Source organism: Zalophus californianus, chromosome 6, assembly GCF_009762305.2.
Source record: "Zalophus californianus isolate mZalCal1 chromosome 6, mZalCal1.pri.v2, whole genome shotgun sequence".
Lineage (NCBI taxonomy): Eukaryota > Metazoa > Chordata > Mammalia > Carnivora > Otariidae > Zalophus > Zalophus californianus.
The window spans coordinates 35,919,167-36,424,847 of NC_045600.1; the positions used below are offsets into that span (position 1 = coordinate 35,919,167).

The window sequence follows — 505,681 nt, forward strand, 5'->3', positions numbered from 1 at the left end:
TTCTCCTTCTTCTCCTTCTTCTCTCCTTCTTCTTCTTCTCCTTCTCCTTCTTCTTCTTCTTCTTCTTCTTCTTCTTTTTAAGAGAGAAGAGGGGTACTTGGCCAGCTGTCAGTAGAGAATGTGACTATTGATCTCCGGGTTTTGAGTTCAAGCCCCACACTAGGCATGCAGCTTATTTAATTAAAAAAGAAAAAAGAAGTTACCATGAACATTTCATGATGAAGGTAAGAACATGTTTTGATTGACTTTTGAATAGGATTTTTATTACCTTGTGTTACTCCAGGAACTAATTGATAATTGTTGAGTAGTTTGTTGGTCCTCCTCTTAATAGAGGATCACAGGATACAGTACAGCATGGTCCACTGGAATCCTTTCTACCTTTGTGATTTATGGAAAAAAATATGCAAGTAGGGCCTGAAGTTATGTGTGATACTGAAGAGAAGGTAGAGGGTAATAGGGCTGTGAGAGCTGAGAGTTGAGGTGGTGTTTAGAGAATGAATTATTGGAGTTTTCTATTTCTGGTGTGGAGCAATGCCTGCTGATGACCAAACCCTGGGTTGTTTCTGGATCTGTGTGTGAGAGGTTGAAGTGGGATAGAGACAGTCATTGCTGGGAAACTGGCCCTCAAAAATAGATAAAGTTCCTGATTTGCAGCATTTGTTGACTTTTGTTGTGTAAATACTGTCACCTCTGCTGATTTCAAGTTACCAACATGTTATTGAGTGGGGAACTAGAAAGAGATAGGAACAAATCAGCTCTCAGGAGCTGGAATGAACTGGCTTCAACAACACATGAATTTAGGTGAAGATCACTGGAATTAAATAGGCATACTAATCACAAAGCTAAAATGTTGGATGGGCCATCTACTGTGGCTGTTGAAATCTAGGATTATGGCATGAATTTGATTTAGAAGAGTGATGAGGGAGCAGAAGGCTGGCTGAAGACAAAGCAAAAGCTGACACCCTACAGCCTCCCCCAGCCCCCCCCCCCACTCCTGGGTGGGACAGTGGTGTGACGTTCTTCCAGAAATCTCCTAAGTATCTTAATGTTAATACCTTGCTAGAGGGGAAAAACAACCTTAACTTGACAATGGCAAGGCCTCCAGTATCTTGTAGGTCCTCCTTAGCATATGAAAGTTCTCTTGAAACCTCCCTTTTCCTTACCTCCCCTAACCCCATAGTCTATAATCAGCCACCCCACACAACCCCAGTGCAGCCGCTCTTTCTGCCCAGGGGTCCTGTCCCGGGGCTTTAATAAAATCACCTTTTTGCACCAAAGACGTCTCAAGAATTCTTTCTTGGCCGTCAGCTTCAAACCCTAATAATGTCCTTCCCACATCAAAGAGGAATGTGAACAAAGTTCCTAAATCTTAATTGAGTGAATAAGAGTTGGAGATTGGTCAGTTGGTAAGAATTCCATAAGAAGTGTAGGTTTTATAGAAGCCTGGGGTTGGAGGGGCAGGGAGCAATATTGTCAAGGAAGTAGTGGAAATGTTTTTCAAATACCTTCAATTAACTTTACTAGCTGGTTTGTGTAATCTGTATGTAAAGCTCTGCCTGATCCAAATTGTGTGTTATAAAGAAATAATTAGGAATCAAAAGTAGTTGGAAGTAATTCCAATCAAGCAACAAAGAAATCCAATATTCATAATTCACATTAACACCTTCCATTTTTTTTTCACTATCTCACATTGTAAAACCTCTCCCTCCTGTTAAAAGAAAAAATTCCATAATTTACTGATCTAGTAGGTTTTTAGTCACCAATTCATGAATTGGGCAGTATCCAATCTAGCAGAAAAGTTCACCAAGGAGTTGTACAAAATGAAAGACTTAATAGGCACAAGGAAGCAAGCTCAGGGAAGTCATACAAGGTAAAAGCAGATTGGTTATTGCAAGGTTACTTTCCTTATATGGAGCAAAGTAATGGTTCAGAGCCAAGTCAGGTAACTTATGTTGAACAGGGAACTGCAGATTAGTTGCCTAGGCCTTCCTTTTCTGGGAGAACCAAGCACAGATATTTAGTTCAGGGGTGCCTGGATGGCTCAGTCGGCTAAGCGTTCAACTCCTGATCTCAGGACCAACATGTGGGGCTCAACGCAGGGCTCAATGTGGGGCTTGAACTCAGGACCTTGAGACCAAGACCTGAGTTGAGATCAAGAGTCAAGACACCTAACTGACTAAGGCACCCAGGCACCCTACCACAAACTCTTTTGTTGAAAAATCTAAATAATAAAAGACCTAAATAACAAAAGATTGATACTTTGAAGAAGAAACTTTTACTATATTATCTAAGAGTTGACAGAGGAGTAAGGAATAGATTCAAAATGAAGGGAAAATCTGAGCAGGCATTCTAGGGGAAAGCCATTTTTAAGCTACTTTGCTCTGAGGGCATTTGCTTAGTCTAGACAAAGAGACCTTTGATTGCCCTATGGGATAAAGGTAACAGAAAAGAGGGCCCAGACCCTTTAAACGATGGAGTTTTTGCCAAAAGATCCTCCCCAAATTCATCTTGGTTGACCCAGAAGTAGAACAGTACTTAATCTAGGGATGCAATGGAGCCCAGGTTTTAATGAAGTGCTAGGGAATCCAACAGGGTCTGGCAAGAGTGGGAGAAAGTGGAAGCAAAAGGGGAGTGAGAGAAGAGTAGACTTTTTGAGATGTTTGCCTTGAGCAGGGTAGGTTTGGTCAGGATGTTCTGTTCTGGGAAGCTTTCTTGCCTGGTCCAGTGGCTAGAGAAAGCAAGCTTTTTTCTTGGAGCCTTTTGGTTGTGCCCACTGGTGTTTTTGGATTGGGGACCTCTCCTGTGCCCAGGCCTGGATATACTGGAGTCAAACAAAATCCCAGGGAACTCAATGCCTAAGGTCGCTAGCCAGATTGTCTTTAGTTCAGCTTTTGGTCTTCTGTCAGTTGCTTTATGGATTTTGTCCAGGTATATTTGTTTGTTTCATAATTAACAGGAGGAATAGGGCAGCATGTGCTTATTTCATCTTGTCAGGACTAGAAACGATTCAATAAGTTTTATATTGACTCCATATTCTATATTACAATTTTGTAAGTTGTCCCAGTAATGTTTTCTATAGCATTATTTTGTTTCTCATATCCAGTCCAGCATCACGAATTCCATTTAGTTTCCATCTATAATAATTTCTCAGCCTTTAGCTTTTTTGTTTTTTGGGTTTTTTTAGATTTTATTTATTTATTTGACAGAGAGAGACAGCGAGAGAGGGAACACAAGCAGGGGGAGTGAGAGAGGGAATAGCAGGCTTCCCACTGAGCAGGGAGCCCAACTCAGGACTCCATCCCAGGACCCTGGGAGCGTGACCTGAGCCGAAGGCAGACGCTTAACGACGGAGCCACCCAGGCGCCCCTCAGGTTATAAATTTTTTGAGTGGAATACAACATGAATGATGTTTTGTCCTTCCCAGGTTATCATATCCAGGGGCACATGATATCTGTTTGCCTTATTGATTGATTAATTGATTGTAGACTCCACACACAACATGGGGCTTGAACTTAACAACCTCAAGATCAAGAGTCACATGCTCTTCTGACTGAGCAACTGAACCAACCAGGTGCCCCTGTTTGCCCCTTACTTTGATCACTTGCTTAAGGTGTTCTTATATTCCTCCAGTGTATAGTTATTGTTTTTCCTTTTGCAATTAATGAGTATATTGTTGGGGTGCCTGGGGGGCTCAGTCGGAAGAGCATGCGACTCTTGATCTTGGGGTTATGAGTTCGAGCTCCATGTTGGGGATAGAGATTACTTAAAATAAATAAATAAAAGCATTTAAAAAAGTATATTATGAAGAGAAACTTTGATGCTGGGTAAATACTCTGTTTCTTATCAAACTTGGCCCATACCCCATGCATCCATAGATGATTCTTGCCTGAATCAAATTTTATTATGATGGTTGTGAAATAGGGATTTCCTAACTCCATCATTACCTCTATATACTGGCCATCTACCACAAGAAAGAACTTTTCCCTTTTTGAAATCAACTTTAGAAATTATCCCTTGACTTCCAGCTATGGCAGAAGATCTAGGTAACTCACACTAGTCCTTCATCTCTTTTCCCCCATCTTTCCAATAAAGTTATATTATTCTTAGTTCCTCCATTAGCTATTGTTGTGACTTAAATTAATATACTGACACTTTTTCTTCTCTCAACTATCTCCGATATCTCTTGATCTTTGGGGTAGTGAAATGAGGGTCTTGTTGTCCTTGACTTGTCCTTTCGTTCCCTTCCCCTATTCTACCTCCTGACTTTTGTCATGTACACTTTCACACTACTAGGCTGTTATTTACGTGATGTTTTATAACCACTGTTAACTTACTATGAGCTTATTCAGTTTCGCATCAACTTTCCACTTCATGGCTTCCTCATTCATTGATGATCCTTACCTGAATTCATTATTTCATGAGAAGAGGCAAAATATTGATTTTTTAAAATTGTAGTATTTGTTGGGGTGCCTGGGTGGCTCAGTTGGTTAAGCATCCACCTTTGGCTCAGGTCATGATCTCAGGGTCCTGGGATCGAGTTCCACATCGGGCTCCCTGCTCAGGGGGGGGGGTCTGCTTTTGTTTTGCTATTCTCTCTCTCTCAAATAAATAAATAAAATCTTTTTAAAAATAAATGTTTAAATGTTTCAAATTATAGTATTTGTTCTGCATTTACTAGCTGCCAGACTCTATTTTTCTAACATTCTAATTGTTCTAAAATACAGCTTCAGTGTTTTCACTCATGCTTCTAATGGCTCCCCATTGCCTCACAAATTAAGTTCCAATGCTTCAGTGGTATATCCAGGCCTTTCTGATTATGTTTCCCAACCTTATTTATCTCCCTTATTCCTCTAGATAATCTATGATCCTGGAAAGAGTTCTTGTGTTCCTTGAAAGTTCTCCCTCACCCCTGCTTCTCCATCTTTGTTCTTGCCTTTCCTTCTATCTAGATTGTTCTCAGTCCTGTGGAAATTTTACCTGAAGCCCTTACAGTGGCCTCAGAGTGGCCTCAGTACATACTAGGGTTCCTATTTCCTGGGACCTCATCTCCAATTGCTTTCTCTCTCTTTCTCAGTCTGGTCATACAGTTCCTCAAAGACACCACTCACACTTCCACCTCAGGCCTTTGCATTTGCCGTTCCCCCTTCCTCTGGGGGACACCTGCATCCCCCTCCCTCCTTCCAGACACCTGCGTGGCTCACTGTCATCAGCTCTTTCAAGTATTTGCTCAAATGTCACTTTCTTGGTGAGGCCTTTTCTGACCACTCTCTTTGAAATTGCAGCACCTCCCTCACTCTCCCTGTACTCATTCTCCCCTTCCCTGTTTTATTTTTCTCCATAGTACTTATCTCTGTCAAATGTTATATTGTGTCATTTATTGATTTCATATATTTTCTGTTCCATCCTTACCCTCTGCTAAATAGAAATTCTATAAGGACAGAGATTTTATCTATTTTGTTCACTGCTGAATCCTTACAGCTAGAATGATGTTTGAAATTTAGCAGACATTCAATAAATATGTTTAAAATATTGAAATAAATTTGTGGAATGAATGAATGAATGATCAAACCTGTATTGTGGTGAATTTGTTTGTTGCTGAATGAATGAATCCTCATTTTAAAAGCCATCTTAAATATGCACATTTCCACTTTTTGGAAATTTTGGGGGCACTAACTTTTATGTCTTCCTTGCCAATCTATATTCATTTTATTTCCTTTTCTTGCCTTATTGCACTGGCTAAATCCTTCAGCACTGTGTTGATAAGAATGATGAGCACAGGGGCACCTGGGTGGCTCAGTTGGTAAAGCATCTGCCTTCGGCTCAGTTCATGATCCTGGGGTCCTGGGATCAAGCCCCATGTCAGGCTCCCTGCTAAGTGGGGAGTCTGCTTCTCCCTCTCCCTCTGCCTCATGAATGAGGTTAGTACCCTGATAAAAGAGGCTGTAGAAGGATCCATTGCCCCCTTCCACCATGTGAGGATCCAGCCAGGATTTCCCAGCCTCTACAACTGTAAGAAATAAATTTATGTTGGTACCCAGTCTGTGGTATTTTGTAATAGCAACTCAAATGAACTGAGACAATAATAATCCCTTAATATTTTTTTAGATGTTGCATTTCTGTTCCAAGTCTGGGATATTTGGGGGCATCAAAGAAAACCCAGGCAACTAACCACCATATTGTTGCTCAGGTCCCTGGCTGGTCTGCTTTCTTCTCTCCACCTTTCAGAGTCGTCTTATATTTGTTTTATATATAGTGTCCAGTGTTTTTAGTTGTACTGAAGTAGCAGGAGGAATAGGGAAAAGTATAGCTACTCTATGTTGCCAGAGTGCAAGTACCCATCTTCAGTTTTTGATGTAAGTGTGTGGCTGATGTCTTGCTAAGGTATTGTGGCCAAATCATTTTTTTTTTTTTTTTTGACAAGATAAAATGTTCCTTTTACTGTAAGATCATTGTTGCCAGTTTGGTAAATCTTAATTACAGTGGCCTGAGGTGCTTGGTGAATACAACCTCTGAATATACGTAAATATTTTAAGTTTCGACTTAGAGCAGACTACTTCTATTATAGCCACAGATTTACTCTAATTTCATTTGCGAGTAGATATTTGTACATAAAAGTTTATTTGACAAATAAAATACAGTAGTTTAATTCTTCAAAGGCAGTTTACAGCCCGATGTGTTTTGGGATAATTATAGATGTTTAAAACCTGTATTTGATTTCACGGACAAATGAATAAGTAGAAGAGAAACATTGCCAGTAGGGAGTATAAATGTACATTCGAATAACTTTAATGATTAAATTATGCCTTCAACTCTTACTGACAAGAATGTCAAATCCATTTCTCCTAGTTAAATTGATCGGCCCAGTAATCGGAAATAAATGGTCTGAGATTGTGAGTTTACATTTTAAAATCCTTTCAATTTAGGCAGAGGGAGTGTCCCCATCACACACATGCACACACTTTTTCCATGGAAAATGTATGGCTATTCCACCTAAGAAAAATTCCATGTTCTAATGTTGTTAACAAATTTCCCTCCATTGTTCACATAGCTTTATAGAGTAAACAATGCATTGCCCTGCACCAAGGATTGGTATGTGTTTCACAGCACAGATGTGAGACCTCTTGACGTTGCCCATGTTAATCATTGACTGGATCATCATGCCATGGTGAGCAGAGGGTGGAAAGCTAGGGAAGAAAGGTAGGCTTTTAAAATGTGAAGCAAAATCATTCTGGGATTTTACTGGGAATCACACGTTAAGTTTTGAAATGTCAAGAGGCCCAAATATCAATTTAAGTTAGAGTTTTATAAAGTAATGTTAAGTTCTCCTCTTAACGCATTTTCATCTGATTTTCTTTCATATCCCTCAACACCCTTTAAGCCAGTAGAGCTTCACGATTATTTAAAAATCAATCCCTAAGTCAATATCTTTTCTCTGTAATTTTAGTATCCTCCAATCTCCTAAGCACAGCTGCAAGTTGAAATGATTTTGGAGAACTGTGAACAAAAATCTAATAAAAAAAAATGGCTTCATTTTGCAGGGAAGTGTGTATTAGGTAATTGACAGAATGACCAGGAACATGGATGTAGGAGTAGGTCAGACAGATTGAATTGTTAAGTATTTTGAATGCACTGTAAATGAGATTTTGAAATCAATATGCCATTTTTGTTGCATCTAATAAGAACTTTTAAGGGTAAAGGCAAGGTGGAAAGATGTAATACTGCTTTGGTTTAGCCACTAAAGCAAATGGAAGGCCTGTATGTAAAAGTTCCCCAGGATCTCTTGAAAAAGGCAAACTACACTCTTATATAATCTTCCCTTTAGAAAACATGTTTATAATTATATATGAAATCATTGTACATTATATACTATTGCAATACACATGGTGCTAATTTTCATCTCGGAACACCTTCCCGATGTTTTTTGTTGTTTTAGGGTTACAGTGGGTTTTCTGTAACAGTGCTTTTTGTTTTTAAAGTTTATTTTTTTAGGGGCACCTGGGTGGCTCAGTTGGTTAAGGCTCCGACTCTTGATTTCCACTCAGGTCGTGATCTTAGGGTCCTGGGGTTGAGTACCCGCTGTGGAATCCGTGTGCTCAGTGCAGAGTCTGCTTGAGATTCTTTCTCTCTCCCTCTACTTCTGCACCTCCTGCTGCTCGAGTGCACATGCACACACACACTCTCTCTCTCTCAAATAAACATAAACTTTTTTTAAAAAAATTATTTTTTAGTAATCTCTATACCCAACGTGTGGTTCAAACTTATAACCCCAAATCGAGTCACATGGTTTTCCAACTGAGCCAGCCAGGTGTCCCCCATAACAGGTCTTGGCTAGACACAAACCTACCGAGGTTTCTCCACCCCTTATTATAGTGCATTCAAATACAGGAATTCGAAACAACCCTAAGTAGATCTCAAGGAACTGGTATCCTAAGTGTTACAGGTACAATTGGTTTCTTACCTACAGCCATTTCTCCCTTTTTTTTTTTTTTTTGCTGCTAGAGCTCCATGTTTGTTTGGGTTCTGCTCTTTCTTTGCAGTCCTGTGCTTAGAGAAGAGATAAATCCTGGTAAGTACAAGCTAGATAAGGCCCTTTCCCTTAGCCAGTGATTGGCCTAGAGGTGTGACTATCAACCAGTTTGGCCAAGGAGACATGAGAAATATGCTGGAGGAACTTCTGGGAAGGTTTTCCTTGCTTTCAAAAAAGACCCAGGACGGAGGTAATCCTCTTTTTTTCCTTGCTTTCAAAAAAGACCCAGGACGGAGGTAATCCTCTTTTCTTCTGCACAATGTGGCTGAATGTGACCCTGGTACTACTCTAGCTGTCTAGACTCTAGAAGGAAGTGGGTCACACCATGGACAGCAGAGCAGAAGATGGAAAGGACAGACTTAATGACAATATTGAGTCTTCTGAATTTGGAATGAAATTTGGAGCTGCCCTACACCCAGACTTGTTGATGTTATGTGTCCTTCTGTGTAGGCCCCTTGAGTCAAGACTTTTTATTACTTTTAACTGAAAAGGTCCTGTTGAAATAGTATTATATCACAGCACCCTTGGCTTGTGTAACATCTTCCACTTAGATAACATACTTTTTTTTTTTTTTTTTAAAAGGTTTTATTTATTTATTTGAGAGAGAGAATGAGAGAGAGAGAGCACATGAGAGGGGGGAAGGTCAGAGGGAGAAGCAGACTCTCCGCCGAGCAGGGAGCCCGATGTGGGACTTGATCCCGGGACTCCAGGATCATGACCTGAGCCGAAGGCAGTCGCTTAACCAGCTGAGCCACCCAGGCGCCCTAGATAACATACTTTTAAGCAGTGATGAGTATTAGCTAATCTTTGCATTCTGTAGGGAGTTTAGAAATGCCAGATTATTCTACTTTTATTCATTGTGGTGAAAGAAAAAAGAATTTGACAATAATAACTACCATTTACTGAATATCTACTGTATATGAGGCACTGTGCCAAATGCTTTAGGTATATTATCTCATTTAATTCTCACAAAATGCCTAGGTTATTATTGCCACCATTTTTTTTTACAAGTAAGGAAACTGAAGCTCAGGAATTTTAAACCACTTGTGCAATATGAAATACTAGTAAGAGGTAGAAAGGGATTGAACAGAAGTCTCTTTTTAATAAAACTTACGCTCCTAACTTGTCTGATTCCCTTTTATTAGGTATTATGTACTAGTCATTAAGGATGATAAAAAAAAAAGATAAAGTCAAAATTGCTTTGTAGCTTTGGAAAATTATTAGGACTTTCTACTCAGGGGGAAAAAAGTGAATGCTGAAAGACTATCAAAAGCAGGCTTCTAAGGGTGCAATTGCTGTTGCTTCCAAATGGTGAGAGGGAGAGGTGATAGAGATGGAGTCACAGAGGGTGATGGTTAAGGAGCCCAGGCACCGAGCCAGCCTGCTCGGACTGCATCCCTAAGTGCTTCCACAATGCATGGGCCATCAGGTTGGAGAACTGGGATTCTGCGGAATCGTGCTGTTGTTGCGGGTGAGCTTTCTAAGGATAGAAAGTGAGAACGAGGTGCCTGGCTGGCTCAGTCAGTGGAGCATGCAACTCTTGATCTTGGGGTTGTAGGTTCGAGCCCCACGAACATTAAAAAAATAAAATCTTTAAAAAAAAAGTGAGAGGGGAGAATCATGTAGAGGGAGGCATCTAAACTGAATTTTCTCCTCAAAATATAGCAAAGGGAGTTACAGGTTGGTGGGGGCGGGAGGGGTACGGAAGAGGTCCATAATTTAACATAATATTCTGGTTTTAGATGAAACTAAGGCCATGGCAGCTTTATGGTAGTAAAGTATAGGCCCCAGGGACAATCTAGCCAAGATTTCCATTCAGAATTCTTTCTAAGAGAGAAATAGACTCTCTCAGCCCATGAATTCCATGAAATAACCTGATTAACTCTCTCATCAGTGTCTTTCAGGATGGCAATGTCAAGCACCCTAGATCCATTCAAATTTCTGTTCAAGGTTCTGAAACAAATACTGGACCATGATATACCAGAAATAGCTGAACATCCATGTATGTTTCTTAATGTTGCCCGTTTCCATCTCTATCTCCACAAAATATACTGGGAATGGAGGTAGACTTGCAGATTCTAGCAATAGTACCAAAAGGCCAGAAGGATCTGAAATCCCAGAAAGGAGCTGGAAGTAAATGAAATAAACTGGTCAGAGACAGAAGTGGTCCACAGCCCCCATTGTCTTCCCCAGGTAGAGGTCAGATGTAGCTTATTCCCAGAAGATGAAATTCTTCCTATGTCTGAGAGTTCCAGTGCTCTTCCTGACTACCTGTCTTGTGGATTTCAGGCTTGCCTAGCCAGCCCCCATGATCACATAAGCCAATTCCTTGCAACAAATCTCTTTTTGGTTCTGATTCTCTGCTTGAACCCTAGTTGATTCACAGTGATGGAGAGAAAGGAGAAGCTAGAAAAAAAAATGTTATGCCTGGAGAAATAAAGATAAGAATGACAGCAGATTTCTCATCAAAATACAAAATTGAGAAGATAGTTGTACAGCATCCTTAAAGTAACAACAAAATATTGTCAACGTAAAAATTACAAATATTACAAAGTACAAATATCTTTCAAAAACAAAGGTAAAACAAATATGTTCCAGACATACAAAAGTTAAAAGAATTAATCCCTAGCAGATCTGCACTATAAAAAAATACAAATAGTTTTTAAAAATAGACTTTAATTTTCAGAGTAGTTTTAAGTTTATAGGAAAATTGCACAGGAAGTAGAGTTACCTTATATCTCCTCCCCAGCCCCACAGTTTCTCCTATTACTAACATTTTGTGTCAGTGTGGTATATTCATTATTATAAACCTATATTGACACATTTTTTACTAATGTCCATAGTTAGGGTTTACCCTTCATGTTGTACTGTTCTATGGATCTTGACAAATGCACATTCATGTATCCCCGATTACAATATTACACAGAATGGTTTCACTGCCCTAAAAATGCTCGGTGCTCCCTCTCCTCTCCCTGAACCCCTGACAACCACTGATCTTTATACCGTCTCCATAGTTTTCCCTTTTCCAGAATGTTGTGTGGTTGTAAGCACATAGTATGTAGACTTTACAGACTGCTTTCTTTCACTTAGAAATACACATTTAAGTTTCTTCCATATCTTTTTTGTGGCTAAATAGTTCATTTCTTTGGTCTTTTTTCTTTTAAATGGTAATTTTTTTTAAAGATTTTATTTTTAAGTAATCTCTACACCCTACACAACATGGGGCTTGAATTCAGAAGCCTGAGATCAAGAGTCACATGCTCTATCAACTGAGCCAGCCAGGCGTCCCTCATTTTTTTGAAATTTGTTTTTCAGGCAGAAGGAAAATTATACCAGATGGAAATCTATATCTATGCTGGAAACCATATCTACACCAGAAATGCTAACTATATGGGTACATATCCATGATTTTTAAATATAAATTTCTTCAAAAGATAACTGGCCTTTTAAACAAACAAAACATAGTATGGAGTTTATGACATAAAATTAAAAATCCCAAAGAACATAGAAGAAAAGGAAAAAACTCCCAAAGAATTCATGGGGCAAATAGAAAACAAACAGCAACTCATTCTAGGATGAGAGCATTACCTTGATATCAAAACAAAGATATTCCAAGAAAAGAAAACCACAGATCAGTTGCCAAGTTTAGCAAATCAAATCTAATGGTATGTAGGAGCACTTGGGTGGTACAGTGGGTTGAGCATCCAACTCAGAGTTTCGGCTCAGGTTGGAATCTCAGGGTTGTGAGATTGAGTCCCATGTGGGGCTCCCTGCTCAGTGCGGAGTCTGCTTGGGTTTCTCTCTCCCTCCCCCTCTGCCCCTCCTGCCCCCACTCTCTCTCTCAAATAAATAAATCTTAAAAAAAAAATTTAACAGTATATAAAAAGGATAATACATTATGACCAACTGGGTTTTATCCTAGGAATGTAAGAGTTCACTTATAAAAACAATCAATAAACTCCTGAAACCAATATTGTACTGTATGTTAACAAAAATTTAAATAAAGATTAAAAAAATATTCACCATATTAACAAATAAGAGGTAAGAACCAAATGATGATCTCAGGAGATGCTGTTTTAGTCCTTTCTTTCTACTGTAACAAAATACTACAGGCTGGGTGGCTTATAAACAACGGAAATTTATTTCTCACAGTTCTGGAGCTCAGAAGTCCAAGCTCAAATGCCGGTAGATTTAGTGTGTTGTCTGGTGCGAACCAACTTCCTGATTCATAGCTGTACCTTCTCTCTGTGTCCTCCTGCGGTAGAGGGGGCCAGGAATATCTCTACAGCCTCTTTCATAAGGGCACTGATCCCATTCATGAGGATTCCCCCCTCATGACTGACCACCTCGCACCAGCCCCACCTACTAATACCATAATTTGGGGGGTTTATGATTTCTTTTTTTGTTTTTTTAAGATTTTATTTATTTGAGAGAGAGGGAGAGTGAGCAAACAAGCAACATATGCAGGGGGAGGGGCATACAGAGAAGGAGAAGCAGACTCCCTGCTGAGCTGGGAGCCTGACTCTGGGCTCAATCCAAGGACCCTGGGGTCACAACCTGAGACGAAGGCAGACGACTGAGCCACCCAGGTGCCCCGTGGGCGTTAAGATTTCAACATATGAATTATGAAGGGGGGAGCACAAACATTCAGATCACAGTTGACACAAAAAAGCATTTGACAAAATCCAATGTCCATCCTGGTAGAAATTCTAAACAAACTAGGAATAGAATGTCCTTTATTTGTCTTTTTCTATACCTCACGTCCTTGAAATAAAATCTGTGTCGGAATGCCATGAAGTTTTGCGTTGTTGCTGGTGGCAGGGATGAACATTACTTTGAAGGCAGGACCAAGTTAAACAGAAGCACTTGGGTAAGAAGAAAAGACTAGTTAGTCTAGCTAATTCTCCTCAGAGAGCCAAAATGCAGTAGTTTCTTGCTTAATTAAGTATCATTTTCCTGTAGTCCCATTTTCTTGGTTCTCTTCGTGTTCTATTTCATGGTTCCAGAGCTATTCAGGAATTAGCACAGTATTTGTAACAGCTGTACCTAAGAGCTGAGGTATATTGTGCACTATTAAACCCTTCATAGTAACTCTTAAATTTGTATACAGGTAGATCTAGATATAACATGCATGCTTTTTTTTTTTTAAGATTTTATTTATTTATTTGACAGAGAGAGAGCACAAGTAGGCAGAGCGGCAGGCTGAGGGAGAGGGAGAAGCAGGCTCCCTGCTGAGCAGGGAGCCCGATGCGGGGCTCAATCCCAGGACCCTGAGATCATGACCTGAGCTGAAGGCAGATGCTTAACTGACTGAACCACCCAGGTGCCCCATGTAATTTGTAATTTTTCCATTTTAATACTATAAATTATTCTTTGGGGGTAAATATATATTCAAACTTTGTTACTTTGGAATTACAATTTGAAAAACAATTACACTTTATTTTTTATTCTTTAGTTAATGGAACATAAATTATATAAAAGTTCAATTACAAAAAATAATTGGTGAATTTCTGAAACAAAGGCAAGAGATATAACTGTTATGGTCTCATTATTTGTGTGTCCTCAAAATTCATATTTGAAACCTAATGCCCAAGGTGATGGTATTAGGAGATGGGGCTTTTGGGGGTCTTTGGGATTAGGTCATGAGGGTGGAGCCTCATGGGGTTAGTGCCCTTATAATAAAGACCTCAGCGAGATCCCTCCTGTATTCCACGCAGGAAGTAGGCAGTTTGCGATCCAGAAGAAGGCGTTCACCGGAACCTAACCATGCTGGCACCTTGGTCTTGGATTCCCAGCTTCCAGAACGGTGAGAATAAATTTCTGTTATTTATAAGCCCACCCCAGTCTGTGGTATTTTGTTGCAGCAGTCTAAATGGACTAAAACAGTAACTTTCAGGATGTAATTGTGAATTATGTATGTTTTCATGTTAGTACTCATTCAAATGTTATAATTCATCCAAACAGTGTTGTCTTATCAACAAAAGCCAGACATGCATGACAATGATTAAATTCAGTCATCTTTGGTATTTTGCCAACTTCCAGTCCTAGCAAACCATAGCTTTATATACACTTTTCCATTTGAGTCATTTCAAAGGTATATTTGCAAAATATATTTGTACAATAAATACATTTTGTTTCACAATTTGTTGGCTTATTTATTGTTTCAAAATTTAAATGTATAACATGTAAGCCTTTATTTGTACCCTTCCCCGAGGCCCCCAAAATGTTAGGGCCTGAAGGAGGGACTCTCTCAGGTCTTGCTCTGGTAGTCTGCTGTGGAAAGTCACCTGAGTATGAGCCCTCCCTGGCTAATTTCTTCTCCTTCCTTTCATCTCTCTTGTGGAAAACTGGGCACAGGGTGAAAAGAATCTCCTGGAGATCAGTTTACACACTTTCCCTTTCCAGTAGAGAATCAAAATGGGTGAGGAGCCCCTCATGTGACAGAAGAGGCATCCGTGAAGACCATACTTTACTCAACAACCTGTGAAAAGACTGGTTGCCTTCCTAGCCCCACTCAGTCCTCAGTGCTGGAGGATGCCTGAAATGCCACCCTTAGAACTTTAAGATCTCAATCCTTCTCTGTCTTAGTGCCCTGTATTTCAGGAGATTTGATTTTGGGAAAGGAGCAGAGAAGACCTGCATCTCCAGTGCAGCTGGGCAGAAGAACCACAAAGCACAGGGAAGCTGAGATAGAGATCAGGGGAAGTGGGAAGGAGATGAGGGGAGTGGAGAGATGAGGGGAGGTGGGAAGGAGATGGGGTGAGATTAAATGGAGATGAGAGGAAGTGGGAAGGAGATGAGGGGATGCAGGATGCAGTTGGGAGAGGCAATGAGAAGGAGAAAGTCTAACTGCTCTTTCTGCCATTTTGCCTAGGGCTGCTGGAAGGAAGGGGAACATTTCTTTTCTTTTTCTTTCTTTCTTTCTTTCTTTCTTTCTTTCTTTCTTTCTTTCTTTCTTTCTTTCTTCTTTCTTTCATTTATTTTTAATTTTTATTTAAATTCTAATTAGTTAGCATTCAGTGCAATATTTGTTGCAAGACTAGAATTCAGTGATTCGTCACTTACATACAACACCCAGTGCTCATCAGGAGTGCCCTCCTCAGTACTCATCACCCATCTAGCCCATTCCCCCCACCTCCCTCCATCAGCCCTCAATTGTTCCCTATCATTGAGTCTCTTATGCTTTGCCTCCCTCTCTGTTTTCGTCTTATTTTATTTTCCTTTCCCTTCCCCAATGTTCATCTGTTTTCTTCTTAAATTCTGCATATGAATGAAATCATATGGTATTTGTCTTTCCCTGGCTGACTTATCTCACTCAGCATAACACACTCTAGGTCCATCCATGTTGTTGCAAATGGCAAGATCTCATTCTTTTTATGGCTGGGTAATATTCCACTGTAGATATACTACTACGACGACAACTACGACTTCTTCTTTTCTTCCTCCTCCTCCTTTTTCTTCTTCTTCTTTTTAAGATTCTATTTACTTATTTGAGAGGGAGAAAGCAAGTGAGAGCAGAAGAGCAGGGGGAGGGAGAAGCAGTCTCCCCGCTGAGCAGGGAGCCCAATGCGGGACTTGATCCCGGGACTCCAGGATCATGACCTGAGCCGAAGGCAGCCACTTAACCAACTGAGCCATCCAGGCGCCCCTACACCACATCTTCTTGATCCATTCATCTGTCAATGGACATTTGGGCTCTTTCCATAGTTTGGCTATTGTTGATAATCCTGCTATAAATATTATCGGGGTGCATGTACCCCTTCAAATCTGTCTTTTTGTATCCTTTCAGTAAATACATAGTCGTGCAATTGCAGGATTGTAGGGTAATTCTATTTGTAACTTTTTGAAGAACCTCCATACTGTTCTCCAGAGTGGCTGCACCAGTTTGCATTCCCACCAACAGTGCAACAGGGTTCGGAAGGGGAATATTTTAGAAGTCAGGTCTGGCAGTGAGAGAGAGTGAGGATTTGGTTGAACAGCTCAGAGGGGACCCTGTGTACACTGATACTTGAAAACGTGAGTTGTGGAATGAGACAGTTGGACTCAAATCCATCTGATATGTTTGAGCTATTTGACCTTGAGCAGGCTATTAACCTACATGAGTCTCAGTCTTCTCATCTGTAAACTTTAGCTGCATGCTTGGACCTAGTTTATAGGATTATTGCAGGGACTAGTGAGGTGTCATTCAGTAAGTCCTTGCTAGTGTGCCTAGCATGCTGTAAGTAAATTACAGTTATTGGATAATTTACTCTCCTCTGCAGACCAAGAACAAGTAATCTGAATAGATCCCATAAATTGTCTTTAACCTAGACTCAGCCAAGTCTATTTCTGTTCTTACACTGAGGCATTCTGACCCTGGAAAACAGGTCTTTGAAGCAGGAAAGTTACTAAAAGGGGGTCTGGCTCTACCTTTGTCTAGTCTAGACTTCCTGCAATCTTGCCCCCACATTGCCACTGGGATGATCCTTTATTTTATTATTATTATTAAAAAAGATTTATTTATTTATTTTAGAGAGCAAGCGAGAGGGCACGTGCAAGTGGGGGGAGGGGCAGAGGGAGAGACTCCTCAAGCCAACTCCCGGCTGAGCTTGATCCCAAGACTTGTAAGATCACGACCTGAGCCAAAACCAAGAGATGGAAGCTTAACTGAGCCAACCCAGGCACCCCTGGGATGATCCTTTAAAATGTGAATCTACTTGTTACTTTCACGTTAAAGTCCTTGAATGGCTTGTTGCCTGCAGAATAAGGCGAGAGCTCTTTAGCTTGGCAGAGAAGGTCCTCCTTGACTTGGCCTCTAATGAACTGTTCTGCTTCCACGTCCTCTCCCCATCCAATCAGAGCTAAACGCCTCTTCCTGCGCTTGCTAGCACACTGCATGCTTCTATGCACGGTTATTGTATGTGTATGTGAATATCCTCCCAAGTAACTAACACAGGACCTGCCTCCTTCATTTCTGCTTTGCTAATTTCCAATGTTTATTTTTGATTAGGAAATACCTTCACGTGGTTCACAACTAAAAATAGATGAAAGGACTACAACGAAAACTCTCTTTTACCTCTATTTTATTTTTTCTAGAGAATATCTCTTCTTTTCCTTCTAGGAGGAAACCAATTGGTGTTAATAGTTTTTTTGTGTATATTTCTGGAGATAATTTATGTGAGTTGGTGTGTGTGTATTCTTTCTCCTTCCTTTCGAACAAATGATATATTTTATATATATATATATTTTTTAAGATTTTATTTTAGAGAGAGAGAGTGTTCAGGGGGAGAAGCAGAGAGAGAGAGAGAATGCTCGAGCAGACTCCTCGCTGAGCATGGAGCATGGCATGGGGCTTGATCCCAGGACCCTGAGATCATGACCTGAGCTGAAGTCAAGAGTTGAATGCTTAATCCACCGAGTCACCCAGATGCCTCTAAACAAATGACATTATTCATACCATCCTATACTATGATTTTTTCCCTTTATATATCTTGGCAATCTTTCAATGAGTTTTCTCGTTCTTTGCCTTTGCATGGTGTCATTCATAGCTTTATACCTCAACATCTGACACATAGTTAAATAAATGATAAATAATGAATGAAATATTGAGTGAATAAAAACAAAAGGACATTTTTGTGCTGCTCTTGGAAGTTAGCTGAATAAGTTACTATATATTGTTTCAACACGTGTTACATATATCACAAATAGAGATAAATTATACACAGCCTTCTGATTCAACAACAAATAGAAATCTTACTTGTCTTATTCTTTACCATCCATTAGAGGGAGACATGACCTTGTTGTGTAAAGCCAATGCTCAAAGCCTCTAACTGGAAAATCTGAACCAACTCCATAGCAGGTGGTCCTTTGTAGAATTTGAGCCCTTAATAAATCTGTCTAGGATGGGAGGTGCTAGGGATGATAAAGGATGTTAATTGCAGGAGGAGAAAATGTCTGGACCCAAGCACCTGGACCAGTAGTAAGGACACAGGTGAACTTCGCTCAGTTACTAACAACAACAAGACTAATCACTTTTGCTAGGTGTTGTGTTAGTAAACCAGTTCTTTAAAAAAAGAAGTCCTGTTCTGTGTGTAGTACTTACGGATTCCCTAAAGAAAAAGACAATACAGTATTCAGAGTGAGCGATGAACCAAAACCCCGAGAATAGCTGAGAAGAGTTCACATCAATCAACGTCCTGTGCTCTGAAGGAAACAGCAGCACCCTTAGCTAGGCTCCTTTCTGGCCAAGAGAAATCCAGGCTTACCAGGACAGATTTCAAGCTGTGATTGGTTTAACAATTGAATTGCAAATTCCTTGAGTATTTAACTCTCCTGAGTATTTAGCTCTCCTGAGCCAGTGTGAACAGGTTTTGACACACTGCTGAGCTTTTGTTGGGTCTTAGTTACCTTTCCTGGAAAATGGGGATGATAAATCACCCATTACACAGATCCCATTATATAGTGGACATCTAAGCAGCTTGAACATTTTATTGTTTTTATTATTTTTATTTTTTAAAAGATTTTATTTATTCATTTGAGAGAGAGAGAGAGAGACAGACAGACAGACAGAGCATAGCAGGGAGAGAGGCAGAGGGAGAGGGAGAAGCAGGCTCCTCACTGAGCCAGGAGCCCGATGTGGGGCTTGATCCCAGGACCCTGGGATCATGACGTGAGCCAAAGGCAGACGCTTAACCATCTGAGCCACCCAGGCGCCCCTAGTTTGAACATTTTTAAAGCAATGTTTTCCCAACTTCCCTGATCATAAAATCCACCCAGTGAGTTGTGGAAAGTGTGCATTTCCAGGACCTGTCCCAGAGCTCCTGGTTCCGAGCCTGCTGGGGAAGAGGGGCCTGGGAATCCATATTTTAAACAAGTGACTCAGGCGACTCATGATCCAGGAATGTGGAAAAACTCTTGCTTTAAAGCAGCCTTACATTGGGTTATATGTCAGTGGGTCTTCTTCAACTTACTTCACAAGTGGGCCTGCCTGAAGAGATGTATGCAGAAGTCTGTGACTGGCTCCTGAAAGGACATTTAATTCTGTACTACCTCCCCCACCCTGGGAGCCCAAACCTCTCTAACCCCCACACCTGCTCTTGCCTCCTCCTTGGCCAAGTCTTCCCCATACCCGTGAAGCCCTTTGTTCCAAGGACTGCTGGAGTTTTTAAGGCCATCCTGTATTGAGAATGTGCCAGGTGTCAGGCAGGTTACAGCTCATCCTCACCACCATCTCATGCAGTGCATTCTTGTGTTCTTCTTACTTTACTGAAGATCGAAGGGGCCAGAAAAGGGTTCAAGGGCGTACATCTGCTAAGTGCCTGGGCTCCCATCCTGCTCTGGTGCCTGTGTGTTCTCCGTCCTGTGCCCCAAGCAGCTTCCAGTAGCCAGAGTGGAAGAATGAGGGATGCCGTGGGGAGGACACAATTCTGGGCCTGGGCACCTGCAGAATTCAGAGGAGCCCCCCTGGGAGATCAGCACCTTCCGTGTCTGAAATTCAGTCAGCTCAGGAAACAAGCTCTGGGGTTCATTTCTCTCAAAGAGGAACCCAAACATGCGGGGAATCCTCTGAATGTCCACAAACCTCCCCTTGTCCCCCATTCATTTGCCTCTGATCATTTGTAACAGGCACTGCAGGGTGTTTCTTGGGCATTGGTCTCCTCCCCTCCACTAGAATATAAAGCCTTCAGGAGATCAGACTGGGTGTTGCCGTGAAACAGATCTGGTGGGAACCCTTTGCTCTTCTTGCTGGGTGATACTGGGCAAATTAAACTTTCTGAGCCTCAGTCTTCTCATTTGCTAGGTGGGAACATAAATAGTGCCTCCCTTGTGAGATTGTTTTGAGGATTCCATGAAATGGAGCAGATGAAGTGTTTACAAGCAGTTGCTGAATGAATGTTATCTCCTCCTCATCTAGAACAAATACCTTCATGTTCTCCTGGGTCTTAGGTAAGCACTTTGGGCTTTACTGTTTTTCAGCATCAAGAGGGCATTCTCACAAAGAGATAAATGCAGGAGGGCAAGAAGCAGTCCCAAAGAAGAGTGTTTTATGAAAGAATAAATTAATATTGAGCATCAGAATAACTTTAAAGTAAAAATAACTAAAGAAGTTGTCAATGAGGGGGCCTGGGTAGCTCAGTCAGTTAAGTGTCTGACTCTTGATTTCGGCTCAGGTCATGATTTCAGGGTCATGAGATTGAGCCCTGAGTCGGGCTCGCATTGAATGTGGAGCCTGCTTAAGATTCTCTCTCTCCTTCTCCCCCTGCCCTCCCCCCAACTCGCACATGCACTCTCGCAAAAAAAAAAAAAAACAAAAAAACAACTTGTCAATGATTTTCTCCCTTGAATGGTGTTTCGTACTGAGATAAAGTGGGAAGGGCTGGGGGGAAGGGGTGGGGTCAGGTGACACAAGCCCGAGGCTAGTAGCCTTAGCAGCCTGCCCAGGCTAGGGACGCAGGAAATGAATTTCCCTCAAGGAGGCAGATAGGGTTCTACGAAACAAGTCAGATGACTAGGGTTCCTATAAGTGCAAATCTAGCGAATTCACTGAAGTTTCCTTACGTGCAAAGTGGGTATAAAATTACTGTCATAGAGTTGGCGTGACATGGCCATGTGTGTGCTGTGTTAATTGTAAAAGCCAATGTCACCCTAGGAGAGCAGGTCTCTTAGTAAGTTGTGGCTGGTGGATGGGAGCAGGCCAAGGAAGCATCTGGCTTGAACGTGGGCAGAACCAGTAAGAACAGATTAGTGAGCAATCTGCCTGGAAAGACGGGAAAAAAAATGTAGAGATGTTAAATGAAGAGAAAAAAGGGGAGACCACAGGGATCCTAGTACACTGGACAACATTGGCGACCCCTCAGAAGATATATAAACTGCTTGGAGAAGTTTATTTCCTGGCTGTAATTCCCAGGAAAAGGGGAGACTGAATCATGGAGAAGACCATTCCTCTCTCTGGTTGGACTCAGCAGATCAAGCAATGACATATGTGAACACTCTCTGTACACAAAGGATGGGGTCTACATTTTTACAAAAGCCATTAATGCGATGTGCATCAATAGAGTATTATTTGACAATAAGAGACATTTCTAGTAACTTTCCATGATATGAACAAAGAATTTGAAAATGTCAAATACATTTATGAGAAGTAGAAAAAAAACTTCAATTTTTTTGAATTCTAAACTCTGTGGAAGCAGACGGTCTTATTAGAATCTATGGCCTCTTGAGCCATTTCTGTCTATATACCCTTTTTTTTTTTTTGACCTCCTATCTGGGACGATTACGCTGTCTGACCTGTTATTAATATTATTTTATTCTGTGCCAGAAGAGGTAGAGAAGCTGCACTTCCAGAATTGCATTGGAGTCATTTGTGAAATTGCGTATTACAATTTGCATCCATTTCTAACAGTTCTTTAACATTTTCTTTCTCAACGGGGTGTTCACATTCCTGCCAGTGACCTCCAGGGGCAAGTTTCTTTGCTAGCTCAAGAGAGAATTGCTTCAATCACAGCTGGGGCTCAGGATAGGAACATATATTCTTCATGTTGTTTGATTTCAAATGGATAGAAATTAGAAACAAATTTATGCAGGAGATTTGTGTGGAATTTAAACACCTTCAAGGAGCAGTAGATACAACAAAAACTTATTTTACCTGTTTGTTTGCAAATGTCAAATACCAAGACGGAGACAGATGAGGGTGAGTTATAAGGAGTTGGCTATACATGCTGGCTGCCCAAGTGGTTCATTTCAACTGCAGGTCAGAGTAACCCTGTCCTGTGGTCTGGGCACTTAGATACCAGGTTAGGGCTACCTTGCTGCTTATGTCCTTGGCAGCCTTACCAAGGGCTCCAGTCAAACTCATGTCAGTAAAGAATATAGTTATTTAAATATGCACACAGAGGTCATGCCTAGACAAGAACTTGACAAGATTTCATTCAGCAATATCCAGGCTCTACAGGACAAATATGCCTCAGTTTCCACAACAAGTAAGAACAAAATCACAGTTATAACAGAGGAGAAAGCAAGGGATTCACAGGTAGGCAGAAAACTTGGCCACATGCACATGGGTGACCTTGCAAAAGAAACGTCATTTCTCTGAGGCTCTGTTTCCCTATCTGTACAGCAGGGACAGCCAAAGGGAAGTTCTGAGGATTAAATAAAATAAAAATGAGCCAACCTTGGGCAAGCCTGCCTCCCGTAGTACCTGGGCTGGAAAGGTACATAAATGTTATGTTCATTTTTATTTCCACAGAAGACATGATCCTAAAAAGCTCTATCTACCCAAATCCAATTTTCAAATATCAAATTTTATTTTATAAACCCTGATTCGTGAGCAGCTGAAATAACCTGACCTACCGCGTTAGTAATCCCACCTTTCTAATTCATCACCTCCAAATAAAGGTGCCACTGGAGGTGCAACAAGGCTTTCCCTTCTCTCTTAGTAATTCCTTAAGTTTAAGGTTACATCTCCCAAATCCTCTTAAAATAGACCAATTTATTCTCACACGTCACGAAGAAAGAGCCTGATCCTATTATCCTCTGGAGCGGGTGAGAACATCCCAGGACTTAACATCCTCCCAGTGGGCCTCAGGCTCAGAGGGGAAAGAGCGACAATCCAAAGTCATCATCCTGCAGCATGCCACAATTTGTAGGAATCCTCCCCTCCACATCAGCTTTTGCTTTCTTGCCTTCAACAAGCTTTTGTTTGTTTTGCCTCTTAATGGGATCTTTACCATTGAACATCTCTCCCCTTTCCCTCTGACCTTTCCAAGTTGAAGCCTTCAGCAGGTGTTTGTTGAACATCTGGGTTGAATGAGGTGGGTGCTGTGGGTATGATGCTACAGTGGGGGAAGCCAGAGATACAAGATGCGCGCTGTACAGTCACAGCGCAGGCAGTGTGGACGGGGTTGAGTGCTGTGGGGGAGGCAGTGTGCATATTCCTCTTGGAAGGCTCACTCTTCCCTTAAGCTCTCGGCTTTGGGCTGGGTAAGACTTCACCAGAGAGAAAAGGGGCAGGATGAAAAGATAAGGAAGGTGCACCCGGATGGAGAGGCTTTCTTTTCTCCTACAGCAAAAATGTACCTGTTCTATGCCAACCTCCTTTGCTTTCTTTCCCAGGTGACATTTAGCTCAGCTCGTAAGCTCATCTCATTAGTGTAATCATAAATGCTAGTAAATTAATATTACCCATCATATATAACATGATCGGATGTTAACAATCCAATGCTTTAACCCCTAAGGATGACTGCATGGTGAGGACTTTAGTCCCTGTTATTAAATATTTTGGGAAGAGGGAGGCCTTTCAACGTCATACTATGTAGGTGCTTCCTTAGGGAGGTCATGAGCGAGAAAATGAGATGGGGATCTTCTAACAGAGGCATGGTCCTTTTTTTTTTTTTAAAGACTTTTTATTTATTTATTTTGACACAGAGAACGAGAGAGCACAAGCAGGGGGAGGGACAGAGGCCGAGGGAGAAGCAGACTCCCCGCGGAGCAGGGAGCCCGATGTATGACTCGATCCCAGGACCCTGGGATCACGACCTGAGCTGAAGGCAGACACTTAACCGACTGAGCCACCCAGGTGTCCCAGAGGCATGGTCCTTAACCCTAGATTTCAGGGTGCTTTTCAGTGTAGTCATCGGTATTAACTGTCTCAAGAATCCCTTCTTAGTTTGGGAATATTACTCTCCCTACTCATTGCATTAAACCCCGCAAGGCTTCCATCCCTGAGGTACCATTATTTTTCTCAGTCCCCAGGATGAGTCAGAAGGAAATGCACTCACTCCCATTCATTCTCTTTGCTTAATATTTCTGGCAATGAGGTTTCCTTGTGTAACAAACCACTTCTGTGGGTGTTTGAGGGTCTTTAAAAAGAGAACATGCCGTTCCCATGAGTGGACTGCCTTCTGAAGGAAGCGTCACAGCAAACACAGAGCTCTAGCTCTGGGGTGAGCAGACGCTTATCTCTCAGGTGGCGGGAGGCTTTGAGGTGGGGCCTGTCTGCGGGACATCTAGTGTCCTGACATTCAAGCCATCTTCATGTCCAACTGACTGCCGTCATGGAATGGAAGAGAACAGGGTCCTGGGCTCTCACCTGGGCTCTAGTCTTTCTCAGCCACAGACTGGCCATTTTCTCAACTGTAAAATGGGGATACTTAGTAACAGAATTTCCCTCCTAGGCCTATTGTATTGAAAATGAGATAACCTGCGGCAAAGTAGGGCATGGCTAAATACCTGACCAGTGGTAGCTGTCAACGAAAGCTTTGCTGCCATGGCCCCTCCCCATGCGTGGCTTTAGGTAGCTGTGCGAGCCTCAGTTTCCTCCTCTGAGAAGGGGGTCAATAGTACCTAGGTCACAAAGCTCCCACGTAGATTAAATGAGATGCGGTGCAAGCCACTTAGCACCCTCTCTGGCACAATGTTGACACTTGATAGGTGTCAGCTTTCTTCACCCTCACATTATCTTTGCCTAGTGGCTCAAGACTGAAGTTCCTTCGCAATAATTTCCTTTCCAGATGTATCTTGTTAACAAGTAAGTACTTCCAAATGGAACTAATTTTTTATTTTTTTTTAAGATTTTATTTATTTATTTGAGAGCGAGAGAATGAGAGACAGCATGAGAGGGAAGAGGGTCAGAGGGAGATGCAGACTCCCTGCTGAGCTGGGAGCCCGATGTGGGACTCGATCCCGGGACTCCAGGATCATGACCTGAGCCGAAGGCAGTCGCTTAACCAACTGAGCCACCCAGGCGCCCATGGAACTAATTTTTTAAAACCATTACTTAAAATTTTCTTCAGTCAAAGGAGGAAGGTGCCTATGGGTACTGGGTACACGCAGGGACACCCAGGAGAGGGGACAAGGAAAGCTGAGATTGGCAGAGAGAAGCATCTTGTCTTCTAGAGTCCTACACAGATGAATCTGGTCAGTTCCACACCCTCCTGTTCAAACTAACTTCTCCACCTCAAGGATCAGGGAGAATTACAACTTGAGAGAATCCAGGAGCCCTTGCTTGAATGAAAATGGAAGGTGGTGGCAGAGTAGAGATTTTTCCTAACCACCGTTTATAAAGTGGGTGGCTCTCCATGTTTGGAGCCTGCCTTCACTCCTTGTGGACCTCACGCTTATAAACCCAGAGCACACTAGAGTCGGTCCAGGCCATTTTTGGCTAAAGCCCAACGCTTGAGGCTGGCATTATAAGTTTCCCTCCAAGTGCCCTTTGGTCCTCTTTTATCAGAGACCTGGAGTCACAACCGGATCAAGAACCATGTCCCTTATGCCGTGTGTACGGATAGTGTGATGATTAATTAGACACAAATGTGGCACTGGGGTCCCAGAATGGCCTATGGGACATCTGTAACTTGCCTTTCGATTTTCGCCACCAGTGGCTGCCCCAAAGTCGGGTGTATCTCAATGACTATCCTAAGGTCCCTAGTCCTCACACTGTGGGCTGCTGCAGGGTGGGTGAGGAGAACCTGGGGACTCCGCAGACCTGGGGAACTGGGGCTGCCACCAGGGGACGCTCGCCTGCGCGGAGCTCCACGGGGGGGCGCTGCTGAGGGAAGAGGGGCGCAGCCGCCGCGGGGACCGATTTCCGCCCCCCAGGAGCTTCTTTGCGGTAAGTGAGTTTGAGGAGGTTCCTGGGATCTTTGCTCTAACGCGAAAGGCCTTCCGAGCCGGCCGCGGAGAACCCGAACCCACCATCTCCTGCCACGGCCCTCCCTCCAGGGGCACGAACCCGCGCTCGCTACCCGGGATTGGGAAAATCCAAAGCCTCTCTAGTTTCACCACTAGATTCTAAGAGTCAGATTTCTGTATTTCAATGACACCGAAGCATCCAGCCCCTGTCAGACCCACGTGGGTCAGAGTCTAGGGACGTGATCTCAGAGTGTGGTCCCCAGCCGGGCAGCATCAGTTTCAGCTTCGCCCTGAACCTGGTTTGAAATGCACATTCTCAGGCCCCGCCCCAGACCTCCTCAATTCAAGACGGCTGGAAGGGCGCCCTGTGTGCTTTGCTCCCCCTGAGGGTGTCTGTGAAGCGCCCTTTCCCCGAGGCTTCTCCCTTCGCCCAGGTGAGTGTGGATGGCGAGGCAGGGGAGTCCGCGTCCTCCCGAGGTTTCCGTGCAGCAGGCTCGGTGGTCACGTGGGCTCTTGGAGTCGGCCCACCCCCCCGGGTCTTTAAAAGGAAGGAGAGGCACCTCGTTAAGTCGTTTGCGATCTTTGCAGTGTGTCTGGCTGATGGACCTGTTGAAACCCAGTTCGCGCCCCTGCAGCTAGGCAGCCTGGAGCGCCGAGGCTGCGAGAACCGGTGTGGAAACTTGCAGTGGGTGGAGAGGCGGCGGCGGGAGAGGGACCACCCCGGGCTGCGAGAGGCAGCCCGCGCTGTGGGTGAAGGCTGGCCACCGAGGTGTGGGCTGCGCGAGGTGGGCTCACTCTCCGCAGCTGGGGGCCGCGAGCCAGGGGCCCGGAGCAACTACTTCGGGAAAAGCACGGGTCCGCCTTTTAGAGACCAACAGGCCGGGGTTCACCTGTAAGGTAAGTGCCCCTCGGCTCAAGGTGTGATTTGTCTGCTTTTCTGTTTGAAATCCTAGAGTGGGAAACCAGTAATGTTGAGAACAATAAAAGACCCCTGCCCCCTTCGCCCGCCTCCGCCCTAAACCACTTGTCTTGAAAACTACAGGAAGCCGAAATTTCATGCTCTTAAGTATTTTCATTCCAGACGCTGACAGGTTAATTTATTTAATTAGTTTGTGCCTGTAAACTCCGGACTGATACGTGTCCTTTTGAAAGAAAAAACTCTGGATGTTTTTCTATGGCTTTCCCGACAGAGGGTGAAATGATGACAGTGGGAAAGTTGCACAAGGACTTTATGCTTGAGTTTTGCGGGCCTGGGAGGGTGTCCGTGGATCAAGCAGGTGACTAGTGTTTTACATGTATTAACTGGCATTCCTCAGTGATATCAAAAACAGATTTGCTTCTGTCCTGGGCGAACTGAGCAAGATTAAAATGCAGTCTGTTTTATTTGCAGAAGAGGAACCCAGGGGCTGCTCTCCTACCCCTTTGCCTTACCATTTGTGCCTCATTCAAATTGGAAGCATAAAATTAAGTGAAGCGGATATTATTTTTGTAAAAAACAAAACTTTGGATTTGAGTGGGGTTTTTTTTTTTTGGAAAACCAGGTTGACTCAATTTTAAAAAAGCAACTTTGTCCTTTGGTGTAGCACGCAACACTTTGGAGGAAAGATTTTGCCTTATTTTGTTAGATTTTTTTTTATTTTGTTAGATTTTTAGTGTTTACATGGGCATTCCATTGGGAATTTTTATTTTTAAGTTTCTGAACTCACTCACAGTGGCTATTGTCCTTTGTGGGGAAAGATGTTTGTTACTTAAGTGAACATGTGAAAAGAAAGGTTTGTGCTGTGAGTATTGTAAAAAGGACACGTGCTGTGACTATGACACTTATTCTTTGCCTTTTATTTTTTCTGCAGAAAAATCTATTTCTGCATATATTCAAGAAGAGGGGAAATGTAAGGGTCTGTTCATCAATAGGTGTTAAAGGATAATCTTAGGATCCATTTTACATCCAAGATTTTTTTTTTCCAGTGGCATTACTGAAACATTCTTATTTCAAAAGCAGCCAGTCTCCTGTAACAAGACTTGAAAGTCTCTGAAATCAATTAAAAATACTCATTTGGAATACATATCATAGTGGTTCTGAGGGACTCAAATGAATCTAATGAACTTTTATATTCCTCTTTATTAATGATAGGGAAGAGGTAAAATTTAGTAGGAAATTCAACCCTTAAAAGCATAATTAACATTTAATAGATACTGATATATCCATTCTTAAGGGTAAAACAATGCAGTTTTCTATAAATATATATTCAGGTAATGATGCAAAATACATCTTGTGATAATTTTAGTTCATGTTGTGAGCCATTTTACATAATACTTATATGTAATATATAAAATACTGAAGGCTGAACTTGAATCATTTACTGGTAAGTTTTTTAGTAATTATATCTAGAACACTTGAGAACTGTATACTTGAGTGTTAGACATCATAATTCAGAGCCTAGCACATGGATTTAGACATAATAGCCTTTTTAGAAAGGTAGGCTCCTGGCGTATAATTTATGTACAGTAAAACCTAGCCTCTTTAGGGGTACCCTCTATGAATTCTGACAGTTGCAACATTTATGTAATGCACTCAAGACCTAGAACCGTGCCCTCACTCCCAAAAGTCCCCTTTGTGCTTCTGTAGTCAACCCTCTCCACCCATCCCCAACCCCTGGAAATCACTGAGCTGTTCACGGATTTTACCATTCTGCTCTTCAGTGTGTTTTTACCTAGAAATAATTATCTTCCTTTGCTTTTCGAAAAAGAGAATCTCAGTCCTCCCCTATCCCGCCCCCCCCTTTTTTGTTGGGATGAGTCAGGTTGTGGTATTTTTGTTTTAATCCTATATACTTTGGAATAAATTGAGGCAAAGAGAAGGTATTTTGCAAATGGGACTAAGTGTTAAGTTCCCATTGAGCTAATAGATTTCATTCTTAGCACATTTAGATTCCACTGTGGGATAAGCCTTTGGTTATGGTGTGCATCATTAGTTATCCCAAACTGAATACAGGATTATTTAAAAAACATTGGTTATTTATGTAATAATAGAATGTATTGTATTTTTATAATCTGGGCATTTAAATTATTTATAATTTATTATACTTTTATTGTACTTGAGATTAAGAAAGTTACCTGAAATTACATATTATTAAATAGTGAGAAGCCAAAAGAGTGATTGAAAATGACACTCTCGGCGTGCTTGGGTGGCTCGGTCGGTTAAGCGTCTGTCTTAGGCTCAGGGGATCGAGCCCCATGTCGGGCTCCCTGCTCAGCGGGGCGTCTGCTTCTCCCTCTCCCTCTGCCTGCAGCTCTGCCTACTTGTGCTCTCTATCTCTCTGTCAAATAAATAAAATATTTTAAAAGATGACAATCTGGAGACATTTGAAAATCTAATATAGAGTGATGTGACGTAAGTTAAAATACTTTCCTTGTTAGGAGTTGAGGTCTGTGCCCAGTTTATGTGTTGATGTCAGAGTTTTTTCATTTCTGTGTTCATGCTTTGAAATCTAGATTTTCTTACAGGACATAGATGCAAAATCTTTTGTAAGCTAATACTCTTTACTGTTTAATACATTATTCAATTCAGTGGACAGTTAGGAGCCTGTTATTGTTAAGCACTCCTAGTAAAGATCTGTCAGATGATACCTTTTCCTTTCTCCTTTGTGCTATGAAAACAAGAGCTTGTATTTTATATATGTAGCTTACCTTTCCGAGAACTCCCGTGGCAGGAACTAGGAGAGGCAGCGTGGCCTGCTGGGGAAGCCCCAGCAAACTGGGTGGTTGGCAGTCCTGGCTGGAGCTGTTACAGCTCTTCGTAATTAAGGGCTTTTAGCTGAGAATCTGTGTATGCGTGTACTTGACAGAGGGAAGGGGAGTGAGGGTCACTGGAAAGCAGATTATCGGACTGTTTCCTCAAAGCAGGACTGCGACATTTTGTGGTTAAATGTTTGTGTTCAAATGTCAAACCCAGGACTGGAAGAGGGGATGAGTCCCTTCCTCCGTTTAACTTATGCATTGGTCATGTCCTCTTGAACCTCTTCACGCATAACTCTCCCCACCCTGGCCCAAATGTATATTTGAAAATTGTTTCATTTCCTAAGAGCGGTTGGAATTGGGAAGGGGCGGAGACTTGCTGAAGAGGGCAGACTGATGGGCGGGCGCTCTCTCTCTACTGCGCCTTAGTGTTGATGACCCTGTGGCTGAGGCTCTGGCCTCTTCCCCGTCAAGCTGCAAAGTTCTATTTCCTGTCCAGCTCGATAAGGTCCAGTGGACTATGAGGGGAATTAGGTTTTTCTCATTTTGGAAGATACCTGTACCTGTTCTTAAGAGTTGCATGTGAATCAATTATCAATGGTCAGTTCTGTGGTGATTTTGGAGTGTTTTTTCTAACGAATATTAAGTTGATCAAGAGCTGTGTTTTGCTGTAGAAAATTTAAGGCCGATGATTGGTAGACAGCCACTGACACAAGGGTGTTTGACACTTAAAGATTTTTTAACTTTTCCATGAAATTCCTTGTAGTGTTCTGCATCGTAAGTGTGCATTTATGACTTCTGTGGGGCACACAAATGAGGGGTGTTGGAACTGAATGCTTGGGGAAGTGTGATGGACAGACTAGAGAACACAGCACAAGGACAATGGGGCGTATTGGGCTCCATACCAGCAGCCCAGCTATTTGGACCGGTGTCCTGAATTGTTAAGCAGAAGTTAAGAAAGTACAACGAGGCAACAATCTTCAGAGTGGTCATCAGGGCATTTTACTTGTCTAGAAGTTCTGCCCAACACAACAGACGTATCCAGTGGCATGCTAATGGATGGACTTCATCTTTCTGGATGTATAATAATACCTCACAGGATGCTTTCATGTACATCATTTCACTTTATCCTCTGGGTGCTGTGAAAACATGCAGCCCGTATTAGGTCCCCATTTCTACTGAAGAAGCCATGGAAGCTCAGGGAGTTGATGTGATTTGTGTGAGATCCCCTGGCTTTCAGGCAGAGCCAGGACGAGGACCCTGTGTACTGTTCTGTCCACTGGACGGAGAGTATATGTAATACCAGGCCTGGTGGTGACTGCCTTTGTCTTGTTTAACTAGATTTGATCAGTACTTTGATAAAATCCTTCCACTCTTCCTGGAATGTCTTCCTACCATTTCTAGAGCCCAACTTTTTCTTCTCCCAAGGAATCGCTGTCAATATTTGGGATTTTAAAATCTTTTTTTCTGTTTAAGTTCCATAATGTGTTCCCAGTATGTTAGAACATGATGTATAATCCCATGTGTACAGAAAGCTTTCCTGCTGAACACAGACGTGACTGCAAGGGCTCACCAACGGTGCTGTGTGTGTGCTGGAGGAGTGGGCCAAAGAAGTCTTTGGACAGAAGACGAGGGCTGTTCATCACGAAGGGTATGGGCCAACTATCTTGGACTATGATGACTAGTTAAAGAAAATTGACATGCAAAGAAATGTTTAATTCTTAGAATCAGGATGTCTCGGTACATGTTCTTTTGTTGGCCAGATGAAGTTCCCTGCCTGCCAGGCCCAGCAATTAAGCTGTTTAGAAACTATTTTTCCCTTTGACACCAGGTATTGTGCTCACTGAGTCAGTGCTTGCTTGTTCAAGGGAATGTGTTGGGAAAATCCTGCCCTACAATGTTGAAGAAATTTGATTTTGGGGGATTCTTCCTTCAACCATTTTATCTCTCTGGTTTAGCTCAGACTACTCACATAACCACCACAGGTTGTTTATTCAATTTCTTAGACCTCCGGAGAAGACTTATGCTTCTTGTTTGCTTGTCTCTGGGTTCTCCTGCCATGATTTAAGTTCCTCACCCCTTGTTGTGTCTTTGCTTCAGAAGAAAAACCGTTTGCGTTGGCTACCAAGTTACTGATAATCCAAGGTTCCACTGACAAATGGTTGTCACTTGAATCTGGATACATCTGAAAGATCTCCAACCAAAGGGCAACACAAGCTTTTAATCATTGTCCAGCCACCAGTTCTCTCTCATGAATTATTATCGTGCTAGGGATGTGCGAATTCTAGAGAAATTGATTGGGGTATATATGTGCAATCCATTTTCCTAAGCAAAGTCACCGTGGCACCTGATTGATTGCCTGGACAAATCCTGGCATTTGCCATTTGGTGGTGTGTGTCTGACAGGTCATTTCAGCATTTCTGGGCTGAGAATGAACATTTCAGTTGTAGGTGAAAATGAGTAATGGAATTGATTCTGTGCTCCTGAGAGAGATGTCATATTCATTTTAAATTGTGTGTTCACTTTCTACCTGGATAATAGGAAATGTTATTTCAAGTTCATGAATTTCCATGTTGCTATTCATCACTTTATATCAGTAGAAGCTTTCTGTTTTTAAGAGGCCTACTGAAAGTAAAAGATAGCAGTGGTTTTCTGATCAGTTGGTGTGTTGGCTTTGCTGAATTACTTATGTTAAAATGCTACATATATTTCTTTGGGGCAATGTAAAGTTGAGACAACATGAAATTCAGTAAAAACTTGACGGACCAAAATGTTCAGAGATTTTTTGTTTTGTTTTGTTTAAACCATTCAACTTAATTTATTTTTGGGTATTAACCTGAAGTCTTGTTCAAATTGTTACTCTTAAATTCACTGCTTTCCTGAATATAATGTGTATACTCATCACAGTGATCACACTAACTTTTGGATATACTTTTATTTATTAAATTGGGTAGGCCATCTTGTTTTTTATACTTTTTTTTTTAAGATCAAGAAATACAAAGTGTATTACCTCCAGGTTATATTTTACTATACATAAATACAATTTATTAAGCATGTTACCTTGAGTATTTTCCTCTCAATTGTTATGCTGTGTACTGTTTTTTGATGCTGTGTTCTTCTCCAGCTACCATTCCCACTCCTGTCCTTCATGGTCAATCAGTGTTGACTATAAGTGGTAGGATGTCTGTATTAGTTCCTTAGCATTTTACCTGGTGTGTCCTGCCTCCTTTACCTGGCACAGCAGCTCTCTGAAGGCAGAGTGCATGTCTTGGGACTCCTTTAGATCTCCTGTCTCCACATAGTTTCAGTTGTATTGTTAAAGTGCTTGAAATGTCTTTCGATTAAATATCTGGCCACATAAGATATGCTCAGATCATATAGCAAAAATAATGCACGAAAATACAGTCACTAAAGTACAATATCAAAAACATAAGCACAATGAGCAAGCCTATGTGTAGGTGGATTGAAATAGGAGAGGTGTTTTCAGGACAGAGTGAGGGATAGATGCCTCCTCACAGTACTGACGGGCCTGGAGTTGCCATTTCAAGGTTACCAGTGACCTAGTTACCAACACCTGTGTTTCTTCTATATTCAACCACTTGCTCCAACCTAGGTCATTTCACGGATCTGTAAATGTTTTCAAGCATTTCTGTTTAAAACCCTTTCTTGATTAACAAAATGTGGTGCATAAAAACAATGGAATATCATTCAGCCTTAAAAAGGAAGGAAATTCTGACACATGAGACAATGTGGATGAACGTTGAGGACATTGTGCTAAGTGAAATAAGCCGAACACAGAAGGACAGATGCTGCGTGATTCCGCTTCTCTGCGGTACTTAGTCAAATCCATAAGAGACAGAAAGTAGAATGGTGGGTTGCCAAGGGCTGGGGGAGGGGGTGGGTCAGGGAGCTGTTGTTTAACAGGTGGGGAGTCTTAGTTTTGCAAGATGGAAAGAGTTCTGGAGGTGAGTGGCACAATGGTATGAATATATTTAACACTACTGAACTGTACATTTAGAAATGGTTAACATTGTAAGCTTGATGTGTAATTTACCACAACTTAAAAAAAAGTTTGGAAAATGCTAGTTTTGACAATAGCATTATATATGCTTTATCCTGCATATTTTCTATTAAGAATCAGGGATTGTATATGTTGATTAGGAATCTGAGTAATAGAAATGTGAAATTCTGTCATGATTAATAAATTCATATTGATATATATGAAATGTATAATGTAGATGCATTATATGTATATATAATACATGTATGTATATACATGTATTATATATACATGTATTATATATAATACACAATATGTATATATAATACATTATATATAATATATATACATGTTATACATGTATAATATGTGTATATAATACATATAATGCATCTACATATTATACATGTATATATATGAATGATATATAAAAACTTTTTTGATGCTGTGTTCTTCTCCAGCTACCATTCCCACTCCTGTCCTTCATGGTCAATCAGTGTTGACTATAAGTGGTAGGATGTCTGTATTAGTTCCTTAGCATTTTACCTGGTGTGTCCTGCCTCCTTTACCTGGCACAGTAGCTCTCTGAAGGCAGAGTGCATGTCTTGGGACTCCTTTAGATCTCCTGTCTCCACATAGTACCATACCTACTGAAGATGCTCCCATCTTTGACTAACACCCTTGATTGGGTGAAATCTTATAAACACATTTCCTCATTCTTTCATTATAACAAATAATTATTGAGTTGTAGTAGAAGATGAATAAAAATAGTGTGTGCCTTCTAGGAGCTTAAAATCTAATCATCCTTCTATCCTTTTACAAGAATGACTCAATGGAATTCTATTCTAGTAAGGAGGATTAAGTTTGTAAGTAATTATAGGGATGCTAAGGCATAAAACACCAACCACTTCACGATGCACTTTGTATATTCCTTATGGACATGGCAGGTCTTCTGTAGGAAAATAGCAGATTAGAGTGGGATGATGGGTTGGGGCAGCAGAGTGGAATGCCTTGGATGTTAGAAGAGTGTGACTTATTACATAGGCTGGTGGGACCTAGAGGGGTGATCAGAGCTGGGTTTTAAGAATGTTAGTCTGGGGGCGCCTGAGTGGCTCAGTCGTTAAGTGTCTGCCTTCGGCTTAGGTCATGATCCCAGGGTCCTGGGATCGAGCCCTGCATCAGGCTCCCTGCTCAGTGGGAAGCTTGCTTTTCCCTCTCCCACTTCCCCTGCTTGTGTTCCTGCTCTCGCTATCTCTCTCTGTCAAATAAATAAATAAAATCTTAAAAAAAAAAAAAAAAAAGGAATGTTAGTCTGGGGGCACCTGGGGTGGTGCAGTTGTTAAAGCTTCTGTCTCTTGGTTTCAGCTCAGGTCGTGATCTCAGGATCATGGGCTCAAGCCCTGTGTTGGGCTCTGCATCAGACTCCATGCTCAGTGTGGCGTCTACTTGGGCTTCTCTCTCCCTCTGCACCTCCCCACCCCCACCTCACGTGCATGCCACGTGCGCCTCTCTCTCTCTCAAATAAGTAAATCTTAAAAAAAAAAATGTTAGTCTGGCAGCTCTATAGACCCAGAGAAGGAGCTCACCAGAGACAAGGAGTGGTAAGGGGCCTATTACAGATGCACAGATAAGAAGTAATGAGAGCTTGCTCAGATGGTGGCAAAAGACAGACCACGGGGAAAATGCACTATGGAGAAAAAAAAAAGTGTACTCTGGTGATTTAAGGTAATTGGATGCAGCAGAGAAGTCAAAGCTAAGTGTATTGCACTTTGTCATTAACAAATAGGAAATTAGGATTGGTTTTGAGGAGGAAAATGATTAATTTTACCTTGGATTTGTATTATCTACTGCTGTGTAGCAAATCATAGAACTGAGCAGCTTAAATAACAAACAATATCTCACACACATTTTCTGAGGGTCAGGAATCCAGGAGTAGCTTAGCTGGAAGGTTCCAGCTTAGCTCCTCTCATGAGGTTGCAGTTAAGATGTCCAGGGCTGCAGTCATCTGAAGGCTTGACTGGGGCTGGAGGATCCGTTTCCAAAATATCTCACAGAGCTGTTGGCTGGAGGCTCTAGTTCTTTGCTGGCTATTGGCAGGAGGCCTCCATAAGGCTGCTTGAGTCCTCACAATGTGGCAGCTAATTTCCCCTGGAGTGAGTGACCCAAGGGAGCAAGCCAGGAAGAGACTGCAGTGCCTTTTATGACCTAGTCATGGAAGCCATATACCATCCCTTCTGCCATAATTTATTCATTAAAAATAAGTCATAAATCTAGCACATATGCAAGGGGAGGTTAGACTCCACCTTTTGAAGGGAGGAATGTTGAAAAATTTGTGGACATATTTTAAAATCACCGTAGGTATATTGTTTTGAGGACAAATTGAAATGAGCATTCAAATGAAAATGTCAGGAGAAAGTAATCAGGAGCATTTAGAGAGCCAAGTTGCCTACATGTAGAAGTAGGTGAAAATATCAAAGATGGAGAACTTCTCAAGGTAATGATCTTTCTCAACCAGTCTAGTCATTAATGGGCATTCTTCCGTTTTCCAGATTATATTATCCAGTTATTCTTTTTTTTTTGAAGGTTTACATTTATAATTTCTTGTATTTTGTGTCTTTCCTACAAAGCTTCTTTTTTTTTTTAAAGATTTTATTTATTTATTTGAGAGAGAGAGAATGAGAGACAGAGAGCATGAGAGGGAAGAGGGTCAGAGGGAGAAACAGACCCCCCGCTGAGCAGGGAGCCCGATGTGGGACTCGATCCCGGGACTCCAGGATCATGACCTGAGCCGAAGGCAGTCGCTTAACCAACTGAGCCACCCAGGCGCCCCTACAAAGCTTCTTATGAAAAATGTTAAACTTGCAGAAGAGTTGAAAGACTGGTATAATGAATGTCTGTTATGTCCACATCTAGATTCAGTAATTGTTAACATTTTTATTTGTTCTAACTATCCAGTTTATCCATCCAAGTATTTTTTTCCTGAACTATTTATTGGATGGCATTCTTTTGTAAAGAAGTTTGCCCTCAGCCATGGCATAAACTACAGAATCTCTCAAAAAGGCAGGATACAGACTTAATTCTTTTCCCTTAATTACTAATTTTCAGAGTGAGGAACTGATGTAACAATCACTTGCAATGGGAGCCAATGATTCTTTTTTCTTTCCTCTCTTCTTTTCTTTTCTTTTTTCTCTTCCTTCCTTCTTTCCTTTCTTTCTCACTATGGACTCATAGTCCAAAGGTAACACATATAAAATCTCTATATAATGCCAGATATGCATTGTGCCATTTTGTACTCCCACCAACATCAGAGAAAGTCTGTTTTTCCACAGCCTCACAAAGGAAGTCTCTTGTCAAACATTTGAATTTTTGCCAAATGTGAGAAAATGGTATCTTGGTGTAGTTTTAATTTTTGTGAATGAGGTTGATCATCTTTGTGTTTTAAGAGCCATTTGCCTTCCTTTTTCTGTGTTCTATGTCTTTTGCCTATTTAAAGAATTAAAAGAATTTTTTAAAAGATTTTATTTTATTCATTTGTCAGGGAGAAAGAGAGAGCACAAGCCGGTGGGGAGGCAGGGAGCAGCAGGCAGAGGGAGATGCAGACTCCCTGCTGAGCAAGGAGCCCGATGTGGGACTCAGTCCCAGGACCCTGGGATCATGACCTGAGCCAAAGGCAGACACCTAACCGACTGAGCCACCCAGGTGTCCCTATCTAAATAATTTTTTATCTTTTTTTCATTTTAAGAGTTCTAAATACTAGGACAATTAGCCCTTGCTTCTCGTAGAAGTTGGGAGTGTTTTTTCCCCCCAATTTGTCATTAGTCTTTTTTGACTTTGCTTATGGTGTTTTTATGATGTGCAAAGATTTCCTTTTCTGTTCTGAATTTATTGCATGTGGATTTTAAGCTATAGTTAGGAAGGTTTTTCCCACACCCATGTTATAAAGAAGTTTATCTGAGTTTGCTTCTAGGATTTGTGCAAAGCCCGCTCTCTCCCTCAACCTCCTCCCCCTTTTCCCTCCCTCTCCTTCCTCCTTCCATTTCTCTTTTAACATTTGGATCTCTGAACCCTTTGGAGTTTATTCTGGCATAGGTTCTTTTTCCAGTGGCCATTCTACTGTCCAGTGTTTTCTCCGTGATTTGAGATATCACCTTTATCATACACCAAATTTCAAAAAACTTCTGAGTTCTTGAATTTTCTATTTTGGGATTTTCTGTTATGTAGCAGTCTGGGTCCAATCAGGAGATGGAAACTACACAGTCGGTTCAACAGGGGAGTTTTAATATAAAGAATAACCATGGGGGCGCCTGGGTGGCTCAGTTGGTTAAGCATCTGCCTTCAGCTCAAGTCCTGCAGCCGGCTCCCTGCTCAGTGGGGAGCCTGCTTCTCCTCCTCCCCCTGCTCGTGCTTTCTCCCTCTCTCTCTCCCTCAAATAAAATCTTAAAAAAAAAAAAAAAAAAAAAACTATGATAAGAGATTAAGTATAATATATAAGTAAACTAGGGCTGAGGGGGAGAGCATCCAAGGAAGGACAAATTTGGAAGGGGTTCAGACCTCCCTGGGAAAGGTGGATGGGCCACTAACTAGCAAAGATTTTGCTGGTTTAGCCAGGCCAGAGCTGCTCTAGGGTGGCAGGCAACAGGACTGCCTCCGGGGTGCAGCGGCGGACCAGGCGATCAGCAACTGGTGGCATGGTTGTGCCCTGGGAGTCCAGGTGCCTGCGGGGTGAGGGGAGGTGGGGGACAGAAGGCCTTCACAGTGTGCAGGTAGCGCAAGGTGAGGAGTACAAGGAACGACTTCTTTGTGACTCGTCGGGCCACAGTTCGGACAGGTGGCCGTGGAAAGGTTATCCCCGCACCGACGCTGCAAGGTTGCAGACGGACCCCATTCTGGACCCGTGGCGGGGCCAGACTCCCTGGCTGTTCTCACCCCACACACTGCGGACCTCTGCGGGCGCCAGAAATTACAGTGGCCTCTTTCTCCTTTGGTGTCCCTGCAGCGCCCCCTACCGAGAACGCTTAGCATTGTGCTCACTTTAACTAGGTAGAGCCAAGCCAGCGTTTACCAAATAGGCTATATATTGAAGGGTGCGAGAAGCAATAAATTGTTAAGTGACACGTTGGCCTTGTGTTTTATTACTGGTGACTCGTCGTGTATTTGAATATCTGTTAATGCTGTCCCTGCTCACTGACCTACTCTTTCAAGGTTTCTTTGGTTATTCTTGTTTACTTTTCCATAAGAACTTTAAACTTATCTAGTTCCGGAAGAAAAAAAGCCTTGGCATTTTAAGATCATCCTGCATTTTTTAATTTCTAAAAGTATACTAAATCCTTGTGGTTAAAAAAACAATTCTTGTAGCTAACAACAAAAGCAATAAAGAAGTGAATAAAGTAGCAAATGAGAGTTCCATGCCTCCCATTCACACTCCCTGAGGTTAATATTTTTGAGTCAGGATGTGTTTCTAAGCTGTGTGTGTGTGTGTAAGTAATAAATATGTTTGGACATTTTGAATAGTTAGGCCTGTAGCTCTAACTTAGGAATGTCTTTTGTTTTTCTCTACAGCCATCATACCTGCCCATGAGTCTTTGAGAACATTATAATGTCCCTTTGTGCCTCTTCTCACAAAGAGTTTCCTCAGCTGTTACCTGTTCAAGACATGGATATCAAAAACTCACCATCTAGCCTTAGCTCTCCGGCTTCCTACAACTGCAGTCAATCTGTCCTACCCGTGGAGCACGGCCCTATATATATACCTTCCTCCTATGTAGAGAGCCACCATGAATATTCCGCCATGACGTTCTATAACCCTGCTGTGATGAATTACAGTATTCCCAGCAGTGCCAATAACTCAGAAGGTGGACCCGGTCGACAGAACACAAGCCCAAATGTGTTGTGGCCAACTCCTGGACACCTCTCTCCCTTAGCGATCCATTGCCAGTCGTCACTTCTGTATGCAGAACCTCAAAAGAGTCCTTGGTGTGAAGCAAGATCACTAGAACCCACCTTACCTGTAAACAGGTAAATTCAGTCTTCATTCTGAATTCTACTTCAGAGGTGTTATTCAAATCACTATGATTTAGTGAGAAGAAAGATATGCATTATTCGCGGTCTTTATTCATCACATAGATTACTTAGAGCACCTAACACATATGATATTCTGAATTCTAGAATATCTATTCTGATATTTTAATCCTCGTTAAAAAGTAAGCTTTTAGGTCTGGGTTGTGGGGAGAATTCACTATCATGACTGTTGTTTTTAGACATTAAATATTGAAATTAAATCACTTTTCTCTTGATGAAGTGATGTGGGTTTGAAAAAGAAATTTTTACTTTCAGGTTAGATCCTTCTTGTAGTGAAATCACAATTTAGCATTCATGACACACTGTGTCCAGGATAAAAGCAACTGTGGCAGTATTAATACTTACATGAAATACACTGGACATATAAAGCCTGAAAAGACAGACAGTAATTGGTATAAGCTTTTTAGCAGTGAACTAAAATACATTTGTTAAAGATTGATGGGAAACTTAATTGTAGACTTTAGTTGAAATTTCTTGAAGCTCAAAAGAGTATTTGTACTCTTCAAAAGCAAGGTAACATGATGGTTATTTCCATTTAATTTGTAATGTGTTTAATGATAATTATAGCTATGGAGGGAAGAGGTTGTGTAGGGAGAAAGATGAGGAGATAAATTTCTAGAACCGCCAAAGTATTAAGTCATTGTGTATTGGATATTGAAATTTGTTTGCTTTCAAATGCTGTCGTAACTCTTTGAGAAAGCCATATTACACAGTAATTTATTTTTTCTTTTTAAAAACTTTGTTGGTAAAAGACTATAAATATTGTATATAACTTTTTTACAGTACTGTTTTTCACTCAGCCTTCAAGGAAAGACCTTTTGTTTCTGAGCATGAGCTCTAATCAGAGTTCTGCTAATATTAGGGTAAATAACCCATAGTATCATTATCTTCATTTAAAACCATACCTCTAACATTTCCTTTCCAAAAAAAACATGGCCTAGCAAAATTAGGAACTAACCGCATGTGCTTTTGTGTCTGCCAATGCTGTCTTCATGGGCTGTCCCTTCCTCTATGGGAGCTGTTGTCCCTCTCTCCAGCACTGAGTAGCTGCTTCCATCAAAACCTTCTCTAAGGACAGGCATGTGTCCACTTTCTTCCCCTCTCTTCTCCTTTCTCTTTTTCTTCTCTCTGCCCTTCCCTGCCCTTCTCTACCCTTCCCTACTCTTCCCTGCTCTTTCTCTATCTCTCTAAACCAGAGTATCGTATTCACTTCAATATAACTTAAAGTCCATTTGTAACTCCTATTAAAGTTATTTTCATTCTAGACCTTCATCTTACATTGCAGAATGAAAGATTTTGTTCCCCATTTAAATGGGAACTCTGAAGGGCTATTTAGCAACACTTGGAATGACTGATACTTGAAAATGTTAGGTAAATTTAGGCCCATCCATACAGTGTCGAATTCTAGCAACCAAGGAAGACTACTGTACACCTTGCTCATGGTTCAGACCTGCAGGTAAGACTTACTCTGGTCACTTATTACACTCAGAGATGTGCAACCTGATGGCTACAGCTGGCCATCTGTAGTTACTAGTGCTCATCAGTGCTGCATGGATGGGCATAGACTTGCAGAACCACTTTCAAACATCAGTCATTCCCAATAGTGTGACTCTTCATAGATCTGATATCAGCAACAAAGGTTGTGCTTGATCAGATTTCCTGGAATATATTTATCATGAGCCCTGGAGGGCAAAGAGGTAAATTATGCAGTGTTCATGCTATTTTTTTTTCTAGAAAGTCCATCTTTTCTCTTAATGCTGTCTTACAATGAATGTTTTCTTTGCCCCCAGAGAGACACTGAAAAGGAAAGTTAGTGGGAGCAGTTGTGCCAGCCCTGTTACTAGTCCAAGTTCAAAGAGGGATGCTCACTTCTGTGCGGTCTGCAGCGATTATGCATCTGGATATCACTATGGAGTCTGGTCTTGTGAAGGATGTAAGGCCTTTTTTAAAAGAAGCATTCAAGGTACAAGAGTATTGTTAGCTGCTTCTTTAACTTTACACTTTTGCTTTCAAAATAATTTTTGCAGATGACCTGGCAGAAGTTTCACCATTGGCCTGTTTGGTACACAAAGTACTTGATGAGCAGTTCAGAGGATCATGTGTGCTTGGGGAGGGGGTGGATGGTGGAATGGATTGTTTCAAGTGTGAAGCACCTTATCTTTAATTGTGGATCTCTACCCCAGAGCCCCAGAACTTGAATGGATCTCTTTCCACCATCACCCATCACCATCTTCTTGGGAAAAGACACCTAGTTACAACTCTTGTATATCTCTTTACTGGTTTTTGATTTGTGGTTACCATTAGGTTTGTATATAACATCTTATGCATATAGTAATTTACGTTAAGTTGATGGTCTCTTAAATTTGAACCCATTCTTTACTTCTCTCCCCTACTCCTCTCCACTGCTGTACTTTAAATATATGGTGTCATACTTTACATCCTTTTATTTTATGAATCCCTTGACTGATTTTTATAGATACATTTAATTTTACTTTCATGCTTACTACCTTTCTTACTCCTGCTTATGCTTTTACCACTCAGAGGGTCCCCTTTAACATTTCTTGTAGGGCTGGTTTAGTGGTCATAAATTCCTGTAACTTTTGTTTGTGTGGGAAACTCTTTATCTTTCTATTCTGAATGATAGCCTTGCTGGATAGAGTATTCTTGGCTGTAGGTATTTTTCTTTCAGCTCTTGGAGTTTATTATGCCACTCTCTTCTGGCCTGCAAAGTTTCTGCTGGAAGATCAGTTGACAGCCTTATGGGGGTTCCCTTGTATGTAACTCCTTTTCTATTGCTGCTTTAAAATTCTTTATCATTACTTTTTGCCATTTTAATTATTATGTGTCTTGGTGTGGACCTGCTTGGGTTGATTTTGTTGAGGGCTCTCTGTGCCTCCTGGATCTGCATTTCTATTTCCTTCCCCACATTCAGGAAATTTTCAGCTATTATCTCTTCAAACACATTTTCTGCCCCATTTTCCCTCTCTTCTCCTTCTGGGGCCCCTATAATGCAAATGTTATGCTTGATGGTGTTACTTAGTTCCCTAAGTCTGTTTTCATTTTTTTTTTTCCCCCTCTCTCCTGTTCAGCTTGATTGCTCTCCATTACTCTGTCCTCCAGGTTGCTGATCTGTTCTTCTGTTTCTTCTAGTGTACTATTTATTCCATCTAGTGCATTTTTACCTTTAGTTACTGAGTTGTTCATCTCTGATTCATTCTTTTTTATGTTTTATATTTCTTTGTTAGGAGTTTCACTGAGGTCCTCCACTCTTTTCTCCAATCCAGTGAGTATCTTTATGACTGTTGCTTTAAATTCTCTATCAGGTGGGGCACTTGGGTGGCTCAGTGCATTAAGCATCTGCCTTCGGTCTAGATCATGATCCTGCAGTCCTGGGATCGAGCCCTGCATCGGGCTCTCTGCTTAGCGGGGAGACTGCTTTGCCCTCTGACCCTCTTATGCTCTCTCTCTCTCTCTCTCTCTCTCACTCTCAGGTAATTAAATAAAATCTTTAAAAATAAATAAGTGACATGCCTGATAGAGAATTTCTTATCTGTTTCATTTAGGTCTCTTGCTATGCTTTTGTTCTGTTCTTTCATTTGGAACATGTTCCTCTGACTCCTCATTTTGTCTAGCTCTGTGTCTTTTCTTTCTTTCTTTTTTAAGATTTTATTTATTTATTTGAGAGAGAGAGAGAGAGAAACAGCATGAGAGGGGAGAGGGGTCAGAGGGAGAAGCAGGCTCCCCACTGAGCCAGGAGCCCGATGTGGGACTCAATCCCAGGACTCCAGGATCATGTGAGCCAAAGGCAGTCACTTAACCAATTGAGCCACCCAGGCACCCTCTGTGTCTGTTTCTATGTGTTAGGAAAGTAAGCTCTGTCTCCTGATTTTGTAAGTAGTGGCCTTATGAAGAAGAGGTTCTCTAGTGCCCTGCAGTGCAGTGTCCCCTGTTCACCAGACCTGGCGCTTCAGGGGTGTCACCTTATATGTGTTGTATGCACCCTACACTATGGTGGCTGAGCTGCTTTTGCCTTAGGCCATTTGTCTGCAATGGCTCTCTTTGTCTGTTGTGGGCAGGATTTTGTCCCTGCATTGTTAATAGGCAAATCTGGGGCCGCCTTGGGCTTGAGTTGAATTAGATCAGCGAGCTAAACAGACCTGGGGGATGCGAGGCAGGGAAAGGGCACACACCAGCTCCTTTGTTCCTGGAGAAGTCTGCCAATGATTCCTGTCCCTCCAGCACATACTCTGAGATTAGTGAACAAATTTCCCTCCCATATACCCCAGGCATTTTTCAAACTGCTGCTTCTATGCTGTTATCTCCATGGAGCTGTTTGTTGTACTCTCTTTAAGGGCAGAGACTGTTTCTTCTTGCCTTCCTAGCTCTCTCAGAGCCAAGCCTGCTGATTTTTAAAGTTCCACCTGTTCGGCCCTGTTCATTATAAGAACTCATAAAATTATCCCCCTCTGGTTTTCAAAGCCAAATGTTATGGGAATTCATCTTACCTGTGTGAGTTCCCCATACTTGGGGTACTTGGTGTGATAGTCTATTCCTCTTCCCTCTCCAAGCCTGCAGGTCCCTCCCTCCCGTGGACGGTCCCATAGGTCTGTCTGCATAGGCAGCTCCCAACTACCTTTTCACCCTTCCTACCCTCTTCAGTGTGGCCTCTTCTCTACATTTATCTGTGGAGAGTCTGTTCTGCAAGTCTTTGGGTCATTTTCTGGGTTATTTACACTAATGGGGTGTTATCTAGTTGTATCCATGGGATGAGGTGAGCTTAAGATCTTCCTATTCTGCCATCTTCCTCAGAAGTCCCTAGTTACAACCCTTGTGAAGATAAAGCTTGGGGAAAATGTGCTCGTTAGGAATTACAAAGATTGTTTCTTCCTTTGACTTATGTTTAATATTTGGCATGCATAAGAGTCATGATGGTGGGATGGCTCCTGATAGAATCTAGAGGGTGGTGAAGGGTAGAAAGTTAGTAGTTAAGAGTTACCTTCCTGCAGATCCCCTGAAATTCACCCTGTATGGAGGACCACCTATTTTTCCTGGATCTTCCACTTAGTAGCTCTATGACTTTACTTCCTAGCCTGTTTCCTCTTCAGTGAAATGGAGATACAGAATTGTTCTAAAGATGAAATGGGGGCACCTGGGTGGTTCAGTTGGCTTAGTGTCAGACTCTTGATTTTGGCTCAGGTCATGATCTCAGGGTCATGGGTTTGAGCCCTGTGTCAGGCTCCATGCTCAGTGGGGAGTCTGCTTGAGATTCTCTTTCTGCCTCTCCCTGTGCCCCTCCTCCAACTCCCACACACTCTCTCTCAATAAATAGGTAAATAAATAAAATCTTTAAAAAAATAAAAATAAAAAAATGAAGTTGGCTATGTGAAAATATTCAGTCATTTATAAACATCATGCAAATTTAAAGATATTCTAGTTTTTCTTTTAACTCTTCTGTATTGAGATATCAACATCTTTTCCTTTGTATTTTTCTTCTAATATTTAAACCCACATTCTCTAAAATCTTCATAGTTGGGTGAATCAGGGCCCTCTGTCATTTCCAAACTTAATTTTATTGAAAAAAAAATCACAGATAAAGGAGGCCTATGTCATCAAATATTATCAAAACATAAGTTGTATTATTTGCTTATTTGTAATTTATATGTAAAACTTTTCATTCTGTATTTAACATATTTAGTGCTTTAATATTTTTCTTATGATAATTATAAGGCCAGGCCTACTTCCTTGCTATTATATAGCAAGAAAAATTCAGATTTCTAAAATTTAGAACTGAACTCTTGACATGACAATTCTCTATCTTGTTGAGATTCCAGAATTTTATTCCTTAAGGAAATCTTGACCCAATACAACTAACTATATCCTTTGAAAAGGATCCTTTTTATCTGCTGTTGGGGAAAAAAATCTCTTCCTAAAATATCTTTGAACTCTTAGACTATGGCTGATTACAATGACAAGGGAGTTTCCTCTGCTTTCCGCATGTCATTCCTTCCTAATGCATGAGCCAAGAAACTATTGGGAAAGGGGAAAGAAAGGTCACATTCTAAGTGTGCAGAAGGGAAAGAGTGAGTGCTTTTACAATTGCTTACTATGTAAATGATTGTTTCTTTGGACTCTTCATATTTTTGGCATCCTCTGATATAAAATATGTTGCAGTAACTGAAAATGGCCACCCAATTCTTTCTGCATATTGAATGAAGTAAGAATGAAATGTATTTATCATATTATCATTATTCATAATAAAAACTCTCAACAAAGGAGGTTTAGACAGAGGATATCTCAACATAATAAAAACCATATATGAAAAACCCAAAGCTAACATCGTACTCAGTGGTGAAAAACTGAGAGCTTTTCCTTGAAGATCAGGAACAAGACAAGGATGTCCACTCTCACCACTTTTATTCAACATAGTGCTGGAAGTTCTAGCCACAGCAATCACACAAGACAACAAATAAAAGGCATCCAAATTTTGTAAGGAAAAAGTAAAACTTTTCACTATTTGTGGATGACATATTATATGTAGAAAACCATAAAGATTCCACCAAAAACCAGTAGAACTGAAAAGTGAATTAAAGTTTCAGGATACAAAATTAATGTATGGAAATCTGTTGCATTTCTATACACTAATAATGAAGTAGCAGAAAGAAATGAAGAAAACCATCCCATTTACAATTGCACCAAAAATAATAAAATACCAAGGAATAAACTTAACCAAGGAGGTGAAAGACCTGTACTCTGAAAACTATAATACACTGATGAAAGAAACTGAAGATGACATAAGCAAATGGAAAGATATCCCATGCTCATGGATTGAAAGAACAAATATTGATAGTGTCCATACTACCCAAAGTAATCCATGGATTCAGTGGATTCCCTATCAAAATACCAACAGCATCTTTCACAGAGCTAGAACAAATAATACTGAAATTGGTATGAAAGACCCTGAGTAACGAAAGCAATCTTGAGAAAGACTAAAACTGGAGGTATCATAATTCCAGATTTCAAGATATACTACCTACCTATAGTAATCAAAACAGTATGGTACTGGCACAAAAATAGATGCAAAGACTGATGGAACAGAGTAGAGAGCCCAGAAATAAACCATGATTATATGGTCAATGAATCATCAACAGAAGAGGCAAGAATGTGCAATGGGGAAAAATAGCCTCCTCAATAAATGGTGCTGGGAAAACTGGGCAGCTACATGCAAAGGATGAAACTAGACCATTTTCTTATACCATATACAAAGATAAAGTAAAAATGGATTTAAGACCTAAAATGTGATACATAAAACTCCTAGAAGAAAGTATAGGCAGTAATATCTCTGACAACAGCCTTAGCAACATTTTTCTAGGTATGTCTCCTGAGGCAAGGGAAACAAAAGCAAAAATAAACTGTTGGGACTACACCCAAATACTAAGCTTTTGCCCAGTGAAGGAAACCATCAACAAAACAAAAAGTCAATCTGCTGAATGGGAGAAGGTATTTTCAATGATATATCCATTAAGGGGTTATTATCCAAAATCTATAAAGAACTTCTATAACTCAACACCAAAAATTAATAGTAATTCAATTAGAAAATGGGCAGAGGACCTGAATAGACATTTTTCCAAAGAAGGCATACAGATGGTCAACAGACACGTAAAAAGATGCTCAATATCACTAATCATCAGGGAAATGCAAATCAAAACCACTGTGAGATATCACCTCACACCAGTCAGAATGGCTAAAATAAAACCCACAAGAAATAACAAGTGTTGGTGAGGTTGTGGAGAAAGGGAACTCTCATGTACTATTGGTGGGAATGTAAATTGGTGCAGCCGCTGTGGAAAACAGTATGGAGGTTCCTCGAAACATTAAAAATAGGATTGTCATATGATCTAATAATTCCACTCCTGGATATTTATCCAGAGAGAACAAAACACTCATTCAAAAAGAGATGTGCACTCCTGTGTTTATTGCAGCATTATTTACAATAGCCAAGATATGGTAACAATCTGGGTGTCCATCAATAGATGAATGGATAAAGAAGTTACACATACAATGGAATATTACTCAGCCATAAAAAGGATGAGATCTTGCCATTTGCAGCAACATGGATGGACTTAGAAGGTATAATCCTAAGTGAACTAAGACATAGAAAGACAAATACCATGTGATTTCTTTTTTTTTTTTTTTTTAAGATTTTTATTTATTTGTCAGAGAGCAAGAGAGAGTGTGTGAGCACCAGCAGGGAGAGCAGGAGGCATAGGGAGAAGCAGGTTCCCTGCTGAGCAAGGACCCTGATGCGGGGACTCGATCCCAAGACCCTGGATCATGACCTGAGCTGAAGGCAAATGCTTAACCAACTGAGCCACCCAGGCATCCCAATACCATGTGATTTCACTTACATATAGAATCTAAAAATAAAGCAAATGAGCAAAGAAACAACCCCTCCCCCCCCCAACAGACTTTCAAATACAGAGAACAAACTGGTGGTTACCAGAGGGGGGTGTAGTGGGGGATGGGTGAAAAAAGGGGATTAAGAGGTACAAACGTCCAATTATAAAATAAGTCATAGAGATAAAAAGTACAGCATATGGAATGTAATCAATAATATCGTAAAAACGTCATAAGGTGACAGATGAGGAATACACTTACATGGTGTGCACTGAGTAATGTATACAATTGTTCAATCAACATGTTATACACCTGAGCTTTTGTTACCCAGACTTGCCTATGGTTTTACCACAGCTTGTTTGTCCTGGATTGTAATTCTCTTTTATTCCCAAATAAACCCATCTTCTGGTTAAAAAAAAAAAAAAGTTATACACCTGAAGCTAATATAACATTGTATGTTAATTATACTTCAATAAAACTAAAAAGGAAAAAATTAAATGTTTTTCTTAGTCAATTTTCTCCACATTGCTTTATTAAATCTATTCATTTTCATTAACTTTTTTTAAAATAGGGGAGCTTATTTTTTTAGTTGAATTTGAGCTATAATTTACATATAGTAAAATTCCTCTATTTTAATTGTATAGTTTTATGAATTTTGATAATGCATGTAGCCATTTACCACCATAATTAAGATCTGGACTGTTAGCATCAGCCCAAAAGTTCCTGCAGGCTCATTGCAGCCAGTTTCCCCCCAACCTCCCAAGGCCTGGGTAGCCGTTGATCTATTTTCTTTCCCTATAGTTTTGCCTTTTGCTAGAATATCATAGAATTGAATCAAAGTATGTAACCATCTGTGTGTCGCTTCTTTTACTTATGATGCTTTTAAGATTTATCTATGTTGTTGTATGTACCAGTGGTTCATTCCGTTTTGTTACTGGGTATTATTCCAATATATAGACATACCATAGTTTATTCATTTGGAGTGTTTCCAGCTTTGTGCTATTTTGAATAAAACTTCTGTGAACATTCATGCATATCTCTCTCCGTAGACCTATATTTTTGTTTCTCTTGGGGAAATACCTAGGAGTAAAATTGCTGGTTGTAGGATAAGCATATGTTTAATTTTTTAAGAAACCAGCAAACTGTTTCCAAAGTAGTTGAACCATGTTGTATTCTCAACAATAACATATGAGACTTCCAGTTGCTCTGCATCCTTGTAAAAATCCTTGATATTGTCAGCCTTTTTAATTTTAAATATTCTATTGGGTATATAATTGTGTCTCATTGTGGTTTTAATTTGAGTTTCCCTGATTACTGATCTTTTTGAGCATCTTTTCATGTGTTCATTAACTTTTTTCTATGATATATATTAAATTCTTATATATATTGTTTTATTCTGTTCTGTTCACCTAGTTCTTCATTCTTTTTTTTTTTTTTTTTTAATTTTATTTATTTGAGAACAGAGAGCTGGAGCCAGGGGAGGGGCAAGCAGATACCCTGCTCAGTGGGGAGCCCGATCCCAGGACCCTAAGATCATGACCTGGGCCTAAGGCACTGAGCCACCCAGGCACCCCCTAGCCACACTTTACATACTTGGTTGTCAAGGGACATTTCTATCACTGCAGGAAGTTCTGACAGTGCTGTGCATGATCTGACAGGTGGGGAATTCAGTACTTCGCAAATCAGAAACACAACAGTAGTAGAGCCGAGAGGTCTCACATTTATTACTGAACCAACCTACTGGTGCAGAGGCATAGTCAGAGCGAAAAATCATTTCCATGATAAGACAAGTCTATGGCCAGGTAGGAAGGATGTTTACAGAATGATAGAACACATGATCTTCACACAGCTTAATTAAATATGTATGCTAATTAGGTGTCTCATCTCATGACGTGTGATGCCTTACAGACCCAGCTTGGTTCTTCTCCAGTGCCTCCTTTTGGAGTTGTACCTGATCTTATTACCGGTTTTCATCCGAATCCACTGGGGAATGGGACGATTCTGCTTTTGTTTCTTGGCCAGGAATCGCTTGATTCTGAAAGTCTTGTGAGAAGACATGGCGAGAAGCAGTCAGCCACGCAGAGCAGGATGGCGGCAAAAAAGAGAGAGGCTACTTCTTCATTCTTATAAGTACAACATTATATTTTAACTAGTACAGTTTTATTTTTTACTTTTACTAAATTTTGTAATGCATTTAAATACACACCAATATAAATACCTCCTATTTTAAAAGTATCCTGGCTATTTTCTTTGGTTTATTTATTCATAGGAACATTAGAGTACTTTTATTAAGTGGCCTCCTATCAATGTTAAAAAAAGTAGAGATTTTGTTAAGCCTAAGAATTATTTTGTTTTTGTTTTTGTTTTTAAGATTTTATTTATTTATTTGACAGAGAGAGGGAGAGCGAGAGCAGGAACACAAGCAGGGGGAGTGGGAGAGGGAGAAGCAGGCTCCCCGCTGAGCAGGGAGCCCGATGCGGGCCCGATCCCAGGACTCTGGGATTATGACCTGAACCGAAGGTAGCCGCTTAACCGACTGAGCCACCCAGGCGCCCCCCTAAGAATTATTTTGGAAGGAATCTTTGTAATAGTCTTCACATCAAGAACACGTTATGTCTCCAGTTATTTAGGCATTTCCTATCTCATACAGCTTTGTTAGTTTTTTAAAAATATATATATCTGGGGCGCCTGGCTGGCCCAGTCGTTAAGCATCTGCCTTCCGCTCGGGTCATGATCCCAGGGTCCTGGGATCGAGCCCCACATCAGGCTCCCTGCTCCGCGGGAAGCCTGCTTCTCCCTCTCCCACTCCCCCCTGCTTGTGTTCCCTCTCTCTCTCTGTCTCTCTCTCTAAAATAAATAAAATCTTTAAAAAAATTATTATATATACCTGGTACATTTCTCAGGGGTATTTCTGTAAATTTCATTATTTTGGGCTATTTATTTTATATCCATATATAACAGTACTACTATTTACTTTCATACTGGTAATCATAATAACCTTTTATCATTGTCCTTTGAAAGTTAAAATCTATTTGAGTGCTACTTACGGATCTTTAACGCTTTGCTTTTTACGGCTTTAGAGGCTGAGCTTTAAATGGGAAGCTCTGACAGTTGGTAGGTTACGTAGAAGATTCTTTTTTTCGTTTTTTGTTTTTTTAAAGATTTATTTATTTGACAGAGCACAAACAGGGGGAGCGGCAGGCAGAGGGAGAAGCAGGCTCCCCACTGAGCAGGGAGTCCGATGCAGGACTCTATCCCAGGGTCCTGGGATCATGACCCGAGCCGAAGTCAGATGCTTAACCAACTGAGCCACCCAGGCATCCCTACATAGAAGATTCTTACCTTGGAGGCACATATTCCTTTACTTGTGACTTATTTGGCCTTGAAGTCATGAAGGATGTCCTGAGGGAACAAAACGCAAGGTCATTGACTGCTGTTGAGGGAGAAGCATGCCAGGGAGGGTGCGGGTGATAAACCTTGCTCTATTTTTGAAGTGACAAGACTGGAAGGCTGAACTGAGCTGAAACTCAGATCTTCTGATCCCAAGTCCAGAGCTATCTCTCCCCACCATGTGGTTGGATATAAATGACAACAGGTGTTCAGACAGACTCACTCAATTTGTAGAGAGTACAGAGATAATCTGTTATGTCTTAGATTATAAAAAGCACATTTTCCTGTAAAGCTTTATATCTTAAAGAATTAGCTGCATATTTTGCTTTTAATTTTGCTTTGAACATTTCTGAGTTCTATTAGTATGGAATAGTGTGCTTCTCAACTGTTGCATGGAACAAGAAAACCATTTTATTTATTTTTTTTAGGGGGAGGGGGCAGAGAAAGAGGGAGAGAGAGAATCCCCAAGCAGACTCCGCACTGAGTACAGAGCCCGACATGGGGCTCAGTCTCACAAACCTGAGATCATGACCTGAACTGAAATCAAGAGTCAGATGCTTAACTGATTGAGCCACCTTGGTACTCCAAGAAAACCATTTTAATATGTGAGGTAGTTTGAGGAGGACTTTTTTTCTTTTTTTGTCAGAAGTGAATTCAATTACCCTGACCTTCTTGCATAAGACATTTTCTAGGCTATTTTTTATTTAGTGTGTTCATATTATTGTGCTTTCTGATTTTTTTTTAAGTAAAATGACCTTTTAAAATAAACTCAGAAAAAAAAAATGAACCTCTTGTCCCTTACTGTTATAAACCTCTTTATAAAACCAAAAAGGATGACATTCATGTATTGTCCTTTGAATTTTTAGAAGGTCCTTAAAAGATTGCTACTGCGACGGAAAGTTCTGTGGGGTTACATTTTACCTTCTAGCCATAAAGCATTATGTTTCTAGAGGACAATTGAAGGTTTCTGATTGGAAATATATCTTGGCTTCTAAAATATAATTTATTTTTGAATATTATAAGTGAGAATAAAAGCAGTAACAAGATAATCATCTATTCTTTAAAAAAAAAGTTATACCTTATATTACCCCCTACTCTTTTTAAAATTTTTATTTATTTATTTTTATTATTATGTTAATTACCATACATTACATCATTAGCTTTTGATGTAGTGTTCCATGATTCATTGTTTGTGCATAACACCCAGTGCTCCACGCAGAACGTGCCCTCCTTAATACCCATCATCAGGCTAACCCATCTCCCCACTCCCCTCCTCTCTAGAACCCTCAGTTTGTTTTTCAGAGTCCATAGTCTCTCATGGTTCGTCTCCCCTTCCGATTCCCCCCCCTTCATTCTTCCCCTCCTGCTATCTTCTTTTTTTAACATATAATGTATTATTTGTTTCAGAGGCACAGGTCTGTGTTCAACAGTCTTACACAATTCACAGCGCTCACCATAGCACATACCCTCCCCAATGTCTATCACCCAGGCAGCCCATGCCTCCCACCCCCCACCACTCTAGCAACCCTCAGTTTGTTTCCTGAGATTAAGAATTCCTCATATTTTACCCCCCTTCTCTTGAGTGTGTGTGGAACCTGTAAATATGAGGGTTGCTTCAGTGGTTGGGTTATCTCATATGGCAAGTGGTATTGGGAGAGTCTTGTGATTATGCTATACTTATGTAAGACTCCATCAGAGTGGAGTGAAGACAGACTAGAAATCAGAGAAACGCCCCTCCTGGCCTGGAGAAAGCAAGCATCATGCTGTGAACTGCTTTTGGGTGGGGAACTGGTTCTCTACGAGTAGATAGCAGTACCTGGCTGATGGCCAGCAAGAAAATGGGAACCTTGGTCCGACAGCTGCAAGGAGCTGATTCTGCAAACCTCTTGTATGAGGTTGGAAGAAGACCCTGAACTTCAGATGAAACCACAGCCCAGCCAACACCTTGATTGCAGCCTTTTGAAACCCTGAGTAGAGTAAGCTGTGCCTAGATTCTTTTTTTTAATATAAGATTTTATTTATTTGTCAGAGAGAGCACAAGCAGGGGGAGCTGTAGAGGAAGAGGGAGAAGCAGACTCTCTGCTGAGCAAGGAGCCCGATGCGGGACTTGATCCCAGGGCCCCAGGGATCGTGACCTGAGCCGAAGGCAGATGCTTAACTGACTGAGCCACCCAGGCATCCCTGTGCCTGGATTCTTGACTCATGGAAATGAGATAATAAATTTGTTTGGTTTTAAGCTTATAAGTTTGTAGATATTTGTTATGCAGCATGGAAAACTAAAACCATGACCTTAAGGAGATTATTGAACTGAGCTAACATGTTTTCTTTGAAAAAAAATGGGAATCCTAGCTCTTTATAGGGAAGTTATAGGATTACATGAAATGATAAAGGTTCTGGAAATCAGTAGGTAGTCAGAAATGTTGGCATGCCAGGTTTCCTGTACATGGCTGGTATGAGGGTCACTTGAGAATGGTTTTTGCATTTCTGGGGAAAGCTGTCCTCCTATTTCCAGAACTGTGCAGTTTGTACCTTTGCTGCTACCCCAGGCCAGCTCAGGGAATGGTGGCAAAGTCACAAACAACTGAATTTGTGTTTGGTTGAACAAGTGTTACTGGAATCTACCTAAAATGGGAGAGAATTATAAAACTTGATTTTGGTCCAATCGTGGAACCATGTTTTTTGGTCCGGTGGTCGGGGAGGGTGGCTCTACTTCTCAAGGCTCGGCTCTGAGCTCTGGGTTGAGTTCTGGTCTGCGCCATGTGTTTCCACATTCTCTTTGGGCCAGCGACTACCTGAGGCATTTTTTTTTCCCTCTTGGGAGCTCAAGAGGCCAAGCCAGACTGTTGGAATATCCCATCTACTAACATAGCACTAGCTAAAGCAAGTTTCATGGCCAACCTCAACATCAGTCGGTGGGCAAGCACACTCTGCCCACTCGAGTGCACTTCGAGGACATAGGGCTGAGGGAGGCAGTGGGGTAATGGAGAACAATAATCACCACCAGCCTCAAGTGGCAGTTCTTTTGGTTCTTCAGGTTGCTCATTTCTTGGTCCTCTTATTGATTAGTTTCATTCTCTTATTTGACTATGAATTCCTGTAAAAATATCATGTCAAGTTCCAAAGAGGGATGTACATGAAAGAATATAAGCAGTTGAATTTGGTGACCTGATACACAAGTCCTATTCTTGAGGAGATTCTGTGATTTGCAGCACCAATTTCAGGCGACTGTCTCACTTTCCATGTCCAAAGGAGAATGTTTCTAATGTATGTCTTGAGAATTCGAAGAACATGTGGAGAATAGCCTATTAGTCAAAGAGTAAGATATGGAAATATTCCTAGGTTTTCTTGACTCACCAACAAAGCACTGAGGAGGCCGAACTTTGACCTTTGTACCCGTACCTGTCATTAAGAAGATGTTGCCTCCCTCTCAGCTGAGTAGCATTATCAGTGTTGTTGACCGGGAAGATATTTAATCAAAATATTGTAATAATAGCCTGCCTTTTTTTTTTTTCCCCTCTGCTCTAGGACATAATGATTACATTTGCCCAGCTACAAATCAGTGTACGATAGATAAGAATCGGCGCAAAAGCTGCCAGGCCTGCCGACTTCGGAAGTGCTATGAAGTGGGGATGGTGAAGTGTGGTGAGTTTTCGCTTCCGCTTTCATCATGTGTGGGCCATGCTGACAGCTCTGTCAGGACAGGCGGAGGGACTGTGGACAGGTAGCCTATGTGCGAGGAGATTTAGGACTTGGTCATTATCCTCAAGTATGTGTATTCTGTTCCATTGGAGGGGGCATTGACTTATTCCCTGTAGCTGCGGAGGACAGAGCTGAGGTGAACAGGTTACGGGAGGCATATCTTGGCCCAATATAGGGAAGATCTTTCTACGATTCAAGTAGTCTGACAACACAATAGGCTGCTGCGTGAATTTGAGAACTCTAGCCACTGAAGTACGCAACTGGGTTGGATGACCATCTGCCTGAGGCCTTGAGAAGTCTAAGCATAAAGTTCTGGTAAATGTTCACAGTGAAAGCTGTGGCAAGAAAGTAGACTATCTGGTGGGTTACTTGGATAGCTATCGGAAAGACTCATGCCTATCCATCCTCCATTAGCTTTCTAGAGAAGATCTGTAGAGTCAGAAACATGATGGAACTATGGAAAGCACATAGAACATAGATTCTGTGTTACAATGGTATGTCTTCATATTATACATATGTGTGTGTATCCACACATAGGTGCATACACCCATGAAAAACAAAGAAAAATGGGCACATTAGAATAACAGCTGACAAGAATGCCTACATCCTGCTCTCCCCACCTGGCTAACTTTTGACTCATTCGTCTGTACGCAGTTGCCGGTTTGTGCGCACTCACATCAGCTCTGCATGTACTTTTCCCGTTACTCTGCTATAGTCAATATTTTGCCTGTGGTTAGTTGTAATTTATCTCTTTGTAACTATTTGAAAAATTTAAAACAAGAGTCTCTTTTCTCTCGGACAGTCTCTTAGGAGCTCTGCCTTTTGAACATTCTCTCTCTCTTTTTTAAATATTTTATTTATTTATTTGACAGAGACACAGTGAGAGAGGGAACACAAGCAGGGGGGGTGGGAGAGGGAGAAGCAGGCCTCCCGCTGAGCGGGGCTCGATCCCAGGACCCTGGAATCATGACCTGAGCCGAAGGCAGACACTGAACCACTGAGCCACCCAGGTGCCCCTCTCTGTCCTTTGTAAAAAATGTATATAATAGATAAGACATCTCATCCAGCTATATCATAGTATAACAGAAGTCCTCTAGAATCACTGATGTTTTCTGTTTTCTTTGTAAAATACCCTGCCAATGCCCATGACCTCCCAGTGTGTACTGGTAACTCTCTAAAACATTTGAGCATTTCTGCTCCCCCCCCACTTCAGTTATACACTTATCAGTAACCAGTGGGCTTCTTCCAAAACCTCTACTCATTGTAACTGTCAAATTATATAATTTAATTAGAATTTATGCAAGCATATGAAATATGAGTAGGGAAAGACAATCATTTCTGTGAAAGCTTTGGATAAAACTGTACAGGAGGGGCACCTGGCTGGCTCAGTCGACTCTTCATCTTGGGGTTGTGAGTTAAGCCCCATATTGGGTGTAGTGCTTGCATTAACTGTAAAGGACTGGTAGCTATGGAATCAGATATGAGGGAGATGGGGGGGAGGGGTCATAAACCTAGAAAAATTCTGAATTTGGATTGCTTTATGAGTGCCTAAGCTCTTGCTTTGTTTTAAGGAAGCTGAAATTGAAAATTCAGAGACAGTGTATCACGGACGTGGCCTATGTAGAAAAGTCACTTGTGATTTAATTGGTGGAGGTACTGAAAGAGAAAGCCTTGGCCCTTTGACAAAAGATTGCAAATCAGTGTTTCATATTTTAAGTTAATATTTTAAGGTGAGTGTATTTTTTAAAAAGTGATTTACGATTTAGTCTTAGGATAAGAACGCTGTTATTGTTGGGACCAGGGCAGGAGCACCTGCATAACCCGCCTGCAGGGGGCGGTGTGTGTGGCGGGAAGAACAAGAGGACTGGACTCCCAAAGACTGACGCTCGTTTTTTTGTCTCATTACTTCCTGCGAACCGTGACTATGCTCAAACTTAACCTTCCTGGCCCTCGGTTTTCTTTCTTTATTTTTGTTAAGTTTTTTTTGTTTGTTCGTTTGTTTGTTGACACACAGAGACAGCGAGAGAGGGAACACAAGCAGGGGGAGTGGGAGAGGGAGAGGCAGGCTTCCCGCTGAGCAGGGAACCCGATGCGGGGCTGGATCCCAGGACCCTGGGACCCTGACCTGAGCCGAAGGCAGACGCTTAACGACTGAGCCCCCCAGGCGTCCCACGACCCTAAGATCTTGACTTGAGCCAAAATCAAGAGTCAGATGCTTAACTGACTGAGCCACCCAGGCGCCCCTGACCCTTGGTTTTCTTATCTCTGAAAAGAAGGTATCTGTTTCATGGGGTTTTGTGAGGAATGCATGTGAAAAAAACACGTAAAAACCTAGCACAGTGTTTGGCACTAAATTTTAGTTTTCCTTCCTTTCTCTCTCCCTCTTTGAAAAGCTCATATAAATTATGAGGAGTTTTAATGCAATACAGTCTTGTCCAGGCAGAGTATAGAGATGTAGTTAAAAACAATCTTTCGTGACACTCACTCAGAAAGATATCTGCGCCCCCATGTTCATAGCAGCATTATTTATAGTAGCCAAGGCATGGGAACAACCTAAGTGTCCATTGACAGGTGAATGGATAAAGAAGTTGGTGTGTGTGTGTGTGTGTGTGTGTGTGTGTGTGTGTAAAATTGGAACGTTATCCAGCCATTAAAAAAAACACACAAGAAATCCTTTCGTCTATGACAACATGGATGGACCCTGAGGGTATTATGCTAAGTGAAGTAAGTCAGAGAAAGACACATACTATATGATCTCACTTACATTTGGAATCTAAAAAAAAAAAAAACAAAAACCCAAACTCCTAGAAAAAGATATCAGATTTGTGGTTACCAGAGGCAGGGTGTGGGGGGAGAGGGAATTGGGGAAAAGTGGTCAAGGGTACAAACTTCCAGTTATGAGATAAGTAAGTACTAGCAATGGAACGTACAGCATGATGACTGTAATTAACACTGCTGTGTATGTATGAAAGCTATTAAGAGTAAATCCTAAGAGTTCTGAAAGAAAAAATTTTTTTCTTTCTTTCTTTCTTTCTTTCTTTCTTTCTTTCTTTCTTTCTTTCTTTCTTTCTTTCTTTTTTCTTTCTTTCTTTTTTCTTTCTTCCTTTCTTTCTTTCTCTTTCTTTCTCTTTTTCTTCCTTCCTTCCTTCCTTCCCTTTCTTTCTTTCTTTCTTTTGCTTTCTTTCTTTCTTTCTTCTTTCCTTTCTTTCTCTTTCTTTCTTTCTTTCTTTCTTTCTTTCTTTCTTTCTTTCTTTCTTTCTTTCTTTCTTTATTTCTTTCTTTCTTTCTTTCTTTCTTTCTTTCTTTCTTTCTTTCTTTCTCTTTCTCTCTCTCTCTTTCTTTCCTTCCTTCCTTCCTTCCTTCCTTTTCTTCCTTCCCTTCCTTCCTTCCTTCCTCTCTTTATCTGTGTGAGATGATGGATGCTAACTGAACTTACTGTAGTAATCACTTCACGGTATACATAAACCAAACCATTATGCTCTACACCTTAAACTTACACAGTGATATATGGCAATTATTTCTCAATAAAACTGGAAAAAAATATTTCATGGAAAAGAGAACAAGAGAAAGGGTCATTGAATTTGGCCAAAAAGAAATTGGGTAGGGCTGTCTAAGAAAAAAATATTTTATTATCTTTGGAGATTGCAAAAGGAATGAGATGGGTTGATATGCAAACATTTGGGTATTTAGCCCTTTACTGATCAAGAGAAAGACCGTTAGGAGTGAATTTTCTTTCTTTCTTTCTTTTTTAAGATTTTTATTTATTTATTTATTTGACAGAGAGAGAGAGACAGCAAGAGAGGGAACACAAGCAGGGGAAGTGGGAGAGGGAGAAGCAGGCTTCCTGCAGAGCAGGGAGCCCAAAGTGGGGCTCGATCCCAGGACCCTGGGATCATGACCTGAGCTGAAGGCAGACGCTTAACGACTGAGCCACCCAGGTGCCCCAGGAGTGAATTTTCTTAATTATGCCTCCCTCCTTTCCCAGCACTCTCCTTGTCTGCCCTCTCAATAAACCCTCCATCCATCTTCTTCCTTCTCTCCAGTCTTGGAAGATTAGGAACCTATCTGCCTCCTGGATCCTCCTACACCATTTCACTCCCCTCTTTAGAGATTATGTCTCTTCTGTTATCACCTTTTTCTTCTGCACCAATCTTGTCTTTCTATGGAAATATTAATATGGTGGTTTAAATGGTGGGAAGATACCCACCCAGACTAACTTGAGGGTAAGTCTTCATTATAAGGATATGCTGAAACATAAATAGCCAGGAAAACAATCAGAATAGCCACATGTTTGGTCTGTTTTTCTGTGTTGGAAGAATAAATCCACATCTTTCAGATGCCATCTCTTGATTCATCTGCCATATATACACATGAAAGGGACTTGATAGGGAGGTGGTATAAAGTAGTAAAAGCACCAGCTGTGGATTCAGACAACTGCTTGAGTTTATATGCTGCCTTCACTATTTTCTAGCTTTGCTACCCCTGGACAGGTTATTTGAGCGCTCTTGAGCCTGTATCATGGAGATGATAATAGCACCTGTCCTCTAGGGCAGTTTTCAGAATGAAATAATCTAAATACAATACACAGTGTTTGACATGTAGAAGCTTCTCCAGTTATCATTTACCATTATGACCATTGTTTTTGTCATTGTCATCACCATTATCATCATCCTCTTTTCTCAGGGGCTGTTTACCACTTTCTAATATGGAGCACTCCTGTTTGGTAGAGTTCCTCATCAGGCTTGCTCAGAGGCACACCCGGTGGACTGTAGAGATTGCAGTGGGAAAGCCATGACACTAGAAATGTCCTTGGTAGAAAACAGTGAGTTCCCTGCCAAGGGCTTTATGTTATTGATCTTAGAATCCCTAGGACTCAGGGCCCAGTATATAGGGCTTTGTAAGTGAAAGTTGGTCAAACAAGTTTGCATGGATTCAAAACCTTTCTCTTTGTATGTAAACATGTTTTGGAAACGCTTTTTCCTCGTATACTCTACAAAAAGGAGATGTGTGATCAGAAAGGTGCTTTCTTAAACCAAACATTTGATTCCATTTGACCTTGGGGGTATAACTGATCTTAAATAATATCTATAGCTCTCTATCTGATTACTAATAAAGGTTATTGTATTTTAGGCTTTTAGTTCTTTTAGTAAACAGTTTGATTCAATAATCTCTAGATAGATAGAGCCCTTCCTTCTACTTTGATAAGACAAGGATGGGAAGAAATTCAGATAAATTTTCTTGGGAGCAAGTAATTTAAATGTAATCAGACTTCCTAACTAATATTTCTTTTTTAAAATGTGGACAACTGAATTTAGTGAACAAACATAATGGTGGGACTATAGAAAGTAGGCATTTTCCATATATAACTTTGAGGTTTTTTTGGGGGGATGCATATAAAAGTTTTACCCATGCTAATGACATCCTGACTTATGTCTTTCTTAATTTTCATTTTGTATTTTTGTCTTTAGCCAAGGGATTTTTAGAAGTATTTTTGTGCTAAACTTTATAAGGGTTTGGAAGTTATATATTTTTGTTATTTTTTGTGATCAAAGAATATGATCTATATGATATCAATTTTTGTTAAAATTTTATTCATAAACTAGTATGTGATAATTTTTGCAAATTCCCTGAGTTTTTATAGCTCAAGCTTGTGAATTGTACAATTCCAATGTTCTGTATTCTGCCTTTTCCCCCAGTTGTTTGCTCTGTCAGTTGCTGAGAAAGATATATTGAAATATGCATTATAGCAGCACCTGGGTGGCTCAGGTGTTAAGCATCTGCCTTTGGCTCAGGTCGTGATCCCAGGGTCCTGGGATCGAGCCCTGCATCAGGCTCCCTGCTCAGCGGGAAGCCTGCTTCTCCCTCTCCCAGTCCCCCTGCTTGTGTTCCCTCTCTCGCTATGTCTCTCTCTGTCAAATAAATAAATAAAATCTTTTAAAAAATATGCATTATAATAATGTATTTGTCAATTTATCTTTTTCTTTTAGTCACTTTTTGCTGTTATGTTTGTAGGTTGTGTTTTCTTTTGTTGTTTTGAGTTTATGGGTTTAGAATTATCTTCCTTTTATAATCTGATGAGGTCTTAATGATTTATGCCTTTTAAAGTTTATATTGTCTGATATTGGTAGCATAACTGATTTATTTGGTTAATTTTTGCCTGTTAATCTTTTTCTATCCCTTTATTTTCAGTTTTCTATGTGTTAGATGAATCCCTTACAACTAGTCAATGTCTAGATAAAAAAATGTGATCTTAGAGTTGCTCTTAATTGATAAATCTAGTCTTTATGTTTATTGTGATCACTGATATCTGAATTCATTTCTGTCATCTTATTTTAGGATTTTAACAATTTCATCATATATTTTCTTTTTTCCTTTTTGGAATTGATCCCATTTTCTTGTTTTATTTTACCTCTTCTGCTAGTTTGGAAGTCATACATTCTGTTTCAATTCTTTTAGTGACAGTTCTATTTTAGCACACATTCTTGATTAATTTGAGAATTCATGCCACTCTAATAGATATTTCTCTTTCCAAATAAAGAATCTTAGAAAGTTCCAGCCAAAATTATTCCCCTCTCATCTTGTTATTATCCAGTATTTGGTTCTACTTTATTTCTGTACCTCCAAAAATTAATTATTATTTTATTCATTCTGTGTTTATTAGGTTTCCTCTCATGTTTACCAATTTATTTTCTTGCCTATTGCATCTTGAATTTCATTGCTTCTCTTGGGTTCATTTTTCTCTATTCCAGATAACACAGTAGTTATTTCAAAAGGGCTGTGAGTGATACATCTTTTTAATCTTTGCTTAACTTTAATTTATCCTCACTCTTGAATGATAGTTTAGCTGGGAATATAATTCTAAATTAAAGGTTTCTCCCTCCCCACACCATCTTTTTTTTTTTTTTTTAAGATATTTTTTATTTATTTGACAGAGAGGCAGAGAGCACAGGTAGGCAGAGGGGCAGGCAGAGGGAAAGGGAGAAGCAGGCTTTCTGCTGAGCAGGGAGCCTGATGCAGGGCTCGATCCCAGGATTCTGGGATCATGACCTGAGCCGAAGGCAGTCGCTTAACCGACTGAACCACCCAGGCGCCCCTCCCCACACCATCTTAAAGACATTATCCCATTGCGTTTCTGACCCATAAACCTACAGGAACTAAAACATATTGATACCAGCACAGGAGTGTAAAAAAAATATATATATTATTTATATATATACACATACACGCATATATATATATGTATGTATATATGAAACAGGATAAAATCCAGAAGAAGATACTTTTTCAGCACAGAACTTGAACTCACCACCCTGAGATCAAGACCTGAGCTAAGATCAAGAGTTGGACACTTAACTGACTGAGCCACCCAGGTGCCCCCAGAAGAAGATACTTTTATATATATTTATTAAATGACAAGGCATTGTATAAAAATCAGTGGGAAAAGCTTGTGCAATAAATGCTACTGGGAAAATGATACATCCATTTGAAGAACATAACATGAAATATTAATATGACATGATACAAACACACATAAAATTCCAAATAGATTTGAACCACAAAAGTGCTTAAAGAAGATATAAGAAAAGGGCACCTGGGTGGCTCAGTTGGTTAAGTGACTGCCTTCGGCTCAGGTCATGATCCTGGAGTCCCGGGATCGAGTTCCACATCAGGCTCCCTGCTCAAGGGGGGGGGTCTGCTTCTCCCTCTGACCCTCTTCCCTCTTGTGCTCTCTGTCTCTCATTCTCTCTCAAATAAATAAATAAAATCTTAAAAAAAAAAGATACAAGAAAATATTTGTATAATCTTGATGTGAAACAAAAGACAAGTTTGTGTACTAAACCTTCTTAGGACAATAGGTACCATGAGTAAAGTTAAAAGATATATAATAAGACAAATATGGCACATAATAAAAGTTATCTATAGTTACTAGATAAACCTTATAGTTTATTAGGCAGGCAAAGGGCAAAAGAAATAAACAGGCAATATACAAGTAAAAGAAATACAAAATATGGCAATTATATTAGTCAACCTTGCTACTAATTAAAAGAATACAAAGTAAAATGAGATTGTTTAGTCACTTGTCAGATTAGCAGAGATTAGAAATGACTTTTATTTCCCAATGGTGTTATGAGAAAATAAGCCCCTTAAAGTATTGTTTGTATTATAAATTTTAAAATAGTTTTAGAGGGTAACCTATTAATATGTATCAAAATTTTAAGTGTGTATATGCCTTGGTTCAGCAACTTGACTTCTTGAATTTATTTTAGGGAATGAATTAGATGTGTGTACAAAGATGCATTTTCACTGTACTATGAGTACTAGCAAAGAAATTAGGACTAACCTAGATTTCCATTGACAGGGGACACTAGATAAAGTGATGCTATCTTCATAAAACAGAATGCATAGATTTTTAAATTGTATGATGACACATTTTTAATAATAAGAAAAAAGTTAAAAATAGTGTATATATACTCTGATCCAAATTTCACATATGAAATATGGAAAAGTAAAAAGCATTAAAACTGAAAGAATTTATGCCAAAATTTGTACTCTTCTATATTTTTCAGATTTTTAAAAAATTTACTTGAAATGTATTTATTTGTACAATATGTAAAAAGAATACATATGTGTATGTGTAAACACACATGCACGTAAATATTTTAAGAATGTATTTTAAGAGTATATTATTTGATAACTATTTGTAAATATCAATGTTCGGTTCCTAACTTTTCCCCGTGTTTTGTCTGAAGAAAATTCCTAATTCTGTGGTTTGGAAACCGAGGTATGTCAGCACTCTTTAAAAGAAAATAGATTTAGTATCCATAGGTGATCCTGAAATGGAGTCCTTAAGTTCATTTGGGCTACTGTCCCTAAAAAGTCATATTTTTTATTTTGTTAAAGTAGACGCAAATGTAATCATCTTTGGTACTTGCCCCACAGGTTCCAGGAAATAAGTTAGGCTTCTGTTGGCAGACACATTGTGAGGAATAGACTCAGGTCATTACCTCACCCTTGCCCTGGAGACTCAGGGAACTTGAACGCTGGGTTGGGGAAGCCACGGGGAAGTACTGTGTTATCTCTCTGGTTTAGGCTCCCGGAGAGAAAGGTGTGGGTACCGTGTTATGCGAAGGCAGAAAAGTTCGGATGAGCAGCTGCACTGCCTGAGCAAAGCCAAGAAAAATGGTGGACACGTGACCCGAGTGAAGGAGCTACTGCTGAGCGCCCTGAGTCCGGAGCAGCTGGTGCTCACGCTACTGGAGGCGGAGCCGCCCCACGTGCTCGTGAGCCGCCCCAGCACGCCCTTCACCGAGGCCTCCATGATGATGTCCCTGACCAAGCTGGCCGACAAGGAGCTGGTGCACATGATAGGCTGGGCCAAGAAAATTCCAGGTAAGGCTTTCTGCATCTTAACTTTTCATTTATGGTAGAAAGGCCTGCCCCTAACATTTACAGGGCAAGAGTACAAAATGGAGGTCCACAAATGATGTCTGGGTGTGTAACAATTTGACAGCTTGATTTATAATCTTTAAATGAAATATGTTCTTTCTTACTATCTTGACATGTATGCCTTCAGCATGTCTTGGAAGGTCTGGCTCCAATTTAGAGTTCTTGGACTCCTCTGAGTTCTCTACCGGACATGGTAGTGCAAGAAGAATGGTATATAGTGAGACTGCTTCCATGGCTCCCTCTCTTCTTTTCCCACCCCAGAACCATCCCACAGGGCCTTGTCCACACCCTGTCCTCCGTGGCCACATCTTCTATGCACACTAGCCTGTTGGACACCTCTCATGCCGAGATGTGGTCTGAGAGAGTAGACCCAAGAAAAAACCCACCCAGACTCTGGAAGTGGGCCAAAGTGACCATTTGGGCAAGAAATTCTAGGGTCAGGCCAGTTTGTAATATATACCTGAAATACTGCATTGTGCTAAAATTACCACCTTGTTACCATTTGAATCGGTGTTTCTGTGACAGTGAATCTAGAATTCTAACGCAGAATGGCAAGCAGTCCATCCCCCTGAAAGGGTTTCTCCATGTGCATGTTTACGGTCATCTAAGAAATGAGGTCTCTCTCCAGGTTCTAAACCACTAGGGACAGTTCCCATGGGCTGGAGGCTGCAACCGCTTTAGACGAAGTATAAATAAAGCCTGGAAGCTGCTGAGAAGCTGGGTGAGGAGGAGTTGGGGGTGAAGAGCTGTGGGACCCCAGGCCTGGTGTAATAGTATCTCTTGGGTCATTCATTGGCTTAGGCCCATTCCTTCTGAGCTTCCTGCGGATCTTCTGGTTTCTAGTTTTGTTTTGATAGTCTAGATCTTCACCTTAGCCAGAATCATGTTATTTCCTCTGCTCTTTTCATAGGAGACAATACTGATGCATCTTCCTCTAGCTGTTGTGCTACATGTACACCAAACACTGGTGTTCAGGACGCCATGTGGAGAGTGGTGGTGAAATTAATGATCGCTGAAGGCCATGCAGCTTCTTTGTGCCATAACAAAACTGAATTCTTCAGCTGCATTAATCCTTCTTTAAGCCTGGTGTTTTAAACAGATTTTCAGAAAACTTAGGCATCGTCTAAAGGTGTGATTTTCTTTCCTCTCGGCAGGTAGTCATTTTTCAAAATTAAAAAAAAAAAAAAAGGTAAAATATCACCTAGCCTTGACCTTGTTGGATAGCTGCAAATATAAGAAGCCTAATCTTCTGTGGGCAGGCTTATTGTCTGTAACTGCAAGGGAGATTGGAACGCACAGTGTTAGAACAGGGTGTGACTTTGGAGAAGGACTGAGCCATCTTTCCCTTCGTGACTCCCTCCATTCAGTTCTCCTTTGTGCATGTCGGCATTATATTGCTCACATTCATGTGCTTCCTGTGCTGTGGTCTCCTCATCTGTAAAATGAGGACGCTGAGAGAGGCTGCCTGCAGGGCTTTCTCAGAGAGTAGGCCTTGTTACTCCCATTTTTTCTGGAAGATAATCGACTTAAAAGGAGACTGAGTAGCTAGGATGGGGCTGAGCCGGGATCGTAACCAGAGTCCACTGCACTCCTGGGCCATGTGTTTGGTTAGTTTTTATATTACACTGCCTTCTCTTTTTATCGTGGTTTGTGGAGGAAGTGCCAGTGATCTCTGCTTTGCTTTTAAAGTGCTCACCTCCCTAGAGATTGCCTGTTTCTTTCCGATTTTTGGACCAATCCATGCTGTTAGGCTATCAGGCTATTGGGACCTGCTTCGATTCTTACATTTGCTTTTCAGGATAGGACTAGCCTAGAGACAGTGCTCCTGCTCAGAAGAATGATTCTAACACTGAAATTTTAAGCAATCAGAGATACCTTTCATTTGAAGCCTTGACTTTCTGCAGGGGGCTGGTGCTGTTCTCTCTGCATGTCCCATACTCCCCAGCCCCCCGTCCCATCCCTCCACCCCTCCCAGCCCCTCTTGTGAACCGGGCCAGACAGGCAGCCTCTGGCTGGCAGCCGCCTATTATCTTTCTCAGCAGTGCAGAGGAATTTTTAAAATATGACTAAAAATAATCTGTTCTAGCTTTCTGTTCTTCCCTAGCATTTGTCTGGGGAACTGTAAGCCCAAGTTAATAGTCATTTATAAACCTTAAAAGGAATATATTCATCTCTAGAAGGCATCCAAGGCTGGACATTGTGAGTTACATACTCTGAGTTCAAAATTTCCTTCCTTAGGTCAGCATTTAACCACATCTTTAAAATATTGAGTGTTTCCCTATATTGCTTGTGTTTTCATAGCTTGTTAAAACTTGCTCTTCTGTTTTCACAGAAACAGGGAGTTGAGGAGCAGAGTGGATACGTCTCACAGCCTCTTGCTTTCCCTAGGCTTTGTGGAGCTCAGTCTCTACGACCAAGTGCGCCTCTTGGAGAGCTGCTGGATGGAGGTGCTGATGGTGGGGCTGATGTGGCGTTCCATTGATCACCCGGGCAAGCTCATCTTTGCTCCAGACCTCGTTCTGGACAGGTGAGAAAAAAATGCATCGTATTTCTTCTCTGACCTGTTTGAGTCCTGGGTGCCACAATTAAAATCTCACACCTAAAAGGGCAATTAAGAGGATGATAATGTCATGAACTCTTACCCCAGGTCAAGAACCGGAGAAGGAGAGCATGGGTCCTAGGATTCAGTGTCCTGTGACTCATTCTGACCTGTGGTGGGGCTGCATTTACCGGCCAGGCCATAGCAGGGCCCATATCTTGCAGAATATGTGGCTACTAACTGTACAAGTCAACTTAGATTTTTCTGCATTAAAAATTCCATTTTCAGTTTATAATTTTAAATTGCCCTGCTGTTTGGTTTCCACTTATAGGGACCGTGTCTATCTCTGTCTAGACAGGTGATAGAATTCTTACAAATCTGCAAAGTTTCTTTTAATGTGCTTTGACTCTAATTGCATATACTCTATAGCATTGTTGACAATAGCAGTGGAAAGAATGGTTATTAAAACCAAATGAAAGGTAATGGAAATTGGGGAAGGATAGTACCAATGCCATCACTCGATTACATTTTGTTTCCTTTTAAAGATGGCACAGAAAAGGAACCCATTTTTAATTGATTCAGGTGAACTCTTCATGGAGGAAGAGCTAGAATATACAACACTCAAAATTTTAGTACCAAAAATAGAACACTTTCTTGTTATATATTTGAGCAGGTTGAAAATCTCGATGGAAATTGATTTCCACATTCCTTATTTTGAAACCGTTCTAAAGTAGAATGTTCAGCCACATTGCACTCTGTGCACAGAGTAGAAGGATGCCATTATATGAATGAAGAGCGCCCAACCCTTGGTATTACTTCCTTGGATCATCAGAAGACCCCTGTGCACATATTACACAGATAAAAAGTGATACCCCCAAGATTTTAGCACCCATTCTGCCTGTTGTCCTGGATGACACCATTGACAAAGAGCACTGTTCTAAGTAACGGAGGTGTTTTGGTGGAGAACAGAGCCTTTGGCAAGAGCTGGGGCTTGGGCTGTGGCAGGAGCAAGCCCAGGTGTTGAACCATGGTAGAGGGTTCTGGAAGTCCAGACCCTTCAGTAGCAATCAAAATAGCCAAGCTATTGGCTTGTATATGCTAGGCACCATCTTACACACTTGCTGTGTTAACTCATTTCATTTTCTTAACAGCTCTTTATGAGTAAGTGCCATTATTATCCCTATTCTTCAGATATGGAAATGGGGAGAGGGTTAGGTAATTTGCCGGCAGTTACAGAGTAGTAAATGCTGGAGCTGGACGTTAGGGCTGGCTGTGAAGTCCATGTTCTTAAATATAACAGTAGTTACCTGTATAACAGGACATGGTGTTCCACTTGGTGTTCAAATGAAGCCACACCCACACACCCACACAAATATACACATATAATTCTCCTAGAAGTTAGTGCTAGGAAGAAGTTTCATCCCTTGATTAGTCATTATGTTTGCAGACACTGGGATTAAGTTATTTTACTTTTTGTCTTGATTTCTAAATTGATGTCACATTTAATGTTTATGTTCGGTGACTGGTTTTCAGTAGAATTAACTCTCCTCTTTGTTTGGGTTCTTTAATTCCTGTAAGTGTAAGTTACTGTAAATGGAGACACATCCTGGACAAATTTTAGGCCTACCTTTTGGTTAAGTAATAGAAGAAAAAACAAGTAATTTTTCTGACAAATTATTTTAATAGACTCACAGTACTTTTTAAAGATTTTATTTATTTATTTGAGAGAGAGAGCAGGGGGAGGAGCAGAGGGAGAGGGACAAGGAGACTCCATGCTGAGTGTGGCGCCTGACGTGAGGCCTGATCCCATGATTCTGAGATCACGACCTGAGCCCAAATCAAGAGTTGGATGCTTAACTGAGCCACCCAGGCTCCCCTCACATTGCTTTTTTATAAATATTTGACAGTATCGTGTTGTATGGCATACAAATCTAGTATATCTGAGAATAGGAGAGGAGTCTCTGGAATTGTAAATGCCTTCACATGGAGCTGGCATTTTTGATAGTGCCTATCATGGTTATTTTTTGTCGCAATCTCTAGTATTGCCAACACATAAACTTTGTGATGTCTAGAATTTCAAGTCTAAGATAGTTCAGTTCCTTCATGCATGTATGAACCAGATGAGTATTGTTTTATGTAAACCCGTGTTTCTGGAGGGGTTGCCTATTCAAAAATGCTCTAAGTGTTCTTTATTCAAAAAGTCAGAGATGACACATCATAAAGAAGTATTATGAGATTTTTCTGCAACACGAATAAATAACTTGCACAGTACTTGAAAATCGCTGTCTTTTGGCAGATTGTCCTATCAGTGTTCCTTCCAGTGGTGGTGTGACCATACAAGCTGTGAGTACAACCAAACTAGCTCACTTGTACAGCCTGAGACAATAATTGCTGTTGTTCCTCATTCTTGTTGAGGCTTCTGTGGCGAGAAAACTTGAACCTACTCAGGACGAGAGGAAAACCCGGTTACCTCAGCTTATTTCTAAACAAGGTGGTTCTCTCAGTAATCACTGGAGTTACAAATTCATGTGGAGATCTACCACAGAATCTGGGCTTCTGCTCGCTTAAAAAAATCATATATGCTAAGACATGTTGTGTCCTTGGTGTCAAGAGGAAACTGTCTAATGTTACATATTAAAAAGTCAGAGGGAGTTTGGATCTGGGCGTGGACCCCATTGTGGACGTTTATGGAATTCCTTGGAATCGTATTGTAAATGTACTGAGTTTGCTTTCACGTTAGTTATTTGTGCATTGAATTTCAAGATACCCAAAGAATTTTGACTTTAAAATTTTCATTTCCCTTTTTGTATGTAGGTAATTTTCACATCAGTTTAATATTTGTCCTCTCCGCATGTTAAGCCTGGAGCCCCCACACCCTGCTGTCCCCCTCTCCCACCGGAAGTGAACTGTGGTCTGCCTACGCCCACGTGTGTGCAGCTAGTGGATATGTATGTAGGTACAAAATAGCGCACCCAAAGCAGTGTCCACTCATTCAACATTTTGTCCTTGGTATCAAACAGAAGCTTTTCCTTTTATAAAGGAGTGGTTATCACATAATAAGACATTCCACATGTACTTACTATTTTTATTTTTGCTTAGCCGTAGTTTATGGACAAATGCTGTGCAAAAGTAAGCTTCTTGGAGTGGGTTCATTTGATTATAGATTGTTTCGGTATTTTAACATTCAAATCATATGTCCTCTCTCTTTAATTAAAATCTTTTAATCTTATCCTAATTTCTTACTCCTAATTCAGTTTCATTCCATAGTTATGAAATAAGTGTTATAGATCTCATTAATGTGTTATTTAAAAGTCCTTCCTCTGTATAACTCTTTTCAGGCAGAACTTTATTAGGGTGTCATTTATGAGGTGTTGTACCTTATTTCCTATATTTTTCATTTATTTCCTAAAAATAATATTTGGTTTCTCCAGCCTTTGAAGTGAGTAAAAATATTCTAACCATGCCAACCCTTGAATGAAATGGTTGGCTATCACACCTGCTGGTAAAAGCCATCAGACTTCGTTCTTTAGAATTAGTTTAGCGATTCACTTTTCCATGAGGTACACATGTTCTGATTGTTGCGAGTTATAGCATTTCTCAGGGCTTAGGATGCCCTAGAATATAAACTCTCCCTACGTTTTTGAAATACGAATTTACATTTAAAATGGCATGCATTTCAATGAGGAAATGATACTAATTTCAATACGCAGGGATGTGTTTTTAGGTACAAGTGGCAACCTCTGCAAGATAGGGTTGATTTCAGATGAATCCTCTTATACTATCTGGGGAGCAGGGTGTGTGCGTGCACATGTGAACCTGCATGTTTGTGACCCCACCTCTGACTGAGTCTCACAGAAAAGTAAAGAGCCAAACTATTAAACAGTCAATGCAGGACTTGGTGGGCTTTTGATTTTTGTCCCCAGAGAGACTTTATTTTATTTATTTTAAGATTTTATTTTTAAGTAATCTCTGTACCCACTGTGGGGCTCAGACTTACAGCCCTGAGATCAAGAGTCGCATACTCTACGGATTGAGTCAGCCAGGTGCCCCCCCCAACCCCAAGATATTTTAGAACCAGCTTTTCTCGGTGTCAGATGTCCTCAAGCCCAACAATGACAATTTTCAGTAATTAATTGTCCCCAAGCACAGTGATTTGATTATGCAGCATGAGGGGCATTTGGTGCACAGGTATTTCTTGTGCATCTGCTATGCGCACAGCATGTGTTGTCCTTGCTGGGCACTTGCAACAGGCTGCCTGGGACAGCCCGGAGCAGAGGAGGTGCGAAGGATAGGACTTGAGGAAGGTTGGCGGTTTCCTGCGGGTTTCGGCACCCCTTGCCCAGGGCTCTGATTCTCCAAGGTAGCCTTTCTCTGTGAGTGACTTTTAGGGGGCATCGGTGTTTTATCACTTAACCTGTGCAATTTTCAGAGTCTCAGGTGGTTGCAGAAGTTACCATGTTTGTTTGGAACTCACAGTTTTCTTGCTGGTAGCTTTGTGTAGGTGAGCCTGGGAGGGGGGTGTTGAATGCTATGGGACGCAGGGTCCTGGCAAGCTGCCGCCCTCACAGAGAACCCGGTGGGAAAGGCTGCACCAGCATCGTGGTTCCCACTGGTGTCCTCTGAGTTCCACAGAGACCCTTTCCCCAGCCGCCACCATCACCAGAAATGTCCTGGCTTGGGGTTGGGAGAAGGAAGGAGGGGAGCAGCCAGTTCTCTAAAGATCTCAGGTCCCCTTCAGAGACTGCGGGGGAGACTAAAGATGAAACTCGCAGACGCCCACTGCTGCCAGGCTCTCCTTCATCCTGCGCTGCAGGTGTTGAGACACAAATGAATTTCATGGCAAAATCATCTAACTGCTTGTCAAGGGCTTCCAAGGACTACGACTGATGACAATAGAAGTTTTTTGGGGGAGCAGTGAGGCAGAATAATGTGTGTCTGGCTGGAGTGAATTGAAGCTGGTATTTTCTAAATACAGTTCAAGTAATTTCCTTCAAAAGTATGCATAAAAATTAATTTCTGTGAGTGTTCAAAAGAATTTTGATTATATGGTTCAAAGTTTGTCTAAAACTTGCTTAAAAATAATCTTTGGCAAGTCAAAAATGTTCATGTCTCCCTTTCTACCTTCCTTTCCTCATTCTAATCTGTCTTCTCTAATTGTGATTTCTTTGTGTATCAGACTAGCTTTTTTTCAAGTTACGTTAAATGTCTCTTAGTTGCCTCACCAGTTTCTAAATGACCACTGGGGAGTGAGTTAAGCCCTAGATGTGAAGGACTGTTTCTTCTTAGGGCATTTGCTTTGGTAAACATTCAGTCTTCCTCATTAGCACTTCAGAGTCTTCTGATGGGAACATGGAATGTCTCGTGTTAGCAATATGTGTCATAACTCTGGCTGGTTGGCTGAAATGGTTTAGATCGAAGATAATCAGTAGAAATGGTATTCCGTTAAAGAAAACATTTGGTAAACAGGTAGAAGGGAAGTGTATTTCCAATGCACATTTTTGCCTAAATAGTATTTATTCAAATGTTTGCTTTTGGCATTTAGGGAAAGTTCCCTGTCCTCTTTATATGAAGATAATTCTAATAATTTCATGTCACTTGGAGGTGCTTTCATTACCATTTTGTTAAAGGATGTACAAGATGAAATTTGAGATTAATAAGAAAATACTCCTTATTACTTTTGATGGTTGCCTAGTGCTGCATGTTTCTTAAATTTCCAAATGAACTTTTGTAGGGATGAGGGGAAATGCGTAGAAGGAATTCTGGAAATCTTCGACATGCTCTTGGCAACAACTTCAAGGTTCCGTGAGTTAAAACTCCAACACAAAGAGTATCTCTGTGTCAAGGCCATGGTCCTCCTCAACTCCAGTAAGTAGCCACACAGCTGGGCTGTGTTTTATGGGGGAGAGTTGCTGTTTCTAGAACTGGCATAGAATGAAGAACAGTACTGAACTTATTTTACTTAAGAAGGGGGAAATGGCTTTCTTTCTGACTTCTGTTTCATTTTATAGTGATTTAAAGTATAGTTAACTTTTGGTAACTTGAATATAAATTATTCACTGACTGAATTTCTGGCAGTAATTTAAAAAGTGGCTCAAGCCACTTTGCTGGAAAAGAAAAAAAATGAACTTTAAAATACTCACTTTGCAGCCTTTGTTCATCGTTTATATGGGCATGGTTGACGTGCATTTATATTTACTGCTTTGCTTTTACAGACTCATTCATTCATTGATTTCATTTACTCATTTGGTAAAGACATTGAAGATACAGTCCTACCTTCCAGCCGTTCATAGCGTAGGGAGGAAGAGGGAGAAAACAAATCATTAAAAAGAATGATCAGTGGTCTAATAGGGTATGTACAGAGCACTGTGGGAGAGCAGGAGAGATGCTGGAGCGGTTGCAGAAGGAAACGGTGTTGGAGCGCGGCTTCAGGGATGGGCATACATTGCGCAGACGGTGTGGGAGAAGAGCAGAGGGAGGTGCGCACGGTCGAGAAGGGCCATACCGTGCCAGAGATGACACCGCACACCTGGGCCAAGAACTGCCCCTCAGGGCACCGAGCAGCCTAGATGAGGTGCAGGCGGGGGAGTGTCGTGGACAGATAGGTGTTCTGTCAAGGTCACCCTGGCGTCCATGTGGAGGATTGGCTGGAGAGGGGAGAGACAGAGGCAGGGGCCTGGGACAGTGAGAGCCTGGACTGGCTTGGTGTGCAGGACCAGGGAGGAAGGGCCAGACCCGAATGAAACATAGGGCTTGGAGGTGGGAAATGAGGGTGGTGTCGACGATACAAGTGAGTGTTGCAGCGTTGCTGCTCTTTTCTTATTATGTAAGTAATACCTGGTTGTTGTAAACATCCATACGAGAGAAAAACATATAAGGGAGAAAAAAATCACCAGGATTCTCCCCTGTGCCTGGGGAAGATAACCACCGTAACTTTGGTGACCAGTCTTTAAGAGCTCTCTGTAGATAGGTGGACAGACAGACAGCTCTTGATCGATATAGTAGGTAGACAGGTAGGTAGACATGGGCAGGTAGGTAGGTAGGGAGAGATATGCACAGACACATACTCATATAGAGAGATACCCAGGCACACGCAGGCTTATATTTGTAATTTTACATAAACGGTATAGCAGCTTTTGTTAGAAATCATAAAGACTTTGAAAGAGGCTTGCTTTGATCTAATTACTTGCTTGAACCTTCCACCCCAACACCAAGTAGCTAATCTTGCCAGAGGATAGACTTCATAACTTCTATCCTCTAATGATCTTTTAAAATAATACCTCACCTTCAATATCCACAAAGATAAGCTTTCTCCTCCTCCCCCATTTAAAAATTGGGATACATAATATACAAATACTTCTCTGTGTCTTGCTTTTTTACTTTTCAAAATGCTGTGAAATACCTCCAGGTCAACTAGGAGAGATCTAACTCAATCTTTTGAGTGAGGATATTGTCTAAATTGTTCAACCATTTCCTTATTGATGGACCTTTACTTAATTACAGGGTTGGTGTGTTTTTTTTTTTTTGACATTATAAACATTGCTGCAATAAATACAATGGTGATATTTTGTACACATTTCTAAGTTTCTATGTAGTGTTCACACTGTTCAGTTTACTATCTACCTGGTGTTTGGTCCAGCTGCTATCCCCAGTGTTAATTGCTTTGCTTAGCTATTTACTCTTGTTTATTTCTTTTGAAATGATATGTATATGCAAGTTTTAATCCTCAACTGATGACTTACAGCTAACTTCATTTGGGCATCGTATGGGGCTTTACTACCTAGATTTTATACAACCTTAGAACTTTCATTTTTGAAACAATAGGAATCTGTGGGATCATATCATGCTACTTTATTCTAAATCAGCCAAAGCAGCAGTTCCTGAGGCTAAAACTCAGTGCAGATCCTGTGGCCACGTTTTGGGGACAGTCGACCTTTCCTTCTGTAGCCTATACTTTTCTGCGTGTCTAACACCCCCATGTACTCTTGGACATTGGCACTGGATTTGATGAAGGGGAAAGGGAAACCATGCTTCTCAAGCTATTTGTGGTGAAGGATCAGGTCTCTTTTAATTTTTTAATTTCCAAATTATTATAGACACTTTTATAAAATATAAAAATAAATTACTAGAAAAAATGAAATAAAAGTGCAAAATACAAGTGCTAGTTTTTTGTTATTACATTAAATTGATTTAAAATTATTCTGTCAATTGCTATGAGTTTCCCAGTGTCTGCCCTCAATCCCTACTTATCTTTGTGGACTGGTACATACCGCACTTTGAGTAGCCCTGGTATAGAGCATGGAGATAGATGGCTGGGCCTGGGGTAAGTCTTGATGGAGGGGGAAGGGTGGAACGAAGAAGGCATCTGAAGGTCATGCGAGGTACAGAGACCCTGTAGACAACCTTTGGGTACTGCCCAGTTGGGTTTTAATCTGGCCCTACCTGCCTGGCAGGACATTTTCCCTAGACCCAATGCAGTCTCGACCCCAGCTTGGGAAAACAATTTGTGACGAGAAATGGTCAATTGTTGGGCAACTGAAAATTGTAGGGAAAGCCAAGAAGATTCCTAAATGCTCTGGGACTTCTGGCACCTTCTTGATATTTGTTCCCATTCACCTTTTACAACGTAATACAAGGGCCGAGCTTACCTCAGCGATTAAGGTGATGTCCCACTGAGACATTTGAAAGTGATCATGGAAGAAAATCAACTTTCCCAGATCTCTTTGAACCCACCTACAGGCCTTACCTCACATGTGTGCTGCCATTTCTGCCTCTGTTAAAAGGGGGATTTGCTTGAAAAATGTGTTCCCACCTTGGCCTCGGAGGATCATCAAATGCCGGATTATGGGGCTTCTCTTACTTTCAGAAATAATTTGGAGCTCTTTTCTGTATAGCCAAATGCTCCTTGGGAAGCCATTTGCTTCTTACGACACTTGCAGTATAAAGCCTTCTGTTTGGCAAGGCTCCGTACCGTCAGTTTAGCCTCCGAGACATCATATTGTGTTATGAAAGCTAGAAGCATCATCTGTGCAAATGGGAAAGACTAAGGCTACGGCGTTCCTCCTGCAGCATCTGACAGAACCGCCCGTAGTAAGAGAATTATAGAGGGTGAGTCAGGCATGTGAGGTAATTACCACTTGTGGTAAATTGAGTAGAATTTGTTTACAGTAAATCTCCACTTAGGAAATCTTCTTTTAACAAAGTTCCTTTCTCACTTGGTAGTCATAAAAGTTGTCAAATGGGTTTAGGAAAATGGGATTCTGTTTCTATTGGAAAATTTCCCCTGTCAGGAGAGAAGAGGGGTCTTTTCTGTCCTTGGTTTTAGACATTTGAAGGTGTGGGCGTTTTTTTTTTGTTGTTGTTGTTGTTGTTCTGGATTATTTATAGCATTACATTAAAAATAGGGACAGAATCTACTTTCCCACCTTAAAGAAAAAAAGAAAAACTAGAGAATGTACAAAATGGACATTGGACATTGGACGACAAATCACACAGGACAGCCCCAAAAGAAGGGACACAAAATGAACCCTTTGATCATCCAGTTTACTACGTAGAACCAACTTCCAGGTTCCATAGGGAGAGGTAAGCTAAATAGACACCAGTGGTCTCTCTGCACTGGGAAGACACAGTTGTGAATTTGGGGAGGCCAACGCAGCTGGGATTTGCAGGGGAGGAGACTACTGGTGACCGAAGAGCTGGACGCAGAGGCTTTGCGGATCTGTAGCAGATGCCCTTCAAGTCTTCAGCTGAGCACTAATCACATGCTTATAAAGATACTTAACCAAGGACGGCGAAAGAGCCATCAGAAAGGAGTGGGCAGAATAATCCCTAGCATTCACACAGGGCCAGGAATAGTTCATGTTCTCACAGCCAGAGGAAAAACCTTGTAATATACTGGACATTGGGTATAGTGCCCAGAAAGTTATTGTGTCAGTAGTGAGGTAAACTTAGCCCTAAACTAAAGGCTGCTCTGGTCCTACCAAACATAACTTAAAAGCAAGCCTGAAGGATCAAACTCATTGTCAAGTAACTTAACTGCATCACAGAACAAAGTTCAAGAATATTTAAAAGAATACAAGAATATCCAGTACCCAACCAGGTAAAACTTGCAATGTCTTATAACCAATCAAAAGTTAGCAAAGCATGTGGAGAAGCAGAAAACATGACCTATAATGAGGAGAAAAACCAATAAATTAGAAAAGACCCCCAAATGATACAGATGATAGAATTAGTATACAAGGACATTAAAACAATAGTTTAGTAACGATACTTACTCTACTTGCCATAAGTCTAAGAGGTAGAGGAAAGCATGAGCAGATTTAGGGGAGACATGGAAAATATGAAACATGTACAAACTGAAATTCTAAATGTGAAAATTCTGTCTCCATGGGGTTTATATCTGTCTTATAAGGTGGAAGAGGGACAGTAAAATATCCTCCAGGCTGAGAAAGCACTTTGAGACCACAAAGAGTCCAAACCACTCCATACCATTTACACTCCATACCATTTTATTTAGGTAAATTTACTGGTGGGGGAATTGGGCAGATGGATGATCCAGGCAGTACACAGCTACTCTCTACCCCTGTTGTCTGCCAAGTCTGGACCTTATTCCCCAGTTTTTATAGAGTGAGGGACGTGGTGAGGTCACAGGGTAGTTTTCTAAAGTGGCACCATCTGTGTGCCAGAGGATCTCTACTAATTATCTAAAGTGGTGTGTTCTGGGGCGCCTGGGTGGCTCAGTCGTTAAGCATCTGCCTTCGGCTTGGGGTCATGATCCTAGGGTCCTGGGATCAAGCCTCGCGTCGGGCTCCCTGCTCAGCGGGAAGCCTGCTTCCCCCTCTCCCACTCCCTCTGCTTGTGTTCCCTTTCTTGCTGTGTCTCTCTCTGTCAAATAAATAAAATCTTTAAAAAAAATGATGCATTCTGTGCATCACTTTAGGGAAGATCAGAACCAGCCTTTCTGCATACCAGTTGGGGCTTACATTAACCTCCATTGGGTCTGGAACATGTACCTTTGAGGGAGGTCGTTGTGCAGGCATGAACAAGATGGAGGGCCAAAGATGGAGTCAACATTGTCAATGCTTGTACAATTTGATTACACATAGCAGAAGAATAGATTAGTGGTTGTGAAGTCATAGCAGTAGAAACTATCAAAACAGAATGGAAAGAAAAAAGTTTAAAAAGTGAACAGAGCACTAGTGAGCTGTGGGACAAATATAGTTGTTCATATACATGAATTTAGAATCTCTAATGCGGGGGTGTAGAAAAATACTTGAAGAAACAATGGTTGCAAATGTTCCAAATTTAATGAAAACTATAAACACACAGATCTGAGAAGCTCGATGAATCCCAAGCACAAGAAACATGAAGAAGCCACACCAAGGCACATCATAATCAAGTTGCTTAAAGCCAATGATAAAGAGAAAAATCTTAAAAACAGCCAGAGAATAAAGATATTATATATAATAAACAAAGACAAGGGTGACAGCAAATATCTGTTCTGATGCACGTCAAGGAGACAAGGGAACAGCATCTTTAAAGTACTTTAAGAGGGGCACCTGGGTGGCTCAGTCATTAAGCGTCTGCCTTCGGCTCAGGGCGAGAGGAACACCCTCTCGCTCTCTCTCAAATAAAATCTTTAAAAAAAAAAAAAGTACTTTAAGAAAGAACTGTGAGGAGTTCTTTACACAATGAAAACATCTTTCAAAAATGAAGGCAAAATCAGGGCACCTGGGTGGCTCAGTCGTTAAGCATCTGCCTTCGGCTCAGGTCATGATCCCAGGGTCCTGGAATCGAGCCCCGCATTGGGCTCTCTGCTCAGCGGGAAGCCTGCTTCTCCCTCTCCCACTCCCCCTGCTTGTGTTCCTTCTCTTGCTGTGTCTCTCTCTGTCAAATAAATAAATAAAATCTTTAAAAAAAAAAGGCAAAATATAAATATTTTCAGATATACAAACCTGAAAGAACTCACTACTAGCAGACCTACACTGTAAGAAACATTAATGGAAGTTTTTCAAGCAGGAGGAAAATAAGATCAGATGGAGACATGGATCTGCACAAAGGAATAAAGAGGACCTACAGATGGTAATAATGTGGGTAAATATAAATTTTTTCTTATTTAAAACTATAGGGTTTAAAGCAAAAATAATATATTGTGGGTATATGTTTTACAACATACAAGACCACAAAGGCTGGGAGAGGACAAAGGGAAGTATTTTATTCTTATTTTGTACCTGAAGTGCTATGTATTACTTGAAGATAAACTGCAATAAGTTGAATATGTATATCATAAACCCAAATGCATCCAATAAAATAACCAAGAGAGATAAAATGCCAACAAAGAAGATAAAATGGAACCATAAAAAATAATCCAAAAGTGGACAAAGAAAAAAGGAAAAATAAACAAGGTATAGATAGGACAAATAGAAAACACTTAACAAGGTGGTAAATTTAAACTCAATCCTATCAATAATTACATTAAATGTAAGTGTGCTAAATACCTCAAATAAAAGGAAAAGATTGAATAAATAAGATGCAATTATTTGCTGCTAACAAGAAACCCAGTTAAATATAAAGATAGCAGGGCGCCTGGATGGTTCAGCCATTGAGCGTCTGCCTTTGGCTCAGGTCATGATCCCAGGGTCCTGGGATCAAGCCCGGCATCAGGCTCCCTGCTCCTCGGTGAGCCTGCTTCTCCCTCTACCCCTCCCCCTTGCTTGTGTTCCCTCTCTCTCTCTCTCTTGCTGTCAAATAAATAAATAAAATCTTAAAAATATATATAAAGATAGAAATAATAGGAAAAGGATGGAAAAAGATGTACCATGCTAAGACTAATTAAAAGAAAGCTGGAGAGGCTGTATTAATATCAGAAAATGTAAATTAAAAAATTTTTTAAGTTTATTTAATCTCCACACCCAAAGTGGGGCTCGAACTCAAGACCCTGAGATCAAGAGCTGCATGCTCTACCAACTGAAGCAGGCACCCCAGAAAATGTAAATTTTAGAGCAAAGACTATTTCTGGGGATTAATGAGTTTCTTTCCAAAGGATAAATGGGCAAATTTGTCAAGAAGACATAAAATCCTAAACACGTATGCCTTAGAAAGAGAACTTCAAAATACATGAAGCAAAATCTGGTAGAACTGCAGGGAAAAATGGACAGATCTGTCATTATAGTTGGAGATTTTAATAACCCTCTCTCAGTTCTGTCAATATAGAACAAGTGGAAAATCAGTAAATATAGAGAAGACTAGAGCAATACTGTCAACCAACTTGACCTGTTTGATATATATAGAACCCTCTACCCAACAACAGTAGAGAATTTATTCTTTTCAAGTGTTCAGGAAATATTTACCAGGATAGACCATATCCTGAGTCATAAAACAAGTCTGAATACATTAAAAAGGATTTAAGTCATACAAAGTATTTCCTTTGACATAGTGGAACTAAATTAGAAACCAATAATAAAAAGATCCTGGAAAATTTCCAAACATTTGGAAACCAGATAACATACACCTAAGTACCCATGGATCACAGAAAAAAATCAAAAACAGTACTAGGAAATATTTTGAACTAACTTAAAATGAAAGTACATTATAGCAAAATTTGTGGGTTGCAGCTAAAGCAATAGTTTGAAGGAAATTTATAGCACTCGAGGCCCATATTAGAATAAAAGTAAGGTCTCAAATTAATGACCTTAGCATCCAACCTTAAAAAAAACTAGGGAAAGAAGGGCAAATGAAACCCCAAGTAAGCAGAAGAAAAGAAGTGATAAAGATTAGAGTGGAAATCAATGGAACAGAAAAATGGGAAACAATAGAAATCAAGGAAACCAAAAGCTGATTTTTTTTGAGAAAAATAAAATAGATAAGCCTGTAGGTAGACTAGTCAGAATAAAGGAAAGAAGACACAAATTACTAATACCAGGTGTGAGAGAGGTTACATTACTATTCTGAAGATATTAAAAGGAATAAGGAGGTCATACTGTAAACAACTATGCCAATACATTTCAATACTTAGATGAAATGGAAAAATTCCTTAAAAGACAAATTATTGAAGCTCACTTAAGAAATTTAAAAAATCCTGAATAGCCATATATTTATTAAGGAAATTGAATTTGCAGTTAAAAATCTTCCCACAAAGAAAACTCCAGGCCCAGATGACTTTTCTGGAAGAATACTACCAAACATTTAAGGAATAAATAACCCCAAATTGTACACATACTTTATTTGTTTTTTACTTTTTTAAAGTTTATTAGTTTTATTTTTAAATTTTAATTCCAGTGTAGTTACATACAGTGTTATATTAGTTTCAGGTATATAGTATAGTGATTCAACATTTCTATACATTACTCAGTGCTCATCAGGACAAGTGCACTCCTTAATTCCCCATCACCTATTTCTCCCATTCCCTCACCCGCCTCCCCTCTGGTAGCCATCAGGTGTCTATAGTCAAGAGTCTGTTTCTTGGTTTCTCTCTCTTTTTCCTTTGTTCATTTGTTATGTTAACTTCCACAAATAAATGAAATCATATGGTATTCATCTTTCTCTGACTTACTTTGCTTAGCATTATACTTTCTAACTCCATCTATGTTGTTTGAAATGGCAAGCTTTCATTCTTTTTTATGGCTGAGTAATATTCGATTGTATATGTATACCACACCTTCTTTTTCCATTCGTCTTTCAGTGGATATGTGGACTGCTTCCATAATTTGGTTATTGTAAATAATGCTGCAATAAACATAGAGGTGCCTGTATTGCTTTGAATTAGTGTTTTTGTATTCTTTGGGTAAATATTCAGTAGTGTAATTACCAGACTGTAGGGTAGTTCTATTTTTAAACTTTTGAGGGACCTCCATACTGTAGTCTACAGTGGTTGCCCAGTTTGCATTGCCACCAACAGTGCAAGCAGGTTCCTTTTTCTCCACATCCTTGCCAACACTTACTGTTTCTTATGTTGTTGATTTTAGCCATTCTGACAGGTGTGAGGTGATACCTCATTATAGTTTGGATTTGCTTTTCCCTGATAATTAGTGATCATGAGCATCTTTTCATGTGTCTATATATCTTCCTTGGAAAAATGTCTGCTCATGTCTTCTGCCTATTTTTAAATTAGATGATTTGGTTTTTTTTGTGTTGAGTTGTATAAGTTCTTTGTATATTTTGGGTATTAAACCTTTGTCAGATATGTCATTTGTAAATTTCTTCCCCACTCAGTAGGTTGCCTTTTAGTTTTGTTGATTGTTTCCTTTGTTGTGCAAAAGGTTTTTATTTTGATGTAGTCCCAGTAGCTTTTTTTTTGCTTTTGTTTCTGTTGCCTCAGGAGACATATTTAGACAGATGTTGCTACAGCCAGTGTCAGAGAAATTACTGCCTGTGCGCTCCTCTAGGATTTTTATGGTTTCATGTTTCACATTTAGTTCTTTAAACCATTTTGAGTTTATTTTTGGGTATGGGATAAGGAAGTGGTCCAGTTTCATTCTTTTGTGTGTCGTTGTCCAGTTTTCCCAGCACTATTTGTTGAAGAGACTTTTTCCCATTGAATACTTATTCCGCCTTTGTCAAAGATTAATTGGCTATATAATTGTGAGTTTATTTCTGGGTTTTCTATTCTGTTCCACTGATTTGTGTGTCTGTTTTTATGCCATTACTATACTGTTTTGATTACTACACTTTCATAATATAACTTAAAGTCTAGAATTGTGATACTTCCAGTTTTGTTTTTCTTTTTCAAGATTGCTTTGACTATTTGGGATCTTTTGTGGCTTGTTTGTTCTACTTTTGTGAAAAATGCTGTTGATATGTTGATAGGGATTGCATTAAATCTGTAGATTGCTTTGGGTAGTATAGACTTTTTAAAAAAAGATTTATTTATTTGAGAGAGAGAGAGAGGGAAAGAACATGCATGCGGGTGGAGGGGCAGTGGGAGAGAGAGAATCTCAAGCAGACTCCCTACTGAATACAGAGCCTGACACAGGGCTCGATGCCACTACCCTGAAATCATGACCCAAGCCGAAATTAAGAGTCGGTTGCCCACCTGACTGAACCACCCAGGCACCCCTGGGTGGTATAGACGTTTTAACAATTTTTCCAATCCGTGAACATGGAATGTCTCTCCATTTCTTTGTGTTGTCTTCAATTTCTTTCATCAGTGTTTTATAGTTTTCAAAGTACAGGTCTTTCATCTCTCTGACTAAATTTATTCCTAGATATTTTATTATTTTTGATACAATTATAAATGGGATTGTTCTCTTAATTTCTCCTTCTGCTTCATTATTGGTGTATAGAAATACAACAGATTTCTGTGCATTAATTTTGTATCCTGTGACTTTACTGAATTCATTGATTAATTCTAGTAGATTTTTGGTGGCATCTTTAGGGTTTTCTGTATATACCATCATGTCATTTGGAAATAGTGAAAGTTTTATTCCTTCCTTATCAATTTGAATGCCTTGTATTACTTTTTCTGTCAGATTGCTGTGGCTAGGACTTCCAGTACTATGTTGAATAAAAGTGGTGAGAATGGACATCCTTGTCATGTTCTGACCTTATGGGAAAATCTCTTAGATTTTCTCCATTAAGGATGATGTTAGCTGTGGGTTTTTCATATAAGGCCCTTATTATGTTGAGATGTGTTCCCTCTAAACCTACTTTGTTGAGGGTTTTTTTGTGAATGATGTTGTACTTTGTCAAGTGCTTTTTCTGCATCTACTGAAATGATCATATGGTTTTTATCCTTTCTCTTATTGATGTGATGCATCATGTTGATCGAACCACTTTGTATCCTAGGAATAAATTTCCTTGATCATGGCAAATGATTATTTTTTAATGTATTGTTGGATTCAGTTTGCTAGTATTTTGTTGAGGATTTTTGCATTTTGTTGAGGATTTTTACATTTATGTTCATCTGAGATATTGACCCACAGTTCTCCTTTTTTGTGAAGTCTTTATCTGGTTTGGGTATCAGGGTAATGCTTATAGAATGAATTTGGAAGTTTTCCTTCCTCTTTTTTCTTGGAACAGTTTGAGAAGAATAGGTATTAAATCTTTTTAAAATGTTTGGTAGAATTTGCCTGTGAAGCTTTCTGGTCCTGGACTTTTGTTTATTGGGGAGTTTTTGGATTACTGATTTAATTTCATTGCTGGTAATCAGTCTGTTCAAATTTTATATTTCTTCTTGCTTCAGTTTTGGTAGATTATATGTTTCTAGGAATTTATTCATTTCTTCTAGGTTGTCTCATTTGTTGGCATATAACTTTTCATAATATTCTCTTATAATTGTGTTTCTGTGATGTCAGTTGTTATTCTCTTTCATTTGTAATTTGGTTATTTGAGTCCTCTCTCCTTTTTGATGAGTCTGACTAGAGTTTTATTAGTTTTATTGATTTTTTTTTTCAAAGAACCAGCTGCTGGTTTCATTGATTTGATCTATTGTTTTCTTTTGTTTTTAGTTTTGATATCATTTAATTCTGCTCTAGTCTTTATTATTTCCTTCCTTCTGCTAATTTGGGGTTTTGTTTGTTGCTCTTTTTCTAGCTCCTTTAGCTGTAAGGTTAGGTTGTTTCTTTGAGATTTTCTTGTTTCTTGAGGTACACCTATATTGCTATAAACTTTCATTTTAGAACTGCTTTTGCTGAATCCCAAAGATTTTTGGATCATTGTGTTTTCATTTTCATTTGTATCCATGTAATTTTTTATTTCTTCTTTGATTTCATGGTTGACTTGTTCATTGCTTAGTAACATGTTAACCTCCATGAAATTTATACATACTTTTGCAGAAAATTGAGGAGCAGAAAATACATTCCAATTCATTCTATGAAGCCAGCATTACTCTGATAGTAAACCCAGACCAATATATTGAAAGAAGAGAAGACAAAACAGACCAGCATCTCTCATGCACATAGATGCTAAATTTTGTATAATTTTGTAATAGAATTTTTGTATCTCTAAATAAATTTTAGCAAATGTAACCCAAAAAGATATAATGAACAAGTGGACTTTCCCCAGGAATATAAGGTTTCTTTAACATTTGAAAATCAATCAAAATAATTTACCATATTAACAGAATAATAAAAAAACATTTTGCCAACAGATGCTGAGAAAGCATTTGACAAAATCTTATACCCATTCCTGCTAAAAACTCTAAACAAACTATGAATACAGGGAAACTCCCTCAACCTAATAAAGGGTATTTATGAAAAACTTATAGCTAATATTATACTTAATCATAATCAGGAACAAGGCAAGTATGTTCATTCTCACTAATTCTATTCAACATTTTACTAGAAATTCTACCCCAGGCAATAGGCAAGACAAGAGATGACAGGCATCCAGATTGGAAAGGTGGTAGTAAAACTCTATTTGAAAACATGCTAATTGATGTAGATAATCCCAAGGCATCTACAAAAAATGAGTTCAGTAAGGTTGTAGGATAAAAGGACAATATATAAAAGTCAATTGTATTCCTACATGGCAGCAATGAACAAATGATAATTGAAATTAATACTATTTATAATAGCATTAGAATTATAAAACTAGGGATAGATTTGACAAAAGGTGTGAGACTGAAAATTCAAAACATTTCTGAGAGAAATTAAAGAAATTCTAAATAAATGGAGAGAGATGTTAATGAGCTAGAAGATTCAGTATTGGTAAGATCTCAGTCCTCCCTCAAAATAATCTTTAGATTCAATTTGATCCCAGTAAAAATCTCAGGCTTTTTTGGGAAGAAATTGACAAACAGACTCTTAAATTCATAGGGAAATATAATGATCCTAGAATAGCCAAAACAACTTTGAAAAAGAACTAAGTTGGAGGACTTGTACTACTGGATTTCAAGATTGATTCTAAGGCCATAGTAATCAAAACAACATGTGTTGACATAAAGATCGGTCGCTGGAACAGGATAGAGTCCAGAAATAGACCTATACAACAAGGAATTTTTAACGAAGTGTCAAGGTAGTGGGGAAAGAATGATCTTTTCACTAAATGGTGCTTGAACTAAAATAGGCAAGTGATTATTCAAATGGATATATCATCAAAGAAGGTATAGTGATGGCAAATAATTACATGAAATGCTGCTAAAATTATTCATCAGAGAAATCCAAATTAAAACACAGTGAGAAACCACAATGAGAAACCATACCCAATAGATTGACCAAAATTAGAAAGACTGATCATATCAAGGGTTTGGGAGAATGTGGAGTAATGAGAACTCTCATACACTGCTGGGTTGGGGGAGATATAAATTGGTATTCCTTTTTGGGGGGGTACTTCAAAAACTAGCATTTTCTTAAATGTTAAGTGTAAACCTACCAGGTGACTCATTCATTCCACTTGGTATTTACTGAAGAGAGATGAAGGCATATGTTCATACAAAAACCTGTACACAGATGTTCATAGCAACTCTATTTGTAATAGCCCCAAAATGGTAACAAACCAAATGATCACCAACAGGTGAGAGGATAAACAAACTGTGATATACCCATAGAGCAGATACTGCTCCGCAATAAAAAGCACTGAACTACCGATAGATACATGTAACATTATGAATCTTAATGGTGCTGAATAAAAGAAGACAAAAAAGCATACATACTATAAGACCTCATTTATATATAAAATTTTGGAAAAAGCAAACTATAGTAGCAGCAGATCTGTAGTTGCCAGGGGATGGGATGGCGGTTGGGAGAGATGGAGGGATAGATTACTAAGGCACCTGAGGGAACTTTCGGGGGTGACGAATGTGTTCATTATCTTGATTGCACTTATGGTTTTACTGGTATGTGTGTGTGTGTGTATACACAAATACATATCAAAACTAATCAAATCGTACACATTAAATATGTGTAGGTTATTGTATGTCCATTATGCCTCAAGAAACCTGCAAACAATATAATGAAAACAAAACAGAAAAAGAAGGATGAAGAGAGCAAAGATTGCAGCCTGAGTGGAGAAGACATACTGTCCAGCAGGGACCCATATCCAGCACAGGGTGGAGGCCTTGGGGCTGAGGGTCACGAGAAGAAAAATGGAGGAGGTTTCTTAAAGTCAAAAGGCTGTGGATGTTCTCTGTCCCGTATTGAGAGAACAGAGTCTCTGAGGGCTGTTACTTCAGCTGGTAGCTTCTCTTGCTGTGCTAGGAAAGCGTTGGGCTGTCTGGAGACAGTCTCCTCAGTAGGTTGGCCTCCTGTTTTCCTGCATAAGCGATGAGCTCAAGTTGGGATTATGGCATCAGTTAGGTCTGCATGGTATCAGCATGCTAGGTGGCCAGCGCAGGGTTTGTTAGTAGTTACACGTATATGTATGTGTGTGTATGTAGGTACGTATAAACTTTAATATAGGTATTAATAAATATAAATATATATATATTTATGTATATACATAAAAATTTTTTTTTACAGCCAAGACAGTATTTTTAACAGAATTCGGAGGCATAATTAATATATAGTAAATTGTACCTGTTTAAAGCATACAATTTTGTGCCTTTGGACCCCTGAAAGCATCATGATCAAGATAGTGAACGCATCTGTCACTCAGAAGTTTCCTTGTGCCTGTAAATTGTACCTGTTTAAAGCATACAATTTTGTGCCTTTGGACATTTATATATATATATGTATATAAAATGTGTATATATACATATACACACACACACACACACACACACACACACACACCCCTGAAAGCATTATGATCAAGATAGTGAACGCATCTGTCACACTCAGAAGTTTCCTTGTGCCTCTTCATAATTTCCACCTTCTTCACTTCCTCCCCCTGTCCAATCCTGTGCAACCTCCAGTAGAATTTGTCACTATAGTTTGCATTTTATAAAATTTTATATAAATGTAATTTAGGGAGACCAGCCATTTATATTTGCCTGGGACTGAGGAGTTTCCCAGGATGCAGGATCCTCAGTCAAGCTAACAGGTGTGTGATGGTATATTATTGTGGTTTATTGGTATTTTCGTAATGACTAATGATGTGCATTTTTTTCATATTCTTGTTTGTGATCTGTATATCTTCTTTGGGGAAATATCTGTTGAAATCACCCATTTTTAATGGGATATTTTTTTATTGAGGTACAGTTGACATAAAATAGTTATATTAGTTTCAGGTGTAGGTAGTTAATGTTTTATTTTTTATTTAAAAAATATTTTATTTGAGAGAGTGAGAGAGAGAACATGAGCAGGAGGAGGGGCAGAGGGAGAAGCAGACTTCCCACTGAGCAAGGCGCCTGATGTGGGGCTCGATCCCAAGACCCCGGGATCGTGACCTGAGCCGAAGGCGGATGCCCCGGTAGTTACATTTTAAATAGCTGCATACTTCTGGGTTATTTATCTTTTCTAATAGTGTGTATGATATGGAATGAATATTAACTTTATTATCCAATTTCTTTTTTCTTTTTAAAGATTTGATTTTATTATTTGACAGAGAGAGACACAGCGAGAGAGGGAACACAAGCAGGGGGAGTGGGAGAGGGAGAAGCAGGCTTCCCGCCGAGCAGGGAGCCCGATGTGGGGCTCGATCCAAGGACCCTGGGATCATGACCTGAGCCGAAGGCAGATGCTTAATGACTGAGCCACCCGGGCGCCCCTATTATCCAATTTCAATTCAGTAAATATTTATTTAGCTTCAGGTATGTGCTGGTGACTTCTAAATGATAAAAATGTCAAAGTGAACTAGATAACATGCTTTTGGTCTCGAATAGGGATATATACTGGAACAATCGGGTCTGGTCCTTGCTAGACTTGAGTAGCAGAAAAGCATCGTCCTTGCTGTGGGGAGAGATAGGGAAAGAACATCCCCAGTTGAATTTCTCTCTCAGCACACCCTCTTCCACCACGCATGTATAGGATGGGGGGCGGTTCTTGGAATTACATTATTATACTCAGCCTTTTATGAGGCTCCTAAAACTCAGAGATCACAGAAAACATTGCATTTGACAACCTGTTACAGTGCTTGCTAAAGTGTTTCAGAACTCAGAGGTATTGTACAAGTGTAGTTAATATAACAACATATCCAAATTAAGAGTAGTGGGACCAGCCATCTTGTCACCCAGAAATCTGAAAAAACTGAGTAAGTCTTGGGTTGGATAGAATTAAAGGGTGCTGAATCTAGGATATGGAGTGGGAGCAATCTGTAGATAGTCTTTAAAAATGTTTAAAATTAGGAATAGGTCTGTTTAAACAATTTTAAGGCTTAAAAAGGATCAAACTTTCTGTTCCATGAAAGAAATGGAGGTTTAGAACCAGGCGATCCTCTTTGACATTAAGATGATCGACATGCCAGTTCAAGCCCTGGTTCACTCTGGGTTTTGGGGGGAGTCCCTGTGAAGAGGGTGGGTGGAAGGCAGAGGCACACAGGACACGGAGAAGGATGCTGAAGAGGCAAGACAGGTGCTTTTCTGTTGATCGAGAACGTGGGGGCAGAGCATTGTGAACGTGGGCCTGCTGGTTTCATATCGTGGGTGCTTCCCAGACACCAGCCTGTTCTTACGGTGCTGGGGTAGGAGATGTTGATAAAGGGATGGCTCACAGCTAGGGGTTCCTTTCCTTAAAGCAAATAAACAAACACAACATATGCCTCCTAAAAGCCAGGCATTTCTCCTTTGGTTAGCGTTCTGGGGTTTTTATTAAACACTTTAGATTTTCTGATTTATTTCCCTTCAGTGTATCTTCATCCTTTGAACATAGGATGTAGCAGATCTTGGGGGCTTTTCCCCCACCCCCACCATGTGCTGCTCAGAATGTCATCAGGTGGGTTAGTGACAGGGACACACAGCTGTTCCCAGGTGATAAAGAGGAGAGGAGATTATGTCTTTGTTTTTATTTTACTTTCTTTGGTATGTGTGGGGCATGGTGCCAAGATCTTGCCTTTCATGTTGTATTTCTTTAGTTTCATGAAAAGTAATTTAATTTTTGTTCTAGAATGAATCCTAACTAATGTTTTTACTTTTGGCGGGTAGAGGAGATTGATTTTTTGGTTCCTGTGTGTCTGGGCAGTGAGCACCCTAGAGGCAGGGGCTTTGTGTCCTGTCTCCTGCTTCTGCCAGAGCCAGATACTTAGCAATTACTCTGTAAATACGTGTTTGGTGAGCCCGAGGGTGTGTGAATGCCCCAAGTACAGGCATGGCACTGCTGACCAAAGAGGCAGCAAAATGGGTATTTTTCAGCCCAGTTCCTTTCCGGGATGGTTTTATATAGGTTAGTCTTTTTGCATATAAAAGCATTTCCCATATCTAACATTGATACAGCCCTTCCAAAACTTCAGTGACTCCTGTCCCCAAACGCCTTGTTAGTGATTGACAGTGATGGTCCTGCATAGAGCTGGCCGCCCCCATAGCCTATAGAAGACCCAGGGCTTGCCCTTGGCAATGACTACTCCTTTATGAAGAGGAATTCACATAGTATAAAATTTACCCATTTAAAGTATACAATTCAGTGGATTTTAGTGTATTCATAGACTTATGCACCCATTATCACAACCAATTTTAGAATATTTTCATCACCCCAAAAGAAAACCTGTACTCATTAGCCATCACTACCTAATTTCTGTCTCACCCCTACTCCTAGGCAGCCACTAATCTCCTCTCTGTCTGTATAGATTTGCCTATTCTGGACAGGTCCGATAAATGGAATTATACAAAATGTGGTTCTTTGTAACTGGCTTCTTTCACTTAGCATCAGGTTTTCAAGGTTCATCCATGTTGTAGTATGAATCAGTATTTTGTTCTTTTTTATGGCTGAGTAATATTCTGCTGTATACCATTTTTTTCTATCCCTTTCTTAGTTAATGGACACTTGGTTTGTTTCCACTTTTAGGCTATCCTGAGTAATGTTGCTACGAACATTTGTATCCTAGCTGAGGATTTATTTTTATATTTTCACTTTATGACTTTGGACCGACACAAGTACCAGTACACAGTTTTAACTCCTTTTAGAATCCAAAAACATATGACAGTAGAAATCCATGGAGCACACATCATGTAGCAGAACAGACTGAAACATGCATGTTTATCATTTCCATTATGATGATGTGATTGGCTAAAACAATGCAAAAATCTGAACCTATGTAAATTTAGCCTAATTCTTCCACTTGTGGGTATTTACTCCATGCTAGTCATTGGACTAGGTAATGATATAATGGACAGGGTCTGTACTCTCAAAGTGCTTCTGTCCAGTGTCTCTGAGGATTGGGAGGGTGGCCATGGGGTGTGTACAAGGGAATCCAGGATGTGGGACAACATGGTGCCCTCTGCTGGGGGTGCACTGGGCACCATCAGAGCTCCAGAGAACCCAAAATAGACTTAAGGTAGGATGGTAGGGAGGTCAGGGAAGCTTCCAGAAGGAAGTTCACAACTGGGCTGGGATCTAAAGGAGGAGTGGATGTAGATAAGAGAAGGGAGGGTGGAGAGGGGGAGGGGAAGAGAGCGTTCCTAAGTAGAAGGCTTCAGCGTGTTCTATGCGTCACGTGCTCTGGAGTTGAAAGTAAGGTTCAAGGTGAGGTGTGGTGGGAAATGAGGATGAAAAGAGCAGAGGGAGGCCTGGTACCCTTGAGAGCTGCACCAGATGGTTTGGACTCGGGCCCAAGAGCTGGGAAGGGAGCCACATGAGCAGGTCTGCATTTTGGCCACTGCAGGGGCGGCGGCGGGGGGCGGGGGGTACACGGAGCCAACGGTGGTGTTACTTCCCCTGCAGCGGGAGAACAGGTTACCTGCTGTGGGGTTCAGTGGGAGTTTTGAGGATGTTGGGTGGTGGCCAGGAAGAGTCACTGTGGAGAACGAGGTGAGCAGGTGAGTTAGAGAAGCAGTTGTGGGCTCTTGTAAGAAGCGAACTATTTTAAGTCTGCATTGTCAGACACTGCGGAGGGACGTGCCCCCAGGGATGTGGTGAAACATGACACTTGCATAATTGTGCTTCAGGATGTCCCTTGCCTCAACTGAACTGTACTGAACTGAGTTACCTTAATTGAACTGCAAATGCCAATAAAAATAGAGAACAAAAGTTGCCCAAATGGGCAGTGGATGTGGATGATGGTGTGTCGGTCCTCATGATCATTATAGCCCACAGCCGGCAGCCCCCCAGAGGATTTCACAGAGTTGCCCTTTATACTTACTTTGAAACGGAAAGCCTAGTAGAGAAGCTAATTATTTCCCTGCTTCCAGGATTTGAAGGAATTGGGGTTGGTGGTGGGGGATGGGGGCAAGAAGATCTACTGGAGCTGTTAATTTACAGCTATTGGGAGGCTACAGTATCTCTGATCCTAGAGTCAGAGGGGAATTAAACACAGAGCCGGGCCGGGCAGGATAAGGGAAGCAACCTCCCTCCTACAGTGGTTTTGGGAACCTCGGGAGACATGCGCCTGCAAGCTTTGCTCAGTGAGGAGCTGGGCTGGAAGAGCTAGGAAGCTGGCCTGGGGGCAGAGAGCTAGAGGTGGTCTTCCTGCCCCAGCAAGGTGCCACTAGAGGTGTGATGCCCTGGGCCTGGCCGTGGGTCCGGCCTGGCTGTCTGCATGTGGCACACACGAGGGGGGGGCGCCCAGGCAGGCTGCATGGCAGTAGTCCTTAGTTCATGCTTGTTAAACTCCCCTTTGATGAGGGGGCCCTCCTGGCGGTTGAGAGTAGAATTGATCTCACTTTCTGACCACCTCTATATGTGTGTTTGTTACTAGCAGCAGGTAATGGCCTCAGGCCACTAGATAGTTTTATTGCTAGGAAAGGCCTCCGCTGTGGGCCGGGTGGTGTTCTGAGAGACCAGTTAGCAGGCCCGCATTCAGCCAGGCTTGGCGACGGGGCTGGCCCTTGGGGGAAGGACATCACGGGCCGGGGATTTCACCACACATGCAGATGTCAGAACAACCCAGATCAATTTGGCCCCCCTCCTGGAGAACAGAGCCATGCTTACCGGCTGAGCACCTGACTTCCATTTCCTTTTCTCTGAGCGGTGACTCGTGGCTGTTATTCTTTGTCCAGGTATGTACCCTTTAGCTGCGGCAACCCAGGAGGCTGAGAGCAGCCGGAAGCTGACTCACTTGCTGAACGCAGTGACCGATGCTCTGGTCTGGGTGATTGCCAAGAGCGGGATTCCCTCCCAGCAGCAGCCCGTGCGCCTGGCTAACCTCCTGATGCTCCTTTCTCACGTTAGACATGCCAGGTACAATCCCTGCGGGGGCCGCTCCTCTGGATGTGTGGGGTGGGGCGTGGGGGGGTGCATGTGCCCTGCGAAGGCCAAAGTGCTCTGGGGAAAGTGTTTGCAAGTTTGAGAGTGATAAGGTAGAATTTTTACCTCTAAAGGAAAATAAACCCCTGAAAGGGAATGGGGGAGAGGGGTTTCTTCATCAGGGCATGCACCTGTGGCCAAAGATCAGCATAGTGGGCACTGAATGGATGTCATGTGCCGTCGTATAGGATATTTATGGCATTCCTCATCTGTTTTTTAGTTGCTGGGGTTTGGGCTTGTTTATGGAATTCTAAAAGGGGCCTTTTCTCCCCTAATGTGAATGGCCACCGCTCCTTGCCCCACCAACCACTCTGAGGTCATTTTCTTGAGGAGGCTAAACTCAGCTTCTCTAGATCAACTCCTGAGGCTAGTGATCTGCAGACGTACACAAAGCCTGCCCCAGGAGTGGGTCCTTTCTTGGGATAGCATCAGGACATTAGGAATGAGACCTGAGAAAACCGGGGAGGCCCACAGGTTTTGGAAGGTAGGGCTGTGAGTAGTGTATTCAGGGACCATCAGTCGTGTGCGCTGATGAAGGGGGCTGGGTGTCGCACGACAGCTCTGTGCTGGCATAGAGATGCTTGGTGCTTGGTGGCTCCCAGGATGAGGGTGGCCCTGCCCTGGGGCTGGCAGAGGGGAGGGAGGATGGAAAGTAATTGCTACCCAAGGAGGAGGAAAGTCTAGAGGCTGTGGGGCACAGTGTTCACCTCAGGAATTATAACAAGGAGGAAGAAGATAGCCTCTGCTTTGTTTCCTCCTGAATGATTATTGACACAGAACCATTTGCAGAACAGGTTCAGTCCACTCTCATTAGTCACAGAGTCTGTATTTGCAAATTTGACTACCTTTTTTTTTTCTTTTTTTAAGATTTTTATTTACTTGGCAGAGAGAGAGAGCACAAGCAGGGAGAGTGGCAGAGGGAGAGGGAGAAGCAGACTCCTGCTGAGCAGGGAGCCTGATGTGGGGCTCGATCCCAGGAACCTGAGATCATGACCTGAGCCGAAGGCAGACGCTTAACCAACTGAGCCACCCAGGCGCCCTGCAAATTTGACTACTTTTAAGAAACTTATTTGTAAACCCTGGATTCATACTTAGTGGCATTTCTGTGGTCCTTCAAGGACAGGCTCAGGGTGGCAAAAAATTTGAGTTGCCACACTTACATTCCCAATTGAGTCAAGTAAGGAGACACTTCTGTTGTTTCGGCTCTCATACTATAAAGAAATGTCCTTTGTGTGGTCTAGTTAGGGCCATGTTTTGCATTTTTGTGCTTTTTGTTGGCGAGTTCACTGTCTATGAATGGCCCCCAAGCATAGTGCTGAATAAAGTGCTGTCAGTGTTCCTAAGAGCAAGCAGGCTGTGATGTGCCTTACGGAGAAAATATGCGTTGTCGGGTTAGCTTTGTTCATGCGTGAGCTGCGCTAGCATCGGCTGTGAGTTAAATGTTAATGAAGCAACAATTTATGTTAAATAAGGTGTCTTTAAACAAAAACACAGGTACGCCAAGGTTATGTATTAACTGGATTATGAAAATGTGAACAGAGCCTCTCAGGAATCTAACACTGCATTTCCCCCAGAAGCAATGTATTTGCTAATTCAGTGTTGGCGGTGACTTTGTAGAACACAACTACTATGCACAATGAGAATTAACTGCACTCTGCCAGGTGCTGTCGGGCCACTGTGGGTGGGTGATGAGACACTAAGGTGCTTGCTTGCCCTTAAGTGTAGGTGACCGAAGGAGCCAGATGCAAGAACCCTAGAAGAAATGGCTGGGGCAAGTTCAGGGGGTGGAGGGTAGACTGGCTTTATTGGGGAGAGTTGGAGAAGATTTTAGAGTTCCCATGGCTGCCTCCCAGGAAGGACTCTCGGCATCTTTTTGTCCCCATAGTAACAAGGGCATGGAACACCTGCTTAACATGAAATGCAAGAACGTGGTCCCAGTCTACGACCTGCTGCTGGAGATGCTGAATGCGCACACGCTTCGCGGGCACAAGTCCTCGCTCACCGGGGCCGAGTGCAGCCCAGCAGAGGAGAGTAAGCGCAGGGAGGGCTCCCAGAAGCCCCCGTCTCAGTGATGCCCAGTCCCAGGCGAAGAGGCCACAGAGGAGGTCAGAGGCTGCAGTGTGAACTCCAGTGCAAACCGTGAGCTCCATCCGGGAGCGGGCAGCCTTCACCGTCTTGCTCGTGTGTGGTCCCTCATTTGGTTATGGCAGGCCCAGTCATGTACCGTCCTTCACCCGACCTCCCCACTTCCCGGGAGTCAGGGTGAGAAAGCTGCAGTGTTCCTTGGTACCATGGGGCATGTTCGAATGTGGACTTTACCTCTTACTCGGCCTCATAGGATCTCAGTGTGGTCCCTTTCTTACTTTCCATCTCCCTTCCACCCCTCTGGAAAACATGTTAAAGGTTTGGGAATGAATGGTGGGAATCCGCCGTGGAAGGTTTGTACAGTAGAGAGGGAAGAGGCTGGGGCCCTTATAGGAAGTGGACCAAGCTTTACTGTGCAACCTAACCTGCCCTCAGACCTCCGTTTGCTCTCTTCAGGGCCACTTGATGGTAGGCTGGGAAACCATGACAACGAACAAACTAGTTCCACACACCTACCTCACAGGCCTGTGAGGACTGAGGTCACGTATCACTCTTACTGTTGAAGGCCAGAGGGATTGTGACCTGGGGAGCCAGTGGTCAGGCTGGGAGGTGAGCCATGCCCTTCCCCCAGACCTTGCTGCCATCTCCATAGAGGTTCATTCTTCTTGATTTGCATTCTATAGAGCCTGCTAATTATTTGGGGGTGCATTTATGTTTGTGATCACTTTTATGGAGGATTGTGGAGATTTAAATCTCTCTGCCCCTTCCTTAAAACCCTCTTGTCCCACAGAGCCCAGTGTGTGCTGGAGAAAGGCCCAGTGTTTGCAGGAATGGGTTTCTCCTGTGGGTTTGGGTCACAGCCACGTTGCTTCCCTGGGGCAGTCAGGGAACCAACCGCCACATCAGCCATCCACAGACAGGGGCACGTCAGGCTGTGTGTGCAATGCATGCTGTTCCATGGAAAGATGAAGGGCTACTGACACACCTGTGTGTCAGGTTCAGGGTCAGACTTGGTGTAGTGTAGACTTGGTGAGCATATCACCTGAGCAAGACCTGGTTTGTGAACCCTACTTAAAAAAAAAAAAATTTAGAGATAGTTATTTATAGCAAGAAAGAATTCTTTTACACCCTTGGGCTCTTTTAAACTATTTTCTTATCAGAACATTTATATGGCGAGCTGGGTGAAATAGAAACTTTGTAGAAGAATATTTGTTCCTCTTCCAAGTGGAACATAAATAGGACAAGATGATAAAGCACCTCTGGAATTACAATTTTAACTCACTTTTAAAAAATTGAAATCTTCAGGAACATAGTGAATGCATGAAATGACTTACATCTATACCTTGGCAGTGAGCAGTTCAACAGTTGTGCTTGATTTTTGTGATGATGATTTAAAAAATTATCTTGTGATAGATTAAACTCCTCTTTTAGAAAATGGGTTTACTTTGGCTAGCACATTCACTATTTACTAAGTCATCAGGAAGAATAAATTCGATGGTTTCTGCTAGGGAGTCCTTGAATAATTCTTTTTTTTTTTTTTTAAATAGAATACCCGTTTTTTTTTTTTTAAAGATTTTATTTATTTGAGAGAGAGAATGAGATAGAGCATGAGAGGGGGGTAGGGTCAGAGGGAGAAGCAGACTCCCCGCTGAGCAGGGAGCCCGATGCGGGACTCCAGGATCATGACCTGAGCCGAAGGCAGTCGCTCAACCAACTGAGCCGCCCAGGCGCCCAGTCCTTGAATAATTCTTAATTTTGATATTGGTGCAGTTTTACTGAAAGTTGAGTGGAGCCGTTTCAGAAACACTCAGACACAGACCTGGAAGCACACTGTTGTCTGTATTCTGAGGTGGTTGGAAGTCATTCCTAGTGGCTTAGTGTGGCAGCCTAGGTGAGATTCGGTGCAGAACACAGGAGTTGTATTTTGCAGGAACCACAGAACATCCAGAAAGTCAATTTCCTTTCTTTCTGGCCAGCCTAGAACCCGTTCCCCGCCCCCGCCACCCCCAAAACAGAAGATACAAGGCTGGAGAACAGGAAGTGGGAGGCAAAGGAGGCAGTCTTGACCAATGATTTGCTGATGAAATTCTCTTAATGGTACTTAGAAAGGAGACTACCAGAATAAAAAACAAAAGCAGAATGAAGTCTAAGCCACTGCTACAGTAGTAGGTAGTGACTGACAGTATTTTAGGTTAGATTTTGATGCCCAAGGTAGAAACCAGAGTGGAATCAGGTGTCAAGGCAGCTGTGCCAAACCCTGTGCTTGCCTGGACTGGATTGTGAGCCTGGGAACTCTGAGGGCCCAGTGCTCACTTCCTGCATGCTTCTTGAGGCTGCTTGCTTCCCTGCATTTGGACTTAGCCATGAGGGGCTGTAATACATTTCTTCTTGGCTCAGACTGCCATAGGGGTATGCTGGGGGGCGGGGGGATAAAGGTTAGTCCAGCCCCGGGGCGCCTCCTTGGGGCAAGGCTGTCTCTTAGAACTGGGGTCTGGGCCAGGTCGGCAGTTGAGATAACGTGGTCGGTCTATAGCTGCAAGGTGTTCTTCCTTTTGTTTTGAATATTTGAGGGCCCTTTCCCCCTCGCAGATGGGAGTGTTTTGAATCTCTGGGCCCATCTGTTCCAAACGTGTCCTCTAAAGCCGATACCAGCGTGTAGTCTGCTGTTCTTACATGTTTTTTGTAAACCCTCAATATCCATTTTAAAGATTGTTTCTCCTTAACAGTGCTTTCTTTAAATGTCTGCTTTTTGGGGGGTATCCACACCCCATCCAAATGATCTATGGACAACTTAGAATTCTGCCATAGCTGAGCAAGGACTTCATTGTTTTCAAGATCAGTTTTTAAAAGGAATGAACTAGGAGAAATAGCACCTGCCAACCGTAAACAGGAAATAGTTTGAGTATTGGGGGGGGGAACCCCACCCAACTACATTTTATGTATTATGGAAAAGTGAGCCTTAGCTTTGCCTCAGACTTGTGTGGCAAGATTCCTTTCCTCCATTTTGATCTGCAAGTTATTGTTTAATGTGAGAAACTTATTTGTGGGAGATAAATGAGATTTGGGCTTAATTCCAAAAACATGAGTGTCTCATATGGGATCACGTGGACACATCTTAATGAAATAATTAACAAGGAATATTCTTAACACAGAGAACATTAGAACAGAGTGTGCACTCGGATTCTTGGGAGGGGGCTGGCAATCCCTAAAGAGGACCGGTGTGGGCGAGCCTGGGGTGTCCTAACTGCCCCTCCTCTCCTCCCCCCAGCCCCTTGGCGTGGCCTCAGGCCTGTCCCTTGCACACTGTCCGCAGGGACCAACCACAGAGGATTCGACCCTAAAATAATTTTGAAGAGATTTTTTTCCTAAAAAATTGAGGTGGGAACTTAAATCTGGAGGGTCTTAACTGTATTAAAAAAAAAGCAAGGCAAAAATCAACACAAGCTCTGCAGTGAGATGGTCTCTACCTGCATTATTTCACCTGCCAACTCGGCTAGGAGGGCAGTTATTCTAGATTTCATTAAAAAGAAATCAGTTACCAATTCTTGGCAGAGCTACTTATATATTCATATATATAAGGTAGGTTGAAGCAATTCTAGAATTTTCCTGGTGGTTATTTAAATCTGCTAAGGAGCTTGCACATACAGACACCTTTTCAAATCCAAGGTGAACCTTTAGCCTTGAGGCCTATTTTGAAACAAAACGTTTTTTTTTTTTTATTAAATAAGATTTGACACATTTCTTTAAGCTGCTAGAAACCTTTTAGAAAACATAATAAAGACTATGTGAGGGAAATGATAAAAATACATCCTTTAGCACCTAAAAATAATATCTGTGGAACACTTACCATGTGCCAGACACATAGGCCTCATACTTTCACATTTAATAATAATTACTGCTTTTCTTTTTTTTCTTTTCTACACTTATCCATAATACATAAAATATAGTTGGGTGGGGTTCCCCCCCAATACTCAAACTATTTCCTGTTTGTTTACAGTTGGCAGGTGCTATTTCTCCTAGTTCATTCCTTTTAAAAACTGATCTTGAAATAATTTAATAATTACTTCTCAAGGCCTCATACTTTCACATTTAATAATAATTACTGCGATCCTAAGTTTCTGGTTGTGGAAACTAGAGAGTATAAGCAAACTTGCCCAGGGTCCCACAGGGAAGCAAGTGACAGCCGAGCAGAGGCAGAGTTCCAGTGCTGAAGGTGATCCTGCAGCTTAGTTTAACAACACTAAAAAGATGATATTTTTTAAAAGATTTTATTTATTTATTGGACAGAGAGAGCACGAGTAGGGGGAACTGCGGGCAGAGGGAGAGGAAGAAGCAGGCCCCTCACTGAGCAGGGAGCCCAATGCGGGGCTCGATCCCAGGACCCTGGGATCATGACCTGAGCTGAAGGCAGACGCTTAACCAACTGAGCCACCCAGGCGCCCCTAAAAAGATGTTCTTCGACTGCAGAATGCACGCATCAATTGCAGTCTGACATGCACGGCCTTTCTGGCTTAAGTGGGGTCCTCCCAATTTCCACAACACCCTGTGGATTCAGTGACAGCTTGCAAACCTGACCCAGAAGTTCAGTCTCATCTTGTATACATGTGTAAATTAAAGCCCAGAGCAGGAAATTGACCTGCTCGAGGTCATAAAACTATTTCTGGCCAAACTCGGACAGGAAGTTAGGTCTGCTGCCGCAGGACTTGCCTCCCTGAGTCTGCTGCTGGGGCCGAGAGTCCGTGCCTAACAGACATTCAAGGTACGGTTACCTTCTACTGACCCTGTAGAGCCTGTCTTTTCAGCTGAGATGGGGGTCTGCATGAAATCTTATAGAACAGGCGGAAAAAACAGTGAGATCGTTCCTGTCCTTCCATCCTGGGCTCATAAGCTAGTGAGTGGCACCCTGGTCACCTTCTTCTGCTGTTGCTTTTCCCAAATGCACGGAAGTGGGGTACGTTCCTTGGAAACTTCCCCCCGTAAAATGCTCACACCTTTTAGGTACTGATGGTTCCCTGTGGAGTTTGGTATACAATAGTGTGCAACACATGCCCTTGATTCTTTATAGCGCTCAAAGTTGCTGGAATTTTGGCTCCAGTGGCAGCTCGAAGATGTGCATTGTCTGCAATATGTGATCTTCTAACCCTTCTGTTGTTTTGGAGTCAAGGATCCTTTTTTTTTTTTTTTTGAGTTCCAAGGATCATATTCACTTGTGAGGCCAGTGGCTGTTAGGTGCTGGGGGGTTTCCTTTATGGGAATGGCAACGGTTGGCTAACGCTAGCCCACAGCGGCTCCTGCTAACCGCAACATTCGCTGCTACGTTTGTGCTTCTGTGTTGGGTGTCTGAATGCCACGACTCGTGGTTCTGTAACTGATGATTCAGTGGTCCTGTGTTACCTCAGAGCCTACTGGCGGCTCTACCTTGTTTTTTCAGGTGAATGCTTTGTACCACTAAGCAGGCTTGTACATTTGGGTCTTTACAAATGAATGTTTGCTGTTGTGTGGAAGCAGGTTTTGAGGTCTGCTTTCCATTCCTCCAGGTACTGCTTTTCCTCTGCTGTGTCCCCTTAATATTTATGGAACTGTTGTGGAAAGAAGTTTAATGTGATGTAAGCTAAATAAAGTGTTTTTCATAACTGTGGTTTTAAAAATGTATTTGTTGGGAATATAAGAACTTGCAATAACTAGGCTAAGTAGTCAGTGTTCCCATTATATTCTGAATTCTATTTTAGGTATGCAGCACCCTTTAAGAATTTGATGAAAACCATGACACTCTTCCTGGAGAAAGGTACATAAATGCTTGCCTATAATTCAAGAGGGTTAAGAATCTTGGTCTTAAGCTGTCGAAACTTTTTTTTTTAAGATTTTGAGAGTGTGCGTGAGCAGGGGGAGGGGCAGAGGGAGAGAGAATCACAAGCAGACTCTGCACTCAGTGTGGAGCCTGACGTGGGCTTGATCCCATGACCCTGAGATCATGACCTGAGCCAAAATCAAGAGTCGGACGCTTGACTGAGCCACGCAGGTGCCCCAGACTTAACAGTAGCAATTTAATCTTTGGTCAGCTCATCTCACCCTTGTGATTGATGACCACAGACACTGTGTGTTCAAGTAAAATGCAGCCCACACATATCAAAGTCCTGGTATGCAGGATGTCAATTATTTGGGTAGATTTTCTGTAATTACTGTAATAAGTCAGTATGACACCCCACTAGGGATGGGGAGAAAAGTCATTCATTCATACTGAAGTGATCTGAATGCCAGTAGTCATTTGAAAATCTCCCTCGCGTGTGAGAAATAGGAGATGCAAAAACTCTTAAAGGTGTAAAACAGATTATCTCATAACAAGTGTCTGGGAATACACTGAGCTTGGAGTGAAGAAAGGCTTGCTAGGGGTAAGGGTAGGATCCAGAAGCCTGGAGTATAGACTTAAGACTCAAAGACCTTTATCCTGAGAATAGATGTGCGTAGTTAGGCTTTAAAATGCAGACACTTTCCTTTCACTGCAACTTTGACTTGCCCCAGAGTCGAGGGTTTCCAGAACCATCAGTCCGAAGAGAAGGAGGTAGGGATTCTGCCTTTTGCGTCTGGCAGAACTGGGGCAAGAACCCTCTAACCAACTCAGTGGCTCAGAAAGAGTTGGGGTGACATTTTTCACTTAAATGTCACTCTGGGATTTTTGTTAATCCATGAAAAGAAATGAATTATTTTAAAGCATCAAAAGACTTTTTTTAAACTGCAAAGTACCATTTTTCTCCCTATCAATCACTTTCATCAATTTGGTAAAATGAAGACAGATTCCCCTCCACTGGTACCAATACATCAAGCTGCCTAGGAACTGCACACGTCCTGGGGGTGTCTGACCTACAAAAGGGGCCGCTGGCACTGGGAGTCTGGTCTTCATCTACTGCCAAGCCTCCCTGGCTTCCCTGAGGTTTGTGCTTGGCAGAGCAAGAGAGGGAGCAATGACTGAGGTGGCGGTTAGGACAGTGGTGTCTCCCAAGTGTCAAGAGATGCAGGTTAGGGGTGCCTAGGTGGCTCAGTCGGTTAAGTGTCTGCCTTCGGCTCAGGTCATGATCCCAGGGTCCAGGGATCTAGTCCTGCATCGGGCTCCCTGCTCAGTGGGGAGTCTGCTTCTATCTGCTGCTCTGCCTTCTTGTGCTCTCTTCTCTGTCAAATAAGTAAGTAAAATCTTAACAACAACAAAAAAAGATGCAGGTTAGGAGCAGTTAACCCAGGAACTGGTTGACTTCTAATCACACTTTTTGTTTTAGTGGGAAATAGTGGTACTGGAATTCTATGGAAGGCAGGTGGTTTTGCCGGTAACATTTATTAAAATCTGGGGAGCTGGGAATAGAACAATCTGGGTGAAATGATCCTTCCCTTTGTACCCACCTTCCCTGCCATGCTGCCCTCATCACTGCCTCCAGCACGGGAGGGTCACACACTGGATAATCTCCACATCTACAAGTGGTGGGATTGTAGATCTCGTTAAGTTATTCTGTACAAAGTTAAATAAGTAGAATATAAAGCTTAGCTTAGAATTAAGACCGATAAATCCCAAATATTTTTAAAATAATTTTTGTTCTATGGAAGATTATGTATAACATTTAATTTGTAATATAATCCAGTACAACACAAGTATGGGTATTTTTGTTTTAATGAGAAATATTTGAGTTGTACATACCACAAATAGCTTCAAGTTTCTGTAACAAACCCCCATGGCCAAACAGCTAAACAATACCCGAAGCATGACTTTAAAGGTGAAAAGTCTTATAAAATTAACTTACAAAAACCTCCCTATCAAGTAGTTTGGCATTTACTGTACATTAGTCAAAAGCTCAAGCTAAAATCGGATTTTTTTTTTAAAAATCGAAGTTTACATTCATACAGATTCAGCATTGTTAAAAAATATGCACAAATAACCACATCCATGCAATATAATTTCTTTAAAAATTTAAAGCAATATAAAAGAGCAGACCTAAGTACAGAACAGAACATTTTGGTTTATAACTTGCAGCTCAAGATTGCTAGCTGATTGGAGTGAAATTAATTCTAAACATTTTAAATATGATTGTTTCAATCAATCAGCTAAGGGTGCATGTGAGTGTCTGAACCATTTCTAAGATGGAATCTGCTTGTTTCGGTAACGTGATGAACGCCACTATTCAGTGAGCATGTTAGCTATATCTGAATAGTGTCTTACAAATAAATCAGAATTCACAAAGTGCTCGGCTCTTCAGGAAACGGCAGTTTCCAGAGACCCCGAGACCAATCAACAGGCTTTGCCAAACGGCCCAGGCTCCCTGCCCCCCAGGGAGGAACAGCCTTTGGAAGCAGAGCCCCGGGTGCTGAGAGCGCCCTCTCTGGCCGAACCCGGAGCTGCAGGTGTCTGCAGCAGGTGTCAGCAGCAGGTCCCTGGGCCAGGCCAACGCTCAGGGTCACTCACCGACCAACTCGACTGGTCTGGGGCCATGAGGCAGGCACCCGCGGGAACGGGCTGGTGGTGCAGCACCGCAGGCCGGGCGGGGCCTCTAGGTGGGGGGGGGCCCGTTGGTGTACCTCAGCATGGGGTAGAAGGACCTGGCGAAGTTGTTGGCCTGAGTGCAGCGATAGTCCTCTTCAGACGAGGGCAGCAAACAGGCCAGCAGCAGGAGCAGGAGCAGGAGCAGCTGCAGGGGCAGCGCGGCCCTGATCACCCGCGACACGAATGAGCGCCGCGGCCGGGAGCTGCCAACAGACGGGGTGGAGAGCTGAGCATGAGGTGCCGGGGGCCACCCTCACGCCCCCCTTGACCCCACACCCCGCTTGCGTCAAGTGAGACTCCCCCCAGGAGCCGAGATTACAGCGGGGCCCACGACAGAGGTTCGGTCCTGGGAGAGCAATCCAGCCCTTTCCAGACCAAAGAAAGCAAGTAAAGCGGGTTTTGTACGAAGACCTAGAGCACAGGACAGGCAAGACTGCTGAGGTGCATGTGGGCAACAGGGGACTCGCTGCAGGGCCCCCTTACCTGCTCTCCGGCTTGTTCTTGTCTGTCGTCATTCTGTCTGCTCCAAACTGCTGGGTACAAAAGAATCCAGTTTAGTAACTGAAGACCGTGAGCTCAGGCCAGGATAAAACATCCTTCTTTCTTAAATTATACACCTTCCTTAGGTCATCTTCCTGCCAAGCTTTTGAGCCCAGAGTAATGCGTGTGAGATTATACTCCACGAGGTCAGCAATACTGGCAGTTTCACGTTCCCGTTTGTTGACTGGTTGTTAATGGAGAAATCGGGGAGCCCCTTTAACGACACTGTAAGAGCTCCCCTCTTTCACAACCTACTCCAGTTCCGGTGAAGAGCAGCTGATATGACAGCCTTTCTGTTGGGTCAGTTTTCTTTAATCTTTGGCATCAGCCTCTCCACTGGCCAGCAGGTGGAAGCAGATCTGTGCTGTCGTGAAATGGGGGATGGGGCCGTGGGAGGCTCCAGTTCCCGTCCCCTGGGTAACTTGGAAAAATCACCACCACAGTGCTCAGGGCAGAAAGGGGCTCTCACCTTTGCTTGTGGAGCTGGCACGGATGCTGCTGGCGGCTGGTCTCCGGCGTCCACCTCGTCCCAGCTGGGCAGAGATGGGTCTGGGTTCTGAAATCCACACCCCAAAGGTTCAGTTCAGGGAAAGAGAAGGTTCTGAAGAGTCTCGAGAGCACAAAAACATGCTTCGTGCAGACTCCTCACTGCTCCACTCACCCCTTCCCCCAGCTCAGATCTTTCTGGAAGAGGGGACCTCTTCTATTCTTCTCACTCCCCACTCGAACAGGGACTTTTCCAGACAAAAAGGAATGCAGCAGGCAAAGCAAGGCCAACCGCTTCCATTAACACCCACAGCACACACTGGGGGAGACTGAGTCTAGCTGCAGGGACAGGGACAGGATCAGTGGGCCGGGAGGCTCAGGTGTGCAGGTGTAATCACGTGGCCATCAACACGCTAGAGCCGAAATGTAACTCCAGCATGGACGGGGCGGGTCTGCTCTAAGTCGGCTGAGGCTACGGTTTGGGTTTGTTTGGAGTTGGATCACGTTTTAAAGAGAAGAAAGTAGAAAAAGGAGAGAGTGGTCAGAAGACAATGACCAGGGCAGTAAAGAGGACTCTCAAGGCTGTTTGGCATGAAGGCAAGTCAGAAATGATAGAGGGACTAGGCTGGTTTTTCATATGCCAGCCATATGGACACGTAGGCACTACAGAGCTGTCTTCCCCTTGCAAACAACAGAACAGCGTCGAAGAGCCTGTGTAACTTTTTAAGGCCGCACAGCCAGGAAGGGGCAGGACTTGAGACTCTGCTCAGTGATGTGCTTACACCCCCCCCCCACCCCTTGCCAGCAAGGCTGCCATACTGCCTTCCTATTCGTCTCTAATAAGACTTTTTTTTTTTTTTTAAAGATTTTATTTATTTATTTGAGAGAGAGAATGAGAGAGAGAGAGCACACGAGGGGGGGGGGGAGGGTCAGAGAGAGAAGCAGACTCCCTGTCGAGCAGGGAGCCCGACGCGGGACTTGATTTCGGGACTCCAGGATCATGACCTGACCTGAAGACAGTCGCCCAACCAACTAAGCCACCCAGGCGCCCTCTAATAAGACATCTTTCGATTTAGAAGCCACAGTGGACTCACCTGGCATCCCTGCAAGGACATTAAGTCTTGGGACACTTGCTGAAGTAACTGTTTGAGTTTCTTCTCAATAACATGTACCTTCTCTTCAGCCTCAATATAGTCTTCTCCATGCCCCTTAATAAGGAGGCTGTCTGAAATCTCTTGTAAGGTGTTTACTTGAGGTTGACGTTCCATGAGCTCCTTTTCCAGTTGCTAAAAATAAAAAAAAGCGTGAGAAATAGCTGCTTCGTGTGGCCAGAAGTGGCTTTCTTAGTGCCAGGAAAGCTCAGGGATGATGATGGGTGGGGGTTGCGTCCAGAACCTTCTACTGCTTCTATGTGCCTGTGTGTGTGTCCTGAAGCCCAGCATCTCATTTAGGCAGCAGGTAGGTTACACCCTGCCTGTTTTCTATTCCTTCTCATTCTGAGGACAACTGGATGGAGGAGTTAGAGGAAAGAAGTGAGGGAAAGATTAGATCTTTGTCCACCGCAGGAGGAGGTCAAGGAAAAATCCAAACTGGGTAAGTTGGGAAATAGCTTAAGAAATAAAGGCACACGTCTGTGAAATCAGCCTGAATTGTCGATTACCTTGCTTGCTGTCTGATAGGGTAGCCACTAGACAACATGGGGCTATTTTTTTATTTTATTTTTTAAAGATTTTATTTATTTGACAGAGAGAGACACAGCGAGAGAGGAAACATAAGCAGCGAGAGAGGGAGAAGCAGGCTTCCCACCGAGCAGGGAGCCTGATGCGGGGCTCAATCCCAGGACCCGGGATCATGACCTGAGCCGAAGGCAGACCCTTAACTGACTGAGCCACCGAGGCACCCCAACATGGGGCTATTTAATTTAAAATTAAAAATTCAGTTTGTCACAAGAGCCCCTTGGCCATGCTCAACAGCCATCCGTGGTCCACAGCTGTTGTACCAGGCAGCACAGGTATGGAACACTGCCTTCACCGCAGAAAGTTTGTTGGGGAGCGCTGCTCTTGAGAGTGGGGCTTTGCAAAGATTTTAGTGTATAAGAAGATTTTTAATGACCAGTACTTTATTTATAATTAAACCACATACAAATTTATGGGTAAGAATGTCACCTGGTTAGTTAGTGAAATAAATATATGAAAACACCACTACCCTCCAAGAAGTAAGACTTTTCATTTAGAAAACTCCTGCAGCTCATTGCGTCTGTGGAGTAATTGAGCATATTTCCGCCCCCCGCCCCCTCTCCCCGCCGCCAATGAGTCCTATTCCCAAAGGAGAAAATACTTCCAATCAAATGGCTTTAAGTATCTCAGGATATTGCTAAACACCTAGGTCCCCAATTCCCGACAGTCTTAAAAGACTTCCTGCTTTTGGCCATGGCTCTTCCTCCCTGCAAGTCATCCTGCTAAACTACAAGGCGATGCTCAGTAGATACAACCTGAACGTGAGATGCCATGCTGGCATCGTTCCCAGGAACACTAGGTAAGGCTACCTGAGTATGCACCTGACAGAGGGCAGGGGCAGCGCAGAAGCCCTTAGGAAGAAACTTACCATCAGCTCTTCCTGACATTCCAGGAGAATGTGGGGGTCTGCCTCTGGGTCTGGGACCTGAGCCTTCTGCCTCCGGCCCTCAGCACTCGCTAACCACAGTAACAGATCTTGACTCAACTGGTGGAAGTCCTTTAAAAGAAAACACATACACACATCATAGCGCTGCCTTTTCTGTAAAGGAAGGTGTGCTGAGAAGCAGCTTGCTGGCTTAGGCATTCATAGTATTTGCTTCTCTCGTCTTTGTCCAGCGAATATAAGGGCCAGATTTAAATGAAATGCCAGGGCCCCAAAACAAGAATGGAAAGCAGGAAAGAGGATACGGCTGGCACAGTCCTGGGAGGTATGAATTTTGTCAAGTGGAAAAGTGCTAGCAGAAAGGCAGGGCTTCAGAATGCCCATCCCCCCTCCCCTAGCTATTACATAGAAAGACCACACAAATTATGACAAATCTGCTGGATTCAGTGGAAAGGGAAACACCCCAACAGGGCAGGGCGTGGCCCAGGGACAGGGCGTGGCCCAGGGACAGGGCTGCATGGGAGCTTGCTGGTGGGCTTGTGTTCCCGAAGATGGGGTCAGAGCTAACACGGGATGAGCATTTACCACCTGTCAAGTGCTGGGCTAAGATTATATGAATTTAGTCCTAAAAAGAAGCTCATGAGGTAAAGACTAGGATTATTCCCATTTTTCAGATGAGGCAAACCAAGGTCTAGCAGGCACAGTGATTTGCCCAAAGTCACACAGCTACTAAAGCTCTAGAGCTGGGTTAAACCGCTCCTTGCTCTGGGCCAGGTCTCTTAATCACTCTACTATAAGGTCTTCCTGGCCAAAGGACAGAGATGGGGCAGTGCGGTGTGGCATTTCCGACCTAGTGGAATGCTCACTGGAACCCTTATGCTAGGAGTGGGCCAGGGCGACAGAACAGGAGACCCAGGGCCAGCAGCAGGTCTCTGGACAGCAGCTGGGCCTTTTGGAAGCAAATGGTAAAGCATATTTCCCTCACACAAGCCTATTTGTGCCAAAGCAGCCCGAGGACGATAAAAATACCAGCTTCTCCCACCCACGTGGGCCCTGGCTGTGCCCAGGACCGGACCCTGGCGCCGGTGTACCTGGCACTGCAGGAGGGACTGCCGTAAGCCCTCTCTCCAGCTCTCCACCGCGCCCTGGGCCGCGTCCCAGCGCAGCTCCAGCTGGCCGACTCTACCCTGGAGCTCGCTGGACTCCGCGCTCTCCGTCTGCAGAAATTCCTTGCTGCTCATGTTCACGGAGACCACTAAAGCCTTGTAGGTGTCAAAGGCTTTTAAGATCTCCTACCGCAGAGAAAAAAGACTGGGTTAGGCATTCTGAAAATAGTGATGTGGGGTTCATTTGAACCTCTGCGGGGCACGGATCTGCCAGACGCTTCTCTGAGCTGTGGCCACAGACACAAGTGCGACCTTGCTTGTAACTGGCTGGGCAGCATCAGGTGAGGAGCTGCCTTGCAAGGTCAGGAACCTTGGCTGGCCAGGCTGGCAGCAGAGGCCTGTCTCTTGGCTGGCCTACTCAACCAGAGCCATGAATACACCCCCCTGAGCCCTGGTTGGCTTATTTCTGGACTAGATTGAAAGTCTTCCAGATAAAGTATACACAGTTATCCCGCATGGGCCCCTAGATATCACAGAAGTGTTATTCCTTAGGACGAACAGTAATCCCAGATATAGTAATGCACAAAGGAAAATAAGAGTACCAATGTGAAGACTGCCTGGGTACCCCAAACTGCTGCCCTGGGTCGTCTTAGGAGCTCAGGCTCATGCTCAGGGCACCCCTGAAGTGCAGGGCTCAAGCAGCCCCTCTCCCCTGCTCCCTGGCTAGTTCTGGTGGGGCAATGCCTGACTATGTGGGTGACAAATTCTGTGTAACAGAGTAACCACATCAGGCCACAGAATTCATCAGTAGGTGAGCTGGTCCTTCTCCCCATCCTCGACGCTCTACCACCAGCCCGGACAGCAAAGTTTGGAAGAGTGTTTTTAAGCTGCCTGGCAGTGGCCGCCAGCACCTCCGTAAGAGTCTAGCGGGTCTTTGAAGTCAGATCTTTCCAGCACAGGGGATCTGAGCTGCACCTCCCCAGTGCTGCTTGGGGCTTTGGGATCATGTGCAGATGCTCTTCTGAAAACAGAAATCTGCCTCCACGTCCTTGCCAGTGATGGGACAGACTGACTGCTACCATACCTGTCTGCAGCTTGCTGCCCACACCCCTGACAGATGGGACCTGCTGATCCTGTGGATCATGCGTCCGCATGCACCTTCTGAATCCCTCTTCCCTCCAGGCCTCCCCCTCACCTTGAGCCGCCTCACTCGGAGCTCCATTTCCCGGATATCAGAAGGCGGCTGCGCTGTCTTTAACGTTTCTAGCTCTGCTTCCGTTTCTTTCAGCCAAGTGGTGATGTCACTGATCTCAGAGTTCAGCTGTTGCAAGTTTTGTTTTATTCTGAGTTGATTGTGAAGTTCTTGGGCTTGAATCAGCTCCCATCTGTCAAAGGCACCTGGAATAAAATGTCATCCATGAAAAGCAGTAGCACCCACAGGTTTCTCTGCCTCTGACTAGTCCAGGGTCAGGGTGAGAAAACCTGTAGGGGATGAACCTGGCTGGAGGCTCAGGTGCAGGAGCCCCCACTTCCCCTGGAGCGTGGAATAGCCTGCTTCCCTTGCTCTGGTTCAAGGCCTGTGCCACGACCTGCCCGCAAAGGCTGGAATGAGGTGGGCAGTGGGGTAGGAGACCCAATGGTGTTGCCAACATGCACTGTGGGCCCAAGTTCAGCATTTTAGTTTATGCTGTTTTTAGGGCACTTTCTTTTTTGGTCCATGAATGATCAAGTCAATGCTATTTGATTTTGGGGTTAGCTGAGTCATTACTTTTCTAATCAGTGAACCTGTCTCACGAGGAGACACCTGACAACTCTTTGGTCATCATAGTCATATCTGATCTTTACATACAAGTGACATCATTAAAACATGCACTTCATCCTATGAGGCTCATTCTGTCAATATTTAAAGAATAGTTTTGAAAGTAAACAGCTTAGGAGTTTGTTCATAAATACAAGTTAGCTGATTCTGTTTTTGCTTTTATAAAAGAATTTTTTTAAAGTAATTTCTATACCCAACGTGGGATTCGAACTTACAACCCCAAGATCAAGAATTGCACGCTTTACCAACTGAGCCAGCCAGGCGCCGCAGAAGTCAGCTGGTTCTAAGATAACACTGGCTGCCATAGGCTAAGTTTAGCTGTTTGGGCGGATTATAGTTTTTTGGTTTTGTTTTCGTTTTTTCTTAAGGGGAGGAGGGGTTGAGGGAGAGAGAGAATGTGAAGCAAGCTCTTTGCCCAATGCAGAGTCCCACACGGGGCTCCATCTCACGACCCTGAGATCATGACCTGAGCTGAAACCAAGAGTCGGACGCTTACCTGAGCCGCCCAAGTGCCCCTAATTGTTCAATTCTTAATTAATGTTCTGTTGAGCAATGACTTAAAGTCAATGCTCAGCTAGCCCAAGGTACAGACTTCACCTGTCCTGACAATGGCCTAATTTAACTGTACCTGATTGCTGCCCGCTGAGAGTGGCCAGGCCTTTGTCTTCCTGCTGTGAGCTGCCATTCAAGATTCTGGAGCTTTCTTTACCACCATCAGTGTCCGGGGATAACAGCAGCTTTCCCTAGAATGAGCCCATTTTTATGTTACCATTTGTAAAACTTCAAAGGCTGTGTGAAGAGTATCTCAGTTCATAGTAATGAAGGTATGGGACCTCTTTCCTTTGAAGGGTAACTTGCTATTAATATGGAGATTCTTTAGCGTATTGGGTGCATTTATTTTTATTTATTTATTTTTATTATTTTTAAAGATTTTTATTTTTATTTGACAGAGAGAGAGAGCGAGAGAGGGAGTACAAGCAGGGGGCGCTAGAGAGGGAGAAGCAGGCTTCCCGCGGAGCAGGGAGCCCGATACGGGGCTCGATCCCAGGACCCTGGGATCAGGACCTGAGCCGAAGGCAGACGCTTAACGACTGAGCCACCAAGGCGCCCCTATTGGGTGCATTTATAAGTAAGCAGCGCTAACGATAGAAATAAGGGCTTGGTAAAGGCCGAGATGGTGGGGAAGCAGGTGAGATGTCAGGGTTGGAAATAAAATAGCCTACTTTGGGGCTTCCGAACACTTTTCAGATGAACAATGCAAAACAAGTTAAAAATCACTGTTGGTCTGCCGGGCTGTTACTGTGTGCTCACTTGCACATTTGCACAGTGTTTTGCAAAATTCAGTCCTCCCTGCTAGTCACTCACTCTGCAGAGCTGGCTGGCAGATTATCACCAGGAATTGGAAACACAGAGCACAAATCTGCCTCCAGGGGCCATTCATTACCAAGCATTTATCTTTCACTGCACGTATTGACTCTTCTGTTAGCGCAGACCTCATTGGGCTATTATTATCTCAGGCCTTTCCAAAAATAAATGTGTCCTTTTTAGAAAAGCCACGCTTTCTTTGGTTTGTGTCCATATGGCCTACTTGTGTGGAATGCAAAACAAAACAAAAAAAAACAAAAAACCCTTCAGATTTCTGGTGACATGCCTGGTTTCAGACACACAAAAAAGGGTGGAACTTTTGAAACTGGCCAGGTGAGAACACAAGCTTATTCACTGGGAGAGGCCAAACCAGGTGGCCCTGCATACAAAGCAAAGGTGAGGTGCTAGGGTCCCTCTCCCCCAGATTGTCAGGTCTTGTTCTGCATCCAAACGGAGAGATGAAAACTGACAACTGCTTGCTAAGCATGAGGCGGCGTGAAAATCAGGCATGAAAGCCCGCTGTCAAAGGATTTGAGTCTGACTTATACAGGCAGAATCCTCTCCATTTATCTAGCAATATTCACTCTTAGAGGCAATTTGAGGACCACTCCAGTGATGCTCACACTGCTCTGGTCTGTCTAAAAGTTGACTAATAAAAGCTCACCCAGACATTTTAATTTCAACTCGCTTGTCACTAATTCTCTGTACTAGGGATGATCTGGAGCCAACATTAAATCCTAGGCTGGCTGCCCCTGACAGCTGCTTTGACAGAGCATGCCAAGGACTCATGTTGCCTGAGGAAAACACAGTGAAGAAGGAACAGTCACTGTGATAAACAACAACAAACCATATGTGGTAGCAATGGTAATAATAGTAACAGTGGCCATGTGTCAGGGCCTTCTTTATACCTTCCTACAAATCAGTCCTAACAATTACATAAAGTAGGTTTATCCTCAGCTGAGGAAGGCTTACAGAGGCAAGGCAAAGGGCTACGGCCCCAGAGCAGTTTATTGATAGAGTTAGGAGTCAAACCCATGTCTACCACAGCACACAGTCAAATCTTCCTGAATATGAAGTCACAGTATTCTGAATAGGCTGTGTAGTCGAAAGGTAAATGGAACACAGTTTGGGAGCTCAGGAGCAGCTCGGGAAAACTGGTGCTTTGCTTCCCCACTACTTGCATGGATGACTGGCTCAACAGTAATAATCACCACCCCATCATGTCAATATACACAAAGACTGTGGTCTTGGCCAGAAACCAGTCTGTAACCCCAGTCTGTCTTGCCAGGGTTCTAATGGCGTATAGGCAGCTCAGCAGAGACACTGTCACCATGGGAAAACCAGCTCAAAATATGCCTGGAAAGCAAGCACGTGCAGCAAACACCAATAACCCTCTCTCTCTTAAAAATCTCAATATTACTCATGCACGTGGGTTATATTCTCAGTGCACTCAAGACTTACATAGGCTGGTTTACAAGGGTTGCTGGAATCTGAGGGGATGGTTTGTACATTGCCATCACCTCCCATCTGTTTGTAGCGAAGCTTGGGGCGGGAAGGACTGTCAGGAACGTGCCATGAGTGGTCCTCAGGAATGGATTTACCTGGAAAAAAAAAAAACAGAAAAAAAAAAAAAACAGAGCAAGTGCCAGTCCGTTCTCTCCAACCAAAGGATTCATATTTAGTTACACAAAAAAGGTCATGGGTAACATGGCATCAGGTTATAGTATAATATGAGTTCTGCAGCTTTCCTTGCAAAGCATGCATGTTTGCAAAATGTCAGTATGTCCCAGAAGGGAATGAAATGAGAATCATGCAACTGAGCAGCATTGTGCCTTCACTAGATGGGTTCACAATGGAGCACAACAAACGTATGATTTTTTTTGCAGGATGAGTGGCCTTTCAGAGCCGGGGCATCTAGTGGTGGGGACACTGGCAACAAGGCCAGGGCTGGCGGCCAAGAGGACTGAAGACCTCTCAGAAGTGGGGGAGAGTGAACATCGGGATGGACCTGGGGACCAAAGGGCCGCTCACGGCTCTACCCCACCACTGCACAGGCGGACGGGGCCAGGGTACAAAGGTTAGAGCTGCAAGTCAAGAAAGGAAGGTTTCTTCTCCTCTGGCAAGTGCAACAGTCCCTTTACCCCCACCCACCCATCCTCTTCCCAGCAGGAAACACCATAAGCAAGGAAGGAGGTAGTTCCAAACCAAGCCACCATGAAGAAAGCTTGGCCTATGCCAAAGAACTTGTTAGATGGAGGGGAGGGGAGGAATAAAAACTCTAAAAGGCACCATGAAAAATTCCCTTCTGCACAGGCCTCAGGGGGAGGAGAGGGATGGTGTGGAGACTGCTCTTGTGTGGGTGGGGTTTTGTAAGGAGTACGCAGGTATGGTGAGTAGGGCAGTGCAAATACACCATGACACAAGGACCAAGGCGCATGGTGTCCACAGAAGGCAGAGGTCAGACATGACATGGGAGCGAGGTTTAGGATGCAGTGTGCGCCACAGGACGCTGCCATGTTGAGACACATGCATGGGCAGGGGCCTACCAGAAGACGCTTTCAAAGTTTTTGTGGTCATTTTAAGATATGCCTCAGGATTTTCAGGGATTTCTACATCTGAAAAAGAATAATGTCATTTTCCTCACTGCAGGCGTCTGTAGATGAATGCCCAAGTATTACAACAGTAGAAACATTGTCAGCTGGGAGAAGAAAAGTAACTACCCTTTATTCTATTAAAAAGCTTTTAAAAAACCAAAAGGATTCTTTTTCCAGCCAACTCTTGACTGTTTGAAGCAGTAGTGGGAGTGGGGAAGTCCACAGAAAGAATGGAGACGATCTACCAATACTCTGAGAAACTCAACGGAAAACTTCACTGATGAGCCTCCCAAACAGCTGGAGCCATCCAGGAATAGCCTTCATGTCCCAAGGTGAATTTCATCTCTTTTTCCCTTTCATTCCGCCTGTGATAGGAGTGAGCCACTCTCAGGTAAATCAAAGTGAGCAGGACACAACATAAGAAGAGTTGGCCGTGTTGCTAAGGTGCTAAAAAACGTAACCAAGCGGGTCGATGTCAAGGGCTTTGGAGACCGGGGCCGTTACCTGACAGTGCGCTGTAGTACGGGCCTTCCTCGTCATCTTCATGAGAGGAGGAGCCCCCCACGTCCCCTGTGTGATCCCACTCCAGAGGGATGGAGTCCACGCTGACAGGTGTCTCGCAGCCAGACCGCTCGGGCCCCGGCGCCGGGGGCACCAGATGACAAAGGGACTGAGGACATGAGGGCTCCTCGCTCTCTCTCCTTTTACGCCAGGAGTCAGCCTGGATCTCTCTGGGGTCCTCCATGTCCGTTTCATTCTCCGAGGCCTCTTTTTCTTCTTCCAAGCCCTAAAGCGGGGATGTCCGGTTTTCAGAATGAACCAGATTACAGGCTGTTGCGGTGTGAGGAGCACCGGGGGCCTGTCTGTCTAGCAGTGCCTGGGAATGGCCACCATCGGCATTTCTGCAGCGGCTTTCAAAAAAGAATCGGGTTCCCAGGGATTTGTTTGTGATTATTCTAATTTAGACTCTCTAGCGTGGGCCCTAGAACCTGTATTTTTCCTTGGAAAAATCTGAAATTTAGTGATCTAATTCAAATAGCTTTAGCTAGAAAATAAGAAATGGCGGCCAAAGTTTCATTGGTGGTTAGTGGCAGGTTTACTCCAACAATCAGAACATTTAAAAAATATTTAAAGGCCATTAAGGGGGTTCTTTCTTATCCTCAATTTATTGTCCAGGATACAAAACCTTACTCTTCCTATGTTGTAGTGCCTCGGTCGAAGAAAAAGGACTAAAAACTGCTATGTTTAGAAATGAGGGAATTGTACTGTAATTTTTAAGGCTAGGTCTGATGAAGAAATAACGATCAAGTTAGCCAGTTGGGGACACAAAGAAGGAAGAAATAGCCAGTTGTGTTGGTCAATATGGTCATCATGAAAGCTCCTGGCGCACGAAGGCAATGAACATTGAATAATGGCCTGAACTCTACCTGAACTTCCCAAAAGGTCCCTCTGTCAAGGGAAACTACACAGTTGCTTTGGAAAACGGGTGCTGTTGTCACTTCAAAGGTGAGAACAAAGCACCAGAAAGGCACAAGTATTAAAAGTTCCCAGACACTAAGAGGAACAGGCCAACACATCCCCAAGTTACTACTGTACGCAAAATGAGAACAAGTATCCCCGTATCCTCAGGATCCGGACCTGCTGGGCAAGCCCTGTCCTGAGGAACACGTGGAAAACAGGTCAGAGGAGCAAGAACTTTCGGAAGTGCCATTCCTTCCATGGGGTAACAGGAGCCTCCAAGGAAGTGTGACTCCATAGTGATAACAGCTGAAATAAAACTAATAGGTTCCCTCCCTTTTACCATAAAATACATCACAGTTACCCGTTCCATAGGTGTTCCAGTTCTTTTAAAAAATTGGGTCAAAGGTCAAGCGTGAGTGGCGCGGAGGCCACCCAAGTGAGGGTGGCACTGCCCTTACCGGGGCATGGGAGGTGAGCCTGCGGTGGAAGCGGGAGACCCGGCCGAAGACTTCCTGACAATACCGGTGCATCTCCTCTAGCTCGTCCTCGATTAGCACGGCGTCCAGCGGCTCGCTCTTCTGAATCAGCTGCTCCCCAAAGACAATGAGCTGATCGATCTTGTTGGTGTTTAATGTAATTTCCTGCTGGAAACCCTACTCAGAATAGGAGAAAGAAGGATTTCAAAGAAGGAAAGTTTCCCCAAGGACCCAGCATCTGCTTCTTTTAACTGGGCTGTAGAAAAAGCATCCCCATGTCACCGAATGCCTTGTCCCTGCACCCAGGACTTGAGCTTTGTTGATTTTTAACAAGGTGACAAGATCGAATACTGTAAAATGACTGTACGTGATTTTTTCCCACCCTCTCCCTCTGGGAACAGACTTTTCCAATTAAAATAATTCTAAAAGTTTGGCAGGGAGGGACATTTACCGGTTTTGGATGTAAGGGAGAAAGCTTGCCTTATTGACGCTTGATGGAAACAGAAAATTTCCCGGAATAAGCCACCCACGGGCATTTGCTTCTGCTGATACAATAATCATCTCATTGGTGCCATTATATTAGGGAAGACACATTTCTATTTTTCAATTGCTTTTAAAAGCCAAGGAGGGAGGGGCGCCTGCGTGGCTCAGTCAGTTAAGCGTCTGCCTTCGGCTCAGGTCATAATCTCCGGGTGCTGGGATCAAGCCCCACATTGGGCTCCCTGCTCAGTGGAGGGCCTGCTTCTCCCTCTCCCTACCCCTGCCACTCTGCCTACTTACACTATCTCTCTGTCAAATAAATAAATAAATAAAATCTTAAAAAAAAAAAAAAAAAAGCCAAGCTTGGAGGGAATCACAGTGAAAGTGAAATACAGATATCTGGGAGAGCGGACATGAGATCTGTTCTTGGCCCCACTCTTGATACAGATGCTCCTCCTGTTATCCTCCCCCCACCGTTGCACTCAGACTCGAAAGCTGGGTAAAGAGCACCTTATGAAGTTCTGTTTGGAACCTAAAGAGCGTTCTCCCCGTGGATGATTATAAATGACAAAGAATAACAAGCTTTGTTCCAATGGCCCCTTGACTGTAAGGAATAGTATCCTTGCTCATAACCCTGCAGGACACAGTGGGTACAGCCTGGCTGCTTTCAGTGCTGGAATCTGCTCTCAGGGTATCAGGTGACATTTGTCCTTGGCCAGCTCTCCCCTGCAAAGGTGCATTCTTCTGAGAGGGGCCGACGAAGCAGGCCTTACGTTCAGTTGGCGCATCTTGTCATCGGCGTCACTCTCTGAGAAGTGCTCCACGTTGGTCAGCTGCAGGTCCATCTCTGTGAGCCACACCAGAATGCTCTCCCTGGTCCCCTCGAATTCCTCCCTTTGGTTGGTGAAATGCTGTGAAAGAGGGGAAAATGTCTCATTTGTTTTGAGGGCACAAGAAAGTCCAGGTAGACCACAAGGTTGTTTTTGGCTAAGAGGAAAGGGTACCCCCGGAGGTCCACAGGGCATCAGGGGGCCAGTGTGGGGTCAGGAGCCTGGGCTCTGGTCCTGGCTGTGTGATAACAAGCCCCCCAACTTCTCTGAGTCTTCCTGTCTTCACTGGCAAATTAGGGTGTGGGCATGTTGACTATGATGTCGAAGGTCCTTTTAGCATTTGAAATTCTATAATTCCCTAAGTCAGTGATTTTCCCAACTTGCCCTTTGAGGATCCCCCTCAACGTCCAGGCACCTTGCCTGCCTTTACCTTGTAAGCCTTCTGTGGAAGCTATTGGCTTGAAATAGTAGCTTCAAGATGGAAAAGTACTGATCTCAGGGTTAAGCCTGGTCTAATGCTCCATTTCAGGTAATCCTGAACGTGTTCCCTCAGAGAAAGACCCAGATTTATCGCCTTTAATTAAGGAAGCCTCTTGAGTTACTACCTCATAGATGGGCAGCAGATTCTCAGACAAATGTAGCATTCAGTGCCAAATGAAGGTTTATACTGGTCACAGTCAAATCCGCAGGATGATAAATTAATGCACGGGGATTGTCTGAAAAGCTAGCCCATTTCTTCCTGAGAGGTTTAAAAAAAAAAAAAAAAAGCCCAGATTCTCCTCATCTTAGAATGATTTCAAGAGCGTTCTGCCCTGAGAACAGAAGCAGGGATTAAAATGACTTCCTGCAGGGCGCCTGGGTGGCTCAGTTGGTTAAGCGACTGCCTTCGGCTCAGGTCATGATCCTGGAGTCCCGGGATCGAGTCCCGCATCGGGCTCCCTGCTCAGCGGGGAGTCTGCTTCTCCCTCTGACCCTCTTCCCTCTCGTGCTCTCTATCTCTCATTCTCTCTCTCTCAAATAAATAAATAAAATCTTAAAAAAAAAAAATAAATAAAATGACTTCCTGCAGCCACAAACCATACGGGTCCCGTCAGTTTACACCTAGACTCACAAAGGTTCACATACCGTGTCTCCTGCCTTACGCAAATCTTACGTGAACGTCTACATTCAAAAATCAACCCCAGCCTTTGAGGTTAGGTCAATGCGCCCTGAAATTTGGGGGGTAATCACTGTCCCTAAGCTCCACAATGTAGAGGGGGCTTTGTCTACATCTCTCATAGTGCAAGAACCAGTGGGACACACAAAAACGGGCAAAAGGGCAAGGTGAGCCTCTTTCCGGGCCTAGAAGGCCCTGAGCCCGACCTGGTTATGGAAGCGGCCCAGACCCCATGGGCCATCTGTGAGCCAACGTGCAAACCTCTAGGGCTTATGGAGGTTGGAAAAAGATGTGCTTGGTACCACAAATCACACCAACGGGCCCTGTCTCGGAAGTCTATTCTTAGGTAAATAACCTCTTAACCAAAGACAGGAATATTGGCAGCTTTGGCTTAAACCCCTGGGAAGGCCGGTTGGAAGAATATTAAGATACCTGAGGCCTGAACTGAAATCTACCCACTGCTTTGCTACAAGCCTGATACCGCCCGTCACTTCTCCCCGACGGCCTACAAACAAGGCGGGGGACGTAGAGAAGGTTACTCTGAGTCTCCGCAGGACGGCCGTGACCCGCTTCTGGAGGTTGTCCCAGCGCTGGTTGCCCTCGTGCACCATCTGCTTCAGCCTGCTGGCCGTGTCGGTGCGGTTCTCCCGGGCCAGCCGCCGGTACTGCTTGTTGATGAGCTCCAGCTGCGTGAGCCTCTCGTGGATCTGCCGCTGGAAGGCCTGCGGCACACAGACGGGCGCGTCAGGGCCAAGGCCGGCACGCCCCCTCCCCGGCCCCAGACGCCCTGCTCTCGACGTTAATCCCCAGGCTGAAATGGCCACAGAGAGCCCCCTTCCCCGGCGCTGATGCTAAAGAACAGGCTCTCAAGTTCACCGCATGCCGCCTGGCATGGATTGGTCTCGTCCGGCAAAGCCGTCTTAGCAGCTGCCGGCGGGCTGTGGACTGGGCGGCCCTGGCCGCAGGTGGGGAAAGCCAGCCTGAGAGGCTTGCTTATCAGGAGCACCGGGCTGGAGGGGGCTTTACCTCAAACCTCTTCAGCTCTTCTTTGGCATTTGTGTACAACACCTCTGAGGAATTCGGGTAGGCTGCTGTCCTCTCGGCGGACTTGAGCCAGTCCTCAAAGCGGGAGTAATCATCTAGAAATTTCTGCCACAGGCGCCACGTCTCCTCAATTCTGACAGGAGGAGAGCATCTCAATATAAGCCATCCGTTTCAGCCGTGAGCTTTCTTTTTTCCTCCCTTGCCTGGTCCCATTCCCAACACCCCTGGCACTGGCACATTTTGGGGGAGAGACCCTGATATCCTTCTTCCAGGAAATAACTGCAAACATCCCCTTCTTGGTCAGGACACCTTCCTCCTGGGACTGCCCCTCAAAGCTCCTGCCTCACAGAGGTTAACCAGCAGGAGACAGGGCTTCCCTCCGCTGTTTCGTAGCCAGGGCCAGCCATGGTTACACCTCGAGACATGGGTTGCTGGGGAAAGCCGTTACCCCGATCATATTTTCCTTGAATAATTCACTGCATGAGCATGACCACACCTACAGAGCCTTCTCTGCCAGTAGCCTTGGAAGTGAAGCGAACAGAACACAGCTACTGCCACTGAGACGAGAAGGGTGCACTGGGTTTGGCCGACCGTGTTTCTAACGTTCAGGGGCAGCTCGGTTCTTACTTCATTCGCCGTTCCATTGACATGGCGCAGATGTTCCTCCAGCGTCTGTCCAAGCTTCTGGTGGTCTGCTGGAGAGAGTCACACTCCGTCTCATTGGCACAGGCATCGGAGTCATGCAGTAGGACGTCACAAATGTTAAAGACAGACTCCACCCCTGCACTGTGTTGTTCGATGTCTCGCTGCAGGTCCTACGGTTGGAACAGAGTACAGAGCACCTTGAGAAGGTGGTGGTGGTGGTGGTGGTGCGATGATTGGCATCAGAGGATCTCCACTCCCCCCAACCCTTCTTCTGGCCCAGGTGCGTGTCCACCTCTTGATCAGCAACAAGGACTGTGTCTCTCTCATCTCTGTGCAACCCTTGTGCTGTAGCACAGAGCCTGCACATGGCAACACCTGGGATCTACCTGAACTGATTAGAGGGGGTGGGAAAGCAGGAGTACCCTCTCCTGAGAGCCCACTCCCCCACCGATTCTGGGGAGGCACGGGATCCACCCCATACCACCTGAATGCAAGGGCCCCCCATTGAGACATGGCTCCGGAGAAGTCTTCCTTGGGAGTCCCTTCAGCAGGACCTAAAACTTGAGCAGAACTCAACCTTTTATGGGTCCCAGAATTCTTAAATCTACTGAGACCTTTGTGCCATCTTCACACACACCCCAAATCATGCCCATCCTCAGGCTCCATAGGCCCCAGGGAAGAGTCTGGGAGTTCAGACCCCACTTCCCCAACAGATGGGGTCCAACGGAGGGGGCAGAGTCTCTCTGGAGTCTTGTCCTGTGACGGTGATGGTGCTGCTCCCGGATTCAGGAAAAAGCATTCACGAGGAGACAATGCATGGTTATGGGGAAAAATGAAAAACTTGTTTAACAATAAACACAGCGTCTACGGCCATACCATCCTGAACGAACCCGATCTCGTCTGATCTTGGAAGCTAAGCAGGGTCGGGCCAGGTTAGTACTTGGATGGGAGACCACCTGGGAATACCAGGTGCTGTAGGTTTGGGGCGCCTGGGTGGCTCAGCCGTTAAGCGTCTGCCTTTGGCTCAGGTCATGATCCCAGGGTCCTGGGATCGAGCCCCGCATCGGGCTCCCTGCTCAGTGGGAGGAGCCTGCTTCTCCCTTTCCCACTCCCCCTGCTTGTGTTCCCCCTCTCGCTGTCAAATAAATAAATAAAATCTTAAAAAAAAAAACAATAAACACAGCATTTTCAGGTATCACCCTGAGAATATTTCTTCTGCACACCATGGGAGGGCTGGAGGAGGGAGAGACGAGGAGCCTGTTTGTTTTGCAAACTGGAAGTAGGCCTCTCCAGATACCTGAATTCTGTGACAGGTTACAACAGAGCATGCCACTGATCTTAGTATCCAAATTACATCATGGAGAAATAACAAAGACAAAGCTAAATATGCCACTGTTAACTAAAGCTCTCTGGATTCAACAAAATTCAGTTTACAGGAGAGATTATTTTATAAACTGCCTGCCACGGTCTACAGAAACGCAACGTAAAGCTCACGCCAGGTCACCTCAATATTTAATAATTTTGGAAATTACTGTTATCAGATAATACTAATATTTTCTTTTTTTTTCCTTAAGATTTTATTTATTTATTTGACAGAGAGAGACACAGCGAGAGAGGGAACACAAGCAGGGGGAGTGGGAGAGGGAGAAGCAGGCTTCCCGCCGAGCAGGGAGCCTGATGCGGGGCTCGATCCCAGGACCCTGGGATCATGACTAAGCTGAAGGCAGACGCTTAATGACTGAGCCACCCAGGTGCCCCTAGACTAATATTTTCTTACTTTTCTTCTGATAAATGTACAATTTTGATCATTCTCTGTCCAGGTGGATATGAAAGAAGAAAATGTTAATACTCACACCACATTTTAAATTAAGCAGTTTTTAAAAGGATCCTAACTGATTAAAGACAAGCAGCACAAAGTTATGGTAAGAAAATGTGTTTTCTAGGGGTGCCTGGTTGGCTGGGTTGGAGGAGCATGTGATTCTTGGGCTCCGGGCCATGAGTTCAAGTCCTGTATTGGGTGTAGAGATTACTAAAAAATAAACTTTAAAAAAAAATGTGTTTTTTAGTTTGTCACCCTATGTGTCCTGTGAAGAGAAATGAACAGGGTGATGTTTTTTAAGCTCAACAGTCCAGGACAAATGGTAGAAGTCTTCCTGGGGTCCATGCAAGCACCAGCTTTGTAATTACCAGGTTTAAACAGAATTCAAGCTTTAAGAATTCTTGTTGGCTCAGAGAATTGTCATGAGCCTTCCTAAAATTTACTGGCATTGATGTCTCTTGACTTTATTAAAATAATAAATAAGCAATCCTAACATTGGTGCTAAATGAGGAATAGTGACAATTTTAACTGAAAAATGGTACCCGTCCCTGACCTCACCTGGTAGGGCTGGGTAGGATCTGGTTGAAAAGTACTGAAAAAGTCTAGTCTATGGATAAATGTGAAGGCTGCATATTTTAGTAGGCTCATTGCAGTTTCTCTACCTTATTTGTTCAGCTTATATATAAGGAACAAAATGGCTATTGAGAACTGATTAATACACAGGGCGAATGGGAGCAAGAAATGAGCTCTACGATAGTTTATAAAAGACCATCAACATTTTGGTTAAAAAAAATTCAAAAATTTTCAAAATTTCCAAAACAAACTTTTCAAACACTGCAGAATGACCCACTGATTCCTGCTCGGCGGGAAGCCTGCTTCTCCCTCTCCCACTCCCCCTGCTTGTGTTCCTGCTCTCGCTATCTCTCTCTCTCTAATAAATAAATACTAAAAGAAAATGCAAACCATTTAAGTGCTAAATGAGTGACATTTTATGAAAACCATCTCACCACTAGTTCCCACTGAGGCAGGAATATGCACAATAATTAGATTTCAAGAACTGTTCAAGTACAATTTGAAGAACAGGACTTAAGAAACATAAAAAAATGTTAAAGACTTTTGCCATGGTTCTGGAAACAGGCTCCCCGACTCTTGTGTGTTTTGTGTTTCTGTTCTTGAGTAGGTGACAAAGAGCTCTGAAACTGGGAAGAGTAGGTGTTGGGGGTGGGGTGGGATGGGGGGAAATGATGAGGAGGATCCACAGCTAGAGAGTGAGGCGGAGAATGCAACCAGGAAGGAGGAGAATGCAAAAGGAACTAGAAAAACAAGATAAAGGGGGAAAAGAAGAAAGTGAAGCCGGGCTGAGGGGGAGGGGGTGGGTGGGCAGAAAAATCACCGGAGGTGGGTGGGGTGGTGGCTCCAGATCGACTCTGGGGGAGGGGCTTAGGCTGGCAAGCCCGTGGAGCAGAGCGGTTTATGAGGAGGTTGGCATGAAGCTGAGCGCACCTGCTGGGAAGGGGGTTATTCGTAAATACAGAATGGGGGGTAACTAACAGCACTCTCTCGCAATGTTACCATATGGCACCCACAGGGAATCAGGAAGCCAAAGAAAACAGGAGAGAAATGTGGAAGTCTTAATGCAAGTGGTTCATGGTTTAAAAGTGTTACAAATGTTGCTACCACTTCCTTTTTGCATTTTGAAGATGATATATTTCACAAAAATAACAATATAACCCTTGTTACCCAAGGAGTTCTACATAAGAGAAACAAAAAGGACTCGGGTAGAGTTTGACTTCTTCCCTAGGGTGCTCCCAAGAACATTACGATGAGGATCTGGGAAGCACAGCTCCTAATTACTTTTGGGGACTGAGGGATTTTGCAGAAGGCACTACTAGGTGATCCCAAGCTTTTAAGTCTCATTTCTGGAAATAATCATGAAACTTATTTAGTTATAGAAACACAAGGTGTTTTTTTGTTTTTTAATGGCTTGTGCATAATTTTTGTGTGTGACACATTTCTGTTTTTTTTTTTTTGTGGTTTTGACGGAGGCTTCAAGGTCTGGTCTGGGTATTAAAAAAAAATTTTTTTTTAAAAAAATACTGAAAGTTTCCTCAGGACATCTGTGGTAGGCAGAATATTGGCCACCCAAAGATGTCCATATCCTTGTCCCCAGAACCTGTGAATGTTTGGCAACCTTAATTCTCTGTTGGCATGTAGCCTATCAGCTGATCTTAACATCCTGGATTATTCAGGTGGGCTCAGTATGATCCCAAGGGTCCTTAAAAGTGGCAGAGGGAGGTAGAAGAGTCAGTCAGAGGAAGAAGGGGCCATGACAGAAAAGCACAGAGAGATGCAATGTTGCTGGCTCTGCAGATGGATGAAGGGGCCATGAGCCAAGCAATGTGGGCAGCCTCCAGAAGCTAGAAAGGGTGAACAGATTCTCCAATAGGGTTGCCAGAAAGAAATGCAGCCCTCCTGACACCTTCATCTTAGTCTGGGGTCAGATTTCTGACCTCCAGAACTCCAGTAAGATAATAAATTTGGGTGAAGTTGCCAAATTTGCGGTAATTTGTTAACGCAATCATAGAAAGCTTGTACACCTAACTTCTTTACCAGTAATGGTAGTCCTGAACACCAACTCCTTAAATTGCTGTGGATTACTATGAGATAAGAATTCCAGGATAGTGATCCTGAGTTCTATAAAGAGGGAAGCTTCAAATCAACCAGAGGCGAAATTATGGACCGTTTCAAAACAGGACCAAACAAGGCCAGGAGGATGGCAGCCACCAAACTGTAGCCTTTGGGGAATACACGCCCTGCAATTTAATGATGTTCTGGCACACCTTAGATTTATAAAACGTTAACACATGTTACTGGCCCCTGCCAAATTTAGCCAGTCTTTCTTTAAGAGGAAAAATATACTCAGTTTCTATACTATTTACCCGAAAAAACTCACCACTCATGGTAAATTGTTATTTGTAAAGGCTTATCTGTAAAGAGACTATTCAAGAAATTCTTCTTAGTGGATCAAACTTGCAAATAAAGCTGATAATGTCCAGTAGCTGTGACTTCACTGAGAATGGCATTAAAATCTCCGCAATGTCCATTAACATGGTACTTACATCAGTATTCATTTTTCCACAAAACCAAGACAGAATTGCGATGACCTCAACAGAAAGGGCATACTTAAATTTCTGCGGCTAAGTGCCAATACCAGTATTTTTACTTCCTAGCATTGCTAAATCATACTAATTTGAATGTCAGAGAATAGGCATCGTTTACAAACAGTAATAGCAATAGACTGAATAAAGATCTAAGTCAAGAGGAATATCAAATACTTGGCTCTATTTTATGGTAGCAGGGGGTGTCACTCATTGCCATTAAAGGGATCGACTTGAACTCAAGGGAATTTGTCATTAATTTATCATCACTTTCTGCTCTTGAATCTGTGAGAAAGGGTCAGCCCCCAATTCTTTCTCTAAGAGCAGCTGTTACATGTGGGTGAATCTTCCTGTGTGTTGACAGACAGCAAACACCAAGGCTTTGGAGATAACGTGAAGAAAATAGATAACGCATCTGAGAACCTCTTGACAACAATATTGCTTATACAGTCAAAGTGGAATCTGCTCCTGGGTCTAAGAAAAAAATGATGAAGGTGAAGGAAAGCTACCAAAAGGCTACTATGAACTTAATTTTAGAAATAAAGATAAGCTCCAGGTACTGCATATGAGAATGAACCTGTGAATGTGAGCTGATGGGAGGGCAGGAAAGTGGATTTGCTAAGTCTGTGACATCAATGAGCCCCACCAGATTAGTGTGATGATAACACTGGTGGGACTCAGTGGTTTCATGCTGTGGAGTTTCCAGGGTCGGCTCAGAGGGTGCATAACCGATGGGAGAAATGCACAGAGCACTGCAAGAGGAGTTTCCTATGCTATTGGCCTAAGCAACTTCCTTTTTACAATCCCCCCCCCCACTTTTTTTTTGTTGGAAGCTCTATCAGATGATCTATTGTCCCATGAAAACTTTCCTTCGTTAGAAAATTTATTTTTCTTTCAATTCATTGCCTTCTAAAACTATATTCTAAAACAAAGATCCAGGTTTAAAAATACATAAGCAAAACACCTTATTTACCACTAAGACTAAGACCTACATCTCAAACATTATTCAAAGCATTTCACAAAGAGATGTGTGAATGGGGCAGAAGACGGGCACGCCAAGAGATGGTCTCACACGTACAAGAACGTGGATAGGTGGTCAGTTTTCTCTGGAAAAAAATGAACCAATATTATGAAATGTGAACATGCTAAAAGACACAGCCAATATGGGGAAGGTTGGAGTTAGCAGATATCACAGACACCTATACTCTTATAAAAGCCTTCTGTCCTTACCTGCTGCTCGGCGAGCCTCTTCTGGATCTCTTGATCATCACAGACGTCATAGACGACAGGCTTAGAAAGCTCTGACTCGATTCGAGCCAGCCAGGTACGAAGGTTGCTCATGTTTTTGTCTAACTGCTGAATAAAAGCAAAGGTCTCCTTCAGCTTCTTCACCCTAAATATATTTGCAGGAAAAAAAGAGGTAAAAAAAAGCCAAAGCCCAACATTTAGTGGTGACAAGAATGTGCCAACAAAGGTGTTAACAGTGTAAAAAACAACTTATGTTGGTTATTGATTTTATATATAGAGAGAGAACAGCTCTCACATCACAGAGTTTTCACAGAATATGTGACACTTAACAAAATTGCTGGTCTAGGGGCACCTGGGCGGCTCAGTCGGTTAAGCATCTGCCTCCGGCTCAGGTCATGATCCCAGGGTCCTGGGATGGAGCCCCACATCGGGCTCCCTGCTCTGCGTGAAGCCTACTTCTCCCTCCCCCACTCCCTCTGTCGCTGTATCTCTCTGTCAAATAAATAAATAAAATCTTTAAAAAAAAACAAAAACAATTGCTGGTCTGGTTGATTTTTAGACAGGCTAAGAGTTAATCTACCCACACAAATATGAAGTCCTATCATTCCCAAAGTGGGATGCCCCTGAGACCTAGTATATCTTTCTAGGGCTCCAGAGCAAAGAGGAGATGCCATTTCATTCTCTTGAGGTTAAAATAACCACACTTGGGGCGCCTGGGTGGCTCAGCTGGTTGGGTGTCTGACTCTTGGTTTCAGCTCAGGTCAAGATCTTGGTTGTGGGATTGAACCCCTTGTTAGGCTCCATGCTCACTGTGGAGTCTGCTTAAGATTCTCTGCCTTTGGCCACCTGGGTGGCTCAGTCGTTAAGCGCCTGCCTTCGGCTCAGGTCATGATCCCAGGGTCCTGGGATCGAGCCCCGCATCGGGCTCCCTGCTCGGCGGGAAGCCTGCTTCTCCCTCTCCCATTCCGCCTGCTTGTGTTCCCTCTCTCGCTGTGTCCCTCTCTGTCAAATAAATAAATAAAATCTTAAGAAAAAAAAAAAAGATTCTCTGCCTTTGCCCCTTACCCCGCATGCACGCGTGCGCTCTCTCTAAAATAAATAAATAAAATCTTTAAAAATAATAATAAAATAAAATAGCCACACTTGATTTCTATCCAGTTTCTTTCTTGGGTATACCTGAGATTGCAGCGGACAGGGATTTTCCCTGATGGTTTAAAGATATTACCTGCTTGGCTCATTTGGTGGTATCTGGCCTATGATGCTTCTCATGGGACTCTCTTCTTGAGCAAGCACAGAACATGAGCTAAAGCCCACCATGTCCAGTCTAAGGGGTTGAGGGAACCTTACACATACACCGAGCCCATTAGGGGACAGCTGTATTAGCCAAAAGGGGAGGAGGTAGTGTGGTGGGGAATAGGGCAAAGATAATCTACAAGCGTAGTCCTAAATCATCTGCCTCTTACACAGTGTGGAGCAGATTTGAACTAACACATATGTGTGGAGCAGATCTGAACTCACACACATTGCGTCAGTATACTTGGTGAGCCCACTGGCACATCAACGTACTGTCAGGGGGAAATGACACAGCTGCTAGGAAAATAATCTTTATGTAGATCTTGAAAAACAAAAAACAAAACAAAAAACCTTCTATAAACTGCCTTCATGGAAGTCCTAAAGTGAGTGAGGGCTTGTTCTGGTGATCTCTGGGATTTTTTAAAATTTATTTATTTATTTGAGAGAGAGAGAGAGAGAAAGTGAGTGAGAATGCTAGTGCGGGGAGGGGCAGAGGGAGAGAATTTTCAAGCAGACTCCCTGCTGAGCATGGAGCCCAACACAAGGCTCCATCTCACGACCCATGAGATCATAACCTGAGTGGAAACTGAGAGTTGGATGCTTAAATGACTGAGCCACCCAGCACCCTGATCTGTGGGATGCTTAGTGAATTCCAGAGATTTGGAACAATAGCCACAATGCAAAGTTCCTACCTATCAATATTCATGTAACAAGGTGCTGTCAGAACTCCATCCTGCAGCACTAGAAAGAGAAACTGAGGCACTGGCTCCAACTCGCCAGAGTGTGCTGCATTGCCTGTTAGCATCATCTCTTCCTGGACTGCCTGTGAACAGCTCCCAACCACCATCCCGGCCCCCCGGCCCTTGTCCAGTTGTGGTTCTGTGGCCCAAAGGCACATTCTAGATGGTAAGTCTGATCCATTGACACTCAAAAGCTTCCATGGTCCTCACCCTACCTCAACATACCAGTTCAAACACGCTTTTTCAGGTCATCAAGCATTCAGTGCCCCCCCCCCCCCCCGCCTTCCCTTCTCCTGGAGCGTCTACCACTGCTCACAAAAGACACTGGGGGCCCCCGGCCCACATGCTCCTGCAGCACCCAGGACCTCCTGCCCTGTGTTGTGTCCACATCCCTCATGCACCGTGCACCCATCACGACAGCATCCGCGCTAGCCAGGCTGCACGGGGCTTGCTGCTTCTGCATGCACAGCACCCCCACTCTGCCTGGTGGGCAGGAGGTATTGACAAACATTTGTTGCAGAATGAATGTGTATGAACACTTCCACGACATGCTATTATTTAAGTAGACCACAGATTTGTGTGTGTTTTAATTTTTACTTATTTTTTATTTTTTGCCTCCTCCCATCAACCAAGTCAACCCTGGGGACTTTTAGCTCTAGCTCTATTAACAGCTAGTTTTAGGATTTAGGGAAAATCCTTTTACTTCAGCATCCTCAACTCTAGTAGGCTTCTGAGGTCCCTCAAGCTTCAGGGAGGTGGTAATATCTGGGTGAAGTTAAGGCCAGAGTTCTGGAAGTGAACAGACCTGGCTCTAAGTCCCACTGTACCATCCATGAGCTGTGCACTCCTGCAAGGAGCCTAACTTTCCTGATTCCCAGTTTCCTTGTTAGCTGCAAAATTATCCACTTTGCAGGTAGTCATGAGACCGAAACAAAAGCATGTGTGTAAAGTCTTTGGTAGAGAGTAAGCACTCAGTATACTACTAGCTCTTATTACTGCCAACTGGGATTCTATGATGCTACAGTAACAACTCATTTATAAGGCACAGGACCTTACAAAGTCCTTTCATAAATATTTATTCCCCACTCTGCTATGAGGTGGGGGAGGCCTGGGAGGAGGCTGTGGAGTCTGGTGGTAAAGAGCACAGACTTAGTGGGCAGGGCCTGGGTTTGAATCGTGGCTCTGTTTAAGCTCATATGAAAAACTGTGTCAACACTAGTTATCCCTTCCCTCCCTGGGTGCCTGAGAAGGTTGAATGAGATATAAACACATGAAATGTATTTGGCATAGTGCCTAACAGAGATCAATGCCCAGAAACCACGATCGAGATGATTTTCATGGCGCTAAGTTTTTCCAAATTACAGTCTTACTGCAAACACCACAAGGAGCTCCCTTCAAAGCCACAAGATGATTTATTAAAAAGGAAGTAACAGAATCTGGGGCCAGGCCTGGATGCAGCTGTAACCTAGATCCTGCCTTTGTTCCTGTGGCTTTAGAGGCTTTAGCGGTACATCCTCCTCACCCCGATATCTTGCCACCCTGACTGCCTGGGGACCAGAAAGGACACTCCAGACAATGCCAGAGGAGCTGGTAACCCCAGGCCCTATAGGACAAGGAGTCTTTCAGGCAGTTTGCAAGGGGCTGCCCTTCAGGAAGGCTCTGGCTGGAGAAGCAGCCCAGCCCTAAGAGCTTCCAAGAGGTGGGGGAGAGGGGCTTGGGCCTGGTGGCCCCTGCACAGCTCTCCTGCCCACCCCCTCTATTGGGCACCTGACCCTACTCCATCCTAAGTATCCCAGCCTCTTTATTTTAAAAAGAAAAGAGCAGAAATGTAACTTTAAATGACAGGAGCTAACAAGAGACAAAAGAACCTGGGTGCAAACACAGGGATACAGTGATCGTGAATCCTGGTCATCCCAGGGTGAGGTGTGCAATAAGCAGGGTGGGGGGGAGGGGAGTATGGAGCAGGGGGGAAGAACTTACTTGGCTTCCCCAGGACTATGATACTGCAGGCCAGTGGTGTTTGAAATGGAGTGCTTAAGACAAGCCAACGGAGTATGGGAATAAAATATTAGATTTTCTACTGCTATTCCATTCTTTTTAAGTGTCTACACCGGGTATGCTTTCTAATTCACAAACTTTATGACTACATGGAACAACTACAGAACTTGCTGACATCTACCTGTGCCAGGCCCATGGTGTTTTATTTGTTAGCAATGCATTTAATCCTCCCAGCAATGCTATGAGATCAGTACTGTTGGCATCCCCATTCAATAGGTGAGGTAACCGTGGCACAGGGATCAAATAACCTGCCCCAGTCACCGATCATTAAATGGCAGAGGCAGGATTCCAACCTGGGCATTCGGGTCCAGAGCTGCTGTTCATAAGCCCTTTCCTCATGGCAACTTGTATAAACCTGCACATACATTAGCTAGTATCAGGCACAGGATGGTTTTTGTTGCTGTTGGGGACTATGATCAGAAGTCCAGTCTCATGGTTCTGGGATACACTGGGGAGCATAGAAGCCCGTCCACCAAGTACTATCCTTTGGGGGCCCGCATTTGCCCCTCCATAATTCTTTTCGATAAGCATTTAACCATGTGCTTTGTCTTGGATCCTGTGCAGAGTCCCAAGGATTCAAGAGATAACTGAAATATAGGTCTTATTTTTCCCATAGAGCTCATGATGTAATTTAGATTGAATTTCAACATTATAATACAATATAGGAGGTGCTCAATAAATATCTTTTGAAAGAATAAATGATGTTCACTCATACCTTCAAATTTGTTTTCATAAAAGACATGGCTGTATTATATATTAAAAGAAAGAGGTAAAGGTCAGAGCACCTCCAAGCCGTTTGCCACAAAACAATTTGCTGCCACATTACAAGCCCTACATGCTGCTATACCTTGGTTCCCTACAGGGCAAGTGAAATACTGAAAAACAAGCACACAAATCACACCTACTCTTAGGGCACATTAAAGAGGAAGGGAAGGTAGGAGGAAAAGAAAAGAAGAAGTTGCCAAAAAGCTACAAAAGATTCATCTAATCAGGATTTAACCTCCTTCTAGGTCCCAACCTCTGACAGAAGGCATAATATCCAAAACTGCATGGTGATTTAAAACATTTTTTTCAGATAATTATGTTACAACTTGCTCTAGGAACCATCAGCTGTTTGGTGGAGTCTGTATCATTCTCTTCCGTACAGATACTGTAATCTAATTATCACCTTTCCCAGGCCAGGAAGGATGTGTCATTTGCCAACACAGGCAACCGACCTCCATGTCAGGCCTTGTTAATATCGCTCTTGGAAAAATTCAAATCTTGAGTTAATGTTGGGACACGAGGAAAGCCCTTCAGAATCCAGCCTTCTGGCACAGGGAAGCAATCGCAATACTGCGTTACATCAACCCCAGGGACCGTTTGTTTACGGAGCTCCCTATCTCTGCACTTACCCATGTTTTTTACCCCAGTGCACTCAACAACATTGCTCACACATATATTTCAATAAGTCCTATTTCTCCAGGAAAAAATAAGTGTGATTTCCTGAGTTGAATTCTAATTCTGAGGACTGGAAAAACAACATTTTTAGGTGCAACGGGGAAGTTTTTCACCTGGGTGGATTAGTGGAAGACCTGGATAGAACTAAAGCATTTTTATATGAAACCAAACAAAAGAAGAACTTTTGCTAAGAGTAGCTACAAATTAGAAGATCTTTTGCAGGGATTATGGGTAGAAATGCAGAAAATAATTAAGGTGAATAAAGTTTTATTTTAATAGCGATAGATCAGAATAGAATACTTATGAACCCCGCTCTCCCTCCAAAACAAAATCAAGTCCTATTAATATCATTCTGTGTATCAGAACTAAGTCTTACAATGTGTGATGGAGGCTTTTAATACCAAATTCATTTCTATGGAATAATTTACATTTCACTCCTCTTCTCTACATGCTAAAGGGTCTACAGTTAAACTACAAAGACCTTAGATCATCATAAATTAAAAAAAATCCCATGCCAATGTGGACAGCATAACTTAAAAAAATACTAAGGACAACAGATGGTGGAAGTATCTGAATTTATGCTGAAACAAACAAACAATACGCAAACCTGTGGGGCAGCTGAAGTTGCTAAAAACACTGTACAGATTCTGTACACTTGCATCTTTTTAAATGACTAAACAGCTTTATAGTAAGGTAATCAATTGCTCCAAGATCTTGAAGCCCTGATGTGGGGGGCATGGACATCACAAGACATTTGAGCTAATCGCCTCTTTGAAGCATTTATTCGCCGGAGGACTTCCATTTTCCACTCAGCATCATCACCTCTCTCCCCGGCTTGTCAAAGGCTGACTGCAGACACCACAGGCGAGAGGACACAGGGAGAGCACCCATCCCCCTGATGGCTGATCACACACAGCCACCATCTCGTCGGTCACTCCTATTGTAACCAACACGAGGGAGCGAGAGAGTGAGACACACAGACAAGGCAGCTGCCCCTCGGCCATATGCTGAGCTGATGGCTGAAATGGCACTTACTGTTGATGAGAAAAAACCATTCCTCCTGGTTAGCGGAAGCTCCAAGTTCCCGGCTGCACCTCCACCTCCCAGGCCGAAGCGGCCCCTCCCCCGGCGGCGGCGGGCAGCTCCATCCCCCGGCTCAGCATCCTCCCCAGCAGCTGCCCTCCCGCAGGCTCGCGGCCACAAAGCAGTGCCCCGGGGAAGGGACCGATCGGCCTCTCCGCTCACTGCATGTTTTAATCTCTGTTTTCTCCCTTCCAATAAACAAATATCTCCACTCCTTCCTCTCTTGAGCACGCGCGCGCACACACGCGCGCACACACACACACACACACACACACACACACAGTCTTTGTTCTGACGCTACAGGATTGCAATGCTGGGAAGAAAGTCACAGTGTTATCTTGGCTATGGGTTATTTATGAAGTGCTGTAAACGGAGGGAAGAAACATTTAGATTTGGGGCACAGAAAAGAGGATTTCTGTCCTCTTCAAATCAAATTTCTGTTTCAGGTTTGAAAAAACTGGCAAAATTGGAAGCCCCTGAGTCCAACAGGAATGCCTTCTTCAGGTCTTCCTGAAGAAGAAATTTCTGGGGGTGGGGCTGGGGTTTCTGCCCTGCCTTTTTTGCCCTGTGCATCCTGGTTTAGGTAAGGCAGAGAGTTCACCGAGTCCATTCCTCTGCTTTTTGCAAAAAAATCTATCTTATAGTACAAATAGCGTTCAAGACTTTGCAGGGGAAGAATTTTTGCCATTTTCCTTGTTAACTCCTCCCAGGGTTTACCATAATGTCTCTGAAAATTTCTCCATATCCCTAACGTTGGTTTCTCTAAGAGAGCCCAAGTGGCTGTTTACCAGAGCACCCTTGGTTTGTGTCCAGTCCCTTTTAGGCTCACTCTCAGCCTTATTTTAAGACTCGACAATATCAATCATTTCTCACGGGTCCCAAAAGCCCAACATTTAGTAATTATTACATCCTTACCTTGAAAGAGAGAGAGCATGTTCTGGACCAGTGAAATTAGGGAGTGCAGATTTGGAAACAGCTCTCTCCAAATGCAACATCTAACTTGTGCCCACATGCTCAGCTGTCCCTGGGTCCTGCTAAATATGGGCCCCAAAGCCGAGTACACTGGACCTGCTGGTGCTGCTGGATGCCGCCTGCCCCCGAATGCACTGGTGGGGCTGCAGTCTCCTCAAGGAAACTCCCCAACCCTCAAAAAAGCATTTCTGCAGGGTCCAGGAGCAGTGGCCCCATGCTCCAGAGGTGCAATGATCAGGCTGATCGGAAGGAAAATGGAAGTGGGGAGGCCGATCCCACATCTGGCTCTTCCCGCGCTAAAATCTCTAAATCCTTCCAGTCCTACTGGATCAGGCCACAGCAAGTCAACTCTATGACTAGCAGCATTGTTTGGTCTCCCAAACTAACCTTGAGAAAATACAGATAAACAGAGAGCAATGAAAAACTTTATCAATTTAAAAAGGCACACATCTCCCTGCCCATTCTGCAAGGGAGAGAAAAACAATCCCAACACACAGTTGCCATGGTAGTAACTGCTGAGCTTAAACGACAACAGTTTAATTGCTACTATTATACAATAGGTGGGCTTTTCACATTGGTAGGTGAAATGTGAAAATTATGCTTGGTTAAAAAGTTTCTTTTCATGGACTTGATCCTTCCGGCAGTAAGACAACTATCTAGTCTACACAGGGACGGATCATATATGGGAGCATGTCTGAGTAAGTCCCTCCTTCAAACACTGACCCAATGGTGCCAAGTCTCTACCGTCAAGAGAAATGAAGGCGAAAGGTAAAAACACTGATGACATTTTTTTAAAGAAAAAAACAAAACAAAACCATGTTCCTTTTTCTGTAATGAACATCAGAAAATACAGATGAGCAAAAAGAAAATTACAATCATCGATGCCAACACCAAAAGATACCCACTGTAAACATTCTGGGGTATGTCTTTCCACTTAGCTGTCCCATCTGCTTTACGCATTGACAGCTCTGACCAGATCATTCACACATCCTGCTAGAAAGAGTCTTTTTAAAAAGAGCCTCCACTTCCCTCGGCCCCATGTCTTTGAAGAGGCTTCACAACCAGCCAGAGTGACTTACCAAAGACAGAGACTGACTTATGGCCACAGGGCTCCTGCTACATAGGACGAAGCAAAGGCTTTGAATAATGAAATGGGGGAGGGGTCCTGAGAAACAAAAGTAGATGGATTTTTTGGGAGTTCAACTATCTAGTCTACACAGGGAGTTTCTGAAATCAAAGTAGACACAGGTGAGACGTGTCAGATTGAGTCTTCTTCTGGCATGAGTCCCACTGAGGGCAGGGTACTGGGGAGGCACGGGGGCAGGACCCTGTTCTCAGAGCTTTGGTCTGTGTTGGCTGAAGCAAGTCAACCTGGCATCTTTTGTCCCTCATCCAACATCCTGCGCCCAAAGCGTTCCCACTAATAGGCAGCCTAGCTACCTCCAAAATAGAGGGTCGCACATGCTGGTAGTTCTGAAAGCTTCTTTAGTGGTCTCTCCTGCATTCACATTTCGCTGGGTCCGCTTTCAAAGATACTATCTAAGAAAACATGGGGAAGGAGGAGCTAATAGCTTTAATAATTTTAAACAAAATTTTTTTTAAAGATTTTATTTATTTATTTGACACAGAGAGAGAGAGCAAGAGAGGGAACACAAGCAGGGGGAGAGGGAGAGGGAGAAGCAGGCTTCCCGCCGAGCAGGGAGCCTGCTTCTCCCTCTCCCTCTGCCTGCCGCTCTGCCTACTTGTGCTCCTCTCTCTGTCAAATAAATAAATAAATCCTAAAAAAAAAAAAAAAAGACTTTTTTTTTAAACAAGATTTTATTTAGTTGAGAGAGAGAGCACACAAACGTGAGCAGGGGAAGGAGCAAAGGGAGAGGGACCAGCAGGCTCCGCGTTGAACACAGAGCCCGGCAACGTGGGGCTCGATCCCACAACCCTGAGATCATGACCTGAGCCAAAATAAGAGTCAGCAGCTCAAGTGACTAAACCACCCAGGCACCCCTTAAAGGATTTTAAGGAATCTCTGCACCCAATGTGGGGCTTGAACTTACAACCCCGAAATCAAGAGTTGCATGCTCTACCTAATGAGCCAAGCCTGGTGCCCTTAATAGCTACAATTAAAAAAAAAAGTTAAATATGTCAAATAAGCATAGTTAGTACATAATTTTCTGGTCATCAAATCAGATGGGGTTCTGGAATAATCACACCATTCACCAAAAAATATATAGTGCTTCAAATGGCCTTTCTGGGGGCCTGGAAGGCTCAGTTGGTTGGGCATCCAACTCTTGGTTTTGGCTCAGGTCATGATCTCAGGGTTGTGGGATCGAGCCCTGAGTCGGGCTCTGCACTCAGTGTGGAGTCTGTTTATCCCTCTCCCTCTGTTTCTCCCCCAACTCACTCTCTAAAAATAAATAAAATTGGGGCACCTGGGTGGCTCAGTCGTTAAGCGTCTGCCTTCGGCTCAGGTCATGATCCCAGGGTCCTGGGATCGAGCCCCGCATCGGGCTCCCTGCTCCGCGGGAAGCCTGCTTCTCCCTCTCCCACTCCCCCTGCTTGTGTTCCCTCTCTCGCTGTGTCTCTCTCTGTCAAATAAATAAATAAAATCTTAAAAAAAAATAAATAAATAAATAAAATCTTAAAAAAAAAAAAAAACCCTCCAAAAAACCAAATAACCCCCTCAAAAAAAACAAATGGCCTTTCTGTTGATTAAATAACATGTTTTTTTTTTTTAATATTTTATTTACTTATTTGACAGAGAGAGAGAGAGAGAGCACAAGCAGGGAGAGTGGCAGGCAGAGGAATGGGAGAAGCAGGCCTCCCACTGAGCAGGGAGCCCAACGTGGGGCTCGATCCCAGGACCCTGAGATCATGACCTGAGCCGAAGGTAGCCACTTAACGAACTGAGCCACCCAGGTGTCCACGAATAGCATGCTTTATAAGAGTTTAGATGTTCTGGGGCGCCTGGGTGGCTCAGTCGTTGGGCGTCTGCCTTCGGCTCAGGTCATGATCCCAGGGTCCTGGGATCGAGCCCCGCATGGGGCTCCCTGCTCCACGGGAAGCCTGCTTCTCCCTCTCCCTCTCCCCCTGCTTGTATTCCCTCTCTCGCAGTCTCTCTCTCCCTGTCAAATAAATAAACTCTTAAAAAGAAAAAAAAAGAGTTCAGATGTTACAAGTATAAGAAGCTGCCCAAGGGCCCACAAGGACTGCTAAAAGCTCCTGCAGCAATTCTGATGGAGAGCCAGTTCTGTGAATTTTGATGTCTACAACAGGGCCTATGTAACCTTATGTGAGGAATCAGCATTAAGACTGACTTAGGCTCCCCTGCTCCCTTCTCTGAGGAGTTGGTTATTTTGGGAGATGTAGCCCTCGGGTTCTCTGCTTTAACAATTTTATAGAAGCTGAAGAACACTTTACAAGGAGAGAAAGAACAGTGGTTTGGGTCTGAGCTTGCTTTCTCCTCCTCTATTACCATATAACCACACTGAACTGCACCAGAGGTTGACAGTGGATGTGGATGGACAGACCCATCGCTGTCCTGAGCTTTCTCTGCCAGGCTCTGGTGCATAGTTTATCAACAAGGAGATCGGGGCTCACAGAGGTCACAAGACTTGTTCATAGTAGGTGGCAGGTCCAGGGGCTCTGACTTTTGGTGCAGCACCGTGTCACTTTGCCCTGCTGCTCACTCTAGCTCTCTGTCCCCCTGACCAGCACTGCTGGCAATACCTGGGCACTTGTGAGAAATGCTCATTCTTGGCCCCACCCAGACCTGCAGAATCAGAAGCTCTGACGGTGGGGTCCAGCAGCCCAGGTTTTCATGAGCCCTCTAGGGATTCTGATGCATGTTTAAGTTTGAGAACCACTACTCTGGAGGAGACAATAAATTCCACACAGAGATCTACATTTTAGAAAAATTCTAACAAACTACCTCTAAAAGGCCAGATCTCAAAGGAGCCCAGTGCTCTTTTGATGCATGGTGCGGCATGACAGACAGACCCTGGTTTCATCCCCACCCTGTGCAGAATCGCCTCTGCCCTGGGGTCAGTTATTTACCCTCTCTGACCCGCAGTGTGCCTCTCGGTAAAATAGAGGATACTGACCTTGCAGGATTGTTGCAAGAATGAAAGATTTATACAAGTAACCTGACTTCCAAAACAACACCAATTTCCTCCCCTATCCATCCCATAGGGAAGCCTACTACTTGAAATGGTTCTACCGTCTTTTGAAATTTACCTCTATTTTGCTGAGAACATACCCAAAACAACAGGCCTTAAAAAAAATTTTTTTTCCCAGTGAATTAAACCTGACTTACTGAGATCATAGACTTTTAAACACCATTCTAAACTCTGAAGTTAAATGTCTGTAGTTAAAAAATCCTGAAGTCATGAGGCTGGGTACCTATGTAGGGTCTCCCTCCAAATCTTACTTATGAAATGTTGCCCCTGCTATAGGAGTGAAGCAGCAGAATACGGTGAGCAAGAGAGAAAAGGTTAAATGGTGTCCAGAATTCTGTGGGCTAATGGCCCGTGCATCCTGCAGGACTATAGGTTCTGCTTGGCACTGCTCAAATCTAAATTCTGCAGCCTGGGCCCCTCACCCCCTTCCCCAGTGATGATGCCTTTGTGTAGGGCCCAGCAGGAAATCAGTGTCAGAGGTGAGACAAGGAGCTAATTCTACATGAGCCTGATTTATGGCAGGTCCCAGCTTGCTGCCTCAATCCACAAATTCACCTGAAGGGGAAACTCAACTTGGAGTTTCTTAGGCTCTCAGCCATCTGTCTCACCTGGTCTTTGCTTTAAGATAAGTTACTCTGTTCCCAGTCCTTCAGTTTTGAAGGGATTAGACTCTCATTTGCTCTCCTCATTACAAACCAGAAGAGTCTGGGGTAGCAGGGAAGCAACACAACTATGGGTTGAAATCCTGGTGGCCTCACATGCTGGCTATGTAACTACGGGCAAGTTACTTATCTTCAGTGTCTCAGTTTCTGTATCTATAAAATGGGATAATGGTATCTACCTTTCAGAATTACAAACAAGATTAAGTGAAATCATACTTTTTAAGCACACGGTCAAGAATACAGCTGGTAGCCAATATATTTGCCATTATTTCAACTCCTTACTTTGCCAATTGCTCCTTCCAAGAAGACTAATGAAATTTCACTTGCTGTTTTATCTCTTTCCCACCAAGGAATTGGCTGAAGACAGGCAGCCAGAGAGAAGGGAGGAAAGGAAAGAGCCTATTAAACTCCAGAGTTATAGAACCAAAGCATGAATGATTAAGAATAGACTGTCACTCTAGTCTTCAGGAAGCATAATCTAGACCCTGCTCCTGAATGATCCATAAACAGGTCTGATGTCATCATACCCTCAATCACCAGGTGCCCAAGACGACTTAGGACTTAAAGACAATGTCAACAAAGACATACTAGACACAATTTACCCAACAGAAATGATCACATTCTTATGCACTGGAATGTTCATTTCAACAGGTATCTGAGGCACTGTTCTAAGCACTGGAAATAAGAAGGTTGAAGACACTGGTCTCATGGAGGAAAGACTGCTCAGTATTAGACACAATTGAGGAAATCCTCTCCCATTCAACAAACATGGTACTTTGTCTTCGAGTCTTACTAGGGAAAAACAGTGATAATAGCCACTCAGTAAATGCTGGCTTCCACACACTGATCCTGTGCCGCACGTGAGACACCCGCCATCCAGCCTCACAGCAGCCTCTGATGTAAGCAGTGCTGTTAGACACTTTTTGCAGATTTGGAAACTGAGGCTTAGAAAGATTAGATACTACTCAAGTTTCTACCATAAGTAAGTGAGAAGTCAGGACATGCTCAAAACCTGTGCTCTTAATCCTTATTTGGGTTACTGCCATGGATTTCTACAGATTTTCTTTTTCAACTGGCACAAAGTCAAATTCAGCCCAGCCTACACTGCCAGCCAAATCACCCTAATATTCGTCTTTAGCAGGCCTTCGACTGCTAAAGAACCATGAATGACTCAGACTTTATTTAAGAGGCCAAGTCTTCAGTTGAGATTGAAGGTCTTTTAAGCTTTAGCTTAAACCTACCTCTCTAGCTTCATCTCCTATATTTGAACCAGTGGAGCTTCTTGTCATTTCCTGAAAGACTTCCATGCTGCTCTATCTCTGTACTTTTTTTAAAAAAGATTTTACTTATTTATTTGAGAGAGAACATGAGAGCATGAGCAGGGGGAGGGGCAGAGGGAGGGGGAGGGGTCTGATCCCAGGACCCTGGGATCATGACCTGAGCTGAAGGCAGACACTTAACCGACTTGAGCCACCCAGGTGCCCCATCTCTGTACCTTTTTGCTCACAACAATCTGCCACCAGTAATGTTCAAGGATCCCAACCTCTTACTCAGGACCATCTGGTAACACCCCTCTTCTGTAAGGCTCTTCCTAATCCCCACCCCCACTCCAGAAAGACGAGCGCTGAGCTCTCAAACCAGTTGGCTTTATAGCTGCTCCCATTAATGTAATTGACTCATCTTACTTCCTGTCTGTAAATTCTCATAGCACTTAACCTGGCGCCCTTGCTGATTGAACCAGGTTCACTTATAGTTTACAGTAACAATGAGGTCAAGGAAATAAATGCCAAATTATTAAGGGTATCTTATTTTCATTCCTCCCTAATTCTTCATTCTCCTTACAGGTTCTCCTGTATATTCTGCTTTATATGTGTGTTCAAAACACCTAAACACACTGTTATGTGAAAGACTCACTCAGCCGGTATAAACACAAAGCTGCATGGGTGGTCCCAGAGCTGAGTGACCATTTTTTCATATGTCAGGTTGCACGTGAAAAACGCTTTGGTTGGGGTCTGTCTTTGGAGAGAGAATTTGAAGACAAAAGGCCCTTAAACGCTTTGGAGGGCATCATCTTCATTAATTTGTGAGGGGAGATAAAATTACCAGTCTTATTTCTGATAAGACTGCACTAGAGAATTTAGCTTTGATTTGTGGCCACAGACATGTCTCTTAAGTCCACATCTTAGGACCAGATGCCCAGCGGGGCCTGGCATGCTGAGCACACACTTGTGGAGGACCCCTGCCTCGAGTGTGCCAAACCCCTGCAGTGGGGGCAGGCAGTCGGGGACTAGCATCTAGAAATCAGGCCCGTGTCCTGACCTACTTGCATTTGCCACATACAAGCAGGAACAGGCAGGCAGGATTTCATTTGGGGGACATGCAAATCCTAAAGCAGAGCTAAAACCTCTAAATAGTACCTCCTCAAGGATCTCTTCTCTAAATTTCCAACTCTCATTTAAACCTAGCTTCATGTGAAATTTTAAGCTAAAGAAAAAAAAATACTAAAGCGTGATATACTATAATCTTCCTAAAATGTTGAAATAAGAATTTCCACTCATTTTTTTACCAAATTTTGCCTTTCTAAGCTTATAAAACTGCTGGACTGCCTTTGAGCAAGACTGAGCTCAGTTTTGAGAGCTTGAGCTCAGTTTCTAGATCTATATTAATACTGTGGATCGAATTCAGTATTGTGTAGTAACCGCTGTACCTGGGGAATAAGAGTAACTCATAGGCCATTTCTCACCTCGATCCAATGACGTCAAAGAGGTGCTGCCAGTGGTCACTGACTCTGTGGAGCTTGTCCTCGATCTCAGCTGCTCTTGCCTTGTTGCTGGCCTCCATCAACTGGTCACCCATCTGCTTTAACTGTAACTTGTTTTCACTGAACAAGTTTATTTCTTCTATGCAGTCCTGACAAAGGCACCAAAATACAAAGCCTCAGTTACTACTGAAAACTCATTTCTTCGTCAGTCACAAGCATACAGCTGCCTCTTGAAATTAAAAAAAAAAAAAAAAAATCAAAAACTTCACACCCATTAATGCAACTCGTCAGTGAGGAGCTAACGAGTCAAACAACGCCCACTTGGCACATGTGTAATGTGTAAGGCAGCAGTTATTTTATTTTATTTTATTTTTTTTTAAGTAGGCTCCATGCCCTGAGATCAAGAGTCAAATGCTACCCAGGTGCCCCCAGTAGTTACTTTCTTAATCCAGTAGCCCTGGTTTCCCCTCCCAGATTTGTTCTAATCTAACCTACTTGGGTCACCGAGGACAACAGAGTATAACTAAATTAACCTGTATCATCACTAAGTGCCCTTTTGGATGACTGCACCAAGAATGCACCCCCCCCTTTTAAGATTTTACTTATTTATTTGAGAGAGAGAGAGCAAGAGAGAGCACATGAGCAGGGGGAGAGGGAGAGGGAGAAGTGGACTCCCCTGCTTGGCAGGGAGCCCAACGCAGGGCCCGATCCCAGAACACTGGGATCATGCTCTCTGAGCCGAAGGCAGATGCTCAATCGACTGATCCATGCAGGCGCCCCAAATGCTCTTTTTGCCCTTCCCTGTGGCACCTGGTGGCCATTTCAGATTTATAAACCCAGTTGCTGCCGGCCCCTCCCCTTTGGCGAGGAGAGCTCCTTCACAGTAGCCACCGGAAGCCGTTAAGTCGCAGGAGGTGTGAACTGATGCTTAAGCTGACGAGAGCCCCTGCTCTGGGCAGACCACCCGCGATAAAGCACAGCAAGCAACGTGCGCCCCGCCCCCCCCCCCCCCCCGGAATGGTCCCACACTTCCCATCTCTCTGGAATCCTCACTTACCAGCTTTTCTCTGAAAAGTAATAAAGAAAGTGAGAAAGGCTCCTCGTATTTCTGCAATGTTATTAGAAATCGATCTATAACATTATGCCACTTTGAGCCCGTGAGCGAGAGCGGGGAATTCCGTGGTAGTCTTTAAGTGCAACCATCGGGGTACTCCTGCTTACCTTCTGTAACTTCTCAATCATTTCTTCAATACTAATATCTGCTGTCTGTAGAACTTTGTTTTCCATCTGCACCAGCCATGTGCACAACTCTTTATTTTTTTCATTGAACACAATCCATGAATTGAGTCTGTCCTCAATCTCCTGTTTGCGTATAGACACCTGGAAATGAAAATGTGTTGGGCAGCTGAATACAGGCAGGTAGGAAAGCATTTCCTATTCCTTCCCCCCCATTAAAAAGACTATGAATTTCATTCATTTTCATCAATAACCCTACAGACTTAAATCACTATTTACCTAATACCTAGGGTATTAGGTAAATAGTTACCTAGGGTTCAACATCAATAGTTACACCTTTGGATAAGTGCCATAAAAAGCAACAAAATAAAGATTGTGTCTGAAGTGTAACTGACCGAAAGAATTCAGTTTTATCCAATGCATATCTATTATTACCAGGTTATATTAAAAATTAGAAACAGGGAAGGTGAAATACATTAAACATCACCCAAATTTCTTCTGATCTTTGTTCTTTCAACATACATTTACTGATGGCTTGCTACATGCTCATTTACAGTTTTATGACCCAAATCTTTTTGTTTAAACATGATCAAGTCCTTTTTTTTTAAAGATTTTATTTATTTATTTGACAGAGACACAGGGAGAGAGAGAACACAAGCAGGGGGAGTGGAAGAGGGAGAAGCAGGCTTCCCGCTGAGCGGGGAGCCTGATGTGGGGCTCGATCCCAGGACCCTGAGATCATGACCTGAGCTGAAGGCAGACGCGTAACAACTGAGCCACCCAGGCACCCTTCAAGTCCTTATTCCTATTTAAGACCAATGTCCTGCCTATTTAACTTAAAAACTGTAATCTAGATCACAACATAAATCTAACATTTGTAATGCAAATGGACTACAAAATTGAAGTTATTTCAATATTTTAGTGGTAGATTTCAAAAATAAAGCAAAATAAAATAAAAAACAAATGCATATCACTCATTTAATCTATCTTCCCATTATGCACTATGGCTTTAGATGGAAACTATGGAAATGGAACCAATTACTAGTCTGTAGTAAGCAGGCTGATCCCAAATACCCAATACCCCATTATGCATCAGCAACCCCTAAGCTGGCTTCCACAAAGGCTCTTCCCTCCTTAAAAGGTTCAAATTGACAACTTAAATATAAATTTAAGAATGCAAATCAGCCTTTCTAAATGGACAAAATTATTCTCAGCTCTTAAAAATCTTTAAAATCTTAGAGTTAAAAGAGTTTTGATAAAGTTTTAACCCCCTACTTTACAGATGGGGAAACTAAGGTGCAACTCCCCGAGGCTTTCCTGCTCTGGACAAGGAAACAAAGTGATCTTTTCAGAGTAAGGCAAAAATACCTAAGGCTTGTACATCCACCCAGCCAAATGTGTTCAGAACTAGCCCTAAAAAAACAAGTTTTGTGTTTCCATTCCTCAGGGCATCTATTTATCTTAGCTTTTGAAAATCCTGGCATTTTGCACAGCGTCATTCTGATTGGTTTCCTAATGGTAACAATTAGGAACATCTGGGCCCCAGTCTCCGCTTCTGCCTTCGTTCTAGGATACTTTTCACATAGCCTAAATATTTTCTTTTACATAAAATATGAATAAAAATTCTAAGAGGACATTTAAAATTACAGTTCATTATGAATATTAAATACTAAAACCAAGAAGGAAAAATGATTTTACTTTATTAAAATGCACCCAAAAGTGTTAAAAAAAGTCAACTTTTAAATCCCTCTTAATTCACAAAAATGAGATTAAGGAATTCATTTTTCTTAAAATTCTATGTTCTTGAAACAAAGATCTATTTGAACCTTTTGGTTCCCTCCTGTCACAAACATGTACTGTATCGGACTATAACCACGATCTCATTTTTAATAAGTAGAAGGGATCCACTGAGATACTAAGTGGAGCTGTTGATCCTTTCTTTTAGAGTTTTGGGAAAAAAGCCAGCTACTTGAAAGAAACATCGGATTGCTCGAGAACAGAGTTCTCAGATAAAACACCCTGTGCGGGGCACTAAGGACGCCTGCTGTTTGTTGGGCCCAGAGAGATACTGCCCTAAGGCCAGAGGAGACCTCTCTGCTGAAGTGCTGATTCTGATATCCCGATGGGAACTTGTCATCTACACAACAGAGAGCTGAGTGCTCACAGCTGCTCAAAATCGCAATTCCCCCCCCCCGCCCCTATTTAAGGTGAGTTTTTAAAAAGCTCATTAAAAGTGTACAAAGTACCAGCACTGAGCCCTGGAGAAACAAAGGGTCAGATCTGTTACCCCATGGTGCTGCCTTCTAAAGGGACAGCAGCAAGCCCGGGCTCCAACTGCAAAGGGCCTCCGGTTCAATGAAATTAAGCCCCTTTCTACTTTGTCTGGCCTTCAGAGACATTTCAATAAACTCCAGAACAGCCATGCCCTGCAGTTAACTGACTTACTCTTAAGCAGAGATCCTCCCATTGTCTGTGCAAATGCTCTGTTTGCTCTTCCAAAACCATCACGTCCTCCACAAGAATGTGCTGGGTTAAGTCGGTCTTCATTGTGTGAAGTTCTTTCAAGTTCTGAGTCCAGTTGCCCAAAGACTTCTCTAATTCCTGCATTTAAACACAAGGGGGGGGTTGTGGAATCACTCCAACTCAAGCTGCTGTTGTTTCCAAACCTGTAGGCTAATCCTTTGATTGGACTCTGGGGGAGGGGCGGGGGGAAGGGGAGGCGGGGCAGGACCTTACGAACGAGAAACAGCCCAGGGCAGCCGCTGCTCGTTCTTCACCACCTTTTTCTCAAAAGAAAACTTTTCCACCTTTATTTTCATTTCCTCAGGTAGTTCATTTTACATAATTAGTTCTGTTTTAAAAACATGTAGGTCTTTACCTATATTGAGAAGAAATTATTTTTGGAGTCTAGCAACAATCTCACACACACACACACACACACACACACACTTTTTAAAAAAATTTTTATTTATTTACTTGACAGAGAAAGACACAGCAAGAGAGGGAACACAAGCAGGGGGGAGTGGGAGAGAGAGAGGCAGGCTTCCCACTAAGTGGCGAGCCCGATGGGGAGCTCGATCCCAGGACCCTGGGGCCATGACCTGAGCCAAAGGCAGAGGCCTAAGGACTGAGACACCCCAGAGCCCTACCCGCCCCCACTTTTAATTGAAACTGTGTTAAAGAAATGTTGTATAAGGTGTGATTTTCCATCTTAAAACAAACAAACAAAACCCCCCTAAGAAATGCATTGTTGCTACTGTGGCAATCCTAACAACAGCTTCTGTTCAAAGGGGATTATTTTGGTTAAGTTTCAAAAAGAATGAGTATAACGGAAGAAAAAAATAAATTCTTCCCTAATAACTGGCAGAACTTGGTTAGCAGAAAATCTCTCTGGTCATGGAAACCATTGTTATTTAAAATGTGTCAGATTTAAACTTTCTGATTTCTAGGACTTGAGAAAATTGCTTTTACAACAGGAAAGTGCTGGAACGAGTACTCAAAAGTCTTCCAGATTCTTACTGTGCTCACAGTTCTTCATTCTTTGGCACATTTTAAGGATCTCCGTTCATACCTGCCTATTGCGACAGAAAGAAGACTCTTCGGGGTGGCAACAATAAAAGTGTGTTAATTCTGACTGGTTTTCAGAGTTCTAAAAGCTATACTGACATGATCATGTAACTTGCTGACAAAAATTTCCACTCAGTAAAATGGCCCAGGGAATTCTCTTTCAAGGTTGCATGGAGATTCAGAGATACCTTTATCAGAAGAAAAATCATCACTTTATACTTTTTTTTAATTTTTAAAGATTTTATTTATTTATTTGTGAGAGAGAGAGAGCACAAGCAGGGAGAGTGGCAGGCAGAGGGAGAAGCAGGCTCCCCGCTGAGGAAGGAGCCTGATGTGGGACTTGATCCCAGGACCCTGGGATCATGGCCGGAACCGAAGGCAGCCGCTTAACCGACTAAGCCACCCAGGCATCCCCCACTTTATACTCTTGTTACCTAGTTTTACCCTCATGATTCTAGTAGAGTGGATGAGAGCAGATTCTGTGTGGAACACTTTCACTGGCTACAGAATATAAAGGGGACGACTCACAGGTGGAGGGGAGCCACTCACTGACTTAAAATTAGAGACTCCCAAGACAGCTGAGTTTCATGCAGCATTCCCCGGTCTGGTGGCAGGGAAGCTCAGCCTGTCCAAGGCCCTGCTCACCAGTGTAGGCTCAGCTGCCTGCACAGTAGGGAGGCCTGTTTCTGTTTTCCATAGCCGGGTTTAAATTGATTTGGTTTGGATACTTGGTTTCTTCCTATGACTGAAAGGATAAATATAACAGGTGTAGAACTTTTGAATATGGACTTTTTTTTTTTTAAAGATTTTATTTATTTGTCAGAGAGACAGAGGAAGAGAGACACAGCAAGCAAGCACAAGCAGGGGGTGCGGCAGGCAGAGGGAGAAGTAGGCTCCCTGCTGAGCAAGGAGCCCCATGTGGGACTTGATCCCACATGACCTGAGCCAAAGGCAGACATTTAACTGCATGGGCCACCCAGGCGTCCCGAATATGGACATTTTTATAATTCTTAATAAATATTGCCAAATTACATTTTAAGAGGAATGACTATCTCCACATACTTTCCGGAGTTTTATATCTATATCTATATCTATATAGATATATGTTTTATATATCTATATAGATATATGTTTTATATATATGGATATATATGTTTAGACAGCTTTGAAATATATAATGATTAGTTATTATTTAAATTTGTATTTCTTTATTTCACCCTGATGCTTCCACAAATATATTTTAGTTAATTCCTACTTACGCTTTCAGATCTCAGACACAAAGGTAATTCCTCAGAGGAGCTTTCTCAGACTCATCAGTTGTTTGACCACGTGAAGTGAAGCTGCACAGTCCTTGACTGGACTCGGACACAGCATGGTGGCATTAAAACCTCTGCCTGTGCCCTCAGTTACCAGGGTGGGTTGTCAAGTCCCATTTTTCACCTTACCATTTGGGTAAAAACAGGACCAAAAAATAAATGTGTAGCTATATAAATACTGGCCTGTATATGCACAGACTATCTTTGGAAGAATACACAACAAATGGGTAACACTGGGGCCCCCGGGTGGCTCAGTCGGTTGAGCGACTGGCTCTTGGTTTCAGCTCAGGTCATGATCTCAGGGTCTGGGGATCGAGCCCCACATTGGGCTCCACCCTCAGCGCTGAGTCTGCTTAAGAGCCTCTCCCTCTACCCCTCCCCCCAAAATAAATAAATCTTTAAAAAATATTTGTTGACTGCCTGAATTAGAATTTAATACATGCTAAAGAAGGACTCATAAATCAGTGGTGAAAAAAGAAAAGACCCTTCTTTGAAGGATGCTAGAAAAATTGCTGGCTTGGAATAAAACAATTAGATTAAAAAACACACACAAAAACAAACTGGTAACACTGACTGCTCTGGTGGAGAGGAACCAATGGAGAAAGAATTTTCATGTATGCCTTTTGCACTTTCTGGATTTTGAACCATGTGACAATATTACTAACTGAAAAATTATTTTAAAAATAAAACTGTCCCCCGAGCTCAATCATTTGACAGGTCTTATAAACACAGATGTCCACTAGACCAATTTTGTTAACAGTGAAAAGCTAGTATGTAATGAAGTGCTAGTCCATATGTCAACTTAGATGTAATGAGAATGTCATCTTCTGAGGAGGAGAGTAAAGCTCAGATGGTCAAATGGTTGGTGTATCTCTCCCAAGTGACTCAGGGGTGATAAACACTCTCCTAGACAGGATTCGGGTTACTTAAGTTCTTTTTGGAATATGGTCATGGGATCAATGAACTCAATGCTCTTGGTCTCTCTTCCTGATTTTTTCACTGAGAGATAGAACACTGAGGCTGTGGAAGCTGAAGAGTGTGACACTTGGGAAATACTATGCCTTCTTAGGAGTTTACAGTTCACACTCTGCACTGGTTTCTAGACTTTATGGAAGGAAACTCTATGTGTCAACTGAGAGTATGATTCCAAATTTTCTCCACTGTCCCTGACATCTAGATCTACTAAAGATGTAGAGATCATAAAAATGTTGAAAATTAGGGATAGGTACGAATTTTCTTAACTTAATAAAGCCATCATCAGCAAATACCATATTTAGTGGTAAAATGTCAGAATCTCTTTAAAATCAGGAATGACATGAAGGAGCCACCTATCAATTATACTAAAAAATGTTCTGGAGGTACTGACCAGTATAGAAAGAACAGGAAAAAACAATATAGAAAGAAAAGAAGAAACAAAAGAAGAGTCATTTTTCACAGATGGTGACTGTCTACATAGACACCTAAAAGATTATGAAAATTATTGGAATTAACAAAAGATTTTTGCAAGATGACTGAATATAATATCAACCAAAAATTATTATTTCTAGGCACCAGTGATGAAAAGAAAATATAATTAGAAAAAGTATTTTCAATAGTGTCAAAAATAACATGCCAAGAAAGAAATCTAACAAAAGATGTATAGTACTACATAAAGAAAATTATACATCATTATTGAACATGACTAAAAGGAGAGAAACATGCCATCTGCAGGAACAGGAGTATTCAGTATCAAAAAGATGTTCGTTTTCCCCAATGTATCTATAAATTTGATACTATTCCACTAAAACTCTTATCAGGACTTCTCCTAGTTTGACAAACTGCCTCTAAATGTGGAAGATCAAAGACCCAAGGACATCCATACGCATGTGGGAGAACAAAGTAGGAGTACACATCATGCCTGAAATGAGGATTTGTTATTTAAAAAAAGCTCAGTAATCAAGATAATTTGATATAAAGGCTGAGGTAAGCAAATCAACAGAATAGAGCCCCAAGAAAAAAATCCCACATATATGGCAACTTGATATTTGACACTGGAGAATGGGCAGCAGTACAATGGTCATCCATGTGATTTTCCATTATGAGTAAATTAAAAATTGGATCTTTACCTCAAAACATATGCAAAAATCAATTCTTAAATGAATAAGGATGTAAATGTACAAAACAAAACTTGAAAATGTAGGAATGTATCTGTATGACTTTAGTACGGAGTAATGGTGCTGCTTATATAAAGTTGAAAAACAAAAGTAATACTTCTCTACTTCACTGAGAGCTACACGCGCATGTAGGAAAACTATAAAGAAGTGCACGTGAATGATAAAACGCTTCGTTCAGGGTTGTGGGTCCCTCTGGGGAGGGGAAGCACATTGAGGATTATGTAGGGCGTGTCAACTGTATTTGAAATGTTTTATTTTTTCAGCTGGGTGAGAGTTTCATGGCAGTTTGTCATATTATTTGTTATGTTGGAAATTTTTTGCATGTTGGAATATTTTTACAAAGAAGAAAAAAGATGCAGACTGAAGCATACTAACTTCCAGCATAGCTTGAAGGATAAGAATACTCATTTCTTCCTAATTTTTTCAATTTGATTCCTGATCAAAATAAAAGATCATTCCATTTGACTCTGGATGTTTTTTAAACATCAAACCTGCAGATAGGAAGACAGGTGAGCTGTCCCTGACCTGTGAATTTTACCGGTCCAAACTCCTATCCATTCTTCTGCAATAATCTTCAGCAAAGGCCTAAAATACCCAGGAATAATTGCTAGTGTTGTATCAACTAGGCAGAATATAGTTTGGAAGGTTTTATAAAAATGTTATAGTTGAGCAAAAAGTCCAACCGCTTGGCTTCTAAAAAAATAAATTCTATAGTAATACTTTACTCTCTTTTCAAACACAAGGTCATTTGTTAAGGGAACAGGTTTCAGTGTAATCTCAAAGGGCACATGTTATATTACAGAGGAGAGAAATAAAGAGGACCTGGAGAACTCTCCTCCCCCAATTCCTAAGAAGGATTTCTGCAAGTCTTTCTCATATTCACACATGGATCTCAAAGAGCATCCATTCCAATTGCTTTGGAAACAAGGATTTTTTTTTTTTTTTTGACAGAAGATAGGCAAAATGTTTTCTGACTGAACATGGAAACAGTTTCAACACAGAATAGAAAGGCAAACAAACACTTCAACTTCTCTCAAAAGCAGTAAGTGATTATCTTGAACACCCCTTCACGGCTTTCAATACCTTAATCAGCTCTTTTTCTCTGTGGAGGTCCTCATGAAGTTCTGGAAGAGGATCTCTACTTTGTGCCTTTAAAACTTGCAGCCTGCTTTTCAACTCCTTGATTTTCTTTTCACACTGGTCCCAGGTCTATTTGAAAACAGTATTAAAATTGGTAAGTACTTTGTTTTTTAAGAATGAATTGTAGAAACAGAATAACTCATTTAATCCACTCCAATAAATGTGTTTTTGTAAATCACGCAGAAACCCAGTTCCTTGTCTTGAGCAGCCTGGTCTAAAAGCAGAATATCTCTGGTGCAGCTTTATGTGTGACTCAACTATTGAGTTGACTGGCTTTTGCTTTGAAATATTTCTTCTTCCTTCCCTATATCCTCTATCTATCTAATCTTATTCCTATTTCAGTTTTGGGAAAGTTCACAATTGGGGGGGGGAGTTCACATTTAAAAGGCTACTATTAAGGATTAATTTTTAACATTGACAGTCTTGGGCACACACTATAACAGCAGCATAAAGCAAAAGCACTCAACCACTTTTCTTGTCTTCTTGTCTCATGTCATGCCTCTGCTCTCTCTTTCTTGAAGTTAGCCTGGCTTCAGGGACCCTTTCACAGTGAAACTTCACTCGACATTTCTCACCACTGAGATTGCCACCTTCTGCTTAGAGCACTTTACAGTTTACAAAAAGCCTTCTCAACTTCATTATCTCGTTGTAATTATAATAATCTTAGGAGACACACAGGGCTTCACATTTTAAAATGTGAAAACTGAGGCTCAGACAAAACTGGCCAAGGACATGTGGTCAGAAGCAGACCAGTCAAGGGTCGATCTGAGGATGCAGTCCAGCCCCCGCCCTCACCCCCGCAATGCCATTCTTTCACACCATCTCTCTTCCTTTAACCTTCTATTATGGAGAAAAAAGTTGCCTGCATTTCCAGAATATTTATAATGGATTCATTGGGATAAATTTCTAGTCCTGAGGTTACTGAAGTAGACAAACATGAAGTCAAACACTATCTTATTCCTCAGTACAGCTTATACCTAAACACGCCTGGGTTGGCCCTATTCTACAGTAACACAGAATTCACAGAAGAGGAAGTCACTTGTCTAGCAACATAAAGTCTCTGGAACACAACCAAGAGGAAAGTGGAGAGAGGAAAAAACTGAGTCCTTAGTTCTCCCTCCAAACCATTAGCTACCTTTACCACAATGTTTTACAACCAGGGCAAAATGCTTGACAAATACTTGCTAGTTAATGAATTTCACATAGCCCATATACCAAATAAAATTCAGATACTTTATTCATAGGAGAGATGTTCAGGTCCTAACTCAGCACATACTTATTCTTTACTCAAAAAAACAAAAACCAAAACTATCTCTTGAGAAGGTTGGTTATCTGGATTTGGTACACACACAACAGATCAGGAAGGAAAGTGGACTTATAAGGAGTAAGTATGCTCAGAGAAACAAAAATTAAGCATAGGCCGCTTTAAATAATGTGTAGAGAAGAAAATAAAAGAAAAACACTAAGAACCACAAAATTACTCAGAGAGCATAGCTGTGTAGGGCCTTAGGTTCAAAGCAGCTCAGAGTCCTTAAGAACATCTCAGTATATTTTAGGATAACAAAATAATTCTTTTCCCAACAATGACTCAGAATAAAACATTTTGGTTCTTAAAAATATAATAAGTTATTCGGGAAATTCTTACATGTGCTTATGTGGAAAGGCACATTCTCTGATGATAGAAGAGGAAGTATCACTGTGTTTATTTTCATATACTATGCCCAAGGACAGACCACATGTGGAACATTAGCTTTGTATATAGAATGGCCCATGGAACACAACTAGGCTTCCTATTTCGTACGAGTGGATAGAAAAGAGAACCTCAAGTATTTATATACTTAACATCGAGCTTTTTCAATGCTCTCTTATTATTTTACATTAAGTAACTGGCATGATTCAAGGATTAGGATCCAAGGTCCCTTGGAAAACTTAACAATACTGTGATTTCCTAAAATCATGCCCATTTTTGCCCAGCAAACAAAAACTCCACGTACTGCGTTTGAATATCCTGAAGAGTAAATGGTGAGTTTACCTCTACATTGTTCTGCAACTGTTTAATTAGCTCTCCTACATGGAGCTCTGTGTCCCTCCAGTTGTCCCGGAGTTGACTGATTTTCTTTTCAATCAACTCTTTAGTTTCCAGGTTAGCTGTGTTCAGTAACTTCTCCCCAGCTTCTAAAGTTAGTTCAAAGGTAGTTTGCCGTCTCTGAAAATGAATTTCTTACTCTAAAAAGAAAAAAAAAGTGATTTCTTAAGCCTCTGATACGATCAAAATGTGATTGTATGTATTTGTGAACATTCCCTTCAGACCTTTTCCTACTAATAAATGTTAAGTTAGATATAAATTAGGCAAATGTGATTAGAATGTGTGCACATGCACATACAGACACACACACACACCTAAGGCTAATGTTTTACACTACTACATACTACACCAAATAATGCATTAAGATAATTTCCAATAGTTGTTAAGAGATAACATTCTTAATGTAATGATCAGAAGCATAGAGAGATAAAAAATATACTTCAACGAATAAGAGCCTACAAGATAAATGGATTTAAAGTATTGAGAAAATAACTGGAGTATTAGACCTGAAATTAAGAGCAAATACCCATTACCATTGTATAAGAGTCAGCTTACTTCTAACCCACAAGGATAGAATGTGCACACTATGCTAAACAGTTATAAAAGGAGAGAACAAATAAAAAAGGTAAAATATAAAAAAAATCCAGTTAAACTTATTATGGACACTTAAACATAAGCATTAATATATGCATTAAAGGGACAGCTTTAAAACAGTCATTTGAATATCATGCTGGCTCTATTTTAAAGGGACTAAAACTACCTATTTACACTGCAAAAATGAAGTTTAAAACTTTTAAACTGACTCCTACTTCCAAAGCATTTGGTTTCAGGAGGAAAAAAATTATTTTTTTCTTATTCTAGACATGATTTCCTTCATCTTCAAATTTCTCAAGGGAGACAAAATGTAGGCATTTTCCCAAAATGGAAATGGATACTAAAAAAACAATCAGATTGTTTTTTGCACTGATTTACAAAGGTATCTGAGAATACTTGATATAACCCAATGCAAAAGGGAGAAAAGCAGACTGTACTCTCGGGAAGAGATACAAATAAGAGAAACTGCAACTCAATGATATATGGGCACTCCACACTTGTCTTTCCAGCATATGGAATTGCATGACATAGCCAAATAAATAGACATCTATTAGTCATTTTAAGCTTCTCAAAAGATCTTGCTTCTCTCCAGTCTTCCCCGACTTGGTCAACAGCACACTGTTCACCAAAATGCTCAAGCCAAAACCCTAGAGCCCATCTTGATTTAGATTTTTATTTATTGGCCACATCTAAACCATTAGCAAGCCTTGTAAGTTCTTGTAAATTTGTAAAAAAACATATCCTTTTTTATATTCACTATGATCATCCTTTTATCCACTGTAGCAACTATCCAAGACTATAGAAATGGCCTCCTAACTGGTTATGGCAGACTGTATTTTTCACAAAACGCCCACAACAATATTCCCAGTCCTGCATGGTTTTCTAGAACCTTGCCACTCCCATCAAGCGGTGGTGCCTCTGTCCCCTTCTGTTGATCCTGTGTGAGCACGTACAATGACCTTGATTAACAAAGGATAGCAGAAGTGATTTCTGCGACTTCAGAGGCTAGGTCTAGAAGGCAACACAGCTTCTCCCTGGATCTCTTTCTTGGGACATGTACCTTTGAAGCCAATGAGCTGCCATATAAAAAGTCTGGCTACCAGAAGCCTCCACGTGGGAAGACCACAGGAGAATGATGCTGAGTAATTCTGGCTTAAGTGCTAGACATGAAAGTGAATGAGCCTTCAGATGAGTCCAGCTCCCACCACCATCTGACTGAATCTTCCTGAGAGACGTAAGCAAGAACCACCTAACTGAGCCTTGTCAACCCCAGAACTGTGAGAAATAATGATCAATGATTGTTGTTACCAAGGAAGAAATACTAATACCCTGGGATTCCTGCCTCTATTCTGGCTCTCCACAATCTATCATGATCTCTCAGACAGCCAGAGGATCTTCAACATTACAAAAGGTATCATGCTGCCCCCTCTTCCAACTGAAACTCTTCAAAGGCTTCCTATTATAGCAAGACTATAACTTGGCTACCACACTTCAAAGTGCTCCTCCCGCCTGCCTCTCAAAGTCACTCTCTGCCACGCTGCTGCCTCCCTGGCCGTACTCCATTCACACTAGCCTTCTTTCTGTTCCTCCGCTTTGTGAAGCTTGTTCCCCTCTTGGGGACTTTAGGTAAGACATTCCTTTTGTCTGAAAGGCTCTTTCCCCAGATTCCTTCTCAGGTTCCAGTTTAAATGTCATGTGCCTAGAGATCACCCAATCAAAAGTAGCCACCCAGCCCCTCCATTACTGGTTCTGTTTTAATTATCTACATATGCCTTATTGCAATCTGGTATTTTCTTATTTATGGATTTGTCTGATTTCCCCGACCAATCAGACGAATTAGCATTTCCTTGTTTGTTTACTGATTTGTTTGATTGCCTGCCTGACAGCTAGGCTATTTGTCCATACTGACTGGCACAGAGCAGGTACCCAATTGATATCTGATGACCAGATAAATGAATGTGGAGAGCACAGGATTTCAAAAGGGTGGTATTTCATTTGGCTGTCTCTACAGTGACGATTAGTTCTATAGCTAAATGGAACGTGTTTTGGAGATTGCCAACTTAATTACTTTAAACCAACACTCAAAACAACTCTCTGAAAACGTCGTTGCATAAGAGCACACTTATCTTGATGAGCACTGAGTAATGCATGGATTTGCTGAATCACTATACTGTACACCTGAAACCAATATAACACCATATGTTAACTACATTGGAATTAAAATAAAAGAAAAAAGATAAAAGAAAAAAAGACTTTGTTGCTTACATGAATTTGCCCTTCCAGAGTAAGCAGGAGTCTCCTTATAAATTACGACTCTGGTGGTCAAGTGATTCACCAGTCAGTACCTTAAAAGCTTGGGTGGTGTGAATCTGTCACCCCAAACATCCCCTGCCTCTACCCACCCATCTCCACTCCATCTCTACTCCCACAGCCCAAGAGAGCCTCACTATCTCGGATGAATAGATAAGATTGGGTTTCTGACACCACCGGGCTGGGGACAAAGCTGGAGAGGGTCATAGGGACCCAGCTGGTCTTCCCACGTGCAGACAGTACACGTGAACCACAACATAAAACCTGAGGAGAATGCACATCTTCCAAACAGTGACCACCCTGTAAGTCCTCACACCGCTACTGTGCACGCACTACCTTCAGCTCACGGATCAGCCTTCTGGTTTGGTGGAGGCTGTAGCAGTCCTGGCTCTTCACTGCAGACAGCAGGTGGTAGGTGTCCGTGAGGAAGCGGAATAAGTTCTCCGCGGAGGTGGTGAAGTACCGCCACTGTCCCACCAGCCCATTGATGTCACTCTTCCTCTGCCGGATGCTCTGGGTGGCGCTCTGCCACTGGTCCTTCAGTTTTGTGAACTTTGAAATAAATTCCGGTCTTGGGAAAAACAAGTGATTAGAGAATCCTGACATCAACATGTAGAAAACAAAAATCACTACCAACGCATAATAGAAACTCACATTTGCCGTTTTATGGGGACAATTTACATGGGGGGAAAAAAACCTCCTTAAAAATCTGAGTACCATTCAATTTAAATGTGCTGGGAAACGTAGGCAGGGGCAGCAAAAGGCATTTAGCAGGAGATATTTGCATAAGACTTGGTATTTTGCCTGCACAGTTGAATCCCTTAAACAAATTTAAGCTGTTTTTTTTTTTTTTAAAGATTTTATTTATTTATTTGACAGAGAGAGACACAGCGAGAGAGGGAACACAAGCAGGGGGAGTGGGAGAGGGAGAAGCAGGCTTCCCGCCGAGCAGGGAGCCCCACATGGGACTGGATGCCAGCACCCCAGGATCATGACCTGAGCCGAAGGCAGATGCTTAACGACTGAGCCACCCAGGTGCCCCCAAATTTAAGCTGTTTTAACCTACATTACGCCAAATGCTGTATGGAAAACAGAATTTTGGACCAATGGGAAACGATGAACAGGTACTGCGTAACGTCATCAATTACTTGAAGGCTGTACTTGACAAAATTTCAGCAATAAAGAACATGCTTTCCATGACTACTCACCTAGTTCTTTTCCAGATAAATAACACCCACCACATGACAAATAAGGCCTTTTATTTATTATAGGAAAAGTCATGCTTTACTGCACCGATCAAATCAAAACTAGTTTATTGTCCTGGAACAAGGACCTAGCCTGAATTTATAACTTCATAGCTAGGAAGAAATGCACTTTATATTCCTTAGTTATGCTCAAAGAAAATTCAGAGGTCTATGGGCGCCAATGGGGAGGAAAAGCCAGAGCTGTCTTCAAGACACCTACAGAAGCACTGAAGAGGCCAGGCTGCCCGAAGGCTCTGCCCACCACGTGTACCGGCTGTGCGAGCAGGTTCAGCTCTTGTCACCAGGCTGGTGGAAGGGGCTCTGCTCAGCGTGACTGGTGCAGCCCAGTGATGCCAACACCACGTATGTAGCACAGAGAAATCCCTTTTCTTACAACTAGGTAACACGGCTACCCACTGGGAAGAGCAGCACCTTAAGAATTATTATTATAATTATTATTATTTTTTAAAGATTTTATATATTTATTTGACAGAGAGAGAGACAGCGAGAGAGGAACACAAGCAGGGGGAGTGGTAAAGGGAGAAGCAGGCTTCCCGCTGAGCAGAGAGCCTGATGCGGGGCTCGATTCCAGGACCCTGGGATCATGACCTGAGCCGAAGGCAGTAATTTAACCAACTGAGCCACCCAGGCACCCCTATTATTATTTTTTTCTAAGATTGTATTTATTTATTTGAGAGAGAGAGAGAACATGAGCCAGGGGGCGGGGAGAGGGAGAACTGAGCAGGGAGCCCGACCTGGGGCTTGACCCCAGGACCCTGGGATCATGACCCGAGCCAAAGGCAGCCGATTAACTGACTGAGCCCCTCCGGGCGCCCCTTAAGAATTATTTTTTAAATAGCAAAATGTCATGAGGCTGAAGGCAGAGAGAGGAAAACACTACAGAAGAATCCTTTGGGGTAAAAACTTCATTAACTATACTTGGTGAGTGGGTACTTGCAAAGCACCCATCTACTGTCTGCTAATGTCACCCCCACTACCGTACACAAAAGTGTGACTGACCTTTCTGTGGCCACACAGCAAGTCCCCATCCTAATGAACAGTCAGGAGACTGACCCCATGACGGTCTATCAACCGACAAGGCTGCAGGTCACTGAAGTGGTCAAGACCCACACGGTGGGAGGCCTGCTCCCCCTGGGTTACCTCCACACACAACCATCATGAGCCCCAGACAGCTTACCTCTCCTCTAGTTCTGTTGTGTCCAACAGTTGTAAGCACTGGCTGACATAAGAATCAGCAACTGTCTGGTTTATAGAAACTTCAGCTTCTAACACCTGCGTAGGAGTTAACATAGAAGATATCAGCTGGATTTCTTTTTACAAACACGGAACTTACATTTCCTATTAAAATCTAAGGTCCTAGAGGACATGTGAGAGGATTAATTTTCAAATTATTAGAGCTTCTTTGCAAAACATGCTCAACCATCACATCAACATCACCTGTGGATATAATCTCAGAAGAAAACAGGCCTAATAACAACTACCTAATGCCCATTTATTGGGCATTTACTACTTGTTAGGCACTGTGTAAAACACGTATGCCTCGCTTATTCGTCAACCTTCAGATGTAAGTACTATTATCATACTCATTTAAAGACAAGGAAACTAAGATGTAAAGAGGTTTGGTAATTTAATCAAGACCATTCAGGGTGTTTTGGTTCAATGAACTTCATTTTCATTGGAGAACATTAATGTAACAATGCAGACTTAAATCAGTTACATTAAAAATTACAGTGACCTAAATCATGCATACTTTCAAAATGCAGTATCTGCCTATAACCACCAAGAGTATTTCCAAATGTCCATCAGCACACGTGTGGGGAAATTCCTCTGTTCAATCATTAATGCTACAGTTATAATTATACCAGGCACTTCAGTATTTTAGGGAATTATTCAGTGAAAATGCAAAGATGAAGTTGCAGTATTTTAGCCTGCTCTTGGTATGTACGCATTCTATGGAAGCAAAGTTGTGCTAGAAGTTTCCACCTACCGCAGAAGATCTAGGAGTTCTCTCATTAACAAAGGACAGCACTAAAACAAAATGTTGAAATTTATGAAATGTGTGAAAATTTTACAATCAATTGAGAAATGAATCTGCCTAAAGACCTATATTCGGCATCTAGGGATTGAAAGATGTAAAATAAAATACAATGAGTATCTTATCTCAACTCCTGTCCCGGGGTGAGGTACAAAGTAGCGGAAAGCAAAGATTTACCTCATATGTTTTCTGCTGTTCCAGGAGAGCTGGGAGGCTGTCGGCAAGATTCACCTTGAGCGTCTCTTCTATCTTCTCCAAAAACTGGACCCATTTTTCACAGCAATAAAGAAACTTTTCATTCAAGCCAATTCCCTGAAGCTCACTACAAAGGTTTATAAACGAACAAAAAGGAGTCACAAAACAATGACATTCCTGAACTCAAACTGTTCATTTTAGCTTCACTGAAACAGAATGGTAGGGATGGGACGCTCTGACCTGCAGCGTTCCAGGGCTGTTGCTGTGGCCCGAATCCACTGCCGGTTCGTATTTTGTAACGTCTTTATGGCTATGTCACTAAGTGGGAGCTTGAGGCTTACTTCATTCAAATGCTCAACATCAGGTGATTGGGCCGTCAGTGCCAACACATGGTTCTATTAAAAAAAATTAAGTTTCAGGTTTCTGGAGGTCAGTAAGCTATCTAGATGATGAAAAGGCCTCAGAGATCCTGCAGACCATCCGTATCTGAAACACGAGGGAAAACTGGGAGCTAACTAGGTAAATGACTAGCCCACAGTCAAATAGCCAGTTAGTATTAGAGCTGGACCTAAACCCTGATCTCCCAATCCTGTGGCTTTTCTAGAACAAGAGCACACGTGGTCAGCACCTGAACGGCCCAGGACATAGAAAATGATGTCAGATTTTGTTTTTAAGGAAGATGGAAATGAGTTGTTGTTTTTTTTAAAGGGCCCATTTAGGACCTCCCATGTATTCTGCCAATAACTTGACCTTCAACAGATCATGCAGTTTACCTACAAACCCAATGAAAATTTAGTCCTTAAAATAACGCTAGTAAAGCATGGTACTTAAACATCCATATTTTGAAGAACATGAAATCACAAGAAAGCAAACTCAGCAAAACATTATTTTTAAAATATTCCAGGGACAGCATCTAGGTCAACGATATGTTAAGCCAACATCCTTCACAATATCCACGTTATCACTACAGAACTCTGCCATAGTAATCTAGGTTAGGGTCAGCAAATTTTTTTCTGTAAAGGGCTAGATCATAAATATTGCAGCTTTTATGGGCCATATGATCTCTGTTATAACTACTCAGCTCTGCCTCTGCAGCATGAAAACTCCCACAGACAATTAATAAACGGAAGGGCATGACTGTATGCCAATAACACTTTATACAAACAGGTGGAGGACAAGATTTGGATGGTGTGCCATAGTTAGCTGACCCTCGATCCAGGTTACGAATATCAGTCCTTAGGAGTTTGTAGGATCCAGAATTCTTTAATTTATGTTACTTATCCTAAACTAATTTAATAAAGAAAGAAAAAATATAGAATTCATTTAATAGGATATTTTACTTTTGATCTTCAGCTAACCAGAAAAATTCAATTAATCACAAAGGCCAATTCCTAGGTTATTCTAGTTCACCGAAGCTAATTAGTAAAGATGTCAAAAAATTTTAAATCTGCTAAATTTACTGTGGCATATTACTAAAATAGATCTCTATGTTGTCATCCTTTTCTAGGCCTTAGGAGAAGGCCAAGAATGGATGGCATATAAATGACTGTGCTCGAGTGAAGATACAGATTCTGTAACCTGACAGTCATTAGCCTGTTTCTTATCCTATGGTGAGCCTAAGCCCTAAGGAAACACAAATATTGGCAATACCAGGAATAAGTCAGGGTTTTCCTCTTTTTCTTGACGATAGAGTTTATCCAAATTCTCTTCTTCATGCATAATGAGACCTTTTAAAGATTCCAAATGGTCCCCAAAATCCTTGAACTGTGACAGAACAAACTAGAACAAGAGAAATTTTCATTAGAAATCATTTTCATGTGCATATATAACAGAATTAAGCATAGTCTTGGAAGTTGATAAAAGCTCAAGGTGTTTTCAACCCCCAGCAGCTCATTATTATCTTGACTATTCAGAGATGAATATTCAGAAGACTCGTTTTTTACTCTGTGCCTCTGGCAAAGCACTGAGCCTTCAGGGATGACTGGATCACCTGCTTGAGGGGGCATATAGAGGAGGGATAGTGAGTACTCTGCTCCCTCAGTCTTGCTAGTTCAATGTTTTCTTCTTGTTGATACTGAGATGTGATATTGGAGTTCTATGGCCTTCTGTGCTTTTTAACCGCTCATGCACTAAAGGTTTTTCAAAACGTGAATAAAGAGTACAACAGATAGTTAAGCTTTAAGCAGTTACTTCTATGACTCGAGTACCCCATTTGGAGATCCAAATAACTATGAGATCTGAACAGTGTAAGGAATCTAATAGCTCATTTCATAAACTAACATGTTCAATGAAGAACAGATGTTTGCTTAAGACCTGCCCATTGCCCGTGTGATTGAACAGTCATGTGAGTGCGTCTTTATGTTTGGGACATCTTTATTCTGTAGTTTCCCTGAAGAGCAGTCCATAAAGCACTAATAACTATTACTCCATAGGATATAAGGAATTGAGGGTAGCTTGCAAATGTTCGAGAATACAACTTGAATGGAAAAATGAGATGAACCTCAAATTCATTAGCCTTCACAAGGAGCATCTTTTCCAAGTAAGAAGCCCTCTGAAGGGAGTGCAGTTGTGTAGAGCGGGGCATGTGGGTGCTGGACTCTGGGAGTTGCGGAAGTCGATCCAGGAGAGTGGAATTCTGGAGAAAGGCTTCTTTTGTCTTCTGCACATCATGCTGCAGCTCCTGGAGAAGAAACAGTGATCAGAAAACATTTCCTCCTCCTATAACACAAATTCCCATCCCTGCCACTCCATCAATATCTAGGAGAATTTCTGCTCTAAAATTGTGGGTGTGGCTTTTTGTTATTATTTATTTTAAAGAGCTGAAAAAGCTAAGCTTTCATTATATGATGCACATCACTGGTGATCTTCAGAAATATGTCAGTTCAGAGCTAAAACTGACAACCGATCAACAGAGTTTGGGCCTTCCAGTGTACAGAAACTGGAGACCACCCAGGTAGATTCCTCTGTTTCATGTTTCTAATCATTGAACACTTTAGGGATCCACTTTAAGGCTATTTTATGAATCAATGCAACTCTGTCCTGTGTCTGAGATTTTATGACATAAATGGACTCATTTGCAGAGACTGCAGAATCCTATTAATCAAGGTGATTTTAGGGCTACTCTATAAATACGGTGTATGTGAAATTTGTTTTGTTTAAACAACAGATCAGGTAGAAGTTAATCTGAAATACAGATCATATTTGTTGGATTGTTTAACTAAGTTGATTAATACTTTTTGACTTGACCTACAGTATCAGAAGATACACAATGCATCTGGTCACCCAGTTTAAAACTAGAGAGTATTCACTTTCTGGGCACTCATTACTATAATAGGATAAAATTATACAACTCTTAAATATTGTCCAAAAATAATTACACCCACAGAAAAGCCATATTAATGTGGCATGAGTCCATGATTATTTCTAAAGCGAGAGTGTGTAGATGTGTAGATGAGTATAGATGATCACACTCATTTGAGATACTTTTGCCTTTATCTGAGATCTTGTATGAGGTTTTTGAGATTCTTCTGCTAGAATGAAAGGGGAAACTTGGAACGAGGTGCTGTCAGGTGCTTTTGATCCAGCTACCTGCTGCCTAGACCTCGCCTCTGAGCTGCCACCTGGCTCTCCCAACCCTGCACATTCCAGGCATAATATTTGTGTCCTACACGGGCTGCTCATGAATCTGTCCTGACCCACTTCTTTGTCCCTGTGGTCTGTCTAGTCCCCAGGTCATGGCCCTGTCTGTTGGGCTCTCTTGGCCTTGGTTTTCCAAATGGGCTTTGCAACCACCTTTACATCCTGCAGGGCTGGGGTCAGGATCTCGGCCAGGTTGTTTCCAGACATGTTGATGTTTTCAAGCTCTTGGTACTTTGCTTCCTGCTGCTCCAGCCTTGCTGCAGCTTCAGCGTGAGCACTGTTACAGGCCTTCCAGAGCTGTAGCAGACTCTGCGCCTTCTGCAACTGGTCTGCAAGGTCTTGGTTTACCTGGCCCACCTGTCAGAACAACATGAACAACAGAACCCTCAGACCCTCCGTCCCATTGCAGCAAAAGCACAATGCACACATTCTACCAGTGAGACAAGAGCAGATGGGTTGTTAAGAAGACACAAATGCCTTTTTTTATTAATGCATCACTATTATATAAACAGAAGTCCAAATTAGGATATTTCATTGACTTTATAATTCTCAACAAAAACTACCAAATTTGTGATTGGCAAGATCTATTGTATTTCGAATGTCTGTTAGGCAAAGATAGAGAACGTGTTGAACTGCATGCCTGATGAAACCTTCTCCACGTGGGAGGGGCTCCTGGTTTAGAGAGGGGGGTCATTAAATAGGCCTTATTTAAATTGTGCTTATGCCAAATTTATTTTCTTTTTATTTTTTTAATATTTTATTTGTCAGAGAGAACGAGAGAGAGAGAGAGAGAGAGAGGAGAGCACAAGCAGGGGGAGCGGCAGGCAGAGGGAGAAGCAGGCTCCCCACTGAGCAGGGAGCCTGATTCGGGGCTCAATCCCAGGACCCTGGGACCCTGGCCTGAGCCGAAGGCAGACACTTAACTGACTGAGGCACCGAGGCGCCCCAAATTTATTTTCTAATTACAGAAGTAACATGTTCCTTATATAACAGCGGGAATAACGGAAATCGTTTTTATTCCACATACAGACTGTAGTATCTTTCCCATAGGACTTAAAGATTTCCCCATGTTATTAATAAAAAATAAGTAAGTCTAATTTGAAATGGCTGTACTTAATGGTCTTTAAATGGTCTGGTTTTTGTTTAATTACTAAATTCGGGTTTAGTGCGGATACTGAAGTAATTTTCAATTTTTGCTTTCAAATCTAATGCTCAAATACAACTTGTTCAAAAGGCCTTTTTCTGCATTTCAAGACATTGGCCTTAAACTAGATTTCTGAGAGAATTACTTTGGTCAAGGAATAAAAATATGTAAACATTTTTAAGGTTATGGGTATATATATTGTCAAACCAGCTTTCTGGAAGCATCATAATGTTTACATTTTCACCTGAAGCACATGAAAATGCTTATTTCATAATATCCTCAACCCTGCCAAATAGATGGAAAAGGTGAAAAATGGCACAATCGCTTTATTTTTATGCATTTTAAAAATCTTATGGGAACAGTGTTTTTTCTTTTCTTTTTTAAGATTTTATTTTATTTATTTATTTGTGAGAGAGCACAAGCGGGGGCGGGCAGCAGAGGCAGACGGAGATGCAGATTCCCTGCTGAGCCGGGAGCCCGACGCGGGGCTCGATCGCAAGACCCCAGGATCATGACCTGAGCAGAGTCAGGCAGTTAACCAAATGAGCCACCCAGGCATCCCAGAATAGTGTTTTTTATTAACAATATTTTTTCCCAATTATAAATACAACATATACTCATTATAAAATAAAAACAAAACCCCACAAAACGTGTATGTTTCAATCTATCTATCCCTACATCTGTATCTAGCTTATCTACCTACCTTCCTACCCACCTACTTGCCTACCTATCTATGAAGAAGAAGGTAATAAAACCACCTGACACTAAGGTATAGCTAACGACTAAACATTTTGGTGCTATTTTCTCCCTTTTCCAACAAGCCTTCTGATATATTCTTGTGCCAACAACGGAATGTGTATGTACTGTGGCAACAAATGAATCCCTTTAATAGCAAACTGCACTGCCATGTTTTGGGGGTGGCCCCAATACTAGAAGGGGCATCGGATACATGTCTATGTGCCTCCTTACTCTCTCTCCTTTGCCTTCTCCCAGTAAGGACTGGATCATGAGCTGAGGGTGCCACTGCAGGGTATATAAATTTGGTGTCCCTTGTTCAACACTTGTTCAAAGTGTAAGATTTACTGAGATGCTGAATCTGCATGGAGGAAGGGTAGAGAAGGGCACGGAGGGTAGCTTACATGTCTTCGTCACCGGAGCAAATTATCTTTAGGCCGCATTTCATGTCCTGATACTCAGCAAAATAAAAGCCTTGCAATTAACTAGGGCCACACTCCTTAGAAGGAGCTTCCCACCATAAGCAGTTCATCAAAGAGTTCTTTCCAACCTCACAAATCACCTCCCCAAGAGGAATAATAACATCTCCTCTCTTCCATCTTATGTTTCCAGGGAAACAGATTGTCCATCTGACTACCCTGTAAGCCTGTCTCTGCCTGGGATTTTGGTGTCCCTGAGGCTCGCACTGGGCAGGCAGGGTGGCTACCCTGGCTACAAGGCAAGAAATGGCCTTCCCAAAATCAAATCTTACATAAACTAGATGCTTCAAAGTAGAAGAAACCAGAATAGCACAAATAGTTATTACCCGATGAGTATGAAGACTTTACAAAGCCTCTGTCACGTCACTGACCACATATCATTGAGATAAAGATATCTGCTCTGTTATTCAAACAGTATCTTGGTGCATCTGGGTGCCTCAGTCGTTAAGCATCTGCCTTCGGCTCAGGTCATGATCCCAGAGTCCTGGGATGGAGCCCTGCATCCGGCTCCCTGCTCTTCGGGAAGCCTGCTTCTCCCTCTCCCACTCTCCCTGCTTGTGTTCCCTCTCTCGTTGTGTCTTTCTCTGTCAAATAAATAAACAAACGGTATCTTAAATAAGGCACACCTGGCGTGCATATCTTGGCATTTCTCTTCAATTATCTCAGCAACCGAGGGGCAGCGATCTTTGAGTTTTCCAATCACCTCCTGCAGTTTCTCCCAACTTCCTTCACTGTTCTCGGCTTCATCTTGAAGAGACTGAAAGAAGAGGGCAGGTTATTTAAAATACTGTTTTGTGCTTCTCTGTGGACAGCACCAAGGCAATTGTGTCCATTTCTGTGCTTGATTAACACTGGAGATTTTCTGCCAACAGCGGACGCACTACGCCAAGATCTGGTTAATTTACCTGAAGGTTCTGCACCTGGCATCTTAAGGCTTCTAATGACAAAACCACAGGCTTGCTGTGCTCCATGGAGTACCAGAATCGGATTGTCATCATCATCACTTCCTCATACAGTTTATCATAAACCTTCCACTCCTGTAAAACAGACTGCATGGAGGTCTTGAGCTCATTGACCTGTATGAGAAGGGGAAACATATATAGAAAATCATTAAGAAGAGGCTCTCTCATCATTTTGTTTCCTTCTAAGGATTCTACCATGGGACCTAATTTAGGCATTTCAGTTTGAGAGCACTGGGGGAGTGTCAGTGATTAACCGAGGTGAGAAGGGGTAGGTCAATGAATGAAAGATATTGGCGAGGACTAAGTTTTAGAACAGGTGAATGGAACAGAGCCCTGAGGCCAAAAGGATTGGCATGGACAGAGTTCAGCCCAGCAGGAGACAGCCCAGAGAAAGAACAATGGGTGGGGAATCAGAATCTGTGAGCATACATTTTGGTGACAACCTGTGAGCTTTCTGATCTTGGGCAAGTTATTTAACCCTTGAGTAAGTTCCCCTACTCACAAAACAGATATATTAAATAAAAACATAAACAACATAGTGTCTGTGAAAATGTTCTGAAAACTACAGAGCATTGTTAGTGTAAAATGTTACCTCTGTTACCTGGCACTTGAGTCAGCCTAAATTGGAGAGGCACGTGCTCAGTCAAAACAATAGGCAAATACAAACTAGGAGGAAATGCAATGGTGGGCATATTTTATCCTTTAGTATGTTTGATAACTGTGAGAGGCTGAAGCATGTAAATGATCTCAGATACAACTGAGAATATGTAAGTATATATATTTTATGTTGCATAAAGAACATTTATAGCTTAACAATAAAAAGACAAATAACCAAAGAATTAAATTGGGCAAAGAACTGAATAGATATCTCTCTAAAGAACATCCACAGTCATTAGAGAAGTATAAATAAAAACCACAATGAGAGGTCATTTCACATCCACTAAGACGTCTATAATCAAAGATGGATAATAACCAGTGTTGGCGAGAGTGTGGAAAAACTGGAACCCTCATACATTGCTGGTGGAAACATAAAATGGTGCAGCCTCTGTAGAAAAATATTCGGCAGTTCCTCAAAAAGGTAAGTATAGAGTTACCATATGACCCACTAATTCCACTCTTAGGTATATACCCAAGAGAAATGGAAGCGTATGTTCATACAAAAGCCTGTACACAAACGTTCAGAGCAGCATGACTCATGATAGCCTAAAAGTGAAAACAACCCACAAATGTCCATCAATGGATAAACTAAGTGTGCCATATCCATACAATGGAATGTTATTCACCCATAAAGTTCTGATACAGACTTTAATATTGATGTTGAAAACATGCTAAGTGAAAGACAGACAGAGAACACCACCTGTTGTATGATTCCATGTGTAGGAAATATCCAGAATAGGCATATACATAGAGATAGAAAGTGGATTAGTGTTTCCAGGGACTAAGGGAAGGGAGGAATGAGGAGTAACGGGGGTTTCTTTTTGAGTTGACAAAAATGTCCTGGAATTACTAGTGATGGTTGTATATCTCTGTGAATATACTAAAAACCACTGTATTGTATACTCAGAGGGTGATATCTCAATTTAAAATAAGGATCTGAGTAGAAATGGAGTGTGATCACTATGCTGGCCCAACTGGACAGGTTTATTTGTGACGGGATGTCAAATTTTAGATGTAACCACACAGGCCTGCATTCAGGCCCTCTGTTCTGTGCTTAACATCCACACGGAGGACGCACATCGGTGTTGATTTCTGTAGAAAAATGTTTGGCAGTTCCTCAAACCCTGCCCCAAACAAGACAGATAAACAACCTGGGATGCTAAAATGTCAGTCTCACATTGGCAACGTGTAGGCTAATGTCTTTATAAGCGCTCAATGGCTCTGGAAAAGAATCCATCATTAAGAAAGAATAAAAGACAGTAAGGAAACAAAGGAGGTAGGAAGGGAACTCCTTATAGACGGAAGCTGGGACTCGTCTGGGCGGCAGGGAGGTTTCAGACAGAAGGGTGCCTACTATAGGCACATGACTACACAAGGCACCGCCATGGTCCGGGCCACAGAAGGCCTTCATGGCTTCCACGTACAAGGCTGGTACAACTACCGGTGCTCTTAAGGGCAACCCTTAGACTATTATAGCTTCATGGAAAAGAAATGGCACATGTGGTTTGAGGGAAAAGATAAGAAGGCCATGAAGCAAAATTCACTACACCAGAAACAAGGAGGAACATTTTCAGAATGTTCAAAGTAGAATCAGCCAGTAGGGCAGCACTGACTGCCATATAGGCACTGCTACAAAGTTAGAAGTACTATCATCCCTATTTTACAGACCAGAAAATTGAGGCATAGAGAGGTGAAGTACCTGCCCTGGGACACAGACAGAAAATGGGGCTGCCAGGATTTTTATTTAGACAGAGAATCAAAGCCCCTGCTCTTAAAGATGAGGCTCTACTGACTTTGGAGTACTTATCTATGCATGGTCTAGGTTTTATGTTTTCTGCATTAAAAAAATAACTTTGGGGCACTTGGCTGGCTCAGTCAGTAGAGCACGTGACTTTGATTTCAGGGGTCATGAGTTCAAGCCCCACGTTAGGTAGAGACATACTTGAAAAAATAAAAAAAAAATTTTAAATAGCATTGAGATATAACTCACATTTCATACAACTGACTTATTTAAAAGTATGCAATCACCATAATCAGTTTTAGAACATTTGTATCACCCCAAAAAGAAACCCCATACCCACTGGCAGTCACTCCTCATTCTTCCCCAACCCTTCCCCAGCCATGATCTACCTTTGGCTCTAGAGAATGTGTCTATTCTGGACATTTCATATAAATGGAATCCTACAATATATGGTCTTTGGCGACTGCTTCCTTTCACTTAGCATGATGTTTCTAAGGCCATCAATGTTGTAGCAAGTATCAGTACTTCATTCCTTTTTATGGCTGAATAATATCCCATTGCATGGATATACCACTTATTTATCCATTCATAAGTTGAGGGAGACTTGGATCGTTTCTACTTTTTGGCTATTATGAATCATCCTGCTATGAACATTCATGTACAAGTTTTTGGTGTGGACATACGTTATCATTTCTCTTGGAGAGATCCTTGGGAATAAAGTTGCTGAGTCATACGTTAACTCTAGGACCTGCCACACTGTTCTCCAACGCAGCTACTCCATTCTGCATTCACCAGCAGTGGATGGGAGTTTCAACGTCTCCATACCCTTGCTAACATTTGTTACTGTCTGCCTTATTATTACCACGATGAGGGGGGTGTGAAGTAGTATTTCATTGTGGCTTTGATTTGTATTTCCTTGATTAATAATATTGAGCATCTTTTCATGTACTTATTGGCCATTTATATCTTCTTTAGAGAAACAGTTATTCAGATCACTTGCTCATGTTTTCCCTTGGGTTATCTGTCCTTCTATATGGTAGATGCAAGCCCCTAAATAAGCAAATATTTTCTTCTATTTTGTGGTTTGTCATTTCACTTTGTTGATGGTGTCCTTTGAAACACAAACGTGTTTAGCGCCGATGAAGTCCAGTTTATTTTTTCTTTCGTTGCTTGTGCTGTTGGTATCATATCTAAGAAACTATTGCCTAATCCAGTCATGGAGATTGAGGCCTAGGTTTTCTCATTCTTTTGAATGTGGATGTATAGCAATTCTAGTACCATTTTCTGAAAAGACCATCCCCCGACCCCGGAACTGTCTTGGCATCCTGGCCTAAAAATTAGTTGACTATAATGTGAGAGTTTATTTCTAGACTCTCAACTCTATTCCATTGACCCATATGTCTACCTTCTATGGTAGTACCATCTGCATGTTTTTTTACTTGCATTATCTCAATCTTTTTTACCCCAACATTTTTATTATAATTCACTGTGTTGTGATTATCTGTTCAAGTATGTATCCTCTAGTAGCCTATGAGCTGTTTAAGGGTAGGACCCATTTATTTTCTTGTTTATCTTTGTATTATTGGCAGTGAGCCTAGTACCTCACAGAAGATATGTTTAACAAATGACTCACACAAGATTTAACATATCTTAACATAGCTTAACTCTGGGGGAGAGTAAGGAGGCTGGGGGTCACCTATGAGTTTCATTCATAAAACGTTATTCCAATTCCCTCTTAGAACAAATGGTCAAAAGTAGATTTTAGTAGACAACAAATAAATCCACAATAAGGACCTCTGGTAAGTATGTACACACCTCTACAATTGTCTAACATTTATAGTTTTTCTCTCCATTTGTGGGGAACCGTCAAAGTTGTAATATCTACAGATGCTGGTCTTTGCTCTTTTGGTGCCCTACTCCTGGAAGGGGAAGATGCAGACTTTAACATGTCTTTTAGGGCGTCTGGGTGGCCCAGTCAGTTAAGCGTCCGCCTTCAGCTCAGGTCATGATCCCAGGGTCCTGGGATCGAGTCCCACATTGGGCTCCCTGCTCAGCAGGGAGTCTGCTCCTCCCTTTCCCTCTGCCCCTCCCCCTGCTTGTGCTCTCTCTTGCCACTCTCTCTAATAAAAAAAAAAACAAAAACAAAAGCACGTCTTTCATAAGATGACCAGACATCTTCTACATTCTTCCTCTCTACTTTCTTCTCACCACATGCTATGCCTCTCCCTGCCTCTGGAGTTCTTCATTTGCTGACCATGCTTCCGCCTTAACAGAGGCTACAGGAGACAGGATCAGAGGCTCCTCCCCGGATGTGCTTTTTCTTAGCTGCTCCTATGGATCTGGCCAGGAAACAGTGCCAGATGCTTTGTTGGGTTGGGGGTGGAGACATTTTTGTCTGTGAGTACATTAGACAAAACAAAGATAACCAGATGGATGTCTAGCCTGCCAATGGTGTTAGAATTGGTGGCTCTACCTCTAATTATCCAGTGCAAAAAAAGAGGGGGATCTGAAATGCTTTTCTCTAGTATTTCTCTGAGCAACTCCTCAGTTTTTAACGTGGCGTGAGTTTCTGTGATTAAACAACAACAATAAAAGATGAAAGAATATATGAAGAGAAATGGTATACTTAGTTCTAGTACCTGGTTGGTAACACTGCTCCTTTTTTGAAATAACCCATCAATTCTGAATGCTGTGTCTTCTAACAGTGGCATTGTCCCACTCTCCAAAGTCAGGTAACTTTGTCTCAACTCATCCAGGGCTTTGGATTTAATTGCAAGTTGATTTTCTATATCCTGAAAGGGCAAGAGAGAAAAGTTTTCATATGCACAATATTACAGAACAATGAGGTGTAAGAGACAGGAGATTGCCCTTTTCGAGTAAAAACACCATTAGGGTACATAATTAAATAACATCACACCTAAAGGCATTTTAATCACAATACATTCAATTTTTGCAATAATTTCAATTACTACATGGGTCTAGATTTTGGCAGAGTCTAGGTAATAAATCCTTATCATCATGGTATATTAGAAAGAGTCCAGGAGATGGAGTCCCCGTTCCATGTCTGCCTGGTATTGGCTGTCTGACCATACATTAAGTCATCAAACCTCTAAGCCTCCATTTTCTCATCTGGAAAACAGTGAGGACACCCCATGCCGTGGATAGTTTAGAACTCAAGTGAGGGCGCCTGGGTGGCTCAGATGGTTAAGCGTCTGCCTTCAGCTCAGGTCATGATCCCAGGGTCCTGGGATCGAGTCCCGCATCGGGCTCCCTGCTCCTTGGGAACCTGCTTCTCCCTCTGCCTCTCCCTCTCTCTCTCTCTCTCTCTCTCTCTGTCTCTCAAGAATAAATAAATAATGGGGCGCCTGGGTGGCTCAGTTGGTTAAGCGACTGCCTTTGGCTCAGGTCATGATCCTGGAGTCCCGGGATCGAGTCCCACATCGGGCTCCCTGCTCGGCAGGGAGTCTGCTTCTCCCTCTGACCCTCTTCCCTCTTGTGCTCTCTGTCTCTCATTCTCTCCCTCTCAAATAAATAAATAAAATCTTAAAAAAAAAAAAAGATAAATAAATAAAATCTTTAAAAAAAAAAAAAAGAACTCAAGTGAAACCAGGGTGGCCAGTGGAGGATGGTGCGGCATGGACCTGTGGAGTGTCAGCTTCCAGGCCGGAGTTATGCTAAATACGAGATGGCTGAAGCAATTCTAAATGGAAATGGCTAGAAACAGGACAGGACCACTTGCAAAGATCTCTCCTAATGAGCGTTGCTGCTCCCATAGCATGCCCAGTATTCTTCTAGAACCTTCTCCGTAGAACTGGGGTGTGAGCTGACCTTCCAGCACCAACAGGGAGTCGTGTCATGCCCTCATGCAGTCGGTGCAGAAGCAGCATAACCCGTGCCAGCTACAGTGACAGGGACAGCTGGAGTGTTTTCAATAGGGAGGGACACAATCCGGCAGTACTCAAGGAGGATTAACCTACACTCAGGTGAGGGCATCTCAGAGACTAAGTGACCTGGCAAATGACAACTGAGCAAAACAAAGGGCACAGCCAAGAGCTTCAAGCTCAAATGTGATTTAGACAGTGGTTCCCAGGGACAAGTGGTCCTTTCAGAACACATTACACAGCAGGTAAAAGAACACTATTTTCCTCTGAAGAAACAGAATGAAACACTAAAAATAATGGAAACCTTGGAGTAATTTTGTAAATATTAAGTTAATAAAACACACACACACAAATTGGAAAACATCAAATCAAAATGCCCTTTGAACATTCTCTTTCAGGAGTAACATTGAGGGCTTAGGAACAATAGTAACTGAAAAAACCTTCTTCCGCTTGTCATAAAAAAATAGCATTTTGCAATTTTGTAAAACCCACGGAGGATTATTTTATATAAGAAAGGAAGTAACTGGGGATTTGGAGGAGACCCTCAGAAAGTACAGCCGCTTACCCTAGTCCTTGGGGCAGAAGCAGCGACTAAACAACATGGCCACATAACCAGCCTGGCCACGCCCCGTGGACAGCTGCAGTGGGCCTTCTCACCTGACAGTCCAGGAGCATCTTCTGCACCGAGATCACACTTGCAGGTTTTTGTAAAGTTTTCAGTCTCTCCTCTTGTGCCTCCAACCAGTTGTTCAAAATCTGTATTTTGTTTTCATTCTCAGTGATACTTTCCAAAAGTTGTTCTAAATGTTGTATCTATAAGTTATAAATAATAAAAATTTATTTTAAACCACATGCTTTAAAATGTAAATGTCGTGACAGTTAATTTTAATAAAATAATTTTGTTTCTTCCCCTCATATTTAGCATTAGATTTCCCAATTACTTTTGGAATAAAGATTCATAAATTAGGAAATAGAATTAAAATCCCGTTTAGCATTTGAAATGAAAGCTAACCTAAGCAAGCTGGCTCTTTTGGAGTTCCATAATACCTGTACAAAATAAAATCATGTTGCTAACATTCAATATTTTTTCATTGCACTATCTATTGATATACTTTAAACTTAAGAAAACTTTCTTTCCCTAGACACTCTTCATTAGAGTGGCTTAAAAATTAAGTCAGTATCAAAAATATCACAAATAATCAATTTAATAAAATAATGACTATTTTTAATGTCTGTGATTCTTCTCATTTCTCTGCTCACAATTTTTATTAGGTTACAATCACAGTATATGTAAAGTTTTATGTTCCTTTTCCAATATGTCATAGGCACTTGCTTGATTGGTTATGACATATGCCTTATATTAATTTAAAAGCCTGCCCAATATTTTATCAAATGGACACAGTATAATGTGATTAATTATTCCTCTATAGTTGGAAATTAAAATATTTTACATTTTTCACCAGTATAAATGATGTTGAACACTTTGTGTGCGTATTTTTTCCTTTTCTGAAGGGCTATCTACTTAAGATAAATGTGTAAGAGGTGGCATGGCTAGGTTAAGAAATAAGATTATTACTCTAGTTCTTGAAGTTTTCTAAATGCTTTCCAAAAGGGTATGTAAGCCATTATCTGCATATGAATGGGATAACTTCAGGCTTTTATCTTTATCTTACTAAATTTTTCTAATTTAATAAATGTATAATGTTACATGTTTACTTTGAATGCCTGATAATTGAAGTTGTAATCTTTCCATGATTTGCTAATTATAAATTTACTCTTTTGTGAACTATTTTCTTTGTCCACTCATGCACTTGAATCTTAATTATATAAATCCATTTGTATGCATTCTCTACACATGAAGAAATCAACCAATTGTTACTATCAATTATGTATAAATACTGAATATTTCTCCAAGAATGAGTTTTCTTAATATTTTCAGAGTCATGGAATGAAAATCTACCAAAAGGCCACATACATTTTTCTTCCTTTTCATAATCTTTTCAAAGCTGTAATAGCTTTGCCACTTTTGAACATTTACTTTCACAGAAAACGTCAAAATCTCTGACCATTTAGTAGTCTCACATAATCCTTGACATCTTCTTAAATAAAATTTCTCCTCTTCACTTGCCTAACTCAATTTCCCACTAAGAAATCTCAAAGAAATAAGAACTTCTTCATATGCTCTTATAGGCACCAGTGGAGAATGCCAGAACATAGGCTTCATAAAAGGGCTATCATGGAGAGGATTATTAGGCTTCACTGTAAGTTAACCATATGAATATCTTTTTTAAAATTTTTCAGAAAGTGGTATTTTGCAAAGGCCAAATCACACAAACCGTGACACATGAGCACACCTTTCTATTTAGAGTTCCATGTACCCGCTGCCATTGGCGGTTCATCTCTCCCAGGTGCTCTGCAAACTCTGTCCTCTCATAGCGCTTACTTTCTACATCACAGGTGCTTAACTGAAGTAATGACTGGTTGACAAAGTCAACGATCCATTGTTTGTAGTCCATTTCCATTCTGAACTCCTAAAACAAACAAACAAAATTAAACAACCAAAACCTGAACTGAAGTAGGTGGAACCGGATCCCCCTCTGGTGCACTCCAGGGGGCGTCAAACTCGCATTCATTAATCAAGGGGCACCCATCTGGAGTTATGTTCTACCCTACCCTCCAATCCCACCGAATGTCTTTGAGCGGAGAGTCTCTTGTAGAATTCCACATGCCTAGGAACAGAGACTCGCCACTTTCAAACAGTCAAAGGTGGCATCGTGTATGGTGGCTGCATTATCTGAACCAAAATCAAGATGCAGGGACTGACAACGGGTTCCTGCGAGTGGCTTCCTGAGAGCTCCACCGGAATTCAGAGCCACCCTGCAGGCTCGTGGAAATGAGAGGATGGGAGGTCTCCAGTTAAGACTCCCCCAGAAAACCCAGGACATTAAGGAACTTTGCCAGTTAGGTCGCTGCTCTGTTCTTCTGGGGACAATCTACTCTCCAGGTTTGGAGGACTTTAAGTTCTATAGCAATGCTAAAAACACCCCGAGGCCAATCATGTTTCTGTGGAGCCTGATACTTGTTGGGCTTATCCTGGAAAGTTCCAACACCTCTCTGAAGGCATCAGGGAGAAAACCATGTGGCATGTGCTAGGTTCCTAGAGCCTATAAAATACATATATGTGGACCCTCCAAAGATTCTACTGCTCACTGAAGTGAGGATGTGCTAGCATATAAAAATAAAATCCTTGTTAACATCATGCTTTGTGACCAAGGTATTCATCCTCCGTCTACCAGAGGCTGGATCCATCAGCCTGTGAGGTCTTTGAAAGCAGTGACCAGAGTCTTCATTTATCTCTTATGTTCCTAGTGGCGGACTTGCCTGACACACAGTAAGTGTTTGCGTGTGGCTTGTTCGATGTTAAGTTAAATCTACATGAAATCAAACATCACGGAGAAGGCCACCTTCACATCTATTTGTAGAAGGATATAAAATTTTCCTTGCACATTTTCTTACACAAAGAACATTTACTTGCTATCTACCGGATGCCAGGTATTGGGCTAGGTGTGCTACTTCGGGGAGGTGAAGGTAGCTCCTCTCTCAAGAAGCCAAGTCAAGGCGGGGACACAGACAAGTAAGCAAATAATTACAGCACCATGGAGACACCTAATCCCAGAAAGTAAAACTCATCTGACAGGGAGAGTCAGGAGTAGATTTCCAAATCAGGTGATACTTGAGCAGACTCTTGAAAGATGATGGAGAGCATTTCTACAGCTAGAAGTGGGGCACGAGAATTCCAGCCTGAAGAAGTAGCACGCACCAAAGCATGAGCAGGGAGAGCACCAGACACAGCTGGTTCATTTGCTTCTAGCAGAGTCTAGGGTCTTAGTGGGTAATGAAAAAAAAGAGGAGGCTGGAGAGGTAAAGAGGGGTCAGAGCCAGTTAAAAGCTTGGATTCTGTCCTGTGGTGATGGAAGCTACCACAGGCAACCAGGCAGAAGAAGAACAAGTATGCTAACATCTGCCTAGACTCACCCAACAGCCCATTCCTCACCCCTAGAATGAGTTTTTCTAAATCACATCATATGTGTCTCTTTGTCCCGTATTCCCCTTCTGACTGACTTGCCTTCTTATTTAATGAAAAGGCTTCTGGCTCTTTTTGTTTAATTACCTTGTACTTCTGAAGAAGATTTTTCACTTGAGATGCAGAACTCAGTGAACGCTCAGAGTCTTCATCTGCAATTTGGTGTTCCACACTGTTCATCCAGCTAATCATTTCTGTGATTGCTTTACGAGATGGCAATTTCTCCATCTGAAGCTGCAAGGACAAAATGATTTCCATTTAATTACCTGCCTCTGACAAAATGAATCAAGGGCATCCACTAGAGATGATATCTGGTTTGATAAAAGGTCTCGCTTCATAATTACGCAGGTGACTCACAAAAACAAACCCAGCATTCAGGCTTAGAATAAGTGACCCCCCCCCCCCCGCCCCTTGGGTGCCTGGGTGGCTCAGTCGTTAAGCGTCTGCCTTCGGCTCAGGTCATGATCCCAGGGTCCTGGGATCAAGTCCCACATCGGGCTCCCTGCTCAGCAGGAAGACTGCTTCTCCCTCTCCCACTCTCCCTGCTTGTGTTCCTACTCTCACTGTCTCTGTCAAATAAATAAATAAAATCTTAAAAAAAAAAAAAAAGAAAGAAAAATTAAAAAAAAAGTGACCCCAAAACAATGACAATGACCTTCACATAAAGTAACACAGCAATGCAGATAAACTGGGAAATAAAGTAATTAAGCCTGATTTCTCTGTTAAGAAAGATCCCACTGGAGGAGAGGTCAGTAATTAAGACCTATATTCAGTGGTACCAGCACTGAAAATAGGTGGTGTCAATGAAAATTACTGAGTCAGAGAAATAATTTTAAAGGAGTTGTGAGCTAACAAGTGAAAGCTAATTCGAATGCTGCGTCTTGAAACACCTACCTGGTGAAGTTTTTCTTGAACATCTGGAAGTTGAGTTATGAGCATGGTCCACTTCTGTTCAAACTGTGCTAACGCAGCTCTCAGCGTGGCCGCATCGGCTTCTTTTAGGTGGAGAAGCTGGTTCCCGGTGCTTACAACTGCGGCCTTCAGGGACGACTTGCCGTCAAGCTCCTTTGAAAACTCCTAGAGGAAACAGTTGGAACATTGAGAAATGTTAAGAATTTGAAAACAGCAAAGAATAAGAGTCGGAATAACTGGTTAGAGCCGAAGCTAAATCACTGAACTCGATTCACATCACGAATGTTTGCATGTGTATCTATCTGTGTGTGTGTGTGTGTGTGTGTGTGTGTGTGGTGTGTGTGTGGTGTGTGGGTGGTGTGTGGGTGGTGTGTGGGTGGTGTGTGGGTGTGTGGTGTGTATGTATGTGTGTGGTGTGTGTATGCTCATAAGGGCACGTACACACACAGCTATTTCCTACTAAGTGTCAGGCACTGTTCCAGGCATTAGATAGAGGACGAGGAACAAAAGAGATGGAATTCCTGTCCCTTGAGGGGCTTAATTATTTTTTAAAAAATAGACAAATCACTTCAACTTTTTAAAAATAATTTTTTTTTTAAGATTTTATTTATTTATTTGACAGAGAAAGACACAGCGAGAGAGGGAACACAAGCAGGGGGAGTGGGAGAGGGAGAAGCAGGCTTCCCGCTGAGCAGGGAGCCTGATGCGGGGCTCGATCCCAGGACCCTGAAGGCAGACGCTTAACGACTGAGCCACCCAGGTGCCCCGCCCCCAAATCACTTGAACTTTAAAAGAAACAGCACACAAAGTTCACATGAAATGAACTAAGTGCAAGTAATTTTTAACTAAAATATTTGAAATCTTTCCTTTGTCTTTACAGGTGTTTTCAAGTATATTTTAAAATATTTACATTTTAATACCAAGGTGAGTGATCATTGCTATAAAATATGAAATTGGAGAAGAGAGAAAAAATACAGGAAAGGAATAAATTTATACTACAAAAGTAATACTTTAAGAAAAATCTCAAAACCATAGAACAACATTTTTGTAGAATAACAGTTCTGCGTATGACAGTTTAAAACCATGTGTTTTTTAGGGGGAAGCAGGGAGTTATTTCCTGCATTTATAAAGCATGCCCCGTGTCAGAGGAAGTTTTAAATTTATATACATTTTGTAGGGTCAATTAAAAATGTACTGTATCATTATTTTAAATATATAAATGACCAGTATAAATAAATAGCTTTAAGTTTGATGAATGCCATTAGCTCAAGTCTTATCCCTTATCCACTAATGATTATGGAGACTATCGCTATCAACCCTGGTCATGTCCCCCTGATATTTCCAACAATAATTATCTGAGCATATTCTATTACAACTTACAAAAAAGTTGTTTATGTTGCTTCTGACTGTATCCAAGTCCTGAGACACATTGAGGGATTGTTCTTTCCAGTAATTCAGAGTTTGCTGAGAAGATTCCAACCACTTGGTTAACTGATCCGAATCTCTGGTATAACTAACAGAAGCACAGTGAGAGAGAAAGAAAGTTAGAAATGTACTCTATGGAGGATATGCATCATCGGCATATTTTCTTCTTATTTTATTATTCAGAAAGTCATGACACCCTCTGTTATCCCATGCCCCAAATCTGATGCTCCTGGCGTCTTCTATAACTCCCTTATGAAGAATCTAGAACAAAATGGGCATTTTTAAGGTCTAAAACATTTTCTTATTACAGCTATGCAAAAATAAACCCATGGGTAAAGACGAACCATGAGAAACTATGGACTCTGAGAAACAAACTGAGAGTTCTAGAGGGGAGGGGCATGGGGGGATGGGTTAGCCTGGTGATGGGTATTAAAGAGCGCACGTACTGAAGGAGCACTGGGTGTTATATGCAAACAATGAATCATGAAACACTACATCAAAAACTAATGATGTAATGTATGGTGATTAACATAACATAATAAAAAATAAAAATAAAATAAGTAAACCCATGGGTAAGGACAGCAATTATTTTTATTCACTAAATGTTCCTGACAGATTTGTTTATAGTAAAAATACAACCAGCATTTGCATAAGTTGTATAACAATAAACTGTTGTTGGCTTGATACCAACATATTTATTGGAGGTGAAGGAAAATATCCAAGGAAAATGCTACTCCTCTTGCAACTTTTAAACTTTAGTTAAGATAAGTTCCCTATGAGGGAAGGATGAGGAGATTCAAATGTTCTATGTTCTGTCTCTTCCTCAAGGGGTTCAAGATTAGGTCCACTAAACAAAATTCTCTGAGGAACTTTGAAGACTTTTTCAAACTGTTCTGTTAGCTAAAATTAGTATTTTTTAATTTAAAAACTTTGGGAGGAGAATAGGAAAGAGCGACATCATGGCATAAAGGCAACGTGTATAACTTTAGAACATAATTCCTAGTTTTCATAGAGCTGATTACATATTATCCTGAGTCTAGCAAACCAACCTCGGAGAACCTAGATCCCACTTAGCCCAGAAGAGGGGCCCAAGAGCTTTAATTGTTGACGAAAAACCTTATAACAGGGAGACCGCATGTAAAATGTGGTTGACCACAGGATCCCTCTGAGGTCTTTCTCCATGTGGAAATCTGAGTGCAATCCATCCCTAAGAAAACATACCTGAGCAGATGCTTGAGAAGTGTTTGCAGTCTGTGTAGTTCATGGTCGATTTTTTTGTTTAGGGCCAACCACTGCTCTTCTAGCTTTGCAATCTGGCCCTCTAGTTCAGGACAGCTCACGGATGCCACCAGCTGTTTGCCTTCATTCAGAGTTTGGTAAAGCCGGGCATGCTTTTCATCAATGTTCCTTTTTATTTGCTAAAAAAAGGTAAAGTCACAGAATTAATTATTTAAAAATGAAGCCAATCTATTCACAAGTACTTCATTAAAAACCTACAGTAGAGGCTACTGAAGAAAGATTAACACTCTCCTAACCCTCAAGACTCTTGCAATGTGGCTGAAGAAACATGATTCATGTTTTATTGATCATCTTTCATGATGAGAGTGTCCGACTAATGCAATTTCTATGGCACATTTCTTTAGAATATCTCTGAGAAGTTGTTTCTGTTTTTAAGATTTTATTTATTTGACAGAGACAGAGAGAGAGAGAGAGAGAGAGAGAGCACAAGTAGGGGGAGCGGCAGGCAGAGGGAGAAGCAGACTCCCTGCTAAGGAAGGAGTCAGATGTGAGGCTGGATTCCAGGACCCTGGGATTATGACCTGAGCCAAAGGCAGACACTTAACCTACTGAGCCACCCAGGTGTCCCTATTGTATCTCTGAGAAGTTTTAATTATGCCATTTTATATACAGGAGTCAGAATGCAATGGCCACTCAGCCCATAAGGTACAGAGCCAGCAATGAACAAGGTTTGTTCAACTCCAGAGGCCACACAGACCCTACGTTCCATGGCCTACAGATGTCCGCCGATCAAAACAGATGCAAATCTCTCTGTGACGCAGAGGACCGAGAATGACCTAAAGAAATCTGTAAGTTAGAAGGGCTTTACAAAACATCTGCCTTTTAAGTCCACAAACTTATTTAAAGGTCTCAGAACACTGATTTCATTTGAAAAAAATAGTTCAAATTTAACAGAATCATAGGTTGCACTTTAAGAGACATGATCTTTTCAGGAAATCATCAGGCTTCTATGAGGTGGGCGAATATGAACAGTTCCTTACCACAATGAGGTTTAAAATGCTACTTTCCATTGTATTCTCTTAGCTATTCAGAGAGTATGTCTGCATACTAACTAACTAGGCTAACTGACAAAGAATTAAGCAGCAGCTTCCTGGCCCCAGAGGATTCAGATTTATCTTAGAGTTATGCTCAATATAATAAGAGGGAAAGAGATCAATTGTACCCTTCCAGGCATCTAAACAGCATGGTTAGAGCATCGTTACCTCTGGAAATGCTCCTTCCAGGACGCTGAAATGTTTCTGCGGACTGGCAATGTCCTGCCAAGTATTTCATGCATTTTTCATCCCAGAGTCTATTCAGGCAACAACCCTGCTTCTGAAGTTTTGAACTGACATCTGATAACCACCTCCAGCCGCACAGCTCAGATGCTGACGGACATATATTCAAAAGTTAGAACCAAGTGTTTTAAGTTTTCTGTTGAGAAGACCTATAAACTCATTTTTATCTTGTTGGTCATGATCTCAGTGCCACTCGAAAGCCCATTTTAAGGTGCTCTCTTTTCTATGGCATCAAATTTGAGGCACAGAGACTTTGATGATAATACTACTAAATGTTGCACAAGAAAAAATTTTGTTTGAAGTCTTTTTATAATGCTGGTGGCAGATAACAGATGATTGCCCTCTTTCACAGGCTATGTCCCAAACAGGGCTTCACTGAAGTTAGGAAAACCCAATTATAGGTTTAGTGGCCCACGTTTTACAAAGTTCTTTCTGTGCCTTAAACTCATTTCCATGCCAGATATCCACCTCCTGAGACAGGGGGAACTAGCCTGAATACCTACATTCTACAGATAAAGAAAACTACAGATAAAGAGACTTAAGAGACAAAAAGGTGACACAGTGACAGATAAGAGCCAGGACTCAAACCAAGGGACCTCCACCCCAAGCCAGAACCCTGTGGCTGCGCAGAGCAGCCCCAAAATCAAATCTGCAGTTTCTCCAAGTATGTCTATTAGTGAGTGGTGTGATGAACTTCAATTCAAATCATTCAACCTTCAAAGAGTGAGCGATTTAGTCAAAGCAAAGGAAAACAAAAAATGCAATGGACCGTGCTCTGATAGATTCAACAGGAGCAAATTACCTGGTTAAAATGAAATCCTTTCCATTAATCTTTTCCTCTGTCTCTTCCCCAAACTCACAGAGGGCAAGGTTAGATACCAGAATTACCAGATCCTTTTCAAGAGATGTATAGTTTTCATCAAATTTCTTCCCATTTCTAGAGAATCAAGAACGTAACATCAGTGGGAGCCCTTTTCTAGTCTAGTTGCAATGACAAAATTAATCATAAAATTAAAATGAACTCTGAGACCATACAAAATTAAAACACAGATTCCAGGGCTTCTGAGAGATATAACCCACCCTTGTAGAGCTCAGCATCTAATAGAAAAAAAAATTCCATCGTCCTTTGTGGAGAGAGTTTTGAGAAATCCGGTTGGCATGTTTTATGCTTGTCTCATCAAATCGAGCAGCGAGTAATATGATTAAGTTAAAGGGATCCTCTCAGCATACACACCACTTCTGTGGAGACTTCAGAGTTGGAAGAGAGCCTTTCTCTTGCTTGGAAAGGAAGGGGCTAACTTTTAGAGCCTTTCTCAATAGAGGCTCCTGCGAGGTTGCATCTGCCCTCCCTGCTCTAACCCCCACCCACTGAACATTACCTAATTGTGCCGCTAAGAGCGTAATTCCACTGTCGGAGGAATGTGGGTTTACACTTCATCAGGGGAGGATTATTTTCTTAGCCCGAGTCTTGCCTTGTCCTAGTTCTCGTCATGTCTATGGAAGCCCACCACTAGGATCTCCTGCCACACTACAGAGCTGACTTACAGACACTAAATATTACCTGTTGGAAAATAACCCCCTTATTAATCTCTTATCTACTGAAGTATTGGGTCACCTGGCCCATCAGGGGCACTCTTTGGGCTCACAGGGTCTTTTTTTTTTTTTTTAATACCATGAAATATTGCTACAAATATCAATTTGACAAGCTAACCAGAAAATTCATTTCACTAGCATAAAATAACATTATCACATTATAAAGCTGGATATTTCCTTGCTTTTTGGTTATTTCCTTTAAGAGCTAACATCCACTGTGTTTTAGAAGTTAAAGGTGAAAACCTTAAAACTGAGAAAGAACTTTATGCAAACTTAATTTTCTTCTTTGAACTGAGATAAGACTATCAGGAGTCCACTTCAGCTGTCCTCTTCAGAAAGTACTGTTTCTGAACCACTGACTGTTTCATGCAAATATTTGACCTCATTCAGGATCTTAAAAGGGCTCTCAATTTTGTTTATTTGCACACAAACCTAGAAGGTGAAAAGATGCTGTCATTCCCTAATTTACATATGAGAAATCTCAGTGAATATTTCACTAAGGGAGTAGCACTCAGAGCTAGAACAGGCCTCCACCCTCCTCAGTGTTAATTCCCATTTAACTACTGCTTAATGATAAATAGACGCTTCTGGATACTGGGAGGCGGAGGTCAAAATTCCAGAAGTCCAAGCTTACGTACAAAGTTTACGTAACCCAAATAAATACCTGTAGCAAACTCTGTAGTTTTATTCCACATTGGTGTGACTTTTCCTCCAGTAATTTAACTTCTTTTATTTGTTCTGCCCAAAATGTCTCCTTCTTTTGCAATAAAGAAGGAAGGATTTTGTTGGAGTATGTTTGGATCAACAGCATGTCAGCAACAAGCTTCTGGAAAAAAAGCTGTAAAATGGACAAGGTTTTAATACTTACTTATTTCTATAGTGCGAGAACTTGCAAACCAAATTACTTCCAACTTTTATACACTTTTATTCGCTTTTTAATCCCAAATCCCAAGACAGCCATGGAGAGTCGAACATATGAGGAAAGAAAAAGAAAACTGACTGCGTACCCCTTAGTCTTTAACATTAATGGCATTTTAACAAGTCATAAAGAAAAAACTATCCTAAGTAACATTTTCCACAAAACAGTCCTATGTAAAAGGGCAAACATTATTAGTCAATTTCAATTTCCAGTGAGACCTTCCTAAATTGGTTACTCTGAGTTTTAAGAAACTTTACAGAAAGGTAGATCTGTGGCGGATTTATTTCAAGACAATAAAATGGCTGGATAGATGTGTGAGCCCGAGAAGCCCACACATGGAACAGCCAGAGGTTCCTACATTCCGGCTTGACTTTCTACTCAATAAAATGGACAAATAAAGGGAATTTGTTGACATGGTCTATTGGGATCCTGGGATGTAAAAGCTCCCAGATTAACACTTAAGAACCTTTACACAGGAAGGCTTTCCTTTACATGGTTGTCCTCCATTTATAGTCAACTGCCCCTTCTAATTGTTTGGAGGAACTTCTTAATGTGAATTCCTTCTCCTATTTCCTTGAAGAGGATACAGTGAAGGTTTAGAACAGCATCCAGCATAGGTCCCAACACACTGTATATATTCATTATATTATTTTCTCCTTTCCCCCTCCATTCTTTATACAGTATTTACCTCTGAATTTCTTAGATTAAGGTCTACTTGTCACAAGCTTAGACTTCTGCTGGAACTGTCTTACACACTTTTTTACATCAAGGAACTGTCTTACACACTTTAGGCAAGAACTGTCTTACACACTTTTTTACATCAACACTTAAATTACTACAGGTCTTTAGTCGGTAATCATGAGGTTTTTGTTTAAGAAAATGAAAGGAAAACTAAAAGATTTATTGTAGCATTACACTAGGTATATATTTATGTACTGAGGTATATATATTTCTTTTGGTCACAGTTCTCAGGAAAGCCTGCACTAATTCGGCTTCCCCTCTTAAATGCTCTGAAGGCATGTATCTCAATTTTAATTTGAAATTTGTTTGAAGGACTCTTCATAAATAGGTCTTCTCTTTCAACCAAAAGCTCCATGAATGTAAGCAACTGTGCTGTTTTCACTCACAATCAAGTCTTTCTGACTTAGACAGCATCCACTTTCTTCTTTGGTGAAATATACATTTCTCATTCATTCATTCGTTCATTGTTTTAACAAACATCTATTACAGGGCTCCCAGTATACCAGGAACCCTGCTAACCTCTAAGAATATGATTGTGAGTGAATACTGGGAGCCCTCTAATAGATGTTTGTTAAAACAATGAACGAATGAATGAATGAGAAATGTATATTTCACCAAAGAAGAAGGGGATGCTGTCTAAGTCAGAAAGACTTAAGTCTATGAAAAGCTAATCTGACCCATGTGTCTTACCTTGTGATTTTGTATTTGAGCCTGTAAGGCAACTTTACTCTTGGTTTCTTGTAAGTGGTCATGAGCAAGCTTTTCCTTCCCGATATCCACTAGTTCCGCCATGCCTCGCAACAAGGCATCTTGCTGACTCTCCGTGATGAAAGGGCTGCTGAGTTCGGTGTACCTGGCTCTCAGGATTCCCCACGTACTGTCAAGTACATCCTGAAAAGAAAAAGCACCTTTATCCAATCATGAAAGGAATCCAACTGGAGAATGAATCTAAACTCCCTTCATGGGGGAAGAAAGTCTTACTCCTTATAATCACAGTAATTCACTGATTGAATGTTTTCTGCTCAGACATACCTCTAATTTGTAAACCTCTTGCAATAAAACATAAGGTAAATGAAGCCTCTCCCCTTCGTCTCTTAGTTTTGCCACTCGGCTCTCAGAGTTCTGCAGCTCCATTGTATATGTATCTGCTTTCTAAAGTGAGAGACGATGCAAAAAAGTAAAATGCTTTAAGTCAGAGAGGTGCATATATTCATTTTGAAAGAATTACACAGTACAGAAAAAATTTAGGGAAACCTGAAAATCCCACTTCTCCTCCCTCACCTCCAGCTTCTGCCAAAGAGCCACAGCTGACAGCGTGGTCCCACCTCGTTTGAAGGTCACCCTTACACTCGCCGAGTGCACACGTCCTTCCACTCTGCATCCGTATCCTCACCTAGCAGCTTCTCAGTTGCTCTTCTCATCAGTAAAAACATCTGACTCCTTTTAATGGGACACACAGTATGCCATCCTAAGGCCACCCACTGCTTTTGTAACAGGCTGCTCTTAATGGCTTTTGGGCTACTTGAGGGTTTTTGATTCAAGCAGCACTACTAGGTTCATCCTTGAGTATTTATATACATATTTACCTCTGTGCACTTGTCTTCCTTAGGCTAAGTGCAAGTCCAACACCTAGAGCGGTGTCTGAACATAGTAGGTACTCAATGAATACTTGCTGGGTATATGAATGAGGTGAAACTGCTGTGGGCGGAAGAGCATTTACACGTCGAATTCTGATTGACAAGCCATGGACCCTGAGAAGCTGGACGAATCACCACCCCTCCCAAGAGAAGGACAGCCTCCTTTCCCAAAGCCCACACCAACACAGCACAAACTTACATTTTTGCCCAGGTGATAGGGGACAATGAATGGTCTTGTGCTGGTTTAATTTACTCTTCATAAAGAATGACTTACGAGTTATTTTTCAAGGTCAACAGAGTTTTCATTTTTATCTATTTGTTTAAGCCTTGCCACTGCTCACAAAGGGAAGTGGTTCAGAAGACAGCTATCACACAAAACTCTTTGGTCCCAGGTTAGATCAGTTTAACTATTTTTGACTTGATTACCTGAAGCTGTTCATCAATACTCTGGCCACTAATTTCATTCAGAGACTGTTGTAAAGATGTTTTGTTCCTAATAAGTTGATCATACAGTCGCTTTATTTCATTCTGCATAAGAAGATAAATTCAGGAAAACAATGAGAATCTCATTTAGGCCTTCATGACCTTTTCTTAGAAGTTACTTGTCCTTTAATATTTGTGCTACCGGAAGTTTCAAACATATACCAAAATAGCGGACTCCCTGCGTCACCATCACCTGGCTTTAACAATTACTGACTTGTGGCAGGTCATCTCTGCTGTCCCCTCCCCTGAGCTTTCTTGACCGTACCTGATCTCCCTCCCCTCAGATTATTTTGAAACAAATCACAGGTATCTTATTTCATCAGTATAAGTTTCAGTATGTATCTTTAAAAGATGAAAATTCTTCCCTTTAAAAATACTACAGATCAACAATTAATTCCTTAGTACTATTAACTGTCAGAACGGGTTCACATTTCTCTAATTGCCTATAATTTTTCTTTTGGTTTGTTTGAATTGGAATCTAACGAGGTCCAAAAGGTTGCAATGGAATAGCAGCAGGCTCCCCAAGCATCTCTCTTTTTGTTCCTGGGATTTTGGGTGGGATGGTGGAAAAAACTAGGTCTTTTATTCTACACAGCTTCCCACCATCTGGATTGGGCTGACTGCCCTCCCACAGTGCTGCTCAACATGCTCTTCTTCCCTTGGGTCTATTTTACTTGGATTCTAGAAGCCTGATCAGATTGAGGTTTGATTTTGTGGGCGAGACTCCTTCATAAGCGGTGTTGTGTTTCATTTCTTTTTCTGTAGTTAGGAAGCTACTAAAATCGTCTGTCTGCCTCAGGTCTCTCCTTCAATCCACAATAGACAACGGCCAGATGAATCTACCTGAAACACACAGACTGTCCTTTCTTTGCTCAAAAACTTTAATGGCTCCCTTTTACCTAGAAATCCTCCCCTATGACGCTCATTGACCGCTAAATGGAACAGAGGAAAGAAACTGTGTTAGCTCGATCTAACAAATTCAAACCATAGCTTTGGGAAGGACCTCGCTTTCAAATGGTCTTCAACCATGTGCAGCAGAATTAACCTAGAAACCTTCACAGAGAGAACATCTCACCACTTTCCTCGGCAATCTCTATTCACGAATGCTGCCAAGAATAATGGAATGGGAGTTAACCTAAAACAGTGCCAAAGAAAGCCGAGTGTCTAGCTCTGTACCTGATAACTGCGGTTATAGTCGAGGCCAGCTTTCAGGGATTTGCTTTTAGAGGCAGCTGTGGCCTGGGTGTGCTTCAGGTAGACTTGGAGGTTGTCAAAACACTGAAGAAACAAGCTGGTATTCCTCCCGGGCCAAGTCATGGCTTTCACGAGGTCATTCTTCTTGTCACCCATAGCTAAGTAAAGTTTTTTCAATTCAAGAGCCAGTGTCTGCAAAGAGGAGAGGGAGGAAAACACAGTGAATGAAGTCTGACCTTAAGAGGCTTCAGCTCGGGCTTAAATGGTGGGCTGCCTGCAGCAATGGCCAACACATGGGCTTGCTAGAAATTCCCCACCTCGTAGTGCACCTGCTGAGCACAAACATCCTCTCTGAAGAGCCCAGGTGTCTGCAGCATCTCCTCCACCCTGCCAAGGCACTGACTGAGGGTCAGAAATAGCTCAAATAATTTTTTATCCAAATTTATGTATGTTTCTTCTGTCATGTTTTCCTGAATCAAGAGGAAAAAAAAGAAAAAGAAAAATCATTAGGATTCCTTGCCTTCCTAAGCCTGAATTTTCCCTGATTTCTGTTAAAGTTTACAATTTACGTTATACTGTTTTATAATTGGTTGTTTTGAACACTCTGCAAACTAGGTAGAAGACTGAATAAATAAAATTAAGATGTTAACTCTGAGCAAAACAAGTTTATAAGAAACTCAATGTTAGGCAGTGAGTTGACTATTGAAATGGAATTAAAAGGTTAATCACCAAATGAAGGACTTCCTTAAGGGGCCATCCAGGTGGAAGTGTGGTCCCAAGTAAAGCATACTGTCCTTCTTCCCACTGCTCCCTGCCTCCAACATTTTAATGTAGGAGAAAGTAGGTTAATGAAATAAAGTGTGGCTTGGAGAAGGAAAAGAAGTCAAGACATCTGAAGGGGTTGATTGGAAAGAGGTACAATATTTCAAAGATAGGAATGGCAGGCACAGCATGGTGACTATAGATAATAATACTGTATTGTATTTGAAAGTTGTTAAGAGAGTCGATCTTAAAAGTTCTCATCACAAGAAAAAAATTTTTATAACTCTATGTGGTGATGGATGTTGGACTTATTGTGGTGACCATTTCACAATAAATACAAATATCAAATCACTTTGGTATACACCTGAAACTAATAGAGTGTTATGTGTCAGTTATAGCTCAATAAAAAAGGATCAGGATGGGCTGTGGAGCAGGGGGCAGTTGGAAGTGTCATTTATGGGCTGACTGTGAGAATTAAGGCCCCCTTAGATGTACGACTCCAAGGGGGGGGGCGCCTAGGGTTGTGCCACTGTGCCCTGATGAGTTCGGGAGCCACAGATCTCCTTAGGTTTTAGCATAAGCTGCTAGAACCACCCCTTTTTCTTTACCCACGATCACCCTGAATTCTTGACCAGTTACAAGTAATTTAGAAGCATGCCAAAACTGTAATCAGCCCAACCTGGACTCTGTTTCCTACCATCTTCTCTGGTGGACACCTAACAATATGCACAGCATACCATTTCAACATTAAATCTAGTCAAGGTTGGAAATCCTGTCAATACTCCCCTCCTTCCTCACCATTCCAATCACAGAACACCCCTGCGGACAATACTAATCAACAATGACCCTTGTTGGGGTGCCTGGGTGGTGCAGTTGGTTAAGCGTCCACTTGGTTTCGCCTCAGGTCATGATCTCAGGATCCTGGGATTGAGCCCCCCGTTGGGCTCTGTGCTCAGCATGGAGTCTGCTTGTCCCTCTCCCTCTGTTCCTCCGCCCCCCAGCCCCGCTCTTTCTTTAGCTCTAAAATAAATAAATAAATATTTAAAAAACAAAACAAAAAAACAATGCTTCTTGCTCCTGCCAATCCTGGATGTGGGTTCAGAAGCCTTTGTACATGATGCTCTAGGCATCCACTAACCAAATGTGAGCTGGCAAAAGAGATAGATTGTCTTTGCAATTCCAGGACCCATTCCATTATGTATTCTACTATATATTCAATAAAGACAATTATGACTGATTCACAGCGTCCCATTTCCCTTCTTCTTTGATACCGCAATGAGGAGAATACGTAACGTGACGTTGCTACCTGGGTCTGCAGATTACTGGCTTCTTGACGCAGGTCTTCCAGCTGTGTGGTGTATGTTTTCAGTTCTTCAGTTGTTGGGTATTTAAAGTTATACACACTCACACTGGGCAGAACACTCATATTTGTGGCAACCTATATGAAAAAGGGAAGCCTTATTACCATTCGAGATCCTGGTGATGTTAATGGAAAACAGCAAAACTGCCTTCACATGTTACCTTCACGTCAGGGTTTCTGCTATCTCGTCACTTGTCAGACAAAATAGTTACATCTTAAATATTGTGGAAAGGTGATGAAATTCAAAAGGTCATGAAAAGGTTTACTGAGACACTTAAGGGTCCATTTAGATATCAAAATGAGGGAAAAGAAACCATCACTTGAAAACCAGAGTAAAATCACTAATCCTTCAATTTAGTAGACATAGCCCTCATGTTAAGAGGTTAGTGGTTTCTTTTCCCATTTATTGGGAGGCCCCCGGTATATGGTCAACTCTTAGAATAGAACACAGTCACCTCCAGGAACAGATTTGCATCTTGATTTGCCACTGAAAAACGAAGTAAGTATTAAAAATGCGCTGTGACTTCAGCAGAGAGAAAGGTTCAGAATTCATTCCTTTTTCAAACTGGAAAACGAATAAATACAAAGGCCCAGGGTGAGGTGGTATCTGACTCTGCTTGGGGAAAAGAACTCCTGAGGGTGTTCTACTGTTGGAAAAAGAACAATACACATGGTACAGTGTGTAAGACAAGGAGAAACCAAGACTGAAGCCCTACCAATGAATTTAACTCAACATTAATAGGTCAAAGAAGGTTCTCGGCAGAATAGAGCTGAAAAGTTCCCACCAGGCTGGAGAACTGTGAAAAAGGTGGTAAGTTCTACTGCTTGAGTGCAAAGCTGAAGGCAAAAGCTTGACTGCTGTGACGGCTGTGCCATGTTGTTCTGCTCACAGGCTCCCTGGTTAGAGGGAAATCCAGCAGTAGCTGGGGCAGTATGAACAAAACCTACAATGGCAGTAAGAGAGCATGTTGATGGAATACAGGGACCACTGGAACAGGGGCTAGAATCTGGCACTGCACATTCCAAATTAGCTCTTGATGAATGAATGACAGTAATACAGCACTGTATTGTTTTTAAAGTGTTTTTTTAAACATATATTATTCATTCCTTTATTCACTCAACATATCGAAACTGAGACTTGAAAATGTTTTGGGTACTGTGCCAGGCACTCAAATGTGAACCAGGCAGACACGGTCTTTTCTTCCCATACCACCTGGTGGGGAATACAGACAAATAAACAGACACACAGTATGGTAAGAGCTGTGATTAGGGAAGCTCAGGGTGCCACAGAAGCACAAAGGAGTGGCCTCTACTACAGATTTCCAGAAGGGTGAAAACTGGTGAGTCAAATGAAAAATGCACTGGGCATCTTTGCTTTCTGAACATAAACTACTACATAATGCAGAACATAGATGTGTATTTAATGAACGTTTGTTCATTAAAATATTTTCAAAGATAAACATGCTTAATTATTATTTACACCACGCGCAGGCATGCACTGACCTGAGGCTGCACCTGCTCAGATAGCGGTAGCCCGAGTTTTGATGAGAGTTCGTGATGTAAATATTGCCACTTATCCCCACTTCGGCCCTGAGTTGACAAGACAGAGTCTAGAGCATCATTTTCAGGACTTGATGCCCTACTGCTGTTAAAGGAAAATAAAAGGTGAAAAGAATCATCAACATACAGAAATTTTATTACATTCAGACAATGTTTTACAAGTGATTTAAAAAAAGAAATGCTCTTAATTCTCCCAACCATACAACTTGCTGAATGTCCAACTCCAAAAATGTTTTACCTTTCAGACGATTTCTGAGTTGTATCTTTATCAGGTTGGCAATGCTGGGGCCCCATTTTCTTGGCATTAAATTCGATGAATTTGATGAAATCTTTCTGTTCCATTGGTTTTAACTCCAGAACCTATAATTGAGTGAGATTCAAACAGTCCAGTCAAAGTTTTCAATTAATGCCCAGTGGTTTTTCTGTTGAGATCTCACTTTGAACCACTTCCTGATTTATTATTTACTATTTCCCTTTCTTGCTTGTTTGTTCTCATTAACTTTTATTTCTCAAAAACCTACTTAAAACATTCACACAAGGACCAAGTATATCTCACAATATATATTACACACATGGAAAATCCCCCAAAATATGCCAACACATTTTGAAATAATAGGGAAAGAGGTATTACAGTTACAGAGGTAAGTAAGTTCACCCTGAAGAAATGTGCTTAGTTTGAAATAAGGTGCAAGTTAATAAAGTAGCAAAGTTAGAGCATCCCCACCTGCAGAAGATGAAAGCAAAGCAGCTCCCGCGGCACATGCTCAACACACAGGAACAACTGTATATCACACTTTCCATCCAGTCACGTAAGAAACCACCCCAATGGCAGTTTGGTACTTAGTTCAAAGGGAGATTCCATGCAGAAAGCTTTATTCTTATCCTTACATCTGTTAGGGGCTGCAATTACCTGTTGCTGCTGGAAATCTTTTTGTCTGCTGAACTGTGGCCTTTCAGTTACAGTAGATTCAAATGTAGAAAGGTTATCTGGCTGGAGATCGTTTTGATGCTCTAAAGGTTTCTTTAGAGTGGCAGAATGCTGCAAAAAATTTTATGACGGCAGACTATTTTAAAAAAAAGACCCACTTTATTTCAGTTCTAATAATGAGACTACATGATGGAAAAGTTTTATATAAAGTGACTGTATTTTGAAATTTACTGTAATTATATACCACGATTCCATGTACTTATTTCAAAACAACTGCAAAAAACCATTATATTTGATGATGGGGGTCATCTTCTTCAATGTAATTCATCCAATGAATTACTAAAAGCCAGAAAACGTACTGTTTTTCTGTTTCAAGAACAAAGTAAACAAACAAACAAGAGATATAGTTTTATGCTTAGGCATTCAAATTTCCCTTATGTCCAGAATATTTTTTAAAAGGAGAGAACCACATGAGGACGAAAGGGAAGTACAGAGCCTGTGTATCTGCAGCCAATCCTATTTCTTTGAATGTCCTCTGAGTAGGAACCACCGTCCTCTAAGTATAGATGCAAATCTTATATAGTAAGACCCTACCCATAAATGCCTATTTGCGTTTATAAATACAGAACTCTTTCAAAAGTCACAAGAACACTGTAACTGTACAACACTTTAATCAGTATATATACTTGTAAATGAACTAACAAAAAAGACCCCAGAAAGAGGTTTTATATTCCTGATGTCAAATTTTAATCTTTATAAGAGCTTTGTTTTCCAGTCAATTGGAGTCACAAACTTCCTTTAAAACTTATCTTTCTTCTATGAAGAAGGCTTACACCACCTCATTACTAGCAAGAACGATCAATCCAAACAAACCAATCCAAACCAAACCTACGCTGTCACCAACAACAGCCTAGGTAGGAAAACTGCAAGGTAAAACGGAATCAGTAACAAGAGTCAATACGACCATCCCTTATAGCTTTAAGAGGCTTCATTCTTTCTTATTTAGTGTAATTCTCCTGTAGCTGTTTCACCACCTCTGCCAGATTTCTTTCTGGTAGCTCTCCCATATTATCTACCCACACACGTCTACAGGTGGCTGTGTTTTACCTGGTCTTCGCTGTATTTCTCCTGAAGCATGATCTGGACTTTTTCCAAATTGCACTTGACAGTCTTTAATTTCACAGAAAGAGCTTCAGCCTCCTGCTGAGTGGCCCCGCTGTCTCCCGGCCCTCGGTCTGTGCAGCTCTCCAACAGAGAGGCAACCTTGTGCTCGATCTCTGTTAGCATGGCCTGGGAAACAAAATCATTTAAGTCTTCATGGTTTTGGTCTTGAACAAGCGTTATACTCTAAAATGAGTTAGATACACTCTGTCTACCTAATATATGTAACAAGTCTCAGAAACACAGATCAGAAGGGATCTTGGGAAAACAACAATTTCCATGTAATTCCTGAGCTTTTGGACAGGGGTACAACCAAACCAACCCCAACTTGCACATGTCACTCTCCAAAATAATCTAAAATAAGTGGCTCTATAATCACTTTAGAAAAGACAGCTAAATGTATCCAGCATAGCAAAGTGGTTAAGAACATAGACACTGGGGTGCCTGGCTGGCTCAGTCGGAAGAGCATGCGACTCTTGACCTCAGGGTAGTGAGTTCGAATCCCATGTTGGATGGAGAGATTACTTAAACAAACAAACAAACAAACTTAAAACAAAAACAAACACAGACACTGAAAATAGACTGAGTTCAGATCCCACTTAGCTGGGTAAACTTGAGCACCTTACTTTTTACATGAATGTGCCTTCAGTCATGTGTAAAATGCGGGTAATAACAGAACTTACCTCCTCGGGTTACTCTGAGGAGTTAAGAGTTAAAGTCCATGCACTTTAGCCAGCGCTTGACACACAGTCTATGGGCACGATCGTTATTCCACCCTTCCCCCTGCCGAACTTTCCTAACTTTTTCCTGTTGCAATCCGAGCGTCAAGTCGTAATAGAAAAAGAATTTCACCGAACTCTTGGAAGGTTCTTTCCCTTGATCTTTTCCTTCTCTTTTTCAAGTCCACATAAACTTCCAAAATATCAGAAGATGACAGAAGAAATAATTTGGAACCTAAAACACTTTGTCATTGATACAACCAGCCAACTTACACACGGATCTAAAAATAAATCAGCTAGCTGAAGTAGGTTTCCCTGTAAGTCACCGTCATTGTATTCTTCCCCAGCAGATCAAGTCTGCCCTCCTCTGGGGCTCTGAAGCCCAAACGGTCATGCCAATTGGCCGAGCACACAACGCAACGGTGGCTTTCAGATTCCCATCCCTGCACTGGGACCTTGTGTGCTAAAACTTGCTTTGTCGAAGGAAAAATTATCCTTAAAACACATTTTCAGGGGTGCCTGGCTGGCTCAGTGGGTAGAGCATGAGACTCTTGATCTTGGGGTTATGAGTTCAAGCCCCACGGTGGGTATAGAGATTACTTTGAAATAAAAAAAAAAATCTCAAAAAAGAAAAACAGGGGTGCCTGGGTGGTTCAGTCGGTTAAGCATCTGCCTGTGGTTCAGGTCATGATCCCAGGGTGCTGGGATGGAGCCCCTGCATTGGGGGGGTGGGGGTGGTCCCTGCTCAGCAGGGAGTCTGCTTCCCCTTCTCCCTCTGACTGCCGCTCCCCGCTTGTGCTCTCTGTCAAATAAATAAAATCTTTAAAAACAAACAAACACAGATTTTCAAAGAATATATTCTTATAACTCCTCTATCCAAGCAGACTTCTTGTATCCTCTACAGACTCTTCTGAGCTTAAACAATATGTAATCATAGGTTTTAGAGTGGCCTCAAGATGTACTATAATTTTGTGCTCCTTTTTTCCATTTAGCTATTTTATGTATACTTCTTTCATGTGTCTACAGACATATGCTTCATGATTCCCACTTTCCTAGCTGCAAGTTGATATTCCACGATTCATGTAACTTCCTTACTGGTTAAGCCTTTAAGCTGGTTCCAGTTCTTCATGTTTGCAATTAACACTGCCAGAAACATTTTTCTCCGTTCTGGGTTATTTTTGGAGGGTACATTTAAAGTAATGGTGTTATTAGGTCAAATAAGATGGACATTTTATATGCTGACAGCTGACCTCCCAAAACACTGAGGCAATGAGAATAGTACATCCAGACTTTTCCAGGATGATACAATTTTTGCCAATGTAACATGAGAACAAAACAACAGCTGTTTCAATTCATATGTTCTTAACAATCAAGGAGGAACATTTCTTCTCAAATATTAAATGACCCAATACAATTTTTTCTGGACTGATCTGTTCGCTCCTGTCCTTTAGACATTTTCCCACTGGGAACTTCATGTTTTTTACAGGCTCCTGGAAGGCTTTTTATATATTTCAATATTAAGTCGTATGTGCCATGGTGTTCTATAAATGAGCCAAAGATGGTCCCGGTACATTGGTCCCTAGGTTGCTTATTTTTTCACAGTAGGCCAGAACCATCAGCTCAAATCCTACTGGCACCAAACTCCAAGTGGGACCCCACATCTGCCCCCTATCATTAAGACACAACTCTGGGGCTCTAAAAGACCCTAGCCTCTGTTGCCCTTTGGAGCTCTCTGACATCACCTAGACACACAAGCCCCTCTGGATTCCCTGCTCCCGTGGGAGTTCCTTTGCCTTCCTCCCTTCCTTCCAGGTCGTGGTCCCACCTCCATTTCCTGCCACAGTGTCTGGGAGTGCCCCTGTACAGAGGGACTTCCCCAGGCCTTGAGCTCCCGCCAAAATGTTGCCCAAAGAAAGCTTGCTGTGTGCTACTGCCACCTTGTGGTTGTGTCTTTCCCTTGACAGCCCCCAAAACTGTCCTCACTACAGCCCCCAAAACTTGACCTCACTACAACGGGCATGAGAATGGGATTCTGGTGGTGACCAAGGAAATCAGCATGGAGTCTATCCAGTCAGCAAGGCGATCCATTGGCAAATCTAACCTGGAGGGCTTTAAGTGGCTGGGACTCAACATCTTGAACACCTCAGGTTCAATTTAGCACAATGTTGCTCTGTGCTGTAGTACCGTTTTTTCCAGACTTGCCTGTGCCTCGTCAGCCAGACCACAAGTAGTGCCAGTATTAAAGTGAACCTGCCCTATCAAGAGCTGACTTTTGGGGTCAGAGGTGGGGAGCTTCCTGGGGAAGGAGGTCAGCCTGTCCACCTGGGTACCCCATGAGGCAAGCGCTGGATACTGTTAAGACTGTGGGCCCGAGTGGAGAAAGGGGATGACCAAGGATGGGCTACCCCCAACCCCATAAAGGGCTATTATGGGAGGAGCTCCCTGTGGCCGGGTCATATGGGGGTGCTCTGAGAGGGTGTCCTCATTCCTGGTGTCCGCTACGGCAGACAAAAGAGCCAATCAGGCATCTAACCATCCTTGGAGAAGGCACCTCAGGTATTGTGACACTTGATTATGCTGCGGAGATGTCGTCATTCTAGCTTCTCCCTGGAGGGAGGGACACAGAGATTCCAACCTTTGGGCTGAGCCAGCAAATGTTACGACTAAAGGCAAGGAAGTTTATATTTCTGCCCCCCTTCCCCCCCTTCCCCAGCAAGAGTAGGAGCATTCACAGTAAAATGGCAGCAAAGCCCTTTTATGCTCTATCTGCGATCTTGCAAATCCGGATAGTCGGCTTCGTCTCAGAAGAATGAAAGTTCTAAGGAACTTATTATGAACACAACAGGATTTACTGAGCACTTTTTATGTACTTGCTACACCCAACCCTGGTTCTTGTACCTTATCTCATTTAACCCTGACAAAGTCCTAGTGGATAACCGACCACATGAGGAAAATGAGGTGGAAAGTTAACGTCCCCAAGTTCACGGTTAATGTGACGGAGCTGGATTCCGAGCTCTTACCCACTACTGTCTCTCCAAATACTCTGCTTCCATAAATCGCCTCAAAGAATTCCCCTGAGAACAAAAACCTGAGGCCAAGACAAACACAGGGGTCAGTGTAACAGGAAGAAACACGCTGTTGCTTTAAGAAAACATCGCCCAGTCTTGGAAGGGGATTGGAGTAGAGGCCAGCCCTGACCTCCAACCCCTCAGCCTTACCTGGCACCCTACCAGCTGCTGTTCCACCAACTGCTGCATGTCTGCATTTAATGTTTCCGGCTCGAACGCCACGTTGGCTTGGTGCAGCCACAGCTCCAGCTCGGCCACCTGGGTCTTGCAGGCATGGAGGATTTCTGCAGGCTTGGGCCTAGATTGCTCCACCGTGGCCTCAAAAGCTCCTTGCTCGTCAGAAAAGCCCAGAGCGGCAGCCTTGAGTGGACGTGTGGCACCCTAAGATAAACCCAAAGACAATCCAGCAGTGAAAAGCCACGGAATCCTGAGTTTGCAGATTTGAGCTTGCAAAAGCCTGTGAACTTCCAGCATTTCCCCCAGTTGGAAGAAAACAAACAAATAAGGGCAGAAGAAGTAAGAAAGAAAAGAAAAATGCACCTCCACACGCATAGCAACAATCACGTGACCTGGTGCTCCAGGTTTCCAAGCAGCCAAGCCGCATGTACACAGGTGGTGTTCCCTGGCGCAGAGGGCGCAAACGGGCTCGCAGTTCATAAACAGCGAGTGGGCCCCAGGAGACAGGTGAGTGTGCGAGAGAGGGTGTGCACGTGGGTGTGTGCGTCTGAAACTTCGCAGCGAATTGGCCGGGGTTTGAATTTGTGTGACACATGATTAAGCAATGCTTACATTGCGGTGAGCTCTGATCAAACAGAAAAAAAAAAAAAAAAAGGCTCTTTACACACCGGCTGGGATACAAGGAAATGTGCCACACACTTAACAAGTAGATTTTAAAATATTTTCGCTTTTCCCCCTCCCCCAACATACAATGCTATTACTCATCTAAATTTCCCCCTATTAAAAGTAATGCGAGTCAAGTAATGAACTTCAGTGGGGTAATCTGGAAATTTTTCTCCTATTCTTCAGAGAGTCCCTGAAACTGCTTTACACTGTCTAGACACTCAAATATTATTGAGTTAAGGACTAGGTGTTTATACTATAGTATAAAGAAAGCATGATGTAAGATGTGTTCTTATTGGAACACCTGGGTTGCTTAATGATCCAAAAGAAAAAGAGAAAAGAAAAATTTCTTCCAGGTACCAAATCAAGTATTCTATCAATAATATATTAGATGTTTTTAGGGACGCCTGGGTGGCTCAGTTGGTTAAGCATCTGCCTTCGGCTCAGGTCATGATCCCAGGGTCTTGGGATCGAGCCCCCCCACGTCAGGCTCCCTGCTCCGCGGGAATTCTGCTTCTCCCTCTACCTGACACTCCCCCTATTCGTGCGTGCTCTCTCTCTCTGACAAATACATAAATGAATCTTTTAAAAATACATATTAGATAATTTCAATTTGGAAGTAGAAGATTTGATACACAGATATATTTGCTTCCCACATCCTTTTCCAAAACATTGAAAGATCACATCAACCCTTCTAGAGAGATTCCTTTAGGAATTTGTGTTTTTCTCTACAAAATTATTGACCTCAATAAATATTTTATTGATTATGAGTATGATGAAATACGATGTTTTCTATATAAGGCTTTGCTAACTACACGTTAGCATCCAAAACAAAATTGTTCATAAACATATACCCTAACTCAACTCAAATGCAGGAAAATTCCCAATGTCTACAGAATTTTGTTTAAACACAGAACTTCCAGTACAACAAAAGTAAACAAAATAGGCAAGTGGTAACAACAACATGCAGGGTGTGAAAATACCCATTTTTCACACACATGGTGGGTATCAGGAATGCTGTGTTCGCAGAAGTGTCTGAGTTGCACCTGTTCCCCTTGACCATCTATTAACTTCACAGAGGTGTGTTCTTTACTGACAACAAAACACTATTTCTCCCTTGCCTTCGTCGATATTTTTTTCAAGAATCATCTTTGTAAGGAAGTCTTCCCTTGCCTTGAGTTTCTCTGCACAGTTGGGTCTATACTTGGGAGTCACCTGGTTTCAATTTTCTTTTTTAATCCTGATTTCTTAAAAAAGAAACAGTTGTGTGATATTACTGCCAGACACCAACTGCTAGTCATCCGATTAATTCTTTTCTAGTTTTCAGATACTGCTATCTCTTGGCGGCAAAGACTTGGGGATCCTCTTTTTTGTCACCTGAGATAACAATCGTTAATATTAACTGATTAGTCTGTGATAACTGATTTACCGTCGACCTTCTTTCTTTATTCAAAAGCATTATTCGAGCACCCATCATAGACCACACATTTTTTTTAATGGCAATATTGAATTTCTTTCCTTTTTCACTAACTTACTGAATTAATGAGAAAACAAGGAAGCTGGATAACTAATCTGGGTTTACTTGCTAGTTATTTGAAACTGAAGAGAATCCAAAGGTGAACGGAAGGAAAAAAAAGAATATTTGCAACCATAGAAACTGCAATTGCTAAAGGTGGCCTGGGAAACCTGCCAGTAACCAGTTCACCCACCTCTTTTTATAGTCAAAGAAATCCAAGTTCATTTAACGCTTAAGCAATTCACCCACCTCCCATTTCACCACTTTGCTTCTGAGAAGCTCGGGCCCACATGTAAGTTACTTGCCTGAGGTCACACAGCTCTGCCATCTTTTAATTCAGAGTCCACAGTTTTTTCCATAATCACACCCCTGCTAAATATCTTTTCTAAATGATAGCCCCAAATTCTAAAAGCAGCAATGATTTAAGTGTTTTATGATTGTGCATGTCGGGGGTCTAAAAAGTATTACCCCAAGTATTTCTTGTTAAAGAGAATTATGTCGTTTCCACCATGTAACTGTAAATTAATAATACCCAACCCTTTATTGGGCTTTGGGGCCAGGCCACCATGCTAAGTGATACACACACCCTCTCATTATTTCCCATCACAAGCCCTTATTATTCCCAGTGTATAGATGGGGAAACTGAGGCATAGATAGGTTATTCAAACCACCTATGGTCACCCAACTAGTAAGGGGAACCAGGATTCAGTCTCTGATTTCATTATGCCCTGGGATCTACAAGTCCACATTCTTCACATGACTTCTCCAATCTCTAGTATCTCTCTAGTATCCAAGTTCGGCTCTCTCTTAGTGAATGTCACACTGCTTGGTTTCTGCATCAACACACCACTGATCTAAGTAATAGGATTCAGTTAAAACGCAAGCTAATTTTCCGGTGGTGGCTGTATTTCATGCCAAAATACCAACCCTTTAAATTTACTCCTTAACATTTTACAGTCAATTCTACAAACATCTGCAAGTCTCCCCGCCGCCCCCAGCACCACCACACACACACACTTGTTACAGAAGAAAGAAGTAGTTGCTGGTGGAAAGGCTAGTTCATGCTGACAAATAGTGAGCAAGCGATAAATCCTTCCTTGTTCTGCACCATGCTTACTTTCTAGGTCAACATCTCATGGCAAATCTTCCAGTTTTCCAGGCTGACAGCACATATGAAGATGTTAAAGTTCACAAAGAACTCTTGGCTCAATATACAAAGTATTCCAAACACAGAAAGCTTCCCAGCTCTGGATGCTCGTCCAGGTACCTGAGCAGTTTGCTTGTTACCGACAGGGACTTACCTCCTCTGTTTGGTTGGGACCCAGTGAGTCTGGTCCAAGAATTTGTGCCATAGGATTATCACATGTGCTTATTTTCTCAGCTGCGTCCTGTAAAGAAAAGAACCAGAGGTCCAGAAAACTTCCTGCCCTCACTCCCATGTAAGTTACTCTTCCTGCACCGGCTCATTTTACATATCACCTGGTTGCAGAAATGTCGAGAAAAGTCAGGCGCATTTAGAGAAAAGTTGGTTCTTTAGGAAAAAAAATCAGCTTCCCCAGGTTTGTCTTTATTTGAAAGACTTAAATTTTCCAAAGCTCTCCAGTTAATGAGGAACATACAAGGAAATCTAAAGAATTCTGTATTTAAGTGGATTAATAGGGGAACTAAAATTAAATGAAGTTATATGATAAAGGCCACCTTTCAAATAATAGGGGGAAAGATTAACTTATTAAATTTGGGAATTACTCAGGCATTTCATGAGAAAATATAACCAAATCCTTGTCTTACTCCTAATAATGGATTCTAATTGTATCTAATATTTGTTTATTAATTAACTAATTTTTAAAGAGAGTGTGAGCAGGGCGGGGGGCCGAGGGGGAGAGGGAGAGAAAGAATCTTAAGCAGGCTCCACACCCAGAGTGGAGTCGAACACAGGGCTCTATCTCACAACCCTGAGATCATGATCTGAGCCAAAATCAAGAGTTGTACGATCAACTGACTAAGCCACCCAGGTGCCCCTCTATCTACTATTTAAATGTAAAAGTTACACTATAAAAATTCTTTAAAAAAAAAAAAAGAGTGAATCTTTTTCTAATCTAAGAGTGGGGAAGGCCTTTTAAAGCATGCAGTAAAGGGAAAGAATGTTAGTATCAGCAACATAAAAAAATAATAATGTTTACCTTAAAAGCATCATAACCTAAGTTAAAAATGAAATAACAGACTGGGATAATAGCTTACCATGTGTTAATATCCTTAATATATATCCTTAAAAGTCAGTAAGGAAAATATCAAACCCTATGTAGAGAAGAAAGTCAAACGGCATGAGCAAGCAATTCATAAAAGAAGAATACAAAAGTAGGATTCTGGGCGGCAGAATCGGTTAAGTGTCCGACTCTTGGTTTCAACTCTTGGTTTCCGCTCATGTCGTGATCTCAGGGTCATGAGATCAAGCCCCATATCATGCTCCTCACTCAGCAGGGAGTCTGCTTCAGACTCTCCCTCCCTCTGCCCCTCCTCCCTGTGCACGTGTGCACACATGCTCTCTTTCTCTCTCGAATAAATAAACACATCTTTAAAAATAAGAGTACAGGGGCACCTGGGTGGCTCAGTCGCTTAAGCGTCTGCCTCAGGCTCAGGTCATGGTCCCAAGGTCCTGGGATCGCGCCCCGCATTGGGCTCCCTGCTCAGTGGGGAGCCTGCTTCTCCCTCTCCCCCTGCTCATGTGCTCTCTCTCTCTCTCTCTCTCACTCACTCTTTCTCTCAAATAAATCAATCTTAAAAAATTAAAAAATAAATAAAAAATAAAAGCAAGAATACAAAAGCCAATAAACACAGAGATATTCATTCTTAGAACATAAATGTAATTGAAACCACTGGATAAGTTTGGCTAAAATTGAAAATATCTCACATCAGTTTGCAGTCAAGAAAGCAACATTTCCATGCATTCCTGGAAGGAATAAAATGGATACAGTCTTTCTAGAGGGCAAACTTTCTAGTTTGATACTGTCTGTCACACTTTAAATGGATGTATACTTTGATTCAGCACTCCCACTTATTAGGTTAACCAAGGTTAAACAATGGGAAAATGATATATACACAAATAATTAACATCATGTGGTGGGAAAAGTATAATTGACCAATCTTGATTGTTCTACTTACAAGCTGCATAATCTGGGCAAGTTCACTGGGATTCTCTGTGCCTCTGAGGTAGGAATGTAACCTCCCTCACTCATGCATGTGATTACTAAACAAGATGACATATATAAAGCATCTAGCAGTAACTAACAAAATATTACTTTTCAGCTTCTTATACTGAAAACAAGAGCTGCTATTAGAAAGGTATGAACCAAGAACTAAACTAAAGCTTAGACAAAATTGGGAAGGGAGGTCAGGATCATGAAGAGTCTGGAAAGGCTAAGAAGACTGTATCTTACTCAGCAGATCATCAGAATCCATTAAAGATTTCAGCTTAGCAGTAAGGCGTTTAGGAAAAGTCATCAGTTACTATTGTATAAGACGTGCTCGGAAAAAGAACTGGAGGCTCTGAACTCAATTAGAAGGCTACTCCAAAAGCCCAGGGCAGAAGTCACAACTGCCTGGAACAGGATGACGGCAAAATCATGGGAGGAGAAGAAGGGTGAATGGACATCCCTTGGCCACTGATTGGACATGGAAGGCAAGAGAAGTGAGGTACCTAAGATGGCTCTGAAGTTTGTCTTAGACTCTGAGAAAACAGTGGTGCCATAAACAGACACTGAGAAATTAGAAGAACCAATTTTGAAGGAAGGTGGTAAAATGAGTTTGAGATGAAGAAAACATATCCAAAAAGAGAAATCTATCAGCAAGGTGGAAATGGAAAACAGACTTAAAGGAAAAGTCAAGACAAGAGGCTTGCTGTGGGCATCACTGGCACAGAGGGACTACCAAACCCACAGGAGGAGATACAGCTGCCCTGAGGGAAATGAGAGAAGGAAGAGAGAGAACACTGGGCCAATGTCCACCATTATGCGGGAAGGGTGAGAGATGATAGAGGAGGGGCTGCAGGTATGAGACAAGAAAGTGCAGAATTAAGAAAGCCAAAGGATCCCCGCATTTCAGGAAGGAAGAGATGCTGATAGAGTCTAATGCTGGAAAGATCAATAAGGATCAGGACTCATAAAAGGACACTAAACTGATGTTCTAGAAGTCAATGGCAGTTTAAACACGGCCGGGGCAAAAATCTGATTACAAAAGGGGCCAACGGTGAGGAGCCCCAAGTAAAGACTTCTAGCCACGAACGAGAGGAAGCACAGTAATTGACCCCAGGAAGCAGGATAGAGAAAGCGAATGCATTAAAGTACCTTGCTGAGCCCAGTACAGGACATACACACGTAAAAGATAAAGTTCTTGCCATTCACCGAACTGTGTCCGTGTGTGCATAAAAATGTGGTTAAGTCCTACCCGAGGTTCAGAATGCTACCAGACTGAAGGGAAAGTGGAGGCTTCTTGGAGGAGGTGGAAGATGAGAGGGCCCCGGTGGATGAGCAGGTGGTCTACAGGCGGGCTGGGAAAAGAGGGGCATCCCGGGGATGCAAGGCAGTTTCTGAAGACAGTCTGGGCTTTGGGATGCTCAGTTTGTTTGGAAGGGCGGTACCAGGAGGGAGAAGACTTGTTGGAGATGGAGAGACTGACTACGCCTCAGACAGAGAGGGAAGGAACCCATCAAGAGGCAGAGCCCAGTGCAGAGGTTTAACAAAAGGACTGGCCTAGGGGCTGGGGGGAGGGGTCAGCCCTGGAGACAGGAGCGCAAGGCAGATGGATCATAATGATGCCGGGATGTTTCAGGAACATGGGGAAAACATCGTTTTCACATTAGCTTATAATGATTTTCTAAGGTGAGGGCATTTGCCCTCTAGTTTGAGAGGTTGGAGAAGATTTGGAAGGTCATAAAGAGCAAAAAAGACATTAATACACATTATACACTACCTTGTTCAAAGAGGATTATGGGGAGACTCCTCCCCCAACTACTCCCCAAAGAGAGGTGTGATAAATGCTTTGAAACACTACAGTGAACTTTTAAAGAGGGGCTCCTTTGAGTTACCTGTTTTGTTAGTCCGAATTCTCACATATGGAGTTCTCAGAAAATACTCTCCTATTATCACTGAGTATTAATAAGCCAGTACTTGGCTGTTTTTGAATTTGTGCAGAGGTAATGGTGAAAAGCTTAAAAAAATTCAACCCAGCAGGTTCCTTCCCTAAGCAGTCTTTCAAACAAGAAATTCTTTGGACTTACTTCCTTTACTATCCCTGCAAGCCTCCAACCACCGAATGTATTATGCTCAGTATTACCTGGATGATGGTTCCAGAAGACGAGGATGCTCTATCTTCCTCCATGTCCCTATCATGCTTCCAGAGTAAAGACCAAGATCCAGAAGATGGCTCTCCTTTCTTATCTCCATTCTAACACAGTAATCAACTGATTAGCAAAGAAGTAATTTCCTACCATCCTAATAGCATCCTACTCATCTCTCTTGTAAAACTCGGTCTACCAGGCAGTATAACTGTAGCCCTTAATCCCCCACCCCTTCTATTTTTCACTTCTTTCTTTGGCTAAGCAAATCATAGGAGTCTAAATGTGGTTGCTCTTCCTGAAGCCTAAAAGATATTCTGAAAAGTTGGAAGTCAGCTCACATCACTCAAAAAGGATCTTTAAAATGGTGCTTTAGGAATTTAATCTGCTTTGGTAAAGGTAACCCTAAAATTATCTTTAAATAACGGCCTGATGAACATGTGTTTTTGCTGTTGCCAAAGACAAACAGTGGATATTATAAACATACCAGCTCAGAGGCAAACACAGGCCTTAAATTAGAAGCAGACTGGCAGGCATTCTATTCTCGGCCCCGGTTCCTCTGTTCTTGCTATTCCTTCTGCAGTGAAGGGACATACTCAGATTACGAAGTTGTCTGTGGTCTGAGCATAGAGTGAGCCTGTGATCTCCCTTGTCCTACCACTCGGTTCCAACCTGTCCCAGTCTATAGGAAAGCAGGTGGTTCTGTGTGATGGTGGAGCTACTGAACAATCCATAAAATGAGCAGAGAAAGTGTCTAGTGGTTACATGTGAGACATAAAGATGACAAATTGCTGCAGTTTTCTTCCTTTTGGCACAAGACCCATCATAATTTTTGTTTTTAAAGTACAAAATGGAAATTGATACCAGGAAAGGCAACTGTCCATGTCTCCTTCAATCTGTTCTAATGAAGTTGTAAGGATGAGTGGTATTAATTAGTTGCTAACACACTCTCTATATTGGCAATGCTGTTTCAGACTAACAAATCTGGAAATAAATTCAACTCTGGAAAAATAAAGTTCTACAAAGCACACTAGGAATGCCAACCAAACAACATACTCTCCAAACTTCAGAGAATGTACTCAGAAGTCAGGATACAACCAAGAACTTCACCTTCTCCCTTATGCTAACAAGTGCGTCTGAATTACATTTCTCCCGCTTGGGCTTGAAGTCGATTTAGATGCACTTAACGTTAATAATGCAGGAGAACGGCTTCAATCACCCTTATAAAACATCGGCATTAAATTTTAAAATCCTTGTGTTTCTATTCATTTTAAGAGCTTCCCATTGAACTGAACTTCTTTTAGAGATTTCAGTTCTCACGCAATGTAATGAGAAAATCATGTTCCTTACTTCACTCTTCAGGGAGCTCTCTTCCACCTCTTCCGTGAGCGCTGGCAGGAAAGACATGGCACTGCTTTTGTTCATCTGAAAGGCACAGCACAAACGCTTGTAGCCAGTTTGCTGTCCAACATCCCCGGGATCCTGGCCCGGCTGTGCCTTGATGTAGCTAATTGTTTACTCATTTCATTCGAGCAGCCCACCCACCCACGCAGCATCTGGGTCTAATAACTTGCAGCTCATCCTGCCAAAGACCATGACTCTGTCAAATCTTACATCCCTTTTACCCGCACTGCTCCCTCCGGCCCCTCCTCCGACAGTTCAAAATGGGATCCACAGGTGCAGACCCCGAGTGGGCTGAGAGTGGGGCTGGGTCCATTTTTGACTTTGCACTGGGCTGACCGGTTACGATGAAGATCCTTCAGGGGTGGCTCCCACCCTCCTGCCCATGGAATTCCATACACCGCTCAAGGAACTCGGGCATAAGAATTCCAGGTTGAGTCCAGAACAGACACATCCCAAGGATTCATATTCCCTAGTGAACAACCTTAGGCAGATGGCTCCACTTTTAAAATTCCTAGAGGCCATCAACCTAGATGCCACAGGCTTTTCAGGTGACAAATAACACCAATTCAGTACTCCTGTGGGGAGTGGGACTAACTTGCCTAAAGTCCTACCCACCTTCCACTCAGAATCCCTCTCAGCTACTCCCTCCTCTTCCAACGCTCCGGTTGATGGCATTTCTTGTTCTGATGTTTGCTGGTCTTGCTGTAAATGCTGGTGAAGGGTTAGGAGGGCAGCCTTCAGGTCCACCAGCAGGTTCTCCTTCCTCTGGTTCAAACTCAGAATCTGCTTTTCCATACCTTTGATGTCTCCCTGTGCAGAAAGAGTGTTCACATTGCTGTGAGCCCTCTGCCTGCCCTCAGGAGCTTGCATCATTTGGTATAAGGGGTGATGAGTGTTTTACGCTATCTGATGTGCAGAGCCAGGAGTGAATGTCTAGGACGGTAGAGCTCCTCCTGATCCTGGCTGCAGTTCCAAATGACCTGGTGAGGGTTTATAAGCTCCCCTTATAGGATGACTTAGCTTCACCGGACACTTGGTCCATCAATTCTCTGGGGGTCAAGCTAAGGCTCAGAGATTTGTCACAAGCTCTGTGGGGGACTGTGGTGTGCAGCCAGGGCTGGGAGCCACCACTCTGGTGGCAACAGGACTGACGGCCAGAATCCACAGGGTCAGGGCCTGGGAAGTTTCCCAGGACATTTGTAAGCAGACTAACATTCGGGAACCACTCAGAAAAAACAAGGTGAGAAACCTCACACTTCCCTGACGGCTTCTGAAGCCGTCTTTACTATTACTGAATTCATTTATTTTTTTCTCACAAAGTTTCCTACAAAATGGGAATAAACAAGCAAACAGAGGGAGCATGAAGTGTAACTTACCATGGGAATGATGGACACATGATTCCAAGTTTTATAACATTATTTTAAAAATGTGTATGACTGGTGGGTGGGAATAAAATGTCTTCTATATGGCAGAAGGGCCCTTGCCCACTGTCCATCTAAGACAAATATAGAATTACAGAATCCTAGATTTGGAGGACATAGCAGGTGTCTAATCGAACATCCTCCTCTCTTAACCCCCCTGAAAGGCATCATTCCACCTCTGCCTGAGCCTTGCAGTGAGTGCTGCATCAGAAGACAACCTGCTCCTTATCAGCAAACCTTCCCGTACTGGGATTTTTGTTTCTAATATATTCCTCAAACCCCTGTTCATTCGTTCGTTTGTTCCTTCCTTCTTTCTTCCCATTCATCAATCCGTCCATCCTACAGACATTCACAGAATCATTCCCTTTCTTACAGAGAAGCCTACCATGTCTCCACATATAAGTGGGAGTTCCAAGGTCCAGGGAGGAATTTTCCAGGGCTGCAGCTAGCCAGTGACAGAGCACAGACCCTGACTCCCTGACACCCACCTCCACAGCCCCTCTGCTACTGCACACATTCTGACACCAATAACCCTATTCTGCCTGAAGCAAAACTTCCCGCAATTGCTTTGGGAAATGAGAACTAAAGTAAATAGGAGTCGGCAGTGCTGTGTGTCCATTTTCAATAAACACTAAACTTCAGAGTTAAAATGCCTCCCAACAGACCTAATATGCCAGTCATCAGAATAACCCTAAGAGAAACAGAGCAGTTTGCACAGCAACCTTGTAAAGGCACAGTAGGGCACAGAGCAGCTGTTCTCAAAGTGGCATCTACAGAACCCCTGGGGGTTCCCACTCTGTGCGGTCAAGATCGTTTTCATAATAATACTAAAATGTTCACTATAGGATGATGCAAAAGGAATGGTGGGTAAAACTGCTTGCACTTCATATGAATCAAGGCAGGGACATCAACTATATTAGTTACTAGATTCTTCACTATCATGTGCTCAACTGTAAAAAAAAAAAAAAAGCCAGTTTTGCTTAAGAATATTTTTTTTAAGAATATTCTTGATAAAGAACATGCACTTTTAATATTCTGTGTGACAAGGTGGAAAGTACGCATAAAGCACTTCTACTGTATGCCAAAGTATGATGATGGAGGAAAAGCTCTGTGTGGTTATTTAAGTTTTGAGCTGAACTACCCATTTTTTTCATAAAATGCTATTTTCACTTAGAAAAATACAGCTGCTAAGCTAGACAAATATAGAAATACTAACAGATTTTTCTGAAAGGATAAATGTTAATATTAACAAGTGTGAATTTTTTTAATATCAACTACTGAAATGTTGACATATCTGGAGGATCTGTGTGACTGGTGAAACAAAATTTTCCAAACGATCAAGCATGACAACATAAAACCATGCACAGTTAGAAGATCTATTCAAAGTACAAATAGGCCAATGGGTCTTAATGCAAGAGCATGAAAGTTCATTGACATGGCTTTGGATTCCATTTAACAGCAAACCTGTGAGTAACTTCTACTTGTTGGAGTTTAGTTTCAAAGAATGTCCACAGTTTTTCAAAAACGTTATTAAAATATTCCTTTCTTTTCCAAGTACATCTTGTTGAGAGGTTGGGTTGTTTTTAAATACTTCAAACACAACTACATACCTCAACAGATGGAATGCAGAAGCAGATGAGAATCTAGTTGTCTTCTACCAAGCCAGACATTTAAGAGATTTGCAAGAATGTAAAACAAGGTCACTCCCCTCACTGCATTTGCTTTTGGAAACTGTAACTTCTTCCATAAAAATATGTTATTTCTATCAATATGTAATGGGTTTGTTATTTTAAAATAAGCTAAATTATTTTTACATGTTTGAGTTTTCATTTCTCTCTATATCAGTAGATATGATTCATATAAACCAAAGCTCTTTGGGGTCCTCATATTTTTTAATGTGATGGGAAATTTAACAGATTTGCAATACTGAGTCTTTAATGTTGAGTCTGCCTTACCGAGTCCACCACCTAATAGGTGTGTCCCCTTAGACCCCTCTCTGTAAGTAATTTGCTTTAGACCTCACAGCTAGCAAGTGTCATAACCCGGTTTTGAATACAATGCTTGGCACACAATCAGGTTTGTTACAGAAATACTAATTCAAAAACAAAGACTAAATTAAAAAAAAAAAAAAAAAAGCCCTAGCAGTAGAGGGTTAATATGCACACCACTGTAACTGGGTCCACAGGATATTGCTAATTATGGCATATGGGAATACTACTTAGTGTATGAAACTCTTCATTACAACAGGGTTCAGGGTCTTTACCTGTAAAGCCCAGCCCGCCCACCCTGCCTGGCGCCTATCTCCGAAAGCGAGGTGGAAAATCAAGTTGTCCAAATATCCTGTGTTACATCAGCTTCTTCAGGGCAGAGCAAATTCAGACCTAAATGCACCTCTTTTATGAAATAGGAATGGAAAGTGAATATACACATAATATACCTTCAGTTGGAAGAGAGAAGGAGGAAACACACTGTACCATCCCAAAGGCTTCTAGACACCAATGGCTTAGTAAGCGATTGCTGAATGAACTACAGGGCAAATAAATTAAAGGGACATACCTGTACTTGTGTCAGGTTGGCAGCTTGGTCTGGTGACAGACGTTCATGGGAGAACTCAGCTGAATAATTATTTAAGATCTGCTTCAAATTTTCTATGTCTTCATTGCATTCATCGGTCTGTTTTATGACGATCTATAAAAGAGCCCCCCGCAAAGAAGAATCTTTGTCATAATCTAAGGACTAGATTCATGGATTACTTCCAACATCTATCCCCATCACAAGTTTCAATCAATTACAACAAATACACACCCACATAGGCTGCAATAGAAAATGGAAGCCTAAATAGAGAGAGCAACGTTCATAGCTGGCACCTGACTTTCTTGCTCTACTAGATGCCAGGACACCTCGGGCAGTGCTTGGAGTACAAGCATAATAAGGTATGCCTTTGCCCTTAAGTCTGGTGGGCTTATTCTGGGAAGCATTTTATGGCATGTTAACATAAAGTTGCCAAGTTTTATGAAACTACTGATATGTCATACATGCTCTTTTAATGCATGCTCGATGTGATGCTTTCCACATAGAAAGGTGACATTACTGATTCAGAGCAGAAAGGGCATGTGGAATGACAGATGATAAATTTTTCCATTCCAGCCACATCCTCACCCGGTAGCCCTTGGGATCAGTGATGTACATTTTATAAGTAAGAGGTTGAGGGTTCAAGAGCAGTCTGAGCTGGCAGGAGGAAAAGGCAAAATTCACCAGAACAACACATTGAATCTAGCATTAGGGAAGTAGTGAAGCTCAAACCTATTTGTGGACTAAGCTGTATGATCAAAGTATGATAGAAAGATAAAGTATATATATATAAAAAAGATAAAGTATGCTACACAATGAAACAAAATGCCTTTTAAAACTTCAAAGTTTCTGGCCAACATAGAATTCTTCCTTGTATTTTCTTTAATATTTAATCATAATTTTAGCTGTGGGCTGGAAATAAATAACTAGGTTCACTGCACACACCTGTTCCCCAACCCTCTATAATGAGCTACATTCTATTACCCACTGCCCTCCCCAAAGTAATTTATCTTGTTTTCCACGATGAGGGCACTTACAATATCCAAAATAGAAATTAAAAGAAATGTACCATATTCTAATGATTTTCATTACCACTGGCTTAATTTTGAAATATATGAGATGACATCTGATTTCCACTTACATAATAACATGGAAAATTTAAGCAGCAAAGTTTGAAACCTAACTTGGCACAAAATATAATTTCTTCTATTTCCCCCTTCTCATCCTGTGAAGAAGCCACTTTAAAGCACAGTTACAACTGTTATTTTCTTTTCCTGACCAGGAAACCAATAAAGCACACAAACACAAAAAAAGATTAAAAAGAATAGATCAAATTTTATCTCTCTGTTTTCTTCTCTTTATCATATTAAAAAGTAGTACACAGAGTGCCTGATCTTTTTTCTCCCTATGGTCGTTAGGAAATGACATCTGCTGATCAGTAGCCAGGACAGAGAGATTCTATGAGCTAAGACTCAAACCAGAGGTTACAATATCTTCAAATCTTAGGAGGACACAGAGTAGCCAGCTAAATGGGAATGAAATTAAAGAGGGACAACGAGCAGCTTTCTCCCCTACAGTGAGGTGGTGGTTGGGAAAGAGGGGAAAAAATAACCTTTCTCCTACCCCAACCCATCTAATAAGGAAAAACCAGTTGGTGGTGGGAGGCTGGGGTGGGACCTACCAATAGAGTTGAAAAGTCTGTGGAATTTAAGGCTCTTTCAGCAACTTTCTGTTCTGGTGAAAGTGGTTGTTAATCGAGGAATGCAAACCAAAGAAAAATGTAATTTCTATCTAATAATGATTTCTGACCTGGGCCTGGAGATCAATCAAAACATAAGAATTAAAAAAAAAAACAAAAACCCTCTGGGGAGAGGCTGAAAGATGCTATCAGTTAGAAGGAAGAGACCCTGATATGGAAAATGAATGATACCAGGAGTCTAAAAACTCAAAATCTTGTCTTATTTGCACACAAATTAATCTGGACACAAGCTAACTCAGTGGTCTTTCAGCAAGTCATCTAACCTTCTGACTCTTGTCTCCTTTTGTGTAAAAATAAGGGTAGCAAGGTGCCAACTCTATCTGTACCACAAGTTGGAGAGTAAAATGAGATGGATTAATAGGAAAGTGACTGAGATGTATAGAGAGATTATTATGGTGCTGGTTACTGTAAGGGTCTCAGGAGATTGTACCACTCAGGTTCGAATCTCTCCCCACAGCATTTACTCGTGGAGTTGTTCAATAATCGTAGGATGGAATCAAACAGATCATAACTATGCTTTAGTGCTTTCGACTGAACAGGAATAAGAACTGATAATTTGAGCAATAAGATACTCTCTTTTATCAAATGTCACCTCCTGGATAATAATACTGGAAGAGACCAAGAGGAATCAACAAAGGCAGCATCTAACAGTCATGGGACTCTCACTGACCCAGCCATTAAAACCGAAAACAAAACCAGCTTTTGCCAAACACTTTAAGCCTATAAGTTGTCTGTCATCATCATAAACTGCTCACCTTTAATAATTCATTTTGTTCCTGAGTCACATTTTCCAACAGTTTTATGTCTTGTAAAAGCTGATTTGTCCGCTGAAACACAGGTAGAGGTTTCATTCCTGTCTGGGGCCACCGCAGTTCCACTTGGTAAGACATGAGCTCAGCAATGGCTTTCTTCATGGGACGGATGTTTTCAAGTATGACCTTAATTTTATCAGAGAAGCATGGTACATAAATGAAAAGAAATGGCCACTGCTGAGTCTGTTCAAAGTTAAAATACTGTATGATTTAGACTAATCTATAGTTTTGATTTTTAAAGCATTTCCCTGGCTCAGACTGAAAAGAACTCTCAGATCACTTGTGACTGGATGGCTGAAGGTCTCAGGAAAGAGGCCCGAGGCAAGAGCAACCCATCAGTGTCTGCATTTGGACCACTCTTGCCTTCCTTCTCTCCCCCCCCCCACTGCCTTCCTTCTCTCCCCCCCCCCCACTCCCTCTCTGCAGAACTGATGCTTTGCTTTGTGTCACCAGGCAGCGAGCTGTCCAAGGGCAAATACTACCTCTGACGTTCAGAGCCACTGTGCCTAGCATGGGGCTTCCCACAGGAAGCTCTCAAAAAATGCTTCTTGAACAGTCCTGCCAAATTTCCAAGTCCCAAAAATATAATTATATTTTGGTTGAATGACATCTGCTCCATCAAGATCTGGATTTATATAATCCTAGGAAGTAGGTATATCAGAACTTCCATGTCACAGTACGTTAATTGGGTGCACAGAAGTTAGGAGACCCAGAGGAGGTCAGACTGTAAAAGGCAGAACTGGGAGTAGAGTCCAGGCCTGCCTGATTCCCAAGCACAGGCTCCTAACCGCTAAGCTGACAGGGAATCAAGTCTGTATGCTGTTTAATATGTCCCAGATCCCATGCTAGGGGCTCTGTATACACCGTAATTGTCCAGTACAATCACTACAATACCAATGTGCAGATACGAAAGAGAATCCAAGAAATGTTAACTAATTGCTCAAAGTCACATGGCCCGTTAGCAGTGCAGTTGGTCTAGAACCCAGTCCTCTTGACCTAGAGGCTCAAGCTCTTGAACTATTAAGCACCGAGAATTGACATGAAGGCAAAACTCCCAAACTCTGAAGTTTTCAGAAGAAAAAACAAAACAAAACAAAACAAAACCTATAGGAAAATTATCTTTTTACAGGTAGTACTGTATGATCTAAAACATGATATTTATTGTCATTCCTATCTATTTCCCAACTTTATTTTGCTATTATTCTAGCAAGACTAAGTACTATTTATCACATCATATTATTACATATTTAAAAATAAACACAAGTATTATAAGAAAATGTTTTTAATAATGATCCATGCTTCCTTACCTCCCCATGCTTAAGATGTTCTTCCGGTGAAAAATCAAATATTTCTTTTGATAAGAGGATAGCTCTGATTTTTGAAACTTTTTTCTCTATTGATTTTACTTCAGTTTCTATAGCAACCACATCCTAGAATTTCAGAAACAAAAACTCTCATACAGTATATACTGTCTGTTAATAATCTATAAAACACAATTTATCGCTATGTATTCTATTCTCCTATTTAATAACAAATGCCACTTATACCTCTTAAAAATTAACCAAGTCTATCTTCAACAAATGGTGTTGGGAAAACTGGACAGCTGCATGCAAAAGAATGAAACTGGACCACATCCTTATAACATACACAAAAATAAAATGGATTAAAGACCTAAATGTGAAATATGAAACCATAAAAATCCTAGAGGAGAACAAGGCAGTGACTTCTTTGACACTGGCCATAACATCTCTCTAGATATGTCTCTGGAGGCAAGGGAAACAAAAGCAAAAATAAACAACTGGGTCTACATCAAGATAAAAAGCTTCTGCACAGCAAAAGAAACAATCAACAAACCTAAAAGGCATCCTATGGAATGGGAGAAATTATGTGCAAATGACATATCCAATAAAGGGTTACTACCCAAAATATACAAAGAACTTATACAGTTCAACACCAAAAAATCCAAATAATCCAATTAAAAATGGGAAGAAGACGTGAACAGACATTTCACCAAAGAAGACATACAGATGGCCAACAGACACATGAAAAGATGCTCAACGTCACTCATCATCAGGGAAATGTAAATCAAAACCACAATGAGATATCACCTCACACCTGTCAAAATGGCTAAAGTAAAAAACACAAGATACAAGTGCTGACAAGCATGTGGAGAGAAAGGAAATGTGTGCTGTTGGTGGGAATGCAAACTGGTGCAGCCACTGTGGAAAACAGTCTGGAGGATCCTCAAAAAGTTAAAAATGGAATTACCATGTGATCCAGTAATTCCACTACTGGTAAAGAATACAAAAACACTAATTTGAAGAGATACAGCACCCCTATGTTTATTGCAGCATTATTTACAATAGACTAATTATGGAAGCAACCTAACTGTCCATCGATAGATGAATGGATAAAGAAGATGTGGGGTATATATAAATAATGGGATATTACTTAGCCATAAAAAAGAATGAAATCTTGTCATTTACAACAGATGGATGGACCTAGAGAGTATAATGCTAAGTGAAATAAGTCAGCGAAAGACAAATACCGTATGATTTCACTCATGTGGAATTTAGGAAACAAAACAAATGAATAGAGAAAAAGAAGAAACAAAGCAAAAAACAGACTCTTAACTATAGAGAACAAACTGATGGTTATCAGAGGGAAGGTGGGTGGGGGATGGGTGAAATAGGTGAAGGGGTTTAAGAGTACACTTATTGTGATGAGCACCGAGTAACGTACAGAACTGTTGAATCACTATATTGTATATCTGAAACTAACATAACACTGTATGTTAACTATACAGGAATAAAAAAAAAAAACTAACAAAGCATACATAGATGTTGACTGCTTGCTTTCTTTCTTTTTTATTTATTTGAGAGAGAGAGTGAGCAAGAGAGAGCACAAGCAGGGTGAAGGGCAGAGGGAGAAGCAGACTCCCCGCTGAGCAGGGAGCCTGACGTGGGACTTGATCCCGGGACTCCAGGACCATGACCTGAGCCGAAGGCAGACGCCCAACTGACTGAGCCAGCCAGGCACCCTGCTGATTGCTTTCAATAAAAAGGTCATTCTATTAATAGCATACCACACTATAAAGCATTGTTTATACCTTGTTGAGTTAAAACTTTTCATAAGGCCAATTTTTAATTATTTACACCATGAGATCAAAAGTATTATGCATCTGAATCAATTTTTTAAAGTTTTTTTGTATTTTTAGTAACTTCTATATCTAACATGGGGCTCAAACTCATGACCTCGAGATCAAGAGTTGGATGCTGTCCCAACCGAGCCAGCCAGGCACCCCTGAATCAATTTTTAAGTAAATTCTCAGTATCTACAAACTCTTTAGATTTATCTTTGGAATCTGACACTTAAATACAAGTGGGTCTAACGTTTAAGAAAATTCTATCACTTTATGTAAAATGATAAAGTCACCCTTGGAAAACAAACACAAAAGGAGCTGGAAAAATTGACAGGGTTTTCTTGCCAATACCCTAATGAACTATTGTTATGCAGAGTCACTGAATTACTTTATAACATCCTCAGATTAATTTATAAGCAATAGATCACTTGTCTAGTAGTTATTCTCTCATCAATGTCAACTTCCAGGACGTAGCCAAGCACCTTACAGCGAAAATGCTGCAGTGTGTGCCATAAGCCTACACACGGGCTACAAATCCCACATATAGAAGAATACGTGCTGTAAAACCATAAATGGGTGAATACAGGCTACAAACCCTTCATATTGAAGTCCACTTGCACTGTAAGAAGGCCTTCAGACCTTTACTTAAGAGCTCAATGCAGAGGGGTGCCTGGGTGACTCAGTTGGTTAAGCATCTACCTTCAGCTCAGGTCATGATCCCAGGGTCCGGGATCGAGTCCCACATCAGGCTCCCTGTTCAGTGGGGAGTCTGCTTCTCCCTCTGCCTCTATCCCTGGCTGATGCTCTCTCTCTGTCTCTCAAATGAATAAATAAAATCTTAAAAAAAAAAAAGAGCTCAATGCAGAGAGACACTGTAGCAACCAACCAAAAGGTACAGCTAATAATGAAGGGGATAGGAAAAACTACATAGAAATAGACTGAGGGTTTCAAACTCAGTTTGGAGCCATTTAATATCAGATAAACATAACTTTATAAGCAAATGAAACAATAAGTATAGCAACTTTGTAGTGATATCTCCAAGTTAGGAAGGAAAGTTAAATTATATTGGAATTATTTTTTTGAATCTTATATTGAAAAAGATATAAGAAAACATATATCACTTGGAGTAATTTCTATCAAAAATTGTAAAAGCATTTAAAAACCTTGGAATAAGCTTCAATAACCAAGAATGTTTAATAATGATTATTCCCTGAAGTTACATAAGTGTGACGTAGGGAATGTAACTGAGAAACAAAAAGTAAATAATTAAGACTAATTGTACCTGCCTTTGCTATGTGACTTCATCCTTAAGTAAATGCCTCACATGTTTCAAACTAAATAAACGAAATTATTTAAAAATCCTGTGGCTGCCATACAGCAGCCCCTCAGTAAATATTTGCTATTGGTGAATAAAAACTTGGGAGGTACAACTTCCTCTTCGCTAATCTGTGCTTTTGTATCAACAATATTGCCTCTCTGACAAGAACAAGTGAGTTTCTCTGATCAGGATTCTTTCCTTTAAATAGACCACTTCTGGACTGAGAATGGGGATATGTACCATGGGCTGCAAATTAAAGTAAAATATAATTCAAGAAATAAGAACATAGGGGCACCTGTGTGGTTCAGTCGGTTAAGCTTCTGACTCCTGGTTTCGGCTCAGGTCATGATCTCAGAGTTGTGAGATTGAGTCCCGTGCCAGGCTCCTTGCTCAGCATGGAGTCTGCTTGAGATTCTCTGCCTCTCCCTCCCTCTCTGCCCCTCCCCCCACTTGCTCACCCTCTCTAAAATAAATAAAATCTTAAAAAAAAAAAGAAATAACATAAATGAAAAACGTACCAGACCAACGTCTTCATATAATTAGGAGTTGATTATCAGCAGTATAACTCTAATTTACTAAATGAAATATAAATTAAAAATAAGAAATCACATCTTTATAGTGCCAACTTACATCAGCCACCCGCTGAATCTGTGGAAGGCTTTCCATGATTTTTTGTTGTAAAGCTGCTACTTGACGACTTAACTCTTGTACAGACTGTGCTAAATCATTGGTTTCAAAAATTACTGACAAGTCTTCTAGATCCGTGAAAACTGAATGCAAAAGATTGTGTTTCTGTTCTGAATCTTCCAAAGCCATCTACTCAGTGGAAAACAAGGGAAAAAAGAGAGAACATCAAGATACTGAAACAAGTTGATTAAAATTTAAATCAGAGAAAATTTTGTAATTATGTATCGTGATGTACTGTGATGATTTCACAATACATGCAAATATCAAATCGTTACATTGTACACCTCAAACTCATATAATGTATGTCAATTATACCTTAGTAAGAAAAATGTAAATCAAGGGCGCCTAGGTGGTGAGCCACCTGGTTCTCCCTCTCCCTCTGCCCTGCTCATTGTCTCTCTCTCAAATAAATAAATAAAATCTTTAAAAAAAATAACACGTTCTTCATACTTTTAAAAAAATGTAAACCAGAGAAATTTTATTTTTTTGTCTCAGTACTTCAAACTCCTATTCATATCATTTCTTTTTTATTTGAATAAAGATTGTATTTATTTATTTGACAGAGAGCAGGAGAGTGAGAGAAAGCACAAGCAGGGGGAGCAGCAGAGGGAGAGGAAGATGCAGACTCCCCACTAAGCAGGGAGCCCGACTCAGGGCTCGATCCCAGGACCCTGGGATCATGACCAGAGCCGGAGGCAGATGCTTAACCGACTGAGCCACCCAGGCGCCCCCAGCAACACTGGGTGACTTTAGAGCATCTCCAGCAGCTATTTTATACCATGTAACCCTGCTCCTCCAGCCAACGGTAACAGAACCAGGAACACCTGACCTGTAGTCCATCCCTCTGTAATTTGAAAGTGAAAAACCTCCATTTTTATAATTTCTCAGACATTCCTCCTTATATAATTTCTTTCTTTTTCTTTTAACAATTAGAATGTATTAACTTTCAAACTTAACATTTCAAAGTATCTCAGCCACCAACTGGAAATGTTCAACCTGCTCATGTAGTCTTGAGGTAATTCCATAAAACATAATAAGGTATGAGAAAGGACATTTGCTTAATTCAATTAGAATTCTAGTCATAAGTCTCTAAAATATATTAGGTTATTCAGAATTTATATTGTCCTTATTCAAAATACTAGAAGAAGAAAACTTTATGGAAAACAAACCTTAAAACCAATACTTTTTTACCAATAATACTATTTATAATAGCATTATGAACAAAATACTTAGGGATAAATTCGACAATCTATGTGTAAGACCTGTACACTGAAGATTATTAAACACTGCTGAGAGAAATTAAAAAAAAAACAAAACAAAAAGATACATCATGTTCCTGGATTGGAATAGTCAATATGGTTAAGATGTCAATTCTCGCCAAATTGATCAACAGATTTAATGCAATCCACTCAAAATTCCAATAGGCCTGTGTCTAATGACAAACTGATTCCGAAACGCATATGGAACCGCCAAAGACCCAGATTAGCCAAAACAAATTTGAAAAAGAACTAGTTGTAGAATTTATGGGACCTGGTTTCAAGACCTACTATAAAGCTATAGTAATCCAGACTGTGTCACATCAGTGAAAGGACACACAGATCAGCAGAACAGAAGGGAAAACCTAGAATTAGACCCACATTGATTTTCAACAAGGCAGGTGGTTTTATTTATTTATTTATTTTTTTAAAGATGTTATTTATTTATTTTGAGAGAGAGAGAATGAGAGATAGAGAGCACGAGAGGGAAGAGGGTCAGAGGGAGAAGCAGACTCCCTGCTGAGCAGGGAGCCCGATGTGGGACTCGATCCCGGGACTCCAGGATCATGACCTGAGCCGAAGGCAGTCGCTTAATCAACTGAGCCACCCAGGCGCCCCAGGTGGTTTTATTTTTTTTTAATTTTTTTTAAGATCTTATTTATTTATTTGACAGAGAAAGACACAGCGAGAGAAGGAACACAAGCAGGGGGAGTGGGAGAGGGAGAAGCAGGCTCCCCACCGAGCAGGGAGCCGGACATGAGGCTCAATCCCAGGACCCTGGGATCATGACCCAAGCGGAAGGCAGATGCTTAAGGACTGAGCCACCCAGGCGCCCCAAGGCAATTGATTTTAAATAAGGCACCAAAGTAATTCAATGGTGAGTCTTTTCAACAAATGGTGCTGGAACACTCAGAACCCATAGAAAAAAATGAACCTTCATACCATATTCAAAAACAAACTTGAAACTGATCTTAGAGTTAAAACTATAAAATTTCTAGAAGAAAAGACAGGAGGAGACCCTTGTGACCCTGGGTTAGGTAAAGATTCCTTAGATACAACACAAAAAGCTAAGCCATAAAAGAAAAATATTGATAAATTGGACTCCATCAAATACCTAACATTTGCTCTCTGAAAGACAAGACTGAGAATGAAAAGGCAAGCCACAGACCAGGAGAATATTTGTAAATCATATATCTGATAAAGGATTGGTTTTTAGAATATTTTATAGATAACATTTACAATTCAATAATAGAAAGACAAACAGCCCAATTAAAAAATTCAACAGACATATCACAAAGGAAGTATACAAATGACAAACACATAAGTAAATTACATTCAAATAAGTAGTTACTCATTAAGAAAGGCCATTTAAACCACCCCATGAGATGCCACCACGTATCACTAGAATGGCTAAAATTTAAAAGACAGATAATATCAAGTGCAGATGAGAATATGGAGCAATTAGAACTCACATGGTCAGCGGGCTGAAAATGGTCCAGCCATTTTGGAAACAATTTGACAGTTTCTTATTCAGTTAAATACTTACTATAAAAGCCAGCAATCATACTCCTAGGTATTTACCAAATGATATGACATGAAGACATATATCCACACAAAGATCTGTATATGAACGTTCACAGCAGCTTTGCTCACAGTAGCCTGTGATGGGGAGCTCCTAAGTGGACCCTCCTAATCCCCACCTCCTGATATCCATGGCCTTATAATCAGCTCCTTTGAAGATAGGCTGGGCTTACTGATTTACTTGCTTATTTACTATTGGCTTTACTGATTTACTTACTGAGATGTCACTTCCAAGATCAAGTTATAAAAAGACTTGTTTTTGTCCTGGGGGCTCCCTCTTTTAGACTGTTCATAGTGAGGAAAGTCAGCTACCATGCCATGAGGCAGCCTTGTGGCGGAGGGCCACATGTCTGCACACGGAAGTATATCTTCTGAGGCCTGCGAATAGCCAAGTGAATGACCTTGGAAGTGCATCCTGTCTTTTCCCTCACCCAAACTAAGGCTTGACTGCATTCTTGAGACCTTGAGCCAGAGGCACTCAGCTAAGCCAGGCCTGAATTCCTGACCCACAGAAACGGAGATAATCAATGTTTATTGTCTTAAGCTGCTAACCTAGCACAGGCCCAAACTTTAAACAAGCCAAAAGTCCGTTAACTGGTGAAGGGATAAACATATTGCATATTTCCATAAATGGGACACTACTCACCAAGCTAAAGAATGAACTATCTATAAACATTAACAACCCGGATGAATCTTGAAAACATTATGCCAAGTAAAAGAAGTCAGGTATAAAAGGTGTATATTGTATGATTCTATTTATAGGACTTTGTGGAAAAAGCCAAACTATATTAATAGAAAACAATGAGTGAGTGATTCATAGGGCTAAAGATCGGTGAAAGGGGACTGACTGCAGGAGACAGAGGAAAGTTTTTGCGGTGACGGAGATGTCCTTTATATTGATGGTGGTGGTGGTTACACAATTGTATACCTTCAACAAAACTCATCGAGTTGCACACTTAAAATAGGTGTATTTTGGCGCACCTGGTGGGCTTAGTTGGTAGCGCATGCAACTCTTAGTCTTGGGGTCATGAGTTCAAGCCCTACATTGGGTATAGAGTTTACTTTAAAATATCTATCTATCTATATATGTATGTACATATATATACACACATATATGATGTATTTTACTATATGTAAATTATACCTCGATGAAATTTATTAAAAAATGAGTTGTTTTTCTATTTTTACAATGACAATTTATGTCTCAACGATTCTTAATTACAACAGCAGTCTTTCTAGAATCATCTTTGGGTTATAAAAACCTATTTTAACAAATACAATCCAGGTAGAAGGTTATAGTGCAATTAAAACAGAAATCTTGGGACGCCTGGGTGGCTCAGTCGGTTAAGCATCTGCCTTTGGCTCAAGTCATGATCCCAGGGTCCTGGGATGGAGTACCACATTGCGCTCTTTGCTCAGGTGGGAGCTGCTTCTCCCTCTGCCCCTCCCCCCCCCATGCTCGTGCTCTCTCTCTCTCTCTCTCTCTGACAAATAAATACAATCTTTTTAAAAAAACCAATGCCAGATGCCTGGGTGGCTCAATTGGTTGAGCAGCTGCCTTCGGCTCAGGTCGTGATCCTGGGGTCCTGGGATCGAGCCCCAATCGGGAGCCCGCTTCTCCCTCTGCCTCTCCCTCTCCCTGCTGCTCTGCCTACTTGTGCTCTCTCTCTCTTTCTCTCTGTCAAATAAATAAATAAAATCTTTAAAAAAAAAATCAATGCCTGGTAATGCTAGAAAAATAGAAAAGGATATCTTAAAAATAGGACAACTATTTTCAAAATAGGAAAAAATGGAAATTTCACATATAACTAGTTGTTTGAGACTTATTTTCCATTGGAGGATTTATGAGGATGCCTTCTGAGGTAAATCAACCTCCCTTTGTACCTACTTCCTCTAGCTCATAAACTAGAGTTCCACTAAGTTCTAGTTCATGAACGAAGGCCAGCAAATTAGGATGTTCCGAACAGTTTAAGAGATACTTCTACACATTACATTTGTGTCAGTAGAAGGTAGCAAAAGTATAGATGCTTTTGCCTGAGTTCACTCTTTTTTTAAAGATTCCATTCATTTATTTGACAGAGAGCGAGAGAGCATGAGCAGGGGCAGCGGCGGAGGGAGAGGGAGAACCAGGCTCCCCCTGAGCAGAGAAGCCCAACGTGGGGCTCAATCCCAGGACCCTGATAACATGACCTGAGCTGAAGGCAGATACTTAACCGACTGAGCCACCCAGGCACCTCTTGAGTTCACTCTTGACAAAAAATTTTTTTAACTCAGAACAAGCATCTGAGGAAAAGAGTATTAATTCCTCTTTTCTGTCTTTGCAAACTCCTTGAAAATGGTGAAAAATACAGGCAACTTAAAATAAAAGTGGACATGCTATGGGGACATGGAAAGCCAGCCCAAGAGGTGGGGGCAGAAATCACAGGCAAGGGGAAGAAAGAAACAAGTGGCTGAAAGGCGGCATCTTTACAACGGTTACCACAAGGCAAACCACAGGACAAAAGGGGCCAACAAATCTCACACATCAGGGAGGTATGAAGTCAGCTGTTCTCTTGGGAACATACTGTGCTAGTTTAAAGATATAAAAAGGAGCTGGATCAACGTTGAGGTCTGATTATTCTAAAAATTGTGATAGAATAAACCTTTTCCTAAGAGATTCTTTCTTGGGGTTGAATAATATGAGAGAAGGAAATACTCCTTCACAGTAAAACTTAAGCCAATACTTGGCATCTCGAAGAACTCTTGTAGTCATGGCCCCAGGTAAGAAAATACCCTCATTTGTTTGGTCTTTGTAAGCTAGCATGGAGACATCGGACACCAAAAACGGCAGAATGTTTGTAATCACGGCATGCTGTAACTGGAAGGAACTATGGATTAGTTTTCTAATGTTGTGTAACTAATTGCCACAAATTTCGTGGCTTAAAATAAAACAAATGTATTATCTCCTATTTTCCATGGCTCAAGAGTACAGGCGTAGCTTAGGAGGGTCCTTGGCTATCAAAGGCTACCACAAGGCTGCTATCAAGGTGCCATATGGAGCATAGGTTTCTCTTCCAAGTTCACTTAGGTTGTCGGGAGGATTCAGTCGTAGGGCCGAGATCTCAGTTTTCCTGCTGGCTACTGACTGGGGGAGTCAGCTTCTCTCTTCTTTAGAAGCACTCTCAGCTTCTAAATCTAAAGGCTGCCCAAGGGTCCTAGCCCCATGGCCCTCCCCTAATATCGCAGCTTACTTCATCAAGCCAGCGGGAGAACTCTCCAGTGTGCTCTCAGGGAGTCTTATAATCACATAACCATGATTAATCATTTATTCAAGGGAGTGACTAACCCATTACCTGAGCCATATACTGTAACCTAATTAACAGAGTGGCTAATTCATCACACACTCGCCTATCCCTGCCTGCGCTCAACAGGACGGGGTTATACAGTTGTGTACATCAGCGGACAGCAATACTGGGAGCCGTCTTAGAATTCTGTTGACCAAAACCAACACCAATCACTGCAACATTCTTTCTTCACAGATAGGGGAAACCGAGGCCCACGGAGGAAAACAATAATTACCCAAAGAGGGACAGAAAACTAGATCCTGTCTCTGTCTGAGCCTGCCACTCTTCCAAGCTTCCTTCTACCATCTGGCATGGTTGAAGATAAGGCGGTTTTTCAGGAAAGAAGGGGGAAAAAGCACCACAACAGTCAGCTAGACCATGAACCGTTATGTATATTCTGGGACCCTCAGGGAACGCGGAAAGAACACTTACCTGAAGGGTGCTGGCGTGCTGACTCAGTGCCTTTGAAGAATCATAGTCAGAAGGATTGGCCAGCAAACGGCCAGTATTTTCTATCCAAGCCTCAGTACTCCTCAAAAGGTCGTGGTATTCCTCCATCTTAACTGTGGCCTGTGAAAGAGAGGCTGTAGTAAAGAGTATGACACCTTCTCCTTGAGTCAAAGGAGTCCTGAATGAAGAATTTGTTACTGCCAATCAGGCCATGCCTGGGGGGACTCGCCCACCCCCTCCAGGTTTTGACCTTTCTAACGTTTAAGACAAATAATCCTGACCATACATGGAAAGGACTTAAGAAGTTCTACCCTAATGCTCTGGGTCTCAGTAACAGTTCCCAGATAGCCTTGCAACTCGTCTGGTTCCCATTTTATGCTTCATTCTCAAAACTGGATTTGAGTTTTGTCCTCCTATATGGGGCCTTTTCCTCTAATATCCCAGTTTGTCTGGGACTAGGCTCCTGCCTCGTTCTTGCTAGATCACATGTACAACTCATCCACCAAGACCCCTACTTGGAAAGATGGGAGGCAGTGTCTTGTTCCTGAATGACATTCTTTCTCATGGCTGGCTCCCCTCAGGGATTCTTGAGATTGCCTGTCGGAAATGCCCATGACCTACTGGGAAGCCCCATGCTCAGACGGATTCCTGCAGCAGTCTGGCTTCTGGATACTTGCTTCTGCCTGTCCAGTCAGACTTCCTGCTGGTGTCAGCAGTGAAATCTATCCTCCCGGTGCCCACCTGAACCTGTCGTGTGGCTCTAACTTCAGAACCTTAAACTGGCAATTGAAGAGAAACTGGCTGTCTCTGAATATCTATTTTCATTTTGTTTCAAAGCCTTCTCAATACCACAAGCTAAGGGTAGTTATCACGTGTTACTGTCATACCTTATTTAACTGTGAGGTTCTAGATTCCGCTCTCTGTGAGACTTGCTGATACTGCTGGAAAGGAATCATCAAGTTATCCATCCATTCTTGAGCCTGTCCTGGATGCTGTTCAACAATGTCCTGCACTTCAGAATCCAGCTCATTTAGCTTGGAACGCCAGAGGTCTAGCTCGTCCCACATTTTCTGGAGAAGGAAATCATAGTCACTTTGAATGCAGAGGTCCTGACTCGTGTTAATTCCTAGTTTTTGCACTGTATTTGCACTCGTGGATGCTACCAAAACATCACAGGCACGCTATTTCACTTATGCCCAGAAACCACTTGTGACCTAAATTGAAAAACACCTTTTCTGAGATCTCTTCGTCTAACTGTATTCATTTCAGGTACAGAATTAACTGCAAGGGTGCAGACAGACCTGGACATTTCCAGAGACAAATGACACCAAACAAGGTCAATATAAGGGTGATGAGGTAACATTATGTTATACCCGAATCTTTTTGGACCATACATATGTGTGTGTGTGTATTTAATCTAGAAAACAATTTCATTAAATGTAAAAATAGGGGTGTGTGGGTGGCTCAGTTGGTTTTAGCTCAGGTCTTGATCTCAGGGTCTTGAGTTCAAGCCCACATTGGGCTCCACATTGGGCATGGAGCCTACTTTAAAAAAAAAAAAGTATAAAAATAAAACTAACAAAAAGTTTTGACTTAGGACTAATGCAGTGGGAAAAAAATTTACTGACTGCTTTTGGCTTTAAGAATCCAACAGATTGGATTCAAACCTGGACTTGTATGGACAGAGAAACTCTCAAAGGTAAAATATTTAATTCTTATTTAATATTTGCTTAAGACCCAAATTTTTAGAAATAGGAAAAATATACTGGTTGAATTAGGTTCCTCTACTTATTAAGACTTAAGGGGTGCCTGGGTGGCTCAGTCGTTAAGCGTCTGCCTTCAGCTCAGGTCATGATCCCAAGGGTCCTGGGATCGAGCCCCGGCATCGGGCTCCCTGCTCTGTGGGAAGCCTGCTTCTCCCTCTCCCACTCCCCCTGCTTGTGTTCCCTCTCTCACTGTCTCTTTCTGTCAAATAAACAAATAAAATCTTAAGGAAAAAAAAAAAGAATCAAGATTTTGTCCAATGGTGAGGCATATTCTAACCTATTTTTAAAAGTCTCCATTCATATAAAATTCTTCCTTAAAATGTAAATTAGAGTAAGACTGCTTTCCACATGCTGAAGTTTACTAGGGAGTTAATGGTAGAAAATCATGCTTATATACAGTTTTACCTGACACTTGATTTCCTAAGATATTTTACAAGGGAAATAAATTTGGAATTTCTATTTTCTTGTTTCCCCTTGTAGTCTAAAGAAAAGTTGTTAATTCTATTCAAATCCTATTGAAATATATTGTTTAATCAAATACATTTCAGAAATGTTCTGTATTATATTTCCCATGTTAATCCACCTTAGAAAAGAAAGACTCCAAGAAATGCTCATAGAAACATGTTAGCTTTGTTTTTTATATTTGATATTTATATATAATATTTTTTATATCAGTCTTCCCAGGATAAGGTCTTTACTCTCCTTGACTTGTGAAAAGGCTAGTTCACAACTGCAGGCTCTCAGGGGTTCAGGCATATTCCCACCATGGGAAAACTGAGAACAGCTCTAGGGGAGCCTGGATGGCTCAGTCAGTTAAGTGTACGACACTTGGTTTCGGCTCAGGTCATGATCTCAGGGTTGTGAGGTTCTGCGCTTGGCAGGGAGCCTGCTTGGGAGTCTCTCCCTCTCTCTCCCTCTGCCCCCCCCGCCCAAAACCAACAACTGAGAACAGTTCTTAAGTGCAACTTCCTCCACCAAGCCTCCGCAAGGGGACACTCAGTAAGGTGGACCCTGTGGATTTGGATTAGGATCTCTGTGCTTTGGATTCATCCCACAGAGCACACCCTGAGGACCGAGGAACAGCAGGAACACCGGATGCAGAGGGCAATTCAAGGAGGATGTTACCTTTTGAATTTCTTGAGCTTTTTCAATGTTTTTGCTTTTCTGCTGCAGCATCTTTTCAACACTGTGAAGCCCATTGTTAATTTCGTCTATTTTCCTACTCATTGTATATGAGGGTGAACTTTTCAAAACTTCACTGCTAATCTGTTACAATGAAAGAAAGACACATTCGGCTCACAGATGTCTTCAATACTCTAGCCACAGGTTCAGGTGGCAAAATGGATAGTCACACTGTTAGACAACTTTACTTATAAAAAGTCTTTTAAAGGCTAGGGGGAACATCCCAAACCCTACTAGCTAGTATGTTAATGAGAGGGTAGATTAGCAGACTAGGAAATGGTGCCTGTGCTCATTTGACCTTATAAATCCAATCTAAAAAAAAGGAAAATAAAATCAACAAACAAAAATTTGTTGAATGTAATCCACAGCATGTACTACAGATCTGTGCGGAGTATCCCCAAACTACTGAGTGTACTGTCTGAGACATACCCCAATGGAGCAAATGATATGAAAAAATTCAATGGGGATAAGTTGTTCATTATACAGTCTCTCATTTTATGAGAAAGACCTCTGCACAGAACTGTTTTCAATAAAACCTAACTTATTCTCAAGCTGACTTAAAAAAATGTAATTCCCACCGTAATATTCATTTGGGTGAAATAACCTAAAACTCGCTCTTCCTTGAGGATGCACAAAGCTTAGTTTTTCTCTGTGTGAATGTTTCTAGTATTATGTTTTCACAGCAATCAGAAATCTAGCTGCTGAAGAGTGTAATTTTTTTATCTGAATGATTTCCTTAAGAAAATAACTTGGGCTAGGAATGATAACAGATGAATGTTGACTATGTCATTTTTCAAATACCTGATTAGTTCTTGTTCTTGGTTTGTTTGTTTGTTTTTAAGGCTATGTTGATAAGGCTTTCTCCCAGCAGCTACTAAATAACCAAATAATACTTTATGCTTGCGTATAATCCTTTAACCCTTTTAAAAAACGACTATATCTGTATAACCATTAAGACTAAAACCTTTCAATGCAGATAGTACACAGATGCCAAAACTAAACACAGGCTAATTGACTCGCTTAAGGTCACAAATCAAGGCAGCCGTTGAACTTGTCCTGAGAAGCCCTGAGTCACCAGACTCTGGAGTCCCAGGCTCTTTTTCACGTTTCAGGATGTTGATACTTTTATAAAATGTTTTTATTCCACAGACCAGAACGCAGTCGAGATTTTTAGGGAAAAAAATTAATCCTATGTTAGTTTTTAAATTGCTGTAATAGCTTTTTATTGCTATGTAACAAATTCCTACAAAGTGAAGTTTTCTGATACTTGGGGCAGTTACTCCCTTGGCAGAAAAGCGTATAATTTAGGTACATTAGGAGAGACCATGATTTAGGAAAAGTAAGCAGCCCTCCGAATTACACCAAATGGTTCTGAGTCTGCCTGGATCCTCCAAATACATCTAACAATAAAAATCAGTTGCTATTTGTTACAAACATACAAGTTACCATTGAAACTTTCAACCCCTAAATTTAAAATGGATTTTGATTATTCCCTTTGTTAGGGATTTTCACATGAAGTATTCATGGAAACAAATTTAGCTGCTCTCAAAACCTTTAATATTGTCTTAAAATCAATAGTGCATGATCCTTGAGAAAGTACCTCCTAACAGTTTTTCTTGTGTGTTAAATCAACAAAATTTCTTAGAAATGTGTATTAGGAGCTTACATGTTTTTTCATGGGTCAGATTTTCCTGAGAAATCTGTCAAAGAAGTTAACTGAGTTTGAAATACGATTTTTTGTGTGTGTGTTTGCATTTAAAATTTATTGTATTAAGTTAGAGGTACCCAAGATTTCAAAAAGCAATACAAACTATAGAAATGGTCCCTGAAAGCAATACAAAAATCCTTCTGTGGATGCTGGACCAAATAGAATTTTGTTCCGTTGGATGTAAGCTGCCTTTCTATAATCCAATAAATTTGTCTTGCTAACTCCTGGGTCTCCAGTACTATGAAACATTTCCCACTCTTTCTTCCAATCTTCAGATTCATCCATTCAGGGATAAAGATTTGCTCAGGTATGTTCCGTGAGGACTGTGTTACCACCATCAAAAAGATAGTGTGTGTTAAATGCTATTCCTAGTGAGTTGTGAAATTTATATTCTTATTGTCCTTGGTTGCAATTTCAAAACATTCACAGGGAATAAGTTTTAAAGCAAAGTATTATTCATGTCCAATATTTTAAAGTGATTCTCCAGTTTAAAAAAAAAAGCCAAGTAAAAGCTAATCTATAATTCTACTTTTAAACGCAAGAGAAGAAAAGCTAAGCATCTTGACAACTAAAAATAAACACATTATCTAATTCTGTTATCTGTCACTTATTTAGAGCAATTTTATCTCCATATTCAATAGACAAAATTATCACTTACCTAAACTCTATAAAATAAAGTCATAGCTGAAATCAGGGCAAATAAAAATGGACATTACATGATCTTTTCTTTATACCCATTCAACTCATAAATAATAACACTAATACAAATGATTATTACCTTCTCATCTATGTCTTCTAAAGCTTTTCTGCATTCTTCCACCTGGGAGCCAATCTCTGCAGGGACTAGGGTGTACATTTCAGAATACTTGATTCGCAGTTTTTCCATAATATTCTCAAAAGTTAGCTTCCCTTTCTTAAAAATGCTTTGAAGCTCCTAAAATCATCAAGAGAGTTTCAAATAGGCACAGAAAGGGGAAAAAGTTTAACTCTAAAAGTGAAAGCAGCTTTCCAGCACATCCTTATGATTTAAATGAGCACACTTTGCATGACAAAGCCTCACTACTGATACAAGCCGATTAAGCCCGAGAGATCTGAGTTTGGTCAGATGATGCTTCCTAGTGTGTAAGAATTAAACTTGATACCTCTTCATAGTGTCAAACCATTGTCCTCAAAAGACATTACAACATCTCCTGCTTCTAAAGTACCTCTAGGATTTAACTATCTCTGCTGCAGTCTTGATCTAAAAAGCTCCAAGTAGCAAAAAAGTTTCAAAGAAGTTTTGTTGTTGTTGTTGTTGTTATTATTAACTTGTTACCATTTCTGCTTCTTCCTACATTATCATCACAATGATTCAAGGCCACTAAAAGCCCTAGGCTTGAAGCACAAGTGTCTGCTTTCATGTAATTAGACAGCCCAGCAGAGCCGACTTCTTTCAAAGGGGAGGGTTCCAGTTCCCTGCAAAGAATGTGGGTTTTAGGAGATAAAAGAAACCTGAACAAATAGTCTATTGGCTGTGGCCTAGAAACAAAATCTGATCTACGTTCTCCTGCACTAATTATAAAGGAGAAACTCATTTGTTTGGGAAAGTTTCCCAAAGATCAAGTGGAAAAATACTTCTTGACTTTACTGTGGTTTTTTGGGGTTTGTTTTGTTTTTACAGTAGCTGTTCAGTAGCATTATTCGTGTTAATGGATTGAGTCACCGCACTGAAGAATGATTACAATTTGAATGACTCCATGATGTGTCACTGTTTTCTTTTTTTTAACCCTCAGTGAAAACAAATCTAGAGATGGAAAGTTAGAGAACAATGCCATTCAGACAAAGGTGGAGTTTGAAGTATAGTGCCATCCTGTTTTATCTAGACCTAGTCAGAGTATAGGTCTTCATTCAGAGCTACACACAGATAACTTCCCCATGGTGAGGGAGAGTAAGTTCCCTCTAACAACACTGAGCTCCGATTAACAACAGCGCGTTACACTGGAGTAAACTTCCAGTTGCCGGTTTTGCTTGTTACCGTTGGGCAGGAATCATTCTTAAAAAATGAGGTCCCAAATAACAGAGGAGGATGTGCACAGCCCTTGTGACAGTGCGATTTAAGGGATATATTTGGTTGTCATCCCTGGTTCCTGAACAGCTTCTAAGACCCTTGGAATTTCCTGGATAGGAGTAAGAGGAGTGTCTTTTGTTATTTATAACAAGCCCTTTTCAACCATACCTGAGTTTATGCTAATGAATGACTCTTGGGCCTCTAGAGAGATTCAGGATGGGGCCTGGTTGCCAGAGGAACCAATCATGTGATTAGAGGGTTGGAACGTTCAGCCCCAATTCCCAACCTCTAGGGTGGGGCGAAGAGCTGAAGGTTGAGTTAAATTATCAACAGCCAATGATTTAACCAATCGTGCCATCATAATGGAACTACCATAAAAACCCCTGATCAGTGAGGTATGGAGAATCTGGAGTTGGTGCTGGGAAAGTGGTACACCCAGAGAGGGCCTGGACTACCCACTTACCTTGCTCCATGCATCTCTTTTATTGTTCATGCATCTCTCTTATTGGCTGATTCCCAGTTGTATCCTTTACCAGTAATAGTAAAGTGCTTTCCTGACTTCTATAAGCCATTCTAGTAAATTATTAAACCTGAGGAGGGGGTCATGGGAACCCCTGATCGATAGCGAGTCAGTCAGAATTACAGGAGGCCCAGGACTTGTGACTGGCTTCTGAAATGGGGGTGGTCTTGCGGAAGTGAGCCCTTAATCTTTGTGGTCTGTGCTAACTCCTGCTAGTTAGTGTTACTGTTGAACTGAATTGTAGGACACCTAGTTGGCTTCCAGAGACTTGGGGGAAAACCCCCACACATTTGGTGTCAAAAGTGTGGGGAGTAAAAACAGTTGCACCCTTGTCAGAGACAAATCATACATCCTACTTAAGTCAGTAGTCTAACACCCTACTCAATAATGCTCTGGGACCCCTGTTCACCAAACACACCTGAAAAGCCACTGAAAAAGGACTGCTGGGTCCAGACTGGCCTACCTCCCTGCTCTCAACTTTATTCTCTGCACTCTAGCCACAGTGATCTTTTATGACTTGGCCCACACCATGCCACAGGGCCTTTGCATGTGCTTTCCTCTCTCCTGGACCACTCCCTCCACTCTAGTCACAAAGTTACCTCTGCCCCAAGGACTCTGGATTCAAGATTGCAGACCTGTGTCGGCCACATTCACTGGTTCCTCACTTCATTCCTCACTTACCTCAAACTGTTCTGCCTTTTCTGGGTGGTCTTGTAATTCCATATTTTGAAAAGAAGTTGCAGTCTGTTGAAATAAATTCTTCAAAGTAATTATTTCTTTTGTGAAAGAATGTCTTTCTTGGATTTCATTCTCCATCAATTCCTTATTTTCTTGAGCTTTCTGAAAAAGCCTAACATACAACATCAAAATAAAATTGTGTCTCTATCCTGCTTTCTTGTGAGATAGTTTTATTTCAACAATTAACACAGTGTCTGCATAGTTCACAAAAGAAGATTTTTTTTCCTGAGCAAAAAGTACCAGTTTTCAATGATTTATTTACTACATATACAAACATATACCAAATTCTATCAATGAAAAACCTCTCTAAACTTCCATCTCAAAATATCCTCTTTTCACACTTTACATTCCAATTGCTCTCTCCATCCTACTTTCCTCCATGTGATCCTTGAGTTCAACTGAATATGACCCAGAGGTGAGAATGGAGTCACCGGTGGGCTTTTGGGGATAGATGACCCCATTTGCCTTTTTATCTCCGCCGACCCCATTTGCTGTAGATGTAGCCACCTTATTAGTAGAGAAGTTTAAGAGGGTACAATCTTTCCTGAGAGCTATTTGGTAAGTATTTCTAGCCATAAATATATTATATCCTTTGACCCCATCATTCTTCTTGGCGTCTTTCTCAAAGAATTAATCACAGATGCAGACAGAGATTCTAGCATAAGAATATTCACTACAGTGTTTTTACAAAAGTAAAAAAAAAGATTATGTATAATTTAAAAGTTCTATATTAGGGCTTTGGTTAAATAAATTATGGCATATTCACATGTGAAATATTACATAGTTATGTTTTAAGGAACATTTAATGGCATAGGCAAATTAACATGATATGCTGATAAATCATTTAGCAGACAACAAAACAGTATAGTATTATAATTTGTTTAAAAATACAATCATAGTAAAAAAGGTGAGTGACTGGCAGTGATTATTGTTAAATGGTAAAATTAAAGGGGGATTTATATTAATCTTTATAACTTTCCACATTCCCTAAACTTCCTATAGTGAATATCTATTACTCAAACAGAAAAACAGCAAACATTAAGAAAAAAATTCAAAGGATATTCATCCTCAATGATACCAGGGTGGAGAACATAGGCTTGTTTTTATTGTTATTAATCTTTTCCATCGCCCCCCCATCCCCGGCTTTTCTTGAGTATAGTTGACACACAATGCTACATTTGTTTCCGGTGTACAATGTAGTGATTTGACAAGTTTATACATTATTCTATGCTCACCACAAGTATAGCTGCCATCTGTCCCATTACATTGTTATTACAATTAACTGTATTCCTTATGATCTGCTTTTTATTCCAACTTAGTCCATAACTGAAGGCCTATATCTCCCACTCCCCTTCACCCATTTTGCCCATCCACCTCCCTCCCTCCCCTCCAGTTCTGCTTTTTGTTTATTCTTTTTTTTTTTTTTGAGATCCAGTTTATGAGTGAAGTCATATGGTATTTGTCTTTCTCAGACTGACTTATTTCACTTAGTATAATACCCTCTAGGTCCATTCATGTTGTCTCAAGTGGCATGAACTCATCCTTTTCTATGGCTGTGTAATATTTCATTGGGTACATATACCATATTTTCCTTATCCTTTTGTCTGTTGATGGACACTTTGGTTGCTTCCATGTCTTGGCTATTGTAATAATGCTGCAATAAACATAGGGGTGCATGTATCTTTTGAGGTAATGTTTTCATTTTCTCTGGGCAAATACCCAATAGTGGGATTCTTAGAGCATATGGTATTTCTATTTTTAATTTTGTGAGGAACCTCCATACTATTTTCCACAGGGTATGTACCATTCCAACCCTTTTTATACTTTTCTGCATTAACCCAATTCTATCATATCATTTGTCATTACGCTATATTTTTATATTTTCAAAATCAAGAAATTTTAAGCCTGAATTGTCAGGTGCGTTTCCTTAATAGTTTTTTTTTTTTTTTAAGATTTTATTTATTTTCAGAGAGTTAGCGATAGCGAGAGCAGGAACACAAGCAAGGGGAGTGGGAGAGGGAGAAGCAGACTCCCCGCCGAGCAGGGAGCCTGACGCGGGACTCGACCCCGGGACTCCAGGATCATGACCTGAGCCGAAGGCAGTCGCTCAACCAACTGAGCCACCCAGGCGCCCCCCTTAATAGTTTTTTATAAGTCTTACTTGTTGCATTGTTCCTGCATTGATGTAATCTCTTGAAATGCTGGAATCATCTCTATAGCCTCTAAGCTTTGGGGAGCATTCTGGATACTTCTCATGCGCTGAAGAAGTAAGGTCAGTAACAGCTGCTGCTTCTCTACATTTTCTTGGTAACGGCATAAAGAATCTTGCAGCTCACAAAGCTCTTCTGTAGTGGCTGCCTCTTTTGCTTTTGAAATTTCAGAGAGATCCTCTTGAAGATTATCTAAAATAATTGCTTCCCGTTCAATCTAATTCAACAAACAAAAAAAGAGAACTGAAATAACTAAAATGTACTCGGACCATTTAAGGAGCTGAAACATACCTTGGCCATCATAATTTTTGTATAATGGCTGTTCAGGGTTCCTAATGCCATATCCTCGCTCAAAGTGGTATCTGTCTTCCTCTAGCTGGGAATATTATTCCTGCACTATTGGAATCCCAGAGTTCCCAGCCATTGATCATGCAGATATGAGATTAAAATGAAGTATTACTGTCGTGAGCTGAAGGAAACACTGTTGAATATTTTCATAAATAATTTCTCTCTCCTTCAGATTTCAGCTGCAGAAAGCAGTTATTTCTCTTGAGATATCTATAAGCCAGTTAGAATGAGCGCCACCAAACTGCAACTATTATATAAAAGGTTGGGCAACTGCTGGGTAATTTTTCTACAGGGGTCTTTTCTTTCACACCCTATTCCTATATGCTCAAACAAGTAAGTCCGGTACTTCCTTGTTACCCTAACACCTACACCAAAGGGAAAGCAGGCCTAACTAATCATGTGTTTGTCAACACGGTGATGTGCAGAACCCAGAAATACATAACATCGCGTATCAGCAAAATGGAGTTCTATCATCTTTGACCCCAGAACGAAGACACAGAAAATCAGATCCCTCTAATGCACCTCTTCAAACACCGTGGCCCTCACCTTAGCTGCACCATACATTTACCACATTCTGCCCTAAGCCTGTCAACTCTCCTGCTCTAACGTTCAAACTGAGTCAGACATCTGGCAATCTTGACATTACAGAATATCACACTAGGCAACTACATTTATTCAACGCTAACTGAAATGGTAAATGAAAACCTGGATGCCAAAGGGTAAAAAATAAAGCCTATGAAAATTTAGGAATTCCAGCATAAATTAAGTTTCCAGGAGCTCAGTGGTCTAGGGCATGCCAGAATTCCATAACATAAAGATCAAGTCGTTCAATCCTGTAGCTCTAGCATTAAGAAAGAGGCCCAACACTGGATGTGTCCATTGGGATTTTGGAGGCAGTATATGCTATCCTTGAGAATATTGCTCAGACCCATTTATCAGAATGCTGCCAATGTTGAGGGAGGTCTGCAGCAGGTCAGGCAATGGTATAAGCTGCCCTCTCACTTGGGCCATATGATCCAATTGAGTCCCCGGTCACTAGAATACATGGATATATGTATAGACAGCCCCTCTCCAAAAGACCTAGTTACAGAATGTATGCTTTCAACCACCTCAAACCTAAATTCTGTTGGATTAGAAGTGCTAGTTCTTAGGCAGGCAGCTACATTTCCACCAGGGAATGAGATAAGAGGGTTCCACTGGGTTGTTTTGCAACCTCCCTGCCAGAGAACCAGCAAGCAAAGAAAGGAACTGCTGTATTGTCAGAGATAATTGTACACCTAGGGTTTCTATTAGACATCAGAGTTGAAAGAAGTATGTCTGTAACCCAGAACTTAATGGAGCATCTCTTGGTGCTTCCATGCCAGTGGTGCTTCCATGCCAGAGCCACCACCGCAACCACAACCCAAGAAGCGTAAAGCACCGAAAGGTTCTGACCTTTCACATTCCAGTTCTCCTCATCCTCCACCCCTGTTCCCTGAGATCACTTTCCAAAATAAACCACCTGCCTACGAGCCCCATTTCAGCCTCTGCTGTCTGATATAAGTTGATAAGTGATTAAGGAGGGGCACACAAGGAGGGAGGGGGGGAATAATTTTTATCAGGACAATTTTACTCAAAAGCCAGACAATACTTCAACTTGTGACAGATAATCAAACCCAGTCCAGTATTACTCAGGAATTAAGAGAAATGAACTACTGATACAAACAGCAATAAGTATGCATCTCATGCATAATGCTTAGGGAAAAGATGCCAAACTCAAAAGGCACAAACTACTCCAGTCCATTTATATGACATTCTGGAAATGGCAAGCCAGATTAATGGTCATCAGGGGTGACAGAAGGGGCTGATTACAGAGGGGCATAAGAGAACTTTCTGGGGTAACGAAAATGTACTAAATCTTCATTTAGATTCATTGGTGATCATGTGACTGTGTTCATCAAAACTCAACAAACTTAATGTTAAAAAGGATGAAGACAGCTCCCAAATCAGTAAAATAGTTGCTACAGAAATTATGCATTCACTCTTCCATCTAGAAGAAGCTCTGAAGCCCCTGAATGATTTCCCTTGGACACAGAATTCTAAAAATATGGTTATAAAACTTTTAGGTTCACAGTCAATTATAGAGTCTAGAAAGGGAGAAGGAGCCATAGTTGCACCATAAGTAAACAGAGTGAAGGAGACTGAAAAACCCATAACCAGAAGAATCAGGAATTAATAAAAGTCTTTTGGACTTTGGTACATGGGGAAGAAGCCAGTCTTATACCTCCAATTATCTTTGAAAGTATGACTTTATTCCAACCCATTATGATCACCGAAACAAAAATGATGACTCTGAATAACCAGAGATGAATAATTAAATCAAGCAGATTCTGTTTAAGAAAACAGGAAGGTAAAATTTGGGGTGGGGGGGCGGAAAAAGGCAAATCAAAATTTCCAATTGATATTTTAAGTTACAAATTTAAACACAATATTTAAGTTTCTGAAAATCTACTTATCCAAAACCTTTATGCCATAAAGATACTGGATTATTATACTATTATCCACATCTTAAAAAAAGAAATTCATTTTGTCACATATGAAAGCACCAACCATGCTAACAGGATCTTGCATGTACAGGTGTTTAGATGGTATCATTTTTAGTAAATGGATACAAGCTATTTTAAAATCCTACATCAATTTGGTGTGTGTAAATATCATTTAAGTTGATAGTTTCATCATTAAAAACACCGGAGTGTAAGTTTGACTCTTCTACCACTCGTGCATTTGGGCAAGTTACTCAATCTCACTGTGTCTCACTTTACTCATCTACAAAATGAGGATAAAATAAAAATATCCAGCTCATAGGACTCTTGTGAGAATAAATGATAATAAAATAAAGTGCTTAGAATTCTGCCCAACACATGCTCCATACCTGCCCACTAAGTGTTATAGTTGTTATTGTTATTACACAAGCACATATTTTGTTTGTGCTACTCTTTAAAAAACACACTGTCACCAGATATTGTCAAATGCTTCTATGAATAATTACAAAGTTCTAAATGAATGGGGTCTGAATTAAACAGGTATAATTGCAAATAGAGAGAACAAAAGCTTAGAATTAGCCTAGACCTGGGTTTCAAGAAGAGCTGTTTCTCAAGAAATACTCACTAACTGCCCACTACATGCAAGGCCCCAGTCAGATTCTAAAGTTAGAGCAGTGAGCAAAACAGATATGGCCCCAGTCCACAGCCCCAGCTCAATCACTCGCTGGGAGGTCTTGTGCCAACAGAAATCTCTCAGTGCCTCAGTATCCCCATCAATAAAATGGTAATAATATTTAACTCCTGACAGCAATGCAAGGACTTGGTGGCATCATGTGCGAACTGCCTTCTTAGGACAGCACACGGCCTACTGCAGGAACCCAATAAACTGTTACAATACGAATGGGAAAGAAGGGGGCCCAAAGCAGTAACTTACAAAGTTTCTTCAAGTTTTAACATTCAAGAGTCTATTTACTAATCAAACCCTACTAGCACAACCAAAATAATACTCATTTTCAAGAATATCAAGTTGCTTTTCTTAAGTGAAGTATTTTTATTCTATGTACAAATATTTTATTTTATGTATTTTATGTAGCACTAGGGTAGGTATCTTGGGTATCTGTAGTAAGGTAGGTATCTTAGATGACCCATTCAAGGAAGTTCACTTAATCCAACTTAATGAAACCTGTATCCTCCCAGTACTGATGGAAACACTGGAGGCACATACTGAAGCCATTGTTTCCAGATCAGACCATGCTGGTTTGAGCAGACATGGCAAGAATGAGAACCCTGGCCAAATTTTCTCCAATGGCTCCAATAGAGATGTTGGTGACCCATCTCGCTCTCTTGGATGCAACAGGGCAAAAAGCAAGAACACCAAGTTTGAAGCAGAAAGATATGCTAGTGCTAAACATTTACATCCCAAAGTGTGACCTACCCCCGATCAAGTATTGATTCATTGTATTTTTCTCTTAAGTAAATTTAGCAGGAATTTTGGCATGAATAAGAGAGAAGGGTTTTCATTTAATGTTCTGATTTGTACTTCATTTATACCTGATCCTTTGGAAAGATACCCTAAGATAACTTTATACTATCTTAAATTTTCTAAATACATGTGATGGCTTAAATCTAGAATCATGCTTAAATTAACATCTGTGATTGATATATATTACGGAGGTTTTCTTTAAGAGTTTTCAAAAAGAGCAACATACATATTTTTAAGTTCATAGTTAACAATTAATTGGAGTTAATTTCCATAGTTAACCATTGTAGTTAACTTCAAAATTGGCTGGTTATAATGAATATTACTTAATTCTAACCTTTAGTGTTATGTAGAGACAGTCATTTTAAGAGGGATTAACTTAGATACACAATAAAGATTTTAAAGCCCAAATGAGCAAGTACTTATTTATAAGAATTACCTGATACCAAAAAAACAGCACTTATATTAAGAAAGAATTTGAATCATTTCTTGGAGATTGTTTTACTAGGACCTGACCTCTATAACATTTATGTGTTACGTATATGTGATATAAACAAACGGTACAGTTGAGGACTTGGACTTGTTTTATATAAAAACAAAATGAAAGTAACAAAACAATTTAAATGACATTTGCTAGGAAACTGGCTTGATTGTTGAAAACGAAGCACTTACTTCTTCACTGACAAATTTCCACTCCCACTTCAGTTCTTCACACCATATCTCCCACTCTTTAGCAGCCTCCAGCAAACTCAACCATTTGTCCCACAGAGCTGCCGTGGTTCTGAGCAAACACATGTCATCATTGTCTGTGCATGAGGGTCTCAGGTGTCTGAGGACCTGACGTAGTTTCATGAACTCTTCTTTGGTTGATAGAAGATTTGACCCCAAAACCTTAGGAAAGAAAAGGAATAGGAGGAATACAGTGTCTATTAATTTTTCGGAGACTTATAAACTTCTTAAGATCTTGAACAATTGATGACTCTTTAAATCATCCATAAGTATTACATGGTCTATTTTTTAGTCCTTTTGGAAGTCAATTTGAGACAGATTAGAATTACCTATGTATTATTGTGTTGCCCATGAATTTGGAACTACGGTGACAAAAATGACCCATAAACCAATTCTTCCAAGTAAGAAAGTGTTTTGAAAGGTAAACATCCTAAAAGTTCATTGTTATTTTAATATAAGTCTCATTATTTCACTAGGTTGTTAATTTGCACTATACTTATCAACACCAATGCATTACTTAGGGTTTTTGTTTTTGTTTGTTTGGGGACAGATGTTAAGCATAGATAATTTAGAATGTTTTCATTAAAATCCTAATAACATAATACCATAGATTCTAACAGATGAAAATAAGCAAATATAAAAATTAAATAGTAAGAATAAGAAGTAGCCAGAGTTTAGACTTATGATAGTTGCATTAAATTCTCTGTCATTGATCCAGCAACATCCAACAAAATAACATGAAAGGTAAAGCTTTAGAAAGAGGCACTGGGGTGCCTGAGTGGCTCAGTTGGTTGAGCATCTCACTCTTGATTTCTGCTCAAGTCTTGATATCAGGGTTTTATGATCGACCCCCGTCGCAGGCTCCCCACTTAGCGGGAGTCTGCTTGAGGGTCTGTCCCTCTCCGTTTGCCTCCCCTCCCACTCGCTCACACATCCTCTCGCACACACTCTCTCTCTCTCTCAGATCAATCAATCAATCTTGAAAAAGAAAAAGAGTGATCACTAAGAACAGTTTGCTACACCAGTAGGTTTGCTATAGTCTCATGAACCCAACTGATGAACTCTCTTGGAATCACTGTTTCATGTTTCCCCTTGGTGTTTGGTTTGGGGTGTTTTCTTGAGTGTACCACTCAGGCTGAAGATTTCTGTGGATCAAAACAGAGTCACATTCCCTGCTGTCGCCACCTGCTCTGTCAATTTTCTGCATACAGTCTTACTAGAGATGTGCAAATACCTTGCTCTGTTCCAAGCGCTCTAAAGCTTCTTTGTAAGATGCTGGCAAGGGAAACATGGACTGCCCAAGAACTGCCTCCATTTGGCTTAGGTTAGTGCAAATTTTCTCTTTAATTTTTCTGTAGCATTTGTAATTCTCAAGACACCTGTGAAGCACAGTTAGGGGGAAAAAGGTGTTATTAAATTTTATTTAATACAATAAATTCTGGACTTCCCAGAATGAATTCTGAACACTTAACAGTATGTAATTCTCTTTGTGCTATTCAATGTTTTTCACCAAATTTTTATTGACTGTCTCCTCCTCCCAGGGACCTGTATGAGACTTTTAATGCAAACTTAACAGGCAGATAAGACTGTTCTCAAAACACCTAAACTGTAGGGGCACCTGTGTGGCTTAGTTGGTTAAGCATCTGCCATTGGCTCAGGTCAAAATCCCAGGGTCTTGAGATTGAGCCCTGTGTGGGCCCCTGCTCCATAGGAGTCTGCTTCTCTTTCTCCCTCTGTCCTTCTCCCTGCTTGTGCTCTCTCTCCCTCTGTCTCTCTCTCTCTCAGATAAAATTTAAAAATCTTTTAAAAAATGCCTAAACTGTAAAACTGCATTCTTTAACACTGCTAATGAAGTATAAATTCTTCATTGAAATTTTGAATTTCTTGTAGAAAACCACTTAGTCTTAAAAATGCTCATATCTTTTGAACCATTAATTCAACTTCCACAATTTATCTTAAGGAATTAATCCTCAAAGTAGGAATTTATCCTAAACCTGATAAAACCTTTTACACAGTAAAATCTGTTTACTTATTGTAATTAAAATGGCAAAAATTTGAATATACTTTACATGTAACAAAAGATATGGTTAAGTAAATTACAACAATCCATTTTGTAAAATATTTTATAGCAAATGCAGTTACTTTTATGAAGTTTTGTTACAATAAGGAAAAGAGCACATGTTATAAAGTAAAGGTAAAGCAGCAGCCCATTTTTATAGAGCATAATGTGCTATATTGAAAAACACTATGAATAAAATTATATGTAGAAAATTGATACAGTCTAAACCCCTAAACAATTAAAAATTGAGTATCAAGTATATTTTTAAAAAATTATTCAAAAAAAATAATAAACTGGAAAGGAATTAAGGAGTATTCAGAGACCCCAAACTATATGAAAGTAGAAATAGAGAGAAATAAGCTGAGCCCTAAGGACAGTTTTTCACTTTGAGGGCATTTGCTGAGTTTCAGTTTTATTAGCCCTTTCCTGGAATGCTGGGGGCCAAAGGATAAAGCCTCAACCCAGGATAGGTATTTAATAGGAAACCCTCTCAGTAAAGATATTTGTAACATATATAACAAAAGACGAGCTTCCAAAATATAGCATAAATCTCTACAAGTCAAAAAAAAAAAAAAAAAAGATGAGCAATCCAATAAAAATTGGGCAATGGTTTGAACAGGCAGTTTTTCAGAAGATGAAATATGAAAGACCAAGAAATACTCAAAAAAGAGGCTCATATATGTTAATAATAACAGAGATGCAGATTAGAATCACAATGAAATATCACTTCTCATCCATCAGACTGGCAAAAATTAAAACTCCCTTGGGGCACCTGGGTGGCTCAGTTGGTTAAGCATCTGACTTCAGCTCAGGTCATGATCTCGGGGTCTTGAGATGGAGCCTCGTGTCAGGCTCCATGCTCAGCAGGGACTCTGCTTGTCACTTGTGCTCTCTCTCAAATAAATAAAATCTTTAAAAAAGAAAATTAAATCTCCCAACATCGGGTATTGGTCAGGATATAAAACAGTTGGAACACAGAATATTCTTGGAACACTAGTCTGAGTAGAAATAAGTAAAATCATTTGGAATTTAAAATGTAAGGTGTGCATACCTTTTGACCCAATAATCACAATCCTTGGTATATATTCCAGGGAAGCTCTTGAATTTAAAAATGTTCCTATTGGCAGTGTTTGTAAATGCAGACTAGAAAAACCCAAATGTCTATCAATAGCTGGGTGACCAAATTTTGCTATAGGCAAGTATATGAATAAACTTCAGCATCATAATGATGCAATTGAAAAAATGCAATGACAGAAGAATACACATATATGAAAATGGGGCACAAACACATAGTAAAATTTTTAAAAAGAAGAAAATGGTAAATAAAAAATTGGACATAATTGTTAATTCTGAGAAGAGGAAAGGACCACACACAAGAATTCAAAAGTCATGATGTTTACCTTTGAACTTTTGTGTACAAAGCTGTTTGTTTTATCATTATTCTTTATATCATATGCAGACTTTTATAAACATTCTGTTGTATGTACTCAATATTAAATAAGAATAAAAGTAAAATAAATAAAATAAAATATTTGCTATGGTTTTCTGCAGATGATTTTTATATTTTTCCATATTTTCCAAATTATTTCTAATGTGTACATGTTAATTTTCAAGAAAAATAAATCTTAATTTTGTTCTTAAAGCATTACCTTTAGAAAGAAGTACCTACCTTTCTAGTTCACTTTCTTTTACTTTGGCTGCCTCCCTCATGGCTGAATCCTTAGAAACTAATTCCTGTAGAGTACACTGGAGTTGTTGTTTGGCTTCAGGGCTGCATATAGTCCCCAATTTCTCAGTGAGGTCCTGGATGTCTTCTATTGTGGATTGCAATTCCTCTTGTTTCCAGCCAGGCATCTCCAGTGGTTCTTCTGGGTTATCAAGGTCTACTTTATGGGATGCAACAATGGCTTCACGGGTAGTAAAGATCCCCATCGCCCTGATGACTGCCTCATTATAGCGGGTCACACTTTCATAAGCATCATTCAAAACATCCTGGTGAATAGGAGATTAAATGTTGTGACAAAGCTGTCAAACTCTGGGGACTTTTATCATTCTGGAATTTTTGCAGTGCATTCATAATATGTCTGGGTCTTATAAGGGCTAGCAACTCCTACTTTTAGTTTGACAGTACTACACTAGTATTTAAAGACAAATAAATTGTTTGCATAAAGAAAAACTGTTTCCAGATTTGCTAAGAAATCCACTCTAAATTCAAAAATACATCTCATGAATCATGTCTGATGATATATATTCCTGTTCTAGAACTCTTATATTACACTATGAATTAAATAAAACAACGGAATATATTAAATGTATATAACTTTAACGAATATTTGTTGGGGGGAATTAAAAGAAAACACACACACAAAAAAATTTCTTGTGTTTTTATTTTTATTTTTTTAAAACTTTATTCATTTATTTTAAGTAATCTCTACACCCAAGATGGGACTCAAACTCACGACCCTGAGATCAAGACCTGAGCTAAGATCAAGAGTCAAACACTTAACCAACTAAGCCACCCAGGTACCCCACATCTTGTGTTTTTAAAGAAATGATTCTGCTACTAACTTTAGTTTTGAGCACATTACCTAATGTCTCCAGACCTTAGTCTTCTTACTGAAATAACAAATAGTTGAAATAAATAACTTCCAGTCCAGCTCTAATCTTATTATTTTGGAGATGTATGTCATTGTTTCTGGAAACTATATTAAAATCAGGTAGAGAAGAACTGAATTTACTTCTCTATTGTTCAACAAATGTTGAACAAATTCAACATTTGTTAAGTACCAATATAAAGAACTGGTTAAGTTCAATTAAGGATATTAGGATTCATAATATGACTTTACATTTATAGCACTTAAACCTATTAAAATATTTCAAAAATATTATCTAATAATTCTTTGAATTAAAGAAGGGAGTTAATTTCCCCCATTCTATAAATTTAATGCAACAATTCTGAAAACACAGTGAAAGGCATTATATTAGGTACAAGTGTTCCAATAATGCCTAAGCTGTCTATCCTATTATTGTGGAAAAGGAGGGAGTATGTTGGAGTCATTCTATAACAGAGGTCAACAAACTTTTCCTGTAAAGGGGCAGACTAAGTATTTTAGGCTTTGCATGCCATCTGGGCTATCACAACTACTCAACCCTGCTGGTGTAGCAGGAAAGCAGCCGTAGACATTCTCTAAAGAAGTAAGCATGGCCATCATCCAATAAAACTTTATTTACAAAATCAGGCACTGTGGGCAGATTTGGCCCCTGAGCCTTCATTTAATGACCCCTGCTCTAAAATCAGACAGATCTTGATGCAAATCCTGGTTCTGTTACTGCTGTAAGAGCTAAGAAAATGGTTGATGTTCCTGAACTTAAATTTCCTTATTTTAAAATGGGGCTCATAATAGCACCCACCTCACAGAGTTGCTGTGAGGATTAAAAACAAAGTATTCAGTACAGCGCCTAGACACTGAAAGTCCTAAAGAGATGTGGAGTTATTATTGTTATGTTCTTTTCACTACATCCTATTTCTTCTCTTATGCCTCACTATTTCTAAAAAAACAAACAAAACCCAAATTTTGTATGAGCTCAACAGAGGCTACAAGGGGCAGAACTAAAGGTGTCACACTCCTCTTTCCCATCTCTAAGGCACTGACCGTAGTTAGATATAGAATGAGTTGGGATCATAAGTTGGCCCACAGCAAGTTTTTAAAATGGCTATTCTATGGGGAATGTTCATGTAGAACCTATAACTTCTCAAGAAGCACACATACTAACTAGAGTAAAACCTAAGATCATGAAATAAAAGAAATGCATTAACTGCCTAATTAAGAAAAAAACTTACCGTGCGCAAACCAATGCTTGTATTAAGCTGCACATGAAGATCTTCAATGTCCCGCAATTTTGTCTCCACATCACAAGCATAAGGAGAATTTTCCTCTCTTTGCTTCTCAATAAGGGTCACAGCTTTCATGCTATCCATTTCCACCTGAACTTGCTCTTGGAACACTTCGCAATTCTCCTTTTCATTTTGAATATGTTCAATGTCCAAATTTATAAGTAAAGGCTGCTCTACCTGAGACTTTACCTGATTCAAAACATATAAGGAATTTTCCAGTTTGTCCTGAAAATTCTTTTCATCCATTTCTTTCGGTTGGGATTTTAGTACTCCATTTTGGAGGATCTTGTGTAACTTGTCATTTTCTTCCGCATACAGCTTTATTTGGAGTATTTCTTTCTCTTTGAATGAGTCATCAAAGGCCTTACTTTCATTTAATTTCTCTATTATCTCTTGACACAAGCACATAGCTTTCTCAAGTCTCCGCTTCAAAATTTGAGCACCGAGCAAATTGCTTTCTGGTGACATATGGGGCATTCCTAATACCACTTCAGCCCTTTTCTTAATTTGCAAATCCATAGCCCTCAGTTTACTTAGTGATGCTTGGTATTTGCCATGTTCTGCCACAAATGTGTCCAACTGCTTAATTTTTTCCTCAAGTTCCTTTTCTTTTTCAAATACTAGGGCTTGTAATTGGTCAAGCTGGGAACAATCCCAGTTTAGTCCTATAGAGTCAAACACTTCTTTGAATTTCAGTACCTGCAGGATACTAGACTGAATACCAATGATTCGGTCTTTAAGACTGTAGAGTTCCTCTTTAACATCTTCATTCATTTCTTGATTTAGGAGCAGTTCGCTGTGCTGTATATGGTCAACCTCCTTCTGAAGCACAGATGCTTTTTCACGGAATTCTCTGTAAAAATGTATCTTGTGTTCTACTTCATCACATTTACTTTGAATGAATCTTTGCATTCTGTTGGCTCTAGTCTTAAGATTTTTCAGTTGGTCATCCAGAAATAATCTTTCAAACACACTCAGATCCTTACAGAGGTTTGTTTGTTCCTGAAAGTGGGCTGCGATTACATTCTGCGCTTCCTGCAATTCCTTCTGAGAACTCGTCAAAGTGACCTGCTCCTGTTCCAGTTCAGTTTCTGTGGAGGCTGTTTTCATCTTGGGAATTATCAGTGCTTCGTTTTCTTGAAGCGAAAGTTGCACCTTCTCTATGACTGCAATAAATCTGTTTCTTTCTTCCAATTTAAATTCTAATTGCTGTGATCTTTCAGTCGATTTTAAAATTAGCATTTGGTATTGATTCTGGAAGTCCTGTAGGAGGTGATTTAAATCATGGCTCTCATCTACTGAAAGGTTAGGAATATTATTTTTGACCTCTTCAACCAATGACTCCACGGCCTGCTGCTTACCCAGGATGCCATCATGGGTCACCTTGCATTTTCTGATCTGTGAAAGAATGTCATCTGGGAGAAGGGAAATGGCGGGAGTGAGTTCACCTAGCAGATTCTTGACCCACAGGAGAATCTCTCTCATCTTGTTCCTTATTTCGCCCTTCTGGAATTGATTTTCCACCTGGATGTTTAATGGCTCCAAGGCTTCTAATTGCTTCTGCAAGTTCTCCATTGCATCTTCCAAAGTACTCTTTTCTTTTTCTCCCCAGATCCTCTTCATCTGAAATTCAGCTTGCCCCTTTAAAACGGAAAATCGATGCTTAATGGTCCGGAGCTCAGTGGCCAAGGCAACTGTGCTTGCACTTCCCTCCTCTTCTTCTGGAGAGTTCAACCCTAACTGTAGACACTGCTGCTGCTGCTGCTGCAAAGCAATGTCCAGGTCTTGGATCTTGCTCACGAGAAGTGTAAATGCCTCATGTTCTGCTGCTTGCTGAGAATACTTCTTTTGAGTCAGTCGTTTCACTTGTTCCCAACTATGTGCAAGTTGCTTGATCTGGCTTTCGAGCAACTTCTTATCCATGTCGGTCAGACAGTTTGATAAATTTTCCCACTTGATTTTCATCTTGCTTAAAGAACCTTTCTCTTTTTCGACTGATGCCAGGAATGTTTTAATTTTGTCCAGATAGGCTGCACTATCCAGTGGTCCCCTAGAAACAGAAAAACAGATGGAGCTTGTTAATATTTATTATATATCAACATGAGGTGAGAGGACATTAGAAGAAATGAATTCTTTGAATTCACAGAAGAGAAGATTAGGTTGTCTCTAAGAGCCCTCTGTCCTTAAAAATCAGAATCTTGTTTAGTGTGGCTCTCACTGGTATATGACAGTGTAGAAAGCTCACCTATAAAATGTTTCATAAAAATGTGGAACCACAGAGAAGGAGTGAAGAGTGAAAGGGAACAGTGTCTGTAAAAGGACTCTGAACTGTAAAGAATTTGCACGAAGCTGAGTCGAGGACTAAGAAATCACCACAACATCCAACCACGTCATTATCATTTTACCAACAATTATGACTAAGAGGGTATAATCACCCGGATAATCTTTTGAGTATAAAATTGTTTCCTCAAAGGGAGATCACTGAAAGTAAACCCCATTAAGGCAAAGCTATAAAATCAACCTTTGTAATAGTGGGAAAGTGTTTACACAGTAAGGCTATATCTGCAACCATTTGCTATTATTTTCAAAGCCAAAAGGAGTATATATATGTAAAAAGAAATCATTAGGATAGATATATATTGAGTATGTTACAAACTATTTAAACCAATTATGTGGATACTAACCAACTGTATACATAGAATATTTCTTTCCACCCCCACAGTTTAGGATAAACTCTTGAAAAAAAGAGTGCTGAATTCCATAGCATCTAAATCTATTTGGCAGAATTTAGTGTGAATTAATTGTTAAATAAATTATTTGTAAAATGAGCATAATTTAATTGTAAAATCAATACAAATTATATAAAATTTATTGCATGAAACTGACAATTTTCTTCAATGGCTTCTGTATGGAATTAATTTCATACTGTAGTATTAAAATCATAATATCCTTTCATAGTATAAATTCGTAAAACTCGGGGCCTGTCTATGGTAGTGCAGCCTATGCCTGAATAAAAAGAAAGCAAGTCCTAAATTCTTTTTTTTTTTTTAAGATTTATTTATTTATTTTAGAGAGAGAGAGAGAGAGAGCGGGGGGTGGGGGGGAGGGGAGGTGGAGCAGGGGACAGAGGGAGAGAAATCCTGAAGCAGACACAGATTCCCTGCTAAGTGTAGAGCCTGATGCAGACTGGATCCCAGGACCCTGAGATCATGACCTGAGCTAAAACCAAGAGCCAGGTGTTCAACCAACTGAGCCACCCAGGTACCCCACAAGTCCTAAATTCTTATACTTACACTTTTAGACTTTCCTTCTCTGTCAACAAGGCTTTCACTGAGGATTCAACTGAGGCAAGGTGTTCCTGAAAATCGTTAAGGAGATAATATTGGCTTTCTTTATTTTTCTTCAAAGTAATAAGTGCCTGAAGCAGACTGTCCAAGTGGTGCACAGAATGTCCTGTATTGTGAAGAACCAAGGCACTTGAGTCTGCTTTACTGAGATACTCAGTCTGTTCTAGTGGTTCAATGGCTGTTTTCTTTGCTTCCAACTGGGCATATAATTCCTAAAAACAAGTCAAGGAAATCAGTAAATATATACTCATTCATTTACTCATTACTTTTTTTCTTTCCAATAACACGTTCTATCCCAAAAATAGGCTTAAATATTTCATTTGCACACAGAGAAACTAAGGTGCTGACATTTTAAAGCTTTTTTTCCGCTAGAATCTTGTTAAAATCTAGACTGAAACTCACAGTGGGTCTAGCATTTAATAGCAATTAGATCTCCCTATTGTGTTAAAAGGTTCTGCAATGTCTAAAGGAAGATTTATCTTATTTTTTTAGGTTGTCCTAGATTTCTATACACTCCATTTATATATATATATCTTATTTTTATTATTCACATACATCACCCCTCTTTTCCATTTTAAATATATGTTTACAGTTATGTAAACTCAGCTAGAAGTGTAGGGGTCATTTTTTTAAAAACATGGCCATGTATTGGACTTTTAGATTATATAGCTATAAATATATAAATATATAAACACAGCTATGTAAGCACAGCTGTAAAAACAAAGGAGTACCCCATAATGTTGATAATTAGGAAAAGTAAATTTGTCAGAATCTGAAGAATACATCTGACTAAGAAGAGGAATGATAAGTCAGAATTTCCAAATTTTGTTACTGAATAAGTAAGTTTTTAGGAACTTCAAGAAAAAGACTAATGTTCATTAAACTCTTCCACTTTTTAAGTGGAAAGATTTATACAACTTACTGATTAGTACATAATTATATAGTTACCAAATTGATCATCAGGCAAAGGTTAAATAAGACTTTTCATTCTGTGCAAGCAAGTTTCTGGTAATTAAAATATACTGTATTGTACTGGATAAATGATGCAATCATGTTGTCAGTGTTTTTCTTGTTTCCATACCTCTATCTCTTTTAATTGTTCATTTCTTAACATAACATCTAATTCTAAAGGTTGATTTTGCAGCTCATTGACTTTATGCTCATCTTCAGTGTTTTTCATGCTTTCTTGAACATCCAGAGAAAGTTGTTTTGACAAAACCACTTCCACAGCTGAATTCTGAAAACATAAAAAGATTAATTGCTGAATAGTCTACCTTACAAATAAATAATTTTTCTTTCTCTTGGTGAAAACATTCCAGTTCCTTCTATTTACTTAAAGACTTTCCAAAAGTATCTTTGGGCACTATCAAAGATGATTTTTCCATACAATATTTAATTGCTTTTATTGGTATCCCACCAAAAAAACCCTTTCTTGGCAAGATAGTATAGGATCTCTGATTATATTGTGAGGCATAATCTAGTCTTAAGAAAGAAAACAGATATGGAAAAAACAAAAGTTCCGAAGTTTACGCTTAGTATTCACTGTGATGCAGAGGGCAGAGCAAATAACAGGCATTCAATGTTACCTATTGGTAGTTTAAGTGGACAGATGGCAGAAACACCAGGATTTCATGGTATTAAGAATGAATTATGCCTTACACCAATTCATAGGAAGAACTCCAAGCTGGGTACAGCAGGTTATATATGTAGTAGTATGAACTTTTCTGAAAGTTACAAGAACTTGACTTTCTCATAGGGTACAAAGAGATGCGCCTGCATCATTCATTGATTCATTCTTTGGACAAATATTTGTTGAGCACGAACATATACCAGGTGCCATGTCCAAAATTTTAAAAGATTCCCATTATTTTGCTAAAGTATTAGTTTTTATTTTCCCGTTACTTTATAAATGAAATACCATTTGATTTTGTCATATACTTTCATGTCAGTAAGGTCTGTATCAAGTCTGTGAATAAGATGTGTCCACCTCCCCCAATAAGGTAGAAACTGTTGTTGTAAAAATACTACCTGAATAGCAATGCAGAATGTTAACAATAACGGAAACTGGGTAAGAGATACATGACAACTTTCTGTACTATCTCTGCAACTTTTCCATCAATGTAAAACTACCCTAAAGTTAAAAGATTAAATAAAACAGGGGCGCCTGGGTGGCTCAGTCGTTAAGCGTCTGCCTTCGGCTCAGGTCATGATCCCAGGGTCCTGGGTTCGAGCCCCATATTGGGCTCCCTGCTCGGCGGAAAGCCTGCTTCTCCCTCTCTCACTCTCCGAGCTTGTGTTCCCTCTCTCGCTGTGTCTCTCTCTGTCAAATAAATAAAATCTTAAAAAAAAAAAAGATTAAATAAAACAGATGTATGGACGTGTATATGTCTGGAGCTTCACCAAACCTAACTGGTAAGAAAATTCACCTGAGCCGTGTTATTGGTTTTGACATAGTTGGCACTCAGCACAAGTCACTTCTTTGAAAGGCTACAAATGATTAAAACGATCTTATACATTTCCTCCATTCCCAACAATTTATTCATGCAAAACTATAGTTAAAAATCTACAGGGAAGACAGCACCTCAGGAGGAAGGATCCAGGAAGGCTGTGAAGGAAAAGAGAGAGGTGCCACACCACAGGCTCCATCAGCCTATGGGTGTTCCTTGTGAGGAGTCACAGTCACATGGGGTGGATGTCGGCCTCCCACTAGATGGTTATTGTTCCTTACAGTACCCCCCAAATCCACCTGCAGAATAAGAGTGCCTGAGGTAAAGCCAGAGATATTAGACCCTAGGAAGACTTTACTTACTATTAATCATCTACTAAGAACTCAGAGCCCTAGGTCTAATCCCATAAACCAGTGATTTGAGGACTAGCAACAATTTGCCACTTGTAATCTGCCTTTCGTAGTCAGAGAGAGCATTCTGAAAAACCTGAAATCACCCCAAAACACCACTTGTTTACCAACTCCAAAAGCCATGTTTCTACCTTGGCAGAAAATCCAACAGAGTCCCTCAAACGAACATTTCAAATTTAAACGGTAACATTCCCTTGCTCATGCCAGAGAGGTTGGAACACAGACTCAAGGTCCTGATTGGCTCCTGGAAAGATTCTTTTGCAGCAGTCATCCTTTGCTCATTACCCCTTAACTATATTTTATTTTGATTTTGCAGGCTCATTTGAATGATTTTATTTTAAATATATGATATTTCAAACAGAGTTAGAAGAACAAAATGTAACCTAGTTATTAATGATATTAAACTATTAATAAAATATTATAAATAATTAGTACTTATTTATAACATGCTTATAATAGTATTATAGTATATATTAATTTATTTATAATATTAACATATGCTATAAATGAAATAATAAAATAATATTAATGATACAGATATAAGTAATGTAATTTCCCATATCATAACTATAATTTAAAATTCAATGTTCATCCCTCTTTCATCTCTTCCTCCTCAGAAATAAACACTATTCTAAAATATATGCATACATTTAAAAAAATATATTTATTCACTTAAGTAATCTCTACTCCCAACATGGGGCTCAAACTCATGACCCGAGATCAAGAGGCACACGCTCTTCCGACTGAATCAGCCAGGCGCCCCACACATGCATTTTTATACTTTTACTACATATATTAGTATTCATACAGTATTGTTTTATGTATTTTAATTCTTATAAAACTGGAATCATGTACTATCATTTTATAATTTGTTGGAGGTTTTTTTTTTCCACTCAGCAGTAGGTTTTGGCGTTTATTCATGGTGACAGATATAAATACGGTAGTCATTTTAGCTTTGTATACTGTTCTCCTGTCTGCATGAACATGACTTATTTATCTGTCAGGCTACTGTGAACATAATATTGTTTCCAGTTTATCTTATTAGAGATATTGGTCTGATAAACACCCTTGTGTAGGCCCTTTTGCACATTTGTGTGAGTTTCTTTGGGATATTTTCTAGAACTAAAATTATTCCTTTTGATCATCAATAGAGAGTTGTCAATTTGTTCTCCAAACTGAATTACAGTTTTTACTCCCACCCGCATGGTAAAAGAATTCATATTTTCCCTAATCTTCTCTGATATCTGGTGCTAAAAGACTTTAATTTCTCCCAATATAATGGATGTGAAATTGATATTATCGTTTTAATGGATTTCTCTGGCTGCTACAAAGATTGAGCTACTCTCCTAGAAGAAAACGAGCAGTAAGCTCTTTTTTTTTTTAAGATTTTATTTATTTATTTGAGAGAGAAACAGCATGAGACGGGGGAGGGTCAGAGGGAGAAGCAGACTCCCCACTGAGCAAGGAGCCTGCTGTGGGACTCAATCCCGGGACTCCAGGATCATGACCTGAGCTGAAGGCAGTCGCTCAACCAACTGAGCTACCCAGGCGTCCAAGCAGTAAGCTCTTTGACATAGGTCTTAGCAATATTTCTTTGGACCAGTCTCCTCAGGCAAAGGCAACAAAAACTAAAACAAATGGGACTACGTCAAACTAAAAAGCTTTCGCACAGCAAATGAAACCATCAACAAGACAAAAAGGCAACCAACTGAATGGGAGAAGATATTTGCAAGTCATATACCTGATACCAGGTTAACAGCCAAAATATACAAGGAACTTACACAATTTATTATTAAAAAAAACTGATTAAAAAATGGGCAGAGGACTTGAATACTTATTCTTTTCCAAAGAAGACATACAGATGGCCAACAGGCACATGAAAGATATTCACCATCACTAATCATCAGGGAAATGCAAATCAAAATCACAATGATATTACTTAACCATCAAAAAAAATGAAATCTTTGCAACGACGTGGACGAACGGGAAGGTATTATGCTAAGCGAAATAAGTCAATCAGAGAAAGACAATTATCCACATATGATTTCACTCATATGTGGAATTTAAGAAGCAAAACAGAGGATTATAGGGGAAGGGAGGAAAAAATAAAATAAGATGAAATCAGAGAGGGAGACAAACCATAAGAGACTCTTAACTCTAATGAACAAACTAGAGGGTTGCTGGAGGGGAAGTGGGTAGGGGGAAGGGGTAACTGGGTGATGGGCATTAAGGAGGGCACGTGATGTGATGAGCACTGGGTGTTATATACAACTGATGAATCACTGAACTCTACCTTTGAAACAAATAATACACTATATGTTAATTAATTGAATTTAACTAAAACTAAATTTAAAAAAACACAACGAGATATCACCTTACACCTGTCAGATTGACTATTATTAAAAAGGCAAATATTAACAAGTGTTGGTGAGAATGTGGAGGATATTGTATGTCAATTATACTTAAAAAGAAAAAAAGACTGAGCTACTCTCATGTTCATTGGCCATATGAGTCTTAACTTCTATGAATTACTTTTGCATCTCTGTTGTCTATTTTTTACTGGGTTGATTTGTGATTTTTGTTGTTTATTTTCATACTCTGGATACTAATCTCCTAATAGTTTTATTCATTGCAATTATTATCTTCCAGTAGATTGTCTTTAAACTTTATATGTGATGTCTTTTGTTGAACAAAAGTTTAATGTTTTAATGCAGTCAAATATATCAAACATTTCCTGTTTTGGATTCTGTTTTCAGGGCCTGTTTAAGAACGTTTTCTATACTCTGACATCATAAATATATTCTTTATGTTTTCTTGCAAAGATTTTAACATTTTATTCTTTACATTTAAGTTCTTCTGTAATATGCTTCTGTGTGAGTTTTGTGATAGATAAATTCAGTCTTCGTCAGAAAAATTTAAGTGTTTTGCCTCACTCCAGAATGAAAGTTCAACTGGGTATCGAAATGCAGGTTAATAACCATCTTTCTCCCAGCCCTGTGCAGATGCTACTACACTGCGTTCTTTCAGTGTTGAGAAATCTGTTGTCAACATAATTATTTTTAGTCTGGTTGCCTTTGAGATATTTCTTTTTGGCTTTAGTGATTTATTGTGTAGCCTGTTCAAGGATCTCTGTACTTTCTGAAACTGAGGATTCATATTTTCCCTCAATTCTGGAAATTCCCAGGCTTGCTTTTCCTCCATTCTCTCTATTCTTTCCTCCTAGAACTCCTATCAGGCTTATATTAGAGCATCTCAGTACATCTTCTGGGTCTCTTAAACTTTCTTTCCTATTTTCCATCTCTTTCCAGCTCTGTGTTGGATTATGGGTAATTTTCTCAGTCATATATTTTAGATAACTAATTCTCTTCAACCTGGGTCAAGTTTGCTGCTTAACCTGGCCAGAGCAATCTTAATTTCAGTAACTAATTTTTTATTTATTGAAGTTCCATATGATTCTTTCTCAAATCTTACTTTTTCTCAAAGTATTTTATTCTGTCCTTATGATTTCCAATCCATCTTTTATGTCACTAATCATTTTAAGCATATTATTGTATAATATATTCCAGACTATTGCATTATCTCACTTTCTTAATGTAGTAGTTCCTCTCATTTGTAGTAATGAGGCCTCTTCCCTATGGTGGACTGTTCCTTTGTGCTCATCATTGATTGACTGATTGATTGACACTAACTCAATATCAGACTTTTTTCTTTTTAATTTCACTGCGGGAATTCCTTTGGCCTAACTGATAGAAGTGACCCCTTTGTGTGGATTTGTGCTTGCTTCTTCCAAGTATCCCAAGGAGATAGGTTGGTTGGTATATAGAGAGATGAAAGACATAGAGACTGATTTTAACGTTCATTTCTTGATTTGAGCTACTACATAATGCAAGTAGTATAGATTTGTACCCTAAACTTGTTTGAGATATAGGTTTAATTTAGATTTCATGGGAGACCTTTTCTTCCTACCTTTAGTCCTAGTTCCTTCTCTGGGTTTAGTGATTTTTCTGGTCTACCTTTCTCCCAGGGCACAAGCTTTTCAAGGGCCTGTGTCTATCATGGAGTATCCACTCCAATACATGGCCTCTCATGAGTCCTTATGACCTCTAAGCCCCCAAACATCTGATTCTTTCCCTTCCCCACTACTCCTGGAATTTCTCTTAAAAAAGTTTTTTTTTAATTAGCATAAACTTATACAAAGGTATAACTTTTATTTATTTATTTTTTAAAGATTTTATTTATTTATTTATTTGACAGAGAGAGACACACAGAGAGAGAGAGCACAAGCAGGGGGAGTGGGAGAGGGAGAAGCAGGCTCCCCGCTGAGCAGGGAGCCCGATGCGGGGCTCGATCCCAGGACTCTGGGATCATGACCTGAGCCGAAGGCAGACGCTTAATGACTGAGCCACCCAGGCGCCCCAAGGTATAACTTTTAAAAAGACTACCTTTTTATTTGAGAGAGAGAGAGAGAAAACATGAGTGGGGGGAGGGGCAGAGGGAGAGGGAGAAGCATGTTCCCCGCTGAGCAGGGAACCTGATGCGGGGCTCAATCCCAGGACCTTGGGATCAGGACCTGAGCCAAAGACAGCCACTTAACCAACTGAGCCACCCAGGCACCCCCGAAAGTATAACTTTTAAACAGTGTAATAAATATACATATTGAGCCTCTGAGCATTTTTTTTAAGTTAATAAATTTAAAGTGGAAAATGACCATTCTGTCAAAAGACTGGCTGAGTTATATCGCCAGCTATGTTGAATTTTTAAAGAAATGTTAACTGTTTTCAACCACATATCTTTCCTTAGAGTTTGGCCTGTTTGGAAAAAGAAATAGGAAGTGAAAGAAAGAATATCATCAACTCTCCTGAAGGGCAGGGCCGTGATATTTTCTTTTCTTTTTTTTTTTTTTTAAGATTTTATTTATTTATTTGACAGCGAGAGGGGGAACACAAGCAGGGGGAGTGGGAGAGGGAGCAGCAGGCTTTCCGCAGAGCAGGGAGCCCGATGTAGGGCTCTATCCCAGGACTCCGGGATCACGATCTGAGCTGAAGGCAGACGCTTAACGACTGAGCCACCCAGGCATTCCCCAGGGCCATGATACTTTCATCTGTATGTGCCTTAATCCACAAAGTAAACCTTCTACATTGACATTTAAAACAATGGGCTTTACATAATGGAGTACTGTATCTGGCTTAGCAAACAAATAAGCATAGCCAACAGAAAGAAGCCTGGCACAAGCTTCGCTATCCCCCCCCACACCCCCCACACCCCCCCGGTTCAGGAACAGTGGCCCCATGGCTGTAATAATTCTGGGACAGGGAGAAGCCTAAATCTATCACCTGTAACCTGCCAACAGTGAGACAGTATCATACAAGCCTAGCGGATATATTTCTTTCTTCTCTAAAGCATTCCAATATGAAGCAGTGAAAAACAATTCAAAGATAAACATACATCATCAAACCGAAAGGCAGATCCACAGTCTCAGCAGCTGCCTCTTTGTGTGAGCATAACGTTTACAATGTTAACATGACTTGTAAGGCACCTGTGACTCAGCCAGCCTCGCCTACCTCTCAGGCCTCCACTCTGTCACTCTTCACTGTCCTCCAGCCCCTCTTTCACCCTTTCTAACTCCTCATGCTCTCTCCCACCACAAGAAGAAATTCTGCTTCCTCTGTCAAAAATCCTCCCAACATCCAGCCCTGAGCTCTGTTAACTCCAACCCACCCTTCAGGGCTCCATTCAAATGTTGTTTCCTTAGAGAAACTCTCTCTGACTACAGTTCAGGTCAGATTCCTTTACTACAGACTATAATGGAAATGCATTCCTTCATGTAGTTCCTGTAATCAGGCTCTCATTAGTTCATTAGTTGATTAATGTATGCCTCCTCCTCTAGACTAGCTCAATGAGAACAGAGACCATGTCTATCTGTGCTCACCATTGTCCCTCATTGTCTGCTCAATAAAATTTTACTGAATGGATGTGCAGATGAATTCATATTAGACAAAAAAATAAAAGAATTTTATTTAGTTTTTGCTTGTTAAGATGAATCATCTGTGGGTTATAGAGTAGAAACTGGGGATCTGCCAATCTAACTCTTTTTGGCCAGACATCTCCTAGGAATGCTAGCACCAGGCTTTGGCTGGGTTTTTTGAGAGTAGAGAAGGTTCAAAATAGGCCCAAGAACTCAATAAGGGGTCCACTGAGGTCAGACAGTACATTAGGATATTAGGCCTCAATTAACAACCCACATAACAAACACATTCAAGAAAATGATGGGAGTAAGCCACCAAGCATCAGGCTAGGTAGAGAGTATGCGGGTTCTAGTCCCAGTGCTACTGGAGTACAAACTTGGCCAATTAACATCTCTGACTTCAGTTCCCTCACCTGAAACACAAAGGTTAGCCTAGAAAGTTTCTAAGGTCCCTCAGCCTATAAGATTTCAGGACTTGGGAACATGTTCTCAAATGTATGCCGCTCACAGATGTCAACACCATGTACACTATGTAAGTCATTTGTCTTGTAAAGGAATTAATCTTGGATTATGAAAAATACCTCTAGAGTAAGAAGCAAGATTTGTATACAGGTCAAAAAGAGCAAAGTAGTACACTTCCAAGACAGAGTTGGCATGTGGCCCAACTATGTGTTCTATTAACAAAATTTTTTTTTTACTGAATTATCAGGATAAACAACACCAAAAATAGACACCATTTACCCCAGGACTGAAAGCTCTTTATCCAGTAAGTGGTTTTCCTTCTCATTCTAGTACTGACTCCATTGTGTTTCTGGTCACTCACCCACAGCTGGACACTTTACATGTTTTGCCTGTATCTGTGACCATCTATTTTCCAGAATTTCTTTACGAATGCCTTCTTAAATATTGAAATGATAAATGCTCAGAAATTTTTGAAAAGAACAAAAAACAAATCAGACCTATTAACAATTATACCTAATGACAAGGAATTCAAAGAAGTAATTACGGACAAAAATTTTTTTAGGAGTAATTACATCATGTAGGGTTGACACTGGGGAAGGAGGGGGCAAGAGTCTTTAATACCAGTTAATTTGTAATGTTGCTTTATGAGTTTTTAAATAATAACAAACTACAAATGTATTACTTTCCTTTTTTTCCTCTTTATCATTTCCCTTTACAGACACCTCAAATATGAAGAGCTTAGTCAGTCTTCACTTTTTACTACATCCTAATTTGTTATTTCACTTCACCCATATAGGAAGGGGAGGTGGAAGGCAGTTCTGCCTTTCATATTTAAAAACTCTTAGAAATTCACTTCTATAAAAATATCTAGTATGATGTTAGATCATAAGCACCTATATCCTTCAGTCTACATGCTGTAATTTCTTTTGCTTCCAGGTTTGCCTTAATATTTTGTTATTAAAGAAAAAGTCAGCCAAAGGTCCAGATCTAAGTTATCGCCTACATTTAATCTAAAATGAAATTCTTGGCAATGAATTGAAATATATACATGCTATAATGGCAGTTTTTGAAAAGTGCAATCATACTTTCAACAAAACTCTTAAGATCAAATGAAATTTACTAAAGAAAAAAGTAGAAGAAAATAAAAACTTCCTAAAAATTCTGGAGGTGATTTTAAATAATCTGATAAAAGCCCCTCTAGAGTCCAAAAAGGCATGTGAAATGCCCATTAATTAGATATTTAATTAGTGTTAGATTTTTTAAAATTTTTTTAAAGATTTTATTTATTTATTTGAGAGAGAGAGCAAGCGAGCAAGAGAGTGCACAAGCAGGGAGGAGGGGCAGAGAGAAGCAGACTCCCCGCTGAGCAGGGAGCCTGACTTGGGACTCCATCCCAGGACCCTGGGATCATGCCTTAAGCCAAAGGCAGACGCTTAACCGACTGAGCCACCCAGGTGCCCATAATGTTAGATTTTAAACCATGATAATGGATGCCCATATTCTAGCAGAATGACTAGCACAGAAGAGGCCTCAATAAATATATGTGTATTTTAAATATTTTATTTATTTATTTGACAGATAGAGACACAGCAAGAGAGGGAACACAAGCTGGGGGAGTAGGAGAGGGAGAAGCAGGCTTCCCACTGAGCAGGGAGCCTGAAGCAGGGCTTGATCTCAGGACCCTGGGATCATGACCTGAGCCAAAGGCAGATGCTTAACGACTGAGCCACCCAGGCGCCCCCTCAATAAATATTTTTAATGAATTAAGTGCTTATTTTCACTGTCACTCTTCAGACTATAACCAGACTTATAGTTCAGTAAATTGTGCTTTAACGTTATTTAGAAACTCCTGCTTAAGTCTTTACATTTGTGTCTTATACGTGTCTATGCGTGTTTTGATCACTTTTACTAGCTGTTCAACATTAAAATTGTTCTTGGTCTTACATAGAATAATATTATATAGAAAAAAAGTAGATACAGCTAGTACTCAGAGTAAACAAAAGCACAGATGCAGAAAAGAAAAAAAGATCATGTCACAAAAGAGTAAAAAGTCATAATAAAATATTGCTAGAGATTTAAAACCACCTTCCTCTACCCCAGACCTGTAAAAATTATTTGAAGACTTAAGTACCTCTATCATTTTTTTAGCTTTAAAAGTAGCTTATCTCCTCCTTCACAAACACATGAGTCTTTTGACCATTACACAAGGCATCACAAATTAAATAAAAATTATATTACAATATATTTGTCTTATGTGATTCAACAGAAAAAATATTTTAATGAAGTATCATAAATTATAAATAAATCATCATTCAAGATCAAGTAAAAGCTTAATAAATTATAAAAACTCTTATTATTGGGTTATGACCTTTATTTAGTTTTCAATATACTCTAATGAATTTTGGGGGCTCAGAGCCAAAATGGGTCTGGGAAGCTAATTTTAAAAGTTATTAAGCAACTCCCTTTAGCAACGTCATGTATTAGGATAGAAAGCACTCGGGTATTTTTTTTCTTTTTTACTTATCTGCTGCTGTTTAATACTGTTAAGTTTCTTTTATACAGACAGCTCAGGAGTCACATGCATGGGCCCTTCATTCTTTAGGACATTCTCCTTAGCAATATCTAACACTGTTTGTGGGATTGATAAGTCTTCTCATGGCCAGACAGATGCTCCGTTGGCGTTTAACCTGGTTTTACACCTTTCTAGAGAATGCTATCTGGTACCTATAATCTTCTATGCATTTCTGTTTTGTTTTTTAAGATTTTACTTATCTATTTGAGAGAGAGAAGGAGAGAGAAAAAGAGAGCATGAGCAGGGGGACGGGCAGAGAGAGAGGGAGAAGCAGACTCCCCGCTGACCAGGGAGCCCGATGCGGGACTTGATCCCAGGACCCAGAGGTCAAGACGCGAGCCAAAGTTAGATGCCTAACTGACCGAGTCACCCAGGCACCCCCATGCATTTCTGTTTTAAGAAGACAACAGAAATGCACATTCTTTTCATTGCTCTTGATCACGTGCTCCATAAAAAGCCGATGAGAACACACACCTGAATGGTCTAGCCTTTGCTTTTGTCCCACTGGACCCTGGAATGTGAGAGGCTGCCTAACAAAAAGACCCTTCCAAATGCAGTTTACTGGATGGTTCTTTGTGCCTTTTCCATTTCCATCTCTAACCTGTGAGAAAGAACTTTAAAAGCCATAGGAAAATGTACCCATTTGGTCGGTCAGAATGAAAACAAAACAACATTCTTCTTTCTTCACCCCAGGGAAAATTAGGAGCCTGAATGTTGGTGTTCTCATACCAAATGATCTGACGACATTTAAAAATGCATTCGCAGTATAGGGTTAACATGAGAAGAAAAAGAAAGGAACCTACCCTTTCAAACAGTCTCTGATTTCATTATAAAATCGACAAAAAAATAGGGGGGGGCTCTTGGGATTTTTTTTCTCAGAAAATGGGTAGAACACACTTTCTTTTCTTTTGCCTTTTCTAATTTGCCTTTGTGCTCTTGACCCAAGAAACTGTATCTGATTACATATCAGAGAGAATAATCAACCTAAACTGATGACTGACATTTTAACAGACTAAACAGTAATATTTCACCGCTGAATCTTGGACAGTTTTAGTTTTCTAAGGGCTCTTTTTACAAGTGGGCATCATAAATAGCCAGCACATTGAGGGTTTAATTATGAAATCAGAAGGCTTGATTCACCACCCTCTTTTCAGAGCCCAACACCTCTTCATTCTCAGACACAATGTCTTAGAGATGCAATCACAAGCACTTACCTTGTTTATTTCCCGGTCTTCCCCAAACTTTTCCAGTGCAGCTGAGTCCTGAGTGGACTCCTGCACATCAGAAGTGACCTCCTTCTCTCTGCCTGGCAGAGTAAACTTTTCTTTCTGTTCTGTTGAGCGTTTTGATTTGAGAATGCTATTGAGACAATTTTCTGTCTCCTGCTTAGCAGATTCAAGTCTGTTTTCCAAATCCTTTTGTTTACACTTAAGTGATTTTATATCATCTTTAATAATCTTCTGTCCCACTGAAGATGTATTTTGCTTGATGGATTTTGCTAAAGCTAAAATCTTCTCTAATGTGCCATCTTGTAAATGGAGTCTATTCTCTAGTTCCTGTAAGTGGAGAAAAGATTGTCACAAAAAGTACCTCCATTCAATGGTCACAATAGTTAATTGACTTTTGTAAATCACAGAGTATTCTGCTCCACTAGTGGAAAGTATAATAAATTTACCAATTCATATCACAAAGAAGAAACTTTGGGCAAAATTTAAACTAATGTGCCATCCCAGATCAAAATCTCCAACAGATTTTATAAGACACTAAAAGTTTATAAGCAGCAGGGGCACCTGGGTGGCTCAGATGGTTAAGCATCTGCCTTCGGCTCAGGTCATGATCCCAGGGTCATGGGATCAAGCCCCACATTGGACTCCTGGCTCAGCGAGGAGCCTGCTTCTCCCTCTGCCTCTCTCCCTGCTCATGCTTTCTCTCTCTGTATCTCTGTGTCTCAAATGAATAAATAAAATCTTAAAAAAAAAAAAAACCACACTGTGTTCAACTTATTTAAAAAAAAAAAAAAGTTTATAAGCAGCAGCAAAGAAAATTCTCACAACACAGTTCCTGGGACGTAGGAGGCAATCAACACGTATTTGTTAAGTATATATTTTGTTCAAGATACAGCGTTTTTACACAATCAAAATACTAAACAGTAAGTGCCTACTTTGTGCAAAGCAGTGAAAATAAAAGAATCATTTAGAATGCACCCACATGAATCTAGTATTAATATTTACAATTCAGAGTAAAGCTTAAATCAATCTATCTAATGCAATATCTGAAATATAGCAAGAATTCAATCAATATTTACATAATGCATGAACAAATCAGGCTGATTTGAGAACTCAAGACTCAAAAGGAATTTGAGGTACTATACTAGCTACTAATGTTACTGTTGAAACAGAATAAGCCTTAAAGTTACTAGGTGAACTATATAGTATTTATCAGTCATTATCCTAATAGACTACACAGAATTTGTTTATTCATTCAACTAGTAGCAAATATTACAATAGGTTTTTTTTTTTAATTTTTAAAAATTTCCTAAGTAATCTCTCTACCCAACGTGGGGCTCAAACTCACAACCCTGAGATCAATAGTCACATGCTCCACCAACTGAGCCAGCCAGGCGCCCCTACTACAACAGGTTTCAAAGTTACATAGATGAGGAAAACACAGTCGAGTCAGGTTCCTATAGTCTAGTGAGAGAGACACAGAAGTAAACAGACAATTGTAATAGAATGTGAAAAGATCTATGCTAACAAATCTGCACAGGTCACTGACACATATTAAGCTGGAAGAAGGGAGTTCCAGACTGCATTTTAGAAAGACCCGGGTGCAGCCACGGGGACGTCATCACGGAGAGGGTAGGTGGCAAGTACAGGCAGACAGCCCATTCGGAAGTCAATGCAGGGGTGTGTGAGGGGAGCGCCTGCTCTGAAGAGGCAATAATGGAGGGTCCTGGGGAAGGAACAAATCGCAGAGATATTCCAGACATGGAGTCTGGGAAAGGATGGATATAGCAGGTTTCTGACTGAAGCCCAGAGAGATGGTAGAAATATTCAGAGCCAGAGAACAGAGAAGAAAAAGCAGGCCTACTGGTATGGAGCTGGGAGATGGAGAAAGGGAAGTTGATGAGCTATTTTCTGGACACACTGAATGACAAATAAGTGTACAACATCCAAGTAGAGACGTCTAGTGGGGTCAGAAGACCTGAGCCGTAGCCCCTACTCTGTCATTTCACCCGGGTAATCTTGTCCCTTTTCTCTCCAGAACCCAGCTTATCACATACAAAATGAGGGATCCGAACTTGATGGCCTCTGAGATTCCTTCTACCTATAACAGAGGTTCTATGTTAATTTTTCTGGAGAAGCCTGAGCTGGGCTCCTACCTAACACTTTTCTTAGTCATCCATGGCACCCAAACAGTGCCTTGGACATGATGAGCCCTCAACATCTGTCAAATGATTGCTGTTAAAAAGGGAGGTAGCCTGTCACAATGTCAGGCCATGGAGGAGAAGGCTTGCTTGATTCCCAGGTCCCTAAAAGAAAGAGGCGAGGGGGCGTCTGGCTGGCTCTGTCGGAAGAGCATGCGCATGGGCGTTCGAGCCCCGCATGGGGTGTAGAGATTACTTAAATAAATTTAAAAACTTAAAGAAAAAAGAAAGAGATGAAGAATTCCCACACTCAGGCCAGCAGTGCTGCTCTGAGTCTCACGCCATGAAATCTCCACTTAAGGAGCTATCAAAGAAGTAGCTAAGAAAATGCTTTACTTCGTTCCCTTCTAGAAGACACCTCCCAGGCCTGCTTACTGTTGGCTAGGCAAAGAGTGAGAATCCAAGGGATGTGTTTTGTGGGTGTGGATCAAGAGCTGTGATCCTCACTGCAAGAGGCTAGGTGCTGCTGGAGTGAGGGAGAGGATTTTGGAAGCCCTACATCTGGAGAGAGCTCTAATTTAGACCATGAGTACGAAAAATAATAAGGTAAAAATTATACACTTCCCATCTACCCCAATAAAGAATGCAAAACTGAAGTATTTCCCCCTGGTCCTGTGGTGTCAGGTACATTCTTTGACTTCCCAGTATCTCCTGGAATCACTTTGATCTTTGAATCAAAGATCTCCAGGAGGTACAGACTGGTCATGGGTAGAACGGTCTCTGAGGGTCCGGAGTGCAGGGAAATGTTCAAATTATAAATGGATGTGGTCACTAAAAAAGGACATTCCCATTTTTCATGACTAGTCAGAACCTTAATTATCTTAGTCACCTGAACAGTAACTGGATTTCTGATCAAAGACAATGATTTGTTCACTGTAATTAATATTGATTCTGTTTTAATGTCCATCATGTCTGGACAGTGTTTAATACCTGCAGTTTCTGCAGTTTTTCCTCAACTGCTATTTGATCCACAGGTTTATCAGAAAAACTGGCAAATTCCTTGGAGATATCATCCAATGTGGCATTCAGGTCTGTGACACAAAGCTGGTATGAGTGGTGTTCTTGAACATGACCTTCCAATTTTTGCACGGAATCCTAAAAATAAAACCATTGACAATTCACCAGTTATGTCTCTGAATTTTCTCACTCAGAAAATAATTAAATAGTTTATAACACCTGTTTCATGAGGTTTCATCTTGAAATAGGAATAGGGCCATAAATTGTCCAGAGTTCTTAAGTGAAGTTTTCAGTAGTTGAGATATTTCAATGTAAAATCTCCTCCTCCTCCCTGAAAATGGCTTATTGAAATCACATTTGTTTCCCCCCCACGCTTCTTTGCCTTCATTTCATTCCTGAGGACAATTTATTTCTCAAGAGGTTTACAAAACATAAATGCTTCAAATTATATCATCAAATCACAAACATCTATAATAAAGCAGCTCCCTTAATTATCCTTCTTAGTAAAACCAAATATCCACAGTTGGAAATGAGACTATATGAGATCAGCCTAACCTCAGAGTCCTTTCCTAAGAATTAAACTCCAACACTGTGTGTTAGGAAAAAGTAATCCTAACTAAAGAGCAAACCCACCTTCAGGTTCTCTTCCTGAAATAAGAAAATAAGGCGGCCACACCTGATCATTAAAGTAGTAATTATTAAACTCAACAACTTAGAGTCAAGTGGGTATCTCTTTCTCTCTGCACATCTCGGGCAGTCTGTATAAGCAGGATTTCTTATCCACATGATCCTTACATTGAATCTAACTTCCAGGATGCAAAGAATTATAGAATTCTCTTATGAGAATACACTCCCTCGTGGCAAGCTGACATTTATCTCTTAACTCTTTTACTGCAGACCATTCAAGAGAGAGAAACTGATGAGGTTTATACAGAATAATGTACAGCTGATCCTTAAACAGCATGGGTTTGAACTATCTGGATCCAATTATGCACATTTATAGTGCAGTACTGTAAATGCATTTCCTTTTATGATTTTTTTAAAGATTTTATTTATTTATCAGAAAGAGAGAGAAGCAGGCTCCCCGCTGAGCAAGGAGCACGATATGGGACTCGATCCCAGGATCCAGGGATCATGACCCGAGCCAAAGGCAAATGCTTAACCAACTGAGCCACCCAAGAGTCCCTCTTCTTATGATTTTCTTAACATTTTCTTTCCTCTAGCTTATTTTATTGTAAGAATATAATGTATAAGACATATAACATAAAAATATGTGTTAATTGACTGTTTATATTATCTGTAAGGCTTCCTGGTCATCAGTATGCTAATAGCAGTTAAATTTTCCCAAAGTCAAAGTTATATGCAAGTTTTCAACTGGGGGGGGCACTCAGCACCCCTAGCCCCACACTTTGTTCAAGGGTCAACTGTAAACCATTACAATGGATAGATGACAAACAAATGGATGGATAGGTAGATGCATGGATCACTTTGACACCATCACTTTCAGAGAGATACATTGAAAAATCCTAGGGGAGCCTGGGTGGCTCAGTCGGTTAACCAAGTGTCCAACTCTTGGTTTCGGCTCAGGTCATGATCTCAGGGTCATGAGATGGAGCCCGGCATCGGGGTCCCCACTCAGTGTGGAGTCTGCTTGAGATTCCAGCCCTCTGCCCCTCCCCCACCCCCCTGTGAAGGTTTGTGCTCTCTTTCGCTCTCAAATAAATAAATCAATCTTTAAAAAAAATTGTAACCCATCCGACCCCTGAAAAGGAGAACTTGGATGAGAAAAAATAACACCATCATCAAACAATAGGCACTGGATTCCTCTAGCAAAACTGATGGATCGAGGAGTTAGTATTGATATCTAAAAATGACAAATTAAATGTTAAAAGTTTTTGATTTATCAAAAGAACAAAAAATGGTTCCATATACAAATATGACATAGTTATGACAATCATTTAAAATTTTATTTTGACCATTTCACCTGTAGCTGTTGGAGAAGACTTTCGTGTAGATGCTTTATTTCCAGCCAAGGCTTTTCACTGAAGTTGGGATTTTTAGTGCACTCTAAGAGGTAACTTCCTTGAGATTTTAACTCTTTTAGCAAGGATGTCAAATCTTGTGCTTTCTGGAGGAATTTCTTATAAATTTTTAACTGAGCTTTCTTCTCCTGCAAACCATGTTGCAGAGCAAAGCCCACTTCCTGTTTCTTTTTTAGTTCTGTGAGCATTAATCTCAGATCCTCCTTACTTTGCAAATACTTCTCTCCTTCCAGTAGAAGCTTTTCTTGATGGCTAAGGTGAACAAATATTTTAGAAAGGAAATGACTCTTAGCAAATTGGAATGCTTTTTGCATATTATAGTACAATATACATTATAATAAAAAGCATTAAAATAACACTAACATAAATTATTCCCAAAGACTCTTTTGGCATTAATGACACTCTAAATAGCACTAAGTTTAGCTCAGAAATCAAGACAGAAATTATTTGTAGTTTTACTTAAAAAAAATATTTTTCTTACATAATTTGACCTGAGAATAAACACTTAATAATTTAGATTCCAAACCATTATAGTTTTTATTATGCTTAAATATAATTATCTTATATTCTTCTTTCTCATATAGGTAAAATAAATAATCATTCAGTATATTGGCCAACTAACTAGTTTATACTTTCTATAACTTAAATTTAGTTTTGATCTGTCTTCCTAGAAAAAACACAAAATTCATATTTCCACTAAATAGTAAATGTATCATTTAAGATGTGATATTAATTAAAAATTTTCACCAGAATTATGTCCACTGAATTCAGGCAACATTTACAACGTTTACACATTTAAGAATCTCTTAGAATATATATTTAAAAGCACAATTATTCTACAGTAATATCACGCAGACACTGAAATTGTCTGGGGGTAGGGGGTTTTGGTAAGAAGCAGAATGGTGAAGGTGGAATGACAGACAATGCTAATTTGTTACCAAGAACTCCATGGGTTGATGAATCAGCTAAAGTGAACACTACCACAGTTATGACAGTGTATTTTCTGTCTGATCCAGAGAACTATTCATCTTCATTTCTGCCTCTGACATTGTGGATGCCCCTGACATTACTGACTTTCTCTCCAAGAGATATTATATCCAAATCCAGGAGGCAGACAAAACATACTTGTTATGGCTTCACGGTGCAATGAAAAAGCCATGAATAAGTGAAGGCATTGCCCTTTACCTTAGATATGTGTTGGCTAAATGGAGTGTGTTGTCCCACTGGTTCTTGATATCAGTAAGGGTCTTTGGAGCCAACGGAGCCTTGCTGCCCTCGGCCTGACTCATGATGGTCTGTATTTTAGCGTCCCCTTCAGGCTTTAGTAAAATGATTTCCTGAATTAAATAAAAAAGATCTTAGAATCTCATTTGCATTACTTAGGGAAAGTACATATGATATCTTTTGATTTATACACATTATATGTAGATTCTAACTGCAGAGTAGATTTCAAAATTACCTTTGCATTTTTATATATGCCCAAAAGACAATGATATCTCCTTCACATGATACAGAACTGGTTCTCAATAAATATTTTTCAGGTTGATCTCATTGCATTCCTGCTCTCCTCCTGATTTTCAACTGCCTTCAAATAAGATAGATGCCCGAAAGACCCTGGCAAATCCTTCTTCCTATCCACCCCATTATTTATTGATAGAGAGTTAGGGTAACAACCGAACACAACATTTTTATACACTCAAGATGAGACTTAGGGCTTCCCAGAGGAAAGTGCATTGCCCCTTGTCAACTCTTGTCCCTCAGCTACAACATAATTCCCATTCCCTGTTCTTCTTTCCCGCCTTTGCTCTAAAAATCAAGTTCCTCCCTAATTGGAAACGCTACTCCAGATTCACCTCCCCTGGAAAACCTTTCACATATAATCCCAATTACTTCAGTAAACCTCACCAACACTTATAGCTCACTATGCATAACCATTTCTTCCTGTAACAATGCTTTGATTAATGTAATTTCAATCCTTCCGCGTTCCTTTTAAGCACATGAGCATCTGTCCCGTGCACTTTTAACTAACAATGTCTATCTCCTTAGATTAAAAGGGGGCCGGGAGGAGCTTGAGACTTCCTTGCCCTCTGCAACCCCCTCAGCACCTAATAACCTTTAGGAACCACACAACACACTCAATATCTAATAACCTTTAGGAACCACACATATTCGCTGTGAAGAAGAGTTCCTCTCCAGCCCTGCCCTTAACTATGCTGGTGCCTCTCTGTACTGGTATGTATTCTTTTTATATCCTAGCAAACTCCCACTGCCACAGCTCCGTAGGCACTGCTCTTACAAAGAGAGGATATACCTTCCCTCTTCTGTCTGCTTGAAATTAATTTTAGATCCATCAGAGCCTTTCTGTCTTTTAAGCTCAGTTATCTGAATGCCTTCAGCCATTCCACAATAATCCTATTTTCCATTAAGAAACAAATCTTTGCAGTTTTCCTCTAAATCTTTTAAAAATTAGAGTTCACTCTGACCTTTGAAATATAGTTTTCATAGTTATACCTTTATTTTTTGAATTCTTTCCTCAAGTGGCATTTTGCCTTCAGATGAATTCAAAACCATAAGGGACTGTTTAATCCCTGCTATCCAGTGAATTACATCATGTGCAAGATCATTAAAGCGCTGGTCCTCTGTAGGAGGTAACTTATCTTCTTCATCAATTTCACATAATTGTCTCAAAAATGTCTGGTATCTATCAATCAAATGTGTCGATTCCATTATTATTTCTTCTTCAGTAAGCCCATATTCCTTCAAAGACCTGTTCAACTGGGCCAGAGATTCAAACTGTTCCCTGTGAATTGCAAACATCACTGAAAGTTTATAGCAGCCACAACACCATGTAAGAAACCATGTCAGCAGAAAATATATTCATACAAGATCAGTTCTACCTCTTTCTAGCTACAGCTTCGCAAAATAGTTCAATTTTCTCTCCTGATTTTTCCATTTCTTTCCATTTCTCTTCTTGACTAATCAACCACTCGCTCAGATTTCTGTGATCATCCTGGAGTCTAAAAGAACATTACATATGTTAAAATATAAAGTAAGCAAAAAGTGTGTCTATGAAGAGAAGGTTGGCATGACGTTTGTAAGCTAACCAGGTTTTTACTACCTTTTTTTGTTATTCTTTAGAGGAAATTTAATTTGTAACATTAAAATCTGAACAGTAATAGCCTGCATTATAGTGGGATTCTATAAAGTAATGAGCTACACAAATGTATCATAAAGAGCAGGAAACAAACAGAAAACATTTTTGGATTCTCCCCTGAACTATTACTATATTAGATAATTTGAAGAATTCTCTTAATTTCTATCTTCCTAGAGACAAACTTAGATTTGAAAATATATATTTTACTTGCGAAATTTGTGTGTATTGTATATCCTAACATTAGCTGCACTGAGGCACAAAACATATAAAGGTACCATTAGAAAACATGTTATTTAGATATTGCCTTTATTTCCTACCTCAGTAGCTGCTGCAAGTGGTCATCAAGCTCCTTTGCTCGTGCCTGGCAAATGGACTCCATTTTTTCTAATTCAATTTCTTGATTTATAATCCAACTATTAAGCTCCTTAACATGGGCTTTGGGCAGATGCTTCTTCACATGAGTCAGTACAGTTCCCACCTGCTGTATTTTACTGCCTCTTCCTTCAAGAGTCAAGAAATCCTTAAGAAAGACAGAAAGTCAATGATGTTCTACTGGCGAAGTCGAAGTGTGGTCTCTACAACCCCCACGACACTTTCCAAGCCAGTACATAGACATGCCATCTTTCTCACATCCGATATAAAAAAAGAGCTATGGAGACACGGCTAACTTCAATGGCAAGTGATAGATGATTTATATTAGTTGTGGAACATGTGTGTACATCTGACTTACTGGAAATGGCATCAAGCAAAATAATGCAGGGCCACCATGAACGTCAGTAGGAACAAGACTGGGAAAGCTGCATTTTTCTTTCCTCAACTTCTAAATACTTGCTCCCTTCTGGTAATCAACATGTAAACCTAAACAGACAATTCTCTATTTAACTTTGTCCAAATCAGAATTTTATTTCAATGTTTGTGGGTCAAGGTTTGAGCATCAATTGCTAAGACCCATGCAATGGGTAAAGTTAAAGGCAAAAAATAAAAAAAAAAAAAAGTTGGGGCTTAAACTAAAAAAGAGAAGAAAGGCAATTCTATCAATAAACAACAGTAGCATCAAAGCAAGGAATCAAACAAAGAACATTTAGTGCCACTCATAAGCTTGAAAGTATGACTTATCATCAACACTAAAGTACTAGATAATCTAACCTAAAGTGATCAAGATTTAAGGATGCCATATGCATTTTAAATGCCCCCCTGCACATTACCTTTTATTTCAGGCTTCCCTCCACTACAGTTCAACCAGCTTGTATTAAAGTTCAACTGAGATTTTTTAAAGAAATATTATTCAGAAAAAAATAATAAAAAGTTAAGAGATCTCTCTCAAGAAAGTAAAGGGATTTCAAAATCCACACTAGGTAAAAGCCTTATTTCTTATCAAATACAATTTTAATTTGACTGGATTTACTGGTAAACACTAAGTTAAAAGGATCTTACAATAGATGTGAAAATAGAACTTGTTTAAGTGACTTGCACCCTTGCCCAATGAATATGGGAGTTTCAAAATATTTGGGGGAAAGTTGGTTATTTGGAAACATTATCTCTGTAGAGAAATTAGTAAGTCAAAGTAATTAATTAACAAATTAATTATTTTGAGAGAGAGAGCTTGAGTGGGGAGAAGGGGAGAGGGAGAGACAGAATCCTAAGCAAGCTCCACACTCATCTTGGAGCCCAAGGCGGGGCTTGATCCCACAACCCTGAGATCATGACCTGATCTGAAATCAAGTATCAGAGGCTTAACTAACTGAACCACCCAGGCACCCCCAAAGTAATGATTTTATCTACTTAAATACAGTTCTATGTCTCTAGTATTTTTGTTTTCATAAATTTTGATTAAAATTTATATACATATATATACATATCTTACAGAAAGTTTTTGTAGCTTTTGTTCCACACTCTTTTTTGTTTCTGATGATTCAAAACACTCTTTAAGGTTCATTTTAATGTTGCCAAACCAGTCATTAAAGTTCTTGCACTGATCTGCAGGAAAAAACAAAGGAAGCTGCATTCATTCAAGGGAGACTTCAGACACCTTGTTCAAGTAAGAGACTTTGAAATTTGCTTTGCATGACATGGCTACAGGTCATTGTATAAAGTGGTAATAAGCTGAAACCCAACTCTGAGGCTAACAGATTCTAGAGAGTAACTGTGGTATATTTTCTTTTTCTTTTTTTTTTTTAGTTTAGTTTTTTTTTTTTTTTAAGTAGGCTCCACACCCAGCATGGAGCCCAGTGCGGGGCTTGAACTCATGACCCTGAGATCAAGACCTGAGCTGAGATCAAGAGTCGGATGTTTAACCAACTGAGCCCACAGGCGCCCCAAATTGTGGTATATTTTCTATGCCAAACCTCCTTTCCAAGCACACAGGACACCCAAAGACATTTGCAGGGGCAGCCTGCTCACAGACATATCCCCAGATCCACTCACTACGGTGAGCAGGTCAGAAGTGAAAATGTTGGTGACCTTCTTTCATGAAATAAAGATTTGGGACTTGAAAGAAATAGATGTTATTTACAATAAGCATAGATCAGTGGGTGCTTCCCCCAAAAAGAGTTATCTGAATAAATCCTAACTAAATAAATAAATCCCTTTCCTTAACTAGAATCTCTGCAACCATTTGTATGCACAGCTTAGATAAGCCTTCATGTTCACAAGACTTATTCAGACTTCAAGATTCCCAGAAACAGTTAAGAGAAACATTGCACTCACCATTCAATAACTTAGAAAAGTGATCTTGCAAAACGCTTTTTTTGGTATTAAATAAATCACTGACACTTTCATATTGCTTTTTTAATTCAGAAAGCTCAGGAGTCAGACAACCTATTTGATTTTCAAGTAACATCATACTGTGCTTTTGCTGTAGGATTTGCTGCTGTATCTCCTAAATACATAAACAAACAAACAACAATTAAGTCTCAAAATGAGCTCAATTTACACAAAGCATAATAGATCTCCATTGTTTTTGTAAAAATCTAAATGATTTTCTGTTGGGAGGACCCGCTTTACCTTAGCCAGTAAATGTATGATAGAGTGCAATTTTTTAAAAATTTTTTATTGTTATGTTAATCACCATACATTACATCATTAGTTTTTGATGTAGTGTTCCATGATTCATTGTTTGTGCGTAACACCCAGTGCTCCACGCAGAATGTGCCCTCTTTAATACCCATCACCAGGCTAACCCATCCCCCCACCCCCAACACAGTGCAATTTTAATATCAAATAATCACTGCCCACAAAGCAATTCAAAGGTGAAAGTGCTACCTATACACAAATGGTCTTTCTGAGTTGTTGCCCCGACTTTCATTTTTTAGTAACTATTTTTATTAACCTCAAGAGGTCAAAGCTATCAGAAATAAGGGTGAAAATAAATCTGAACCACAGAAGAGAAACAGTTGGGACGTACCTCTAGTTTAGTAAAGATCTCTAAGCTGTCGGAAGGAGACAGGGCTTTTAAGAGGGACTCGGTCATTCCAATCTGGGTCTTGGCTTGGTCAAGATCTTCCCTTAGCTCAGCTGTGCTACCACTGAGAGCAGAGTGGTTGGGTTCTCCCATTAAATGCGTTTTTACATTTTCTATCTTGTTTAAAATGGAGGACTCCATGACCTGAAATCAGGAAACATAAGACTTAAATAATATTTAACTATTTAACTATTTTAAGACAACTGCATTGCTAGAGAATGAATTGAGACTGCTTCATCTCAATGCGAAATTAATTCTTCATTGTTCTACATCACTGATACAATTCCAATTGTTTAAAAAAGAATAATATGAAAAACTGAGATTGACATTCGGACTTTTTTTTGCAAAAGACTAATTTGAGTCCTTCCCCCCTGAAACAAGTTTTATCTAGCATATCAATTGAGGTGCCATCTCATGACATTCATTTGAAAATATATTAAAATATATAGAAAAAAATCAAATCCGCATCTATTGAATGTTTATTATAGGCACAGCTTTGTGGTAAGCACTTTATGTACAAAATACAGGCTTTAGAATGTTAAGTAACTTGCCCAAGATCACAAAGCTAGTAGGTGGCAGAGCCAGGACCCCACACAGAAAGTCTGACTCCGGACATCATATTCAGCCACTGTGCACTCTGATCTAAATAAAATTGTAAGAAATCTCTTCACACAATAGAAAACCACACTTGGGGCAATCTCCCTGCTTCTGCATCTAGCAATTAATAAACACAGAATCACTTGAGCCATATTCTCCTTCCCATGGCCAAAAGACACTCAAGAGGAAACCCTTGTTACTTTATACCTCTATACAGGAGCCCTGGAAATAAGTGAAATGAGAATAAAATAATACAAAAATAATATTTATTCTAAACAAATATAACGAACTATGCCAACTATTAAAAATTTAGTTGGATTTAATGTAGGAACTGAATAAAGGTGAACTAAATAATGATCTTAACTTTATTTTAGTTTTAAGATTTAGAATTCTGGTTTATGAACATTATTTTTTTTAAGATTTGTTTGTTTTTTTGAGAGAGAGAGGGAGAGAGCGCAGGGGGGAGGGGCAGACGGAGAGGGAGAGAGAAACCCAAGCCGACTCTGCACGGAGTGCAAGTCCAATGTGGGGCTCAATCTCATGACCCTGAGATCAGGGCCTGAGCCGAAACCAAGAGTGGGATGCTTAATCTGCTGCACCACCCAGCCACCTCTGAACATTACTTTAGAGTGCTTTAATTGCAACTGTCAAATAAAAATTCTCTTACCTGCAGTTCAAGGGGCATTTCACTGCTTTGAAGGAGACACTGGATTTTAGCCACTCTTTTAGAAAACTCTGAAGATTTTTGTTCATGGGCTTGTAACTCTTCCTATAACAAATAATGTTAATGGAAAATATCTTTTTACTTTATACTTTATTTTCTGGCATCCATGATTACTATTATTATATACAGAAACTGAGAGGGCCTTTGAATTTCCCCCAAATCACTTGTTTTTTTGAAGGAGTCCTAGGAGTTATAAACCCAAGTGACTTTATGAGTCAGGCAAATGTTACAACTGAGTGAAGCCTTCTAACTAGAAGATGACAGAGGGGGTCAGGCTTGTACTACACAGAATATAGCGCCTGCATTGCATTTCATAGATCCACGCATACAAACTGCGCATGTGCGTGCGTGCACACACACACACACACACACACACACACACACACACACACACACACTCTGTTGACAGAATCTGGCCCACAGGCTGGCAGTTTACAATCTTTAACTTCACATTTTTAAACAACCTGCATATCAAGGCATTTTTAAGGGACTTATTTACACTTAGAAAATCATAATTTCTATCACCATACACAAAGGAAACTCATAAATCTCTATACATTTTTGAAAACCTTTTTCAAATGTATAAAAATGGATATGTGAATTTAAAAGTGGATAAAATAACAAAGATTAGAGAACAAATGAAGCATTAGATCTGGCACACTACAAAGCCTTCATGCACACATATTTTTCTATTACACCAAACCAGATATAATTGCTAATATTTGACTGTTTTCTGACCAACAAAGATTGAGATTTCATGCGATCCAAGTGAATAATACATAAATAAGCTATTAGAAAGAAGTCTTCCTAGGGTTAAAAGAGATAACTTAAAATCTTTCCAAATGGCAAAACCAGAGATTATGGTTTTGAAAACTAGCCTTTTTTGAAGCTCTAATAAGATTTTCATACTTGCCCTGGTATTTTTTCCTAATCTTTTGTAAGGAGAGACTACTTAATTCAAATTATGAAGGTTGTCCATAATCATGATGTAGATCAGGGGTTAATAGTCTAAGGGCTGGCAGTTTATTTTTATAAACAAAGTTTTATTGGAACCCAGTTACTTCCAAGCATTTATGTATTGTCTATGAAAGCTTTCAGGCTACAACAGCAGCATTAAGCAGTTGTGACAGTGACCAAATGATCTACAAGCTTAAAATATTTACCATTTGACCTCTTAAGAAAATGTCTGCCAACCCCTGGGACCAATATTGATCACCTGGGAACAATTATGCATTTTGATGGGGCTTCTTCTAGGAGTTATTAACATTTTTTATACCATAAATGCCTCTGATAGTTTGTGGTGAATCCTGTGGACCCTTTGCATAACAACATTTTAAAAACAAAATGTGAGATAAATTATGTAGGATTATAAAGGAAAACAATTAAATTGAGTTACAGTTATCAAAATATTAAAAATAATTACTGCTCTAGTAATATATGTTTCTATATTAATACCTTAAATAATAAGATCTAGAAGTGACACTACTAAATACCGTAATTTCAAAGTAGTGATAAAGGGTAACAGTTACATCTGGATAATGATTCAAAAATATCCGTAATTTTCTTGATAACAAAGTCACACATAACGTTCATCCTACTATGTTTATTGACTATATTCATAATTGGAACCAATACTACATTTTGGTTAGACATTCATAAAAATAAAGATGCAATTTTTCCCATATGAGGTCATTTTATCCACGAACCACTAGGGTGTCTGTCAACCCCAGATTAATAATACCTGCTAACACTGTCCTAGATATCACAAAGGAAACAACAGAAAGGTCCCACTCAAGGGATAATGAAAGAAATAAGACATTTCTTTGTGATTTCTCCACTCTGCTTCAAGAAAGCAAGCTCCATATCAAACATCAGCTGTGTACAAAAAGCATACATTTTATCTCGGTTACAAATTACCTTCAGCTTTTCTCTTTCTTCTTCAGCCAGTTGATGTAATTCCATTTTTCGAAGGACCTTTTCAGTCCACTCATCAATGACATTTTTTAAGTTAAAAAGTTTGTCCCATAAAGCTAGAGCTCGACCAAGATTTTCATAGTAGTCTTCTGTCTTCTCATTTATCTACCATAATTAAAAAATAGAAAGAACACATTTAGTGGTAAAAAGTATAAAAACCATTGTCTCAGACACACTCTATTTTAAAATACAAGTTTAGTTTACCTTTGCTTTTAAATAATTTGCTTTACTTATCAACAAAAAAATGTGCTTTAACATATCACGTAGTTCTTCCTTCCACAAAAAACACTGCTGCCACTTAAAGGCAACTCAAAGCAATAGTCTTCCTAATTTCTAAACCATAAATTAAAGGTGCTTTTAAAACACAGAAGAAAATATAACACGGACAAGTTCTTACTCTGTAATTCATAAGAATACAATTATTACTCAACCCAAACTGTATTAAATAAATATATAGTTCAACATGAATATCTTGAATGGTTTCTATATTAATTAGTTTATTTTAAGTAAGTTGAGTATAAGCTTTTATATCTCAAAGATGATAGACCCATTTGTTAGTAGTGTCCAACTCTGGGGGTGAAATTAATTCCTAAGTCATAAATTTTATATTATTTGAACATTTTACAATAAACACTTTTGAACTTTATAATTAGATAAAAATATTAAAGATACAACAGAAAAGACTGGCTACAAAATAAAATTTTTAGTGAATTAAATTGTCACTCACATCAAGCCATCTATCCACAATAATATTAGCTTCTTTTTCAAAAGGAGGCTCTTCAAAAATTCTCATTTTATTTAGATGAAATTGTAGATTTCTGCAGATCTGGTTAATCTTGTCTACAACTTCTAAATGTTCACTGAATTCTTCTTTGACAATTTCAATCTGTAAAAAAGATAGGTACCATGTTTTTGATATATTTACATAGAAAAACCGGTAAGAACCAAAATTATATTACTGGCTATTCATAACAGAGTATTTCCTTTGTACATTATACTTTTGTAAAGCAAGCTGTTATTTTCCCACTTTCTCAATAAAAAGTTTTTAGAACACTAACCGTCTCATTTAACAATAATGTTACACCCAAATTTCTTCCCACTCTGCATGATGAAATAATTATAATCATCTAAAACCATGTTTCTTGTCCATGTGAAATAACAGTCTACCCAAAAAAAGCACCTTCATTCAATAGTATAAAAAATGGCGGATCCTAGATTCCTCTAACAGGAATCATCTTTGGAATGCTGAAGAACCTACATGCTCATCTGAATAAAACAGACAGAACTCTAATACATCTTTAATATGGCTTCAATTTTAATCTTCCATGATTCTAACTCCACATTACTTCTAACATGGAGGTGAAACACTACTTTATCAAAAGGCCAATGACCTTAAACTACAAAATAAAATTTGAGAGCTGACTAATGTAATCTTCATGTTTCACTCAGCCTACCATTCTCACCTGAGCATTTTAAACAATTGTATAAAATTTGAAAATAGATTTCATTAAGCAAATATCTAAAAAAATATATACACCCGAGGAAATTTCTGGAAATACAGATATAATTTTCCCTATTCTCCCCATTAAGTACAACGAAAAACCCTGGATATCATATACCTTCTTGAACAACTGGGGGCATCATCTCCTGAGCACCAACTTGGTGGTAAATTCCCTGCATTTTCTTTTTTCCCTCAGATATCCCAGAGCGTGTGCTGGAGAAGCACGGGGGGGAAAAAAAAAAAAAGTCCTAAGGGAAGTTTGCTTTCTTCAGCTAGAGAACCAAAAATGGGACAATCTAGAACGACAGAAAACTTCTAGAAAATAATCACTCCCTAGGGCCAAATAACATAGAAAAAGATATGAAGAGAGAGTTCACCAAAGATGACATACAGATGGCAAACAACCACAAGGGAAGATTATCAATACCATTAGCAAATTAGGAAAATGCAAATTAAACCATAATGTGATACCACTGCATACCTATGAGAATGGCTTAAAAAAATTGAGACAATATCTAATGCTGGCAATGATGCAGAGAAACTGGATCACTCCACATTACTGATGGAAATAGCTAGGCAGTTTCTTTCAAAATGAAATACACAATAACAAACAAGCCAGCAACTGTACTCCTGGGCAGTTAACCCTGAGAAATAAAAACTTCTATTCACATAAGACCCCTACACGGAGGTTTATAGCAGCTTTACTTATAATAGCCAAAAATTATAAACAACCTAGATGTCCTTCAGTGGTGAATAATTAAACAAACTATGGTTACAACCATACCATAGGATACTACACAGCAAGAAAAAGGAACAAACTATCAACACATGCAAGAACCTGAATGAATCTCCAGAGAATCATGCTGAGTGAAAACAGCCAATCCCCAAAGGTTACATACTGTATGTACACACAAGAGGGAAACAGGAGGGTTCTAAAATGACAACACGAGGGGTACTTGTGGTGATGGAAGTGTTCTTTATCGACTGTATCAACGTCAGTATCCTGAGTGCAATATTGTACTATGTACTTTTATAAGATTTAACACTGGGAAAACTTACAGTAAAGGGTACACAGGATCTCTCTATAGAATTTCTTAACAACTGCATGTGAATCTACAATTATCTCAAAATAAAAGTTTAACTGAAACAATAATTGAATAAAAATTTAAAATGAGAAAAAATTACTGGGGAGGTTTCTGTCTCCTGACTAAAGGCTGACTGATACATCTATAAAGATGAAATGCAAACTCCAGTGTTTTCTCTCCTGGCACAGGACTCTTTGCATTGGGCATAATAAATTTTGTTCAATCAAATGGAAAAAAAAATTAAATGAACTTTGTTGTTACACTGACACAAGCCACCACTGAGAGAAGAAAAAAAGAAAGAGCAAGAGAAGGTACTTTCACCATTGACAGGAACTGTGGGTTTTGTTCCACAATAAATGGAAAGGGTAGAATAAAGGAAAAGTAGACTCACTCTGCCTTTTCCCAAACTTGAATAGTCCCCTGACATTCTAGCCTTTAGTCTTACTTTTGCACTTCTGTCCTTCATTAAAGAGAGTGGAAATCTGGTCCCATATTCTAGATAAACATCCAGGTTTCTACGGTTTGGAAGACAAAAGTTCTCAGTGGTATATCATGTTTCAGCCACTGGTGTAAAGTCTCACGCTACAAATACATACTACAGAAATGGATTGTTTCTGAAGACAGTATCTATTTCATCACAAAATTAATTGAAAGTTATGTTAACCATCAGTATTAAAATGTGCTTTTTTTTCAGACACTTAAAAAAGCATCTGAGAAAATATTAGTGTACTAGAACTTGTATAGCTTCCATACAAAATATTTCAGCAAATATATAAAATGCTCATATGCTAGATACCATACTAGATATAAGATTCTCAACATAGTAAGAAACTCCTGGGCCCTTATACCTTTTCCTTTTTTAAGAAAAGATTTTATTTATTTGTCAGAGAGAGAGAGTGAGCACAAGCAGGGGGAGGGGCAGGCAGAGGGAGAAGCAGGCTCCCCGCTAAGCAAGGAGCCCAATGCGGGACTCGATCCCAGGACCCTGGGATCATGACCTGAGCCGAAGGCAGATGCTTAAATGACTGAGCGACCCTGGTGTCCCCCTCTTACACATTTCTTAAAGGTAATTAGTTATTTTGTTAATTTTTAAAATATCTTGGTGAGCAAACCTTTATAGTTGAGAAAGTGGAACAAAGCAAAGTTAACCAATTTTTACTTCTGCCAAATACATATTTCAAATGTTTACAGGAAATGCAATGTTATGATGATTGAAACATGACTTTGTAGTCACACAGACCTGGGATTAAGTCACAATTATGCCATTTATTAGCCATATAATCCTGGGGAAGTTACTTAACCTCTATAGTCACTTTTTACCTTTTTTACAAATTCCAAGACATAAATAAATTGGACATTGCTGGTAAGCAAGATCAGCATACCTGAAAAATTCAATACATGGATATGGTTTTTTTTTTTTTTTCCCTCTATGTTGCTTCCTTATTGTTCAACAGTAAGATCCTTGAGACTAGCATTATGAACCTGTCTTCACATCAGGTGAAGAACCCAGGTCACTGTATTAACATCTGAGCTACTCTGTGATAAGATTCTAAGATTTGGATTTAGAACTGGAGGAGATAAAGGTCTTATAAACATTTAGGCTGGCCCACATGCTTGAACCATTTTTTTCCCCAGAGAACTTGCTGGGGTATTGGGCACTCGTGCAGATTATAAAAGAGCAATACCATTGGTCTTATTTTTTGAGTGTATATCTCCTTTGACAGTTCCACAGCAAATCAGGAAAACTGACAGGGCAGGGGTGTGGAATTTCTTTGTTCTTTATTAATGACACCATTTTAGTAACATTAAAACTCCTACAGTTACTTCTAAAATTGTCTAAAAAAAAAAAAACACACCTCTAAACCTTGGTTTTCCCACCAGTGTAACAGGGCTAATACTACTTACTTTGTAGGCTTACGTGGGAAAGAAATGATACAATAATGTGTGAAGAACGTGGCGCACATGGTAGAAGCTATTTCATTATCAACATCATTACCATTTTTAGTAGTAGTAGTGTTACTTAAAACCTCAAGGCCACATGCTCATCTTACTTGCAAATAAAACCAATTTTTCTGGCTTCAGGATTTTCCAGCTTCTGGGACAAATCATTTATTGGAGTGGAGGGGCATAGTTCGGCCCGTGAAAAAAGAAGGAGATTAGTAAATTTTTAAAGTGTTGCCATTAATGTCTTTGGTATTAAGAATTTTCCATACTTATATCCTTAGGCTAGATCCCTAGAAATGAAATATTTGGTCAAATGGTAGACAGATCTTCAAGGATCTTGAATAATATTGTAGAAGTATTTTCTAAAAGGGTAGTATCAATCTACTCTTTAACCAGCAACATAAGAGGACACATCTCGCTGACTACCAAAAGGCAAACAAAGGTATTTTTGAGTAGTTCTGGTTTCCTTTGATTACTCATGAGGGTGAACTATGTCTCTCCCACCCACTCATGCTCTCCCCTCCCAAATAAATAAATAAAATCTTAAAAAAATAATCAATCTCATAGGAAACCAGTTAGACAGTCACATATTGTACAACTGGTATCCAAACAGGGTTCTTTGTAATTGGTCAGTTCCAAGAGACTGAGTCTGAGAAAGTAGGTCTCAGGCAGAGGCTACACCTCATCTATAGCTCTGGCCATGTGTCCGTACCCTGAATGTCACTTCAGCTTCAGGAATAAGAGTTCTAGATAAAGACTAAGTTGTAAGAATCTGGTTGATTCTCTCTCAGATCTCTCAGCAACTGGGAAGTTCAATGAAATTGCTAACAATCGGGTGTATCAAGTAGATTATATTTCCCACATGCTTTTGACCCTTTAACAGCACTTTAGCATAGGACTCATAAAACCAGTAGCAAAAGCAACTTTCTGGTGTAGAGTAATATAGTGTAGTAGCAGTATTCTTCAACTATTCCATTCTGCCACTTTGGTTGATAACCACCTAAAATCGTAGAAAATAATGACATCTAGTGTCCAGAAGTGTTACTCTTCTTAGAGTATGTTGTGATTGGTGAGGCTATGAATACAGATGGAGCATCATGGATGTAAACTCACACATCTTTACAGAAAACGAATAAATAAAAATGTAATTATTCCTTTGTCTGCTAAAAATGGAGGGGTTTTCCTACTACCTTCCTACTACCTTCATTCTCTCGAGCCTAAAATGAAGTCTCAGGTTCCTTTTTGGTAGAAGGTCAGTGCAAAGACTGTCAAAACTATATAGAGGTAGTAGCAGGGGTGAACCCAGACTCCAACAGAACCACACCACCAGTATCAAAAACCAAACACAAGTGGCGCCTGGGTGGCTCAGTCGTTAAGCGTCCGCCTTCGGCTCAGGTCATGGTCCCAGGGTCCTGGGATCCAGCCCCATGTCGGGCTCCCTGCTCGGCGGGAAGCCTGCCTCTCCCTCTCCCGCTCCCCCTGCTTGTGTTCCCTCTCTCGCTGTGTCCCTGTCAAATAAACTAATATAATCTTAAAAAAAAAAAAACACACACAAGCAACCCAGCATCAACTTGGGGACTGAATTATTCCAAGCCCTAGTAATAACTTCAATAAGGTCTTAGATATCTGATAAAATGGGGTCACTGTTCTTTTAAGCCAAGTTTCAAAAATGACTCTATTTATAATATCCTCTTTATTATCAAGGCCATTGTGTAGTTTCCTTTGGAATCTGGACTCGCCTCTGCTATCCTCTTCTTCAGGTTCTCTTTTCCCAGGTAGGAAGCCTGAAGGGAGATGACATTCTCTTCTTTTTGAATCAAAGCAGTCAACACACTTTTAAAATTCTGATATTGTCTTAAGAGCTCCAAAACTCTTTCACATTGGTCAAGGCTATGGAAGAAAAAAAAAAAAGTAAAACAGGTAAATCTCTAAAAATAAGAAAACCACTCTCTCTCTTTGTAAGTATCCTATAATAATATTAATACTTTAGAATACGATTTTTCCTCTTGACATAGTTTAGCATATTGTTTTACCAATGCAACCTAAGAATGACGGCACATACAGTTATCTGGCAAATGGATGGTATAAATAATCATTGGATTATGACTTTCACCAGATCAATTAAAAAAAAAAAAACCACCCGATATAAGCTCTAGAAAGAAACACAGGATTCATAATCTTAAGAAAAGAGCATCTCAATTTCATCATTAACCAAAAACCATCCTGGAAAACAGTACCTCCCTAGCACTATTCTTGGAGATTGTTTCAATACTAATTCAGCAAGTCATAGTTGGTTTATGTCTATTTAACTCATTCTAGATTTAGCCCTCTTTAAAAAGTAAAGTAAGGGGCGCTTGGGTGGCTCAATCGTTAAGCGTCTGCCTTCAGCTCAGGTCATGATCCCAGGGTCCTGGGATGGAGCCCCGTGTCGGGCTCCCTGCTCAGCGGGAAGCCTGCTTCTCTCTCTCCCACTCCCCCTGCTTGTGTTCTCTCTCTCGCTGTGTTTCTCTCTGTCAAATAAATAAATAAAATCTTTTAAAAAAAAAGTAAAGTAATACAGATAATTTGGCAGTAAGGATACTTACTGGGCACTACTTTTGGCTGGGCACTAATCAGTCATGTGAACTTAGATAAGTTACTTTAGCCTCTTTGGACCTCAGTTTCTTTCCTCTATAAAATCTAAGGGTAGACTAGATCAAATACCACAGACAGGCTTTATCTTGACTACTGTACACTCAATTTCCAGTAGAACACAGGAGGTGCACCCAGACAGAGTTCTGTGTAAAAGGACCACTGAGGTGAGCAGAGTTAAGGGAAACGTCCAGGGAGCTGAGGCACTAACTAGAGCAAAAACAGATTATACCACTCAGCCTCAGGGGAAAGGGAGAAAGTCCCCTGAACCAGACAGGAGGGTGCCAGTAGGAGATGCCAGAACCACCCGCTGGAAAGGGAAGGGGTTAAGACCACCCTGACCTCTCTCTCTGCTTATCCTCAAATCTCCTACTAGTACCTCCCACTTCCTATTCCAACTGGACCCACTGGCCTGGCTGGTACAGTCTGTTAGGGATCAGCCTTCCTGATCACTTCTCTGTCGAGGCAGAGAGTAAGGGAAAGAAGAAGGCATGCACGGAGAATATTCAACAGAACTGCCAACTAAGACTGGTAGGTAATGGCTATCACATAGTTAAGAAAACTTTTGAGCCTGCCCAGGCTCTGCAGAAAAGATGGTGGTAAGTGACAAGCAACGTTTGCCATTCAAATAGGGTGATGTGGTAGAATAATGCCCCCAAACCCAAAGATGTCCACATCCTATCCCTGGATTCGGTGAATATGTTCCCTTACATGGCAAGAAGTACTCTGCTGGTATGATTACGTTAAGGGTCTTAAAATAAGGACATTACCATGAATTAGCTGTGTGGGTGCAATATCATCACAAGGGTCCTTAAGAGGGAGACAGGAGGGTCAGCGTGACAACAGAAGCAGAGATGAGAGGAGAGAAAGCCAGATTAAGATTTGAAGATGCCACATGGCTGGCTTTAAAGATGGAGGAAGTGGACACACATCAAGGAAAGTGGTAGGAGGCCTCTAGAAGACAAGGAAATGGATTCTGTCCTAGAGCCTCTGAGAAAGGAAGGCAGCTTCATTTCAGAATTTCCGACCTCCAGACTGTAAGATAAATTTCTATTGTTTTTCAGCCACTAAACTTCCAGTAATTAGTTACAGAACAGCAACAGAAACTAACACAGGTGGGGTAATAATAGTCATAAGCACACTGTGTATTTGTTATCCCTCTTAAATTCATTGGGCTATAATCCAGGATCCCAGATCTTGCCCAGACATTGGCCCCATGAGCTTCCAGTATGAAACTCTCACGTTTGCCCCTCTTTGGATCCATGTAAATGTGTTTTCAACATATTTCAAAAAAGTTAACTGTGCTACAAACAACTTCTCAGATTTGGGAGGGATTTTTCTCCTTACCATTCAGTGACTGAAGCTTTTGTACTCTCCCACAAAAGTGCTGTATTTTGGAACTGTTGATTCAATGATTTTTCTCTGCCATCTTTGAACTGTGGAAGAGAATTAACCATCTCTTGCAAGCTTTTCTTCTCTTCTTCATATTCATCTAGATCCTTATCCAGTTTCATTAGTGATTTTTTCCTTGATTACGAAAGAGAAAAGTTTGATAGCCAGTTATTAGCCAATCTGATTCAATACAAGTATGGGTAATTTGGGGGAGCACGCTAACTTTAATTTGCCCTCAAATTATTATATCAAAATTACACAGTCCTATTACAGAGTTCATGAGGCTCTTTGCATCTCCAGAATACTAATTTGGTATTTTAGACATAATAAATATACAAAACCACAAGCAGTAGAATTTTTCTGTGGTGAACGCACTTGTAAAGGGAGTAGATATGTATGTGAGAGAAAAGAGAAAGAGTGTGTGTGTGAACAGGAAAGAGAGCATAGAATGGAGAGAAGAAAAGAGATGGATGATCATGCCCTGCAAGCTCCTAAGGAAGAGTGGAGGAGGCCAAGGAGAAAGGAACAAGCAAGGAAATCTTGAATTTCTACCTTCTATACAAAAACCTCTTCCCCATCAAAAAAAAAAAAGAGAGAGTCATGGGGCGCCTGGGTGGCTCAGTCGTTAAGCATCTGCCTTCGGCTCAGATCATGATCCCAGGGTCCTGGGATCGAGCCCCGTGTCGGGCTCCCTGCTCCGCGGGAAGCCTGCTTCTCCCTCTCCCACTCCCCCAGCTTGTGTTCCCTCTCTCACTGTCTCTGTCAAATAAATAAATAAAATTAAAAAAAAAAAAAAAAAAACCATTTGACCTAAGAGCTTTAACCTGCAAACTAATCCTGGAAGGATTAACTCCATTCACCTAGGTCTAAATTGCTTTTATCACATACTCACTGCCTCTACCTCCCTCTTCCACTTCTCTCTGGAATCCACTCCCATAAGGCTTTCACTCCCTACCGCTCCTCCAAAACTGCTCGTCAAGATCTCCAGAAACCTCCACCTTGCTAAACCCGTGTTCCATTCTCAATCTTTGCTCCCTTCACTGGTCAGCAGCAGGCTCAGAGTGACAACAGAAGCAGAGATGAGAGGAGAGAAAGCCAGATTAAGATTTGAAAGGCCTCCTCACTTGTCCCTGGGACTCTTGATTTTCCTCCTCCTGGCCACTCCTTCCCAGTACTTTTGCCTGGTTCCTCCTCATCTCCCTAATCTCTAACATGGAGTGCCTGGAGCACGCAGCTCAGCCCTCTTGTGTGGCCTATCTGAACTCACTCCACTGGCAATGTCATCCATCTCATGACTTTAAATAGCATTCTAGAATTCTAGACACTGATGACTTTCAAATGCATACCTCTAGCTCAGCCCCCTCTCCTGACTCCATCTACTGTTATGAGTTTTGTTGATATCCTTACTTGAATGTCAAGTAAGTATTTTGAACCTGTCATTTCTAAAACCGAGCACACTTGATCTTTCATTCAATACCTGACAAACTTCACTCTTTCTCATCTCAGTTGATGGTAACTCCGTTCTTCTAGTTGCTCAGGCCAAAGCCTAGAAATCATTCTTGACTCCAATCTTTCTTTTATAACCTAGGTACAGTGTGTCAACAAATCTTGTGGACTCTGTCTTCAAAATATATTCAGAATTTTAGCCCTTTCTGCCACCTCACCACTAGTCCATGCCACTATCATGCCCTACCACAGATGAAGCTAGACTTTCTGTATCTTCCCTTGACTCCTACACTCTGTTCTCAACACGTCAGCTAGAGAGAGCCTGTTACATTGAAAACCAAATCGTTTCCATCTGCTCAGAACCCTCCAATGACTTTCCATTGTACTCCAAGAAAAAGCCAAAGTTATCACATGGCCCACAGGTCCCTACCTGAGCTAAGCCCCATCCCACCTGTTCCCTTTCTGATCCCCTTTCATACCTCTTCCTCTCACCGCTGACCTTCTCAAGTCCTTGCCTCTCCTCAGAAATGCGGCCCATTCCCACCTCTGGCCTTCGTACCTTACGCTCCCTCAGCCTGGAAGGCTCTTCCTCCTGTAGTCACCGGGCTAGCTCTCTCATCCCATCTGACTCAAAGATTTACTTTCTCAGTAAAACTGTCTTGATGACTCTTTTGGAATTACAACCCCCCCTCCTTCCTTGCTTAATTCTTCTTCATAGCTTTTATCACCATCAAACATTGAATATCTTACTCCTCTCACTAGATAAAAGCTCTATCAGGGACAAGAGTTTTTGTCTATTTTGTTAACTGCTATATCCCCAGTACCTAAAATAGTACCTAGCACACAACACGTATTTGTTGTATTAACAACTAAATTAAAAACTAAAGCAATTTATTGTTTATCAATGTATAGATTTTTATGTGTAAATTAACATTAATTTATTCATTACTTATTATTTATAAATATATAATAAAAATTTATTAACAATAAATAACGAAATTAGTAATTAGTTCGACACCTCACTAAAGTGGGCACTGTGGAAATGACAGTCTCATTGAGATGAGAGCACGGGGCAATTTCAGAGGGAAGAGCTTGGTCACCTGAAGAGCCTCAAGAGAGCATTGAGCCTGAGGGACTCGGTGGGCAGAGGAGACGGAACATGGGAATGATTTAGACAGGAGAGGGGAGGCCCCAAAGGTAACTTGCTAACATTGTCACTTGCAGGACCTGGAGGCTGGCTCTGAACACCGGCATTAAAATAACAGCACTCATACAGAAGGCTGCCCGCCTCAGTTTACTGCAATTCTGCTCATTCTCCAGAATCAGCACTAACCTTAGCTGACCTCTCAAATTCAATCCTATGCCTTCCCACTCAGCCCCCATCCCAATCCTGCTGGGAGGAGAGGAGAAAACCAAATACTTCAGGAAGAAGTAGGGACAGGGCGTGGCATGTGTATCTTCTACCACTTCTTTATTATCCAACGTGTGGAGTATTTTAGGTCTTCCCCCATCACGAGAACCCCATAATAAGTAACAAAGTCACTATAAGGGACTTTGAAGGAACTCAAGTACTTTACACACATCTTATTTCACTCTTCCTGTGTCCATGAAATGCACACTTTAATGAGAAAAAAATTATAGAGCATTTTGTGAAGGCACACTAACAACAAAAATGAAGCTTGTTTGAAAAGTCTGTAGAAAATGCTGAATGCTGAGCAGAGCAGGATGGAACAGAAGTAGAAAGGCATAGGAAGTATTCTCTCACCTAAGAGATACTGAAAACACGGAAAAGCATTTTCCTGCATCGGGACATGGGCGGAAATGAGACTCACCGTAGTTTCACAGCTGGAACAGTGGGATCCTTAAGACTGATTTTACTGATTTGATTGTACACATCTTGAATGTTTTTCAGGAGTTCATTATTTTTGAAAATACAAGTCTCTAGTAATTTGTTTTCTTTCATGAACTCTTCCTGCACATCATAGCCACGTGTCTCAAATAACTTTCTGGACAAAGCAACAAGGAGTTTGTCGCAAGTGTCGTCACCCTGGTTATCATCTTTGAAGCTTATGCCGAGCATCTTCAAACGTTTATCCAGATGTCTGGCCTGGTCCTTCATCAGGCTAATTTCTCTTTCTTTATTTTCTAGCATCACAGTATTTTCTAGTACTACCTGTGTATCTGAGGCTGAAAGGTCTGTAACAAGCTCAAAAGAGAGTTCAGCTGTTCTCAGAGAAGCCAGAAACTCCTCCAGAGCTTTGAGGGCATCTTTACTCCTCTGGACCTTGTGGTTCACTTCTTCGAGTTGTGTTTTGTGTTTTAGCATAATATTCTGTGTTGCACGTAGATCAAGTGGGTGTAATTCCTTTAATGCAAAGTCACCCGACTGTTCCAGGTTGTTACATACTTCAATCTGTTTGGCTATGGAATCTTGGATATTCTAAAATAAAGGAAGAAATGCTGAAAAAAAAAAACTGAGGCAGAAGAAAAAAAAGGCTGCACATCAGAAATGAACCTACACTTATGATGACTAGGTGGCATCTAGAAAATTGCTTCTCAGGTTTGCCCAGGCTGACAGTTTCAACAGAAGGAAACATGTTAATTACAAATCATTAGATGGCCCAGCTGTTTCATTATCTGATAACCTTCCTGATGTTCCAATCCCCCAAAGAAAACAAGTATATATATCTACTGCTTCAGTAAAAATAGAGATTAAACTGTTGTGACATCTGTTTATAATCTGAAAAATAAAACTTAATTTTTTTTTTTATTTAAAGTGAGACCTGGGGGTGGGGGGATGGGGTAACCGGGTGATGGGCATTAAGGAGGGCACGTGATGTAATGAGCACTGGGTGTTATATGCAACTGATGAATTACTAAATTCTATCTGAGACTAATAGTATACGTTAACTACATTAAATTTAAATTAAAAAATTTTTAAATTAAATTTTTTTTTAAAAATGAGACTTGGAGTAAGCAAACTGTAGAATCTGCATGTGAGTCTAGGACAATATTTAGGATTTCAGCCATTGGCGAAGATATTCATAAGCAAACCTTCGTTTTGAATTCAAAGAAAATACCTCATTATTTACCCCACAGTACCTCCTTTCAAATTTGCAAGGAATTGAGAGTTGAGAAATAAATAAGTCTAAATTATTGAAGACTTTTCTGCCATTGCTTATAGTCGAACTATATACTATTGATATATAATTAAAAATCTCTGAAGAACTGAATTATTCTATGAGCACCCTGGGAGAAGTTATATTTACCCTCAGGTTTTGATAAATGCTATCAGCATCAATGACATGAAATTCGTGAACAGCTACTTCATGGAGGAGCAGGTCCGAGCCACAGAGTAGAAGTGATTCCTTCTCCACAGGGGACACAATCTTCAGCGCCATCTCCAAAGATTCCATTCTGGATGAAAAATAAACCAGACATAATGGAAGAAGACAACATAAAGATATTCTACAAAACATATTAATGCCATGATTTAACTAAGAACAGAAAATAATTACCGAATAAGAATACATACAATGATATGTACAGATCATCACATTAAAACCCAGACCCAGCAAAATAAAAACAACAACAAAAAAACCCTCAAAAACCAAACCCAGCAATCCAAAATGCCAAAGAATAAGTTGTTTGCTATATCCAATATTCTTAATAGCTTAATACATACCACACTGAGTGGAAAATTGTTGTAAAATATATTAAGCCTTACCCTACCTTTTTTTTTTTAAACTTTTTAAGATTTATTTATTTTAGAGAGAGAAAGAGAGAAAGTGAGTGGGGGGAGGGACAGAGGAAGACAATCCTCAAGCAGACTCCCCACTGAGTGTGGAGCTCAACAAGGGGCTTGATCCCATGATCCATGAGATCATGACCTGAGCCGAAACCAAGAATCAGATGCTCAACCAACTGAACCACCCAAGTGCCTCTCCCTACCTTTTGAAATACAAAATATTGAATGTAATTTAAGTTTGCCTTTAATGACAAAGAAATGTCATTATAAATTATTTTATTAGTGAAAACATAATAGAATTCAAAGAAATAGGCTCTACTAATAATAAATTGAAATGTGTGACCTTGGACAAATAACATATAGACTCTGAGCCCCCGTTTCCTCCTATGTAAAATGGGGATGTGTCCTGGGGAAACACATCCTATGTATAGGGGATAATAACAGCACTCTCACTTTAGAAACGGGGAAAATCAAGGCCCAGAGAAGTTAAGTGACATGGCCAAATTCATGCCCAAGGGCAGAGGGGTTGGGAGAGGGAATGACAGAGTGAGGGGGAAGAATAGCATGGCCTTTGGAACTCAACAGAGTTTAAGTTCCACCTAAATCTCTGGCCAGTGCAGTGGCTTGGTTATGTTGTTTATATTCCCTGAGTATCAGTTTCCTCATCAGTCAAATGGCAATCATGGTAGCCTCTCTCACCGGGGTTGTGACAACTAAATACAATAGCATACTTAGTATCATACTAGCCTAGCTTAAAACAGCATTAAAAATTCAGTAAATTCGGTAAATTCATGGTTAATAGATCTCAGAATTATACCTGGTATTAAGAGTCATCTGAAAGTCTCTTTCTTTTTCCTTTAATCTGTCTCTCGTGTTACTTATAAAAGGCTTGTTTACGTCACTGTCAAGTTCTTCTAACTTCAACGAAGTGATTTCAAACTCTTTCCAGCAAGCATCAGTTTCATTTTTTAAGACCTAGGTGAAACATATAAAGTAATCTATCAACTAGTGGGTTAACAGGCACAATTATTCTGTTCTTACAAAATGAGGCATTTGCCAACTATTAACACAGAGTTTCATATGAAAATACATTAAAATTATTTTTATATCTAACTAATTAAATTTAATTTTAACTAAATTTTAAAAATATTTTCTAACCATCTACAAGTGAAGTATCCTTCAGGGAACAATAATCTTAACTGTGTTCTCAGAAGTCAAGGGAGTCCTTCCAACAAAGGAATCCAAACTCCCTTCCCATAAGTAGGTGCACAGAATATAATTCAGAAAGATACATGTAATGTAAGAACAGATATCCTAGTTCCTCTAGATAATAAATCTTTGTTTCTCCCTAAACTGAAAATAAAACTAGAGTGAACCAAAACTGTTTCTATCAAATAAGAAGTGAATGAAATTAAGTTATGATTTATAATTAAACACCTAAAAATTCAATACTATTCTAGCTCCCTATCTTGTTGGTGGTGGTTTTTTTTTTTAAAGGCACTGCTACAGAATTTACTGAGTGCTGATCATTATAATTTGTTCTTCACGTTCCCCATGGATTATTATAGCTTTCATAACGAACTCATTATTCAGTTACTGGAGTAAGGTCTCAAGATAGTTTCTTAATTGTGATGAAAACGTGCTAAATCCATCACTTGAACAACAGAGATTTTAACATATTAATTCTGCTTACTCAGATGGAAAATAGAGAGGAGCCAGATGGTAGGGTGTGACTCAGGAACTGGCATCATAAAGGGAAGATAACTATAAAATATGGGAGGGGACTGTAGGCTCTCCCATGGCCCTTTCCACCACCTGCTGGGTTTTCTGTGAGGGATCATTCTAATGCACTTCCAAGCATACAACAGCGTGCTCTGCACTGCACAGATTGTCTTCAAAATAAGGAAGATCTTAAAAAAACAATAATAATAAATAAGGAAGATCTTCATTTGTAGGGCTTACGATTGGTGTGCCCAACACTAGACAGTTTTTTCTGTAGCTCCCGAGCCAAATGGCTCTCTGCAAGATTATCCACCACTCAAGAGTGAAATATCCCTCCACTGCCTGACCCTTCCTTACTGCCCCAACATTAGATAGACAATGTGACAATTTGGTCAAGATGATGATGACTGAAACAGATATTCAGAGCCACTGGTTTTTCATGTATTGTTAATTTGAGAGCAACACAGTTGGACTACTGGTTTAAACTGCCTTCAAACACATTGTTTTGAACAATTCTTTTGAAGCCTTCATTCCCATCCTAAACATAATCCAAAACTCTGCAAGCCACAGTACCTTGAGTACCAAATTAGAGCATGAGCAATAAATTAGGACCCTGAAACAGTCTTTCCTGGACTTGATACTTGACTGCATAGCACACTCTGAAAAAGAATGATGTTACAAATGCAATCCAACAAAGAGAATTCTTTGGAAACATCTAGCATACGTGACCTCAACAAAAATAGTGAATTCTATACTCATGGTGGTATTATTTTCTAATAAAAGATAAAACTTCTCTAATAATATTTTCCATAATTACCTGTAGATCTGTCAGTTTATCCTGCAGACAAGCACTACTCCTTTCCTCATCACTGGAGAAATCAGAAATAATTCTGAATTTGTTGTTTTCCAAGTACAGCTCAAGATTTTCTCTGTGCATATCATACCTGGAAAAAAATTAAATGCAATGTTACTTAATTTTAACAATAAGACAAAACATTTTTTTAATTACTGTCAATTATACATGAGGACATCTCAGGGAATTTCTGCTTAAGTTACTGGACCATGTGCAAAACATTATGACTAATGGATTATAAACATGTATTAAAATATAACATGTTTGCACTGATGAAAGATTGTTGGTGGATTTTTCCAGTTATGTAAAGGGGTTACCTCTCTTGTAAACTACTGAGGGCTGCATTGTGATCCTTTTTATACTTCTCCATAGAGCTTTCTTCCTGTTGAGGCTTTAACTTGAATTTCAGGCTAAAATTCTTAATCGATCCCATTGCCTATGTAAATATGCAAAATAGCAAACATAGTATCTTCAATATACTTAACTGGGATATACATATACAAATGGAATATACAACTGGAATATATATACACAAGCATAATATATTTCAATATACTTAAGTATCTGGAAAAGATAAACACTTTATAATACAAAGGTATGTTACTAATTCTTTATACCCCAAACCAGGAGATAATACAACATATTTGAAGCTTCTCAGCTCCGAGAAAGGCCTTCCCGGAGGACAGAGGATATTTATGACACTGAATCTCACCTTCTAATTGGTATGTCAGCACAGAAATGGTGTTCTCCCAACCCCTAAATACGGTCTCTGCCTGTAACCACAGAGCCATAGTCGAAAGCGGACAGAAGTCTAGCACACAGATGCAGACCTCTGAAGTCAAATACACCTCGTCCTTCCCCACAGCTTCTGACTGGCAGTCTCGGCTGTGACATCTAGTCCATGCCCACTTACTAAAAATTCAAGAATTCAGAAAATTCAATTCCCAAGGAAAGTAAAGGACATTATACTGAGAAAAAGACAAATGGTAAATGAAATAGTTCAGCTCAGTAAAGCTGAGGAATCTGTACAGATTAAGTTCCACCTCTTGTACCCTCAACAGGAATGTCCACAGACAGCGTGTATTCATTATGGCTGCAAATGGTCTCCTTCTGAAAGACCCGTTTGCACCCTCAGAGGAAGATAAAGTGATGCTCACTACAGCTTTGGTTTGCTGTATTGTAATTCCTTGCATTATTTAAATGGGAATTCTCAGCTGATGAAAATAATTAGATAATTAAAACCAACAATTAACGAGAAGTGGATTACTGTACATTTGGCCTTTTTCATTGGGTTTGCTTCTAAAATACATTATCTACATTTAACACCTTTTCAGTTGATGGCTGATCATGTGATTTTGCAGATGGCACCTCACTGTGGGCATTCCTTCCGCCATTCTCAGACGTGTTCATGGTCTCCCTAGGGAGGAATCAAAATTGCATATTAAAATAGAGGAAGAAAAATCACGCCTAAAAGAGAAGAAAGAACACTCCTTGTCATTTGATTTCACAAGGAGCTTCATTTTGTTTTCCCCTGATGTGTAGTTATTCTTCAGAAGCACTAACTTGTTTTTCGACGTGCCTCCCATCGTGGGTTGCAGTGTCATACGAATCTCGGAAGCACATTTCCGAAGTCTTTCTATCTTTTGTTCATAATCTTTGAGTACTCTCCTCACTTCTTGTTGACTCTTCTGGGAAGTCAGCTCTTCACATAGCTCCCGCAAGACATCCATGTGGTGATCTAGCTGGTACAGACTGCCTTCCTCAGAAAAGCAGGCCTGATTGAGGAAATAAAGCAGGAAATGTGCTTCAAAGGAGTTTACATGATTAGTCCATAAGGATTAGAAACTAATAGATGTGTGTGACTTCAACACCACATTCTTTTATAGGCCATCCACTGTGTGCCTGGTGTGGTAATGGGCACTGGAGAAACAAAGATGAGGAAGTCAGCCTGAAAGGGATTCAATGACAGTCCAGTAATGCAGTGAATGAAACCAGAATACGTTCCCCAAAAATATGCCTCTTTATTTTTAAGTGATCTCTCTGCCCAACGTGGGGCACAAACTCATGACCTTAAGATCAAGAGTTGCATGCTCTACAAATTGAGCCAGCCAGGCGGGCCCCAAAATATGCCTTTTTGACGTGAAAATTATTTTGAGCTAAAGGCAATTAAGAAGCAGTAAACACAGAAAAGCTCCCCGCTTTCTGCTTAACGGCTGGAAATAAAAGTTTCTTTTTATGAGAGACAAACTCTCTCATCAGCCCAAAGACAGGAGCAGAGGAATCTGCAAACAAACCTTGTTAAACTAACCTTTATCTTTGTCTTGTCAATTCTTTGCAAATGTGTGGTCTCTTTGTCTAAAAGAGACTTCTCTGGTTACTTCTTTGGGTCTTCATTCTCTTGTGAAGGCTCCCATGTGCATGTAACAATTCAATAAAATCTGTATGCTTTTCTCCTGTTCTTCTGTCTTTGGCAGTTCCATTCTCAGGGACTCTCAAGGGATGAAAAAACCTTTTTCCTCCCCTACACTCATCACACAGTGTGCACCTAGTGTGACAAGTGTTATGAGAGCCACTGTCTGCCGCAAGGAGTCAGAGAGAATCTACCTCACATGCGGGAACCAGCGGAGGGAGGTGCGGAAAGAACAAGACGAGTCCTCCAAGTAAAAGCAGAGAGAGGTCCTTCCTACCAGAAGGAAGAGCCTAGAGGAAAAAGGCCCTAGCTGTTCTGAACGAACAGCAGTCTCTCCGGTGATGGGTCTGGAAGATGATGTGGCCATTATCACACGGGGAGAATCACCCAGGTGGAGGGCAATGGCAACACTGGTGGAGAGGAAGGAAAAGAAGCATGTGTTCTGAAGAGTAACCGAGGGGGCCCGGCACCCTACTCCATCACGGCTGAGTGGGAAGGAAAGGGGACGGGGAGGAGGGAGTTTGCAGGTGACACTGTCCTTCGTGACCAAGAGACACAAGAGGAAGCAAAGTTTGAGAGGAGATGTTATTGGCTGGTTTTGGACACACTGAACGGCAGGTCTCTGAAGAACACTGGTGATATCTACTACTCAGAACCTGGAGCGCAGAGGAAAGGACTCAGCTGCAGAGAGGGATTTAGGCACTATCATTACAGACAGGGTTTTATCATTAAAATGGCAGAAGGGGGTGCCTGGGTGGCTCAGTCGGTTAAGCGTCTGCCTTTGGCTCAGGTCAGGATCTCGGGGTCCTGGGATGGAGCCCCTGACTGGGCTCCCTGCTCGGCGGGGAGTCTGCCGCTCCTTCTCCCTCTGCCCCTCCCCACCACTCGTGTGCACACACTCTCTCTAATAAATAAATAAAATCTTAAAAACAAAACAAAACAAAACACAGAGGGCATAAAATTCCCTAGAGCAGGCATGAAACCACCCAAAAATGGAGACTCTCAAAACTAAAACATTAAGATAACACAATGAAAACAGAGAAATCTGTGGGGCACCTGGCTGGCTCAGTTGGTAAAGCATGCGGCTCTTGATCTCGGGGTTGTGAGTTTGAGACCTACACTGGATGTAGAGACTACTTGAAGAGAGAGAAATTTGTGAAGGACACTAAAAAGAAGCTCCCCACCTCCCCCAAAAAATAATAAGAAAAAGCAAGAGAGATTGATATTGGGAGAGCCACAGCAGTAGAAAACTTAAAGGAAATCAGAGGAGTCAATACTGTCAAATAAATGGAAAAAATCATATAGGATGGGGGCCAGCGAGAGGTCATGAGACCCCAATTTGCTATCTTTTCCAAAAGCAGCAGTTCTAAGGACACCATGTCCCCTCAAAATCAACTGTGGGTACTTTTGCAACAGGTGACACATTTATAACCAGAGTCTCAAGGACAGGGGCCACAGAGACATAGCAAAAATATTAACTCGATGCTGAATTCTTCTCACTTCTAAAAAGCCAGCAGCACACGTTGTAGTTAGAGCTGGAACCCTGTAAGGGATAATTCCCAGGGGACGGACGGGAGTGCTGAAGTAATTTTCAGAACAGGTTTAATCCGAGGCTAAGGACACACACAACAACATCCTTCAACAATGTAGGATAAACTCCAAAATAATGACAGCACTTAAATGGAAACAGGTGGTTTACCTCATGTTCCTTGATGAGACCCTTGGTCCTCCCTCTGCGAATTAGTTTCTTTTCTTTATTTATTTGTTTTTCGAGTTTTGAAATATTGTCACTGAGTTTCTCTTTTTCAATGTCTATTTTCAGTTGTTGAATATACAAAGACATCTCACGATGAAGAGACTACAAAAAAAAAGAAAGAAAGAAAAGAAACCCACAGAGGCATATTGAAAAGATTTTCATCAAAAACACAATAAAAATATTTGTAGTAACAAAGGATAGGAAGGGGGTTTAAATGGCATTCTGGTTCGTCCTTGTGTCTTTGGGGAGGACGTTTTAAAACATACCAGACCCAGAAACGTATTTTCTTTTTCTTTCTAACAACTAAAAACGTGTGTTAGCTGTGAAAGACACCATTAAGAAAACAGAAAGCCAGCTGCACACTGAGACAACACATCTACAAAAGGCACAGCTGAGCCTATGGAGAAACAGCACGGAACTGTACCCTGTCTCCAGGATGGGATTCTGAAGGAGGAAAAAAAAAGGACAGAAGGGAAACATTGTGGAAATAGGAATAAAGTATAAACTGAAGTACATAATGAATCAATATGAGTGCGTTAACTGTGACGAAGGTAGCACAGTAACGTACGGTGATAAGATAAGGAGAAACTGGGCATGGCCTATACTGGAAGGAACTCTCTGCACTATCCTTGTAACAATTCTATGAATCTAAAATTGTCCTAAAATTTTAAAAGTTTATTTTAAAATGTGTTTTAAGAGCCCCTTCAACAGCAGACATTCAATTATATTACCTTATTTTTTCTCTCTCTCCAGACACACACACTGAATACTAATCACTCTTCCTCGAACACAATCTCTGTGTCAGATAAATCCCTGCAATAATCCTGCCAAGTAGTTGGGGTTATCCCCATTTTATCAGTGAAATTCCTAGAAGTTAAACAACTTACCCAGGGTCATAGCTGCTGAATCTAGGTCTGTCTGCCACCAATGCCCACGCCTATTTCGCTAGGAAACTCGGTATGTGTGTGTATGGATTGATGTGTTATCTCAGTCAGGATCCAACTAGGGTCCCAGGAAACACTACGTATTTAACTCAGAGTGAATTAAATGCAGGGAACTGATCAGGCAAGAGATGAAAGAGCAGAGAAGCCAGAGAGGGGACCGGAAGGCGATCTGGAGATGAGCCCGGCCGTAAGGCTGCTACTACCCCTGGGCTGGAGGCTTCAGAGGAGCCCAGACAGAAGGGACATCAGAAGGTGGAACCCTGGAACCTGCAGCCAGGGGAGACACAGCCGCCAGAGACACTGCCCAAGAGAGGGACGTGGACTCTCCCTTCTCTCCCTCCAATCACCCTCTAATCTCTAAACCGTGTTGTCCTTGGTTGAACACAGAAGCCAGCTGGGCCCTGGGAATGGCAGGATCAGCCTCGCTGAGATACGAAGCACACAGGGGGACTGCCAACAGTGACTGACCACAGACAGGCCCGGGGTCAGCTCTGTAAGCAGAACCCCAGACACGTGTGCATGTTCTTACCTCCCACTTGGCACAGACACTGTTACTCTTTTCTTCCAAAGACAGCTTTACATCCTCAGTTACATTATTTTTCAGTTCTTCAACAGCTTTCAGATACTTGACCAGACTTTTAGAATTAATAATTATTAGTGCTTCCTAAAAAAGAGAATGCAAGTGAGAACATGAAAGCCTCACTCTACTGCCAATTTCGGTAGGTCTTTAACAGGCACAATTAGGAAGAGGCTTTTTGAAGACTATGAAGATTTACAGGAGACTTTTTGTAAAGTAAGGTTGACATCCCTTTTGCATCTCTTGAATTATTTTGAAAAGAATTGCAAGATATTTATTATTCAAATGTAGTCAGACATTTGAGAACCACATAAGGACCTCCTTAGGATATTCAAAATGATTTTTGTTACCCCTCTGATAAATAATTAAAAGGATTATTGTGCAGGGCAAGGAGCCACTGGCACTGTTTCCTCTAACGTTCTTAAGTACTAGCGAGCAGAGGACCATACTTCATTAACAATACCATATGAAGAATATGCTAGCATGTATTCGTGTTGCAATAAGACACAATTTATAGTAGGGTTAACAGGCAAATATTTCATCTTGTGCATAAGCATTTTTATGCGGCAACAACTCAACATTGTCAACTTCCAAGTTTTGCCCAGGGCCAACCCAGTCCTGCCCCATAGAGGGAGCAGCAATTGGGCAGAGACGTGTCTGCTCCTTCTCTCACGCCCACCTGCTCGTATGGAGTATTTACCTGGCAAACACTGGCAGAAACCTAGTCTAGTTAATTAGCAAATGACAGAACAAAGAAGAATTTGGGGCTTGTGAAAGAGGCAGAAAACCTATAGGAGACAGAGGACAAAAGTAATTCTAGGGAATAAGGCAGTTAAACTGGGTGGGAATTTGTTCATGCCCTCATGACATTTGTCATGGGCCTACTGCAGAAAAGGTACGGTGCTGAGCCCCAGGGCCCTCCTCCACGGCCTCTGTGAGCACTGCTAGATTTACGATCTAGGGAGACACTAACCCTATATGCTGGCAAGGGGTCTCAGGGCAGGACCTACAGGGCAGGGATCTTGCTTCTGTTGTGAAAACAGATCTACTTTACTAAATGCCAGAGATAAAAGGGGGCGGGGGGGGATCCCTGCCTCAGATTCCAAAAGGCAGACGGTCAGGAAGAGGAAAATGGTGTCAGACTGACACCTCTAACTTCCCTCTCTGGTAGAGAAGGGGCCTGGAGCCTCCATGTTTCCTCTGCCTTCTGTCTCTCCTGAGCACACCATATCAGCATCCTGACATCCAACCTAGCGATTATTTATGAGAACCATTGAGAACCATTGACTCTTTAAGGTCAGTTTAGCACTCTCAGCATCCTGGGAATAAAAGCGGCAAAAAAAAAACCACAGAGGGAACTGGTTAAAGGTGGTGACCAGCAACACGCAAACAGTACAGACCAGGCAGGGAGGGTTCTGAGGTCATGGGAAAAGCAGTGTTGAGATGGCTGATAACAGGGCCCGGTCTGGTTCACAAACCAGAAAGCCAAATGAGGACTGAGGCCCAGAAAAGTAAGGGAGGCCACAATGAGAGTAAAGAGGCTCCTTCTCCTAAAAAAGATGCCTAACGCATTTTAAATGTTCAGCAAGTGTGTGAAATGTTGAATAAACGAATGAACAAAAGGACACATATCACCCAACCTCTCCAATGTGTCCAGTGGTAGAGACCTTGGCTTACTTTTACTTCATACCCCCCCAAGCACCTCCCACGTGTTAATTAATAATGACTCTCTGGTTTGCACACATCTTTAGACGCCTATCAAGCCAGGAAAAAGCAACCTGAAACTCTCTCCATACAGAACACCACCACTGGATCTTTAACCACAGTAAGCATTAGGTCCACATAGAACTTTTATCAGAGCATTTTAATAATAAAAGTGTTATTTTACATTCCGAGAAGTTTACCTATTCCAAGTGCCTTTATTTGCCTTATTTTCAGTTAAAGTCTCACAACAAATTTGGTAGCTGGAATTATTATGCCCTTTTCACTGATTTAAAAAGCAAGAGAAATTCATGCTCCATATCGTAGAATCAGCTGTGCTCCTGACACTCTACCACTGAGTCCACTCAGCAGGTCTATGATAAAATTTAAATTGAAAAAATTCTTCATGTTAATGCTTATTTTTAATCGTTTCTGGGAACAATATATGAAACTGGGGAATTTTTCCAAGTTACAATAACTTTGTGTGTAATTACAGTGATGAAAATATCTTGATTTCAAATGAGATAGGTAGCCAATAATAAATAGCCTACATTTGATGGTTGAAAGAGTCCCACCTTGTATTTTGAAATTAGTTCACTCCGGCTCTCTCTTTGTCCAAGTAATTGCTCAGCCCTTGTCATGTATGAGTCAAGTTCCTTCTGTGATTCTTCCACCTTCAGCCTGACATCCAGGTTTGGTGAAGCATCAGCTGAGTTTTTCAACACTGCAACTAATTTTATCATATTGATCTGCAAAAACAAGAAATTCTCAACACGTGGCCCAGCTGTTTAGTAGGTTATAAATTAATAAATACATTCTTTGAGTAGTAACTCTAATTTTCCCACTAGATAGAAGAATATCCTATTTACCATATTGATATTTTCTAATATGTTCTAAATTATTTAAAATACATATATGTAAAAAATGCAAAAGTAATATTTTAGAAAACATTCCCAACCTCCAGGGCAACCCCTCCCTCTCTTCCCCATCCTGCCACTGACCACTCACTTTTAAAGACTACATTAACTAAATAGGAAATAGTAAACAAGAGACCTGAACTTTCTCTTTTGTTTCTTGATTCTTTGTCTGAAGCCCAACTGTGAGAACATGTTGAAGGGACTCCTGGCTTGAAATATTTTGTATATCCATTTGTAAGGTATCTTCAGTTCTGGACACAAGCTCTTCATACATAGAGCCTTTGGCAATAAGATGCTATTAAAACAAAGTGAAACCACAATAAATATTCTATGTTAAACATTAGCCTTAATCTCATCACGACATCATAAAAAGTTAACTATTCATCCAAAATGAGGTAAATCTGTACTCTAAAAATGTTATTTTAAAACTTCATTTTGAAACTTTATATAAGTACAGATTCTGAGAAACAAAGTCTTTCATAGATTATTCTTTATACGGTAGGCATGTTAATAAACTAAAGCCTAGTAGTAATACAATGCCAATAGACAGAAAATAAGTTGAGAGAATAGTAATAAACCTTAAAATGAAGCTATTCTAAGTCAAATCAGTTGGAAGGAAATTCAATAAATGTTACTGGAGAAACTGACTATTGGAAAATAAAACTTTTTAAAACCATGCTTTCTACAACATACTAAAAATAAATTTCAGATGGATCAGAAAGTTACATATAAAACGAAACTACAAAACAGAAGAAATTATCCATGAAAACTGATACACTCTCTCTGGATGTGAAGTGACCTTTTTAGGGGTAAGAGTAAGAACATAAACATAAAAATTCTCTGTGTAAAATAGGGGCGCCTGGGTGGCTCAGCCGTTAAGCGTCTGCCTTCAGCTCTGGTCATGATCCCAGCCTCCTGGGATCGAGCCCCGCATCGGGCTCCCTGCTCAGCGGGAAGCCTGCTTCTCCCTCTCCCACTCCCCCTGCTTGTGTTCCTGCTCTCGCTCGCTCTCTGTCAAATAAATAAATAAAATCTCCTCTGCGCGTGCGCACACATTGCGGGGTGGGGGCCCCGCCCCCGCCGCCCCCGCCGCCTGATGTCATGGCGGGAAAACAGTAGCAGCTTAATCCTGTTGACAATGTGAGCTTCTGGTGCGTCTGTGAAATATTTCTGGTGTTTCTCAAAAAATAAATACATACATACATACATAAATAAATAAATAAAATCCTTAAAAAAAATTTTTTTTAAATTCTATGTAAAATAAAATAAACAACTTAAAAGTCAACGACTTGGTGAAAATATTTGCCACACAAATGAAAATGTGTCTCAAAGACTTAAACATTCAATAACAGAAGTACTAAGATTCCCCCAAAATTCAGAAAACACATGAACAGATAATTCACAGAAACAAATGGTTAATACATAAAAGATAGCTCAACCTTACATGTAATTAAATAAGTACAAATTAAAATAATAACAAGGTACTGCTTCTTAGTTATCAAATCAGCAAAAAAAATTACAATTCAAGGGTGGTATGAGTATGATAATATAGAAATTACATTGTTTAATATCAACTAAGTAAATGCTGATTTTATTTATCTTAGAGCAATGGAATCATGATGATTTTTGTTTTCTTCTTTATACTTTTGTGCATTATTTAAACGTTCTACACTGAGCACATTCATTTATAATTTCAATTTTTTTCTTTTTAATTATAAAAGTAACAAAATCTCACATAAAAAAACTCAGGAATGGGAAGGTATCGAATGTAAAGAAAAAGTTCTTCCCCATTCCTCCCTTAGTTGTCATTTAAGTCAATCGTTCACACATTCATTTTAAAAATACTTGGTTTGCATCTACTAGGCAACAGGAAATGTGCTAAGAGTGGGGCATAATTCGGGCGCCTGGGTGGCTCAGTTGGTTAAGCGACTGCCTTCGGCTCAGGTCATGATTCTGGAGTCCCGGGATCGAGTCCCACATCGGACTCCCTGCTCAGCAAGGAGTCTGCTTCTCCCTCTGACCCTCTTCCCTCTCGTGCTCTCTACCTCTCATTCTCTCTCTCTCAAATAAATAAATAAAATCTTAAAAAAAAAAAAAAGAGTGGGGCATAATTCAGGATCAACACAGAATTAGTTATCTGTATATCCTAACACATTTTTCTATGGATATAAAAGCATAAAGTCTAAAAAAAGCAACCATTTTATGCTCAACGTCACTCATCATCAGGGAAATACAAATAAAAACTATGATGAAACACCACCTCACAACTGTCAGAATGGCTAAAATTAACGCAAGAGACAACAGGTGTCAGTGAGGATGAGGAGAAAGGGGAACCCTCCTACACTGTCCGTGGGAATGCAAACTGGGGCAGCCACTCTGGAAAACAGTCTGGAAGTTCCTCAAAAAGCCAAAAATAGAACTACCCTATGATCCACCAATTATACTACTAGGTATTTACCCAAAGGATACAAAAATATACATTCGAAGGGATATATGCACCCCAATGTTTATAGCAGCAATGTCCACAATAGCCAAAGTGTGGAAAGAATCCAAATGCCCACCGACTGATGAATGGATAAAGAAGATGGGGTATATACACCCCATCTTCTCAGCCATCAAAGAATGAAATCTTGCCATTTGCAACAACGTGGATGGAGCTACCGTATATTAGGCTAAGCAAAATAAGTCAATCAGGGAAAGATAAGTACCACATGATTTCATTCATATGTGGAATTTAAGAAACAAAATGGATGAACATTTGGGAGGGGGCAAAAAGAGAGGGGGAAACAAATTATAAGAGACTTAACTATAGAGAACAAACTGAGGGTTGATGGAGGGAGGTGGGTGGGGGATGGGCTAGGTAGGTGATGGGTATTAAGGAGTGCACTTGTTATGATGAGCACTGGGTATTGTATGTAAATGATGAACCACTGAACTCTACTTCTGAAATCAATATTGAACTGTATGTCAACTAACTAGAATTTAAATTTTAAAAAAGCAAATGTTTAAAAACCATTTTAAAAAATCACATCACCTGTACTGCTCAGTAATTTACATTTCTTACTTCACCATATATCTTGCTCTAATAAAGATCTACTTAATTCCTTGTTAACGTAAGTATATTCTAGTATTTTGGATTTTCATTTTTTAAAAGAGGCTTTAGAATATTGAATTTCTCATTCCTCACTTATTTCTTTCACTAAAATAAATTCCAGATATAACAAATAAATAAATATAAAAATAAAATAAAAATAAGAATAAATAAAAGCACTGACAGATGGCACAGGTATGTTTATATAATACTTTCAAAGCAATAAAAAATACCATTCTTATAAACCATGAAAACACAAAATGCTATATATACACCTTTCAGAAATGTGGATTTAAAAGAATTACATAAATATTCCTTTATTCCAGGAACTTTCCACCTTGTTGTAATTTATGACATGCTCCATAAGTTTTATAGTTGAGCTGGAACTCAGTAAAAACCTCAATTGTAACTTCTTTCCCAGGAGAACTGAATGAATTAAAACACACTCTGGCCTCATTGCTTTTCAATGAGTCGAACTGCCAGAGAATAAAGACAGAAAGGTTTTAACAACATCCGTCACCCTCCCTGCATCAAGGAAGGGAAAGTGGCTTAATCGGTGGGTGAGCTTTCAAAGCATAGATCGTATAATCTTTTATACTCACACTGCACTGACCTAACTGACGTATCCTTACTCATCTCCTCATTGCCCTTGGAAACAAGAGAATATTTTAATTTCCATTCTGTAGCTAGGAAAATCAGTTCAAGAATTGAGAGTCATAGGTATTCTTAGTGGTCTCCTAATCTATCCTCTGTCTTCAAGCAAAATCTCAGCAAATGACCCAGGGATGACAATCCATACAATTTTTAAAAGTCTGAACGAAGAAAATTCAAACAATGGTCCTTTTACTATTTACATTTTTTAAGATTTTATTTATTTATTTAGAAATAGAGAGAGTGAGTGTGGGTGGGGGGGCAGAGGGAGAGGGAGAAAGAATCTCAAGGAGATTCTCCACTGAGCGCAGGGCCCAATGAAGGACTCCATCCCACGAGATAGAGATCACGACGGGAGCCGAAATCAAGAGTCAGACACTCAACCAACTGAGTCACCCAGGCGCACCTCATTACTATTTACTTTAAAACCTTGTATTTATCTTAATACATAAGTCCACAACCATGCAATCTATAATACTTTTACACTCATACCTGCAAACGTTCTTCCACTGAGGCATCTACACCCTCTTGATGTCTCAGAAACTCCAAAAGAGATTCAGTTTCTGCCTCCCAGATTTCCACTTGTCCAATGAGTTTTTCAACATCTTCAGCCACTTTAAGTTGCCCTATGAATTCATTTTCTTTTTCATGTTCTTCCTCGGCCTACAACATTCAAAATTATCGCTAAGAAGATGGCAACATTTACATTATAAAATAATTTTCAGTTAAAAAAAAAGTTATCTCTTTTTTTCCTGAAGATGGCTAATTCAATATATTTTAGTAACTTAAAACCTAGTTTTTGGACGATGATAATAGCACTTTATGATCATATTTATCACTTTAAAAAGTAAAAAAATTGTTCACATATTTTTTTTTTAAGATTTTATTTATTTATTTGAGAGAGAGAGAGCAAGAGCGAGAGAGAGAGAGCACAAGCATAGAGGGGGCAGAGGGAGAAGCAGACTCCCCACTGAGCAGGGAGCCCGACACAGGCCTCAATCCCAGGACCCTGGGATCATGACCTGAGCTGAAGGCAGATGCTTAGCCGGCTGAGCCACCCAGGTGCTCCATGTTCACATATTTTTTTTTAATAATTTTTATTGTTATGTTAATCACCATACATCATTAGTTTTTGATGTGTTCCATGATTCATTGTTTGTGCATAACACCCAGTGCTCCACTCAGAATGTGCCCTTTTTAATACCCATCACCAGGCTAACCCATCCCCCCACCCCACATATATTTTCTTAATGAGAATATCATTCCTATCATTTAGTTACTATCATTTCCACTTTGCAGATAAAAAGATTAAAGTTTAGAAAATTAGGGTAATGACTCTATAGACCTTTCTAAGACTCATATACAATTTAACTAAATACAACTCTGAGCAATAGCAGTTGTGAAACATCACCAAGAAGAGACTCAGAATCCAGTTTCAACACAATTAAGCCTTTTCCCATTAATCATCTCTCAGTATCCTATAGGTTGTTATGCTACAGCTTTACACCTTACATGATAGATACATTCTTTTTTTATTGTACTTTTTTATTGTTATGTTAATCACCATACATTACGTCATTAGTTTTTGATGTAGTGTTCCATGATTCATTGTTTGTGCATAACACCCAGTGCTCCACGCAGAACGTGCCCTCTTTAATACCCATTACCAGGCTAACCCATCCCCCCACCCCTCTCCCCTCTAGAATCCTCAGTTTGTTTTTCAGAGTCCATCATCTCTCATGGTTCATACGATAGATACATTCTTAAAGTTGTTGTTAATCAGACCGTATCTTAAATGTATTAGAGGAATATAGTATTCTGCATTCTTATATTCTAAAAGCATATTGTACAATTTCAGATCTTTCAAGATTTTCTCTGATCAGGTCTCCTTATGGTGGGAAACATTGGCACTCCATCACAGCCACTGGCCAAAGCCAGTGAAAAGTTACTTTAAGTGACGTTGGATCCATTATTATCCAGAAGGAGGCATATTTCCCAAATCACAGGTATTATATCTTACATGTGTATGATTTTTTTTTGTTCCTTTTCCATAGTCTTATCTATAATCTGAAGTCATTCTCCAAATTATCCAACAAAACAAGAAATAAAAATTATATTGTCCCCCATTGTACAGAAAGGAAGCAAGACACAGGCCAGGGGCTAGACCAAAGCTGGACAATCTCTGAACACAATCAAAAGTCATCTGAAGAAAATATCAACTCCATTTCCACAGCTCAGAAGTCACGGCTGCTTCTGCATGTCTGTGGAAGTCCTCAGCGAGTGAGAGACACAGACTTGAACACTGAAAGCTCCTTCATGAAGGGATCCACTTGACATTCTAGTGGAAAATGACCATACTTTAAATGTTACCCAATAATCACATTTACCATTGTTTCAACAATATGGTTTTATCAAAAGAAAAATACCCAAGTTGAGGCACCTGGGTGGCTCAGTCAGTTAAGCATCCAACTCTTGATTTCAGCACAGGTCTTGATCTCAGGGTCATGAGGACAAGCCCTGAGTGGGGCTCCTACTAGGCGTGGAGCCTACTTAAAAAAATTTTTTTTAAATAGCCAAGTTATTTCTATATACAAATGAAATACATAAAATATGACTATTTTACCTTTATATTCTGATTCTGATTTTCAGGAAGTTCTATTGACATATCTGTCGAAAAATCAACAGTTGGTTTTTCTTCTTTAGATAGCTGAGTATTTTCATAATTGTCAAAATTGGGTTGATCCTGTTTTTTTATAAGTGGCAGGTTCATCTCCTATAAAAAAATGTCATGAAATTTAAAGCCCATATTATTTATGTGAAGATATATCATTACCAACAATAATTGGACATAATATATTCGATATATTCTGGGATTTATCACTTAATAACAATGTTATAAAGTATAAGCATTTCCCAAAAAAAACCTCAGTCTCAAATTATTAAGAATAAGAAACAGACTAATTTAATCATTTAAGTTCAAAAATTGTTTATTAAAGGTCTGCTTTTATAAGGCACTATGTACGCTAACTATAAAGCTATATAAAGCTCAGCGTATGTTCTCAAGGAACTTGAAATTGGTAGGCAGAAACGCTTAATTTTGTTCTATAATAGTAAATGAATTTCAACTAGAAAGCTATACATTACATGTCCACACAAAAACTTGTACATAAATGTTCACAGCAACATTATTCATAATAGTCAAAAAGGTGGGAAGAAGCCAATGTCCATCAACTGATCAATGAATAAATAAAATGTTGGGTATCCACACAATAGACTATTATTTGCCATAAAAAGAAATGGAGTACTAATACATGCTACAACACAGACAAACCTTGAAAACATTATGCTAAGTTAAAAAAAAGTCAAGAAACACAAGGCCAGATATTATATGATCCCATCTGTATGAAATATCCAGAATAGGCAAATCTACAGAGACATAAAGTAGATTAGTGGCTACTGGGGAGGCTGGGAGAAAGTGGGGAGTGACTGCTAATGGGTACAGAGTTTCTTTAGGTGACAAAAATGTTCTAAAATTCATGACCATGATGGCTGCACAACTCTGAATATACTAAACCTCGCTGAGTTACACCCTTTAAATGAGTGGACTGTATGGCATGGGAGTTATATCTCGATGAAGCTGTTACCAAAAACCAAAAATAAAACAAAAAAACTTACAAGCTGAGTTTTTGTAATAAGTTTTCTCCATCTTTTATTCAGCCTTCTCAGTTCTTTAGAAATAGATGATCCAACTTCATCATTACTGACTTGAATTAAGAAATTCCCCACTTCATTTAAAGTAGTATGTTCTACATTCCACTGGGATAGTGTCTCAAAGGGAACCTACACAACATAGAAGCAACATATTTTAATGACATAACACTTGTCTTTCCATTATCCATAATAGATCTTTACTAAGGTTGATTCTAAGCAAAAGTGAGTGTGAGGTTCTTGCAGAGACCCTGAGCCTTCCTTGTTGGACTAGCTCTTCATTCCTAATCACTAATTGGCAGGCACCAGCTGTCTGTCATCACTCCTGGTCCTGAACTTTTAGGAAGCATCTGATATTCTATCTTTCTAAGTGGTTAATGAACTTGGAGCAAAAGTTCTCAAGCATTTATCAGTTCACGGCGCCCTAAATGTCTCAGTAATTTTTTCATAGATTCCCTAGGTCAGAAGATTCATCTTACGGGTCTTATTTTCTATGTAGGCGGGTCCAAACCACTTGGTAGTTATTTGCTGCATGGTATCCAAAAGACTGCAGACTGATGTTGCTGTGTCTCCCTCAAAATTTAAATTATCTTGAAAGTCCTCTTTGGCAGTTCAGGGCACCTTAGCACAGAGTTTGGGAATTGCAAGGCTTAATGTGTTATTTTTCTCAGTTATGTGAATTTTCATAAAAGATCTTTAATGGATGGAGGTAGAGAGTATTATGCTAAACAAATTAAGTCAGTCAGAGAAAGACAAATACCATATAATTTCACTCATATGTGGAATTTAAGATACAAATGACCTAAGGGACAAAGAGAGAGAGAAACCATGAAACAGACTCTTAACTGATGGCTACCAGAGGGGAGGTGGGTGGGGGAATGGGTGAAATAGGCGTTGGAGATTAAGGAGTGTGCTTGTCCTGATGAGCACTGGATGCTGTATGAAAGTATTAAATCACTATATTATACAACTGAAATTAATATTACACAGTATGTTAACCAACTAGAATTTAAATAAAAAGTTAAAAAAAAAGATGTTTAAACACAGAAGTGTTGAAAGCCAAAGATTTGGATTTCTAGAATCACTACAGGTGACAAGAAGAATGACTCACTAACCCCTCAAATATTCTTTTTGCATTCCTACACTTATCACAAATTTTACTTTCATATAAACAGCCCATTTTCAGCTGAGTAACTTTAGTTTCTATTTGGAAAATGTTTAATCTGAGAGGCTGTCTATATCCATTTGCAAGAGAGGAAAACAAATGAAAGAAAGAAAAACTACCTCAGAGAATAATCATAAAACAGATTATTACATGACTAGCAAATGAAAACAATACTGAATTACACTGAAATTTCTTCCATACCTTTCCACATAAGTCTAAGGTATGCTGCATTTTCTTCCTCTAGAAACTCAGGGAAATTTTAGAGCTGAAAGGTATTCATCCAATCCAAATAGAAAAATAAAACTTTTTAAAATATCAATTTATTTTAAATGTATCTATAAGCTATCAAATACTCCAAGGCTTTTCTTTTCTTTCCAAAGAACTTAAAAATACATCTTTCAAAAGCTACACTGTGTGAGTGTGTGTGTGTGTGTGTGTAATACCTATAATGAGAAGAAAACTTCCTTTTGGCAATTATATTAGAAAGAAACTAAACTCTTTCCAATACCTTGAAGAATTTTTCCAAGATTCATACACTTACTGTTCTCTGGCCTCTAATTTTTGGATTGAAAATGAGGATCTCCAAACAAAATGAAAAAAAAAAAAGAAAGTAAAATTGAGGAGGTACCATTAGACTGAAAATACCTCTTTAATCTGTTCCTTCTTTGTCTCCTCAAAACAAGCCTTGAGTAAGCGAAGGTTTTCCACATAAGTAGCCCAACATGTCAGAACTTTTTGTAGAGTGGATTTCACATTATATATATTTTTTCTATACATACAAATATTATATTCCACCGTGGTATATTCTTTACTAATATCCTGATATTCTCCAGCTATAATGTTAACAAAACAAGAAGGTAATCTCAGAAAACAGTTTATTATTAATAAAATCATACTGATAAGAAAAATATTGGCATATTAATTGACAGTGGTGAAATAGTTACGTACTGACAATATTAAAAGTGAACGCAAGGATTTTCCAAAGAAAACACATACGTAAAACCAATTCCTAAAACATTAAGGTATAAAGTAAGTGAAACAGATAAAATGCTATTTCCAACAAAAAGTAACTATACAGCTTTACCTAAATTCTTATGGATTTCTTCACATCTCTGAAAGGAAGTTTCAAGTTGAACTAGGAACTCTTTTTCTTCAGTAAATTTCTGGTGGGGGGAAGGAAAAAAAAATGTTGACAGTTTTTTACTATTAAAAATGTGCCAAGATATCCAGATAGAGACATAAATTTTTTTTAAAGATTTTATTTATTTATTTGACAGAGAGAGACACAGCGAGAGAGGGAACACAAGCAAGGAGTGGGAGAGGGAGAAGCAGGCTTCCCGCCAAACAGGGAGCCCAATGCGAGGCTCAATCCCAGGACCCTGGGATCATGATCTGAGCCGAAGGCAGACGCTTAATGACTGAGCCACCCAGGCAACCCAAAATCTATTTCATATATTTATTAATATTGCATAATTTATATCAGTTTCTCTTATTTTGCACATTTTTACTAATATTGAATAATTTTTATTAGATATATTAGAATATGTTATAAATAGATACCATCCATCACACAAAAACATTTGAGAAACTACCATTAATCAAATTATGTGTCCTATGCAAGCAAATTCTGTTATGGAAAAATAACAGAGTTAATTAAAAACTCCTCTATTTATTGTATACTTTTTAGCACCAATGGTATGATTACTTAAATGGAAAAATGAAAAATCAAAGAAAGCAAAAGAAAGAAAGATATTCAAAACCTAGTCTGATTTAGAATGATGCTTTCTATTCAGGAATGTACAGTGTTTAAATCATTCACTGTAAATAAACCTCTCTTCATTGTGTTTTTCAATTTTTGCACCAAAACTTACAATCTTGGATTTTTCTTTTTGGTCTCTCATTCCAAAAAGAGGGAAAAAGGAAGAATGATAAGTCCTAACTGTAGAAATGACATTTCTAGAATGCTTTTAAATTTACAAATGAACATGTTTATATTTAAATCATTGCAACATTTCTTTCCTACAAACTGCAAGAGCTAAACCCCCTCTCCATAAAAAGCCTCAGGAAAAAATGTACTGTCTTTCCCACTCTTACAACTTGAAAGGCTAAGATAAAAATGTTCTGAGAAAAAATCAATTTTTGAATGAAACCATGAATCTGAGTGGAAAAAATATTTAAAAAGCGAAAGTTGGAATTGTTAATGGAAAGAACGTTGAAGCATTTTCTAACTATTATGTTAATTAGCCTGGCTGACTGACTCTCCCCTGGTGAGGTAAATAATGCTGTTTTCTTTCTTCCTCCTCCCACTGTCTGTTATTTGACTACCTGCAATTCTGTTCTCCAGGCAGTTTTAAGCTAACGAAAGTTACCAAGAAAACCCATCTCAAAACCTGAAAAGGTGAAGGGAAATTGTGCCAAGAAAAAAATGCACACCTAGCTCCCAGACGTGGAGAATACTTGTCTAAGACACAAAATAAAACAGCTTACATGCCAGTCTTCCAGCAACAATTCCACAGATTCTTTGTTCCCATATTTGATGTTCCAAACATCCAACTTTAATTTCACTTCATCTAGCAAACCAAGAACTGAGCACTTATAGTAATGAAATTCTAGACGTGGAATGAATTTTTTCCCCGAAATGTTGTTGATTCTGGAAAATATTGCAGGTTTTAGAGTTTAACTTAATATTATTGCCCGAATGCGAGATAATCTATTTGGCATTTCTAAAAATATTTGGTCTTTGGCTTTTTATTTTAAACACATGGAACTCAGATGTATCCTCAAATCGTTTTTTTTTTTTAAGTAAGCTATACTACGCCCAATGTGGAGCTTGAACATGACCCTTAAATCAGGAGTCACATGCTCTACCAACTAAGCCAGTCAGATGCCCCAAATCTTCTTTAAAAAACAAAAACAAAAACACACAAAGTAAAACAAACATTGTGGCTAAATATAAAACAACTATTTCTGAGATGAAAACATCAAACAGAACATTTTCTGAAGAAATGATTCCCCTATTGAAAAAATCCTATAATAAATGTTAATCTCCAAAATATTTTACTAAATTTGTAAACTTTTGTGTAACTGAATGCAACCATAATTTCAACATTTATATATTACAACAGCTTTCATTATTAAGGCTAACACCCTCTTATTATCATTCTAGTAAGCTACTTAATGAATGATGAGAAAAGAGGAAATGATGTGGACAACCGTCAATTAAATAATCTCTATTTATAGTATTTTGGAGTTTACAAAGTGCTTTCAGATACCTCCTCCCATTTCACGCAGGATCCTTGTGAGACATGAAAAGAGTGATTACCATTAACCTGTATTTACAAATGAGAATACATGCTCAGAAAGATGATAACTTTATCAAAACTCAGATATGGAGCTCATTTTCTGACTCCACATCCAGAATTTTGCCCACCACCATATCCTACCATCCAATAAGAGAGCAAGTATAGTGAGCATGATATACTATTATATAAAATGTGAAGGTACTATTCATCAAGATTTCAAGAATACTTGTCAGAAATGATCTAAAAATCTCTAATTTTCTGGTCCCCATGGCCTCGTGTTAGTGCTCAAACATGAATGGTATGAGCAGTTGAGAAGTGCTCGTGTTACAAACCGTCCTTTCATTTCCTCCAATTTCCTAGGTGGTACCAGTGGTAAATGTTCTTCATCTCTACTTTCGAATGCCAGAAGAGTATTCAAATGACAATCAAATTTATCCATCAGATTCTGAAAAGAAATTCAGCATGACATGAACCAGACTTCTTGCCAAACATTGTAACTGGGGGTTTGTTAATCTCATTTGCTCTGGGCATGCACTGCATCTTTTTCCAAAAAAAATCATAAAGCCCTTACTTTTTTTTTTTAACTAAAACTTTGCAGATGAGTATTTTCATCAGAAGTGCTTTAAACTGCAACATTTTACAGAGAGGCAGACCGTAGTTTCTTTGGTAAAAGCATTATCAAAATTTTTTGTTTTCAGATTTTCCATTCCCTTGTATGTTCACATGCTATAAATGTCACATATCAAATTCCTTCATGCCACTGTAGTGAGAACCCAATCTCTCATATTTTAAACCAGTCTCCTCCCTCCTTTTTGTCAGGCTTTACAATTGCTTTAGAACTTACTAGACTCTACCTTATTGTTCCCAGCTTGAACTAGCACAATGCCCATGAAGAAAGTGAAGGTATCTCTGGCTCCCAAAAATCCCCAAGGGAATTGTTCTAAACCATCCTCAAACACCCATTATATTTCCTTCCCTTCTCCCTAGGACAAAGTCTTCCTCAAGAACAGTCCCTAATGAAGCATAGATTTTTCCATGATTCTTTTTTAATTTCCAACCTTGATTAAAGTCATTTTCTCCTGTATTAGAGCCATGGCTTCACCGTAATCCTGGGAAGTTGGCAAGTCTTCATCTATAAGCTCCTCTATCTCCTGGAGCCAGGCTTCGATTTGATGCAGCGGTGAGGGCAAGGCATGATTCAGCTCTGTTTTCCACACATTAATCTGAAAAAACAAAAATCTGTGCTTCAGTAGACACTCTTCTAAAGTTTACTTCTTCAGGGGCACCTGGGTGGCTCAGGCGGTTGAGCAACTGACTCTTGGTTTTGGTTCAGGTCATCTCAGGGTCGTGAGACGCAATGGGTTCCACACTCAGTTCAGAGTCGGCTTGGGATTCTCTCTCCCTCTTCCTCTGCCCCTCCCCCCCAACTCGAGCGGGCTCTCTCTCAAATAAATAAATGAACCTCTTGCTTCCTCAGCCTTCCCACCACTGCCCCCATGCACAGGAGTCACACAAACATCAACTACTTATTTCCCCAAACACTTACTGCACTCTTGCTGTCCCTTCTACCTGGATTTTTTCCCCACTAAGCACCATCAGAACTCACTCCCACATTGACTGATTCATTCATTCATTCATTCATTCATTCATTCATTCTGCAAACATTTATTAATAACCTGCTGTGCTAATAGCTGATAGAGCTATAAAAAGCTTCTGGAATGGAGAAGGGGCATGTAGCGGTTGCACACCACAGAGTACAGTGCAGCACTTAGACACAAATTAGATGTACACACATGGGAACAGTGGGGCATTTTAAATACGTGTGCTCAAAAATTTACGAAGCAGAATAACATGTAACATCAATTTACCCAACTTAAAAATACATGAGCACATAAATATAATATGTATTTTGCAAGACAACACAAAACGAAAAGATACACCTTAAGCACATCACAATAGTGGGCTAAGGAGAAAGGGAAATGGAGGGAGGGCATGGGTATAGAAAGAAACACAAATTAAACAAGTGAATAAAAGTTAGATTGGGGCCTTGTCCAGACCCATGTGCCATGAACAGAAGAGTAAGTTTAATACAACCCTCTACATCTTTTCATACAATCAGATAAATATAAAAACAAAACAAATGTCTTGCCTGAATCCCTTAGTGGGAGAAGCAAAGTACATGGTTACAGTTAACTGTGGTCAGCAATATAACAGAGCCAGACAGAGGGGGCCCAGGGAAGACCCTGGAAGAACAATGATTACACAATGATGCCTGGAATTCTTTTTTTTTTAATTTTTAATTATTTTTTTGGTCTTTCAAATTCTTATTTAAATTCCACTTTGTTAATATTCAGTGTAATATCAGCTTCAGGTGTAGATTTCAGTGACTCATCACTTAACATACAACACCCAGTGCTAATCACAACAAGTACCCTCCTTAATCCCCATCACCCATCTAAACCATCCCCGCTGCCCACCTCCCCTCCAGCAACCCTGTTTGTTCTCTATTGGTAAGAGTCTGTTTCCCAGTTTGTTTCTCTCTCTTCTCCACCCTGCCCACCCCCCCATGTTCACCTGTTTTGTTTCCTAAATTCCTGAGGCAAGGGAAACAAAAGGAAAAATGAACTAATGGGACTTAAGGTAAAAAGCTTCGGTACAGCAAACGAAACAATCAACAAAACTAAGAGGTAACCTTCGGAATGTGAGAAGATATTTGCAAATGACATATCTGATATAGGGTTAGTATCCAAAATATATAAAGAATTTATCAAACACCACCACAAAAAAACAATAATCCAGTTAAAAAAATGGGCAGAAGACATGAAAAGACATTTTTCCGAAGAAGACATCAAGATGGTTGACACATGAAAAGATGCTCAACATCAGGGAAATACAAATCAAAACTACACTTGATCTTAGCCAAAAGGCCGAGAAGCGATTACAAATCAAAACTACAATGAGATACCACTTCACACCACTCAGAGAGGAAAAAAATAAAACAAAATGAAACCAGAGAGGAAGACAAACCATAAGAGACTCTTAACCATAGGAAACAAACTGAGGGTTGCTGGAGTGGAGGGGGGTGGGGGGATGGGGTAATTGGGTGATGGACATTAAGGAGGGCACGTGATGTGATGAGCACTGGGTGTCATAGGCAACTGATGAATCACTAACCTCTACTTCTGAAACCAATAATACATTATATGTTAATTAAATGAATTTAAATAAAAATTTTTAAAAAGAGTGTGGTTTTTGATCTGAACTCACACAGCTCTATTGTGGTTTTTATGGCATTCTCATTCCAAAGACCCCCACCCCCATGAAGATCAAGCACAAATTAAAAGGTGTTTCACTCAATGACTTCCTCAAATGAAAGTATGAGTTTTAAAAAAAAAAAGTATGAGTTTTAAATCTGTATTTCTCTTTCCATTATAGTTCTACTAAATGAATTGCCACTATTCTTAAAGTTAAATTGATTTTAAATAGAAGAAAGAAAAAGCAAAATTACATTTTTAAAATAGGGTTATCTGATTCATCACTAATTGAAAAACATTTATTGAGTGCCACCATATGCAAGACAAATATCAAAAAGAAACATATGAGCAAATACCCAAGTATAAAGATGTTAAATGAGGAAAAAGCTAGGCTCCTTTAAGGAGGTCAAATGGAACTATTCATAAACTAGAAGCATTAAATATAGTTTTCATATTGTTTTGCTCTTTTTTTTAGGTTTATTGAGGTATATTGACAAAATTGTAAGATATTTAAAGTGTAGATCATGGTGATTTGATACCCACATACTTTGTGGAAGGATTCCCACTATCTAGTTAATTAACACATCCAATCACTTCACATCTTTTTTTTTTTTTGGTGAGAACATTTAAATTCAACTCTCTTAGCAAATTTTGATGCTTTAATACAGTGTTAATCAAGAATAGCCATCATGTGACCTTACTCAACTTATCACTGGAAGTTTGTACCCTTTTACCAACTTCTATTCCCTACCCCCCATCCCTGACAACCACTTTTCTACTCGCTGTTTCTAGAAGTTAGACTTTTTTTTTAAAGATCCCACATGTAAGGAATATTATGTGGTATTTTGTTTTGCTTTAGTTGCTTTCAAGTTTATCTTCTCAAACAACATATGGCAAAAGGCAACTCTACAATCTTCAATCATTAAGTATATGCAATTAAGCCTCCAGTTGGAAAAGAATGAAAAAAATATTTTCATCATTATGAATTTTTTTTAAGTTTTTTTTTATTTGACAGAGAGAGAGCACAAGCAGAGGGAACAGCAGAAGGAGAGGGAGAAGGGAAATACAAATCAAAACTTAGCAGGGAGCCTGATGCGGGGTTCGATCCCAGGACCTTGGGAACATGACCTGAGCCAAAGGCAGATACTTAACCAACTGACCACCCAGGCACCCCATTATGAATTTTTAATATGTTCTTTCATTATAACCAAGTTATTTGTACATTTGCCAAAATAAAATAAGTCAGAAAGTTGATACATGACTGAGTTAAAGAGAGTCTAAGAACAATAGCTCTAATTCAACTGATGATCTTTTCACAACTAAAAGAAAGCTGTATACATTTTGGATGGAATGGAACACGTGCTTTCTGCGTGGGAGCTGTACTCTACATGTAAATTACTTTTGTATTTGTATGAAAATTTGTATCTGGTCTGCACTGATCTTGTCAGGTCAAAATAACAGAATATTGCTATTTTGCATAGCTGGCTTAAAATGAAACCATTTACTGTGAGGCTTTGAGGTAATTGTGTGCTCAAACAACTGAACCAGAAACTGTCTGGATGATATTGACTTTTATATACCTGATGACTTTAACATTAATGTCTCCTTTGCCACACCGAGACAAGCTGTATTATATCCAACTAAGGAATGGATTTTCAAGCTATGATCAATTTGCAGCACTTACTCTTGCAAAATAGTTTTTTTAATGGTTTTTCTCATTATTGTGGGTATTTTTGCCAAGTCATATTCAATAAAATTAGGCCAGGTCTTTGTGGCCTGGAACATCGTGAACTCTACAGACAGTATCTTCTTCCTCTCCTTCCATTTTGTTGAGCAATTGTAACCAAGAGCTCCTGCCCTTTGCAAGCGTCAGTTTCAAAGCTGTGATAAGAACACGAGCTGGGGACGCAATGAGCCCTGACACTTGATGGGAAGGTTTCCAGAGCTATGCCAGTTCTCCCAAATTAGGTACTTGAAGAGGGTGGTTCTTTTAAGCTACCAGACTATTTAACACCCTTGATAAATGATGTGAAACATGTATTTTTGATTTGCAGACCATAAAATCTGTTACAACTCTGTAAATTCACCAAAAATCATTTACCTATCCATTTAAAATGAATGAATTGTATGATATGTAAATTATACATCAAAAAAGATGTTTAAAAAAAAAGAATGAAGGCGGGGCGCCTGGGTGGCTCAGTATGTTAAGCATCCAACTCTTGATTTTGGCTCAGATCATGAGAGCAAGCCCCACATCCAGCTCCACACTCAGCAGGGAGTCTGCTTGAGATTCTTTCTCTCCATCTCCCTCTGCCCCTTTCCCTGCACCCGCTCTCTCTCTCTCCCTCTCTCTCTAAAATAAGTAAATAAACCTTAAAAAAAAGAATATAGGCAAAATAAAGACATTCAGAAATCAAAGAAAACTAAGAGAATTTGTTCCGCCAGATCTGCATTATAAGATAAGTTAAAAAAAAGTTTTTTCAGGGTGAAGGGAAATGAGTTCAGATGGAAACTCAAACCTCTAGAAAGGAATGAAGACCACTGGAAATGATAAATATCTAGATAAATGTAAGAGACATTTTTTTCTCTTAATTTCTTTAAAATGTATGACTATTTTTAGCAAAAATTTGTAACATGGTCTTGGAGACTTTAAAACATATGTTTATGGCATTTACATATATACATATATTTATATATAAAGAAACTATAGCATAAAGAATGACAAATGAATTTAATTAAAAGATTTCTACATAAAAATTACGGTAACTTAAAAGTTGTATAAGTAGACTGTAAAAAAAATTTTTAAGATTTTATTTATTTATTTAAGAGAGAAAGAGAGAGCACAAAGGGAGAGGGAGAAGCAGACTCCCTGCTCTGCAGGGAGCCCAATGTGGGGCTCAATCCCAGGACCGTGAGGTCATGACCTGAGCTGAAGGCAGATTCAACCAACTGAGCCATTCAGGCGCCCTGCAGACTGTAATAATTTTTAAATGTATATTGTAATCTCAATGGAAATCCGATAGAAAGCAGTAGAGAAAAAAGCCAATAAATTAAAATGAAATTCTAAAAATATTAACATAATCTAAAGCAAGGCAGGAAAGAATAGAGATACAAAAAACAGAGGGAATGGGGTGCCTGGGTGGCTCAGTTGGTTAAGCGACTGCCTTCGGCTCAGGTCATGATCCTGGAGTCCCGGGATCAAGTCTCGCATCGGGCTCCCTGCTCAGCAGGGAGCCTGCTTCTCCCTCTGACCCTCTGACCCTCTTCCCTCTCGTGCTATCTCTCATTCTCTCTCTCTCAAATAAATAAATAAAATCTTTAAAAAAAAAAGAGGGAATAAACAGAAAAAAAGAGTAAAATGATATACCTAAATTGAACCATATTAATATTCCATTGAATATTAACTGACTAAGCTCTCCAACTAAAAGGTAGAGATTATCATAATGGATAAGAAAGCAAGATCCAACCATATGCTGCCCATAGAGATGCACTTTAAATAAAAAGACTCAAGGGGCGCCTGGGTGGCTCAGTCATTAAGTGTCTGCCTTCGGCTCAGGTCATGATCCCAGGGTCCTGGGGTCGAGCCCCACATCGGGCTCCCCGCTCCGCGGGAAGCCTGCTTCTCCTTCTCCCACTCCCCCTGCTTGTGTTCCCTCTCTCGCTGTGTCTTTCTCTGCCAAATAAATAAATAAAATCTTTAAAAAAAAAAATAAATAAATAAAAAGACTCAAATGAAAGTAAATGAAGGAAAAAGATATATGAGTCAGCATAAGACTGGAATGATAATATTGATAGCAGATTAAGTAGACATCAAAAAAAAACCAGTATTACGAGAAATAAACAAGAATATTTCATAGTAATAAAAGTGTCATTCATCAGTGTCATTATGATAACAATCATAAATGTGCACAACTAATACCAAGTTTTAAAATACATGAAGCAAAATCCACAGCATGGAAGGAACGATTCTATAGATTTTAACAGCCCTCTCTCAGCAACCGATAAAACTAAGGAAAATGTCAATCAAGACATAGATAATCTGATACTATCAACCATCTTTATCTTAACTGATATCTGTTGAATACTATATCAAGGGCACCTGGGTGGCTCTGTACGGTGGGCATCTATCTGCCTTCAGCTTAGGTCATGATCCTGTGATCCTGGCGACCTGGGATAGAGCCCCACTCAGGCTCCCAGCTCAGCAGGGGAATCTGCTTCTCCCTCTCCCTCTTCCGCTCTCCCTGCTCATTCTCTTTCATTCTCTCTCAAATAAATAAATAAAAATCTTTAAAAAAGAAAGAAAGACAGAAAGAAAGAAAGAAAGAAAGAAAGAAAAAGAAAGAAAGCAAGCTATATCAAATACAGAATACACATTCTTTCAAGGGCAAATGGTATGTACACCAACATGCACTACATCCGGGGCACCTGGGTGGCTCAGTTGGTTAAGCGTCTGCCTTTGGCTCAGGTCATGATCCCAGGGTCCTGGGATGGAGCCCCACGTTGGGCTCTTTGCTCAGCGGGGAGCCTCCTTCTCCTTCTCCCTGCTCCTGCTCTCTCTCGCTATCTCTGTCTCTCTCCAATAAATAAAATCTTAAAAAAAAAAAAAATGCACTACATAGTGGGTCATAACACAAATCTCAATAAACTGCAAACAACTGAAATCATATAGATATATTCAGACACACATACACATTCATCTTCACACATTCTCTCTAGGCTCGTCCCTAACCCCCTTCAAGCATCTATTAATAGTGACACATGATTCTGGTCCATTATAGAGATGAGGCTGCAGGTCAATCAGAATACTGTAGCAAACCAATCATTGATGGCAAATATAAAAACTTTGGATAAGCAGTTTCTCTAAGCAGAATGCTGTAAATTCCTATTAAATATCAATCACTACCCAAATGAGGCCACGGAGAAACTAAAAGAACACTCTCCCAAATTTCTAATGTAGCATGTACTCTTTTACAGAATTCCTCATGGAAGTCTAAAGTAATCATCCAACAAACAAAGCTGCCTCATGAAAATGTTCTTTCAATCAATATAACACAGTAACCTGGTAGGTGAGGCCATCCCAGGCTTCTCTCAACTGTAACTGATCTTCATTCAGCTCATTCAGATTCCTTTTTATTGGCAGAATGTCCAAAAAGGGCTTTTTTTCTTCATTGAATGACTCCAAAAAGGACAGCAGACTCTACAATCAGAAAAGTATTTTCAAGACAGAAATTTTAGATCAGTTTCTGAAATGTAATCCACTATGTTAAGGTCTATAGATGTAGGTTACATTTAAATTTTTACTTAGATAAAGGTAAAGTTTCCTGACTTCAGGATCCTCTCACTGCTCTGGTATTTTTCATCAGTGCACCTTGATCATTTGAGTGCCATCACAGTAACAACAGGTCACAGCTTGTGTCTCGTGTCAGTACTCTTGGATTTCTACTGGAAGAGAGTGGCCAGGTCACCCAGCTCGACAGGACAACTCATGATGCCACATGGAAAATGTGAGTTTGTTTGTCCTCCCCAAATATGGATTCACAACAAAATAAGAATGAGTAGAAGTAAGAACTATATGGTAGCAGTGATCACATGTAAATGTGTCTATGATTAACTGCACTTGAGCCAGTTCTTCCCAAGTCATTTTATACAGACCTTAGAAAATACTTCATCCCTGCCCTCAAAAATTTTAAAAATAAAGCTTTCCTTGGTTTGGATTTGCGTGAAATATTAGTGTTGAAGAGTCATCAGTTCCATAAATATTATTTCAAACATTATTCATAATAATTGACAGCATTTTCAGTTAAATTTTATGAGTTGGGGCACCTGGCTGGCTCAGCTGGGAGAGCATGCAACTCTTGATCTTGGGGTCATAAGTTCGAGCCCCTATGTTTGGAGTAGAGCTTACTTTTGAAAATAAATAAATATATAAATTTTTTTTGAAAGATTAAGTTTTACGAGCAAACTGGGCGATAATTATTGTAATTCTTTCTGATCATTAATAACTTCATAAAGCCTTTTTAGAAACCTGAATCTGTGGTCCATGACTAAATCAAGGACATATGTGCAAGCAAAGCACTTCCAGTGGACACTTAGCATCTTGTCAGTAAAAAATATCAGGCCAACGGCGCCTGGGTGGCTCAGTGGGTTAAGCATCTGCCTTCAGCTCAGGTCATAATCCCCAGGCTCTGGGATCAAGTCCCAAGTCAGGCTCCACAGTCAGTGGGGAGTCTGCTTGTCCCACTCCCTCTGCTTCTGCCCCTCTCCCTGCTTGTGCTAGCGCGCGCTCTCTCTCTCTCAAATAAATAAAATCTTTAAAAAAGACCCATATTGGGCCAGAACAAAGACGGAAGAAGCGCCAAAGCTGATGCAGCTCAGATGAAAGTAAGATGAAACTGTCCCATCCCCTTTCTTCTCTGACGCCTCTAAACCAAAAAGGATGCTGCTGCCAGCAAGTCGCACAATCGGCTGCATGGTACGGTTAGAAAGACTGGATTCGTCCAACTCCCTCCGACAGGGAAACAGAGCTTGGAGGTGTTAAGTGCTGTGCAGGCACATGAGAGGGTGTCTGCTTTATTCAGGACGGAGGACTGGTGGGGAGCAGAGTTGCAGAGACAGTGGGTTCTGAGAAACGGGGCTGAAGAACCCTCACCTTGGCTCCTGTTAGTCTCTTTCAAGACGGTACAGGAGCAACTGCCTAACCTGGAGAAGCCCCAGGACATAAAGAGAGCTCGGGCTTCAAAGCCAGACTTCACTCAAATCCCAGCTCTACCTCTCAGTAGCTATGTGACCTCAGACAAGTCGCTTCGTGCCTCTAAGTCTTGTCTTCATCTGTAAGGCTGGAATAGCAATACCACTCTCCATAAGATGCTGTGACAGGTAAAATGCTGGTTGGCAAGGCGCCTGGTAAAAAGCTAATGTTCAAACACGGGGACAATAACAGGTGTCAATTTTCCTCGAAGGACACCTTGATTGGGGCCCTATCTTGTTATCATTCAGGGTTGGCTTCATTTCTGATTTCCTGATCTTTTTTTCATTCAATATTCTTTCTGCTCTAGACTGGGGACTGGAAAACTTCGGCTGTAAGTGGCAAGATAGTAAATGTCCTAGGTTTGAGGGCCATATGGTGGCTACTGTCACTACTTAATTCTGGCCCAAGCAGCCATGAATAATACCTTACTGGGCATGGCTCTCTTCCAGTAACACCCGATTCACAAAAACTGATGGTGGGGCCCACAGACCAGTTTGCCATGCCCTGTTCTAAAAGCTTACTATTCAAAGTACCCGGAGGACCAGGCATCAGCACCACCGGCAGCTTGCTGGACATGCAGAGTCTCAGGCCCCACCCAGAACTACTGAGTTCGAATCCGCACTTTAACGAGATTGCCCAGGTAATTCACACGCACATCAGAATGTGAGAAGCACTGTCCTAGAACTCGATGCTAAAACTTGGCGTTTGTTTAGTCTTTAAATAATTACCCTAAAAGACTTTTTTTTCAAAAGCACCCTACTCTTCCTTAACAGTGAGTTACAAATAAATTGCTGTTTAAAGTCATACTTACTTCATACTTTTTAGAGTAGTTCTCATTTTCTGAATCCTTTAGGACTTCCCGTAGTTTTTTCTCTTGTAGAGTTAACCAGACCACAGCATCTTTCATCATTCCCTAAAATTCACATAAACACACACACATTTAAAACTCTACCCTAAATAGACTTGGAGATTTTTTTTTTAACAATAAAATTAACAACTTCAAACATCAGTGAAATAATGCAATCATTACACACCAGTGACTCATGGCGCCAAAGAGGAATTCTGCTTGTGCACAAAACACCTTAAATTTTAAAATGGATTGAAACTAGCACCTGAACATAACGTGCTAAAGAGACAAGGCAAGCAAGCCCCTATTTTTTTTTTTTTGGCTTCTCCATTTCTATTATTCCTCAATTTTAGAGAACATTATTCTAAATTACTCAATTTATATTAGGCCTTTCAGAATACTGTTTTCCAATACATCTAAAAGTGGGTTAATTCAAGAGCTATTCACACCCAAATACACTGACATCAAAAATATTTTGAGCATTTTAAAGACCCTGAAAATAATGCTACTAAAGGTTTTGGTTCAGCTATCCTGTGGATGTGAGGAACAACTATTTTTTCTTAGATTCTTGCTTGCTTACATTTGAAAGCAAAATTTACTGCCAGAGGTTAAAGCCAAAGATGTTACATCTTATTTCCATTCTCCTTTAACCCTCATTTACTCTTCTCTTTCTATTAAGCAGGAGTGTTTTCTGTATATTTTTGCATCTGATTTCATGGACAGTTGAATTTTTCATTTTATTTTTTAATAAGAAAATTAATTAGAAAAGAGTAGCTCCCCAGCAGGTCAGAAATAAGTGAACTGAATTATACGCTTGTGTCCCAGCTTGAGTCTCTGTTCCGGAGTCAGGAACAATCTGGCGTGGTGCCTCAAACCTAACAGTTGGAAAAACATAGGCCTAAATTTGTCACATAAAATGTGACAATATGACTGCATGTAAACATGTCTGAGGAAGTAGTTTAAATACATATTAAAATAATATTCAAAAACACTTTACTAAATTCACAGCACTCATTTATCTCCACAGCAGCAGAATATGTGTTTATTTGCATCTCACTGATTTTTATGAAATTTGCACCACAATATTTTGTGTACCTGACTGAGAGTCAAAGGAAAAAACTGAATAACCAAATTGCAATCTGACAGTGATTCAAGAGTACCACAACAAACAACGATGAAGAGCAGAACACACTGCTTCCATTTTTTATAGATTATACAATCCCAGTTACATGTAGTCAAATAGGTAAAATGGAAATATGCTAAAATTAGATGGTGGTGATGACTGCACAGCTATGTAAATATACCAAAAACCACTAAACTGTGAACTTTAAATGGTTTAATTTCATGGCATGTGAATTATATCTCAAAAAAGCTCTTAAAATTAAAATAGACAAAAATTAGATAGCTCTAGAATTTTTCAAAAGACTGCTAAACCTAATTTGTCTTATAGAGTGCCTATGTAAAAGTTATTTTAGATAATTCAGCAAAGTTTAATTAATTACCACTTTTAACTTAAAAATTTTTAAGAACAGGCAAAACTAATCTACAGTGAAATTAGAATACCAGTTGCCCAGGGTGGGGGGTACAGACAGGAGAGAGGCACAGTGGAACAATCTGGGTAACAGAAATGTGTTACATCGTGACTGTGGCATGGTTTACATGGGTGTATGCATTTGTCAAAACTCACAGAACAGCACTTTGAAGCTCTATATGCAAATTATACCTCGATTTTAAAAATTAAGCCACTAGTAGGGTACAACAAAAATGCTCTTAAGTCATACTTATAAGGACATACCTGAGCTTTATCTCCAGTCTCAGCTGCATCCTTCGAATACTGTAGAAACTGCGCCACATAGGTCATAATTGACTTTTCGTCAGGACTCACAACATCCACATCTGCAAAAGGTGCCGCACTATCAATCAGCTATAGATGTGATTTACTGTAATGACTACACAAGAACAGGCTCTGCCATAAGACAGCCTAGAAATGAACCAAAGTAGTTAACCGGCCACGCAATCTCTGGTCAGCGGCCCTTGCTCCAAGTCTATGCGGTGGCTCAGAGCTTAGATCCACAGGCAAACGGAGCTGAGTTGAATCCTGCCCATAGTATGTGCACAGCCTCAATTTCCACCTTACATGTTGTCCGTATAAGGCCATGAGTAGGGAGGGTGGAAAGGAGAAATACAGCCTTCCTCCTTCCAGAGACACGATACAGAAACTCCTCCAGGAGAGGAAAGTGTAGGAACAGAGTGACTGGAATCCATTCCTGTCACACCGGTCTCAGCAAGTGTTCACTGAAGCATTTCCAAAGGCATATGTTGGGGCACCTGGGTGGCTCAGTCGGTTAAGCATCTGTCTTCAGCTCCGGTCATGATCCCAGGGTCCTGGGTTGGAGTCCCTCATTGGACTCCTTGCTCAGCAGGGAGCCTGCTTCTCCCTCTCCCTCTCCCTCTGCCTATCGCTCTTCCTGCTTCTCTCTCTCTCTGACAGACAAATGCATATGTTGTATGGCAGACTTACTGAAGACATCCACAAGATTTTATTTGTTCATTCGTGGAACAAATATATTTACTGAGGGCCTTCTGTGGGCCAATCCTTGTGGTGCATTAATGAAGTCCATGGTGAAATAAATTTGGAAAATGCTGAATTAAACAAAGTAAAAATATTATAAATTCCTTAAATGCAGACTTCTCCAGACTTATAATAAATTAGATAGATCACAAAATCACAAAGAAGTGATCAATACACTACAGACAAAATGAACACATAATTTTGGGATGTCTTTTAGTATGTTGCCAAAACAACCAGGAAGATATTGAAAAGGAAATCTTCTGTGTTTATTTATTAATTCAGTTAAAATAAATTCATCAAACATTTATAGACAGCCAACAAATGCAGGTCACAAGCAAGATAGGTAAGGCTGAGTTCTTGCCCTTAGGAGCTGTATGTTTCATCACTTTATTCATTCAACAAGGGGACGCTAGACACTTGGGTAGATGCTAGATACCTTAAGACATTATCTGCCCCTCAAGGAGCTTACTGTTAGGAGAAAAACAAACAACAAACAAATATAACACATGATGCATGCCTTAGCAAATGTGTTTACTGGGCCCAATGATTGTTCTAAGTAGGCTGAGGAAGAACATGAATCTAATCTATACCCAAATAATAAAATTCAAGACAGTAAACATACAAAAGGTATCAATAAAAAGGTAGGGGTGGAGTTTCAATAAAGGAAGCATCCCTAAGAACTGAGTTATTCTTTAACCGCAAAAAAAGTATAAGTAGAAAAGTTAAAGTATGGGATGCCTGGGTGGCTCAGTTGGCTATGCATCTGCCTTTGGCCCAAGTCACGATCCCAGGATCCTGGATTGAGTCCCTCATGGGGCTCCTTGCTCAGCGGGAAGCCTGCTTCTCCCTCTGCCTGCTCCCCCTGCTTGAGTTCTCTTTCTCTCTATCTCTCTCTTACAAATAAATAAAATCTTTTAAAAAAAAGTAAATCAAGAGATACATAAAATAATTAAACTGACTTAACTAGATGTTTCTTTTAAAAAACTTTATTGTAGGGGCACCTGGATGGCTCAGTCGTTAAGCATCTGCCTTCAGCTCAGGTCATGATTCCAGGGTCCTGGGATTGAGCCCCACATCGGGCTCCCTGCTCAGCGGGAAGCCTGCTTCTCCCTCTCCCACTCCCCCTACTTGTGTTCCCTCTCTCGCTGTGTCTCTCTCTGTCAAATAAATAAATAAAATCTTTAAAAAAAATAAAATAGAAACTTTATTGTGTATACAGCTATGCATTGTGATTAAATGTTTTAATAAAATTGTCAAAAGATAATTATCTTATTCAAATATGACAAAAGAATTTGGTTTGCATAAATAATCATGATGTACTTCACAGTTTAAGCTATTATGTAAACCATTTAAAATGAATTATCGGCAATCATTTATACAGTGGAAATTTGCCTTTTTATACTGTCTATTACATTATTTACCTAGTTATTTTCACATATTGAACTAGACAAAATATTTTATACTAATAAAGATTTAGAGAATCACAGTAGGAGAAAAGTACTAAAAAAAAAAAAAGAAGAGAAGAGAAAAGAAAGAAACCCAGTAATCAGAAAAGGGGATAGAACAAAACATGAGGAAAAACAAAGAAAAGAAAAAAAGATAATGAAAAGCCAAAAAGGAAAGAGAAAAGACAAAGAAAGGAAGAAATGGGAAAGAAGGAAAAACAAGGAAAGGAAAGTTAACAAGAAGAATTAATAATAAGCCACCTGAAACTAACATAATGGCAAACCTAATATATAAAAATTTGGAATCATTAGGCTAACTCTTACTTAGAAATATCCCCTAATTCAACTGAGGCCCAAGAAGGCTAAGAATCAATAGCAACGAGCACAGTTAGCTCCCAGATCTTAGCCTCTAATGCCAGTCTCCAACCAGCACTCCTTGGAGAGAGGGCTGATCCCAGGCCTGGGGTAGGCAATGTACAAGGCGAGCCTGGGGCATCCTGTAGTGTCAGAAAATAAGGGTGTGCTCAGAAATAACAAGGAAACACCACATGGATGGGGCTATGTCAAAGAAGCACAGGAGCTAGCTGAAAGAGCTCCCAGGGGCTAAAAAACTTGGAGCTTAAAAAATCTTTTTTAATTTGAGAAATAAAACAAAGTAATATTAGATTACAACCCAAAGTATAAAATAAAATGTCCACAAACCCATACTGACATAAATCAATGGTTGGATAAATGAATAAACGCGGGAGACAACAGACAGAGGTCTTGCAAAAGAAGTGTAAATAATTTACGTAGATAACTGGCCCTCGAGGAGAGTGAGCATAACTCTCCTACATGTGGGCTACCACAGTGACTTCCCTCCAAAGAGAACACAGGAGAGGGAAACAAAAACTAGCTTCACAAGGGAGAAACCTGACAAAGCCAGGTGATCAAGTTAACATCACCAGTGATACAATGTTGACAGCCAGGTGATCAAGTTAACATCACCAGGGATACAATGTTGACAGCACGTTCCCCTGATACGATGTGATAAGAACGGCACTAACAACTCTGTGGTCTTCCTCCGAGGAACCCATAACCCCAGTCTAATAAGAGAAAAGACATAACACAAATCCAGGAAAGGGGTGCTCTACAATATACATGACCAGTAATCCTCCAAACTGTCAGATCATCAAAACAAAAAGCTCTAAGAAAACTGTCACAGTCAACAGCAGTCAAAAAAGACGTGAAAACTCAACGTAAGACAGAATTCTGGATGGAATCCTAAAAAGAAAAAGAGCATCAGGGAAAAACTAAAGAAACGTGAATAAAGCATAAAAATATATCAATTTTGGTTCATTAATGGTAACAAATGTACTGTACTAATATGTCAACAATAGGGAAAACTTCATGGGAACTTACTAGATCTTCTTTCCAATTTTTCTGTAAACCTAAAACTGTTCTAAAACATTAGGCCTATTAAAGACAAAAGAAATGAAGTCCTGATAGACACTGCCACAGAGATAAGCTTTGTAAAGATTATGCTAAGGTAAAGAAGCCAGCCACAAAGGACTACATTTATGTGAAATGTCCAGACTTGGTAAGTCTATAGAAAGAGAAAGAATTAGCAGTTGCCAGGGCTGGGTGCATGCATGCGTGCGTGCGTGCGTGTGTGCGTGCGTGCGTGCGTGCCTGTGTGCGTGTGTGTGTGTGTGTCTTAGAGGCTGGAAGAAGTGGGGAGAAATAGGGATGGATTGCTAATGGGATGGGGTTTATTTTTGGAATGATGCAAAAGTTCTAAAATTGATAATGATGATGGTGGCAAAATTTCCCCAATATACTAAAAACTATTGAATTGTACACTTAAGCGGGTAAATTGTGTGGTATGTGAATGACATCACAATAAAGCCGTATACAACCAAAAAAGGTAAGTGACAAAGTCACAGTCACTTAGTGGTATGTTGGAGCCAGATGGCTCAGCTTGAGAGAGCTGATTATTGGATTTTCAGCACTTTTATAAGCTGGTTGTTAAACATAGCCAGCATTAAAAATTAAATTGTATAAACACACAATCAAAAAATATATTAGGGGCAACTGGGTGGCTCAGATGGTTAAGTGTCTGCCTTCAGCTCAGTTCATGATGCCGGGGTCCCAGGATGGAGCCCCATGTCGGGGCTCAGCGGGGAGCCTGCTTCTCCCTCTCCTCCCCTCTCGCTCATGCTCTCTCTTGCTATCTCTGTCACTCTATCTCTCTCTCTCAAATAAATAAAAACCTAAAATATATATATATATATATATATAAAGGTAATAGATACTCAAAACTCACCACTTCCCAACTATTTTACTACATTTTACTATTGCTTATGTTCTTGAGGTTTTTTACCTCTACTGTACTTGTATGATAGAAAAAATAATACCTAATGGTGTGTTAGGGTTGCACATCTTTTCCTACTCTGTATTCAGTGACTTCTCACTGGAATCGGCCGTGGTGGTAGTGTTCAAACCTCACAAACACACACAGATCAGCAAATGTGGGCTTGATTTCTTGTTTTGTTGATTATGAAGAAAGGGATGGAGAAAATGTTAATAATGCAAGTTAAACTTAAAAGTATGTCCTGTTTAGAGCTGTTAAATTGCACATAGTGCAAAAAAATTGAGGAAATATTCTTCCAGGATTAGATTCAGCAAAAAACTCATTCACGTTGTTGAAGAACAAATGAAGTTGTGACAGACTTCTTTGCTGTCGTACTTACTCATGAACATAAAGAAAATTATCCACTAACATTCATGTCAGAACTATACATGTCCAGCAGCTGCAACCATAAGTTGGCTTCAGATGGGTACAGGAGTTTGGTGCAAATCAACAAAAGTATTTTGGGGCTATATGGAATTTATAATAAAGTGTAACATATATTTTATTATTATTGAAACTATGTGCTGTATGTGCTTTATATTAGTACTATTTGTAATAATATACCTGTATACGTAAACACACACACTCGTGCACACACATACATTGTTTTGTAGAGCCAGTCACACATTTACTACATACCCCTGGTTATAGAGCTGAGACTAGAATTTGAATCTCTTAATCTGTTAGTTCATTATAATCTTCACTAATCCTACATCCTCTTTTATGACCTTGCTAGGATTTTTAATAAGCTTCAGTAAATTAAGAAACAATCCAACCCAAAGTAAAATGCTTTTCCAAAGAAGTAGATCACTTTAATCTTAATTTTATGAAGTTAACATAATTATCTCTTCAAATATAACCAGTACTTAGGATTTTGCTGTCATTGTTCACAATCCAACACGATGTATTGAGCATAATCATGGCAAAGCGGAGCCAGCCATAGAGGGAGAAACAGCAAAGGCAGTTTCTATCCTCATGGAAGGTTAGCTTTACTGAGGGGGAGGGACTGGAGAGGAGAAATACGTTCACTCAAGGGATTTACTCGAGAGATTTTAGAACAGAACAAGAGAATCAAGGGAACACAATATAGAACACAATGAAAGAAAATTAAGACAAAGACTCAAATTATTTCCAATAACAGCACTCTTTGCTTTCAGCTGTCATGTCATCCCTGCAATTACAGAGGTTAACAAATTGATAGGAATTCCTAATTTCATGAAATTTAATAGAGTTTAAGTTTAACCCCTCAGGAGTAAAATATAATGCCGTTTTGTTCATTTATATATAGATACCATTTTCAAGCCAACTTCTCACTGGACATTGTTTTGAAAAGAAAGAGGTTTCTTTACCTTCTGGTTCTAGCAATTTGGGTATTTTAAATTCTCGTTCTGCAATTCTGAAGGCCTCTTTCAGATTGTCTTTGTTGGATCTTTGCTTCACACTCCTCATGTCAATTAGGTCTGGTCGCAAGGCATGAATGACAGCCAAAAAAGCCATCCCATTTCTCCAGCTTGACTTAAAATCCGTCACATTGACTGACTCACACCTATCACAATAGGACAAAAACATGATAAATACTATTGAAAATAATTTATCAAAGCACATCCACTACATTCAATAGTAACTAAAATAAATTTCAGTGAATCAAATAAATCATTCTAGGAAAATATTTTATTTTAATCTGGTAGTCAGATGAAAGTAAAATGCCAAGTTTAATACCACAGAACACTGGTTCTCAAAGTGTGGCCCCGGGACCGGCAGCAGCAGCATCACCTGGGCTGCAAGGGCTAGAAATACAAATTCTCAGTCAGGCCCAACTGCAAACATACTGCATCAAACTCCGCCGGTAGATCAGAGGTCTGTGTCTTTAACAGCCCTCCACATGACAAGTTTAACGCTCTCCATTCAACAGTCTGTTGGCTCAAGACTGACTTTAGACTCCTACATGGAGTTACGTTCCTTTCTCCAGAGGAAACAATTTTCTTTCCCGTTATAGCAAATAAAATGATAGACTGTGGCACATCAATGGCCGGTAGCTCACTGGAGAGATAGACCTTGCCATCCTCTGCTTAAAACCAGTTATCGCAGATGAACAGATAAACATAATGTGGGTTATACATACACACAACAGAATATTATTCAGCCCTAAATAGGAAGGACATTCTGACATATCTTACAACATGGATGGACCCTGAAGATGTTACGCAGAGTGAAAGAAGTCAATCACAAAGGGGCAAATCCTACATGATGCCACTCATTTAAGGTACCTGCAGCAGCAAATTCACAGACCAAGAAAGTAGACCCCTGGCTACCAGGGGCGGGGGGGAGAGGGAGAATGGGGCGGAATTTGAGTTTCACCAGATGAAAAAAGTTCTGGAGACGGATGGTGGTGATAGTTACATAACAATGTACTTAATGCCACCCAACTATACACTTAAAAGTGGTTAAAATGGTACATTTTATGATATGCATCTTTTACTACAATAAAAAAAATTATGAAAAAAAACACCCCCACCCCTGTCATAGCTTGTCAGAATAACATTTCTCAGTCAAGGCCTAGCACGATCTGGCCCCTGCTCACCACGCCCACTCCGGCATCTCCCCTCGTACGGTCTTGCCGCAACCCTGGCTTCCTTCCTCTTCCTCAAGAAGAGGATGCTCTTTGTAATCCTTCTTTGTGGATTGCTCTTTCTCCTATACCTTCATACACCCGAAGCCGCCTCCTTCAGGCCTCAGCACAAAGAGGTCCTCCCCAGAAAGGTGCTCCACAACCACCTCAGATAAAGGCCGCCCTCCCACCCTTGACATTCTCAATCATCGTTAAGTCCTTCTTGACCCTACCGCCAACCGTAGCTATGCTACCAGTCCATCTGCTACGGGCACAAGCCTCTGGAGAGCAAGGGCCTTGTCTTTCTTGTCTATCATGGTAGGCTCATCCCCGACCGGTGTCTAGCACAGAAAGGTGCTTAATGTATATATTTCAAACCACTCCATCAATCACTCCTCTGTATTTGACAAGGGATCAGTGTCTTATACTATAAGAGTAAAGATGCATACAAAATGTGGGAAACATTCCAGAACAACTAGTGTCCTTTAATATCTCATAAAAAAAAACACAAGGAAATTCAGTGGACTAATTTGGGGTATGAATCAAACGATAAAAACTCCTGGAGGAAAAAAAAAAAAAACAAAAACTCCTGGAAAGGGGCGCCTGGGTGGCTCAGTTGGTTAAGCGACTGCCTTCGGCTCAGGTCATGATCCTGGAGTGTCGGGATCGAGTCCCGCATCGGGCTCCCTGCTCAGCTGGGAGTCTGCTTCTCCCTCTCCCACTCCCCCTGCTTGTGTTCCCTCTCTCGCTGTGTCTCTCTCTCAAATAAATAAATAAAATCTTAAAAAAGAAAAAAAAAACTCCTGGAGAAATAGCTTCAGACAACCTGGGCTTTCCTGAATTCCTTGGGGAAAAATGCCTAAACTATGACTATGATAAACTAGATAGTATTCAGTGATTTTTGTCTTGTTTAACAAATACGTGGTCCATACTGTGTCTAGAAAGTGTTCTAAATATCTTTAAAAAAAATTCTTATAATACACATAAGAAGCCTATGAAGTGTTCGTATTGTCCACATTTTTATGACTTGAAGGAGCTCAAACACAAAGAGACGAAGTATCTGAAGTCACCAGTTAGAAAGTGCTGGGAGCCAGGACTCAAACCCAGGATTCCAGCTTTAGCTTGTGTGCTTAGATACTAAGCAAAATTAGCTGAAGGGCTGAGGGCTGGGGCTGAGGGCAGGGGAGAGTGGGGATCAGATGAGCCAAGGGCTGACCGGCAGGCTCCGCCCTCAGTAAAGCACCAGGCTGCAAGGTCAGCTCTGCACTGAGGAGTGGACACCAATCCCACAAAGCACCTGCTGCCAGGTGTGAGAGACGGTGTAAGGTTAGGGCTCCAGAATGATCGGCAGGATGTAAGCTCATTTAGAAGTTACAAACAGGGGCCCAATTTATCTCCTTCAGAAATAAGAAAATTCAACATATTTCTTCCAACTTGATCTTACTATAGTCTAGAACTCAGGTGAGTTCCAGAGAATCACAGAATATGGAAATAAAAGTTACTTAATAATACCACCAATGATGGCCAAAACGAGGAGAAACTCCTGATGAATTACTTAAGAATGATTTACTATATCTTGGTAAGTTTAGCATAGCTCACAGTTGAAAAGCAAGGAAAGACACAGAGAAAAGATCAACTGCTAAAATATTTGAACTTTGAAATGGTTTGAAATTTAATTATGGATAAATGAAACAAGTCTGAATATGGTATAATAGTGCTTTTCACACATGCTGATTTTGGATTAAAAAATTTAGAAAACTGAAGTAAAATTGTCTAAGATTCAAGAAAAAGTTCATTTGATATACCTAAAACCTCATAAGATATGCATGTTTTTTTGTCCCTTGCAAAATGCAAAGGGTGAATGGTAACTAAAGAAAGGTAAGGCTGATGGCAGAAATTAGCACCCTAGCCTCTCACTGGGAAGAAGTTACTCAGAAGCCCGCCATGTGAGAGGTCTTAGCGACATATTTATGCCTCTCTTTATCCAGACAATGCTACGACGTGACAAGGAATGCCTTTTGAACTCCACAGCCCATCTCATGGTGAGTTCTGCATCCTAATTCCTTATTTTTCCTGAATCCCATCCCAGCACGTGGGTAAAATGAAAGTAAAATGCCTCCCTAGCTCAAAAAAAAAAAAACCCTTTGCCTTGTAAAACAGAATTTCTGAGCACTACTTTCCTTTCATCATCCTCACTCTTTAAAAAAACTCCTATTTTTCGAGGTTCCGTTCCCTAATTCAGCTACAGATTTCTAAACAATGGGGACTGTGATCTTTTAATGTAGTCATATACAGCTCCAAGAGATAATTTTGTGTGTTGATTATTATTCATTTGTTCATTCATTCATTCAATACACATTTATGGAGCATCTGCCATGAACTCACATTAAGCTAAGTTCTGGGGACACACGGTCAATAAAGATGTAGTCCTGACTTTTAAAAAGTTCCTACTGTGGTAAAATGTTTGGGATTTAAATCCACCTCCCAGATGCATAGGGGAATTATGCCTAAAGAAAAGGATATTTAAAGACCACTCTATTTCTACACAGTAACAGTCCACCTAAGGAGGCTGGTGAGCATTTGCCTTTGGGGAGACGAAAGTGTTCAGGTGGGTGTTCCACCCAGTAGGCCTGATTTTCAGACCTGGAGTCAATAACACTGTGTTGGTGGGTCAGGCTGCCCTGTGTGTCTCCTGTAGTCATAGCAAACGACTTACGGGGCACACTGCTCCTGAGCCCACAAGAGAAGAGCCTTCTTTGCAGACATCTGCCATCTTTCTTGGGCTCTGGAGCATTTCTTAGCTGGAGGACTTGAGGTAGGAGATGAGTCAGCCACACTCACACTGTCCAGGAAAGGCTGATTGTAATTGCAAGAAAGAGTCCGGGCAAGCTCCTCAATCTAAGGAAGACATAATCATAGTCAACACATACAAATCATAAGTTAGCAACATTGAGGCAAAACCTTCAGCCAAAACAAGACCTAAAAAGCATCTGATAACAGTGAAAGGTTACTCATGATGAAATAAGCACTAGACAAATCCTTGAATAACAGCATTGGTCATTCGGGCCACACTTAGGCTCTCTTTCAGTGGACTTGGGTCACTCCTTGCCCTAATTCAGGCAATGTGTTCCACCTTGAGGGCAAGCGTCCATTCAGTCCCCCTAAAGTGCTTACAGAGCAATTCGCAGCTACTCAACACCTGTCACTCTAAATTGAATTGAACTCACTTGAGATCCTAGGCTAGAGTATCTTCTGAGAGAGACTGGGTCAATTAAAAGGCATCCTTGATTACAAACCATTAAGAAACAAATATACACACAGAAAAGACAGTCAAATACGTGAGAGTTAAGTCCCAAGAAAGGAAAAAAAAAAAACTGCCATTAAGTATGTGGAAAATAACCTCCTTCGTCATTTATGAAAGCTAAACGTATACAGCAAGAGGACAGTTTCTCCATTTATAACACAGGCAAAAAAATTTTTAAGTTAACATCAAGTGATGGTATCCTCTACTAAGAGTATGAAAAAGTGGATTTTTACATTTTGCTGGTAAGCACACAAGTTGGTTCAGACTTTTTAGAAGGCAGTAAGATAATACCTAGGGGAAACTTTAAAAGATCAATCTACAAACACAGTAGCAAGTATTATTGAGAAAAGTACACTTCGTAATAATTAATAGATCTACCAGACAACCAGTAATAGTAGATGTGACCAACACAATTAACAAACTTGATCTGATTGGCATACCCCATTGTACCTAAAATGGCAGAATCAACACTCTTTTCAAATCCATAAAAAATTGTTATTGAAGTTGACGATGCTGAGTCACAAAGCAAGCTTCAGCATTCTGAAGAACTAAAATCATTCAGATGATATTCTCTGACCACACTCAAATTAAGCTAGAAATCAGCAACAAAGATATAACAAAATCCCCAAATATCTGAGTATTAAGCAATAGGATGTTATAGAACCCAGAGGTCAAATAAGAAATCATAGTGAAAATAAAATATTTTGAACAGAGCAATAACAAAAATATTGTATTCATGGATTAAACAATGCAATATTTTAAAGATGTCAACTTTTTCCAAATTATACATTCAATGCAATCCTCATTAAAATTCCAACAGATTGTGTGCATGCAAATTAACAAGTTATCTATAAAATTTATATGAATATCAAATCAACATGTTGTATACCTTAAACTTACACAATGGTATATGTCAATTACATCTCAATTAAAAAAATTATATGAGAATGCAAAGAGCAAAGAATAAACAAGATAATCCTAAAGAACAAGTCAGACACTATCAGATATGGAGACTTTCTATATAGCTATATATAGTATAGTATAGTATACTTGATATAGTATAGTACTGGTTCCAAGGATAAATAATGGAACAGAATGACAGTCTGATGATGGAGCCACACATATATGGTTACTTGATTTTTTTATTTACTGACACTACAGTACACTAGGAAAATGATGGTCTTTTCAATACGTGGCATTGGGTCAACCAGGCAGCCATATGGAAGAAAACAATCTTGATTGCTTTAACATAACATACTCAAAAAAATTCATTCTCGAAAGATTGTAGATCTAAATGTAAAATGTGAAAAAAGTAAGTTTTTAGAACTGTGCTGTCCAGTATAATAGTCACTAGCCACATGTGGCTATTTAATTTAAATTAATTAAATAAAATTTAAAATTTAGTTCCTCAGTCACACTAGCCACATTTCAAGTGTTCAATGGCCACAAGTGACTAATGGCTATGTCTTGAACAGTGCAGCTACAGAACATTTCCCTCACTGCAGAAAGTCCTTTTGGACAGAACTATTCAAGAAAATAGCGTAAAGAGATGTTGACAAAGGGAAAGATTTCTTTACAGGACATAGAAAGTACTAGCCATCAAAAAAATTTGGTTTTCAGGGCACCTGGGTGGCTCAGTCCATTAAGCATCTGCCTTCAGCTCAGGTCATGATCCCAGAGTCCTGGGGTCAAGCCCCACATCAGGCTCCCTGCTCAGCAGAGAGTCTGTTTCTTTCTCTCTCCCTCTGCCTCCCCCCTGCTCATGCTCTCTCTCCCTCTCAAATAAATAAAAATTAAAAAAAAAAAATCTTAAAAAAAAATGTGGTTTTCATTATCTTCATGCGTTATTATTCTAACTCCAAATGTAGCTATCCAGAAATCATATACAGTCTTATTTTACATGTTTTAAATTTTATACAAATTAGTTATGTTATTTTCTAGTTTTTATAAAATAAGCATTTGTTTCCCACATAATTTTTCAAATTATTTTCAAAGTAATTATGGAAATATAGAACATTCAACTTTTTTAGGTAGCTGCAGAAAACCTGCACTAACTCAGAATCTGGAAGAATATATTTATCAGTCACAAGTACCATAAAGTCAGGGCTATAACTGTCTTTGCTGTTTTCTCGGTGTCCTAGCATAAAAGCTAGCACAGAGTAGGTGTCCAAATATATTTGTGGAATGAAATTAATCTATGAGTCATTCTTGGGACAGGACTTTGTGGGATTATTAGATTGAACAAGGATCCTCAAAACTGGGGAGATTCTATAAAGTTTAGCGGGTTAGTTTTCAAAAATTTACTCCAGAAGCTTTCTACGATCTTCTGCCAGAGTAAGTAAACAATAATAAGCAAAATTTTATCATGGCAGGTTCTATTCAGATGGATGCTGATATCATGGATAATTTAAGATATTATAATACAGCATTCAATTTTCAACCGCAAAATAACATAAATGGCCAAAGGTCTACCTGTCAAGATTTCCCAGAGTGTCCTGTTTCTGGAAGAAACTCAGGACTGACTCTTACTGCGTTACACTTATTTCATACTGCAGTGATCAGAACAGAAATAACTTCCACGTCATCAAACTACTTACATGAAAGTGCAGTATAATTGTCCAAATTAGGCCAAGAATAATGGATGGGTTTCCATCTATAATATCAGTAACATGAATATTTATTAGCTTGATCTGGAAAAGAAGAAATGGGGGTTAAAAGGAGAACACATTTCATAGCGTTTGTTTCTCCTGTGAATCTTCAGATGAGATTCATACTCACTGATCGGTTTTTTAGGAATGTCAGGGCATGCTCTATGTTGATTCTACACTGGAAGGTATTCGATCCTTTGTCTCGAGGCTATGAAATTCAAGCAAAATATATTACTTAGAACGTTGTAAAAAAAAAAAAAAACCTTGTAAATCAACAAAAGGTTTTTTAATGTCATTTAAAAAGCTTACCAACTGTTGTCCTGAGAGTACCTCCAGCAGGTCCAGGAGAACATGCCCCTTTTTAATGTCTGCGAACAGGTCTGAGACAACCGAGGGAGGAGTGTGCTTCAAAAGGTCACAAGAAAAATACTCATTCAAATTTTGGTCCAAAAACATAATACCTTTAAGAATCCCATAAATGGGCTTTGTGGCTTCACAAAAGCGAAAATTCGGTAGTGATTTTTTAGTTAGCGGAATGACAGAGAACACAAAACATTCTATATCAAAGCATGGTAAGAGAAGTAGTGAACCTAATTTATCTCGTGGCAAATTTCCAGTAACACAACACTCCTGTTGCTTTCAGGGAGAGCTTAAAACCTGTGCATGGAGGTGGTATTAAAGGCATTCAAAATCAGCCAGTAGTGACCTATTTGGGGAGTAGATTACATTTCTGGAGTAATCTGTTTATGAATTTACCCTTTCTGGAATTGCACTGGGCAGGGATGGGTAGCCGGGGAGGAGAGGCTCACTCGTTTTGTATCTAGGTTATTCCAGGCACTCGGCGTCACTGAGAGACAGGATGGCACAGTGATTAAGATCAAGGCCTCTGGATCCAGACTGCCTGGATTTGCATACCAGCACTATCACTTACAAGTAGTGTGACCTTGGGCAAGTCACATAACTTCTTTGTACCTTAGTTTCCTTGTTTTTTAAACAGGAATAACACTATCTGATGGGAATGTTGTAAGGTCTCATAAATGTGACACAAACTGACACCATTTAAAAGAGCTTAGGACAGTGTTTTTAACATATAACACTCCATACATATGAATCATTATTAGTTTTTATTATCATTATTATATTTGATTAAAAAAAAAGCTGTTGCTGCTTTAAATATTTTTATAGCACTATCTCCCATACCCTTAACAAAAGTGTCTCTTTTTTGTGTTGGGAGAGAATAACAAACACATCTAAACAAGATCAAGGTGACTTGAATAACAAACACATCTAAACAAGATCAAGGTGACTTCAGCACATTCTTTCAACCTTGCCATTTGGGGGACCCAAAGCGAGGGAAGGAGTAACTTAAATATATTTGTAGCTTTATTTGCTCTTTTTTTCCTCACCTTTGCCAGCTGTGAGTTGATCCAGCAGGTGAAGGTTTTCTTCTGAGTGTCTTCCTGTTGAGCTATTGAAAAAGGACAACAGCAGTTACAAAATGAGAAGCCTCAGAAACCTTTTAAATATGTCAAAGCTTCAAAGGTCTAAACCTCTGGGGATGTGCGCGTATTCCACAACTTTTCCAGCTTTCTAGGACTTGGTCTAGATTTCAAATGTTTGTTCAAGGAGTGCTTTGGAAATAGCATGTTGATACGGGATATTTTTTTATCGCTTCAGGTTAGCTGAGAAGAGACGATGATTTTTAATAGTGTTTACCTACAAAAGCACTAAGTCCCCACGTGACCTTGACTGTGCAGCCTGAGGAACTGTGAGGAGAGAGAAGACCTCCCCACCCAAAAGCGCTCTCAGTCCAAGCGAAAGCCATACGGACTTAAAGACAAACCCCAGAACAGTTGAAGACTTTTAAAAAGGCTCACAAAATTGTAGGCAGTTTAGTCTTGACACAGTATTTACCCTGGAGGCTATGTTGCCACTGAATTCACGGTAAGTGAGCTGCAATTAGAGTTGGAGGTCTGATCCTGGGCTCGAATCCTGCCTCTGTTACCAAGTGGTGGTGTTAACAGCTTCCTCATGGAATAAGGTAATAAGCCCTGGCCTCCAGAGACTGGAAATGATTCACTTGAGAAGTGCCTGCTTTTACTCTTACTAACAGGACAGGAGGCAAGGGGAAGATCTGAACACTCTAGGTATGTCTTCCCTTCCTCTCGAGGGCAGGAGCAGGCCCTACAGCAAAACCATGCTCCCCCCCGGCCTTCTACCCTGTTGGCTTCAGCAGCCATGTCAACTCTGCACATCGGTACTGAGTTTCCATTTCCCCAGATGTCCTCACCTGGCTGGCCACCCAGGTAAGGACAGACACCCCACCCCTCCCTGGGCCAAACGCTCACAGCCTTGTCACCACCATCTACCTCGAGGTCACCAGGTCTCATCCAAACACACATATGCACACACATGCACACACACGCCCTGGGCTCTCAGGTTCCCCTCCGTTCTCTCGCTCTGATTTAAGTAAGACTCTGCACATGCCTCTGTTTTTCTCATCTCCCACCTCTCCTTAAAACCTTTCCACGGATGATGAACCCGTAGTACACCATCTGTAAAATCCCGTATCCAAACCCTCTCTGGCACGGTCGCCTCTCTGCTCTTACTGAAAACTGGCCCGCTCGAGTGCTGGCTCTGCGTTCTCTTCCGTTAGCCCCTTGGACCATGGGGGCCTTGCTCCTCGCTGCTACTTCCAGATCATTCTCCACTCTCTTTGTCTCCGAAGCGCTCCAGCTTTGACTCCCATGTCATCAGACCATGCCCACTGTTAAGAGTCATCTATAGGCCTCTGTCCATTCCTCATCATTTCTCAAAGATTTTAGTTCCTTCCCCACTGTCCTCTCTCCAATACAACTCCTAATTCTTGGCAATTTCAACATACATACTGATGAAGCGCCCAAGCTCCTGGCCCCTCTGTTTTATTCTTCTTCTCCAATAAACTTGTCTTCTGCTCTGCTTCAACCACTGACTGTCACGGTCATACCCCACACCTTATCATTACTGATAACTGCAGCTCCTCGCAGTCTCGATTTTGCGCATCTCTGACCAACAACCCCTCGCTGTTCAGTTCCTTCCCTCGAGCGCCCCCACCCCCAACAATCCTTGGCATCCACCGGCAACTCCAGCCATTGATTCGGCCAGCTGTGTGCTGTCCTTCGCCCTCACTGGTATCCTTCCTCCTCCCATCCTTTCCAGCCGCTCCCTCATCGAGGTTACCCCGAATCCAGGTCATCAGTGACCCCCCGCCCCCTTCGACTAGAACCAATGGTCGATTCTCAGCCTTCACCTTTCTGGACCGTACACTCTTGGTTTTTCTCCTACCTCATAAGCTGGCTTCTCTCTTTCCCCTACACATCATATCCAATGCCTTGGGTAATGCTCTTCAGTCCCCCGTCAGAATATATTCAGGATATGACCACTTCTCACCACCCCTCACCTGGATTACTGCCCTAGATCCCTGACAGGTCTCCCTCCTTCCAGTCTTGCCCTCAAAATACTCTTCTCAAGCAACAGCCAGAGTGATGTTGCTCAAATGTCACCTCAGGCCAGGACACTCCTTTGCTCACAATCCTTCAAGGGCTCCTCACCTCACTCCTTAAGATGGCTGCAAGGCTGACACCCACGCCCTTCACTCATCCCCCTGGCTCATTCCACTCCTGCCACTCTGGCCTCCCTGCTTTTCTCAAACTCCCTAGAACAGTCCCACCTTAGGGCTTTGCCCTAACTGTCCTTTCTCCCAGGAATGCTCTTATTACAGATATCCCCACAAGCCTAATTCCCATCCTCTTTAAAGCTGTAACACCTCCACTCCTGCTTCCCTTTGTCTGCTTATTTTTTCCTACAGCACTTACCACCTTTTAACATCCTACGTAAGTTATATATGTTGTATGTTTATTATTTAATGTCTCGCTCTTCTCCCAACAGAATATAAGCCTCACACAGAGAAAGCTGTTTTGTCTGTGATCTCTTCCAAGTGCCTAGAGGAACCTGGCCCAGAATAGACTCTAAAGAAACATTTGCCAGAATGATAATAATAATAATAATAGTTTAATTAATAATATTAAATTGAAATTAATAAAACTAAATTATAATTAAATTAAAATTCATAAGTGATAATTTCACTGATTATTATTAGTGCTGTTTTATTTACTATACCAAGATAGCCAAATCTACCTTATGTGTTTATATATATTTTTTAATTGTCTGATCTACCTTCTAATACATTTTCTTTGACCCCTTCCACTCTCCTTTATTAATTTCTAGCTACCACAGTTATAATAGACTGGAATTGTTCCAAATCAAAACCTCAATGAGCTACCACCTCACACCAGTCAGAATGGCTAAAATTAACAAGTCAGGGAACGACAGATGTTGGCGGGGATGTGGAGAAAGGGGAACCCTCCTACACTGTTGGTGGGAATGCAAGCTGGTGCAACCACTCTGGAAAACAGTATGGAGGTTCCTCAAACAGTTGAAATTAGAGCTACCATTCGATCCAGCAATTGCACTACTGGGTATTTACCCCAAAGATACAAATGTAGGGACCCGAAGGGGTACGTGCACCCCAATGTTTATAGCAGCAATGTCCACAATAGCCAAACTGTGGAAAGAGCCAAGATGTCCATCGACAGATGAATGGATAAAGAAGATGTGGTATATATACACAATGGAATATTATGCAGCCATCAAAAGGAATGAGATCTTGCCATTTGCAATGACGTGGATGGAACTGGAGGGTGTTATGCTGAGTGAAATAAGTCAATCAGAGAAAGACATGTATCATATTACCTCACTGATATGAGGAATTCTTAATCTCAGGAACAAACTGAGTGTTACTGGAGTGGTTGGGGGTGGGAGGGATGGGGTGGCTGGGTGATAGACATTGGGGAGGGTATGTGCTACGGTGAGCGCTGTGAATTGTGCAAGACTGTTGAATCACAGATCTGTACTTCTGAAACAAATAACGCAACATATTTTAAGAAAAAAGAAAAAGAAGAAGATAGCAGGAGAGGAAGAATGAAGGGGAGTAAGTCAGAGGGGGAGACGAACCATGAGAGATGATGGACTCTGAAAAACAAACTGAGGGTTCTAGAGGGGAGGAGGGTAGGGGGATGGGTTAGCCTGGTGATGGGTATTAAAGAGGGCACATTCTGCACGGAGCACTGGGTGTTATGAACAAACAATGAATCATGGAACACTACATCAAAAACAAATGATGTAATATATGGTGATTAACATAACAATAAAAAATTTAAAGAAAAAGAAAAAAATAGACTGGAATTGTTAGCATGAGATCTAATTGGCGTTCTTAAAACATTTTTAATCTGATGGGAGTTCAGGTTGAGGAACTGAAGAGAATCTGAGTAAATGTATTTTTGGGTGTTTACAATCCTGGCTGATTAGAGATTAAAGATACACTTAGACTCATTGGATTTTTTTTTCTTATCTTTTTAAATCTACTTCATTTTCCTGTATTACCAGCTTAAATTAGTTTTAGCCCAGTGATTTACACAATATAGGGTACTCAATAATTGTTAGCTGAACTGAATTGAGTTCTGGCAAGCCAACCAGATACTGTAGGCTTTTGAAAGTTATTTGTTTTATATAAACAAAAGAATTACAAAGAACCACAATTTTGTCCTATAGTTCAAAATGTTACCTCTTCTAGAATCTTTGAGATATGTTTTCATTGCTTTTTCTCCTAGTTATCAGTAGATGTTTCAACAATATTTTTAAACATGTATTTAAACATTTAAACAAAAATTGTATTGAAGGTTAATTTTGCTCCTCAATAGAAAAAAAACTAGAGAACAGTTTTATGATCCCAGAATCAAGTTACCAGCACACAATGTACATTAATCAAGGCCATGGATAAAAGCGGCGAGGGACCTATCCATTCTTATAACAATAAAGCAGAAATCCAAAACAAACAAAACAAAGATGACTCTTCCTATCCTTAAGGGACCAAGAGAGATTTTTCTTTCTAGGTGATAAAGTGTGAAAAAGAAACTAATCAGGAATACTGCTCGGTCCAGGAGAGAAGAGTCTGCCCTTACTTTAGGAGAGTTACATGGTGTGAGAAGGAAGGGGGACGGACATCTGTGGAAGGTGGGTAAAATCATCTTGGAAAGGATAAACTGAGTACAGAAAAGAGCTTTGTGTGCCCCAGAGGAGTTTCAGTATTCCGCGTCCACCTGGAAGCCCCAGTCATTCCGAACTATTTCCAGGTAATATGAGGGATCATTTCATTTTCGTGCGATGTTAGACAAAAACGGTCTTGGTATTGAGCAAACAGGAATGAACTTTCCTAGGCTGAGAAAACAGGCAGGGAAACCAGGTCTCTAACTGGATTGTTCAAACTGGGTGCAGCTAATCTAATCCAAGGTTGGACTGACATATATCCCGACATGGACATAAACTTAAACTGAAAAGGATCAAAAATTTTCCAACGAAAACCCTAAGTTATTCTTGTCCTAATTTGATAAAATCTAATAGAAACCAGGGGGAAAACAAAAAGAGAAGCTGCCAGAACAAATCCCCACCGGTGCTCTCCAGTTTAGCAAAGGAAACAAAGCCCAAATGAAATCTTCAGAAAAGGATTTAGAAAAGAAACTTCATGGCTTTTAACAAACTCATTGTCCGCATTTAGAGAACAACTCGTCATCCTGGAAATCAGAACCCTTCAAATGCAACAAGGACCCTTTGCTGAACGGCAAACAAAGATGTCCCAGGCACAATTAAACACCTTTGCAACAGCTGAATTAAATGGTTTAGTATGTGCCATTTTATTTATCCCTTGACACACTTTTCTCACATTTTCATACTGTCTTACCCCTGAAAAGCGGTATTAATTCAACAGGAACGAGAGCCAAATAGCTCACCCTATGGCAGGATAAGTAACCATTTGTTCTTTTTCAAAGGCTGACCCACTGGGGAAAAAATAATTGAGAACCAACTGCTTTAAAGCAACTTAATTTGAGTGGGTGAGTTTTTGTTTTTTTTTTAACTGCCGGATTTTATTTTGTAATTTCTGGGGTAAGTTTCTAGTAAAATAATAAAACGCTTCTCAAAATGGCACATAGAGAATAGAATCAGCAGCTGTTAGGGATAAAAAAGCAAAAGAGTTAAAAAGAATAATGAAATCTATTCTAATGATGGATTTCTCTGTAAAATGCCAAGGAATGGAGAATGAGAAAGTCTCTATCCTGATTTTTAAGGCAAGTAAGAAATATGGATAATGTAGAAAAATGTAGTCAGTGAATTTTATTCAGGCCCATGTAGATATCCGTGACTATCATTCTTGGAAAATATCTGACTGAATTTGAGAAGCAAGACAGAGTAGGCAAAGGTTTTCTCTAGATGTCATTACCATAAAAATACATTTAATCCCTGAGTTTGTTCTTATTCAATCTGCCTTTTGTGAGCTGGCATCACATACCCTTAGCTGGAAGGCACCTTAAATGAAAACAAATTGAGTTAAGCTCAGTTAAGAAGTATGGATTTTAAATTCATTATAAGGTTCCCAGGAAAACTACTGTGGCTACTACTAGGGAGCAGCGAGACCCAATCACACGACAGTTCATCTAAAATGTTGACTCCTCCAAAATTAATTAATTAATTAATTTTAATTAAAATCTTGACTCCAGCAGTCCTCCCCTGTAGTAGGAGTTCAAAAGCAGTTACCTTAGACATGAGAATCCCTAGTTTACGTTTTCACTTAAACACAGAGCAATGCGTTATTACAATGTGTATTATCCAAGAATGTCCTCTCCTGCCTGAGTTCACTGAGGAAGCTTTGCAATCTCCTTCTATCCAGGAATTTCTCCTTCCCTTTCTATGGGTTATTGCTAACAGTTTTACGGCACTTGGCTCCAGATTGATTCTTTTGATCTGTCACTCGGCTCATTAAAATCTTTTGATCATTCCTTAATTCCTTAGCGAATAAATTCTAAATTCTTAGCCTAACATTCTAGGTCATTCATAGTTTGGCTCCAATCTACTTTTCCTGACTCATCTCCCGTGACTTCCCTATTCATATCCTACTTTTCTAGCAAACTGGAAACCTACAATTCCCCAGTTAAGTTTCACTCAAAAAAAAGTTTCACTTTTTTCTGCATTGCCATGCTATGTATCCTCTGGAATGGCCAATCCTCCACATCTCCCTCGCATTTATAAAAATCCCAGCATCCAGCACGATGTACATGGTGGGCATTCAGTAGACATCTGTTAAAATAAGACATACTCCATTCAAATGCCCCCCTTCCTAAAGAGAAATAGATATAATCTCTTCTGGTTCTAGTCTCCCACAATACTTTATTGGATTTTTTTTCTTATTGTTATTAGAAAATGATATACAATACTCATAAAACATTTTTCCAAGCAGTACTCAAAATTAAAAGTTAATCTTAACTTCCCTCAAACCTCCCATTTTCCTTTTCCAGAGACAACATGTTAATTAACAGTTTCCTGTGCATCCTTCTAGATAGATTAAATATAAAGAACATAAATTCTAAAAGGGCAAGGATTTGTTTGGGTTGGTCACTGGGTCATTAGCTTCTAGAATACTATCTCACAAGTAGGAGGCACTCAGTCAGTATTTGTTGAATGAATGTATGTATATGTAAACTAAATGAATATACATGATAGCTTCATTTTTTAAGTTGGTAATTCAAAAAGCAGAGATTTAGTTATACTACTTAAAGTTAAAAAGCATCTGCTAAGCTATAAGAAATATTTTAAAAGGAAATCATAACCCTTCCAAATTACCAGAAAGTAAGAAGAAAAAATCTGGCCAATAAAAGAACAAAATAGATACCTATGTGCTGATATGGATATATTCTTAATTGAAAAAAAAGGAAGTTGTAAAATAGTATGTTGACCCCTATTTTATCTGTATTTTTTTTTTAAGATTTTATTTTTAAGTAATTTCTACACCCAACATGGGGCTCGAACTTACAGCCCTGAGGTAAAGACTCCCGTGCTCTACCGACTGAGCCAGCCAGGTGCCCCTCTATTTGTATTTTTATTTAAGGATAGCTATATGTATGACCCAACAGCCTACTTCTACCTTATGATAATTACCACTTGCTGCTCATATACTATAGTCACGTAAGGGCGTGTGGTTTCTCTCCTACTCAATGTATGAACCTTAAACATTTATGCTTTTGTGGTTTTGCTTCCCCTTAGCACAGTACCCTGTAGATAAGAAGTACTCAATAAATATTTGCTGACTGAAAGACTTAGTATTAAGAGTATGGAGGATCAAACTGTCTTACTGTATGGAGAAGAATTTACTGACAACAGTTACTAGGCCTATGCCTTATTCTAGTCCTTGTTGTAATAACCCCTGGACGCTTTCTTTCTTTGGTGAATAAACTGCCTTGAGCAAAAGGGCGGGTACTATAGTGAGACCTTGTTGCCATTCCTTCAAACAACACTGCCAACTCACGGTCCGCTGGGACAGAAACGGTAAGGATAACTAAATTCGAAAAATAACGCAACACGTTTTAGCCATGTGTCCCAACAGCCATCTCAAAGAATCTTAATCAAGCTGCTATCAAATAGAAAGGGAACTAAAAATAATAAGGCCACCTCTTTTATTGTTTCTAATGGAGATGATAACAAACAGAAATAAAGGAAGAAACAAAGGGAATAAAAGCATACAGGCATGCACAATCAAAATAAGAAAAGCCTAAAATATTTGAAGAATAAACAGGAAAAGGTGTGTCACTGAACTACAAAAGGGGAAACTATTAACTAACAGCAAAAGCAGGGGGACAACTTACTACACATTTCCTTGCAACCAACCATAAGCAAACAAACAAGCCAGCAAGAACGAAAAATAAATAGTACCAAGACTGAGATCTCGCTTACCGAATGAGAAGAGCTGAGTTTAGAAGGTAACTCCTGACTAACAAAACTCATAAGCACAGCATGCAACCATATCTTAATCTGAACACTTTTTTTTAAAAGATTTATTTATTTGAGAGAGAGAGAAAATGGAGGGAGGGGCAGAATTTCAGGCAGACTCCCCACTGAGCGCGGAGCCCAACAATCCCTCCACCCATGAGATTATGACCTGAGCCGAAAACAGGAGTCAGACGCTTAACCCACTGAGCCACCCAGGCACCCCCTCAACATTCTTTTATGTCAATATTCTCCCCTGGAGAATCTGTGCTGGCACTACAGAAAAACAGCACTCCCCCATCAGACTCAGCATTCCAGGACTAAAATCACACCCTGCTTCCCTCCCTCTCCCCTCACCTGTCCTCACCAGAGTTTCCACCTCACAGATTTAACACCACCATCCTTCATCACCCCCAAGTACAGCCTACCGCACATCCGGCCAAATTTGCTCCCATGTAGCTCTGGTACCCTCTTCTTCCCATACCACTAGGCTCCCCTTGCTCTCCTACCCCCATCTGCCATCAGCCCCAGCCTGTTCCTCCCATGGCCAGCCAGGTCTGCTCTGCTCCCTTCAATCCATTCCCAGCTTCAGCCAGTAGATCTAACCTTCTTCCCCTTTCCACCTTGATGGCTTATCTCAATAAAACTCTTCCCCAAAAATATGAGAGAATATCTGTGAGATTATTTGATTAACATGTGCCTTCTCATTAGCCTACTGGCTCCATGAGAGCCTGGGTCTGATTTTGCTCCTCATTTTGCCTGCAGCTCTACCACATGTGGTAGGAATTCAGAAAATGTTTGTTGAATGAATAGTTAAATGGCTGCGGGAAAAGGGAGTGGGGTTTTCTGGCTATATTTCCCCAGTCAATGTAGAGATTTAAATACTGAATTTATTGGGGAAATATGTGACATACAACAAATGACTTCTACTTTGGGCCTTAGCGTGTGGAATCCAGCCTCTTCGTGTTGCCACACGAGCAAACCACACCCTGTGCAACACCTGAGATTCTCACACTGAGGCTTTTGTTTCCAGCCTCCCTGGAACATAGCTCCTGGCTCTCTGCATAAGAGAGTATTTCTAGCACATGCAAATGAGCCCACAATACAGATAAAATACCTAGAATTTGGGGTGCTATTTGCTCTCCTCTTTCTCACCCTCTTCTGACTTATCTGAGTTGCTCAATAAATATTTGTGGAATGAATAAATCAAAGAAATGACTCCATTTCTTATCTTGAAACTTCTGATGCTGTTTACTACTCTCTCCTTCTTGAAACATTCTCCTTCTTTGGTTTCCATGATATCACACTCACCTGGTTTTCTTCCTACTTCTAGTGACATCCCTTCCCAGACTCTGTTATAAGCTTGTTTTGCTTTTTCTATCTCTGTAATGTTCTCTTTTTCTAGATATTTTCATCTACGCCATAGGAACAAATTACTATTTATATACTAATGACTTCCAAATCTTTCTCATCAGCCCAGGTATCTGCTTCTCTTGAGCTTCGTGGGTATCCCCACTTAGTTAGTCCATAGACACTTCAAACTCAACATTGCCAGAAGGGAGTTGTCATCTCTAACCAACGCCCTCGCCCACTAACAGTGTTCTCCTGCATTTTTTTTCAGTGAATGGTTCCATCATCCACTCTTCTGCCCAAGAATAAATATGAATCATCTTTAATATTTCCCTCACCTCCCTCTCCCATGCCCAGTCAATCAAAAAGGCCTAATGATTACTTCAATAAAGCTAAAAATAAGATAAAATTTAAGAATTTAAAACCCTGAAAATTTTACCGATTAGATATCTCTTGATACCTATCTCTCTCCATCCTCACAGGTACCTCCTATATCAGGACACCATTATCTCTCAGCTGACCTGCCGTAACAGACTTGAACTGGTCATTCTGTCTCCACATTCACTCCCCTAAGACCACACCCCACACTGCAGCCTGGTGATTTCTAAAACCAGTTCTGAATATGTCTCCACTCACAATCCTTCTATCACTTCTCCTTGGTCTTTGGAAACAACTCAAACCCCTATACATTCCCATGACCTTTTATAGCCTCATCTCTTACATTCTCCTTCAAACTGTAATCCTTGGTCTCCCTGAGCATCCATTTCCTTGAACGTGCCACGTTCGGCGCCACCTTCTGCCTTTAATATGCTGCTACCACCGCCTGGAGTGCTCTCCTCATCTCCACCCTGTTCATGTGCTAACATACTTTAGGTCTAAACTTAGAAATCACTCCCTCTGGGAAGCCTTCCCTGACCCCCAAGACTGGTAGGTGCCCCTACTCTGCAATTCCAGAGTACCATGTCTCCTCTCTCCTACAGCACACCCATATCATCCTGTATTAGTCTATGCACTTGTTGTCTCCCTGTACTCAAAAGGTACATTGTAGGACAGCACATTCTATGTGTCATCCCGTGTATTCAGTACAGTGTCTTGTACACCACAGGCGTTCAAAAGCACTTGTCAAATAATGAATGAACAAATAAATGAATTGGGATCTAAGGATAAATTAACCTATACTTAGAAAAACAAATAATGGAGTAGTATCTCTTACCTTAAAAAATTCCTACGTTTCGCTTCAACAAGGACGGTATCTCCGCTACCCTTCGCAGCAAAATTTCTTCAAAGTGTTGATTAAGTCATTGTTTCTACTTCCACCACCTCTAGTCTGTCCTCCACCCACTCCCAGCAGGCTCTGTCTCTACCACCTGAGTCGTGGCTAACCCTGTTAAAGCCACCAACTAACTCTATGAGGCCAATCCACGGGCCATGTCTCTTCAACACAGTTGACATTACCCCTTTTTTTTTTTTAAGATTTTATTTATTTATTTGAGAGAGAGTGAGAGAGCAAGAACGGGGGGAGGGGCAGAGGGAGAAGGACAAGCAGACTCCCCAGTGAGCAAGGAGCCTGACGCAGGGCTCGATCCCAGGACCCTGAGATCATGACCGCAGCCAAAGGCAGACACTTAACCTACTGAGCCACCAGGCACCCCTCCCCACTTCTGGAAATATCTTCATCTAGAAGTTTCCATGCCATTACACTGACCTGGTTTGCCTTCTTTGGCCTTAGCTACTCCCTCTCAGTGTCCCTTGCTTTTCTTCCTCTTCTGCTTTACCTCTAAACACTGAAAGATCCGGGATGCCTGGGTGGCTTAGTTGGTTAAACATCTGCCTTCGGCTCAGATCATGATCCCAGAGTCCTGGGATCGAGTCCCACATCGGGCTCCCCACTCAGAGGGAAGCCTGCTTCTCCCTCTACCTGCTGCTCCCCTGCTTGTGCTCTCTCTCTGGCAAATACATAAATAAAATCTTAAAAAAAAAACAAACACTGAAAGATCCAAAAGGTCTGCTCTAGCTACACACTCCATGGGTGATCTCTTCCAGGCCATGGTTTTAATTGCAAATATACCAGCCACATACTGATGGCTCCCAAATCTCTACCCCTCCCTAGAACTCTGGATCCTCACATCTAACTGTCTACTTGACATGTACATTTGGGTATCAAATGAGCATCTCATATCTATCATGGCAAAAAGAAACTCTTGATCTCCCCAAAACTTGCCAATCAGTCTTCCTCACTGCAATAAATTACATAACCAACTACTCAATTGCTCAAAGCAAAATTTAGAAGTTATCCTTGATCTCTCTTACTACTCAACTCCATACATCCCAACATTCACAAGTATCCTTAAAAACAAAACAAAACAAAACAAAAAAACTATGATTCTTTATCCCATTCCTATCACCCTACTACTATCCAACCGACTCTGATAGTTCACCTGGACAACAAAAGCATCCCAACCGGCTTTGCTGCTTCCCCTCCCACCTCTCAGATAATCCCCTCTCGACCCAGCAGCCAGAGTGATGTTTTGGAAAATGTGAATCGGATCATGTTACTCCCCTAACTAAAACCGTCCTCACGCACCTTCCCTTAGAGCTGACGAACCCCTGCCTGATCCAGCTCTGCCTTGCCTTGCTGTCCAATACCATCCCATGCCCACCACATTCCAGCCATGCCAGGCTCCCTGAATTCACCAAGCTTGTTTCTACCTTTGGGCTTTTCCTTTAGTACTGCCTCAGCCTGAAATGCTCTTCCCTTGTTCTTTGCTTGGCAGCTCCTTTGTGTTATAATCATTCCTTAAATGTCTCCTCCTCAAAGACCTTCACTGACCACCTGATCTAAAGAAAGCAGGAAATCATCACATAAACCCATTTTTAATCCTCTCCATAGCACCTTTCATGGGCTGATATTTTTCTTCATTATTTATTCTTTGTCTCTCTAATAATTGAAATACAAGCACTGTGGGCATATGAAGCTTGTTGGAGTTGTTCACCTCAGTATTCTCTTAACCCAAAATAGTGCCTGATACAGTGTAGGGTCTCAGGAGATACACACTACATGAAAGTATCAATGAACAGGTTCACCTGTACTCAGAAAAACCATAACTGTGTGATGAATTGCTAAGTGTGGATCCACCTATACTTTTGAAACATTTTGTTCTGAAGACATCAAACCATGCTAGAAGTTCTCCATGTAAACATTCAGACTGAAGCAGACAGAGACACACAGCAGAACTAGTCCTCACTATTAATAATCCTGCTTAACTGAAGACAGGGCCAACAATGACAATGTTTTGGAAAGATCTTAAATGTTATTCAAATTTGATAAGGGCTGTTTGTGTTCTGATTTGAGCCAGGTGCCTTTCATCTTATAACATTTAGCTACTGATGCAATTGGTAGATCCTGAGCAACAAAGACGGAAAAGACCAAGGCATGACCAATGAGTGCTGCTCCAGCCTGGGGGCAGAGAGCAAGCATGCGCGGCCATTCTTCTGCCATTTTTTCTCTATGCTCATTCAACATGCATCACCGCACAGACTGTCAATGACTAGGAGAGATTATTGACCCAGAATCTCATGTCTCTCCTCCAAAAAAACACACATTTAGAACTCTGAACATTTCACTTCTCTGATAAATCATTCCTATCCCTTTATGTACTATTTTTAAATGATTCTAAAAATACCTGGTGGTGGTAACCTTCAGTTCTCACACATATATTGAGAACAACAAATGCAATTATCTTTTATCAAAATTCCCCTGAATGTTTTAGAAAAACACAGCCATCAGAGAAATTGTAATCATCAACGCTGAAATCAGATGGGAGAGGTAATCTCTTGAAGATGCACATTTAGAATAACCTCTAATTTTTAAAGTGTAAAATCACGTACTAACCCCATCAAATGGTTATAAATTAATATCTTCTATTGACTTCTTACTTTCCCATTTTCAAGAGGAAATTATTTCAAGTTTTATTTTTCCTAATATACTACTTCAAGCTCTGAATAATTCTACTCCCTCCTGAAACACACACATACACAAAAGCTTAGAAAACTCTTGTATCTCCCATGGGGCTAATTAAAAAGGATTCTGATTTCTATAAGGAATGAATGAGATCTTTGTTAACCTACTTTAACAGGACTCTAAATGACCCTGGATTTATCTTGCCCTAGTTTTCAAAATGTAACTGACCCAGAATAAAGTAAGCTTATCCCCACACTCTTGGCAAAAACAAAACCAAAGTTCCCAGAGGCCAAAACTGTATATATACAATCTAAGAAAAAAAATTTATTTTCTCTCTTAAAGAAACTATACAGTGCAAATACTACTGCTTACAGAGCTATTTTATTCTTCGCTTAATTGGAACATTTTAAGATTATAAAGCTTTACAATATCAAGGCAAGTAATCTTCCAGGAAAACACAGCAAAGGACATCATCAGGTACTACGATATCAGGAACTTTCTAGAAGCTTCTGTGTTGGGACAGTACAGCACCGATAGTCGGGGAAGAACCATGATTTGATTATTTTCTCTGGGTATAACAATCACCTAATCCCTAAAAAAGACCCCAGAGATGATTTGCTTTCATTCCTAATAACTAAGCAGTATGAACTGATTAGGGAAGCAGAAATACTGCCTGATAGTACATGTCCTTACCTTACTCTTCATTCATCATTTCCATCAAAATTCCACATTGGGGATCTGGCTGTAAAAGGGTGGAAATTCTACCCAGAAGCCTTTTATTAATCCCATTCCTCTTTCTCAGACTTTACATGGTTTCATTTACTCACCGCCATAAAGTAAACAGAATTTCAGAAACACAAAAGTAAACCACCACAGAGCCTGCGAACACCATAAATACACCTCACTGCCTCATGTCTGAAGAGATCCATGTTTCCATCCTCTCTCACTGGTTTTCCTGAACACTGAACCCTTCTTCTATTTCAGGGTGTTTTATATTTTTTTTATATTGGAAATGACCATTTATTCATTACACAGTTGTTTACCAAAAGCCTGAAATATGTCAGAAACGTCACTGGCAATAAAGATGCAGGAGTATCCTACGCAGGGCACCTCATACACACTTGGAGGAACTAAGAAGGCTTATTAAAGCAAGCAATGTCCAAGAATGAGCAGAAACTCTAGGATGAAAAAACAATCATAAGAGGTTCAGCAAGAAGACAACTAACTCCAGGGAAGTTCTTAAGAAAATGTTTGATTTTTACAGTGAGAGGGATAGATAACTCAACTTGCAGATAGTATTATATAGAAAACACATTCATTCTTCACCTCCCTACACCTGAAATGTGAAAAGATACTCCAGACAGCATATTCAGTCATATTTTGGTCAAGTTTTATGTTGGATCCAAAATTAGGAGCAAGAAGGACTTCGTTACATAAGAATGATTAAATCTGGGGCACCTGGGTGGCTCAGTAGTTAAGCGTCTGCCTTCGGCTCAGGTCATGATCCTGGGGTCCTGGGATCAAGCCCCGCATCAGGCTCCCTGCTCAATGAAGAGCCTGCTTCTCCCTCTCCCACTCCCCCTGCTTGTGTTCCCTCTCTCGCTCTCTCTGTCAAATAAACAAATAAAATCTTTAAAAATTAAAAAAAAACAATGATTAAATCTGCATCCCAGCTCATTTTCCTACTTTCACATGTTATCAACAAGCGGAAGCCCAGCTGCACCACATGCTTCTCGAAGGTGCTCAATCTATTCACGTTTTTGTCCCCGTAACAACAAGCCTACCACACATGGTCGGTGCTCAGGGTTTACTGAGCAACTGAATAAAATTAAACATTACATCACATTATTATGTTTATTATCTAGCCCACTGAACATGAATAATGTCTAAAAATATCACATAAATTGAAAGCCTCCTTTAGATGGATACTCGGTAAATAATAAATAAAGTTCAATGGAGTAATAACCTAACCACAGGGACCCGTGTTTCACTATCAAGCCCTACCAAGTAATGTCTATCCAGAAGGCATAGAGGGATTTTTAATCTTTTAAAATATATCATCTGGACAATAACACTAAATCAAACATATGAGCATTGTTTGAAATGACACAGGAACTGGGCTGAAGGTGATTTTATACAGGTTTTAACCATCCATCAGCGTTTTGGCAGGACTGCATGCAAGTTAACTCCTCGTGCGGTGGCAAACATAATCAATACACACTCCTTCCTAGTTCTTTGTCTAATTAATGATAACGTTCTGTATTCAAATGCTATTTTTCTAAAGCACTGGCCTCCCTCATTGCTAAAAGCACTTTGCTCTTGTTACATACATTTATCATACCCTTTTGTGGCCAACAAAGTATTCTATTCACATGTTCTAAAGAAATAACTGAAATCTGAAATATGTAAAGAAAGTGTCCAAAACAGTTCAAGAATGCCGTCGCTGCTGTTTACAATAGCACAGGGTGAAGTCAGCCTCGTCCGGCAATTTCACTCATTACTAATTTGACTTTTAAACGGGTCCTCTACCTGTGTCGTGCTTTCACTCTTCCCATGACATGAAGTTCTCAAGAGTTTCCTTGTAAGCAGTATATTTTATCTACAGCAATGTACCTTAAGCACATCAATAGAAAATAATATCCCGTGGCCTTCTTATTTGATGCTATTAAATATTTAGTGAGAAACACTAAACAGAAAGAGTTAATAACGTGGACATTGATAGCTGTACTGTTATCACCCCAAGCAGCTCAGCTTCTAGACCCTGGAGCCTCTCTAACTAGGATCCATATTCAGTAGTTTCAGAATCCCGCTGAGCCCTCCACCCTGACAGTTTTCACATTTGTCCCTACTTTCAGATTCACCGCTTACCTCCGATCCAGGCAAATGTTACCCAACACCCAGATGTGTGCAAACCTTTCCAACTGGCTTCTCCTACTCCACTCTCTGGCCCACTTCAAGTCTCCCTACACCCCCAAAGCCAGACTGACCTCCTAAAGTACAATTTTGACCTCCAACCATACTCTCACTCTCACGACCCGGTAGCTACCCACTGCCTAAAGGCAAAAATCCCCAAACTTCTTGAGTTTGGATTCAGCTCCCTCAGGGATCTCAGTCGCAGAAATATGACTGAAGAAATTCCTAGTTTGGTCTCAAATTAAATTGAATGGCAAAGAAGGCCCCTTCCAACTTGAAAATTCTGTGATACTCATCCAACTTCACCCGTTACTGCTTCCACAATCATAGCTATCCAATACTCTGAAGAATTGTTCCCTCAACACACCTTTCCCCACCTGAAGAGCTCGGCACCGGTGTTTCATACAAAATATGTATTTACTATTTTCTTAGGATAAAAATGAAAGAAAGCACCTGTTATTTTGCCACATAACAAAGCCAATGGAAAGATTTAAAGAAATTCTATAATGGACCCTTTGGTAAAGCAAATAATTGTTAAATTATTAAACATAATAAAATTATGTTTATTATTTTCATAGCCTGAACTTTCATATATCACTTTATTTAAAATGTGGACCATCTGTAGTAGTATAATATGCACTAAACTAAGATAAATTCCATTTTTACATTAAGCTGCTCAAATTCACCAATGCCATTTCTTTCCCTTCCCAACAATCCAAACATTTCAACACTATGCTCCTTACTAGACTGAGAACATAAATATCTCCCTACAGTAAGGGCCTTCAAAAATCCCTTCATCCCCTTCATAAGGACATTTTCTCAAAGATCACACAAAAGATGAACAAAAAGATACATGAAGTTGCTTGTTTGCTGTCCTGCTTTATGAATCTCAGCAAAGAACTGCCTGATTTCCTGGGCCTGATTCATTGTAGGCCCTGCACACATGGAAATCTGTTTCTGCTTTCATAGCATATCAACGATGACTCACTACATTTCAATGCAGACATCTTAATTTTTTCTTGACTATATTATTCCAAGTCAGGGTATGGCATAATTGTCTTATCTTAGATATGTTTGGCTAAAATAAAGTAGGCGTTATAAGTTAAATAGGGCTCTGTCTCTAAAAAAATGTTCTGAAATTGGAAGGAAAAAACTTCCTTACGAGTGGTGACCTGAGCCTCTCATATTACATAAAATCTCTTTTTTCTCATATTACTCCAAGGATCATTAAGCACATGTGAATTTTGTGAAATACAGGTCTGATAACATAGTGTACAAAGCCAAATGCTTTTAAGACTATTGCCAACAGCCTGCCATTCAGGAGTAGCTAAGTTACATAATATCATCTATCAATTTTTTGTCCAAATAGCTAATAATCCTGGTATGAAACCAAAGTTACCTTCAGAAATATATATAAGTTCCTTCTTCCCTCCCTCCGTCCCTTCCTTCCTCACTCTTTCTTCCTTTCTTTCTCTCCTTCTTTCTTCAACTCAGGCTCAAAGAATTATAAATCTGCTAATAATAATATAGAACTTAACCTTGAGAAATCTATTCATTTCACAGTTAAGCCATCATTCTATAGTCACGGTTGACATCCCTGAGTGTACCTGGCTAATGTGAGCAGCACTCACCTGGTGTAAACCTGACCACAGTACAGTATTGGCTTTCCACCCCTCCCCCCACAGAGTGATGCATCCAGCACCATGTTCCCCTAAATGGGTTATAAAGAAAAATCATTCACATTGGTAGTGCATGTATATCACATTCCCATTGCCACACAGTCCATATTCATCTCTTACTGTAAAGCAGATTGTATTAACTTAGTATAATTCAAAACATGCTATAAGAAACCACTCGTTTCTCAGTAACTTGCTAATTGTTTTAAGCTACTTACAAACCTGAGATCATTAATGTTACTTGAGGATGCCAATCCATCCCATGGATTAAGATTTAAGTAGACTTTCCAAAGAGAGTGTTAGGGAAATTCCTTTTTCAAATTGTTCTTCGAATGTGTCTACATGTGTTGACATGTGAGGGGGATGGTGCAGTGGAAAGAAAACTATCCTCCAGGTCACACCCCGGCTCTGCTGCTCACTAGCTGTGTGACTCTGGGAGATTAGTTCCGTTTTCCTGAGCCACAGCTTCATTCTCCGTACCTCCAAGATAAAGATATCTATCTGAGGACTGAATGAGATCATGTGCCTAAGAGTGTTATGTAAGCTAGAGCCTGTGACATAAAAGTCTTGGAGTGCACTGCAGTGAGGAAGAAAACATTATGAAATATAATTATAATTATAATACCATAATCCAATATAAACTTACAATACTGTAAGTGCTAAAATAAGTACTTTGGGAGAAGAGACGGGAGTGTGAATCTCAGCCAGAGAGAGAGCAGGGCTCAGGAGGAGGCTGAGTCTGGCTGACTTTGGGATGGGTAAGGGATGGATGAGGGATAGGCAAGCTGGACTTCTTCCAGGGGGAGGAGGACACGGGGGGTGGGGGGGTACTGCCGGGGGACAGCCTGAACCAAAGCACACAGGCAGGGGGGGTGTGGGCCCTCGGGCAGCTGTACAGCTAGACCACAGGGTGATGATAGGGGTGAGGCGGGAGAAGGGGACAGAGAAAAAGGAGCACCAGCCTGTGAACCACACCAAGAAGTCCAGACTATCCTAGGATAGATAGGAAACCATTGAATAGAATTGTCAAAACAAAACAAAACAGTAAAACCAGACTCTGGTTGACAATTTTTTTCTATACACTAAGCCGTTTCTACTCTAGCTGGGTGCTCCTAGACAAGAAGACAAGGTGCTCCTAGACAAAAGAAACCTTTTGGGACAAAGATTTTGACTGTAAATATTCAAAAAGAAGTTACATTGCATTTATTAAACTCCTACTCTGTGTCAGGTACTGAGCTAGGCCCTTTGCATGCATTATGCATTATTGTTCATCTTCAAAACATAGGTGCAACATAGGCATTACCACCCGTATTTGAAATATGAGCAAACTGTGACTCAAAACAGATAGTCTTTTGTCCAAGTTCAAAGAACTAGTAAGTGCCAGAGCCAGCAATAGAAATTAGGTTTATCTTACTATTTATTGATGCACCTCTTCCTGATATGTTTTAGGTCATATGAGTTATTACTCACATGCAACCAAAACTTCAGAGGAAAAACAAGAACATCAGGGCTTCTTTTTCCCACAGTTAAATGAAACAATTTTAATGTAATTTTATTTTATTTTAAGTTCCAGTAGAGTTAACATACAGCGTTATATTAGTTTCAGGTGTACAATACAGAGACTCAGCACTTCTGTGCATCACCCAGTGCTCATCACCACAAGTGCCCTCCTTAATCCCCTCGTCTATTCTACCCATCTCCTCACCCAGTTAAGTGAAAATTTAATTCCAGTTGCTTATGGGTATTATATGACACTATAAAAAATGTACTTACTGAAATTTTTTTAAATTCTTACCTCAAGTACTACTTCAACATATTACATGTTTCTTAGTCTATACAAATTACATGATATTTATTTTTAAAAGCCCGATTCATGGTGGCGCCTGGGTGGCTCAGTCATTGAGCATCTGCCTTCGGCTCGAGTCATGATCCCAGGGTCCTGGGATCGAGGCCCGCATCGGGCTCCCTGCTCCGCGGGAAGCCTGCTTCTCCCTCTCCCACTCCCCTGCTTGTGTTCCCTCTCTCGCTGTGTCTCTCTCTGTCAAATAAATAAATAAAATCTTTAAAAAAAAAAAAAAGCCCGATACATGTAGGTGTAGCCTATTGCAATAGCTCTTGACCCCAAAGTCAAGAAGCTAACCATCCAAAACATATTTTTAATTAAAAAGAAAGTATCAGAAAAGAAAGTCATTTTGGGATCTTTGTCATGAATGACACAAATACAAGGAATGGACAGCATGGCAACTGTAGTTAGTAACACTGTATAGTGTATTTGAAAATTGCTAATCTAAAAAGTTCTCATCATAAGAAAACAAAATCTATAATTATGCATGGTAATGGATATTAAACAGACTTACTGTGGTGATCATTTCACAGTATATACAAATATTAAATCATTATGTTGTATACCTGAAACTAATAAGATGTTGTGTGTCAATTACACCTCAATAAAAAATAAAGTGAAAAATAAATAAAAATAAATGACTCAAAATCTATGGCTTCTAAGTAACATTCTAAAATGTTGTATAAAACTGTACATAATCTCGGGGCACCTGGGTTGCTCAGTCAGTTAAGCGTCCAGCTCTTTTTTTTTTTAAGATTTTATTTATTTATTTGAGAGAGAGAGAGAGAGAGAAACAGCATGAGAGGGGAAAGGGTCAGAGGGAGAAGCAGGCTCCCCACTGAGCCGGGAGCCTGATATGGGACTCGATCCCAGGACTCCGGGATCATGACCTGAGCCGAAGGCAGTCGCTTAACCAACTGAGGCGCCCAAGCGTCCAACTCTTGATTTCAGCTCAGGTCATGATCTCAGGGCCCTGGGATCGAGCCCCATGTCAGGCTCTGCACTCAGCATGAGGTCTGCTTATCCTTCCTTCCTCTGCTCCTCCCCTGCTCTCTTTTTCTCTCTCTCTCTCTCTCAAATAAATAAAAACTGTACATAATCTCAAAGATTACTTTAAAATACAGAGTCTCATAAAATATTTCAAAGGCTTACCATGGCCTTATTTCTTTTATACTAGCTAACTTTACTCAACTTCAAAATTTGCTTTATCAATAAAGGTGAAAAATCTAATGAATTTTCAAAGTACAAAACAAATATTGTTAAACTCCACAAGAAGCACTTAAAAAAAAAAATACAGACAGTGCTGAGTCTGCATAAATGCACACAGAATTCACAGGATTGAAGGGTCATTCACTTACGATCATACTACTGTTCTTTTCTTTTTGTGCAAAATAAGGATGTACATTTAAAAGAGGCTATGCAGGGCGCCTGGGTGGCTCAGTTGGTTAATCGACTGCCTTCGGCTCAAGTCATGATCCTGGAGTCCCTGGATCGAGTCCCGTATCGGGCTCCCTGCTCAGCGGGGGGTATGCTTCTCCCTCTTACCCTCTTCCCTCTCGTGCTCTCTATCTCTCATTCTCTCTCTCTCAAATAAATAAATAAATCTTTAAAATAAATAAATAAACAAATAAATAAAAGAGGCTATGCAAAAAGATGCAAAATAAGTGCAAACAATTCCAAGCAAACCATGGTTAACTGTCTTCACTACAAATAAAATACATACACTCAGAGTGAGAAACCGTGATACCAAATTCCTTGCAGGTATTTCTTACTTTCTTAGAGAGCTGAGGTAGCAATAAAGACATTTACATATACTGAAAGGTTCTACAATTGGAAAACTAAAAAGAGAGACAGAGAGCAGTAGATGGAAAGATGGGGGTAAGGTTTCCACAGTTACTATGGGTGTTACCCCCACCCAATCTCAGTTACCTTGCAGTGAAATATGGCGATCATCGATGCCCAAGGAAACCTGTTCATCCTCGGTGGGAGGCACAGGACTTGATGCCATCCTTTGACTCAACGGAGATTATATCATATCATATCATATCCATCTCAGTTAAAGAAGTGAACTAAAAGTAAAAGGGAGAAATGCTCATTAGTGACTGCAAGTCGGCATTTCTAGTAAACATGCATTGCCAGAGAGCAACAACAAACGAAAACCACCCTTCAACAGAAGCAGTTTTCTAGTGAGTGTTTCCGTAGTTCCTGAGGAACAAGTGACTACGCCTTCTTTTTTGAATCATAATCAAGATTTTGCCCTGTGACCTATCCAAGTTGCTGGAAAGACTCCCAACGAGCTAGCACTGTGGATTCTACTCTGGTGGGGAAAAGGAAAGCTACCCAGTGAGAACCCATAACTTGCTTTTAGAGGAAGGAGAGTTGACACAAACTAACATCTTCAGCCTTTGTGTGCATTTTATTGTTCACTTCAACCTGCAAGAATTTTCTTTATAACTTTTTATTTAACTTAGTTCCTTTTTGCTCCATAAATGTTGCCATTCACTGGAAACAATAACTGAGCTTGCATAGCTTGCAAAGTGAAACTAAAAAAAAGTATATCAAAAAGAATGTTTGGATGAGATTATCTATTATATTGAATTATTTTCCCAAGCACTTACTTTTCCACACATTTCTCTCTCAACCCCCACTTTGACTCTTAAAGAATGCTTCCAGTAAGAGTTAATTCTTGCTGTGCAACTCTACTGCTTCATGTATGTGTTTGCCACTGTTAGTATCCTGAGGGCTGAAAAACTTGACTTTTCCCACACAGATGATGACTTTCTTATCAAAATAAACCTAACCAAGTATATAAAAATATAAAATGTACTAGGGAGGGGCGCCTGGGTGGCTCAGTTGTTAAGTGTCTGCCTTCGACTTGTGTCATGATCCCAGCGTCCTGGGATCGAGTCCCGTATCAGGCTCCCTGCTCCGCGGGAAGCCTGCTTCTCCCTCTCCCACTCCCCCTGCTTGTGTTCCCTCTCTCACTGTCTCCCTCTCTCTCTGTCAAATAAATAAATAAAATCTTTAAAAAAATAAAATAAAATGTATTAGGGAATGAATAGAAGAATGGACAAATGTACAGATACCTGATCGAGCAAGTAGAGCAAAACATTAGTGGTAGAATCTGTGTGTTGAGAATATTATGGGTGTTCACTGTAAAAGCCTTTGCCTTTCCTGTACATTAGAAATTCTCTATAATAAGGTATTGGGAGGGAGACAACTAAAAATAAACCTGAGCCCAACAGATACAATCAATCATATCCAACAGACCATTTTATACAAAGAATAAAAATCACCCAACAGTTAATGCTAGAGTCAGACTTCAAAAATCTTTCGGGCCTTGAGTGAAGAGGTTGTGGCGTTGGCGGGGTTCCAGGCATTTCCTGATCGAGGTTGTTTGTAATGACCAGCTAAGGAGTGAGGGGCCCATCAAGTGCAACACTGATGAAAAAATGGAGGACCTTAAGAAGCTGATCACAGGCCAAAATGGCACCCACTGGAAGAAGATCATCCTGAAGAAGTGGTACACGATTTTTAAGGACAACATGTCTCTGGGGGAACTATGCAATCTAGGATGGAATGAACCTGGAGCTGTAATGCCAATGAGGAGAATTCCTTCCACTGCCCTGTCCGGCTCTCTCCTCTTCTCCCATCCTCACCCCCACACTGGTATGGATGCTTGTTTTTAAAAACTCATGTTAATAAAATCTTAGAAGTTGCAAACAAAACAAAACAAAACAAAACTTTCACTTCCGTCTTCCCCACTCTGTTTATCATCCAAAACTCCTTTGTTATCTCTTCCATGGATCACTGTTGTTAAAGATTTTACCTACCAAATAAACTGTTAGTTAATAATTAATTTGTCTTATCCTTGGAATTAAGATGAATCAGAGCCTGCCTGATTTAACAGTGTTACTATACTGAGTTGATAATACTAACCAAAATGAAAATGCTGTTCAAGTGAGCCTGTGTAGCCTGATGATTGATAAAGCTACAAATGTTCTCACCTTTTGATGTATTGAGGACCTCTACTACCCCTTCCCATACCCAAGGGCTCCTGAACCCAAAGTGAACACAAAACACTTCTTCATGATTAACAGGAGAAAAACTGAATTCCTGAATGAATTTCCTAAGGGCATCCACTATTCCATGCCAAAACTATATTTTTAAAGGGAGGATAATAGCAATGGCAGCAAATACTTACATAGCACTTACTATACATAGGCACTGTTCTGAGCATTTTGCATATACAACCTCATTTAATCTTTATAACAACTGTAAGAGCTGGGTACTCTAATTATCCCCATATTTGAAAAACCAAAACAAAATGTCACATACAGTTGTCTATGGACACATAGCTAATAAATGATGAAACAAAGATTTGAATCCAGGTAGTTTGGGCTTCAGAGTCTACGTTCTTAACCAATACATGCTGGTACCTCATAGAGCTAGCTAAAACTGCCATATTTTATCTACTCTTTTTGTCATTCATTTGTTCAACAAGTGTTTAAACAGGATAGCTCCTGCTCTCAAGGAATCAATCTTTTTTTTTTCTTTTTTTTTAGAGATAGAGAGAATGCACATGCCAACAGGGCCGGGGTAGGGCAGAGCGGGAGAGAATCTTAAGCAGGCTCCATGCTTGCACAGAGCCCAATACCGGGCTCATCCCCACAACCCTGAGATCATGACCCAAGCTGAAATCAAGACTCAGTCGCCCAACAGAGCCACCCAGGTGCCCCAAGGAATTCAATTTTCTGAGAATGACAAATGAACACAATACTGAGTGAAATCCTCTAATAAATGTATGTAGAAGGTGCTGTGGAAGCAAAGGAGAAGGCACGCCCCACACCTGAAGCCGGAGAGATGTGACTGTCAGGAGAGCACTTATTATAAAACAGCATTTCACTCCAAATGATCCCATTAGCATTATTCAAATAATACCTGGAATTTAATAAGAATGTCTCTGAGACATCACTCATTGCCATTCACTATTCATCAAATATAAGGTATTAAATGGAGAGGGAAGACTTTAAAATAAAAACAGAACAATAGAGAACAAATTGCTAACCAGAGAATCAACTGTTTCCGTGCTAAACTGGTAGGTGAGATTAACAACATTGTAAATTAAAGCTGAAGAAAAAGAATGTATTAGTGAAAGAAGTGTAGACCTTAAAATAACCACAGCTGACCCCTGAACATGGGTTTGAACTGCGCAAAGATATTTTACAGTGCTAAAAATACATTTTCTCTTCTTTATGATTTTCTTAACATTTCCTTTTCTATAGCTCACTTGATTAAAAGAATATAGTATGTAATACATATAACATACGAAATATGTGTTAATTGACTGTTACCAGTAAGGCTTCAATAGTAGGCTATTAGTAGTTAAGTTTGGGGAGAGTCAAGTTATATATGGATTTTCAACTGTGTGTGTGGTGAGGCGAGGGGGATCAGTGCCTCTCACCCTCATGATGTTCAAGGGTTAACTGTATTTGCCCAAGAGGTTTCTGTTTTTAACAGGGAAAATTTATTAGCAAGCAAGTCAATAAAATATAGTAATTTTTTATTTACTGAAGAATTTCTTAGAGCTTCTAAAATATGTCCATCAAAAGTAAAACTAAACTGGGGCGCCTGGGTGGCTCAGTCTGTTAAGCGTGTGCGTTCGGCTCAGGTCATGACCCCAGGATCCTGGGATGGAGTCCCGCGTTGGGCTCCTTGCTCAGCGGTGAGTCTGCTTCTCCCTCCGCCTGCCGCTCCCCCTGCTTGTGCTCTCAAGACAGATAAATAAATAAAATCTTAAAAAAAAGTAAAACTAAACTTTAAAGACTGAATCAGTTGGAAGTGTTAGATTATTAACCCAAATATTGTCTTAGTACCATTATTTCTCAGAACGTGCTGCCAAAGTCATAAGGCCCTGACTGAAGACAATTTATGATGATATTTCCAACACAACTGGTTTTGGTGAGAAACAGTCAACATCTCCAGAGAGGAATTTACTTGCTAAATAGGGCCCATGAAAAACTGGAACAAAGTAGAAAAAAAGCTTTGAGAGATTTCTCGGGGTCTGAATTGAGAAGCTAGAAAGGGTGTGGAAAAGGAAGGCAGAAAGAGGAACAAGGGCGTGTCCCGGGCTCACAGAGTCACCAGGGTCTAGCAACCAAACTGCCCAAGGCCATCTCATCTGTGTTCCAACTTCCCAGTGCAGAGAGCATTCTTCCCAGTGCAGAAAGAATCAGCACAGAAGAGCCCTTTCCAGGGGCTCCTCAGAGCCTGACTTTTCCTTTTCAAATAAAAGTTACACAAACGAAAATAATGGACCATCTTCAGGCACCTAACCAATCTTCAGGCACCTAACTAAAGACTGGGTAAAGAATTAATGTAGTGGCATTGGGCGCCTGGGTGGCTCAGTTGGTTAAGCGACTGTCTTCGGCTCAGGTCACAATCCGGGAGTCCCGGGATCGAGTCCCACATCAGGCTCCCTGCTCAGCAGGGAGTCTGCTTCTCCCTCTGACCCTCTTCCCTCTCGTGCTTTCTATCTCTCATTCTTTCTCTCTCAAATAAATAAATAAAATCTTTAAAAAAAAAAAGAATGTAGTGGCATTAAAGATTCTAAATCAAGTGGAATGGTGTGGAATTGTGTTTTTAAAATTCATATAAATCAATAGGCACACTTTTATAAATGGCATAGCTATTTTGAAATGGCTGTGGTTTGCTTAGGCAATAAATCTTAATATTCTTCTGGTGTCTCTGAAACCTCAAACACTAGAGAATTTCCATTTTTTAAAGAAATGTTGAGGGGCTCCTGGGTGGCTCAGTCCGTTAAAATTCTGCCTTTGGCTCAGGTCATGATCCCAGGGTCCTGGGATGGAGCCCCATGTCACTCAGCGGGGAGTCTGTTTCCCCCTCTCCCTGCTTGTGTGCCCACACTCTGTCTCAAATAAATAAATAAAATCTTAAAGAGAGAAAGAAAGAAAGAAAGAAAGAAAGAAAGAAAGAAGAAAGAAAGAAAGAAAGAAAGAAAGAAAGAAAGAAAGAAAGAAAGAAAGAGAAAGAAAGAAAGAAAGAAAGAAAGAAAGAAAGAAAGAAAGAAGAAAGAAAGAGAAAGAAAGAAAGAAAGAAAGAAAGAAAGAAAGAAAGAAAGAAAGAAAGAAAGAAAGAAAGAAAAAGAAAGAGAGATTGGCATTTACTTTGGATTATTATGATTAGAATTTTTCAACTCAAAAATAAAATTTGAATAGAGATTATGTCTCATGAACAGAATTATTGATGATTTTTATTTCCTTCCTTTTGCTTATCTGCATTTTTAAAATTTCAAATGGTGAATGCATATTTCTGCTCCAGTAAGAGAAACATGTTTGTTTTTATTTTAATGAAAGGACAAGAAAATGGGGAATAAGGTATTATTTAGTTCAGGGTCAGTTCTCCAATTTATTTGCTATGGAACCTGTATATCTTCATAATGAGGAAAATACTCTCTTGACACAAATTAAATATTAGAAAACTTTTCTGGCTTTGTCAGAAATTTCTAGAAAAGATTCCTAAAAATCTTTTTCATAGCTCAACGGGTCTCTTATTTTTGAGCACTGGAAAACTGTGTCAGCGGGAGGAAAGAGACTTCTATCTCATCTTCAGAGCCTGATCAGAAAGTATAGCATGACAGGACGAAGTAGGCACACAGGTAATTCGTTAATGGGGTGATTGGAAGGTCATCATTTTTTCCCATCATTTTTTCCTAGTCTTCACTGGCACCGCATTATTTATGATCTACCTAGCAATTCCAAAGGATGTCCCTTTGTCGGCTGAGTTACAGCGCTATTCCTAGCAACTGACAGGTACCAGCTTTGATCTGCTTACAAGCTCACAGAAGAAAGCTGGTGGCACATATGCAGTAAGTTTCTTCATCTTTTTCCATCAACTTTTCCTAATTCTGTTATAACCTGTCCTCTCATCACCCCTGAACCAGAAGCTATTGCTACAAATTCGCAGACCAAGTGATTTTTTTTAATTGAAGTACAGTTGACACCCAATGTTACATAAGTTTCGGCCGGACAACACAGTGATTCCACAAGTCTACACATTATGCTGTGCTCACCACAGGCGTAGCTACCATGTCACTACACAACCTATACTGTACTTTGTCTGCTGTACCTTTTATCGCCGTGACTTATTCTTTCCATAACCAGAAGGCTGTCTCTCGCTGCCCTTTACCCATTTTGTGCACCCCCGACATCTCTCCCCTCAGGCAACCATCAGTTTGTTTTCTGTATTATGGGTCTGTTTCCGCTTTTTGTTTGTTTAGATTCTACATGATTCTACATGAAAGTGAAATCATATGGCATTTGTCTTTCTCTGACTTCTTTCACCTAGCATAGTACCCTCCAGGTCCATCCGTGTTGTCTCAAATGGCAACACTCCATTGTATATCTACACCACATCTTTATGCATTCATCTATTGATGGACATTTGGGTAGCTTCCGTATCTTGGCTATTGTAAATAATACTGCAATAAACAGGAGTGCATATATTTTTTTGAATTAGTGTTTTCATCTTCTTTGGGTAAATATCTAGTAGTGGAATTACTGAATCATATGGTGATTCTATTTTTAATGTTTTGAGGAACCTCCATACTGTTTTCCACAGCAGCTGCACCACTCTGCATTCCCAACAGTACGTGAGGGTTCCTTTTTCTCCACATCTTCACCAACACTTGTTATTTCTTGTCTTTTTTATTCTAGCCATTCTGACAGGTGTGAGATGATATGTCACTGTGGTTTTGATTTGCATTGCCCTGATGAGGAGTGACGTTGAGCATCTTTTCATGTGTCTGTTGCCCTCTGGATGTCTTCGGAAAAATCAGACCCGGTCATTTTTAAGCTCCATGCTGCTATCTCTTTTCAGGCACTTTATTTTTCTAATGACCACCACAAAATGCTGGAACAATCAATTCATCAATTCTAACCACTCACTACACTTTTGGAAAACAAGTATGTAGCACTTCTCTGGATATAATACTGCTGCGCTTGTTAGCTCACAACAAAGCATGTCACTCACCAGCCAATAGCAACTGTGCCACTAACCCACCCGCTCCAACCCTGGTAACAACATTTTGGCTGAATGGAGCCACTTCCCTAAAAGAGCTTTGTGTTGGCCTTGACCAAGTCCCACCTGCTCTGAACTGCAGGGTCCACTGCTGCAGAACGGGAATGATAGTGTGTATCTTATAGGGTGGCTGTTGGAATTCAATTAAAAAAGCACATAAAACGTAAAAACCACAGCAACAACTAACATTTATTGAGTGCTTACTGTGGTAGATGCACGACAGTATATAAATGGTATTTCCTATGATCTGTGAAAAGAATTTATCAGGATTCTCCCATCTCTTAATCAGCAGGAAAAATTAAAACCTCCTCACAATACTAAAATGAAAAGGAAAAAAAAGAAAAACTTAAGGATGAAAACTTCTCAGACTAGGAATGCTGATGTGTTAAATTAGCACAGATCTAGAAAGCCTGCACGCAGGAAGTAATTACTTTTCCTTTCCATCAGTACATTCTAACCTTGAAATTTTGCCCTTCTACCACACACTGAAATTTTCTAAAGATCATAATTCCCCCAGTGAAGGCTTCCTGCCTTTGTTACCACCAGGTTGCCAATCTCCCCAAAGCCCTGGATATGGTTTCAAGTTCTAAGTATGGACAATGGTTTGGGTTACTTCTTTTCCACATATATCTCTTCATTCCTTTAGTCATCACCTCTGCCCGTGACCTCATTATATTTTTTCCCTAAATTGCTACCAAAGATTCCTGGCTTTCCTATTAACTCCAGCTTCCCCATCCCTATCTTTGAAGAATCCCTAAGAGGAGTGGATCATGGTGGCAAGAGATATAGCAAAAGATGAGGATGAGACTTAGGTCTAAAAACAAAAACAAAGAAACAAACAAACAAAACCCAGTATGCTGGAGATCAGGGCTGATAGCAAGATTTTAGACATGTCTCCACAGCAACAGTAGGACCCCCAACCCTCACCCACCCTCCTCCTCCAACAGCACCTGCAGCCAGATCTATTCTCCAGATCCCTAGCTATACCCACAGGTGGGATTTCAGAGGATCCTGTTCTGGATCAGGATCCACCCCTTTCCCCTAGAAAAGACCTCCAGATACTGATATTTGGTGTTCTTAAATGGAAAGGTCAGGTCCCTGCCACATCACCCTACTGTGAAATCCCATTAATTGGCTTTTTCATTCCTCACTCTTAAATATGAGCAGACAGACAGTCAACGATTACCAGACATCAAGGGAAAGCCTCCAAGAATGAAAGAGATCAAAACAAACACAAAAGAGAAACCCAGAGGCAAATGTAAGAAAGAAAAGAAAACTTAAGGGAAAAATAAAAACTGAAATTGATCATAATTGACTTTTTTTAAAAAAAGGACCCCATAAAATGAACTTCATTTTAAAACTCATAAAAGGGGGTGCCTGGGTGGCTCAGTCGTTAAGCATCTGCCTTCGGCTCAGGTCATGATCCCAGGATCCTGGGATAGAGCCCCACATCCGGCTCCCTGCTCAGCGGGAAGCCTGCTTCTCCCTCTCCCTCTGCCTCTGCTTGTGTTCCCTCTCTCGCTGTGTGTCTCTCTCTCTGTCAAATAAATAAAAATAAAATCTTAAAAAAAAATGAAACTCATAAAAGACTTCACAATATCAGTTACAAACAGAATCACCATTTCTTCCATTTCATACCTTCACATGACAATGTACATATAACAAGAGATATATTTTAAAGTTTTTGTTTTGCATGCCGCTAACACATTTCACTAGCTTTTTCTTTACTCATTGGATTTTTAATAATACCCAAGCAGCAGAAGAGTCTTTCCTTTGCTGTCCTACCTGCTACCCTTGCAGTATATTCAATAAACTTCTATTTCCATTTAAAAAAAATACCCAAGCAAAAGTCATATTCTATTAGACAGAATTAATTTTAGAAAGCACTTACGAGATCAGATTTAGTCTTGTTTACAAACATCCACACCCACACACATGATGAAATGAAGAGCAAAATGCAAGAAAACTACCTTGGCAGGAACAAATGGTTGAAGATTTTAATTATAGCCCTCCTGAACAGCAGTACAGTTCGTTTTATTTCCTCCAAAGACAAAAGTCAATTTCACCATCAGTGATGCAAATGCACGTGAGAAGCTCAGTATGAATTCACAATTCCACCAGAATCTGTAAGTTACCAAGGCAATCTTCCCTTTTGGGAATCATAAAAACTATAGAGTCAGTAGTAGTGAAATGGGCAGCTGTATGAGGGTTTTCAGCAGGGGGGAGACACGATTTGACTTACGTTTCAAAATTATCACCTGGATTGATATGTTAGGAACAAAACATGGGACTAGGAATGAAGTTAAAAGGTTATTACAGAATGGATGGGCAGAGGGATGGGTGGATGCTAATAAATGATAAGGCAAAGGTGGTACAACATTAAGGGTGGAATCTAGGTGTTGAGAATAAGTATTTGTGTAAAATTCTTGCAATTTTGTTGTATGTTTGAGAATGTTCATAATAAAACGCAATGACAGAAATCTAGATGCTGCTAGCTGGGACCAGAGCTGCCAGAGTAGTAGTGATTGGTGGTCAGATTCTATATAGATTTTGAAGATGGCACCAACAAGATGTTCTGATGGATTTGATGTCATGTGTCTGAGAAAGAGAAGAATAAAAAAAAAAGTCACCAAAATTTTTGGCTCAAGCATCAGGAAGGACAGAGAAGCCATGAATCAAGGCAGAGAATGATAAAGGTGGGACAGGTTTGGAGACAGTATAGTTCAGTTTTGAAATTTCAGATGTACATCAGACATTATGGCTTCAGCTTCAAGGGACAGATTCTTATTCTATTTTGAATTCAGGTAACTTGGGCATATACCTTTTTCTCCCCCAAAAGTAAATGCTTCATGCCCCATGGGAAGCTAAGCCAAGAACACCAAGTCAGGACCAAGAAAATGGAGCTGGGTAAGGCAGCAAGACTGGAACAGGGTATTATGAAAAAAAAAACTTTTTTATGTTCTATTTTAAAAGATCAGTGAAAGGGTTAGAAAATAAAATAAGACATCTCCCATAAACAAAAAAGAGAATTATAAAAAAGAAATATAAAGCTCAAAGGACCAATCCAGTGGGTCTAACATCTCTGAGAACACAGAGAAGGAAATAATCAAAGAAGTAATACAAGAAAATTTTCCAGAACTGAAAGACAAGTATTTCCATCTGATAAGAGCATAGTAAGTGTCCCCAAAAATATTTTTTAAAGACTCTCAGCAAAGCAAGTTATTGCAAAATTTCATAAGAGCTGGGATAAAGAATCTCCCAGAGATTAAAAAAAAAAAAAAAATAGACCACACACCAAGAAACAAGAATCAGAACAGCATCAGACTTTTGTATAACTATATTGGACGATAGAAGACAGAGAGGAATATATTAAAAGTTCTGAGAAAACCTAAACATAAAAGCTAATGCTATAAAACTCTCAGAAGAAAACACAGAGCAAAAGCTTCATGACAATGGATTTGGAAACTATTTCTTTGATATGATTCCAAAAGCACAGGCAAGAAAAAATAAATTGGACTACATTAAGATTAAAAATTTCTGTTCATCGGGGCACCTGGGAGGCTCAGTGGATTAAATGTCTGACTCTTGATTTCAGCTCAGGTCATGATTTCAGTCAGGGTCGTGAGATCGAGCCCTGAGTCAGGCTCCACACTCAGCAGGGAATCTGCTTGAGATTCACTCTCTCCCTCTGCCCCATGCCTCTCTCTCTCTCTCTCTCTCACATAAATAAATAAATCTTTAAAAATAAACAAATAAAAAATAAAAACTTCTGTGCATTAAAGGATACTACCAACAGAGTAAAAGAGCAACCCATGAAATGGGAGAAAATATTTGTAAATCATATACCTGCTAAGAAATTAATATCCAGAATATATAAAGAACTCCCATAACTTAACAACAAAAAAATAACCCAACTAAAATGGGCAAAGGACTTGAGGTCAACATCATTAATCAAAAGGGAAATGCAAATCAAAACCACAATGAGATACCACCTCAAACCCGTTAGGATGACTACTATCCAAAACAAACAAACAAACAAATCCAGAATATAGCAAGTGTTAAGGATGTGGAGAAACTGGAACCCTTGTGTACTGTTGGTGGGAATATAAAATGGTGCAGCCACTATGAAAAACAGTGTGGAGGTTCCTTAAAAAAAAAAAAACTAAAAATAGAATTAGCATATGATCCAGCAATTCCACTTTTGGGTATCCCCACAAAAAAATTGAAAGCAGGGCGCCTGGGTGGCTCAGTCAGTTAAGCGACTGCCTTCGGCTCAGATCATGATCCTGGAGTCCCGGGATCGAGTCCCACATCGGGCTCCCTGCTCGGCAGGGAGTGTGCTTCTCCCTCTGACCCTCTTCCCTCTCGTGCTCTCTATCTCTCATTCTCTCTCTCAAATAAATAAATAAAATCTTTAAAAAAAGTTGAAAGCAGAGTTTCAAAGAGATATATATAGACCCATATTCATAGCCAGCATTATTCACAGTAGCCAAAGGTTAAAGCAACCCAAGTGTGCACCCATGGATGAATAGATAAACAAAATGTGGCATGTACATACGATGGAATATTATTCAGCCTTAAGAAAGAAGGAGATTCTGACATATGCTACAACATGGCTGCCACGGAAGAACATGATGCTCAGTGAAATAAGCCAGTCACAAAAAGACAAATACTGCATGATTCCACTTACATGAGGTTCCGACAATAGTCAAATTGACAGACACAGAAAGTACAATGGTGGTTGCCAGGGGCTGTGGGAGGGGGAATGGGGAGTTCATTGTTTTAATTAACTTTTAATTAATTTTTAATTATTTAATGTGTATAGAATTTCAGTTTTGCAAGAAAAAAGAGATCTGGAGATGGATGGTGGGGATGGTCACACAACAATGGGAATGTACTTAATACCCCTGAACTGTACACTTAAAAATGATTAAAGTGGTAAATTTCATGTCATAGGTATTATTTTACCACAATTTTAAAAAATCAGAAGATGATTTTCAACCTATAATCTATATCCAGCTGAAGTATTAATCAAGTGTTAGGACATAAAAAAGTCCTTTCCTGACATGCAAGGCTCCAAAAAATTCATGTCCTAGGCACTCACTCTTAGAGAGCTACTGGCAGACTTACTCCAACAAAATAAGAAAGTAAAACAAGAAAGAGGAAAGAAAGTATGCCAACAAAAGAGAAAAGTCAACTAAAACTGAGAAAAACAGACACTAGATCTCAAACACAGGAGAAAAGGGAAAGTTCCCACATGACAGCCAGGCAGATCCGTGCAGGGCTCTGATGGAGAGGTCTAGGCTAGGAGCTGACGGGAGCAGGAAATGGAAAGAGAGGCCTTGCAGACAGGAAGGGGTGAACAGAGAGAGTGAAGAAGCACCCAGACTGATGTCTCTGTGAACTTGCAGAACCATGACAGTGACAATTAAGCTAGAATTGCTGGAGGCTGTGGCCAGAAGGTATGTGAATTAGTGATTTTGAAGATAGTGCAGCTCCTGGTAAGACAAAATTCCAATTTTAGGTCTGAGAATCTTTAAGAAAAAAAATTATACCTCCATTCGTTCCATAAAGAATTTATGGTTTAGGGCGCCTGGGTGGCTCAGTCGTTAAGCGTCTGCCTTCGGCTCAGGTCATGATCCTAGGGTCCTGGGATCAAGTCCCGCATCAGGCTCCCTGCTCGGCAGGAGACCTGCTTCTCCCTCTCCCACTCCCCCTGCTTGTGTTCCTGCTCTCGCTGTGTCTCTCTCTGTCAAATAAATAAATAAAATCTTTAAAAAAAAAAAAAACTTAAAAAAAAAAAAGAATTTATGGTTTATAAAGACTTGTTCACATCCTTCTAGGTGGAAATGCTGAGGAGTTTGGGAGAGAGGGATTTAGGAAGCTCTCATCAGATGACCTCATTTTTCTTAGGAAAATAAGAAGTGAGATCATCTCTTGGGAGCAGGGGGGAGCGAGGGTGGGGTAGGGTCCTTGAGAAATAAATGGTGCTTGGAGCAGGCCACAGTTGAGAACCTGAACAAACTGACTAGAGACGTACAAGGAGCTGGAGGCCAGGGCAGGCGCACTGAGGCCAGAACAGCGTTGGCTGCAAATGGACCCAAACGGCATTTTGGGTGGATGCAAGGTTCTCCCAGGAGGACTCAGCATCTGACTGCTGCAACTGTTGGTGACTTCAATGTCTGCCAACTAAAAAATGCTCTAAAATTGCACAGAGGGGCACCTGGCTGGCTCACTCGGTGGAGCATGGAACTCTTGACCTTGGGGTTGTGAGTTCGATCTCCACATTGGGTGTAGAGATTACCTGAAAATACAATTTTTTAAAAAATATTGCACAGGGGCGCCTGGGTGGTTCAGTCATTAAGCGTCTGCCTTCGGCTCAGGTCATGATTCCAGGGTCCTGGGATCGAGCCCCGCATCAGGCTCCCTGTTGGGCGGGAAGCCTGTTTCTCCCTCCCCCACTCCCCCTGCTGTGTTCCCTCTGTCGCTATGTCTCTCTCTGTCAAATAAATAAAATCTTAAAAAAAATATATTGCACAAAGACACAGACATATTCCAGAATGTTCATGGCGGAACCACTTATAATAGAAAAAAGTGGAAATAATTGAATCCCATCAGTAGGAGAATGGATAAACTGTGGTTGATTCATGCAAGGAAGACGATGCCACAGCTAAAATGAATGACCAACCAGTATCAGCACAGTTATATATCAAAACTATAATGGGGCAAGGGGCTGGGGGGGCCAAGTGCAGAAGGACTGATACACTATGAAGTCATTTATGTACTTTATATAAATTTTACACACACACACACACACACACACACACACACACATATGGTAAAAGAACAGATACAGGGTCAGGAATGACACCCACCAACTGCAGAGTGAGGGCAAAAGAATGGGGGGTGGGACTTCAGCTCCACAGTCAATGTCTTCTTTTACCCCAAAATTGAACATCTAAGTAGGGAGTGCATTGTGGATGTTTAAAATAAATTACCATTTCAAAATTCTAATAGAATTCCACTTAAGCTAGAGAAGAGAGACGAAATGCTTGAAAGAGCCCTAGATTTAGAGTCAGAAGAATCTGGCTTTAGTCCTGGCTCTGCCATGGACCACACGGCCTTGGATAATCATCAACTTCTCCCAGGTCCCGTTTCTTCATCTGTGAAATGAGGATAATGATTTTGTCTGAGCCAACTCAAAGCCCCTCAGGTTCTTGCCAAAGACTCTACCCCAAGTTCTCGGCTGCACATTTTAAAACAGTGGATTCCAAGAAACAACAGTCACAGAGGAATGCCTGAAAGACCAAGAGCCCACCCATTCCTGGATGTTGTCTTTGGATCCGGTCCAGCCGCGGGGAACTCTAAACTTGAACTGCATTGTTGTAGCCCCTCAGAGAACTGCTTCTATTAAAATGTATTCTGGTATAATCCTGTAAACCCTACCAAGCCAGATATTAGAGGGACCGGGTGAGAGAAACGTACCATGCCACTTTTGCCACTGAATTTCAGGGGTACCGGGCGTTAAGACACACAGTGTTCCTTTTACAAGAACACGCTGTGGAACATTCTCTCAGGTCTCTGGACCAAGAAAAACTGTGATCCGGAGCATTTATTCTTTTCATCTAGTGACCATGTTATTTTTATGAACACAGTTTCCCTCTCTTTTTTGGCTGGCATAGCCCAGCTCTAGCAATTACAAATGACTTTATGGAAACAAGTTGCTTTCCCACTGGCTTTATTCAACTACACTTTTTCCCCTTCACTGCAAGGTCCTTCTCTATTTTTTTTTTTATTCTGTTTAATTCTATGTTTTTCTACAGATGACTTCCAACTTTCTCTGGGACACGAGAGGGTATGAATAAGCGAGTTAAATGAACTCAGACTTTCTCTAAGGACAAGATAGAGCATGTTGAAAATCACAAAATGAGATGTAAATGCAAATTGTTCTTTATTGTGAAAAAGGAAAATTCACTGTGGAAAAATGAAATTGTACGTGCTTTCAGTAAATGAAATTTACTAAATGAAAATTAAATTTAAATATTTCTCAATGCCAAGTCACTTGAAGACATCCGTATTCCAGTTCTAAGCTCTAGGAAGTTCATATCACCTGTAGTCTCAGCGCCCTAGAGACCCCGAATCGATGGAGAGTCTTGGCTAGAAGCAATGGATTCACGATGCCTCGGGTGGGGTGTGGAATAGTGAGAGAGAGAGAAAGAAGGTACTGAGGGGCATAATAAATTGGCTTATTATTATTCACAAGAAAAATATTTTCCCAAGAATTCTTGGCCCTCAAGGATATATATTTTTAATGACTGTACTCCTCATGAATATATTCTTACTCCCCTAGATCCCCATTCCCTGCCCTCCATCTCCTCTCTCTTCTAGATCAGCAGTCCAGGGTGTTCCGATCTCTCTGCCCCAGCCCCCTCCCATTACAGCAAAGCAAACACAGATTGAATCTTGCATAAAATGCCAGCACGCTTTGAAAAGAGGCCACCCTAAACACCACACACATCCTCAAAAAGCTGTTGAGACCATCCTATCTTACAAGAATTGCTTAAACCTTCCTAGTGAAAAGAAACAAGTACTTGGGTGCATTTGCCATTCGGTAAATTGGCCTCAGGTGAATTGGCCTTCTTCCCCAAAGAAGTAGCTGTGTAATTAACACATCACTTCTCTCTTGTCCCCACTCCAGGAATAACCTCAGCCCTGCCGGCCTCCCATCGTTTTGTTCTTCTTAGCCCCCTCCTGGCATCTCATGTTGGAGTATACTGCCAGCATCCTGGCATCCATTTAGAGGTTGTGGGCTCTGAACGTCAACTTGAAATGCCAGCTAACTGGAGAAACCCTTCCTTCTGAAGCTCCACTGTGGAGCTCACCTGTCCCTTGGAGCGGTTCCCTCAACCCTCCGTCTTCTGCAGATTCTAGACAGTAAGCCCGGGGAAGGGACTATGTCTTGTTTACTGTTTACCTCTATCATCTATGCTGTGTGTGGCATATAGTGGGCACATAATAAATGTTTGAGGAAAGATTAAAAGAGTGAACAAATGAAGGAACAAACTGGATCAATGTAGTTGGGGAAGCTGTTAGCTCTCAGCCCCACTTAGGACTTAGTACTAACAAATAGGGGAGCCTGGGTGGCTCCGTCCGTTTTAACGTCTGCCTTCTGCTCAAGTCTTGATCCCGGGAGTCCTGGGTTCAAGTCCCACATCGGGCTCCCTGCTCAGCAGGGAGTCTGCTCCTCCCTCTCCCTCTGCTCCACCCCACTCGTACTCTCTCTCTCAAATAAATAAATAAAATTTATTTTTTTTAAAGATTTTATCTATTTATCTGACACAGAGCGAGAGAGAGAGAGAGAGAGAGAGCAAGAGAAGGAACACAGGCAGGGGGAGTGGGAGAAGGAGAAGCAGACTCTCCACTGAGCAGGGAGCCCGATGCGGGGCTTGATCCCAGGACCCCAGGATCATGACCTGAGCCAAAGGCAGATGCTTAACCCACTGAGCCACCCAGGCGCCCCAAGACATGAATTTAGTACTAAGAAATACTCTGCTTCCTCGGAAGAACAAGTTGGGTTTTGGCTGTTTTGTGTTATTTTCGTTGTTGTTTTCTTTCCTGAAAATAAGAGCCATATAATTCATGTTCCCTTTTCATTTGGTGCCCAAAAACACAGAGCTCACTATGAGGTCAAACTGTAGTAATTATGTAGGTCCTCCTATGTTTGTTTTTCCCTGGACTTTGTCTTGTTTTTTTGTTTTTACTTTTTATTGACATATCACACCTTATCTTACACATATTTGTTGTAGTCATCTTAAATCCTTCATGAATAAAGCAGGGAATGAAAAAATTAAAAAACTAAATGAACAAATAAGCAGGCAAACGAAAACTCAGAAAATACACTTTACAAGAATTTTTTTATACACACTTCAATAAAAATAATTTTGAAATTCAGGTCTTCCCAAGTCACAGGACTTTTTTTTTTAAGTTCCAACTTCCTCCTTCAATATCTCCACTTGAATGTGCTCTCTTTCCTTTCATTTTTGACAAGATTTTTTTTTTCTCACCAAATGGCCAGAATTCTTAGCCATAGAAAACTGAATCGCCCTCAAATGTCTTCTTGGATGTATTTTAAGGTCAAATGCCTATTTCTACTGGTCATGATTTTTTTCTTGGATTTTCAAGGTTTCAGAGGAACTTTAGTCCCAAACTCTTCTGGGGAAAAAAGAGAGTTGAGGGACCGGAGGAATTCTGTTAAGTTTACAGAGCTCCGCTAGTCCTGCTCAACTGCAGTCAAATGGCTGCATGGACGTGGTAAAATTCTCAGAACAGAAATGATGGAAATGTTTGGGAAAAGATGTGCAGGACCTCACTGGGGCCATACAAGCATTTTTGTCTAGTGGTTCAAGTAACCTAACTGTACGTGCATTTTTACACGTTTCTGTTGGGTAGCATTTTCCCAGTGATGAGGGATGGGCTGTCTTTAAAATTCCAAACACAGGGCGCCTGGGTGGCTCAGTCGTTTAGCGTCTGCCTTCAGCTCAGGTCATGATCCCAGGGTCCTGGGATCGAGCCCCGCATCAGGCTCCCTGCTCAGCAGGAAGCCTGCTTCTCCCTCTCCCACTCCCCCTACTTGGGTTCCTTCTCTCGCTGTGTTCTCTCTGTCAAATAAATAAATAAACTCTTTAAAATAAAAAAATAAAAAATAAAATTCCAAACACTAGTCTTTCCAAGATATTTAAAAGAAATATTTCTAAATTTGAAATGTTTGCCAGCAAACATAACAGCCAAAAATATGTTGGCTGTTAAAATGAGGAGTTTGTTTCTGTAATGTACTATTTCTTTAGAAAAATATTTGTCAATTTTAGTGGCAGCTGCAAAGTTGCTTTCACACTCAGAACTTAATTTACTATTAGAAACGGGCAAAGGCGGAGTGATTGGATTTTTCCTTTTGGCCCGTGCACTACTGCAACCGACCCAAGTCACACACGCCTTTATCATCAGATGCAGCAGCTGCTGCTTGGCCAGGGACCCATTCTTTCTCTTTAACTGTGTTCACTTACACAGGAAATCAACAAAATCCACCTTCCTCAGATAACAGTCCGATTTGTCTTATGATGGCCAAGTCCCCCTAGAGCCCTCAATCACATGTACATGGTTGCTAAGTTTTTTATTTAACTTAGAAGCTTTCAGGTCCAATTTTCTTCTTTTTTTCTTTTAAAGATTTTATTATTTGACAGAGAGAGAGAGAGAGCACAAGCAGGCGGAGTGGCAAGCAGAGGCAGAGGGAGAAGCAGGCTCCCCACAGAGCAGGGGGAGCCCGATGCGGGACTTGATCCCAGGACTCCAGGATCATGATCCGAGCCGAAGGCAGACGTTTAACCAACTAAGCCACCCAGGTGCTCCCCAGGTCCAATTTTCTTCTCGCACTCAGGCTTAAGATAAGTATTATCAAAACACGGCGCAGAGTCATGGAAAGTTGAGAGTTCCAGATGGGATCGTATTCATTCATTCATTTAACAAAGACCGGTTGAGTGCTTACTACCTGTCAGGCACTGTATCAGGCACTGGGGATGCAAAGATGAGTAAGTGTAAAAGATTTTCCAGAGACAGGAAGAGCATGTTTGAGGAGCATAAACAACAGCAGGATTTAACTGCCTTGGGGAATTCAAAAAAAGCAAGGCTTGTCATAACAGGCTTAAACAGAAAAGGACCAATTTCTAGCATCCTACCCTTAAGATTTCCCTGCTAAAGCAGGTAGGACCTGGCAAATGTAGACTGGTGGAGGAGAAGGCTGGCCAGGACAAGTGAATCTGTTCACATTATAAATCACAAATAAGTACAAAACTAAGTTTGTCCCTCCAGTCCACCACAACAGAGCCAAGGGTTAAGAAATGGATTTGTACTTTTAGAGGGTGAAAAAAAAAAAAATCCTTTAAATCTAAATTTTGTATACCATAAGGATAAAAAGGCAAACCACAATTCACATTCATTTTCTACAGAATGGACTATACATTTTATTTACTTTTAAGAGGATTTTTTGTACTATATAAGTACTATGTGTTTATTAGAGTGATTTTGTAGTAAGACAGAAATAAAAAAAAAATGAATAAAATCTATCCATAAAGTTTTAGACTATCTTTATCTCCAGCATAGGTTTTTTTATTTTGCTTTTACGAAGTTATTAATTATATCACAAATTTGTTTAATTGTGCTAAATATTAGGCATTAGCATTTCCATGTTATTAGTCTCCATAAACGTTATTATAATGCCTACACTGTATCTTGATGGTATATAAAAACTTGAACTGGGAAAAAAAAAAACACTTGAACTGGAAGGGGCGCCTGGGTGGCTCAGTCGTTAAGCGTCTGCCTTCGGCTCAGGTCATGATCCCAGGGTCCTGGGATCAACCCCCGCATCAGGCTCCCTGCTCGGCAGGAAGCCTGCTTCTCCCTCTCCCACTCCCCCTGCTTGTGTTCCCTCTCTCGCTGTCTCTCTGTCAATTAAATAAATAAAATCTTAAAAAAAAACAAAAAAACTTGACTGGAAAAGAACAGCAAAGGTTAAGTCTCCTCAACTTCTCAAAAAAAAAAGTTTTGTTATTGTTTAGCCTCTGTTCTTTATTATTGGCCGATAAACTACCCAGAAAGCATTAATGTACAGCTTGCATGTTTCAGGCACTATGCTAGGTGGTTAGCAAGATAATCAATCCTTAAGAATCTGGACCCTGAGACCAGAGGGAAACCTATTCCCTCACCTTCCTTGATTCCTGGCTATTGTTACCACTGTGCCCCCACTCTGTTCTGTGCAGATTAAATCAAATAATTACGTGACTCACATCATGAGACTTATGTCCAGAATGGTCAGCAGTAATAAGGACCCAGGCTCATGTGAGCCAGAACATAACCAAGTCTGGCCTCAACATCCCTGCCCAGGGTAAGAGAAGCAAGGACTGGCATACACCAGCTGGGGGCTGGCTACCAGGTGAAGGACAGCGCTTCCCACGCAGGCCTGGGACACCAGAGCCACATCATGGTCTTGTGAGGAAGCAAGGCCATGTCACAGAATTATTCCTGGCCTGGTGGCTTAGCAGACCTGAGTTCCAGTCCTTGTTCTGGCCCAAGCGTCGAGAATGCATTTAACGTATCTGAACCCTACTCTTCTCACCCATAACATAAGGGTGGAGCTAGACGTTCTCTAAGAGCCCTTCCAGCTAGATAAATCTGTGATTTTGTGATGTTACAAAAAGCAGGACTCACGGTCCCAGAAGTACCAAACTCAAGCATCTTACCACATCTCAAGCATTATTTCAAACACCAGGAATGTAGAAAAACCAGTTCCTTGCTGCTCTAGAAGTTATATATAGCCTTCCAGTTCAGTTACTGAGTTATTCCGGGTGGTGATCAATCTCCAGTCTGGCTGGCAAGGCCAATGAGGCCGGGGGCGATGGGGGGAGGGGGGTGGGGGGGTGCTGAGACTGAATCCTCCCGAAGGACAGTCATTGTGTTCTCTTCTATGGCCACAAGCTGACCACCTAACCCATGGACCCACAGAGAGTAGAGAGGGTCTGATCAGTTCAAATCTGCCTTTCTAATAGAGAAGTACAAAGGTTCACTTTAAAGGACTGATGGTCATTACACATTCTCATTATATGATATTCTCTGACAGTATGAAAACAGGATAAATTCTTTTATTATTAAAAATTATTTTCATTTTTTTCTCAAAATGATTATCATTTCCATGCTTAGGGTTTTCTTTATTATTTCTTTAATAGAGAACAGTCCATGACATTTTTAAAAAGATTTTATTTATTTATTTGGGAGAGAGAGAGGAGAGACCCCACACGAGAGAGAGCACAAGCAGGGGAGGGGCAGAGGGAGAAGTAGACTCCTCCCTAGGCTCCCATCTCAAGACCCCAGGATCATGACCTGAGCCAAAGGCAGATGCCCAACCAACTGAGCCACCCAGGTGCCCCAGTCCATGCCATTTAAGAACAAAATTAGTAAGACTACTGCCCCCAATAAGTGCAAAATATTTTTTTAAGATTTATTTATTTAAGTAATCTCTACACCCAACTTGGGGCTCAAACTCACAACCCGGAGATCAAGAGTCGCATGCTCTACCTACTGAACCAGCCAGGTGCCCCTGATAATTAGGTGCACCTAATAATCTTGAAATTACCTCTATTGTACCTACCTCTGAAAATCAAAGTCTATGATTTAAAAAGAAAAAAAGGAAGAACATTCCATATAATAAACAAGTAGACAATAGAGCATGCATTCCACCCTGCATCACAGGAATTACAGTCAATTATTCTTTTTCTTTTTTTTTGTTAGACTTTATTATTTATTTGACACAGAGAGAGAGCGCACACAAGCAGGGGGAGCAGCAGAGGTAGAGGGAGAAGCAGGCTCCCCACTGAGCAGGGAGTCAGACGCAGGGCTCGATCCCAGGACCCTGGGATCACGACCTAAGCCAAAGGCAGCCACTTAACCGACTGAGCCACCCAGGTGCTCCATAGTCAATTATTCTTAACAAAAAAATCATTACTTATCTGAAGATCATACAACTAAAAAGAAAACAAACGTACCATCAACTCTCAATTACCCAAGCACACATATTCATTTTGGTGCATTAGTCAGAGTCCCATCCCTTGGCCGAGGACATTAAAGAGAGGTGATAAAGTTTATGTGTCTGCCAGTAAGCACGCTTTTGTAGGTAGTGAGCCCACCCAGCAGTGCATTTGGAACTTTGTTCTCAACAAAGGCAGTGGGAACGTTAAAGCTACTTTGATTCTGTGAAATGGCACCATTATCTGTTGGTGCTAGTACAACACAGGTGGTTATAGGGCCCAGTCACCTAACTATAAAGCGACAGAATCCCATGTTGGCACAGGGAGGGGGAGGGGCAGGTGCAATTAAGAAAATCAGCATCCATTCAACTTGCTGATTCTCAGAACATCATCCCTCAGCTTCAATTGAGTGTTCGATAAATGTAAGCTGAATACCTCAAATAAACACAGAGCTAACTGCCTACTGAACAGCTCTACTTCAGCGGCTCACAGTTCAACATCTTCCAAATAGAATGGATGACTTCACTGACGGCCATGAGAGTTTACAGCATCCAGACTTCACGTTCTACTAGAAAATTGTTTTAAATCTAGGAAACAGTTATTTAGAGACTGCAACAGGCAATGCAAGAGTGTCATCCTTCTGAGAAAGGAAACAAGAGGAGCCTTATGATGGGCAGTGTTTCCTCCCTGGAGACAATGTGCAGACCCTAGCATGACAAGGGGAACGTGAAATAGAGCCTGAGCCTCACTGAGATCAGAACTCAGAAAGGCCCAGGTGGCTAGAGCAGAGAAGGAAGCAGGGTTGGGCAGAGGAAGAACCTGAGGCTGCCGGATGGCTTCCCCCCACCCCACGGTGAGCTCTTTGGGCTTAATGGCCCTTCAGAGTTGTCGTCAGCTGGGCCTAGATGGCCTTCACAGTCCCACCTCATCAGTCGCTGGATGTGAAAGCCCCATGACCACACCTCCCCTGGGAAGGGGTTATAACCCCAAGTGAGGGGGTTCACTGCTGCAGAGGCAAGGCCCAGAGGCTGGGCGAGTTCTCCATTAAAGAAAGATCTGAATGTCACATCGGTGTCTACTACAATGTGCTCTTAAAATCATCTGTCTAGTTATTTTACTTCCCTGCTTAAAACACTTCAAAGGCTCCCCCACAACAACAGGATCACTCCTGAGGCTTGACTTTGAACTTCATTCAAAGTTCTTCAAGATCTGGCACTTGCTCACTTCTTCAACCCTATCCCTTAACACTCAAAGAAAACTTCAGTTGTGTTCAATATGTTCATAATATTCGTAATTTAAGTCTCTAAAAATACTCAGCAATCTAAGTATGCAGGGTCTAGTCACTCTCCATTAAATAGAATATGACACTATATTGGTCAATTTATTCCTCATTTACAGCAGAAAACTGAGAAAGTTAAAGATACAGAACTATACCCAAGAAGACCCACTCTAGACAAAATTATATTAGTGAAAGTTTCAGCCAGATTGGTAAATGCTATATATCTCCTAGAACAACAGTACACTAAGGCTAACGTTTGACACATCTAAGAGTAAAAAGGTCCAACAATGAAAACATGTCTTTCCCATCTCATTCCCTAGAAAGGACAAGTGTCTATTAAATAGACAAAGGCAACAGATTTGAAGAACAAGAACACAAATATCTACAAAAACTACATAACTGATCCTTGAATAATCTAAAATGTATTATAATCTCTCCTATATCATACATGTTCAAATAAATTCTGCCCTCTTCTGTGTTTATTGAAACTGAATGTGGCTATGCCCGGATCATTATTACAAAATGTAATAAAATATCCACAAAAACAAAGTTCATTTCAAATATCAAAGGCCAAAAACTGCTCTCAAAGATTCATGTACAAATGGAATTCATGGAATGTAGATAATTCCTGAGGCTTGACTCATAACACTAAACATGGTTGAAAGGACAAGATCACAATAAATATCAACCCACAGTCAATACAAAGTGTGTCTGTCCAAAAATACATTTGCACACTGCATACAATTGTTAAAAAAAAATAAGTAGAAGGCTATATAAGTTATAATGAATCAGGATTGTGTTAAGAAACCAATTGTTGTTTCTTATTTGTGACATTTACTAAAGTTTTAAATATAAAAGAATAAAGAAAAACGAAGCATATTTACCAATAAATAACACCTAATTCATGACAAAATAGAGTGCTTACTATGCACTAAGCGTTTTACGTACACGTGCGATGTCAACCTCATCGAACATCTCTGACACGGATACTTGCACCACCAGTTTGTAGATAACGAGGCTTCCTTCTCCAGGTGGCTCAGCCTGGGGGCTGGGACTCAGAGCCCCTGCTGTCTCACTCCTGAATCCACATTCTCAACCTCTATTTCATATAATCCCAAAATGAGACGGTCAGGATAAGTAAACACTTCAAGTAATTATATAATTCACTCTTAATAACATCAACATTTGCTTTTAATCAGTTGTGATGGAAATTCCTTGACCCACTACATACAATATCTGGAATATGATTTAGGTTTTCTTTGGTGACTTAAACTCACCATTATTAGTACAAATTTTACTGCTGTTATCTCTAATTAAAACCATGTATGGAACTGTATGTAGTTCCTCACTGAATTCACCCCAAGGAGTACATTATTCAAGTTGACATTTTTCAGGATGCACGAAGAACTAACTGCTTCTCCTCCTGGCTCTGCCATGTCCCCATGCCATGACCATGACCGTGACCAAGCCCCTGCCACTCCCCAAGCTTCCTTCCTCTGCTGTGACACAGGGACTTGCAGCTCCACCAGCCTCACAGAGCTTGCTAAAAGGCTCAAGAGAAACATAACACAAACATGATCAAGAAACTGTAAACTGCAACAGGATTACAGGCTTTATTATTTCCCTTTGATCAAATGGTTGGATTATATACTCTTCCTCTCCAATGTTATTTTAAAGAGGAATGAAATTCATATGCAGCTAATAGTCTCGACAATCCAACAGCGGTTCGTCAAGCTGGTCAGTCAGAAGCACAGTAGTTTCCAGGGACGGAACATCAGTAATTGTGCCTTTTGTTCTAATGGCTCCTGCAAGGCCACAGCACTTAAGGCTGTGAGAAGTTTGTGTTTCCCCAAGTGTGTGAACACGCAGTATCTTAACCATTGGACATTTCACACAAAATGCAGCAACAGGGTCCATGATAGGTTAAATTCATCAAGAGAGGAATTAATCTGGACTTTTCCCATTCCTTTAGAGAAAGTAATCTGTGTTGTATCTCTGATGCCAAGGATCAAACGTTGTTTTTTTTTTTTAAGATTTCATTTATTTATTTGAGAGAGAGACTGAGGGAGAGAGCATGAGAGGGAGGAGGGTCAGAGGGAGAAGCAGACTCCCCACCCATTAGGGAGTCCAATACAGGACTTGATCCCAGGACTCCGTTCCGGGATCAATACCTGAGCTGAAGGCAGTCACTTAACCGACTGAGCCACCCAGGCGCCTGGATCAAATGCTTCAGTAGCAATATCCCACAAAGTAACCCAAGACAAGAAACAATCATGTGAACAGCTTCAAATGTCATTGGAAGACATAAAATTTCCTCTAAAAAACAAACCAAGTTCTGGAACATATGAACAGACAATTCACATAAGAGGAAATGCAAAGACTAAACAAACACATGCAAAAAAGTTCACCTAGTGGACAAAGAAATTGATATACTTCTCCACTATATAGACAATAACCATTTTGGAAATCAATTTGGTGACATATAGCTTGAATCATAAAAACATTCATGCAATTTGCCTCAGTAATCCCACTCCTGGGAATTTATCTTAGGAGGTAATTTGTTAAAAACAAAAAGATATGTAAATATAGATACACATAGATATATAGATCCTCAGAACATTGGAATGCTTTGCAAAATTTGGTACATCAATGTGAAAAAAATACATTTTTAATCAAAACAAAAGCAATCATTATTCTATGCAAAATATTAAATAAGAAAATACTAAGTAAGATAAACAGAATACAAATGCTTAATAGGCATGTAACCATACAAATGTATGGGCAAAAAGGTAAAGTGCAAAAATAAAAATTGTTGTTAGAGGGATGCCTCTTAGAAAATTCTCATTCAAAATCTTTAAGCAGGGCTCCTGGCTGGCTCAGTCGGTACAGTGCACAACTCTTGATCTTGGGGTTGTGAGTTCGAGCCCCACGTTGGGTGAAGAGATTATTTAAAAATAAAAATTCTTTTAAAAAAAATCTTTATTATTGCTACTTCACCTTCTAAATGAAATATATGTAACTCACACCACTTTTTTAAAACCACTTAAAGTCAACATTTGCCACATCCCTTCAACCAATTTAAAATAAGGTACATAAAATGTAGAAGGTTATCTATAAAATAAGAAATAACAAGAAAATATTCCCTTCAGAATGTGATTTGTGGTTAATAAAAACAAAAATAATAAATCTAAGTCCTTTCAGTGCCCCAGTGAGGTCCATCACACAATCCCCACAATAACCTTTGCTAGTTTGAATTCTCCTTGCTTTTTCAGACTTATTGAAGAATTTAATTTTGTAGTATTCATAAAAATATGTAATCTGTGGTATGCTAAAGGGAAAACACAGAAAGATTTGTATCTTCTGTTTTTTATTTATCTGAGTACCTTTCACATTCCTCCTTTGTCTCAGGCCCTGGAAGATGAACTTGGGAAGCCCCTTCCTTTCTGAGTGCTGCTATATCTGACCACTCTCCCCTTTCTCCCTGCACACAATTAAGAGTCTATGTCAAATTATCTTTTCCACCTTTCCAGCTTCCTTTCTAGGATACACCAGCTCCCTGGAGAGGCTTTCTTGGAAGAAATGAAAACCAACAGACTATTTATGGTAACTGAATTCACGGGGTGGAGATCCTTTGTGGGCTCTGATGGCCCCTCACGGGGATTTTCCGCCTACACCTGCCTGTCTCCGCCCTCTACTCACAGCTCAGCGTTCACTGGGGCTAAACCGGGGGCAGGTGGCCTCAACCAGAAGTTCATTTTTAGGGGTGCTGGGTCTCCTTTCCCTGCCTGATAGAGGAGACATATTTGCAACAAGGAAAAGATTCTGAAGTTGATCTGCTGATAAAACTTGCATGGAGAGGGGCTTCTTGATAGCTTGTGTTATTGAGACAAATTAGGCCTACCTCAGTTTTTCTCATTACAGTCTTCTTGGTTTGTGAGGCAGTAGGACCCTTTAAATTGCCTAGCATTTTCCAGCTACGGAATAGACTTCTCTTACATGCATTCCTTCCCCTGATGGAAGACAAGGTCATTCTCCTGGAAGGCTCACAAACTCCCCAGTCTGAGCCTTCTACAGAACAGAAGGTCAGGGCCGTCTCTTACTGCAGATGTAACAGAATCCTCCTCCATGCCTTATGCTGCAGCCCTCCTACCCCTGAATAGAGACAAAGGCCTTTATTATAGGTTATTATCCCCAAATCAAGGGTTCAATTATGATCTGCATACTATCACCTTCACAAATCCATTAATTCCTTCTGTCCCTATGTAAAAGAAGATTCCTCAAGGATTTGGGGTGCTTTACACTGTTAAAAGAACCAGCAACATGTACTGAGCAAATGAAGCAAACTGCATTATTTAAGTGCTTGGAACAGGGAAGGGTTGGTTATGCCTGAATGTTCTTGTTCGATACTTTAAAGAATGGGTGTCAGCAAATCATTATCTTGATTCCTCGGTGGCCCCAAATATAAGCTGTATTAACCAACTTGCCCCCCACTTCCCCGCCTCAGGAGATAAGGGTGTGCGTTGCCCCCCACAGCAGGTCTGTTAACTGGGACCACAGGCCTCATTGGGTGGTATGGATTTATCAGGTGCAGACCAAGAGATCTAGACACGCCGGCCCCACGGGGCAGAGTCACCTTCAAGTTCCCACATGTCCCAGTTCATTTTCACCCACCCACTCACCATCCAGAGAAGACCACGTGTGCCAAGTCAAATGGCCCAGCCTGGAAAACTCAGAAAGCCACACCTTAAGACACTCAGTCATAAAATGACATGAGAAACACCGGGGAAGAAAAAAGGTAGACACGGAGATTAAGAAAACAAAGCGATAAACACACAGGAAAACATGGATACATTCATTATGAAAAATGAAATATGCCTCTTTGATCCCAAACACCATTGGTAAATATCCAGCTCTACATACCGGCTCTTAACAATACCACAATCAGGGCGCCTGGGTGGCTGAGATGGTTAAGCGTCTGCCTTCAGCTCAGGTCAGGATCCCAGGGTCCCGGGATCAAGTCCCGCATCGGGCTCCCTGCTCCTTGGGAGCCTGCTTCTCTCTCTCTCTCTCTCTCTCCCTCCCCCTCTGTTGCTCATGAATAAATAAATTTAAAAATCTTTAAAAAAACAAAAAAACAACAATACCACAATCAGGGTGCCCGGGTGGCTCAGTTGGTTAAGCGACTTTGGCTCAGGTCATGATCCTGGAGTCCTGGGGTTGAGTCCCGCATCGGGCTCCCTGCTGAGCAGGGAGTCAGCTTCTCCCTCTGACCCTCCCGCCTCTCATGCTCTCTCTCTATCTCATTCTCGCTCTCAAATACATACATACATACATACATACATACATACATAAAACAATACCACGATCAGCCCAGAAAATCAGAGCTGTGATCATTAGCACCAGGGTACATCTTCCAAAGCATTCTGTAGCGCTATTTCAATCACAATATTAAAATATTAGAATTAACGGGCTCCTGGGTGGCTCCGTCGTTAAGCGTCTGCCTTCAGCTCAGGTCATGATCCCAGGGTCCTGGGATCGAGCCCCGCATCGGACTCCCTGCTCGGCGGGAGGCCTGCTTCTCCCTCTCCCACTCTCTCTGCTTGTGTTCCCTCTCTCGCTGTGTCTCTGTCAAATAAATAAAATCTTTTCAAATAAATAAATAAATAAATAAATAAAATATTAGATTTAAAACGGTTCTTCTTTCTACTTCCCTGGTTTCCTTAGTCTCTATGAAGGCAAAATGTGAATGTAGGCAACCAAATCAACGCCTTCTCAGCAGGAAAATTGGAAACTCTCAGAGACCTCCTGTTGATAGAATTCCTTCCCCAAAATCCTCCTGCTAAACTTTTGACCTATTGTTTCTAAGCTTACCAATTCTTGGCAGTGAGTGGTAATAAACTTAAAAAGTGAAGTTTTGGTCAGGAATTATAGTTCCTATTTTGACTACAGTTTAAGTTATAGACTTCCCAGCATTTTCTTCAAGTGGCCGGGCCTGCTATTTTTACATGTGGAAACTGTCATGATGCACCTCTTTTCTCTCCCTGAGGGTTTCCCATAATCTATTTATAGGACTGGACATTTTCCAAACCCAAACATAATTCTCTGTGCCATTTTTGGTGACTGACAATTTTGGTTTTATTTTTCTCTTATCCCAAGGGACAATTGTCCAGCAAATTAATGTATCCCGCAAACTTTCATCCTTAGAGACCAATGATCAGAACTGATTTAGGGCTCAGTTGGTCTTTTTCCAGCTCTGAATGGATGTTAGTCCTCAATAACAGGTTTGTTGGACAAGCAACAGACTGGGCATCCAGGCACAACAGTTCTGGCCCCTTTTATCCTCCCCCTCACTCACTGGGGAGCCTTGAACAAGTCATTTGATATTATGTTAGTTTCTCTGACCATAAAATATGACCAAAGCAGTTGAAAGGAACATATTTTGTTGGTTTTTGAAAATAAGAAAGATGGGGCAGGTGCCTGGGTGGCTCAGTTAGGGTGAGCCTAACTGAGGCTCAGAGCCTGGGTGGCGTCTGCCTCTTGGTTTCAGCTCAGGTCATGATCTCAGGGTCTTGAGATCGATCCCTGAGATGGGCTCTACATTCAACACGGAGTCTGCTTGAGATTCTCTCTCTCTCCCTCTGCCCTTCCCCCATTCACACAAGTGCTCTTTCTCTCTCAAATAAATAAATAAAATCTTTAAAGAGAGAAAGAAAATAAGAAACAATTCAAACATAATGGTATCCACTATCGCATTATCACATAAGTTTTAAGCAACCAACTCAATCCATAGCCACCAAACGCACACCTGTAACTTTGTAAAACATAGCCCCAGCACACACTGATTAGGAACCAAGCAAAGAATACGTTGTAGGTGAACTGACATTGAGGTGTATTTTTCTGAAACCCTAAAATCTGTACACAAGCAAGGACTGCTAGATCCTCTTGTGCACCTACAGCACAAGAACTCTGGGAAATTTCTTCCCCAGGTTCCCATCAGGGTCCGCAGGCCTCTGAGAGGCTTCTAGTGCCTCAAGGCTGCTGGAAGCACCCCAGAGATTTGAATGAAGACAGGCCTTGATCTATTTCAAGTCCTTCGGGGCTTGAGGTCTACCCTAAAGGTATCCACACTGGGAGAACTGGCAAAGTCCAGGCCCCTGTGTGAACCCTTATAAAATCTTCTTGGAGGAAAGGAAAAAAGGACGCTCCCAAAAGTGAGATATTTTAGACTTCTAAGGCCAACCCATGGCAAATTATTGGGATCAGCTTAGGAAAAATACAGGACCCCCAAGTCCATTGTAGTCTGAACCAGAATCATTGGGATGATCTCGGTCCACAGACCTCCCTAGGGTGGAGCAAAGTCAAACAGAGAGATCTGCTAAGATACAGTACCCTTGCAACAGGCACTTTGGCCAGAAACCCTCTTTCATCCTGAGGTTTCTGGCACAGTCTGGGAGCTCCAGAACCCTGAAGAGGCTATCAGCCAGCTCTTCTACCTCAGCAGCCAAGCATCACCTTGGGGACACACTGTTAGTCCCTCAAATACACCTGCTTAAAGATTCATGCCAAAAAAACAGAAAAAACTATTTACTGTAAATGTTAATATTTTGAAAGTTTTATTTGTTACTGTTTAAGGTGTGAGGGGTTTTTTTCCCCCATGTTCTGGCTGCTATTGATGAGTATTTCTTACCTCACTCAATTTTTTTTTCTATTCTGTTAGTCTAAATCAATCAAAGTACTTTCACTTCACCAATCCCTTTGTGCAATGTCCCACAGAGGTCTGTGATTCCACAAAAGCAGGCGACAGCTTGAGTGCGCCGGTCCAGGAACACTAGGGTACCTCCTCCGCCCCAAGTTCAACTTCCCACTAGAAGAAGGAAGTGATAGGGTTGGAAGACAGCCCTAAAATGTTGTCATTGTTACTGTGAACCTTTAAATAGATCTTTGTATCTGTAAAGGGTTTGGGGTTCTGCACACAAAGATCCTGTGGGAAGGTCTGTGCTACTAGCCCCATCTTTGATTTTTATCTATATTGCACGCTACATTGTTCCTGCAAACTAGGACTAATCAAGTGAAAACTAAAGAACCATGATTCTTCAAAAATCAAAGACTTGATTACTCACGTGATCATGAAGATAAAAATTAATCGGGATGACACCATTTCCGAGAACTCTGCCTGTCTGCTAGTTTTAACACCACGCCCTTTGCACTAACAACAAAATTTCTTTAAATACTTTTCTCCTTTGACATTTTTTATCTTCTATATCAGGACATCAATTTCACGGGACAAGACATGCAAGGAAAAGGAACATTTCAGAACAACTGTGGTAATTAAGCAAAATTTTGCTTAGTTTTGACAAAGCAAATACAGAAAGCTAAAATTAAAATGCAGTTTGTTTTCAAAATGTTTATATATATATATTGCTAATTCTTTCAGCAAGCTTTTTGTTTTCACTTTGAGATTACCCACTTCAAGTCCATGGTTTTTGATTCTTAAAAAAGCAGTTATGGCAAATGGGCTCAAAATATTTTGTCTCTAAAAATAAACATCTTTGTTTTGAACAACATTCCTAACTTTAAAGTTCCAGCTATTCCCCAGACAGAAGAGATAGTTAACCAGCAATTTTTAAGAGAAGAGAGCTCAGGCAGGTTACAGAAATTCTTCCAGGAACCCCTTGGCCTGTCCGCCGTCCACAATATCCAGCAAATTACAGTACTTTGTTAGCTCCCAACAACAAAAGAGGCCTACAGAGCGGGGAGGGTGCGAGTGAGGCGGCAGAGAGGTGGGGGGTGGGGCTGGCTGGAGCTTTCTACTAATGAGGCGGGGAGGGGGGGCCAAACGTGACTCTCCAGGAGAAGGCAACCTCTAGTACTAACTTTTACATGTTTATGTCCTTTTGTACAACAAGAAGTAGATTTAAAAAACTGAAATGAACAAAATGTTGGGTGCTCTGAAGGATGGCTATCTAACAGATCCAAGTGCTTTGTAAGTAAAAAGAAACAAGGAAGGAAGGGAAGGAAGCCAATAAGCCAGGAAAGCAGAATGAATAGGAAGATTATACTTCCCCAGCCAGCGAAAGGTTTAACTGTCCTAATCCAAGTGTCTAATTAAGATCCTTGAAAACAATAACCTTCTAGAAAGCAGATAGGAGTAGTCGACAAAAGAACAGAGAGCCTAGCATGTACCCCTGTCAAGTCAAGTCACCATTCACTGGGGGACAAAAGAGGGAGAGAACCAAAACCATGAACAACCCAGATAGTTTAAATAGATAAAGTTCTGGAAAGAATTTCCTAAGTTGTGGCCTCAACCCCCCCTATTGACTTTATAGTTTCCTTTATATTCTGCGGCCCATCTGTGGTTCACTAAGGAAGCAAGGGTGCCATCCATTATCCTGCTTTTTTAGTAAAGGCAAAAAATGAGAATTTTATAATTTCCCATTAAGGCTTTCCTCCCACATTTGAGAGTAGAATAAGGTCAACAACTTCACCTGCATGACCATGTAAATATGGGAAAATAAAATCTATCTTCATAATCAAGAATGTTAAGACTATGCCAAATCCATTTTATATAAAAGAATATGTCCATATCTACAATCACAGACATATTAACACTCAGACAATTCCATGGGTATACTTCACATCAGTCTAATAAGGGAATATTGAAAGATCCTTTTCAAATGTGAATAGCTGTATATAGCTCCAATAATATTGGAAAGGCAAAGTTTTGCTAGGTTTTATGCAGCTTCTTAAGTAGAGATGTTAATATTATTTGTTTATTAAAAAATACTTTCCAAAAAATACAAAAATAACATACTCACAAATCAATAAGGAAAAGACAGACAACCTAACAGGAAATTAAGCAAATGATAGGAATGGTGGGTCCTAGAATAGGACTTAAAAAAACTAGATATCCAAAAATAAGGGAATGGATAAATAAACTGTGACATAGTCATACAACTGACTATTAAACAATGAAAATGAATAAATCAGAGTTACACATATTGATATGGACCTAGCTCACAAATATAAAGTTGAGAGAGAAAAAAGCAACTTGCAGAAGAATGCATACAGAATGATGCCAACTACATGCAATCTTAAAAAATATGGCTAAGGAGGGGCGCCGGGCTGGCTCAGTCAGTAGAACATGTGACTCTTGATCTTGGAGGTCCTGAGTTCAAGCCCCACGTTGGGCTTACAGCTGACATTTAAAAAAAAAAGCGCTTAGGAGTCCATGATATGCCTTGACATGGCCGATCTGTGGTTTAGGGCCAGCAACCATTATGTGTGGCCGTGCCCATAACACTATCAGTTGTTAAATACTTTGAAAATCACCCTTAACATTCATATGCAGCAAAATTATAAAGAAATGCCTAAGGGTGATAAATACCCAAATTCAGGATGGCAACTACACCTGTGAGGAGGGTAGGGTCACAACCACATTTGTTTCTTAAGTAAGATGCTAAAGCACATGAGTACTTACTGTCTGATGACTTGTATCATTCCATAGATCTTAAATAATACATAACAATTTAAATATATATATACACATACAGAGGTCAGCAAGAGCTTTGAGCCGGGAATCTAGAGACAGCCATTTTATTCCTTGTTCTATCCAATACCTGTGGGACCTTGATGTCCCTGAATCTTGGTTCTTCTTCTGTGAAATAAGAGGACTGAGGCATCAGTCAGTTCTAAAATTCTTACCTGAGGGCGCCTGGGTGGCTCAGTTGGTCAAGTGACTGCCTTCGGCTCAGGTCATGATCCTGGAGTCCCGGGATTGAGTCCCGCATCGGGCTCCCTGCTCAGCAGGGAGTCTGCTTCTCCCTCTGACCCTCTCCCCTCTCATGCTCTCTATCTCATTCTCCCTCTCAAATAAATAAATAAAATCTTTAAAAAAAATAAAATAAAATTCTTACCTGAATTCAACATAATGGCTGTGGGCCTCTCTCTGGATTCTAATAAAACAGCCCCCCAACATGGCCCCTGTCCAAGCGTTATAAATCATACATGAAACAAGACTCACTGACTCCTTATGGAGAGCACATAAACATTTTAAAGTGCTCCAGGAATGGTTTTTAATCCCACCACCCTCTCTCTTCTTTGCCATCCTTTCTCATTAACGGAGGCCTCTGACAGCTGGCTGGCTAGGTTTAGGAAAGCAAAGCAATGGTGATCAGTAAAGAGGGGGGCAGTGTAACTGATCCAAGGTAAAACGTTCTTTATATGTAGTTGCACTTATCGGTTATTTTACATAATCACGGTACTCCTAAAGTGGGGGAAACTGAGACCGTTAATGAGTTACTCAAGAGCATACAACTCAAGAGTAAACCCAGGATTAGAATTCATAATTGGTATCTTAGAAGTGATGTTTTGACTCAACTTTTGATCTCTCCTATGACAGACCATCATTTCACACACCCTCAAGACTCGTCTTAGAGAAAAGAGTTCCCCCTTTGTCCCTACAATCCAACTATATTTAATAATTTACCAACACTTGCACAGTGACAAAGCAAATAAACTAGCAAATTCTTAAATCACTCAGTAAAACACTGTAGATTTTAATAAAAAGATCCCAGATTGTGGTACATAAAATTTTGCTTAAGAAAGTGCTATGACTTAAAAAAAAAAAAAAATTGCATTTCTTCTAACCACTTTAGATTATAACTTGCATGCTAGAATTTTAAAGAAATTGTCCTAATGGAATTTTTTTTAAAATTCAAAACCTCAGGCGCCTGGGTGGCTCAGTTGGTTAAGTGACTGCCTTCAACTCAGGTCCTGGAGTCCCGGGATTGAGTCCCGCATCTGGCTCCCTGCTTCAGTGGGGAGTCTGCTTCTCCCTCTGACCCTCTCCCCTCTCATGCTCTCTCTCACTCTCTCTCTCTCAAATAAATAAATAAAATCTTTTTAAAAAATTCAAAATCTCCCCCCAAATAGAGCTCCTTTCTGTTCTTTTTGAGTTTGTGTTTCTCTTTAACTCTTTACTTCCAAAAAACCATTCATTACTGTGCAATTGCACTGATAAATAGGGAGTTCTAACTACCTGACACCAGTCTTACCCAACCAGTAAGTCTTAGCATTCTGACTGGTTAGTGGAAAAGTAGACAAGGAAAAAAAAAAAAACCAGCTGAAAATTAACTGCTGTGTGATTTAGAAGCTGTTTTTTTCTAGGGGGCCAGCCAGCCGGGCAGCTCTAACAGGTATTCATTTGTTAAAAAGTTGCTGAATCAAGCAACTATGGAAACAGAGGGTGTTTCTGAAAAACAGATTTGATTTCTGAAATAGCAAAACTTTATACTGTGAAACCTTCCCTCCTTTCAGGCTTCCCTTGTGACTTGCTAGAGAGCTTGCAAACTAGTTTCCTTTTCATTTCTAAACAGGACAGAAGTTTCTCCCCTGAAGAGAAACAACCAAACTTATTTGTTTGAGTTTTCCCCAAGGATACATATTTGCCAATTCTGTGGGCACAATTTTAAGATCTGATTTAAGGTCACGGTCATCTCAGGAAAAGAAGAGAATGCACTTCTGTGTATACTAAATTATCTTCCTTGTTACTTATAACATGTGCAGTGACCCTATTAGAAATTTGTCCAGCTTTTAAAAATAATAATTCTGTCTAGTTCTGGGATCACGTTTTCTTTAGTGTATCTCTTAATTCATTAAAATATTTAGAAATTATGTACTTCCTCATGAAAATAAATTTCCTAAAACATAATCCTTCTGACCCCTTACCTCCATAACTGGGATTACAAAATTCTTAAATTTTCTTTTCATGGAATTTCAGACTACGGTTTTGAGATTTCTAAGAAATATTTTTTCATTCTCTCAAAGCCTTCCCACGGGGCGCCTGGGTGGCTCAGTCACTTAAGCATCTAACTCTTGATTTTGGCTCAGGTCATAATCTCAGGGTCAGGCTCCACACTCAATGGGGGGGGGAGCTGCTTGAGCTCCCCCCACAACCCATGTGTGCGCTGTCTCTCTCTCTCTCTCTCTCTCTCTCTCTCTCTTAAATAAATAAATAAATCTTAATAAAAAAATAAAGGCCTTCCCCATGAAAATATACCTGACCTATCCTCAGCCCCTAAAACACATAGAACATAAAATATCCTCAAAAAGAAACACCACCTAAGTTGTTTCCTCATCAGTGAACAATTAGAACACTCCCCCCCAAAATGTCTTATCATTCCACAATATTTTCTTGAGTGGACCAAGACTAGAACCACCAAAGGATCTTGAGAAGTAAGACCACCAGGACAAAACAAAATCTCTGTGTGATCCTTTGGTTGAAGCTCCTTCAACTTAATTTAGTTAGGAAGCTGACCAACTAAGAGAGGTAGTGAGATTTGTATCTGTTTAAAGAGCATATCTCATTATTTGCACATTCCTTCTGACAATCCACACTGCTAGGAAAGTGAGGTAGCAGTGACTTCTCCTTTGTTATAACTTGAAAGTAAGAACAGGTAAATTCTTCTTACATCGGGGGCCAAAATCGCAGATTCTCCTTTTGGTAAGAATGACAAAAGCACTAAGAAGAGTTAAGATTTATTTAGTACTTCATTTGTGCCAGATATATTTTTTTAATATTTTATTTATTTATTTATTTGAGAGAAACAGAGATAGTGAGAGAGAGCACAAGCGGGAAGGAGGGAGAGAAGCAGACCCCCAGCTGAGCAGGGAGCCCAAGACGGGGCTCGATCCCAGGACCCCGGGATCATGACCTGAGCCAAAGGCAGACACTTAACGTACTGAGCCACCCAGGCGCCCCTGTGCCAGATATTTTATACGTGCCATCTCTTTAGTCCTCACGAGTCCGTAAGATAAACACGACCCCAATTAGGAAAACAGAGAAGCAAAGTAACTTGCCCGGGATCATTCAGCAAGTCACTGGCAAGACTTGCTTGAACACAAATATGCAGGCTCCAAACTCTGTGTCCTTAAAAGAAAGTTCCTAATGGGCAACGAAGAGCTAAGCTACTCACATATCCTGTGATTCCGTTTGAGAAATTTGCCAGAGCACATATTATCTGAGCAGTCAACATAGGAAGTGATTAACAGATTACTATAGTGACCAAACTAAAATGGACCTTTGTGAGTTTAAATTTTCAGCTCTTTCTGCCCTTTCTCCTCTTTAAAATAAATAAGATGAAACGTGTTTTTTGCCCACTGTTGCAGCTAGCTGGCAAACTTATGTAATAAATTAACAGAACTGGTTTAGCAACAAATAAGCTCAAGGTCTCTAAATTCTAATCATAGGTACGTCACTGATTTGAAAGATGATCCAATAGCTTTTAACTTAAGTTAAATTTGATGTTTATATGGCTTTCAGAACACGGTTTAAACACAGAACCCATATCTATGAAGCCTCAATAATAAACCCTGATACCAAGTATCTAGGTGAAAAGGGAAAAGCACAAATTCTAGCTACTCTGCTTAATTATTGCCAGGGTTCCGAATGTTCAGAAACATTCAAATGGTATAAACATACAACTGTCCGCAGTGATGATCTCTAGGGACAGGGACTGCAGGAATGGAAAGTGAAAATAATATGAGGCAGGGTTTTTGCTTTTTAATATGTGTGTTGTTGCAGTTTTGTAAGAACACAAAAATTTTTAAACAAATGCTCAAAGTCTTGCCAGACTTAATTTTTAATCTGCATCCATGAGCCTGACATCAGGATTATGCATTTCATCACCTAATGAAGGGGATACCATTAAGGAAAAGACCATCATTCTCTCTACCCCTCTCCAACTCAACTAAAACAAGACCCATTTTATAAACTGTTCACCCTTTGGGGCACCTGGGTGGCTCAGTCATTAAGTGTCTGCCTTCGGCTCAGATTGCAATCCCCAGGTCCTTGGATGGAGGACCATGTTGATGGGAGCCTGCTTTTTCCTCTCCCTCTGCCTCTCCCCCCATTTGAGCTCTCTCCCTCCCCCGCTTCTCTCTCTCAAGTAAATAAATAAAATCTTAAAAAAAAAAAAAAAGTGTTCACCCTTTCCCACCCAAATGTGTCCATTTCATCAGAAGCAAGAGGAAAAAAAATCCTGAGGGACTTCAACCTTCAAGCAGCTCTAAAAGGAAAGGAGTATTAGAATTTGAGAAAGATTGGAAATGGAACCCCCTCAACATTCTTCAGATAACAAAGGGAAATCTCCCAGGTAGAGGGCTATTCTCTCCTCAAGGTAAAAAATATGTAATGGGAGCCTGAATGTGGAAATCACACACTCATTCTTCCCAGTCCTGGCTGGCCTCTTGCGACAAAGAGCCTGAAGAGAAAGATAAAAGGGAAAAGTGCTTTGGAATGAAGGTAAATGTTGAAATAATATCAGGCCTCTTCTGAGCTATTTCTTCATCGATAAAAATACCATCTGTTTCCAATAATGATTTTTGGAGATGCTTAGCATAAAATCTGAGACATGGTAGATGCACAATAAATGTTGGCTTCTTTCTGGCAGAACTAAATTTCCAACTGCCAGCTAGATGTCCACTAATCTTTGGGCTCAAAAGATTAGCCCACTAGGGCCCACCCTACCACCAAGACCATCCGTTCTCTCTCATACTTCCCCCTCCTGTGTTCTTTCTCTCTCAAGTAATGGCACCAACATTCTCTTTGGCACCTAATTTAGAATTCTCTCTTCCATCTCCTTTTCATACTTTCTGACTCTGTCTTCTGAATTTCTTCATCACTCACCTGGATTTCTGAAAACCCCTTGGGGAGGACTCCCGGCTTCTCGGATGCATGTTTCAGAACATTATCATGAAACAGAGCTCACACCAAGCTTGGCTCCCCACTGACAAGAATACGGTCCATTACGTGTTCAAAAGTCCCCAAGATCTAACCATGAAACATCTATCCAGACCTCTCCCACCACATCTTGCCATGAGCTCTGCTTTAGTTTGTGCTATTCTTCAGCCTGTAATCTACTTTTTTCCATTCTCCACCCATGAAAGCCCTACTCTACATTCTAGACCTGGCTATATGTCCAAATTTAATGTCAATATGCTACAAATCTAGCCCTAATTCCCCAAAGCAGACATTAATTACCACTGACGTGATGCACCCACAGCACTTTGCCTGCACTTCAGGTGGCATTTCTTTCATTCTGGATCATAATAGAATAATTGGTTTACAAGGCTATCTATCTTCCCCAGTTCCTGAAGAACAGGGGCCATATCTGATCACTTCTTATTGCCACCTCAACACCTGTCACTTAGCCCCTAGTTCATTGCACCCTTGAACTGAATGGTAACAACTAGCATTTATTACAATGTGTTCTGCAGTATTCGGCAAGGAATACTGTACTGTCCATTATGTGTATTATCTCAGTAATATCCATTATACTCCTTTAAGGTAAATCATATATTGGCCTCCAAGTTACAGATGAGGAAACTCTACTCAGAGAGGTTCTATCATTTGTCCAAAGCGATGTAGCCAGTATATGACAAAGCCAGGATCTGAACTAAGGTCAGTCTGACTTCAGAAGCTATGTTTTTAACCATTCCACTATGGAGCAGACATTTCCAAATTCACTGGTTCCTTTAGTACTTTATACACATGGGAGTATTACCCAAGACCAGGACTTCAGTAAATTATGATTTATGTTATCAGCACATGGAGGCCATTTTGGTTCTGCTCCCATCCAGGGTCATACACAAGCAAGCCCATAGTCTCCCAGATTCACTTATTTTTCTCTGTTCCTACCCCCACCCCCAAACCCCTGAAAAGCAAATCAGAAAAAAATAATAATAATTTGGAAGGCAGGGACAGGAAGACAATTAACTCTTCCCTTCTTTGTGGAACACATAACATGAACAGTAAGTTTATAAGGTTTAACAGGCATATACAACCTGAAAGAATATGTTGGATCGTTCCAAAACATATTTGCCCGGCTCAAATCTGAAATTGGCAACAGTTACTAAGAAAACACAGAGCCAACTGGGAGACAACATGATGACTCACAAAAGGGGCAAGCTTACTTTCCAAGTCTCAGAAACCATCACCAACAGAGTCTTGTCACCAAATCATCAACCTGTGGTTATAAACATTCTAGAGTTTCTTTTCCTCTGGCCTAGAAGGAATCATAACCAGTTCTGGACTAAACACTAGCTATAAAATTATTATGCAACTAAGTTGAAGCTTCCTCTAATGAAAGAAAGTACAAAGACTACAAAGCACAGACTTTCTTTTAAACAAAGGTTTATTAACAGGAAAAGCTTTTACTCAGTGTCATCAAATGAGTGACTATAAAAGATATTCAAGAGAACACTTGTGACCCATTCTCCTTGTCAACATCAAATGCAGATAATAAAAAACACACCTTTTTAAAAACAGAATTTATAGTAGGCATTCCTTTTTTATTTTTTTCTTTCTGAATCACTTGCTCAAAAAAATATATATATATATATATTTTTTTTGCGAGTAAAGCGATAGAAGTTTATTAAGTGAAGATACAGAAAATGCTCTCAAGAGTGAGAGGGGTATCGACAGGGTTGCCCCACTTGCTCAAAATTTTGAACTAAAAGCTCTAGCATGCGTTATTCTACCAAATGATCCCATCATACGCTGGTTGTGTAACCTACCATACTACTAATAGCTTAGATTCATTTGAGTTGTGGGGGTTTTTTTCTTTATTATTTGTTTTGGGGGTATGGGACACGGTCTTTATTTATTTTGTTTCAATTTACACTTAAAATAAAGATTACCTCTGAATACTTAAGTCTTTTGTAAATGAAAATTAGCTAAATTTATGGTATGACCCATTAATTAATATATCACACAGAAGCAGCCAAACCTGAAGATCTCAGCCATAATATGATCATCTATTCCTCAGGGTACCCCAACTTGTACTCCAAAGCCAGAGTAGGAGAAAACGGGTGGTCTGTCAGTGTAGATTAAGTCTGCATCACCCCCACCCCACTAAACATGAAGTATCTCACAGCCTGAGCTCTAACAAAATAGTTAACGTTAACTCTAACCTTGAAGAAAAGAGTGTGTGTAGCACATGGACTAAAATGGATGCATTTTTTTTTAAGATGTATTGCTCATCCATAAATGTTAATACCCTTTCTTTTCAAATAAAGTAACATAATTGGGGCGCCTGGGTGGCTCAGTCGTTTAGCGTCTGCTTTGGCTCAGGTCATGATCCCAGGGTCCTGGGACCGAGCCCCGCATCGGGCTCCCGGCTCAGCGGGAAGCCTGCTTCTCCCTCTCCCACTCCCCCGTTTATGTTCCCTTTCTCTCTGTCTCTCTCTGTCATATAAATAAAATCTTTAAAAAAAAATAGCAATTGCTGAAATGAGCAATAAGAATTTTTAACTTAAACAAAATCTTCTTATAAAACCTCCCTTCCCAAAAACTTGCCTTTCAAATTAAAGGTTCCCTGTCAAGCACAATATTTCAATTTTGGCAGCACATGGGTGTATATTCTTTCTCATTCCTCCGGAAAATTATCTATAAGCATAATGTATATATTGCTATCATGATGATGGTTTATGAAATATCTGACAGAATGTATTCACTGTTGTAACCAGTATATTTACTTTTAGTGAATTTTAATAGGAATATATGTACAGGTCTCTACACTATTTTGTTTTACTATCTTTTGTGTAAATGAATTCCAGATAAACTTTAGCTATAATTTAATGTGTAACCATGAAACGTCTATTTGTGATTCAGTTTCATATTCATCTCTAGCCTCTTAATAGCTCAAATAATTTAAAACCTAATTATTTATGGATGAAATAATATGATGTGTGGAATTTACTTCAAAATAACCCAGCATAGGGGCGCCTGGGTGGCTCAGTTGGTTAAGCGACTGCCTTTGGCTCAGGTCATGATCCTGGAGTCCTGGGATCGAGTCCCACATCAGGCTCCCTGCTCAGTGGGGAGTTGGCTTCTCCCTCTGACCCTCCCCCCTCTTATGTGCTCTCTCTCTCTCATTCTCTCTCTCTCAAATAAATAAATAAAATCTTTAAAAAAAAAAAATCCAGCATAGGGGGAAAGGAGGTCAAGCCACATTGGCAGGATTTGATAATTACCGATACTGAGTAATGTTTACACAGGAGTTCATTTCAGTATTATCTCTGCTTTTGATTATGTGAAATTTTTCATGATAATTTACTACTACTCCAGCGTCAGGCATACCCTTGTCATTTTGAATTTCTGTTTTACCCACAGAGCAATTAATGTTTTACATGACATTTCATTAGTGCCAACACTGCTCTTTAAGTACAATGGGGTGATAAATCTCTTAGACATCGCTGGCTACAGGACCACCAGACTTGGCTTGACCTTAGCAAGTCTGAAACGCACATTGGCGAACATTATATGAAAGTGACGATGCCCACGAGGAAACACACATACAACCTTGTATACCCAAAGCACTTCAATACGGCTCTCAATCTAGATGATATGGAAGAAAATCCTTCATTATCAATTAGCTAACTTCAATAAGGAAGGATTTCGTTTCATGGACTGGTATTGTGCTGCAGTGTTGTTCTTTGCAGGCTGTCATCTCTAAGAATGCAAAGACATGACGATATATGATAAGGAATCAATGACATCAGTACTGTAGTTCATAATGAATAGGAGGTACAAGAGGGGAAACTGAATAATAAGAACACATTGGAACTAAGATGATGCTTTTCATACAATTTTACAGAGTAAGCAAAAAACAAGTACAATGGAGTAAATATCACATTTCTAAATCATACTCATAGAATTTTGGAGCTGGGAAAAAAATCTCAGAGATCATCTAATCCTCTCGGCCAGTGGTTCACAAACTTGAACACGCATCATAAATACTTGGAAGGCTTGTTAAACACAGATTGCTGGGCTCCAGCCTCAAGCTTTCTGATTCAGTAGGTTTGATGCTGCTGGTGCCTGGAATACACTTAGAGAAGCACTGTTCCAAGCTTACTCCCATTGCTCCATTGTAGTGATTGCCAGTTACCCCACCGGACTGCATGCTCCTCTGTTGTGGGCCTTTCTCCTACTGGACAACTGCCTTGCTAAGAGCAAGGGGCATACATTTTCATCAAGGTTCCAGAGCCCGGACTCAATAAATATTTACAAAATAGATTAACTTGTTGAATGAAATTTTTTTTTTTAAGATTTTATTTATTTGACAGAGAGAGACACAGCGAGAGAGGGAACACAAGCAGGGGGAGTGGGAGAGGGAGAAGCAGGCTTCTCGCGGAGCAGGGAGCCCGACACAGGGCTTGATCCCAGGACCCTGGGATCATGACCTGAGCCAAAGGCAGATGCTTAACAACTGAGCCACCCAGGCGCCCCAACTCATTGAATGAATTGATCTTTCCCACTCCTTTATGGTTATTTGTCAGTATATTAATATTTAGAATAGGGGTGCATTTATACAACCGGATGGAGAGGAGCTACTCACTGATGACAAATGGCAAACACTGGCAGTACCCAAAGGAAGAGTAAAAGTCAGCTAGAAGCAGAGCAACAAGTAGATGGCAAATTCTAGAAAGATCCAAGAACTGCATCTCAGACTGGAGTTTTCAATCCAATATGGACTCTGACAAGCGGAAGTTTGAGGCTCACTGTTGTCAAATCCGTTACTTTCACAGGGCAGATGGGTGGCTCAGTCAGTGGAGCGACCAACACTCGATTTCAGCTCAGGTCATGATCTCAGAGTCTTGGGATCGAGTCCCACGTCCCCCATGCTCGGCACAGAGTCTGCTTGTCCCTCTCCATTTGCTCCTCCTCCCGCTCTCTCTAATAAATAAATAAAATCTTTTAATAAATAAATAAATAAATAAATAAATATTTTTTTTAATGTGTTACCTTGACCTGAGGAGCTATAACCAAGTACTTTTCATCTCACACACCATCGAAAGAAAAAAAAATGCTTCCAAACTCATGTTTCAAAGTTTCTCAGAGTCTGGAAAATATCAGCACAGGTGGACTGATTCCTTCTCCCCATCCACCTTCCTCCTCCCAATGTTGCCCAGAGGAAAGAGATGAAGCACAGCACACTCAGCAGTGCATGTGTAGAGAGTTCTCTGAGTCCAGGTGTTCTGAATGTTATAATACTCTACACCATCCTGAAACATCTTTCTACTATAGTAATGATCTGCTCAATGGCAATTCAACAGAGTTTAAGAAAATGAACTATGCTCTGATTTCTGAATTTCACTACTTCTTTTAAGTTTATTCTAACGGGAAAATTTAGAAGGTATATATGCTTATATATGCATATATATATATATATATATATGCATCCAATAACCTTAATATGTATGATTTCTTTATTTTCACTTACTAATAGTACAATAAAGAATATAACTTGTGTGACTATATGGGTACATATATGATTTTTTTTTCTTATTATTTAGATCCCTTTAAAAAATAACTGACTGTTCAGGAGCACCTGGGTGGCTCAGTGGGGTAAGTGTCCAACTCTTGATTTCGGCTCGGGTCATGATCTCAGGGTCATGAGATAAACCCCCGCGTGGGGCTCCATGCCAGGTGTGGAACCTGCTTAAGATTCTCTCTCTCTCCCTCGCCTTCTGCCAATCCCCCACTCACACACGTGTGTGTGTTCTCTCTTTCTCAAAAAAAAAATAAAGTAAAATAAAAAATAAAAAGGAGGTTAACTTTAAAAAATTTTTTAAATAAAAAATAACTGGGGCACCTGGGTGGCTCAGCTAGTTAAGCGTCTGCCTTTGGCTCAGGTCATGTCCTGGGATCAAGCCCCACATGGGGCTCCCTGCTCCACGGGAAGCCTGCTTCTCCCTCTCCCATTCCCCCTGCTTGTGTTCTCTCTCTCTCTCTCGCTGTGTCTCTCTGCCAAATAAATAAATAAAATCTTAAAAAAAAATTCTCTCCCTCGCCCGCTGCCCCTCCCCCACTCTCTCTCCAAAATAAATAAATAAGTCTTTGAAAATAAATAAATAACAACTGACTATTCAAACGAAAATAATAATGTAGCATGGGGTCTATAAAAGACAAAAAACAAAATATATGACAATAACAAAAAAGACATAAGGAGAGTAATGGAAATTTACTATTACAAACAAGGTATTCATTCATACTGTATATGAAGTGGGGTAATAACACTTGAAGGTAAACTGTGATAAGTTAAAGGTGTATACTACAAACCCTAGAGCAGCCACTGAAATAACAAAATAAAGAATGATAGCTAACGAGATGCCTGAGTGGCTCAGTCGGTTAAGCGTCTACCTTAAGCGTCATGATCCCAGGGTCCTAGGATCAAGTCCCGCATTGGGCTCCTTGCTCATCGGGGAGGCTGCTTCTCCCTCTGCCTGCCGCTTCTCCCTCTGCCTGCCGCTCCCCCTGCTTGTGCTCTCCCTCTCTCTCTGACAAATAAATAAAATCTAAAGAAAAAAAAGAATGATAGCTAATAAGTCAAAGGATATAAAATAGAATGATGAAAAATAACTCAATAAATCCAAAGATAGACCAAAAAAGAGTAAAAAAGAAACAAAGAACAAATGAGAAGAGCAGAAAACAAATAGCAAGGTTACAGATTTAAACCTAACCATATTAATGATTATTTTAAATACAAATGGTCTAAACAATGCAATTAAAAGACAGAGATCAGGGCACCTGGGTGGCCCAGTAGGTTAAGCGTCTGCCTTCAGTCGGCCTTCAGCTCAGGTCACGATCCCAGGGTCCTGGGATGGAGTCCCTCATCAGCTCCCTGCTCAGCAGAGAGTCTGCTTGTCTGCTTCTCCCTCTGCCTCTGCTCCTCCCCCCTGCTCGTGCTCTTTCTCTCTCTCTCTCTCTCTCTCTCTCAAAATAAATAAATAAAATCTTTAAAAATAAATAAATAAATAAAAGACAGAGATCATCACATTGAATAAAAAAGTAACACCCTTCAAGGAGATGAAGCATAACTCTGCATTCTAAGTGTGAGCTGCACATAGTGACTTCCTTACCAAAAAGTTCAGTACAGAAGGGGGAGAAAAGAGTAACTTTACAGTAGAGAAACCTGACATCTCAGCCAGGTGATCAAGGTTAACATGAATAGAGATAAGTCACGTTGATATTATGTTTCTTTAAGATGGTGTAATTAAAATTCAAACATGGAGCGCCTGGGTGGCTCAGTCGGTCTGCCTTCAGCTCAGGTCATGATCCCAGGGTCCTGGGATTGAGCCCCGCATCGGGCTCCCTGCTCAGCAGAGAGCCTGCTTCTCCCTCTCCCTCTGCCTGCCTCTCTGCCTACTTGTGCTCTCTCTTTCTATCTCTCTGTCAAATAAATAAATAAAATCTTAAAAAAAAAAAATTCAAACACATTCAAGTGCACATAAAACATTTACCAAAAGAAATTATGGGCCCCTGGGTGGCTCAGTTGGTTAAGCATCTGCCTTCGGCTCAGGTCATAATCCCGGAGTTCCAGGATCGAGTCCCCCATCAGGCTCCCTGCTCAGCGGGGAGTCAGCTTCTCCCTCTGACCCTCTCCCCTCTCATGCTCTCTCTCACTCTCTCTGTCTTTAAATAAAATAAATAAAATCTTTAAAAATTAAATAAATAAATAAATCTTTAAAAAATTAGTTAATTAACAATTTTAAAAAAGAAATTATATTCTGGGCTATAAAATAACTCTTGATAAATGTAAAAGGATTTGAGCCATACAAAGTATGCTCTTTGACAACAATGGAATTGAATTAGAAATAAAAACAAAGATCTCTAGAAAATCCACAAATATTTGGAAACCAAGTAATATGGATAACTCAGGGTCAGAGAATATATCAAAGAAAATGTTTTTTAGTTTTGAACTGAATAAAAATAGCTTTACACAATATCAAAATTTGTGAGATGTCACTAAAGCAGTACCTGGGAGGAAACTTACAGGACCAAACATCTATGTAGGAAAAGAAATACGGTCACAAAATGAACGACTTAAAGAAACTAGAATAATGGGGTGCCTGGGTGGCTCAGTCAGTTAAGCGTCTGCCTGAGCCTTCAGCTCAGGTCATGATCTCAGGGTCCTGGGATCAAGCCCCCAGGCGAGTTCCCTGCTCAGTGGGGAGTCTACTTCTCCCTCTGCCCCTCTTCAGCTCATGTTCTCTCCCTCTCAAATATAATAAAATCTTTGAAGGAAAAAAAAGAAACTAGAATAAGAAAAGCAATAAGGATCAGAGTGAAAAGTCAGTTAAATAGAAAATAGAAAAACAAAAGAAAATATCAATAAAACAAAATAGCTGGTTCACTGGGAAGGTCAATAAAACTGATAAACCTCTAGCCTAGGGTTTCTCAAGCTTGGCACTATTGACACTTTGAATGATTCTTTGTTGAGAGGATCGCTCTTGTTCATTGTATCCTGAGCAGCATCCCTGGTTTTGACCCTCTAGATGCCAACAGCAAATGCCACCCATCTTCCCCCCAACACACATAAGACATCATCTCCATACATTATCTGTCTCTAGAAATTGCCAAATGTTCCCATTAGCAGTAAGGTAAACTTCAACCCATACTTCGCTCTGTAAACAAATATTAACTCAAAACAGACTGACCTAAATGTAAAATGAAAACTTTATAGTTTTACATTCTTTTATAGTTTTCCCAAGAGTTATAAACAACTAAAATACATAAATAAAGAGTTATAAATGACTCTTAGAAAAAGATCTTTTTCACCTTGAGTCAGGCAAAGATTTCTTAAGGTACGACATCAAAAGTACAATTCATCAAAGAATAAATTGATAAATTGGACTTCATTAAAATTGAAAACTTCTGATCTTCTAAGATACTGTTAAGAAACTATAAGATGAGGAATAGACTGAAAGTAAATATTGCAAATCATGTATCTGATAAAGAACTTGCATCTAGAAAATATAAAGAATTCTGAAAACTCAATAAGGAAGCAATGAACCCAATAAAAAATGGGCAAAAAATATAAACAGAAACGTCAATAAAGAAGATATATGGATGGTAAATAAGCATATCATTAGTCATCAGTGAAATGCAAATTAAAAACACAATGAGATACCATTGCACCTCTAGTAGAATGTATATGGAAAGCCTGACCATACTAAGTGCTGACAAGGATGCACAGCAAATGGAACCCTCATACACAACTTTCGGAATGTAAAAGAGTACAACCCCTTCAAAACATATATCTACCATACGATCCAGCCATTCCACTCCTAAATATTTACCCAGGGGGAATGAAAGCAGATGTCCACACAAAGACTGTATGTAATGTTGACAGGAGCTTTATTTTTAATAGCCAAAAACTGGAAAAAAGCCAAATATCAACCAATGGGTGAATGGATGGATGAACTGGGGTATATCCATACAATGAATACCATTCAGCAACAAAAAAGGATGAATCACTGATTTACACAACATGGATGAATCTCCAAATAATTATGCTAAGTGAAAGAAGCCAAACAAAAAAGAGACATTATGATTCCATTTCTATAAAATTCTAAAACCACAAACTTAATCCATAGGGTCAGAGAGCTATCTTCAGTTGTCTAGGGAAAGAGGATGCAGGGTGTAAGGAGGGGCCAAACGGAGAGATGGTTTCACAGGTCTTTATGTTAAGTAAAAAAACCTACCAAATTTTACACTCTAAATATGTGCAGCTTACCGTGTGTCAATTACACTCAACAGAGCCAGTGTATTACCACACTAACCCGCAAGGTTTAGACAGTTTAAGATAACAATCAGAAAAGAACATAACCTATGCAATTCAGTGAAGAATTACAGGCTTTAAACATAAGTGATTTTACACTATTCCAGACGTAATCTTTCATTGGGCAAAAGTAGGAGAGGGGGCATCTGACACGGGTCATTGGTAGATGTGAAAGCAAGCAGGAATAAAAAGCGAACACACAGTGAAGCCCTGAAGCACAGGCTGTTGCACTTAACATTAACATTGTTTCTTAATTAAGATGTAGCCAATGTGAAATATTTCCTAATAATAAAAAAAGGGAAAATGATTTCATTTTTTCCAATTTGGCCTGTTCCACTCCCGGGCATTACTAGGTGCCTCCCCCTCCCACAGCCCGGAAGAATACATCTTTTCCAGCATTGCCACATGCATACTGCAATGGCTCGTCCATCAGGGTGGGGACTCTGTCTTTTGACGCTGGCATAGTGGTCAAATATAAGTGTTTGGAAGTCAGAGAGCCTGGCTTCCTATGCTAGGCTCTGCCATTCACCTACTAGGTAGCCTCAGAAAATTACTTGATGCCCAGTTTCATAGACTAGAAAACGGGGCTAATAGGGTATATATGGGGATTCGAAGTGAATTTATCTAAACCTTGGCCTACAAGGAAGGCCCAGCTTTATAGTCCACCTGATTACCATTCCATCTTCACTTAGTTCTTCCCCTCCAGCTCACAGTGCTCAGGAACAACCCTCTCCCAGTTCCAGTAAAGCCACACACTGCCAAGCTCTCTCCTGACTCAATGCCGTTTCCCCTGCTGATCTTCAGCCATGCCTCTCTCCTCCCCGCAACCTCCTGCCTCAAAAACACGGCCAGCCCCTTCGCCTTCTCACTATGAACACAGGAGCCGCTGGTCTCTGTTTCAGCCCCCTGATGTCTCCTTCTTTCTACTCAACATCCATTCAACAAATAGTTCTTAAGGACCCACTGCATGTCAGGGTGTGTTCCAGGTTCTGAGGGTATCACAGTGACTACAACAGCACTGACGGAGTGCAATCTAGCGGGGGAAGACAGACCATTAACAAATGAGTATTAGTTATATGGTCATAAGGGCCATGGAGACCTCGGCTCAGGTCATGATCCCAGGGTCCTGTGATCGAGTCCCGCATTGGGCACCCTGCTCAGTGGGGAGCCTGCTTCTCCCTCTCCCTCTGCCTGCCACTCCCCCTGCTTGTGCGCTCTCTCTGACAAATAAATAAAATCTTTAAAAAAAAAAAAAGTGCCATGGAGAAAAACAATAAATCGTGAACAAGGGAATGGGAGTTACAAGAGGGGTTGTGATTTTTAAATCTGGGGTTTTGCCAAGGCTCACTGAGAACACAGTATTGAGTAAGGAAGTGAAGGGGGTCAGGGAGGGAACCAGAAAGATACGGGGGCTGCGCAGGAGGCATTCCAAGCAGAGGAAACAGCAAGTCCAAAGGCATCTCAAACAGCAAGGCAACTAGTTTGGCTGTAGAAGTATGAGCAAGAAGCAGAGCAGCAGATAAGATCAAAAAGGTGAAGGACTGGAGAATGAGGAGGACCAGATGGGGTAAACTCTCGGGGCCAGTCAGGTCTGCCCTTCACTCAGACGGAGATGGGAAGCCACTGAAGGATTTTAAATAGGAAAGTGTGTGATCTGATTGACATTTTCAAATCTGCAATTAGTTTGCTAATGTTTTTCATGTTCTGTGGATCTTCCCCAGCTCTCCCCCACTACCAGCAGGAACCACAGCAGTCCCACGCGCTGTTAGAACTCCAGCACCTAGCACAATACATTGTAGGCACTCAATAAATATTTATTAGATAAATGAGGTAATCTATGCAAAACATTTACCGGTACAAAATAAGCACTCCATAAATGGTAACTATTATTATTTGGAACCCCAGATTTCAGCACAGGGGCTGACATACGGTAAGAGCTTATTTGAGTAAATGAATCAATAATTTTGTGAAATTATTAAAAATCTATATTAAAAACATATGAGTAATGACAAATTACTCAACTGCTTTCCACTCTTACCCTTACTTATTAAGACATGGCTGATTCCATTTTTGAGCTTTACTCTAAACTCTGTTAAGCTACTGAGGGCACTACCTAGAATAACCCCATTGTGATTCAGTTCTCTAAACATACTGCAATACCCTGCGAACAAACTAGCACTAATGCACTGAAATGCTTGTAAAGTTTCTAATTGGGTAAACTTACTCACATGATTTTTTTTTAAGCAATCTTAATGTACGAGGCTAAGCTGACCAAACTGGTTTGATTTTCATTTTTGTTGAATTCAAATAAAGTTCAGTTGACTCAAAGTGAACAAAGAACTAAGAATTTCCACTTTTTACTTATTTTGACATCTCCAGAGTCTTCACACAAAAAAACTTAATGAGGATTACACCTGCTCCCTTCTCCCTCGTGGTGCATTGGGGGTAGGGGGCGTAATGGCGGGGCTAAGGCCGTTTAGTAATTATCTCGGGAAAAGCCCTTGAAAGTCCCAACAGTTTTCCAGAAAGAAAACTAAAAAAGGAGTCATGCATTAAAGTACAAAAACACGCCAAATATTCCATCTCATAAAAGGTGAACACGCTCTACTGGCGATATTTACAAGGTCTCAATGGCAGGGACCCGAGGGGTGAAGGGCCAGGTATGGTTCAGATGTTCATTGTAACCCCCAACCCTAAAAGTAGCCGAACCCATCAGAGCACAACCACATAATAACTGCAAGGAGGACTTCGGAGCTAGGGAAACTTTCAAAAAAAGCAGATGAAAGTTGCTTGAAATCAAACAAACTTTAAAAAAAGAAAACAAGAGATGCCCAAGTGTTGAGCGGCTACAAAGAAACACCCTCGGTTGGGCTCCGACTTGCTGGTGCTTGTACACAATCGAGCCTGCTGGCATCCAGCTCAGACGCTCCCTTCCACTAGGGGAGGGGAAAATAATAACTTTCGGAAATAACAAGCGTCCACAAAGGCAAATGTTACACAGGACTTCTCAAGCTGCATCTAATAAGGTGGCTCACGTTGTTTCGAGCAGCACTGATTCCACACAAGTCCCCCACCCCCCGCTTTTTTTTTTAACAGAAGAAAAATAACCTAAGGAGAAGAAGGTGCTACCGTCAGACCCTCAAGGCAATTTCAGACAACAAAGACCCCAAGCAATCAAAATGGAATTATAATCCGAGCCGTCCGAGAGGCCCCCGCCGCGGGGGCGCTTGATTGCCGCGCCCGCCGCTGTTCCTCGAGCGCTGGGGCCCCCGGGTCCCCGCGCCCTGTCCAGCCCCGGTGCGCCCCGGCCCGCGGGTTCCCGGGGACGCGGGGCGAGCCTCGCGCCGCCCACGATTTGGCCATCTCTGCGCCGCGGCTCTCCGCGTTCTAGCTCACGCGGGGTTCAAAATCTTTCCCGCCCAGGCGTGACGCGAGGAACGAAAACAATCAGCGGATCCGGAGTGCTGGGGCCTGGGCCCGACCGAGGCGGCACGGGGATCAGGGCCGAGCCCCCCGCACATCCCCTTTCTGGGCCGGGCGTACCGGCGGGCTGGGGCCCGGAGGTGACACAAAGAAGCCGGAGAGACAAACGCCACCCGCTGGCGCTCGCTCCAATCCCCGGAGCGCCCCGCCCGCTGACAAGTTTGCGGCGCCCTCCACGCACCCCGGTCTCCCCACCGGGGCAAAGTTTCCGGTAACCGGCTCGGACCCCGGCATCGGGTCAGTTCTCGCGCCTACCGCCCCCGCCCCACCCCCCCGCCCCGGGCTCGGGGACCTTTCCCTCCCTCGCCCCCGCCCCTTCCCCTCCCTCCCTCCCGCTCTCCCTCCCCGCCTCAGCCCGCTCTCTCCGGGGCGCACCGGGGCGCTGGGGGCCCGCGACCGCCCTCACCCGCTACTGGCCCGGCAAGGGGCGAGGGCGCGGGCTGGGGCTGACCCAGGTCGGCGCCCCACTTGCCTTGCTCCCACGATCGCGCCCTTTGCTCGTTCTCCCGCTCGCTTTTTCGGTCCAGCCGAAGGCTCGGGACGCAGCAGAACGCGCTCCGCTCCTTGGCGCTCGGAAAGCTGCAAACCACGCCCCGCGCCTTCCCCGCCCGCCGCCAGCCTCTGAGTCCCGCGCTCGCCGCTCGGCGGCCAGTGTCTAGCCCGCCCGCGAGCGCCGGAGGCGGAGCCGCCCGCCTCCCCCCCGCAGGCCCCGCGGCCGCCCTGGTCTGGCAACTTTCTTTCCGTGTTTTGGGACGTCAGAGATGGTCTGAGGGAGATGCTAACTCCATGCAGGTTAACGACCGGGGGGTAGGAAGAACGTCACAAACTCCCTCAAAAAAGCTTTTCTGCCCGACTTCATCAAGGAACTTCTCTAACCTTCCTGGACTCCTGGGTCTTGGAGGTGGGAGTAAGAGAGACGATGTGCAAATTAGCTACCAAACCTTGATCAAGTCATCTAACCTTTGTAGACCCTTTGTAAAATGAGGACTTGGGATTAGATGACCTTTAAGATCTTGGTCAGTATTTCTTATAACGTGGTCCAGACTTCAGGATTACCTGGAAGGAAGGCGAGGCCCTTGTTAAAATGCAGAATACTGGGTCCTTCCCTCCCCCTACACAAGAACGGCCTCAGTCTTACGGCGCCATATGCATCTTCCAGATCTGAAACTCACTGGAAGCTGGATCCTTGGGAATCCATCCTGCAGGTGCCATTTAGATATACTAACAAATTACTCAATGCCCTTGGACTCAGGATGATGTCAGTTGACTCCCACTTACCTCCTGTACAGCTATGGCAGCATTACTAAGGCACTGGAAGTCCTGAATGAAAGATACTGTATGAACTCACTATTATTACATAAATACGTGATTTTAAAATATTTATTGTGTTTGTATTGCAATCAAATTAAACTGCTTATAAATCCGAGTTCATATATATTGTATGGCTACAGAGTCTTGTCTGCATTACTTAATTAAACTTGGTGGTTATGATCTAAACCAAATGGTAAGTAGCAGACTATTAGAGTTTTGATGATGCATTCAATTAACACATAATAATGAAAAAAATTCATCGTAAATTTTACCCACAGTTTGGGACAATTATTTCAAAAACTTGTACTTCTGTGAGTACCAGATGATTCAGTTGTTATTTGACATGCACATTTTATTGATGGTCAATAGCTCAACTCAACAAAACAGCACAGTGTCTATCTATGTGCCATTCCTTGTAATCCAAGAGAATCATTCTGATAGTATCCCCTTTCTTCGTAGACTACCCAGGTTTGCATTATTTATTATTAATGGCATGGGTCACAACAAAGGTCTATAAAGCATGAAGATCCTTCTGGTCCTACGGTGTCTTTTCAGAGAACCATTTTGCCCGGTACCATACATACAAAGGGCCAATTTCAGGAAAGTCTGGACTCTAGGGTTTATGGAGCTGTCTACAAAGCATGGTCTGTTATTTTCCTTGCCTGTTCTATTCATGCTATTCATTTCCATTTTACATTGGTTGCTTCCTTTAGAGTAAATGCTGCAAAATCATCATGGCAACAGTCTCTGGAGAAAATATTATGAATCATTTCTTATTGTTCCCTTCTAGGCATCTATGTTACAAGTCCTCAAAGTGAAAGGACTATTGTTCCGTATTGTATCTAGTGCACTTAAGAGAGTCCAGAATAAAGTGTCTCAAAATGTTTGCAGATGTCCCCAGTTAGAGTCTTTTAATGATCTATGGTGTCTCCTAGCCATGTCTGTTTGGATATAAAAGTAAAATCTACTTTTAAATCAGCAAATTACACTAATGACGGGAGCACTGAAACAGATCCTCCATACTTTGAAATGAAAATAAAATGTAATGCTAAGCCAAACAGAGACACACCCAGTTCTTTTGAAACACAACACTGAGATGGTTCATATGCTTACACCTCTGACTTGCAGAGTCAGAGTTGCCACGAACCCAGCCCTGCCCACATTCTCCCATGCACCAAAAAACAGCGGTAATACAATAACAGAGTATATGATGTCATGCGATGCCTCTTAGCTATTATTCACATCCAGCATCTGTATTTATAGCAGAAGTTCCCATTAGGCTCAACAGACCACCTGAGAGACTTTGCCAGTTCCAATTGTGTTAAACACAAGTTTTGCAAATTGATCCAACTGAAAACACATCTATGACTTGGTACACAAGCATGCTGTGGCATATGGTGCGAACTACCAAAGCGGACATTCAATGCATACCGGCACGTTGTACTGAGCAGGACAAATAGCATAGTCTGAGGCGTTCAAGCAAGTTGGACATCCTCATGCCATTAAAGGAATTAAATTCACCACTCTTAAAGTTAGGCAGCAGCTCCTCTCTGTCACAGCACGGATTCCTCTGAACTAGAGATGTTGTTTACATTCCTGTGTACCACACTAGGCTGCCCAGTTCCTTGTCTTTGCATCCAGAGTGCCTAAATAATAATGGCAATGTATTTCATAGTGGGGGCAAATCCTAGTCTTGTTACTTGGGTGTCATGTTGAGAAGTTTGGCAAGAAAGGATACAAATTGAAGAGTAACTGAATCTCTACCAGGGGCACAGAAGGAAGAAGAATTGACACTAGTATCATATATTTATCAACCCTGATGGGGATAGAAGATAATAATGTTACATGGTTGACCAAATGGGTAAGGGAGTTTAAGAACAACACAAAGTATCTTGAGCTGAAGGGGCAGGAATTATGTTAATTAACCTGAGGCAGGGTGAGGCGTCTTACTACTTGCTTCTATTTTATCAACAGAGTTGCTACTAAAGACAAAAGGAGATTGGCTTAGAGCTAACCATTCCTTGTTAGGATGCTAAGTCGGCTGATCTCAAGGAACAATCTTTCGCCACAATATTTTTTAACACCGGGAGCACTTGTATGAGCCCGGGGATGAAAATAGCTGGCCAGGAAAACAGCTCTGTTCCTCTTTGTCCAAGATTCCAGTCACACCCTGTAAAGGTCTGAGCTCCTTATCTCATTCTGGTCTTGCTTCCTGCCAAACCTGGAAACTAACAGAAATAAATGTTGCCTAATTGCTTCCTTGTCCAGTGTGATTTCTCTGACCATTGTCCTGATTCAAGTAAAAAGTTGGGTCCGACAACATGCAGTGTCCACTGTCAATTTATGCAGTGGATGGTCTCTCCTTAAAATACTGAGCCAATCAATCAGGTGTCTGCCAATTGAGTCATACAGGCAACCTTCTAGGGTTTGATGAAAAACTAAAACAAATATGCCTCAATTCAGTGAAAACATATACATAAAGTGCCATGCACGGAGTCTGGCAGGCAAGAAGCACTTAACAAATAATCGCTGTTATTGCAATAATTTCAGTCAGTAACAACAAGTATTATTTCAAAAGCACTTTTATTGCATTGATATAGTATTGGATTAAAAAAAATCCCATAACTCACCTCATTTTACACAGAAGACAGACAAGCCTAAGAATAAAATATTTGCCTAAGGACATTAAACTAGTATTGGCAGTCCCTGGATTAGAACCTAGAGAAGTTTTTAGCAGAAATAAATGTATCATTTAGAGGAATCCTGTTGTATATCTTGTTTGTCTTACTCTCAAATGCAAAACATTGAATTAATCATACTGCTCAGTTTACAATAAAATAGAATAAAAATAAGAGACATCAGCATCTCTCTCAAGCCAATGAAGGTCTAATGGATCAAATTAGAGATATAAAAAATCTAACAACATAATAAAGTAGGTCTCATGGATATATTCAAATTTACACCTCAAAAATAGAGAGTATTCTTTCCTCCCAAACACATATGGACTTGGTCATGAAAATTGACTTTGTACCGTGTCACTTCTCCATAACAGAACTAGAAATAATGCAAATAGTATTTTAATTAAATAATAAAAGTAATAAACATATAATAATACTAAAAATTGATAAGAAAATCAGAAAACAATCTTTTCTACCTAAAAATTTTGAAGTGTGGTATTAAAGAAGTATTGGATGAAATGAAAACTAGTATACAAATTGAATTTCATAATTTCTAAAAACAAAAAAAGATAATAGAAACAATATACATCAGAATCTATAAAAAAAACAAATCAGTGATTAGGGGAAAATCTGCAGCCTTCAAATATTTATATAATGAAAACAAAAGAATAATTATAAATGAATTCTATTTCTAACTCAAAAAGCTATACCAGGGACGCCTGCATGGCTCAGTCGGTTAAGCATCTGCCTTTGGCTCAGGTTGTAATTCCGGGGTCCTGGGATCAAGTCCTGTTTTGGGCTCCCTGCTCAGGGGGGAGCCTGCTTCTCCCTCTGCCTGCCGCTCCCCCTGCTTGTGCTTTTTCTCTCTCTCCCTGACAAATAAATGAATAAAATCTTTTTTAAAAATTTTGTTAAAAAAAAAAGCTATACCAAAGAAAAGCAGGAGGAAGAAAATAAAGATTAAAAACAGAAATCAATGCGGTTGAATACAGAGAACCAATAGACTAATAAATAAATCAACCTGCTGACTATTTGGGAAAAAAAGATTTTAATGACAGACCACTAATAAACCTAATCCAGAAAGAAAGCGTAAACTTTCAAAATAAGAAACAATAAGAGAGATAGTCATTAAAACAGAAAGTGACATGGTATTATGTAATTATTTTCATAGTATTAGACTGCAATATGCCAAAATTAATCCCACTAAATATAGAAAGCCTGGACAAACCAGTTTTATTAGAAGAAATAAAGAAAGATATCCAATAACTATCCACACGAAAAAGTACCAGGCTCGGATGGCTTCACAAAGAAATTCTAAATCCCTAAAGATCTGATACCTAGATAATACATACATTGTATCAGAGCATTTTAAAAGAAAAAGGCATTCCAATTTGGTTTTTTGAAGCCAGTATAACATCAATATCAAAATACGACAAATATTGTTCAACTCTCGCTTATGGATACGATGTAAAAAATTCTAAGCCAAATATTAGCAGCAGAATCCCAAAGAATATTTTAAAAAATTATGCAATCCTGTTCCTTAGTATTTACTCAAATGGGCTGACAACATCTATCCATACATAGACACACATGGATGTTTATAGCAGTTTTATTTGTAATTGCCAAAACTTGGAAGCAACTAAGATATCCCTCAGTAGATGAATAGATAAATAAATTGTAGTACATCCAGACAATGGAATATTATTCAGTGCTAAAAAGAAATGAGCTATTAAGCCATGAAAAGACACAGAGGAAATTCTTTTTTTTTTTTTTTAAGATTTTATTTATTTATTTGACAGTGAGATACGAGAGAGAGAGGGAACACAAGCCTGGGGAGTGGGAGAGGGAGAAGCTGGCTTCCCGCTGAGCCCGATGCGGGACTCGATCCCAGGACCCTGGGATCATGACCTGAACCGAAGGTAGATGCTTAATGACTGAGCCACCCAGGAGCCCCTTCTAGGTGTATTTTGGGATCACGAACTGAGCTGAAGGCAGAAGCTCAACAACTGAGCCACCCAGGCACCCGGAGGAAATTCTTTTTTTAAGTAGGCTCCATACCCAGCATCATGGAGCCCAACATGGGGCTTGAACTCACAACCCTGAGATCAAGACCTGAACTGAGATCAAGAGGCAGTGGCTTAACCAGCTGAGCCACCCAGACACAGAGGAAACCTAAATGCATGTTACTAAGTGAAAGAAGCTAATCTGAAAAGGCTACATACTGTATGACTCCAACAATATGACATCCTAAAAAAGGCAAAACTATGGGGACAGTAAAATGATCAGTGTTTTCCAGGGGGTCAGGGGAAAGGATGAATAGGTAGACCACAAAGGACTCCTAGGGCATCGAAACTATTCTGCATGATAATACAACGGTGGATACATGTCATTACACAATTATCATAGAATATACAACACCAAGAGCAAACCCTCATGTAAACTATGGACTTTGAGTGATAATGATTTATCAGTATAAGTATATTGATTATAACAAATGTTCCTGGTGGGGGATGTTGATAATGTGTAGAGGACAGGAAATATACAGGAACTCTCTGTACTTTCCTCTCAATTTTGGTGTAAACCTGAAACTGCTCTAAAAAATAAGTCTTTTAAAACTTTAAAAAACAAAACCACAAACAGCAACAACAAAAAGTCTTTATGACCAAGATGGATTTATTCTAAGAACATAAGGATGGTTTGACATTGAGAAACCGTTAATATAATTTATCCAATAATATAATATTTACCAGGAGGAAATGATAAGATTAGTTCCACAGATGCTGAAAAGATCTTTGACACAATTCAATATCTATCTGTTTTTTAAAAATTCAATAAAATAGGGCGCCTGGGTGGCTCAGTTGGTTAAGCGACTGCTTTCGGCTCAGGTCATGATCCTGGAGTCCCGGGATCGAGTCCCGCATCGGGCTCCCTGCTCGGCAGGGAGTCTGCTTCTCCCTCTTACCCTCTTCCCTCTCATGCTCTCTACCTCTCATTCTCTCTCTCTCTCAAATAAATAAATAAAATCTTTAAAAAAAATAAATAGATAAATAAATAAATAAAAATTCAATAAAATAGAAATTGATAGATACTTCATAACATAATAAAATATACCTCAGCCTCTTACTTACCAGGGAAAGATTAGAGGCATTCTTACTAAGGTCAGAAACAAAGCAAGAATGCCCACTATCTCCACGATAACTTACTATTTTAATGGAGATTAGTCAATGTAATAAGACAAGACAATTCAATTAAAGGCACAAAATTGAAAAGAAGTGAAATTACATTTGCCTATGTTATGAAAATACACCTAGAAGGGGCGCCTGGGTGTCTCAGTCATTGTCTGCCTTCCGCTCAGGTCATGGTCCCAGGGTCCTGGAATTGAGCCCCACATCGGGCTCCCTGCTCAGCGGGAGGCCTGCTTCTCCCTCTGCCTCTGCCCGCTGCTTGTGTTCTCTCTCTCTCTCAAATAAACAAATAAAATCTTTAAAACAAAAAAAGAAAAAAAGAAAATAGACCTAGAAAATTCCAAAAATCAATACTAAAACCAACACAGACATTAAAGAATTCAGTAACATTGCTATATTTAAAACTAACATATAAAATTAACATATAAAAACAATATCCTTCATACATATCAAACAATAAAAGACTTAATGTAAAACTAAACCCTGTTTACAAAAGCAACAAAAAAATAAAATACTTAAGGGTAGACTTAACAAGAAACATACAAACTTATATGAGAAAAATCTTCTAAAAACTCATTTTTTCAAAGCCTTGAACAAATGAAAAGGATTCCTTGCTCTTGGATAAAGGAAGTAAAATAAAAAAGATGTCAATTTTCCTCAAAATTAACATCTATATGTAAGGAAATGCCATAATGGTACTAACGTGATTTTTTTTGTTTTGTTTTCTGAAGTTAAGTTGATCGGCAAAGTCAGAAAACAATGACAAACTGGGAGAAAATACTGAGATTTATATGACAAGTAAAGGCCTAATTACCATAATGTATGTTTAAAAATGAGTAGAATCACCAAAATCCAATAGAAAAAATGGGCAAAACACATGAACAGAAAATTCACAGGAAAAGACATATAAATGGATCTCAAACATACGAGATGATGTCCAACTTCATAAGAGAAATCCAAATTATTTAGTACCTATTGGTTTGGCAAAGATTCAAAAGTCTGACAATGTACTCCGTTCATGTGTCTCTGTGGAAAAACACTCTCGTATGTTGTTACTGAGAGCAAAATGGTCCAATCCTATATAGAGGAAAAGTTGGCAATATCTCGTAAAAGCTACATATAATCCCACTAAGAATTTGCCCGGAGGAAGAAAAAACAAAACAAAATATGCACAAGGTTTTCCACTGCAGCACTACTTGTCCCACTACCAGGCGGTTTCTCTTAGGTTTTGTCAGTGGGAGATGGACATAGGAAGGCAGGAGAAGGGGAGAAGAAGCTCCTGCTTCCAGTTTCCGGTTCCAATCAGATCCCTCCAGCAGCATGAGGGCAGCTATATCTGCAGCCTTCTGCTGCTGTTTGGCACTCACAGCTTCAACCGCTTGGCACCTTCTAGAAGTTCCAACACCAATCTCAGAATGCTCCTCTAAACCTCAGAGCCCTAGCTGTGGGGCATCCGAGAACCAGTCCCATGGTGCCTAACAAAGATCATAGGTAGGCAGTGGTTGCAGAGAACTGAGCACAGCCTGTGGGAGCCCCTCCTCCAGGTCCCTAGATGCTATTCATGCTATCTCTTCCATTTTGTTCCCCACTGTCTTCTTCCTACAGTTATTAATTCCAGGAGACCTAAATAAGTGGAAGGATGTATCTTGTTCATGTAATGGCAATCAGCAAACTACCCTTGGCAGAGACATCATCAAGATTGGGGTCTCTGAATGATCACATAAAGCAAAACCAGTCTCCAGGCTAAAACACTTACTTCGGAGCTGTTACTTGAAAAATAAAAATGTCTGTATTATTTAAGCCCTCTATTTTGGGTTCTTCTTTCTATAACAACTTGGCCTTGTACACACTAAGATAACTGGATTAAAGATTTGATGTGAAACCAAAAATTTTTAAACTTTCAGAAGAAAATAGAAATTATCTTTATAACATCTGGATATGAAATGATTTCTTAAAGAAGGCACAACAAGCATTAACCATTAAAAAAAAACCCACCTTAAAATTAAGAACTGTTCATTAAAATACGCTTATACTAAAGGAGTGAAAAATGAGTTTTCATCACAAGAACATTTTTCTTATTTTTTTCTTTTCTTTTTATTGTATCTACATGAGAACACGGATGTTACCTAAACATGTTGCAGTAATCATTTCACAATATATATAAACCAAACCATCATGTTATACACCTTAAACTTATACAGTAATGTATGTCAATTTGTTCTCAATAAAACTGGAAAAAAATAATAAAAAATAAAGATTAGAAAAGGGAGGGCTGAAAAGACAAATCACAGAAAGGAGATATTTTTGGCACATATAATGGACAAAGATCAAGAATCCAGAATATATTGTGAACATTAAGGGGAAACTACTAAAATGGAGTCAGAAGGTTCTGTAGTGGGAGCTCTCATGCCCTACCACTTGTCAATTTCAGACCCAAAGGAAGAGAGGGACTTTGCAGGTGGATACTACTTTATTATCCCTGCAGGAGGAAGAAAGGTTTATCTCCTTCCCTAGCAACAGCCCAGCTCGTGAGAGACTGTCAGAACTCAGCCAATGAAAAACTACTATACTTCCCATTCCCAATTAATGTCAATGGACTTTTTGTTTATAACAGCCTTCCCAACTTCTCCCTTTCCTCTATATAAGAGCTTACCTCTCCTTTGTTTGTTGGGCTTGGCTACGGACTTTGCCATAGCTAGCTTGTCCCAGATCACAATTCTTTGCTACTGCTGAAAAAACTCATCTTTTGGTAAAAAAATAACTGGAAGTTTTATTTTTAAGGTTAACAACATGGGGATACCTGGGTGGCTCAGTTGCTTTAAGCATCTAACTCTTGATTTTGGCTCAGGGCATGATCTCAGGGGCATGAGGTCAAGCCCCTCATCAGGCTCCACACTGGGCATAGAGCCAGCTTGGGATTCTCTCTCTCCCACTCCCCCCCAATTGCCCCCACTCACATGTGCACTTGCTTTCTCTCAATAAATAAATAAATAAATAAATAAATAAATAAATAAATAAATAAATAAATGAAGGTTAACAACATGTAGAACTTCTACAAAGTCAATGAGAAATAGTAGACAAATAGAATACTTGAACTGTAACTTTAGAGAAAACACAAATGGTCAATAAGTGGGAAAAAATATTCCACCTTATTACTAATCAAAATTTAAAATAAGACCATAGTGAGGTAACATTCTTACCCACTACCTATTGGAAAAATTAAGAAATCAGAAAATACCAAGTGCTAATGAAGACGTAGATCAATAGGAACTCTTATACACTGCTAGTGCCAGTTGGTAAGTTGTTTTGAAGATCAGTCTCACATTATCTTGTAAAACTAAACATCTGCAAACTCTAAGACAGAAGATTTCCATTTCTAGGTATACCGTGTATATCTGGAGCCAGCACAAAATGTACACATATGTGATATGGACAAAAATGTATATGTATAGGGGCACCTGGGTGGCTCAGTCAGTTAAGTGTCCAAACTTGATTTCAGCTCAGGTCATGATCTCGGGGCCCTGGGACCCAGCCTCCTATCCGGCTCCACGCTCAGCAGGGAGTGTGCTCATCCTTCTTCCTCTCCCTCTCCCTGTGCTCGCTCTCTCTTTCTCTCATGCTCTCAAATAAATAAAATCTTTTTAAAAAAAATGACTCCTATATGTTTCTAGTAGTATTATTTTTAAAATAAACTTTACTGAGGAGTAACTTGTTTAGAATAAAATGCACAGATTTTAAGTGTGCAGTTCAATGAGGTTTTTTTTAAGATTTATATATTTGAGAGAGAGAGTGAGATGGGGGAGGAGCAGAGAGAGAATCTCAAGCAGACTCCCCGCTGAGTGCAGAGCTGAACATGGGGCTCAATCCCAAGACCCATGAGATCAGGACCTGAGCCAAAATCACGAGTCGGATGCTTAAATGACTGAGCCACCCAGGCACCCCAATTGCATGAGTTTTAATGAACATATATACATGTGCTACCATTTCCACAATCAAAATATAGAACATTTACATAACTCCAGAAAATTCCCCTGTACTTCTTCGTAGTCAATTCCTTCCTCCAGGCAACAATTGATGTGAGTTCTATCAGCATAGACTGGTTTTATTTGTTCTAGAATTTATATAAATGAAATTATATAGTACACATTCTTTTGTGTTGGCTTCTTTCCCTCAAAAGAATGTTTCTGAGATTTGTTGGGGGAGAAGAAATTTCTGTTACTCCTCAAGGTCCTTCTAGATGGACTAAGAGAGTCAAATTGCCATGAAACAGATTAACAGGAGAAAATCAAATTTACCTTCATAAGTATAGGAAGAAAATAAAATCTACCTTCATAGGTATACAGAATCCACATAGAAAATCAAATTTACCTTTATAGGTATAGGGAATCCACATAGACATAGAATTCCACAGACAGTCAGGCAACATGAAGTTTATCTGAGCTAAGGAGAGGGGTAGAGGTCTGGGTATACAAAGCAAAGGAAGACCATTAGCAGGAAGGTGAGAGATGTTTGGAAAATAAAGGTTGCCCTGTTCTGCAGATAAGTTTCTTAGGTAAAGAGGAATCTCTGTTAATGGTTCTCTTCCTGGTACAGGCAGGTAGTGGAGGGGGGAGGTTGTTTTCTTTTTTCTTTTTTTTTTTCAGACAAAAAAAATCACATTTATTTCAATAGTTCAAAGTGCAAATACAGCACGTCAGTTCACATTTCAAGATACAGTTTTAAGTATAATGAAAACTTGAAATACAAAAATGAAAGCGTCAATAGCAGAAATAAAGCTCAATTTTTTAAAAAATTCAAGTAACCCGAAAACCTTTAGACTAAAATATTCCACTTACAACAATTCAGAAATGCCTTAATTTATAGATACTAGTAGTACAGTGCAATCCCAAAAGACTTCTCAAAGAAAGAGAATCACCCCAAACTGGTCGGCTCAGGACAAGAGTGAAGTTCTTGGTACTGGCTATTCCTGATTCGGCAACCTCACTCACTGTCAATTGATATGGTTCAACCCATGATACTTTGATGTTTAGGCAAATTCTAAAAAATGTTTAAAGTTCAATATGAGGCCAACACCCTACTAAGAGTTTCTGAAATGGCCACTATATATTTAAAAGATTTTAAAGACCAATTTCAACTTCAGGCCTATGGTATTACTGGGGGAAAGACAGAAATTAATACTTCTTCCATTACTTAAAACCTTTCTGTAAGGCTAGCAACATGGCCTTTACAACTTCCTCATGAAAATTGTACTTAAATATATACTTATTTCTACACATACAGAACTTTTATGTAAAGTAGAAAAAGTTCCCACTAGGAAGATAATTAAAGGTTGTTAATGTTCTTTGTATCACTTAGCAGCCAAGACACATGTTTATTTCTGCTCCACAGAAGCAATGTTAGCTACTCGCTTCAATTCAGGAAAGTGTGTATGTTCAGGAAGGTTTAGATGAGATATTTATTCAGTTGTTTTCTCAATCTTCTTCATCTTTTCATTGTAGGCAATAAATTGAGAGTCTGTTCTGAAAATTCTATCCCATCATGTAAATGTTGAAGCATAGTTTCCGATGAAGTTCATGTGGTGGAAATCATGATGCTGAGAACCGGCATAGAAAGGGATCAGATTTAAAGGGTTGAGAGGAATGTATAACCACTATGGACATCAATAGTTTCTATCAAATGAATAGTCACCCATGCTCAAAGGAGAATGACATGATCACATAAAAGCATGATTCCAATGAAAAACCCAGTTCCAAGAATCAGAGTTTCCAAGGGATGTGCATATTCAGTTTCCATTCCAAATGGAGCCTGAAACTCATGATGAACTTTATGAATATATTTATATATTCTTTTGTGAAGTGAGAGCCTATGCAGGAAATAGTGCCAGGTATCCTCAATCACTGCACAGCCGAAGCATCTTGCCAAAAGCAGATACCATCTTGGCATTCTTTCCCAATCATAAGGTATATTAAAATACTCTGTAAAATAATAAGTTCCACAGATCAAGGAAGCTGAATACAAAAGTGATTAAAGAGAAGTACTTTAAAACATTTCCATTGGTTTTCCCATGTTTCTGGTTTATCCTGGACAACCGTGCAGGAACTGCGGGCCACCGTCACCCAGACTCAGCCAGGTGCTGCAGCCTCAGAACCTGCCTCTCAGCGTCTGGGGAGGTTGTTTTCTGAAAACAACTAGGTTTTGATTGCTTTTAAGTCAAGATAATTTCCATGCCAAAGTTGCTTATCTTAGGGCAGCCTGCTCTTGCCCCTACAGATTCAACCGTTTTTTGCATGTAACAGCAGTTTCTTCATTTTTGTTGTTAATTAATTTTCTATTGTATATCACACTCACTGATGGCCACTGGATTGTTTCTATTTGGGGTTATTGTAGATAAATCTGCATAAATATTCTGTACAAGTCAGATTATAAGCATACGTTTCCATTTCTCTTGGGTAAATACCTAGGAATGTAATTGCTAGGGAACTGAATAAATATATGCTTAATTTTTTTAAAAAGATTTTATTTATTTATTTGAGAGAGAAAGCATACAGCCAAGGGGGAGGGGTAGAGGGAGATGGAGAAGCAGACTCCCCACTGAGCAGAGAGGACACTGGAATCCTGACCTGCACAGAAGGCAGACGCTTAACTGACGGAGCCACCCAGGCGCCCCTTTCCTTTAGCATTTCTTATGTCAGCATTATTTATAATAGCAAAGCAAATGAAAGGCTCCCAAATGTCCATAGATAAAAGAGTAGATTAATAAAATGAGTTATTTTCTTACTAGAGGGTATCATCTAACAGTGAAAATGAAATAACTACCTACAAAAAGACAACTTGTAGAAATAGAATATTAAGAGCTCTGGCTTTTATTCTATATGAGATGATAATTCATGGTAGTGATTTGAGCAGAGGAAGAATATTATCTGCCTTACATTTTAACAGCATTCTTCTGAGTGCTGTTTTGAGGCTACACTATGTGTGAGGAGGAGGGCAAGGGCAGAAGCTGGCAGATCCACTCTGAGGCTATTGTAATAATTCAGGCAACAGACGATGGTGTCTTGGACCAAGATGGCAGCAGTGGGATGATGAGAAGTTGTAGATTCCGGATATATTTTGAAGGTACATTCAACATAATTTGAGAGGTGTTAGTAAAGGTGAGGAATCAAGTAGTATTAGAATGAGAGGAAAATGAATCAGTTTTAAAGTAAGTTTTCAAATAATAGCATAGTTGGTACAATGATATTGCAGTAATATGAAGCATAGTAAGTGAAAGGAATCAGTGACCCCAATGTTTTTAGTCTGAACAAATGGAAGAATAAAGTCTTATATTATTGTCTGCACTTTTCTATAGGTTAGAAATATTTTATTATACACAAATGCTGAGAATATTTTTTTATTATTATGTTATATTAATCACCATACATTACATCATTAGTTTTTGATGTGGTGTTCCATGATTGTTTGCATATAACACCCAGTGCTCCATGCAGAACATGCCCTCTTTAATACCCATCACCAGGCTAACCCATCCCCCCTCACCCCCCGCCCCTCTAGAACCCTCAGTTTGTTTCTCAGAGTCCATAGTCTTGCTGAGAATATTTTTAATAATTATAAATATGAATTAAAATATTAATTAAGAATTTGGAGATTTTCAAAATTAAGGAATGAGATACTAAAAAACACTGGTGGGAGTATATCAAAGACAAATGTGTATCTTAAAAGTTTTCCATAAGATTTTGTATTACAATAATCCTTATGTATGCATGATAACAGTGGTTTTATCAATTTTTAACAGTTTATTTATTTATTTATTTTTTAAAGATTTTATTTATTCATTTGCGAGAGAGACAGAGAGAGAACAAGCAGGGGGAAAGGCAGAGGGAGAGGGAGAAGCAGACTCCCCACCGAGCAAGGAGCCCGATGTGGGACTCGATCCCAGGACCCTGGGATCATGACCTGAGCCGAAGGCAGACACTCAACCATCTGAGCCACCCAGGCGCCCTTAACAGTTTTTTTATTGATGCATCTTTAGCACCTAGAAAAAGGGCAGACACATAATATGCATTCAGTAGACACTTGTTGAATAAATGAGCAAAGAGAGCCTCATTTATTCTCCAGATCCAATTCTTTCCTTATTATTTAAACTCCACGAATGTTGTTTGATTTACACTGTTCTGCATGTTAAAAATTAAGAGACAGCAATATATTTGTGTCATTATTATCAGATATTTATTATCAATTATCATTATTATTAATGATAAGTAATAATTATTAATTATTATTATTATTATATAATAAAAAGAATTATCAATAATTACTAAATCAATCTGAAGAACTTTAAAGAAAAACACAGAGATGAATTTTTAAGAGATATTTTGATCTGCGAAATAGTTAAATTAAGAAGCTCAGATTTCCTTACATATTCTTTGCTATATGTATCTTGGAATGTGTCTACTTATAAGAGATTACAAAAAATAAGACTACCTTTTGAGATAGAATATAGAGCAGCTTATGTTCTACAGGGCAGGATTCTATGTTGGTACATTTATCATTCTTGCTAGGTGATAACAAAGCTGATTTAACAGTGTGGTTATTCAAGTATGGTTAGCATAATCACTGGGGGCTCACGTGATTATTTTAGTTGAGAATACCTAGACACACCTTTTTTTAAAAAAACAAATCTGCAACTCTCTAGATATCAATGTTTAAGACTAGGTTAAAGTAGGTATTACAATGAAAGGAATATGAGTTAAAATTATTTTTAAAATAATAGCACAGTAGGTATGATGATATTGCAAAAATTGTGAAGATAATAAGTGAAAGACTGAAGTTTTAGAAACATTGGGTTAAAGGAATAAGAAAGAGAACAGAGCACATTGTATGCCATTAATAATGAGTTATTAATTTGATAAGCTTTGGAAAGATAATTGGCATTCTCAACACATACTCCTTTTTTTTTTTAAGATTTTATTTTCAAGTAATCCCTACACCCAACATGGGGCTTGAACTTACAACCCCAAGATCAAGAGTCACAGACTCCACTGACTGAGCCAGCCAGGCGCCCCTGAACAGCTACTACTTCTAAATGATCCATGGACAATTACTCAGAGACAAAGTATAAACAGATGATATTAAAGAAAAGGTGCTACTACTTAGCTGTGGTGTTATCGTATACAAAGATATGTAGCACTCATGTCAATCAGTGGTCAGCTCAACAAGTGTCTGTTGGTCTGTTTTATGTCTCTCTTCACATACGTTATCTAATTGTGAAAGAAAAGTACAAGACTGGGGCTATATCTATGTGCTTTACCTCCTTTGGTATTGGTAGAGGAGAACATATATGTGGATATTTAATAAATATTTTAATATTAATGAAATAATAGTACATAACGATCTGATTAAAAAATGACTATTTGTTGGAGAATAATATGCATACAGGAAAATAACACATAACTACATAGTTGAATTTCTACAAACCAAATGAACTCATAAAACTTCATTTACCCTTTGTTTTTAAACTGTCTACTCTGGGGGCACCTGAGTGGCTCAGATGCCTTCCACTCAGGTCATGATCTCGGAGTCCTGGGATAGAGCCCCACATTGGGCTCCCTGCTCAGTGGGGAGTCTGCTTCTCCCTCTCCCTCTGCCTGCCGCTCCTCCTGCTCATGCTCTTTCTCTCTGGTAAATAAACAAACAAACAAACAAACAAATAAAATCTAAACTGTCTACATCGCCTGAACTTATTTATTCACGTTTACCTGAAAGAAATAGAACATTTGACCACTCACCGGGATTTCAGGCCATGTCGTATCTTAGAACTTCATAACTGTTGATGCTTTTAATATTTAAATCTACATGTGAAAATACTGAGCTTATTTTTTGTCTTATTTTTTTCTTCTGCCTCAGCTTGGGTGGGGGGGTGAATTACCATTGAAGTGTTCTCTACAGCGCCATATAGAATTCTTTTTATTTTAGACACCTTGAACTCCAACAGCAATGGGCTTTATTCCCTTTATTTCTCCTGAGTAGCCCCTTCTCCTTTGCTTAAGTAGAAGTCCAAATAGACACAACACATGCATTGTTATTTACCAATAAGATTTTCCTGCTTTGGTGTATTTTAAGTTGCTAAGCTCTAGATTATTAACAACTATAGCTTTCTTCTGGTCATTTCTCTTCTATGACAATAGTTAAACACTAAAACAGAAATGGAGAATCCACCAAATCTCACACCCAGTCCCTCATGATAATTGTGTTCTGGACTCCTTAGCTGCACCTAAAATAATAATTTTCCCTTGGCAAATTATGATTTTCAAATTCAGAAGACAACTTCACCAGGATTAGAGAAAATCACAAAGTTAGCATATTGGCTAGCAGTTTAATCAAAATTTCAAGTAGTTTTGATAATGAGCAATTATATGTTTTGAATTTCACTGGCTGATACTGTGAAACAGAATAAATTTTTTGCACCAATACTTGAAAAATTACTGATCATCTTTCTCTGGTCTTTTTCTTTTTTCCCCTTCTTGCTTATTTTTTTCTTATTCTCCTTTGTGAGTCTACCTCCATCGTATTTTTCTCCTACACTGAGTCCTTTGTAACTAAAGAGCTTCCTCCTCCTCTTCCTTGGTGTGTATGTTCACGTCTTTGTTCCTCTGAATCTCCAGCCATTTGTCTTTTTTTGTTCATCCACTAATTTTTATGTTTTCTGTCTCTGTCTCTGTTTCTCTCTTTCTGGATTCTTTCCTCCCATCTTTCCTCCCTCCCTCTTATTTCTGCTGTTCTTTCTCTTGCCTGATAGCCAAGAAATTTATCTCAAGAGCTTAGAGCAATGTATACTTGATTAATTTGAAAATCATAATGTTAGCTTTGTTTTTTTAACCCATTATATTTATTTTGTTTTTTTTAAGATTTTATTTATTTATTTGAGAGAGAGAGAGAGATTGCGCATGCATGACAGGAGCAGGGGGAGGTGCGGGGGGCGGTGAGCAGAGGGAGAGGGATAAGCAGACTCCCTGCTGAGCAGGGAGCCGGACATGACCTAGGGCTCAACCCTGGGGTCACAGCCTTAATTGAAGGCAGATGCTTAACCACTGAGCCACTCAGATGCCCCCTGTTATATTTATTTTGAACATTTATCCACAAATTTCTTTGCCATTGACAGGCTATTACAAATCAAAGTAATGATAATCATATATAATAAATTAATAATAATAAAAATACGAACACAGGTCCCATAAAGTTGTGGTTTCTTGAATATTAAAATTTTCAAAAGCATCTATTTTCTAATTAGTTATTTTTATTTATTTATTTATTTATTATTTAGAGAGAGAGAGAGACCATGCATGAGCAGGCAGAGGGCCAGAGGGAGAGGGAGACAAGCAGACTCCCTGCTGAGTGGGGAGCCCGACTCGGGGCTCAATCCCAGGACCCTGAGATCATGATTTGAGCTGAGATCAAGAGTCAGATGCTTAACTGACTGACCCACCCAGGCACCCCTTCTAATTAGTTTTTTAAATAATGTATATTATTTTGATGACTTCGATAGTCACTAAGATTCTTAGGAAAAAATGAGTATTATATTCTAACATCTTCTATTTCCAGAAGTCGCAGTGGGAAGTATGTGTCTAAAGAAAACAGTTAATGAAAACAGACCAGTACTTAGACATATGCTGGAGAAAAATCCTGAACTTTAAAAGAAAAAAAAGCATAATAATCATACAAGCATACAGGCTAAAACAAAAACCAAGAGCAAATGTCAATAACAACAAAAAGAATCAACCATGCTCAGATTTTTTCTTCTATGACACCGCATACTAGAAAGCAACAAAATAATGCCCTTGTACTTAGAAACTGAGTCCCAAGACTTCTATACTTAGTCAAGATGTCACTTCATATGTGAAGACAACAGACAGGCTCTAATATGCAAGGAGTCTGAAAATTCTTACTACTTATAACCCTTCCTGAAAAAGAGAGGATTAAAATAGAGATCTAAAAGTGGAGAAAGATCACTATATTGAAGGATTGATGGTGAGAACTAAAAACCAATTTAATCATAAAATTATATAATAATAATGTGCATAACTACATAAGTAAAATGTTTTTAACAAGTCTTAAAAGATACATAATGTAAAGGTAAAAATAACATGAATATAAGAAATGATTCCAATTCCCGAGAGAAATGGGGAAAAATAATGAGGGAGTATGGGAAAAAGTTACAATGTCCTGCTAACCATTTTTTTTTAAAGTGTGAAATTCAAAGTCTTCTAGAATATTCACAGTTTTGCATCCATCACCACAAGCCACTTTAGGATATTTTGATTACTCCAAAAAGAAACCTCACAACCCCTGAGGTCATGACACAACCCCACAACCACCACCACCCTCTGCCCTAGGCAATCACTAATCTACTTTCATAAAATTACACATAACTCAAATATAAATATGTGGTCCTTTGTGACTGGCTTCTTTCTCTTAAGTGTGTTTTTAAGGTTCATCTATTTTGTAGCAGGTACCACACTTCATTCTTTTTATAACCAAATAATATTCCATATAGATATACCACTTTCAATAGTTGAAAGGCATTTGCTTTTTCCCACCTTTTGGTTATTACAAATAAGCCTGCTATGAAAATTTGTACATAAGTTTTTGTGTGAACATATGTATTTCTTTCTCTAGGAGTGGTGAATCATATGGTAACATGGTATTTAACAATTGAGGGACTGCCAAACTGTTTTTCATAGTGGCTGCCCCATTTAATATTCCCACTAGCGATGTGTGTTTTAACTTGTACATATCCTAACCAATACTTATTTTTTTTTAAAGATTTATTTATTTATTTTTGGAGGCGGGGACAGGGGCAGAGGGAGAGAGGGAATCCTGAGCAGACTCCCCGCTGAATGGGGAGCCTGACGTGGGGCTTGATCTCACAACCCTGAGATCATGACCTGAGCTGAAACGAAGATCGGACATTCAACCGACTGAGCCACCCAGGCTCCCCTCTAGCCAATACTTTTTATCTTTTTGATTATAGCCATCCTAGTGTGAAGCGTTATCTCACTGTGGTTTTGATTTGTATTTCTCTCAGGACTAGTGATGTTAAGCATTTTCCATGTGTTTGTTGCCTTTGCCTTTTTTTTTTTGGAGTCATAATTATTAAAATATTTTGTACATTTCTTAATTGAGTTGTCTTCTGTTGTTAAGAGTTCTTCATAAATGGGCGCCTGGGTGGCTCAGTTGGTTAAGCAATGGCCTTCGGCTCAGGTCATGATCCCAGGGTCCTGGGATCAAGTCCCACATCGGGCTCCTTGCTCAGCAGGGAGCCTGCTTCTCCCTCTCCCACTGCCCCTGCTTATGTTCCCTCTCATGCTGTCTCTCTCTCTCTGTCAATTAAATAAATAAATAAAATCTTTAAAAAAAAGTTCTTCATAAATTCTGGATACTAGATGTTTATCAGATACATAACCTGCAAATATTTTCTCCCATTCAGTGGGTTGTCTTTTTACTTCTTTGATGGAGTTCTTCAAAGCTCAAAAAGTTTTAATTTTGATGTTCAATGATCTGTATTTTTCTTTTATACTTTGTACTTTTGGCATCATATTTAAGAAAACATTACCTCACTCAAGGTCACAAAGATACTCATCTAGGGTTTCTTCTAAAAGTTTGTTTATGGTTTTAGCTCTTACATTTAAGTTAATGTTCCTTTTTTGGTTTATTTTTATAAATGGTGTGAGATTCAACTTCATTTTTGTGGATGGTAGGAGTTCAACTTCTTTCTTTTACATGTGTTCATCCAGTTATTCGCAGCACCATTCATTAAAAAAACTCTTATTTTCCTATTCAATTGTCTTAGAACCCTTGCCAAAGACCAACTGACCATAAATGTGAGGATTTATTTCTGGATTCTCAATGCTATTCCATTGATCTACATGTCTATCCTTATGCCAGCAACACCCTATTTTGAGTACTGTAGCTTTTGGTAAGTTTTGATATTGGGAAGTGTGAGTCCTCCAAATTTGTTATTCTTCTTCAAGATTATTTTGGCTATTCTGGGTCTCTTGCATTTCCACATGAGTTTTTGGATCAGCTTGCCTAATTATGCAAAAAATGGCAGCTGAGATTTTTATAAGGATTGCATCTAACCTGTAGATCAATTTAAGGAATATTCCTATCTGAACAACATTAAGTATTCCAACCATGATAATGGGATGTGTTTCCATTTGTTTAGGTCTTCTTTCTTTCAACGATGTATTGTAGTTTCATTGTGTAAGTCTTGCACTTCTTTTTAAAAATTTATTCCTAAGTATGTTATGCTTTTTGATGCCATCGTGCATGGTATTTTCAAATTGCAATTTCTGAGTTTTTACTGGCAGCATATAGAAATACAATTGATTTTTGTATATTGATTGCATATCCTACAACCTTGCTAATACATTTATTAGTTTCAGTATTTTTTGGTAGATACAATAAGATCTTCTACATAAAAGATCATGTCATCTACATTAAAGACATTTTAACTTCTTCCTGTCCAATCTTAATGCTTTTTTTTTTTTTTTTTTTGCTCTTATTGCACTGGATAAAAACTCTAGTGCGATGTTGGATAGATGTAATGAGAGTAGACATCCATATCTTGTTCCTGATCTTAGAGGGAAAGCATTTAGTTTTTCACCATTAAGTGTATTGTTAGCTATACTTTTCTTCATCAAATGTCCTTTGTCAGGTTGAAAAAGTTTCTTTCTTTTCTTAATTTTCTGAGAGCTTATCTTTTATCTATTGAGATGATCATGTTGTTTTTTATCTTTTATTGTGTTAATGTTTTTATTACCTTGGTGACTTTTCTATGCTAGACCAACCTTGCCTTCCTGGGATAAATCCCATTTGGGCATGGTGTATAAATAATCCTTTACCATGTTGCTGGGTTTGACTTGTTAGTATTTTCTTGAGAATTTTTACATCTATATTAATAAGAGATGCTGGCCTGTAGTTTTCTTTCCTTGTGATATCTTTGTCTGGTCTTGATATCAGAGTAATACTAGCCTCATAACATGAATTAGGAAGTGTTCCCTCCTCTTCTATTTTTTGGAAGACTTTGTGAAAGATAGGTGTTAATTCTTCTTTAAAGTTTTGATAGAATTCAGCATTGAAGCCACATGGGCCTGGACTTTTATTTATGGAAAGATTTTTTTTTTATTACTAATATGATCTCTCCAATAGGTATAAGTCTATTTAGATTTTCTTCTTCTTTCATTAGTTTTGTCCTTCTAGGAACTTGTGTATTTCATGTAAGTTATCTAATTTGTTGGCATACTATTCCCTTATAATCCTTTAATCTGTACGGCCACTAGTCCCCTCTTTCATTCCTGATTTTAGTAATTTGAGACTTGTTTTTTGCTTTGTCAAGATACCTAAGAGTTTGCCAATTTTGTTCATCTTTTCAAGAAACCAATTTTTTGTTTCATTGGATTATATATATTTTTTATTCTCTTTTTCACTTATTTCCACTCTAATTTTTTTGTTTCCTTTATTATGTTTGCTTTAAATTTAGTTTGCTAAACTTTCCTATAGTGTAAAGATAGCTTATTGATTTAACATCCTCCTTTTTCTTTCTTCCTTCCTTCCTTTCTCTTTCTCTCTTTCTTTCTTTCCTTTTTTTTAAGTAGGCTCTATGCCCAGTGTGGAGCCCAATGCAGGGCTTGAACTCATAACCTTGAGATCAAGACCTGAGCTGAGACCAAGAGTTAGATGCTTAACTGACTGAGCCACGCAGGCGTCCCCATCTTTTTTCTTTTTTAATATAGGTGTTTACAATTACACATTTCCTTTTAAGCACTGCTCTGTGTTGTGTTGGAGTATGTTTTGAACGCTCCAGCAGACAACTTACAATTGTGCTTTCGCCTTCACTTCTTGCTTGTGCAGAGCCCCAAGGTCAGTCAGAGGTGAGGAGCTAGGGTCTTCTCAGGTCTCTGCTGAGCATAGGAAGAGCACTGCATGCGCACATGTCTTTTTAGGTTCCCAGGAATATTTTGGAGCTTTGCAAAGCCCCACATGGACATCTCATGCCACATTTTTTCCTTTTAATATTTTTTAGTCAGCCTCTTATTAGCTCCAACTCGTATCACTGCCTCGTGCACCTGCATTGTTAAACAGTTGCCACTACTTCTTTCTGACAAATGTCCTAAGGATAAGGCTATTGACACAAAGTGAGCTCTGAGTCAGGTCAAATAAAGTTGACCCTTGGGAATGGAACTTTACAAGGAGCTTAAGATAGGTCATATAGTGACAATTCTCTGGGGATGAAACAAGTGGGGAGTTTCAGATCCATTCTGCCCTTTCCCACCAGTGAGTGCTAGGCTTCTGGTTTTTACAACTATCATAGTTGTGAGTCTGCTGATTTTTAAGTCTACATGGGACATGGGGAGAGGGGGATGGGAATAGAGTAAGCTAAAAGCCACAAAGCTTGCTGTTCTTACTGATATTCAACTGTTTTTCTTGAATAAATGATTCTGGAATATTACCAACCTTTTGTTAATTTCCAGAGTTCTGAATAAGTTAATTTTGACAATTTTTATCAGTGTTCTCTTGCTTTTATGGATGAGCAGATTTTCATAGATTCTTATTCTGCCATTCTGGAAATGCTTCTAAATAAGTGCATTTTGAGATTTCCATATTTATACAGGGTGTTGGGGGTGGGGCTATATTTTATTGTTGACCTTTCATTTAATTGTATTTTGGTTATATGCCAAGTTTTAAATTGTGGAAGCCAGATTAAAAGTCAAGGAGATTTATCAGAGAAATTAAGAAAACAATCCCATTTACAATTGCATCAAAAAGAATAAAATACCTAGGAATAAATTTAACCAAGGAGGTGAAAAGGTGAAAGATGTGTACACTGAAAACTGTAAGACACTGATGAAAGAAATTCAAGAAGACACAAATAAATGAAAAGATATTCTGTGCACATTGATTAGAAAAACCAATATTGTTAAAAATGTCCATACTAAAAAAAAAAAAACAAAAAAACTCCATACTACCCAAAGCAATCTACAGATTCAACGAAATCTTTATCAAAATCTCAATGGCATTTTTCACAGAAATAAAACGATCTTAAAATTCATGTGGAACTGCAAAATACTCTGAATAGCCAAAGCAATCTTGAGAAAGAAGAACAAAGCTGGAAGTATTATACTTCTTAATTCCAAACTGTATTACAAAGCTATAGTAATCAAAAGAGTATGGTATTGGCATGAAAACAGACATATAGATCAATGGAACAGAGTCAAGAGCCCAGAAATAAACCCACATATACATGGTTCATTAATTTATGGCAAGGGAGCCAAGAATATACAATGGGGAAAGGAAAGTCTCTTCAACAAATGGTGTTGGGAAAAGTAGATCGTCATAGGCATAAGAATGAAACTGGACCACTATCTTACACCATACACAAAATTAACTCAAAATGGATTAAAGTCTTGAATTTTAAGACTTAAAAACATAAACTCCTAGGGCACCTGGGTGGCTCAGTCGTTGGGCGTCTGCCTTCAGCTCAGGTCATGATCCCAGGGTCCTGGGGTCGAGTCCCACATCGGGCTCCCTCCTCTGAGGGAAGCTTGCTCTCCCTCTCCCACTCCCGCTGCTTGTGTTTCTACTCTTGCTATCTCTGTCTCTGTCAAATAAATAAATAAAATCTTAAAAAAAAACAAAGAAACATAAACTCCTAGAAGAAGACATAGGCGGTAAGCTCCTTGACATCAGTCTTTGTACAGTTGATTTCCATATAATGATCTTGCAGCCTGGTGCCTTGCTAAACTTACTTTTTAGTTCTAGCTTTTTTTTTTTTTAATCCAAAGGATATTATTATTATTTTTAAAGATTTATTTATTTATTTTAGAGAGAGGGGCAGAGGGAAAGGGAGAGAGATCCTCAAGCAGACTCCACACTGAGTGGGGAGCCTGACACGGCCTATCCCAGGACCCTGAGATCATGACCTGAGCTGAAACCAAGAGTCAACAAACACTCAAACAACTGAGCCACCCAGGCGCTCCCCAAAGGATTTTCTATTTGGATAATAATGTTGTCTGAATCTAAAGACAGTTGTCATCATTTCTTTTACAAATTGAATGTTCTTCTATTTCTTTTCTTGCCTTAAGGCACTGGCTAGAACTCTCAGTACAAGATTGAAAAGATTGGTGAGAGTAGCTATCCTTACCTTGTTTTGGAACTTAGGGAAAAAACATTCATTCTTATACCAGTAAGTATATTGCTGTATGTTTTATGTAGCTGCTCTTTATCGGGTTGAGAAAACAATCTTTTATACCTAATTTGCTAAGAGTTTATTTTTAATCTGAAATGGATGTTGGATTTTATTAAATTTTTTTACATATATCGAGAGATTATCACACGGTTTTTCCTTTTTGGTCTGTTAATATAGTTAATTGCATTGGTTTACTACACTGATGGTAATTTAGAAGATATCTCAATTTGTATTTCAATTGTACTTCAGCTTAAGCCCTCAGTCATGCTTCATGTTAAGTGCTCAATATCACCATTTGGATAGTGGCTATTGTACTAGGCGGTGCAGTGCTCTATGTTCTTAGCCACTCTGCTAAAATACTTTCTACAATTACCCGAAAAGCACCTCAGCCAGACACTTGCCATTCAGGGAGAAGAAAACACACAATGAAACTTAACAGCTGGTGCATTAGAAATTATTCTTTCTAAGTAACAGATCATAAAACCAAGATCCAAGGAGCTGGTGTCATACACATGCCTATGAAAGAAAGAGAGACAGAAAGAGAACCCAGGCTACTAGTGCTCTATTCATTACATAATCTGCTATTCAAGAGTTTTAGGAGAAAAACAAACACTAGAAAATAATTTCTCCATTATAGAGCAAGATTTGAGAGAAAAATAGATAACCTAGCAAGACACAGAAACTCTTTTCTTTTTTTAAAGATTATTTATTTATTTATTTATTTGAGCGAGCATAGCAGAGGAGAGGGGCAGAGGGAGAAGCAAACTCCCCACTGAGCAGGGAGCCAGATGTGGGACTCGATCCCAGGACCCTGAGATCATCACCTGAGCTGAAGGCAGACACTTCACCAACTGAACCACCCAGGCGCTCCAGAAACTCTTTTTAAAAGGCAGAGCGAAGCATGGGGCGCCTGGGTGGCTCACTTGGTTAAGTGTCCCACTCTTGGTTTCGGCTCAGGTCATGACCTCAGGGTCGTGAGATCGAGCCCCACATGGGGCTCCTCGCTCAGTGGGGAGTCAGCTTGGAAGATTCTCTCCCTCTGCCACTCCTCCCCCTAAAAAATAAATAAATAATTCTTAAAAAAAAAAAAAAAAAGGCAGAGTGAAGCAGAATCAAAATGTTCAAAATCCCTTCTTGGGCCAAAAATAGGCCTGGAGATTTGGCCTGGGTCAGGGTCTTGTGAGAAGATGAGGATGGAAAGAGAAGGGTCGGGGTGATGACCTGTATCTTATGGACGTGGGAACAATCAGTAACCAAAGTCTAAGTTTTGGCCAAGGAAACGAAGGTAGTCAGGAACCGTCAATCCAGGGGCACAAAGAACAGGGTGGGAAATAAATGATCCTCGGAAGTCGTTAGGCCACCTAAGCAAAACGGCTTATGGTGTGGGAACAAGATCGCTGCTCAAAAGCAAGAGTTTACGTGGGGTAAAAGAGCCTTTCACAAGGATCCTGCCTGTGTGAGGGACACATTCAGGGGCATGTTCATTGAGATGCATAAAGTTCTTAGATTTCAGTGCATGCCTGCTGAGATTATTAAATAAGGAAAAGAAAAGTCTGTTTGTAGACCTGAACACTACCTAAGCACACTCTCAAGTGTGGATTCTTCCCACTTTATTTTAATTTCATCACATGGCTGGAGCTAATTCACACCCACTGGAAAACCGAGCCCCACACCAGGACCAGGGACCACTTTTGTCCTTTGTTATGAGAAATTTAAGAAACGCTGATAGTTCAAGTGACATCTTAGCTACTAACATGTCTTTGCTCTATTTTTCCAGGACTTGAGTTATTCTGCTCTGTTCTTACAATTAAGGATAAGTCCAAAGTCCTAAAGACCTAAATCTCATGCCTGTTGTCAGACCTCTCTTACTTTGACTTGTTCATATTTCTTGTCTCTGTCCACACATGGTGGGCAGGTGTTACAATTTGAATTTTTAGTTTTTGTTATGTATCTAACACTATCCATCTTTTTTTTTAAGATTTACTTATTTGTTTTAGAGAGAGAAAAAGAGAGAGAGAGCACAAGTGGGAGGGGGCAGAGGGAGAGGGAGAGAGAATCCCAGGCAGACTCTGAGCTCAGCATGGAGCCCGACCTGGGGCTCAATCTCACTACCCTAAGATCATGACCTGAGCTGAAACCCCCGCTCAACCAACTGTGCCACTCAGGCATCCAAGACTACCCATCTTTTTAATTTGTTTATGTGTCAGTTTTCATAGGTTTTTAACCACATAGTTTGTGCTTTTGATCTAAACTGTCACCTTTTATTGACATGCAGTTATTCATATTTTATTGTCCTTTCAATATCTATAAGATTTATAGAAATATTCAATTTTATTTCAGTCATTGATAATTTTTGCTTTTCTTTTTGTTACTGGCTTTACTGGGATTTATCAGTTTTTTTTTTTAAAGATTTTATTTATTTATTTGACAGAGAGACACAGCGAGAGAGGGAACACAAGCAGGGGGAGTGGGAGAGGAAGAAGCAGGCTCCCCACTGAGCAAGGAGCCCGATGTGGGGCTTGATCCCAGGACCCTGGGATCATGACCTGAGCCGAAGGCAGACGCCCAACGACTGAGCCACCCAGGCACCCTGGGATTTAACAGTTTTATTAATTTTTCCAAAGAACCAACTTTTGGCTTTGTTAATTTTTTTTCAAGTGCATTCCTATCTTCTAGTTCATTAATTTCTGCTCTTAAGTTTATTTCTTTTCTTCTACCTTTTTCAGTTTAATTTGCTATTTTTTAAAATAGGTCATTGATATGGAGACTTAAATTATTGACTTGCAACCTTTTTTTATTTTAGTACTGAGCCACCCAGGCACCCCACATTATTATTTTTTTTACGTTTTCTTTTTAATGGAAGTAATCTCTACACCCCACGTGGGCAAAAACTCATGACCCCGAGATTAAGAGTAGCATGCTCTTCCAACTGAACAGCCAGATGCCCCTTTAGGCACATTATTTAACATAGCTTTAAAAAAATATACAAAGTAAAAATTGACAGAACTATAAAGAGATATAGATAAGTCTACAAAGATAGAGATTTCTTTTTTTCTTTTTTAGATTTTATTTATTGGACAGAGAGAGACACAGTGAGAGGGGGAACACAAGCGGGGAGGGGTGGGAGAGGGAGAGGAAGGCTTCCCGCAGAGCAGGGAGCCCAATGTGGGGCTCGATCGCAGGACCTGGGATCATGACCTGAGCTGAAGGCAGACGCTTAACGACTGAGCCACCCAGGCGCCCCTGCAAAGATAGAGATTTCAACCCCTATCTCTCAGTAACAAATAAAACAAGCAGACAAAAAATTAGTATATAGACGATATGTACAACATGATTGATCAGCTTGAGCTATTCAGCCTGTGTAGACACCATCCTCTGACTACTGCAGAATATATATTTTTCTCAAGGATACACAGAACACTTACCATAATAGACTATATGCAGGGCCATAAAGCAAGTTTTCATAAATAATAAAGGATTGATTTCATCATCCCAAATATTTTCTCTAGCCACAATGAAATTAAACTGAAAAGCAAGAACAGAAAGATAATTAAAAAAAAATAGGGGCGCTCTCTCCGCCATCTTTCCGTGCGGCCATTATGGTGCGCATGAATGTCCTGGCAGATGCTCTCAAGAGCATTAACAATGCTGAGAAGAGAGGCAAATGCCAGGTTCTTATTAGGCCGTGCTCCAAAGTCATCGTCCGGTTTCTCACTGTGATGATGAAGCATGGTTACACTGGCGAATTTGAAATCATTGATGATCACAGAGCGGGGAAGATTGTCGTGAGCCTCACGGGCAGGTTAAACAAGTGTGGAGTGATCAGCCCCAGATTCGATGTACAACTGAAAGATCTAGAAAAATGGCAGAATAACCTGCTCCCATCCCGCCAGTTTGGTTTCATTGTACTGACAACCTCAGTGGCATCATGGACCATGAAGAAGCAAGACGAAAACACACAGGAGGGAAAATCCTGGGATTCTTTTTCTAGGGATGTAATACATACTTGCAAATAAAATGCCTCAATGGACTCTGGTGCTTCACTCGGTCGTTTTGAACTTTACAGCAGAGTTAGCAGGAGCATCTGCAGCAGTGTACAGCCTTTGTGTTCATTGGGGAGTGCTGTTTCCCTGAAGTGAACAAGGAAGTCTTGACTTGTGCTAACCCCACCATCCATGCTCATGGCTCACCAGAGGAGGTTGTATCTAGCCCTGGATGGCTGAATCTGGGTTGGGGTCCAGGTGGTGATGCTTTCTCTTCTGAAGTCTTATATTAACCCTGGAAGGAGTGGTGCCTTTCCTGTTTTTAGCTTGACAATACACATTTCATGCACAGTTGTTTACTGTGCTAACGATACAACCTGGCTACAGTTAACTGTGTAAGTGCTCATAAGGAAGCAGGCAGGAAGCAGACAGCTAGAGCCCACAGATCACTAAGATGCATCTCAAAGTAAATTTGGATGGCATGTTAATAACAACATTTTAGCAGTATGTGTTTGTAAGATGTCATTTAGGAAAATGAAACCTCGTTTAAAAACTAGTTTTACTGTAAACCTGTCACAAATGTATTCCTGCACTAGAGAAGAATTCGTTTGCTGGGCCACTTCACCTGGGGGAATGCTTGTAAAGACCTCCACCACCAGCGGGTGGGGCGGCTTCTGTGAAGTACACCAGGGCTCCACTGCCCCTTTGTAAGCAGTGCTGTCCAGTAATGGAACAAGAACCACTTTTAGTGGCGATGTAAAACTATTAAACAGTTTGGATTGGTTTTTTAATAAAAAAAAAAATAGGGGCGCCTGGGTGGCTCAGTCATTAAGTGTCTGCCTTAGGGTCAGGTCATGATCCCAGGGTCCTAGGATGGAGCCCCATATGGGGCTCCCTGCTCAGCGGGAAGCCTGCTTCTCTCTCTCCCACTCCCCCTGCTTGAGTTCCCTCTCTTGTTGTCTCTCTCTCTGTCAAGTGAATGAATAAAATCTTAAAAAAAAAAAAAAATTGGGGGCGGGGAGCTCCTGGGTGACTCAGTTAAACATCTGCCTTTGGCTCAGGTCATGATCTCAGGGTCCTGGGATGGAGCCCCATGTTGGGCTCTCTGCTCAGTGGGGAGCATGCTTCTCCCTCTCACTCTCTCTCTGTGCTCTCCCCCTCTCTCTGTCTCTCTCAAATAAATAAATGAAATCTTTAAAAAAAATTTTTAAGTAAACTCTACGCCCAATGTGGGGCTTGAATTTATGACCCTGAGACCAAGAGTTGCATGCTGTACTGATGGAGCCAGCCAGGTGTCCCAGGACAATAAGTTTTAAATCCCCAAATTTTTGGAAATTGAGGACAGTATGTCCAAAAACCTCATAGATGAAAGAAGAAAACAGTGGAAATTTTTTTTAGTATTTTGAATTAAATATAATAAAAATATAACAAAATTTGTGAGATACAACTAAAATAGTGCTTAGAAAATTTAGCACTTGGAGCACCTGAGTGGCTCAGTTGGCTAAGCATCCAAATCTTGATCTCAGCTTAGGTCTCGATCTCAGTTCAAGTCTTGATCTCAGGGTCATGAGTTCAAGCCCTGCATTGGGCTCCATGCTGGGTGTGGAGCCTACTTAAAAAAAAAAGAAAAGGGGCGCCTGGGTGGCTTAGTCGTTAAGCGTCTGCCTTCGGCTCAGGTCATGATCCCAGGGTCCTGGGATCCAGTCCCACATCGGGCTCCTTGCTCAGTGAGGAGTCTGCTTCTCCCTCTCCTTCTACTGCTCCCCCTGCTTGTGCTCTCTCTCTCTCTCTGACAAATAAATAAATAAAAATCTTTAAAAGAAAAAAGGGGTGCCTGGGTGGCTCAGTTGGTTAAGCGACTGCCTTCGGCTCAGGTCATGATCCTGGAGTCCCACGACTGAGTCCCGCATCGGGCTCCCTGCTCAGCAGGGAGTCTGCTTCTGCCTCTGACCCTCCCCCCTCTCATGTGCTCTCTCTCTCTCTTTCTCTCTCTCTCTCTCTCAAATAAATAAATAAAATCTTAAATTTAAAAAAAGTAGCATTTATGGAGAGAGTGGCTTTTCCAGGGCTTCATTTCCTTCTCAAAACAGTTTGAGCCGCGTGGTACCAGTTAACATAAAGCAAGGGGCGCCTGGGTGGCTCAGATGGTTAAGCGTCTGCCTTCGGCTCAGGTCATGATCCCAGGGTCCTGGGATCGAGTCCCGCATCGGGCTCCCTGCTCCTTGGGAGCCTGCTTCTCCCTCTGCTTCTCTCTCTCTCTCTGTCTCTCATGAATAAATAAATAAATCTTTAAAAAAAAAAAAAAAAAACATAAAGCAAGAATAGCCATTGTTCTCTGCCCCCCTTTCTTTCTCTTGCTTGTTTTGGAAAGCACTGATAGCCTTTTGACTCTCTGTGTAGAATATGTGACAGATCCTACTGTGCTTCCATCTGTTCTATTTCAATATAACTGTAGGAATAGAGAAATATTCGAGGGCTCAAAAAACAATATGCTGGTAGGTTCCATTTCATTTGTAAATACAATGGGGAAAGGAAAACAAAGAAAAACTCTGCCTTATCTTTTAACTTCATGAATAAAGAAATGTTTAGTGTTATAATTTTACAATTGAAACAGGATTATACTGTGTGTTTTGAGGACTTGGCTCACAGAAGGGGCTGTGAAAGCAGGAAAGAAAATCGGAAAGGTGTTCCAACTCCCAACCTCAGAAGAAAGCTGGTCCTGGGTTGGAAACAGGACTCAGGTCATGAAGAGTTAAAGGACAAGTTGAAAGGAACTCTTCCCCCGGAATGAACAAACTAATAGAAAATGTTAAAGTTACTTTCTATACTGGAAACTGTCATTCCTCAGCTGGCTTTGGATGTTTCCAGATCTAAATTCTGTACAACAAATTCCTTCCTGATCTCTCTTTAAAGAAAATTATCTTGAAATAAGATCAGTCTGGGTCATCTGGTGGGATCTTCTTTTGTTAGAGAAAAAGAAAGAAAAATGCCATTCCAAGGTTAAAAAATTTAACTTTCATTTTACAACATGTTATGTTATAAAAGCAGGAGACCATGTTTATTTTTCAAGCGCAATACCGACATCTAGTGGACAAAATGCTTCAGTAATTTACCAAGTAGATAAATAAACATTTTCTATTTCTGTCATAAAGAAAAAAATATGCTTCCAAGAATTTGTCCCTCAGTACATGTCTTCTTAATATGTATAAATACATGTCAGTGGCCACTGATAGAGGAAGTTTCCCACACTTACTCTAAAATGTCTCTCTGTGATTTGTGTGAGTAGGGCCTTGGGCCCCATAGATATTAGGTAATACTCCTCATCCACAAAACTTGTCTTAGCATGAGAACAAGATCTGTTCCTAGTCACCTTTCTTCCCTCCATCAGAACTCTGAGGAGGTGTTCTGACGATAGCCACACTTAAGGGGAGGCTGTGATCATACCCCTTAAAGGTACTAGGAGATAATAGTGAAATGATATCTCTTAGAGACCAGGGTTGGAGTCCAGCATGGGAGATTATTAAAGTCAGATTTCTAGGTAAGATGTGTGCTTGCAGAAGAGGAGCTTCTTCATCCTATATTTTAATATACTAAGCTAGATCACATATAACTAAGTAGCCAACTAAATAAAGCCATTGATAAACTCTAAATTTCAGGTTTAATCTGGCTAAGAAGTCTTAAGAGAACTGCCCTGCCCTTGGCTAGAAGACATGATTGGTTCTAACGTATAAGAGGAGACCTGAGCCTGATGACTAAAGAAAGCTCCCACTTGTTCAGTGTCTACAGAAGCAAGGCATGATGCTAAGATTTTATATACATTAACTCATATCATGTCTCCTACACACAATCCTGGTGTAGGCATTGTTAAATCTATCTTTATAGGTAAGAAAAATGAGGCTCCAAACAAGTTACATAACTTAAGTAGCAGAGTCAGAGAGCAAATCTCAGTGATTTCAGTTCTAAAGTCCATTACCTCTTCAGGATATATATTGCCTCCTGCCATAAAACTGGAAGGAAAAGAAAATGGAAGCCATTCTTCTTCATTAGTGTCTAGGACACTGATAAAGTACTTTTACTATTATCCTAAAACGGAAAAATAACACATTTCCTCCCCTGTTTTGTACTATCAAATTTGATATACTGTATATTTTTACAACTTCAAGAGGAGAAACTTGCAATGATGCTGCTTCATTAGATCTTTAAAAATATCATAAAATTTGATTTATATTAGCAGAGAGGTGAGAGCATGGTTACTAAAACCAAATGCTTAAATATGAACCCTGGCTCACCTATTTATCTGCTGCACAAACTTGAACAAGATACTTAACTCCTCTGGGCATCAGTTTCCTCATTTGCAAATGAGATTATAGTATCGATTTCTGTCTATGAAATAAGAGACTGTTGTGAGGATTGAGTAGAGGGCTTAGAGCAGTGACTGGCACCAAACAAAGGCTCAGTATCATCCTTATTGTTGGAATGGTTTCTATTAATATGTTAAAAAGTGACAAGTTATTGAATTTCTTTATTTTTAAACACTTTATTGAGGTGTAATTCACATAACATAAAATTCACCCATTTTAACAGTACAATCAATGATTTTTAGTAAATGTACTGACCAGTGCAACAAACACAATTCAGTTCTAGGATATTTCCATCGCCCTTGTGTCCATTTATAGTGAATCCCCACTGCCATCCTCAGCCCTAAACAATCACAGATCTGCTTATTGTCTCTATAAATGTGCCTTTTCTAACCATTTCATGTAAATGGAATCATACAATATATAGTCTCTCTGTCGTATATATTAGTAGCTAGTTCCTTTTAATTGCTGAATAGTATTCCATTGTATGGATATGAACATTGTATTTACCCATTCACCAGCTGATCAACATTTGATTTGTTTCCACTTGTTGGCTATTCCGAATGACGCCACTATGAACATTCACATGCTAGTCTTTGTGCAGACAGATGCCTTCTGTTCTCTTTGGCAATCACTAGGAGTAGAATTATTGGATCATACAGGAAATCTGTTTAACTTTTTAAGTAACTGCCAAACTGTCTTCCAAAGGGGCTGCACCAGCTTATATTCCACCAGCAGTGTATGGATTCCCCTTTCCCCACATCCTCACTAACACTTGGTACGGGCTGTCTTTTTCATAGCCACTCTAGTTAGCATGTAGTAGAATCTTGTTGTGGTTTTAATTTACATTTCCCTAATGGTTCATGATGTTGAACACCTTTTCGTGAGTGTATAGTCATTTATATATATCCTTTAGTGAAATGTCTACTCTTCTATTCATTTTTTAGTTGAGTTGTTTGGCCTCTTTTTAATGATTGCTAGAGTCAATATGGGATGTTTTTCCATTTATTTAGATCTTTAATTTTTCTCTGCAACATTCTGTAGTTTTTAATGTACAAGACGTGCATTTCTTTTGTTAATTTTTCCTAAATATTTTTATTCTTTTTGGAGTCCTAGTATATGGCATCATTCACTTTGAGATGTTCATTGTTAATATGTAGAAATATATTTGATTTTTGTACATTGACCTTATATCCTATAACTATAATAGATTCATTATTAGTTCTAATAATGCTTTTTGTGGATTTGTTAAGGTTTTCTATGTATAAGGTTATATCATTTACAAATAAAGACAGTTTATTTCTTCACTTCCAATCCGACTGACATTTATTTATTTATTTATTCATTCATTCATTCATTCATTCATTTTGTTGCCTGACTGCAGTGACTAGAAGCTCCAGTTAAATTTTGAACGGAAGTGGTGAGAAAAGATGTCCTTGTCTTACTGGGGAACATAAGCAACCTTTCACCATTAGGTATGTTAGATGTAGGTTTTTTTGTAGACGCTTGTTATCAGATCAAGGAAGTTCCTTCCCTTTTTTTTAGTTAGTTGAGAGTTTGTTTTTGTTTTTGTTGGTTTTTAAAAATTCATAGTGGATTCTGGATTTTGCCAAATGCCCTTGCTATGTTTATTGAAATAATCACAATTTCCCCCTTTATTCTATTAGTACGATGTGTTACATCGATTGGCTTTTGGATGTTAAACCAACCTTACTTTCCTGGGATAAACTCAGTTGGCCATGGTGCTAGATTTGGTTTGCTAATATTTGGTTGTGAATTTTTTTGTCTACCTTCATGACAGATATTGGTCTGTACTTTACTTGTTATGTCTTTATCTGACTCTGGTATCAAGGTTATGCCAGACTCAGAATGAAAGGGAAATATCCCACCCCCTTCCGTTTTTTGGAAGAGTTTGTGAAGGATTGGTAGTAATTCTTCTTTAAATGTTTGATAGAGGGGGCGCCTGGGTGGCTCAGTTGGTTAAGCGACTGCCTTCGGCTCAGGTCATGATCCTGGAGTCCCGGGATCGAGTCCTGCATCGGGCTCCCTGCTCGGCGGGGAGTCTGCTTCTCCCTCTGACCCTCCTCCCTCTCATGCTCTCTATCTCTCATTGTCTCTGTCTCAAATAAATGAATAAAATCTTTAAAAAAAAAAACCACTCTTATAAAAAATAAAAATAAAAAAATAAATGTTTGATAGAGGGGCACCTAGCTAGCTCAGTCAGAAGAGCCTGTGACTCTTGATCTCAGGGTCATGAGTTCAAGTCCCACATCAGGTGGAGACTACTTAAAAAAAAAAACAACAACTTAAAAAAACATGTTTGATAGAATTTACCAGTGAAAGCATTTGGACAGGTTTTTCTTTGTGGGAAGTTGTGTTTTTTTGTTTTTGTTTCTATTTTTTGTTTTTGTTTTTATTAATTCAATTTCTTTACCCGTTACAGATCTATTCAGATTCTGTCACTTCTTTTAAAAAAATTTTTTTATTAAAAACAAATAAATAAATATTTTATTTTTTACTATTTATTTGAGGCGGGGGGGCATGTGCACAAGCAGGGGGGAGGGACAGATATAGAGGGAGAAGCAGACTCGCTGCTGAGCAGGGAGCTGGACTCAGGACCCTGAGATTACCACCTGAGCTGAAGGCAGACGCTTAACAAACTGAGCCACCCAGGCACCCCTTTCTGTCTCTTCTTGAGTCAGTTTTGGTAGTTGCATCTTTCTAGGAATTTGTACATATCACCTAGGTTATCTAATTTGTTGCCATAATGCTTTCCATCATATTTGTGTATGATCCTTTTATCCCTGTAGTGTGAGTGGTTATGTTCCATCTTTCATTACTGGTTTTAGTAATCTGTATCATCTCTATTTTTTCTTGGTCAGTCTAGCTAAAAGTTTGTAAATTTTATTGATTTTCTCAAAGAATCAAATTTTGGTTTTATTGACTGTCTCTTTATTGTTGTTGTTCGTTTTCTTTCTCATTTATTTCTTCTCTAGTCTTTACTATTTCCTTCCTTCTGCTTGGTTTGAGTTTGATTTACTCTTTTTTTTTTTTTTTAGTTTGATTAACTCTTATATTTCTAGATTTTTTAAGGAAGAAATTTGGGTTATTGATTTTGATATTGTTCTGGTTTTCTAATAAAGACATAGAAGTGTTTAAATTCTCCTGAGCTTTGGGTGCATCTCATAAATTTTGATGTGTTGTTTGCCTTTTAATTCAGTTCAAAATATATTCTAATGTCTCTAGTGATTTTTTTTTTACCTATGGGTTATTTAGAAACATTTAATTTTCAAATATTGTTGAATTTTCCAAATGTCCTTCCATTATTGATTTCAAATTTAATTTTGTTGGGCTCAGAGAACATACTTTGTATGTTTTCAATCCTTACAAATATACTGAGACTTATTTTATAGCCTTGTATATGGTAAAGAATGCTCCCCATATGCTTAAAAAGACTATATTTTACTTCAGTTTGGTGGAAATCTTTAGGTTTCACATAGGTCAATTTGGTTAACAGTGTTTAAGACTTCTATAACTTCTGATTTTCTGTATAGTTATTATTTTAGTTTTTGAGAGTAGTACATTAGAATCTCCAGTTATTATTGTTGAATTATATTTCTCCCCTCAATTCTCTCAGTTTTTGCTTCATATATTTGAAGGTCTATTCTTAGATGTATATATGTTTTTAATTGTTTATCTTCCTGATGGGCTGATCATGTTATCATTATAATGTCCCTTTTCTCCTATAGTAACAATTTGGTCTTTTTTTTTTTTAAGATTTTATTTATTTATTTGACAGAGAGAGACATAGTGAGAGAGGGAACACAGCAGGGGGAGTAGGAGAGGGAGAAGCAGCCTTCCCCGCGGAGCAGGGAGCCCAATGAGGGGCTCGATCCCAGGACGCTGGGATCATGACCTGAACCGAAGGCAGACGCTTAACAACTGAGCCACCCAGGCGCCCCACAATTTGTTTGGTCTTAAAGTCTATTTCATCTGATATTATAACTACTCTCTCTTATGGTTACTTTTTGTATCATTTTACTTTCAACCTATTTGTATCTATGAAAGTGTGTCTCTTATAGACAGAATATAGTTGGATCCTATTTACTTATATCTCTGCCTTTTAATTGGAGTGCTTAATCCATTTAGATTTAATATAATTACTTTTGTGGTTAGATTTATGCCTACCATTTTTCTATTTGTTTTCTTTTTTTAATTAACTAACTTTTTAAAATTTGTTTTCTTTATGTCTCATGGCATTGTTGTTCCTCTGTTCCAACTTTATTGTTTTATATGCATTAAACAAACATTCCTTGGTATACCATTTTAATTCCTTTGTTCACTTTTAAGCTATTTTTTGAGTTATCTTCTTACTGGTTCCTCTAGGAATTATGGTATGTACCTTTATCATAATTTACTTCAGGTTTATATTGACCAATTCTGGTAAATATAGCAAACTTGCTCTGATATACTTCCATTTTCTCCCTCCTCTTTGATAATCTCAAAGGTCCCATATATTTTAAGGAGATAGAAAGTAAAAAAATGAAAAGAAATGCTGTCTTCCAGGAAAGGGATACACATGCACAAAGGCATGAATCAAGAAACAGCCTGTTTAGTAGCATAAAATGCAATAGGGAAATGAGAGGTGAAGTAACAAGGGCCAGATCATGAAAGGCCTTGTATACCATACTAAATCAATGGGAAAAGAGATTGGTGGGGCACAATTTACCTTAAAGTATACAGAGACCTGGTCACATGTGCATTTCAGTTAGAGCACTCTAACAGAAATGTAGGGGGTCAATTTCAGAGAGGAACCATTGGACAAATCAGAGCTCTCTCAGGATCCTTCCAGTGTGTTTTTCTTGATTTCCCAATGTAGTTTCTGTGAATCCTTACATGAGGAGTCAGACCCTTACAGGAGTCAGACCCTTTAACCTATATACATTCTATCTTTAGCTTGTAAAGCTCCAAAGTGATAAACTCCAACTGCTGGGGATTCACTGTGTGTAAAGTTACGCAAGGCAATGTTCAATTATTCAGAAGTCATCTACTGACTTTGCATATAATTAGATAATGTGGTATCTCTGTCTCCTTCCTTCTTCCTGCCTTCATCTCATTTACTGGTTGATTAGCTCCTTCATATTATATATGAAGAAAAAGAAAAAGCCAGGGTGAGTATGCTTTCCTTGTTTATAGTTTGAGTGAAAAGTGGAGAAGTCAGAGTTTTAAACTAAAAGTTCAAATGAAATTTGTGGCTCTCAGTGTATTGTTACTAACCCTTACCCTAGCTTCTAGAGTAGATTATAATTTTTTTCTCTTTTCAATGCTCATTAGCTTTCTTGTCACCAGAACAGTCACTCTCAAAAAATACTAATAATTTTAATTAATAATGTGCTTAATTTCCAATTAATAAGGCATAAATTTACTTATGTTTTAACAGGCTTATTTCATATGAAACTATTTGAAGATCCTCAAAACCCCCACCTGAGGGGCAATTTTGAATAAAATTTAAACAGGCAGGAAATAGTAAGTAATTGATAGTAACACTACCCAAAAGTGCCAATTGAACTGATATATCTTGAAGGTAAATATCCAAGATATTCTCTCTCTGTTTTTTGTTTGTTTGTTTAAGTAGGCTCCATGCCCAATGTGGGGCTTGAACTCATGACCCTGAAATCAAGTATTGCAGGATCTACCGACTGAGCCAGCCAGGCATCCTCAAGATATTCTCTCTCTGAAAGAATGATTTTGACAGTCTACCCATCAAACTTGAAAATGACATGCAACTAGAAAGGATGCTAATATACATCTCCAGGGTTGGCAGTCTAGGGATCCAAACAGATTAAGAAGGCTAAAATAATAAGGCAAAATAAGAGAACTAAAATTTAACACATATGAACACTTTGCCAGTTATGAATGAGTTTGACTATATATAATAGAAAGTCTAAATTTATAATAGTTTAACCAAATGTGCAATATTCATAAGAAGGAAGTATGATAGTACCCCAAACTCTTCAGACAATGCCTGGATGGTGGTGTTCCCACTGTAGGATTCTCAAACTGAGCTGTGCTCCCAGAAGGTCAGTAGAATGGTGGGAGGACTCAAATCCATGTCTGTGGAAAATACTTGAAGAGAGTAAGGTGTTTATTCTGGAGAACAAAAACAAAAAAGATGTTTAAAGTACCATCTTAGGAAAGGAGAATCAGATTTTCTCTGTACTACTCCAGATGGCAAAAATAAGACCAATTGGTAGACATGGCAGAGAGGCAGATTTCAGTTCAAATTGAGTTTTTAACACTAGAACACCCCATAAATAAAATACGCTATTCAAGGAGATAACAAATTTCTAGTAATAACAAAAATAATGGCAATAACCTCCTGAGGGTTTACAATGTCCCAGGCACTACTGTGCTTCACAAGAATTAACTTATTTTATCCTTAGAATTATTCTAGAAGAAACTATTATTATCCTTGTTTCACAGATAAGGAACTCAATTTATTTGCCCAATGCCAGACAGCTAGAAAGTGGAAAATGTGAATCCACGGAGTCTGACTCCAAAGCTAGAATTCTGACTACTCTGTGTTCAAGCAGAAGCTTGTTGACTAACGGTAGGGGTGATGTAGGGTGAAGGGTGTCATATGTGGATCAGAGCTTGGCTTGGAGGAGGTAACTTACATGAGACTAATAACTACATTTATTGAACATTTGTCTGGCACTGGACTAAAAATTTCAAAAACATTAAAAGAGATAATCCAGCAAAGCTTGCAGCACAGTGGTCAGTACATCATAAATACTCAATTACTATTGTCTGTTATGACCACTTTTAATCCTCTTATATTAGCTGAGTATTATTGTATCTACTTCGCCAACAAAGAAAGTGATGACTTGAGAGAGGAAGTAAATTATCCAGCATCAGAGAGCAGTAATGGCTAAAGCCAGCATATGAATCACCTGCATGAAATTACAGCCCTACCCTTTCCCCTAAGCCATGTTTCACCAGAGTACCCACCCTTGCAACCTGGAAGTTTGCTCCTGGTTCTGTGAAACCAGTAAGCAGATAGTAAGTTTAACAACAACAGCAACAACAAAACCTATGCAAACCTATATAAATCTTACAAATTAATAGACCATTAGCTATCTGAAATTAAACCTTAAATAGTGTAACAAGTATACACCGGAAGTGCAATAAAACAAGATTGGTTATTTTTTTTTTTTAATTTTCAAACCCACTTAATTACCAGCTAAAGATAATTTTCCTGGCTCTTCTCTCTACATATTCCACCCAGAAATTCCCATATGCGAATAAATGAAGAGAAGCTGCAAGTTAGAATAGTGATCATGAGTTGAAGCCAAATGGCCCTTAAGGATAAGAGCTGAATATAAGTGTAAGGGGCTAGGGTCTAAAAGCCCTTGAAGAAACAGGAGTTGAGACTGCCACCACAGACAGACTATGCAGAGAGGACTGTAAATGATGTCACTGCATAAAGCTGGCAGCGGGACAAACTGCTCTGCCTTCGAAACAGGGAGAAGAAAAACTCTACCCACTGGTGTGTGTGGACACACACACACGGACACACACTAACAGGGTGGGCCATGCATAGAAAAGGAGCCACCAAGAGAAATTGGAACCCAGAGCCTCTGCAGGGAGTGGTTGTGGTACAAATTCATGTTGTCTTCAAGGTGACAAATTAAAAATCCCCAAATTAAAAAATGTACATAGAACCAGTAAAATCCATAGGGCCCTAGCAGAACCAAATCAGAAATGACCTGATAAGGATATCTTCATAATTCAGAACACATAAAATTTACACAATAAGTAACTCTGAGGATGAATTCACTGTCAAAAATTAGAAAGAAAACAATATCTATGAGAAAGAATCACCAGCCAGATACCAAGATGACCAGGCAAAATGAAAGTCTAGTTATTATCTTTTCAAAGGAAATAATTAAAAGTCTAAGGGGGCAAAATACATTATGAAAAAGAATAGAGAAGAAACAAGAGATATGATAAAAAAAATCCAGAAGGTGGTACACAGGAAAAAAATCTACAAAAGAGAACTTGAGAAATATGAAAAATAGAATGAGAAGCTCCAATATGTGTCTAGTAAAAACTTCAGGAGGAGAAAGTGGAGAATAGGAGAGAAGCAAAATTCAGAAAGATGATGTGGCGAAATTTCTTAGACATGAATCCTAAGACTGGAAAATTCCAACGAATCTTAATTAGGATAAATACATGCAGACCAACACTAAGTCACACAGAAGTTAAACTGTAGAAATCAAAGATAATGAGAAAATCTTAAAAAACTCTTGAGGATGAGAGGTCGGGAGGGCAGGAGTATGGAAACAGATTACTGAAAAAATAATAAAAATCAGACTGACGTGGACTTCTCATCAGTAGGCTTTTTATTAGCAATTACAGGATCCAGGAAGGAAAAAAAAGAAGAAGAAGTGTTAAGGAGAACAAAGCTCACCAAAGTTAGGTATGTATCTTCTCAGTAGCTACAACCCTGAGACGTCAGAATTAGGGATGGCTATGAAATAGTTCCTGCTCTGTAACCTATCTCTAGGCAGGAGAGTCTGAAGAGGGCACAGTGAGAATGAAGTTTCCATGGAGAGGAAAATGAGTGGCAAAATAAAGTCATTATATCCCTGTGTTACTCTTTGTAATATTGTGGCAATTCTTTATGCACAAGGCAAGACCCCTCTACAAAGTGTTAAATCATGTTCAATAGAATGCAGGATCCCCGTACTGACCTTCCATTTATCAAAACACCTCTGATACCACTCTCTCCCATCACCCGTTGATTAGAAACTTTACTGTATACCCTGGAACACTTCCTCTGCAACATCTCCTTTAGTTTTCCACAAAAATTCGCCATGAAATAGAACACCCATACTGGTTTTTCTGATGATAAAAGCAAAAGACACTCATTGTGGGGGAGAAAAGGGTGAAAGAAATCAGAAATGTACAGAGGGGTCAACTTGGAACACATCACAAACTCAAATATACAAAAATACAGCATACTTGTTTTCTGTAACTTCTACTTGATCTCTCATTCTGCAGATAGAGGATGGAAGTCAGGTAGAAATGCAAAACTGCCAAGTAAAGCCACCTCAGTTTCTTCTTGTTTCAACACCTCAGTTCAGATAAGTGTACTTGGGCAGTCCTCTGGAATCCATTTCTGACCCTCCAGATGTTGATTCTCTCAAAGGGTTTTCACCTCTATGTTCACTTATCCATGCTCAATCTTACTGTCTTTTTTTAAAAATTTTTAATATTCACCATACATTACATCGTTAGTTTTTGATGTAGTATTCCATGATTCATTGTTTGTGCATAACACCCAGTGCTCCACGCAGTACGTGCCCTCTTTAATACCCATCACCAGGCTAACCCATCCCCCCACCCCCCTCCCCTCTAGAACCCTCAGTTTGTTTTTCAGAGTCCGTAGTCTCTCATGGTTATCTCCCCCTCCAATTTCCCCCCCTTCATTCTTCCCCTCCTGCTATCTTCTTCTTCTTCTTTTTTTCTTAAGATATATTGTATTATTTGTTTCAGAGGTACAGATCCGTGATTCATCAGTCTTACACAATTCACAGCGCTCACCATAGCACACACCCTCCCCAATGTCTATCACCCAGCCACCCCATCCCTCCCACCCCCCCGCCACTCCAGCAACCCTCAGCTTGTTTCCTGAGATTAATAATTCCTCTTATCAGTGAGATCATATGATACATGTCTTTCTCTGTCAATCTTACTGTCTTTGGTGAGGGTCCTACTCCTGACAAATCAAGGACATTGGGGGACTAAGGATATTTTCACACATGCAAAGACTTAAAAAAACAAAGTGAAACAAAACTCCTTTGCATCTTCTCATAGGAAGTTACTAGAGAATGTGCTTCTCTAAAACAAAAGTATAACCAAAAATGAAAATGACTTACAGCACAGGAAACAGGTCTACAATAGGCAAGCGGTGAAAGGCGTCACCAGGATGATAGTGAACGGAGACTCCAGGATGACAGTTGTCCCCAGACCTAACAGCAAACCAGTTCAGATTGGAGTAGATCACAGGTGCCATGCCAGACTTTTTTGGAAGATAAAGCCAAATATTTGATGCATTGGAACCTCTTGAGATTCAGACCATTGTCAACGAGTTTGGGGCTGAATTAGTGATAAGTAAATAGAAACTAAGAGTGCCTGGGTGGCTCAGTTGGTTAAGCGACTGCCTTCAGCTCAGGTCATGATCCTGGAGTCCCTGGATGTGGATCGAGTCCCACATCGGGCTCCCTGCTCAGCAGGGAATCTGCTTCTCCCTCTGACCCTCCCCCCCTCTCATGTGCTCTCTCTCTCTCATTCTCTCTCTCTCAAGTAAATAAATAAAATCTTTAAAAAAAAATAAAATAGGGGTGACTGGGTGGGCTCAGTTGGTTAAACGACTGCCTTCGGCTCAGGTCATGATCCTGGAGTCCCGGGATCGAGTCCCGCATCAGGCTCCCTGCTCAGCAGAGAGTCTGCTTCCCCCTCTGATCCTCTTCCCTCTCATGCTCTCTATCTCTCATTCTCTCTCTCTCTCAAATAAATAAATAAAATCTTTAAAAAAATAAAAAAATAAAGTGGGGTATCTTTTCCCAACTTCTCAGTATTTCCAAAACAATAACAAAAACATTCAAAGAAGAGAGAATGGTGGGACTATCAACATAGAGGGTTTGTGTTCCTTAAGAATACACATCACTAGGGGCGCCTGGGTGGCTCAGTCGTTAAGCGTCTGCCTTTGGCTCAGGTCCTGATCCCAGGGTCCTGGGATCGAGCCCCACACTGGGCTCCCTGCTCAGCGGGGAGCCTGCTTCTCCCTCTCCCACTCCCCCTGCTTGTGTTCCCTCTCTCACTGTCTCTTTGTCAAATAAATAAATAAAATAAAATCTTAAAAAAAAAAAGAATACGCATCACCATTTCAGACTTAACACTAAGAGCTCCTGTTTTTCTTACACTTAAAGAATAGCAACCTGCCACTGAATTTAGCAGATACACGTACACATGCACATGCATGCTGATACACTTATACATATGCATGTTGGTAGTATGAATAACTTTAAATTTTGATATAATTACAAATTTACAAAACACTTGCAAGAATAGCATAAGGAACTCCCATATACCCAGCGGACTCACAAACTGTTTAAATTTTGCACCACTTATCATTCTCTCTCTGACACATATTTAATTCATTGTTTCTACATATACATGCATGCATATATATATGTATACATTTTCTTTCTGAACCATTTAAAATTAAGTTGTTACCAGATTAGAAGTCAACTGTGCCCTTTACCCCTAAACACTTTTGTGTGTATTTTCTTTTTGAAAGGTTTATTTATTTAACTTACAGACAGAGAATGAGCATGAGTGGGGGGAGGGGCAATGGGAGAGGGAGACAAAATCCTCAAACAGACTCCCCAGCAAGCCCAGAGCCCAATGCAGGGCTCGATCCCAGGACCCTGAGATCAGGACCTGAGCCCAAACTGAGTCTGCCACTCAACGGACTGAGCCACCCAGGGGCCCCTTTTGTGTGTATTTTCCAAGAACAAGGACATTCTCTTACATAACCAGTACATGACCTACATCAGAAAGTTTAACATGGGGGCCCCTGGGTCATTTGGGCCTCCGACTCTTAATTTCAGCTCAGGTCATGATCTCAGGGTTGTGGTCGTGGAATCAAGCCCTGGGCCAGCTCTGCACTGAGTGTAGAGTCTGCCTGAGACTCTCTCTCTCCCTCTCTCTCTGCCCCTTCTCCTGCTCTCCCTCTCTCTCTCAGTTAAATAAACTAATCTTAAAAAAAAAAAGTTTAACATTGATATTATACTATTATCTAATCTGAGGTCCATATTGTCCAAATTAATGTTCTTCATGGCTATTTCTTTTTCCTTGTCCACAGTCTAACCCAGGATACCATGCTGTATTTAGTTGTGATGATTCATTGGTCTCTTTTAATCTAGAACAGTTCCTCAGTGTTGAGAATATAGACCAGATATTTTGTAGAATGTCATTCAACCTGAATGTCTGCTGTTTCATCATAATGAAATTCAGGTTATGCATTTTTGGCAAGAATGACACAGAAGTGATGTTATATCCTTCGGAGAGCATCATATCAATTAACACATGATGTCAGACTGTCCCAATATCGCTAATGCTAACTTTACTCACTAAGTGAAAGTAGTGGCCAAGACATTACCTCATTGTGAAGTTAATATTTTTCTCTATGCAAATATTAAGTAATTTTTGGGAAAGTACTTGGATACTACGTGAACATACCGTCTTATTTTCAACTACCGGTTCAAATGTCCACTACTAATGTCCCACTTAACATTTCTTCTACACTTTTAGTTACCATTCTATTGTAAATGAAAGCTTCCCTTTTTCTTAATTAATTAATTAGTTAATTCCTTCATATCAGCATGGACTCTTGGAAGCTTATTTTATTCAATAGATTATACTCCATTTCTATCATCTACTTGCATGCTCAAATTGTAAATGTAAAAAGCTAAATTTAGGTAGTGAGAAAAACTTCAGGTTAGATCCTTTGTACCTTTGACACATTCTAATCAATCTCTGAGCACTTCTCTAATCTCTGGCACAAGATACTGCTATGCTCATTTTGCTCTTTCCCTATTTTAAGAGAAAAATAAAGGAACCAATTCTGGGTGCTAGATTTGCTTACTGCTATTGATGTGTCATTGTTTCTAGGCCCTTTCAACAGACAAAGCTAGAAAAAATATGTATATATATTTATGTTTATGTACATATATATGCTCCCTCCCCTTTGCCATATTTGTAATTTCCTTCTTCAACAGTGAAAAAACTGGTTCCATTATCCTCAAAATATTTATTTGCATAAAGATGCACTTTTAGGATTGTTAACCCACACTACTCTGAAAAGCAAACCTAGCAAGCAAAGATGATTTTTTACCTAATTATTTTTTTGTTTTTTAGGTAAAATTTGCATACAGTGAAATACATGAATCTTGAGTATTATTTGACAACTGTATAAAACCAATTTAACCCACCCCTAAGAGTATTTCCATCATCCTAAAAATTTCTCTCAGGTTCTTTCCAGTGAATCCCTATCCCAATACCATCCAAGAGCAACTTCTGTACTTATTTTTTTACCATAGATTAGTTTTGCCTGTTCTAGAACCACGTGTAAATGAATCATACATTATGTACTATTTTGGGTCTGGCTTCTTTCACTCAGTGTAATATTTTTGAGATTACAGGCAAGTGGAGACAAATGCTTTCTGCTTCTGTTAGAATGATCATGTGGTTTTTATTCTTTATTCTGTTAGAATGGTGAATTACACTGAGGAACTTTTAAATGTCAATCCAACCTTACATCCTTGAGATAAGGACTATTTGATCACATTGTATTGTCCTTTCTATACACTGCTGAATTTGATTTGCTAACATTTTATAAAGGTTTTTTTTCCTTGTATGTTTATAAAAAATATTGGTGGGTAATTTTTCCTTTCTTCCTTCCTTACATTCTTCCCTCCTTTCCTTCTTTGTTCTTTTTCCTTTTTATTTTATTTTTTTAAAGATTTATTTATTTTTTAGAGAGAGGGAACGGGGGGAGGGGCAGAGGAAGAAGGAGAGAGAGAATCTCAAGTAGACTCCCCGCTGAGTATTGAACCCCACACAGGGGGGCTCAATTCCATAACCCTGAGATCACAATCCCAGCCGAAACCAAGAGTCGGGCACTCAACTGACTGAGCCACCCAGGTGCCCCTTCCTTTTTATTTTTGGTGCTGTCTTTTGCAGGTTTGGTACTAGGGTACTGCTGGCTCTTAAAAAAGAGTTGGGAAGTATTCCCTCTTATCTGATTTTTTGTAAGAATTCATCTAAGATTGGGTTATTTCTTCCTTAATGTATGTTGGTAGATTTCATCAACGAGACCATTGTGTCTGCAGTTTTCTTTGATAATTTTAAATAACAAATTAAATTTCTTTAACAGATACAGGACCACTCTGTTTCCTTTCATATTGGACTAGTTTTGGTAAGTTGTGTTGTATTTACAGGGAATTTCCTCTAAATTATCAAATTTTAAAAATGATAAAAGTTGTTTATAATATCCCTTTGTTATCCTATCAATGTCTATAGCATCTATACTGATAACTCCCCTGTCATTCTTGATATTGTTAAACCTGTGTTCTCTCTCTTATTTCTTGATCCATCTACCTAGGTGCTATTGGTTTTGTTTGTCTTTTCTAAGTGTTATGTATTTAAGCAATCTCTACACACAACATGGGGCTCGAACTCATGACCCAGACATCAATAGTCACATGCTCCTCTAACTGAGCCAGCCAGGCAACCCTGCTGATCTTTTCAAATAACCAACTTTTGACATTGTTTTATATATATATATATATATATATATATATATATATATATATATATATATATATATATATAATTTTATTTAAGATTTATTTAAGATTTTATTTATTTATTTGACAGAGAGAACACAAGCAGGGGGAGTGGGAGAGGGAGAAGCAGGCTTCCCGCGGAGCAGTGAGCCCGATGTGGGGCTCAATCCCAGGACCCTGGGATTATGACCTGAGCCAAAGGCAGACGCTTAACGACTGAGCAACCCAGGTGCCCTGACATTGTTATATTTTTTATTATTGGTCTTTTTTTTTTCACTTATATCTGCTCTTCTCTTTATTATTTCCTTTCTTCTACTTAATTTTTATTAACTTTACTCTTGCTTTCCTTCAGCTTTTCTTGATTCAATATTGGGTTGTTATTTTATTTTATTTATTTACTTACTTACTTATAAGATTTTATTTATTTATTCATGAGAGACAGAGAGAGAGACACAGAGGTAGAGGGAGAAGCAGGCTCTCCATGTTGCAGGGAGCCCAAAGCGGGGCTGGATCCCAGGACCCTGGGATCACGACCTGAGCCAAAGGCAGATGCTTAACCAATTGAGCCATGGAGGCACCATTTGGGTCATTGTTTTAGAACATTCTTCTTTTCTAATATGAATATTTAAAGCTATAAAATTCTCTCTAAACACTGCTTTAGCTCTCCCTACAATTTTTCATGTGTTATGCTTTCAATATCATTTAGTTCAAACTATTTTCCAATTTCCCTTATAATGTCTTCTTGGACCCAAGAGTTACTTATAAGTTTGTTGTTTAACTTCCAAATATTTAAGAATTTTCCAGATAGTTTTATAATGATTTCTAATCTAATTCTGTTATGGGTAACCAGCCTATGCTGAATATCATTTCAGCACTTCAAAATTTATTGAAACTTGTTTTTTGGCCCAGTACATGGTTTAACTTGAAAATACGTGTATGCCACCATTTTTGCGTGTTGTGTTCTATAAATGTCAATTACTGCAATTTGGTTGATTGATAATGTTGTTCAAGTCATTTATATTACCAATGTTCTCTCCACTTGTCCTATAAATTATTGAGAAAGACATGCTTAATTGCAAACTGTAATTGTACATTTATCTGTTTCTATTTTCTGTGATGTCAGCTTTTCCTTTTTTTTTTTCCAGCTTTTCCTTCAAGTTTTTTTTTTTTTTTTTTTCTAGAGAGGGAGAGATGTGGGGGAGAGACAAAGGGCCAGAGAGAGAGAATCTTAAGCAGGTCCCATGCCCAGCCACAGAGCCCCATACAGGGCTCAATCTCACAACCCTGAGATCATGACCTCAGCCAAAATCAAGAGCCAGATGCTTAAATGGCTGAACCACTCAGGTGCCCCTCCTTCAAGTATGTTAAAGCTTTGTTATCAGGTGTATACACATTTAGTATTATTTATGTTTTTTTGAGGAATTGACTCATCTATCATTATGAAATGTCTCTGGTAATATTCCTCATCTTGAAGTCTACTTTATATTAATGGTTAATCCAGCTTTTTAACAATTCACATTTTCATGGTGTAATTTTTTCCATTAAAAAAAAATTTAACCGGGGCGCCTGGGTGGCTCAGATGGTTAAGTGTCTGCCTTCGGCTCAGGTCATGATCCCAGGGTCCTGGGATCGAGTCCCACATCGGGCTCCTTGCTCAGCAGGGAGTCTGCTTCTCCCTCTCCCTCTGCCTTTCACCCTGCTTGTTCTCTCTGTCTCTCTCGCAAATGAATAAATAAAATCTTTAAAAAAATTTAAAAAAATTAAAAAAAAAATTTAACCTAGGGGCACTTGGGTTGCTCAGTCAGTTAAGCATCCAACTATTGATCTCAGCTCAGGTCTTGATCTCAGGGTCATGAGTTCAAGCCACGTGCTGAGCTCCACTCTGGGCATGAAGCCTACTTAAAAAAAAAAAATTAGCCTCTGCATTTCATTTTTTTTTTTATTTTTAAGATTTTATTTATTTATTTGACAGAGAGAGACACAGCGAGAGAGGGAACACAAGCAGGGGGAGTGGGAGAGGGAGAAGCAGGCTTCCCGCTGAGCAGAGAGCCCAACGCAGGGCTCGATCCCAGGACCCTGGGATCAATACCTGAGCCAAAGGCAGACGCTTAACTGACTGAGCCACCCAGGTGCCCCTGCATTTCATTTTAAGCGAGTTTCTAATAGATAGCATGCAGTGGGTCTAAACAATCTTTGCCTTTTAATTGGCATGTTTAGTCCACTTATATTTAATGGAATAACTGATATGGTTGGGCTTAAGTCTATCATTTTGATATTTCTTTTCTATTTGTCTAATCTCTTCTTTGTTCTTTTATTTCTTCTGTTCCTATCTTCTTTCGGGTTACTTATAACATTCCATTTTATTTTTTCTATTGGATTATTAGCTACACCTGTTCTATTTTTAGTGGATGCTCTGAGTTTGGCATTTTTAATTTATCCCAATCTACCTTCAAATAATATTATACCCCTTCACATATAATGTAATAACCTTACAAAGGTACACTTCCACTTCTCCTTTCCTGTCTTTATACATTATTGTTTTACTTTTTACTTCTACATATACTATAAACTCTACATTTTTATTTTTGTCTTTTATTTAAATAATAAATTGGTTTTAAAAGTTAAATAAAATGAGGGGCGCCTGCGTGGCTCAGTCAGTTAAATGTCTGCCTTCCGCTCAGGTCATGATCCCAGGGTCCTGGGATCAAGCCCGACATTGGGCTCTCTCTTCAGCAGGGAATCTGCTTCTCCCTCTCCCTCTGCCTGCTGCTCTGCCTGCTCTCTCTCTCTCTGTCAAATAAATAAATAAAATCTTTAAAAAATAAAATGAGAAAAAGTCTTTTATATATACCTACAAATTTACCTTTTCTGGCACTCTTCATCCTTTTGTGAAGATCCACACTATCTTATATTCCTTCAAGTGTGCTGGTGATGTATTCTCTCAGCCTCTGTCTGAAAATGTCTTTATTATGCCTTCAAATTTTGAAAAATATTTTTGCCAAATATGGAGGCTACATGGTACTCTGGAAACTGTTGAGTATTGGATAAATTAACTGGACTCAAATTCTGAACTCTGTCTCCTCTATGGTCAGCAGCAACAGTAATCTCTGCTTCGATCTCCTTTTAGCCTGTTTCTTTTAGCCATGCTGCTTACAGTCTCCCTCATGAATGTGCAGAACGGAAGTCAAAGATTTGGGCTGAATCTATATGCAGAATTCACTACTCTTCCTATGCGGTTACCTCCTTTCCAGGGTTTTCCCCTTCACTTTCCAGTCATTTTGACATTGTCAAAGACTAGCTTTTTGCTTGAATTCTAGTTGTTCCACTCTGCATGGACTGGGGAGCACTCTTAGGAGAAAAGCCATAAAAATTGCAGATATATCCCAGTGACTTTCCCTTCTTTCAAGGGTCAACTTCTCTCTAGTTTCTGGCAGCTTTGGTTACTCACTCTCCAGTGCCTTCAAGTAAGTATTAATATACTTTATCTAAGGTTGAAAATTGTAATCTGTGGGAGCATTGGTCCAATGTGAACTACTCTGCCATTACTAAAACAGTAATATGATTAATTAAAAATTATAATTACTTTTAGGGGTGGCTGGGTGGCTCACTCGGTTAAGTGTCTGCCTTTGGCTCAGGTCATGATCTCAGGGTCCTGGGATCGAGCCCCGCATCGGGCTCTCTGCTTAGCAGTGAGTCGTCTTCTCCATCTCCTTCTGTGATCTCTCTTGCTTTTGGTCTCTCAAATAAATAAATAAGATCTTTTTAAAAAATTATAATTATTTTCTTTGAGTCTTTCAAATTTGACGTTGTGACTACTGTAGGTTGAAGATATTAACCAGACATGTCTCTGTTAGTAATAATTTACTTTCTGGGAATGTAATAGGAAATATAGTTTCTCATGATTCTTATTCTGAATTACAAGACTGTCCTCTGTTCTGACAAAGTACTCTGTCAAAGCAGTCAAGTGCAAATTCTTTCAGCTGTGAGTCATCCTTTCTTTCAAAAGCCTCATGATGTATCTTACTTATTTTCTCCATTTGTTAGATAAAGAAGAATTTTCCACTCCCTTCTAGAAAAGCTCAATTTTATTAGTTTTATATGTTGGGCTATTGTATATGATTTTGTTTAAAGGGTGCTACCGTTGAAAAAAGTATTAGATAATCTCTAATAGTGTCTGAAATTCAATAACCAAATATATTTTAGTTTCTTCAACTATAGAATATTGGTATATGTGTGTAAAAATAATCTTTTACATTGAAATTCCTATTCCTAGGTGATCTCCTTCAAAATGCTGCCTACTTAATAGGAGGTAGAATCATTTATCAACAAAATACTCCTCTGATTCCTTTCTATTTGAGCTCATCCAAGGATCCATAATGCAAAACTCTCTTTATTACTAATTATTTTGCCATCAATATTGCTAGTCTGTACTATATGACATTTTCATAATAGTCATCAAACTAAAAGACAAAGAAAAGATTTTGAGAAATTCTAAGAAATGTGTACTGTTCACAGCAAATGTTACTTATACTTGCGGTACCTGGGTGGCTCAGTCGTTAAGCCTCTGCCTTCGGCTCAGGTCATGATCCCATGGTCCTGGGATTGAGCCCCGCATCGGGCTCCCTGCTCGGCAGGGAGTCTGCTTCTCCCTTTCCCACTCCCCCTGCTTGTGTTCCCTCTCTTGCTGTCTCTCTCTGTGTCAAATAAATAAATAAATAAATAAATAAATAAATAAATAAATAAAATGTTACTTATACTTAAGTTTAAAGGCATGTGTACAGCTGTAGGTTGAACGAAGACCTTCATAATAGTTTAGAGCTGTAACCATGCTAACCTCCTACAATCAGACACATTTACAAAAGACTGTCATTGCCTAAGGGTTTATGCAATCATTTTTCTGATTTGTTGTAAGTTTCAGAGTTGTTAACATCTGGACATTCCTGTTTATCAGAAAGGTGGAAAATTTTTATTTTAATTGTTGTATGAAACTCATTAATCATGTGCTATCATCTTAATCAAGAGAAATAAATATTGTAATAAACATTCATGTAAAGCCTCCAGTGAACTAAGATGCTATTTGAATGAAAAACAATACACTGATATAGGTCAGAATGTTCTCTACTCCTTGGTATGCTTACTGATTTACTGAATACATTCTGAAGGCTTTTAATGATTAAGGAAAAGTACTAGGTGTTCTTTTTAGTGTGCTGAGAGCAAAAGGTCTAATCTTTAGCCCATACACAAAAACTGGCATCCGATCACAAATACCGGTAGAGATTCCCCCTCCTACTTTGTAAGTTTTTTGGAGACACTGGACATGTCATATTAATCTTTGTGATTCTGTCAGTACCTAACATGTTGCCTTGCATTTTGGCAGGTGGTCAGCCAATATTTGTTGAAAAAAAATTCATTTTATTTTGTAAAACTTTTCCATAAGTTAAGTTGTTCAGGTAACAGGGAAAATTCAGGACTTAATAGTCTTTCATGTTCAGGACATTATTATTGTATCTATTTTTATTTCTACTACTAATGCAATAACTTAAACCCACCTACCAAATCATGCTATTTTATTGATTAAAGCCTTCTCTCTTTCCCTCAGTTTCCTAAACTGTAAAATGAGGGAGACGTTTGCTAGTGATACTTGATAATCAACTGAAGCGCTATGTTACAGCGTATCGTACAAATACAAAGCATTAATAATTTCATTGTAGTTGTGAGAGTCTTTGAGGGGTCAGAATCTCTAATTATATAATCATATTGCAAAAACAAGATGTGTTCAGCTCAAACAAGAGATTTTTCCATCAGAAGGATAATCACAGATAATCACAAGCAAACACAATGGTGTCTGCATTTCTCAGTGAAAACTGGTCTGTTGCTTTAGGCATGATGATCTTGCTCTTTACAAAATATTAAAAATAGCTTATTTTTAAAATGCAAAAAAATATGCTGGTAGGTAGGTTCATGGTTATAAAAAGTACAGTTTTTAGACTTAAAACTAACATGTAGCAAGAATGTCAGAAGCAAAGACCAAGAAGTGAGAAAACTCATAGTATGTTTTGGTATCAGATCCATGAGTGGATCCATGTGGCTGCAGTAAATGCTGTGGTAGAAAACAAGATGGGAAAGGTCAGCCGGGATCACACCTGGGAGAACCCTGAATCATCTATTATCCAAGCTATCACACTTCATACTCTAGTGAATAGGAAGCCTTGCTGCAGGGATCTGGTTGTTATGTAAGCCTAACAGGAAGACTAGTCTCTACTGATGTGAAATGGAGACCAGAAAGAAGGGGTAATCCTTACTCTCACAGAATACAGAATTAAATGAATACTTTCTATTTTACTTTATTACTGTGAAATATATCAGAAATGAAAGGGTAAAATACAATAAACATATATAGTTTAAAGAATAATAAACGCCAGATTTTTCACTTTCTAAATACGTATTTGCTACCTATGTATATATTCCTATATTTTTAAAGTTTTTACTGTCCTTGATCTTATATAATGGAATCATATTCTAAGTATTTTTCTGTGATAGCTTTTTTCCCCACTCAGCATTTTTGAGATTCTCATCCATATTCATGCCTGTAACTGTAGTTCACCCTTTTCACTCTGCTGTATAGTATTTCATTATTTGAATACACCACAGTTTTATCCTTTAATGATGTTTCCAGTTTTTTGCTATCATGAACAGTGCAACTAAGAAACTCCTGCACATGCCTACTAGTGTATATAAAAATGGTTCTCAGGGGCACCTGGCTGGTTCAGTTGGTAGAGCATGTGACCCTTGATCTTGGGGTTGTGAGTTCAAGCCCCATGTTGGGTGTAGAGATTACTTAAAAATAAAATCTTAAAAAAAAATGTTTCTCTGGGGTAAATACGTAGGAATGGAATGCCAGAACACTAGAAATGATATTTTCTTTTTCTTTCTCTTTCTTTCTCTTTTTTTCTTTTTCTTTCTTTCTTTCTTTCTTTCTTTCCTTTCTTTTTCTTTCTTTCTTTCTTTCTTTCTTTCTTTCTTTCTTTCTTTCTTTCTTTCTTTCTTTCTTTCTTTCTTTCTTTCTTTCTTTCTTTCTTTCTTTTCTTTCTTTCTTCCTTCCTTCCTTCCTTCCTTCCTTCCTTCCTTCCTTCCTTCCTTCCTTCTTTCCTTCTTTCCTTCCTTCCTTCCTTCCTTCCTTCCTTCCCTCCTTCCTTCCTTCCTTCCTTCTTTTTCTTCCTTTCTTCCTTTCTTTCAGCAATGATATTTTCAACTCATGAGGCAATACTAAATTGTTATCCAAAATCGTTATCAAATTTACAGTCCCACAAGAGTATATGAGGGCTCTGTGGCTCCACTTCCTCATCATCAAAAATTGACGGATTTTTAAGTTTTTGCCAACCTGGTAGGTATGAAATGGTATATCACTGGTTTTAGTTTGTATTTCTCTGTTCACTAATGAGGTTAATAATCTTTCCATATGTTTATTGGCCATACATGCTCCCTATACTGTGAAATATCTAATCATATAATTTGCTCACTTTCTAGTTGGTTTGTACTTCCTTTTTTTTATCTACCAGGCCACCTCTGTCTTATATCAAGTTTCCATTTATCCATGGGTCTGTTTCTGGCATCTGTTTTCTGGAAAATTCATTTTTTCACTTATTTGAATATTTAAGACTGGTCAACTAAATAACTATTAAAAAATATTTTATTTTGGGGCACCTGGGTTGCTCAGTCAGTTAAGCGTCTGCCTTTGGCTCAGGTCATGATCCCAGGACCCTGGGATTGAGCCCCACAAGGGGGTCCCTGCTCCCTTCTCCTTCTCTGTCTGCCTGCAGCTCCCCTTGCTTGTGCTCTCTCTCTCTCCCCATGCCCGTCAAATGAATAAATGGAATCTCTAAAAAAAAAAAAAGATTTTATTTTTAGGTAATCTCTACACCCAAGATGGGGCTCAACTCACAACCCCAAGATCAAGAGTTGCATGCTCTACCAACTGAGCCAGCCAGGTGTCCCCTAAAAAACTATTTTTTTAATGATTTTATTTATTTATTTGAGAGAGAGTGAGCCAGAGACAGAGCATGAGCAGGAGAAGGGGCAGAGGGTGAGGGACAAGCAGAGTTCCCGCTGAGCAGGGAGCCTGATACGGGGCTCCATCCCAGGTCCCTGGGGTCATGACCCAAGCCGAAGGCAGACACTCAACCAACTGAGCCACCCAGGCGCCCCCTAAAAAAACATTTTTAACGAAAGCTACACTAAATGAATCTATAAGAGGTTTTTTTGTTTTTTTTCTATTTCCTTTTTTGTTCTCTTTTTCTTTTTTAATATACAGGAGTCTTGAAATACTCAGTAGTCACTAAGGGCTAGTGTGCCGCCAGGGGGAGCTCAAAGGAGTCCATGAATAGTACAATGTTAGCAGTCAAGCATACATAGGCTAGGAGAGTCTAGCTTTACCGACCACTTCATGAGTATTTTTCAGTATAACTTACATGAAGATCTCAAGGTTTTAAAGCATTTTTGCAGTATGTCTCATTCATTCACTATTCTTATTTTATTTTCCCATATCACCACGGCACAATAAGGTACATCATGAGATGAAATAACTTGTTGGATATTACATTTAGAATTTTTTAATGGCCCTCCTGATTTTCTACCAAAGTGTTCCCCAGCCACTGCAGTCTTGACCCTTCCCTAGACTCTGGGATCAATTCTGAAAGTGAGTAGTGTGTTCGCTCTGGTCACTTCCTACAAATTAAGTTTGTCTTCTTGGCCAGGACTAGTTATGGGATTCTGCCACCTTCTAAACCATTGCAAACAATATTTAGTGTTTTGCTCTTTTTTTTTTTAGATTTTTTTTATTTATTCATTTTGAGAGCAAGTGAGAGAGAGAGTGTGCACACGTGAACCAGCAAGAGCACAAGCAGGAGGGGGGGGGTCAGAGGGAGAGAGAAAAGCAGGCTTTCCCCTGAGCAGGGAGCCCTATGTGGGGCTCGAACCCAGGACGCCAGGATCATGAGCTGAGCCAAAAGCAGCCGTTTAACTGACTGAGCCACCCAGGCACCCCTGTGTTTTGTTCTTTATCAACTAGGTTCCCGTTTGAAAATCAGTTTCTCTGTGACTGTGTTCCTCCAAGAGACCAAAGTCCTGTCCTGAAACCCAGACCGGTGATATGTACCCTGTACCCTGCTCCTCAAGGCACTAACAGCGAGGAATCCAGAGTGACCTTCTTAGCTAGAGTGTTTGTTTGCTTGTTTTTTCCACACTGCTTTTTGGAACAGAGGCTAATTGTAGGATATGGTCAGGCCACAAGCCAAGTCTCTTGGCTGCTTCTCTCTTTGCCCTGGTGCTAGGAATCTGAAAAATATTTTTTTTTCTTGGAAGAGAGAGCGGGAGAGCGTGCACACATGTGTGCGGGGGGGCTGGGGGGAAGAGGGAGGGAGAGAATCTTAAGCAGGCTCCATGCCCAGCACAGAGCACAGCACAGAGCCCAACAGAGGGCTCCATCTGATGACCCTCAGATCCTGACCTGAGCCGAAATCAAGAGGCAGATGCTCAACTGACTGAGCCACCCAGGCGCCCCTGAAAAATAATTTTATGTGTGATTACTGTAGCTTTACTTTAGCAGCAATTGAGCAAAAAGTTTCTTCATATAGTTTCATCTATTTATTGAAGCAATGAACCTCTTTGCTATCTGCTTTGGAATACGGCTATATAAAAAACTGACAGAATCCTTGCCATGAAGAGCTTATAGTCCAGGGCGCCTGGGTGGCTCAGTCGTTAAGCGTCTGCCTTCGACTTGTGTCATGATCCCAGCGTCCTGGGATCAAGCCCCGCATCGGGCTCCCTGCTCTGCGGGAAGCCGGCTTCTCCCTCTCCCACTCCCCCTGCTGGTGTTCCCTCTCTCGCTGTCTCTCTGTCAAATAAATAAAATCTTAAAAAAAAAAAAAGCAATTAAAACCCAGCAGATTCAGGAGAGTCCTTCTTTACTTCCCCAACTGCCTAAAAAGAATTTAGATGGAGGACGGGCTCCAGGAGGAGGGCTCTTCTCATAGACAGCTGTGTTATACTGTGGACTAGGGATGGTAGACAGGGAGGACCTCGCGGGGCCAGTCTGCCCCAAGTCCTCTAGGTCCCACCGTCTCCGGGAGGCCCAGCACACGTTTGTTTACCAAACATTTACTCTTTTTCATCTTCCTGCAAATCGTGTTCCTTCCCTTTGAAGTCCCAGGCCCCTGCCCACTTCTTAGTTCAGAATGACATATATACCTCATTTGCCTGTCTTTGAAATTTTCATGTCTGTGTGGAGTCAAAATTACATACAAAATTAAATTTTATCTTCTCCTGTTAATCTGTTTCATGTCAATTCTTAGTCTAGCTAGAAGGACCTTGAAGGGGACAGGAATTCTGTTCCCGACACTGGATACATACTACAAAACGGAAAGACTGGGCATCTAGGTGACTCAGTCAGTTGAGCGTCTGCTTTCAGCTTGGTCATGATCCCCAGGGTCCTGGGATCAAGTCCCATGTCAGGCTCCTTGCTCAGTGGGGAGTCTGCTTGTCCCTCACCCTCTGCCCCTTCCCCTGCTTGTGCTCGCTCTCTCTCTCTCTCTCCCCCCCACCTCAGATACATAAATAAATAAAACCTTAAAAAAAAAGGGAAAGACTTAAAGGACGCTAACAACAAGAGGACTTAACCTTTGCTAGTTAACATTTATTACTGGATGTTTGACTTTTATTCTAGTTTTTTGTCATTGTTTCGGTTTTACAGTCTTATTTCAGGTCAATGCAAAGTCTTTTAGTTGTGGGCAAAGATGTGTTTTTACATGTAATCACACAATCACTTTCATATATCCCTCTGAAACAGGGAAACTAAAGGGACCCCATGGAAAACTGCTTTATTCGCTCCTTTTGCTGCTTCTATTCTTGCTACCCTTGCTTCCCTTACACATGCCTTATAGAACAGAGTATGCATGCCCTCCTTGTAAAGATCAAGGATTTAACGACTTCTTTAGAGTCTTCTAACAGAATAGATAACATCTGAGGAATGACAGGGCAGGGTCCTCATGAACATTTTCTAAGACCACTGACTCATCAAGACTCTTGGCCCCAGGGCATAAGTGACTTCTGGAGAACACCTAAATACTCATCTTTGTTCCTGGGTTACTGAGAAGAGCACCAGAACACTGTCCTCAGTAAAAACCCCAGGTCCCAAGCAAAGAATGAGATTCACTTTCCTTTCCTAGTCTTCCATGCTCCATCTGGATCTATACTCGGTCTTCAATAAACTCTGCTCTCACTTCCTTTTTGGCTGTGTTTGATTTCCATCCTGTGGGAAGCCAAGAACCCTCTTGGCTGGTCCTGTGGGATGCCCTCCCCGCCCCCCCCCGCCGGGTCCTCAGTTCCAGCCACCTGCATCTCCTTTCACAAAAGAATTTGAAATGATGTATCATGGGAGTATTTGCTAGAATTTCTGAGTTGGGGTTTCACTGATTTCACTTACCAAGTGGACTCTTTTTTTTTTTTTAAGAGATTTTTTTTGTATTTATTTGAGAGAGAGATGGAGAAAGAGAGATCATGGGGTGGGGAGGGGCAGAGGGAGAGAGAGAAGCAGACTCCCCACTGAGCGTAAACGGCAAGCTCTATCTATCCCAGGAATCCTGAGATCATGACCCGAGCTGAAGTCAGCTCTTGAACCAACTGAGCTACCCAGGTGACCCCCAAGTGTTGCAGAAGCTGATTCAGTATGAAAGGAGGTGATAGCTAGGGCAAATCCTTATCCAGTCTAGAATGGAAAGAAGAAAGAAAAGAGGACTGCTTACCTACAAGGGCCAGGGAAGCGGCACACGTGACTGAACCAGGTAAAGCTGGGACACGGAGAACTGGAAAGGACATGCTCCAGCAAGTCTGCCACACAGGAATGAGGGCTGAGTGTGGCCAGAGCACCCTAATTATAAGAGAAGCTAGAAATTCTCAATTTTTAATGTCAAATAGCTTAAATTTTTTTGATTGTACAAGCTGAAAGAAACACCTCTGCCTTTTTATGATCTTTAATTTTGATTGCGCTTTATAATGACTTTCTAAATATGGACTCATCAACTAAGCCAACTAGATCTTGTTCTCTCTCCCATTTCACTCACCTCCCCCTCCATCCTACCACCAACCTTCAATTCCAACACCATTCAGTTGCTTCTCGTATCATAAAATAAGAGACAGAGGGAAGTCAAGAGGAGCACCTGGGTGGCTCAGTCACGTGTCTGCCTTCGGCTCAGGTCAGGATCCCAGGGTCCTGGAATCGAGTCCCGTGTCGGGCTCCCTGCTCAGTGGAGAGCCTGCTTCTCCCTCTCCCTCTGTCTGCTGCTCTGCCTACTTGTGCTCACTCTCTTTCTATGTGTCAAATAAATACATAAAATCTTAAAAAAAAAATAAAGTGAAGAGGCATTTTTGTCTCTCTCCCCGGAGAAATCTTTACAGAGGGAAGGAGGATAGGTGAAATGCAAGGGTTTTGTGTTGTTGTTTTTTGCCTCTTTTCTCCCCTGTAGTAGTCTACAGACTAAGAAATATTATCTCAGAATTTCTTCCCTTTCTAGAAAATGGTCTGCCTAGAAGAACATAATTAATGGAGTTTAATGTAGGTTTTTTTCTGTTGTTGTTTTTACCTCTGCTAAATCTGTGCTTCTGTAATATTGTCATATTGTACAACACACTGCCATTGATAACTGAATACAGGGTGATGCTTAAACACACAGGGACAAAGATACTGCTCCCCAGGTTACTCCAGCTGTTTCAGTATCACAGGGATAATGCTCTACCTTTAGGTAGCTAGGTATTCAAAATGTAAGACTAAATCCTCCTGGAAAACAATTCCACTCTTCAGAGACTTTTCTTCACACGTTAGTTAGGTAATACTAATGGCAAACACAATTATTTTTTAAAAAATTGACTATTTACTGAAGACGCAAAATTTGATATATTTTTTAAAGATTTTATTTATTTATTTGACAGAGAGACACACAGCGAGAGAGGGAACACAAGCAGGGGGAGTGGGAGAGGGAGAAGCAGGCTTCCCACGGAGCAGGGAGCCCGATGCGGGGCTCGATCCCAGGACCCTGGGATCATGACCTGAGCCGAAGGCAGACTCTTAATGACTGAGCCACCCAGGTGCCCCCAAATTTGATATTTTATAATAATCCTGAGTAAGTCCAGATATAGTTAGAATATATTATTTTTCAAATCTTTTCTCATTAGTCTTTTGGATTTTTTTTAAGACCTTTTTTTTTTTTTAAGGGGCCCCTGGGTGGCTCAGTTGGTTAACCATCTGACTCTTGATTTTGGCTTTTCAGGGTGGTGAGATTGAGCCCCATGCTGGGATCCTTCCCTCTCCCCCTCAGCCCCACATTTTATTTTATTTTTTTTTTAAGATTTTATTTATTTGAGAGAGAGAGAGAGAGAGAATGAGAGATAGAAAGCACGAGAGGGAAGAGGGTCAGAGGGAGAAGGAGACTCCCTGCTGAGCAGGAAGCCCGATGTGGGACTCGATCCTGGGACTCCAGGATCATGACCTGAGGCGAAGGCAGTCGCTTAGCCAACTGAGCCACCCAGGCGCCCCCCCCACTTTATTTTTAAGTAATCTCTACACCCAACGTGGGGCTTGAACTCAGGACCCTAAGATCAAGAGTCACATGTTCTACAGACGGAGCCAGCCAGGCACCCCCAAATTTTTAAGATGTAATTGTTTTCTCATTAGTCTTAAATCAACTCAACGGTTATTAACTAGAATTTCTTATCTCCTCTTTTGTTTTTTAAAAGTATATTCACGTAGGACTGTGAATATGAGAATTTTTAGAAAAGAGCAAGAAGATGTAATAGTATGTATGCCTTTTCTCTAGCTGCTTGCTCTCAGGTCCATCCTTGCCTTTTCCCTCCTCTGCTCTTTATCACAAGGGATTACTTTTCCCGAGCTCACCCTATAACTCCCTGCTAGGTTTGGTCATTGAGAAGCACTGGTGAAAGGTTGGAGGAGAGAAGGAAGGGGACAGGCAGAGGTTTCTCCCTCCCTCTCTGGCAGTGCTCACCCCTGCCCTGGCTCCAGCTCTCAACTGGCAGCCCCCGCTTCCAGCTCTGATGGTACCATTTCTTCTCAAAGTCCCCTAGGCACTAGACTAGAGGGAGCCGCCTCTTGCTGCGCTAACTCTGAGTTGCACCACTGGGTGGGATGGGGGTGGGGTCTCAGCCTCAGCTGGTCAATCACCTGTGTAACCAATTCGCTGCATTAAATTCTCTCTTTGAAACACTGGTTTCTATTTTTCTGCCTAGACCCTCACTGATACAAACACAGTGGAACGCTTCATAAATAGTCCTCTAAGGCTTCAGGTAGATGTCATTAATCCAATCTGTAGACTAGAATGTCAGTTTTAACTGTGACAACACATGCCCAGATTTAATCATATTTTCTACCTACAACAGCTATCCCTCCTATTTTTATTATCCTGGTCTGATGGCAGAGGATCCCATTTTGCAAATTCATTTTGAGTTACCTATATTGCCTTCCTTTTAAAATTTCTTGGGAAGACAAAAGTTTAGCATTTGGTCATAAAACTGTATTTCAGTCAAATTAAAATATGATTCAGGAGTTAAAATAGGTTTTAGGGGCACCTGGGTGGCTCTGTAGGTTAAGCTGCTGCCTTCAGCTCAGGTCATGATCTCAGGGTCCTGGGATTGAGCCCCGCTTCGGGCTCCCTGCTCAGCGGGAGCCTGCTTCTCCCTCTGCCTCTGTTTGTCACTCCCCCTGCTTGTTTTCTGTGTGTCAAATAAATAAATAAAATCTTTAAAAAAATAATAAAATAAAATAGGTTTTATATAGCCTCTAAAGCTATGCGTATTGCTTCTTTACAGAAGACTTAAAGGGAAAAAACCCTTTTGTTTTGGGAAAAACCACTTGGTAGCATTGTACCAGTTTGCTTTTTTCTCTCTCTGAACCATTCAAAAGTAACTTGGAGGCATCGTGACATTTCACTGCTAAATAGTTCAGCATGTATTCCCCTGCATAACCACAATACCATATTTATGCCCAATAAATTTAACAATGTAGTCCATTCTAGTTTCCTGAATTGTCCACAAAATGTTGTTGATAGCTTCCCCCAAAAAATCTTTAAAAAGGAAGTATTATGCTAATATAACCAGCTGGCTGACATAAAAAATGATGAACAAACGTAGGTGTCAGGTCACTTAGTTCATGTTCTTATTTGTACATCCAATGGGCAGACAGATGAAAGTTACATCAGCTAATTTTGCTTCTCTTAAATAATTTTGATTAAAACTCTAAAAGTGGGGGCACCTAGCTGGCTCAGTCAGCAGAGCATGTGACTCTTTGAGCCCCACATTGGGTGTAGAGGATACTTAAAAATAAAATCTTTTAAGAAAAAATAAAAATAAAACTCTAAAAGTAAAGGTGTGGCTGATTATTCATTTAACTTAGAGTTGGAGATAATCTACTCCATTTGTTTACACTACAAATCTGGACTAAACGCTTGCAAACCAAAAACAAACAAAAATGATATGTTTTTCTTTCAGTTCATTACTTCCCTGATCTTTTCTTTGTAGGATATTGATCTAACATTGATTGGTTTATTATAATATACATTTAACAGTTGATAAGCCTTACTCCTTAATATTTTCTTGCATCAGTGAATAAAGTTCCTCTTCTTCAGAGACAAGATATTTTTCCCCCATAGATGGCTCAATATTAAATTTCCCATCCTCTTATGGGTATTCCTGCAAAAATATGGAGACTATTTATATTGGAAATATCTTTTGACCTCCTGCTGAAATTCCTTGAGCTATTTATTTTATCCCTGATGAAGAGTGGCCTTGAAGGCTTAAAGCAGCAGCCAAAACCTCTTCTACTTTAAACTAGTAGTACTGGTTTTTGCACAGTGACAGCTCTCAAGATTATGCATTAAAGTGAGTCTTAGGTGCAGGCTCTCTTTGCTCAGCCCATATCTTCTAGTTTGGGCAATGCCTGATTGTGCCATTCATACTTCCAGCGTTTCCTATAAAATTCTCAAGGGGCCAAGGACCCAAGGTGGGACACTTTGGCATGAAGATTATTCTGACTTAAAAGCAGTCAAAGCCCAGCAGATTTAGGAAAAGCTCTTTATCTCCCTTCAACTGCCTAAATTTGCATTGGAAAGGAGAGCCTGTACCAGGAAGACAGTTACTAACAGACATTCTGCTTTACCTAAGAAACGTATTTGTGTAACAGGGCAACCTTTGTTTACCAAAATCTCTTCTCACCTTCATGCTAATGGTCTTTCTCCCCTTTGTATCCCTAGACCCCTCTCCCTCTCCTCAGCTCAGGATGTCAATCAATGAGCTTCCCGTTGCCTATCTTTGGAATTTCATGTCTGTGTGGATTCCCCCATAGGGATGAAACTAAATTTGATTTTCTCCTGTTGATCTTAGTCCAGCTGGAAAAACCTTGGATATGTAAATTTAATTCTTAGTCCAGCTGGAAGAACCTTGGATAGAAGAAAATTTCTTCCTCCTCAATAGCTGGCCTATTTGCAGGATACTTTGACTTGCTGGACACAGCAGCAGCTAGGAGATCCTTGGGAAATCTGACATACAGCCAGCTGAAGGTAAGATTTTTTTACCATGTCGGTCTCCTGAGCTCCCTATCTGTGCAGTCTGTTTGATGGAGCAAGAGTAATGAGTGTCCTTTTTTATCCAAATTTAGATTAGCAGGAGAAAATACTTGTGGAACTAGTTCCTCAGGCTTAGTAACTCTTGGTAAATTTAGTGGAATACGGATCCATTTCTTCTCGAGATGGTCTTTGTTTTTCTTTGTCTTTTATGTCATTTGTCATATAATCTTTGCTGTGGGTTAATGTGCACATGAGGTAAAGGCTGTTGCTAAGGGACATCTATGAAGTCCAGAAGTCCAAGCCACAAAACTAGTAGGCATACGTCAAGCACTTAAAAGCTGTTAGAGAGGAAAAAAGAAAAAAAAAGGGTATTAGAATACTTACCACCTAACTCGAGGACTCCTGTGTTAGGATAAGTTAGTCATAGAATGGATTAGATTGACACTAGGTCACTTGCCAACCTCAAGAAAATTTCCATGCAATAGGAACTAAAACTGTACAAATTTTTTTTATATGAAATAAAGACATTTGAAACATAATGGCAGTTTTAGGGATTTTTTTCTTAAACATAGGAACTAAAACTGTACAAATTTTTTAATATGAAATAAAGACATTTGAAACATAATGGCAGTTTTAGGGATTTTTTTTCTTAAACATAGGAACTAAAACTGTACAAATTTTTTTTATATGAAATAAAGAAAATTTCCATGCAACATTAAAAACATCACGCAATACCAAACCCCACAGTACATCCCTCCTATGTATTAGTTTGGTTCCAAGAGCTCCAAGGCTTAGTTAAAGCTGTTAATGTGCCTCTAAGAAAAAGTGGATGAGATTTTCCCTTTCATCTTGTTCTACTAGTCCTAAGAGGCTGGCTTTGTGACCAGTGATAGTATTCTCTTTGGTCTCCACCATCCAGAGGGTACACTTACCAGGGTGCACTTTGCGGCCAGTCAAATAGACTAGGGTTCCAAGAGTCTGGACGTGCCAGCTCCCACTGCATTTGTCATGAGAGGTCCCAGCCCGGAAGTTCCTCCATTGTCTCAACCTTTGTTGCATCTTAGAGCTGGAAAGTCCCATCCCAGTAGTGTAAGCGGAGTTAGGGATCCCTAGAAAAAGAAAGATGAAACACAAGTATGGTGACATAAGAGCAGTCATTTTAGGCTTCCAGCTATTTTCGGTGATCCATATATGCCCTATGAGCTCTACTTGCTTCAGCATACTGCTTGTAGAACTGCCCAGATGGTGTCAGAATTACAAAGAAATACAAATATCTCAGTAGATAAGGATTTTATTTTTTTATTTTTATTTTTATTATTTTTAAAGGTTTTATTTATTTATTTGACAGAGAGGGACACAGAGAGAGAGAGGGAACACAAGCAGGGGGGAGCGAGAGAGGGAGAAGCAGGCTTCCCGCGAAGCAGGAAGCCCGATGTGGGGCTCGATCCCAGGACCCTGGGATCATGACCCCGAGCTGAAGGCAGACGTCTAACGACTGAGCCACCCAGGTGCCCCTCGGTAGATAAGGATTTTAAAGGAACAAAGGGAATGCAAAAAAAACGGTCTCCAGGTGTCTGGGGGGTTCAGTAGGCTAGGCGTCTGACTTCAGCTTAGGTCTTGATCTCAGGGTCCTGAGATAGAGCTCACTGTGGAGTCAGCTTGAGATTCTCTCTCCCTCCATCTCTCTCTCTGCCCCTATCACTTGTTCTCTCTCTCAAAAAAAAAAAAAAAAAAAGAACAGTCTTTACCTGGCCAAGAAATAGCCTAACCATTTCAGAGACAATAAATCAGTTTGAAAACTCCCAGTGCTATATCAAAGGTAAGCAAGACCCTGCATTCCTTACCTGAGACAGTTCCCACTGATTCCTTGTAATGTTAAAGCCTCTGCCCTAGGAGGAGCATAAGCTTCATAAACATAACCCTGGATGCAGGTACAAGCCTGCACAACTTTCTGTCCCCTTTAAATGCCATGATGAAGCTGCCCTCTCTGAATATTCATCCTAAACCCTAAATAAAAAACCCATTCACTCCTGCTCAGGGAGTCACAGCTTTGGAAGTTATGTGCTGCAAATAAAGTTTCTTTTGTGTGACAACTCCATCTGGTGCAGTCTCCACCTGTAATTCACCCAGGAGCAAACTCACATTAGTTTGGTTGCAGTAGCCCCTGCCCAGTGTCAAAGATGAGCAGATCTGTGATAGACTGGAGGCAACTCACGTTTCCGTGGGAGAGAGGAGACACCGTTTTCACCACCCCATCCTTCCCACTTGAGCAACAAAGGCTTTTGCTTCCTTAGACTAATTTTGGTAGTAAACTTTTGGCTCATGAGGTCTACATCTTCTTTGCCCCCTGTCTGGATGCCTCTTGTATCTGTGGTTAAGCCATTAAAAGGCTTTTTGGTTTGAATTGCTATTAAGAGATCCTACTTGTCAACGGCCACATGATGGATCCTTTAAATTGGTCATATTTTCGAAACACATATATTTATAGATAGCTCTCAATTTTCTCAGTATAATGACCTGCCTTAGGGACTCCCTTGAAAAGATAAAAGAACAGAAATTAGACTTACGACAAAAATAAATGTTCATATCCAATGTAAATTCCCCTTCTTAAAATCCAGTTTCATCTGCCTTTTTTAACTGCCCCCCTTCCCTACAGGATTTACAGTGAGCACTCTGGCCAATCTCTAGGTTCAAAGTATACAGGTTACTCATGTAAACGCTGAAAGCCAGGAAATGAATTTAAAGCCCCCAGCACTGGCAGTTAGTCTTGTTTGCTCCTACCTCCCAGGGCATTGTAACCTAGCTGTGCCAGCCTCAGGCATTTCTATGCAGATGTATCACAGACCCTCTACCATAAAAGAATTTGCGTCCCCTGGACAGCAGCAAATTTTTTAAGCAATAAAGCCCCTTCACCTCTACTTTCAGAAGATCCTACCAAATATAAAGAGAAATTAGAAAGATTATTTGGCTATTCACAATCTCCCCTTCACAGAGGAAACAGATGACCAAAATTTCTCTCAGGCCCTGTTACAAATTATCAGTGGAAGGCCAATGTTCAGGGACTAATAGAAGCCAAGGCTGAATTGTGTAACCAGAAAGAAGGCTTTTGTTAAAATGTTTTATACAGATGAAGGGGTTCGGGACAGGACCCCTCAGAATGTGTCACTTTGGCATGTGGATTATTTTGAGCTAAAGTCACTTGAGACCCTGTGGGATCATGTATCTCTCCTTAACCACACAGAAAAACTGGGGCACCTGGGTGGCTCAGTCGGTTAAGCGTCTGTCTTCAGCTCAGGTCATGATCTCAGGGTCCTGGCTCATCAGGGAGCCTGCTTCTCCCTCTGCCCCTCCCCCTGCTCATGCTCTCTTTCTCTGTCTCTCTCTCTCTCACATAAATAAATAAATAAACAAATAAATAATAAAAACACACACAGAAAAATCAAAATTGGGGGGGTGTTTCACAGAATAAGGATTATTAACAGAGATAAATTTTATCCAAGTGACCATCTGTATGCAGGGCAAACTTCTAATTACCAAACATCTGCTCTTCTTATCGCCCTGTGAAGTGCATTCCTTTCCTCTGAAATCCCAGACCCTTACCCCTTTTCTCCTTCAGAGTGACATACATACCTCGTTTTGCCTGTCTTTGGAATTTCCATGTCTATGTGGATTCCCCATACCTATGCCTATTAAATTTTATTTTCTTCTAGGGTGCCTGGGTGGCTCAGTTGGTTAAGCAACTGCCTTGGGCTCAGGTCATGATCTTGGAGTCCCAGAATTGAGTCCTGCATCGGGCTTCCTGCTCAGCAGGGAGTCTGCTTCTCCCTCCGACCCTCCCCTCTCTCATGCTCTCTGTCTCTCATTCTCTCTCTCAAATAAATAAATCAAATCTTTAAAAAAATTTTTTTTTCTTCTGTTAATCTGATTTTTAGCCCAGCTAGAATAAATTTTGAGGCAACAGGAATTCTTGCTCCCCAACATAGACTTTACATAAGTATAAATCTTTTGATTCCCATCTTAGTTAAAAATCTCCCTGATAGAGGCACCTGGGTGGCACAGCTGGTTAAGCAGCTGACTCTTGGTTTCAGCTCTGCTCAGGTCATGATCTCTGGGTCATGAGGTGAGCCCAGTGTCAGGCTCCACGTTCAGCAGGGAGTCTGCTTGGGATTCTTTCTCCTTTTTCTGCCCCTCCCACTTGTGATCTCTTTCTCTCTCCCTCAAAATAATAAATAAATCCTAAAAAAAAAAAAATCTTCCTCATATAAAGAAGCAAACTTAGCTTAAAAGGCAGGCCAGTCCCCTGATACTCAGGCTGTCATCCAGTTCTTTGGAGAATTAGGAACATCTGTCTTTGTCTTACAAGTCTCTACAAAACCAGAAATACAACTCTAGAAACAAGTCAAAGCCTATGTATGTTTACCAATCCCCAAACCTAACCTATTCCTCTCAAAATGTTTGTAGATATTATAAAAGACCAGGATATTGGAACAAAATTCTCCTGTACTTAAGAAAAGGTAAATTTTAAATAGCAATTACCCTGAAACTCTAGGAAAGAAAAATGTTTTTGCATTCTTTCTTTGTCCCTCGAAAATACAGATCTTTTCATGTCTTTGAAATATAAATAAAGCCCACAACCCCCTGAGCCTGAAGGAAAAAAAAGAGGAGGCTAGGAAAGCCCTTTATAAAATACAAACTGCTAAAAGGGCTTTTCTGCCAAAGCTCTAGCACCTCTGATAAGAGGCCAATATGTCCTAAAAAGTCCACGTTGAAGAAAACTTGCATACATTCTCTATGCTTTTATAATGTATATTTTCTACCCTCATCTTCTCTAGGACCTAAGAGCCACTCTTTGAAATACAAACTTTAGGAAAAGTTTTTCATCTGGGGAAAAAAAAATAGGAGGGAGATATTTGGAAATTGGGTCTATAATGTCCTCTCTACAAATATTAGTAAAAAACAAAAGCTATAAGACTTTTGTTTGCATGTGTCTATTTGTGTCTATATATATTGTAAACATGAGATATTTTCTCTACCTCCAGTATTGCTAAAATTAATGTGGTTTTTTTTTTTTTTAAGATTTTATTTATTTCTATGACAGAGAGAGAGACAGCGAGAGAGGGAACACAAGCAGGCGGAGTGGGAGAGGGAGAAGCAGGCTTCCCGTGGAGCAGGGAAACTGAAGCGGGGCTTGATCCCAGGACCCTGAGATCATGCCCTGAGCTGAAGGCAGTTGCTTAATCAACTGAGCCACCCAGGCGCCCCTAAGTTCATTTTTAATAACTGAACTAACATGAGTTTGCTCCTCGGTGAATCACACGAAAACTATACCAGGTGCAGTTGTGCCACAAAGGAAATTCTATTTGCAGCAAATAAGATCATGGGGAATGACTTCCAAAGCCGTGACTCCCTATGCAAGGGTGGATAAGTTCCTTTTACTTAGGGTTAGGATGAATATTTAGATAGGGGAGACTTATCATCTGTAGAGGGGGGCATAAAGTCACGCATGCACCTTAAGAAAACATGCCTATAGGGGCGCCTGGGTGGCTCAGTTGGTTAAGCTACTGCCTTCAGCTCAGGTCATGATCCTGGAGTCCCAGGATCGAGTCCCATATCAGGCTCCCTGCTCAGCAGGGAGTTTGCTTCTCCCTCTGACCCTCTCCCCTCTCATGCTCTCTCTCTCTCTCTCTCTCATTCTCCCTCTCTCACATAAATAAAATCTTTAAAAAAAAAAAGAAAACATGCCTATACACATAATGTATGTTATGTAAATGAGGCTTGTGCTTCTCCTTGAGTGGAGATAATTGTACTATAATGAGGTAAAGGTAGTTGTTGGTCATTCTAGAGGTCACTCCATGGTCCATCTGTGCAGGCGCAAGTTAGGGACTAAGTTCAAACAGGTCTGGGTAGTCTGGGCCAGCTGGGGATCTGTCTAGACAGGTTTTTTTTGTTTGAGGGGTAGTTCTGGTTTCCATCATGGGATGCTATGCCTCTCAGAGCTTTTGCCTGAGTTAAGAGACACACTGGAAAGGAGAGCTTAAGGAAATATGTGGAACAAAGGTTGCTGAGTACAAGTACATGGGCAGTAAAGGTCAGGTCTTGGGGTCCAGCTGGTGATATTATTTCTGTTGCAAAGTTTGTCAAAACAAAACAAAACCTAAGGATTATGATTGACTCTGTCTAATGCCTCATGATGTGTTGTGGGTGGACTAACCATAATTGTTAAGAACATGTAGTTAAATAGACGAAAATAAGGTAAAAAGGTTTGTAGGCAGCCTTTTAAATAGCTTCTAAAATCTCTGGTAACTTGAAACTTTTTTCTTTAAAGATCTACTTATTTATTTGAGAGAGAGAGAGAAAAAACATGAACAGGAGGGGCAGAGGGAGAGGAAAGAGGACCTGAAGCAGACTCTGCGTTGAGCTTGGAGCCCGATGTCAGGCTCAGTCCCATGACCCTGAGATCATGACCTGAGCCAAAATCAAGAGTTGGACACAACCTACTGGACCACCCAGGTGCCCTGGTAACTTGAAACTTCAACATCTTGCTAAGTTAAATGATGAGTTAAGTTAAATTCATTGAACATCTAGATCATTTCCAAATAAGATTATTAGTACTTAATGTTTTATTTTATCTACTTTTATCTTATTACTGAGAAACTAAAGACAAATTTGGGTGTGTTAGTAAACATGTTTTGTGCTTTACTGAAAGATGGTACTATGAAAAGTACATTTCTAGAAATTATAAAATGTATTTACAAATTTGCCAATCTAAAGAACTCTCCTGTAACAGTTCACAATTGCTTACTACCTAGTTTTCACTAGAAATTAAGATTTCCAGGAGTTCAGAATTCTAATAAATGTAATTAAGACTACTAGAAATAATAAGGGAAACAACTCTGCATGCAAGGAAAGTAAGATATGTGTGTTTGGTAAGAAAAGGTTTAAGAAATAGAAATACATTTTTGTTGAGAAAAAAGAAAATTTGACCAAAGTGAGGCTGGTTATTCAAAGAGGGAAAACTTCGGACAAAATCTGAATGTAAAAAAGAGAGTTGTAGGTTATGGAAAAGAAATCGGAAAGAATGTGTGGTCAGTACTGGCTAAGATTAGGATAAATTTAAGTAAATGAGTTTTTTTTTAAGATTTTTATTTATTTGTCAGAGAGAGAGAGAGAGAGCGTGCGCAAGCAAAAGCAGGGGGAGAGGCAGAGGGAGAGGGAGAAGCAGGCTCCCCGCTGAGCAAGGAGCTGAGCCAGATGTGGGACTCCATCCCAGGACCCTGGGATCGTGACCTGAGCCGAAGGCAGATGCTTAACCAACTGAGCCACATAGGCATCCCAGTAAATGAGTTTTAATATCAAAAGTACACTGGTGAAAAATTAAAATTTTGTTTTCTCTTTGGTAAAAGGACCAAGTTTTCTTTAACTATTGATTTGCTCTTAATAAGGAATTATAAACAAAAGTTTTTCTTTACCTTTAAAGTTATCTGCCCAGAAAACAAGGACTCTGTTTTGCCAGAATAATTTCTTATGTTTATCAGGTCTTTGATTACTCAAGAAAACTGAGTCTTAATAGTAAGAGCGAAATTTTGCTCATAGCTATCTGTATTTGCCTTTGAAATCTTGTATTGCCATTTTGGTTAAATTAACTACTGTTTCATAATGATTTGTGGTTCTATTTAATCAAATGTTCAAACCTTTTGATATTTTTTGACAGACTTCCCAAAGCCAGATTCTAAAATGAAGTCTTTTGACTATAATCTAATTGAAATTTTCCAGAGGGTCCCTTAAACATTTCAAAGATTTGGTGAGAAATTAAACTAATTATACTTATTTGTTACATTAAATTACATAGGAAGCATGGCCAAATAAGTGATACTAAACCCTCTTAAATTATATTTGTATAGATATGTTACTAAAATAAGTGTTCTAGAAATTGTATGAAAAGTCCTAGAAATCTAATGTCCTAGCATGTTATTATCTTGAAGTGTTGTGTGTCACAGAAATAACCAAATTTCCTTATTAATTGCATTTTAATGAACTCCAATAAGATCTTTACTCATGGCCATTTTTAAGTTTTTTATCATTTACAGACAGTTATAATGAAAGATAGTTCAAAGAAAAGCAGGCAGGGACAAGGGGCCCTTGCCCTAAGAGGAAAGCACCCTTAACAGGATTTTACACCACCCTGGAAGGAGCCCTCCACACTTTCCCATGTGATAGGTAGATAGCAAAAACCTGATTGGGTGACAGGGACATGAGGGTTAATCAGATTTAAACAGCCCACCAACAAGCCCATAAAAACCCCTAGACTTAGGAACTCCAGTGGCAACCCTCTCTGGTCTCCTCCCTCTTCCTGAGCTTTGTACTATTGCTCAATAAAGTTTACTACCACTCAATCAACTTTGCTTTGCCACCCACCACTCTTCATCTGCCTCTTCATTCTTCGAAGCCATGTGACCAAGAACTGTGGGCACTAAAGGAAAAGAAATCCTTTAACAGTTTGCTTTTACAAAAGCTTTCTGCAACTTTGTTTCATTTTTTTTAAAGATTTTATTTATTTATTCATGAGAGACAGAGAGAGAGAGAGAGAGAAGCAGGCTCCCAAGGAGCAGGGAGCCTGATGTGGGACTCGATCCCAGGACCCTGGGATCATGACCTGAGCTGAAGGTAGACGCTTAACCATCTGAGCCACCCAGGCGCCCACTTTGTTTCATTTTTAATGAGACTCATGGAAAGAACTCTGAGTACAGGTTTCTAATAACCTTAAAATCATAATACTGAACTAGGTAAGAGTTTTTGGAACTAGTTTAAAAAAAGCAGATTCATGTAGAACAAGAATTAACAACATGGGACTGAATGGACTGAGGAGGATAATTATAATTTGTATGACTTTTTTTTTTTTCATGTATAGTTGGGTTTATTTCAACAGTGGGTTTGAAACCCTCTCCTTAGGCAAGAGACTACAGTAATTATACCAGGAATAGACAATTTCCTACACTGTCAAATATATAAAAGTTCCTCTTGCGCTTTCCTCAACACTGATCAACAGGCAGATTTAGTCCACATTTGCTTTGATCATTCCACTGAGTTAACCCGAGCTTCTTCTTCAGAGACTCTGGCATTTCAGGTGGAGGAGGGTGAGGGAGCCTGAAGTAGACCTTCACAGAGTCATAGATGAACCACCGTAGTGCAGTCAGAGTGCCAATCATGATGATACGGGCAAAGAGTCCCTTCCATACAGCACTGCTACTACCTTTCTCCTTATTCAACACAGATACCACGGAATCAGCAGGGTGAGAAACAACTGCACAGAAGACTCCAGCTACGTAACCTGCCACGAATGTTACAACCAGTTGCTCTGCCTTTGAACATTCACTTCCGGGCTTAGGAACCACAAACTTGTACAATGCGTTCAAAGCAACAGTACGTTCAAAGCAGGCAAATTTCATCATGGTGTATGGTATCTGTCTCATCCAGAGAGGGGCAACTCCCTTGTAGAATGCTTTTAAGCCTTCTTCCTTATACATTTTGGGAGCCGCATTCCTCAAAGTGTTGGCATAACCTGGCTGGGTTTGAATTCGAACCTTAGCAGCTTCCATAGAGCCAGGGCAATGTCAGCAAAGAATCCAGCACTGGCAGAAGCAGCCAAATATAGTGATGTGCACCAGAGATAGGCATTCTCCTCCCCAAGCATGTTGCTATACAAGACTTTGAAGACTTCATAAAAGCCAAACTTGCAGAGCCCCTGCATAGAGTAGCCAATGAAAGTCAGAGCCCATCCTTTAGCCAAATCACGAACACCATCCTCTTTAAGTGTAACTGAGAATCCATTAAATATGCCCTTGTACTTCTGGGGGTCCACCTGCATACGACATTTCACTAAATCCAGAGGAACGATAGCAGTGTGTGTCAGACCACAACTTAAGCTGACTTTTTATAATGTTTTGTTTTTCCAGAGTTGAGGAAATGTTTTATCAAACTAACTGACTTAAAGCAGCAATTTGATAAAATATACCTTTGTGAACAAATCAAAACATTTATCTTTTTCTCCCTACCTGGTCTCCCTAGAATTCGGAAACTTTCAGTATTCTTAAATTCTCATGGCAATATATTTATTTGCATAAGTTCAATAAGAATCTGTTTTCTTTGTAACAGGACACAATTGGAAACACTGGTCATAATACCAAGGCTTTGACTGGAATGTTATATTTGAGAGACATGCATAGACTTAGATATGACCAAAACTGTTTTAAGGAACTATGACCGACTTCGTAGAACCAGTAAAGCCCCTTGGAAATATCAGTTTGTTACCCTGCTTACAGAGTTTCCAGGAACCTAAGCAGGTGAGTAAAGATCACTTTCTGGCAGGTGCAGGGTATTTTGGAGACCTCAAGAGGAGAGAAATTAATCCAGATCTATAGGTATTGCGGGTGAAGTCTGATGGCAAGTATTTGGCTTGGCTTCTGGCCTTGAGAGGCTGTTAAAAGTTCAGTCTGGAGATTTCTTATGAAAAGTTCCAGTAAAGCAGGTTTTAAAGAGCCTATATGGTCAACTGTTATTCTTGCTGTATTCATGTAAATAATCATGCCCAATTTTTTGAAACTAGACTTATTTTGCAAACAGATTAGTGGTAACATGGCTATCTTTGGTAGAATGAGGGTGATTATTTAGAGAAAAAATATAGCTGTGTAGATTATTAGATTCTAATACTATCATTTTAAATGGTACTAGAAACTGATTTCTTCTAGTTTCCTTCAGTGCCTGGCTATAACTCTCCAAACTAACATTTTTAATTTTTCTCCCACCTTTCTGACTTGGAATCATGTGAGAACTAAAATTGCCCTTTTTCCTAAAGCCCTGCAAACTAAATATGAGTGACTTGACATAAATGTCAGATAAACAGCTAATATTTATTTATTTATTTTATTTGTTTTTTAAAGATTTTATTTATTTATTTGACAGAGACACAGCAAGAGAGGGAACACAAGCAGGGGGAGTGGGAGAGGGAGAAGGAGGCTTCCCGTGGAGCAGGGAACCCGATGTAGGGACTCCATCCCAGCACCCTGGGATCATGACCTGAGCTGAAGGCAGATGCTTAACGACTGAGCCACCCAGGCACCCCAACACTAACTAATATTTATTTTATTTTTTTTAAGATTATTTATTTATTTATTTGAGAGACAGAGAATGAGAGATAGAGAGCCCGAGAGGGAAGAGGGTCAGAGGGAGAAGCAGACTCCCCGTCAAGCAGGGAGCCCGATGTGGGACTCGATCCCGGGACTCCGGGATCATGACCTGAGCCGTAGGCAGTCGCTTAACCAACTGAGCCACCCAGGCGCCCAACACTAATATTTAAAGACAATCTTTTTGCCTGTTACCCTGTGGGTCACTCAAAAAAAATTACTAGAGACATTTGAACTGCAAATCAGGAAAATCTGTCAGATTACCACTGGCTGTTCTCACTCCATCTGAAGATGCTTCTAGCCTGACATCTAAAAATCTTAACTGGCTGGCCTAAGAACTCAGAAACTGGTTTGTAATTTGATCCAATCATTTACCACTGTTTTTGTTTCTATAGAAATGCCTCTTATTTAATACCTGAGTACTTGAACTATTGGCCTAACTTTGAGAACACACCTGCATCACTGCCTCCTGAAATGAGTTTAACTGAACTGACCTACTGTCAGGACTAAGAGACTGGTTCAACAAGAGGGAACAACCTATCAACTCAACTTTTCATGTGGAAAGTTCCAAAGGAGGGAACTGTAGGGGCCAAGGGCAGGCAGCTCCAAGGTGGGCCACTTTGCCATGAAGGTTATCTTGAGTTAAAAGCAATCAAAACCCAGCAGATCCCGGAACAGTTCTTTACCTCCTCCTGAACTGCCTAAATTTACATTGGAAAGGAGAGTCTATACTAGGAAGAGAGTTATTAACAGATATTCCTTTTTACCTAACAAACGTATTTGCATAACAGAGCAACCTTTGTTTACTAAATATCTCTCACCTTTCTGCTAATGGTCTTCCCCCTCTTTGTATCCCTACATCCCTACCCCTCTCCTTAACTCAGGATGTCACATAAACCTCATGTTGCCTGTCTTTGAAATTTTATGTCATGTGGATTCATTGCAGGTAGGACACTAAATTTGATTTTCTCCAGTTAATTGATCTCATGTAAATGTAATCCTTATTTCAGCTAGAAGAGTCTTGAATAAAGGAAAATTTCTTCCTCCCCAACAATTCAATGAAACATAATTTTAAGCAGCAAATACCAAATTTTGAATCTGAATATAAACATAATCTTCAAAAAATGAATGTAAAATCTACCACCAAAGGCATGCAACAATTTAGTCTTTTCTTTCTATTTACTTTCAAATCTATTTTTTTTAATAATGGAAAGGAATACAGAACATAAATAAATGTAAAACCCTAAGTTATTTGACTTTTTAGTTTTCTAATGTAATGGTGTCCAAAGTCTGCTTGTGTCCTTCAGGACTACACAAGACAACCCACAGGGATATCAGGAGAAACTATAACATGTCTATTTCTATTTTTACTTCATGCTTAAAAATGTCTGTGTACTACATAATATACATTATATGTTACCATTGCAATACACTTATATAATGTAGAAATAAATATTATGGAAAAAAATGTTTGGAGAGTATTTTAAAGTTGGTTCACTCTGATTCAGTGCATTTTGATCATATTTTGAGAATGCTGTGGGACATTCTTTTTCAAAAGGAATAAACTGAAATGCAGAGCTAGATATAAAATGTTAAATTATTGCATTTGGACTGGAAACCTTTACCATAATCATATACACTAAAAATCACCAGTGGTACCTGACTGGCTCAGTCGGTGGAGCATGGGACTCTTGATCTTGGCGTCATGAGTTCAAGCCCCACATTGGGTGTGGAACCTACTTTAAAAAAAAAATCACCATAGAGTTCTATAAAAATATTAAATTAATGTGTTACTTAATTTTTGCAAATTGTGAAGATAATTATAGAGCATTTTGAAATAACATGAAAATAAAATGAAGGAAAAATTCTCCAAGACATCCAATGTTATTTTATGTATTTAAAAAAAATTTTTTTTTTTAGAGAGAGTCAGTGAGTGCCGGGGGAATAGGGGTAGGGGGAGAGGGAGAGAGAGAATCTTAAGCTGGCTCCACGCCCAGGGTGGGACTCCAGGGCTTGATTCATGACCCTCAACCCTGAGATCATGACCTCAGCTGAAATCAAGAGTGGGATGCTTGGGGTGCCTGTGTGGCTCAGTCGGTTAAGCGTCTGCCTTCAGCTTGGGTCATGATCCCGGGGTTCTGGGATCGAGCCCTGTGTCGGGGTCCCTGCTCAGCAGAGAGCCTGCTTCTCCCTCTGCCCCTCACCCGCTCATGCTCTCTCTCTCTCTCCCAAAAAAAAAAAGAGTGGGATGCTTAACTACTGAGCCACCTAGGCACCTCTCTTTTAATCCACTCTTTTTACATAGATGAAATCATGAAAAATGCAGATTTATCTATTCTTATGATTAAGTTCATAAATTATAAAAATATTTGAATATATGATTCATAAATATAAATTTTAAAGACTGCAAAGCAATGTATTTTGATATATATGCCCTCATAAACATTGCAATAAAGAAACTGATGTACAGGAAGAATTGTGCTGATGACATTTCTAGTAAATCCATCCTAGATGGTTTTATGAGAAAAGCCTTTAACATGCTAGTCAGATAGACATGATATTCTATACTAGAATGGCATTAATTAGATGTGTGTGCTTTTGTTGTGTGAAGGTCTTACTTTTCATCTATATTTCTGTTTCTATGATATATATATTTGTATATGGTATATATATATATAGACATAGACACACACACACACACACACACACACACACACAGAGGAGACTCTTTAAGATCTATTAACCCAGAGCCATCTACCAAAGGAACCTCTTTCCAAGAGGTCTGAATACACAATGAATGTAACCATGGAGTCACTGCAACTATATTTCTTCTACCAGTACCCTCAAGCTTTTGGCTACAATTTCTATTAAAAAAAAAATAAAACACCACATTAGTTTTGTGAAAAACAGAAAGAATACATCAAAAGACAGGTTTGGTTGCAAGTCGAGGAAAGGCTGGAGTTACAAAGGAAGTAAAGCCAGTGAAAGTCAGTGAAAGAAAATAAAAGCAGATATCCCAAACAAAGAGGTGCTACCAACAGCAGTAACTGAAAAAACATGTCAAACAAAATAATCAGCTTAAGCTATAAAAAATAAAAGAGATTAAAAGCATTCTTTGAAACATGAAGCAACTATTTCCACCACTCTAATCCTGCTTTAAGCCATGTATTCCTTTCTTTGGTCATCTGCCCTAAATTACTGAAAATAAATACTTGACAAGAGACTGCTGAAGTGGATTAATCTTTCGGCTTTCAGCAAAATGAGATGAGGATAACAAGCATTTAATGGATAAATATTTGAATAGGTATGGGATTCAGTTAATATCTCAGTCCACTGATTTTTAATATGCATCATGATAGAGTCCTACGCCAAAATATTAGGTTCTTTGATGAAGCATACCTTTAAAAAAGTGTCTTCAATCCACTAGGACCAAATTTCACTGATCAGAGACAGAACTAAATTTTTATCCTTTACAATCTCCAACATTTTTAATGTTTAGATATTCTAGTAATATCCAAAAGCAAACCATAAGAGACTCTTAACAACAGGGAACAAACTGAGGGTTGCTGGAGGGTTGCCAGAGAGGAGGTGGGTGCAGGAATGGGGTAAGTGAGTGATGGGCATTAATGAGGGCACTTGTGATAAGCACTGGGTTGCTCTATGCAAGTGATGAATCACTAAATTCTACCCCTGAAGCCAATACTACATTATATGTTAACTAACTACAATTTAAATAAAATCTTGAAAGAAAAATATCCAAAAGTTTTCAATGTATAATATTCAATGAATGTGAACTACTAAAGGAAAATCTTTATAGTCATGATTCTCACTAGACTGTGGATGTATTTAACAAAAGGGGTATAGGTAAAAGGAAGTCTTCACTTGCCAAGGTTCTTTTGTTAATGGCAATAGGAATGTCTTCTAAAACTATTTTATTTAATTAATTTATTATTTATTTTTTTAAAAAACTATTTTAATAATAGACTTAGGTTGATAAGACTATTGCAGTAATACCTGGCATCTTTAGCTATGTATCTGTTTAAAATTGCTGGGAAAAAATGTATTAACATGATGTAATATAGACTTGGAGCAGTATTTCTCAAATTTAAAGCACTTATCTAATCAATTCAATACACAAAGTTTATTACACAGGTAATATACCTGTGCACAGCTCCCATTAAGGACATTATTCATTCTTTAGTGTGGCAATAAAATATTTATAATTTTCATGTTTCCTTTATTTTCATTATATGCCTTTCTTCAGTTTTTTCTTTTTTCATAAAAATGCCATGAGACCCAGTACAACAATGATAAGGGAATCTAACATAGGGTTCCTCAGGCTGTCACTTTCTAGAATTTCAGTTACAGTTGCCTATGTGTTTTATAGACAAGCTGTCTCTTGATGTATCATGTACTTCATAACTACCAATTTTAAATACCAGCTCTAAATCAAACTGACTTGACAAATTCATTTTACTCTCTAAACCAGTTTTTCTTCAAGTGAGGTATTGAGTTATTTTAGAATCTTTCATTATTCAAATAAATTTTCTTTCAGTGACCAAAAGACAGGAATCTATCTAGAATAAGGGATGTGAGAAAATAGAAAAGTTAAAAACTACAATGAGGGGCAGCTGGATTATCTGTTATTAAACAAAAATTACATAAGCCTTAGGTAAGATGCTTGCCTTGTTTACCTCTGACCCTCCAAATTCCCATTCTTTTTTTTTATATGTTATTTTTCTTTTTTCTTTTCTTTTTTTAAGATTTTATTTATTTATTTGAGAGAGAGAGAATGAGAGATAGAGAGCATGAGAGGGAAGAGGTTCAGAGGGAGAAGGAGACTCCCCGCTCAGCAGGGAGCCCGACGCGGGACTCGATCCCGGGACTCCAGGATCATGACCTGAGCTGAAGTCGCCTAACCAACTGAGCCACCCAGGCGCCCTCCAAATTCCCATTCTTGTCTCATAAGTGACTAGCTAAACTAGTGTTGTCCTTACTGAGCAACAGGAACAAAATGATATTAACTAAACCTTCATTAAACTTCTTTCCTTCCCCTAGGACCCTGAACTTTGGCCCATCCTGTGCCTGAGTCAGCATACTGCCCTTCCTATGGGTAGCTCCCTGGAAAGAGACTGGCCTTGGAGTAAAACATTCTCTCATCTACTGTTCTGTCACCACCCTTTTATCTCCTGTCCCCACACCTGGTTCCTTCTACCTTTGTTCACTTCTCTCTATAAAAGAAAAACCCTTTTTGCCCAACTTTCTGAGATGCTTGCAAGCCTTATGGTCACAGGGTTCTCCTTACTACCGCGGTCCCACCCCCCACTGGATAATCCTTTCAGATTTGTTTTTCATTTGACACACTCTATCTTTGAATATGACATTTCTTGAACTGATTTCCCATTATTTCACCCTAGACAGATATTTTCTGAGTATCTCACACCTGCCATCTCCTTTCTTCACATTGCCACTGCTCTTCTTCAGGCTCTTATTAACCTCATCCTTGGCCATTATGAACTGATATCCTCAGCCTCTAATTTTATTTACTTTTTCACCATTGCCGTAAGTTCATCTTCCTAAAGATTATTCCTCCAACCTCAGCATTCTTTCGCATTCTTTTTGTTGTTTTTTTGCCTAAGAATAAAGTCCAAATTCCTTAGTGTAGCATTTACGTCTTTCCACAATGAGGTCTAATCTCATCTCTTCCTCCCAGGAACCCTCCTAAACTTTCTAACCCTTTCTAAAACCTGCCTTCTTTCTCCAGTCTCATTGTGTTTGCCCATTTACTTTTTCCGTACCTCAGATGTTTTCCTTCCCAAATCCCCCCTCCCTGAATTTCTATTTCCTTCCCTGTCTGGGAATTAATCTCTTCCATTATTATTATTCCCCTAACACTGTGTCTGTACCTTTGTTAAAGCCTTAAAAATAGTTTTTTATTACAGCAAGTTGTATACAGTTTTAAATCTGTCCTTCTAGATTATAAGTTCTTTGAGGTCAAGACAGTGTCTTATTCCTTTGTGTATCTTCTCTGGCCCTTAGTCTAATGCCTCACACTTGGAAAGCACTCAATATTTGTTCTTTTCTTTTTAAAAATTTTTATTTATTTATTTGAGAGAGAGAGAGAGAGAGAGAAGGAAAGAAACAGAGAATCTGAAGCAGACTCCACGCTGAGCGTAGAGCCTGATGCGGGCTCGATCTTACGACCATGGGATCATGACCTGAGCCAAAACCGAGAGTCAGACACTTAACTTACTGAGCCACCCAGGTGCCCCAATATTTGTTCTTTTAATTAAAATGAATGGAAAATTGTCCTATTTCCTTTGTGGCTCCATGTGAAATTTCCTGTAACATATGTTTATTATAGCTAATGATCAACTAAATATAATGTGAGAAGTTCAAGATTAGAAGTCAGTTGAATCCTGTTTACCATAAGGCAGAATATAGAGAATAACAAAGACTGACTGACAGTTTTAAGAGTTCTTAGGAGGTAAGATAGCATATGTGTTCAGAGTGCGGGTTCTGACATCTGGTTTCTGACATCTGGTAGGCTCTACTACTTACTAGCTCTGTGACCTTGAGCATATTCCATGTTTCTGTGCCCCAATTTTTCATGTATAGTATGAAGATAGAAAGATCTACTTTATAGGGCTGTTGAGAAGATTAAATTAGTTACTATCTGTAAAGCACATCACACGTGATCTTAGCCAAAAGGCACATCAAATAGTACATGTTGTGTAAAAAGATCCAATTACTGTTACCTTTGTTATCAAAATTGGCTATCCAAAAAGGAAAAGCTTCACTTCCTTGATGCCTCTCAGTGATCATTTAATTCCAAAGAATGTATTACCAAGTAGCTAGTGGACACACTGGTTTGACCAGAACTTGTAACATCTCTAAGGATCATCAGCTCCCAAAGATTTGTATAAGGAACAGACAAGGAAATGATCCCTTATAACCCACAGCTGTGCTGAGAATGAGCCAAAGCCAAGTTATCAAGTTTATATACATTTTTAACAATCTCTTTAAATTTCAATACCTTTCTAGCAGAGTTCTGTAGGAATGGATTCCCAAACCTCATTCACTTATGTTTATTCATGCAGTTATTCAGTAAACATTTAGGTGCTAGGGATATAGAAATCAAGGGTATTGTTCCTGTCTGCAACCAAGTCATGGTCTTGAAGGACTCAGGTGAGAAATGGAAGGAAGTGAGTTCAAGACAGAAAGGAATAATATGGAGTGACACAGAGAGGTATGCAGGAGCTTGGAATATTCAGGGAGCTTCCTTTAAGAATAAGTGAGTACAGAGTGAGGGTATCTGGGCAGTGGCAGGAGAGGCAGGCAGGGGCAGGATGATGAAGACCCCCTATGTGAGGCCTGAATAACACCTGGTTTCCCTCACTCTGCCTGTCAAAGGCCCCTCAGCTTGCAAACATCACTGCGGGAGGGAAAAGAAAACAAAAAGCCAGGTAGGATGCGGACCAGGCTCTGTGAAACCAAAGTTCTGAGGAAATTAGACCTCAATCACGTGTTTTTCCTCGTCTACCCTATCCTGGACAACCTAAATTTAGTTCATCGTGAATGCCAAAGTAAAATTTGAATTTTATCCTAAAGGCAATGGGGCAAAACCAAAGGATTTTAAGCAGGGCAGAACTGTGATCAAACAGATGTGAAAGTAGTGTGGACAACAGATTCAAGGGGGTGGCGAATGCTGGGAGAGGTATGACAAGGACAATGTGTTCTGTCTGAATATGCTGACTTGGAGGACATGACGGGTAGCTGGATGATGGTGTTAAGATGATAGTAAGAGATCAGATTCAGTTCTTTAAATAAAAGTTCCAAGGTATATTTTGTCCTCAGCACACCCTCAGTCCAATTTTCTATAACTAATACAATTATATGTTTGTGGTTGTTAATTTACTTTATAGTTTAAAAATTCCTTACCTATATAATGTCATTTTGGCCTTTCCATAATCCTATAAGGTAGACAGGACTGCTATTCTTCCCATTTTGCAAGGAGGATTTACGCCTCTGAGATTATGAGTGATTTATTTGTCTAAGATCACAGAGGAAGTCAGGGGCAGATTCAAGCCCTAAACCCAGCTCCAGGTCGTGTGTTCTCTATAGCAGTGAACTGCACATCCTCATAGTAACCCATCAACTCTCACTTGGCGCCCACTCTGCTCTTTGCAGTACATTAGCAGAGATTAAAAAAAAAAAAAGAATTAGAAGATCAGCATAGGGACAACAGCACTGTTTGTGGGCAAAGTTATACATCAGCAACCAAATCTGGCTTCTGGTTCTAATTCTGCCTCAACCACCTGTGTGATTGTATTTTATCTGAAAATAACAGAAACCCACCTCAAACACACTTAAATAGAAAGGAGAATTTATTGGTTCATGAAATCCACGAAAGGATTGAACAGTACAGGATCACAAAGGTAAGGCTGCAGAGGTAGCCTTTAGAAACAACTGGAAAGAGCTGGCTTGAACCTTGTTAGGAGTCTTCAAAATCTTTTGTTTCTGTTGCTATCTGTATGGCAGTTTCACTTTCTCTCTGCTGCTAACTAGCTTTGGTTAAAGGAAGAAATATGGTTATTATGTTTCTGATTTTAAAAGTTAAAGGGGCAGCCACTGAAGAGAGAGGACTCCAATCCTTTCCTGGACTCAAGTAAAAAAGTCTCCCGGAACCTACTACTCCCTTGGCCCAGTTGAAGGTGGTGAACCCGTGGTCACCAGAGGAATCAATTCCACAGAGTTCTAGCAAGATTTAACTCAGGCATTCATTTTCTTGGGTACTTTCTGAAAGACATGAACCTTGATTACCGGCATTATATAGCTAGGTAGAAAGAAAGAAAACCAGCATTTCAGGTAAGGGAAGGAGGTTTTGAGTTAGTAACTTAGGTGGTCTATGAATAAAAGATAAGCCTGACTGGAGTGGAGGCTGCATCCTTGTTCCCACTGAAAATCACACTGGATTGCTAAAGGAGTAACGGAGTATTGTGGATCTAAAAGGTAAACAGAATTTCTTATGGCTGAAGCAGCCTTTATAGGTTTCTTGTGTAGATTCAGTGACCCTGAAACTCCACTTTATAACATAAGCAAATCCTCAACCATTTCCTAGAATGCTCCTTCCTTGTCAACTGAACTTGGCTTAGAGTTGTGGCAGCAGGAAAAAAGAGGAATTGGTGACAGAAATCAGAGGAAGAAAATTCAAAAGACAATCCCCAGTCGTCCAATCTGGGAGCCTACAAGAAAGATGAGAGCTCTTGATGGCACTCTCAGTGGCTATTTGAATGTGCATATCGAAAGCAGGAGATGTGTCTGACATTGGTGCTTAATAAGCTGGTGCTTAATTTATGAGATTAATAAACTGCATGACTCTCATAAGATGAGGACATTAATAAAATGACTTCTAAACCCTTTCCAGTAACATAATTCTGTGAGTCCATTTCCAATCTTAATCTTAAAAATCTTCAAAGTCCTTGAATACCCACATACAAAAAAGATATTTTTAAAAAAAATTTATATTCTGTATTTTTTTTAAGATTTTATTTATTTATTTGACAGAGAGAGACACAGCGAGAGAGGGAACACAAGCAGGGGGAGTGGAAGAGGGAGAACCAGGCCTCCCGCTGAGCAGAGAGCCTGATGTGGGGCTTGATCCCAGGACCCTGGGACCATGACCTGAGCCAAAAGCAGACGCTCAACTGACTGAGCCACCCACGCGCCCCTATATTATGTATTTTTGGCCACAATGAAAAAAATGTCTCCCCAAAAGGGTAGGTTGTTCATTCTACTGTACTTTCAAAAACCTACATTTGAAAATATACCAATTGTGGCAAGATGACAGCATAGGAAGATCCTGAACTCACCTCTCTCTCCAAGTCACCAAATATACAGCTACATAAGGATCATTTCTCTCTGAAAAAGATCTGAAAATTAAATGAACTGCTTCTCCCCCCCAAAAAAGGATAAAAAGACCACATTGAGGCAGCAGGTAGGAGAGGTAGAGACAGTCTCACCAAAAACCTCACTCCCAGCGCAATGACACAGAGTAGGGAGGGATCTTACCCACCCAGTGTTTCTCCCAGAGGAGTGAGGGGTTCATATTCTCCATTAGGCACCTCAACCCCTGGATCTGCACCAAGAAGATGAGCCCCCAGAGCATTGGGCTTAGAAAACTAACCGGGAAGGTCCAAGGGACCCAAAGTGTTAGAGGAAACTGACATTATCTTTTTAGAGGGCCCACATGCAGTCTCACTTGCCAGAGGACCCAGGGCAAAAACAGCAGTTAGAAGAGTGCCTAGTCTGTATGTGAAGGAGACTCATGTGCTAACGTAAGAGCATCTGCTTGAGGGGTGGGGAACCCCTGAGATCCTCCCCAGAGATGGAGGTGCTGGCAGATGCCACTTTTGCACTTTCCACCTATCCTGCAGCATGGGTGGGCAAGCTCCAATGTGGTACTCTCCTGCTGCCTTGCTAAGACAGGTGGGAGTGAGCAGTGGTAGCACTATCCTACTGCCTTGCTGAGGCTGGAGCGTGCAGGTGGCTGCAGCACTGCCATGCTCCCTGGCCAGGCCGGGCAAACACGAATGGTGTGACATTGTCCTGTTCCCAGGCTAAAGCAGGTGCAAGCACACAAAGTACTCTCCCAGTGTATTCCTGAAGCCTGCAGCTGTGTGCAGTCAAGACATTTTCCTGCTGCCTTTCCAAAGCCTGTGAGTATGCCCCCACCCTTTATATTCTCTGGCTGCCCACCTAAAGCTATGGGTGCTAGTGAGGACCCCCCTGATCACCTGGCCCTGGTGGCCAAAGGGGCTGGCATTCCTGAGCTCCACAGGAATGTAACAATTAGAAAGACAGTTCTTGGCCAGCCACTACCCCCAGGGCACTGCATAGACAGAAGACTAGAGGTATCTGGTTAGCACAGTCAGCTGAGTGACTGACTCTTGGTTTCAGCTCAGGTCATGATCTTGGGGTCATGATCTTGGGTCATGATATGGAGCCCTGCATCAGGTTCTACACTCAGTGCAGAGTCTGTTTTGAGATCCTCTCCACCCCCTCTGTCCTTCCCCTTGCTTGCACCCTGTCTCTCTCTCTAAAATAAAAATAAATAAATAAACAGCAGACTGAAACACAACCCCAGTCTTGTGGAAAAAGGCCTATTTATTTAGTCTGGAGCTGCAGCCTGAGGGACAGACTTTAGGTTTCCCAAACATCTAGAGGCTAAGTAGGCACACCCAGGGAATGTAAGCAGGGAGACACCATCCTCCACACTCCCTTGGCCTCACTACAGCTCAACAAGACCTCCCAGAAGGAAGCTTATACACTTATTTGGAGCCCCAAGTTTTGCAACTGTCACCCAGGGGATACCTCCAGATCTCCTGGTCTTGAGGCCAGCAGGGATTATGATTGCAGCCCCACAGGACTATATATATTTGCATATTTTCAAAGCTGCTACCAGTGTGCCAGGCTGGTTCTGCTGGTAGAACATGATCTTTTGATCTTTTGATCTTGGGGTTTTGAGTTTAAGCCCCATAGTAAATATAGAGATTACTTAAAAATAAAATCTTAAGAGAGAAAAAAAAAGCTGCTACCTGAAGGCCTGGCTTCCGATCAGCCTGAAACTAGATGCAAAATGAGATTCCTCCCCTTGGAACACTGACAAGTCTTGGCATACCCTCAACAACAGGACATATGAAGAATAAATTAGGCAGTTTAGACAATCACAAAGGTTCCAGAGACAACCAAGAATGAGGGCAAATTTGAACTAGAATATTCATCACTAACCCAAGGCCACTCCTTCAAGACTGAGAGAAGTAGCTGTTTTGCCTAATACACAGAAACAAACAGAGAATCAAGCAAAATGAAAAGTATGTTGCAAATGAAAGAACAACACAAAACCTCAGAAAAAGACCTTAATGATACAAAGATAAGTAATCTAGCCTATAAGGAATTCAAAGTAATGACCATAAAGATACTCAATGAACTTGGGAGAAGAATGAACATAGTGAAAGCTTCAACAAAGGGAGATAGAAAATATTTACAAAGTACCAACAGAAGTTGCAGAGCTGAAGAATACAATGACTGAACTAAAAATATACTTCAATAGAGGGGTTCAACAGCAAACTGGATGAAGCAGAATGATTCAGTAAGCTGCAAGACAGGGCAATGGAATCCACCCAGACATAGCTGCAAAAAGGAAAAAAAAAAAGGAAGAAACAATGCAGATAATGTAAGAAACTCACGTGAAGTAACATTTACATTACAGGGGTCCCAGAAAGAGAAGAGAGAAAGGTGCAGAAAACTTGTTTGAAGAAATAATGCCTGAAAACTTCTCTAAAACTCCCTAGGAAAGGGAACATCCAAGTTCAGGAAGCCCAGAGAGTTCCAAATAAGATGAACCCAAAGAGATCAACACAAAACATAATTAAAATGACAAAAGTTAATAATAAAGAGACTTTTTTTAAAAGATTTTATTTATTTATTTGACAGAGAGAGGCACACACAGAGAGAGAACACAAGCAGAGGGAGTGGGAGAGGGAGAAGCAGTCTTCCCGCAGAACAGGGAACCCGATGTGGGGCGCAATCCCAGGACCCTGGGACCATGACCTGACCTGGAGGCAGACACTTAACAACTGAGCCACCCAGGCACCCCGAAAGAGAGACTCTTAAAAGCAGCAAGAGAAAAACAAATTGTTACGTACATTTGAAACACCATAGAGCTATCAGTAGATTTCTCAGCAGAAACATTGCAGGCTAGAAGGAAGAAACATGACATATTCAAAGTCAGGAAAAAACTTCCAACCAAGAATACTCTATCCAGCAAGGTTATCATTCAGAAACGAAGGTGAGATAAAGGAGTTTTCCAGAGAAGCGAAAGCTAAAGGAGTTCATCACTACTAAACCAGGCTTATAAGAAACGTTAAGGGCACATCTTTAATCTGAAAAGAAGTAGCACTAATTAATACA

The 505,681-nt window shown here is 40.3% G+C and overlaps 4 protein-coding genes, 1 non-coding gene and 4 pseudogenes across 5 annotated transcripts; 4 read left to right on the forward strand and 5 right to left on the reverse strand.

The window, feature by feature from the left end:
* The first annotated feature begins 39,476 nt into the window (after positions 1–39,476).
* On the forward strand, positions 39,477–96,873 carry ESR2 (estrogen receptor 2). Its single transcript, XM_027572730.1, has 8 exons — positions 39,477–39,884; positions 41,738–41,910; positions 55,257–55,373; positions 64,521–64,820; positions 67,266–67,404; positions 73,148–73,281; positions 93,374–93,554; positions 95,506–96,873. The coding sequence occupies exons 1-8, from the start codon at positions 39,523–39,525 to the stop codon at positions 95,690–95,692; spliced, it is 1,593 nt and encodes a 530-aa protein (XP_027428531.1). The 5' UTR covers positions 39,477–39,522; the 3' UTR covers positions 95,693–96,873.
* Positions 50,244–50,429, reverse strand: LOC113910471 (60S ribosomal protein L39). Its single transcript, XM_027572731.2, has one exon. It carries the CDS (start codon positions 50,397–50,399, stop codon positions 50,244–50,246), a length of 156 nt encoding a protein of 51 aa, XP_027428532.1. The 5' UTR covers positions 50,400–50,429.
* A 6,478-nt stretch (positions 96,874–103,351) lies between the features above and the next one.
* SYNE2 (spectrin repeat containing nuclear envelope protein 2) lies at positions 103,352–417,335 on the reverse strand. Its single transcript, XM_035727838.1, is given in 118 exon segments — positions 103,352–104,429; positions 104,710–104,759; positions 105,236–105,322; positions 106,347–106,538; positions 107,857–107,985; positions 108,963–109,163; positions 110,173–110,375; positions 111,425–111,539; positions 113,623–113,762; positions 114,708–114,776; positions 115,260–115,542; positions 116,675–116,869; positions 117,946–118,083; positions 119,698–119,880; positions 120,185–120,335; positions 120,830–121,017; positions 127,055–127,217; positions 142,236–142,402; positions 143,475–143,633; positions 145,935–146,090; positions 151,609–151,734; positions 153,698–153,889; positions 156,989–157,226; positions 159,098–159,192; positions 160,133–160,277; positions 160,391–160,545; positions 161,801–161,929; positions 162,651–162,830; positions 163,943–164,144; positions 166,771–166,904; positions 167,053–167,223; positions 172,147–172,299; positions 174,046–174,201; positions 175,743–175,919; positions 177,560–177,706; positions 178,367–178,549; positions 179,765–179,897; positions 181,031–181,237; positions 183,199–183,257; positions 183,259–183,312; positions 183,616–183,624; positions 184,643–184,816; positions 186,329–186,529; positions 186,671–186,790; positions 187,702–187,803; positions 188,935–189,144; positions 189,270–189,422; positions 191,021–191,152; positions 192,578–192,719; positions 192,873–192,994; positions 193,545–193,673; positions 194,670–194,852; positions 198,661–198,891; positions 202,168–202,254; positions 206,195–206,305; positions 207,546–207,620; positions 208,215–208,409; positions 211,577–211,708; positions 214,106–214,288; positions 215,470–215,592; positions 219,253–219,438; positions 225,902–226,039; positions 226,807–226,989; positions 228,811–228,951; positions 231,354–231,509; positions 233,824–233,992; positions 236,042–236,307; positions 241,113–241,331; positions 242,404–242,548; positions 244,898–245,220; positions 247,070–249,173; positions 250,417–250,682; positions 251,552–251,707; positions 263,541–263,882; positions 266,684–266,848; positions 268,695–269,004; positions 269,938–270,089; positions 271,264–271,552; positions 271,650–271,769; positions 272,224–272,426; positions 273,771–273,883; positions 274,613–274,784; positions 275,310–275,510; positions 276,631–276,732; positions 278,605–278,766; positions 279,389–279,547; positions 284,931–285,081; positions 287,170–287,349; positions 290,493–291,100; positions 291,930–292,077; positions 293,226–293,383; positions 294,948–295,074; positions 295,301–295,419; positions 296,310–296,400; positions 296,547–296,758; positions 299,093–299,251; positions 300,623–300,757; positions 302,947–303,120; positions 303,425–303,583; positions 307,523–307,693; positions 309,654–309,803; positions 310,706–310,870; positions 312,549–312,736; positions 312,988–313,066; positions 314,391–314,553; positions 315,538–315,650; positions 316,264–316,428; positions 323,519–323,656; positions 326,019–326,120; positions 327,850–327,950; positions 333,813–334,009; positions 337,788–337,969; positions 340,973–341,065; positions 341,154–341,231; positions 341,333–341,428; positions 342,430–342,491; positions 364,605–364,744; positions 417,201–417,335. Coding segments are annotated over 117 exon segments (20,700 nt in total). The 5' UTR covers positions 364,684–364,744; positions 417,201–417,335; the 3' UTR covers positions 103,352–104,233.
* Positions 121,710–121,828, forward strand: LOC113910582. The gene has a single exon (XR_003516099.1). It is a non-coding gene; the product is annotated as a 5S ribosomal RNA (ribosomal RNA).
* Positions 240,124–240,295, reverse strand: LOC113910470 (annotated as a pseudogene).
* Positions 365,385–366,272, forward strand: LOC113909331 (annotated as a pseudogene).
* An 11,878-nt stretch (positions 417,336–429,213) lies between the features above and the next one.
* On the reverse strand, positions 429,214–434,567 carry LOC113909330 (annotated as a pseudogene).
* Positions 434,568–445,720: 11,153 nt separating this feature from the next.
* Positions 445,721–446,177, forward strand: LOC113909816 (annotated as a pseudogene).
* A 44,381-nt stretch (positions 446,178–490,558) lies between these two features.
* LOC113909329 (phosphate carrier protein, mitochondrial-like) lies at positions 490,559–498,220 on the reverse strand. The gene is given in 3 exon segments (XM_035728052.1): positions 490,559–491,127; positions 491,130–491,456; positions 498,151–498,220. Coding segments are annotated over 3 exon segments (966 nt in total).
* Between the last annotated feature and the right edge of the window lie 7,461 nt (positions 498,221–505,681).

Coding starts and splice junctions, on each gene's coding strand:
- ESR2 (XM_027572730.1), top strand. CDS start 39,523: ATGGATATCAAAAACTCACCATCTAGCCTTAGCTCTCCGGCTTCCTAC. Junction 55,374..64,520: donor AGTGGGGATGGTGAAGTGTG/GTGAGTTTTCGC, acceptor TCTCTGGTTTAG/GCTCCCGGAGAGAAAGGTGT. Junction 64,821..67,265: donor CTGGGCCAAGAAAATTCCAG/GTAAGGCTTTCT, acceptor TGCTTTCCCTAG/GCTTTGTGGAGCTCAGTCTC.
- LOC113910471 (XM_027572731.2), bottom strand. CDS start 50,399: ATGTCTTCTCACAAGACTTTCAGAATCAAGCGATTCCTGGCCAAGAAA.